Source organism: Acanthochromis polyacanthus, chromosome 21 (assembly GCF_021347895.1).
Source record: "Acanthochromis polyacanthus isolate Apoly-LR-REF ecotype Palm Island chromosome 21, KAUST_Apoly_ChrSc, whole genome shotgun sequence".
Taxonomy (NCBI): Eukaryota; Metazoa; Chordata; class Actinopteri; family Pomacentridae; genus Acanthochromis; species Acanthochromis polyacanthus.
Genome location: NC_067133.1, coordinates 11,906,168 through 12,365,167, shown reverse-complemented (window position 1 = coordinate 12,365,167; position 459,000 = coordinate 11,906,168). Strand labels below are relative to the sequence as shown.

General features: G+C 40.0%; 15 protein-coding genes, 2 long non-coding RNA genes and 4 other non-coding genes across 33 annotated transcripts; 9 read left to right on the top strand and 12 right to left on the bottom strand.

Moving 5' to 3' along the window:
* Positions 1-1,490: 1,490 nt before the first annotated feature.
* Positions 1,491-32,439, bottom strand: setd1a (SET domain containing 1A, histone lysine methyltransferase). 2 transcript variants are annotated; one of them, XM_051941437.1, is made up of 21 exons: positions 32,404-32,439; positions 30,386-30,530; positions 30,200-30,298; positions 28,776-29,046; positions 27,923-28,065; positions 27,484-27,740; positions 24,786-26,487; positions 23,156-24,148; positions 22,210-22,377; positions 21,397-21,481; positions 21,167-21,309; positions 20,807-20,846; positions 20,511-20,703; positions 20,295-20,341; positions 18,368-19,665; positions 17,273-17,627; positions 15,994-16,175; positions 12,258-12,368; positions 5,726-5,845; positions 4,149-4,286; positions 1,491-4,038 (listed from the first exon to the last, which is right to left on the bottom strand). In XM_051941437.1, the coding sequence occupies exons 2-21, from the start codon at positions 30,521-30,523 to the stop codon at positions 3,865-3,867; spliced, it is 6,657 nt and encodes a 2,218-aa protein (XP_051797397.1). In that variant the 5' UTR covers positions 30,524-30,530; positions 32,404-32,439; the 3' UTR covers positions 1,491-3,864. The 2 variants fall into 2 exon arrangements, with proteins under 2 accessions (XP_051797397.1, XP_051797396.1); XM_051941436.1 differs by lacking the exon at positions 32,404-32,439 and adding an exon at positions 32,152-32,376.
* Positions 32,440-35,918: 3,479 nt separating this feature from the next.
* Positions 35,919-44,756, bottom strand: ccdc47 (coiled-coil domain containing 47). 3 transcript variants are annotated; one of them, XM_022195279.2, is made up of 15 exons: positions 44,603-44,744; positions 43,972-44,059; positions 43,726-43,771; positions 41,916-42,202; positions 41,686-41,787; positions 40,473-40,647; positions 40,230-40,351; positions 40,076-40,141; positions 39,876-39,977; positions 39,578-39,688; positions 39,348-39,433; positions 39,213-39,271; positions 39,020-39,129; positions 38,216-38,383; positions 35,919-36,530 (listed from the first exon to the last, which is right to left on the bottom strand). In XM_022195279.2, exons 4-15 carry the CDS (start codon positions 42,192-42,194, stop codon positions 36,450-36,452), a joined length of 1,461 nt encoding a protein of 486 aa, XP_022050971.1. In that variant the 5' UTR covers positions 42,195-42,202; positions 43,726-43,771; positions 43,972-44,059; positions 44,603-44,744; the 3' UTR covers positions 35,919-36,449. The 3 variants fall into 3 exon arrangements, with proteins under 3 accessions (XP_022050971.1, XP_022050962.1, XP_022050954.1); XM_022195270.2 differs by lacking the exon at positions 43,972-44,059 and having other exon boundaries at positions 44,603-44,738; XM_022195262.2 differs by lacking the exons at positions 43,726-43,771; positions 43,972-44,059 and having other exon boundaries at positions 44,603-44,756.
* A 2,307-nt stretch (positions 44,757-47,063) lies between these two features.
* dcaf7 (ddb1 and cul4 associated factor 7) lies at positions 47,064-55,150 on the top strand. Its single transcript, XM_022195291.2, has 7 exons — positions 47,064-47,442; positions 47,727-47,885; positions 50,859-50,970; positions 51,048-51,166; positions 51,247-51,456; positions 52,378-52,495; positions 53,904-55,150. Exons 1-7 carry the CDS (start codon positions 47,305-47,307, stop codon positions 54,074-54,076), a joined length of 1,029 nt encoding a protein of 342 aa, XP_022050983.1. The 5' UTR covers positions 47,064-47,304; the 3' UTR covers positions 54,077-55,150.
* Positions 55,151-57,736: 2,586 nt separating this feature from the next.
* kcnh6a (potassium voltage-gated channel, subfamily H (eag-related), member 6a) lies at positions 57,737-96,711 on the bottom strand. Of its 2 annotated transcripts, none has more exons than XM_022195301.2 (16): positions 96,178-96,711; positions 91,574-91,804; positions 88,907-89,056; positions 87,397-87,500; positions 86,026-86,320; positions 84,801-85,003; positions 70,156-70,581; positions 67,940-68,357; positions 66,452-66,651; positions 64,733-64,985; positions 64,053-64,246; positions 62,785-62,881; positions 62,404-62,691; positions 61,238-61,421; positions 60,410-60,626; positions 57,737-59,113 (listed from the first exon to the last, which is right to left on the bottom strand). In XM_022195301.2, exons 1-16 carry the CDS (start codon positions 96,251-96,253, stop codon positions 58,847-58,849), a joined length of 3,603 nt encoding a protein of 1,200 aa, XP_022050993.2. In that variant the 5' UTR covers positions 96,254-96,711; the 3' UTR covers positions 57,737-58,846. The 2 variants fall into 2 exon arrangements, with proteins under 2 accessions (XP_022050993.2, XP_051797398.1); XM_051941438.1 differs by having other exon boundaries at positions 61,238-61,418.
* trnac-gca (transfer RNA cysteine (anticodon GCA)) lies at positions 61,125-61,196 on the top strand. The gene has a single exon. It is a non-coding gene; the product is annotated as a tRNA-Cys (tRNA).
* trnac-gca (transfer RNA cysteine (anticodon GCA)) lies at positions 65,372-65,443 on the bottom strand. The gene has a single exon. It is a non-coding gene; the product is annotated as a tRNA-Cys (tRNA).
* Positions 66,236-66,307, bottom strand: trnac-gca (transfer RNA cysteine (anticodon GCA)). Its single transcript has one exon. It is a non-coding gene; the product is annotated as a tRNA-Cys (tRNA).
* Positions 89,099-89,170, bottom strand: trnac-gca (transfer RNA cysteine (anticodon GCA)). The gene has a single exon. It is a non-coding gene; the product is annotated as a tRNA-Cys (tRNA).
* A 7,128-nt stretch (positions 96,712-103,839) lies between the features above and the next one.
* gfap (glial fibrillary acidic protein) lies at positions 103,840-112,635 on the bottom strand. The gene is made up of 9 exons (XM_022195313.2): positions 112,081-112,635; positions 109,683-109,743; positions 109,491-109,586; positions 109,239-109,400; positions 108,932-109,057; positions 107,563-107,783; positions 107,434-107,477; positions 105,872-105,954; positions 103,840-105,672 (listed from the first exon to the last, which is right to left on the bottom strand). Exons 1-9 carry the CDS (start codon positions 112,599-112,601, stop codon positions 105,631-105,633), a joined length of 1,356 nt encoding a protein of 451 aa, XP_022051005.1. The 5' UTR covers positions 112,602-112,635; the 3' UTR covers positions 103,840-105,630.
* An 8,755-nt stretch (positions 112,636-121,390) lies between these two features.
* Positions 121,391-152,101, bottom strand: map3k3 (mitogen-activated protein kinase kinase kinase 3). Its single transcript, XM_022195323.2, has 17 exons — positions 150,856-152,101; positions 145,762-145,830; positions 144,666-144,787; positions 141,451-141,491; positions 140,927-141,026; positions 138,570-138,683; positions 138,275-138,395; positions 137,376-137,509; positions 136,955-137,028; positions 136,734-136,801; positions 135,596-135,691; positions 135,296-135,457; positions 133,989-134,137; positions 132,724-132,855; positions 131,594-131,723; positions 131,298-131,475; positions 121,391-125,269 (listed from the first exon to the last, which is right to left on the bottom strand). The coding sequence occupies exons 2-17, from the start codon at positions 145,763-145,765 to the stop codon at positions 125,023-125,025; spliced, it is 1,872 nt and encodes a 623-aa protein (XP_022051015.1). The 5' UTR covers positions 145,766-145,830; positions 150,856-152,101; the 3' UTR covers positions 121,391-125,022.
* An 807-nt stretch (positions 152,102-152,908) lies between these two features.
* limd2 (LIM domain containing 2) lies at positions 152,909-168,726 on the bottom strand. Its single transcript, XM_022195336.2, has 4 exons — positions 168,589-168,726; positions 157,053-157,097; positions 156,683-156,819; positions 152,909-155,759 (listed from the first exon to the last, which is right to left on the bottom strand). The coding sequence occupies exons 1-4, from the start codon at positions 168,652-168,654 to the stop codon at positions 155,600-155,602; spliced, it is 408 nt and encodes a 135-aa protein (XP_022051028.1). The 5' UTR covers positions 168,655-168,726; the 3' UTR covers positions 152,909-155,599.
* On the top strand, positions 168,576-170,981 carry LOC127531664 (uncharacterized). The gene is made up of 2 exons (XR_007938805.1): positions 168,576-168,699; positions 168,769-170,981. It is a non-coding gene; the product is annotated as an uncharacterized LOC127531664 (long non-coding RNA).
* A 977-nt stretch (positions 170,982-171,958) lies between these two features.
* Positions 171,959-182,366, bottom strand: ddx42 (DEAD (Asp-Glu-Ala-Asp) box helicase 42). The gene is made up of 18 exons (XM_022195348.2): positions 182,244-182,366; positions 180,659-180,877; positions 180,351-180,501; positions 180,203-180,264; positions 179,774-179,810; positions 179,270-179,422; positions 179,035-179,139; positions 178,701-178,820; positions 178,429-178,605; positions 178,198-178,326; positions 178,006-178,105; positions 177,865-177,912; positions 177,678-177,775; positions 176,646-176,922; positions 176,308-176,534; positions 174,692-174,802; positions 174,371-174,487; positions 171,959-173,284 (listed from the first exon to the last, which is right to left on the bottom strand). The coding sequence occupies exons 2-18, from the start codon at positions 180,868-180,870 to the stop codon at positions 172,637-172,639; spliced, it is 2,772 nt and encodes a 923-aa protein (XP_022051040.2). The 5' UTR covers positions 180,871-180,877; positions 182,244-182,366; the 3' UTR covers positions 171,959-172,636.
* On the top strand, positions 182,340-455,644 carry strada (STE20 related adaptor alpha). Of its 4 annotated transcripts, XM_022195398.2 has the most exons (13): positions 182,341-182,476; positions 183,890-183,952; positions 184,437-184,494; positions 187,964-187,992; positions 189,457-189,559; positions 190,550-190,671; positions 190,881-190,989; positions 191,100-191,223; positions 192,293-192,464; positions 193,142-193,246; positions 193,473-193,726; positions 193,825-193,867; positions 194,663-196,544. In XM_022195398.2, exons 2-13 carry the CDS (start codon positions 183,941-183,943, stop codon positions 194,816-194,818), a joined length of 1,287 nt encoding a protein of 428 aa, XP_022051090.1. In that variant the 5' UTR covers positions 182,341-182,476; positions 183,890-183,940; the 3' UTR covers positions 194,819-196,544. The 4 variants fall into 4 exon arrangements, with proteins under 4 accessions (XP_051797330.1, XP_022051090.1, XP_022051099.1 ...); XM_051941370.1 differs by lacking the exons at positions 193,825-193,867; positions 194,663-196,544 and adding an exon at positions 455,581-455,644 and having other exon boundaries at positions 182,340-182,476; XM_022195407.2 differs by lacking the exons at positions 184,437-184,494; positions 187,964-187,992 and having other exon boundaries at positions 182,342-182,476.
* Positions 195,703-199,068, bottom strand: rnf113a (ring finger protein 113A). The gene is made up of 10 exons (XM_022195429.2): positions 198,919-199,068; positions 197,984-198,063; positions 197,804-197,902; positions 197,553-197,660; positions 197,292-197,401; positions 197,099-197,205; positions 196,923-197,012; positions 196,753-196,846; positions 196,555-196,661; positions 195,703-195,848 (listed from the first exon to the last, which is right to left on the bottom strand). The coding sequence occupies exons 1-10, from the start codon at positions 199,022-199,024 to the stop codon at positions 195,781-195,783; spliced, it is 969 nt and encodes a 322-aa protein (XP_022051121.1). The 5' UTR covers positions 199,025-199,068; the 3' UTR covers positions 195,703-195,780.
* rundc3aa (RUN domain containing 3Aa) lies at positions 199,641-216,664 on the top strand. Of its 5 annotated transcripts, none has more exons than XM_022195385.2 (11): positions 199,641-199,895; positions 208,927-209,042; positions 210,049-210,182; positions 210,271-210,356; positions 210,580-210,669; positions 212,051-212,131; positions 212,202-212,367; positions 212,453-212,610; positions 213,882-213,995; positions 214,123-214,229; positions 215,770-216,664. In XM_022195385.2, the coding sequence occupies exons 1-11, from the start codon at positions 199,789-199,791 to the stop codon at positions 215,910-215,912; spliced, it is 1,302 nt and encodes a 433-aa protein (XP_022051077.1). In that variant the 5' UTR covers positions 199,641-199,788; the 3' UTR covers positions 215,913-216,664. The 5 variants fall into 5 exon arrangements, with proteins under 5 accessions (XP_022051077.1, XP_022051061.1, XP_051797328.1 ...); XM_022195369.2 differs by having other exon boundaries at positions 208,927-209,054; XM_051941368.1 differs by lacking the exon at positions 199,641-199,895 and adding an exon at positions 205,159-205,272.
* LOC110952082 (uncharacterized) lies at positions 202,635-208,113 on the bottom strand. Of its 2 annotated transcripts, none has more exons than XR_002595773.2 (2): positions 207,693-208,113; positions 202,635-205,168 (listed from the first exon to the last, which is right to left on the bottom strand). It is a non-coding gene; the product is annotated as an uncharacterized LOC110952082 (long non-coding RNA). The 2 variants fall into 2 exon arrangements; XR_002595771.2 differs by lacking the exon at positions 207,693-208,113 and adding an exon at positions 206,106-206,249.
* fam117aa (family with sequence similarity 117 member Aa) lies at positions 218,064-231,233 on the top strand. The gene is given in 9 exon segments (XM_022195453.2): positions 218,064-218,524; positions 220,943-221,088; positions 225,780-225,875; positions 226,021-226,134; positions 226,420-226,536; positions 228,227-228,452; positions 228,562-228,736; positions 229,929-230,113; positions 230,116-231,233. Coding segments are annotated over 9 exon segments (1,323 nt in total). The 5' UTR covers positions 218,064-218,304; the 3' UTR covers positions 230,160-231,233.
* Positions 232,560-240,992, top strand: slc35b1 (solute carrier family 35 member B1). The gene is made up of 9 exons (XM_022195466.2): positions 232,560-233,122; positions 234,727-234,818; positions 234,983-235,113; positions 235,199-235,229; positions 236,386-236,546; positions 236,639-236,765; positions 238,693-238,799; positions 238,937-239,090; positions 240,342-240,992. Exons 1-9 carry the CDS (start codon positions 232,998-233,000, stop codon positions 240,392-240,394), a joined length of 981 nt encoding a protein of 326 aa, XP_022051158.1. The 5' UTR covers positions 232,560-232,997; the 3' UTR covers positions 240,395-240,992.
* ndufa4a (NDUFA4 mitochondrial complex associated a) lies at positions 244,480-247,101 on the top strand. Its single transcript, XM_022195481.2, has 4 exons — positions 244,480-244,644; positions 246,004-246,092; positions 246,314-246,374; positions 246,819-247,101. Exons 1-4 carry the CDS (start codon positions 244,603-244,605, stop codon positions 246,873-246,875), a joined length of 249 nt encoding a protein of 82 aa, XP_022051173.1. The 5' UTR covers positions 244,480-244,602; the 3' UTR covers positions 246,876-247,101.
* Positions 287,015-417,861, top strand: spop (speckle type BTB/POZ protein). Its single transcript, XM_022195490.2, has 11 exons — positions 287,015-287,102; positions 309,586-309,721; positions 345,178-345,468; positions 347,711-347,832; positions 355,347-355,498; positions 368,122-368,249; positions 394,971-395,148; positions 402,129-402,184; positions 407,692-407,814; positions 409,386-409,528; positions 415,083-417,861. Exons 3-11 carry the CDS (start codon positions 345,391-345,393, stop codon positions 415,225-415,227), a joined length of 1,125 nt encoding a protein of 374 aa, XP_022051182.2. The 5' UTR covers positions 287,015-287,102; positions 309,586-309,721; positions 345,178-345,390; the 3' UTR covers positions 415,228-417,861.
* Positions 455,645-459,000: the final 3,356 nt, after the last annotated feature.

The following is a 459,000-nucleotide window of genomic DNA, read 5'->3' as shown; positions in this document are numbered from 1 at the left end:
CTCCCATTCTTTATGAGATGAACTCAAAGATCTACAACTTTGCAAGGATCTGTACACAAATCTTGGAAGCTGAAAACGTCCCAGTTCTTGCATGGCCAGCATACTCACCGGACATGTCACCCATTGAGCATGTTTGGGATGCTCTGGATCGGCGTGTCCAACAGCGTGTACCAGTTCCCGCAGACCTGTGAGGTGGGATGGATTATCTCAGCAAAGGAGAAGTGCTCACTATCACAGATTTAGAAACAATATTTGAGAGAAATGGTGATATTGTGTATGTGGAAAAAGTTTTAGATATTTGAGTTCATCTCATAAAAAATGGGAGCAAAAACAAAAGTGTTGCGTTTATATTTTTGTTGAGTGTATATATGTTTACTTCAAACTCCTTACTCCGCCCCTATTGTTCCTACTTTACTCATGACAAACTTGACTGTCTACAAATTCAGCTTCAGATATGAGGAGGGGGGCTACAGAGGTCTGGTCAGCTCATTTCTTTATGACTCCACAACCTCAGAGTTGTTTGCTTTTCTAACTCAGTCTTCAGGCCCAGCAGATGCTCGCTCTCATGACATGTGGAAATTTATCAGGCAGTTTGCATCTCCCTCTGAGTCACTAAAAGCTCTACAACTTGTTTAGATGCTGCTTCCTCAGCCCTGCATTGCATCTAAACAAGAGAAACATTTGAACAATGTCATACCATAAAAGTTCAGTGTTTCACCTAGATCAGTTTGTGAGTTTTTGACCAAAGTATTTGCAAACAATTGTCGTCATCCCTGAAACAAGAAGGCAATAAGCTGTGGTTGATAACGTGACTGCAGGCAGCAAAGCAATATCCTGCCATTTCCAGTTTTTTCTGCCGTCTTGTGACTCACAAAAACAAATCATGAATTGCATTTCCCTACACGCAAATGCTACTTCCCGGTTCAGTTCTTCTAAGAAATGCCGTCATGTATGATGTGAAAAAGGGAGCAAAGGCTCGACAGATGTTTGTCATCCAGATGTGGATATTGCAAACCCAGGTCACCATCTGTTCCGTGAGCTCGATTACCTTTCCACTTCCCTTTGTCGTCATCAGGTGACTTACAAAATCTAGGCTTTATAGGCCAGATTTCAAGCTTCCTCTCACTTCTGTCAACGGGAAATGTTGCAGATGTGTCGCTTTCCGCAACGGTTTCCTGTCGAGTATGACTGCTATTTATACGTACGGTTTGCGTGACAAGCAGTCACGATGCTTCAGACTGGCTTTTAATACTCAGCAATGTGGTGACATCTTATTTGATTTTCTTGACAGGTGTTTTATTGTTGTTTTAATTTGCTTTAATTCTAATTTCACTGTTTGATTTTTAACTGGAAAGAACTCTGGTCACCTTGAGTGTTGTAAAGTGCTCAATAAATAGATTTTGATTGACTGATTGACAGAACGTCACCTACATACAGTAATCTGAAGCTCAGTGTTCCTAGCAAGAGAAGAGCCGTTAGAAAACAGGAGATTTTCATTTATTTAAAAAATATTTTAATGCACCATTAATAAAGGGTCCAACGCATTAATACAAGAGAAATATTGCAAATAATATTAAAATAATCATCAAATTAAAAGGAAAAAACAATAAAAAATAAATGAATGGAAGGTATGTACATGTTTCCTCCTCATGGAGAGAGGAAAAGGAACGACATATTTACAGCTTGGAATCAGTGTGTTTCTACGAGAAACAAACACCTCTACAATATTTACATGTACTTCTTTGATTTTTTTTTTTCCTTTCATCTTTTTGTCCTGTAGTAAAGAGGGTTGGTTTGTACTGAAAGGCTTTCATTGCAACAAGAAATATCTTACACATTTTGTGTTTGGGAGGGAACAAAGAAAATAAAAAGGAGTCTAGTTAAAAGTTCAACGTCAAAGTCAAACTTGGGACGGCCGCGGCCAGAAGAAAAACGGGGACGACACGAAGACTTGTCTGAGGCTCATCTGCCAGCCACGCAAACACACTCCTTCCACCATCTACACCGCAAACACTGTAAATCGGACATTTGTTTGCCTCAAGATGACTTTTCCAAGGAGGGACGTTTGATCGGGGTGAACGACACACTCCCAAATAAAATAATGCGTTCTGGAAAGGGCTGCAACACAGAGGAAAACGGCAAAACTAATCCTATTACGAGACCAAATCAAACAAATGTGCTTTTTAAAAACACACAGAGTGACTAAGCGTTAAAGGAACAAGTAAACAAACAAACACCATGTGATGACTTGGTCATGTGTGGACCACAGCTGCAGAGTCGGCATCAGTGCTCACAGACTCGCGTAAGAACTTCAAAAATACATCCACGAGGGGATATATGCAAAAGAATCGCAGAAAATGCTTTTGCCAATTGCTGAAATAAAACGCTGCCTGTCGAGACAAAATATGTGGATAAAAAAAAACAACTCCTCTACAGACTGGCATCCCACCAAGCAAACGCTCGATAAAAAAAGACCTTTTGTTGACTTTGGTCACTGATCCAAATGCCTTTGACCAATGTGCACATAAAACCAACGTCCTGTGTACAGAATTAAAAAGTACACTCACAAGAGGAGAGATTCTGGTGGAATCACACCCATCTGCAGACAGAATATCTTCCTTGTCAACATAGTTAAGCTTTAGTGGGTTACAGTACTGCTGATGTCGAAACTACGGCAGGAGAAATGGAGAGTTTCCAAAGCTGCTGCGATTCAAAAACAGCTGCTGACACGACTTTCTGATACTGTGCTGAACAGAATTTCACAGATACTTAGCACAAATTTCTTAGAATGTGCAAGGGGGCCACGATGAGCACGCAAAGGCGTTAAAAGCAAGTACATCAGTGTCCATGACCTGGGGAGAAAATTTTTAAAAAAAAAGGACGTGAGCCAGTTCTATGTTTTTCTGATGTAAAGAAAAAAGAAGTAAGCTTCTAGCTGGAACTTAACTGACATATATTTTCACGGGGGAGTTAAAAAATCTTCACTCATCCAGACGGAAGCTTGGGGCAAATCAGGAGAGCAACGGACAGCGGAGGAGACGACAGTTTTATAGGGCTGGTGAATCACAAAGCCACTGAGGACAGTGGGTGGGTACACTGAAGCTCATTTCACTGTAAGATACTTACAGCTAATGCAACTAAGTAACAATACCATTAATAACAGCAATAGTAATATCATTATATAATACTATGAAATGAAATTGAAAAAAAAAAAAAAAAAAAAAAAAGCTCCAAAACAACCTTCACACTTGGAAATCTTGCATAACCGAAGACCAAATTGACTGAAGTTTGTCATCTTAAAAGTGCGCCCGTAACGAGCGCTTTTAAAAACCCTGAATTGGTCTGGTATTCCTGTGCGTCTGTGTGCGGATCTGTACGGGGGGGGGGGTGGGGTTTGACACTGGAGGAGTGATCCCGGGCTGTGAGCTGACCAAGACACAAGACACCGGTGGATTTTTTTTGTTTGTTTTGTTTTTAGGTGTCGCCGTCTTCCTCTAAATGGATGTTGGCGTTGAAACAGAGACGCATTTCACGCCTGGGCTAAAAGGAACAACCTGCTCTGACACAAAGTCCAACGACACTGCCGGCCTCCTCCTTCAATATTCACGAGCCACATTACACAAACCCACCAAACACCAGCGTGTGGAAACACAGAGAGAATGAAAAGTGTGCGTGAAAAGTGCAAGTGTGTGCGTCTGTGTTTCCAAAGTAACGTGAGAATGACTGTGAGGCTTTCCGGAGGAGAAGCAGGGGGTGTTGGGGAGTGGCTTTGCTTTGAGTTACACTCTGAGGAAGGCGAATCGGAAGGTGGCGGGTGTCCGGATCTGGCTGGCTGTTGGCAAATGATGGAGAGAAGAGCGTTCACTAGTTGAGAGTTCCACGGCAGTTCTCCGTTCCGCACAGGCAAGGGATCTTGTTCTCCTCCAGGGGGAATTTGTAGTCGTAGGTGATCTCTTCATTGACGGCGATGGCCTGCTTCGAGTAGATCACAATCTTCTTCTGGGACTCTATTGTGATAACCTTGGCATAGCAGTTTGGCTAAAGGAAGAAAGCAGGGAGAGACTGATAAGCAACAGGTGCAGAAATTAACATCAACCAACTGAGAGTAAATTTAACGATTGAGGACGATTGTTGTTTGAGGGGCTCACAGTGCAGCAGTGGTTGATGAATCGTGCCAGGTTTCCACACTTGGTGGCATCTATGATCGTGTCGTGGTCCACTCTGAACAGGTAGCTGCTCCCGATGCCCTGCTGCGTGTAGCGCTTCTCTCGATTGTCAGCCACCATCTGAGCGCACGACACAAAGAACATGTTAGCATTAAACCAACGTCAACATGGAAATATCTGAAAAAATACATTTCATTTTCAGGTCATTTTTATTGGTGATGTTTGGATTGATTGTTACCATTAAAGTGACTCAAGATATATTAATTGATGAGGAAGACGCATGTCAGAAAATGTACTGTAGATTTGCTACAGCAGCGGTCTCCAATATCTTTTTTTGCACAGTGGACTAGTTTCAAGCAATAAAATTTTATACAAACTGGTCATTGCGCACATAACAAATAATAATTGTTTGTGTCCCAAACAAATGAAATTAGTTTCTGTTGTTCAATATGTATGTACTTTTTCTTCCGTTAAGAGCATCGAGTCTCTCCCTCTTCTTCCCAGATGTCTGTGTTTTATTAATTTTGTCTGGATTTATTTTATGAGTCTGGCATAAAAACTGACAGATTCAACCGCAGGAGATGAGCACAGATGGAAGTGATGGGAAGACGATCTAGTCATTTATCAAAATGAAACACCCTGCAGACGCTGTCAAAACAAATACAACAAAAAATGTTTTTATTCTTTCTGTGTGGCCTGGTACCAAATGAGTGTTTGGGGACCACCGTGCTGCATCAGGTGAAGCCTCTCACTCTTCAATCAGATGGAGTTACAGCTCTGTTTGTTAGCTACCTGTGTCAGAAGTGCACCTCTCTGTTGCCTAAGTGGTAACTGGTTGTTTTGTTGATGAACTTCACAGCACAAAGTTGTCATAAAGCTGTCTGGCGACTCTCTCGTCTACCTGGCTACCTGAAGCTCATGCTAGCACATGTCAAAAGCTAACAGGCCCATAGCTGAGACTCTGCTTATGTCAGGGAGTAGCAGAAATGTGATTACATGTTTTAACAACACTCAGACTAAAGTGTTGAAGTTTGTTGGCGACATTCTGCACCGACTATAAACCAATTTCAGAGGTGGCAGTAAATACAAACAGAAATTTTCTGGAAAGATAAAGTCGCTGCAACAGTATCTGCTGACATCTGAGTAGCTGTTTCCAGCAGCTGGACTAACTTTGTCATGTATTTCTGTCATAAGGATTATTTTGACATCAAATCACGGTGGATTATTTATAGGTTATTTACTTGCTACAGTAAGCTGGTGTTTACTTCGTCTTTTTCAAATTCCTAAGGTAAACAAGTCGATCCATTTTGCAGCCAAAATGAAGCGTCAGTGGTATAAAAAGGACACGAAAAGACATCCATGATTATTCATTCTTAATGTCCAAAATTTGTATCCCTATTCTTCATATCACAATTAACCAATAAAAGTCCTTCCCTGTGTCGTGCTTAGAGAAGAATTGTGCATGTTTACAGATTGAATAGCTGGGACTAGAATGACACATTTAACACAACGACAACAAACAAAATGCTCACTGGTTCAATACAAAGTGAACATCATACCTGTCTGATGTTTTGACCCACGTACTCAATGACCATCTCATCAGCAGCAATGGGCTCCATGGCGAACAGGCCCCACTCGTGGATCCTGCTGCGCCCAAAACGAAGCTTCTTCTTGCGGAACTGCAGAAGAATAGACAGGACGCACTTTAACAATAGTCTTTGTAGAAATATATGAAGCATGTAGGCCTTGGCGTGAATAGAACCTCAAGTAAAAAGGGCAATTTTAATTACTTCCCTGGGGCGTTGGGTCTTAGCCTTAAGCAGCAAAAGATTTGGAGCTTGAACTTATTTTTAAGAATAGCTGACACTTGTTCTGCACGGGAAAAAATGCTCCTCACAAAACAGGAAAAAAAATTTATTTTAAAGAACTTTTTTCTTGAAATAAGTGGAAAAATCTGTCAATAGAACAACTGAAAAATGGCTTGGTAAGATTTTCTGAAATAAGATATATTTAGAATATTGAGATCTTAAAATTAGCTGGGAAAATTTATTTTAAGCTTCATTTTACCAGGACTGTCAAACTTAGGTGTCTCAACCTTCCTGTTGTCCTCATTTATGGGACAAAATTCCACAAATCTATTAAAAAAATGCAAAATCTTCAGGAATAAAATTCTTTAAAAGTTTAATTTTTTTTAAAAAAAAATCCCCAAATTTGACAAGAAAAATAAATAAAAATAAATATATAAAAATTGCTAATGGTTTCAAAAAATGGATAAAAATCTTCCAAAAAAATCCTAAAAACATCTAAAGTGATTCCATACAGAGCAGTGAAAGTTTTAATATTTTTTTAAGAAGTTTCACAAATTTTGGTTGATTTTTTCCCCGAATGTTCTTAAAGAAACTTTTTAAAAAATATTTCTTTTTTTCCATCAAAAATTCCCCCCCAAAAAATTTTGAAAACGTGGAAGCTTTCATTTTGAAAATATTTTCTTCTCCACAGTTTCAAACTGTAAAACAGGTCAATTTGACCCGCAGGACGACACCAGGGTTAAAACAAGATAATTTCAAAATTGCTTGACTTAACAAGATATTTAAGATGCATTGTCTGAAAACAAGTCCCTCTATCTTTCTGAAATGTCTCTTGTTAAGTGAATTTATCTTAAATCAAGCGGGATGAGACATTTTGACTAAAAATAACACAAACAGACTTGGTAAGATTTTCAGTTTTTGCAGTGTGTGAACTATGTGTGAAAATCAGCAAATGTGTTGTTACACAGCGAGCTGCATGTTCACTAGAATAACTAAATGACCTAACACATGCCATTTACAGTACATGTAAGAAGAGAGTTGATTTTAGTAGTTCAGCTGTCCATGCCTTCATCTGATGCATTTATCACAGTTCCAGTGCAAAATGCCCTCCACCCAAACACTGGACCACCGCCCAGTTTTAGGGTGTTGCTGATGTGCGATACTTTTGATTGGTAGTTTATGTTCAACACTGAAGTAGCTCTCTGACTCTGAACTTCACGTTGCACAAACATCTGAAGCAAGAAAAACAGATCTTCGGTAAAAACTAAACAAAAAAAAAAAAAAATCACATGCACACTTATTTACATCTGAGGTTTTGTGAGCAAACAAGCTAAAAACCTCTACATCCTCCAGTCAGAAGTTTAGACTGCAAACATCACCACTTTGACAGCAGCTGCCAGGTCTATTTTTTGTTGGTGGAAAAAATAAAAAACGTCTGTGAGCAAACTGCATGTGAACCTATAAATAGCTGGCGATTGCCGGACAGCAGTTTGCTCTCATTTCTAGTGTTCTTGAATGCTGCATTATGCACAGGACAATGTGCTAGAAAGCTGAGGGGACATCATTTTCTTTGTTTGTGGCTTCACCCACATTAAACATGCTGTGGATAAACAAGTTCTTTTTATCATATCAACTGATGAAGACATTATGTTTGGCCAGCAAAGACTTATCTGTTTTTCTGCTTAGTTTAGTGCTGAAACAAATCAAAGTGACAGCCAAAGAGAGCTCTTTATTTGTACTTGAATGTTAAGTGCTCCAGTAGATGGCAGCTGGACTGTTTATGATTCTTGAAGATGTTTCACTTCATCCAAGAGACCACCGCAGTTTGAACTGGGCGGTAGAGAGCAAGGGATGCCAATAATTATCCATAAATTAATTAATTGTTGGTAATAATTTAACCAAATACAATATATTGGGCACAAGACTAAGCCCATGCATTGTCTAACATGCTCAATGTACTGCAGACGAGCTGAAGCATCAGGTTTTAGCGGTCCAAGCAGACATTCACTGGGACCATGGGGTGGTCAGTGAACAGAAAGTATTATGGAGGTTTAGCTCGCAATGAAGCACCATGAAAAAGATTTTTTTGTTGGCAATAGCTTGTGCCAGCGTTCACATTTCATTCATTCATTTACATTAACAGGTTTTTCCCAGCCACCATCAGACAAGTGACATTGGGGGGGAGGTACTATAACATGGCATAACATCAAAATATCACATCATCACACAAATTATAATGGACAAATGTGTAATAAGTACCTTTGAAAAAAAGTATTCTATTGATTATTGTGTTTTTTGTTTATCTATGTGTGCTAATATTTGCACTGATAATGTGTTGTAGGGTGATGTATTTGAGGGTTCGTTTTTTTTTTTTAAATAGTTGCTAAATGATTTTTTGACATGAAGTCACGTAGAAGAATTCCAATGTAGCTGTACTGTGGCAATAAACTCACTGGAGAAAAAAAAAGTCCCTCTCAGAACAAGAAAAAAAAAAATATTATTATTTCAAAGAACTTTTACCTTGAAATGAGTGAAAAAATCTGCCAATAGAACAACTGAAAAATGGTTTGGTGAGATTTCTTGAAATAAGATATATTTAGAATATTGAGATCTTAAAATTAGCTGGGAAAACTTATTTTAAGCTTTATTTTACCAGGATTGTCAAGCTTAGGTGTCTTAACCCTCCTGTTGCCCTCATTTACAGGACCAAAAATATTGCTTCCTTGTCTGAAAAAAAAAATTCCAAAAATTCAGCAAAAATTGCCCCAATTTTTTTTTTTAAAATTGCAAAACCTTCAGGAGGAAAATTCCTTAAAAGTTTCCTTTAAACGTTTCATTAAAAAAATCTGGCACAAAATAAAAATTTAAAAAAAAATCTATAAATTGGAAATATTTTCAAAAAAAATTAATAAAAATCTTCTAAAAAAATCCTAAAAATATCTAAAGTGATTACATATACAGTATATATATATATATATATATATATATATATATATATATATATATATCAGTAAAACTTCTAATATTTTCTTTAAGAACATTCACATAAAAATCAACCAAAATCCAGCAAATTTCGCTGGATTTTGGTTGATTTTTTGTGAATGTTCTTGAACATTTTTAACATTTCTTTTTTTCCCCACCAAAAATGTTCAAAGATTTCCCAAAAATGTTGAAAAGGTGGACATCAGAAGTTTCACTGTGAAAATATATATCTTTTTTTATACATTTTCAAACTTTAAACCGGGTCAATTTTCCCCTGCAGGACAACACCAGGGTTAAAACACAGTTTCGGCAAATCATACAAGTCCCCGATAGTGTGTGTCTCAAATTTTAAGCAACACTAAGAATTCCTCACATGCTTGCACGTACTCATGCAGCCAGGGTTAGGAGAAACAGCTGTGAAAATATCTATTTTTGTTCCACATCTTAAAACTTTAAAACAGGTCAATTTGACCCGCAGGACAACACCAGGGTTAAAACAAGATCATTTCAAGATTGTTTGACTAAACAAGATATTTAAGATGCATTCTCTTCAAACAAGTCCCTCTATCTTGCTGAAATGTCTCGTTAAGTGAATTTACCTTAAATCAAGTGGGATGAGACATTCTGACTAAAAATAAGACAAACAGACTTGGTAAGATGCTGAGTTTTTGCAGTGCTCTATTCTATTCTATTGAGCCGTACCCTATGAGGACATTTCAAACCTGTTTCACCGGTGTAATCATGACATTTGGGATAGGGAGGAACCACTGCTGTATTGTGTGACTCTTGAGTCTACATACAGGTCTGTGCTGTCATTGGTGCACTGAACTGCATATAAAACACTGCTCTGTTTGTTGGACAATAAAGGAGCAATAGCTTTTGTTTATGAGGGCTTGTGGGTCTGAAATGTACCAGGATGTTGTGTTTTGGAGGAAACACTTGATCGAACACAATGGCAACACATAAGACAGTGTTGCTAGGCCTATTCTTTTCTTCTCTGTCTGATGTTGTGTGTTGTTTGTCCCGGATCTCTTTGTTGACCACATAAAAACCCAGCTGAGATATTCACAGGTTTTAAGAGCTTTCCTCAGATGTGTGCGCGTCTTTATTTACCCCCTTTGTCTGAGGGGAAAAGACACAGTCAGGAAAGTGGTGTAGGGTTTTGATAACCGCCAGCTTAAGATCCAGTGGGTGGCTCGAGTCTAAGAGTAGGTGTTAGTCTGTATGTGTGGGTTTCCCGTAAACTCTTCAACACTGAAGTTTACCGGAAACCTACGCCTAATCCTACTTCCCCACCAATCAGGACGGAAGCGGGCTTGTTGGATGAGACATGAAACCTCTTCGACAACCAAAATAGGTCCAGCTGCCTCCTACTCAAAGCGCGTAGGATTAGCATAACCTGAAAGACTTAATCACACATCCGTCATCTCTACTACGCACTGTACCAGGATGTTTTGTAGTCATTCAAGTATGTTTCAATGCTGAAATATGACTTTCTGGAACTACTGGGATCATTTATTGGTAAATGCAAGCATCGAAAGTCTGTCAGGACGGACGGTACGCATACACACGTGGACAAAATTGTTGGTACCCCTCAGTTAAAGAAGGAAAAACCCACAATTCTCACTGAAATCACTTGAAACTCACAAAAGTAACAATAAATAAAAATTTATTGAAAATTAAATAATCAAAATCAGCCATCACTTTTGAATTGTTGATTAACATAATTATTTAAAAAAACAAACTAATGAAATAGGGCTGGACAAAAATGATGGTACCCATAACTTAATATTTTGTTGCACAACCTTTTGAGGCAATCACTGCAATTAAACGATTTCTGTATTTGTCAATGAGCGTTCTGCAGCTGTCAACAGGTATTTTGGCCCACTCCTCATGAGCAAACAGCTCCAGTTGTCTCAGGTTTGATGGGTGTCTTCTCCAAATGGCATGTTTCAGCTCCTTCCACATATGTTCAATGGGATTCAGATCTGGGCTCATAGAAGGCCACTTTAGAATAGTCCAACGCTTTTCTCTCAGCCATTCTTGGGTGTTTTTGGCTGTGTGTTTTGGATCGTTGTCCTGTTGGAAGACCCATGACCTGCGACTGAGACCAAGCTTTCTGACACCAGGCAGCACATTTCTCTCCAGAATGCCTTGATAGTCTTCAGATTTCATCGTACCTTGCACACTTTCAAGACACCCTGTGCCAGATGTAGCAAAGCAGCCCCAAAACATTACTGAGCCTCCTCCATGTTTCACCGTAGGGACAGTGTTCTTTTCTTCGTATGCTTGGTTTTTGAGTCTATGAACATAGAGTTGATGTGCCTTACCAAAAAGCTCCAGTTTGGTCTCATCTGTCCAAAGGACATTCTCCCAGAAGCTTTGTGGCTTGTCAACATGCATTTTTGCAAATTCCAGTCTGGCTTTTTTATGAGTTTTTTTCAGCAGTGGTGTCCTCCTTGGTTGTCTCCCATGAAGTCCACTTTGGCTCAAACGACGACGAATGGTGCGATCTGACACTGATGTACCTTGGCCTTGGAGTTCACCTTTAATTTCTTTGGAGGTTGCTCTGGGCTCTTTGGATACAATTCCAACGATTCGTCTCTTCAATTTGTCATCAATTTTCCTCTTGCGGCCACGTCCAGGGAGGTTGGCTACTGTCCCGTGGGTCTTGAACTTCTGAATAATATGAGCCACTGTTGTCACAGGAACTTCAAGCTGTTTAGAGATGGTCTTATAGCCTTTACCTTTAAGATGTTTGTCTATAATTTTTTTTCGGATGTCCTGGGACAATTCTCTCCTTCGCTTTCTGTTGTCCATGTTCAGTGTGGTACACACCTTTTCACCAAACAGCAGGGTGACTACTTGTCTCCCTTTAAATAGGCAGACTGACTGATTATGAGTTTGGAAACACCTGTGATGTCAATTAAATGACACACCTGAGTTAATCATGTCACTCTGGTCAAATAGTTTTCAATCTTTTATAGAGGTACCATCATTTTTGTCCAGGCCTGTTTCATTAGTTTGTTTTTTTAAATAATTATGTTAATCAACAATTCAAAAGTAATGGCTGTTTTTGATTATTTAATTTTCAATCAATTTTTATTTATTGTTACTTTTGTGAGTTTCAAGTGATTTCAGTGAGAATTGTGGGTTTTTCCTTCTTTAACTGAGGGGTACCAACAATTTTGTCCACGTGTGTACAATGACGAGCTATAATGTCCAACAACATGCTGAAAGCTGCAGAGTCTGCTTGTGATTCAGCGGCTACATGTAATACCATGGATGTAGGAGGTTGTACCTTAAGCTGGTTGAGTTTGAGCAGGTCAGAGTCCATGACAGCCGTGGTGCCGATGACGGTGAGGAGGCGGCGCTGCTCCGAACGTCGCTCTGATAGCACTCGATTGGCTCCCTGGCAGGAAACAAACATGAAAGAGCTGTAAAAAAAAAAAGTCTCAATATCCCTTTATCACATGGCCTTGAGTTGTAGGAAACTCAGCGAGAGATGCACCTTGACCTCAATTTCTACATGTCAGTGTGGGTGAGGTGACAGAGATAAGAGTGGAAATGGCATCACCGGAGATGGAGGAAAGTTTCTCCTCTATTTTTGCATAGTTTGCTAAACTATAGTGAGACACAACATGTTCATGACTGATGCAGCGCTTTGTGAAGGAACCAAAAAATGCAAGCAATGCACATTAGGACAAGCGTTTCCTGTACATCAGGGGTGTCAAGATCCGTTCCTGGAGGGCCACTATCCTGCATGTTTTAGATATTTCCCTCTTCCAACACACCTGATTCAAATGATCAGGCTCGTTATCAGGCTTCTGCTGAGCTTGATGATAAGCTGATCATTTGAATCAGGTGTGTTGGAAGAGGGAAACATCTAAAACATGCAGGACAGTGGCCCTCCAGGAACTGAGTTTGACACCCCTGCTGTACATGATGTCAACTCAACAACTATTAAAGGATGTTTTAAACTGAACAAACCTTTAAAAACGCCACAAAGTGCTAAAACTGCGTGAAATTATTACGTAAAAATGAAAAAGAAACACAAGTAGAAGCTGATCAACAGTACAATGGTAGGACAAATGTCAAACCATGAGGAAAAGCCAAATGCATGAAAAAAAAAAATAACGGGTGACAAAGTTGCCTCTGATGCTTGATTGTGTTGCATCGACTCTCAAAAGTACGTCGCTTTGGATAAAAGCTTCTGCTGAATGAAATCGCACAATTGTGTGAAAAAATGACAAAAATTATGTTCTGATTCAGCTTCTGAGACTTTAAACCTTCAGCCCTGAACCTGCTATCTCTCCTTTTTCGTGTCACGTTTTCAAACTAACATTATTCTTCAAACTATCACCTGAATATACCAAAACAAATTCAGAATGTACTAGTACTAAACATATTCCCTGAAACATTCAAAAAACATGGATGTGTGCTTTGAAAACACCATTTACTCCTCACTAACCCACATCTCTGTGTACATGTGGCAGACACAGAATGTACTCAAAACAGTGTTGACGCCACAAAGTCACTGAGTCGCTTTGATCAAGACAGAAGATGATAACTGATATGGTGTCCAGGCACACCGTGTAACTCACTACTGCACAACACAGACACTACGGAAAACACATTAAAGGCAACTCCATGTTTTGCACTGCAGCACAACACAGCTATGGAGATTTTCCCCTGAAAACCACACGAACACCAAATACGGGACAATTATTTCCACTCTCCCTAACAACAATCTGGAAGAATGTGAAGAAATACTGACTGTACACAGGGTCAGCGTTGGTGCATCACGTGGAAAATCAAAAAGGGAGCGAAACGAATTCTCTTGTTCCTGATGCGACCTGAACTCTACTTGCCGTCATTATACAAGAGGAACAGATATGTTTAGAAGGAACTAAAAGCTAAAAATAATTTTTAAAAAAAAGTGAAACATGACTAAATATTGGACAGAGTAATGTGTTAAAAATGTGTGTGTGCTGAAGAGAGACACGGACAATAAGAACTGAGGACTAAAACTTAAAATGTAAAGACACATATGCAATTTGCACAGTAAAAACAAACATATTATTAGATAGTAGTTTGAAAAAATAAGTGTATCAACTAAAATGTTTTTTCCCTACATATCTGACAAAGCAAACATGGGATTCTCTTTGAAACAGCACCTTTTAAAAAAGGCGATATAGTCAAACTAAAGACAAGAAAACTGTCATTTTCAAAATTTAAATAAATATATAAAACAACAAGTCATCAGCCACATCGCAAACAACAATACACCCATACAATTATCACACCTATAAACTTCCCGGGGTGTATATGGACGGAACGTGTCAAATTTTAATTCTCTGTTAAGTGTATTCAGATTCATGATCCAAGATCTGGTTGTAAATACTGGAAAGGTACAATATGTTTTCTGGCTTACAATAAAGTTTGCTTTACAGTAACAATTTTGGTTAAGTTTTGCAAGTAAGCAGTAAAAGATAATTACACAGTAAACCCTTCCAGAACATTGTGTACAGATGTGACATTGGTCGGGGTTGAAAAATACACAAGGACAAACGTGCTTCGCAGAGAAACTGTGGTCGACGGTCAGCGTTTGGCATAAGCATGTGGCATAAGCAGAAGAAATATTTATTGATTAAGTCAAAAGGGTAGGTTGGGCTTTTTCTCTGGTGGAAACAATGTTGAAACCTACTGCTATGTGTTCGTGTGCAATAAACATCTGAACATCTGCCAGACATCTGCCTCACAGAACAGCTACAATCCTTCCTCAGTTCATACCAGCTTCATGACACACAGACACTTCTGCTGTAGCTGCAAGTAAAATTTGTGCAAACAGGGTTTTCAAATGTTTAAAATGACAAGTTTCATTTTATTCCGTAATATTTATTAACAAAATACAGGACTTTAGGTTATCGCTAATGGTAAAATTGTATGAACATTTCTATTTTTGATTAATCTGCTTTCTAAGTTTTGTGTATATAAATAAAAACACCTTGTTTGAATGTGAAACGAACAGTATAAACTGACGTATCTGCCACAGCATCTTTAAAACACAAAAAACAGTTTTCATTCACCACAGCAAAGATGGTTTGATTTAACATTAAATTTCAGACAGCTGGTAATATGCAATTCTGGAAAACTTTTCACTAATCTGTCACTGATTAGGAGTAATACACACATATTGTTTATAAAGTGCCTTGTCGTGTTTTATGTTTATGCATTGTGCTATAACTCTGCACTTGCCAACGCAAATGGTGTAGAAGTTAAGAGCTGAGAATCCATATTGCTATTCCACATATCTACCAGTGCCCCTCTTTACCTTTTGGAAGTCATCAGTTTTTATCCCAACTCTTATAATCACCAGTTCAACTGAGCCAAGTGACTGAGGGCCAACAGTTCTCAATTCCCTGCCAGTTAAACTCCTGAGGGGTGTTATCAAGCATCATATTCACTTTTTATAATAATAATACTAAGCAACTGCTGGGCCCCCTGAAGACTGTTTACAGAGCCGGTTGAGAGCTGGAAGATATCATTTCTTTCCAAACGATGTGGTTATTTGGACTCACATCAGGATTCCTTGCAAACTTTGCTTCCACACTAACATTTTAATTCTCTTTGTAAGCCTGATTCAGAGGGTTTAGCAAGCCCTGTGTGACTAACTTAACCCAGATTTTGTCCTGTTTTCTCAACACGACAAGCAACAACTACTGTAGGACCACGTACACCAGACCCTGCAATCTCAACAAGAAGAGGAGTGAACATCATGCCAATAAAAAGTGCTGGTACTGCAGTCTGAAGCGGGACAGATCAATTTTTCTACCGTATCCTACTGCAATTTTTGTGGTTGCTGCTTTAATAGTGCCAGTATAACAGGCCTAAACAAGTTCATCTGACCTACATACGAGCTTGTTGCTGTTATATAAATGGAAAAACTAATTTCTCAAATGTGGCATAATGTAGATAGACAAACATGTGAAGTAATCTATGCCGCAGAGACAAAACAAAAACAGGACTCTGCCTACCGAGGTGTCGACGTTCTCCACCTCCCGGATGACCTGCTCGGGCAGGTCCAGGTCCAGGTAGACGTCTTTCTCCTTGCGGCTGATGGCGTAGTAGCCCTCACTCCTGGCACAACCGGTCACATGCTCGCGCAGCTGTCCATCCGCACTCTTCTTTTTACGCCGAGGGTTCGGCAGATTGGTTAGTGCAGGTCAACGGTCAAGGGCAAAGGCAGGGAACCAAATGATACTAGGAATACTAAAAACTATCCATGCCTGAAAATTGTGCTAAATAATAATAATATAATTACACAAGCTACTTAGTGGTTTAACACCCCTGTTGTCCTCATTTACGGGCATCAAAAAATATTGTTTCTTTGTCGCAAAAAAATCCAAAAATTCAGCAAAAAATTCCCAAAATTTCAAAAAATTTGCAAAATCTTCAGGAAAAAAATTCTACTAATTACTTATGTTTTCACTTAAAAGTTTGATTTTTAAAAAAATCACCCAAATTTGGCAAGAAAATTCTTGTAAATATTTTCAAAAAATGAGTAAAAATCTTCCAAAAAAAATCCCAAAAACATCTAAAGTGATTACATATATATCAGTAAAACCTCTAATATTTTCTTTAAGTACATTCACAAAAAAATCATCCAAAATCCAGCAAATTTTTTTGTGAAAGTTCTTAAAGAAACATTTTTAACATTTCTTTTTTTCCCACCAAAAATGATCAAAGATTTCCCAAAAATGTTGAAAATGTGGACATCGGAAGTTTCACTGTGAAAATATATTTATTTTTCTACATTTTCAAACTTTAAACTGGGTCAATTTTGACCTGCAGGACAACACGAGGGTTAAAATACAGTTTCGGAAAATAATACAAGTCCCCCATAGTGTGTCTCTCAAATTTTCAGCAACACTAAGAATTCCTCACATGCTTGCACGTACTCATGCAGCCAGAGTTAAGAGAAACAGTTGCAAAAGATAAAAAAAACCTGGTGGATGAAGAGGCATCTGCTTATTCTAAATGACTCACCTACAAGCAATGAGGGGGCAGAAATATACAAAGTCTGAGCCTGATTGATTAAAATGTTGGTTAAGGATTTGTAGGATCACAATTTGGTGGAATTTTTACTCATTTGTAAACCTGGGAGGCAAACTATTTATACCTTCAAGTTTATAACAATCCCAAAATGTCTTTTCGTGACATTGGACTTTAAGTCAAAGATTCCTTGGACATTGTGGAATTGATGTGGAAGTTATCCCCAGCTATCAGACATATTTAAAACACTGAAAAGGATATTCGTATGGTTGACCCAGTGAGTGTCGTTGAGCCAGTCGGAGCCGTGGTCGTCTTGCAGCAGCTTCTCGTAGGTCTTCTTCAGCAGCATCAGGTCTTCGCCGTCCAGTCCAGAGTTCCAGATGTCGTACAGGATGGTCATCTGCTCAAACTCACTGCGGTTGTCAAACTTCAGGGCTGGTGGCTCGGGTGCCGGGACGGGTTTCGGCCAGCGCTGCGACGACGTCACCCCCGCCTCCTGCAGAAAGAGACGCTCGCTCTTCCTCACCTCTTCAACCACCTCGTCCTCGGTGTCTGAGCTGGACAGTTCCCCCGACTCAAGCTCCTCCACGTCCACATCTTCCTCAAAGTCCGAGTCCTGTATGGAAAAGGTTATGCAGCGTGGCCTTTTAGTTACACATCGTTTCACACAAGCCTGGTCACGTGACTAATGATTATTCACTGGTTAGCTTCAGTCCTTTTCTAAATTTAAAATGAATGACAACGTCTTGATACTTACATATCTGATCATTTTGCTAACATTTATGCAGGTTCAGGGCCTGATTGAGCTCTAACATAAATGTTCTTGGGAAACAAGCCCTGCGGTGTAAACAGGTAGTCTGTGTTAGTTGCAGAGCACCTGTTTGACTTTCGTTTTGAATAACACTGAAGCACTATCAGTATGTCTGTGCTAACTGCATCACTGAGCCTCATTAGTTGTATTGTGGAGCACTGCTAAGGGCTCAGTACATCTCTGCAACCCTGTCTGCTCCTCTGAAAATGTCTTCGGGCCAAAACACGCTGAGAATCTCACAAGCAGGATGGCTAAATTAATCTGGTCGTGTCACTTTTTGCTTTTTATGTAATTGAATCTAAATATGCTGCTGGTCTTAGTGCATGCACAGGACAGAATAATCTTGTCATTTCGTCACCTGAGGATATGAGACACCACCAAAAAAAACACCACAAGTCTATTTGTGTCACCATTACAGAAACCTAAAATTAAAAATTAGTCACATTTCTATTGTACAAGACACCTCTGTGACAGATTGTGACGCTGCAAATGATTAAGACATCCTCAAACATTTACAGGAACAAAACAGATTAAGTTTCACGTACCTCCAGTTTCCGCTTCCTCTGCTTCTTTCCTGGCTGCTCCTTCTGTTTTTTTGCGTGATGAACCTCGAGGTTTTCTTTGTCTTTCCTCCTCCTCTTTTTGCTCTTATCCTGTTCAAGTTCCAAACCTTTGCCAACCAGGTTCTTCTTCTTCTTTGACGATGGAGATACAGCTGCAACCTGGCCCATATCCTCAGAATCACAAAGCACTCCCACTGCAGACAAGTATTCTCCTGTGTCTCCCCTGGACGGTAGCGCCTCTCCAATGACTTCCTCTGGCGCTTCAAGGACCCCAGAAATTGCGTTGAGGTCTGCTGGGAGCAAGACAGAAGAATCTTGTCTGGAGGAAGTCCTTTTGGTAGCAGGTGGTGCTGAGAGAACAGGGGGTTTGCAGTAGTTGTGCTCCATGAGGACAATTACACCCCCTGGGCTCATAACTAGAGCCAGCGACTCCGGCGAGAAGAGATCCTCCTCCATCTTCTGCTCCTCTGCTTCATCAGATGTCTCTGTCTCCTCAGAGTCCCCAGCATCAGGGTCCATTTTCAAGGCGATGTCGGCCAACACAGACAGGTCAGTGGTTGAGGCAGAGGCCAGCTGCAGGAGGCTAGAGGCGCCCAGCTGCTCCCTGAGCCTCAGCCTCTGCTCACTTTCCTCCTCATCCTCGTCTTCCTCTCTGAGGGAGTGACAGGAAGAAGCAGACATGCTGGGTGTGCGAGGTCTGCCTCTGGACCGTTTGTTGCCTGAAGGTAGAGGTGGGGCCTCCTCGAAGGCCATCCTGCACATCGAGGCGTGATCCAGTGGCAGGTTCTGCACTGTGCGGCAAACCATGACAGGAGGGGCAGCAGATTTGGGAGAGTCTTTGCCTGCACCTCGTTTGCCAGGGGATTTGACAGGGGTGGTCTGGGGAGAAACAGGGGGTCCCTTTCGGGACTCCTCAGAGTCTTGGGTCCGACCAGAGGGGGGAACAATGAGGGCGTTGCCTTCACCTGGTTTGGAGGCAAAGGGGAGCAGCTGGATACCATGACTGGGACGAGATGAGGGGGCAGCAGCGATGGGAGAGTCTGGAAGCTTGCCAGAGAGGAGGGCAGATTCTCCCGCCGCTTGTGACGAAGGTGGGGATTGTGGTGCGGTTGGCAGTTGCGTTTTGCTGTCGTTCTCGTCTGTGGAGAATGAGACAGTCTTCCGGCGTTTCTTGAGAGGTGGCACAAGAACAATTGGGGACGAAGGGCGTGGGTACGGTGGTGATGTCGGGTGCTTGGCCGGTGCTGCGGTTGTATCTGCCTTGCTGTCTTTTGAACCACCTGAGGGAAGAAGAGAGTATTGACACACTGATCCAAACTGAACATAATTCTTTTATCTTTTTTGCATTAGTTGATGTGCATTTGATAATAGAAGAGGCAGCATTCCACTGCAAAGACTTGGAGTTGATGCAAGATAGGACAAACGTTTACAGAAAATTAGTCATTTAAGGCTATCTGTTTCCATTACTGTAGGATCCAACAGCTTCGACCGCTGCGTTAATTCAGAGTGCATGAAAATAGGTGTAGTATATGTAACTTCAGCTCTGAGAGCATATGGCAAAAAAATGACATAGGGTTTGTTAGGTTAGCCTACATGCTGAATATAGAGTCAATGTTAGAGAAGACTGCTACTCAATGAAGACATGGAAATGGCAAAAAAAAATGTTGCTTGAAGTCTCTTTTTCCTTCAGAGTTTAACTACTCAGCACCCAGACCACAGAGGCTTACAGATTCCCACACTGCAATAGACACTTTTTTCCTCCCACAAAAATGGACCTGAATAAGCATTCTTTTGTGGTCAGAGCATACAGAAAGGTACGAGCCTCTATAAAACAGCCCGTATGTTCCTGCAGTGGAAAGTGCTCTGATGTTGCATTTCTTAATGATGCAGATAAAAACCGCTGACTGACCTGTTCTGATCTCTGCCTTTGAAACGGTCGTGGCTGCGTTGTTTTCCCTGAGAAAAACACAACAAGAATTTGGTAATGGAAGAAAAAGAGAATGATTAAAAAGCACAATATTCAGTGTTATGCACTGTTTCCAAATGCACTTCTAAGGACAGTTGTGGTACTTCTGGTAGCACTGATGAAAGACAATATGGATGAAACACAGGATACCACATGTACCTGTCATCCTCTTTCTCAATTGTGCTGTCCATGGTTGACTCATCCATGGTGTCCGGCCCTTCACTCTCAGCCCGCTCTCCTTCCTCTTCATCCTCATCCTCAGAAGAAGACGAAGATGAGGAGGCTGAAGAGGAAGAGCCTTCAGAGGATGAGGAGAGGCTCTCATCATCACTGTCAGCACTAAGGGCATCATCTTAAAAAAAAAGAAGAAAAAAGAAAATAAGTCTCACTGCTGCCCTAAATAAAAGCAACCCAGACTTAAAGATGTAGTAAAGGGATTACTGGTTGTGCTTTACCATCAGACTCCTTTTCACTTTCCTCGTCTTCTTCATCCTCCTACACAAGAAAAAGGGTTTTTGTTAAAACACTAAAAGTGAAATGCTGCCATCTAGCTAACAACAACAATGACAACAATGTGATTTCTGTCAAACTTACGAATATCAAATTGTTAATACTAAACAAAAAAAAAACCTACTCTGATGCACGTCATATGGATCAAATATATTTGATAGAATGCTCAGCCTGCTTTTAAATAAATGATTTAAAAAAGTTTCTACACACTCATTTACGCTAAGTGATGAATTACTGTGAAGCCAAGCGAACAAAATTTGTGAAATATATTTTGTCGCTTCTGTTTGAATAAAAAAGGCCCGTACCTTTTCAGTTGACGAGCCATCAGATGTTTCCTCCCCCTCACTGTCGAGCTCCCAAGGTTTACGACTTCTTGGCTTCTTTTTCCTCCTCTTGTTGTCCCTTTCAGCTCCGTGCCTGTCTGCCTCTGGCATTCTCCCATCAGCAGCTGGAAGCAAGACAGCAGTTTGAGTTGTTTGCACCAGGCCTATTAATCCAGCCCTTCTGTAAAAGTCTTAATGTTGGCAGAACAAACCTTCTTCATCTTCATCTGGCGGCGTAGAGGGTCGCGGCCTCTTCATGTCTCCCTCTTCAAGCTCCAGAGGTTCTTTCCTTTTGACCTGCACAATTAGACAGGAACATAAAAAGAAAAAAGAAAAAATCAGCATAACCTCAATAGTTCTTGTGCTGGGATCACGAGGTGATATAGTTCTATTTTCGGAAATCAACACAGGCAGGAGCACATTGATGGAATCTGAGTGTTATCATTTCAGTACAGAATATTCATGTTAAAATATTTTAGTATGCTGACAAATGTTATTTTTTTATGTCTATAAATGATTCATCTAATAAGGCTATTGAGTAGAGTGCACTTTTTGCACTCTGGTCGATTTAGCTAATCTAGAAAGAATGTACAGATTTCTTGGTTTATGACCAATCGATTGGTTGAAGAGTTTCAGTCGACCACGATTTTATTTGGTTGTCCTAAAATCCTGCTATTATTATGAATAAAAATCTCATTTTGGGTGCCCCTGTAGTTCAAGAGGTTGAGTGGGCGACCCATAAACGGGCCTATGTTCCCTGATGCAGCGATCATGGGTTTGAGTTCGACCCGTGGCCATTTACTGCATGTCTTTCCCCCTCTCTTCTCTCCACTGTGCACTATAACAAAGGCAAAAGGCCAAAAAACAACTCTCGATGCTTCAATCTTATGTGATAATGTTGACATATATCTTGGCAAGTGTACATTACATGCAAGCATATAGACAAAGGAGTGGCTCACGTTCTCAAACATAACTCTGAGCAGTCAGACATGGAGATAAGGATTGGCCGCAGTGAAAGCTTTTACCTTGAAGGAAGGCAGTCGTAGTGTCCCACGGAGAGAAAAACCCTCCATGCCACCGCTTTTTGCCCAATCCACAAGAGACATGTGAGGCTCCCGTGGACGGTTGACCTTTTCCTCTTTTTTTTCATCGTCCCGTAAGGCAGACATCCCCCTAACCATTGTCTGGAAAGGCTGGAAGAAGAAGAAACACACTGAAGATTTAAAAAGATCAATCACATCTTTGTTCTGCCCTTTCCATTTCACAGCATAACAGTCCCTCTTTCACATAGCTTGGTGCCCCATGACTGCTTAAATAAAAGTCAAACTGACATAAAACAGAAACAGAAGTGACAGCTTTGATAACAAAACATCCCCTTTGTCCTTAGAAGACAGATGGCGGTCATAAAACAGGGTTTAATATATAAGTGTAGGACCCACCATCGCACAAGAGAACAAGTGAGGAGGAAGATGCTGTTGTTCATCTGATTTAAAAACACAGCCTGGTGTGCAGCAGAAAGAACTGATTTTAAATCCAAATTTGAAGCACTGCACTTATGAAATCACAAAGGCTAAAATTTAGGACATACATTATGCAGCCCGTCTGACTCTGTTTAAAATATCTTCACAGTAATGCAATTTTATGATATTTTCTGTTCATGCTCCATCACATTGTAAATCTCATGAATACTGAACTAAAGCTTGACTGTAAAAAAAAAAAAAAAAAAAGTATCACAAATGAAATTGCAGCATTTGCCAGAAAAATTACAACAACATATTTTCCACACATCATTCAGCCCCTGCCTGAAGGAATGTAATTTTTAAAGAGATTTTGTCAAACATTAATGCAACACACTTCCGCTGCAATACCTCCAAAAAAGCAGAAAAAAAGCATTTCTTATATTCACAAACAAGCAGAAACAGCATGTTTAAAAAAAACAATCCCATCACCGCTCTGATTAGCCGTCCTCACCTTGGCCTTGGTCTCTTTCCTCTCCCACCATTCGTCAAAGGTGGCAAAAGCTACGTTTTCCACCATCTTGCGGTTCAGGTCCCTCTGCATGATGTTTTTCATTTCCTGTATCAGAGTGGCCAGGACCATCTGCACCGTGGCCTCATGCGGATTCTCAGCCAGCATGGGCATCTCCTCTCCTGGGGCCCTGTACTCATCTCCTTCCCCAGGCAGCATGGTGCCGTAGCCGGGCGGGGGCATATAGGAGGCGTAGTGCGGAGGTAAGACGTGTGGCGGCCAGCCGGTGTGGGGGGGTGGGATGCTGTGGTGTGGAGGTGGTGGTATTTGAGTGCTGTGGGGGTCGGCGTAGGGATAGGGCATGTGCGGGGGCATGTAGCGGTGGTCTTGGTCATAGTGAGCACCTGCACCGCTACCCTCTTGGTCCATGTAGGGGTGGTGTGAGTGAGGTGGCGGCATAGAGTGGAGATGGTAGGAGGTGTAGTCTGCAGTAGCTGCCTCGCCGGGGCCCGGGGTGCCGTTGGATGATGCCATGCGCAGCTGGTGTAGGCGACTTAGCATGTGGGTCTGCATTTGGAAGGACATGGGCGCTCCACCGCTGTACTGGTTCATCAGCTCCATGGATGTGGCGTAATCATACATGTGGTGGGGCATAGGAGGAGGATATTCAGGGTGCAGCTCCATGTGGGGGAGGGGAGGGATCCCTGGCGGTGGTGGAGGCTGGAGGGAATAACCAGGGGGAGGTGGAGGAGGCAAATGAGGAGGGTAGGAGGGTATGGGAGGGTGCATGGAAGTGCCAAAGTGCTGTGCTGAGTCAGAGATGGGCGGGGGTGAGGACGAAGGGTCCGTTGTTTGCGAAGGCATGGCAGCCTGAGATGAGGATGGCGAGGATCCTGAGGTGATGGATGGCTGGTGGGTGGTCACTGTTGTTATGGTAGTCGTCTCCTCCTCCTCATCTGAGATCTCCATGTCTTCCCCTGAGGAATGAGGGGAGGCCTGAAAGAAAACAGAGTCCTGCTGTAAATTTGGAAACCACCCGTGTGTTTAAGCAACAGAGCTAACCACACTTACAAAAAGAGAAATAACTTCCACAAAACAGAAGAATAAACAAAAAGGGAACATATGAGAGAACAGTAATAGAGTCGAGTGACATAAGTGATACTATATCACTGCCCACAAAAACTCAAATGTTTAAAGCCATCAAAGAAGAAGAAAAGGAGGAATTATTTGAGCTGTCATGCTGTTGATGTCCATACAGCACAGGTGGCAGAGGCAGCCAAAAGTGTTGCCCCATGCAGTTTATTCAATCTGGCACAGATCTGCAAGTCTGAAGGTGCCATGAGCTGTGTGGATGGGCTTTCCCCTCCTTCCAAACAAATGACAGTAAACATTTGCGTTTCAGTGGACAGTGATATAAGACATAACAGCATACAGCTCTGCCCCAAACTGGCTGAGAACTTTTTGAAGTACCCTTGTATACACTCTACTTCAATTAGGTGTTAACAGTCCAGTGTGTTATTTTTCTTTCCCCAAAAGCTCCCTTGCTTGCTCACCTGTACATCCATGTTCATTCGTGGTTTTCATTTTTATTAACCATTTTAAAAATGACCTTTAACAAAAGCACTGATCATACCTGACTCTGTCCGTTATAAGGTGGTGTGTGTGCTCCTGTCCTGCTCCGTGCATCAGCAGATCCGACCTGGGCAGACTCTTCCTGCAAAGCTCCAATCCCAGAGAGAACAACCTGGGCCTGGGGTTCTTCAGGGGGTAGGATGTGCGGAGAATAGGTGGAGGAAGGTGGTGTAGCTGCTGTAAGTACAGTGGGACTCTTCCTACCTTCTCCTCCTTTTCCCCGCTTCCTTCCTCTGTGGCCGTCTCTGTCTCTTTCTCCTTTCCTTCTAAAGTCCTTCTCCCCATTGTCTCCCACCTGCTCCCCCGTTACATCACCTGAACCACCTCTTCGCTCTGCTCCGTCCCCACTTTTGCCCCTTTGCTTCTCCTCTTTCCTGTCTTCCTCATCCTCCTCATCAGACGCAAGAAAAGAAAACTTAGCCTTTTGTTCCTTTAGCAGCATCTCGATACGAGAGTCGAGGCTGCTGCTGTGGTAGACAAACGGTAAACTCTCATTGGTGGAATCGGGCTCTGGGGACGAAGAGTCTCGTTGAGGGGGTGGCGGGGAGCTGGAGGAGGAAGGAAGATGGTGGGGAAGGGAGGTAGAGGAAGGGGAGTTCGAGGAGGATGCAATGGAAGGGTGGGGCGGAGAAGAAGGTGGTGGCGTCTTGGGTGGGGCTGGCGGGGTGCTGGGACGGCGTTTTGGCTTTGTCCACTGCTCGTCACGCACCGGACTGTCCTGGTTGAAGTCCAGCGTGCCGAGCGTCTCAGCTACAGCCGCCGCAATGACAGAGGCCGGCGGGAGTGGAGGAGGCGGTGGAGGCGGTGGAGGCAGAGCACTGTGGTGACCAGCGTGGTAGTCTTTGTCAGCACCCGCCGACGGCAGAGGGCCTCTCTCTGCCAGGCTCGTGCCCGCTTGACGGGTAGAAGCATCCAATCCCTGAGGAGGGGCTGGGGCAGGCTCTTTGGAGGAGGAGTATGCGGAGTAAGATGATGGGGGAGGAGACATGCTGTTAGAAGAAGAGCGGTGGGAGTTGGAATTGTATCTGGGGTCGGAGCTGTTAGAAAAGTCCCCGTCTCTGTCTCTGTCCCTGTCCCTGTCTCGATCTCTGTCTCGGTCCCTGTCCCGGTCATGGCTGCCTCTCCTACGGCTGCTGCTGCCATGGTGGTTGTGAGAATGGTGGTGGTTGCGGTGTCTCTGGTGGCTGTGGTCACCTGACCGGGAGCCCAGGCTGTCTCGCCGGTAGCCCCTTTCATCCCTGCGCTCTGAGTGGTGGTGGGAGTGATGTGAATGGTACTTTGAGGAAGAGTTTGTGTCCTGCTGGTGATGGTAACTTGACCTCCTGGAACCGATAGCCCCCGGCCCATACCGCCCCCCTGAGTCTCTGTCACGGTCCCTGTCCCTGTCCGACATTGGGAGCTGGTCGTATTGGTTGGCGAGGGGAGGTGGAGGCATTGAGGAGTGGTGCACCATGTGTGGCCCAGGTCCTCCAACGTTGGGGTAAGGGGGGTAGCAGGGCGGCTCATTGGGACGGTATGATGCGGTCGGGGGGTACATAGGGCGACCTCGGTGGTACACTGAAGGTTCCTGTGCATCGTCAGAGTAACGAGACACTTTGTATCCTCCGACAGTGGATGAGACTGCAGAAGATGAAGACGAGGAAGGTAACATGTCCTGGGGAGGGTAGCCGCTGCCCAAAGTGCCAGTGTTGTAGCCAGTATGCCTGAAACACAGAGATGAGGCAGAAAAAAGTACGATTTAATGGATTTCACAACACTTACTCCACTTACTACCCATGCTGAGTGCCAGGTGAGTCAATAATTAAAAGCATAAACCCTAAAACTGACCTCATAAAAACCAATCTAGATAACATAAACAGCACAATTTTTTGTTGCTCCTGTATGAATTTATGTTCCTCTAACTGATACACAACTACAGAACTTTTATCTTTACTAGTGAGTGAATTTAAATGTGATTTCAGCTCCCAATTTTATCATCGGCTCTCATCTCATCTATGCATTAACAGATTAACATTAGATATTTGCTCTGCAATTTAATGGGAGAAACATTCCTGCACTGCATCTTACTGCTGAACTGATTTTGATTTACATTTCAAACTGACATGCTATAATGCACAGGGTTCTCACCAGGATTGTTTTGACAGCGTAATGGCCCGACAATATGCCCACGCGCAATAGCCTTCATTAAATCTCGCGAGCGGCTCGCCCAGATGTCAGCCAATGAGCGTCACACAGATGCTCGAGATGCTCATGATTTAGGTCACTATTCACCATACATGGCATCACGGAAACAACCGAGACATGCCAATTGTAACCCCGCGATTGAAAGCGACTCTTAATTTTTGACGGGAACGGGTCAATCGACAGGAAAGTACGGCTGAGGTGGGGAGACATAAATTAACCTAGATAGGCACCCAGTCGATAAAAACAAACGCACATGGCGTTATCTGTCAAAATAACTCTCTTTCACAGCGCCAACTGCCCCAATAAAGAGGTTTTCTCACATAAATATGGAAATATTACGCAAGCAAATGTGCTCAAAGCACAATACCACAACTTGAAAGCCGGCGCAGCGGCCCTAATCACAGCGTAATCTTTTAAACTGTGCTGGCGAGAACCCTGATGTACTTTACTTCAACCAAAAAAACTTCAATTTGCACTGTCAATAATTTCCTGTAAGCTAAATATGAACTGCTAACCTGCTGCCAGTGTAACCAGAGTCTTGTGAGAAAGGAGTTCCCGATCTGGAGCTGTAAGGTGTCCCTCCACCACCCTGAGAAGAAGCAGAGGAGCTTGGGGTAAAGGGGCCTGCCATGGAGGAGGGGGGCGTGTCCAGCCGCTGATCGCTGTAGCCAGTATCTGCAGAACAAGGGGTGATGCTTCCCGATGTGAGGGCCTGGACCCCTGCTGCCAAAACCGCAAGCTCACTGGAAAGCCTCCGCCTGATTTCCGATGACTATGCAGAAAGGAAAAACACATTAGAATTTGGAAAAAATCAATCAAGTGGAAAATGTTCCCTTTGTAATTACATAATCCGATTCTCAGGGAGTGTGGCACCACTAATAACGCTGATAACACACTCGAATGCATCTTAATATAATTTAAATAAATGAAGACCAGAAAACCCAGCCACAATACCGTGTCAGGTTGTGGCTGTGGCTGTGGCTGCGTTGAGGCCTGAGGCGGGAGCCTTTCTGTCAGAGCTTTGCCTCCCAGCGGCACCGTCTGAGGAGTGTAGGACCCGTTTACTATCAGGTCGTAATACTTCTGCCTTTGTTGACCTGCATCAAAAACAAAAGTTGCAGAGAGATCAACGCAGATTGTGAAATGATGGGAACACTGATGTAGTCTGTAACTATTTCATAATTAGATTTTCACAAGAAACTCTGTTAGCTGTGACTGCCTGCATGAAGGGATAGTTGGGTGTGTAGGTGAAGAGCTCTTCTCATCTTCTAAAAATCTAGTTAACAACGTTTGGGCAAGGAAGTAATGATTTGATTTTGGCAAAAACTACAACAGGTGCTGATAGAAGAATCTGAAGACAGGATACAAAGAAAAACCTCCGAGCTACAGCTCTGTCTCAACTCTAAAAAATGAGCTGATATATTTGTATCACATGATTGTGTTTCATTGTGTGTGTGCAGATCCAGGCACAGAGTAAAAATTTCCTAACCTTTTCAATTATTAAATAACACGTTTAGAGGATTGTGCAGCCTGTAGGAGGCATGCATTCTCTGTCTGTTTTGTAGCTCAATGGTAACTAAGCAAATTAGCTTTTTAGAAACAAACACGTTGCACTTCCATCTGGGTAAATTGGCTAAATTGTATAAATATCTTTGGATGAACTAAACCACAGTATTAAACCAAACTCTCAAATGTATTCCACCTTTCTACCAAGTAGTCACTGCACCACTGCACAAACAAAACTGCCCGAAGCATCAAAGTCAGAACATCCCTCAACCAGCTCTGATGTTAAAGTGTTTTTACTCACCTTTTATGTCCAGCTGTGCATGAATGATGTTACCCATGACAGAGGTGTTGTGCAGATGCTTGACTGTGTCCTTCGCTCCTCTGGTGCTGGTGAACAGCACTCTGGCCAGGCCCAAATGCTTCCTGGTCTTGGGGTGAAACAGGATCTCCATCTCCTCCACCTCACCGAACTTGGCGCACATTTCTGCCAAGAAGGGCTCCTTGATGTTGTCATTGAGTCGAGCAAAGGTCACCTCTTTGAGGGGAATGGGACCCACATAAAACTCATCAAGCTGTAAAGAAAAATGAGAGCATCAGGGAAATGTTCAGTAGAAATGAAGCCTGTGAGATATGGAAAATGAATGTAGTACTGAGTAGTCATATCGAACTGAACCACAGGAAATGCAGCATGAAGTCAGGAAAATGTATTAAGAATCCTCTCATGGTTCTCATTTTCATTACAGCTTTTTGTGGATTCTTAAATAACCAGAATTTTTGCTTTTTAATTTTATTTACAACCCCCCAAGTTTGTTGACATCCAGGTTCCACATGTGCAGTGGAGAATAGAAAAGAAACACTGAAAAGGAAGGCTTGGTCGCAAAAAGAAAGACAACATCAATTGCATGTAAATATTTCAACTATAGAGAGGATGATAGTGATCAAAAACAGGTACTCTCTCGGCTGTATCTTGCAATTGCTGTAACTACACGAGACAACACGATTAATTTGCTTGAACATTTAAATCAGCACTACAAAGCTCCGTATAAGAAGTGCAAACCAAATATCAAAAAACTATCTTGGATACCAGCGTTATATCAAACCAGACAGCTTCCAAATAGCAGACAGAAATCACTGATGCTGTATCTTTCAATTTAATGAAAGACAGGATGGAAAAACACAGTTATCTCAGTGGATTTTACAAACATGATCCAGTTGCTTGACCAGTGATATCCGATACCATCATGCACCTATATATTTTTAAGTTGCCACCCCAAAACTGTATCAAAAATGCAAGGCAAAAGTTGCAACAGAACTGTCACAACTGGAATATTCCCGAGCTACAACGGACTTGTGGTCCCACCAGACATCAGAGCCCTACACGGTCTGCCCTTCCCCTTTTACTAATGAGTGCTAACAACCGAAAAATCGCTGTTTGCAAAAAGCATTTTCCTGAATGATCATACAAGTGAGAACATCACAGCAGGGAGAAGCAGCGTTGGCTGCAGTTGAGAGACACTGAGTCTGTATAACAGACAAAGCAGTGAACATGGTGAAGACTGCAACACAAAATGAGTATACCATGCTGCAATGCTTTAGCCACAAACCGCATCTTGCAGTTGGAGTACGTTATACCCGTGTTATACTTACTATTGCAGAGATGCTAAATATCACAATGTCAGTTTTTTCGAACGTTTTGCAGGTCTTATGTCGAACATCTATTCTCACCTTAAACTTCGGCACCGGCAGGGACAATTCTGTATACCTGGACCACAGTCTCCGGGGTCGAGGATCGCGCAGTTCACCCACAGGAGGAAATCCAGAGTCCTAGAAAAAATACGTGGGATGCAACTCAGAGAAACAGTTTTGAGCTGGCACATATTGTTGGAAATAAAATGATGCAAATCTACTTACTGGCACACTGAAATGCACTCCATCATATCTATAGATTTTCTGTGTGACCCGCCTGATGGCTGGGTCCTGGACGAGTTTGTAGCTCTTCCACTGCAAACTGACAGCTTTTTGTGTTTCTGCCCCACTGTCTGGATCCATCCTACAACTGAACAGCAAACCAGGATTACAGACTGTGTTGGAGACAGAATCACAGAATCACATCACTGCCAGAGGGAACAAAGCTTTCACAAATCAGATGCGGAGTAAAGCTGAACTGATCTCAAACACTGTAGCAATTGCAGTCCAAGTGTACTTGGCTGCTAAACTAACACAACGATGAGCTGAGTCACGTAAGTTAGCCAAAGATTAACTTGTCAGATCATTGTGTGGTGTTGTGCCAAAACACGACTGACTGCCCAAAACTGATTGCGGTCTGTGGGGCAATTATACTTATGACTCTTAATTACTTCATTTCCTCTGTGTGCTAGACTACAAACAATACAATTGTTCTACCATACATGACAAACTGGCTTTAAAAAGTCAGTTTGACTCATATAATATATAATGCAGTTCTACACTCTCCAAAAATTGATTGTAGCTGCCACATTGTCATGAAAACGTTATTAATGCATACAACTGACTTGATTTCATTCATAAAGGTTATATTTTAAAGATTAGAGCCCATAGGCTAATGGAAAAGGAGATGATTTGTTTAATTTTAGACCCATTGGTAAATCATGTTAAATACAGCCTAAGAAAGGGTAAAAGCCATACCAAAGACATGCAGCCAAAGCAACAGAAACAATACTGCCTATATTCTTAAGTTTCAATTAACAATTATTACAACTCTTGATAAATGCATTAATTGTTTTCTGGATGAATTGATTAGTTGTTTGGTCTAAAAAATCTCTGATCATGGTGATAAATGTTCTTAAAGGTCAAGATGACAAATGTTTTGTTTAGTCCAAGACCCAAAGACATTTAGTTAACTGTCACGGAGGAGAAAAGACACCATAAACAATAATAGCTGACATCTAATCAATCTGTGGTTGCAAGTCCAGTGTAATCCTAAATATCATGTCTGATTAGCTTTAAACTGAACACATTTGTTTGGTTGCAACTGTTCAGCGACAAAGACAAACCTTCGCTACCAACACAAACATAAAGCTCTGTGTATATGCACGTTATGACTGTCTAATCCAGATAAAAGCTGCTGTAGGCGTATGGAATCAGTTTGTACCAGATGATCACTTTTTTGGCATGGCACCTGTTAGAATAATTTTCAAGACAGAGCAAAATTAATAAACTCAGAAGGAAAATAACGAGGACGCTGTCAGCGGCGGTTACGATGCTGTCAAAACAATGACCAGCGTTACGTCACTGACGAGATAGTTGAGCTAGCAGCCTGCTGTTAGCACACGCTAACCAACAAAACGTAAAGAAACTCAGCTTCCCAGCGTGATCACAGACTTCACGTTAAATGCAGTGAATTCGGGTTCCAAAATAGTCCATAATAACAGCATTACCGGCTGCTCTCGACCCAGACACCGTTAACTGGTGTTAAATTAGTTATGCCTACTGGCTTTAGCAAGTTAACGCTACCGTTGGCTAATGCTAACTAGCAAGAACATCAAGTTAGGAGTTAAAACTCTCGTCTCTTCACCCTCCGCCCACATCGGTTGTATTTTCCCGGTGGGATTCACGTTAAGCGTCTCAGTTCGACGCTCTACTGACTTGCTTTCGCCTAAATTCAGACCCCACCTCTACGAGACCGACTGCCCGCTCACCCGAAAGTAGCTCCCCGCTGCTACAGTGTAGGCAGCTGCAGCCAGGCCCGGGAGACGGAGGAGAAAAACAGAGTCCCTAACAGAAACGGAACGCCTCCGACCCGGCATTAAAGCAACGCTGACGGGCTAAAACGGTACCGCTACCATTCCGATGCTTAGTCAAGACAGCAACACGCCTCTTGTTGCGCCGAGGGCTTTGTTTTCTCTTTAAAATCCATATATTGTTGAGAGAGCGGCCATCGCGTAACCAACCTGAAAGCCTCGCCTGTTCTCCATCAGTGTTTGCAAATGCAGCCTTTGGTTACGCAGTCGCACTTTCTTTAAACCATGGACAGTGTAGAAAAATACAAAAGCTAATATATAGCTCTAAAACACTGCAAATACAATAAAATTGAAAATATTTTAACAAAAATAAATCACTGTATTTTATTTGTCGACAAATTAATAGAGTTTAAAAATAAGTTGGAATCTGCTCATACAATTGCAAGTTTAGGGAAATGATCAACGCGCCCCCTAAAGGCTGATCAGTGGTAAAGCAGCTAACCCAAAATACAATAATGCTTTTTATCACATTTCTGAACCGAAATGCAGATACCTTAAGCAGGACAGATTAAAGTAGTATATAATTTTATAGTTATAATCATATGTAATGGTGTGTTCTGAACATAGGCTTCTTGTTTTTACAAACTGAATATAGGAGAAAAGATGCAGATGTATATGAGGGTCCCAAATTTGACTAAATCTGAATATCTAAACAATAAAAGAAAACTCAAAAAATTCTCTCCACATCCTAAAACTAAATTATTTAACTACAGAAACTAATAATAAAGCAATAAATGTGTTTTCATCATTACTCGACTACGTGTTGCCATATTTTGTAAGTTAATTTAATGATTAGGGAGTTCTGTAAAAACTCCCTGCAAAGGATACTGGAACAGTGAGGCAAATTATTTTGTTTTTAGACTGAAAGCATCCGGTTTGATAGAAAACTATGAAAATGATACAAGAACTCAACCTTTCAGCTTTTATTTCCAGGTATTTACATCTGGTGCTGATATACAACTTAGAAGATAATATTACTTGTAACGGAACACAAATACTTTTAGGTGAGCAACAGTATTGGAACTGAAAGACTTAAAATAGATTAAAGTGAATAAGATTTAATATTTAGTTGCAAATCCTTTTCTGACTGAAACTGCATCAATCCTGTGATTCACTGACATCATCAAAGTTTTGCATTCTTCTTTTGTGATGCTTTTCCAGGCTTTCACTGTAGCCTCTTTCAGTTGTTTGTTTTGGGGGGTTTACTGCTTTCACTCTCCCGTTTAGCAGCTAAAATGCAGCTCTATTGGGTTTAAATCTGGAGATTGACTTGGCCAGTCGACAACCATCCACTTCTGAGTTCATTTTGCTGCTGCCATCACGTGTTACATCATCAATGTTTGTGCGATGACTGATTGATTTTCCATCTTCTCTCAGCTTTGTAGATGCTTGTTTTTCATCCATAAACAGCTCTCTGGTTTTCATGTTGGTTACACCAACAATAGATGGAGTGTAGTTATGGGAAGCATTTGTACTACAGAACAATATTGTGACTTTGGTAAAAAGATCAGATGTTTATGAACAGCAAAATAATATCCCAACAGTACTGGGAATACAATATATTTAAATATACACTCATTATATGTTAATCATATTATTTTGGAGGGTTTTAATGAGTGATGGTAATGACCAATGAATAGATTCAGGGGATATGATTTTCAAATGAAGTAATATTATTACATACTTCGTATTGCATTAACAAATGCATTTTAATTTGGTAATTTTGAGCATCCAATCACTGTTTAGTTGTTTAATAACAGTGAAAGAGCTTTTATAAGCTGATCATAGCTTTTGTACTTCTTACTTCTTATATAACTAAATAAAGGTGAGAAAAAAATCTACCTCAAAATCATTAATTCCAGTAACTGAGCAAATGTAATATTTACTTAGCACTGCCACATACAGAAGCCTGGTTCACACTAAACATCTCTTGAGCCATTAGTAAAGTGGCCCACATATAACATGCAACATTATATAATTAATGATGTGGATGCATTGCAGAAGAGGATTCATATCATTTTGTGATTGAATCTGGAAATTCAAGTGGTGCAAAATAGAGGAAATATCCAAAATGCCTTAAGAAGCCATCCATCCATCCATTCTCTATACACCGCTTTATCCTCACTAGGGTCGCTGGAGCCTATCCCAGCTGACTCGGGCGAAGGCAGGGGACACCCTGGACAGGTCGTCAGCCTGTCGCAGGGCTACATATACAGACAAACAATCACACTCACATTCACACCTACGGGCAATTTAGAATCATTAATTAACCTCAGCATATTTTTGGACTGTGGGAGGAAGCCGGAGTACTCGGAGAAAACCCACGCATGCACAGGGAGAACATGCAAACTCCGTGCAGAAAGATCCCAGGCTCACCCAGGGATTTGAACCGGGGATCTTCTTGCTGCAAAGCGAATGTGCTAACCACTAAGCCAAAAATCTTAAATTTGAAGTCAACTTTGAAACATTCACTTGTCAAAATACAGAATAGAACACCTGGTTTCCATGAGAAAACAGCATTAAATTTCATATTTGGTCATAAAAGTCAAACTTTTTGTATCAAAATTTTGCAGTCCCTTCCTCTTCAAGTATCATGCAGAATTATTATTGCTTTAATTTGAACAAATATTTTTTTGCTGACTTTATTTAATTTCATTAATATTTTTTCCTAAAATAATAAACAACTCAAAATACCAACTCACAGCAAACATCTAGTGAGAACTGATTTAGTCTAATATGACGAACCTACGATACTGTAGATCCCTTTATACCTCTTCATGGGGATTTAAGTTCAGTTTTTGTTAAAACTGTTGTTGATTCCACTGAACTGTGTTTTGTGATAGACCAACAAGTGTTTCTTTTACTTTATTTGCTACATTTATATCAGTGGGTTTAGGCTAAACAGAAACAGTTGTCTACGTATGTGTTTTTTGTTCATTTTTCTCATCTGGTTGATTCTGATTTTACTCTGGTTCACGCGTTTAGAATTCCAGGCAAAACCGACATGGATTAAGGCCACAGTTTGTGAAGAACACAGTGACATGAGAAGAAAAACCAGCCCTTATGAGGTTAAAGTTTATTGAAAGGCTGTGGTACGGGATGGAGCTGGTTTTAGATAGGTGTACCTAATCAAATTTCACTTAAGTGCATTTTTGCAACATCCAGATTTAATTATTTCAGTCTGTGTCATTTTCACCAAACTCCAGAGTAAATGTAAAAACACCTGCACCAAATTAAGTTAGTTTTGTTTTTCTTAATTTCTAAATTTCTTCGGTAACTTCTTCTGGTTTTGTATTTAAAGATTACATGCTTAAAAATAAAGGTATATTTTGCTATTTCTAGGGGACTCGTGTTATATTACATCCAAACTTGCATTGTAAAAAAAATCTTCTGGCCAGACAAGATAATTATATCAGTGAGTGAGGAGACGACCACATCGATGAAACCAAATCTCGTTCATAGACTGCTGACACCGTCCACAAGTTAAATTTAGAATGAAGCCTCGCCCATTCTGCTGCCTGTTCTGGACCCTCAGTCCTTTAACTACTAACATCATGTATCAGTTACCATGTCATACGCTACAATTTTATGACCTACAGGCTTCACTGAAACCCATCATAAATTACATTGCCACTACTTGAAATTTACTGTTAAAAAATAAACAGTTTTCCAACAGACTCCAGTGCATTTTTATTATGTTTGCTCAGATAACAATGAAAAACAGCCTGCAAGAAACCAATCTTACTGGATATATAAATTAAAATTTCCTTGAAAGCATGATTTACCATTATATTAATGCTAATAAATTTCCAATGAAACCACAGCGATGCTTTCATTCGTGTAAAAATGTGGCTCGATACCATTGAATAGTGTGTTCCTTTTCAGTAAATTAAAAAGCTCACTGCTTGATGCAACTTCCAAACAAACAGAACTTTGTTTAATTTGGAGTGAAAATCCTGGCCTGATTGTTGGTGACACATTTGATTGACACTGACAGTTCACATACGGTCATAAAGGTTTTGCCACGTCAGATGGAGCAGGTGGTGACACAGACAGCGAAGCTCGACACACCCAGAGGACGTCTGTTTGGAGCGGTGAGCGACAGAGCTGGGAACTGTGGCGACGGAAGCTGGACAAAACTGAGCTGAGCACTGCTTGTGTGTGTGCTTGTATCTCCCGATTCCCGTGGTGATCTTTCACATGGCTTTAACTTTGATCTGCTTCATCTTCATCTGCTTCTTCTCGATCTTCTTCTGCTCACGACGCTGGGCAGCTTCCTGAAGAAGGAACATGAGAAAAAGTAGAAAGATTCAACATTTTGACAACTGCAGTGATTTGCTTCCTTGCTGAGTGTCAAGATGATAGATTGCGCTGTGGCCTGCAGTGTGTGAAGCAGCTGGTTGACTTCACTTCACATAAATTTTAGAAAAAGGAATGAACAGCTAACCTTGCTATGTTCAAAGCTAACAGTCTGTCTCAATAACACGTTAAATCACAGCAGTTTATGTGTAGAAAAGCCAAAGTGAAAGCGTGACAGTTTGCCTGTTTTAGGGGAATTAAGTACCAGACAATGCTCCAGCACCCAAAACACAGTACTATTTAGGGTGTCAGAAAAGATTTAGGATGTTCCAGTAATTAGCATGTCTCATGCAATAGGCTATGAAGACAAGGATCTGCTGCTACATCTGCTCAAACTTCACAGTATGCTGATTTTCTGGCCATTCTGACGTACAATCCTCTGCACCAAGGAAAATATGTCATGGTATCTTACGCGACCGCTTATTTCGCACTACAGCCTGGGACAGACATACAAGCGAGACGGTCAAAGTTGAAACTGCAATGTGAAGATGTTGTAGTATGTCCCAGTTGTATGGTTGCTGCATGCAACAGTGCATACTCCATGAGGACAGCAGCAGCAGTAAGTACTGAAAGGGAAAAGTGTGCAAATTGGACCATAGGGTATTTGCTGGCCTGTTGCTACACAACTTGCAGGAATTCAAACTACTTCTTCCAGCCATAAAAACCTCACTTAAACCGCAACACAAAAAATAAGATCCTGATCTGTGGGTTTTGTTACCTTTGCAGTGAGTTTCGTTCCATTTTCTGTCTTTAATGCCAGGCTAAGTATCTTGGCATAATTTATTAAATATCAGCAACAGTAGCAAATAAATACTGACAGGTGAATAACTCCTTTCAGGCTAAAAGTCTATAGCTGATCTTACCTAAACTAAATATAGCATTCTGTAATTGTAAGCTGAAGTCGTTTTCCTGTTTTGCCCAGTGAATGTGTATTCTAAGAGACATACTAAAATGCTAATTCTATCACAGGAGGGGCCTGATGTTCTCTGCAATTAGGTGGAAAAAAAACATATGTCCACATATCAGCCTTCAGCCAAAATCAGTTGGAAAACAGTGGCAAGAATCCAACACTGTGCATCGCTAAAGCTGAGCAGCTTCTGGCTTCAGCTACATATTTACTGAACAGGCACAAGAGTTGGATGCAGCTTGAACAAAAAAAAAGTGCATTTCTGAAGCAGTCAAAATATTCTATATTATGTTGTGTGGATTTTGTGAAGAGGCTGCACAGTGGTGTTGTGATAAGCACTTTCGCCTTGCAGTAATAAGATCCCCGGTTCAAATCCCTGGGTGAGCCTGGGATCTTTCTGCATGGAGTTTGCTTGTTCTCCCTGTGCATGCGTGGGTTTTCTCCGGGTACTCCGTCTTCCTCCCACAGTCCAAAAGTATGCTGAGGTTAATTGATTATTCTAAATTGTCAGTAGGTGTGAGTGTGATTGTCTGTCTGTATATGTAGCCCTGCGACAGAATGGCGACCTGTCCAGGGTGTCCCCTGTCTTCGCCCGAGTCAGCTGAGATAGGCTCCATCACCATCCGCAACCCTAGTGAGGATAAAGCGATGCATAAAGAATGGATGAATGGATGGATTTTGTGAAACATTTCAGACCTCCAGACGACGCTGTCTCTCAGGATCCTCCTCGTTCATGATCCTCTCCTTCTCAGCTCTCTTCTTCTCCTCACGGCGAGTCTGAGCCGCCTCCTGACGCTGAGCGTGAGTTTGCTTCAGGAAGTTCTCCTCCACACGGGCTCGGTTCCTGTCAGCTTTCTGTTTGCCCTGAACAGACAGAGGGTTAAAAAAAAAAAAAAAAAAAAGGGTTTACTTTCAAAGTTTAGGCTACATCCAAATGTAATTTAATTTATAAATAGATAAAAGTACATTGCTCTGTTCACACTAGTGTCCACACTACTCTGGAGGATTAAGGCCCCTATGATAGAGACTTGGAAAAATGCTGCTGGTCCTGTTTTAGCTTGAACATTCTGAGATGTGATTTAATCTGTATGGACACTTCTGGAAACACTGATCAGGACTGGCGTGTTTTCTTTCTGATTCAAATAATTTTTTTCCCCATAAGAAAACTAGGACATCAGCTTTAACTGTCACTGGTAATTCATCGTGAAAGACAAATTACAGGTGTTGCTGCCCATGTGGTCTCTGCTGGTAGCTGCTGTGCATTTAAGACAATTTCTGATTTTAATTTTTACCATTTCTGTTCTTCTTTCTAAATATTTCCTGCAACTAAACAACCAACCGCCTGCTTCATGTTGACACCAGGACCTTCATCCAAAGTGTAGGTGACTGGTCAATGACAAAGAACATTTCTGAAACAGTGCAAAAACTTAATCTTTCTCTGAAACTGCATTAGTGTGGATGTCCATCAGTGAGGAGTCACGGTTGGTGCGCTACACTCACCTCTCTGTTGAGACGGAGCTTCTTGACTTTATCGATGCTGTAGATCACCATGTTCATGAGAGGAAGCAGAGTGTCCATGTCTTTGGGAGAGGTGTTGCCCATTCCAGGCACTACACACAAAAACATTACATTCACATAAAACCCTTCAGTAAAATCCAATTATGAGGCATAGTAGGAAAGACCAAATGCTCACCATTAAATGTAAACAGCAGTGTCTTCTTGGTCTCAGGCAGCTTTAAGGGCTGACCCTCCCTGAAACACAAGAACTGTTAGCATCACACTGAAAACATGAGCTATTGCACAAGAGAGAGATTAAATGAATACATACTCTTGCATAACTTTTGGACCAGAAAATTGGTCCGAGAAATGGATGGACTCAATCTTGTCAGCATGGTTGGTGATATAATGCACCATCTAAAAATACACACACAAAACAAATGGCAAAGCTGCATTTAAAGAGGCTGTTCATCCATCTAAACGCCGTGTGCAGTATTCTGAGACCTTGCAGTCCCTTTTAAACTGTGTTAAAACTGTGTGATCATGAGCATAACCCTGTACCTTGTTGTCCATCACCCCATCCGTGACCTCGCCCATTTCAGTAAGAATAGCCAGAGATTCTGGGAGTCCGTACTTGGCTCCAGACTTCGGCTTGTCCCCGCAGAACTCACTCTGAGGAAGAAGATTGATCAAATGAACTCAAAGTCACTGTTTGAGCATTTATTGCAGGCTTTGAAATGAGAAAAAGAGATAAAATAATTCAAAGCTGTGTCTGATTAACTAATATGGACAAAAAAATGGAAATATAAATCAGTCTAATTGTGTGCAGCAGCAGTAATAATTTGTGGAGGATATTCACCAAGTCCTGCATCTCCTTCTGAAGCCGGGCCATGGCCTTCTTGGTGCCCACAGCAAACACAAACGTATCCATGTCCTCATCATTCAGAGTCACTTTGATTTGCTACAAGTAAACACACACTCTGTTGATTAGACAGTCTATCTGCAATAAGTGCAGACTGCAAACAAACTCATTCAATTTGCCAACTGACTGATTCGTACCACTTGGTCACAGGCCGGCCTCATCATCCTGGCCAGAACGTTGAGCAGGTCCTGCCTCTTCAGGAACTGAACACAAAACAAACACAAATGCATGTTTAGAAAAAAATGCACTGACAACAACACAAGCCTATGTTTCTCAGCACATCACTCCTACCTTGAGCTGGATCAGCATGCCTTCACAGCAAACACGTCCAGAGCACCACAGGTTGTAGATGTGTTCGTTTTCCTGATTCAGCTTCCCAGTGCTCACTGCTTCTTTACTGGTACCATCATCACCTGCAAATTGTTGACAATTAACACAACAGCTACCTCATTCTATGACTATTAAATCCAGCTGAGAAGCACAAAAGTAGTATTTCTTACTCTGCTATTATGTAGCAGAGATGAAAGAACTCACCCACTAGTGCAAAGTTGCTTTCAAGAAGCTCCCTGTGTGAGTTAAACCAGGCCTGAGCAAGGCGACTGTTTTTGTTCTTGCCGATGATGTAGTTCATGATGTAGGCCAACAGGCCGGTAACCATCAGGATCTCCATGTAGTAACTCTCCCAGGTGTTCTGCAGATGTGGGGGAACCTGCAGAGAAACAGCCATCAGTATCTATCAGTATATACAGCTCGACCACAGAAGAAGGTTTACCAAAATCATCTTCATGTTAACACCATGGATTGTTTCATGTCATACATTATTGTGGTATTTTATAGTAAAGGGGAAAAAATCTACTGTTCAGTGCTCTCTGATGGATGAAAAAAGTAAATGTGATGCTTAAGAAATGATTGTAAACGTGGTTCGGAATTTCTGCAAGGGAATTTCTTGTCACTTAATCCTGGATTTTCAGCATGATGCAGACACTGATTTAAGGAGTAAACATGTATCGGCTAATATTCTAATACAAAAAAGGAAAAATGATTGTGTCTGTGTTTGGTAACTCTTTAACAATGCATTTCACAAGTTACTGTGAAAACAGTGCTTCATTAAGCACCACTGTTTGCTCAGATGTAAATCAAACTCTGCTACATGTGAACGAATTACGTGATGCCCTAATTTCTAAATACACCAAACATCATTTTCTGCTAAAGTTTTCATATCAGGCAGTAATGGACAACATATATGCAGATGCACAGATATCTATAACGGGCCAATATCAGCTCAAACACAAGCAGCCTTAGATCTACAAAAAGCTCATGTTGGCTTCTGCATCAGTGGCAAGTTAATCAATCTCAGCTCTAATCAGCATCAGTGTAACTCAAAGTTTGGTAGCTTAGGCTAAAGTTAATCTGTTGCCAAAGGCTACAATTTCACTGTTGAGCTTCCACAACAACAATTTTTGTAAACTGCGTGAAACCCCTTTAGGCAACAAAATACAAAAGCAGCTACAAAACAGTGGAGAAATCTGCATTTCTACAACTTTAATTTACCCTTGCAGGGGCCTCCAGCAGCTGCTACACTGAATTTTCATTACAATGAAAGCACATATTATGAAAACTGAACAAACATTTTCTCTGCAGGCAGCAGAAATTGTGTGAAGAATCAGAGCCTCAGCAAAATGCATTCAGCAGAATAAAATGCACCAGAAATGCTTGTGAGCATATTTTAACAATAAACCCAGCTCACCGTGTGGATTATAAGTGGGTCCTTTATGGAGTGGCCTGTCTTTTCCATGTCTCCAATCCCTTCAAACTCCTCCTGGTCATATTTGCTATACATGTCCTGATCCTAGGGAGATATCAAATTAAATCAGCCCAGCCATATATTCTTATATGATGCTAGAAATAATTAAACAGGATTTAATAGGGAACTGTGCTCAAACATCAAGCTGTAAACACTAATACAAAGTCTTGTACTTGTGTGTCTGAGTCCTCAAAGCCATCCTGGCCATCCTCCAGCTCCACAGTTGCTTCATCTTCATCTTCTTCAGGCTGTGATGATGGGGAGACGCGTGGTGGAGGAGCGGTTTCTGTCTCACCCGCCATATCGTCGTTCATGTCCTCAAACTCAGCGAAGTCATTGTCATCGAAGTCTGCGAGGTCCTCCCCGTCGTCGAAGTCATCATTGTACCGTCCCCTGGAGACGGGAAGGGCCAGGAGGAGCAGCAAGGTGGGGATCAGGAGGAGACTTCGCATGGTGGGACCTGCATTGAAATGCAGTGACACAAAGTTGACACAACAGAAGGGAAAATAAGGGTGCAGTCAGAAATACTAGACATAAATGGGAAGGAAAGATCTTACACAACTTTTCAAAAACAAGAAGTGAAAGAATTCAAATCAGGGTAGAAATTTGTCAGCTAGTACAGGTCGCAACAGGCAGGTGTCGAGGTATTAGCAGATAATAAATGTGATCAGAGCACAGTAGTTCAAAATGTTTACTCTAGATCAGGGAATACATCTTAGTTTTGAGCCAGTTTTTTCGTGGTGACATTAAATCCCCTTGATCCAGAGTCACGCTTTTCAAGTTCACTAAATCTGGATTATTAATGTTGTAAATAGGATTACGTATCATCATGTAGGCTAGTAAGCTTTTACAGATTTTTTTTTTGACAGTCAGACCTCTTACTTGACCTTTAACAAATAAACACAAACACACAGACAAGCATGAATCACAAATAAACCTTGGATGCTATTGCACTTTTGCCTGCGACAGACTGGCGACCAGTCCTGGGTGTTATAAATCATGAATCTTAAATCATAAAAGGTCAGGTAAGAAAAAAATACATAAATTCATCAATTGCAATTACTTTACTGGTAAATACTGGTTAAAATGTAATGTTGGTGTTTAATACTGGCATCTGTTTGAGTATCAAATTGATAAATCAATGTATATTTACTACATCAACCAAATGCTGTATTATTTTGAAAAGTTTTAAACTTTCCTGACATTTTGTTCCTAAAATCCAACCTGAATCCAGCCTTCTGCCAGGATCAGGATAATCTGGATTTTTGGATCAGTTATCCCCCGTTTTCAAGATCTGATCTAATCCGACACCCAAAAATGTGATGAGATTACATCTGACAAAAACAGGCCTCGAGGATTAGTTTAAGATCACAGCAACCCTGAGGCATTTTGAAGCATTACAAAGTGCACATGCATAATCTAGCCTGTTATTTTATACTAAAAACTCACTATTTCATAAAACCGATGACTCTGGGAAGCAACACTCAGATATTATTTATACTGTTGATTCATGTGTTGATATTTTCTTCAATAATACACTAATTGTTTAGTTTAGAAAATATAACTCAAAGGCCAAAATGACATCTTAAAATGTCATTTTTTGTCCACAAACTATAGATATTTATTTCACTGTCATAGAAGAGCAAATTTTACAACAAAATATTCACATTAGGAGCTGAAAATAAAGGACTGTGATCATGTTTTTTGTCTAAAGAACTACTTACACTAGTTAATCAATGATCGAGATCTGATTAAGAGTTGATTAATTTCATAGCTGCAAAATAAATGACTTATTGCAGCAGTTCTAATCCCACAACATAAACTATATATTAAATAATGGCTTGTCTGAGACTGAACTTTAAACTACAATTAAAAATGGCATAGCAGATATGACAGCATTATAAAGTTTTTTTTTTTTATTTAGACACTGTCTTTGAGCCAGGTTTGACACAAAGAAATCATATAAACTAACAGATAACTTACAGGACTTTCTGCAGGTGATTCAGTTTGATCAGAAGCCAAAATAATCCTGCAACCAAGAAGAATTTAAACTTCTTAATCAACCAATTACTTAACCTGTTTGGTAAAACAGAGACTCAACTGTAAATCTATGACAGGAAATAATAAAAACAATCTGATAAAACCTGTCAGGTGGTTTTAGTTCTGCTTTACACTAAATTATAATATGCAAACGATTAATAAACAGTTAACAATGAATGGATTACTCACTGCAGCTCTGGATAAAAGCGTCTCTTATGATCAGAGAGGATTTTCAGGTGACCAACTCGAGAGAGGAAAAGATCCCCACGGAGCGAGACTAATAGGAAAACAATGACTAAGGAAATAAAGCCAGTGCTGTATAATGTCTCCATGTTAGCTCTGTGGTGTCACTTTATCGCTGCTAATAAAAACCTTCGATATATAATGTTTAACAGTGAGATAACATTGCACCGTGAAGGCCACATGAGGACAAACTTAAGCAGCTGCACCTTAAAACAGCTGAACGTCCAACCTGGAAGCTTCCGCTAGCTCCACGGTGAGACCAGCAGTTGCCCGCTAACAGGCTAAAATATCGGTCAAGGTTTGACTTTCTGTGTTCTATTAGAGGCGTTAGGGTTTAAACTAACTAGCGCCATGTGTAGGATTAAACCACCGCCCAAACCCATCCCCCTTAAATCCAGCTCTCATTCCCTTAATCATTAGCTGTTAGCAAATCAGGGATTAGCACGCTAACGTGGCTAACTAGCATGGCACCTTGTTGCCACAACCACAACAGAAAACAGCCAGTTTCCTCTCCAACATGGCGGACGGCTGAGCTATTGTTGATACAAACAAGTAAAACAGAAAAACAGCAGCTCACCTGGAGACAGACGGTGACAGTAAACGTGCCGTTGGTTCAGACTGAGAAACTGTCCTTCTGTTAATACGACTGAAGCTGAGACTGACCGACTCACACACACACACACGCACACGACCTTTCACAGTAAAAGTACCGTCACGTTGGCTGTCATTGGTTGGTGCCCCCCAGTGGCGTGGTCCATCGCTGCTTGCAGCTTTAATTATTAATATTATTATTAGGTAACTAATAACATTTATAATGCCATGTATAAAATACTACTCATCTGTAGTTCCTGGCTTTATTTTGTAATTTAATAATGGATTGTCCTCATATAATATAATATCATATAATCTGCAGCAGAGATATTTCTAGCTGTGTTGATATGCCATTAACTGGGGATACATACAATTAAAGTACCTTATTCTATATTGTGTATGTTATATTGTATTATATATTATATGAGGAGGAAATCTACCATTAACTATCATAATATGATAATTGAATATGGTGAATATGATACAGATTTTAACAGATACCACCATGAAACTTCCCAGTGTGATTACTTATTCCAAAATTATTTGCATATTTAAGCTTATAATTACATATACTAATGACAGCCATCTTCAGAATTTTTGTTTCATTTCATTGACGTATTTGAGCCAAAGATTTCTCTCTAAGAGATATCTCTCTTATTTGAAAATCACTTTATAAATCAGAAAGCATTGTAAAAAAATAAATTAAATGATCATTTCTTTAGGAGTAAAACGTTTTTTTTAAAAAATCCAGCTATGGCTGATAGAATGAATACTGAATAAAAATTAGAAAGTTTGCTGTATGTAAGATCAGCTGAAATGGAGTTTTCAGTCACAGAGCAAGAGCAAAAACTAATTTTGAGAAATATGTATTTTAATTAAAGTCTGTGGGTTCAGTCCTCAAAAAAATCTCCATTGAGGTCTTTTCGTAAAATAAAGACACACATTGTTTTAGTAAAAACAAAAAAAGAAGTCACATTTCTGACAGAAATTTGTCTGAAAGAAGAGGTATTATGATCTCAAAACAGATGAAAAGGGTGCTTTTACCTGTCGTAAAATCACTGCTGAGAAATAAAACTCCCTATTTTATTAGTAAAATAATTTGCTTTTATTTTAAAATTCAACAAGCAAATGTTACCACATATTTTGCTTAGTTCGTCAGAAATCAAAATACTACACTGATTATCACATTGGAAACAGACAATAGAGTGTTGGCTCTGTACATGGAGCTACGAGAAGAAACAGTTGTTCGGTTCCATCAAAAACATGCGGCCATGATTTATAATAGTGAGTTTTTCTGCCACCTAGCCGTCACTGTGACTAACTACAAATGTTCGTCAAGCTAAACATAATAGCATAACCACACTTCTGGTTTACACCTTCAAGATAAACCAAACAGGAACTAAAGCCAGTTATTTGCACTGATGACAATGAACACTCATGAATATGTGGACAGATTTATTCAACACACTTCTAACATTCGAATAAATGTAGATGTTCTGAACAAAACCTCATCTAGAAGGTTGCGTAGGTTTTCATTTTCTCCCTGTGTTTTAGGCAACAATGAAAGATACTAAGATAAATTTAAGTAAAACATTCTTTTAGTACAGAATATGTTCATTACGCACATAAAATAAGAATAGGACAATGTGAATATTACTGTTTAAACTGTTTTAGCATCAGTTGATAATTCTTTTTTATTAGAGTTGCAACTAACAAAGATTTTCATTCATAGTTGATTATTTCCTCCATTAATCGGTTAATTGTTTGGTCTGTAAAATTTCAGAAAAAGGTGAAAAATTTTGATCAGTGTTTCCAAAAGCACAAGATGACAAATATCCTGTTTTGTCCACAACCCATAGAAAATCATTTTATACAATACAATACAATACAATACAATACAATACAATACAATACAATACAATACAATACAATACAATAACTTTATTTATCCCTGAAGGGAAATTCATTATGGCCATGGAGCTGAGAAAAATCCAAATAATATGCATTTTAAGAAGATTGAATGTCAGGATTTTGACTTTTTGTCTTGAAAAATTACTTAAACCTTTTATTAGATTGTCATAATAGTTAAACATTTGCTTAGTAGTTGATAACTAATCAGTTACATGCTGGAGTGCTTCTAATACCAAACATTAAACGACATTGTTTAAAAAGGTTTGGTGAGACTTTATGTTAAGTAGTATTTAATAATAAAGTATTTTTCTTGATAACTAATTGATGAACCAATTGATTGTTGTTCTAAATAGAATTCTAAAAATATAATTAAGTAAAATATAAATTAATCAAAATACAAATTTTGGATAAAAATTCTGAGTAATAGAAGTAAAAGTGAAAGTACACTTTATTAATATAATTTAGTCATCATTTATTGTTATGGACTTGAGTGTTGAAATGCGAATAAGTTATTTTTATATGAAAAATACGAACCGGAAGTCGCTCGTGTTATGTTAGCTTGACGTCTCTTCGGGTCGTAACGAGCAATGCTACTCTTTGTTAAGTAAAGTGCTGAGAAATCTTAGTCTGAGACGGGGTTTGTTTAATTCAGTAGTCTTTATTACCAACACTGCTGACATTTGTTCTCGTAAGTTAACGTCTTTGCTTGCAGTTCTCCTGCGGAGCTACTTATTTCGCAGTTAGCTAACGCTAGCGTGTTAGCTGCGGTTCGGGAGGATGTCGCTTCACGGCAAGAGAAAAGAAATCTACAAATACGAGGCGCCATGGACGGTGTACGCCATGAACTGGAGCGTCCGTCCCGACAAACGCTTTCGTCTGGCGCTGGGGAGCTTCGTGGAGGAATATAACAACAAGGTACGTAGTGTGGTTTTGGCCATTCATCACCTAACGACACGCTAAAGACGTTAGCCACTTGATGCTAATGCTAGCTGTGCTGCGCACCCAGAGATAAAATAACGATGCTAGCTTTAGTTATCAAAAGTACCAACAGTGTCCCAGTGTGGATATTCAGAAAGTCAGATTTGGTGTTTTTATTTATAATATCTCATAGCAGCTCCATATATAGCTCCTACTATTTTTACCCCGCATGTAAACAGTAGTTTGGTTCATACTGAAATGAGGTCTTCTGTGGTGATCAGGTGCAGCTGGTGGGTCTGGAGGAGGAGAGCTCAGAGTTCGTCTGCAGGAACACCTTTGACCATCCATATCCCACCACCAAGATCATGTGGATCCCGGACACCAAGGGGGTTTACCCGGACCTGCTGGCCACCAGCGGGGACTACCTGCGCATCTGGAGGGTAGGAAAGCTGCTGTTAGGGGAATAACACTGTGGATGCTGCTTAGATGTTGTTGTGATCTTCAAATAGGGCTGAATGACAGGGCCGGAGCAAACCAGTGGCCTCAGAGTAAAATCTGACAACAGTGAAGCTTGCAGAACTGGAATTACATCAGAACTTTATTCCTAAAAGCCCTCATTAAACCAAGCAGTTCAGTTCAAGTACAAAATGTTTACACTGATTTTGTAGCAACTCAAAATTTCACATTATTGATAATGAAATGAACGTACAAAAATGCATTTGTTTTTATATGTGAGTAAAGAATCTGTGTGTGCTTTCATGAGTTGACGTGTCTATGATTTAGCTGTGGATTTAGCTGGAGCTCTTTTACACTCTTAAAGATGGTAAAAATGAAATCTGCTTTCTTACAAACTGCTTAACAAAACAAGGCAGACTCAGAATCTATGTCCAAAAGACAGAAACAAAATGCTGGATGGATACGGTGAACTCTCAGCTAGACAGATGTCGTCAGGAGAACAAATACACTTTTGACATAATAGACTAATGTGTATTTTTCAATTTAAATAATAATTATTGGTATAACTCTTCACCAGAACATTGTAATTAGTTGTTTTTTAATCAATCAAATAAACTCTTGTGTATGTCTGTATGGCAATCTTTCCAGCTTAAGCAAATGATGAGTTAGTAACCAGTAAAAATGAATATTGGGCAGGGAAAAAAATATTGATAGTGAAATATTGTACCCTCCATTGCGAGTAATGGTCTCCCTATAGATAATAATGATCAGACTCAACTGCTGAAACATATATTGCAATTATTTCAACATATGTTGCAACAGAAGCCAAGATTTTAGTGGAAATAGTAATTTTTGCATTTCTTTCCCACTGAGACAAAGATTAAAAATGTGATGCTCTATCAAACAAGCCTGCTCCTTTATGTATGGATAATAAGATTTGTAGGTTTCTCTATATCAAATCACATTATCTGTCAGTAAAATCACTGTTAGATATTTTGCCTAAATCATTCAGTTCTGCTTCACTGTATTGAGAGTAGGGCTGCAACAACGAATCGATAAAATCGATAATAATCGATTATTAAAAGCGTTGGCAACGAATTGCATTATCGTTTCGTTGTGTCGCGCGATTCATGCGTCACTCGTCATGTCGCGGAGCCGTCTACTTCACCTGCAGAGCGAGTTGAACAGAGCGAGGTAGAGGCAGAGCAGAGGAGGTATTTTTTTTAAAAGACCAGCATGGAGAAAACAGTTTGACCGAAGTCCTTAAAAGTATGGGAGCATTTCACGCTTCACAAAACGAAGACATGCTGCGTGTCCACTACATGCGAATGCACGCATCTGAAAATCGCACTGATGCCCGACGGTCACGAGCGGGCCACTACGTGGTCACGTGACCGCGCTTTCAGCTTGATGGTCCGGTAGATGAGTCTGATAAACACAGCGGCTGGGCCGCAAACTTTCTCTATTATTTCGAAAAAACTTGAAGGAAAAGTATTTCTGAAGCATTTGAGGCGAGAAATAATCTGTGCAGCAGCTGAACCTGTCCTGGTTTTAGTTCAACGACGGCTAGTTTAGATGTTTAAGGACAGTAGAAGTCGAGTCTACTTTATAATGAGCTGCAGGTAAACACACTGGATCGCAGATGGAAACGCACCAACCGGCCACATGCCATGTATCGCATCTAGTGCACACGCACCTTAAGTCACTGCATTATCCTACATTTGTTCCGTTTTAAAGTGAGGAAACGTAATATCAGTCTCTCTGGTAGCTTTTCTGATGCTCGAGTTAGCCTATTAACTGATTAATGACAGATAGGGTGTGTGTGACTGTAAGAGGTTTTATTTCCCTTTCATCAGCTAAAGCCGGGTTTGAATATGCATTACAAATGAATGTAACTTGCACACTATAGTGGTAATAATTTGAAGATTAAGCCTCAAGTTTTAATTTTCTGACATCAGAGTGAAGACACTGGTCTGTGTTGGAGTGAGGCAGGATGAATTGCATTGATAGGCTTTATGATGAGAAAGACATGTACATCACAGCAAGCAGCTGTCTCACTGAGAGCATCCTCAACATGAACGTCACTGATGCGAGGCCTCTGTCAGTGGTTGAAGATGAAGGCTTCCCTATAATCTTATTTGTTCTGTCATTCCAAATCTTCTATTTCTGAATAAAGAGGTGGAAATTAAAAATGTTTTTTTAATCCGATTCATCGATTAATCGAAAAAATAATCGGCCAATTAATCGATTATTAAAATAATTGTTAGTGGCAGCCCTAATTGAGAGTCCTCTAATATTTCAATTAAATGTTCAGCTCCATCACCAAATCCAATCCAAATCAAAGCCAACCCTGAAAAGATCTAATCAAATGCTGTCTGTGTGTCCAAAGTGATAATATATCTTGTTCTTTGGTGTCAGAGAGCTCCATTGTGACGCAATCAGCCACATCTTCTTTCACTATCACAGAAACACACAATGCAGTTTATTTTTCTCAGTCTTTCATTCACTGTCCCTTGCAGCAGATGAACAGCTGCTAAAAACGGGGTCAGGCTGCTGTAAAACATCACTGAGCCTTTCATTAACTCAAACCTCATATTTGTGACATGTTGTTTACAACTCACTTCTTCTGTTGGAACTAAAGGACTGAGCCTTGTTGTGAACTCAGGAAGTACTGAGAAATTTACAAGTCATTTTGGCCTTACTTAACTTGAACTGTGTACTGTAGCGGTCCATGAGTTTACTTCAAGTGACTAAAAAGAAGAAATCTATGTCTGTCAATTCCCAATCGTGCTCAGTTGTAGCATTAAGACAAACTGCCCTATTGTGAGGATGAGATCAGTTAGTTTACTCCTTCAGCTCGGCCAGCTGGCAGCTGTGAAACTGTGACTTTGGCTGGTCTATGGTGCTTGTTTTTAAAAGTCTGCTCATTGCCAAATTCCTCTGCGTTTGTCTCACAGGTCAGCGACACAGAAACACGCCTCGAATGTTTGCTGAATAACAACAAGAACTCAGACTTCTGTGCTCCTCTCACCTCCTTCGACTGGAATGAAGTTGATCCTAATCTGCTGGGTAAGGAGCATCGGACATCTATTGAAGCTCTTATTTGGATTTAGTTTCTCCTTTTCTGACTGTTGTTTTTTCTGCAGGCACCTCCAGCATCGACACCACCTGTACTATCTGGGGGCTGGAGACCGGTCAGGTGTTAGGACGAGTTAACCTGGTGTCCGGACACGTGAAGACTCAGCTGATCGCTCATGATAAAGAGGTCAGTGCCGCATAATGCATCCCCGTGTGGTCGTGTTTGCAGAAGAATATGTAGCTGAACACTTGTATGTGTCTGTACAGGTGTATGACATCGCGTTCAGCCGTGCAGGAGGCGGTCGTGACATGTTTGCGTCTGTGGGAGCTGATGGATCCGTCCGCATGTTTGACCTCCGACACCTCGAGCACAGCACCATCATCTATGAAGACCCTCAGCACCACCCGCTGCTCCGCCTCTGCTGGAACAAACAGGACCCCAACTATCTGGCCACGATGGCCATGGACGGCATGGAGGTCAGTATGCTGCAGATCAGCTTTTCTGTATTAAGATTGAAACATGGAATCCATAAAAGGCTTTCTAAGAAATTTTAAAATCTCTACGACACCAGTGAGTGAATCCAACACCAAGTATTGGATTTTATAGATGTTTTACACCTCTGAACCCCAAGTGATTGAGCTGATTTTTCACTACAAGAAGTCCTGGGTCTCTATGGAAACATCACAACCAAGAAACAGAGAGAGCAAAGAAAGTCTTTTGTACACTAGAATACACTTATGCCAGAAGTGAAATGTATTTGATTATTTTCTCAAAAAATAAATATCTGAAATAAACATATGTACAGCATTTTCCAAGTGCCACCAGGTTTTTTGATTACCTGAAAATATAAATGGCGAGTCTACATATTAGAGATATTGTGGTACCTGCAGTTTCTGCTTTCATGCTAGTCTCCTGTAAACACTGCCTGCAGTTCAACCAGTAAAATCCCTCAGTTTTTGTCACATGGCTGTCAGTCACAGCTTCTTTACTGTCACAGTTGTGTCAAGGTGTGTTTTTTTTTTTTGGCAAATTTTAATTCAGACACAATGAAGTATCTTGATTTTAAGCTTAGGTTTGGTTTTGTTGCTCAGAGGGTTAATTTCAGTGTGATTTCATATTTATTACGTGGATAATATAACTCTTATTATACTGCTGCAGTTTTTTTCTGGTTTTGTTCATTGTGGAGTTTCTAATTCAAATTAAACCGTCTTTTTCAGCAGATGAAGGAGCATAGTGAGGAACGGTGCATGACTTCTTATTTATTAGTCAGATTAAGTTCATTTTTAACCTCAGAGGACAGATTTGACCATCTACATTCTCATACATCTGCTTGAGAAAGATTGTGTGTTACAATTAAAAGCTACCACTTCTAAAGTTTTTTTTTATTTGTGTGATAGGTGGTCATCCTGGACGTCCGTGTGCCGTGTACTCCGGTGGCTCGGCTCAACAACCATCGCGCCTGCGTTAACGGCATCGCCTGGGCTCCTCACTCCTCGTGTCACATCTGCACTGCAGGTAAGCTGGAGTTCAAACCGCTTACATAGACAGAGGTGCACGGCTTCAGCTGCGGGTAAAATCCAAGATGGCTAGAGTGTCCTATTCATACATTTAAAGGCTCGTCAGACACCAGAAAGCTACACAATAATTTCAATGGCATCCGTTTTATCTTGTAAAAGTAGCGCTAAGCTCACCGTAGATTCCAGGCGATGGTGTGTTGCACTTTAGCAAAAAGCAGGTTGACCCTATTTAGCTGAAAAAGGAAGCTGTTTTTTTTCAGGCAGGACTAAAATTAGGCTGAACAGGCCTGAGGCTGTTCTCTTCACCTCTAATCGTCACCATCTATACACTTCATGCTGCTCCAGTCTCAAATATTACTTTCAATGTCCCGGGCTGTTTATTCCAGGCCGACTGGTTGGTCAGTATGCTCTCATCCCAACAGTTTTTCAGTCTTTACAGCAGTTCAGTTGATCTTTAATGACAGAATCTGAGACGACGGCGGCAACAGGTTTCCTGAATTCTGTCTTCTGACACTAACTGGGAATTCTGGCTATAGGAGTGGCCACATTTTTAAATAAAAGAAAGCACAACATTTCCAAACAAGAATGATATTTGGGTCTGTAAGTCAGTGTGTGGATGCTGCCATATTTCTTCCTAAAAACAGGCATTTGTTGGACATTTGATCAACTTTTAAAGCCTCTATCAGTGGAATTTGATGTGTTGCAAATATTAAAAGGCAAGGCTCCAGATTCTCAAATAAGGTGCATTTTTGAGGGTAAAATTAAAAAAATTTCCAGGTCTGCAAACATGATATTCATATAATTTTGACAAAATACTTTACAGAATCTCATATGGTGGAGCAACATATTTCCTGAATTCTGTCTTGATTGTACACAGACTGGGAATTTGGTTTTAGTAGAGGCCACATTTTTCATTGTTGGTCATTGAAAATAAAAGTATGCTTTTTTTAAACAAGGGTGATACTTCGGCCCTCGAAAGTTCCTTTAATTGTGCAAATATGGATGTGTCTATATTTGCTGCAAAAGTAGAGTCTTGGGTCAACATTTCACCAACTTTTGAGACATTTAACATCAGTATCAATTTGATGTGTGACAAATCTTATAAGTCAAGGTTCCAGTTTTGAGGTCTGAAAACATGTAAAATTTTCAATTCAGCCAAAATATTTTACAGAACTTAGTTTGTGATCCTAAATAATAAGTAAGTTACAAAATCTGAAGCCACATATTTCCTGAATTCTGACTTATTGCATACTGATGTTACAGATACGAGCTTTTCGTGCTTATTTATAATCTATTTAGCCTAATAAGGATGGCTGCTGTGGCCCAGTTAGTTTATCTAGTATGGTTTTAGCCCTTAAAGATTTTCTGCAGCCCTTCTAATGTCCACTGTGTCTGTCCTCTCCCAGCCGACGACCACCAGGCTCTGATCTGGGACATCCAGCAGATGCCCAGAGCCATTGAGGATCCCATCCTGGCCTACACGGCTGAAGGGGAGATCAACAACGTGCAGTGGGCGTCCACGCAGCCGGACTGGATTGCCATCTGCTACAACAACTGCCTGGAGATCCTGCGCGTCTAAAAGCGTTGGAGCCGTTTCAAATTTGGACTTTTTTCAGTCCTCATCCCGTCTTCTTCCAGGACGAGGATGAGGCCATGAGTGAACTTTCCGAACGTGTTTGGAGTATCACATACCTACTCCGCAATAACCTGGTTTACATTTTGGTTTTGTTTTTTTTGCCACGTCTCTACTCCGCTGTTCTTCTACTAAAAATGTTTTAAGCTCTTATTTATTTTGCTCACAAGGTAGTGTTCAGCAGAGCTCTGCGCTGTTGTCGATGAAAGTGGGATTTTTATACGTGTCGGTGTGATTTCAGCCAGCTGTGAGATTATCATGAAGGGTTTAGATGTTGTGCATTTCATCTGTTTTAGTTTGTCTGGGTTGATACAAACTGCTGTAGGTGGCAGAAGACGGCCTCTCTAACGCGTCTGTCGTAGCCTTCGTGTGGATACATACCATATTACTGGTGATTCATGGATCAGTATATTCTAGTCTTGTTTACCCTCGTGGCAATTTAAGCTGTTAAATTTGTCAAATGGGTGTGTGTCCGGTATCCTCTCTACAATTGTCCGGGTTCAGACTCACGACCTGTGCTACTTCTAAGAATTGTAAAATAAGCTGAGAGGGATTCGTGTCGTCACTGCAGTGGTGTCCGTCATCTTATGGTGTGTTTTAGTTTGACTGGTGACGCTGAGAAGCAACCAGCAACACTGACAACCTACCAGAGCAATGTTGTTCAGCCTTTTAGCTCCCTAATTACTCTCTTCTTCTTCTTCTTCTTCTTCTTTCTTTTTATTTGTAGAAGATTGTGCTTGGAAAGCTGCATTTTTTTCTTTGTTAGAGTGAGTTGTGAAATGGAAGGAAAAAACAATTTTCTGACTGCGTCTTTGTCTGCCTCTCTTATTTTTTTTGTTGTTTTCAGTAATTAAAGGGTCATGTCCTTGTAGCATGCCATTACAAGGCAAACTGTACATACATATAAATATATCAACTTAAGATGTTGGTAAGCCAAGTGTTCATGTTGTAGCTTTTTTCATAAAGTTTATTATTGAATTTGCTCTAATAAATTGTATTCCTCCATGTCTTAGAAACCAACTGTGTATTGGTGTGGGCTTATTTTGTGGAGTTTTAATAGGGGTCATGGTCACATAGGATCAGTCATTATGCCGCATTAGGAGTTAGTTATCAGTTTTTCTGCTTCTAAACAGCCTCAGGTCAAAGATTAAGGATAATAAATTAATCCAGGGGGCACCCAGATTTGAATTAGGGACCCCTTGATCTGCAGTCAAATGCTCTACCACTGAGCTCTACCCTCTGTGGGAGTCACTAGGCTGGAATGTTTTGTGCTTCCACTGGCCAGTGTTTACCTTCATATGAGGCGTAAAGTTCCTCCCTCTCCTGCTGTGTTTTACTATCAGCATTCATGTTCCTCCTGTATAGGCAGAACAAACAGTTAAATGTATTTTCCCAGAACTAGCAAATGTGATGACAGTTTGAGTTCCTATTTAGTTGCTGATTAAACCCCATTACATTTCTTACATCAAAGTTAGATATTTAGAAGTTTCTATTCATTTAAATAATTCCTTTATTTTAAAAGTGGCCTTGATGTAAATCTACACCGTTACCTCTGTTTGAATTTGCAGATCTGTAAAGTGTTAAAGACAGTTTTTCAAATGTCTGCTTAAAGCTGGATCCAAAACTGAGTCACTCTCCACTGAGCACCGCGTTAAAAAGTTCAATGACACAACAGAAATAAACAGGTTTACAGACTGGTGTCTAAATACAGAGGGTACATTGTACATAACCAGTCCATATAAAGTGTATTAAAGTTTAAAGTACGTGTGGCAGCAACAACAGAAAGAGGTCCTCTCTGGGTGGAAGAACCGCGTCCGAGTGGCAGCTCTCTTTCTGCTCTTACCTTACTCACTAAACTCAAGTGCCATGGAGGACTCCCGTAGTTGACGTTTCCTGCTGCAACCTTCTCTTTTTCAGCTTTCTTCTACATCCAATCACTCCCGACCCAGTTTTTGTTGACATTTTTGTCCCTTTTTCCGAGCTTTGACCAATCTGAGAACATGAAGTACATCATCAGCATCGGCGGCATAACCAATGGAGGGAAAACCACCCTCACCAACTGCCTGATCAAGAACCTGCCCAACTGCTGCGTGGTCCATCAGGATGACTTCTTCAAGCCCCAAGATCAGATTGAAGTTGGAGAAGATGACTTTAAGCAGTACGATGTCATCACTGCTCTGGACATGGACGCCATGATGAATACGATCATCGCGTGGCTGGAGAACCCGCATTTGTGAGGTCACACACTGATGTTGGACAAAAGGCCTGGCTCTCAGTCTCTGCTCTAATACATCCCAAAGGTGTTCTATCGGGTTGAGGTCACAACTCTGTGCAGGCCAGTCAAGTTCATCCACACCAGACTCTGTCATCCATGTCTTCATGGACCTTGCTTTGTGCACTGGTGCACAGTCATGTTGGAAGAGGAAGGGGCCAGCTCCAAACTGTTCCCACAAAGTTGAGAGAATGGAATTGTCCAAAATGTCTTGGTATGCTGAAGCATTCAGAGTTTCTTTCACTGGAACTAAGGGGCCAAGCCCAGCTCCTGAAAAACAACCCCACACCATAATCCCCCCTCTACCAAACTTTACACTTGGCACAATGCAGTCCGACAAGTATCGTTCTCCTGGCAACTGCCAAAAAAGACTCGTCCATCAGATTGCCAGATGGAGAAGTGCGATTGGTCACTCCAGAGAATGTGTCTCCACTGCTCTAGAGTCAAGTGGCGGCGTGCTTTACAAAACTGCATCCCACGCTTTGCATTGCACTTGGTGATGTATGGCTTGGATGCAGCTGCTCGGCCATGGAAACCCATTCCATGAAGCTCTCTGCTGAAGCACTGTTCTTGAGCTAATCTGAAAGCCACATGAGGTTTGAAGGTCTGTAGCGACTGACTGTGCAGAACGTTGGCCACCTCTTGGCACTATGCGCCCCAGCATCTGCTGACCGCACTCCGTCAGTTTACGTGGCCGACCACTTGGTGGCTGAGTTGCTGTCGTTCCCACACACTTCCACTTTCTTATAATACAGCTGATAGTTGACTGTGGAATATTTAGGAGCGAGGAAATGTCACGGCTGGATTTGTTGCACAGGTGGCATCCTATCACAGTTCCACGCTGGGATTCACTGAGCTCCTGAGAGCGACCCATTCTTTCACAAATGTTTGTAAAAGCAGTCCGCATGCCTAGGTGCTTGATTTTATACACCTGTAGCCATGGAAGTGATTGGAACACCTGATTCTGATTATTTGGATCTGTGAGCGAATACTTTTGGCAATATAGTGTATATAATACTGTGGGGTCTTAACTTTAATATTTTAACTTGTTGGGTGAATTTCTAATGTTAATAGTTTTTCTCTACTGGAAAGGACTTTGGCTCAACGTCTGCTGTTTTACATATGTTATATAAATAACAGTGACTTTACAAACACACATATATAGCAGACTCCAGTGTACTATATTTAAGACTTGGATTTGAACGCTTCATGCTACTAATAAGCCATTTATGTACTCATGTTTTGCATCTGCTGTTCTCATTCTGCTACTTCGCATTCATGGTTTTTCAGTGCTTTGCTGAGGAACTTGGAAAATAAAAGCATTTTGGACTCAGTAACTCTCCAGTGTGTCTTTAATCTAAAAAAAAAGATAAATAACAGGAACTTGTGCTTCAAGAAACATTATACAGAATTATAAATGCTTCAAAAGTCATTACATTCACCTCGTGGTTGGAGCTGTGAAATCCTCTTTACAGGCCTCGTCTCTGAGCCTGCATGTGACCGACAGCCGCCATCCACTTCTCTTGTCACTCAACTGATCTCTCATAACCTTTTGCAGTTTTTCCCTTTACAGTCGATCCATTGCGAGTCGAAATAACGGGGGAGAAAAACATCCTCCAGCGTTGGCACTTTCAGAAAAACACATCGGGTGCGTTATGAAACCATGAGGCCAAAAACAAGTCTGAGCCGAGCAGCAGATGAACAGACAGAAACGGGAAAGACAAGCAGAGCGGGCGTGATCAGAACAAAAACTGTTCGAGCTACATGCACACATACAAGAAAGTGAAGTTTTTAGCACTGTTTGATTGTGTACATCGTAATACTCTCTCATGATCACATGACATACCTAACAAGTATTACTGATTCATGTCAGAAAGTCACGACAGGGAAGATGAGATGAAAATTGTGTTTTTTTTTCTTAACTTCTCCTTAAACCTTCATCTTTCTCAGCCTTTTGCCTTTTGATATTATTCAACATACACCACAACAACACTGAACCTAACAGTCACATTTACTGTGCTCCTTAAACACATCTCTAATAATATGAAAATAATCTCCGTTCCAAATAAATGAATACATTTTTTTCTATGCTAAATGTGCAATTCTTATACAAAGTGAACGCAGATAATCTTTCAAATGTGAATTTGTCCTTCAGGGATGCAGTTTGTGTAGCTTGCACTGCTCAGTTTTCACACTAGTTCCACCCTGCTGGGAGGAGTAATCTCTTCGCTGCACATGGATTATAGAGGCGGAGGGGTTTTGAGTCTGTGCAAAAGAAACAGGAGGCACTCTGAACCCTCTGTGGCACGGAAGTCCAGGCGTCCCACGCTCCACAGCAGCATCTGAACAGGAGAGGAGGTTTCAGGGGGAGAGACGAGACGATCTGAGGGAGCATATGGCTGAATCGTCCAGAGGCTGGGGGCTGCTGGGTGGAGTTAGCGGTTCTAGCTGCCCGGCAGGACCGGGTCGGACACGTGCCTTTGGATCTCCTGCATCTCTGTGGAGGTCTCCAGGTGCTCGGGGAGGGAGGGGAAACGCTGGGGGCCGCACAGCAGTCCAGGAGGCTGCTGAGGAGGGGTGAGGTCCACGGAGGACAGGCGGGGAGGGTCGGCCTCCGGCGACATGGACATGGTGTCGTCTGACGCCACAGTGAGGTGGATGCCGCTGGACAGGGAGTCCTTGGATTTGTGCTTAAAGTCAGAGTCTGGACTCTGGAGAGACAAAGAACAATTCAGTTTATAACTCCTTTTTTTGTCTATTTAAAAATAATAATTTGAAAAATCACACTAAAATTGAATTTGTAAAATTAAATTATTGAATTTCCCTTCGGGGATTAATAAAGTCATTTTATTGTAAAAAGAATGAATTTAAATGGCAACTGTAGGAAGAAAAAAAACTCAGGCCAAAGGTGTAAATAATAATCACATAAAAATGGGATTTTTTTCAAATAAATGGTGATATGTACTTTTACAGCACTGAACAATTAGACTACTAAATCAGAAAACAATATATTTTGCAGATATTTCCTTTATATGAATGAAAAATTATGAATACAGCGCCCTCCATAATTATTGGCACCCCTGGTTAAGATGTGTTGAAAGCCTTAAAATAAATTACATTTTTATTGCAGAAGCATACGCTCACACTGAAGATTGTTGAAAAATGTATTATAGGAGAAGATTAGGTGCTGTTTTGTTGGCAAAAGGGGGTTGTACAAAGTATTAACATCAGTTGTGCTAATAATTGTGTCACACATGATTTGATGTAAAAGAATTATTTCTTAATGTGGGATTTTTTTCCCCCACCGAATAAATGCACTTCAATTAAAGGCTGGATTTTCCTCTTTTTTTTCATTGTGGTCCCATATTATTTAGAAAAAAAACTGAATTCATTAGAAGCTAAAGAACACATCTTAACCTGGGGTGCCAATAATTATGGAGGGCGCTGTATTAAAGACTTAAAATTCTGAATAGTCTAATCTGCTATTTTACAGATTTTCCTGTTTGTTAAATTATATGTAATATCTGTTACATTACAAAAAAGATGTTTTATAAAAATCAATTGTTTTTATAAATGGTAATTTGTTATTTTACGATGTTGAGGTTGTAAAGTTTCATCAATAAATCAGCAAAAATACCTATATTGGGGACTGAAAAAAATGTCAGTAATTTTTTTTAATTGTTACTTTACATTATATTATAGACTAAATACAATAAGCTGAACTTTCATTTCCAACTGCTTGTTGCTTCATGTTTTAAATCTACTTAAACATTCAGATCATTTAAATTTTTGCAATAATTCCACTAAATGTTCTCGCATTTAAGCATCAAAACTGAAAAAACCCTGCAATAATCCACTACATACTATTATAATGTTTCATCAAAATCCCTGGATTCTCTCTGTCTCATTTGAAGACAAGCTTGTTTAATAAAATTCCGTTAAAAACAGATGACCAAAAACACCTTATATATGTGCACAGCGCAGTAAAGTTGTGATAATCACAGCACCTGTATGAGTGAGGCAGGGCTGTCGATCTGTACCGGCTGGATCGGAGGGACGGTGTGGATGGTGGGAGCTCCGGCGCTGTACAGGGCGGTGGGGTGAGGCGGGTGAGGCGGGTGAGGGCTGGGGGACACAGCGCTGTAGGCTGGAGGCACCGGGGCCATCTGCCTCTGGAGGAGCTGCAGGATCACATTGATGTCTGCAGTCATACGGGTCTCCAGCCTGGACAGGAGGAGAGAAAACAGGACAACAGCAAAGCACTACTAAATTTAATGATGTAATTTGCACAACAGTGGTTCCACAGAAAGGTCAGGAAACACTTTGGAAATATTCATTTTGTCCTTAACTGTATGTTTAGAATCTTTTGTCTGCTGTTAACTAAGTGTCCACTAGGCTTCTCTCTTGCTCTCTCTACGATCTCTCTCTCACTTGTACATATATAAATAAATACACAGCTAAAAGGCTGTACATATGACTGACTTCACAGATTTCTCCTATGACTACAATCTGACCTTTGACCTTTTCTTATATCTGTCTTTCCCTCCTCATCTTTCTCTTCCATTTTTTCTACACTCATACACCTCCCACTGTGGGAGCCTGCAGCTGGGAAATGATATGCAAACACAGAAGCATTACAGGGTGGAGCTCTTTACCAAAAAGGAAACTGTGACATTGAAACAGTGAAACTGAAAGCTTCCACCTCCTGGACATTGAAGCACAGGGGGTATAGCTCAGTGGTAGAGCATTTGACTGCAGATCAAGAGGTCCCCGGTTCAAATCCGGGTGCCCCCTCTTTATTATCATTCTTGTGAACAAACATAAAAGCAGTTTACCGGTTTAACTGGGACTGCAACAGCTCCAGTCTGGACTCCAGCTCGCTGGGCCGGTCCTCAGCACAGGGTGGAGGGTGAAAACTGGCCCTGACTGATGACGGTCGCCTCTGACCGTCTGAGAACTGACTGGCTCTGCGGTCTGGCCAGTATCCGTAGAGGCCCGACATGCTGATAGGAGCTGCTGCTGTGCATTAGGAAAACAGGAGTCCATATTAAACTTCTGAAGCACTTCTTAATTGTTATTTGAAGTAAAAATGTAGGCAAGAGGGACTGTCACAAGGTTACTAGAGTTCTTATTCCTCTGTTGGTTTAATTTTGCTTCATTTTAGATCCTCCTTTTACTTGTGTTTCTTTTAGTCTCAGTTTCATTTTTGCTAGTATTGGTAGTGTTGAAATTTTAAATGTACCTTACCTAGTAATGTAAGTTAACATCCTATTTCTACTAAACTTCTAGTTAGTTCCAGCAGATACTTTAAATTCCACAAGTAAAAATGTGCAAATATTTTATAAAGTTCCCCTAATCGTTTTCATTTTGGAGCCTTTTTCAGATTGTATTTAGTGCATTTTAATTCCAGTTTTAACTGTGTGTGTTTTTTTTTTATGTGCATTTCATTTTACAACATTGATTTAAACCTGAACTTTGGACTTTAACTCCTCTGGACTTGTTTTGGCACCGAGCCCCAATGACTCAAATATATTTCCACCCAGAAACTCGCTACAGTTGGACTACAGTTGGAAACTAGCTTTATAGCTAAAACTGGTAAATTTACAGAAATGTTGATTAATGTGCACTGTCCCTGTTCAAATAAACTAATAAAATAAAAATAAAAATAAATAAACAATTCAAATAATTCAGAGAGTAAAGAGAAGGAGGAAGGAAGGAAGGAGATTCACCTCCTGAGTGTTTTATCCTAATTTCACTGCAGTGTGCCATCACATGGGGTTTAGATGTCAACATTTTACTCAAAGAGAAAGAATGTGGTGTCTAATGCAACTTGTATAGCAGAGAACGACGTGCAGCAGCAAAGGTTGGAAAACTCTGAATTATTTGCGGGACTACCTCTAAAGAGGACACAGATAAAACTGTGTGGTAGATCACTAAGATGTTTTAGGGTATTAGTGACTGAGCAGACATGAGTGATGAATGGATTATTGTTAGTCTTTGCCTGAGTATGGAGGACCCCCAAGGTCTACCGGAGGTCCCATCCCAGCAGAGGGTCCGCTGTGAGGCAGCAGGTTGACTACAGCTGGTGGGTAATCTTTGGTGTCCCCCCCGGGTGGGTATGGCTCTCCTTTACTGTGTCCTACAGGCTTCATTTCCTCATCACTGGACTGTGAGCAGATGCTAGCGCTGCTGCAGAGATCTTCCCAGTGAGATCCTGCCATGGTGCTCCGGTGGTGGTTCGCCATCGGACAGGACTGATCTGGGTACGAGTCTTCACGATCCATCCCATCTGTGCAGATACAGAGTCACCGAACAGACACGATGAAACAATACAGAGGTATTTAAACATTTATAAATGTGCTTAATCATGTCTCTTACCCACCTGGCCTATTTCGGCGACGCAGGGAGCGCCGGTGCCTCGTCAGACGGTAGCCACATTCAGAGTCCCTGCCCGGGGTTGTCTGGTTTACTCTATCTGCCTGATACATATCAGCTTCAGTAATTCAAAAATACAAACCATCCTTAAAGGAGCATATATTCTGTCGTGATATTTGATAAATCAGTGATGTTAGCCACAGATTTGGGGCCTGTGTTTTCAGTAAGATTTAAGTTTGCATAATTGTGAGCCAAGAGGTGATTCTGCGATCCTTCACAAAAGAAACACTTTATTTTTGATTTTTTTAAAATGACACATGCAGAGTAAAGTTATTTCCAAGAAATATAACAATTTTAAGGTCAGACTTTGTTAGGTTTTCCACATGTAGTTTGATGATGAAAAATTCAAATTACCCTAATTTTATCTGTTTTGACTATTTCTGATAGCCTAGCCGCGCTAGACAACCCATGGCAACGAATTTAATTCTCTGCCAGGGAGGGTCTAGTTACCCTCCATAAGGCTCGAGGCTGGATTCTCCTAAAACTGGCCGGACCAATCACCATGAAGTGTAGAGTCAGAAGGCGGGCGTAATGAAGTGACGACAGAGGCGTGACGATTCTGACAGAAACAACCGGCGCACAATAAACAGTTATCTTTCGACTCGGCTTTGGCCACAGCCCTTAAAGATTTGAAGCTAAAATTCAACTTGAAAGATAAACAAAGGACGGCACTTAAGTGTTTCATTGAGAAGAAAGACGTATTTGGACTTATGCCGACGGGATATGGCAAATCCTTAATATACTAGTTGGCTCCGTGGCTCCGCTAGTTGGGAAGCTAATGGGACTTAGCCACAATCCGCCGGTGCTCTCGGAACTACGTCAGCCTATTCGTTGCGTTGATTGGTTGTATACCTACCCAATTGCTGCAGAGGGATTTGATAGACAACCTTTTAGCCCGCCTCCCTCCCTGTCGAGCTTCCCTAGACCCTTGTGCCGTCAGAAACATGGGATCAAGCATGGCTAGGCTATATTTCTGATTGATAAATTCTGTAATTTTGATAACATGCCATTGAAACCTTTTGTTGTTCAGAGAGTTCATCTTTGTGTGTATGTATTGTGTTTGTCAAAATCTTTGTGTGCCCACAATAAAAACTCCAGAGCACCTATTTAGATTCTCTTCATTCATTGATTCATTAAGTGCAACAACTTGTTCTCTGAGTCAAAGAAAACGCTACGAGTATGCTGTGTGCAACGTCGCCCTCTGGTGGCACTCACATCTCTCAGGTTGAAGGTGATCTCCAAATTGTTCCAGAACATGTCGGCGAAGTCAGGATACATGTCAAGCACCTCCAGCAGGTCGTCCCTGAGGATCTTGTGAAGGTCACAGTAGGTCAAAGCCCTCACGTCGGCACTGGACTTCCCCGGCCTCCCATACAGACTGATGGGCTCACCGAATATGTCGTTCCTTCCTGCATAAATCACAGCAAAAAACAAAGATGAGCACAGGGGAAGAGAAGCAGTACATCGATAAATGTTTAACAAAGTGGAAACAGTTTACTGACAACATGATGTATGAATCAAAAGCTAAAAAAAACCTAAAACTAAAATGACAGTGACACTGCCCCCCAATGCTGCTGCAGCTCAGCACAAATTAATGGTCCCCACAAACAATGACCTATGCAGCCTAGATCTGAGTGCTGGCTCTATTGATGATCAATGTCACAGTGGAATGGAAGTGGAGCTGTGCCCAAACTCCTCTGGCGACACAACAACAAAGAAAAGTGTGTGTTGTGTTTGTGGGCTGTAAAGGCCAATGCCACTTGCAGCTGAGGCTTGGCAGAAAGCAAACAAAAACAGAAAGATAAAGGAAAAAAATCCCCAAATGATACTGATGAATTTGTTGCAATTTTCGGTTCACAACTGATGCCAATTATTGAAATGAGTAAGCAGCTCACCCAGTATGGCCACCACGACATCGTCCCTGAGGATTTCTATTGAACCTCTGGAGATGAAGTAGACGGCAGTGAGGATGTCCCCACTGTGGACTAGAGTGTCACCTGGCGGAGCGTGGGTGGTCTTGAATCGCATGGCCAGAGCCCGCAGGCAGCCTTTGTTGGCACCCCGAAACGCTTTGCAGTTCTGCAGCAAACTGCGGTTCAAATGAAGGCAGATGTCGGCCTGCAGACACTCAGGGAAACCCTTTAAAACCTGCAGAAAAACAGAGAGAAAAAGGAGAATTTAAATCATCCCAAAATGTATCCATCGTTTAATGAGCATCTTTTTGTCTTGTAGTTTTCAAAGCAAGTCATCTAAAAGTGAAAAATGAATCTGAAAGGTTCGTGATAGAGAACCTGAGTGGTGAGAAAAGTAGAGCGATGTGTGCGATTGATTCAGGCGGGGCTTGAAGGGCAGCAGCTCCAAGTGATTATCTACTCTCATATCGAATTGGCAGCCGCTAATGTTGCTCTCCGGCTACGTCATGCTCTGCTGCTCTGAGCAGCAGAAGCCCATGCAGCGATGTGACGCACATTACCCGCAAAATATGGGTCTCTCACTGTGGCAACCTCAGTGGAAACTGCTGGGTCTAAATGAAAAGGGGGCACCCAGAGTTGAACTGGGGACCTCTTGATCTGCAGTCAAATGCTCTACCACTGAGCTATACCCCCTACTGCATGAGCCTATTTCTGAATCAAAGGAATCTACAAATGATGCCTAAAATCTGTTTGAAGAAGAGGAACTCCATGAGCTGTGTCCTTAATAAAATCCAAAATGTACTGAACTGAAAAAAATATGAATGTCACAATAATTTTGTTGGATTTTTTTAAAGGTCTGGCTTGCATTGTGACACAGAAAAGCTGGTTAAACCTCAGTAAAATCAGGTTATTATTGATAAAGTTACGCGAATGTTCAGGGAAAACAGGGTCACTGCAGCAGCACAGAACAAGGCAAACAACCCCTGTAGGTCAGACACAGAATAGAAAAGAAAATGCGGAAAATGGAATGTAAAAAAAAGCAAGTTGAGTTACGTAAAAATTGTAATATATGTTGGTATAGGCCACTTTATTATATGTTTCATTTATACAATCAGCTTTAAGATAAGACAAGGCTTTACCAGTCTAACAGCGAGAAAGTTGGAGCGTTACAGCAGCAAAAGGAATCAAGCAAATTTCAAAAAAAATTTCAAAAAATAAAGAAATACAAATAAGTACTGTTGATGCTATTCAGATTCTTCCATAAGTAGAAAATACTGACATTGCCCAGATTTTTAAACATGCAGAAGCCTTTAAAATGTACAAAATGCTCATATTGCCCATGTTTGAATGAAGTGACATGGCACCAGGGTGAAATGGGAGTAGTGGTGGTTGTAAAGTCTGACAACGTGTGCACATACCATGTTATAGCATCTGTTTCAGTAATAAGTTCACACATTAGCACATATCAGATATGCACTACACATGAGGGGGCACCCAGATTTGAACTGGGGACCTCTTGATCTGCAGTCAAATGCTCTACCGCTGAGCTATACCCCCACATGAACCTCCAACTCAGAGATCAAAATAATCATTTTTAAGAGAACATTTGTGCATAAAAGCATCAATAAACATGTATTTGCCATATTTCTAACCATTAACAGCAACCCAACTATAACATTATACTGTGTGTGCATGACTTACAGCGTTCATGTCGATGCCGTTGGTGTAGGACCAGGCATGTTGGAAATACTCCTCCAGCCGTTGTCTCAGGCCTCCAGGGATCTGGTGGAAACGGATGAACTCTTTGACGCGCAGCATCTGTGTGTGGTAGCGAGCCGTGCCGGAATAAAGTCTCTGGATGATGGCCGACACGTTTCCAAAGATGCTGGCGTACATCAGAGCTGCACAGGGTAGAAGACAACGTATGCCGGGGATGTTCCGGTAGCCACAGGATTCAGGTGTCTACTATAATATCCTAGTTTCGATTAGAACCAGGAGAATCTGTTTCACATCACTGACTACCCAATGTCACTCCTCCATTTGAAAAATCTCAAAACATGCATGATTTTAGTGGTCTTTTGATTTTAGTCTCTTAGACTGACTTTATTTTAGAGTTTGATATTAGAAGCTATTGTGTGTTTGTCTTGTTGTTTTTTTTAATATTTCATGATCAATTTGCAAGTTTTATCCTGTTCACCATCTTTGTTGTGCATATTTTTGTCATTGCCTGTCATATGACACATACAGAACTTAAGTTATTTTAAAACATGCTATGTAAATAACTTTGATTTGATCAAAGAAAGGCAAAAATAGATGATAGACTAAAATAGATGAGTGTACATGTTGGATGTATGTACATAAAAACAGGTATAAATTTTAAAATTAAGAATGAATTGCAGCACGGTGAGATCCACTTATGTAAGGCCTGTTATCTTTTTTTGTCTTTTTTTACAGAAGTGATCATTTAAAGCAGAGCTGCCGTGATTAGATTTTCACTGCACAGAAATGATATTACCATGATATCTGCAGCAAAAGCTGTCAATTTAATTGTATGGTTTATCTCTTTTGGGCAAATGACTTAAACTCAAAATGTAAGTGCAGGGAGGTAATGCTGGATTGCCACAAAATCATCATAGGTGTATTCATAACAATAATAACAATATTTCATGTTTAAAATATAATAGTTATTGACAACACCATTATACTGCGACACCCTTTATTTAAATCAAAATTTTAGTGGAATTTAAGTAGATATTTGATGTCATCTAAACTCATTCTGTCATATATTGGACTAATTACTGCATTTGACTATATTTAAGAGTAGTTTTGGAATTTCACTTGAAAATAATGCACACTGGCTGACTATGTTGTTTTATCTTCACTTGTCAAAATGTTTTTTCCGTGAATGTTTTTTCACTTATTTTGTCCTATTATGTTTAAATGAATGAATTCCTCATTTTAAAAATACATTACACCCAACTATACCTAAGAAATAGAATACAAGCAAGATGAATTCCATTAATTGTAGGTTTCAGAGGCATAAATTTAACTTTGCAATAAAAATACAAGTCTTGTGAAAAGGCAGGGTGTCTGTATTTTTACATGAAAGCGTCACTTGAAGACTGAAGCTTTGAATTTTGCTACAAAGCCTCTTTCTACACCCTCAGACCCTCTTCCTGCTCTACTCACAGCCGATGAGCATGACGCAGATGGAGAAGATCTTCTCTGGGTTGGTGTTGGGCGACACGTTGCCGAAGCCGACGCTGGTCAGGCTGCTGAAGGTGAAGTACAGGGCGGTGACGTACTTGTCTTTGATGGAGGGTCCTGAGGCGGCGTCGCTGTCATTGTAGTGTTTTCCGATCTGGTCGGCCAGGTTGTCCAGCCAGCCAATCTTCAAGGCCCCGATGCGGGCGGAGCTGGTGCGCTCCACGTTGCCGATGGCGTACCAGATGCAGGCCAGCCAGTGAGCGATGAGGGCGAAGGTGCACATGAGGAGGAAGAGGACGGCTGCTCCATATTCTGAGTATCGGTCCAGCTTTCTGGCAACTCGCACCAACCTCAGCAGTCTGGCTGTCTTCAATAATCCGATCAGAGTAGTTGTCTGAGGCTGGAGGAGATAGTCGGTGAAGAAAACAATGTCAAACTGGTGGGAAAGTTCATTAAACAAGAATCTTCAACATTTTTTTTTAGGGCAGATTCATTGTATTCACACATGCAAATAGCTGAGATGGAAATACAATAGGACAGATTCAATTAATGGATTCACTGCATCTCAAAAACTCTAAATGTCTTAACGAGTAGCTGTTGTATATATAAAATCCAAATACTCATTAATATGTGTGTTCCCTGCTGCCACACTTTAAACACTGACATTTATTACATTTTAAAATGTTCTGTTCTTTCTACATTTGAGAATGTACGTTTTAAAATTTTGTTGTATTTGTCTTGCACTGGGGCCGCACAGTGTTGTAGTGGTTAGCACTTTCGCCTTGCAGCAAGAAGATCCCGGTTCAAATCCCGGCCTGGGTCTGGGATCTTTCTGCATGGAGTTTACATGTTCTCCCTGTGCATGCGTGGGTTTTCTCCGGGTACTCCGGCTTCCTCCCACAGTCCAAAAATATGCTGAGGTTAATTGAGTACTCTAAACTGCTCGTAGGTGTGAATGTGAGTGTGCTTGTTTGCCTGTATATGTAGCCCTGTGACAGACTGGTGACCTGTCCAGGGTGTCCCCTGCCTTCGCCCGAGTCAGCTGGGATAGGCTCCAGCACCCCCCACGACCCTAGTGAGGATAAGGCGGTGTATAGAGAATGGATGAATGGATGTCTTGCACTGCTGCATGATGGTGACCTGTTTGCTGTTGTCAGTTAATTTAACTACCAATTCTGGCATACAATATGGAGGATATTTTACAATGTCTCCAGATTGGCAGCAGTTTTTAACTCAGAGAAGCCGGTGATAGATCTGTAAATGGTGTTTTTACTCAGTAAATGTGCAAAGAATGATTCAGAAGACAGCACTCCTGTAACTCAGGAGGATTTCTGATTATCCTTCTTGACAATGGATACACATTTCTTCTGTTTACTGTCCACTATTGCCCTCTAATTTCTACTGCACCATTAACCTCTTCACCCTGCAGGAACCTGACTCTGGATCAGACAGTATCTGTTTAAAAACACAGCTGCTGCAGTTTTTAGACGTTTGCCAAGTGCAGCACATTCACCGAAGGAGCCAGATGGAACGACTAAGACTAAAATGCATTTGACATTAACTGTGCTTCATCATCTGTTTCATCACACTGGGTAGAACTTTAGATCAAATATATTAATATCAGGGCCACTGAATCATTCTTATATGGCTGATTTTTACCCTCTGATTTGCAGTCTTGATTGTAGGAAGGAAAAACGTCAATTTTTGCAGCAATTTTTAAAATCTCGGCTGCCATTATGATAAGAATAAAGTTACTTGTTGCACTGCAAGATTTTCTCAAGAGTTTCCCATCCATAGGGCATGAAATTGTTCATTTTGGCCATGTACAGTGATGCAGTTTTGCAGACTAAATTTGAGGATACTTTTTAGGTAAAAGTTGCGAAAAATAGGGTACAGCTTCTTATTTTATTCATACATTTGCAGAGACAGTGGAGACAAGAAATATCTGGGGAGAGGCAGGGGGAATGTTAACCAACAAACTCCCTGAAGCTCAGAGGCTTTTTTCTCAGAATAAAAGGTGTTGCTTATCACATGAATAATGGTTCACTTACTTCACCTGAGATTTAAATGAACGAGAGCCACTTGTGATGATATTAGCGACATGCCAAGACAGATTTTGTCATCTTTTATCTTCTGTGATAAACAGGAAAAAAAATCAGTGAAAGCAATTTGTTGATGACTGAGTTACTTTTTCTCACCTCCTCCGAACCAGAGCGAAATATGAGCAGGTCAAACGGGATGGCGGCCACGATGTCGATGAGGAACCAGCCCTTGAAGTAGTGCTGCGCGATGCGTCCCGGGTGGCTGACCACCTCGTCGTTGTGGTTGACGTAGGTGGTCCTGAAGTTGATGAGGATGTCCACGATGAACATGATGTCCACCACCAGGTCCACCACGTTGAGCGGGTTGCAGGTGTAGCCGCAGTTTCTCCTCCGGTCCTCCTCCACCTCGTTGAGCAGGAAGGCGGCCGAGTACGGCGTGAAGATGGCCGTGTAGATGACCAGCAGCAGGATGACCCAGTCCCACACCGCTTTGAAGGGGCTGTAGTGCAGGATGGTCCATTTGTGGATGCGTGGGGCCTGAAGCTTGTACTCCGGCAGCACGTCGGCACCGAGGGACAACACCTGAGGAGAGGAGAGAAGAGAGGTTAGTTTAATAAGCATGAAGTTTAATTGACTGAACTGAAGCATGTACAGCGGATAGGAAGACGTTTGTCCATTAGCTGGTTTATCTGTTAACTTATTAGAGCGTGGAAAGTAACAGCACTTCACGCTGCAAAAACTTAAACTCTTACCAAGTCTATTTGTCATATTTTTAGTCAAAATGTCTCATCCCACTTGATTTAAGATAAATTCACTTAACAAGTGTCATTTCAGCAAGATGGAGGGATGTGGTTTTTTTTGTTTTTTGTTTTATTTTGGCAAATACATTCTTACATATTGTCTCACAGTTACAGCTGAACTTCTGTCAAAGTCACAAAACACTTTTTCCGAGACATTCCATTATTCAGTTATCCAAATGTTGCCCATCCAAAGCATTTTTGTATTTTTTTAACAATGTAACATATTTAACTATATACAGTCACACATGGGAAGCTCTTCAGTCCATTGTTCACCAGAGTTCTACGGTAAAGAAAACTAACTAATGCTATTACCTTGTTCACACACAAGCATATCTGCACATAATCCTTCATCAGATGCATAACCACATACATGTTTTTGATAGCAGGAGGGATGTGTTTTAAGACAATGCATCTTAAATATCTTGTTAAGTCAAACAATCTTGAAATTATCTTGTTTTGAGTTGTATTTTACAAGAAAACTCAAAATAAGTTTAACACATCTGAAATTAGGAGGCTACACGAAAGCAAAACTCTATTTTTGGGTGAAAAAAATGCTATTTTGTTTTAGCATGTCTGGCTTATTTTAAGACACTCAAGCTTGAAAATCCTGGTGAAGTGTTGCTTAAAATAAGTTTTCCCAGATAATTTTAAGATCTCAATATTCTAAATATCATATCTTATTTCAGGAACTCTTATCAACCCATTTTTCACTTGTTCTATTGGCAGATATATTCACTTATTTCAAGGTAAAAGTTGCTTGAAATTAGTTTTTTCTTGTTATGAGAGGGGCATGTAATCAGGAAAAACTGGCAACTACATGATCCAGAAGAACAAAGGCAGAGTAGGGGGAGTAGAATAAAAAGTAGGGGGAAAAGAAAATCAGTATTTGGTCTGTCTAGCAATAACTTTTAATTAACATTATCATTTAAATATCATTAACTAAATACAGCTTTCATGACCAGGTTTAATTTTTTAAAAGTTTAAATTTTTTAGCAAGTTCGTCCCTCACAGATGAGATTTAATATTCTTGCGCTGCACCGTAATTTACACTCCTCTCTTGATTTGTGTGTAAACAGCAGAGATTGGAAAGGTTTTTATAACCACATATTGATGTTATTTTATGTCTAATATTTTGTATAACATGAAACAAACAGCAGATTCACTGGTAGTGCTTCTCCTACAGCTATACATACACAAAATTGTGTTTTTGGAGAGCAACTAAGCTGAAGCTGAGGCACCGATAAAAACAAATTATTTCACAAGAAAAGCCCTCCAGGAAAATGTTTTTTAAAGCGGCAGAAAACACAAAGTGTAAAGTTTTTGTGATTAACAGCTGCCCAGTTTAAGATTAGAAACTAAATTTGGCAGCCCAACTTGTCCCAACTTCTGACTCCATGTTGTCTCGCAAGACAACAAACAGTATCACTTTGCCTGGCAGGGAAAATGTCCCTGCATAAATTAGCAGCTGTGCACATTTTTGGGGTTTCACACTTACTTACACTCGATCAGACTTTAATGGAAAACCCTCTGTGCCAAAGAAAACTGCGAGTTTCTCAAATTGATTCTGAACAAGTTTGGCAGGAGGTAATGTCACAGATTGTTAACAACACACAGTTTCCCTAGTGTGACACATTTTTAATGCAGGAAAACTTTCAAAAACAATTCCAGCCTGTTCTCCTGTAGAGCAGCGATAAACAAATCCTCATCCAGAGCTGCAAAAACATCAAGTCAAGCATCTTTACCAGGCAGAACAACACAAAGCAGTGAACGAACAGGGACTGAGTCAGTGATGAGTGAGATCCCACTGACCGGTACGACTATAAGAGCCTCCGTGTCCAGGTTTTCATCCTGGTGTCGACCACAGCAGCAGAGGAAGAGGCTCCTCCAAACCCTCTGCAGCCCTACCTGCCTGCGGTGCAGCGGCCATCTCCTTCCCTGCATCACCTTCTCGCAGTAAAATCTCAAATCTGACTTTCACCAACACCACAATCGAGCTCTGAAGTCCCAGTTCTGTCCTCGCTGCCTCCTCTCCTAACTGCCCTTTTTAATGAGCCTCACCTGCCCCTGCTGCACCACGTGACCCTCCACTTTATCTGCGCCATATGACCCCGGCTGTGAGCGTTTTGGTCAATCGTGGACCAGAATAAGTGCTGGCATTGACTGGGCGGCACGCAGAGGAGTGGTTTTAGTTAATTCTTGTTAACGGCAAGGTCGAGCTGTCATTGTGAATGTGAAAATGCTCCTGCTGCATGCTTCTCCTGCACCAGCCAACTAGCCAAAACATGTGGCGCTTCCATCTCCTCGCAAACCCTTTCGCTGTTAGACCCTCATTTACATTTTAGTTTGCATAATTATGAGGAAAGAAGGTGGACTTGTCTGACGAGTACAGCCACAGACAAACATGTAACTCAGGTCACACAGGAACCAGAAGTACAGTCGAGCCAGATAAGATCTATTTAGGAAAAAAAATCCCCTCCAGAAATACTTTTTTTCTTTTCACTTTCCCAGCTTAAAAAAAACAGAGGCCAGAAATAGTTGGTTTCTCAAGGACTAAATGTGAACTTGGCCATATTTGGTAGAAAAAGTCACAATTTCAGTCAAAGTAACTAAAGTTTCTACAGTTTTTCATTGCTTCACAGGGATGCTGACTTCTTTTGCTCCATAGATCTGCTTTAAACAGCACACAGGAAACAGGTATAAGGTGGGAAATCCCCAGAATGTATTAAATTCTTCACCTACAACAACCTGTGGAGCTCCTTCGTGTGTCAGAAGCTAAGCACGGTAGCTGAACAGATGCGAAAAGACAACACAGTAATGAGAATGTAAACACATGAGCAAAGGTTCACTCATCCAAGAAATTTTACATTATCGATGTTGGTCCCCGGCTCTGTTTCATAATGACTTCCACAGAACAACTGCCACCACCGGTTTGCACGCAACCGCTCTCTGCTGGTACTCTGACTTTTCAACTGTCACAGGATGTTCATATGCACAAGGCTAAAAAGAGAGTTAAGGTGCAAAATACAAGGGAACTGTAATTATAATATTATAAAGCAAAATATATGTAAAATTGCAGCTCCTCCAGGATTAAAAGCTTGAATACAAATCATTAAAAGACATGATTGTGGATAAAGCCACAATGCAAGGTGCAAAATCTTTCACTCATTTTCATTTTGTGCAAATTGCATCAATAAAATGACAATCTTTAGCTATGTTAATGTTAATTTCTTAGTTTTACAACACTGCAAACACAAGCACAACACATTTTTATGCACTTAAAGCCCTGCAGTGAAGCTGAAACATGAAGATTCGGTGCACCAATATTTATGTAATCCATCCAAAATGGACACCATTGCATCAGTTTAACCTGAGCAAAGTGGTTGTTTCTCACCTGAGGAGCAACAGTAACGTGGAGGATGAATAAAGAGAGAGAGGAAGAACGGTGAAGGGGACAATAATAGCAGCTAACAAACAGGAATATGGAGCTAAAGGAGAGTTTAAGGGGAACAGCAGGGAGGACACAGTAAGGCTGAAGTACTCACAGGCTGAAGTTTCTGCTTGATGCTCATGCTGAAGCGCAGCACAGGGTTAAAAAGCAGGAGAAGACTAAGACTAAGACAAAGAGAGAGAGCAGAGGAGAAGGCCGACTCTGTCCATCGGGCTGGATCTCCCTCCCTCCTGCTCCCTCGCTCTTCCTCCCTGCTCCAAGCCCTGCCCTCGCCACAGGATCCTCGTTCAAGCTCATAAAAAATGATACAGCCGTTTTATGAAGGACGCCTCCTGCACTGAACAAGCAATAAAAATGAAAGGAGACCCTGTCTGAAGCAATAAAAACAAGAACCTTTTAGATTTTAATTGAATTCGGCCTGGAACTTTTATTACTGGCTCCAGCTCATAGGTAATTTGAGTTATGGTCAGCTGCTGGGGAAATGATTATGAAGGTTTGCATATTTGTTTGCATGCATTGTGTTACAACCACATTTTTGTTTAGTGCTTTTGCCTCTTTCACACATAAATCATTGTCTATATTCATGTTGTAGTGCCTCTGAAGTGACTTTGCAGTCAAGTTTTAAGCAAAAACTGTAGGTATAATGTTACATTACCATCATTTTTCTAAATTACTTGTATCGCTTTTTAAATTATTTTCAAATCCTATGATTAAATGCATTAAAATATCCCATAAATCAGCCCTTAAAACAGTGAGAATTTACATCTTCAGCCATATTTTAATAGACTTGTCATTAACCCACATTGTGAGCATGTTGTTTATCACAAATACACTTTTTTTTGCTCTGGAATAATGACACACAAACACTTTTTGACACAAATACTGATAATGACTCTGCCAACTTGCAAAAACAAAACTTCAATCAATTCAAAGTAGAGTTTTCTCCGCCCCGTCCTGCTCTGTACTCATTCAAAGCCAGGGGGCGCCACATAAACACACTTCTGCTTCATTAAAACATGCACACACTGCTGCTGATTAAAGTGTGCTTCTACAGTTAACACAGCCAGGTCAATCCTGCTGTGGGCTTCATGTTAACAGACAAATCAATGCAGGCAAAGATCAATGACAACCTTCATTTCCCTTTTTTTTTCTAAGATGCCAATCGAAATCCAATTATAAAGATATTTTTTACTGTGTAACGGAGCATAACAAATAGAAAAAAGCAACGCATGATTTGATGTTTAGTTACAAGCACATGATCTTTGGAAAACTCACACTTGGTAATCGACTGATGCTACAGTTACAGCAGCAGCAGGAATCACTGTGACCTGAACCTGACATTTGTCTCTGATCTCTTGATGCTCCAGGAAGATAATTCAAACCGTATAAACAGGATAAAAACTTGAAACCGAGATGGTTTTAGAGGGGCTGTGATTTAGTGTGCAGCCGGTGGTCGGACAGATGCACAGATATCAGGCCGCTGCCCTCCACTTCCATTAGCTCCAGAGGCCAAGGTCACAGGCAGCATCAAGCCACCGAGAGCCGCTCGATAGCCTCACAGTGGACGCCCTTTGACTCGCTTTCATAACAGAATCTCAATGGGACCCTTCTACACTCCCACAGACAGATTCACAGACCATCTGCGATCCCCCCACACACCCACACTTTCCCCATATGCATCCTTAAACACACACACAGCAAATACACCCTCATCCTGCACTACTTATAAACCGGCGATGCTCAAGCTAAGGCACGAGGGCCGACTCAGGCCCATGGTAGAGCACTTGCTCGATCATTTTCTGCGTCTCATTTAAAATAGATTGATTTATACCAGGATTTTTCAAGTTCAACAATGTCACTTGCCTGTTACATTAATCCGAGAACAGATAAAAGAAAAGTTGACTTGTGGAGCTTTTAAATGCTTCTTAATTTCAGTTGACGAGTATTTTTATTTAACCCTCATGTTGTCCTGCGGGCCAAAACTGACTCGGTTTTAAGTTTGAAAATGTGGAAAAAAATATGTATTTTCACAGTGAAACTTCTGATGTCCACATTTTCAACATTTTTGGGAAATCTTTGAACATTTTTTGGTGGAAAAAACAAATGTTAAAAATGTTTCTTAAGAACATTCACAAAAAAAATCAATCAAAATCCAGCGAATTTTGCTGGATTTTTATGTGAATGTTCTTAAAGAAAAGATTAGAAGTTTTACTGATATATATATGTACTTACTTAAGATATTTTTAGGATTTTTTTAAAGATTTTTACTCATTTTTTGAAAATATTGACAAGGATTTTCTTGCCACATTTGGGGGATTTTTTTTTTTAAAAAAAAAACCTTTTAAGGGAAACTTTTAAGGAATTATTGGAATTTTCTTCCTGAAAGTTTTGCAAATTTTTAGAAATTTGGGGAATTTTTGGATTTTTTTCAGACAAGGAAAATATTTTTTGGTTCCCGTAAATGAAGACAACAGGAGGGTTAAACTGTTAAACTCTCTGCAGAGACGCATTTTGGATCCAAACTTTAAACACAGTGGATGAATGAAGAGCTGAATGTGTCAGGTTCCCTCAAAGTTGTCAGATTTGAAAGATATTCTAGTTGTAGCTGCACTTTTGCACCTTTCATCGCAAGTTTGTTTTGCGTCTGACAGAACGAATTGCTTTGTTAGTCAGGCTTCCTCTGGACTGTCACTTCTGAAAGATGTTTATTCTAAATTTTTTTGTGCTTGTATCGCTGTAACATTAGGAGAACTCCGTGTTCCTGAGTAGATGTTGGAGGTGGGACTCTTCGATTTATCTTACACTTATCATCCAGCAGGTTTAAAAATCTGTTCAGCCAACTATCCAAAAACAGTCACACACCTGGTTTAGACTGAATATTTCTGTGTGTCTCAGATGAAGACACAGTTATGTTGAAACAATAATCTGTTTTGCACAATAAAACAGTATGAAGTTAGTGTTCTCGCTTCCTTTTGTGCTCTGAAAGGATGATTGTCTGTTATGTAATTGGCCTCTAGACTCCTGTCATTTTAAATAAACACGCGCCGCTTAAAACATCCTCCGCCTTATATATAGTACCTCTAAGGGCAAGAAATAATAATTTATACTGGACGATACACCGACAAATTGATACATCTTCACTACAATAAAAAAAAACAGTCAGGTCAAGGTCATACATCCCAAAAGGCACATCTACATTACCAACAGGCTTAGTGTGTGCAAAATGACTGAAATCCCTTAAGTAGTTTGTGAGATATGATCCGGAAACTAAAAAATATTTGGAGTGGCTCACTATGACCTTGAAAATCAGGTCAAGGTCATACACCCCAAAAGGCACATCTATACTATATAGAGATGGCCTGGGTGCAATATGAATGAAATCCCTCAAGTAGTTTCAGAGATATGCTCCGGAAACGAAATGCGGACGTACGTACGGACGGACGGACGGACATACGGACAGACGTGCCCACGCCAATACCCCCCTCCGTGCCTACGGCCAGCGGGGGATAAAAAGTGGCTCCAAGACAAAGAAAGTTGAGCATTCCTGATGTTAAGCTGACATTACTTTTACAGAACAGGCTCATCCTGCAATTACAGCTTTTAAAACAACTGCCAGTTTTGAAAGTTTTCATTAAATAAATAAGATGCTGTTGTTTTGATCAGTAGTTAGTCACTGAAAGTTTAAAATGTGCTAAAAAGATGTGCAAACAGGTCAGCAGAGGCTACGACCGTGGCTGATGGGACAAAAGAAGAAAAAATATGTCGAGTTTATTGTTTCTTCCCTTGGATGTTTGAGTATTTGCAGGGTTCTTTGGGCTCAAGTGCAGTAAGAATATAAGATGTGTACACAGGGCTTTTCCCGGCTCAGAATGGGCATGGAATGCTGTACATGCGCACAAATGAGACTTCAGTTACCAAAATTGGTTAAAAAGTTAAAATACTGCTTTAAATTTTCCATTCCTACCCTTTAGGTGCTAGTATTTCTCTTTTGGAGCTTCCTAAAAGGTATTTGAGGGTTCAAAAAAAATTCATTTATGCATGAAAATCCCAGATACTTTATGATTTCACAACTTATTAGTCATTTAAATACACAGCTTACACAAAAAAGATACAACACAAACACTAAGAACAGACTTCTCTATTACATAGGTGAGATGCTGTGTCTAATAGTTACACTTTGGAGATGAATAATATTTGCACGTGGATTCTTAATTTCCTTTAAAGGGAGAAAGAGTAGATTAAGAACTTTAAATGAGGTAACTGAATATTTTTCCATGAAATTTCACTATTTTCACTATGCACAGTGTTGTAGTGGTTAGCACTTTCGCCTTGCAGCAAGAAGATCCCCGGTTAAAATCCCGGGGTGGGCCTGGGATCTTTCTGCATGGAGTTTGCATGTTCTCCCTGTGCATACGTGGGTTTTCTCCGGGTACTCTGGTTTCCTCCCACAGTCCAAAAATATGCTGAGGTTAATTGATTATTCTAAATTGTCTGTAGGTGTGAGTGTGATTGTTTGTCTGTATATGTAGCCCTGTAACAGACTGGTGACCTGTCCAGGGTGTCCCCTGCCTTCACCCGAGTCAGCTGAGATAGGCTCCAGCACCCCCCGCGACCCTAGTGAGGATAAAGCGGTGTATAGAGAATGGATGGATGAACAGCGAAAAACCCAACACTTAATGTTAATAATCTATCAAACACTCATCACACTTAACACATACAAAAGACTATACTCTAAAAGTGCAGGGTTGCATTAATATGAAAAAGAATCAGTACAATTGCTAGAATACATTTTAACCTGTATACATTTTCAGTTTTATGAAATAATACAACAAAATAAGAGAAACTCGGACTAATTTGTTACTAGTTAGTTCTTTTTAAGTTGTAAAATACCTACTGACAGAAGATGATTTGCATTGGAAAAAAGTGAACTTATCTGCCCCTTGTTACTTTTTATAAAACAAGATTTAAAAACCCAGATCAACTTTAAGTCAGGATGAAGAAGAAGGAGTGAGGAAGACTGTGTGTGGTCTGTCAGCGAAGCACACAGCAGAGACTGATCGCTGCAATAAGTGCTGTCCACCTTCCGACACAAACATAACAGAAAGTAAAACAAATCTAAACACTCGCCGCTGTGAACACAGAGGAACACTCACTTTTTATCCAAACTTGCTGGTGACGTCAGCGAGTCAAGATAACAAGTCGAGTGTCCTGCCAGGCCTTTCAGGACTCCTTCTGTTTGTGCACTCACTTTTTCCAGGGCCACAGGAGCCATGCTGCTGCCACATTGTGCACTGAGTCACAGCCGGCTGTCGATGCCACAGTCGCTCGCAGCGCAAAGAAGAAGTGAGTGTTCAGTCACAGAGCAGCCGCATAAGGAGACAGGGCTGCTGTGCAAATAGCATGCAAATGTAGGCCTATTATCCAAAACTATGCAAGACAAATGCACATATGCACAAGCATGGTCAAATTCTACATAATATTGTCAAAAAATAAACTCCTGTCAAGCCATATTCATGCAGGAATGGCGATTTAAAGGCCTGCTGGCAAACCTAACTGTAATATACAACCGTTAAATTTCATCAAATTACTGTGTGTGAGTGTGTGTTATCTAAATTTAACCATGTGTTAAAAAGTTGTGGCAGTTTGCAACAGAAAGGCTACACCTACACAAATCTGGCACCAAATCACTGGCATTTATCTGCTCATACAAATATAAGCCAAATATGGGGAAGTTTAGATGACCTGCAGTTAGAAACTAACTTCAAAACAAGCTTGTTTTTTTTAAATTATTTACGCCCAATTTCCAGATGACAAAATGCTTTTTGTAAACTACTTGAGGAGTTATGGACCAGCATATAAAGTTATTCACAAAAGGCTTCAACCTTCCCTGAAATCCAAATAGGTTTTTCAGAAATCCTACTAAATAAGAACCCAACCAGCCAGATGAACAGATAGCTGGGCACAGAAACTAACCTCTCCGGCTGTGTTTGGTTGCAAACAGGGTCAAGTGACCTTCATGGAAACCCCTCTGATGAACTGGGTTAATGTGATGCACTTAGGGAGCCCCAGAGTATCCGACTGCCAGCATTAAACTGGACCAAACAGGCCATTACAGGACAGTTTGGCGTGTGTTTGTGCATGAGCAGTACTGTTACAATACGTTTAGATGTTTTTTAGGTCATTGAACTTTTATACACTCAGTAATGGAACAGCTACAGTTGGAGCTAATTGGCAGATTTTAGTAAATGATAAATGATCTGCACCTACAAAGCTTCTTTTTCACCAAACTTTTTCTTTACAATTTGCCTCAAATGTAACAGAAACTAATATTTATAGACCTGTTTACACACAACCTTCATCACAATTGGCAGTGAGCTGCTATTGAAGAAGTACGAATACAATTTCACACCTGTATTCTACATGTAAGAAGCTTGTGAAATCTGTAAAAAAAAAAAAATTAACAGTATTAATATTGAATGATAATAGATTGGGGAAAGTATTTATTTATTCTGTTGTAATATATAAAATTGTTATATTTCTTGTAAAGACATTTGAGCAATACTCAAAATTTAAACAAAAGAATTATTTCTTAAAGTTCTTCAAAACCTCAAAATTGCGTTAAATTTTCTTGAAAAAATATAAAATATATATAATATAATATATATATAAAATATTTGAAAAATCTGGAACATTTATTCAGTATTGCTAAAATAGTAATTTTACTGATAATTGTTGAAGCTGAAGCCACATTTTAACTTTTATTTCTCAAAGTGCTTTCAAACCTAAAACCTGCTTTTAATTTTTTAATGCATCGTCAAATTTTTTAAAATAATCTGGAATAATTCTGTAGTATCAGTACTTTTAGCTATATATGAGTGTATTTTACTGATAATTGTTAATGTTTATGCCAGATTGTAACTAAATTTCTTAAAGTGATTTGAACCTAGAAACTGCTTTTTTTTCTGTATGGTCAATTTTTTTGCATAATCTGGAATAATCCTGTAGCACTAGTACTTTTATTTATACATGGATATATTGTACAGAGAATTGTTTAAGTTTTACAATCATAAAATCTTCACTTGCAGTGGGGTGTTTTTCCATTGTGGTCCTTTTTCCGATGTTAGAGGTTACACTGAGCCAAAATGTGTGTGGAGGCACCGCGGTGTGATGACAGGTGGCTGATGAATTTGTTCTGCTGCTGTTGCCATAGAAGTCGCACCTCAGGTGAGATTATTCATTCACACTTTCACCCTGTAACTGCTGATGTCATGCCATTTATAGACACCTCTGTCTGAACCATGTGGGGACAGACTGGATGTGACAGTGTGGCCAAGATAAAGTCTGGATTTATCAACCAGAAGAGACATGAGAGGAAATATAATATGACTAAACATATTGATTTTCCAGGTCGGCAGACTGGTACATTTCACTCACAGACAAAATATTGTGAATTTTAGTTAGCACACCATCTAAATCTGAGGCTGAAGTTCACTAGAAGGTAACCAGATCATTAAACCTACAGTATGCAAAGTGTTAAAGGAATTTCTTTTTGTTACTTTTGTTAAGAGTGTCCTCACAGCCTGACACAATACAATAAATAAAGCTCTGATAACTAAAAGACAAAAATATGTGGCAGGTCAGATTTTTAGAAATTTGTTGTCAATCAGCAAATGAAGTCAACATGTTTGTCGATCAACAAATTCATTTAATACAAACCAAATCTGTTCATTTCAACCACATTTTTGTACTTTTGCCATCCATGTCTGCATGTTGAGAAAGTAAAAATTCAAAGTGGAATGTACTGCGAGTAATTTACTTCACAGTCACATCAGAACATAATACACCTCCAGTTAGATTTGTGCTGCTCCCTCCTCCTCCATTATTTCCCTTTCCTGTTCGTCTGTCTGATCAAATTGTCTCCTCTGTGGTTCTCCGGTAGTCGTATGAGTTACCAAACTCTGTTCGATCTGCAGAATCTCTCTCAGTCTTTAAGAACAGATTAAAGACTCAGCTCTTCACTACACTCTTTTGCATTTGACTAACTAAAGCAAAATAATAATTTGAAAAAAAATTACCTCCTGCGCTGCCTTTAGACACCAAGGTCCTATCAGGCTTAAACTTGTTTTATGGGACTTGCTGTGGTTGCAGGTTGTTTTTCCCTGACTAGACCCTTGCTTGTGTTGGATCTATTTTCAGATGTACATCACTTTGGATAAAAGCATCTGCGAAATGAAACTGTAGAATTGTAAGGCATTTAACTTTCTTATTTTTTTTGTTCTGCAAAATCAGCAAAATGAACCTCACAATCAAGGTCAGGATTAATAATTACATCCTGATCTGAGAAGCGGACCAGGTGGCCAAAAGCAAATTTAAATAAGAGATATGAGCAGAAGACTGATGTACATATTGTTAATAATGTAACTGACAGGCATGATGACACTAAAACTAAGATGAAAATGAATACTAATAAGTGTTGTGAAAGTAGCTCAGGCCTGGATTTGTCACATTTACGTTACAACGGTTAGATTGAATTATTGTCGACAATGAGGCTATGCTTATGGAATAGCAAAACTAAAAGGCAATGGTGGAAAATTTCCCAAAATCAAATACAGGGATGTACACGTGACGTTAAGGGGATGGATATCAATCAGGCTGTAAAAGATTTTCCACACAAAGTCAGTGTCTGTGTTTATGAAAAAGCAACAGCTCTCTGTGCTAAAATAACAGTAAATGTAAGATTTCAACTTGAATCAATCTAACATTCCCTTTGATTACAGAAAATTTGTCAGATCTCATATGCCTTATTAAAGGCTATGATGCAGAAAATAGTTAAACTTACATGTTGGATTTAATGTATTTAATTAATAATGCCTTTGTGTGAATTTTGCTAAAATGTTAAGCGCTGACTGTGAGAGTAAAGCCTTGAAACTGGTCAAATCTGCAAATCTGCAGGACTCCGGCATTCAAACTACAACAGTAACAAAACAGCTGCTCTGTTCCTCTCTGACGTTTCTGCCTTTTCACCACCGTCCTCATCTTCACCTGCAGTCGGCTTAAATAAATCCATTTTTATCTGGATACACTTTCAGCCAGTCCTTCTCTTTGTTTGGTTTTCTGTCAGCACCGTCAGCTGCAGGTTTTCATTTTTTCTTTCTATCTATGAAGTGTTGCTTTGAGCTGTGAAGGCTGCAGTATCACCAGCTGTGAAACTGCAGCTGAGACGATCTGGTGTTATAAAAAAATCCCCTGTGTGACACTGGTGACAATCTGGCAGCAATTAAAAAAAATGGTGAAAACAATGGTAAATACCCTGAAAATTATTAGCTTTCAGCTGCTGTTGTGGTGTGATGTTATGATCAGACATTGTAAAAGTACAAACCAATGTTTGGAAAAATACATATTTTTTATTTGGACATTAGTTTTGGGAGTACTTTCCTGAACAGCGTTTAAATTAATTATTTTTCTGTGATTTTACCAGATATTTTCTGTATTTTAAAAGAGAGAAAATAAGAGTTTAAATGAATATGAACAATTTTTAAATGTAACATGCATATTTTTCTTTCAAATACAGCACATGTAAAAACGTTTTCTGATAAACAATAAATCACAATTTCTAAAAAACGGGATCTTTAAAGATGACATTTTGCTGAAAGAGCCATATTATTGCATCCATTTGTATTTGTGTATCTGTCATTTTGTTCTCCTCATGCTTGCTACCTACCTGCATTGTACAATACTTGTCAGTAAGTGTCATTTGATGGGGACTAATCATATGTTAGTCTATATTAATAAGACTTTTTGCAGATGTGGTGGTGCAGCCTGTTTCAGCCACTGAATGCATTCATTGAGATTTTTTTTTGTATTTTTTAGTTGTGTGCTTTGAAAATCTCGGATAAAAAATAAACTCTGGCTGTTCCTCCAATCCTGCTTACCCTGTCGTTAATCATACACCACAAAACAAATCAGTCAGTCCATTATTAGACCATTCTTACACCTTAAAACAAGCAAAAAAAACAACACAAATCTGCTTGAGATAATGTTGCCCAATAATTTCCAAGAAAAATCTGACATCTGTCTTCTTCTGTGTCGTCGTGATATGAACATCTTTCTACCAAATTCCAGAAATAGGAGAAGCTGTGCTGGAACATGTGGCGTAATCTCACCTAATGGACGGATTTATTTGTCATTACAGTAAATAAAAGTCTTCTAAGTTTCATCTGGTTCCAAATCATTCTTTTCCAGGGAGCTCTATCCTTGATGGTTGTTCAGCAGGTGCAGGCACGTACGTTATTAACCTTTAACCGATGGAAAAGACATCAAGAAACTTTGATGCTGGTACTCTTCTGTTAGAGACATTGAGATTTCCAGCCAGCCTCACCAGTCAGACAAGTTATTTCACTCCTTAAAGACACGGTAGCAGCTCACTGCGTGTAACGGATTTTTCATAAACTAAAAGATTATAAGGAACCAGCAATAAAGAATTTCAAAAGTAGTTGTGTAGTGTAAAGAAAGAAGGGATCTGTCTTAACCTGAGATGGTGAAAGACATCTCACCTGTGTTACCTGAGTGACCTTCTCACTGACGTTCTGGGTTCGATCCTTAATCTTGCTGGGAGCGATGATTTCGATCTCAGTGGGCGACGGAGGTCTCATCCGGTCTGAGCCGAACGTGAGGGTAACCTGAGGGATGCGACCGATGGTTCTGTGTCTCATCAGGTCTGAGTCGGAGGTGGAGTTCAGAACGCTGGGCTTCAGATCTACAGAAGAGAAGGATGAGAGCAGTTAGAGGAAAATTTAAATTGAAGTGTGTCACCTAAAAATGAACTACAATCATGGTCGGATTTTTAAGACGATTCAATCTGTTATTAGTGCAATGAAGGTTTCTAAAAACATAAATGTACATTTTGATTTCATTTACAATATCTGAAGTTTAGCAGGGGAATCAGGTCACATTAAGGACACACAAACATGGTGAAAATCAAAGGAAAAATCACACGACGGGAGAGATCGAAAACCTGCATCCTGCACAAAATACACAAAATAAAATATTTCCCTTGAGAGAAAAGAAGAACAGATGTAGACTCGTGCAACTGTCACACAGATGTAACACAGAGGAATTGATTATTGTGTGTATTGCATCGGGCGGTTGGACGTGCTCAGAGAGATGTTCTCTGTGTTACAGAGCTGATATATCCAACACATCTCTTCATGTTTTTTCTTGTCTGATAAGGAAAAATGTTCTGTCAGTGACCGGTGATGAGAAATCTATTTTTTGTTGCTTGTAGATCACCTTTTCTTGCATTTTTGTCAAATTTATCGTGCCCAAATACAGAAAGTAATGGTGTAATAATGGTAGGAGATTCCTTCTTTGTCTTTAAATATGAGTGGTATTATTTATTGACACTAAGACGCCACATGAGAGTCATTTAGTTCTACCAACTGCTGTCTAATCTTGTAATCATAATAACTATATATCATTTTGAGAACAGTGATTAACCCGACTAACATTTATCTTAAATTTTCATCTTTTTAAAAGCTTGCCGATGCCAGTTTAAAAGTAGCATAATTGGTCATTATCCCCTATCAGTACAATTATCTTTGTTGTAAATGAAAGTGACAACCAGTGAGGGGATGTGGTGTAATCTGATGTCTTTTTTTCCTTTTAGAAGTTTAAACACATTGACTTCCTCTAATATGACAAAAATGGGATTTGTGAAAAGCTCAAGCCTCATATTACATCCATATTTTATCCACAATTTCATCTCACTCTGACACTCACTGCTGCTGGTTCGAGGGTCTCCAGGTCGACTGTTCCACTCTGCTCTCATGCCGTCGATGTCATCTAGCGACGAGGCTCGTCTGAGGCTGCGGACGCTGTCTCTGGAGCAGCTCCGAGGTATCGTCCCCCTGGGGAAGGCCATGGAGGGGTCCAGCAGGGAGCGCCGTTTGGTGGACTGGGCTGCCGGGGAGGGCGGGTCCAGGTCCTGCTCGATCAGAGCCTCCGTCTCCGACTGCATGCAGCTCTCTTTGGACGGGATCCGAAACTCCTTCAGAGGAACTTCCTCACTGTTTGGCTGTGAAGGACAGAGAACAGGATATTACTTTGAGTACGACAGTATTAAAACAAGAAAGAAGCAGAAAACTTGGAATTATTTTGGCAAACTGCTATAACATTACAAGAGAACAACAAAGCCTTGATAGGAACAAGTCTTTTTTTGCAGCTAAAAATCTAAATCTATTGTAAAAACCTAATTAGATCCATATATGCTACAGTACTTTTTAAATTGTCACCTAGTTCCTTAATTCTGTGTTCTCCTTTACAAAAATAAAGACATTTTTTCCCTAAATATAAGCAGAAAAGGCACAAATTGGTTTGAACCAGACTTCCCAATTATTCAAATGAAACCTTTGGCCACTGTATAAGGTCATGTGTCTTCAATGTCTGAATACTTCATGCCTTTGGAAATGGCTCATTAGCAAGATTTACATACAGTACGTGCTGCTTTGCATTCTATTTTCTCCTCGAAATGTATTTTGAACTTCAGGGAAGCTGCACTGAAACAGAAAAGGAATGTCACGTCGCTGCCAGCATGTAAATTCCAGCAGTCCCAACATGTAAATTTGTGCTGATCCAGTACAGTTCCAGTGTCAGGTACGGATCCCGTCAGGAAATACTTTCACACAAAGTGACATTCATCAAAACACCAGAGAAGGATAAACAGAAGTGAAGGAAATATAAACTGAGCAGCGGTTGATTTTTTTCCTTCCATTCTTCCATTTGGTGTCTTTTGGGCAGAGAAAATGAGTCCTTGAATTTTGAACACGTCTTGCTGCTTTTTGAGGCATAATGAACAGATGGAATTGCATACGTAATTGCATATACGAGTGAAAAGCCAGAAGCAAAAGACTTTGTTGTCAGAAAACAATTGGAATGCAGAACGTGTTTTGTTTTGTGCTTTTCATAAATGTGTCAATGTAGAAGCAGTGTAGAAGTAGTACAAACAGTAAAATTCAGTCATTGCAAAGACCATGCCTAGGAGATGTGCAGTATTTTGCTACACATATCTGCGTGCTCCAGCAGAATACAAGTCAACTTTACATTCAAATGCATGAGCTCTTTCGTGTTGCAAATGTGCGGGCGCCACCTCACCTGAAGATAATCCACTACAACGCCCTCAAACTGATCTTTGGAGAGTGAAGGCCGTCGCATCGACCGCAGCACAGGCAGCCTCATCTTCAGCCTGCGATTCTGACCTGAAGAGGAAAAACTCAGCTCAGTAGTTGTCTAAAACTCCAGATTTATCTTCTCCAAATTTAGCTCCAACTTTCTTGGATTAGGGAAAAGTGACAAAATGCATTCTGTTTGTAAATCTGTCTGGGAAATGCTAACGAGCATGTGAGCCAGCTGCTCAGTCATTAAATGGGCAACAGACCAGATTTTTTGCTTTGATTTTTAATCATTATGAGGTAAATGTTGATCGAGCGAAACGACACAAATATTGAGTTACAGACCACAAACGTCTGAGAATTTGGATCAATAAGAAGCTGATATTTAGACAACAAGTTAGCTTCCTTTGCAGGGTTATCATATTCGATCAGTACTGGATGATGGTGACGTTTTAATACATGCATTTATCAGCTGTGACTCTAAAGCTCCTGCACGCTGTGTATCACTCTGCATTAAGATTTATTACTACAAATAATTACAATACTTATCACTTACGAGCTGCATGCAGACGTTAAGTTGACAGATATTGGGTTTTATTGATTTATACGATATTTATACGATATGTTCCCCCTTAAATTGCTTCATTGCTGTTTTTAATGTGGTTCTTTTCCTAACATGCTCATATAATTGGATTACATTGCAGCTGTTGCTACTAAGCTTGGAAAATCCCATTTTACTCAGCGTGCACCTGCAAACTAGAACAACCTGTTTACTGTCCTCATTGCAGAGCAGGTTTTAAATTCAATTGTATTTTACATCCAGCTGCTCAGATAGATAGATAGAAAGATAGATACTTTATTAATCTCCAAAGAGAAATTCACAGTTCCAGCAGCATGAAAGGTAAAAAAGTTGATTCTTTTGTTTCTAAATTATGAATACTGTAACTCTGTCTATATTGTTTTCAAAGTTTCTTCTTTGTCTGCCTACATCTTTTATTTTTCGTACTCAGCTACACTAAAAATGGTATCTGCACACCACAATGTACTCCGAGTTAAAGTTAAGGTTGAATGAATTCAATTTTTGCACAATGTAATGGCAGCAGAATGATGATAAGATCTAAGTTTAGATTGGTTTCCTATAAGCCTCACGTTGCAGTTCTGTCTGCCGTCTGGTATGAAATCTCCATGGAAAATGATGACAAGATTTAGAGCACAAAGACCAAGCCGAATAACTGTAGAAACTCCACCCGACAACAGAAAAAAAGGATTACTGTTGGAGAAAATGATAGAAACTGAGCTCAAACAAGCCAGAGTAAACCTCACACAGGCATTCAAAGTCATCTGTTGCCACTTTAAATCTGATAACGTGAAGATTATTAATTATTGTAGGGAAAATAGATAGATTTTCCGCTTTCAAATTGAACTTTTGCAGGAGCAGAGAAAGGCTGAGCTACCCTAAACATGAAACACATATGGAATGTTAAATGATTTACAGTAAATCCATCCTTGGGCGACTCTCTGCCTGAGGCCTGATTTCTTTAGAGAAGGATCGATGAGTTCCTGGTAGTCGAGGATGAACATGATGACGAGGCCTTCCTCATTTTTTACTGGTACAATGTCCACCAGGCATGGTCTGCAGGTCCCTGTAGAGGAGGGGAGAAACACAAGGGCTTCAATAGAAAAGCAGGGGGCACCCGGATTTGAACCGGGGACCTCTTGATCTGCAGTCAAATGCTCTACCACTGAGCTATACCCCCTCACACACTGCAGAACTACACAGTGTGCCAACTAGTTTATGACGCTTTTATGGAAGGAAATCACGAGTTACAGGAGAGTGGAAGAGAAGATTTCAAACTCTGAAAGCTGGGAAAGGTTAAACGGCAACACGTCTGTCAGGTCTGACTTCACAGTGCAATCAGTGTGGTCTAAAAATAGAAGCAGCCGAGAGGACACACACACACACACACACACACAGAGTGGACTACGCATCCACAGGGTCTGCATTCAGTCCCGTTCATCCACTCTGAGAGAACTCAGAGATTTACTCTGGAGGTAAAGAAAAGGAAAAAAACACTGCAGATTTGTTCTAAATTACATTGCATTCATTTTTAGTTCCTGCGTGTTCAGTCGGGGAGCCCAGTAGGAAGCAGGAGACAAAACAAATAGACGGCGTGTGGATTTGAGCTGGCATGCTGATCGCATTTCCATGACAACAGCACTCCAGACTGCACGCCTCACGCCCCAGCGGGTGAATTAACAAAACATACATGTGTGTTTATGCCTGTGCATGGACAGCAAATGCACTTGGGTGGAGTGTTTGCTTTTCTCTAACGTGTGGTTCCAGCTCGGAGGCTTAATGCCAACGAGAGACAAACAGGTGAAGAAGGATTTAATCGCTCGTAGGTGAAGGAGATCAAGGAGGTGAAACACAGACCTCTGCAGAGGACGGTCTGTTACTGATGGCTAAAATTAAGTCAGGAGGATGTTATTGACTCTTAAGAGGAGATAACATTTAGGAAAACATCAACGTGTGAACTGTGGATCAAATGATTAACTTTCTGAAAGTCAAGAGTTACATGAATGTGGTGCCATCCTTAAAAAAACATCAAAGTGACACCATTTATTAGCCAGAAACTGTAAAAACAGAAAGAAAGAATAGAAGCAGCATTGAACTGCTAATCTGAGATATTTAATCAAAATCCCTTCAGTCTACACGTTTCATTTAATAACTCACGTAACAGAGGAAAGATCCGATGAATCCGAGATCTCTCTTTATGTTTTGTCTCTTTGGATGAATGAATCTGTTGTGAGCTCGTTTTTGTTGCTTGAATATTATTAGTATTTCAGTAAAAGTTAAACCTTGGCTACTGATCTGCAGTTATGTTGAGCTTATATCCAAGAACAACTTTAAAATAGTTTGGGTTATTTTAACTGCCAAACATTTAATTAAACTGCCTGTAACAACAACAGCAACAATGACAATGGTGTTAGGTAAAATTGACTCAACAGCAAAGTTTAACCTTCAGAACTCGTCAGTTTGAAAAGCATATTATATTTTTTTAAAAATCACAAAAAAGACACAATTTATCAGCCACAAACTGCAAAAACAGAAAGAAATATTAGACTTTCAATGTTCTGATGATCTGTGAATGAATCATGTGCAGTTTTGTGGGGAAAAATAAACAAATCTAAGCTTAAAACTGTGCTATTTATTCAAAACCACTTCATTATACTGTATGTGTCTTGTTAAAAATTTGCAAAATGTAAACCATTTGCACTGAAACGCTTTTGTAAAAAACGAAATATTCTCCAATCACCAACACAGCTGTGAAGCCATTAAAGACTCAGTTATGAAGAGTCACATGAGAAAAATTCAGGGACTTATTGGCTGGACTGCAGGCTGTGTTTACCCAGAGTGGATATGAGATGGAAGTATGGAAACAAATGAAAAATGTGACCAGAAAATAACAAAATTAATTTGTAATTCTCCTTTTATTGCAATTAAGTTTAGCTAGTAACTGAAAAAGTGAATAGACCACTTTTGACTGTTTTTTCATTTTCTGACCCCTGAAACAGAATTATATATTTTTTTATGTGTGCATTTGTATTACAAATGAATTATGTGTACTCAAAAGACACTAGGACCCAGACCAAGTGTGCCCCAATAAAAACAGGGCTTAAGAAGAGATTAGGAATATGATGCTGAGGCTGCCTGCTTTCTCTCTCTGGGTGGGCGACTCTGTGCCGAGAACACACTACATGCTGCTAATTAACTACAGAAACAGAGGGAAGCAGAGTCTTTAAAAGCAGACTACATGTTTCAGACATTCATGGTTAATGATTTGCACCAAAATCATTGATCTTATTAAAATAAATACACTGACGGACACTACTAAGGCAATTCAAAATACCTGAAAGAGAACCTAATGACTAATCGGTGGTTAGTGTCTGGATCTGGATTCTGTCCAACCAACAGGACCAAACAGCGGGACATATGGGTGATTATGGTGACAGCGTCTTCATAACAGTCAAGCTGTCCAGCCGGCCTGGTTTCTAACGGCCAGACGGATCCTTCACAGCAATCTGAAGCTGCAAACAGGCTCCTCTGCCTCCGTCCTCGCTGCGTTTCACCTTCCCTCCCCTCTCCCCTTGTGTCTTACCTTCCTTGGAGTAGTAGAGGATCTCCACCTTGCGCTCCTCAGAGCCCAGCAGAGCCTGACCCAGCTGGGAGAGGGCGCTCTTCATGGTGCCGGGTCCCACCAGGAACTGGCAGGTGCAGGGCTGCTGCATGATCTCGGCTCTGGTGAAACCGAACATCTGGCAGAAGCCTTCGTTACAGTAAATGATGCCGCAGTTCTTCATCTGGGCGTTGGCGATGAGGAACTTGCGATCTGAAGAGTTGGAAAAAAAAGCCCACTGTGTCATGTGATGATTTAAAAAGGTAAGAAATCCAGGTGGCAGAGCAGTGACTGTTGGAGTTAATCAGAATCAGAAAAACATATTGCTCCCTGCAAGGAAAATACTTAAAAAACTAGATTGCTATTCCTTGTTTCTTGCTTAAATATCAAAAATTAAACACTGTATAGTGAAATAAATCTGATAATAGCCAAACAACATTCCTTTTAGAAGAAAAATGCATAATTTATACAGTCTGTTTTCAGATTTAAACATTATATTTTAACATTTACTTGATAAGGATCGCTGAAAGTTATATTTCTTGGTACTACCACAGTGAAATCTACCCAGGCATCTGTATAATACCTTATCACTCTTAAAAATGTTTTATTGTCTTTATTAACATTTTATGGTCTCTGGTAATTTTTTTTGTAAAGCACCTTCCAATTTCCTTTTTGAAAGCTGCAACATAAATAAAGTTTATTATTAGCATAATAAAATGTCATCACTTTTTTTTATCCCATTAGACATTGTTGTAAAACCTTGTTTGAATTACCTTTGAATTCATAAATTATGGTTAAACATGTCTGCTGAGGTCACAGTGATCTTAGCCTTGGACCACTAAACTCTTATCAGTTCACCCTTGAATCTGTTGATGTTTTGTGCCAGATGTAATGAAGAATGTAATGACTTATTGTGTTTCCAAGAATAGCACAGACATACGGAGAGACAGACTAAATGAAAACATAATGTTTCCACACTGGGATGCATAAAAAAAACATTAAAATTTAGCTTTAGTTCAGGCTAACTGTGGCTATTTCATCAGGCAGCTTAAATTCTGCTCTGGTCTCTCGCTTTGCAAGCTTTATAATGATCATTTCTATGGCAAAATGAGATTTCATGCAGTAAAGCATTGCCAGATCCTGGAATTAACTCCCATTTTAATTTTACTTCTCTTTGCAGGGATGTACTGGTGCATAATTAACACAATCACATCTGATCCAGTAGCTGAAAGAGAGAATATTGACAGAACATTTACAATGACACTGATTACACATTGTTTTAGACTGAATCAAATCCACTCAGATTAGTGCAGCATGTTGGAAATCTTGTGCTTGGCTCTGCAGCTGACATTTTAATGAACTATTCTTCCTGCTCTCCACTCGACAATCAGTGAAGTCCACCTTTCCATGGTGCTAATGCTATTAGCGTCACCGTTTCTCCTGAGGGGCTGAGGGGAGGCAGGTGGGCTCTTCACCCTCAGAGCCTCTGCACCGCTCTCAGGTAACTTCTGGGAATTTACAGCTTGTTGACATTTGCCAGCTTTAGCCTGATTACCTGACATTTTGAAAACGAAGCTTTAAAAACATGCACTTGTTTCTGACATAATTTAATGATGTTCTCATAAGGTTATTCTGCCTGTGTACACTGACAGCATACTGTGTGTTTTTGTTAGTTTCATTCTGTGCAGCTGACTGAATTGCAAGCAGCCAATTAATCATTTGTGAACACTAAAGGTTATTTAATGCAGTGTTTTCACAAATACGAAATTGATTTTCATAAACCTAACTAAAAAAAGAAGATGTACATTTATATACAATGTTTTATCAAACACTGATTTCACCTGTAGTCGTCAAGTGACAAAGTTCTGTAATTATTTTCGGATTAACGTCAGTCATTTGTGATAGTTTTTCATCTTCAACTTGATTATTTTAAGTATTTTAAGGTTTTGTTAGTACAAACACATAAGGAAATGTATTTTACACTCATATTTTTAATGACAGAATGCTTTCTGTTATAAACTGAAGTATTATTTGGAGAATTAACTCTTTAATGGTGTAAAAGTGACAAGTCTTTCTTTGTTAAATCTGAACCCAGATGATGGTGATTCTACAAAATGCTTTTGTTTTTTCAAGATTGTGTTATGAATACAATAATAATAATAAAAATGTACATTAAAAATGACCAAATTCTAATTGATATGATTTGTTTTCCAAAACAGGGTGACAAACTGTAAAATCTGAAAGTTTTTAGAGGCAAATAAAAGAATAAGGATTAACAGCAGATTAATGTAGGAACTGATAATGCAACGTGAACAAAACATTTTTGCACAACAGTTAATGAAAATGTGTGTCACTGATCTTTGCATTGATTTATGCAGCTAAGAATGTGACTGATAAGTTTACGCTGTTGTGCTGAGATAGGCCTGCTATTTATTGTTTTTGCAGTAATTAGTTTTTCTTTGTTTTCTAAAAACATAGTAAACTTTAATTTGCATTACATTGCTGTCTTTGAATAAAGGTTCCTGATGCATAAACATGAAACAGTGGCTTTGTGTGTTTTAGTCTGATTTTCAACTAAAATATGAAACAGAACTTGTATATCTGAATTCTGGATCATCTTTATTTATGGTATATTGCAGGAATTTGCAGCATCGTTTTCTGCTAATGGCTTTAAAATGAGAAAATGTTGTAATTTACATATCACAATAGTTATTGTTGATTACAGTGGAAAATACACAGAAATATAGAGAATTATTGCAAAGTCTAGCTCTAGCAATAAACAGTAAACCTCATATTCTACTGTACAGTTCTGCCACCAGTTACAGAGTAAGAACTTTAATTAGAAATGAAAATCATTGCAACATTTTACTGTAAGTTTGCACGAACATTTGTGACAGTGTGAGATTCTAAAATGCCAATTATCTTTTTTTTTCAGAGGTCACAATGATGGTAATTCAACTGAATAACAATTATGACCAACTGCCTGCCACTAAAAATCTTTTTGTGTGTTTGAATTTGTATCATAACAGACTGGCTTGAATTGCAGGCGGTGTAGAAACCGTACAAATTGGAGAAAAAGTCTGTAATTGGATGGCAGACCTTAGATGTGCTGCGTCTTTCCAGCAGCAGATGATGACCGTCCTTACAGGAGGTCAAACCACCGTCTATAATCTCTGCTCCTGTGGGAACCGCTGTGGCTCAGCACCGTCAGCTACAACAGTAACGGTTCCTCCTGAGCTGTCACACCTATGCCTGAGAGCTTCTCTGCTCTCCTTCGTAGTATTTCTGAGCTCACATACCATCCAGATCGCGTTATTGATGGACTGTGTCACTGGCAAACAGCCACTAGGCCAGAAAACACTGCATGAAGCGAATTAGGACAGTTTTGTTCGAAGGCTGCTAATGGGGGAGTGCAATGAGCTGAATACAAAGTTCATACGTAACCTCTGCAGCCGCCAACTGACCTCTTTTATTATGTTGAAGTGGGTTAAACAGCTGTTGTGTGTTTGCTGCTGATGAGAGCAGAGGTGGTGGCGGTGGTGTGGGGGGGGGGACTCTTCTCTTGGCTCTTAAAAGTAAGTGGGTGAGCTCCTCTGGTGGAAAAGCACATCCTGTCCAAAGTCGTTATCTGGGGCTCAAAGCGGAAACGCTGATCGTCACACCGTTGCTTAGCAGCACGGTCGTGGCACGTGCACTCACCTGGTCACGCATGTGCACGTGGCCGCGCGTGCACGTGTACATTGAGGTACAGTAGAGGCGTTACATAACGCAGGAACTTGGAGCATTATCGGCCCCAAATTCTAATCAATCAGCTGGTTTTCCATGTTTCTAATCAGGATTATTTTCAGTCTTGTGGGTCAATAAATGATGTTTAATAATGCTTTTAAATGACAAATGATACAAACAAAGACTGTGCAACGTGAAAAGAGCAAAAAATGAGCTTAAGGCAGGAGAGGAGTAAAACAAAAGCCGAGGTCAAAGTAGAGATCACGTGTGACATCTGTGTTTTATCAGTGCTTGCAGGAGAAAGGGTTCTTTTTGTGGTGTCTCTTGGCTGTCACTGGAACATGTGAGCTAATGGAACATATTGTAAGGCATGAGGTGAGCAATGACAAACACACATGCAGGTGCAATAACCTCCACAAACGCAGCAGCAGGGGTCTGATACAGGATATTTAATGTAGGCCGGTGTAAAAAAAAAAAAAAAAAAAAAAAGTAGCCTGTCAGTGTGCCACCTGTTCAGGTAATAAGATGGACCAAATGAATCTGAAGACAAAATATATGAAAAATAAAGGACATGAAGCCAAATAAAAAAGGTTTTAACTACATTAATAAACATGAGGTAAAATACTTCTGGCACAAAAATTCAAGTAAACTAAATTTAGCTCCTATTTAAACACTTTTTCTGTGCAGATTTATCATTTTAATTCAATATATCAAGACAATCTCGGTTTAAATGGCTATGTAGGATATTAAAAGTGAAGCTTAAAGATGCATTTTGTAAAATTTCCTGCTTTTTGTTGCTACTTTATGGAGTTTAATGGTCACCACAGACTCCCAACTTCACTCACTTCATGCGCACTTACTTTGCTCGTCGAATTTCCTGATGATTGTGTCCAAGTAGGTGTTCTGGAGCGCAACATGACCGCGTCTCACAGGCATTTTGGTGCTGACAGAAAACACTTCTCCGACACATGAACCTTTTCAAAAGAAACCAAGCAGCAACCAGATCTGAAGTTCCATCGGTGGAGGAAAACGGTCCGTTTCCACTTGGTGCGTAAAAAAGCGCGTCGTTCCTCGCAGTCTGATGTGTTGAGAGACCTGGAGGATGATGGAGAGGAGGACTGGTTGCCAGGGCGATGGCAGATGCAGGATGTTGCACGCTGATAATGTTGAGGGGATAAAAAAAAAAAGTAGCTACGGAGCTGCAAACACGGTGAGCGTGGAGTAGAGAGGAGACCTGTTGGAGGAGGAAGTTGCGCCGCAGAGCGCAGGATCTGTCAGGTTGGTTAATAAACGCAGCTTTCTGCCTCAAGTTTGGACGCTAAGCGACAAGGACGGTGGAGAAGAAGCTGCTGTGAGCTACAAGCCCTGATCCATCCCCCTTCACCGCCTGTCAGCAGCGTCAATCAGCAGCAGCAGCAGCAGCAGCAGCAGCGTTAGAGAGACTTTCACAATAAAGAAGCTTCACTTCTGGGTGCAGGCAGGAAGGAACACAGTGTAGAGAATCAACAGTCTAAACTTCTCTTGTGGACAATTAACTGGAATTTGGCAGATTTCTCTTTATTTGGTAAACTACAGAGAATGGTGAGTAAAGTCACCGAAAAGAATATAAATTTACTTGTTAACCATAAAAAGGCCAAATTGTAAATAACACCAATATGTCTATTTTTTTTTCCAAATTGTAATTTGTTCTTTTAAAGTGTGAAATTATAAAATTGCTCTGTTTAACCGTATTTAAATCTGCCATGATTACAGAAAATAAAATAATTTGTATTTTAACTGTAAAAAGAAAAACAGTATGTATATACACAGTAAAGAAATCCAGTTACAAAGCTGCAAAAATCTTGTGGAAAGAGTGCAAGAAAAATACGTAAAAAAAAAAAAAGTGGAACACTGTAAAATTCAGAAACTGGAAAAGTGATCATATTGCCATAATACATGTCTAAAAAATCTATATATTTAGTTGATTTAAATACAGTAAAGTGGTTTCATTTCATTGATGTGGACATCACGTGCTTTCTTCTCTTTTATTACAGTCAACAAATTATTACTCCGCCAAGGAAAGTGGTGGAGTTACGTGACCACTGGCATGCATCTGTCTGTCTGTCTGTTAGCAACATTACTCAACAACGGACTAAGAGATTTGGATGACATTTTCAGAGAAGGTCAGAAATGATACATGGACCACCTGATTAGATTTTGGCAGTGATGCGGCTTATAATCTGGATCCACAGATTTGTTAAAGATTTCTGTGTCATTGCAAGAGAGCGGCATAGTGTAACTATAACTATGACAACAAATGAATGCTGTCAACACCGTGATGGTGAGCACATGATTACGATCCTACTACAAATCAACCACTGCAGATTTGTCAAGACTTATCCATCGGAAATTACACGACGACTAAGCGGCCTTGGTGGAGTACTGCGCTCTCTGAGTGCTTTTCTTGTGACTATTTTTTTGGCTATTTCACAAGATATTATCTGTAATTTAAACAAAGAGCAAAAAAAAAAAAAATTGAATACAAAAAGAATGCTGTTAAAAATATTCATATTACACAATGTAGCTAAGTTTGGTTTATGTCGAAGCATAATATAAGGCAGAATTTCTTGACATGCTCCAAATGTGACAAGTCGTGTGTTGTTCGAGACACCTTTATTCACAGGGAATCCCAATTCTGAAATATTTTCATTTACCTACCAACTAATATTTTTGCACTAATGTTTATTATTCTTAAAGTGTTCTGTTTCTTGTTGTGGTTTATATGCTATATCCATTTGTAGCACCACCACCTTCACCTGTTGCAGTGGCACCTCCACCTTTACCTGTGACATCTCCACCTCTACCTGGGGCAGTGGCAAACCATCCCTTGTTCCTCACAACAGAAGAGGTGAGGACGGAGCTCAAGAGACTGCGTCCAGGTAAGGCTTTTTTTTTCAGACGGTGTTTGTCCAAGACTGCTGAAGTATTGTGTAGGAGAGCTAACTGAACCTCTCCAGTATCTATTCAACATGAGCCTGGCTCAGTGGGTAGAGTGGCCGTCTTGCAAGCAGAGGGTTGCTGGTTCGATCCTTGGCTGGACTGGTCCTTCAACACAACTGCCATCTACAAGAAGGGACAGAGTCGGCTTCACTTCCTCCACAGGCTGTGCTCGTTCAACGTGTGCAGTGACATGCTACACATGTTCTACAAATCAGTGGTGGAGAGTGTCCTACTGTATGATGCTGTCTGCTGGGGTGGCAACCAGATGGACAAGGACAGGAGGCGGCTGGACAGGCTTATTAAGAGAGCTGGTTCAGTGGTCGGGAGAGGTCTGGACAATGTGGGGACAGTAGTTAAGAGATGCATGAGGGGCAAGATGCAGAGCATCCTGACAAATCCCACCCATCCTTTGTACAGTACTGTCTCCGGACAAAAGAGCAGCCGCAGCGACCGTCTGCATTCAATGCGCTGCAGGACGGAGCGCTTCAGACGATCCTTCATCCCTTCAGCCATCAGAACACATAACTCCTCATAGCTACCCAACTCTCAACTCGGTTGCCCTTTTTATGTTTTTATGTTTTATGTTTTTGCATGTGACGATGTTTTTTGTGTTTTGTTAGGTGTTTTATGTGAGCTACCGGATACAACAATTTCCCTATGGGGATAAATAAAGCATCTATCTATCTATCTATCTATCTATCTATCTATCTATCTATCTATCTATCTATCTATCTATCTATCTATCTGTCTGTCTATCTGTCTATCTATCTATCTGTCTATCTGTCTATCTATGTCTGTCTTATATTTCACTTTGAGGTTTCTGAAGGTGTTTTATTGTGAAATTTGCACCCTGGAGTTATGTTTACTACATTATGGGTAACTTGACGGTGGTCTGACACTGACAGAGTGCAGACCCCCATCAGTCTATTCTGCTTCACTCCACATCACAAGTCTCTGAGCTCAAAATAGCAGCATCCTCTTTCTTTGTGGCTGCCGTCACACTTGTGGAGTATTATATTAATATAGTGTCACGATAAGCCTAAACTGGCACTCTTATGTGGCTGTGGGTTTATTTACGATGACTTTATCCCCTTTTTTTAAGTCTCAGAAAACAAACACATTTGGTTCGTGTGTTTAAGCAGCTCCCAGGTTGTTTTTGAGACTGAATTTTAGTGGGAGAAATGCAACAAAGGCAGAGCGGGCCAGCGTTATGAATCACAGCAAACTGATGAGCTGGACGAGTGCCATTAAAACAGAGAGGGAGCTGTCAAAACAAACAAGAATCAGAAATGAAAAATGAAAACAACCCGACTGTAAAATCTGCCGAAGACACAGAGCAGCCTGGTTTATACAAGCTGCGAGACTGGAAACTTTCAGGCTGGATTTTACTGCAGATGCGAGTTGATTTTAGCTACAAATGTGGTGAATTCAGACTCAACTTGAGTCTTCTAACTTAAAGGAGACACTTACCTGGCAACACATTCAGACACAGAACAGACACAGTTTTTGTTGTGTACCTACTTAAAGGTCACCTGGGTATCCTCCAAGTGACTTCTTGACACACTCACATGCTGCACGTTGTTAGCTTTGTTTGGCTGTAGCTGCCACAAAAGAGTTTCCTTGACCAACCGAGCTGAAAAATATTTATCACTTAGAGCCATTTAAAGGTTTTCTTCTTTATAGCAGCTGATCTCTGTATATTTTCTCCATCAGAACTGGCAACCTGGAGGCAAGAATCATTTTCATCCTCTGATTCTAAAGCCATTAATGATAACATCTCTTGCAGTGTTGTTTTGTTCTGTAATATTATGCAAAAATCACCAGAAATTCAAAGCTCATCACAAGACAAGACTGGTTGACCTGGACAACTCAGGAGTCATCTTCCCACTTTGTCTGGACAAAAGCATCTGTTGGGAGCATGTGTTCGGTGATTTAGACAGTCAAAGGTGTCCAGAGATCAGCGGGACGGGCTAGAGGTTGTTGCTCTGCGTTTCGTCTCAGCGGTCTCGATGAAATGAGGGCTAAAATTAACTGAGGAGCACACATGGCTTCCCGTGACCCTTTGGTGTGAGATCCAAGTAAGACGAGAATGTGAGATGAAGAGGGCAGCGAGACACAATGAGCAACGGTGGCCACACCAGAGGAGATGTCTGTGTTCTTCAAGCAACCCTTGAAGAACATAGACAAGCTGCTGAAAAGTTTTTGTCTCATTTTTCTGGTTTTATTGTATAAAAATGTATCATATGATATATTATTTCATTTTGCAATATTAAATCTGTCATTTAATGTAATAGCAGTAAACTGTTAAAAAAATTCTGTTTTAAATTCTTCAAATACATTGTTCCTCATGCTGGTTTGTAAATTTAATTTTTTTGAAGCCTTTCTGTTTTACTTCAGTTTTTTGCTTGAGTTTTTCATGCTTTTGTTACCTGTTTGGATTAACCATCATCCACTACCTGTGTTTTGATTCATTTTTTGTGCTCGGTCTGGCTAATAAAGCTCGTCTTTCTTTTCATTCAGCCCTCTCCTGACACCCCATACAACATCCAAATCTGAACAACAGGTGAAATCCCAAATATATTCCATTTGCTGTCATATAAAGGAAACAAAAGAAGCCAATCCTAATAGTTTTGAAGCTTGAATAAACTATTGTTGCACAGTTTTTTGGGTTGAAATGGAAATAAAAGATCAGCCGATTATAAGAAAGCTGCAGATTATTGTCTGTACTAACAGAATTGAAAAGAGAAGAAGGGAACTGCTTGGTGTAAGTGGTCCTATAATGCACACCTATTGGACAACAAGAGTTCGCATCATGTCTTCTATCATGATACATATGGACATGACAGCTGTTGTCACCTCACACCCTCTATCGAAAGATAATGTGCTTAAAAATGTATATCTCTATCGTCCTTCCCGGACCTGTGGAAAAGGACTGGACGGGAAAGAGCCAGACGTCAGGGCCTGAGAGTTTTATCTGCTTGGAATTCCTTCAGCTCAGGGTCACCTTCAGTGCAGACCTGAGACCCTCCAGTCCTCTGATAAGATCCAGCAAAGCACATACACGCTGTACTGTACACACTCTGTTAGTGAGGTGCACTTCAGTACACACAATACTGATCTTACCAAGAAGAAAATGAGAAGAAAGCAGTAGAAAAACATGTTTTTTGAATGAGGCATAATGTGAAAATGAAAACAAGATTCATCCCCATATGTGGCGTTAGTCAGCTCACAAGCACTTCCGTGTTGGGTCATGATGAACATTTCTAGCTTCGTTTACACAAACGTTTAGTTTGGCAAACGACAATGATACTTTATATGGATTTTAGGAGTGTTTTTGACCATGTTGAAAATGTTTCTTTCTTGATAAATAGGAAAGTATCAGATAAAAAAAAACGCACAATACAAACAAAAGGAAAAGCACAACAGACTAAACACATTTAATGAGTTTGGCGAGAGCTGCTTTGTTAACTTCTCTTTGATCTAAAGCAACAATAGAATGTGTATTTGAAGCAAGTGGCATTTAATCTTTTTATGTGAGATTATAGTGTGAGCCTCCAATTTTGAAATATTTTTCAGACTATATCTGATAGCTGGGGACCACTGTGTGAACTCTCACAGACAGAGGAACAGTCTGGACCTTGACTACAGCCGACAACACCTGATAAAGTGTTCATTCATTCAGCTCAATCCTAAACAAATGAGAGAAGTTTCTAGTCATGTTTACAGTTAAGGGACCAAACATTAGTCAGACACTGAAATCACGCTCAAAATAAAGGAAAATCACACACATAAGTTGCTTTTATGAATAAAAAACAGATCTTCAACATATTCCAACTGAGTTTTCGCACTGTTCGTAGCACTGAGATTGTATTGTGGCTTTACAATGGCTTGTTTCTTTCCTGTCAAGTAGGTCATTTTTTTTTAGTAGAAACTGGTTTAGGATCTTCAATAAGAACCAGCTGTGGAGTTCCACAGGGCTCCATTCTGTGTCCTTTACTAGTTTCCATTTATTTGCCACAGTTGGGACAAACTGTCAGGAAATATCAATTTCCATTCTAGCTTTAAAAACAACACTGATTATTTTACCACCTGTTTTAGCCCCATTAGTTACCCATAGTAAACCAGAAGTCCTGAATTCCAGAGTGGTTTTTGATCCGTGTCTCTCCGGTAATTCGCAGGTGACAAAAATCTTACAGACTTGTTTCACCAAGATCAGGCTGATCTCAATGTCAGATCCTTTCTTTCTCTTTTAGACTTGGAAAATGTCATTTATCACCTCTAGATTATATTGCTGTAATTCACTCAACTGTTTTCAGTAACAGATTAATTTCATTAATTCTAAAGGGTGCTTCTTGGCTTTTACTCCTAACAGTAGAAGTGAAGATTTTATCATTTGTATTTACAGCCCTACACCAACTTATATTTATGATTGATTAGCTTTCTCTTAAAACATTATTGAAAATCCTCACAAACCCTTCTGTTAATGAATTGCTTTTATTGTGGTTATCTTATTATTTTTTATTTATTTATTATGTTGGTTGGATTTTTTTTTGTGGATCCTTTTCATTGGGACCGCCTAAATTTTTTTCTTATCTACATTCGGTGCTTTGTCTGCTTAGCCTTATCCCCTGTTTGCTTTGTGCAGCACCTTAAATTGTTTTTGAAGGCTGCTATATAAATACAGTTATTATTAGCACTATTCACATTATTTGCTTTTCTGAAATGGCTAGTCTCATGCTAGCTGTTAAGAGTTAAGAGATTTGAATGTATGTGACAGGGGATCACATCCAGATCTCTCATTCTGTGTAAAAATCTAAGTTCAACTAAGGTTAATCTGTGTTTTCACAGTCATGCCTCTTTCCAGATTCTCTTCCGTACAAAGTTCCCTGTCCATGTTTCGCTGCACAATGTTTATGTGCTGAGCTGCCATGAATCAACAGTAGCAGTACACAGTTGATTTGTCATTTGTCAAATTGACCTACATTAAACTGTGGAACATACTTTTTCACAGAATGGCAACTATGAATTTTGTCCGTCATTTCCAGTGTGAGCTACTTCAGGAGAGCATCTCTTAATGGTTAGTATAAACAAGAGGAATGATTCCATCATGAAAATACGATTTCTTTGTGCATATTAACACCTGGATAATGCTTGGAGACGCAAATCTATCCTTTAAACACTTGAACAAGTCAAACTGAAGTAAGCAAGGAGCTGACTTGTTGTAAACTTGCGTTGAGGTGCTCCAGCGGAGGATTTACTGCACCTCAAGCAGCACTGTTTTTGGTCATAAATGATCCCTCTGCCTGGATATACAGTAAGGTGACGTTAAATGAAGGGAACCCATCTGCTGAGCAGTACGGCCAGCCTGAAGGGCAGCAACAATCAGTTGCGATGAATAGCAGCCATCTCCTCCTGTCAGCCTGAAGCCGATTGTCAGCATATATAACAGTCAGTTCACAGAGATGAGAGCTGAAACAGTTTGTGTCACATTTGAATCAGAGCCAAGGGACCTAATGAACTAGCATCAACAAAACAAGATCATCTCCAGCAAACAAAAAGGTTTTATTGATGTTAAGTTAACATGACGCCAGAGCAGGTCGTCAGAGCTAATGTTATATTCACATCTTGCCAAAATACTATCTAGCATCGACATTCAAAAAAAATAAGACAACAGTGAATACAAGAGAGTGCTGTGTGTTCTAAAGAGAAACTGGGGTTGAGCTAAGAGTGAGGGTAGAAGGTGAGAGGCACGAATCACATGGTGTCCTTAGCGACGAGCACAGACTCAGCCAGCTTTAGCATAGCAGCGCTCTCATTAGCAGCGCTGCCTGTCAGCACAGTTTCACTCAGAGGGGCTTCCAGCAAAAGCCAGGAGGGGGGGGGGGGGGGGGGGGGGGGGGAGGGGTTTAGATTATAGTGTTTGAGCCATGATGCCCATCCGTCTTTCCAGGCTCTCTGTCACTCCAGTGTCCTCCCTGACTAAACAAAGCAGTGCAGTGGGATTTGGTTGGAAGTCACCACAGCGCTCCAGTGTCTCTCTTTGCTGCTACAGAAAGTGGCTTCTGGAGGAGATGGAGGCCAGAGGTCAAGGGTCGCATCAGCTTCCACGCCATCAACCTGGCTCTGTCTGCCCCTGTCATGTCTGTTAGAGAAGCTGACACATCCCGGTGTCAAATATTAGGATGTCTTTATCAGGCTTTGTTCAAGAGGATGGAGTTGAAGTGATGGAGGAAACTTTGAAGACCCTACAGACTTATTATACATTTGCTACATTTAGCCAACTAGAGGACAACTTCAGCTTTTTACAGGGTGTATGCACATGGAAACAGCGCACAAGTCAACTGCGACACAATCACAGAATCAGAAATCAGTGCCATTATGAGGAGAGAAATCACAAATTGCTGAAGGGCAAAGTGAAGAAAATTGCTGGAATTTTTTGTGAAACTGCATTTTTATGTTAAAAAAAAAAAGAGTCACCAATCAGCTCTGGGTGTTAGGCTCATTTTAGTTGTATTCATCTGGTCTTAAAATAATCACACATTGCACCTGACTGGATGTTATATGTTGCACAGAATGTTTTTTGAAATGTTCTTCCTGGTTTTGCAGCAATGACATGTTTGTTTTGGCCACTCAGTGAAGGTAAGGCAAAGAAGAAAAGAGTAATATCGATATATAAAGTTTAATGATATTAGCAATTATCCTTCAAAGAGCTGAGTCTGACTGAAAACACCTGTGCACATGTGTCAACAGCTGCAACAAGGGAAGGAAATACTCAATTAGCGCCAGACAAAGGGTTAAAAATCAGCTCAGATTCACCTGTCGATCTGCCAAAAGCTGCTGTAACATACACAAATCTCCCATTTCTGATCGAAATCCAATTCCGATGCCTGCAGACTCCGTCCTGTACACCACATTTCACATACACATAACCACACGTCAACCTCCACCATGCTACACATTAGTTGAACACGATCACTACATTTCAAGGCCTCTTCTATGGCAGCTAATCAGAATCAACACAAAAAAAAATTCTGGTCTGACTGCTCAGGTTAAGACAAAAACAGGTTACCAGTAATTTCCAGTAGTTATTTAGGCTATTTAGCTGTACAAAAACCTAAACTGGGATGTTTTTGGCAGAAATTTTAAGTGTGTTTGACAGTTATGTCACAATTAGAAGGCAGGTGATGATAAGTGGAGAGAAAAGATGTAATGATAGGATGAATCTGATGGGTAGCTTTGGGGTTTGAAAACCATAAAAAGAAGAAAGAAAACAAAAAAAATGCAATAACATCAAAATCCCCACATCGCCATTGAGGAGAGCTGCTCTTAAAACTTCAAGGAAGGTCTTTGTGTTCAGTGGTTGATTCCTTAATGATCTGAAAAGAAAAGAGATCACAGTTAAAAATAATGTACACATCTCTGTCGGGGGTTTTGTGTTAGTTGCTGGAGGCATCAGGTGTGCAGTGTGAAAACCTGCAGGAGGGTTCAACATTGCCCTCCAGAGGGAATGACTGAGAGGTGCAATGTGCAGATTATCCTGCTTCAGATTTCTACTGGAAGCGTTAATGCACAGACCTCCCCGTCTCTGGTCTCCACAGTCCGAACCAAGATGCTCCTCTTCACATGGGCCTCTGGGGTTTTAGTGTCCAGATTGGTCTCTAAGCAATAAGTGAAGGAGAAACAGGGGATGTTTAGTGCAGCAAGAAAAAAAAAAGCGAAATGTGTTTTTCTCAGCCTTTAACATACACAAAATATGAACAATATGACTGCAGAGGAAGATTGCTTGTAAGATAAGTAACCTTCTGATCCTCTACCAAATTCCCATTGGGTTTGGATTTTCTGATTACCATACAAGATGTGACAGAAAAAGAAATGACAGTGGCTGTTGATCACATGATTCAGCAGCCACATAGCAATGAAGTACACCATATTTTTGCCAGGGATCTGAACACCGCAGAAAAAAGAAACACTTCAGTTGACCTATTATCTTTCTTTTCACAAGTGGGTTTCTAGCTCCAGTCAAGTGTCCTTTGTCACAGAATGAACTTTGAGTTACATGGAGTTCTTGGTTTAATTGGGAAAAATTCCAGCAGTAACCCTTGCAAACCTTAAGGATGTGTAAATAATGTTCTGTGCATGTGTCTACGAGCGGTACAAGAGATTTAGAATAAGGCAGGAAGACGCTGAGGATGATGCAAAACCAGGACATCCCTCAGCAATAAGAACTGAATGTTGGCTGAGGAACTGGGATTGAACATCAGGCTGGTCAGGAACATCTTATTAAGAAGATTTGTGAGATGTTGGTACCCGAACTTCTCTCCGCCTGATTCCACTCCAATTTAAACCTCATGTGCCAGTGGTTGTTTGTTCTCTGTACACATCAGCATGGCAAGGAGATTTTTCCAGGATTTGTTAAAGGTTCATTCTGTGGCAGAGGATTCTTGACTTGGAGTCAGAAACCCACCTGTGAAAAGAAAGATAATAAGTGAGATGTTTCACTTCATCAATTCGTTGTGTTGCTGTCGAAAGGTGAAAAAAAATGAATTGCTGCAACTGTGCATTTTTGTGTCCAAAAAATCATGTGTGTGTCTGGAAAAACTAAGGATTTTCAGACGACGTCAGAGCTCCTGACCTTTATCTTTGACCCCTGAAACACAATAACAAATTAGTTCAGTTGTTAAAGCCAGTTTGTTCCAACCAGGAGTCACTTCAAGAATTAAACTCGTCCCATCTATAAGAGCTCTACAAGTATAGTCATTCAAGTTTTTATTTAATCTGGACTTGACTACTGCAAGTCATTACTTAGGTTTTGAGTGTATCAGAAACTTTAGTATTTTGTATCTGTTGATCTGTTTGGTCCATTTTATGCTTATGTTCCTAAAATACTGTACAGCCTTTGCTCTAAATTTGTTCTTTTAATATGTGCACTATGAATAAGTCTGACTTGCTTCTTGGATATATTCACAGTCTCCAAAATATAAGGCCTTTTTTCCCCACTTCTTGTAGTGTCACAATCAGGTGAAAATGTCTTTTCTACGAACAAAAATCAATTTCATCTTCTGAGATTCACACGTCCCACAAGCAAAAGCAGGTAAATCATCTATGAGAAGGAAATATGAGTTCAGGTTGATGCTGACCTCTAAACTGCAGGTTGGAAAAGCTCTGAACTGGAATGGTGATCCTGCAGGAAAAGAGATGAAAGATCCGTGTTACATACAGTTGATTTATGGCTGATGTCAGATCCAATCATTTGTTCGACCTCTCACCTGCTCTCCTCTCCCTCCAGTAGCTTCCTGTAGGTGGCGATCTCAATGTCCAGAGCCAGTTTGACGTTGAGGAGGTCCTGGTACTCCTGCAGGTGTCTCGCCATCTCCTCTTTCAGCGCCTGGATCTCCTCCTCCAGGCTTCTCACTGTATCCTGGTAACCGGCCGTCTCCATGGTGCAGCGGTCCTCCATCTCCCGCAGCTGGCGTTCCAGAGACTCGTTCTCAAGGAGGAGAGAGAAGAAAACAGGATGAACTCTGCTGCTGAAGACACCATCATCTGATATTAGTTAACTGAGGTCTCATCTAATGCTCTGCTCACATTAGTTTTAAAGGAAAACTGCTGCCAACACATTTACCTCTGTCTGCTGCTTCTACAGTTACTCTGGAAGTTACTTCTGCTGCAGCTACTATCATCGGCTTGCATTTTGTTTCAGCATTGGATGGGACATATTAACTAGAGGATGGTCTTCTTCCAGGACATTTTGAGCATCGCATACTTAATTTCAGCTTCAAGCACTTATTTTCTGCTAAATCCCCACTAAATTTCAGTTTATTTTCAGCATCATTTCAGCTTCAAGGAAATTGTTAACATCAAACACTTAATTTCTGCTTGATTTTAGCTTAATTTTAATATCATTTAGGCTTAATATAATTGAAATCTCAGTTTCACAGAAGTTAAGCGTGCATCAAATACTTAACTTCTGCTAAATTTCTACTAATGGCTGTTTAATTTCATCCTAAATTTCCGCTTAATTTCAGTTTCATTTCACTTTCAAGGAAATTTTGAGCATTAAATGTTTAATTTAAACTTCTCGCAGCACAAACTGGTTAGCCAGAACCAGCAAAAACTGATTATTGGTGCTTTAATGCTGCAAGAGTCAAGCTGTGAATTCAATGTAAAAACTCCCTCTAGAGCCATTGTACTGTTTGTCCATTCTGGGCTGCTGTAGAAACATGGCAGCCTTTGTGGAAAATGAGTCTGTCATGTTGATATAAAAATCTCACACTAAGCTATACCCAAAAATGCAGCAACTCATAAGCACAGGAGATTTTATGCTAATTTGAATTTCTGCTAATAGATCTTCAAAATTCTACACCCTGGTCCTTTAAAGCCGAAAGTCAGCGCTTCAATTGCAGAGTTGTGCTAAAAAACAACATATCCAACAAAACAAAATTGCAGTGTTCTAAAGGTCTCTGAGTGCAGAAACCTTTTTGAAGTCAGAATTTCATTTTAAAATCAGTTCAGGTTTAAGGTTTCTTATAGAAAATATAACCATCTAGGCTGCCTGAAGAGACAGAAAGACAGAAGGACTGCTTTCTGATTATTAGTCGATAAAGTTTTCACATTTCTGTGTTTTAGTGGACTCACTGTTCCTCGGAGAGCCTCCAGGTCACAGGTCACCACTTGGATCTGACGGCGATATTCGTTGGCCTCCTGCTTGGCCAGTCGAAGGGCTTCTGCGTTTCGATTGGCTGCATCTGTCAGGTCAGCAAACTGTGCACAAAAGCATACAACAGCTTGTTTGGTTCACCAGTAGGAACAGGCCCACTATCTTGTTTACTCATCTTTATATATTTGTGAGCACACTGTAAAATCATCTGATGTCATTTTGCTCTGTAAAAATCTGCTTCTCATCCCTGCACGTTTCATGAAACTAAAATCTGCACGTTCTCACCTTGGACCGGTACCATTCCTCGGTCTCCTGCATGTTTGAAGTGGCCATGCTTTCATACTGGACCCTGATGTCTCTAAGAGCAGCAGTCAGGTCCGGTTTGGACACGTCCAGGTCAACGTGGACCTGCTGGGCCAAGATCTGCTCCTGCAACTCACGCTGCTCCTGAAAAGAAAAAGTAATAAGAGAAATCATGCTCAAAGTTGCCTCAATATTTGTCATGTTTCCCCTCCTGCTTTAAATTTGTACTCTCACCTCCTCGTGGATCTTTTTTAGGAAGTTTATCTCATCCTGCAGGGCTTCGATCTTCCTCTCTAACTGGACGCGATTTAGAGCTGCTTCATCCACGTCCTGCAAAGAATGAGTCACACAGAGGGATGAGATCAGACAGTCAGACATATTGAACACCTAAACTATTTAGCTTGTGATTCTAGGAAGCAGAATCACCTGTCTGAAGCCGCTCAAGTTGTTCTCTGCATCCTGCCGGAGGGAAATCTCGTCTTGCAGCCTAAAAAGGAGAAAAGGCTTGAAATTAAAGCTATTTAACAACGATCACTAGCAAAAACATAGATAGATTCAAGAGGACTCAATATACAAAAGAATGTGACAGATATAGGTGCAAACATTGTTGATATTTACAATAACAAAGTATTAGAAAAGTAAAAAGTTAGAATTGTACAATTGATTTCCTCTCAATTATTTAAAAAAAAACCTCAAAACATACTTGTTTAAGTGCATTTGCTCTATTAAAGCAACACCTTCTTAATTGCTTCATCCACCGTTGTTTAATGTTTTATTTTGAAATTTTAACTCATTTCCTGTCAGGTCTTTATGGTTCACCAGGAGGAACAAGCCCACAGTTTTCTGCAATTCAAATGAGACTTTTCCGTATAATCGGGAGTCAAACTGTGAGCTCTGAAAAACATATCTGAAACATTTTGCTCAGACTGTTGCTGTGAGCTCCCCGTGCTGCAGAGGACGAGCGGGGCTCAGCTGAAAGGGCGACTTACGCATCATTACACATTCACTCCAGTCTAACAGCCAGAGGCCTTTCCCACGGGATGGAGTTCACACACACGGGCATAAAAAAGGATCCATGTGAGCGCAGACAGACAAACAGCACCCTGCAATCCATCTGTCCCGCACTCACATCCAGATGTGGAATTAGAAACACTCAGACTTGGGGTAACATCTGTACAGCATTACGCAGAGATTGCAGAATAAAAGGGGTTCTAGGAGAGCAGCAGGAATCACAAAGGTGACCTCTGACCCTCTCAGCCTATCGCTATTCACCCTGCGTTCTTTCAGACCAGCAGCTGCGCGACAATCAGAGGAGTTTAAAGTAGGCCCGTCCACCCTCTGAGACCTTCAATCATTCTTGAGACTACAATTAAATTATAGATTCAAACCACGTGTGCTAAACAAACAAAAAAGCAGGATATGTGACGGCAGTGAATCAGTATTTTTTGGAGTATCGGGGGACAAGAGAACATCTGCCCGGCTGTCTGCTCCCCTTTTGTGGAGCGCTGCCATTGTGTTCGCCTCATTCCTCCGCACTCGCTCAATGGTGACGAGGGGTTCAGGCAGGATCAAGTTTGTAAAGAGGGATCCAGGAGTAAAGCTTGGGCAGAGCACAGCGGTCTGCATTCCAATGAAAACAAAACCAGATCTGCATATAAATGCATTTGTAATTAAAAAAAGAAAACTGGAAAAAAAAGAACTTTCACCTATGCAAAGAGTCTGACTTATTTCGTGCCAAGATACATAAAATCTAGTCCAACTGAATCTGTTTTTATGCTGCTGGACACCCAAAGCAACCAGCAGCACTAAACCAAAGATAAGTTAAGCTGTTGTCTACACATTTATGTGCAAACTTTGAAAAGTGCCGTTACATTTTATGCACCGGATGCATTCTGAGTGGTTAAAAGAATAGGAAAAAGACAAGAATCCAGATAGTGTTGGACACTAACTTCAAGAAGAAAGTGAAATTCACTGTATAATGAAAGCATGCACAGAAGAGATTCTTCCTCCTCTTGCTCCCTTTTCTTAATTCACTTTTTAATTAGTCAATTTATAGTAAAAGGCTTTGTAGATTTGACTGGTAACAATAATGACAAATGTATCAGCAAATTATAGCTGTAAATGTCAATTCTTCAGTCTTTTACAAGCACAAGCAACTAAACTAGCAGACGTTCGTCCAATTTATATATTTAGAAATCCTGAAAATCCTGACAAAGAGTAAACAAAAGACACAAAGGAGTGGTAGCACTGTGAGATCATCCACCAACAGTCCCGCCCAGTTTCCTCCCACACTCTGAAATGCAATAGAAGGAACCTGTTCCCAGCATCTAATTAAACGCACATTGCAAGCGAACATTTCTAATGATTTTTAATGATTTGCATGAAGCCTTTAAGTTGCATATATCATTTTTGTGGTCTGTGTTGACATAATAATGCTGGTAATTGCATCAACTTAACATTTTGTGGAATTAAACTCAAAATTTTGCATTATTTGATTTAAAAGCTAAATTCCAGTAGGGAAAATTTAATAAAATTGGCTGATAATTTTTTTTCTTTACCTCCGGGGCAAAATTTAAAGTCCTCTTTCCTACCTACTTAACTATGGAGCCACTTACATTTACCAACTTCAGAATAAAGTACATAAAACTAGAAAAATCACTTTAAATAACATGGAAATAGTGGCTGGAACAGCTTAATTTTTTATGTGTAATCAACCTAGATACTTCTTGTTTATGCTACCACTCATTAGTGGGACTCGTAGTTTAGAAGTTGTAATGACTCAAAGATTGTCATTTTTTAGTGGTGGTGTTTTTTTAGAGAGTACCTCTGCTTCAGTGTGGCCAGGTCTGCAGCCAGGTTGTCCCTCTCAATCTCCAGCCGAGCCTTCCCAGCAGTAAGACCGTCCACCTGCCTCCTCAGCTCCCTCAGCTCCTCCTGGTAGATGTCCCCCAGGTGGCTGGGCTCCTTCCCCTTCAGCTGGTTCAGCTCCGCCACCAGCACCTTGTTCTGCTGCTCCAGCAGGCGAACCTTCTCGATGTAGCTGGCGAAGCGGTCGTTCAGGCCCATCATCTCCATCTTCTCGTTGGTGCGAATTTCCTTGAACTGGGCCTTCATCAGGGAGTCGGCTGAGAAGTCCAGCCGGTCGGCAGGACTCCCCAGCAGTAGGGCCGTGCTGGTGGAGCCCATGGAGATCCGGGATATGGGGCTGGAGTGGGTGAGGTTGCGGGGGGTGCCATGCCAGGACAAACGGCTGGAAGAAAGGCCACCGACTCGGACTGCGGTGCTGCCGGAGCCCTGGGGCCCGAAACGCTTTCTGTAAGAGGACTGGACTCTCTGACTCTCCATGATGGGGAATGAAGCTCGCTCAGGGCACAAACAGAGCTTTTATAGAGGCAGCCAAACCCCCCCAAGTCCGAGGCAGAGAGGCCACAGGGTGGGGCAGGGGGAACGGAGGGTGGCAGGCAGTGAATGGGACAAAAAAGGGAGAGCGAAGGGGTGGTTTACATGACACTCAGAAAGCTGTGTGCCAGGGATTGTCTGTGCTCGTCCACTCAACTACAAATGTCTCTTGGCTTTCTCCCTCTCCTCTCCTCTCCCCCCCTCTCTCCTCCCCTTCTCCCCCGGCCTCTGACTCACTCTCTCTCACTCTTACTTTCACCCCCTTTTTGTCTTTCTCGCTTTCTTTCTGCTACAGCTGAATGAAAAGGAATTTGTGTGACAGGGTCTGGCCACCAATTCAACCTGACCACACATGCACTCTGACAAAAACAGAAACAGATCAGACAAAGGGATGCTGGGAAGAGCTCCTCACTCCCAAATCAGAAAACACAACTGCAGATTGGCAGATGAAGCAGATGTGGGGTTAAAGCAAATGTATATCAGAAAGGTCCATCGTTTAAGCCCGTAGGATTCAGTTAAATTGCACTTTGGGCTCCTGTGTGAGAGGAGATAAACAGCATGTAGGACAGAACCTCTGAGCTGTTGTCTCTCCGCTTTGGATCACAGTTTAGGGCACAGTTACATAACGAGGACATAACTGTCTGAAATTATCCAGCAAACACCTGCTCTACAGGGAATAATTTATCACAAAATTAGGTTCAGAGGGTTCAGCAAGTGAGTTCTGGTTAAAAATAACAATAAACAGATGATATAAAACACATTTCTAGGGATCTATGCCATATTACATTAAAGCTAAATATTTCAGAGGCATTTTAGGTGTTTAATATGGACACTAATGACATGAAAATAAGGGGAAGAGAGATGCATGTGCAGCTGGGTTCAAACCCAGATGTTGATGTTCATGGTTGACATAAAATAAATTTCTAAATCCCCTTTAAGAACATTTTCATGCTTGATTTCTTTGAACAAAACAATGCAATTAAGTGTCATTTTCACTGCATTTGTCTAAAAATAAAACAGAAGAAACTAAAGATTACAATAAAACTATCTATCTATTTCTATAAACAATATACACCATTTTGACACTTGGCAAGGCATTAACCTTCGAAAAATATCTTAACTTCATACATGAAAGACCCTATATGATGTGAAAAGCTACCTTGACAGTGAAATATGTCTTTTTTTAACTGTATTTTTGTCAAACCTAGCAAAATATCACTAACTTTTCATTGCATCTACATTTATTTGAGCATGATACTGCAGGAGAACATGCACATTTTTTATTAAAAGCAGTAGAGACTCTCAGTGAAGCGTTTGCTGTGTTCTGGTTATTGGATGTCTTGCTGCTTCCAAAGGCAGATGGAGTCGACTTAATCTGAGCTCCAGGAGGACGAACAGAGGCGGCATTTCAGAGACATTTTCACCCATTACCTTGACGACGCTGGAAACATTACAGCACCTCTGCTGATCTTTTCCTGACTTCTCTTTGGAGAGGACATGATTTGTGGAGTTCATCAGTGGCTGCTGATTTCTTTCTGCAAGAGAATATTCCTTAAAAACAACAAAAACTGTCACAAAATGACAAGAGCAGAGAAAGGTTATAAGAAGAAGCAAAAATATTTCTAAAAACCCATCAGCAGATGATATTGTTTGGTTAATTATTAAAACAGAAGCATAAAAAAGCCACGTCTTATTCTTCCTTTAAAAATATATATTGTCCTTTACAGTGATAAAAGAAGTACTGAAGTACTTTACTTCAGTAAAAATACCAGTACAGCAAAGGAAAAATATCCTTTACAAGAAAAAATTCCACATTTAAAACAGGCGTGAAATAACCGTGACGTCACCCGTTGGTTTCAACGCTGAGAAAATGAAGCCCGGATTTTGCTACTTCCAAGTCGCCGTTTTGGATTTTTTGGAGCCAGTGATTTAAAAAGTGTCATCAAACAGGCTGAACTGGAGAGCAACTAGGGGCAGGATTGGCTGAGGACTCTCTTATCCCGTCCACATTTTACCGCAGAGGCTTCTGTTGCTGTCTATCAAGTATAGCCACGCACCTGGCTCTGCCAACTTTAACGATTCATTTAAAATTCAGTATTGATTTATTTTAAGATCGGCCACCTGATCTCTCATTTTGACCATGAAAACTAACGGGAAAAAAATCCTGAGCTGTAGAAAATCAGTCTATCAAATTTTATTTTTTTCCAAAAATGAATTGGGGTCTATGGAGAAAAAGCTTTTTGGAGCCAACCCCAGCGGACGGCGTGATATTACAAGTTTTTGACACTTCCAGGTTGGCTTCAATTCTGGAGCCAGATGCTACGTCCACTATATATACAGTCTATGATTTAAAGTGCACTTAAGTATTAGTGGTAAAATGTAGGAAAAATATTGAAGTAGAACTTCACATTTGGTTGCTCTGACTGATATATTATGATATACAGCTTGATTAGATTCTAAACATCAAAGCATCGGTGTGTTAGCAGGATGCTACTGTTAGAGCTGCTGCAGTTTAAACGTCTTTACATTCAGTTTTATATACAGGGACAAAAGATAAATCTCAGGGTTCCAAAACATGATTAACAAATAAATTAATAATAACTTTTTATAGAATCATTGGAAAACAAAGTTTCAAAAAAGGTCAAATTAGACAAATACTGAAAACTATTTAAACAAATGAAAAGAACAACAGTTGCTGTGTCAAAGTGCTTTAAGAAAAAAAATGTGACTGCTGTGACAGAAGTAACTTAACAAGACTAAACATTATAGCGAAGACCATGCAGTCTTATTTAGGTTGAGATTATACCTACATTGTTTACATATTAGAGATTAAACGCTACAAAAATGATATAAAATACTGATTTATGTGCATATAATACATAATAGGCCAGAGACCTGACAGTATCATGGAGAATAACCTAATTAATGTAAATTATAAATCTTAAATCAACTAACATGCATTTTTTTGGTTAAACTTTAAAGTATTATTAAGGATTGAGACTAACCTGACTAATTCAGAGTTGCTTTGATCCCACAAAGCCTTTCAAAGTTTTTGTCTCATCTTTGATTTTTAGTGAGATAATGGATCATTTACAATTATTTAAATAAATTTTAAGAGAAAAATCACGATTTGGTGGAACTGTTAACTCACACATCTGAAATGTAAAGCTAACTGCACACTGCTTTTTGTAAGGAGCAGTTTTTTTTATTTAATACTTTAAGCATTGAGAGGCCTGATTTAATCTTTTACTACGTGTTGCATTTCAAAAATGTATTACTTTATTCACTGTATGCAATACTGATTTTGAGAAAGCTTTTAGATAAATATAGTAGAGCAGAAATTTCAATATTTACTCTGAAATGTGGTAGAGTAAAAGTATAAATTTGCATATTATGAAAATACTGAAGTAGAAGTACCTCAAAATTGCACCTTAGTACGTACTTGAGTAGAAGTATTGGCAGTTTTTCAGCTCTTTATTTAATTTTTTGTTATATCAAACTCTATATATTCTACATTATTCTCAACAATTACAATTAAATTATGTTCATGTGCTTTACTGTTCTGGTTTTATGCTTTTCTTTTCCAATTTAGTCAGATATTGGTTTCTATAAATCAAAGAAGTAGCAATAAATCTAACTTTGACGAACAAGCAAAGCAGACATAATAGTCGTTACTGTGACTGAAACAAAGCAAACAGGATTTGAGGATAAACTAAGTGGCTGCCGGAGTGGAAAAAATCAGAAAAAAGCCTCCAAGCTGTTAAATCTATCGCGGTTAGTGAGATACAACCTGCAGAAACAGTAGCGTGGTCATTTAACTGCTGTGTCTCTTCAGGTAGTAAAACCACAACAGCACTGGTACATAAAGGACGCCTTTGTTGGTGGGTCATAAAATTACAGGGAGTGGAAACCAGTGGTACTGGGAGACAGTGAATAAAGCCCCAGTGACTCCACTATCTGGCCTCTGAGTGTTGTTGTTGTAACAGAAGAAACACAACAACACAGTGTCTTGAATTCCAATTGGACTCAGTTAATAGAGGTTAAACGAGATGGCACACTGTAAGTCTGGCAGGGATCTGTTGATTCAAAAAGGCTCCGTCTCTAAGGAGTAATGGTGCGGTGGCATCATTAAGGTGGCACTGATTGTTTGGGCTCTGTGGATTTTTCAGACGGCCGCGCCGTTGCCTCAGATCTGGTCACTGAGGTAATACGTCCTGATGATTAAACATCCACACAGACAGAAAGGGGGAAGGCGTTGGTGCAGATCTCTAGCTGTGCTGTTGCTGGAGGCGGTGGACAGCCAAGTCAAACAGCTGATTCATGTGTCCGACATGAGGAGACCATCTCATCTGCAGGACGGACCAGGCGAAGGGGTGAAGGGCAGAATCTTAATGCTGCTGCACTGATCTGAGGCCAGAGCAACGGGTCTGCCAGCTGAGCCTGACTGCTCTGGCATTTTACACCCAGAATCCCAGTGTGAACCTCTCAGCTGCCATTCTTCAGCCTCACTGATGTCTGAATGTACGTGGCCACATACCAAACTGAATCCTGACCAACGAGCTGGAAACACGAGCGTCTCAGCCCCACCTTCCTGTCGAATTCAAGGCCAGACAGGGTGATAATTAAACAAGGACTCTTAATTTACAACAGCTCTTGTTTTTCCTCTCTTTGATCTGTCTCAAATTTTAGTAAGCTTTGAGTCTTACACTGAACTGTCTGAGCCCAAAAACCTGCTGGTGGCCTTAAAGATGTTTTATGTCTAAAGAAAATCAGCCAGATGACGCCATTTATCAGAAAAGCCTTGGTAAAAACAGATTATTACTTAATGGATATCACACTTTTATACTGTTTTCAGAAAACTTAACCAAATGTAAGCCTAATCTAAATCCTCATATTTCATCAAAATCACTTCATTCTAAAGATGAATAATTTGAAATAACCTGATTCTGGAAAAAAAATACATATTTTGCGTTTCTTGTTGCAACAAAGAACAAAAATATTACAATGGTCCGTCTCAAATTTTAGTAAGTTTAGATTCTTACACTAAATTAAACCTCTGAACCCCAAAACTTGCCAGTGGGCTTGAGAGGCATTATATCTTTTTTTTTTTTTTAATCTATAAAAATAAGTCAATAAATGACCAAAGTTTACATAATTTATCAAAAATAGAAACAATAAAAGCAGAGAGAATCATTGGGATTTTTACTATCCCAGTGATGCCAATAATGTGTGATTTTCTGTTGAGAAAATGAACAAAATTTAAGCCTAAAATTATGATATTTTATCTCAATTACTTCATTCTACATGTCTCATTTACACTAACTGGACTCTGCCCTCCTCAGTGCTACTGTGAAGTCATTAGTGAATCAGCTGCAACCAAAAGCCATGTAGCAAAATAAACAGAATGTTCAGCTGAACTGCAGCCAGTGTTTACAGAGCAGAGAGCAGACAAGCAAGAAAACAAATTAAAAACCTGAATAGTAAAATATCTGTACTATGCAGAGTGATCCATTTTTTCTATTGATAATATCTGGGGGTACCTGGAAAATGTTGTACATGTTGATTCCAGGTCAAACAGATTCTTTTTTGTTTTGTGTTCCTAAATTTTTGACATTATAACTTTAACACGCTGCAGAAACAGTACAGTCAGTTCTAAGTTGTCTCTACTTCTAATCATGGTTGTGCTGTTTCCAGAGAGGTGCAGGACTTTTTAGTGCAGTTAACAATGAGCTCTGGCTGAATAAAAATGTGCCGGAAGCAAAGAAAAACTGTCAGGAAACTGCTCGGAGTTCAAAGGGTTAATTAAGATTAATGTCACCCACCTGTGTTGGTTCTCGTTAGTGAGAGAATGTGAACGCTGCACTGGACTGAGGCTGCAGGAAAAAAAGAACAGGGATGGTGTAACAAAAAGCCTGTAACTGTTAATACTAAAAATAGGCAAAACAATGGAAGCAGGGAATAAAAAAAACCCTTCACAAGAATATAAAGTTGGTCAGTTATTTGACACGTGAGACAAGGTTTTTGAAAGCCTCAAGATTTTGGAATTTTTTTGACCGTGGCTCCACTGACAAACAGCATTGATCTGAATTTGAACTGTGGGTAGAATATACATGACTGACATCTTCCTCACATTCTCATTGTTCTTTTTTTTACCAATTAGAGGGACAAATTACAGCTTCTGGTGACCTCATGTAACCCTCAACACAGTTCAGTCAATACTGGACCCGAACAGGCGTCTAATCAACCAGAATAAGTGAAAACACCTGTGTGGGTTTGCAGGTCTTTAACGTCAGTATTTACTCTGAGCACATGAGCTGAGTCAGGACTGATTGAGCTGTTTTTAATGAAATCTTAAACTACATTTATTGCGTGCCTGAGAAACTTATCTAGAATGTGTGTCATACAATTGCATGATTCTGGATTTTTGCTAATGTGTTATACTGATATTTTAAAGCTAATTTTAGCCACCTGCACATGCAAATACATGCACATATTCATGCACTGTCTGTTTGTCAATGCTCGCTTTGGGTTGATATTTCATTCTGAAGCATTTGTTGGCTAATATTGAGGACAACCTAACTGTACCTGGATTGCATTTATGGTAGTCATTTGCGGAATGACGCTAAGCATATTTAATCAGTTGATATATCTTAAAACTTTGAGATAGCCTAGTTACCATTGCTTTTTATTGAATGGCTCTTTAAATCTCTACTGCACAAAAATGTTACATATTTAAATTGAATTAAGTCAACCGTGCATATAATACTTAAAATTAGCTCTGATTTGACCAACTCTGCACTAAAAATGCTACACTGAAGTGCAGCTGTAGTGAATTTATAAAAAAAAAAGAAAAGGATGACTATCAGAGGAGCACAGAGTGATTTTTAGCTTTGAATTTCAAGAGCTCACTCCCACAGGTGTTCTCATTTATTTGCCTGATTAGATCTGTTATTTATGTTACTTACCTCTAATTTCTTGTTTTTTACTCAGTTTCTTCCATCATTGTTGCACTGCCTTCTCTACATGCTTTTTTAATTTGTCCTCTGGGGACAAACAAACTTTTCTGAATCTCATCTTAGGACGTGCAGATGTGTTCAGACAGCTTGACTCAGATCTATCTGAACCTCCCATTCTACCTATTAAGATGGGAAACATTACATCTCATTGGTTCGTGAAGTTTGCTGACCTGGCGCATTTCCTTGCCCAACTTCAAACTTCCAAGGTCTTCTCACCACTGGCTCTGATTATCTGGACCACTGAGGTTCTTTTCTGCACCCTGAGACTTGACAAAAAAAATTAAAAAGTAACCACAACTGCATGCTTATGTGCCACTGAAGCTGCAAAGCCTCATGGGAGAGCGCTGTGATGAAAATCAGGGGGGCTTAACTGGGACAGACTGGCCAGCTATATGACTCAGCAGCACCGGGTCCAAACAGAGCGGAGCCACAAAGAGGGCCGTGGAGAGCTGGTTCAGGCCCGAAGCTCCAGTCTGCCTGTCAGCAGGAATGCTGGGGGCCTGAGTATAAAACAGACAGATCTGCATAAAGCACAAACGCATCACATAACGCACACAGCTCTGATACAAACCCAGGCTGTTAGCTGTTAGCTGTTAGTGTTTGAATGTTTTTAGACATACTGGTGGCCACAAAATCCTTAAATCTCACTGATCATGTGCCAGAAATTAGAAAGCATTTTTCACTACTTACTAATTTCTTTTCTTCTTTAGAAACTGCCAAGTTTCTGCAGACTGGGAGTCATCTAGTCACACAGTTTATCCACAGGGACTCCTCTATAAATGTCATCTCCCAACAAGTTTTGCAGTCGTGCAGCTCAGTATGATCACACTCCCACCGTCGAGCTTCACTGTCAGGATTAAACATTCACTGTTGTGGTCCTGGTTAAGGTTTCAGTAAATATGCTGGACTCCAACTGATCCAAACTAATTAATCTCAGTCTTGTCTGTCCACAGGCTGTGCTTCTAATATGCATCAGGCTTCTTTTCCTGTTATTTAGCTATGTTTAATGCTGGAATTTTGTGCCAAACAGCAAATAAAGGTGTATTTTTTTGTACACTGCCAGCTGTTACAAAAACTCATTTCCATTGATAGTCCTTGTCTCAAGACTCAAACACCTGCAAATAGCCCTCTTTCTGTGGCATCACTATTGGAGAATAGTCCATGCAGCTCTGATTAGTGGTACTATGGCTCCTTCTATATCTCCTTATTAGTGCTACAACTGTGTTTCCACTGATTTTTAATTGGTTACCGATCTGTTTGCATCCTTTTCCGTCTTTGTGAAGTCTCACAATTCATTTTCAATGTAGTCTTTCCATAGTATTTGTCTGAAACATTCCATCAGTCAACCTATCAATAATGTGCTCAGTTCTGCAATCTACTGTATGCTCCATGTTATTAGTCTTGGGGAACTAAAAAGAATCAGTTAAAGGAAATAAAAGTCAAACCTGTCAAAAGCAAAGGAATGTCCGTTTCAGTTCGAGAAAAAGGCCTTTTGTTCCTTCCAGTCTGTTTTCTCATCTCGCAGTCAGAGACAGAAACTCTGCCTTCCTGTGTCTGCCTCCTGTTTTTCCTCATGAGAAGAGCGAAGGAAGAAACTAAATGAGGGAGACAGAAAGTGCATCAATCAAGCAGACTCTTGGTGCCAACAATGAGCTCGGTCTCCTGAGACTGAACACAACCGTCCTCCATGTAAACACGCCAACAAACCCAATCTGAATACACATATTTAAAAACTATTTATTTGTTTCTGAGAAAGGGCATGACATATACATATATATAACATACTATTCTTTTCTTGCTGTAAAATAAATTTGATACATTAGACTTTGCACTGCAAGTCTTGTCATGATACATATCATACATTTACATATATAGATTTCTAACAACTATTTTATGTTCATTTGCTTATCCCAGGGTCCTTTTTTATTAAAAAGAACCACATCATTTTCAACGCTGAACATATTTTAGCTGCCTTTAGCGTGTAGCAGCCCCGTAGAAATACTCCTGTATTACCATGAAGGCAGCAGCAAGCCCTTTGCCCAGAAAAATCACTGAAAACTGGACTCGTTGTCTGAACCCTGGGATAAACAAAGTCGTCGTCTGGGTTGAACAGCGAACTCTGACATCCAGCGCTGGCTCCCATCCCGCTTGTCTTTGGCTCACACACACCCGTTAATTATGTTTTAATAACACTGACATCACACATGAAATATTCCCAGCAGCCTGTAAGTTTAGCCTTCAAAGGTTTCATTCATGGGACATTATAGATGTGTCGAAGCTCCACGGCCAATGATGTGAAGTTTCCATAACCTGTCAGCTAACACTGTCTTCTGAATGTATAGCTAAGGATGTGTGAGAAAAAAAAAAAAAAATCTGCGCTGGAACAAGAGCCAGGCAGCCAGAGTTCGTTTTTCCACCCATTTTTCATTTATAAACCCCAATTTTGTAATGTCTGCAAAACCAGCTGCTTTCAATGACTTACTTTTAACAACACTGAGTCCTGAAAGTATCATTAGATTTGACACAGTCTGAATATAAAAAATATATTTATACATTTATATTTACTTAGAAAATGTAATTGGAATGGACGTGGGGATATAAATAAAAGAGAACGAATTTTCACATTTGACGTTTAAAGGAAAAGAAATTTGAATAAAACCCCACAACATTCATTTTACATCAAAGTGCATCTGATTTGAATTGATCCTGAAGCTAAAGCTTCTCAGTTTGGGCCAGACGCACATGAACAGGAAGAAGGCAACAGAGAAAATGTAGGCCTTCAGTTTAAACCTTTAAATCAACAAAAAGCATCATCTGCTTTACCTTTGATATTAAACTGATACCTAGCCTGCAGCATAATGTTTTATCTGCCCGTTTTGGCACTTTGTCGGCTGAGAACTTCTGCAATATTGAACATCTAGCTACAAGAGGAAGATGGCTGGCTGGTAGAAGAAGAAGTCACAGTGAGGTGAAAGGCAGAACAAGACAAAGAAAATCTGAAAGAGCTCATATCATGCACATTTAGAAGTTTAGAATTTGACTATTTAATTTTTAAAAAAAATGCTAGAGCACCTCTTCTCCCTGTTTGGGCTTTGAAAGTCTGCAGACCTTTTACATAAAATAAAAATGTATTCATAATATGAGCTCTTTAGAAGGAAAAATCCACCCTGATTATTGAATTTAAATTTCTAGGCGGTATAAAATCCACCTATTCTTTTAAATTTCGTGGATGCATTAAGGCAGTGTGGCAAATTAGGTAGTTTTACAGGTAAACAGACATTAATAGAGATGGTGAATGGAGTGCTTTTTTTTTTTTTGACATCATCAGCACACACCAATCAGCCAAAACATTACAACCAGAGGCCCAAGATCTTTGCTGTGCTCCTCATATCGTTCCTGAACAGGGTTTGCAGTGTGAAGGAGACTGCTATGCTGGTGAAAGAGGCCACTGGGGAATACTGCTGCCATGATGGGATGGGCAAAGTCTGCAGCAGTGTTTAGGTATGTGGTACCCAAAGTTTTCCAGCAGAACATTGCATTGTAATGAGATAATTGTTGTCACCTCATGATGGTTTTGGCTTCAAGTCACTGAACAAAGCTTCTCAGAAAATAAACACTTGATTATCTCTGCTTTAAAGATATTATCTGGATGAAAAAATGAAGAGTTCATTTGCAAAAACGGGTAACTCCGTTTTATAAATTTTTCAGAAAACTTGTTTTTTTATTGTTTACTTGAGATAATAATAATAATAATAACACTAATAATTAATTTGTTTCTCTATTTTGTCATGTATTTTTCTACTGAATCAAATCCACTCAACTTCAGTTTGATTGAGATTATCTCAAGTAAACAATAAGAAAAAGTTTTCTGAAAATTTATTGGCCTGCACAGTGCCGTAGTGGTTAGCACTTTCGCCTTGCAGCAAAAAGATCCCCGGTTCACGTCCCGACCTGGGATCTTTCTGCATGGAGTTTGCATGTTCTCCCTGTGCATGCGTGGGCACTCCGGCTTCCTCCCACAGTCCAAAAATATGCTGAGGTTAACTGATTATTCTAAATTGTCCATAGGTGTGAATGTGATTGTCTGTCTGTATATGTAGCCCTGTGACAGACTGGCGACCTGTCCAGGGTGTCCCCTGCCTTCGCCCGAGTCAGCTGGGATAGACTCCAGCAGCCCTCGCTCCCTAGTGAGGATAAAGCGGTGTATGGATGGATGAAAATTTATCAAAATGGAGTTCTGTTTTTGCAAATGAATTCTTCAAATATTCTGCTTGCTCCACAATAATAATAATAATAAAAAGACTTTTAACGCATTTCTCAAGTTGTGACTCAGTTTCTTAACCCAACAAAGGATGGTAGAAATGACATGCGCCTTTGCGCAATTTTATAAACTGTGAATGAAATTGGTCTGAAATTATATTTTTCTTTATTGCCACTTTATGCCATTTTAGATTTCCACACAAAATTCTGCTTTGTATATTTTAAAAAAGGCTGTCTGGATGAAACATAGCTGGAACTTGAGAAAGAAGAGTGTTCTTAAGTTTTATCATGCAGCAAGCAAAATATTTTTAGTAGCTGAGGATGTAAAAATCCATTCTGGTAAAGAGACTATTGCCCAATCACTTAGCAGAGAAATGGCTGCTGTTGAAATGTAATGGTAATTTATAGAATCCCAATCTGGACCCAGTATTTGTGGAAGATGCTGACTTTTTGGTTTCCATTCTTACAAACTGCTAAACCACACCTGTTCTCTGAATCTGGAGAGGCCGACACCAAAAAGTGCGTCCCAAATAGCTTAAAGAAAAAGCCGAAGCTGAAGAGCAGAGATGTCTTTGAGTAGAAAAAGACAGAGACAGAAAAGCTGGAGAACAACCCCGTCTAAGTAACGCTGTTTTTGCATCAGTGACGTTCAACATCTACCGGGGCAAACTCAGAGCTTTAGCCCTGTTGTAGCTTTAAAATGGTGTGCAGCTAAATGTTTCAAAGTCAAACACTTTAGGGATTCCTGGTATTTCTCACGACTGCATAACAACTGAATGTAAACACAGGATGACACAACTGGTGCATGAGCTATGACTCCGTGATGCTGCCGTCGGGATGCAGCATTTGTGCCTGTGTGAGCACAAATCCACCTCACGCTTCATCTGTGTTCTGTTTCCCCCTTGTGGAGACTCCTGGAAGATCACATGCTGGTTTTAAAGGTACCACTGCTGGCGTTGAACTGTTCTTTGGATTTGTGTGTGAGAATCTCCTTTAACACTGACTTCCATGTCTGGATTTTCCACCATGGGAGGGTTTTAATGGAAGCTACCGTTGCTACTGAAGCTTCTGTGTGACGCTGCGGTTACGGGTCAGAAACTGGGCAAGTCCGAGCACAGAATCTGGGAGAAGGGATGTCTGAGCAGCTCCTCGGCGCTGGGCCTGTGTTTGGCCTCCACGAAAATGCAGCGGATGAAGTCCCGCGCCTGATCGGAGGTGTGCAAGGGCAGCAGCGGGTTGGTGGGCTGCGTGGCGATCTTGAAGATGGCTGCCATGGCCTCGTACTCGGCCCACGGAGGCTTTTCTGTCAGCATCTCCACCACGGTGCAACCCAGACTCCTGCAAACGACATTCATCAGTTTGACTTCTCAGCAAAAAATATGAAACAAATACCTTAGATCAGGTCTCTGCTGGGATATTCTATATAAAATCAATTAAATCTAGAAAAAACAGATGGCATCAGCTGCTATTTAAGTATGATAACTTCTGTATTTAATGAAGAAATGTACTATTTTACCTTCATACTATGGATATTTTCCAATTTACAGGCCCCAGACATGACTGTATTAAAACACTATGTTGACACAGAAGGAATCGTGGCTAGAAGATGAGCCTGGTATTGAAACGTAGGTAAAAAACTGTACATGTTAAAGGTGTACATAGTCTTTATTGTACCTTTAGTTTCAGCCTTCTTGTCTTGCTTCTTTCATGCTGCATTTATATCGAGTGTATCTGATGTGATGCCTGAAAGTTTACCCAGAATGCAGTTTTCTTGGGTGAATTATCAGAAAACAGATCCACATCCAGGGTACCAACACTTGTTTCTTTAACTCTATGTTAAAGCAGTGCATAAACCAGTGCAGTTTTCCTCCTGAAATTATAAAATATCCCATAATAGTCAGACTTTACAAGCAGCACTGCTTACAGTAAACCACACAGAGGAAAAACTGACATGTTTCAGGTGCAACATCAATGCATTAAAACTTGTGCATTATGAATATTCTGTAAACTTAAAAAGTCTTTGTACAATCTTGACTTCTCATTTTATGTGTACACTACCAGCCAAAAGTTTGGACACATCTTCTCATTCAGTGCTTTTTATTTATTTGTACTGTTTTCTACATTGTAGATTAATACTGAAGATTAACACTTTTTTAACATCATAATTCCATATGTATTCTTCTATGGTTTTGATGACTTCAGTATTAATTTATAATGTATAAAATAATTAAATAAAAACCACTCAATGATGCATCCAAACTTCTGACTGGTAGTGTATAAAAATGTGTGTAATATATATATTTTATAGTCTTTTCTTTGTATTTTCTTTCGCATATCATAATCTTGGGCAATACCGCTACTTTCAGTGGAATCTAAGCAATATCTGAATTTCCACACATGGAAGAATTTGTAAAATATCAAGAGCATTTATGCATAATATCTTGTTTGTTTATATTTTTCATGCATAATCCCCTTTAATGCTCAAAGTTCATTATAGAGAAGACTGGTCTGGGCACAAAAACAAACTAGATTTTGTCTTTAGACTGGAGTTGATGCGAAATTGATCACACTTGATTTAGTTGCAGTTTTCCTAACAAAGCTCAAATGTGTTTTCCATCACTTTCAATTTCATGCGTAATGTACATAATTACTTATGAGGGCTCAAAAATGGTAGGAAAAATTAAAAAGCATAACATTTTTGGTTCACCCCTGTGCAGTTTAAAAGCCCGTAACTCAGATAATATTCAAAGTATGAAGGTAAAAAATGTTGCATGGCTTTATTAAATATGCATTCAAGTTTTTGTACATAAATAATCAGCTGATGCTGAGGGGGTCAGGTCAGGTCACTGATTGATTTTTGATGGAGCGACGCTGATATTCCTCTCCAAAGCTCTCAAGGAATGTTTTCAGTGGAAACTCTCTGCCTCCTCCACCTGTCTGGGAGGTACCAGTCCTCCTGGGAGCTCCACTCCCCCTCCAGTGCCTGGAACATACCAACCTCTGTAATGACCCGCCTGACTGGCCTCCAGCCAATCACATCACTCGCCTGGTGGGTCGCCACCCAATCAGACTGCATGAGAGAATGCTGTGAGCTCTGTGTGTGGGAGTGTGGCAGGAACTGGGTTACATGCAGCAGCCTCCTCACTTATTAAGAGCAGTTTTTCCTTTTGAGAGCACCGTTTCTGACTTTTAACGAGGAACTATTTGCTTCTTTCACGTGTCTCAATCTGCCAGCCAGTGGTCTTAAGATCAGATTTACCATAAATCTGTCTTGAATTATAGTTTTCTGCACCATAATGCTATGCACAAAACCTCTGTCTTTATTCCAAACAAACTGCTTTAACTGAGAGAAAACAGCTGCTTAAAAGAAAAATGCAGCTTTTTTCACCCTCTGCAAGTTGTTCCTTGTGGAGCCCCTCTGGCAACATGGTAAAAAAAATTAATTTGTGGCCACGATATAGCTATAACGTGTGCACAAAATACTAATTCATTCCCACAAAATACTAATTTGTGGCCACGGAATAGCTATAACGTGCACACAAAATACTAACTAATACTATTAATATCGTTCCTGGACAGCTGGATAAGCAACTCGAGCACACCGTCTCTACAACCTGCAATAATCTGTGTACGGGCTGTACGTACATGATGTTCCTAAGGTGAGCGTCTTTTCTATGCTGTTCTAGTCCATATCTTGTTATCCTGCATTTAGGCAGTTATTTATTTAGGCCTGTGTTTGATACTTTGTTCCAACGGGTATCTGCTGACGTGTCACCTGATCTACAAACTTTTTATCCTCATCCTGTTACTACATGCTGTTTTGTTGTGCTAATGTGTAGCCTCAAACTCATTTGTGTGTGTAGGAGCTGCAGCCCTGCACACATATCAGGACACCTTTCAAGAACTGCTGAGGGGTGTAGGCATACTACTGGGCGAGGTATGTTGAGCATAAAACCAGAGTTTTCTGTGTCACCAAGGTGTCTCTGTTTTAACCCGACTAGATCACCATGCTAACTTATGCTGCAGATCTAACCTGGTCCGGACTATGTTCTGTTCAGAGCTCAGCTTGAAATCATCTTAAAAAGGGCCTTTTTCACTGATCATCTCCTCTGACAGTAGCATCATGTGTGTCAGACTCTCAGCTGAGGGAATATACAGGCTATATGAACCGCAGCGTGGTCAATTGACACTGAGGCTTCAGAGCTTGTGTCACTCTTCCTGAAGCAGTGATTCAAAGCTTCGGAGCTTCACTGCTAGTATTTCGTGCGCACCTTATAGCTATTTTGTGGCCACAATTTATTTATTTTTTTACCATGTCACCAGAGGGGCTCCGTAGTTTCTTGTACTTCAGATGTAATATATCTGTCTAAATCATACAAGTGTTTTTTTCATTCCAGCAGAAATATAATGGATCATGTTTCTTTGACGGAACAAATGCCCCATTGTCCCAGCTAATGTAATTTACTTCTAAAGGATTCCTGTGATTGAAAATGTACTTAGTTCATTTACTTCAAAGTAAAAGTGTTGCAATGACCCTCTGAATGCCAAAACTCAGTACTAAGTTTAAAAAGCATCTTTGTGAAAAATCTCAACAATAACACAGTTTATCTGAGCCTGAAACTGTAAAAACAGAAAAACTGACTGGATTTTCACCTTTCTGACTGTCTTTGAAGTAATCATTTGTGACGTGATTTTGTCGAGAAAAATAAGCAAATCTAAGCTTAAAATAGTGATATTTCATCAAAATCCTGGTATTCTACACGTTGTAGTCAAGATTTGCCCTCAACAAACCACTTCCTCAAACAAGATCCTGTAAAAACAAAGAAATCGGCACTATTAACCCTTACTGAGGAGCCACGAGCTGCAATCAACAATTGTGTGAGAAAAATTATGATGCTTTTCAGGTGAACTGCAAGTAGTGTTTGCGCTGAGCACAGAGGAAATGAGAAGAGATAACGAGAGGGAGGAAAGTGAAACATACTCGATCAGTGAAATAAATGCTGCATGACTAAGAAACAGAATACAGAGGAGCAAGTTGTCAGGAAGTTGTTGGCGATACAATCAGTATGGTGAAATATCTTTCTAGGGTTGAAAAACGGCTGGTTTGTAGAGGCGATTAAAAAGTAAATAGCAAGATATCTAGAGGTGAAGAGCCACCATTTTTCACACTTTTGGTAACATCAGTGGGACCCTAGAAAAATGTTGATTGTTTTTTTGAACATTGGTGAAATTCAAAATTCACTTTTTGCTTTTTTGCTGTAACTGTCAGTTCTTAAATAAATCAAGACAAAATAAAGTAAATCACCTTTCTGTTTCTTCTGCCTTTGAGTGAACAAAATTTGAGGCTTCTGAGTAACTTAGACTGCACTGTAAGATTTATTTCACTCTTATATTCACTATTTAACTCTTAAATTGAGTTGAAATGCCATTTTAGATTGCTTTTTCCACCATTTACACTTTGTAATGATGCTTTAAGTTTTATGTGAAGCCTTTTTTCATGGTATTTGGGAAGAGAATTTTGATTGTGCCGTTTCCATAGACATGCAGGACTTTATTTTGCGGTGAAAAATGAGCCCAAAAAATGTGAAGAAAATGTGACAGGAGCAAAGAAAACACCCAGAAACTGTTTGGAATTCAGAGGACCAAAATGTCTGCTTAAACAAAACCTTACAGTATCAAAGTGTGCTGCTACTGGAGAAACTCAGGGCGTTGTGTGATGCAGAGTTGCCCAAACAGCAGCTACAACTTCTGCTTTCACTGATCTGCTTTGTGTGTTTGCCACTCCTTAACTCCTCTATTTGGGGAGTGAAAAGAGCAGCAGAGTGCATGCAGCCTAATCCTGTCATGTTCTCCATCACCCTGCAGCGCCTCCTCGTGGCAACACATGGCAACTGGGTCTTAAACACCCCGGCACTGGCCAACCGCTGCCCAACCTACGGGTCAAATAGCAGCTCCTACTGCCTTGAGGTTATCCTCTAAAATGGAAAAGGCTGATGGAGCAAACCCTGACAGAAAACACGGCTTGGACTCTGTCAGTGTTTTCAAGCATTGTTCTGGAAACTAATGCAGTCCAACTGACGCCAAACGCACTGGTTCCCCTTTGCTTTGGATCACTCCCAGGAGGGGAGTCCTGCTGCCGGGGCAACAACGGGCCTCCACACAGCTCCTCCAGGCTTCTTTAGCCCTGAAGAGGAAACTCCAGCTTCAATATGCAGTGGAGGCACAACACAGAGATCAGCAGTTGTGGGTTGTAAGCCCATTCTAAAGTGGCTCAATAGAGACGGATGTTAGAGGCCTGGACAGCCATCGTCGGCATCAAGCTTATGTGCTGCCCCCCATAGTCGACCTACTTCACTGGATGTGTGAAGCTCAGGTATTTTTAAGAAGACACTGTAAGGCCCCATAATTCCCAGGCAAAAGAAATCTATATGCCTCTAAGACTGCACTGCTGACAGACGATAATATCAAAAGCACAGATGGTCATGATAAGTAATAAGTGATGCTGCGCCTTTAGCAAGTGAAAGATCGGACAGTTTTCAGTCTTGTCTTGGTGGCTGTAGAGATGTTCAAATGTAACCCACTGAACACCAAAACCCACTGGCATGTTTGACAGGCACGTTATCTTTGGAAATATCGTTGAACTGCACATTTTTATCAGTGCCAGGCACCATGTGAACAGAGAAAATTTCAAACTTTCCGATGGTCCCTGAACTACTCCTCAGTGATGTGCTGACACTCACTTTATTCTGCATGTGTCAATTTAAAAAAAAAAAAAAAATCACCAAAAATACACTATTTGCAATGACTAGATTCTGTGAAAAACAAAGAATTTTGCACTCCTGAGCGTAACAATTAAGCCATTTGTGACTCAGCTGTGAACAGCATGTAGGTAACAAAAATTCAGTGATTTTTCAGTTGAACAGGGCTCAAGTGCAGGTTGTGTTTACATGTAGCAGAGAGGAGAAGAGTGTGGAAGCAAATTAAAAATGTGAATCGTAAAATAGTATGAAAAGTGCTGGCAAAACTTTTGGGAACTTTGAGAAATGTGTACATGCATGTTGCTTCCTGTTTTTTTTTTCCAATTGTAAGTAGAAGAATCTATTCAAATGCATCAGTTAAGAAAATTACACTAAAAGTTTTACAAGACTTAAGGATTTAATAAAAGTCCTCATTACGGTAGAACATCATTATTTAGAGTCCTAGCTGATACATCTATTCCAGCAGCTCCACAGCTTCCACTTCTCCTCTGTCCTTCCAGTCACCTAAACTAGGTATCATTGTGTTTTTCTGCGCTATGAGGACGTCAGCTTCAGTTTGCAGAAACTGTCTGAGCATCTAATAACTGGAGTGAACCTCCTGCTCTTACCAGACATCAGCCTTCCTGCCGTATCCTTCTCCACTGATCACCTCCGGACTCATCCAGTAGGGGGTGCCGGTGACGGAGCGGATGCCGGTGCCAGACATGCAGATGGTCTGAAGCCTCTTGCTGGCACCAAAGTCCCCGAGCTTCACGTTGCCCGCCGAATCCCGCAGGATGTTGGCACCTGAACATGTAAATATTATCTCTCACAAATCATCTCCGTGTTAAAACACTGTTCAAACATTTCTTTAGTACCCAAACAGTGCGACGTTCAGGCGTCTGCAGTTCAACAGGACCCTTACCTTTAATGTCCCGGTGTACGATCATGTTGCTGTGCAGATACGACATCCCTTCCAGGATCTGTCTGGTGTACTTCCGGGTCACATTTTCTGTCAAAGCTCCGTAGGCCTTTAGCTGATCTTTGACTGAGCCCTGATAGGAAAAATGCACAAGTTTTATATTATAAGTGCTTTAAAACATCAACACACTAATAGATTTTAAATGTATGCAGGATTGAAGACCACAAACCTGCTGCCTAAAAGACACAAAAATCAAAGTAGTGAAATTATAAAAAAAAGTCAATGCTTTTACAAAAATCAGGAAGGTAAATTCATGCAGTTTACATTTCTATATCTATTTGTTCATTGTTTCTCATTCCTACCATCTATGAAGAGTTGCGGCAACTGCACTAATTATAAAGTTTCACATTTTCTGTGTGAAATCTGAATGAATATTGGAAAGAACACACGCAGAAGTGGAACAGGAAATAAAATGGAAATGTTACAAATGACAATGATGAGTAGAGAGAATTAACAGACTAACAAGTTTGAGTAAAATAGCAACAAAGTGCAGAGATTTTTGCCCCTGTTCTGCTTTGGTACATTTTGTCAAACATATTTCAGTGTGTTTTTGCATCTTTCTGAAACTGGATCCTCCCTGCTTGGCCTCCATCATGAAGTGTAACTCTCCTTTCAATGAAGACGCTTCGTCAAGTAGAAAATAAAACTTTCTCCCAAATGTCCTTGATGACGTCTCTTTTCTTGAACTCTGATAAGCTGCTTGGTTTCTGCAATGGTTCCAGTAAATAAAGACTTTCCCAAATAATGACATTTACTGTTTTCCACCTGAAAGTCTGACATATTTGGTTCTCAGTGTATATTTTAATTTTATTATGTCTGAATAACAAAATGTCTATTTTTTTTTGTTCAAATTCTGTGAAAACAAATAATGAAATAATTACACTTTTTTATTTTATATGATTTATGGTATTATAACGGTGTCATAGTGCACAAACTAAATTCATGTTTGGTTTCCTTCTGTCTTTATTTCAAGCATATATTTGACATTTTGAGTAATGCAATGGCAATAAGGGTAGAGGACTGATTTTGAGTTGTAAAAAAACAATTATGACTGTGAATCTGCTGACACTCACCCCCGGCATGTACTCCATGAAAATGGTGAGCGTCTTCTCATTGTGGTCCCTCAAACAGCCGTAATACTGAACGATGCGCTCATGATGCAGATTTTTCAGCAGCTGGATTTCGCACTCTAAAGCACTGACCTCCTGCACAGAAACATGGAGAAATATTATTCAAACCACAGCTCATGTTCATCCTCATTGATTTACCGTTTTCATTTCAGACGTGGCTAATCCCCTAAAGGCTCTGTCACACTGGTTGCCAAAGATCACAAACAGATGCAGCCGTAAACACGGGGATGACTGACAGCAATTTATGGCTGCCAAGAGTGAAAACTGAAGCGGCGAGTAAATGAAAGCTGACAGCACAGTTCCCCAAAAGAAGTTCCTGTGTTTACATCAGAGAATGCGGCCACAACAGAGAGGGAAGTCGCACAGTAATCCCAGAGTCCCAACACAGGAGCTGCTTTAACAGAAGCAACCAGTGGCTCTCATCTGCTACGAGCCGGGGGGGGGGGGGACTGGAGGAGTGAAGGGGTGATGGGAGGTCAAGGCGCTGTCGACCCATCGCCCTCCAGCACCACAACACGCGGCCGCTCGCAGATACGGGAAGTGACATTGCATGTTTTCTCTGTGGCAGACAGGAAAAGACATTAAAATGGGGAAGAGGGGGGCTGAGGGAGGAAGGACAAACTCCTCGATGCATTCCACATCTTGAGTTATTGAATTTCTGTCCTGCACATTGATTATTTTCTTTTTGTGTCAGGGGACAAGATAAAGTTCTTGAATCCAGAGAGCTTTTTTTTTTCTTATTAATAAGATGGTTCACTCATTAAACCCACGCTCAGCCGGACCTGCATAATGACCCGAACAGATTAACGTGAGGTCAGTTTTTGGTCCTGTTCCAGCTGGACATCGATGCAGATTCATGATCTGTCAATAATAACAAACCTAAGTTTAATATTTTACAGTAAAAGACTGTGATGTTATCATTCATGAGTTATACAGTCAAACACAAGAGGCCAAGATGCCATTTCCTGACGAAAACAGCAGAATTTTAATGTGCAACCAGGAGTAGCAAAACGTCTACATGCAACGTCTGCAAAGCAAACGGTATTTTTCATTTACAACCGAAGCTGTAACAAGAGGCAGTAAGCCATAAAAAATAGCGGAAATATTCTGAAGAGTACCGCAGAAAGAAGCAGTGAACACACAAAGAAAAACCCAGCATGGAGTCTCTGTGAAAACTTTCCATGTTGCCGTTAGAAGCTGTGTCTCACCTTGCTGGTTTCTGGACTGTCAGGATCAAACTGGACTTGCTTGGCGGCCAGTTCTCTCCCAGTATCCACATCATAGCAGAGGTAAACCCGACCAAACGCACCCTGACCCAGGAGCTTCCCCCGACGCCACGTCACTGGAGCACTGGGCGCTGAAAAAAAACAAAACACGCAGTTGTTTATTTCTGTTTTACATTAATATACCACATGCAATTTATATATTAGCATAAGAGACAGTAACACCAGAAACTCAACTATGTTATAAGTTTGAACCATTTTCCTGCTTCTAATCTTTGTTTTTTTACTTCAGTGACTTGCATTTATAAAAGAGGTTGGAATACAATGGTACTCTGTGAAGCTGAATTCTTATTGCCATTGAGTTTCAGTAACAGATTTTATTGACCCACTCCGAGCAGTTTCTGTTTCTTTAGCTACATTTTTATTCACTGTGGGCTCATTTTTTTTACTGCAATAAAAAGCCCTGAAACTTTATGGAAATAATACAACCATCATGATCGAAGTAGAGCAAATTTAAAATACCCTTTGAGCTGTGTAACAGAGGTTTAATACTGCAAATTTTATAGAAAGAAAAGACGAAAGTAGAATTCTGAAACATTAAAAAAAATGCAATCAACATGTACAACATTTTTTCAGTGTCTACTGGAACAAGAATCACTTCTACATTTGATAAGATATTTAATTACATCCTTTCTAAATGTGTTACCATGGTCAACTTCCATCTGCTCCGTGCAAACACAGTCTGCTGTTCATCCCAGTTAAAGTTTTTTTTTAATGTAACTGTTGGTTGCAGCTGAGTCTCTAATAGATTCACATTTGCAACAAAGGGTGTAGAATTTTTATTTTTTTAGCTTTATACAGAATCTGGTTCCAACAAATGGTGCATTTTTAGCAAATTTTCTAATGAGATATGTTAAATAAAGCGACTTTCATGAAATTTCACAATTTTAAATTCAAATGTAGCTAGGTTTCCTCGTGAAACTAGAAGTCACTCATGATTAATTTAAGGCCCATTAGAAAGTTGGAAATCCTTCAGTTTTCCCTCTTCTTACAGTTTCTGACTCTGATAAATGGTGATTTTTAAAAGATAACATGCCTTTCCCATCCCACCAGAAGCTTTCAGAGTTAATTCTGTTCCCAGATTTTTTCATTCCAACTATCAGCTGAAAAACATAAGTTCTGGTATTGACCTTTGAAGTGAATCATTTAATCATCTTGTAAGAAAGTAAGTCATCCTAAACAGTGAAGTGGATTCTCTACAGGTCATTTTGTTTAGTAATGTGAGCACTCACACTTATGGGGCACAGAGCGATCCTGAGGACGCAGTCTTCCCTGTGCATCCACCAGCTGCCAGCTGCCCAGACTCTCCTCGCTGCCGTTGAGCGACCGCCGTGAGGGCACCAGAGTGAACAGGTTCCCCTGTGGACGACGAATCCGTGGAAATGTTCGACGACCTGATGGAGACCGGGACAGAGTGTGGCTGAGATTTATATTACAGGATGAATGGGAGAGAGAGGAAGGAGTACAAAGGGAGGGCCAAAGAGACAATGAACACAGTTGATGAATAACAGATGAGCTACTTGTAGTCTTACCTTCACTGGGGTCCTTGCAATGCAGGGAAACGTGATACCTCCGGGGATAGGTGCCTCCCTTCCCTGCCACCCTGTCATACACATGATTCTCCCGGTCTGAAAACAAACGTCCAGAAGGTCACAGGTCAGCAGGATTACTCCGTAATTCAACCATGTGCGTGCACGCTGGGTCACACTGCATTCACGTGAGCTACTTATATACTCTCTCTTTAGCTTTAGAACCCAGCAGATAGGAACTTGAAATTACTGTTCATGTAAGCTTGCAGCTGGTTAACACAAGTATGAATTCACTAATTGACAAGCAAGCATTACCTATGAACAGTAGACAAAATATTTCAGAAATAAATAATGTTGTGCCTTCAGTTTGAAAAACGTCAGTTTGCTGTAAACACGAACGAGTTGTAGCCAAAGTCTTGTCCTGATGGCTTTAAAAAATGTTTAAAAAGTCACCCCATGAACCCCAAAGTGCTGGCAGTTTATGAAGACGTTTATTTTTTAATGTCAAAATTGCACCACTTATCAGAGTCAGAAACTGTGAAAACTGAGAAAAACATCAGATTTTCAGTATTCTGTTGGTAAATTTCTAAATGGAAAATTCACCAAATTGAAACTTAAAATCATGAGATTTCCTAAAAATCACTTTATGCTACATGTCTCATTTACAAATAACATCAAGCATGAAAACAAATTAAACTCATAAGTAATAAAGTGTCTTTAGTAAGTACAGCCTCCACTTTTTTTCTAGTATTGATAACACCTTTGGGCACTTGGAAAATGTTGCACATATTTATTCCATGTTTTTTTTCATGTAAAATAAAAAATCAAAGAAATTCAGCTTTCAATTGTTCTTTGTTCTAGATTTATTGAAAATAAAATGTTTTGAGTTCTCTCTACTTCTAGTCGTGGTTGTGCCGTTTCCATAGAGGTGCAGGAATTTATACTGTAGTGAAAAATGACCACACAGTGAGTAAAAATGAAGTGAAAAGAAAGAAAAATTGTTCAGAAACAACTTTAGAGTTCAGAGGGTTAAAAAAAGCACCACAAAGTCAGATGCAACAGAACTCATGCTGCAAAAACACAATGTTAACGAATGCTTGACTGGAAAATCAGGAGCTTTTCAGGCACTTTTGTCTCTCACCTGAGCACTCTTGACGATTATCTGGGTAACTCTTGGCTCTGTGCATTCGAGACTTCCTCAGTGAGGGGCTGCAACAGAAAGAAGAGCGAGAGATGCTGAGAGCAGTTACAGCTAAAGTAATTCTGCGAACGCCAATTATAGAGCTGTAATGGAAAGATAATAAAACGGGTAATGAGTCTCGAGCTCCTGGCTGGCGGCTTTAACGAGAGTTTGTTGGTCACCTGTCTGAGCTGCTGTCCAGAGACTGACAGCTTCCAGAAACCGAGTTCTCTGCGCTGCTCCAGGGATCCAGCACCTGCACCGGGCACAGCGGAAAATCAACAGTACGTTCCAAAAAGAAATATATTTTGAAAACCTTCGTTCTCCGTTAAACACCTCACATGGGCTCCCTGAGTAGTTTGTTTGACTTCCTACTCTCAAATTTGTTTAACTTCTTAATAACTCAAACCCCAAATCCCTGAATATGAGCCAAAACACTGCAGCAAAGACCACAGAAGTTCCATTAATGAGCAACACCAGAGAAGATCTGGATTCAAGATTTGGAAAAAAAACAGTTGTTTATGTTGTGCCAAATCACAAACACACCATATGACTTCTATTTTAAAGTGGATTTTCTTCATTCATAGTGAAGCGTTGACTCACACACTGATCACTGGTCTCGGGGATGAACTCCCCCTCACTGTTTATGCTGGTGTATGAACCTTGGCGGGCGATTCTCTGCTGGCGTTCGGGGACGTAGCCGGGAGGCGGCGAGCTACGCCCTGTGTTCTGAGAACCTGGGATCAGACACAAATTATGAGGGCAAAGGAAAAGATTAGAGACATGAAAATATTTTTAAAGAATATATGCGCTTTGCAAACCCAAGGACTGAAAAGTGAAAAAGAATGGGCTCCGAGTGCACCGGCTGATCACATGCCTGCATCGCTTTGTATAACTTTTGAAACTGTTCAGACTTTTAAAACTCTTCTGGAGCCGATTTCATTTTCCACAGTGCTAAACAAAACAAGCAGCAGTCCAGACTACACTTCTACAACTCAAGGACACACTTCTGCAGTAAGATTTGTGACACATTTGTCTCCCTCCTGAGCCACAGAGATAAAGAAAACTGCAAATGAAAGCGCCGGTTGCTGACATTCGGCCTCCAAAGAGCAACCGCGCAGAGCATTTATGGCCTGCTGGTGTCACAAAGTCAAGCTCTAAAGCCTCCCGGAGCCACTGTGACCCCTCCTGCTCCTCCAGCAGACCACTGGTCCGCCACACTAATAGCATTCCCTAATCTGATTGGCTGCTGTCCAGCAGGCATCGTCTAGTGATGGTGAACAGGAAAAGGAAGAGGACCCATTGCGAGAAGGGGAAGCAAAAGAAAGAACAGCGAGTGAGAGCGCAGAAGGCAGCGACAAAAAGGGAGATCAAGGTAAAAACTCAACATGACAGCCACCATAACTGAATGTTAACAAAATATTTAAGGCTTCTGGGGGAAATAACCCAACTAGATATCCTCTTTGGAGTCAGGATTAGAGGGAACAGTTGAAGGTATGTACCAGTGGATAGGTGCCGGCCCCTGGGTTCGGAGGATTGGTAGACTGTGCTGACATCTCCAGTGGACTGAGAAGGCTTGATCCTCACCTGCTTGCAGGGCACATGATGGGAGGGTGTGGACGCCTTTAGTTTGAGAGAAAAGAACAGGAGGTTTCAACACATCCAACAATCTTGTCAGCAGCAGGCCAGTCGGTGTAATGCAAGTAAATCAGGAACTTAGATTTTTCACAACATGGCTATGTGATGAAGAAATGGCAGTGGTGCAACAGTCTTCTGTAAAAGCTCAGAGTGTCTTACGTTGCTGTGCTCCTGAGTGAGGAGCAGAATCCTGATGCTCTTCATGTTGGAGCTTCGGTCCAGTAAGTCGATTGCTTTGTCCAGGTCATCCTGACCTCGCAGAGGGATGGACAACTGCCAGCATACAGGAAAAACAAGCGCTTACACACAAAATTAACAATGCTTATAAACACATGCATGCCAAGATTCATAAGCACACAAATGCTGTCGGAGGTGTTTTTAAAATGCACAAATATTTAATCAGTAAGGAAACACAGACACACGCATATATGTTCAGAGTAACAGAGTGAGTTACTGTCACACATGTGCAGCATATGGGAGCAGTAACTGTCAGGATGTTATATGACATCGTAATATCAACATGTTACACATGTGCACTGGAGAGTGCACTCCGCATTTTTAGCATGAACCTCGAAGTGGGGCAGAGAAAACATCACACTCTGTGTCAGTCAGCAGCTGGATGATCCAATGTGAAGGATCAGCACTGGTGATGAGAGGCAGGCCTGCAGCAGTTTTCACAATGGAAGAGCTACAGTCTCCAACACCGGAGAAGTTGTTTCAGGTCAGGACTGCACCAAAGTATACTGACAGTCAATAGAAACTTTGAGGTAGAAATGTACGCAGAATTCTACTTGTAGGGGGGTTGTAATTATTCATTGTGGATTTACTGATGATCTAGTGCCCTGGTAGTTGAGATAATGATGAGTTGTCATTTTGTCATGATTCATTGCACATGGGTTGGTCACTTTGCAAAAGTGAACCAAATACACACCAAGCAATACTCAGTGAGTATCTGCACAATTTGAGAATGGGTTTTGAAGGCCTATATAAAGGCCCAAAAAAGGCCACCATTGTTAGTCCAATGAACAGCATCATGCCGCGTCTATCACATGAACAACGTCTCCGGGCACTGGGTATGGTGGAGGCCGGTTTGAGCTACAGTGATGTAGCCAGGCGTATGGGCTGTTCCCAACCTACAATCAGAAGCCTGGTCCAAAGCATGCGCCGACGGATTGCTGCCTGCATCGAAGCAAATGGAGGCCATACTCGGTATTGACTGTTGTGACTTTGTGTTTGGCAGGTGCCGTTTTCTTTTGTGAAATTCTTTATTTTGAAATCATTCTTGAAACTTTAGATTTTTGTTTCTGTATGCCAATATGCTAAACAAATGATTCATATGAAGAAAATCCAGTATCGGACTTCAAAATAAAAATTATGTTGAAAACTATGGTCTCAAAGTTTCTATAGACTGTCAGTGTATGTTAGTTGTTTTCTTAAACTTACACATCCGTCATATGACACAAGCCAAGCGGTTCATGTCACATGATTTGGGCAACTCTGCTAACACGGACACTCAGCTACTAGCTCAAAGTGACTTCCGCTCATTAACAGGATGTGGACTTGGATGTAGTCAGTAAGCATCAAGCGGCACAGAAGACTTTCTCATAGGGGCACTGAGCAAGCTAAACTCCCATAATGTCCTCTGTTTGCCAATGTGGAACTGTTGAAAGGCCAAGTGATCGACTCCTCAGGCTGTAAACAATACGAAGCTCCACCATGCATATCCTTTGTCTTTTGCCTTACTAGTTAACATATTTTTAACCAATCAATTATTAAGGGAAATAAATTAATTCACAACTCATCATTAACATTCCTAGTTACAAGTGTAAAGCACTAATGGAAGCAGTGCATGGCTGCACAAGGAGAATACTTTGAAGCAGAAGGGGGCCAAATTTAAATCAGGTGCAGAGTTTTACTTTCATAAGAGCAGTCTTGGAACTTTTTGACCACGTCTCGTACAACAATTGAGTCAAATATGGCAAATGTACAGTACATCTAATCTATCTATCTATCCATCTACAAATCTACCTATCTGACAAAACTTGCCTCAAAGATTAAGCCATGCAAGTCTAAGTACACATGGCTGGTACAGTGAAACTGCGAATGGCTCATTAAATCAGTTATGGTTCCTACCTACCTATCTGACAAAACATCCATACTCAACATACACATCTACATATAAGCATGTCTGTTGAGTTGAAATTTTAAGCCCATTAATCAGTAAACAGCAAAAGGATAGGCATCTATCTAATTGATAAATAATTAGCATAATAAACATTTAAGTCAATTTTCTGAAAAAAAATAGTTCTGGTTTGTCAAATGAGGATGTGGAAGGAAGAGACAAAAAACTTAAAATCTAAGAGTTGTAGATTGAAATAGGTTAAATTTATACATTTGAAGACACTGCAGGAGACAATCAGTCTATTACTTTTACTCTGAGTGTGTCTTTAATCACTGAACATTGTTGAGAGTGGGGGGAGATTGAAGGTAAAACGCACACAGAGACCCCGGTTTACCTCATTGTTCATATAATGCAGGTCTAGCTGCTGGCCAAAGACCGTCTTTACTTTCTGCTGAATCTCCTCGAACTGCACGGGCCGTCCAAACATGAGGATCCTACACATGAAAAAAGCAAGAAATCACACAGACGGACAGATTGTGAGAGATCTGTACCAGCTGCCAGGGAAACCGCTTTTGAGTTACATGCACACGTGCAAGCAAAACACACACGAGCTGCTGTGTTCAGATTCTTCTAAGTACACCTTGCATATTTGTGGTTTGTGCTGGCAGCCGCCGGCTAACCTCAGTCCTTTCCCCTTCCATTCTCCAGCTCACATACCAGGCTGAATTAAGTGCTGGAGTGTGTGTCAGTCTGAGAAGCGCTCTTTCTCATGAACTGGAACATGTGACGAGAACAGCATGCCTGAGTGAATGTGTTTATGTCTCCTCTGTGCTCTCCCTGACTCGCATGTGGATGTAAACTATATGAATGTAGAACACACACAGACTCAACGTGCAAATAAGGACGAAACAAACTCACCTCCTTTCTCCTGAGAACTCAAACTTTATCCTGACGTCGTCCTAAGGGAAAACAGAAGGTCAGAGAGTTCTGTAAAACCAGCTTGCATGTTGCACAAACACTGTTTGCTCTGTACCTCTTTCCTTGCTTCATCATTCACGAGAACTCGCTGCCACTCAGAACAACTGCAAACTAAGTCACTGAGGCTATTTGGATGGCAGAGAAGATGCTGTTCCAGCGAGAAAATCTCTTGTTTTGCAGGACTACTTCTACATTTCAGGAAATATGCTTATTTGCCTTCTTGGAGAGAGTTCGATGAGAAGACTGACAATGAGTAAATACGAAGCTACAGCCAGGATCCGGTTGGCTTTGCAAAGGCTGGAAACAGGCAGATCAGCGAGCTCGGCTCTGTCCAAAGGTAACAAACTTCACCTACCAGCACCTCCAAAGCTCACCAATTAATTTATTTGCCGTTTGTTTAGTCCACACAAGAGCCCACAAGCGTAACACTGCAAATTGGGGGATTCCTCTGGGTTGGATTTAGGATGCTGACCGTGAACTACAACGACCTGCTTCAAATCCAGCCACAGAGCTTTTCTCTCTCACGTTCACCTTCCTCCTAACACTAAATACTGAGGGCCAAAAACAAGACTTACAGGGTTATGTCCCAACCAAGAAAAATACAGCCCATGAATACTGTAAAACAGTGAATTGTGGTTATAACATTTTCTGTGCATATTAAACTGTGAGGTTTTTCTTTACCTTTGGACAGAACCAGACTAGCTGGTTCCCTGTTTCCAGCTTTTATTTTAAGCTGCTAGCTTCACACATATCATAAAATGAAAAGCAATGACAGAAGAAGAGAGCAACATCAATCATCTCATTACAGTGAAATGTTCAGCTTGAAAACCTTGAGCCATGCACTGTAAAAAAAAAAATTTCTTTAACTGTAATTTTTAAACCAATTTATTGTTATGTTCAAGATTTTTACTGTTTTGTTAAATTACAGTTAATGGCTAGTAAAACCACGCAAAAAATAATGTGAACATAAAAAAAACTGTATTTATTACAAGTTAATTATTATTACTTACAATGTTTGACTGTAAAATCGCACTATTTCAAAGTGTATTTAACTAGATAGAAAAATATATTCTTTCAAACAAAAATATGTGAAATATGTGGATTCATCAATTACTGTTTTTTTAAACTGATTTTCCTGTTTTGTTCAACTACATGCAGTATATTATCTACTAAAATCACTGAAAAAAGTTTTAACCTAAATGTTGACTGTTAAAACTCTAAATAATAGCAACATTAAAAATAGAAATCTGCAAAAATTCTAATTATTATTTTTTAAAATATATTTGCCATTTAAAAAAAAATATTTACATTAACAATTGCAAAATGCTAAATACTTTTTAAACTGTTATTTTACAGTTTTTACATGCAATATATAATAATAATATCTCTGAAAAAAAACCTCACATGTTAACTAAGAAGACAGAAAAAGGTCAAAACACAAACCACTCAGTCAGTTAAATGAGCTAAAAAAAAATCACCATTATACAGATATTTGCCATTATTTACACTGTTTTTGAACGTCACTATGTTTTACTGTATTATAATGTTGTTTTTTGGCACATTTGCTGCCAGATTTTCACTTTTTTTTTTCTCAGTATGGCATTCATGCATATGTTGACACCAACAACATATCTTAGCATTCTTTCAGGCCAAACAAACCTTTCAGCCACGAGGAAAGTGACCCTGCCATGCTGCAAAAATGCCTCAAGAACAGCTCAAGGAACAATGATTTTAATCTTGAGGCTGATCTCTGTTTATACGGTACAGATATGAGAGTCATCGATATTCTGATGCAACTATTGCCAGAAGGAGGGTAAGATTCGTTCCAGAATGTTGACTTATTGCTTTAAGCAAACAGCACACAGTGTCTGCTCTGGCAATTCTGTGTGGATCCAACTGTGGTCAAAAGGATGAGTGGGTGGGCTTGTGGGTCAAACTCCCTCACAAGAAGAATATATTTTTAGAGAAGAAGCTGAAAATAACTGGGTTTAATGAGTTTCAGGTGAAGGGGTACTGTAACTGTGGGTGGCAGCGTTGGTAATTAATCTGTCATTAGGCTAAATTAGCAAACGCTGAGGTTCGGAAATTATTAAAGCATCAAAATATACCTGGATGGGTGGTAACCAATTATACTGTGCTTCATTATAGCAGGTTTCCATAAATAAAACTCCATGAATGACAGACCAGTAGTTACTGAGGATAAAAATGTATATTGTTGACATTAAAAAAAAAAACTCAGTGGACACGACTTAAAGGAGTCACTCTGTGGACAGAAGATTTTCCACTGACTGGTGGCTTTAGCAGGATTGATTCTCATCTTAGCAAACTGGGATTTCCACCAATTTATTTGAAACATTTAAAAATCTGACATTTCCACTCATGCTCCCGTGTTGTTATGGGACACGACAAAACAGATGAAAACATGTCAAATGTATTTAACCCTCTGAACTCTAAGCAATTTAGAGGCGATTTTTGCTTCCATCACATTTTTACTCATTTTTCTCTGCAAAATACAGTCCTGCACCAGTATGGAAACAGAACTACCATGGCTAGAAGCAGAGAGAACTCAAAAAAGTCTGTTGAGCAGTACAGGAAAGTTACAGCAAAATAAGTCAGAAAAAGAAAAAAAACTCTTTTCTTTATTTATTTCACAAAAATTGAAAAGACTCATGGTGTAAAACATTTTCGAAATGCCCACAGGTGTTACCAACTCAAGAAAAATAATAGTGTCTCAAAATACAAATGATATTCTACGACTTACACGGCCTGCAGTTCAGCCTAGAAGTCTTATCATGTATCTGTTGGTTACAGTTGAGTCACTAATGACTTCCTGGTTTCACTGAGGAACACAAAATTTTTTGTTTCTCAATTAATCTGATTGAGCAAATGTTGAATTTTTGCGAAATTTCTAAATACGAAAATTTTAAACTTAGATTTGGTTAAGTTTCCCAACTGGTTGGCATAACACAGATGTTTAGCATAAATACCATCAGAAAGATAAAAATGAGAAAATTCCTTCTGTTTTTACAGTTTCTTGTAATTTTGGTGAATTTTGCTGAGTTTTAATCTCTTAAAAAATCTTCTATTTAAATGTGTAACCAAGCTGATTGAGTTTTCGTACTTCACAGCTTGATTCTGATGGACTGATGCTGTACCTGTCTGTTGGCCTGTGCCGTTGTCTTGGGTTTTCCGCTGTCGTAAGACAACACAGGCTGGCGCCGCGTCATCTGGAGGGCAACCAGGTCCTTCATTATGGAGTGGAGAGCCTGCCTCTCATCTGGAGAGGATAATGGGTTGGCGAAAAACACACTATTAGAGCGTGGATTGAAAAATGGACTCTGTGTGTGTGTGTGTGTGTGTGTGTGTGTGTGTGTGTGTGTGTGTGTGTGTGTGTGTGTGTGTGTGTGTGTGTGTGTGTGTGTGTGTGTGTGTGTGTGTGTGTGTGTGTGTGTGCCCATGTTTTTGCTATGTTGTGGGGACCAAATGTCCCCACAACTGTAGGAAAACCGAAAACTATGTCACTTGTGGGGACCTCATTTCGGTCCCCACAAGTTTAAACAGTGTTTTCTTGGCCATGTTGTTGTTACTGAAAAAGTAAAAATGCAAAAACGTTTCTTTAGGGTTAGACATTGTTTTGGTCTGGGTAAGGGTTTGGTTAAGGTTAGGGTTAGGGTAAGGGTTAGGGGTTAGATATGAATGGGAGTCAATGGTATGTCCCCACAATGACAGCAAGACACATACGTGTGTGTGTGTGTGTGTGTGTGTGTGTGTGTGTGTGTGTGTGTGTGTGTGTGTGTGTGTGTGTGTGTGACAGGATCAAGAGAGATATGAAACCTTTTGGCACTTAGCTCAGCACTAAAAGGTGTGTGCAAACAATTAGTCAGCCGTGTTTAACTACAGCCACATTGAGAATATCCTGCGACAGCGTATGAGAGGCAGGAAAGACGTGCAGTGTTTTTGATATGCCTATTCCCATGTTTGATCTCAGGGCAAGCTCTGCCTTGGCTGGATTAGCTCACGAAGAGAAAATATTCCATTTGTGTAGCTTGGACAGACATCATACAGCCCCAGGGCAGCTGAGACAACCAGACCCCCATCTCCAGAATGCCGAAAAGCAATCCTTCACCTGATGTGTCTACTGCTGCTGCTGCACAGGATTTGGCGTCAGTGATGGTGTTTAGTTCGAGTGTGTGTTTTTATCTCATGCTCTGAGCAAACCATGTCTGTGTAACATCAGAACAGAGGACTTACTCATTGTGGTGTTGTTTGTGTGTCTGCAACCCAGTCTTCAGAAACTCGCTGTGCCAACCCACCGACAGCCTGCGGAGGTGAACACAGAAAACGATTAGTTAAAGGAACGACGCACGTAATAACGAAGGTTGGCTAACTTTTTTTTGCAGAAGGATGTGAATGATTGAGTCAAACAGGATGTGACATATGGCAAAGGTTATCAGTCTTACAAAACTTGTCGGTGTGCAAGTACATCATCTCACAGAACATCAACATCATAAGGAAAGAGGCTTAAAACCTTAAGGCTGGCATGACAAAGTGCTGCATTACACTCTTCTTATATAGTATCAAGGTAATTCAATTACATATTAGAGTGTTTCTCATGCTAGATTCCTTGCAAGCATGTAACCTAAGCCTGCACAACACAGACTGAAAGGTTTTTCTGATTGAAAGCCTCAGTGAATGAGTGTGTGTAGTGCAGAATGTGTGTTGTGCGTTTGCCCATGAGAAAGAATGACAATTGGAAACGGCTGAAATTCAAGCTGCACTGGCAGCGATCGTTCTGGCCCGTTTCATATGGGAAGAATGTTCTTTACGAGGAGTTTTCTGCCATTTTAAATATCTACCAGCTTTAGACGACTCTGCTTGCACGAGCTGCAAAACCCAAACTCAGCCGTGTCTTAACGCCATTGTTGATGTTAACAAGACTACATTATCGGTTCTGTTCAAGGCGTGAACAGCGTTATAAACTGAGGCATTTCCTTGAATGGAGAGGGTTTCCCTCAGATTTGTACCAATAAACCATGGAAGTTAAACTAACTCAACAAAGGAGAACACAAAGGAGCTCTTGTGACTCGGATGTCCTCAAACAAACTTTACAAATGCAGTAGAAATTGCTTAGTAATGCAGATAGAACTGACTCACAGCTGGTGAAACAGGTAACAATAAAAATCAAGATACAATCCCTACCTTGTCATGTTTGAGACTATTGAAATAACTTTCTACCAGGAATGCATCTGACTCTTTCTCTTCCAGTTCCAGTACCTCAACTTAGACATCTGCAAATACGAGGTGCAATCAAAAAGTGAGAGGTGGGTCTGCAGCTACCATCCAGAGAAGAAACAGTTTCCAAAACCGGACGAGGTGCATCAGTGCAGGAGTGTCTCATCAACATTCACGGTATTGTGCCCCAGGAATTCATCCACCTGGGTCAGACTCCAAGGCCCAGTTCAACTGTAACATCCTAAAGTAGAACATTTGGTGAAAAAAAACTGAACTGTGGTGTGTTTGAAGCTGTGTATTCAGTCACAGTGCATTGATTGCACATAAGCTTTTTGGCCACAACAATAAAACCGTAGCTTACCAGCTGCGCAACTTGTAAAAATTGCTTCTTACTCTTCCCTAAAATGTATTTTAAGTTGAGATTAGGTGTTTCAGTGCCCGACACAAATGGTGCGTCACATGTTTACATAACAGGACTTCCAGTGAGCGTTACAGGAGCACTGGGAGCAGTGAATCGCTGCACAAGGAGACTACTTCAACCGGGATGATGGCTAAAATAAAATCATGGCCCAGTATTTGATTTTCATAGGCTGGCTCTGACCATTTTAATCACACTTTGCCTTGAATTCAAGTGTCTTTCTCAAACATTTAGAGTCTCTATACCGCACTGTGCCCATCGATTTGAAGCCAGAGACTTAGATAAGATGCCAAGATGTCACCCTGACAACTTACTTTAACTTTCCCCGAATTATAATGATCAAAACGAAGCCATCGGCAGAAGTTTTTTAGTTCGAATTAGGGTAATATGAGTAACTAATAGCTAGCTTCATCTTCAGCATAACTGAGACAAGACAACAGGTCACAGAAGGTCAGAGAACAAGACGAACAGTGTCTGAGGCAGAAGCCTGCAGCAGAAGTCTGTCGGTGTGAAGGCTGTCGTAATAGAAAACAGGGACGCGGGAAACTTCTGTGCATAAAATAAGCAGCATCGGCACCTGAGGCAGCTCATTGACTTTGTGGATTTCTGGGTAATAATCACCCACAGGAATGCCGGGCACGTCCGTCTGTGGTCTGCGGAGCGTCGCCACATTGCCTCCGAGCTTCCTCCGCTCTCATGTTCCCCTGCCAACAGCGTAGGTGCCAAACACTTTTGTCCTTCAACCCTTCGAACTTCATGCTTTTGGCATTTTCTACCCCATGAAATAACGTGGAGTTTATGAAGTGTGAAATTCTCACTGCTCACCGAGTGTGCAGTCACCTCAGGTAACACAAGAGCGCCTGTGTACCGGCCAAATGTTTCCAAAGAGAACACTAAGGGTGCTTCATCGAGAAAGAAAACCTCTAATTGTGGAGCTTGAGTGGTGCTTGTCGTCAACAACAAAACAACTAACATCTCTGTCCAATCCTCAGGCTACCCTCAGCTCTCTCTCCAGCTTCTCCTGATTTTAATTACCTTCCAAGCGGAATGTGGGGAATTCATTGGAGGACGAGGCCAGTCTCTACCAGTCCAGTCAGCTGTGCCTGCTTTATTTTCCTTGTATCACATTTCCAGGACTAGCAGGATTTACATGGATTTTCCTCCGCCCTCTCCTCTCCGTCTGCTTCGAGAGGTGTTTAGTCTGAAGCTGTTTTTCCCAGCTGCGGTCCTCTCTGTCTCAGGCCACCGATGCATCTGGACTCAGGGCTTCACAGCAAAATCCCCTGGCCTGATGCGTCTCTCTCGTTTCAGGTGCACATGTGCTTTTGGTTTAGGGCAACCCACCACATTTAAATATTGCAATCTCGACAAAGAGCCAGTGCTTGCCTTGGCAACATGGAGTTTAAAAAAAAAAAAGAGAAGCCTTTTGTGGTGTTTTCACACAGAGAAAGACGTTGAAATAAAAATTTGAAATGAAAGCACACATGACAATCTGAGGTTTGAAAATCCAGCTCAATCATATGATATAAACCATATGGAAAGTTCTAAAGAGAAGCTGGCTCTCTGCGTTGCATGCCTGCATAAAATTATACAGGTATCGTCTGCAGAAACAACCACTTTCTTCTCAGTCTAATGCATTACATCCTGTGGAAGAATCTCACCAGGAGCCAATCAGTTGTCGGTGTCACATCTTTGCACCATCTGATGCATCTCTTCTAAAACCATCATCATGCAGAATCTTGCGAAACCAACTGTGCTTTCCAGTGTAGGTAGTGTATAATACCCCATCTTTGGTTCTAGCTATCTGTGTGATTCTAGTTTGATGTGATATGGTGATAAAAGGTAAGTTTTTTGCTTCCCTCTATATTAATAAACACAAAATAGTCACATTATCTTATTTGACAGTCAGTAAATTAGCGGTAGCAAATGTGAAGTAAACAGTTCGTGTTTACTTGGGAGGTTTTGTAATTATCTCTCTCCCTTTGATGCTGAATTCATGCCATATATAGGAGCAACTGGAGGGCTTTTCCTGGATGAAAAAGGGCCTTTGGAGAGTGACAGTAACCATGATAAGTCTACATGCAGTAAGGACTATGGGTTTGCGCTATCTTCCTTGCCAGAAATACATTTCCCTGTTACTTTTTGACAATTTTATTTTAAAAAAATGTATACTACGCTTAAGTAAATTAAGTCCCAATTAACAAAATGAACCCTAAAACCTCTTTACAAGGTGCAAAAAAAATACATTGTGAAGGAAAAACCAGGAACTGTGTTGGAATTCATGCAAAGATTGAAAGCAGTAAATTATGATTTTGGACATTTTTTTTCCTTTTTACTGCTGCTTTAGAACTGTTATGATACAAAAGTTATTTGCATTCGGCATTATTTGCAGTTATTTAAAGTTTATTTTGTGTATTTTTTTAGCACTTATAATCAGCTTATACATGAATGTGCCGACACGAACGCTTTCTAGCATAACATAATATGACTACTGGAAACTTGAGATTTTCTGATAAACAGGAATTTACAAAAGCTGATTGTTAATACCAATAAATGCAGATATTTCCCCCCATCTAGTTACAGAGAACGTAACATCTCTCCTGCAATGGAACTAGAACATTTTTATGCCTGCTGTTACTGTGATGGTCCACTAACAGGTGCAGATATGAAATATAGCGTTATTCAACTGTCAACAGTCACTGGGCAGAATAAGAAAACTACATTAAGTTATATTTAAAACATGCTATATAAATTTTAATGTAACATCTTCAAACAAAACTATCAACTTTTAACACGGTCGTTGTTGTTATCGGCCTGTCAGCATTCATCTGGGGCCAATGCTGATATTTAGTTTTATAAATCCTTTATTAATAGATAGATTATGATGATGCCAGTATGACTGTGCATCCTGAATGATCAACTTTCACTGCTTGTTTTGTAAAAGTAATGCTGAATTTCATCACAGATTATATCAGAATTTGTCATCTTATCTCTGCCAGGTGCTGCTAAGCAACTCTAGTCAATAACCTACCAGAGGGGTTTCTGTCAGCTCACCTGGTACAAAGAAAAACATCATTTCAATCACCTCAATTACTTACCTAGTCAAGCCCGTGGCTGCTCTAACCAGCTTTGTTCTGTTATGTATTATTATTAATTTCTGTAATTCAATGTGTAACTGCAAATGAGTGGTTGTTATGATAAATATTATCATCTAAAAGCACACTTGAGCCTCCCAGAGCGATGTAATGGACAATTGAAAGCCAAAACAGTCTATTTGCCATGCAAATAGAGAGATAAATGATACATCTAGAGAGCAGATCTGCTCAAAAGCCAAGATCAAAAGTATTTAATAGTGTTTCCCAAAAGAAAATTTAGATGGGGACGTTTTCAAGCAGAATGAGGACACAGATAATCACTATTTTCCTGTGAAATTAGTGTTTTTAGTAAATATTAAACACAATAATTGGATTCAAACATTTTTACACTCTCCATCCTTTAATATTTTAATACTCTGAGTCCTGTAGAACAAATGAAAGTTTCAGGATTCCCTCTAAACTAGAAAATAAACCTTAACTTTATAGTTTTTGGTGAGTAGGTTGGAATAGCAAACCGTGGTTCTGTTTTTCCGTAACAATTGAACGCCGCATATTTCCCACCTGTCGCTCCCGTCACGTGCGCATGCCCACAACACTCACCTGTCGACTCCGGTCACCGGTGTCTCGCGGCAGAAATGATGACGCAGTAGGTCCAGCCGTCGCTCACGTTCATCGGTGTCCCCGGTCACACCGACACACCGGAGTCTGAGGGCGCCATGGCGGGGCTGACCCCCCCGCCAGGTAGGCTTGTCCTCGGTAACGGAAAGTTGGGAGCGCGCGCGCACACGAACCGACTTTTCCCGGGGTGTAGAAACAATCAGACAGATGTGAGCTCAGAATGTTCCGGTGGAGAAGCTACATCAAACCGCTCCAGCTGTGGCCAGCAGACCAGCTCTGCGCCGCTGCAGAAGCCTCTTCGGTTCTCTGGAAAACTCCCATTTCCCAAACATTTTCTGGAGTGTCACTCTTCAGACTTTTCCGGAGAGAGAACCGTGTCCCATAACTGCGTTAAAAAACTAACAAAACCAGGTGCAACAGTAAGCGAGTGGCCTGTATGAAATCCATTTGTGCGTAACAGCTCACCAGAAGGAAACATCGAACGATTTCCGTGATTCTGATGGCCTCTCTTCCTGCTAAGTTTGCAGATTTTCCTCGTCTGCTTTGCCAGGTTTGAGTCCAAAATCCTCTAGGCTGTAGATATCTGCGCTTTTATGCCCGAACTGCAATCGGCTGCATGGCATCGAGGCGTAAATGTGGACATAACCACAGAAGAATACATACAGGCCTTTGTGGCGTGAAGCAAAAGCACAGATGATTTAATTCAGACAGACGTGATGGATGATTGAGAAGCAAAAACAGGACAACGGCAGGGAAAAAAAAACACTTTTGTCCCGTTTGTTAAACACTCCGTTAGTTTTGGATAAAGTCCATCGATGTTTGGACTCCGCGGAGCTCCAAATCCAAACTGGAATTTTTTAAAAAAAACACACAAACTGTAACAAGTCAGTCTTTTGTGTCACAAAGTTGCCGAGCGGTGTCCAGAGCCCACACAAGTCTTCTCACAACCAAAACAAAGCAAGAAATGGTCTTCAGCCGAGAACGTCAAACTTCCTGACAGAAAAAAAACACACACAATCGGCTCCGGAACGCGCTTTTACGCGTCCAGTAAGTGATGAAAACGGTGCGTAAAGGTTGTATCCATGTCTCCAAACGTCTCAGCAGCGACCCTCCGCACGTAATAACACCGACTTATTCCCTGCGGGTTTCTTGTTACTGAACTCTCTAAATTAGCGCCGTGCAGCCGCGGGCACGCGCTGTTACTCGGTGGAAGTCTTTCTGCTGGAGCGCGCACACGATGTTATTAAAGGGGCGGAGCTGCAGTGACGTCTGTGAGGCGTTTGAGACCTGCAAAACTATCGGAACAATAGAATTAAATGAAATGACAATAAGCTAAATAACAAGTAGCTATTAACTTACTGAATTTAAAGAATCCTTCCGGTGAATATCTACTTTTTAACCATGTTAACATGTGCATATATTGTTTTTTTTTACATGCTAAAAGACAAACAGTATAAAATGGCTACACCGCTGTGCAATATTACATAAATGTCAGCTGATTTAAAATGCTATCATATGTCAAAAACTGAAAAATTAAAAGTTGAGGCATTAGGTTTACTATTGTAAAAAAAAAAGGCCCTACAGTAGAGTTGTGGTGTTGTTATTCTTCTGAGACTTTTTTTTTTTTTACAGCTGATATTTGCTAGAGCAGTTGTATTACTTGCCTTTTTATAAATGTGTGTGCAACAATCTGGGTCCAAATATTCTTAATGCCATGTCTGTACATGTGAAAAGTGTAGATAGTCTATTTCTATCTTTATGTTTTTAATCTTTATTCTACCTTTGTATTGCTTGTCTTGCTGTTTACTATCTTTCATTTTTATCTAGCTGCTGTAATGTGTGATTTTCCCCAGTGAGGGACCAATAAATCTAATCATATCTCATATATTCTTTCACTGTTGCTAAAAACACTTGATATGAGCTGCTTGTGAGAGTGATTTCACAATCAATAAATGCTTTTGTAGAATATTACAACTTCATTAAGTCACAGTAACCTCAGAGAACCATCACAAAATAAGCACACGGTGAAAATCAATGCATTAAACCAACACCAGCATTTTATTTTTTCTCCAAAAGCATGTAAAAAACGAAAATAAAAACAAGAATATGCACAAAATGATTGTGTATATTGGTGTAGAAAGGGGGGCGCTTACATTTTAAAATGTTCCAAACCACCACTAAGCAATAGAGAGAAGGGAGAATAGAGGAGAAAGACTGCAAACACAGTCCAAGCGTCCTTTTAGCTGTAAGGCCACCTCAATCCACAGGTCAAGTCTGGAATATAGAATACACTTTCAAAGATGCATACATTTAAGATGTCTCGATAACAGCATTGACAAGTAAGTCCACATTAAGTTTAGCACAAAAATGAAATGACTCACAGAATTAACATTAAACCGTTACACTGCAATCATTCACCTGAGCCTCTTGGCACCAGTGTAAAGTGTACCTTGTCTGCTCTATTACACTTAGAAGTTGCAATTCACAGATTTCGCAGTTGTACCTTGGCGAACTGCTAACAGAGAATGACAAAGACAGCATTCCTAGATACAATTCTCTTGATTTTAAAGCATTCCCTGGGATCCAGAGGACCATTTTAAAATGACAAAAATAAAACGTACACCAGAACACATAGTAGGATTATCATACATGTGGATAAAAATGGTTAGATAGGAAAAATGGCTGCTGGTCGAGTGAAGTAATTCTATGTTAGGGAGTGGTAATCTAAAATAAGCAGGTCTGTTTTTGAAAAGGCATGATCAGGAGATTTCTTTGTAAAGATCTGTGCACTCAAAGGTTTTGTTGAAAAAGCAATAAGGTCAGCTATTTATTTCTAAGGCTTCTCTTTTCTTAAAAAAAGTAGCAAATATCCATCTGTTTAAGCTTTCTATTCTGCACAGCGCGCTCAAATTCACAGTAAACCTTCAGTCACAAAAAGTACTTTGTGTCATTCAAGTGTCAGTGGTATTCGGATATTTTCTAAAATGAGATACTTAAATGGCTTTAGACTCATTCTTCGTGAAGAATGAAATATAAACATGGAAATCTTGTCTAACTGGATTCGTTTCTCGTCGACGTTGCGATTAAATAAGATCAAACGCAGCTGGAGTGCAGCGGCTGCACCGCACACTGAGGCAAAAAAACTTTGAATAAAGGCGAAGTTGGGTTTTATGGGCAAATCATTTTTCGTCCTCTCACACTAGACACTACTGTCACACTTTCCCCAGCAGGGGGTGCTCTGCATTGGGTTTTTGCATGCAGCATGCAGGTGCACATCAGGGGACCAAAACACTGTGACAAACTCTCCATCCACCTATTGGGAATTTAATATTAAGGAAAATAGGTCCAGTTGCTTAGCTGTATTTAGCTAATAAGACAGGAGATGAGAACAGGAAGGCATTAATTGCAAAAGGAAACCTGTCCATGCTTATTGGATGGGAGTGAGGGGAACAAATAACAACGGATGTTCAGGACATGATGATTGGATTGGATCTGTCTGTCCCCGTAAAAACTATCCACTTTATACGAACACACTCAAATACAGCATGGGAAAAATCCTCACAAGACACCAACAACTGACAAGGGTGAAGTGATTTACTTAAGCTCCGTCCATCAACATCCTCATTTATGACACTTAAATGTATTTGTACTAATCAGTTTAACCGTTTGGATGTTTTAAGTTCCTCTTTATGCCTCATAGGACAGAGGGAGGGATGTTTGTGGACGAGGCCTCAGTTTCCCTGTGATTATCAGCGTTTTGTCTGGTGATCGTGTGTGGTCGTATGTGCAAGACGAGAGGTACAGCATGGTTGGGAATGTTCACTAATCACAAACTACAGCTCTATGTACAGACGGTATACAAAACACAATCCGAGAATTCCATCAAAAAGCTCAGAGATCAACTTATGCCATGACATCGATCGAATCCAAACTCTAAAAAGTGACGACTTCGCTATGAAAACAAACAAAACCATTCACAACACAAGAGATCAATACAGTCATAAGATAAGGCTATTAAGACCCAGTCATACCAACATGCAAGGATAAGACTCCGAGTGGCCGTTAAAATAAGAACTATTATGGGATGACGTGAGCAGTAAAAACAGTTAACAAAAGATTAAAATGCGAGAGGTGAGCTGTTGCTGATGTGCACGTTATTTTACAGTACTCTGTACCCTGTTTGCTCCTCAAATATATGAAACCTGACAAACTTCATCGTCATAATACTGAGGACTATTATTTTGACTTGTGTTTTGTTGCAATGAGTAAGCGAGGCTGTATTTTGTTTTAATCCTTGGGAGAAAATTGACCTGAGTGTATGCTCTACTGCAAAACATTGATGCTCTGTAACCCCTCTGATATGTTCGTCTGAGCATACAGTGTACACAATCCACAAAGAAAAGGGTGCAAATTATTTAAAAGAATTTTAAAAAGAAAAGTGTTTACACTCCCCATACCAGAGAAGGCTTTTGGTCACAATCAACTACCAATTCCAGGCAAGAAATTGGAAATTAAAGTTATTATCAGATTTGAGGTGGGATGGATCATGACTGTCCAGTCATTTCCGAGCTGTTTGTGCATGTTCTGATGGTGTTTAAAAAGCGAGTGAGTGCGTTGGTGATTTAACGGTACCCCAGCGTACGAGGCACGTGTTCATCGTAATGTATTGGAGGTGTTAGGAGGAAAAAGAAGAGGCAGGTCTGTGACAGGACACAGGCAGACATGATTATGGTGTCTTTGTTATATTATCTGTCTCCTTGGAGGCCCAGAGCTCTTTGTGCTGCTTGCGTCCGAAGCCCTCGTCGTAGTTGCCTTTGCTCTTAAACAGCTGCTGGAAGTGGGGTTTGCAGTAGAATTCGCCTTGAAGAGCTGCAAAGGAGCCAAGGCTGCCAAAGAGGGGACGAATCAAAGAGTTAGAATACATAAATCAAAGAAGACGGGTGCAGAGGAAAGTCAAGTAATCACCAGGGATGGGTACTGATAAGATACTGAAACCAAAACATATTAAGCCTGAACATGAACATTTGCTTCACTTTCTCTCTGTGGTAAATTTTCTCTTTCGTTTTGTACTTTTAAGTAAAAAATGTATGCAGGAGTTTTTCTTTGACAGTATTTTGACTGTGTGGTATTAATAGTTTCACTTAAGAAAACAGAATGCTTCTTCTACTGCTCCAACATCAACATTCAGCTAGAGAAAGACTGAAAATAAAGCAAGACAGTTGGTCTGCAGCCCCTGAATCACTAAATCCACCCTGCTTTCGAAACAGCAGCTCAGATGATGTATTTCAACAAAAATAATCTGCTGGCTAGTGGTTGTTTTATTCATCAGCTTATGTTTGTATCATTTAGCTAATTCTGTGTGCAGGCTTTAGATTGAAAGCATCATTAATATGGCAACCAGAAACAAACTATGAGCTCGTCAGTTGTGCGTGGTGAACTTCCACTGGATGTTTCAACAGACTGACCGTGTTTCTGCTTCTACTTCTAAAAACTAACATTGACTAGCACTGACTCTACCAAAGTGTGACCACACTTTCTACTTCTCTTCATCACTGACAGTAAGAGCAGTCTGTGTCTGTGCGTAGACTAGGAACAACAAAAACGCTTCATGGACGAATTAGAAACAGATGAAATGTGCAAAAATTATGTTTATGTAGCAAAAATAAAAAAAACATGTATATTTTCTTAATTTCTCTTCTACAGATAGCAGAAATGACAAAATCCTCCATTCTTTGATAATTTAGCCCAATTATTACCAGGTTTTGGCACTCATCTCTTAAAATCACACAGGAAAACTCTATATAGTCACCTGAGTTTGGCGTTGCAGTGCTTGCAGCAGAAACACGTTGAATGGAAGACCAGATTGTTGGCGACCAATCTCTCCATCGGGTAGACCGTCTTCTCACATGATGTGCACACTTCCTTTTGAGTCTTAAAGCTGAAAGACTGAGCACATAAATGCGCTGATTTACTACCAGACGCACACACACAGGCGGCAGTAAAAGGCACTGAGCTCTGGGGAGATGAAAGCTAGTCCTTACAAAAGACACAAAATGCAGGAAAGACCTCCTTTGCTCTCTTTGGAGATCAAAGGCTGACAAAAGTGAAGTGGGGCACAAGGATGAACACAGGACCACGAGTGAAGGACGAGGAGGAAAAAACAGAGAGTGTATATTTACCTTAGATCGCTGGACAGGTTTTTCCTCAGTGGCGTTTCTGGTGTCCTGGAAAAAGAAACAAATGTATTCAAATATATGTACCCAACAGCTGTCCATGCTATAGTAAATATAAGGTGAAGCCAAGAGGAGATTTCTGTCCTGTCAGATTTAAATCAGCACAGAAACTTCACAGTAATGGAAATTTTGCACTGTCCTCTTATTACCTTTACCAGTGTGCTCGTATTGCCAATCTGATCTCTTTCTCTCCCACTCTTTCTTTTCGCTCCATCTGTCTCTTTGCACCCCAGGGAGAGGATCAGGTGCCTTCTGTCTGGTCATGTGAGCCGAGCTGTGGGTCGCTCTGCATGGAGGCTGCCCTCGACATAGCAGAACAACCCAGAACCAGCCTTCCAGTTAAAAAGCGTCACCGAGCAACATGATTTCTCAGTGAAATAGCATAACTGACACCACAGTCTTTGCAGCTTGTAATCCATGCATATAATGGAGCATTTGTCTCACTCAACCCTACAATCATACGCAGGTTTACTCTTTCATTTTCCGGCTGCGATAGGTCAACAGAATTCTCAGCTCACTGTAGGTGTTGATGTTTTTCTCGTGTAACTGCAGCTGGGTTCACAGTGACAGAAGCAGCTGAGAGGCTTCCGAGGCGCAGTCAAGGTTAAGAGGAAAGACAAAAACCTTGCTGGAGGAAGTGACATAGTAGCCATGACTGTATCTGCCCTCTGGAGATTTGTCGCGGGTCTCCAGCAGCAATAAGCATGATCACATCTTCAAGCAGGACTAACTGGTAGTTCAAGGGGATAATAAACAGACAGAGAAACATTCAGACGCATACTTGGGAACTGCCACAGAGGAACTGCAGGGCAGGCTCTGGTGAGGCAGGGGAAAGTCCACTGCAGACTTAGCTAAAACCCTGTTATGTAAGGAAGTTTGGCTGGAGCTGGAGGACGAGGTGGAGGTGGGGGGGGTTCAAGAACTGCTACTAGAGTTGCAAAGAGAGGGAGATCGGCACAGCCTGATCTAATTTTTTCTGCAGGTTTACCACTCTCACACAAAACAGTCCTGATGTACGCGACAGCATGAATTCTGTGCATGCACTTCCCTTGTAAAAATGTCCAAAGGGACGCTGAAGTGGCTGAAAAACTTGCCTCCTGCACCGAGGAATGGATAAAAGCTTCTCAGAGTGCGTGTCTTTTTATATCAGGATATCAGTATGAATTATAAATGTATTATTTATACACTGAGCTTGCAGCTGATGTGCAACGTGGCTGGAAAGCAAATGCCCGAACAGTCGACACAGGGTTTGTAGCCACATCAATATCAAGGATCCTCCGGGAGATGTGAGAGCGAGGAAAGGTCAAAGAGCTCCCTGGAGCTGCTGAAGAAGGTAGTCAGTGGCTCTGGGTGAAGAAAAAAGGACTCTACATGGGCTCCCAACTGTGCGAATGGCATCTAGGGGTTGAGCATGCAACAACGAAATTAGTGAGTGCTAACTTGGTCATCTTGCAGAGTTGGGCTGCATGACTCATGAGTGCAATCAAGAGAAGATAAAGTCTAGCTCTACATAACAGAGCTACTGGGAACCTTAAGGTAATTTGCCTAGGATGGGAGCTGCAGTACAAGACGTGCCAAGAGATAAGTCCAAGTCAGTAAACTTCGCATTTAGCTGAGTCCAAATCCTGTAGAAGCAACTCACACTTACTGTAGCTATCATGCAGAGTCTTGGCAGCATGTTATAGGAGAGCAAATACGAGGTATTAACAGCTAGTTCTACATGACAGACAGATCTATGCCTTTGTAAATCTTCAGGAGAATCACAGAGAAACTGATAATATATAAAATAAATGACCAGCTGGAAAGTTTGTTTTGACACTCACAGGAAATAAAATACATTTAAAATTGACATTTTTTCCCACGGGTGCAAAAAATGTGAAAGAAAATGCTTCTATAAACCTGTACTTTGAGGTTTTTGGTAATGTCACAGATTGTAGATTGCCACCAGGTGGTGTGTGCATGTTCAATGCTGTATCTGACACGTGTATTAAACTTCCCAGGAAAAAGACCAATTATAGTCAAAATTCAGTTGTTTAAATGATTCAAGTTGTGCTAATTTTCTCTTCTGAACACGTCACTGCCTGAACTAGATAAACTTTCAGTGTGCATTAACCACACAACTCATGCTGACAAAAAAGTCCTGCTCATTCATGTGCAACACTGCTCACAGCCGAACATAACCACAGATATTTAAGTCAAGAAGATCAGCACAGTGGACAAATTTACATTGTTTTACAGTGTATATATTATGATATCACCCTTCCTGATCTGTACATCACTTGAAGAGGTTATCTCTGTGGTCCTCTTTGATTAGTAATCTAACCAGCGTGAACACCCTCAGTGATTTGCATACTATTTTGGACCTGGCTGCCCTAATGCATCACTCAATAACGGAGCAAAAGGAACAGCAAGGGTGTTGTCTGCACTTATGGCAACCGGATGAGATGGTTTTGCAATGATTGGTTCATTAACAGTGAGGCCATGCCGCTTCCTGTAGATGCAATCACAACAATCCCAACAGCCGGCCATCTCCTCCTCATCCCCGATTCCTTTTTGAGCTCAGTTAAACTGTTGTTGCTAGCTCGCAGGCAGCTCACACTTTGCTGGTTATCTAGCAGCATACATGCTACACCACTTCCTGCTGACATGACTCTGATCTTCTCAATATTTTCCAACACAGCTGAAACTTGAGTCTGAATGATTAAGTCAGTACATTTGTAGGCAATATTGAGTGGAAGGCTGTAAATGCATGAAAACGAGGTCAATAAGGGCTTCAGGTGTGTATAAGAAATCATGATGTAGCCAAAAAAGGAAACCTGATCAGACTGAATGCAGACACTTGCCAATGTTTTTTGTGATGAAAAACAAGCCAGCAAGATAAGTTACCATGTTAGGGGCAGGCATGCATAGCAAAAACACATGCACAGACATCCTGGAAGACTTCACATTAGCTTGTGCCATCTTGTCTTCTTTTGCCTTATATGTACATGAGGCTCAGTTGTCACCAAAGTGCTTGAATGTGGCAGGAAGCTGTTATGACACACGTGGCTTCCTCTGTCTCGTAGAGTTCCAGCAGGGACAGTCGTAACGAACCAAGTGTCTCAATAATTAAATGTAAATAACTGCTTGTTCTCTATAAATCACTCAACTGCAAACGTGAATAAAAACTGATCTATGTTTCTAATCCTCAAAAATTGACATTTGGGGTGACCTGACAGTTGAGTGTTTATGGTGCAAATGCTGTCAAGAAGCAGCTCGATGCAATTCCCGACTGGACTCTTTACTGCACTATCTACTGTAAATAAAGACAAATGCCAAAAAAAATTAACACGAGACTCCTCCAGACTAATAAAGGAGACGATAAATCGAACGTAGGGATTTGAAAGGAAAGGCCGCGGTGAACAAAGAAAGAGGTGTTCAACACAAACATAAAGAGGGTTTGTGGTGTGATTGATTAGCTCCACTATGCCTAACTCTGCTTTAACTGTGGAGCAATTTGACATACTAGCGTGTGAGAAGCCAGAGCCAGCTGGAGTGTGGTTATCTTACCAAACAAAGAGCACTTTCACTCCAGTGTTCAAGTCTTCTTGCAACAGAGTTTCAACTCTTGGCTCACAGCATCAACTCCCCACACTGAGCCCTCACTTTGGTTTTAATCTCACCTGCACATGTCGTGTGTGTGTGTTCATGTTGCAACCTCCCAGGAGCTTTTTGGATGGTTGCACCGGCTTCCCCTTTGCTCAGTAAATTATTATTTAAAGGGGTAGTTTTGGGAAGAATTAGCATCAGATATATATCACTTCCGCTACAGCCAGGTGATTTCGGTTAAAGACTGGACACACGCAAAGAAGCCTAAACAGTCTGGCACATAATCCCTGTTACAACATAACTTGTGTTTTTCACACTTCGCATTTTGTAGGGATTAACCAAACACGACATGAGTTGCTCAATAGTTTTGAAGTTCCTGACATGGTGTTCTTTGCACCTTTTGACAGAGCCATGTCAGCAGTTTCTCCTGTTCCAGCTTTATGGTAAACTATGCTAATTATCGATAAAATTTATTGAATAATGTGCTACTTTGACTCTGATGCAGCCGTCTCTCTCTGTCTGTCCAGCAATGACACACCCACATTAAACATTTGTAAAACACAAATACACAACAGTGTTTCATTTATGTTTTGCTTTGGAGTTTGGTATTCTGAACTATAACACCAAGATAGTCGAATATCAGTTCAAAAAAATTGATACCTGGTGTCCTTGATCAATAATAATCTCTACAAACCTATAAAAAACATACATACGATCCCTACTATAGTGCATTCTCACCTATAAACCTGCCAAGATTTACTGATTAATCAATTAGTTATTTACTATAAAATGAATCATCTCCTATTTTGATAATCGATGAATTGGTTTCAGTCATTTTTTAAGGAAAAATGTCTAAATCCTCTGATTGCGATTCCCTTAATGTGAATATTTTCTAGTTTCTTTTCTCCTCTATGGCAGTAAACTGAACATCTTTGGGTTGTTGATAAAACAAGATATTTTTCATCTTGGGCTGTGGGGAATACAGATCATTTTTCACCATTTTCCAACATTCTACAGACCAACGACTATATCACTAACGTAGAAAATAATGAACAGATGACTCAACGTTGAAATTAATGGCTAGCCGCAGCCCTACACGTCTGTAAGTTAAAGAAACAGTTTGTATTTCAGTCACTGTGAAAAGGGTTTTCTAAAAAACATTTTCACCCTTATGGTCACAAATCCTACTGCTTTTCCCCAGAGGCCATGGATCATGCATGTGACACGGGAGGTAAACATCAGTGAAGTTAGCGATTATTCTTTCAAAATAAGAAGAAGATGTAATAGGGAGAGAATTTAAAGACGCACTTCAGAAAATATACAAACTCAAAATGAAGTGCATAAGTTCTTTACCATTGTCTTCAACGAGGTGCCAAAACTACAAACCAGGCCTCTTGTCTATATCTTTGTGTTTACAAGAGCTGTCTCCTGATGTAAATCACAGCTATTATCCAGCTACAACAACTCGAAAGAATATTACCAGAGTGAAGGGTTAAAAAGTTCAAGAAGTTCAAATAGGGGGAAACCTCCACATTTTTCTCCTTGTAGTGCTGATGGACAAAACACAAGAAGACAAACCCCACCGATACACACTTTATCATCACTGAGTGCACTTTGTGTTGCATGATTCACTGCTACAGACCCCTACAAGGGAAGGCAGGCGCTATGCTAACAAACTTCTCCTGTCATTCGTCCAAAATAAGGCTCCCAGCCTCTCTCTCTCAGTCCTTATTTTTAGAAACACGATCATTGTTAAATTGCTTGGGACAGCAGAGTGGGAAAAACTGAAGAAATGTGAAGCACCCCATCCTTCAAATAGAGTGTTAATAAGACCATTTATCAGCTGTCAAGCAGTTTGGCTTTAAACTCATCGTAACAAACATTCTGCGAGCCAGTACTCGCAAAATAACTTAGAGCCTCAAGTTTAATATTTTTTGCAGATAGCATCTTGCTATAGGTAACATATTTTTGGACCTGCAAGCCATGGAATTGATACAGCAGCAAAAAACAGCTGCTGCAGGGAAGATATACAGCCTCCCCTTGACAGTAATTTCATATCAGTAATTCTGAACATGCAGAGACCAAGCAAGTTATGTGGAAGAGATTCACGGGAAAGGGTAAAACACTCAAGACACGAATGGGGTTAAAAAAAAAACTCCTGTGATGGAAAAATAGCTGAACTTGAGGTTTTGACAGTTGACTGGCTGTGGGGCTGATAGAAGAACAAAATGGTCTCATTCGTCAGATGACGATACAGCACAGCAGTCTGCAGAGTAATCACATCTGGTGGCGTGTTGAGGGGTTCGGTCAGCTTCTCTTCCCCTTTTGAACTTCCTTTATGCAACTAGAAAATGATGGGGCGTTTTTCAGTGAGGATGTCCATCGCATGTCTGCATGTCTCAATAGACAGAGACTTGTTTTTTCACTTCCTTTAAGATTCAGACAGAGGTTCATGATCAATTAAGGGTGAAAAGGGTTAGGGTTAGGGTTAGGGTTAGGGTTAGGGCTACAAAAAGCAAAACTATGTCTACTAATGTGACAAATATGTTCTCAATCAGTTGACTAACAGACTTTTAATAAAAGAAAAAATTAAGAACTATCTTCACTGCTAGATAGTGTAGCATTCAGCCTAGTCAGAGTTCAACCATATGGTTTATAAGGACAGAGAGAGATTATTAGTAAAGACGGAGACCAAAAACTGGTATACATCTGCAGTTAAAAGTTTTAAAATGGATATTTAAATTAATTTATTTTATATTTTTCAACATAAAAAATACATTAATACTGATAGAAAAATACTGAATATCAGTGCAATAATCTGTCGATCTGCAGTCTTGAGACAAAGTTCCTAAGACCACTTTTGGATCTCGACATTGCGTGCATTTTGACTTGGTACAGATAAAAATGACTCAGGATTGTATTTCAGAACCACTTACTCTTACTCTTATTCTTACTGAAGTGCCGGTGCATTGTCTGGTGTATTGGTTAACATCAACACTGGGATTGGATGCAAAATTTAATGTTTCAAATGCAACAAACTCATTTTTAATCCAATATTTTGTTTATGGTAATGGCTGTCATTCCTCTGCCATCCTTCATGTCAACTTCAAGTAAGTAAATGCGTAAGATAAGAAAAGAAACTGTTGTTGTCTGGTAAGAGATGTCAGTCAAATCTTGTGTGATAAAATTTTGCTACCAAAACCACAAAGAGTTTGTCTGTGAAACTTCAAAATGCTTCAATACGCAAAGCGCACTGAGATGTCAAACTCTTATTGGCTCTTAGAAAGCAAGAATAAGAGAAGCTAGCTCTTCACCCCTCACCCAAGGAGATTTAGCAAACATTAGCTGTACATAACTCTACTTATTTATACACTGAATGTTTCAGGGCACTATTCAGTGGTTCAGTGCAATAGCTTGCATGTTCCACATTTAATTTTATGTGTGTCATGCAAAGTGGGACTTGCACTGATCTGGTCCTGGTCTTCACTCAGACTCAACCCCTCAAACTCTTGGTCTGTTCTCGGTACAATGATCTTGACTACAACACTACTGCCAGGTATAAATCCAAAGAGAAAAATAGTGCATCTTGTTTCGTCTAATCAACAGATCAACAGCTAAAACCAGGGAGTGGTGCAGGTTTTTTTTTTTTGGTGTTCTGTGAATTTGAAAGGGAACTAAAGCATTTTTTAAGACAAATATTTTGCCATTTTTCATGTACTATTTCTCAGAAGCAGACTGCTATAATATTGAAAGTGATACTGCCTATTCACTTGTAGCTAGTTGTCAGCAGCTTCTGCTCTCTGAACTTTAAAGTTGTCTGTCTACCTTTGCAGAAAAACCCTCATGTTTCCTTTTGTTCCTCTTTTGAAGAGGCTGAATGAAGAAGACACAGTTGACACCATCCTCTGATCATTTTCACAGATTTATCTAATAAAGGGCTAACACAAGATCCTGTTCTGCTTTCAATTCATAAAATCTGACAATAATGACAAAGTCAAAAAGTCAAGTTCAACATCTGCTCTTCAAGAAATATGCCCTACTTGTCTTCTGTTGGTCTAGTTACCAACAGGACACTCTTCCCCTTTTGAACACAAATGGTGTTAAACACAAACGGTGTTAAAGTTGGTGATTTATGGGGAAATCTAATGGCTGGTGCAGGTATGCTGCAGCAGCTACTCTGTTTATGTTTTCTTCTCAAAACTGAAAAGAACAAAATCCGTGACGCCCTATGAAAGAATGCACTGAAAACCCGGAGCCTGTGTTGACTTGATATAGCGAGAGGCCACTGCGTTCCGCAAACCTCCTTGAAGGAGGTGAAGAAACAGCCGTGAGTGATGCACCTGATCAGACGTTATCATGACCCGGAGAAGAGGGAGCATTTCACAATCCAATTATCCTCCAGTGCTGGAATTCAGGAGAGCAAGCCTCGTCCCGCTTTGAAAGCAAAATCTCTCATGCAAATATCGGCTTTGCAATCACAGCCAAGTTTCCATCACAAAGTTAGCTGCAGTCCAGGACAATGAGGGCCAAGGAACAGGGGAATTACTGATTTAGACTTTTTCGACCAATAAGCGGTAGTTAGTTCAAATATAAATGTAATAATTGAAATAACAGTGAGCAGATTACTCAGAGTACAGACTTAAAATGTGGTATCTGCTACTGACTGATGTTACTCTGTGCACTATTTCTAAACTATGTTCCCTGAGGTCTTTAGTCATGAGGTCAGTTATCTGTGAATGGATGTTGTTTAGATCAAAATTACATTTAAGAATGAAGAAGAAGATATAATCATGTCATTACAGAGTTTTTTTTTTATCTTCATCTAGGGCAGTAAAATGACAATTGTTGGCTTTTGTCATCTTCCACAGACTGGCTTGCTGGTGTATTATTTGTGCAGAGAAGCTTTTATTACCAACCTCACAAATCTGTCTGAGGTTTGATTTACAGGAGACTGCAGTGAACCTTGTCAGGAAAATGAAGTAATTGGAACAAATCAAAGTGCAAGGAATGTCTTAAGTCCTTGGCCTGCAATGTGAGACCTGAATACTTCCACACAGGTTTACAATACAAAGTCTAAAAGTGTGATTTGTGTTCTGCAGAGGAGAAAATTTGTGCCTTCCTTCAAAAATGGGGTGCATGCATGTATGAGCCAAACTGGCAGGGATGACTGGAAAATAAAGACCTCTTGTGATTTGGCTTGCAAAAAGTGATGTACAACAACAATACAAAGGCAGAAAAAGAATTCACTTCAATCTCTTAAAAGCAAAAAAATCACAGTGTGAAACATCTACACCTTTCCAAGTCTAAAAAAAGGTTCCATTGTCCAAACAACCACCCTCACTGTATTTCCTATGTTCAATGCTGAACCTAACGGATATAATAAATGTTCAGGGAAAGAAAGTGACAGGTAGGCAGCTAGTTACAACAATTTCGCTGACCGCTTTTGCCTGCAGGTCTGTGGCTTGGACCTGCTGGCGACCCATTTAATTCTGTCCTGCGCATCTGACAGCAGGCAAACACCCTGCCATCAAGCATATGGCACTTCTGACATGCCCAACAACTCAGGTTCTGGTGCCGTTAATGGTAATTGTTTGACAGAAGACCATATGGTCAAACAAAATAAATATTAGCTCACTGCAGCTTTGTTCTGTACGCTTTGTCTGAAGCTGCATTATTTAGCCATTTTCTGGGCAAACAAGCCAGTCAAATTGCAACAACAGAAAATCTGCCAGAATCCTGACGTAAATCAGCCAACAGAGCAGGGTGTCAATCTGTGCTGTCAACTCTGACTGAAATTACTGTCAGACAGTCCACTGATGATGGCAGGAAATGAAAACGACCATATACTTACTTAAGCCTTGTCGCCATATGCCAGGGCTATAATTACAGAGTCCCAAAGCTGTGGTGCCTTGGACGGATAAAAAGTGGTTTTAGCAGACCACATAGTGGGTTGACAACTGCTTGACAACACAAACACAGGCAATAAATTTGCACAAAGCTGAAAATCCAGTCACTCGTCCATTTGGTAGGTACGTCTGTATGCTGCAGTGTACAATTACAGGACCATTAGTTTCAAGTTTCAGAGAGCATGTTTGCATGTGCTTCTCTGTAATTGTGGGTTATGATCTGGTTTTGGATTATGTGTTAAACACATAAACATCTTATCTTTCTAATCATTTGCTAGTCGTACAAGAGTGAATGGTTGGGATTTTGGTAATAAGAACTTAGATACTTTTATGATCATGTATGCAAAAATATGAATGATCAGGTCCCTCAATATTTTCTACTCTAAAACTTCTGTTGAAAACACAGTGTTGTTATTATTGGGAATAGTATTTGGTGGTTTCACAGTTAACGTGTGTAAACATGTAAAACAATATCGGCGGGCACAGTGTATCGTTGGAGCAACGTTATTGCAATGTGCAGATGTGCGATGGGGAAGTGCAATGTAAAACAACGTGAACTAACTTAAACACATTAAGCTACACATTTTTTGCTGCTTGATACCAAACAAAATCTCCCGTGGTTTTTGTTTTCTATGACTAATTTACAAGAGAAGCCTGTCTGATGATACAACATTTATGCTGATTAAAGTTTTTCTGTTCTGTAACTTTATTTAAACTACACAAAGCTTGTTGACGAGTAGGCTGTGCTTCCGTACAGCAAAATGAGTAAGGAGAAGGAAAGAAACGGTAACAAGGAAAATTTGGTTGCAAAAAGAAATGCAACATCAGCTGTGCAGAAATATTTTGCTACATAAAGGATGACGGTGATCAAAAACAGCTAATCTGTCAGCAGTGTCTTGCTGTTGTTGCACACTACATGAGACATCACGTCTGATTTGTTTGACCATTGAAATCAGCACCACAAAGCTCTGTATGATGAGTTCAAGGCCAAATCTGAAAGCCAAAGCGACTGTGTAACACCATATGAGCAACGTTTCAAACAGTTCACACTCAAAAAAAGTCGTTCTGTATTCTCTTTTAGATGTTGTTTTCGTGATGCAGATTTACTCCCTTTCAAAATCAGGCCAATCCTCCAGCAAGATGAATTCTTTCCTGTTAGAGTTTTTCAAGCCCTCTGGTTGAAATTTCTGTATTTTTTCATATTGCAATTTATACATATATAGCTAAACAGAACACGTGTTGATACATTTTTCACCATTTTCTGACATTTTACAGACACAACTAACCGACGATTCGACTGTGAAACTAATGTGCAGCCCTGATGTAAACATACTCCCTGAGAACAATATGATGTCTATTGTTATCTGCATAATTTTCTTTGTTTACTTCCTTTAGTGGAGGGGTTCGTTTTACTACAGATCTTTATATAACTCTGGGCTGATAGGGAGTGAACAGACCCGTTATTACAGCTGTATGCTAATAATCACAGCTTGCTATAGCTAGTATATGCTCAAACAAAACAAGAACATAAATACATGCTTTATATTATTAAAACATATTTCAATTAACAAAAGCAGTACATAAAAAATAGGTCAAGAAATGAATTATGAGCAGGAATTGCAGGATAAGCAGCGATCCTGTGCAATAATACATTATTCAATAGATTTAAATCATATTGCTAGTTGATATTAATTAGCCATTAAGCTAGCTAACAAACAGACGGTACACTGAGCGGCGCATTTTGGGGCAAAACGGCGGTGGGTATTAAATTCTCCGCTAGATATAAAGCACAATTCACGAAATTCCCACAGTGGATAAGATAAATAACCAGGTCCAGGACCGATAAACCTTCCCGAGTGGACGGACATCATCTCCTCACCTCCTCTCCTGAACAGAAGAAGAGGGAGCAGCGGGGAGAGCGGCGGAGCGGCGGAGGGAGGGAGGCTGCAGACACACACGGTGCAAACGGCCGAGAAAAAGACACTCACCATCTGCGCTGGCGGTCTGGTATCAATCGGTCCTCGGCAGCTGGAGGCAGCTATTCGCTCTCTCATTCACTTCTCCGGGAGGCTTTGTTGCGGACGCTTGCGCCGGTGCCGGTGAGTTTCTACGCTCCGCTTCGCTACTCGTCTCGGTTTTTTAACAGAACAGTTTTTTTCCTTCGGCAGGATGTCGCACGTGATTGGTTCTCATCTGCTCCCGACGCGTTCAAGGGGTCATCAGACAAACCGGCACTACAACTGGAACAAGAGGCTTTTGGGGTACGTAAATGTTAGATCATTTGCTGTATTTCGAATGGGTTTAAAAGTGGTAGTGATCGTGGCTGTACATTTTGTTCTTTGAGAGCTAACAATATTTTTTTAGGACTGCTATTATGTACATTAATTTCAATTTGTCTGATATCGGTCTTTTAGAGTTAATTGTGTTAGGTGTCTTTGAACATGTCATGTATGATTTGGATGCTTTAATGATTCTAACGCTGATATATTATCAATTTAGTCATCGATTTGGGTCAAATTATTGTAATAACTGACGGTTAATTATGTATGAATATCAGTATTGATTATAATTATAGCTAACTTCAGTTCCATAGGACATTTTAAAACTGGATTCACAAAGTGCTTTACAAAATAATAATAAATAAAACAACAATGAAAGATCAGAAGAAAGACAACAAAACATTAGCAAAGACGAAGAGAAAGACAACTGAACATTAATCAAGACAATTATTCAATAGTTAAGACAATAAACCTATGAGCAACAATAAAACATTAAAAATGAGTTACAGGGATAAAATAAATAACTGCAAAAAATTCAGAGCACAAAATATTAAAAGAAAGACAATGAAACATTAATAAAAGAGTTACAAGCTGCTTTTGTAACAGCAGCTAATTCTCCTGTTAATATCCTTATGTATTATTTAACCCATCTGTCAGACTGTTTTTAGAGCGGTTTTCAATATTCAACACAAAGTCTATATTAAACAGTAACAGGTAAGTGTAGTGTTGGTTTGGTTTGGTTCGAGATATTTATTTCGAATATGTAAACACAAGTATCAGGTGAGCAAAGAATGGATATTAAATATCCATATATATATACTGTATATGCATACACATACATACATACATATAGACATACATACCCAAGACTGATATACATACATATCCATACACATGCATGCAAAACAATTTCATAAAGCAGAAGAATTTTGCCACACTTTTGGAGTAGATCTACATATTCGAAAAGGAGTGAGAAGAAGTGAGCAAACACTTATTTAATCCCACCCCTTTTCCATAAACTATTGATTGATAATTTCCAGCTTCCTAAAATTTAATTATATAACATTCAATATATATTTATACATGTAAGATATGATAAAGTAATATGATATTATCGATTTATATTTATCTCTATAAATATATACACACACATTCATGTTTATATAAATACACATACATACACCTATGTACATATACGCATTCATACACACATATATACATACATACATACATGCACATACACATACCCTCATACCAAAAAGAACAGAACTAGAAACCAATCAGTAATTCATCCTTAGTTACCAATTAAGTAATTAACAACATAAACCATAACTCCTGTAAACACCTGGCATAAGTCAAGCCCCCTCTTCTTCCTTGTATCATGCAAAGATCATGTTTTTATACTGTATTTTAAACTGGTTTATACTTGTACATTGCTTCAACTCCACATTCAGTGTTAAAAGATGGCTATATATTTTATTTATTTCAACTTTATTCCAGACACTAGGTCCAAATACACACACCATAAAAACAAAGACACAACAAGACACAAAAAGGATACAATCAAAAACAGTTAAAACGTCCCTTTAAAGAGACAGCTATACCAGTGCTTCCACATCCCAGACTGATAGCGAATGGCACTACAGCCAATATTCACCAGTGACACAATCACTTCATTATTTGAGATATTCAGTCTACAAATAAAACTGTACATCATTTTACGCAGTGTGGCTTGCAGAGTGTTAATTCTGGCTGACACAAACATCTCACTCGCACTAGCCCATCTTGGTCTCCTAAGAAGAACACGCAAGGCGTCATTGTAGGCCACCTGCAGTCTTTGTAATGTTCCTTTCTTGTACTTAGTCCAAAGGTGAGCAGTGTATAAAGGTGTGATATATGATTTAAACAACGTTATCTTCACTTTTTCAGTGCAAGACCCAAATTTTCGTGCCAGTGTATTTGCTTGAGCGTACAATGTTCTACATTGTCTATTTATGTCATCATCATCAGACAAATCCTCTGTGACGATGTGACCAAGATATTTTATTTTGTTTGTTACTTTCAGCACATTATTTGACAAATAAAAATTCGGAAAATTGACACTTTTATCCTCTCCTGTTCTACATATCATAACCATACTTTTTGTACATTATACTGGATATCATGCTCGATACCATAATATGAACAAACCTTAAGTAACTGTTGCAGCCCATATATATATATATATATATATATATATATATATATATATATATATATATATATATTTTTTTTTTTTTTTTTTTTTACTTTGTCTTGTTTACTGGCATCTTCCCTTTGTTGCCCAGAGTAAACATGTTTGTCTGTAGACTCAATAACTTCAGAGAGAAAACATCCCAGACAGGATGATAATAAGGAGGAGGCTGCGTATTTATATCAAATACACAATAGTCATCATTTAACAATTTAAAGCACAAATTTACAGGCAAAGGGTCCTCCATCTAAAAACTGCAAATGTATTCAAATGTGCTTCATGCTTATCAAAAATGTAAAAAGCAAATTTTAGCTTTCATTTTAATGTCTTAAAGGAACAATTTGTGCTATCTTGTTAAAGGTAGGAGAAAAAACACTGTTGGTTGTCAATGTTCTTAAAATGAGGGGAAACACAGCTTTAAAATACTATTTGCTTAATTTCTTTTCTATTTTTGGAGAAATTCCTTGAAAGATATTATGCTGATTACTCTGTATCATGACTGTTCATGCCCTCCAGTGGCTACAGTAAGAAATCACAAAACTACATTGTAGTGTCTTTCTACAACTGTTATTAAAGTCAATATTTACACATAGATCTCAACTTGACTGCAACTCATCATTAAAAGCAAATACAGTGCTTCAGTTTTCTCTTCCACATCTGTCAGTTGTAGCTCGGTGTGCCTGCTCCCCTGCCCTATGATTTACACATAATAGGACAAAATAAAACAACATTAACTTGAGAAAACTGCATGAAATAGCCAATTTAGGAGAAAACATCTTAATGATTAGTACTAAACAAGACTGAATTCAGCACAAGATCTGTGTAGTTGAAGAATAGATCCAAAAGTCGATGCCAAAGGTTTCTTTTTATTCAAAACATCTCATTTCCCCACATTTGAACGGTACACTTGAAATTCCTCTCAAACAAAAGCATCTTCTTGAAAAACATTTCAGAGCATAGACAGACTAAATGCCAAGGAAAGGCACTTCACTAAAACTTGAATACAAGACACAAAAAGAGCTATACACTTTTGTCTTCACATGTACTTGTGTTACTGTGAATCCTCACAGAGTGCCTTCAATAATTAAACAGTTAGCTTTGTAAATTAACAAAATGCAAACATACAAATACGCTTGGCAAGATCCGTTGATGAAAAACAAAGCAAGCACAAAAGCATGTTAGGAGCTTGGTGAGAGGAAACAACAACACATCTTAACTTGAATTGTTTACTGACAGCAGTTTATTACAACTCTATTGCTCGATCCTATTAACTCACAGTAACAACAGTCTTCATGGTATATGTACAGTGACGACCTCCGAGTCAGTTCTGTTGATCCGAACAAACTCTGAGGGTCCTAACCAACCTGAGAGAGGCGTCACTTCGCCTCCTGCTTATTCAAAATTCCCCTCCAGTCCTGTGCTTGTGTCAGCCTCTGATTTTCTGCTATCTGCCTATAGAGACAAGCTCATGATGGAGCAGTTGGTTGCACATATTACTCTATTGATGCGTTTATTTTTTTGCTTTTAGTTGTCCCATCTGCTCTTTCTACGTTTTGGTGGTTCAGGGACAGCAAAGCTATCGTCTCCTCTGTCCCTCCCTTCTCCACTCCCCCTGTCCCCCCTGTCCCCCCTGTCCCCCCTGTCTCCTCTGTCTCCTCTGTCTCCCCCGTCCCTATCGCTCCTCCGATCATCTCTGTCCCTCCTGCTTCCATCTCCGTTGCGACTGTCACTGTGGCGGCTGCTGCTGCTGTAGCGATCCCGGTCGCCGTAGCGATCCCGATCTCTGTCCCCATGGCGATCCCCCCGGTCTCCGTAGCGATCCTCACCGCTATGCCGATCACTCCTGTCGCTGTGGCGGTGGTGACTGTCTCCATGGCGCCCCCGGTCTTCCCCATGTCTGTCCCGTGAGCTGTCTCTCTGCGAGGGAGGTGTGACTGGAGGGTAACTGTGCTGTGAACTGGTCTGAATGGGGGGCACTGAGCTCAGTGAGCCGGCGCTGGTGAAACCCGACATGGACAAGGTGACACTGTTGGGCCGCTCGGAGCCGTTGGCAGCTTCTGTTGGCACCGAGCTCAGGCTACCGGCGCTGGTCCAGCCCGAGGAGCTGCTAGACTTGGTGCTGAGCTTTGGAGGGCCACTGGTTGCGGCTACAAAGTGGCTCTTATACTGAGCCTAGAAGAAAAGCAGGCATTGAGGAAAAGTGGTTAGCTGCCTGGGAGGCAAAAGAAGGCAGAACAAAACTTCACAGTAAGGCTTTTATTGCCTCATACAATAGACTGACCAAACATATCTGCGCGGTGGTGATAAGACTGCTGATCAATTGAGTTACTTTGGTGCAAAAGCTGCTGATGTGATTAAAAGTAAGTAACCTGTATTGATATAGTGTAGATATATACGACTTTACAGCATGTAAAGACTTTTTAGTCTACAAGTAAAGTATTTGCAGCTAATTTAAAGAGGTATTCCACACTTACACATTTTTGCACAGCAAGCTAAATGATGAGTCATGCCATCTAAAATCATCAATTTTTTAGAACAATTTCTGCTCAACCATTTCTGATCTGCCTGAAATTTTAATAGCATAAAATATGGATATTTATACAGCTATTTGTGCAGTGTTAGCCTGAAATATCAAATGCTATCCGAATGATTGGGCCATTTTAAAAATTGCTCATCATCTCTATGGGCAATTGCCTAATAACCCACTTTGAAAATGTTTATTCGCAGGCTATGTTTGATGATGAAGAGAAAGTTTGAAGAGAAAGTTTAACTTCTTTATCCTTAATGATTCCTGACATACTGTCATTCAGACATAGCCTCAAATTTTAATGTGCTGAAAAATGTCATGACGTGGAGACAATCGTTTGGGACTTATCTTTGTGACAAAATTTGTATTTAAAAGATTAAAAAGCTAACTTGCTCTAATTAGAGAAATTTAAACCTCCTTTAGCCACCGTCATTGAATGGTAGGCTGTCAAACTGCATTCAGTTTGAAATAAATCCCCATTATTCACAGGAATATTTCATCTTTTAGGTATTGTATTCCTCTAATCGGTATTTTTAAAATTTAGAACACGAGATTCGACTTTGATGGCTGTAGAAACCCCAAACAACTGGATCCTTTCCATTCATACAATAAAATGGCATTTTAGTATTAATTTAAATGTCTAAAAACATAAATTAGAGACATATGCAGCCTTATAAAGTAATAATGGAGCAAAAACCAAGCATTAAAGAAAAATTTGAAACTGGTAGTACCTGGAAGGCCTGTTTCATTGCAGACATGCGATCTCCCATTGCCCCAGTGGTTGGTTTACTGTAGCCTTCATAGCTGCTAGTGGAAGACAACAAGCTGCTGCTGCTGCTGCTACGCTCCTGCAAAGACAATACAATATGAAGTTATTGAAATTACTCAGAATTCCTGCCAAATATCACAACAAATAATTTCGTCATAACTCATTATGGAGCTTGTACTATGTCAGTATTCACATTTAGTCCAGAATATCTGTTCATATGAGCACTTTGTTGATGATTTGACAGCTTTTAGGCAGATTTACAGTGTAGAAATGAGTAACTCACAGAACTTTCCGCCCCCAGGCCTGGTCTCTCTCTGTAACCAAGACCACCTCCACCAATGTTCAGCTTCTTTCCTTTTCCACCCTTGAACCGTGATTTCCTGAACCAGGGATTCTAAGAAAAACATTAACAGTAAAGTTAAAAACACTCACTCCAAAAAGCAACACACTCAGTCCAGTTTTTCACATCACAAAATCTCCTGTAATCCAGGAGTTGTTGAGATATTTCAAGTCTTTCAGGTTTATTGACATTGCCAACAGTGTACTTTAAAAACTGTTATTTTTAATTGTAAGTTTTTAAACAATTAATGGTTATTTGAGAGATTTTTAATGTTTAATTAATTGCAGATGCGTCCATCTATTCTCTATACACCGCTTTATCCTCATTAGGGTCACAGGGGTGCTGGAGTCTATCCCAGCTGACTCAGGTGAAGGCAGGGGACACCCTGGACAGATCTGTCGCAGGGCTACATATACAGACGAACAATCACACTCACATTCACACCTAATTTAGAGTAATCAATTAACCTCAGCATAATTTTGGACTGTGGGAGGAAGCCGGAGTACCCAACACAGAGAGAACATGCAAACTCCGTGCAGAAAGATCCCGGGAAAGCCGAGACGCAAACCACTGATCTTCTCGCTGCTAGGTGAACTTGCCAACCACTACTCCACTGTGCAGCCCTAAATTACAGATGATAACCAGAAAAATTACCAGAACTAAGTATTAATTTACATGCTAATCATTAAAACAGGCCAAAACTATAAATAATGCAGACATCAAAAACTGTGTTTATGTCGTATTTTTGGGCTGTATTCGTATAAATTATAATTTATTCTTATATTGTATTAGACTGTAAAATTACACCACATTTACTTCATTTAAAATCAGACAAAAATAGTGTTCCTTTACAGATTTTTGCTTTATTTGAAAGAAAAATGATGCATATTAAAAATAGAAAATTTTTAAACTGTTATATAACACATGTTTTTGTTAAATTCATTCAAATAAAACCACAGAAAAAAAAAGTATTGATTTAATTTCTTAATTTACATGTTGGCTTTTAAAAACCCAGGAAAAAACTGCACATAATAGTAGTAACAGTAACTTGTTCTTAAATAATGTGTGAGCATAAAGTGACTGTTTTTTCTTTTTCTCAAGTAAAATACTAAAATATAATTATTTTATTTATATGTAACTTAGATGTTATGTGTTGTATTTTGTATTTCCTGAAGTGAAGCGATCCCAAACAGTGAAGCTACTCGAAACAGTAAAGCTTCAAAACAGTGAAGCTACGAGAAACAGTGAAGCTTTGAAACAGTGAAGCCTCGAAACAGTGAAGCTACTCGAAACAGTAAAGCCCCAAAACAGCGAAGCTACTCAAAACAGTGAAGCTTCGCAACAGTGAATCCTCGAAACAGTGACGCTTCGAAGCCTCAAAACAGTGAATCCTTAAAACAGTGAAGTCTCGAAACAGCTAAGTGAAACAGTGAAGCTTCGAAACAGTGAAGCCTCGAAATGGTGAAGCTTCGAAACAGAGACTACGAAACTAAAATGAGCTGAATTCACCTTCAGGGTTTCATGAAGTTTTGTGACGATTTCACTTTTTTTTATCTCACCTGCATGGCTAAATCCATCAGCTCTTTGGACACAGACTGATTAGCTCCCTCCAGATTGCGAACCAAGTCTCCAGCAAACGTGGTGTCTTTGCTGGTGAGGAGGGTGTAAGCTACACCTTTCTCTCCAGCGCGACCAGTTCGACCAATCCTGTGAGTGTGTGTGTCGATGTCTCGCGCCACGTCGTAGTTCACCACAGTGCGAATGGATGGGATGTCCAGACCACGAGCTGGAAAATGGAGCAAAAAATAAAATAAAATGGAGCAACAGATGCGAAACAAAAAGAAACACAAAGGAGATAAATTCTCCAATCTCCATCACTGCTTCTTTTTGTACATACCAGCAACATCAGTGGCCACCAGAATGGGCAGGTTCTTCTTCTTGAAGTCACTGATGACCTTGTTCCTCTCACTCTGGTCCATGTCTCCATGCAGGAGGCCCAGACTGTAGCCCTCCTGTGTCAGGTTAGTAGCCAGTTCCTCACAGTTGGCCTTTTTGGTGACGAAAATGAGGACCGAGCCAGAGGAGGTGAATTCGACCAGCCGCCGGACCAGCCAGCCCCATTTATCCGACCCACTGAGCAGCAGCTCCACCACCTGAGTCACATCCTCGTTGGCCTTTTCAGAGAGGATGAAAATAAAAACAATGAATCTGTCAATGTTAAGTTTTAAGCACACTTTAAAAAAAACACACTTTCCTCATTTTGTAGTCGAACATTTGAGGGAAGTGAAACTTTAGCTTAACCCTCTGAACCCCACACAGTTCTTTTGCAGTTTTTGCTCCAGTCACATTTTTGCTTGGTGTGGGTTCATTTTTCACTGCAATATAAAATCCTGCATCTCGATGAAAACAGTACAACAATGGCTAGAAGTAGCGAGAACTCAATAAGGTCTTTCCTGCAATATAACAGTTAAAATGCCATAAATCATAATAAAAGAAAAAACATAAGTGTAGTTGAGTCGATCATGGCTTCATTTTTGCACTAAGGAGGGCAGATTTGTTTGTTTTTGACAGAATAAAGTGATTGCAAACATTTTATTTTTGGCAAATATTTAACTGAGGCATGCAGATTAAAACTAATTTACTGAAATATTGTGACTTGAAACTTAATTTTGTAAATAAAATGGCGCATAACGATGAATAGTTCAAGAACCACTGAAAAGTAAAAAAATCTGATAATTCTTTCAGTATTTGCAGTTTCTGACTGATAAATAGCATCATTTGGGGATTGTTAAAAAGCTGCTGGTGGGTTTTGGGGTTCAAAGGGTTAAAATTCTATATGGCTGCATTCATATTTCTATATATTTCATCACCCTAGCACCACACAGGCATGCTGAGGGGAAAAAAAAAAGCACATTTGTGATATACTTACCTCTCCGATGTCTCCCTGTACCACACGAATAGGATCGACCAAAATGTCTCTGGCCAACCTCTCGATCTTCTTTCGAAATGTAGCACTGAACAGAAGAGCTGTGAAGCAAATCACATGAAGCAGCATTAATGCAGAAATGGTAATTATATTTAAAAAAAAAAAATCAAACATATGAAAAATGACTTACTCTGTCTGTCTGGGCGAACGTGGCTGGCAATAGATCTAACCTGATATTCTGAAATGAAGAAAAAGGCATTAGAATTTTACGCAACAATGCAAGAAGCAGGTATGTCAAATCTTTGCTGCAGCGCCGGTGACGCTAACCTACCGAAGCCCATATCAAACATGCGATCAGCCTCATCAAACACCAGGTATGTGACTCTCTGCAGGGACGTGGCCTTCTTTTTAACGTGGTCAATCAGACGACCCTGTGCAAACACACATTAACAGACGACGTCACATTTTTGTGCAGTGAGAATCTGATCTTTAGGAAACGGTAAAAATGATAACATTTCCTTACTGGAGTGCACACCACAATCTCTGCTCCCTCCTGCAGAGCCTTGGCCTGCTCCCACATGCTGCCTCCTCCATAAACAGCTACAGAACGCAATGAGTAGGCTTTCCCAAAACGCTTACATTCTGCATGGATCTAGCAAATAATAGTCGCACACATTAGTGAACCAGCACCTTTAACAATAGACTTTTAGTTAATACAACACAAATTACCCGCACATCTCCTTCCAGTTTTTACCTGCTGACAAAGCTCTCTGGTGGGGCACACAATGACTGCAATGGGTCCCTCTCCAGCCTCCAGCTCCTTCTGGTCCATGATGTGAACCAGCATCGGCCAGATGAAAGCTGCAGTTTTACCGCTGCCAGTTTTTGCAATACCAATCATGTCACGTCCAGACAGAGCAATGGGGACACCCTGGAATATGAGATTCACAAGCAGGATACCCCATGAAGTCATTCCTGATCTGATTTTTAACAACGTGGAAATCTTTACATTGACTTTGGCTGTACCTGACACTGAATAGGTGTGGGCTGAGTGTACTCAGACTTTCGAATTTGGTGCATTAGCTGCTCATCAAAGCCAAAGTGTGCAAAGCTGGTACAGGGTTTTGGAGGAGCAGCACCGGATACCTGTGAAAAAACAAGGGTTAGGTTGAAGAGTACAACAGTTTGTACATGATGAAAGTTCAACATATTAAAAGATCTATACTTTGCAGACAATGTTGCCGGAAATATTTAGTCAAAACTAAAATACCAGATCAATATTTCTTAAAACGATACATGCATTACTTGATTACATTGTAAATTTATAAAGAAATGTGAATGAAAAGAATAATAAACTTACTCGCAAGTTCAGCTTCTGCCTTAACTCCAACACTTGAGTTCCAGTCAGACTGCTCAGCTCCTCATGCTCATTGTAGAAATTTTTCTCAAAAGGTGGGTAATCAATCTAACAAAAAAGACAAAAGTGATGATAAAAATCACAACAAAGTTCATATTATACATAATGGAGAAAATGTTTATGAATTGATGAGACAACACTTTTAAACTGTCACTGTTGTTAGTGTTGTCAACTGCACCTCTGAGTGGTCGATAGGAGGAAGAGGCATGATGATTTTCTTAGTTGTTGATGCGATTGGATTCCCATCACTGTCATAATCAATGTTTTCCTCCTCTTCCTCTTGAGTCAACCCAGCTGTGGGATTCTCTGCCATGTAGCGGAAGTAGGCTTCCTGCAGAGAGTACAGCATTTCATGTGAAAAAGTGAGCTGGTTTGTTGCTTCCTACAGTCTCCAGGCATCAGAAACTGACAAACACCCGAAGAGAAATTCAGCTTTAAAACAGAACTAGAAATCACATTTCACAGGATAAATATGGCTCACAATCGGAAATCAGTGGCAGATTTCATATTTTCTAAATTAACAAAGATAGTCTGCACAAAAAATAACTCCAAAATAAAGATCCTAAATGCAACCTGCGTGGTGGGATAGATTGGAAGGCAGGGAAGTCTTTATAAGATTAGAGAGGGAAGACCTCTCTGATCAGCTGTGTAGTGGATTAAGAACTTTGGAGGGCTCACTCACTTGTTCATCCTCTTCTTCAATGTCATCACGAATACCCCTGAAATGACAAGCGGAGAAAAAAAAAACTTCCCTGCGGCTCGTTCATACACCAAAGACAGCCCACATCCCACTCTGACTAAGCTCACTCTGCTTACCTGATATATTTCGCCAGTAAAGGTATTACTGGATGCTTAACATTTGTACCAATTACTGGAGAAGCTTAAATGATAACATCTGTCTAAACCTAAATTGCTTTCTCCAAGATAAACCACATATAAAAATACAATTAAATCAAATACAAATCACCTCAAAATTAGTGGCCTTACATAATTGTTAACATAGCAATAATTCAATTGTGGGCAATCCTTTTTTCTGGTAAAAAATAACTTTTCTAAAGCATATTTTAAACACCTACAGGGGGCTAAAAAACAAGCAAATGCTGAGTCTTACTTGGCTGACTTTTTCTCCTTTTCCTTTTCCTCTAGTTTCCTCATGTCTTTAGCTGCTTGGTTCTGAAACAAAAAAATAGTGTTACAGAACAGATCATTTGGAAACAGATTCTAGTTTTGTCTCTGTCTATCTGGAACAATCTTCTCACCTCAACCTCTGCCATGAAGGCATCCAATGGATCATCTTCACTGTCTGAGCCACCACCAGACTGCATCTGCTGCCGAGTGGGCGAGTTCTCAGCGGGGATGTATGGCAGATCCACATTGCTGCTGGACTCCTCTTCGTCATCTTCAAAATACCTTGTTGAAAACGACAAAGGTGGCATTTTACATTCATTTGAATACCAATGTTCACATTAAATGATGATCACAGGGTTAACTGTTCAGTTAACCCTGTGATCATCACACTTGTACAACTGGATGTGTACCATTTGAATGGGAGAGACATAATACGTACGCATTTTCCTCATCAAAATTAGCCCTTTTGGTCCCTATTTTGTAGAATGATGGGAGCTGCTGGTTCTTCCCATATCCTCCACCTGATCCTGTGGCTCCAAAAGATGTGTGAGATTTTTGTGGGAGGCGAGGCTCCTCTTTTTTCCCTGCAAGGGAAAATCCTCCGAAACCAAACCCTCGCTTCACACCTGGCCCACCTTTGCTCCAGTTCATGGTTGTGCTGTGTAAACAAGAGACGGAGTAAACCTTTAGTCTTAAAATTCCTGTCATCACTTAAAAAAAATAGAAAAGATATTTATTTGTCTGTCTTGGTTCTTTGTTGAAGGTACCCCAATAAAATTAGACTAATGTAAATCGTGGAAATCTAATGAAAGTCTGATAAAGCCCCTTCAAAAAATTTCAGCTCCCAATACCAGAAAGACAACATATTTTAACACGACTTCATAATGTTTAATTTTAGGGCTGTTGTAAACCTGCTGTTTCATTGTCTGTGGCTTTAAATACAACTGAGCTGCTGGTGGTCACACCACCTTCAGGAAGAAGACTCTCTTTGTCTCTGTGATTGACAACAACCAATTGCACAACAGCTGCCTTTGACGTGAATGGTATTGTGTGACCAAAACTTTCAAACTTTTTCTCTGAGCAATCATTTTACATGGAAATATCACTGAGTTCACAGTTGTGTTTTCTAAATAATGTGTATGATGAGTTTACACAGCCATCAGCAGAAAATGTGTCATGCTTTGCTTGTGGCTGTGACATTACAGAGTAAGCAGAAGCATCTCTGGGAAGTAAATAAACCAGACGGACAGTAAGTAGGCAGGATAAGGCTTTTTTTTTTTTTTTTTTTTTTAAACTACTATTGGTTCTTCAGTTTCTACAGAAAAACTAGTAAAAAAAAAGTAAAATTCTGACTGGATTGTGAAACGAGAAGGCTTGAGAAATGGCAGTAAACCTTTTCATCTTCTTACGGCTTTTATTTTTCACCTGCACATTTTAAGGATTACAAAACACAATATGTATATGGAACATTTGAAATTAGCACTGGGTGCAACACAATATAGCTATGCAGTTGTGCAGGTTAAACATCAGACGAATTTTGCAATGAATACCTGCAATTTATACCCCATATTTACATATACAACTGATGGTAAGGATATTATCCAAAAAGCAAAATTACACCCATTAGATTTTAACTGGGGCTCCGTTAGTCAGGACAATATACGAGGCAGACAAACTGACGTAACCGCGTTAAACGCTAGCTAGTTAGCCATTAGCTAAATACGACGGTACAGTATTACAGTACAGTATCAGGATTTCTTTTGCTAGCTCAAAGCCACTACTTTGTATTTCAATAATTCGACGACAACATTACCCTGGTAATGATTTATCTGTACAAAATGTTAGCGTTAGATCAAGGCCGCAGAAAGGCCGAGAAGGAGGTGTGCGAAACTGGGGTCGACAGTTTGCCGTGACTGTGGTGAATTTAGAGGTCTTTCTCAACCACCTGCATTATATAGTGCCATTTTTAGTTGATGCTTGTGTCAATAATTTGCGAAAATATAGAGCAGGACGTATTTATTTACCTGTTTGTGATTCCAGTAAAAGCGCCACTGTTTGCAGTAGACCCAGCGGGGTGTGCGTCATCAATACGCGCAAGGTTTCTCCGTGGGCGTGTCGTCGTTCGTGTGCGACGCGGCGCTCAGCACCGACAAAGAGCTGTCAAAAACATCCTGCTAGAGAAGATGGCTGGCTAACTAAGTTGTCCTGAAATACAGTATTACTCCCACCAGACCTTGGGCTTCTAAACATCACATAGGTAAGTTATTAAGGCGTTAAAAATAACCCAGTTTATTGTCGTAAAATAAGTCTAGATAGCCGCTTTAGCTAACGGTAATTTAAAAGCCTGCGCCCTCCATAATGGCAACGTTAGCGAGCTGTTAGCAAAAACTGAGGTCTGCTTGTAACAGACTCGCTATTAGTGAGTTATTTGTATTTTGTAGGTCTTTTCGAGCTACCTCGTGCAAAGGGATCATCACTGTTAGCATAATAACCTTTGTTATTCCATCGTGTGGATGTGAATGTTGACTGCAGTCAATTTTGAAATCAACATGAACAAAGATTCGAACTTGCACTGACTGCCGACACTTTAACTAGCTGTTTGTAGACTTCACTTTGCGATACAAGGTTTAATAATTACGTCAGACGGTGATAATACTTATTTTGCATAACGTACACAAGGCAATTTCAAATGCTTCATGATGTACCAAAACAAAAGTCCTTACACACATTTTCCACTTAGAATTGTATATATTATTTAATTTCAACAAATGGGTGCTAGTTTCCAAAGTTTCCAAATTATTATATAAGTACGAGAGATCACAACTAGGGTTGCACAGTACTGGAAAAAGCTACCACTGCAATATTTTGTTTTTCTGAAAAGTGTATTGTGCTTTGAAAAAGAATACTTGAATATCTCTGTTTGGAAAGAATTAATATTTCTAAAATGATTACATAGAAACTAAGACATTTGCAAACTTTCTCATGTGGTGTAACACTGGCAAAGGCATTATAAAAGATATATATTTTTGCTTTTGATGGTATTCGGTCTTCTGACTTAGCACTCATTACACAGAGCTTTGTGGTGCTGATTTAAAAGATCAAACAAATCAGTCTTGTTGTATTTTGTCTTGAAAACAATTTCAAAAACACTTAGTACACACAGAGTACCTGTTTCTGATCAACATCAAACTTGTTGTAGACCAAACATGTCCATAGAACCGACAATTCATTTCTTTTTGCAAACAAATCTTCCTTTTCAATGTTTCTCTCCTGTTCGTTGATCGTTTTGCTGTGCACATGTGAAGCCTGTATGTCAACAACGTCTGTGTCTTTGTAAATAAAGTAAATAAAAAAAGTCAGTGTATCCAAGAACTGTTCAATCTGAGAAAATACCGTAGTTTTCTGTCAGACGTTTCTTATATATTAGTCATGGAAAATGAGAACCATACAAAGTGTCTTTTTCGAAATAAAATTGTAGTTTGATGTGTTTCAGTTCCTTTAGCCTTATTTTTGTTTGACTGCTGTGCATGTGCATGTCATGATGTTGATCCTGAAAACAAAATATTGTGCACTCCCAGTAGATCACTACCACAAGTGGCTTTTGTCAGCAGCAGGAGACCAAACAGAAACATCTTCTCATCACAGTTTCTTTCTTTACTTGTTTTCACAGATATTCCCTGTATGTGTTTTCGGCATCACTGTAACACATTCAAGAGGATCCATGTCTTTTCTTGTAAGTGTTTTCCAAGCACCTCCAATTTTAGACGTAGGCTTACAGGGCTGGTGTCCTGCACAAGGATTTAATCTAATCCTTGACTTAGGAATGAATCTTATCGTGTGTGTTTTAAAAATATCTCCTCTGATGTTTGTCAGTGGACGAATAAAAAGGATTAATCTTTCCCAGGAAAATTATTATTGTATTAATGTGTCTAAAGGTTTTACAGTCCAGAGACCACTTTGGCTGTTGATCCAGCACTACTTCCTGACAAAACAATACTACATGAAATTGTACCTTTTTTATTTTAAATGGAGCTTTCTATGACTTTAATTTCACACAATATTGTAGAAAACTTCTACAGCTGCAAATTAAGTTGACAATATTAACCATCATATCCAACAGCATTCAATATGTCTGTGTTTCTTGGAACCTTTCCTTATTCTTGCTTGCATTTCTCTCTTTTTTTCCATGTTTGTTATTAACCCTCTGTGTCTGTCAGCGTTGGGTTTCTGAGAAACTGAGTGTGGAGAGCCTGCGGGATTTGGAGTTATTTGGAGGTGAGGTCCAAGCCAAACCAATTTACAACAAATGATTCAGCTTTCCTAAACCGCTGACTACACATTAGGCCATTCATCAGTACAAGCAGAAAACAACATTCAGTTTTGATTGAACCTTTGCTCTGAGGGAGTATTTGCTTTGCTCCGCTTCTCAGATGGAATCCTGGAATTACAATTAGGAAAGTTTTCCATTCATTTAATCAGTCATCTGTTACTTGCTTTGAGCGTTATTGCCTCATTGTTTATCAGAGGACGGCACAAACAGAATCATTTGCTAAATTTATGTCTCATATTCTTTTCATATATAAAAAGTCTGTGCCGTTTTATTTGATGCTTCTTGTGCATTTTTATCTTCTATGTGAAATGGTTGTCTACATGTTTTTGGCTATCAAATATTTGATTTTGTTATTGTGTCTAAATCTGACTTCATCTTTGTGGTGTAGTATGTTACAGTTAAACACATTTGCTTTAAACCTTTCACATTAGTGGTAATTACAAAGAGGATACACACGGTTTGTGTCTGCTGGTGTTTGTCCTTCATGTGAGTATGAATTACAAAATAGTAAATAATATCAATGTAAGGAGAAAAGTGTCCAGTTGTGAGAATGATACAACTCATTACACAAACACACGTATATAAAGTAAGCACAAGAGGATGACGATAAGGATAGTGATAACATTCCCATTATTAAGTCAGTTTTACCCATTTTATTTTCAACCTGCTCTTGCAACAATGCCGTTATTCCTGACTGCACCTTAAATGTTGCAAACCTTTTTGTCAGACGCGCAGAGACTTTTGCTATGAGGCTTTTTTTTTTTTTGCAGAGTTTATTGTGTTACAGCATCACATATCTAGTTTAATTTACTTTAACTAGTGACTCCACTAGTGTCCAGAGTGTTTTCAGCTGGCTGCTTGATCCACAGCTAATCAGACTCCACAGAGTTGGCTGTGTTAAACTCAACTGAGCAGCTTTCCCACTTACTTTATCTTACTTCTGACCAACTGACATGTTTACATACATCAGTTTTATTGGTACAAGCATGTGTGTTATTGGTGGCTGCCATTTATTTGGCAGTGGTATGCTTTTGGTCTTACAGTATAATACCACCTTGCTGCAACAGAAACTATGAGTTAATAAATGTTGGCAGAAATTTCTGTATATTTTCTGCTAGGTGATGTTTGGGGGATTTTGTGTGCCAGCAATTGAGGCCACTTACAAATATAAAAATATAAATGTATGCGTTTAATATTTTGTGGCAGATAGGGGCAAAAAAGTTCATCCAAGCAAAGTTGATATAGCTTGTTTTTTATTTAGTTCAAGTACTATATTCATTGTTGGCTTCAGAGGTGCTCATCTAAACAGACATCTTGTACAACAGACCAATGATTTTCGATTGAGATGCAAGAGTTTTTTTTTCTTTTCTCTCTCTCAGCTTTTCCCAGTGGCCTGCCAGAACGCTTTGATCTAGCCTAATCACCTTCCGTTCATAAATCTCGGTCCTTTAGGCTAACTGGGTGGGCTGATTTGATGGATGGCATGCTAACGAAAGTTCATGTAAATAAATGGTTAAGACCAAGCAATTGTGAGTCCTGTAAAAAAATCTTGTAACAATACTCGTTTGGAAAAAACACCGTGAGTTGAAGCATGAACGATTCAGTGCTGTGACTATTTGTGTTACTTTAGCGATGGATTGGAACTGCTGAGCTGCATATTACCTGCCAAAATTGCTTTTTAGTGAGAAGCTGCATGAATAAGCCCTGACTGGTGGCAATCCCCAGGCAGCTTCTGGCCAACTTCTTTTTGTTCACTTTTTTATTCACTGTGAGCTCATTTTTCACTGCATTCTAAAATCCTGCACCCCTATGGAAATGGTAGTGTCTACAGATACGGACCCGTACCCGTAGCCTGTGGCCTACGGATACAAGAGTCCTGAGAGTGGAGGTCTGCAGCCAGACCCCTCTCTACGGATACGGCACTTTCCCTTAACATAAATATTAATGAGCCGTACATAAATTTTTAATAAGCCGGCTGATGAACGCGCTTCGTGATTGGCTGGTAATCCGACGTACATGAATATTAATGAGCCGGCGACGCTGATGAAGGCGCTTCCGTGATTCGAGGTGAATCTGCGGAATGAATGGCGGAACTAACAGCCAGCAAACTATAAGTATTTTTTTACCTTCAAAAGTAGCGACAGACTATTACATATTAACAACCTAAACAAAACCCTGACGTATTTTCTGCGTCTGTCAACACAGACCCTGTCACAGTCACTTTCATGTTAGTGGACTCTGTTGAATGGCTAAGTTACATAACCACAAACAAATCTCACAATATCACAGTAAATCGAGTTTGTGTTTTTTTTTAATTCCTGCCGAATTAAAGAGCTGCTCCTCACCATTCACGAGTGTTTGTTTCATATTCGACATCCTTAATTTTATATTGTAAATTAGCGTCCGAAATTAAATGGGAACATTTGCAATGGAGTTCGTCAGCCGCTTCCACCACTGAACGCGGTAAACTAATTAATAGGAGCTGGACTTCAAACAATTTAGACACGGCGTCTAAAAGCGTAAAAACTACAATGTCTACGTAAAGTGTGAGAGGAGACGGTGTATTTTTAGTTAAATTATACAATGTTCGCCGTCAAAGTCATTCATATAAACTGCCTGTAATGTGCAGCAAATAGTAGTTAACCATCGCCAGCTCTTCAGTGACCTTAACACGTCCGTACCTCTAGTACAGATGCTACGGGTACGGGTCCGTACTTCTAGCATCAACCTATGGAAATAGAAGAACCATGGGCAGAAGGGGAGGAAACTCAGAAATGTCTTTCATGCAGTAGAACACAGTTAGAATGGCATAGATTATAAAAGTAAAAACACAAAACTGTAAAGTCTTTGATTTTGTGGGTAGGGATTGTGGTTTTGTACTATGTCCAAATCATTAGACTGCCAGGTTTTCTCAATAATCTTTATAATTTGTGGCACGTTTTGAAGTTTTGTGCATTACGGAAATATTGTGGGATGGATCATGCCCTCTTTCTTTGCAAGCTTTGCCTCATTTTTATTTTATTGCTTGCAGGTCATTGCTCAGTGTTGCATGTTTGCTCAAGTCTATCATTTCTGTTTTGGTTGTACTCTATTTCCATTTCTGTACATCACACCTGGGAAGAACCTGCAGGGTTTAGCCAGATTTTATTTGCTTTGGGAAGAGAATGTTTGATGAAGTCTTGATAACGGCGCGTCACTTTGCGGGTGGTCGCCTGAAACACGACGCTGCTGCCTTTCAGACGCTCTGGGAAACCGTCGAAGGTCATCTATCAAATTCTGCCGCATGCAGCAAAACCCTAAATTCCTTGATTCCTTCCTGCCTTACCAGTTCAAACGCTGCTCTAAACACAGATCCTTCTCCTGTTTTGTTTGTGTACATGTTTTTATGTCATTGATGTGGTTTTTCTACCCCAGAGCAAGCTCAGGGACTCTCTCACAGGAAAGTAAGTGTGGTACTCCTGTCACTGCATCGTCATCCCCCACATGTGCCTTTTGTGTATGTGCGTGCATGCATGTATATGTATGTGCGCACACAGACTTACACTTTAGAGGAACCCACAATCCCCTAAGGCTTTGCACATGTCTGTATGCATGAGCGTTCAGTTCATGACACACGCTGTACATGCTTGTAGCTTAGAGGGCCTTTTCACCCCACTCACCAGGACTGCTGTTAGTATACAGCTGTATTACCCTCAAAGAGAACAAGTGATTCTCTTTATCAGCCTATTTAAAATGTTCTGTCTCAGTCTCCATGTGCTGTTGACATGCTGCTCTCCAGGCAACTGTTCTGTTTTGGATTTTGATGTCTTTTTGTAACCTCACGTCAAGTCTTGACTCATTTTTTATGAGGATACTTTTGCGTTGAAGGTGAACTGACATAGTGTCACACTTCAGCTGTGTGTCCCTCAAATCTGCAGATAAATGGATAGATGGAGTTCCATGTGTTCAGCTTTTGCAATGCATGGCAACCCCTTCTAAATCTGATCACAGTGGTAGTGTGAAGCGAACCCATGTGATTAGATGACGTTTACAAAGCGATGGCTGCCAAAGCATGTTTGGCTTCGCTGTCATGCCAGTTTTAATGTGTGTTTAATGTAAAATGCATAAATGTAAAATCATTTGGACAAACATCCTTTGGAACTATCCATGTATGGAGCAACTGCTTGTTCCAGATCTTAACTTTGAAGTCGAACTCAGTAGGAATACAGCTATTTTCAAGGAGATACACTATTTGAATTTTGAATGTGTGTCTTTATTATAGTCACCATGGAAACAGTCCAGACGTTCATACATCTTGCCTTCATTTGCCTCCACAGCTTGCTACTGCAATCTGTCCATTTCCATCATTCCAATGGCGATAAATTGATGGAATTAAGGAGTCCTCACTGCCAAGAATATTAACTTTTCTCGATGTATGTCTGCGATGCAAAAGTCAAAAAGGATTTTTAACTAAGAAAGATGTAGATTTCGCATTGGCCACACTTTATTATTCTGTATTTGTTTCATCTTTGCTTTTTAGAAATATTTATTGTAGAACATGTTTATCTAAGAGAATCTAAGATGCACTTTAACTGTCTGGGGCCTTATAAACAACATCTACAGTTTTTAAATAAACGGAGCTATGATGCGTTCATGTGTTTCAACTATTAGACATACAATAGATCCTTGTATTCTCTAGATTTTTTTTGCTGGTTATTGTTTGTCAGTGTGTGTTACTAATGTCTTCTAATTCCACTAGTGCCTTGGGTCATGCTAACGCACCTCAGTCTGTTCTTTGGTGATCTTTTTAACAGATATCACACATGGTAGTCACTCACAAGCCCTTTGTCACAATCCTGCTCTGTAAGAAATGCCGTCGGTGTCAGGAGTGATCTTAATTCGCTGTGTTTCCTCCCGTCCACCCCCAGGCCCATGAGGACAGTCGGGAGAGTTTGACCTCCCTCCCCCGTCGAGACACTATGGGCAGCTTCCTCCCTGACAGCAGCTCATATGAGCTCCTCACTGTTATTGGTACGTAGAAGCAAAGACACCGTCGGACTCGGAGAAGATTTTATCCAATAGATTATACAAGCTTTTGAAACACAACACATTGATAAAGATTACTGTTTGCCAATGTTTTCTGACCTTTTTGGCTTCTTGCAAAAAGCAGTGTGCACTCCAGAGAGGGAAGAAGTCGTCAGAGTGTGCACTGCATTAAAAAGTACCATGTACCCCAGTGTAGAAATACTTAGTTGGAAGTAAACATCATGCATTCTGATTCATACTTCGAAGTATTAGCTTCAAAATGGCAAAAGTAAAAGTACTCATTGTGCAGTGTGGCATATGTCAGTAAAATATGTATTATTTGATTGTAATTGTTGCTTAAATGTGTTTATCCTTTACATGTTGGAGCTGTTTATGGTGGTTTTACTACTTTTTTATAGTTTTATCTGCTGCTCGTAAATTTCCCTTCAAGGATGAATAAAGTTTTGTGATAAGCAATAATATTGCATTAGAATTTTGCTGTTGATTAGGCTATATTTAGCATTTTTAAATCAAATCTGCAAAGTGACTAAAGTTATCAAATGCAATGAAATGCAATAAGATATATATTTGCCTCTGAAATGTAGTTAAATGGAAGTATAAAGTCGCAGGAAGTGGAGAACTATATATTGAAAAGAAACTTACTGCACAGATTCTTCCATGAGCAGAGATGCTAATATAGGAAGCACTGACACTGCACAGATTAATCTATAGATGAATCTTATATATGTAGAGAAATTGATGTTTTTTAAATTTACAAAAAACACATCTATATAGTGGAAAAACAATGGTATTGCACATATTCTTCCATGAGCAGAAATACTGATATCACACTATAAATAAAGAACTGTTGTAATGTTGCTGTTTTTTTGTTTTTGATATTTAACTACATGTAGACAGCATGAATTTTCAAAAAACTGGAGGCTAGCTTTGTGAAAGCGGTATGAATATTTTCAAAATGACGTCTGTATGTTTTAGGTCGAGGCTTGGACGACTTGATGACTGTGAATCTCGCTCGATACAGACCTACAGGGGAGCATGTCGCCATCCGACGGATCGATTTGGAGTCGTGTACTAATGACATGGTTACCTACCTGCAGGTCTGCGTCATCACTCAACCCCATCAATCTGCATGACTCAGCTCTCCTGTCCTCTTTATTTCACCTCGGTGCTTCACTGGGAGTTCTTGCGTAACTCTCGTCCTTTCTTCATTGCCCATCCTTGTGTGTCTAATTACATCCAGTCTAATCTTCTCCTCTCTGTCATCTTGACTTAATAAGGTGTAATTTCCTCTCCTCTGCCCCCTCAGGGCGAACTACATGTGTCAAAGTTGTTTCACCACCCCAGTATTCTACCCTACAAGAGTGTCTTTATAGCTGAAAATGAGCTGTGGGTCATCACACCCTTCATGGCTTATGGTAAGAAATGCACTTAAACTATCATGTTACCTCGCCTGTAATAAAAGTATGCTAATGATAGAGTAAAGCAGCTCTCTCATTGTGATTATCTGTGTCTGATGATCTTGCAGGGTCAGCGAGAGATCTTATCTGCACACATTTTACAGACGGTATGAGCGAGCTGACCATCGCCTACATTTTGCTCGGCATGCTCAAAGCTCTCGACTACATCCACCACATGGGATACGTGCACCGGTAAGACACACTTGTACAGTAAGTGAATGTCAAAAGAAAGTGTTTTTAACCATCTGAACCTCAAAACCATCCAGGGGGTTTGAAAGGCATGTTACATTTTAAAATATCACCAAAATTACACTATTTATGAGAGGGGAAAAAACTCCAAAAACAGAAATAATTGTCACATTTTCAACTTTCTGACAATTTATGAGCCAATTATGTGTCCTTTACAGCTTCAAATCTACCCTAAAAATAGTAAAATTACACAAAAATCACTTTATTATACACATTTCAGTTACAGATTCACCAAAGATAAGCTTTTTTTCAACAGATTCTGAAAACAAATATGCAATCCTTTGACTGTCTGAGCTGTGAATAACAGTCTTGTAACAAAAGTACAGATACTTTTTGGCTGATGTGCAGGCTGTGTTTGCAAGTGTATCAACAAATTAAAAATCTGAGTAGTAAAATATTTAGAATACGTACAGTCACCTTTTTTTCCCCAAAGTGGTAACGCCTTTGGGCATCTGGAAAAGTTTCTATATTGAAAAAATAGTCAAAGAATTTCACTTTTTTCATGATTTATGGCATTCTAACTGTTTCATCCTGTAGATAGGACTTTTAAAAAATTTTTGCTACTTCTGTCCATGGTTGGGCTGTTTCAACAGGGGTGCAGGACTTTTGATTACAGTGGAAAAACCAACCAAAAGAAGCCATCTAAATATTCAATTTTCCGATTCCATGCCACATTGGAAGGGTTTATTGACTAAAGAAACCATTAAAACAATAACAGGAGACATGTTCATGCATAGTTATTGGGAATTTGGATAAAAACTGCATCACCAACCTTTTCTTTTTATATTTAAGCATTATTAGGAATGTGCTAGTTTGTGTAGTTAAATTCTATGCTGCTGCTTCATTGTTTTCTGTGTGTTTTTGAAATACAAGCCAATGCTGCATGTTACTTCATAACAAAAACAATGATCAAAAAGACGACCGCATCGACTAAACCAGAAAACCAGTCAAACGCCCACTTGATTACAGGTTGACTTGATACTTCTGTGTCTGAACTGTCTTGGTTATGTAGGAGTGTGAAGGCCAGCCACGTGTTGATCTCTGCGGACGGACAGGTCTGCATGTCGGGTCTGCGCAGCATCTTCAGTCTGATCCGACACGGCCAGAGAGCCAAAGTGGTCCACGACTTCCCCCAGTACAGCGTCAAGGTGCTGCCTTGGCTCAGCCCCGAAGTACTGCAACAGGTACTGCAATAAGCCACGCTGCAGTTCCACACACTTCTATTTAATACTGTTTCTGTCGTCTTTTGGAGGAGTTTTAGACTGTAACTTTGGCTGTTATGTGGGGAGAGTGGAGTGTGAGATGGACAGATGGATTGGGGCAGCATCAGCAGTAATGCAGGTGTTGTACCAGTCTGCTGTGGTGGAGTGATAGACACGCTGGAACGCGAAGCTCTAGATTTACTAGTTGATCTACATTCCAGCCCTCACCTCTGGTCATGAGCTTTAGATAGCGACTGGCTAAAAGAATGAGACTGAGATATAATCAGCAGAAATGGTGTTCCTCTGAAGGGTGGCTGGACTCAGGCTGAGAGATGCATCCAGATAGCTGCTGCTTATCAGAAGAGTCAGGTGGTTCTGGTATCAGATTAAGATGCCTCCTGGATGGATTCACTCAGAGGTTTTCTGGGGAAATCCATTTGAGAAGAAACCCTGGATAGACCCAGACGTTGCTAGAGGGATTACATATCTCATCTGGCCTGGGATCACCTTGGGAACTCCCAGGAGGAGCTGGAAAGTGCTGGGGAGGGGAATGCCCTGCTTAGTCTGCTGCCATCGGGGTCTAACTCTGTATAAGCAGAGGAAAGTGAATGGATAGTGATGAAGTTTACAGCCAATTTGTTTGTATTTGTTTTTCTCAGAATCTGCAGGGCTACGACTCTCGATCAGACATCTACAGTCTCGGCATCACAGCCTGTGAATTGGCCAACGGACATGTGCCCTTCAAAGACATGCCAGCTACACAGGTGAGCAGAGACCTATGAACACTCCTCCTGTCACATGGCGGGGTAAACTACATCACCCTCCAGCAGTGTTGTTTTTAATGTAACCTTAAACAAAGAGAAATGCGACAAAGTTCAGTTTATCCAGTTGGAAAAGCTGAACATTGAAGGGGCTAACTCACATAAACTAGAAGCTAAATGTCACTTTTATTCTGAAATGAGAAGATCAAAACTAATATCTTTGTCCCAGATGCTGCTGGAGAAGCTAAATGGGACGGTACCATGTTTGCTGGATACTACCACTATCCCCCCGGAGGAGCTGTCACTGAAGCCGTCCCGCTCTGGTGCCGACTCTGGGATCTGTGAGGGTCCAGGACCTGGAGGGATCCGACACTCTAACGGAGAGCCGTCCTCCTCGTCGGGAGGACATCCATACAACCGGACGTTCTCCCCGCACTTCCACGGCTTCGTTGAACTGTGTCTGCAGCGAGACCCGGAGAAAAGGTTAGCTGAAATCTGCCTGCATGTTTAAAGATAGTACTGGAAATGCTTTTCAGAATTATTTAAGATCAAGACACTGATTATATTCTGTTTTCTTTCAGACCATCTGCCACCACTCTCATTGGTCATCCCTTCTTCAAACAGGTGTGTAAGATGTCAGGTTCATCCTGATATTATCACTTAAATCAACAACTACACAGTTTCTGTTATTTTGTAAAGATATAAGATGAACGTTACTGATCCCTCACCAGGAAAATTAAAAAGTTTACTAGTACCTTAAAAATGTATGTGCATTCCAAATACCATTTCTTTGTCATTTTTGTGACTGTATCTTGCTAGACTTTATTTTTTACTTGTTTTTTGTGGTATTTTGTTCTGGGAAACCCTTTCAAAAGATGCACAATACAGTATGAAGACATTATACAAACATGTATATAGATCTTGAGGGTCACAGTTTGCAGCCACTGCAGTTCTGTCTGAAAATGCTCCAGCCTCCACCTTACACTTTATATATAGAAACGCAGAAGAGACAATGAAAAATGTACCTATGTTCCAAATTGCATACTTTTTCTTTTGACTTAAAGTGCATGCTGCAGATGCCCTGACAAAGGATGCACTTTTCCATATACTATGCATACAACTGGGACATATCACTTTGTCAGAATAAGGAACTTTAAATGTTGTGGTCTGTTTTGTAAAATGAGCTGTTATCTGTTATCTGTGCGCTCTCAGTGTCTCAAGCTTGTTTATACTTGTGCAGAGGATAAACTAGAATATCTGGGTATTTTTAGCATACTGCAATTGTCACACTAAGCATTGGGACGTACTAAATCTTATTGCATGATTTATAGTATGATAGTGTGGGTATTGGAACACGCCCTTAGTTTTGTTAAATAGAGATCTTGTCTCAGTTTGTCCTCCATGTTTTGGTTCTCTCAGATTAAACGCCGACCCTCTGAGGCGCTGCCTGAGCTGCTGCGGCCTGTGTCGCCCATCACCAGCTTCGAGAGCTCCCAGCAGCAGGACTCTCCCTCTGGACTGGCCAGCTTGGAGTCGGGTCTGAGCCACTTGGAGGTGGACGACTGGGACTTCTGACAGCGGAGGATTCGGCGGGGAGACAGTTGTGGGATGAGAAACTCTCTGAGCAGACAGGACAAGAGTCGTTTTTCTAATGGTCCACTTGTAAATAACACAAATCTCAGACTAAAAGGAGTCGCTGCTCTCAGAGAGAGGTTAAAAGCCAGCAGCCATCTTGCCTCTTTTTGATGTCTCTCACATGCTTATGGTCTCTAGATAGGCACAGACTCTTGCACTGCACTGATGGTCTCTTTCTCACCAACACACACACACACCTCTGTTTACAGATTGTACATTACAAGCCCCCTGGAGCCAAAACACAACAAGACTCCTCTGTTCCTCTTGCTGCTACCGAGGTGTCAGAGGAGGGTCTTTGGATGTAGACGCAGCCTAAAGATTCTCATGAAACAGATCAGTGGGAAGCTGCTACTTAATATTCAGAGGGGACGCTCTACCTCTTGTGTGATCGTGGCCGCTTGATGTGGCCCATCTGCTCGGTGAGACCACCATAAGGGTGCACGACGGTCCTCACGGCTGACTCAGTTAGCCCTCTGCACCAGATGGAAGGTCTAATGTAGGGTCAACTTAACGAACAGCACGTACACACGTTTCTTAGCTCCCTGCCTGTGTTACAGCATAAACCACATCTCATGCTTCAGGCCTCTCTTTTGTTGCACAGAGGTTGAAATTAACACCTGTTAATTTAACCTTCCAAGCATAGAAGTATGTATTTCCTTGAACTTACTCTGGGTGTTCCTCATGTTGAAAGTGAATGTTTTACTGGTGCTCGTTTTGTCTGCATGTACATTTGATAAAAGAGGGCAGAGCAAAGTGTTGACTTTCAAATTAAACTTGGTTTGGTTTAATGTTGAAACTTGATGGCATCACACAAAGAGGCTGTAAACCTTCAAAAAATGTATTTTATTCAAAATTTACACAGACAAACACATAAGGGGATGGACGGAGAGGTTCACATGTTGCTAATCTTCCTCGTCCGATGGTGGCTGGTCTGTTGCGGCATGATGTTTCTCCATCTTTGCCATTAACTCTGAAATAAAAGGGAAAATGACCAAAAAAAAGTTATTAATGGGAATCATTCAGTTGCACTGATGAATTACTTAAATGTGTTTTAGTTTCCCTTTTTTTTTTGGCTGAGCCTGCTTTGTGGAGGTACTTTATTTTGTTTGTTTATTTAAGTTTGGGAGCATTGTTGTACCATTTTATGTTTAGATCTTGTAATGCTTTTCCCCTAAACCGGTACAGATCTCTCCTGCTACTTCTTCAAAGTGTGTATATTCACTCAGATTTACTTTTGCTGCACAAATGTCCTCTGCTTCAAATTGAGTGCGTTTCCTCGCAAATAGGATGCCTCTGTGCACTAACACAACTTCTAGATAGATACTTGATCAATCCTTTGTAGGAAATTACTTATTTTTTTTGGCAACTATAATCACAGTCAAGAGCCCACATTTAACATAAAACTCTTCTGACACAGTAACTGGGGTGGAATCTGAATATTCGGATCTCAAAATACATATTCAGATACCACCATCACGACCGAATACTCGGTTCCAGGCCTAAAGTATGCTACAGACTTATGTATTGTGCCAAATATGTAAAAATAATAATGATGTAAGATAGCAGAGCTTTTCGGGAAATTATTACCAAATCTGAATGTAAAATAGAGAAATTATGCTCTCAAACTGAAAGATCTTGCTTGAATAAAGACAGGAAACTAGCTTTACACTGCTTACCTTTAGCTGGGTTGAAGACTCCATTGGTTTGAGTGTTGCACACATAGCAGCGCTTGGACTTGCGGTAATGCTGAAGGGCACAGGTCTCACAAAAATAATGTTTGCACCTGGAAGACATTTGACTTGTTTACACACTGTGGGTTGTAATAAACAAAGTTCTGCACGATGCATCAAGAAAACGTAAAAAAAGAGACTTACTTTGTGACAATCGGATTCTTAAAGGATTCCCGGCAGATGAAGCACCTAAAAGGCATGTCCTCCTCGTCGCTGCTCACCTCGTAGTTCTCATCATCTGGATGGAAACGCAGCGTAGTTCAGAAAATGATTGTGTGTGTTATGCAGAAAAAAAAACACCCTCCTTAACTCACCATTGGCTCCATATCTGCCCTCTTCCAGTTCCCTCTCAATCTGCCAGCCATGTTTGTAGTCTGACCTGTCGTGAAGGAACTTGCAGCTGTCTGAAAGCAGAAAAGAAAGAAAAATTTCAACATGAAGAAGTTGGTTATTCACTCAACGACTCATCCTTTAATATTCCAAATCTCACCTCCGAAACCACAGAAACCGGTCTCCTTGTAGTCTTTGCAGATGTCTGGCTGGTAGTCCCATCTGACTGTGGCTCTCAAGTGTTCAGGGGCTCGGATTGGTCCTTTTCTGTTAAAGAGACAGAAGAGAAATAACAGTTTTGGCGTCCACAGGTTTAAGAATGACTTATGAACATGCCTCGGCTTAGTTCTCACCTGACCATGCCAGAGGAGGCATTTCCCATGGTGGTATCTTTCGGCTTGATGAATTTTTGGTAGTTGTTGATGCCGCGGTAGATTTTGTCATCTTCTTTACCTGTCAGCTCCTTTAAATGTTTTAGGTATGATTATTTGACATTTTAGAACTCAGGTTATAATTTGTAGAAGGTCTATGGTATATACATCAACAGATGGTTAAAAACAGGAGCTAAAACAATAGTCCTATCATAATAAAAGCCACATTAATGGGTCTCTTACCTCTTGGATTTTTTGACTCCTCTCAAAAATAGCCTGAGCATCCTTGTCTCTCTCAGTGTCCAGCTCATATGTAGCAGTTGCACCCATGTCCTCAGGTCCCTCTGGTTTCTTTTTTTAAACAAGATCGGGAGAACAACAGAAAGTGAGAGATTTTATTCTTACAAAGTCTTAACAAGAGGCAGCAAACCAGACGACGAATACTCAAAAGCAAAATGGCACTGATGCTGCAGGAAAACAGCTTCTAAACTCACCGCCGACCGTGTGGACTTGTAGGCGACAGTGACCTTCTTGTCTGCTTTTTCATCGTCACTTTCACTAGAAGACACAGCTTCTCTCTCCACTTTTTTGGTCTGAACAGAGGAAACAAAAGTCAGGCCTGTTTCAATATTAAACTAAAAGCTACTCAAACATGATCATTATTTTTAATTTACCCTTTGAATCATGGGGTTGACTCGAGCATCTTTCTTTTCTCTTCTGACCACAGAGCTCTGGTCCTCGTCACTGTTACCATCTGAAAAAGGAAAACGTCCAACTTATATTTTGATAATTCCACTAAGCATTTTGGCAGCTACATAAGCACTGCACAGGTGACACTATAGTAATAATTTTTTCAACTATTTAACTGTTTAACGATGTCTGAAAACACCGGAGAGACAAAGAATACAAGCTGTCCAAAGAAGCGGTATTGAAACCTAGACCAGATCAGAAAATATACAAAATTCTGCATACATACACATCTCGAATTACACATAATACATAGCGAAAGGTTCCTCAATTAAGCGATAATTTGTTTGTTCTGTACAATGTCAGTGCAAATGTCTTGTTTTGTTCACAGCCCAAAGATATTCGATTTTTGTTACGAAGAAAGAAAAATCCCAGAACAAATGTAAGATATTAAGACATTAAAATTAAAGCATTACATTAACTTTGACATTAAAATCATAGAAATAAAACATGACTAAAATCCAATTAAAACGCAGTTTAAAATAAAAGGTCCGTAACTTACTAAAAAACACCCAAACATGACAGATGTCTCCAAATTCCGAGCGGCCTTAAACGCAGCACATATGTGGGACTACATTTAACAGCAACGAAAATGGAGCAAGCTGCGCTCAGTTTAACGAGCAACTCTCATGTTAGCACCGTTCGTTTGGTTCTTATCGGGTAAAGATTGTTCTTACTAAACCAGAAACGCAAGAAAATTCACGAATACTTGCTGGTTAGTTTGTGTTTGACATCCTTTCCGTGATTGAGGTTCGATGTCAGAGTCACAGGGTTACGAGCACATAAGGGCTAAAGTGGCTGAAAAACAACATAAACCTTAGCTAAGTAAGATGTTAAATAACATATAATAACATATTAATACCTTTGTCGCTGTCACTAGCTTTTCTTTTCCGCCCAGAGAATTTCTTAGTAGATTTTTTGAACAAAAAAGTGCAAGAGCCCGTTGGTTGTTCGTCTGAATCCGCCATCTTGCCTGGAGAATGTAAATAGCTGCTGCCGCCATAGCGCCCCCTGGAGGCTCGGAGGAAGCTTAACGCTAGTCCTCAAAAGAGGAGAATCACTGTTGGTTTTAATTCATTTATTCTGAAACTAAACTCATTTTAAATAATAAATGTTACTGACTAAGTTTGCTCAAGGTCTTTACCTTCGTAATTTGTCATTTTCATGTGCTCTGCTTAAGTATCTCCATGTTGCATTTCTTTTTACTTCTACTCTGCTACATTCTAGAAGACAAATATTGTAAATGTTGCCTTTGGTGGTTTTTTTAGTTTTTTGTTTTGCTCCCTAACAGACCAAAACATCACAAGCTCTGTTGTTGGTATGAACAGATAAAAAATGTAATAATATTCATAGTAATAATCAGATGAGATAAATTAGAAACAATTATTAAACAAAGTAGTTTTACAAAAATACATCTACGAATCGTTTCCTCTGGTCTCTCTGTTGTGTCAAGTGCATCACTGAATAAAACTGGAAAATGTGGAAATAAAAGCATAATTTATGGATTTATTAAAAGCGCAATGAACAGGTGATGCTGGTTTTATTTTGAAAGCGGTGACCGGTAGTCATGCATTTTAATCGTGTCTAACTTTCCGCTCCTCCTCCTCCTCAGCATCAGCAGCATCCGTGGCTCCCCGCAGAGGACGGCGGGTGATCGTAGGACGCAGGGCCCGCGGAGGGAGAGGTCCTGGCCTGGGCACGGATCCCGAAGAGGCCCCGGGGCCGCCGCTGGATGGAGTCGGGCTGCATTCAGACAGCAATGGCTATGGGTCTGGCTTCAAAGAAGGCTTCTGTTCGGAGCGTCGGCGTGGAGCGAAAAAACCTCATCACGGTCTGCAGGTACACATCACGACTCCCTCGACGTGCCGTATTTATCTGTCAACTCATGATTTACCAAATCTAAAAAACCCTGGAGGATTTTTTTTAAATCTAAGAAGCCCCTTTTGCAGCTCTGATTCCCGAAGCGAAACCAAAGCAGCAGGGCTTGAAATAGATGGAAAAGAATGCAGAATAATATAGAAATGCAACGGATGAGGAGGCAGGTGCGTTTTCACCTTCACATACCCCGGTCTGCCTTCAGTTTTCAATATCAGCGCTCATTTGCTGGATTGTTGTTGTGATAATTATCTATAACCTCCCTGAAAAGTGTAATTTACTTATAAAATGTCTAATTTCCAGCTTAGATTCAGCCTTCAACCCTAAATTCAGCTTCAAATGCTAAAAATGTGACCACAGTGGACTGAAAATACAGGTTTCCTCCTCCATCACAGTGAGCCTGGATGGGACAAGGGCATTGGGAGCAGAGCAAGGACTCCTCCCCACATCAGTGGCCCTCAGTCCTTCTCCATCCTCCTCCAGTGATGGACGCTGATGTTACACAGCTCTGGTAAATCACAGAGGTTCGGACTGTAAATGTCTGAGCTGAGAGCAGCCTTTTCTCACCCGATGACTGCAAAACACGTCCACTTTTATGTAATATATCCAGTTTATTCACATGTCCCCATGGAATCCAGTGTTTACATGTGTTTACAGTGAGGTTTCGTTTCACATTTAAGTCATCAGCTGTTAGTTGTTTGCGACCTTTTTTGACAATTAAGTGTGGGTGAAGAGTTTTAATTATTTTTAGGAATCTCAGAGAAAATGACAATAAAATACAGAACAGTCATAAAACTGCAACTAGAAGTCAGTTTTTCTTTGCTCCTTTTTTTCGCATCAGATTTATTTTGTGGCTCCTCAAACTGAGAATAGTTTTGGTAAAGCAGGATGTAGAAGTAACTTAAAATGTGCTGTATCACTTCTATCTATTTTAAGTTGCACATAAAGAGAAGAATGACCTCAGACTATGCAAAAAATGGAAGTTTTACTTCAGTAAATAAATATCTTAAGTAGGGAACGCCCGATCACATTTGCCAGCCTTTTATCAGTTTTGGGTTTTTTTGTCAGTTTTTTTCGTAACTTATTCCTGATTAAAAAAAAACTAAATTACATACATACATCTTTTTTTGATTACTCTAAATTGCCTGTAGGTGTGAATTTGAGTGTGATTGTTTGTCTGTATATGTAGCCCTGCGACAGACTGGCGACCTGTCCAGGGTGTCCCCTGCCTTCGCCCGAGTCAGCTGGGATAGACTCCAGCACCCCCCATGACCCTAGTGAGGATAAACCAGTGTATAGAGAATGGATGGATGGATGGACATCTTTTTTGTTAGACATATAGAAAACATAATGAAACAACAGGATATGAACAAAGTTTTATACTGGAGTTTGTGTTGTTCAAATACTGACACCAAGATTTTTATATTTCGTGCAAAAGAAATATCGTTATGTCTTCTTCACTGGTAATAATCAGAATAATCAGTATCGACCCTGAGAAACATATCAGTCCACCCCTAACCTTAACTTAATATTTATCGGATAGTGTGCAAAATCATAATCAGCCATGAGGACATGTTGAGCTCCAGTGTGGTGACAATACAAGACTCACCAGGTTTAACTTTTATCCACGCCTTCTCCACTGTTGACAGTAAAGACAGTAAACTCATGAATTCCCAAAAAACTCACAAGTAGGATTGGGTAATTATTGTTAAAAGCAGTAACTTTATTTAACTTTTTCAAATTTCCTGATGTCATTATAACAACATTTTGAGGGCTAAATACTCACTTGGACATGTGTTAATTTAAAAAAAATTTGTCTGAAAATGTTCCTTGTCAGGCAATCTAGCATATAATATACATACATTATGTATGTTTTTGCTTTGACAGTCCTGTAGTATTACTCACCAAAATGTATAAGTTAAACAGGGATAACTGTGATAGTTTGAAGTTATCTTTTTCAAATGATCTAATCGCTGAGTTAGTTAGTTGTCAACTATTTAAATCAGCAACTGTTTTTTAAACAAATGAAACAAAAAAATCTCTGATCTCAGCTTTTTAAATATTAATATTTCCTGCTTTCCTCCCTCCTCTATGACAGAAAACGTAATATCTTTGAGATTTTCTGCCATTTATGTTTATTGCCAGTTAATTATTATATATATCCTAATTAACTGTTGAACCATGTCATTGCATGTCCACGGAGGCAATTAGGACATCTTTATATTTCAGTCAAAACCTTAAATATATTTAAATTATTACCTTAGAAGATGACGAATTGCAACAAATATCGACATTTCATAATATGGATACAGAGATTTTTTTGATGTTTTAGCCTCAAAATCACTCGTTCAGTTAATGAAATCACTGTTGATTAACTAATTATTGGCTTGATTTAATATAGTGAGACTATGATGACCTTATCCTGCTTCTTTGTACTTCTTTATTATTATGTGACATCCTTTCTAGGGCACATGTAGGAGAATTATAGCTACTTTAATAGTTTTATAGTGCTATTGTAAAATTTATTATTGTATTACTCCACATCTTGAATTACAATTTAACTATGATCATAAATAGTGTTTACAAAAGTGATGTCATGCATCCTCTTAGCTCTTTTCTGATTTGTTTTCTTGGAACAAACAGCATCACTGTGTTAAAGAATTTCCATGAAAAACCAAGAAAGACAAAATCCAGACTATGAAATCGACACACAGTCAAGCGTTTTTATTCCAGTACCTTTCCATCCAAGGTCCTGTCTGCATTTTAGTGACACGTACATTGAGGCAAAACACACGACATCACGTAGAGCATGGCTGAAAAGAAAGAAAAGTTCCCACAATGGACTTACAACACAGAGAGATTAGCAGGGACACAAAAACACAGTTGTGTTCAGTTTGTCCCGAACCGTGCTAAGACAGATTTAATCATCAAAGCATTTTAATGACAAACAAACCTGACAAGACAGAAATAAAACCTCAAACAGCTTTCCATCAGTAATGCTTACTACACAGTTTCGTTCCATTTTTCTAATGAACGACATGACATTGATTAGGTTCACTTCAAGGGCAACTTCTTCTAGACTGTGTCGCTGCTCCGTCTCCTCATTCGCTCGTGGAGCTTCTGACCTTCGTTTTTGCGTTGTTTTTGGGGGTCAGAGTTGATTCAAGTAGTCGTGGGTGGTTGTGTGATCGTACAGTCTGGACGGGGAGAGATCCTGAATCAGCAGTGGCCCTCTGGTCGCACGGTAAAGCAGGCTGGGCGTCGTGTTGGTGCAATATCCAGGCGTGCTTACTTTCACAGCTGAAGGGCTGCCTGGCTACAGTGGCTAAGTGACGTTAGTGCTCCATTAGTACACCGGGCCAAGCTTTTATTTACCCTAACACATATGCGTGTGTGTATACATATATATATAAAGTCTGACCTCTTTTCCATCGTACATGTTTAACATACAATCAGCACACACACAGATTAACAGTTTCAATTCAAAAAGGGCCTGTTTCTGCTCAGTTTTGGGGTTGAAAAGTTCACGTGTTGTCGTCTAAAGTTCCTCAGTTCTGTCTAGAACTTTAAAAAAAAAACAAAAAACTGGCATCGCAGTCCTGTTTAGAAGTTATGATCTGGCATGATGTGGGTCACCAGTACCAGGCACAGACTAATCTCTGCTCAGCGTTTCGGTGCCTTTTCTACTTAGCAGAGTGAAACCATTTTAATTAGAGACACATACTGTATGTACAGCAAACACATTTGTGTGTAATAAAAGGAAAACCTGATCAAACATTTTCACCACCTAAGGGAACTTCAGTTTCTGCACAAGGCCTGTATTGGGGAAATTAACAGAGAGAGAAAAATAATCAAAGACAATGACTGCTGTCTGTGGAGGCTACTCTTGTATTTTTGCTTTGTGATGGAGGATTTTTGCCCAAATTCAGATGCTTACGTCATTTTCCAAATTGAGTATAATCAGTGGCAATGTTTTTGTTATTTCTGAGGCCAGATAACATCTGAAAATCTAGTGGAATTTTGTAGTGGAGAATGTCCACAGTGGCATCGGTGTCATTGTGATCCACTGTGTCTCTGCACTGTTGCTACTGGCAACAGGTTTTATCTTAGTGTTGCAGGGCTGAGCCTTTCTGCAGTGAATTTTCATGCAATTTTGTGTATCTGTCCTCAAATTAATTGAACACTGGTGGATCAGCAGTCAAACAATTTGCCTCTTGTTTGTTTGCAGGTCACATTCTGTGCTGTGACGTTTAAAATGGGCCTTTTGGTGCTTTAGTCTGGCTTAGAGCTGTCATGCTGTTGTCCGTGACTGGAGGAACAGTGTTGCTGTGGACACGGGGGCGAACCTAAGGAAAAATAGATAGAGGAAGATGAGTGAGACAGGTCTGATGTGAAGTGTTATCTCTTCAGCCGCTTCCTGGAAACAAAAGGAACATGGAGGGGAAAGAAGGGAGGGCGATGTGCTGCGTCTCGGCTGAGGTCTGAGCTTCTTCCGGGGCGTGGCTCGAGAGGAGAGAATAAAATGTTCTGTGGACATTCTTCGACAAGTGGGTTGCTCTGTTTTTTTCTTGTTTTTTTTTTTATCTGAGTGCGAAAATTGCATCATTTTGTGCCACTTTCCACCTCTCTTTCTAAGACTATATCAACAAATCTTTGAATCTGCAGTCACATTGATTTCTAGTTCAGCTTCTGAGCAGCCTTCTTTTTGCATTTTCCCTGATTTCGACTCTTATTTTTAGCATCAAGTATGTGAAATTACAGCAGAAGTTCTTTAGCTGAACATTTGGTCACTGCTCTCTCACCATCAGCTTCCCCGTTTTTCATCATTTTGCCCCCCCTGTCGTGCTCAAACTTCTGATTTACACTCTCAGTGCTTCTCAGCCCAAACGCCTCTACTGTCCATCTTACGCCTCGATCCTCTCTGCACCTCCTCAGACCACAAAACACTTTTCCTGGACGCTTTTTCACAGAGGGGATGGGTGAGAGAGAGACAGAGACACACCCTGTTGTAGCAACCTTTTTAAATCTTTATATCTGTGTGTTTTTGGCCTGAATCATCCCAATTTTCATCAAAGCACAAGATATTTTTTTCTCTTTGCGCCAATCCAGTGTAGGACGGGACGTCTCTTCCCCCCCGACAGTCCAGGATGATAAACACAGCACTGGCTGGTGTTGCACAATGCTGCCGCCAGTGAGGAGTTCGCCTGTGTCATCTGATCCTGCTGGTTATGCCAAGACTGAAGAGAAAGAGAAAGAGAGAGAAAGAAGAAGAAAGAGAAAGGAGTCAGGGAAATGCTTCTGAGGGAGCGAGGAGAGTTAATGCGAGGCGTGGTGTGCTCAGGTGAGGTGTCCCTGCTGATAAACGCAGTTTTTCTGTGTATGTGGATCAAGTGAAAGTACAGTAGAGGGGTGAGGAGGGAGAACAAGAGGGCATTTAAAAGAGAGCTGAGAGTGGGCTTGGCGGAGATCCAGGCTGAGTGAGAGGGGGCACAAAAGAAGCTTGTCAGAAGGCCCTGCAGTTGTTTTTCAGTGTCAAATCGTACCAAGAGCATGTTGCTATTCCACTCCATCTATTTGCATTTGAGGCATGCCAGCGATCCCCCTTCACATCAAAGGACTTCAGTTAATTTACAATCATATGCTGTAATGTTTCTTTTGAGATAACGTTGCTTTATCAGCTCAGAGAGACGTTTTTGCAGCTGTTGACTTTCTTCTGTTATGATTTTAAAAGCTGTCACATCAGCAAACAGATAGCTTAGCCAGTGGTTCCCATACAGGGCCCCTGGGAACCTCTGGAAGTTTTCCAAATGTTTAGCAATCTGCATGAGGAGGAACTGCTGGATTTCATCCATTTTTCTGTCATTGGAAGCATGCAGTATTAACAAAACATTCCACTATTTTCTCCTTATCTTAGATTTTCCACAGAATAACAAAGTTCATTACTAATAAAACCTCTTTTTTGAGGAAATGCAATGTCATGTCACAGTCTTTCAAAGAGCTTTTTTCAGGGCTTAAGCATGACAGTGACTATGAATCCTTGTTTTAACAGGCGGTTACTTGCAACATTCAGCATAACCTTTGAGGCACACATGCAGAAATCATAGTTAACACCTTAAAATGTTGACTGACCCATTTTGCAGAAACATTATCAGACAGATGTTAGATGCCACTAACCTGTTTCCTTGATAAATCCGGTGTGACCAAAAAAGTCAAAGCTCCAAAAGTAAATTTAATCCAGTTTTCGCTCTCAGTTGGAATAGAGCCTGTGCAGACACTGTGTCCATACGTTCCCTAACCCCAACCCCGCGGTGCGCTCCCCTTTTATCTAGAGGGTCTTGCGTTTGGGGAAGAGGGCTTTCCGAAAAGAGGTGGTGGTGGTGCCCCTGCTGAAGGAGGCGCCCCCCAGCGAGATCTTGGTCTTCCCGCTGGTGATGGTGGAGGAGCCCAGGGACGTCGTGCTCCTGCCCCGGGTGATAGAGGAGTTCCCCATGGAGAGCTTGGACTTGCCTCTCTTTATCTGGGTGTTGCCCAGGGTCAAGGCCGTCTTCCCCTCTGTGAAGCTGGTGTTGCCCATCTTCCTGACCCAGATTTAAGGTTTGGGACTCACTCGATGCAAAGCATCGCACACTCATGCAGCACACCCTGCTCGGAGAGCCCTCGGCGGTAATAGTAACATCAGCTACGATCCAGAGCAGACCAGAATGCTACGCGTGGATAGTGCGACCCCCGTGTCGCATAATGCCTTCGTTGAGCTGGTCGACGTGGGCTTTGGAAGGCCACATACCACCCATGTGTCCCTGTGAATGGACAGAGGCAGCCGTAGGTGGCCACAGCCTATCTGGGGGGACTGGGACAGTGCAGCGATTGTCCCATCGCCACGACGACACCGAACGGTTGAAGGACACATTGTTGGAAAGGGACAGTCTGTGGTGACATCACTTTCTTCTGAGCCATTGTTCCCTATAGCCTCTGATTGTAAGACATTCCCTCTGTGTGCAGTCGTATACACCATATGTGAAATGAGCTGCACACTGTCAATTTTTATAAAGGGAAGGCTGAATGTGTTGAGGCTCTCCACATGTATTCGAGGCTTTGATTGCACCTCTCTTGTATTTGTGTCGTCCCTCCATTTGAAACATGGGTGTGGTTCCTTCAGCTGGCATTTATATCCATTTGTGTCCCTGCTGAACTTCATCAAGTTGAGTGAGTGTGTATTTTGTTCCATTTAATCTCATGAGATCTCATAAAAGTGCATACAAATCAATGAAGCAAAGCAGTGTTTAGACATGTTATTTTTATAAGCACTGTTACATCAGTCACACTTTACAGTCTGTTGAATGTTACTGAAATGCAGAATAATACTAGTCAGCCTCAACGATATGCACGTAAAAACACCACATTTATACCACTGATGTAGACATGTTGTTGGCTGTACATGCAGTACAATACACAGGAGAACAGTGCTGATGAAAAGCACACACATGCTCTCCACATACATCACACACAGCTGTTTTACACTTCCCCTCCCTGTCACGTCAACACGCCATAAAGCCTCATCTCATCAGTGTCAAATTTGCATAACACACTCGGCACGGCTTTGGGAAATCTCACATTCGATTGCAAACCCATTAGATCTGCAAATGGCTCTCACATGGAAGCAAACAGCTGAGTAGTGTCATGTCTTCTTGAACTGATACACATTGATCACAAACATAGCAGCTCGTTTGCTTGTTTTTTTTATTGACTATTAATACTACTGACCTTCTAAAACTGACCACATAGACATATCCATGGGTTTTTGTGCAGGATTCAAGTGTGAAAATCCCAGTAGATGTTGCTATGCGTTTCTTTGCCCCTGACGAGGGTGGCTTTGACCACAGACACGGACTTGGTCCCATGGGTGAAGGTGACAGTGGTCAGGGAGCTTGTGGTCTCCCCTCGTGTCACAGAGGTGGTGCCCACTGCTATGCTGGTGTTGCCCAAAGTTACGGTGGTTCTGCTCCAGGAGATCGAGGATTTGCCCCAGGAGATGGCGTACTTAGTCCTCAGGATAGAAACCCTGCCTTTGGTGAAGGAGGTCTTGCTTGACGAGAATGTAGTTTTCCACTCATTGTTAGAGTCATTTTTGGACTGCTTGGCTGCTTTGGGTGTCTTGGCCCTGGCCTCGGGGGTCCGTTCCATCTAGGTGTTCCGGCGCTTGGACGTCAAGGCTTTGCGGAAGGAGGTGGTGGTGGTTCCCCGGCTGAAGCTGGCCCGTCCCAGAGCCACGGTCGTCTTTTGCCTTTGGATGGTGGAGTCTCCCATGGAGGTGGTGGTCACTCCCCTGAAGATGGAGGACTTGCCTAAGGAGACGGTAGTCTTTCCCCTGGCGATGGAGGTGTTTCCCACCGCCAGGGCAGTCTTGCCTTCTGTAATGCTCGTGTTACCCATCGATGCAGAGGCAGTTTGCCTGATCGCCGGCTCCTAACATGCACGCTGCATAGCTGTCCCTCCACCGCTGCAGGAGGGTGAGAATGTGCCGTCAAAAGCCAAACTAAAGCTGCAGCGGGTGCCCTAAATAGATCACACCACAATGTATAGATGAGGGGGAGGGAGTTATTTGATCATTCTTTGATGCTGGCCGGTCCCTCAGAGAGACAAGACCCAAAAGGACCTGGAAGCACAGCATGCACAAAGGCTGAAAAGACAGGGGGTTAATTGTATTGTTTTCATGATAACACTGCCAAAGCACTGAAGGGTACATTGTCCAGTACACAAGACAATCGGGGTGACCTCAGTGTGATAAGATGGCGTGGTTCCCAAAAAAGAAAAAAGTCCCCCTCCCTGCTGTTGTTCAAATACAGTCGTACATTTGTCCGCTGGGGTACAGTACACGCTTCATGTGCAGCGCACAACCAGCTGAAATCCTTCATGTGAATATTTGAATTTATCTTGTCTTTCCTTCTATATTGTGTTTTTTTTCTAATTCCTCTTTGTCTGTGTGCTTCTGTTTCAGATTCTCTGTAAAGACTCTCCTAGAAAAGTACACAGCAGAGCCCATAGATGACTCATCCGAGGAGTTTATTAACTTTGCTGCCATTTTAGAGCACATCCTCAGCCATCGCTTCAAAGGTAACACAGCAGGTAACATGCAGCTCAGGAAATGATACACAAATCAGCTACTATGACTGAATTCAAGACAGTAAAGCATGTTAACCCTTTGTAAACAAAAGAGTTTCTGTTTTTTGTTGTTTTTTTTTTGCTACCATCGTAATTTTTACTCACTGCGGGCTCAGTTTTCACTGCAATATGAAGACCTGCATTTCTACGGAAACAGCACAACCATGACTAGAAGCAGAGGAAATTGAAGAATATCTTCTGTGCACTATGGGACTCTTATAATATTTGTTTTACAAAAATTTAAAAAATAGAATCATTGTGTACAACATTCTTCAAAGTGCCCTCAAATGTTCAAAAATATTGGGGAAAAACTTCTTTCTTTCATACTATAAACATTTTTTAATTTGTGTCCATACTTGTCATCTGTGTGTATAAACACAACTTGCAGTTTATCTCAATAGTTCCTGAATTTTCATTACGTGACTGCTGTTTGTAGCAGAGTCACTCATGGTTAGTCAGTTGCTCAGAGAAGTGCAGATTGTTTTGTTTTTCATAGAATCTGGTTAGTGTACGCAGTTTATTTTTGGTAGATTTCTACAAGAGTCTTGGAATAAAGTGATTTTGATGAGCTGTCACTATTTTAAGCTCCGATTTGGTCATTTTTCAGACAGAACAGTGTATCACACAGGATGCATTCAAGGACAGAAAGTTGAAAATCCCTGTTTCCTGGTTGTAATAAATGGTGTAATTTATTATTGTTCACATATGCAATGCCTTACAAATCTCCCAGCAGGTTTTGGGGTACAAAAGGTTAAATATCACACAAAGTATAAATCTACTACATGTGTCAAAATGTCAACATTAACCATTGAAACAAAATGATATTATTGTCAGACGGCCATAAAACAAGTATGATTACACAGTCAGCTGTACTGCTGCTGCGGCTGCATATTTCACTGTTCAGGCTGCTGTCAGAGCAGAAATGATTCATGATTGCTGTGTTTTATTCTTGGAACAGGTTCAGGAAGCTGGTTCAGCTCAGATGGACAGCGCAGTTTCTGGGAATATATCCGGCTGGCCTGCAGCAAGGTGCAGAACAACTGCATCGCCAGCATCGAAAACATAGAGAACATCAGCACATCGCGAGCCAAGGCAAGCATTTTTCTATGCGCAAGTGTGTGTGTGGACGACTGTGAGAAAAGACCTTGTGTTCCCACTCACTTGTTACGTCGTCCTACAGGGTCGGGCGTGGATTCGAGTGGCGCTGATGGAGAAACGTCTGTCTGAATATGTCTCTACTGCTCTGAGAGACACGAGAACAACCAGGTCAGGCTGAGTTGTTTATTGCAGCAACATTTTTGGTTTAAAGTCGTCCCTTCTGCAGTTTTAACTCTACAAAGTCACTGTAACTGTCCTCGATTGTTCACTGCATACACCACAGCAGTGTTAACATTTTTTCCCCGCAAATACAAAAACACAAACAAAATAAAACCATGCTCAGTGTGGCACCTGAAAGTTCTGAATTGATAATTACCTCTTTACCTGACAGGAGGTTTTATGATGATGGAGCCATTATGCTGAGAGAGGAGGCGACAGTGCTCACCGGCATGCTGATTGGATTGAGCGCCATTGACTTCAGGTGAAGTTGTGCACTATGTGTCAGAATATGACCACATAGACAGACCAGCCCAGGAGTTTGAAAATCAACACAATTACATGTAACAGAAGTTTACATACACTTCTAAAAAAACATGTGTATAATGTCAGTTTTTCAGTTTCCTTTTCAGTTCCAGTGAATCCTGTAACTCTGAATTTTCTATAATGAAATCACTGAAACAAATCTTTCTGACTGGGTCAAAAATATAAATACAGCAACTTGAATTATCACTTCTGATGATGCTGAAAATTATGTTTATAAAATGTTCTTAGTGGCAAGGCTTCTGAGCTTCTCATGAGTGATTACAATTGATTACAGCTGCTGACTCCTTTGAGCTGATTTAAACAGGACCCATTTCATCTACTCATTAGACTCGGACACAAACACTACAGAGACAAAGTCTGATGAGCTCAGCACAGATCTGAAGAAGCAGACCACTGACATGAAAAATCAGAAAGGTCACTCAAAGCAGCTACAGACCTCAAAGTCATCTGTTCGAACAGTTTTAAGTGTGAAGTGCACATTCCAGTTGTGTCACTGCCACGATCAGAAAGGAAACATGTCCTGTTATTTCACAGCCTTCTGGAAGAATCACTTTGCATTTCCCTGTTTGTCCTCCATGAGCATATGAGAAATACACTCTTGAATCTTGAAAAAGTAACTAAATCAATAACTAAATAACTGACTTGAATTGAATTGAATTGCAAAGCTAGTGCATTACCTGAACGCTGCTCTGGATTAAACTGAAACTTATTTTAGAGCTGCGGTTTATGTTTACATGTATCATCAATAAATATTATTTTCCAGTTACCTGAAAAAATATTCCCTTTTTATAATCTGAAGACAGAGATTTTTTTTTTACATTATTGCCTTAAAATAACTTCATCACAACAACAATTTTATTAACGGTTATTAACATTACTGCTGGTGAACTAATTCTTTCAACTTCATTTACTATAGTGAGGTTATAGTGACCTTATACTACATTATAGTGCTTTTATATCATATAATATTCTTTGTAGGACACCTGTAGCTACTTATTGTAGTGCTCCTGTAAATATTTATTATCGTATTGTTCTGTCTTGAATTGCAATTTAACTATAAAAGGCATTCATAAAAGTGATATCATGCAGGCGCTTACTCCTTTTTGTTTTCTTTTCCTAAAATTTACAAAATCCTGAAAAACTCCCACCAAAAAAATAGACACACAGTCAGTCATTTACATCTGAGAAATAATCTGCATACTCTCACAAGTTCTAACACAAAACTGTTTACCAAACCTAGCATATTTACTGGCGGATAATGTTCTTACCAGTTGGGTTTTTAACATAAAAATCTCTTTTTGGTTGCTTTTTCTGTCTAGTTTTTGCTTGAAGGGTGAGACTCTGGATGGGAAATCTCCAGCTGTGATCGACTTCACGCCCTACCTGAAGTTCACTCAGAGGTGAGACTGACCCAGTTTATCACTAAATGTATGAGTGGTGTGTCAACGCTTCTGTCCGTCTGCCGTGCAGCTACGACTACCTGAGTGATGAGGAGGACCGCCGCAGCCTGGACAGCAGCAACAGCGAGGAGAGCGTCCCAGAGCATCCCTACATCCCCCTGGTGACCGACGAGGAGAGCTGGAGCAACAAGTGTCGCAAGATGGAGCAGAGGTTCAAGATCGTCTACGCCCAGAAGGTGAGTCAGCTCAGCCTGAAATCACTGTTCTTCACTGTCAACTTGTACACAGAAACTTCAGCCTCACCGGGTGCGTGTTGTTCAGGGTTACCTCGAGGAGCTGGTCCGTCTGAGAGAGTCGCAGCTGAAGAACGTGGAGACGGAGAACAAGCGTCTGAGAGCGAAGGTGGAAGAGCTGACGGTGCAGAGTCAGCAGGAGAAGAAGGAGCTGGAGGCCATCGTGCTGGAGCTGCAAGCACAACTGTAAGAACAGAACAACTCTGGATGCCATTTCTCTTCCACGGAAGAATGTGCTCGTTTGCAGAAATTAAATGAAAAGTTAAAATTGGAGTTTGAACACAGTTGTTATTTTCAAAAAGATTTTCAGCTGAAATAAATTATTAGTTGCTTTAATGGTTCTTCATATCAGAAAAATATGTCATTACACCAGTTTCTGATGGTCATGAGGAGAGCATAGGGAGATTTTGTTTGCCTCTTTAAAAACATTTAAGAAGGAAAAGCCTTTATTGGTCACACATACATTTAGCTCAGTGAAATTTTCTACATGACTTCAACTTGGTGTCAGAGCAGGATCAGCTACGGTACCATGCCCCTGGAATAAACCCCACAATCCTTACAGAAAATCTGGAGATTGGACAACAACAAAGGGGGCTTACCAACACTAGGGTGCATGTATTTTTGACTCTTTGAACTCCAACATCTACCAGCAGATTTGCAAGACATTTTATCTTTTAAAAAATGCCAAAATGACACCATTTATCACAGCAACTGTAAACTGTACAGAGACTGTAAAAATGAAAAGAATCATTGGATTTTCAGCTTTCTATCATTCCTTGGACTAATTATGTGTGACATGCAGTTTTGTCAGTAGAAATTAACTACATTTAAGCATAAACTTGCAATTTTAATCAGCATGTTTCATACATGCATTACATTCATCAAAAATGTGTTGTAGTAGTAACCACGTTCTGTAAAAAATACAAAATTCTGCTCTCCTCAGTGCAACTCTGAAGCCATTTGGGACTCAGCTGTGAAAAACAGTCTCATGACAAAATTCAGAGACTATTTGGTGAAACTGCAAGCTGTATTTACCCAGAGCAGAAAGCAAAGGTTACACAACAGTGAATACAAGTTAAAAATGTAAGTAGTAAAATATCTATACTATGTGGTAGCAGCATTTTTCCCATTGCTGGTACCACATGAACACACAGAAAATGTTGTACTTGTCGATTCCAGGCTATTTTTGTAATATAAATAATGAAGTACTTGACTTTCCTTTCTTTTTAACTATTTATGGCATTATAATTGTACAGAAGACATTTTTAGTTCTCTCTGTTTCCATAGAGGTGCAGGACTTTATATTACAGTGAAAAATGAGCCCACCGTGAGTGAAATGTGACTGATCAAAATTACAACAAACTACATTGTTTCTATTGCATTGTATTATTGTCTTTATGCTAAAATTAAATGTATGCCACCAGAACTTAACCATTTTCCCTCTGTGCTTCCTTCAGCTCTGCCCTGATGCCCTGTGATGCCTCCCATCTGGCTAAAGATCTCTCCATCCCGCTGGTCAACCAGTGGTCCACCATCACAAACAACCAAGGCGATGTCAAACTCTTCCGCAGGTGCAGTGCAGCACATCCACAGAGCTTTTCTGTCAAGTTTTAATGCAAGTCACATTTAAAACAGAATGAAAAATAGATGGCAATAATATACAAAACACTGTGGTGAGGAGATATTTGTGTGTTCCAGGAGGAGTTTCCACAGTTTGGAGCAGCTTTCTGCTGAAGTCAGTCTGCACTCAGACTCCCAGAAGACCGATGGGCGGCAGAACGGAGACGCTGCCTGGACCTCAGCTGGTAAGAAGTGCTTCTACATGCAGCATAGAATATTTACTGCAACATTTAAACGTGCAACAAGTACAAATTAAATGACTGGCAAATTAAGTGAATACATTTTAATTTACGCTCATTATTAAAGACATTAATAGGTTAGAACACACTCATTTGCTTTTAATGTTGGTTGTTTTGTGTCACATTTTAGTAGTTTTATGTATTGTTTAGGTAATTTTGTGGCTCAGTTTGGGTTCATAGGTCTTTTTGCGGTAGTTTTCCATTCATTTAGGTTTTTCAGGCCACATTTTGACAGTTTAATTTCTTTCTGTGGTCGTATACGTTTAAATATTTTTGTTTCGTCCCACATTTTGGGTGTTTAATGTCTTTTTCTGTTTAATTTAGGTTGTTTTATGTTATTTTGTGGTACTTTTGCATCATTTGGTTGTTTTCATGCCACAATTTAATAAAACATATACTTTTGCAGGTGGGCCTGGGGTCTTTCTGCATGGAGTTTGCATGTTCTCCCTGTGCATGCGTGGGTTTTCTCCAGCCACTCCGGCTTCCTCCCACAGTCCAAAAACATGCTGAGGTTAATTGATAACTCTAAATTGCCCATAGGTGTGAATGTGAGAGTGATTGTTCATCTGTATATGTAGCCCTGTGACAGACTGGCGACCTGTCCAGGGTGTCCCCTGCCTTCGCCCGAGTCAGCTGGGATAGGCTCCAGCACCCCCCACGACCCTAGTGAGGATAAAGCGGTGTATAGAGAATGGATGGATAAACTTTTGCAGCGTTTCAATGTGCAGCAAGAACTGTTACTACATTTATGCCACCTTTACTTTTAAATCAGTCTTTCAGGTTCAGTGATCTGCTTTTTTGTGTTTCAACAGAGAAAACATTTTAGCAATGTGACAATGTTTCTCACTGGACAGTATTATATAGGGGTTCTCTTCCACAACTACAGAAAAGCCTTTCAGAGACGGACGTCCACGCACATGTGCATATATGTTAGATGATTGTCAAATTAAAAGTATTATATTTTAACTTACACTCGTTATTATAGACATGAGTGAGTTACAAAACACCACTCATTTGCATTCAATTTTGGTTGTTTTGCATCACCTTTTCGCAGTTTTTTGTAGATTTGCAGCTCAATTTGGGTATTTTATGTCTTTTTGTAGCTATTTTGCATCATATTTCGGTTGTTTCAAGTCCTTTTGTGCATTTATGTTTTATTGCTTAGTACCACGATTAAATAAAAGTAATATTAATCTGCAGCATTTAAATGTGCAGAGAGGACTGCTTACTGTATTTTTTAATTTCAGTTATCAGCTTTTTCTACTTCAGCACAGAAAACATGTGAGCAATGTGGCAATATTTCTGCTTGAGCAGGAATATATTCGCCAGAGCTACATAAAAGCCTTTCAGAAGCAGCCACCCATGCACATGTGAATACATATTCATAGAGAAGCAGCCTGTTTATGGTGTTCCATGTGGGCAGCTACAACTATGCACCATCGTAAGTCGTATTTTATCGTGTTTTTCTCTATTTTTGCTGCTGCAGGAAAAGACAACACTCCCTCCATGCTGGGTCTGTGCGGCTCTCTGGCCTCGTTGCCGAGCTCCAAGTCGCTGGCGAGCCTCAAGTCCAGCGAGTGTTTGGTGAACATCAGCACCGAGCCCAGCCCTGCTCTGTCTCCCAGCTAGGAGCCACAGACCAACTACAGCCACGATTTAACCCCCAGCCTGTCTGCCTGATGATGCTGCGTTGTCCAAACACCCGACCAAAACCACCAACCCTCCCCGACTCCCAACTCTGAGAGGAAACAACAGGAAAGTCATGACAGCACATCTGGATTTTTGTACATGAGAGTGAAGTCGTCATGAAGCTGAAAGGATCCATCTCTTTCGGTTCTTTCCTTTCTCCTCGCCTTATCCACTGTTTGCTCTCCAGCTGCCACTTCTTTGTACTATCTGTGAATCCCTTCTTCCAGAATCATGCAAAGCCTCCAGAAACACCTTTTCCAAAGCATCCCATCTCGCTCCTTATTGATCATCCTGCCATGGCATCGTCTGTGTGTTATTGCACATGTTTTATTCTGTTCTAAGAAAGCACTCGCAGCTCTTTGGATGCAGCCACTTGCAAAGATGGATGAGATGTTCATTTTAGGAGATGCAGCTACAAAGTCATGAGGTGGTTTCTACATAGAAGTGTGTTCTCTGAGTGTGACTGAATGGTATCAGGGCCTTATAACTCCTGCAAGTGCAGATCATTCCTGCTCGATTAATCAAACACCACAAACTCTTGCAGTATCTGTGCAGCTACTTACTGATTCTATCAAATCTTCGGCTACCACATCTGTTAATTTATCTCATTTTGATCCAGTACTGCAGTATGTTCTTTTTACATTGGGTTGTTTTGTTAGTTTTGTGTTGCAATAAACTGCCTTTTTCCATTATGTGTGTCTGTATGGATTTTTTCTTTAGTGACGAAACCAACAAGTGGAAAAAGCAGAGATTGTAAAAGTGGTTGTTTGTTGCATTGCTGTGGCTCCATCTAGTGGTTTAATGCAAAATACTGTGCTCAAGGAAAATCTCATGAGCTTTTCAGTTCTAGACTTCCTCAGAAGACAAATGTGAGAGACTGAATTATAAAATAAAGCCAGTAACACCATATATCTGAACTCTAGACAAACTCCTCCTCCAGATGGGTCAAAACATTTCAATCACTTTGCCAGAATCTATGACTCAAGTCTTCATAATGGAAATGATGAGGCCAACCACCTGCATGAGAAACTGTAAATACAGCAGTAACAGAATCTGAGGCCTTTTCACTGTCAAATACAAACTTTATCAACATCTGCACACTTAATTCATTTGACGCTGTTTTTCAGAATGATGCAACTCACAGGGTGAATGGAAGTATATACTGTTAAAGTATTAAGCTGTGGAGGCATATTTTATATTCAGTGATAAATATAGTATAGCATAGCATAGCATAACCTAGCATAGTATAGCATATTATAGTAAAGTTTAGTCCACTATAGCGTAGCATCGCATAGCATAGTATAGCATATTATAGTAAAGTGTAGTCCACTATAGCATAGCATAGCATAGCATAGCACAGTATAGTATAGCACAGCATAGCATAGCATAGCATAGTATAGCATAACATAATACATGTAATATGTAAGATTAGGTTATATTACATCATCTATCGCTTAATATCATCTGTTATGTTATGTGATATATTATCAATCATTTGTTCATATTTATAAATTTCATATTGGTTGGCACTAACAAATATACACTCTCAGTCTTATTAAATGATGTAAAAGTGTGTTACAGTTTACTACAATAAACCCTGACACAAATTAAAGCTTTTGTACTTTCTCAAGACAAAATATCATTAACAATTATAATGATGATGCATTCAAACAAGGAATATTGTACTGTATGTATTGAAAAGTACATTTTTAAGTGTTATGAACACATATTACATTCAATCTGTGGTTATAAACTAAGCGCACACATTTTGGGGAAACCACATCCATAATTGGATGATATTATTTAGATTTGTTTATTTTATTTTTGTTTTTGAGCAATTCTCTGTCAGTGCAATAACATATATTCTAATATCCTAATAGTGACCTGTAATGGTCCATGAACCACAGTTTGAGACACGACCACACACATACCCACACACACTGGGGGACTCGATGAGGGTTTTCAGGCAGGAGGGGGAAACCTCACCACGGTGGGAGGAACTTGTAGTTTTGGGGGTTTTCCTCAGAGGAGACAGATAGAAGTTAGGACCAATAAAAGCTCAGTAAAGTTGTGAAGCAGCCAACCACAGCAGGCTGCAGGCAATTAGACGCTGCACGGAGAGTTGCACAGGTTGAGCTGTTGTGTTGTCACTTTGCACATAAGAGAAACAAGCTGCAGTATGTGAGTGTGAGCTGCAGCCTGAAGGATCTTCTGCGTTAAACTGCCTCTGCACCTTTTTCCTGGAGCCCGGAGTCCAACTGGGAGCAGCTCAAACCATGGTCAGCATCACAAAAGAGAGCCCGAGGCCCGATCACAGCTCTGGATGAATTGAATGTGCTTAGAGGGAGAAGCAACGAGCGACGAGGAAGAGGAGAAGAAGAAAAGTTTCCAGGAGAAGCGGAGCTCGGCTGCGGGTGTCGGGGGGATGTCGGGCCGCAACGGAGCACTGCCCCGGGGGAGCAGCACCCCCAGCCTGCAGCCCCTCAGAGCCACGGTGCCCTTCCAGCAGCTCCACAGGGGCCCAGCGCTGCTCTGCAGGGAGGTCAAGACGGGTAAATACTGAGAGCAGGAGGAGGCGGGGGCTCCAGCAGGCATTCACCAACATGTGCTGCAGGCTTTAAGTGTGTTTGTGTCACTTTATCTGCCTCAGAAATCACATGAACAACTGTCAGCAGGTTCAGTTTAGGTGGTTGTGAAATGTGGTGGGGTTTAATTCAACTTCTCTCCAGTCATCACACAGGGAGAGCAGAGCCAACGTGTGAAGCTGCAGCTTCTCTTTGTCAGATGTCAGAAATTCAGGTTTTTGGAAAGCTGCTCAGACAAAACCCAGGGTTCTGTGAAAAAAAAGTTTTGGGTCTTTAATAATATTTTTTGACATTGTTATGGACAAAACAGCGGATAAAGTAATCCAGATGTCATTCAGCGCCTATATTAGTTATGCCAAGTTGTCATTTGCAGCTCTAAACTAAATATCAACACTTGGTGATCACACATTCATTGGCTGCCATTTGATGTTCTTACATTTCAGCTCACACACATTGATGGAAGTTACTACACTGGAGCACTTGCACACTGTAATTCAGACATTTTGCATCACAGTTTTAGTTCATTTTGTGGTTGTTTGCCTCACATTTTGGTTGTTTTGAGCCATTTTTGGTGACTCTGTCTTTCTATAATAATTTATGCTTAATGTGAGATGTTTTGCATCATATTTAGGCAATTTTATGTCTTTTTTTAGTATTTTGCATTTCCTTTTGGCTGTTTTATGTCAAATTTTTGCTCTTTCTGGTCTTGTTGCAGTCTTATGTAGTCAATTCTGGTTATTTAAGGCCACATGTTGGCTGTCATGGCTTTTTTGTTGTAGTTTTCATGTAATTAAGATTGTTTTGTGTCACATTTTGGCTGTCTTTTGTCATTTTGTGGTACTTTGCATTTATATTTGTTCGCTTTGTGCCACAATTTGGCCAGTTTTATGTATTTTTGTGGTAGTTCCCAATAATTTTTTTCCCTTTTTCCATCACATCACGTTTGTCTTTTTGTGGCCATTTGCATATAATTCTGGTCTTTGAGCATCTCGTTTTGATTGTTATGTCTTTTTATGATGATTTTTAGTTAAATTTGGTTGGTTTGTACTATATTTAGGCTGTTTTAGTTCTTTTTGCATTAGGTGGCTTTTCATATTAGTTATTTTGTCCCACATTATGGGTATTTTATGTGTTTTTGTGTTGGTTTCTATTTACTTTCGGTTGGGTTACATCATGTTTTAGTTGTCTTATGTTTTTATACATCCTTTTGACCATTTTATGTGTTTTTATGTTAGTTTGCCTTAGATTTTGGTCAATTTTTCTTACAACTTGCAATCGTTTGCATTTAATTTTGGTTGTCTTGTGCCAGGTTTTTAATTTTTTAGGTCCTTTTGTGGTAGCTTTCATTTAATTTTAGTTGTTTTGCACCACTTTTTGGCTGTTTTATTTCTTTTCCTGGTAGTTTATGTTTCATTCCACTTATTTAATGTCACATTTTGACTAGTTTATAAATGCAGAGCCACAGTTTGATTGAATTCAAAGAAAAAGGCCATGGTTCTAAACTGAAGGATGTAAATGATGATTCTTCCCATTGTCCATTAGTTGTTTGGTCTATAAAACACCAGAAAATGGTGAAAAATGTTTATCGGTGTTTTCCAAACCACAACCCAAAGATATTCAGTTTACTGTCATGGTGGAGGAAAGAAACCAGAAACATTCACTTTTAAGAAGCTGGAATCTCACTTAGAACTTTATCAAGACAGTTCAGTTGATAATTTAAGTTGACAACTTGTCGATCAGCTCTAGAATGAACTGCATCCCTCTGCTCTCTCTCCACTGTCCTTTCTACACTCTCCTCGCAGCTCACTATGAGAAAGTTAAGTCAACAACGAAGCCTGCTAACCCTGAAACATAAAACTGTTCTCATAATGTTATTTGGACACTCTGCTGCCCCTTTGCACTCTGACCTGCCGGATTTCTGCTGCGTGCTTCACACTAACACAGCAGCGGCTTTAAAGGCCTCTTTGTTCCACTCGGAGCGCTCCTTCTTCAACTGTATCCATCGACATCTGCATGTTATTTATGTGTCCTGCAACTTGGGCTGAAGACAACGCGCCGCCGCTGAGCTTAAGGGTTGGGCGGTAAATAAACCTAAGTAGCCCGTGGAGCGCGTTGCCAGCATTGCATAGCTGCATGGCTTTGCTCCAGGTCAGAGGCTCGGTCCACACCTGCCAGAGACGCAACGAGCTGCCAACACACAGCCTTGAAGCAATGCTGTGAACACTGGTGATAAAATACAGTCAAGCCTCTTAGGCAGACTTATTTACACATGTGTGCAGTGTTACTAGAGGCTAAACGGGAGCACACAGGCAGGAGGAAACGGTTTTGACATGTACTGTATGACTCAATCCTCACACTGACTTTTATTTGTGTTCCCACAAACAGCAGACAGAACCACAGCTCGACCTCCAAAACCCACCATCCGCCGAACCCTTTCTCTGGACGCCATCGTGGCTCCCTACCTGCAGGGGCAGTGGCCCAAAGAGGCCGAGAGCACGACGGTTACCTGTGTGAACGACAAGGCCACTCAGGTGAGTATTAAGACATCAGTACACTGGTAAATCAGTTGGTGTAATAACAGTAATTAACAGAAACCAAGATAAATGCCAGTGTTTCTGCTGCTGCTGCTGCTGCTAGAACACATTTCCCATAAAACCTGTTGCTTCACGTTCCAGGACAGAAACAACACAAAGCAGATAAGACAGGTTAGATTCCAAATGTTACGATTTCTACAGAGGACCAGATATCTGATGCTGGCTCTGCAGGTGTCTGGTGGTTCCAGTTCGACGCGGCGGGTGGAAGGCAGCCAACTGGAAATAGTCGTTTTTGTTCTTCTTTAAACTGCGCTGCTTCCCCCCCGCCGCCACCGTATATCTGCGCCTAACTAGTGCACAAAGCCCGGAGTAACATCACCAAGCTCCGCGGCTTCGCTCCTGACACAGTTTAAACCCGAACGAACCCCCTTCTCCTCCATTGTGAGGAGCAGACCCCTCCTGACCTCATTATACAGACACCCCATCCCCCAGCACTCCTCAACCACACATGAAGCAGCAGCACATCCTCCTGCCATAGTTCCTCTGCTTTATGTCACATGATATAACCGGTGGTTCGCTTATTCAAACCTAATGCTGAGATGTGGATTTTTATTTCTACCATCAATTTTGGCAACTGTTTAACCCTCGAGTCGTCCTGGGGGTCAAAATTGACCTGTTCTAGTTTGAAAATGTGGAGAAAAAAATATTTTCACAGTGAAACCTCTGATGTCCACATGTTCAACATTTTTGGGAAGTCTTTGAACATTTTTTGGTGGGGAAAAAAAGAAATAATAATTAATTAAAAATGTTTCTTAAGAACATTCACAATTAACCAAAACCTAGCGAATTTGTTTTTGAATGTTCTTAAAGAAAATTGAAGTTTTACTGATATATATGTGATCACTTTAGATATTTTTTAGGATTTTTGGGGAAAATTTTTACTTATTTGTTGAAAATATTTACAAGAATTTTCTTGCCAAATTTGAGGGATTTTTTTTTTTTAAAAACTAACTTTTAAGGAATTATTGGAATTTTCTTCCTGAAGGTTTTGCAAATTTTCAGAAATTTGGGGTTTTTTTGCTGACTTTTTGGATTTTTTTTCAGACAAAGAAACAATATATTTTGGTGCCTGTAAATGAGGACAACAGGAGGATTAAGGCATTTAACTCATTGTAATCTACAGTCATGCTTCTGGCTATCTGAGGCAGCACATAGTTATTCTGTCTCAAATTATCAGAGCCTTCTGCTTGACGGTCTCTGATTTTATCGAAACTTTATCATCATAAACTGTAGATATTTAAAATTATACCTGAGAAACGTTAGACTGATACATCAAGCACTTTTCAAGATATACTTTAAAATTGCTAGTTGACACGCTTTCACACAGCGTGCTTTTTTTGTACATTGAAATGCTCGAACCACAATATCAATCAGTAATCTCTTAGCCTGAGGAAAAGGATTTTGAATGCCCGTGAACTCAAGTTCAGCATTCACGGTGTAATAGATTTAAAGCACATGATGGAGTTTCACCACGAGACACCATCAGAAGGATCAGAGGAAGCTGTGAAGACAACGCTGCATTATGCGCTCGCTAAATCACAGCCAATGATTTTGGTGTTGAAATTGATAAATTTTTCACCCTTAATGTAGACAGGATTGTGTGTCTTTGCTTCCTTTCATGTATAAACAATCAGCTTTGCTGTTCTACTGACTAACAGACTGACATTCACCATCAGTTTGGCAGATTGGCATGAAAACATGGCACAGCTGGGAGCCCATTGACATCTCTTTAGATTTTGAAGATTCTTGGAAAAATGCTGTGAAAATGAAATCCTAAGAAGGACATGAATGTCTGCACCAACTTTAATGAGCCATCCTTTGAATATTTTTTTTAAAATTCATTTCACCCAAATGTATGGAGCTCCTCTGGTGACATGGTAAAAAAAATAAATATATTGTGGCCACAATATAGCTATAACGTGTACACGAAATACTGTACACAGATTATTGCAGGTTGTAGAGACGGTGCGCTCGATTTGCTTACCCAGCTGTCCAGGAATGATATTAATAGTATGAGTTAGTATTTCGTTATGGCTATATTGTGGCCACATTTATTTATTTTTTTTAACGATGTCACCAGAGGGGCTCCATACAATTGTCATTGTTGCACTAAAGGAAACGTCAGAAGATCACTAAAATTAGTTGAATTCACCCTCAGGGTTTCATGGATGTCTGTAACAAAATCTCCTGTAATCCAATAGTTGTTGAGATATTTCAAGTCTTTCAGGTTTATTCACGTTGCCATCAGTGCACTTTAAAAACTGTTATTTTTAACTGTAAGTTTTTAAACAATTAATGGTTATTTTAGAGATTTTTAATGTTTAATTAAATTACAGATGCATCCATCCATTCTCTATATACCGCTTTATCCTCATTAGGGTCGCGGGGGTGCTGGAGTCTATCCCAGCTGACTCGGGTGAAGGCAGGGGACACCCTGGACAGGTCGCCAGTCTGTCGCAGGGCTACATATACAGACAAACAATCACACTCACATTCACACCTACAGGCAATTTAGAGTTATCAATTAACCTCAGCATGTTTTTGGACTGTGGGAGGAAGCTGGAGTACCCGGTGACCCGGTGAAAACCCACGCATGCACAGGGAGAACATGCAAACTCCATGCAGAAAGATCCCGGGAAAGCCGAGACGCAAACCACTGATCTTCTCGCTGCTAGGTGAACTTGCCAACCACTACTCCACTGTGCAGCCCTAAATTACAGATGATATCCAGAAAAATTACCAGAACTAAGTAATAATTTACACGCTAATCATTAAAACAGGCCAAAACTATAAATAATGCAGACATCAAAAACTGTGTTTATGTCGTATTTTTGGGCTGTATTTACATAAATGATAATTTCTTCTTATATAGTATTAGACTGTAAAATTTCACCATATTTACTTCATTTAAAATGAGAAAAAAAAGAGTGTTCCTTTACAGATTTTTGCTTTATTTGAAAGAAAAATGATGCATATTAAAAATAGCAATTCTTAAAATTTTTATATAACACATGTTTTGTTAAATTCATTCAAATAAAACCACAGAAAAAAAAAAGTATTGATTTAATTTCTTAATTTACATGTTGGCTTTTAAAAACCCAGAAAAAAACTGCACTTAATAGTAGTAACAGTAACTTGTTCTTAAACAATATGTGAGCATAAAATGACTGTTTTTTCTTTTTCTCAAGTAAAATACTAAAATATAATTATTTTTTTATATATATCTTTGATGTTATGTATTGTATTTCCTGCTACTTTCACAGTTTGTAGAGTTTCTGAACATTATATTTTCCCCCTTTATCATTTTTTCTGGAGTCATTGCTGCCGCTTTTTTCTTTTTCTTTTTTTTTACAGTGTGGAGCCAGCCTGCTAATGTAGCAAAAAAAAAAAAAAAGCCACAATTTTAAAATGTCCTAATTATGGTTTTATATGAAGGTAAATTGAATAGTTTGGACTTTGCAACAGCAAAACCAGTATTGTACAGATTTGACCTTGGGTGTGGGTAAAATTATTAGTTTCTTTTTGGATATTCTAGACTGCTAAAAGCAGTGAAATAACTGAAATAGTAGCTAACATATTCTGAGTTCTTGTGAGCCAGAATTAAGCTCACATTAATGAGCCATCCAAGCTGGAAACATTAGCCAAGCAGAGCTCTGCTACCTTTGAGTCTTTTTATAGGTTTGTGTCTCATGATGTCCTGTTCATGTTTTGGGGAGGGTGGGATCGCCAGTGTTGGATGATGAGGGGGGGTTGGTAGCTGAAACTCTACACCGATGACACTGTACGACTGACTCATGCCGCATTCTGACTTATTTAGCCGGACGAAGGGCTGCCTATGAGGCGGCCGAACAGACCGTGATGTTGGTGTTTTCCTGCAGGTTGTGAGTTTTCTGAGAAACCCAAAGAGCAGGTTGAGTTTCTAGAACGGAAGGATCCCGATGTGATGATGCTGCTGTGATGATTCAATGTATGGTTAACTGAGGCCAGCCTATGAACGGAACGGACACCGGTGACTGGATCAGGTTGTTTGCAAGCGTGTGAAGCAGTTGAGCGCAGAGGCACCAGCTTTAGAGCATCTGATCCTGTTGGTTTCACCCAGCGATGATGAATGACCAGTCAGCTTCCCAGAGCCAAGAGATCAACCAGGCTCCGGCTGGAAGGAGATCAAGAGTCAATGTGAAGAAATCGGTACGGATATACGAGTGAAAGTAAGCTGTTCTGGAGCTACACAAGAAGAAGTAGTGCAACAAAAACTCTCCTTGTTGGTTGTTTTTTTTCCTCCACTGACTTTGTGAATAACAGAGTCACTGAGCTGTTGAATGCTGATAGCTGCTCTGCATTTATAGGCTTCACAATGATGTGGTTTGAATGTTTTCTTGTGCGTGTGGAAGTGAGGCTGTTTTGCAGCTCTGGGTGGTTTTCTTGTCGCCTTCCTCTGTACAGCTGTTGAGGCAGGTGTGTGTAGCAGCTGTGTCTTACTCTCACACTGTAGTGAACATTTGCTGGTTTAGCAGAAAGTATCTCCAAAAGGTCAATACTGCTGACAGCCAGAACTGCTGCCAAAAAGAGTTTGATGGACGAAACACTGGACTTCTTGCTCACCACAATGTGATGTGTTTTTCTTAAAGACTCCCAGTTCATGGGCTGAGGAGACCCGAGGGAGGAGGAGTGTTGGCGGACACAAGCGCTCGGCATCGTGGGGCAGCGCTGAACACCTGAGGGAGGCGAGTACAACACAGCAGATCATTAATCAGTTCTTTACTCCAGCAGCCTCCCATTGATAGCATGAGACATTAACGGCCCCCGAGGGCAAAGCGAGTAACCTTCCCCCTTCACAATGAATGATTCTCCCCTCCACTCTGCCCTCAGGTGGCCAAGCTGAGGCACCAGTTGCAGAAACGCTCCCGTCACGCCCCTCCGTCGGCAGGATCCGAGCAGCCCCACCACCCCCTGCCGGCAGGTCACGCAGCCGGCATCACTCAGGTACACTGCTACTCTTTTTTTCCTGTCAGGATGTGGAAGTTAGAGACAAGTTTTCCCCACTGCTGCCAACTGTCTCACAGGCAGACTGGGACCAACTTAGTAACAGGGATATAAAAAAACTCAGATTCTTTTCTTAGGACACGCTGTCATCAAGCCTCCTGTGCTACTGCCAAAGACACCAGCATGTCATACTGTACAATCCAAACACATGCAATATAGAACCGGACACCAAAGCACAATTTTGCAGCTTCTAACTGTGCCTGGTTTTGACCTGCTCGTCCTCAGACGATGCCCCCGATGCCACTAAACAGACTTGTTCCACGGCTGCGACGGAGCGTTGAAGGTCTGAACCTGGAGCTGGAGGAGGTGTTTGTGTCGGAGAAACAAGACGATCAGCACGAGGTTAGATCACTGGATTGTGCTTAAAACTGCAGAGACTAGAACAATCAGTATGGGACACTTTTACGTAGAACTTCTTCCCCTTTAAAGATCTGATATTGGTCTCAGATCACATCAAAACTGTCAGGCGCCAAGATTGCTCAACTGGTTGAGCAAGCAACCCATGAACGCAGCGGCCTGGGTCCGTTATTATTATCTTTATCTTTTTACTTACTATTGTATTTGTACTTGCACCAAGAGCACCAGAGAAAATTCCTTGTAAGTGTAAAAACCTACTTGGCAATAAAACTGATTCTGACCTGGGTTAGATTCCCGCTCATGGCCCTTTACTGCATGTCTTCCCCCCATTCTTCTCCCTGCTTTCCTGTCTGCCTCTTGACAGTGCCTATTAAATAAAAGCCAACAAAAGGCCAAAAAAATAACTTCAAAAAAAATGCTCAAGAATGTGTCAGTCTAGTTATTCCTGAGATGTGTCGAACACATTAGACGGATGTAGCACAGGATATCTGGAGAATTTAGAACTTCCCACTGTGTTTGGGCTCCATTGATGAAAAGCAAGTACAAATCAAAGCATCTCCAAAGTCCAGCAAAGACCATTTCAATTACAGCTCAGTTAATAATAAATTTTAGAGGTGTGGATCGCTGAGAATCTTGTAGATTCTTTTCTCAAACCAAACACTTGTTTTGAGCCCTAGTTGTTTTCCAGGCACTTGTTGTGTGGACAGTCCACATGGTGACAAATTTTAGGCTGTTGGACCCTTGCGAAATTTGGTGGATAACAAATTTACTTTGAGTGTATGGATGCATCCTTTCTTTGGGGAATTCTTCATAATTCAAAGCAAACTTGGAGAGCTATAAACAGGGTCGTCCCACCCCCGAAAAAATGTACACAAACCAGAGACGGATGGTGTGGAAGAAATCCACCAGGGAGTTCAGCTGTCAGTACCAGCATCTGGCTGCTCGGGTTAGGGCTAGCTTCAACAATGTAACATTCATCTATCATGTCCCACAAATTCTGACCTAATGTCACAGACTGTAGATTAAACATGGATGCAGCCTTCAGGTCTGAAAAGTGAAGCCGAAATGGAAGGGCCTCATACCCGTATTCTTTCTAACAGCCAGCAGGGGGCGACTCCTCTGGTTGCATAAAGAAGTCAGTTTGCATAGAAGTCTATTAGAAATTACCTTACTTCTCACTTGATTTGTTACCTCAATAAACATTTTTTAACAACCTTATGGTGGTTTTAAGCCTCCTTCAATACAGCATGATAGTCATTCTGTCAATTATGGTCCCATTTAGAGTAAAATAGACGATACAGTGGGGTGTGTTTTTATGGTGTTCCTACCCTGTGATTAAAAAGTCATGACAGTATAGACCTGCAGAGTTTCCACTCCTTAGTCATTAGATCCAACCAAGACATCCGTGACCAAATTCCAAACTCCGGCTTCAAAATGACAGTCCTTCAACTAATGGGTAACGTCTCGCAAAATAAAAAAAATTGTCTCCACGGTAACTGGGCCAGCTGCGAACAAATGGATTACTGTTTTGATACCGGCTTGAAAACCTTTGTATGATGAGCTCCTTATCATGAAACAATTTTCTTATAATCACATTCAAGTGACATTTAATAAAATCTACACTTACTGTCACCTTTTTAATTGTAAAACTGTTGTTTTCTCCTAACTATTCCAGATTCTGGATATCCCAGACGGCCACAGGGCTCCTGTTCCTGCCCAGAGATGTAGCAGCGGTTCCCAGAGTGAACCTTCACCGGGGCCCCTAGATCCGTCCCTCCTCTCTCCATCTCAGTCTCCTTGTCCTCTCGACCCGTCGCTTCTGTCGCCTTCAAGTTCCCCTTTACCACTGAATCCATCACTGTTGTCTCCATCACAGTCTCCCTGTGCCATGGGAGAGCCAGGTTAGACAGCTTTTTGTGGTCTTCTCTTAAACTGATTTATCTTTGGATAGTCAGAGATTTGTTGAAGTTCTGGCATCATTACGAAAAGTATATTTGTCTGTCTTTGCAGAGCCTGTGGACTGTGAGACTTTGTGTACGTCTCCATCAACGCTGCTTCCTTCATTTGCACTGGATCCTCCTCTGCTGCAGAGCTGCTCGTCTTCGCCTCGACCCAGCAAAACCTACTCGTTCCAGCGAGAACCGCCAGAAGGCTGCGAGCGGGTTCGAGTATGTGAGGAGGCAATGTAAGTACCAGTTCTTAGTTATTATGTTGACAAAAATGGCGTGCATGCATTGTTTCTAGTCAATATGACCTGCATAATATGAGGATAATCTGCTGTGTGCCATTACATTTTTAATATTCTGAGGACAATACCACTTATAATAAATAAACAAATTTATTGGCTATACAGTTGTTGTCTTTTTGGTACAAGAAAACAAGATATGACTACACCTCTACATCAAGATCAGACCAATCCAAATGTCACGCAATTCTTAAACTTTGGGGAAAAAGATTCTGACTATACCATGTACATGATGTTGTAACTGCTACACATGGATCTACAGTCCATTTTGAACTTCAGGTTTTCTGGCTTAAGTACGAATTGTGATTGACATTAAACCCCAAGCAGTTATTTGCCCCCAAAACCTGTTGGTGTCAGCTTGAAAACGGACAGATTTTCAACTTTCTCACGGTTCTTAAACTTATTATCTGTGCCGTGTTGTTCTTGAGGAAAACATATTAGCTTTAACTAGATTCTGGAAAAAAAAATTAAAATCCTGTGCTCTTCAACACAAGCTATTAGTGACTAGCTGCAACCACGAATCATCTGCCAAACATTTAGGTACTTTTCAGCTGACCTACATTAACTGTGCAGCCCTTCAGCTGATGCTGGGTTTGTTTTTTGCAACCAAATCTTCTTTTTCTGAGTTTGTTGCTTCTTTTGCTGTGAACATGTGGACCGTGCATGTCAACAAACTCTGGTGTCTAGTGAATGACAGTTTAAAAAGAACTTAGTGTATCCAGAAAATCTAAAATCAAAGGGAATTATACTCTATAACACAGACTTCTCTTGTAGGTTAGTATCTAATACGAGATTGTGCAATGTCCTTTTTGTGTCAAGCAAAAAAAAAAAAAAAGTTGCCTTACTTCTCTTTGAGGTGACTTTTGCATGTGTCACAATAGTCTATGTTGACACCACATGTTGTGCAGTACTTCTCCACACCTTTCATTTATTCACGTGATGGCTTTTTTTTTTTGCAATATTTTGACGTTTTACCGACAAAATTATTACTTACAGTTGTTGAAAATGGCTGTGGAAGCCTGAGTTGCTGTTATGTTGTGACGAATGTGCAAAGCTACATACTAAACTGTGACTTTTAGGGCCTTGATGATGCAGTATCCATGATTTTTTTTTTTTATCTGTTTGTCTTCAGGTCTGCCTGTCAGGACGAACCTCTCCTCCAGCCTTCCTGCCCCGACCCCAATAAAGTCAACTTCACCTCCCACGGAGGCTCCGCTTTCTGCCCCGTCAGCCTCTTGAAGCCCCTGCTGCCCTCCATGGACCTCTTGTTCCGCGGCCTGTCGGTGTCTCCGGTCACCGGCTGCTCCGGTCAGGCTTCTCCCACCAGACACCTGGGCATGCAGTAGGTGGACCTCAGGACTAAAACACGTTACACTGCCAGGACCTGCAGAATCCGGATGTGTTTTTCCGGCAGCGTGAGAATGGATAGCTGAGCTCATCACCGCTGTGACGTGTCATGAACTAACACAGACTTTGTGGCTGCAAGAATTCATTCTACTTTAGAATAACTGTGGCCTAAAACCTGGCTAGTTGGTTGTTTCCAGTCGTGGGAGGCTTTTAAATCTGCTGATATTTTCCCCATCAGCATTTACATTTGCCCCAGGGTTCCCCCACATGAGGGATGGATGATTGGACTGCAGGACTTCAGCTGGAAAATGCTGGAAAAGATTCACACGTGCCAGAGTTCTTTCTGATCATACTGTTTTAGTTATGTGTCAGTCTTTCAGGGATGTTTTCATTCTTAGTGAATTCAGTCAAAAAGCCAAGCACTTAGAACACACAAGTATTACTTCCTGACTATCCCTAAATGTTGATTAATATGCTAGTAGAGCATTGTTACATTTAGATACACATTTGAGAGGTTTAATTGATGAAGCATTTGTTGGGTTTGTTCTTTAAATTTGCTATAAAACACCTGTTGATTGAAGAGGAATATTTTTGGCCTGTAGTTTCCGTTGGCCTCCTTTTTCTACAGATGTGTTTCTATGTAGGAAGATCTATATTTTTGTATCTTTGTAAGGAGTTATGAAGCCGAAATGTCTTTCTGTTTTTTGCAGGAATGGACTTTTTTTAGTAGCTTTACTAGCCTACAGCAGGCGTTGTTACAACCAAACTGCTTTTGGACTGGGTCTCTCAATCTGAGCCTTATTTTGGACCCTGTGGTTCTGACCACAAAGTGTTAAAGAAGAGGCTGATTCCACTTGTTTGATTCAAATGCATAAAACACTGTCTTTGTCAACATGTTCCTATGCAACACTGATTAAAAAAACTTCACCTTCATGAAAACATTGAGCAGATGCAAATGAAAAATATGTGATATTTGTCAGCCCTGCTCTCTCATGTGATTATTTCACCCTCTTCTTATTTTTAGAGCGATAACAGTTGAAAATGTTTAGTATGCCGTTGTGAAATAAATAAAATAACCATGTTTTGCAGGGCGTCCACATGCCTTCCATAATAATTATCATTCCTGTGGTTCCTTGTTGTTGTGTCTGCCTTGGACACGTGGATTTGTGGTTTTTAAACCTAAGAACCGCCTCCTTCACCCAAATCTGCTTTGTGATTGGCTGCAGTGGCTCTACATCGCCTTACATGGACCAATCAAATTAATCCACATCCCAGGACGACAAAAAGGCACGCGACGTTTTTCAGGAAGGACCGCCGTATTTTTGAAATAGTTGTCTTTACATTTGCCAGCCGAGAAATCTTCAGAGTTTAACCATCACACTGCACCACTTTGATGTTATGTCGGATTAAAAGGAATTTAATATGTGAGACAAAACTGAACTATTATACAAAAAACAGATTTATTAACTACATAATTTTATTTTCAAAGGTATTTTAATGCATGATGAGAGTGTCACATAAATAGATGAAAAAAACAGACATACAAAAAGTAAAAAAACTAAAACAAAACAAAATAAAAATAGATCTGGGTGAGTTTGTGTTCTTCTTACTTTTACTTTTTTTCTTTAAAAAACAGACATTTATCACCAATTAATATAAGCCTACCATTCTTTCTTTTGTGAAACAACAAAAAATTCAAAAGAACAGCAAACCAACCAAACAAACAAACATGACATTAAAAAACATTCATCTTATTTTTGTCACATGAAATGTTTTGGGGATATTTTTTAAAAAATATATAATTTTTGTAAAAGCAAGCAAGCAAAAAAAAAAAAAAAAACGAGACTGAGGGCAACAATTATTTTGTATTATCCTTATATTTATTCAGATAAAACAAACAAGCAAAAACCTGCCCCAGACTTTTAAAAAATATTATTCTTACCTTTGTAAAAACTAAAAAATAAATAAAAATACAAAAATTATCTAATAAAAAATAGGGATTGAAATCTGAATCTGTTTTATTTTTTGTATCTATATTATGGATTTAATTTTATCTATCTTTTTCTATAAAAAATGTAGTACTATTGTAAAGGAAAAGAAGGAAAAAGACAGTATTTGTCTTTTAAATAAATAAACAGAGCTCAACAGCCCTAATTTTCAATAAATAAATAAACAGATATCTTAGGAACTGAAAACAACTACCCTGAAAAAGCGAAGGAAAGAGTGAAAAAAGAAGAAAAGAGAAGCAAACGTTTGTGATTATAGCTGTCCAGGCCTTATTCAAGACTATAAATATTTGTTCATTTAGTACTGTTTTTCTGACTGGTAAAATTACACTATTAACACCATTATGTTTTGAAAACCAGGATTAGTTCAGTAATAAATTAAATCTAAAGCTTCAGGCTGGGCTGTGGACACCTATGGGGTCCTTGTATAAAACAGTTTTCCTGACGCGACGTCTTTTCCCTGTAAATGCAAATTTTGATTTCTTAATGAAAACCTCTTCAGCTCTCACCCGAAGGAGCTCCTTTACGGGATGCTTTTGACTCCGCAGGTGTCCTGGAGGTGATATCTGTAATTAAGACTGGACCAAATTAAAAATAATGACCTGACATTTACCTGTCTGAGCGGCTCCGGACGGTTCGAGACTCCGTTAGCAGGCTTCGGTAAATAACAGACACTTCAGGAGGATTTGGAGGTAAATCTGCAGCTGGTTCAATCCTCAGCTCAACGGGAAAACTCGAGCGCCATCTTCGGGCTCGTCTCATCGGCTATAGTGGAGCGAGACGTCGGTGCGAGAGGCGCCGGGAGCGGAGCGGTGTCGGTTAACATACCGGGGCTGCTGGACGACGGGATGGCTGCGGGGAAGGGAGTCGGGAAGCCCGCCTCGATTTGGGACAATATGCGGATACGGTTCATCGTTTGTTTCTTGGGAGTCTTCGTGTGTTACTTTTATTACGGGATATTGCAAGAGACGATGTAAGTGGGAGCTAGCCGCCGTTTAAACTGTGATTCTATCATGTACCAAAGTTCATTCAGAAATCTGCTAATTTCCACCGAACTTGCTAATGGTATGTTCAGGAAGCAGCTCGTTAAATCCTCTGTCAATAACTGTATACTTTAACTGTTCATGAACCAGCTTTTTAAACTCGCATACACACATATGTACCGAAGTCTATTAAAAATGTGCTAAATTAAATTGAGCATGCTAATAAAATATTTACGAAGCACCTGAATAAACTCACTTACTGATACCTTTAGCAAACGTCATTAAAAAATCCGCCAATTGAAAGCTTCTCTTTAAGTCGACAGCTCCCAAAACAGCGTAGTAAACTTCTGTACAGATGCCTCTACCAATCTCAATTCAGAAATCTGCCAATTTAATTATGACATGCTCATGAAATAGCTCGGTAAACTCTCATACAGATATCTGCACCAAACTCCATTCAAAAATCGGCCTCTTTAAAGTAGAAATGCTAATCGGCAGTTTATTGAGCAGCTACGTGTTAATTTGTTATAGCTATACGTTGTGCAACTTCTAGACACAGTTTGACACTTGAAACTACTCGTTATGCAACCTCATGTGAAGTTTACACCGTTGACACTACCAGAATAACAGTGACTTTATTATATTTAAATTGTCAGATTTTTGAATGGAGTCTGACATTTGTCTTTGTCGTCCTTTGAGAGCTGAAAGATGTTTGGGGAAAACTTTGTGATTTTTTTTTTGTTTGTTTTTTAAATTCAAGATTGAGCTCATTTTATCACAATATCGAATTTTTATGACACATTAAGGCGTGGAATACCATGAAAATGTGACAGAAATGAGTAGGAATTCATAAAACTATTGACACCACAGTTTAAACCTCTCCTTAATTGCAACCTTTGTGATTTGCTAATTGCAGTCTTCCTAATTGTGATTTCAAATCAATCAACTGTGCAGCCAGGTTCAAATGAAAAAATCCAAATTCTCAGCCCTGATAATGTGAAACAGATAGTGTGTTACTTTCTCTCCTACATCGGTTCATATTTTTGTAATGTGCCTACAACAAACAAAATCTTTTATTACATGTAACTACCAGACTATGCAGTCATAATTGCCATTTGTAGTTCTCTAGAAAGTGTGGGTAAAGCAAAGGGAGCTCTGGCTTTGTTGCATGTCACGCCAAGGCTTGACACACATGGTATGTCAGTCACTAAAGGGGACAGGGATCATATCTGGTTTCAGAATGCTGATTGGTGTCTGGTGAAGAAGCATTTTTGCGAACCTGAACTTCAATTACTTATTTTATTCCTTTTTTTAGTAAGAGTTCTTGATAACAACTGCAATCTGACACCAACAGGGAAGGAAACAAGCAAGGCAGCTGCTACAAAAGCGTCTTTGTCAGCCTCTCCACTCCACCACTCTGTGACCCAGTTGTAATTTAATGCATTCAGGACTTATGAGTGGCTTTTCACAGCTCGGAGACTCATGAATGCACTCCGCTCTGTAACCTTTCTACCCGTGCTCTGGTCAAGGAGGTCTGGTTTCACATTCATTGTCTGTCTCGTTCAACACTCTGCCGTCTCTCTGACTTTTTCAGCACTCGAGGTGATTATGGTCAGGAGAAGTTCAAATTCGCCCGGACGTTGGTCCTCATCCAGTGCATCATCAGTGCGATATTTTCTAAGATCTGTGAGTATGTGCTGAGCAGAAGACACCCAAAGAGTTGAAATACTTCAACACCTCCAGAAAGTCATGATTGAGTGTCTTACATTTAAACTTATCAGCCTTATAATATAGATTCTCTAAAATGATGCCGTCTTGATGCGCTTTGAAACGTTCTGCTTTCTAATCAGTGATCCAGTTTTTCGAGGGCTCCAAGCCGGATCACACCAAGAGCTGGCTCTATGGCCTGTGTTCCCTCTCTTACCTTGGAGCAATGGTGTCCAGTAACTCTGCCCTTCAGTATGTCAACTACCCCACACAGGTGAGTCCCCCCCCCCCCCTTACATTAAGCAAAGTTAATTGACCACGATAATGCTTCTCCTAAAGCTGTGTTTTTGTTCTGACAGGTGTTGGGGAAATCCTGCAAGCCCATACCAGGTAAATCTGATAATACCTTTTTAATTAGCCTTCTGTTTACTTCCTGCATATCACATCCATATTATGATATTACAAAAGAGGCAATATTATCTCTGGGACTGCACTGAACCAGAGCAGTAATGAATTAAAGTAATAAGACAGATAGTCCTTGCACATTTGTGATGTTAGTTAAAGTATGTAAATGTATTTTTTGGGAGCATCACTAAATGATCTGAGCTCCAGGGCAGAGAGAGAGATTAATTTCTAATATTGTTATCTCTGTGTGATGATCCCACACTTTGGATTTTGTTCTCTACATACGTAATTACTTACCAATAAGAGCATTATGTGTCTGTGACCAATCAAAGCTCTGTCACTTTAGACTGTCCTCGTCGATTAACGTTTGGTCAATTACCAGAGCGCAGTCTCAGTTGTCAAGTTCTTTGCTCATGCACGTAGCTACAAAATCACCTCAATCATTTTATATGGATTCATTATTTCAAAATAGTTATTCAAGTCATCTGGTGAAAATTCCTGTGTATTTTCATATTACATATAGCACAGAAAAGCTAAATATTGCAGTTTAGCACTACTGTGCAGCTCGAGCAGTTATATTCTGTCTGCTACAAAATCTAAAAGCTCCCTGAGATAATAATCAGGTGTTTTCCAGTTCATCCTCTGCTCATTGCAGATATTAAGTCCCATTAATCAGCTGTAGATTAGTAAGTTTGTGATCACCTCTATGTACTTTTGGCACATGTCAAACACCCACATGAATGTCAGGACTGAAGGTTTCCCAGCAGAACGTTGCATTATAACAAGATGATGGATGTTATTCATTTCCCCTGTCGGTGGTCATAATGTTGTGGCTGATCGGTGTATATGTCAACAGGCAGTGTGTGTTTAAGGCGTCTCAGCAGTGCTGTCTCATTTTTGACTAACTCGGAAACTGCAGCGTTTTTATCTTTCCATGTAAGCCTTTCTACCACGTGGAGCGTATGTGAGCATATGCAGCGGGTCCGTTATGTTCTGTTTGTACATGAAGGTCATGTCTCGCCTCTCACAGCTCGGTTATCTCTTGTTCCATATGTGTGGCTCTCAGGGTTAAGGGCCTGATGCTGCATTCAGGTTGGTATCGACAAGTGAAAACCATTCATCCTGTTGTTGTCTGTTGCAGTGATGATCCTTGGCGTGACAATACTGAGGAAGAAGTATCCGCTGGCAAAGTACCTGTGTGTGCTGCTGATTGTGAGCGGCGTCGCTTTATTCCTCTACAAACCCAACAAGAGCTCAGCTGTTGCAGATGATCATATTTTTGGCTTTGGAGAAATTCTCCTGGTGAGTTATCCCTTTTGTTGCCATATGTTGCCTGTGGTTACCGTGACTTTTCTGTGACACTCATGTCCTGGCGATGTGTTTTGCTGTCATAGCTGGTCTCTCTGACTTTGGACGGTCTGACCGGCGTGGCCCAGGACCACATGAGGGCTCGTTTCCAGACGGGAGCCAACCACATGATGCTGAACATCAACATGTGGTCGACTCTGGTGCTGGGACTCGGTGAGTCTGTGACGCATGTTGCCAAACTCGCATCTCGCAGAATAGCAGCCAGCAGCGTGGAGGGTTTGGTTCCATTCAAAGCCACATCAGACTGATTCACTGATTTGCTCACCTGCAGCCAGGAAGGAGACACTAATGAGCAGAATCACCTTGGTTTGGTTCAGCGCTGCCAAAGTATCACAGAATGAAACAGAAGCTCTGGTGTAGTTCAAAGTTTTGCAAAGCTTTAATTAAGCCTTTTTTTCATTCATGGTTTCTTGAAACACTGTAGTGTTTATAAATTAAATTAGATTTTTAGTGAATGTTGACATGCTCACCGCTTAACGGTTTATTAAAATCCAACTCAGTCAACACTTACTTCCGTTTTAGCATTAACAGCTGAATTATTACATTGCTGTTTGCAGTTTAGTTTAGCTGTATTCTTAACACTCAGCCAGCAAGTTTAAAGCCAAGTTGTCTTTAAAATATCACCCAAATTGCACCATTCTTCAGAACCAGAAACTGTAAAGACAGAAAAAGATAGTCAGATTTTCAACTATCTGACAGTCCTTAAAGCTTCCAACTCGAAATTTGACCAAATTCAAGCTCAAAATCACTTCATTTTACATGTCTCATTTAAAAATGTACCAAAAATCTACCATTGGCTCGAACCAGATTGCGTCAAAAGCAAAAAATTCTGCACTTCTTAGTGCAAATGTGAAACCATTAATGACTCGGGTGTGAACAACAGTCACGTGACAAAAATTCAGAAACCTTTCAGCTAAACTGCATGCTGTGTTTATGCAGAGCAGTTTGACAAGTATGAAAACACAAAAATGTAAGTTGTAAAATATCTACAATGTATATAATCATATTTTTTTCTAGTATTGGTAACACCTTGGACAAATGCTAGGATTTTTAAAATTTGTGGAGCAACAAAGACAGTCCCCCCCCCCTTTTTTTAATGACATTATAAGTTTGCTGCACTGTACAAAAGACATTGAGACAATAAGTAAAAACGTGACAAGAGGTAAGAAACTCCCAGAAACTGCTTCGGCTTCAGAGGGTTAAAGGTTAAGCCATTATGAGCTGCATAGGTTTGTTTTGTCACACTCGGACTCTGGGATGAATAGGTGCTGTGATGCAGTAGCTAATGGCAATTTTAATGAGTAAAAAGAAAAAGCCCAACAAATCCACTAGCAGCTGCACTGGATGGAGAAAATGTGCCGTTCTCTCGAGGGCCAAGAACTCATTAATTCAGTCAAGGAAAAATATTGAGTGTTATCTTTATAGATAAGGAATCCTGTACCTCAAAGGCCTCAGTTCTGTAAGGAGATTGCTATAATATGCCGAGGAGAAAGGCGCATAAAACAAACGCACTATAATGAGGGCTTTTGTGAGGTTAGGCACTAATGGGCTGTAAGATAAAGATCAAAAGGTCAAAGCCAATATGGGAACTGAGAAACTGTTAATCACTCTTTTAACAAACTAACTAACAGTGTCTGCTGGTGTTTTTATCCTTCCTGAGCATGTGCTTCCCACTTTCATAATCCATATTGGATTTTTAAGAAGCTATTTTGTGCATCGTCAGTTCTAGTTTAAAATACCTTCAGAAGTCTTCAGTTTTTGCTTCAGTGTGTGCACATATGCAGCTACAGTATACTCGTGTTTCCATCACACGCAGCCTGACTTCTGCTTTGAAGTCTGTTATTTCCCAAGATGCAAAGGTATTCTTGTCCCTCCGCTCCCACGAGTCCATCACACCCCCACACCAAGCGTCCTCTAGCTGTTCTTACTCGATTAAACCACTTGGTGGAGCCGCACACTCACAAGATGAACCCACGTCAGGTTTTCTCAGCATGTTAGTGTCAAGGAAAGGCACGGATTAAAATGTGACAGAGATGTGTTTCTGAAATGGCGTTGATGACGTCTTCTTCTCTTCCCTCAGCGGTGTTGTGGACCGGGGAAGTGTGGGAGTTCCTGAGATTTACCGAACGCCACCCGAGCATCCTGTACAACATCCTTCTGTTTGGACTGACCAGTGCTCTGGGCCAGGTGGGTGGGTGGATGGATGGATGGATGGATGGAGGGCTGATGGGGCCTACCTGGAGTGGAAAATGTTCTGTTATGTTTTGAGAGGAAATGCAGTGCTTCATCTTAATCACAATCTTGTTTTCAATCCTTTTTCCCAGACCTTCATCTTCATGACGGTTGTGTACTTCGGGCCTCTGACCTGCTCCATCGTCACCACCACAAGAAAGTTCTTCACCATCCTCGGCTCCGTTATCTTGTTCGGCAACGTCATGAGCACGATGCAGTGGGTCGGCACCATCCTGGTGTTCCTCGGTGAGAGTGTTTTCTAAGGGCCAACATTTTCATTAATGCGATTTATCTCTGCAGAATTGGTGAATGATTAGAATGCTTAAAAATGCTGGCAAAAACATGGTTGAAGACAGGGACGGTTCTGTGAATGTTTGTAAAACAACAGCAAACATTTGGATCCAGCTAGGGACAATTAAGGCTTCCGTCACACAAAGAAAGAAACTCACCATGGACGAAAGAATGAGAACTGAGAATAAAAAGTGCCTTTTTTTTTCAACCAGTTTTGTTAAACTTCTAAACTAATTTCTGAATGTTTCCAACTTTTGCTTATTTTTACTCACTGTGGGCTCATTTATCACCGCAATATAAAGTCCTGCACCTCTATGGGAACAACAGAACCATGCCATAAATCACAAGAAGAAAAATAATTACATTTCACTTCTTTGATTACTTATTTTGCAAAATTTTCCATAACCTGCAATCAACATGTGCAACAATTTTCAAGTCACCACGGGTTTTTACCAGAACTGTCAAAAAAAGGAATTGGGGCTCTACCTTGTATAGATCCTTATGTTTTTACTTTCCTTCCTTAATCCTGTCTGCTACGTGGAAACACAGCTTGCAGTTCAACCCGTTTCAGCCAAATGTTGCCTGAATTTTTGCCACATGACTGTAGGTTGTAGCTGAGTCAGTCGCTGCTTCTCAGTTCTGCCTTGAAATGCAGAATCTTTTTGTTTTAGAGAGAGAAAGGGTTTATTTGGCATGACATGCAGAATAAAGTGATTTTTTTCCCCCTTTGATTTAGTTAAGTTTATCAACCAAACATCACAGATGAGGAGTTCGAGGTCCCTGACAAAGTGCAAAGTCTGATGATTGCCTCTGTTTTTTGTAGTTTCTGATAAATTAATGGTGTAATTGTAACAATCTTTGCCTTTCAAACCTGCTGTATCGCTCTGATCGGGGTCTCATTCACTGACGCATAATAGACATATTTGTTATAAAATGGTAAAAAATAACAGGGAAAAAGCATACTTTTCTGACAAATAGTGTAATGGAGACTAATTGCCTGCATACATGCCATTTGATAATGCTTGCTGTCATCCCTTAAAGGCACATTGTGATCCAGGAAAGACTTTGATCGCGAAAGTGTTTAAATTTGACTCATGCTTATGGCAAAATGTTAAAACTTGTGTCATGTTTCATCGGTTAAATCTGTAGTGTAAAATGTCGGTCTTATCTTTGCTCAACATTCACATCTTTGGTTTCTCCCTTCAGGTCTCGGATTGGATGCCAAATTTGGCAAAGCCCCCAAGAAGACGACACACTAAAACATCTGGAGCCCACTGGAGGAAGCGACCGATAAAGCAGAAACACTATAGCCAGTATCTTATTTTCATCAGGCATACTGTATGTGCTCAAGTACTTAACTGTATTCAAAAGAGAGCCGTCATAGTTTTCAGCTCCAGCTTCTGTTGATTTACTGAAGAGATGTTTTACTTGGGATCAAGTCCTGAATGAAGTGGGATGAGCCATTTACATAAACAACACAATCATGAGCTACGATGCTTTTAGGGAGGAATTTAAACCGACTGAGACGCAGACGGAAAAATTATTGTATTTAGACAAATCCTTATTCTTTCTGAAGCCAGCTCTTTGGATGTATGTTGAACCAAACAAGGCCTAAGAAACACATCTCCAGCATTTCACTCGTGAACTTAACCACCGACTTGTTTACAGATTGATGCTTGAATATGTGTAATTATCACATATGTCGTTCATCTCCTGGAAAACAATTAGCCATGTCATTTATAGCATTTAAACGGTTGTATGTAGCCTGTTGTGTTACGTCCAATCTTTCAATTGAATTGTTTTTACTTTTATTTTCTACCAGTTGAAAATAACTGCAAATAAAGGGAAATTGTTATATTTAATGGTTCCTTTTTTTCCCCACCTACTTCATTAATTCACATCATCTCTAATTGGCTGCAGCGCGATTTAAATGGCTGTGAAATAATAATGAAGCCTTATTGTTCAAGTTGGTGTAAATAATAATCCTTCAAGTGGAAATCATTACCACCAGCTGCTTATGAATTTGTTTGCCAGCTTACTGTTCGCCCACTCAACATTGTCATTAATAATATTAGAGTAATGTGAGGATTATATAGTTCTTTTACGATAAAAACACATGCTTGTGTGGCGGCATTAAATAATGGCATTTAAATGCATTTTGGTTGTCGGAATGCACCTGAGAACACTGGATTTATAGGGGAATCAAAATATGAAGCACCTCTAAATAGAATAGAATGTGCTTTATTGTCAGTATACAGTGTACAAGGAGATTGGAGAAAGAAACATTTAAATCAACATTTCCAAAAGAAACAGGGAAAGAAACTTTTGTAAAATGTGGAATATTGATAGTATTTTTTTATAAAGATCAAACTTAAAATAAGTTCAAATAAATACAATCATAATAGTAATATATAAATTAGTTAAAAAATATAAATAAAAATGGAAATAATAAAAACAGATTTAAATTTATATAGTTTATTGACAGAAGAGTGTTGAGAATCAAACAACTAAAGCACCTGCAACAAAAACAAGCAGAAATTGAGCTGTACAGTCTAAAACAGTGTATTAAATATAGAAATTAGGGGGAAAATATTAATAAATACGACTGAAAAAAGTGAATAATATTGCTAAACAATTTAAATAATATGACAGTGTTTTCCACAGTGTTTCTCAAGTGATTAGATGTTTTTTAAAAATAGATAAATAGAACTGCAGACAATCATAGAATGAACTTCAACAACAAAAAATAGATGTTTTGTGATTGGGAAGCTGAAGAAATCTGGTTTTGCAAATATGAAATTTTCCGAGAAGGCACAACAGTTTAATAGGTGATTGCTGTTGTTAGTGTGTAAATTCAAAAAATATGAACAGATCCTTAAATCAGATTATTAAAACCACGGAGTGATGAAAGCTAGAAATTTTTCTCTTGAAAAGGAATGCAGTCATTCGTATTGGAAAGGCTGCAACAGCACCTCCTGCTGCCATGTTGCAACACAGTTTACCTGGTTACGCTGATAACACAAGCAATAAACTCCTTTTTATCTCCATCATTTTACCAACACTAATGATTTAAACTGGTGAGTTATGTATGGAATAAATTTATTCCATAAACCTACAAATCTTTACATGTCTGCACAGCTCTCAAGTTATCTGAAGAGTTAAAAGAATATAAAATGTGACTCGCCCATGACCCATATTAATATCACAATGAATGCAGGCTCTAGACCAGTAGTTCGCTCACTGTGAGTCTCGTTCACGATTATTTTACAGCTGTAATCGTAAATAAAATTGTACCTTTTGACAACAATAAGAACCACTCAGCCACACCAGGGCTGCAACTTTCAGCTGCCAGCTGAGGTGAGATTGGTATTTTTTTCAACCTTCATTATAACTCAGAGTACACTGAAATATGGAGGTGTAATTTACAATGTAGGCAAGTGAGAAAATAAAACATGAAGAAGAAGAAAAAACATTAATTTGATCATTCCACAATTAAAAACAAATGAATCAACTTAGACAAGCGTCGCTGGAAGCAAAGTATGGATTTTCCAAGCTCAGTAAAACAACACCAGCTGTGTAATCCAATAATTTAAGCATCTGTGGTCAGGATCCACTTTTAAACACAGTAATAAGACAATGGAAAGGGGTGAGAAAAAAAAGAACATTAATTCCATTCTAAATAGATAACTGGCACTCTGGGAGCGAGGGAGGAAGAGTTTATCATGTAGGTTAACAATGCTCATTCTAACCTATAATAGTATTTACAATGGGGGACAGACTCTTTAATTAGTCCAGGAGAATAAATGCAGGCCAAAAAAATAATACCCAGCCTACACATGCTGACATAAACGTTCATGTTTAGCCTTATGAGAACTTATTTAGCAACAGCCAGTCACAGGGATGCTGGGATGCTGATTCATGTCATTTGCACAGAGGATCGATCTCAATTTGGAAATTTATATGTAGTTATGGAAAGCCTTCATACTGTCTTGTAACATTTCCTGCCTGTTGACTTCCAGCATTTGCTTTTCAAAATGTGTTTCAATCATTTAAAAATAGTTTCATCCTCCTATTAAAAATAATGTTATGTACCAAAATACCCCGTCAAATTCCTCCTATGTGAAAGCCTAGTTGGCAATAAAACTGATTCTGAGTGCACACAATAATGGTAGTGTTCTAAATATCCTTCTGTAATACTGAAACTGAAAGATTTCTTGAATAATAATAAAAAAAATGACATGACAGAAAAATGATTTTATTTTAGTAAAAGGATCAGACTGTCACAGTCTTGCATGCTTTTTGATTTATTCCTATTTTTGTATTTTGTATAAAATACAATACACTGAATTTAACAAAAAATTAAATATATTTTTTTAATTAAATAAAGATTCAGGGCTATTGTGTTGGATCCCAGGCCTAACATTACCACTGCTTTAAAAACAAAAACAAAAACAAAAACAAAAAACACATTTCGACTGAAACATTCAGTACTAAATGATATCTATCCTTCTAACCATTTCTTACACACAAGATTTAATGTGGAAAATAATACATGTGGATTTTGTGAAGGAGACATTGAAACTGTTGAACATGTTTTCTTTGAGTGTGATTGTACTTTGGAATTCTGGATAGCTTTTCGAAACTGGATGTCAACCAAACAAATCTCCTTGCAACAACTGAACTGGATGTCAATTAAGGTCGGAGTACAGCTAAAAGAAAAAAACTTGGACTTCTTGGTGAACAATTTAATTATACTTGGTAAATATTATATTCACAGATGCAAGTTTCTCAAGGTCAAACCCCACATCAACGGATGGAAGAATGAACTGTATTTATACAAGAAATCCTTATTTCTCATGTCGAATAATAATGCCCTAAGACTTTACTCACTACTTGAACTTTACTCACTCCACGAGTAAAATCCCTCACTGGTTTATGTTTTTTTGTTTGTTTGTTTGTTTGTTTGTTTTATTCCTTTCTTTAAAGCTGTTTCAACACCTTTTATAGGTAATTTGTAGAATATGCCTAAAATGTTTGTATTGACGCTTTCAATAATAAAAAAAAAAAAGAAACGTTCAGTATTTCTGTTGTGTTCAATGACGTATACGTCATTGGTTGTGTTGATTTTGGGTTGGAACCAGCGATTTTTAAGCCTCTTTAATTTTGCCAGAATAAAATGTCACTCGGAATTGACGGCTAAATTGTAAATGCGGAACAAAAATAAAACAAAATCATTTATTATGTATTTATTACAAGTACTAAAAAATAATTCTCCCATATAACGCACACAATCAACAATAATGTTGTCTTTTTGGCCGCTGTCTGTCAGGCGTTATGTGCAGCATCCTATGTGGGTCTCCTCGGCCTTTTCTTCCGCAGATAAAATCGCGCACCGTTTTGGCAAGACTTCTCGTAATTCATTTATTTCTGTACAAATTCACATAAGGCGGCTCATACAACCGTCAAAATGCTCACCACCATCCGCAAACAACTCAGACACCACCCAGCTGTGAGTAGACTTCCCTTATGTCATGTAAAAATCGATTTTTGATGCCTTTTTGTGAATCTGGAGCATCTGTGATTTTTTAGGCTAACTTAGCTTAGCTGATCTGGTTAGCAGTGCTAGCTTTAGCATCCTGACTTTGACCGCGCTGACTTTGAGAGTTTGAGATAAACAGCAGGAGATGCTTCACTTCGTTCCTGCGCATAGTTGATGATTAAAGTCTATTTTCCATCGACGTACACAGTAAGACTTTTGGTAGTTGATGCTGTGGACCCAAATAAGGTCACGATTCCACACACCCCAGAGAAAGTGTTGGCTGTGCTGTAAATAGCAGCTGCTAGTTAGCAAGCGAGTTAACTGGCTAGGTGGTGTTAGCAAGTAGTATATCTTAAAATGTACTAAACAGCACTGTATTTCTACAAAGTTACATATAGCTTGAGTAAATTAACACAGTCGAGAAGTGCTTATTGAAAAAACTACGATAAATATACTAGAAAACCCGTGTAAACAAGCCAGTTTCAAAACAAGACTGGAATTTGGGGTCAGACAGTGTGAGGCAACTTTGAACTCATATTCTAGACATTTCTTTGCTTCTCTCTCAATTTAACTCGTGTCAGTATAAAGTCACCTCTATGCAAACAGCACAACCATGGCTATGAGTAGAAAGTATTCAAAACGTCCTCTGTGCACCATGACAGTTTGTTATAATTGTTATAAATCCTTTAAAATTTTGACTGTTGTTGAAAAACTTGCAGCCTTATTGCTTCTCTGCATGCTGTTTATGAGCCATTTTCCCTGTGTTCTATTGACTAAATATGCGAAATTTTACAGTCGCTTTCTCTGGTCTTCTCTCTTGTGCTTTGTGTAAACATAAGTTCTAGTTCACACCTTGAAAAAACTTGAATTTCTGACACGTGACACTTGGCTGCAGCTGACACACACACATGGCTACTTTGGCTCTGCTGATGAGTGAAGAATTTAATTTTTTTACAGCATCTGCTCAATGCAAACTTTATATACTGCAATTTTTAGTTTGAAATGTAAAGAATAAGATGATTTCATTGAGATGTCACAATTTTTAGCTGGTTCCTTTTCCTAAAGAAGCTGCACGTCACACATGATTTGTTCAAGAGCAGTCAGAAAGCTAAAAATGGGAGGATTTCTTCAGTGTTTACAGTTTTTGACTCTGAAAAAATATTTCTTTAAAGAAAATAAACTCGGCAGTGGGTTTTGGTGTTCACAGGCGTGCATCTGAATTTACAAAGCTGTCATGCTCTCCTTACTTGTGCAGGACTGTTTTAAGTACACTCGCGCTGTTGCCTTTAAGGTTGATGAAGATTTCTTATTTCATTCTGTCACTTGCAGCTCATCCCCCTCTTCATCTTCATCGGTGGGGGAGCAGCCATGTCCATGGCATACCTCGCTCGTCTGGGCTTGAGAAACCCTGATGTGTGGTAAGGACTCTGTCTATGACATGACATTTACTCTACACTTTTGACCCTTTCCAAAATGGGGGGAAAAAAAGTTTCCAAGTACATTTGCAAATGAGATAAAAGTTTTAAGGAAGTTGCCAAGTTTTCAGTTCACCTGTTGTGTTAAAAATAAATGTGGGTGTCAAGTTACAGCCTCTCTTGAGTTCTTGTTTCATAACGTGTGCCTTCTGTTATTTGTGCAGCTGGGATCGCAAGAACAACCCAGAGCCCTGGAACAAACTTGGCCCCACTGATCAGTACAAGGTGTGCCTCAATCGCATCTCAATAAATCCTAATAATTACGTTGTGTTACACTGAAGTTGTCACTGACAGAGTGGAGACGGTTTTATTCAGGGATCACAGTTTGGGTCTTTGCCAGAGGTGTTGCTGATCCTTGGATAAACCCTTTAGTTGGATTAATCAATTGATATAATCTGGTTAATGCCGACCTGTGCTGACAAATCTAATGAAGTAATTAACTACTTTGACTTGGTCAAAATTATTATGAGTTTGCAAAAGACAGGAAGAAGTTGTTTTAATTAAAGTACTGGTAAACATGTATAAAAGGATAATTTGAGGATTAAGTCTAATCATGCCATAATATATAAAATATCAACTGTGAGCGACCCAGACTCTGTTTTAGCAGTTATGTTCATGTGAAATGTCTGTTTGGGGTTGAGCTGAGATTTGACTGTTTTATTTTCTCAGTTTTACACCGTGAACATGGACTACAGCAAGCTGAAGAAGGATCGTCCTGATTTCTAAATATCAATCTGCTGGACCAAAATGCACAAAGATCGGCTTATCCGCACAAACAGCCAACTTGTGAACTTGTTCGAGGAAATCTGAGGGATGCAGAAGCAAAATCCGCACAGTGGTTCATATTTAAGTTTCCTCATTGCATCCATTTGGTTTTGGAACCCTTATTTGTCATTGTCAATGGTTGTCAATAAAGTCAAGGAGTCTTTTCTCCTCCATACAGAGAAAAGAAGCTGCTTTGTTTGTTGTGTTTTTTTCTAAAAATTCATTTTCATTTACTGTTCTCCAGAGCACATTTCGCTTTCCAGACCACCCTCTGCTGTGTTTACGCCTTAGTCATGCTCTTCTGTTGCTATATCTGCTTCGCTTTCACCTCATTTCACCTTTGTATTGCTTCAACTCAGCTGCTTGTGAATTATGTGCCACACTTGTCTTGGCTGCGGTCCAGAGCCTTATCACTATGGTAGGCAGCTGACCTCGACCTTGCACATTTGAGCAGCTCCCTCTAGTGGCTGTTTAAAAAATGTGGTGAGTAAACTTCATCTTTAGTTAAGTGGAAGGACTGAGTCAGTGTCTAAACTGCCAGAAGATGCTGCAGTGAAGCTAAGAGTGAAATTACTTTCTTAAACTTTACTGTTTGAAGCAATTACACGTTCATATGTTAATGCACCGAGCAGAGGAGACATGGTGGGATGTTCGGAGGTGTTTCTCCTTATAGAATGCCATCACTCTCCGCCAGATGAGTTTGTAAATGTCAACAGGTCGCGCTGTTCATCTGCAGCTTGGAGAAACGCGCCAAGGATGAGCAGCCAGCGCAGAGCAGAAAATGTCAAGGAGACCTTCATATTTGAATAGAAGCCCACGTCTAAGTCTTCACTCAGCCTCTCCTTGGCTGGAGTGTTCCACGCACACAGTTTTTCACCTTGGGGGATGGAAATTAACTCCAGGCACAGCATGTAACACAGTTTCATTCTGGAGCCGAATTGTTTCAGCTTGTTCACCCTGTCGACTCGGAGCACTCAGTCCCTGCCGCCCACAATTACAACAATCAGCTCAAATAGGTTTCTTGGAAATGGAAATATAGCAAAAAAATGCCTTTTATTTCACTGGTTGAAGTAACCTGTGATTTTCAGCTTAATGGAAGCAAAGTGAAAACAAGTGGCATGCTGCGTGTGTGGACAGCAAACAGCAGTAGCTGAGTGGTCAGAGAGGTGAAAAAACAAATTAAGAAATCACTCTGAGATCAAGAAAACAAGCTGTCATGGATGTGTAAGGAGATAATGGCTTTCTGTCTTTGCACCAACCAACCATTAAACAAGCAAAATGATTCTGTCTTGAGATGTCAAAAGGGAGCTGAGCTTCAGTTTGCAGCCATTAAAACAGTAATAACTGCACAGTTCAACTCAAGGAAACCTTAAAGATCATGACTGTGAAAATACTTCAGATTACCAAAGCAGGTTTTGTTTCTAAATCTAAAAATGTTTCCACTTTTTGCATCAGTGATTTTGTAAGTTAACTTTGTTACTTCTGAAGAATAAATGCATTCAGCTAAAGAAATTTTGTTGTCATGAATTCTTCAATCAGTGAGAGTTTAGAGCGAGTGCGAGCTTTGGAAAAAGAGACTTTACACCTCTAGTAAAGTCTCAGAAACTTGGAGAATCAATGCCAAGTAGCCCAACACCTTAAAAAGACCATTTATCTTGGTTTTACCTTGAATTTTACTCCCGTCTGTACAACTTCTACAATGTTCCCCAATTTAGCGTAGCGAGTTAGCACAAAAACAAAGTACTGCTGAGGCTCTAGAGAAGGTTTAGCATGTTTTAGTCATAAACCCAATGAAGGTACAAGAGGAAATGTCAAAAGAATCGTTAGGCAGTTCATCCTGGAGGAAAAAGAAGTATTTACTAAATTACATGACAAAAAAATCTGATTATCACCAAAAAATACCAAATGTAATGGCAATTTTTCACCAATCTTGATATAATATGAAGCACACTTTACAGCATTTTAAGCATCACAAAAGCGCACATAAAAACACTTTTACAGTAGATTTAAAACAAAAAAAATTAAAGTAAAAAAAAAAAACTCACAAGTTGAATGTGAATGAAGTAATACAGCTCAATCTGCAATGCCAAACCCAAATTAATTTAAACCTCAGCCACATTTTGGAGTTGTAGTGAAGTTTGTTTTTTTTGACTAATAGGTGTTTTCCGGCTGTAAATGACAAACAACAAAAGGCCTTATGTCACGCTTCCCTCCAGTTTTTCAAATACCTTTTGTGAGATCATGTGACTATTATACTAATCATGCAATTTCTTTAACATGCAGTTTTTAACAACCAACTTAGAGGACAAAAAAATAGTATTTGGATGGAATAAACCTTTAAAAATGTCTATTTGCAGGGAATAAACCACAAGCACTTGGACACAAAGTATTATTTGTGTTGACTGAATATTTATAACCACAATTTCATAGCTAGAAAGTCCAATGTGGTTGGAACAAATAAACCTTTAAAAACACAATTCCATCCACTGGTGGTGCTGTTGTGAAAACAGGTACAGTCCTGAACCTGCAGCTTCCTGTGTAGAAGTTCTCTCTCATGAAGAAACGCCCTCATCCGCCTCTTTAGAGATGATGACCCAAGATTAGCTGTAATGTAGCCCAGCGAAAATTGATTCTCGTACACACGTTAATTGCTTTGTTTCTGGACACAGCGGTGTGATCTGTTATTACCAGCCGAGTGGCTCTTCCTAATCATCAAAACAGAGAGTCAACACCGAGGGGTCAGCGCTTGACAGACAGCTGAGGGGTGAAGAGTTCAAATGGCTTCGTGGCGGCGAAATCTCTGAGGAAAGCGGCCGGAAAAAAAAGCTGCAGAGCCGAGCTGACCTGCATCTTTACCCTCTTCCTCCCGACCCCTGACCTCGCTGTTGAATCCAGTTCCTTTCAGCCACGCTGCAGAGGTAACATTGAAAAAATAATGAGGGAAAATAATGTGAGGCGAGGCGCAGGCCGATTGCTGCTGCTGCAAATTGTCTGCGAAAGGTCGTGCCAAAGGTCAGGCGGTCCAGAAACACGGGGGAGTGTGGAGAATCGTGCACCATTCACACCAACAAAATGCTCACTGAAGAGCCCCCACGCTGCTTGTGTGAGTTTCAAAACGTGCGCATGAGAAGGAATGATTAATGAATGTGCCAGTTATGATTTTCTCCTCTGTATGCTGAACACTAAATGCACATAAAGCTTATGCAACGCTGACCGGGTGTACAGCAGTCTGTCGGCAACACCTCCTGTGTTCTCTCTTCAAGTGCTTTTATCTTGAGATTTCATTTTATCTCAGCCATCAGGAGAGTTCAACCATGAAGATTATGCAGAAATGCTGATGACATTTAGCTCACTGAAATTACAGCTTTTTTTTTTTTTATCTTTCATGAAACCGGCACTGCCAAGAAGATAATCTTCAGCTTGTTTCTGTTTGTTTGCCACTTCTTTTTCGCAATGCACAATCAACCAGAACATTAAAACCTGTTGAATATTGTCTTTTCCTGGACTCCAGAGACGTCTCAAGGTGTTCTGTAGCTTCAGGTACCAAACCAGACGGTATGGTTGACCCTTTCCAAGGGTCAACCTTGAACTTGAACGATGGTTCAAGTTCTGGAAGTTGCAATATGAGGTCTTCATGGATTTAGTATCTTGAACTCTTTGTCATGTTCCCTAAACCATTTCTTAACAGTTTTTGCAGGATATCAGGGAGAATTATCCTGAAAAAAGAGGCCATCATGAAGTATAAATGCTGAAAAGGAATAGACAAAATGTGCGACAAAGTTTAGTTACATGTCAAAGTGCTGTGTAGAATGGTCTGACTGCACCTCAATATGATTTGAGGAGAAAAAAACACACTCTGGCTTGTTTGTATTTCTTTAGTCTGACTCATTGGATGTAGATTTAATAGATTTGAGATTTGATATATCCCATCCATTGACAGGCGCTATTATAACTGAATCATCAGTGTTCTTTACTTCATCCATCAGTGGGTCTAATGTTGTGGCTGATCAGTGTATATTACTGTTAAATGTTGTTGCTTTTGCTGTACACACAAAAAGTCATTTTTGATCAGCGTCACTGTAAAGGTGTTCAAATGAATTCAGCTTGAATTTTTACACATTTCGTTTAATTTCCCTTTTCTGAAATCTATTTATTCATACATTTTATTCTGAACATTGCAGTCCGAATTGCAAAAATTGTCAGAACAAATTTTCTGCAGCGTTTAATGACAGGACCCAACTTCAACAACATTTAATATCTACAGTCTCCCGACATGTCACATTGATTCATCCCTCATATGTAGATTCTCAGTTATTCACGTCTTGATATTCACACAAGACCTTCACTGGAAGGTAACTGAACTTTTGATTCCCGGTTCTTGAAGATGTTTCACAATGAATCTTCAGTTCTGAGAAGACAAACCTTTTGGATGAGAGGTGAAACATCTTTAAGAACAAAAAAGACAAGGTTAGATTCCTTTTGTTTGCATTTATAAAGAGACACATTAACCCTCGTGTTGTCATGTGGATCAAAATTGATCCGTTTTAAAGTTTGAAAATGGGGAGAAAAAAATGTTTTCAGAGTGAAAACTTCCACATTTTCAACATTTTTGGGAAATCTTTGAACATTTTTTGGTAGAAAAAAAGAAATGTTAAAAATGTTTTTTTTTTTTTTTTAAAAAATCCACTAAAATCCAGTGAAATTTGTTGGATTTTGGTTGATTATTTTGTGTGAATGTTCTTAAAGGGGAACTTCGGTTTTTTTCAACCTCAGGTCTGTTTTCATTTGTCATTTCATACATGTGAGTGATGGAGAAATGAATTTTCGACATAGCTCCAGTATTTAGCCAGGCAGGCAACTTAGCAGCTCAGCTAGCAGCTCAGCTAGCGAAAAGTATGGGGCAACTAACGTGCTTTTTTTGCCCCACACTGACCGGCTCGGATAGTCTCAACGAGTGTCCCACAACATACGAGAGATGAGAAGTGAACGAAAACCTCCACATTACTTGGCGATCGCTATTTGTTGTGGTCTGTATCCAAAGCTCAGGACGCTAGAACGCAAATCTCGTTCTGAAATCGCACGATTTCAGAGCGAGATTTGCTTTCTAGAAGTTTATTAGAAGTTTTACTGATGTATGTGTAATCACTTTCAGTGTTTTTAGGATTCTTTTGGAAGATTTTTACTCATTTTTAAAAAATATTTACAAGAACTTTCTTGCCAAATTTGGGGGATTCTTTAAAAAAAAAAGCTTTTAAAGGAAACTTTTAATGAATTATTGGAATTTTCTTCCAGAAAGCAAATTTTTAGAAATTTGGGGAATTTTTTTGCTGAATTTTTGCTGAGGAAACAAAATTTTTTGGTGTCCGTAAATGAGGACGACAGCAGGGTTAAAACGCTTGTGCCCTGACTGAAAATTCACATAAAAAATTTTCTGTACTCACCTGTGGCTGCACATAAAGCGCCACTGAACTGCAGAATCACTGTGTTGCCATACAAACTGTGTGACTCCTCTTGTCACTAAACGCTCCCCTCAACTCCTGTTTTTACTGTCTGTAAACATAAGATTTGCAGATAATAAAGGCTCAACAAATAAAAACACCCTCCTCAGTGTATTATTTTACACTCCGAATGATGGGGAGCAGAAGCAAACCGATATTTCAGACCGCAGAGAAGAAAAACACAGTGATGGATTTCATCCACTTTTATCTCTGTGTCAATATTGCCTCTGTAGTGCTTTAGTTACTCCTCAATTACCTCTCTATTTTCGCTCAGTCAGATTCAGACACACACACTCGCAGATGCATTACTAAAGGAATAAACCGCTTTCCCTCCCTGCTGTGAGCTGTGTTGAGTAATGAGCAAAAGCCTTTCTCCCTCTGATTCTCACAGAGAGAGTGCTCCTCATTTTTAGCCATTTGGTGCTCAACTCTTAGCTGCTCTCCATTCGTTCTTGCTGTGTTTCACCCCTGCTTTGTTTTCCTTCCTCCCTCTTTCAAGAGTTCTTCAGCTTCACTTTCATAAAGCCCACACAGGGACGCACACACTCAGACACACAGCCAGCAGACGGGGGAGTTTGCCGAGGAAGTTTTATTCCGACAAAATCACATTGATCCTTGAGCCTGCTCACTGAGGATGACAAAGTGCCATTTGCAGCAGATGCACAAAAAGGTCAGGGTTGTCGATGTATTTTTGCATGAGGGATTGAGTGAGGACGCTGCAATTTAACAGCCATTTCAAAAGGAATACCATAGGAATTAATCATCTCCGATATCTCAGGGACGGAGAGGCGGCGCGAACATGCTTTATGTGGTGTTTCAGAGCATGCATCACTCACTTTGGAGCCAATTCAGCGCTGGACTGACTAGATGGTTACAGACTGTCTCATAAATACAAGGTCTCCGGTTTGATCCCTGAAACACCCAATGAGTCTCGTCCTTGAATAAGACCCCTCGGGATAGACTGTCAGCTGAATGTCGGCGGTGAAATAGGAAATGCAAGTTAAAGTGTGATTAATGTCGGATAATTCTATCAGGATGGAAACACATGAAGAATGGCAGCGAAAACCAGCAGACGCACTACATCCAAGTTCCAATTATCCTTGGCACCTGTGTTTACATGAAGTTTATTTCATTCTGCATCCATGGTAGGAAAGCAGGTAAAAACTTAAATAGTCAGCAGTGGGTAAAAAACTTTCAAGTTTCAAGTACTTGGACAGAAAGTCGTATTTTTGGGTGGAATAAACCTTTCAACCTTGAAGTAGCTGGAGAGAAGGTAATATAAATCTTTAAAATAATGAGTGTTTGGACACAAAGTTATATTTTGAGTGGAATAAACTCAATAAAACCACAACTTGTTCATAGCCAGTACTAGTTGGGTAGTCTGAACCTTTAAAACTACAACTTGTTTCTTAGAAAGTACTATTTAGTTGGAATAAATCTTTAAAACTATGTGTATTTGGACAGAAAGTAGTATATTGGGTGGAATAAACCACAAAACACTGAAGTATTTGGGCAGAAAGTAAAATTAATGGTTGAAATAAACCAGTGAAACCTGAAGTATCTGGACAGAAAGTAGTATTTTGGGTGGGGTGAACCCAATAAAAGCACAACTCATTCGATAGAAAGTACAATTTAGTTGGAATAAACATTCAAAACTTAGAGTACTTGAACAGAATGCAGTATTTTCAGTGGAGTAAACCTTTAACAACACATGTCAGTATTATGATAATCCATTTCAGTCGGCGGGCAATTTTGAGGACTAAGGTTTTAAAACACGAAGTACTTGGACAGAAAGTAGTATTTTGAGTGGAAAAAACTTTTAGAATTTCAGGCATTTAGACAAAGTCGTGTTTTGGGTGGAAAAAAACAATAAAACCCCAATTAGTAAGCTAATCAGTTGGAATAAACTTTGAAACTTGAAGTATTTGGACAGAAAGTAGCATTTTGAGTGAAATTGATCTTTGAAATTTCAAGTATTTTAACAGAAAACAGGATCTTGAGTCGAATGAATCTTTAAAACTATAAGTATTTGGACAGAAAGTAGTGTTTTGGGTGGAATAAACTTAAAACCACGACTTGTTTCTTAGAAAGTACCATTTGGGCAGACGAAACCTTTCAATCAACAAGTCGTACACTTTAGCGATCATCCATTTCAGCAGGTGGCGCTGTTACGAAAACAAATGTGAAACACAAGTTAAAGTATGATTAATGCGGGATTATTCCATCAAGAATGAAACATGAAGAATTGTAGAAAAAAGTAGCAGACACACCACATTCAAGTTTCAATTATCCTTGGGATCTATGTTTTGATTAAATCTGTTTGTTTTTTTTCTTTTTACATCCATGGTAAGAAAGCAGGGGGAAATTTCCATAGTAAGCAGTTTGTAATTTTGGGTGGAATAAACTTTAAAAACAAAGTATCTGGTCAGAAACTGACATCTTGGTAGGAATAAACCCAATAAAAATACAACTTGTTAGAAAGACAGAACCTTTAAAATGACAACAATGTACTATTTGATTGGATTAAACCTTTTCAGTCTGAAGTATTTGGGGGAAAAAAGTAGCATTTTAAGAGAAGCATACCTTTTAAAGTTAAGTATTTAGACAGAAAGTAGTATTTTGGGAGGGAAAAAACCCAATAAAACCACAACTTGCTAGACAGACAGTACTATTAGGGTGGAAGAAACCTTTAAATCCTTAAGTTGTGTCATTTAGTGATCATCCATTTCAGCAGGTGGCGCTGTCTTAAAAGCGAGTATTAAACACAAGTTAAAGTGTGATTAATGTGGGATTATTCCATCAGGATGGAAACATGAAGAATGGCAGCGAAAACTAGCAGACGCACCACATCCAAGTTCCCATCATCCTTGGCATCTGTGTTTTGATGAAATCTGTTTTTTTTTTTTCTTTTTGCATCCATGGTAGGAAAGCAGGTCAAAATTTAAATAGCTGAAAATAGAACATCTGGCTGGGCCTTGTCAGTCAGCAGTGCGTAATGAAATATGGAAATTGGGGCGCTCTTCAAAGCGATGCAGGCCTCTCGGTGCCGTCCTGGGTCTCCAGCAGGCCCCTCAGCAGCCCCGGCGGAGCCCCACCCCTCTGAAAGGCGTGCTACATTTCCAGGTGCTGCCGCTGTGGCCCAGTCCGCCATCGGTGCCAGCTCGTTAGCGCTCACAGCCTGGTGGAGCTGGCAGCTGGCATCATTAAACTTCAAACCGGCTTTCGACCCGGGGTGCCGCCGCGGGGAGAGACCGCCCGCTCATCCGCCTGCCAACAGCTGATTAGAGCCACGCTGACACCAGCAACCACACTCCATCCACACACCGTCCAACCTGCAGTTTACCCACACACCACCAGCTACGCCGCTAACTACCCAGAGTTTACCCACACACCACCAGCTACACCACAACTACCCAAACCAGACACGAGCCCCGAGCACACAGGAGCACCAGAAGCATCAGGAAAATCAATGTGCTTCGTGTGTGTTTCAAACCCAGATTTCATCAGCGTTTAGCGAAGAGAAGAGTCCGACTCTCACAGCCTTGATGCAGAAATTGACTTTTAATGAAAGACTTGATGTTTTAATAGCATATTAGAGTCTGCATTAAAAATTAATTCCTTTATGCAGCACTGGTGAGCACTCTATTACTCTAGTTAAGATTAGAAAAATGTTGTCTGTCAGCAGCCTAAAAAGTAACAATTTAACATATTAAGACACTTTTTTTTTGCATTTTTGCCAAAAGTTAGATTAGAAGTTTGATTAGCTAAACATGAAGACTGGAGACAGGTGGAAACAACTAACCTGGCTCTCCACAAAGGTAAAGAAATCCAATAAGTTGCTCCTTTAAAGCTCAATAATGAGTATTTTACCATGAGAACGCGTCAAAACATGAGTGAAATAAGCAGTCTGTATAACTGAGATTCAGGTTTCGTACTTCACAAATGAAAGGAATCAATCCAGTCATATCTAAGGTGGAACTTTCTGTATCATTACTATTCTTCAGAATCATTTTCTGGTCTGGTTTTTTGGTTCATGCAGTATTACTACTTGCCATTGTGTAGTTTGACAGTGCTTACAGAGTTGTAGGTGAGCTGGTGTGCTTGAGTTGCAACAAATAGTAGATCAGTGAGTAAAGAGAGATTAAAGGACTTCATAGATTTGCACATTGTAGAGGAAGCAATCAGAGCTATTGCAAAGCAGAAAGGGATTTTTTCATGAAAAAAAACTTCTAAAGACGTAATTTTGATGCATAAAGATGAGATTTTCTGATGACTGAAGGGGACTTTAACTTTTTAAACCTCATTTGTATTGTCAGCAGCTAAATGCCACATAAAACTACTTTTGAAGCAGCCCTCTTCAACTTCACAGTGATGACAAAACTCACCAAGAAGTACTCTCTCCTTGTCGCTCTGAAATTACAAAAAAAGTGCAATTTTTCTGTTCTTTCACAAAGCTCAGTGGTTCCAAAGCAGAGGTTGGTTTCTAGAAATCATATAAAAGTCAATCCATTCATTCAAAATAATATTTGAAACTGAAATAGTCTATTGAAATCATTTAATCAGATTGTTAGAGTGGATGTTATGTACACTGGTACTAATACGTTGGGTGTTGTTGGCTTAGCTAACTCGTTTCTACCTGTAGCTCTGTGTTAAATATCACACAATATGAAAGTGTATCTATGGATATGTTTGGAAACACATTGAACCTTTTGTTTCCTGAAAACTGTCTGATCTAAAAACAGCTGGTCTAAAATTGCTGGACTTTCACCTTACTTTTGTCTCTGCCTTCTGACGAGGCGCTTTGTTTGCAGTTACGCTCTTATTTTGAAAAATATCCTTTTCTTCATGTCATTCATTGGTTTACTTCCACCTGGTTTGTTTCCTTCTTTTCTGCTCCACCCTCATCGCTTTCACCTGAGTCTGATTTGGTCAGTCAGCCTCTTTATAGTCTTGTCTTTCCGTGCTTTAGCTGCCAGTTCATCTGTCCAAGTTCTCTTCATGTTCTTCTTCTGCTTCTGGTGACTGAAGTTTCTTATCTGAACCTTTTGTTGTTTCTTGTTTCAGCCCACTACACATGCTTTTTGTTGCAATTTGGATTTTTGATCAAACTTTTTAAATTAACTTCTGGACAAGTTACTTTTTTTTTCTGTTTTTACTGTAGTAAATGATGGACATTTCAGTTTGTTGTCGAACAGATTTGAAATTGGAAAACAAAGTGAGTAAGAAAGCTGTTTGATTTAGACAAACAAACCGTGTTTTGCTCTTTGTCTTGGTTTTGGGTTGATTTTGGTGCTGGAATGTGGAAAGTCCTCCTCAAATCCCTTCACACAATTTTAAAATAATGTTGATTGTGTGTGTATCCATTGATGTGACTGGTTGCATGCCAGACTTGTACATTGTGCTTCAGACAATGAAGCTAACAGTTGGCGTCAGATAAACCGTGCATGTTTGATGGAGGCTTTTCCACCAGTTTCTGGTATACAAGTTAACGTTTTGTTTTTGAAAACCTGCACCACATGTCTGCATTCGGGCCTCTACCAACACCACATAACAGATCAGTATGGAGGTTTTCAGAGCTGATACTGATTTTTAAGAGGATTGATAATCAGTATTAGGAACTGAAGATTTTGGGGTCAAAGTCTAATCTAATTGGAAGCTTTCCTGAAATACTTTTAATCATTTGTATTTTATATCTTTTCATTATTGAGTCTTGATTTTTGATTGGCTACATAAGAGGGACATTTCTCAAGATCACAATGTGGTGACTGTAAATTAGAGATGGGCGGATGGAGCCAAATACCGATACCAGCGTTGGTATTGATATTGAATGATACCAGTGTAATGATATCGATACTTTGGTTTCAGTTTCTGTCCCTGTATGTCTGAATTCAAATGATTAAAAAGTGATTAAAAGATTATATTCGACATTACAAAAGCATCTCTGTGCAAAAAAAATGAATGTAAAAATGCATCCTAAAATAGCATTTCCTATTTCAGTGGCAGACATATTTCACAAATATTCACCGAAGTGTCAAAAATGAACACCGTTTAAGGAGGTCATCCACACTGTGATTTCATTGGCACTCCAGATTCTTCCTACCCAGGAATTCGTCTGATTCTTAGACCCTGTCAGCATTTATAGCCCCATCTTTATTCCAGATCTGGACCATATACAGCACCTAACCTTTGTTCTAACCTACTGAAAAAGTTAGTCTGGAGTATCGGTATCGGCGATACTGGCCTTGTATTTACTCGGTATTGGATCGATACCAAAACTTGCATTATCGTACACCACTACTGTAGACAGAGTTTTAGCTTTATCAGAGTTGAGCCAGCACCTTTTTTTTAACTGAGCAGAAATTGTTTTTAAAAGAAGTCGATGCCATAATTGAAAAAATAATTGCTCTACCAGGCTGATGATCATTCGACCTCTACTCTTGACCCCTCTGTCCTTCACTAGTGCATCATTGTTTTCTTTTTCTGACTAACACTCATCAGGACAGTTGTCCAAAACATTTGTACCATTATTAAAGCTTCCAAACCTACTTTGGCCAACCTCACGTTGGGGACAAACTGGAGCAATAGACTGAGAAGATTTTCTTGTTTATCCACCGTGACTTCACATCTCTCACCAAACGCTGCCCTCAGAGGAAACATGATCCCTGAATATCCTCCTGGTATGATTTCTTTTTTACAAATATTGCCTCCAAATAGATTGTTGGCTAGCTTGTGCTCATTCTTTGCGTTCCAGTCAAATGATGAAAAAAGATTTAATTTGCACTCAATCAGGCTCAGCTATGTGGCGAAGCTCCCAAACCCCAGCGACGCACATGAACACCAGTCCCACTGGAGACACAAACCGTTATCGTCCTTTTGTTTCCTTGCGTCTTTTTTTCCCCCTTCCCCACCACTGGGCACAAGCAGAGACTTGGTAATTTCCACTGTGATTGAGTCATGAATGATAATGGCTTGATTATTTGGCGAAAATTGGTCTCTTTAGATTCATTTCATGTTCTGTGGTAATTGAGAAGCTTTTTCGGTCTCGATAATACCAAACGGTTCATCCGACAGCTTTTACGCATCCCTCAGTCTTCATGTTTTCACAGCTGAATTCTTTGGGCTGCTGGAAAACTCATTTCATTTTGTGTGTGGTTGGAAAATCTCCAGGTAATTTCCATTAAATCAATGTATTACCATACCACAAGGCTTTAACAGGAACCTGAAAGCCGGCGCGAGAACTTCAGAGGCTAAACCCTCCTGTGAGCAAAAGCCGACCTCCTTGATCCCCAGCGGTTCATCAAAGAGTTGTGGAGGAACCTTGGCTCTCTCTTTAGGGTTCAGGTGGTTTTTCTAATCGTCTGTCACCCTTTAGTAGGCCACTGTTACAGCAACACACCACATCCAAGGAGTCTGTTATTTAAATATCGATATCTATCCGTCTCTGTCGCTGAGAGGAAGCCTTTTGCTGCAGCCATAACTTTCCTGCCAAGCAGCAGAGAATCCATTAATGTGCTCTAAAGGTTCCTGTGGGACCAGCAGGAGCTGCTCGCAGGAGAAACAGCCCGGTTATGCTGATTTTTTTTTTTTTTGAGCCGTAATTCTGCTCTGCTGGTAATGAACACAGACATCCACAAATATCAAGGCTGGTTCTGGAGGAAATTGTTAATCCAGAGAAAGATAATAGAGAGCAGATATGAGGCCTGAAGGAGCTTGGATGAGGGGAGCAGCTTGAATTTTGTCCTTTCTCGTCTGTTTGGAGGAGCTTCTTTTAACAAGTGTGTGTGTGCGTCTTACAAACAAATGAGCAGGAGGTTAATAAGAGGTTCAGCTGAACAACTGGGAGAGAGAGTGGCTCAGTCTTTAAAGAATCCCTAATGATCTCTGTGTGCTGCTTTTGGGACCTCATGCATTGATTTATCACAAAACCGGCGACATAAAGGTCACCAGCCGCCCACGTGATGGACTCCAGGACGATGCTCTGACCCCCACCTAACATCACAATCCTCTCCTTATCATTCTGTCCACATGCATCATCCGAAGCACTCCTCTGGGAAAAATACAATTGCACATCAATATGTACAACACATCCAATTTGGCGCCTCTCCCTCCCTGCTCTATCTCGAAGTGAGGAATGAGCCGCTTACACGAAGCCTGCCGTCTTGATAATTTCAAAGCTGGCATCGCTGGGAGACCTTGAGAGGGCATGTTTTGTCTGAAGAAAGAAACGCCTCTGCTCAGGGAAGCAGTTCAAAGCAAATGTGCAGTTGCCACTCGCGTCCACGGGGAGGCAGCAGAGCGTTTGTAGGAGGAGGGAGGCGACGGGGCGACCCCTGTCTGTAAGCGGTTGACCCCCGTGGAGGTGTCGGGGCCTCCGTGTTCCCCCCGGCGTGGGCCACTTCCGGCCGGGTTCTGGAGGAGCGTCGCCAGGATCAGAGCGGAACCTTCGGACTCCATCTGTCGCTTTCTCCACGGCAGAGGAGAGGGAGACGGGGGAGAGCCAGAGACAGGTGGGTCCACCCCCCACCAGCTGGCACCTCAACCAGCATCTGTCCACAGCCAAGGCGACTTTCCTGCCTCCTCATCATCGCCGCTCAGAGCCTCCTATTTCTCTCCTCATTTTCATACTCTGAGAGCTTAAATCTTGCTGCCCTTCCACACTATCCTGATCCAAAACTTCACCCTGCTGCCTGCATCTTGTCTGAAGTTCAATAGTGAATCAATGACAGCATGTGAAGTGAGCAGAAGGATGTGGGGTGGGGCAGCAAACTTTAGGAGTAAATTAAGCAATGAGTAAACCTACTTAATATAAATTGCTGCTTCAGACACTTTTGCACTCTGAAGAATAACATTCTGTGAAAATGAATCACTTCAGATCAAATTGGGCTGCATGTGGCTCCTGAACTAAAAATGAGTTTGACACCCCTACCCTAGACTGTGCCCTTCTATGAAGTTCCTCTCTCTATCTGTACTCATCTCTCTGCTCTTTGTTGCAGCTGGAGCACACCAGCTCACCTCCAGCTATACTCAAACACTGTAAAGCTACTCTTTGCAAAACAATAGGAATCTGTACACAATTGATTATGAATCCATGTTATCAAGATGCTGTATTTCAACTTTGACATTTTCAGCCACAGTGACTACTTATTGAAGACGTATATCTTAAAGCATTTCAAAAAACGCCACATGTACAAACTTGATTTTAACCGGAGGGAGTCTTTATAATGTATGTATGTGGTGTGAAATCATCTCTGACTAAAGCTGTGAGCCTTTTGACACATTAACAGGTGAGGCTGGAGTCACACCAGACTATATTTGCCCTTTGAATGGCATGAGACACACTGTGAAGCCTTTTTTCCTGTGACATACTGTGAATACTGCGATGGGGAAGTGAAGTGCAATGATTTGCAGCCTCCGCTCTCCCTCCCCTGCTCTGCTCCATCTCTGGTGGACGAGACTAATTTAGTTTAAAACTGATACAAGGATGGGGGATAAAAATGTTAAGCAAGACAATCCAGCAAGTCTGATTAGGGCTGTATGTAGCCAATTAGGCCTACTGGCTCCCATCTGAAGTGGAGTGAACGGCAACTACAGGCACATTAGCCTACTGGAGAGCTTTCCGTCTGTCCTGTAACATAATTATACCCGTGCTGTAACATTTAATCAGATTCGTGTAAGATTTAACGTTCTTTTAAAGTGCAGACGAGCAATAAAACCGAAAGGGCAAAATGCGGCTTGTAGATCTATGATTTCAGCCCCCATCATAACAGAAGAAGTGTTTGCTGGGTGCAGTTTGGTGTCTAAAATGAATCATCGGCCTGAAATTTAAAAATAATGTTGATGCAGCCGCCGGTTTATGAGCTGATGTGCACGTATGAAGCAACTGAGGGGCAGCGGAGATGGAACAAATGCGTTTTTGTTCCCTTTCAGAGCCATAAACGGAGCAACAGTAATGATTTATATTAGCTGTAAAGGTCCAAAGAGAAACAGCAAATTAACTGAACTGAACACAACTCATTTTTAAGCAGGATTTCCTGTGCTGGTTGAAATGTTGCTCATTATTGCTGTGGTCAAACACGTTTTCATCCTAAATACTTGTGGTTGCTTTTGTTTGTGGTCTTTCTTTGCTGTCCCATGAGTTTTATTTCCTTCATTTAACAACTCCTGTAATCTCTGAATAAGTTTTTAAAGGAAGCAGCAGTTGGCGGCTTCCAAAACAACATGCAAATGAGCTCCTATATATTGCCTCCGTGTGAAAGGCAACTTGGTCCCAAATTAAAAAATAATCGTCAAAATGTGCTTAAATTTCTTATCTGAAGTCGGCGTATAAACAGCTCGCTTGTGCAAATGTAAATTCATCACCAGAAACATCGGCGGTCACGTAAAGAGGCGGATGAGTGTTGGGTACAAAAATAATATTCCCTCTGATTTGTTTTTGTGTGCACATTAGCTCCAGTGCCGTGCATTGTTTGTGTCTGCTGCCTGCTGGGTTTAATCTGAGCTCTCTGTGGACCCCAGTGTCCATCTATTCACAATGATTAGCTTTAATAGATGTGCAGTTGGCTTCTGTTTGATGACCCGGCTTGTTTGTTGACAAGCCTGGATCCGTTCTTTTATGAAATGCATTAAGCTGCAATAAGGACGCTTTGCTACCATGACGGCTGAAAGCCTGCATGGAACGACCACAAGCTGCACATTAATATGCAGCTCTCACATGAAGGGTCTATATTCGGCTTTATCATTGCTTGTTAGAAAAGCTTGTTGTCGCAGGTTGGAGTAGTGAGACTGTAAACCAGATTTACCGTTCCATAATGAAAATATATATTTTGTGTAGAAACATGCGCGGCACTCTGATTGTGATCATTAATACAAAGCACATTACTGGATGGAAATGAACGTCTTCCAAAGTGTTTGATTTCTGCCTTTGAAAACCCTCTGATAATGTTCACTGCAGTAATAAATGATATATGACTGGCTCCGGCATTCTGAAGTCGGTGGAAGTTAAATGAGGTGGAAATATGTATTTCAAGGTGTGATAACACACCTCTATGAGCACATGGTGCTATTATAGATGCTCTGGAGCATCTGATTCCTGCAGCAGGTAACGGCATGTACAGAGAGAGCCAATTATGTGCAGAGAAAATAGGTTGAATATTAGAGTTCCAAACCCAAGAGCATTTCAGACGTGACGGATGTGTACTGGCTTAATGCCACTGACAATAAGCTGCTGTTTCCAACAATGTTAAATGTATAAACCTGAGGAAATGTGAAGCCTGTGCGCAGAAGACGGTAAAAATTTGTGCTGGATAAGAGAATACAGTGCAGTACAGGACTTTAATGCACAGTGTGGATGCACGAAAATTTAATTACGCTTTTAATATAATCTATTTATCTGTATTTCTGACCCGAAGCTGACTTAATCTGTGACTCAAAAGCTGACAGATTTCGGCTCTTTGCTTGGTTTATGTTTCCTAAATAGATGTTTAATGGCATACTACACTAAAAGTCTGCAATGATAATGTCAGCAGAATCTCACCCATTAAAAACAGCCTCTCACTTCGTTGTCACTGCTGCTGTGCTCTGCCATATTTGCACTGTAGTGGAGGAGACAGATGTCCCAAATCTCCCCTTTCACACTTTTATAAGAGGTCTAATCCCATTGCTGGTTATTGCCTTCATTTGTCTCCGGTATTATCATTACCGGAGGAGATTGGCAGTCCTCGAGATGTGTTTGGCGGGCACCCCCCCTCCTTACTTGAAATGTGCGAATGAGGCACTGCATGGTACCTATCTTCTGATCATCTGTTATCTCCGACTGAACATATTGGATTATTGATTCGGAGGGGAATGTGTTTTGTAGGCATTCACAGATACCACGTTTGTCTGTGGCGGCTTTACATGCTCATTGTGGCCCAACTTTGACCCAACAAAATGCACAATTGAAATAATTTCCAAATCTCTTTTTATGCTCCAGAGAATTCCAGAGTAGGGAGCTGTCCATGGTGCTGAACTGGAGGCTTTTCCATGTTTAGAGTCAAACAAGGGAGTGCTTTAGCTTAACCTTAAGAGTTTGTCAATGATTTAGTACTGAACCAGGGAATACTGTTGAACTTGAACAGCCGGTTAAAGGTAAAAGGAGCAAAATAAACCAATACACTCTTTTTTTTATTATTCTGTGCATTTTCTTCTTTCTCAAAAAGCACTGACCATACATATATAAAAGACTGATGACCCTTGTGATGGTCTCCCCTAGTTCCCTGATGACAGTTCTGAAGCTCTGTGTGGGTCATCTTGGAGTGAACCCCCTATTAATTCCAAAAATGCGCCAAGAGGTGGAGAATAAATGGAGTTGAGGCAGACCATACTGCCATTTGTCCATATTTGTGCTAAATATGAACCAAACCACAGATAAGTGAAAGAATAATGCATAGAAGCTTGAAATTCTTTTTTAAAGTAAAATGTCAGCCATGATTACAAACCAACTAAACAGAAAATAAAGCTATAGAAGTGAAAACCATTGCTTGTGCCAGGCTGTAAACATGTATATTTCTGCTGTAAAGTCAGACGTTTTAACATGGGGCTGAGTCTGGGGACTTACTCATTTTGGAGGCTGCTTTATAGTGACATTTGTGGAACTGCAGTGTTTCCGTTCGGTTCTAATTTTTCAACCCCAGAGTTTCTTTGATTCAAAAACCACTACATTACCCCACAATGCAACTCAACTATGACCAACTGTTTTGCAAGCAGCTGCTAAATGTGACCCTTGAGCTGTTGCTTCAAGCAAGGATGAGTAGCTGTATTTCTATCTTTTTATTCCTATAAATATACATTTTGTACTATAGTTCTATTTTATTCTCTGTAAACACAATTGCACTATTCTTATGCCTTAATATTTATCATTTAATATCCCTTCTGCACTAATAAATAATGGTAATACCATTTTTTTGTACTTGTACAAGGATAAGCATTTGCATGTAGGCTTCAGGTATAAACTCTTTCGATGCATGTCATGTCAGCAATTCCTTCACTTTGGGGAAAATGACAGCCTCCAAGCAGCAACCTACATGCTTGAAAATTACATGTTTTGCACATCTGGGAATGCAGCATGCTTGGTTTCTGTGTGAATTAGCCCATCTGCATGCAAATGTTCCAAACTGACAGATGGTTCTAGTGTCGTGCTGTATTGGTGTGGAAGAAGAATTTTAACATCTAAAATCGCCCATGTGAAAACTCAACTGTAAGATCAGAGGTTATAAATTATCCACGATCAGTTGCTTTTGGGTGGTTTTGACCCCTGCTTTAAATGATGGGATATGTTTCTGTAACATAAATTGAGTCTGAGGCCTTCATGAGGAATGGAGTAACAATTTTTAGAAGTTCAATTCTCATCTTCTGGAATGTGATCTTACAGTTTTGATGGTTTGGAAAGACTCCGGGTCCTTCTTCCATTTCGAGGACTCTGTCTTTGGACAGTAGTATTCAGCATTTCTTACATGGTCAAGAAGAATTCTGTTGGCTAAACTATGCAGAAGAAGCTGATAGAAAAGTTATGTATTGACTGTCACTCTTGTTTTCCTCTTTGAGAGAGACGCTGGACAGATTTTGTCTCTCTTTCCTTGTTCTGTCGGAATAAATTCACAAATGACCCAGCAAACACACAGTGAAGCTCCTTTTATTCCAAACAGAAAAACATTAGCTGTGCTGAGGAGAAAAAATGTTGGAGATAAACATAATATGAAAACACTAGCACTAAGCTTCGCCATCTGGGAGCAGGATTAATTTCCGGACTCTTCCTCTATTATGGACATTTCATGGAGCAAATGTGTTAAAACAAAAGGCTGTAATGAAGCAGGAGGAAGGATGTGTAGTACAGTAGGTAGCAATGACGGCTCCTCGGGAGCATGTAGGAATTAGGACAGCCTGAAGATCAGCAGAAGGAGAGAGGAGGAGTCTGTCAACAGGAGGCGAGCAGGAGGGAATACGTGGCGCTGTGGCGATGAATTTTATTGATATTTCTGCCGCCTTGTGTGCTCGTGTGTTTGCACAGGAGCGTGTGCGCAAAAGAGGCAAAGAGTGAGAGATTGGCCGGAGACGGCAGCTGCCTCTGCTGCCATCAATTGTAAATCAGTAGCTGTCTTTCAATTCCTCCAATCTGCAGAATATCTGGACACTGCTGCAAGTAATGCATGATTATTTCCAGAATAGAGAGATTCCTACTGTTTCTACCAACATGTTTACCTCGCTCTGACCGAGTTCATTTAAATGCAATTAAAGTGTAAACATGCGAGAACCATGTGGATTTATTTTCTGACTGACTGTAGGTACATTACTGCTCTGACTAACCACCTATTTCTCCTTATTACTTCTCCGGTACAGTAGATGTAGATGCCATCATTCTGCATGCAAGTGTTTTTTCCCCCTCCTAAACCAGACTCCGGATGATTGGAAAGTAATGTATATTCATGAATTGGGAATAGGTTTGAATCACTTTATGTGATATCCTCTCTGTCACTGATTGATATAATCAGACGCAGGAGATTGTCTACTCGTAATCAGAGGCTAGAAAGATGCATTTCTGTTGCCAAATATTCCCTTTTTATAAACAGAGCTGATTTTCTTTTTGCCTGTCAATTTGAACTTTGAACTTTTCTTTCTTTGGTTCCCATGCTGACTCACTGTTTACCACATCTCACCGGAACAATAGGGATCAAAGAGTGTCTCGCTGCAAAAAGAAAAAAAATCTCTCCTCTCATTTAAGGTCTGTGGGAAAAGCAGCAGCCTTCCTCCTCAGTTGCACCATTACCCTGCCTCTACGTCTGTGATATTAGCCGACTGTCTGGAAGCCGTCGAAGCACCGGGGACCTGCTCCTACTGTCCCCAGCTGTCTATATGAATTAGTAACACTGAGCACCACTAATGCTAGCGGATCACAGTCTCAGCCACGGCAACATTCTGTGCACATCTGACGGCATCAGTGTGAGCCCGAGAGTCCTTGAACTTCGCGGGGAAGTTGCCCCGAGGACACTTGCAACTGTCAGCGATCTGCAGGGGCGCTCTGAGGTTTTAACCTACAGGAAGGAGCAACACATTCCTTTATTTACTTGCTGCAGATGCTTTGTGCTCAGGTGAAGCGTTGCCTGCCAAAACCCCTTCTTCCATCCTCCACCTCTGCTAGACCGTCACTTCACCCAGAGCTCTGCCTCGCTTTCTGCTCATCACTTTTTAATGTTCGCCCTCTTTTTTCCTTCTATTTTAGTTGCTGTTTGTTTATCCCTCTCCCCTCTTTCTCTTGCCACACAGCCCTCCTTTTTTTTTCCTCCTGCAGGCAAACAGAAGCATTGCAAGAACAGCTCTGTTGGCCTGCTTAGAATTTACATATGTAAACGAGAGCCAATGTTGCTGGTAGATCTGCAATTAAGCAAACAGCTGAAGCTTACAAACAACGTCGGTCCCCATTACTTTACCAATAATAGAGTTTCTGTGTGCTGATTTATATTGCTAACCCCATTACTTCTTTCTCCTGCCTTTATGCAATTGGTGGAAGATAATGTCCTGGACCCGACTCAAGGCCTTTGATTAGTGGAGCAGCACAAGGTGTTCAGGAGGAAAAAGAAGCTACCGAGTCGTTCTGCCGGGCACAGGAGAGTGAAGCACAAGCCTCACTTACTTTTTATGCTCTAAGGTTAAAGGAGCTCATCAGCATGAGTTCATCGAAGCTCTTCAAATCTATTTGCATACTGAGCTCTGCAAGAAACAGCTTCTTTATTAGGAGTCAAAAGTCAGGACTGAGATTTTACACATCTCAGGCGTTACACCCTGCTCACCAGTCAATAAGATGAATCTAGAAATACCATTTACGAAGTCAATAAAACAAAAACGACAACTGTAAAACCTCACAAATGATGTTTAGTTGAATTAACTTACTTTTTCCTTGTTTACTGAATACGAGTTTTGCTCATTTCTGGTGAATTGAGTTTTATTTTCAGAATTAAAATAAATCAATTATTAGAACATAAAAAACTGAGCTGCATGAATGAACATTTGAGAGTTGACCCAACTCATTAAATTAACTTCATAAGAAAATCAGACTAGCATATGAAGAGACTTCCCAGGATGCACTGCTTGTTTTTTGTATTTTGAGAAAGTGAACATGATGGAAACCTAATGTGTCTCTTTAATACAAGTTAAATTCAGTAAGTTATGGTTGTTTCTTTGATAATAATCAGGTTAATTTAGTCCTTTCACCAACAAAAATGTCATTTACTTCACTGTAACTAGTAGCTGTCTCTTTATATTGACTCCGGTCAAAGTAGACTTTAACATTTCTTGACATTAAATGGAAAAAGAAATTCTTTAATCTTAGAAAATGTAAAAAGAAAGCATCTCTGTCTGTAACCACTGTATATATGACTTGCTGCTTTACTTAATATCTTGGATTTATTGGAGTTGTTTTCTCAAGTTCAGCTAATTTAATTCAGCTAGTTTTACACTTGACTTTACACCAATTCATCATCTAAAGTAGAATTAACTTTTATTTTCAAGCAGCAGGGGAACTAAACTCAACCTTACTAAGCTGAATGAACTCAAAATATTTTACTGTGTACTTGATTGGACGATATAGTTTACTCTATCAGTGCACTGTGCTAATGTCACTGTAATATCAGCAGAAAAATGAGCAACTTGTTGACAGATTTTTCTTGTCAACACCAATTTTATGAGGCAAATTCATGGTTTCCCACGTGACCAACAGTGGACACACAGGTCTTTCTAAGCACCGAGTTGATGTAATAATTCCTGAGGTGTGCCAAGTACTGCTGAATAGCTGGAGTTTGCTGCCTTCCCCTCTCCAGCGCAGTGGGCCGGCATGGCACAGGATCTCCAGACAATTTAGGATAATCTGATGTGCTTGGGCTCCGTTAATGGGAAGAATGTAGAAATCAGAGCACATCCAAAGTCCAGCGGTGACTATTTGAATTTCAACTCCATTAATGATGAGTTATGAAGGTGCGGGACCAAATATCTCAACCTGCAGTCTCTTTATAACAAGCATTTGTTTCAAGCACCGTTTGTTTTCCTGGCACATGCAAAGTTGTCGCACTTACAGTGATTGTGTTTATTGCTGATTTTCTACTTGAGATATCTCGTCGCTGTTTCTCACTGAAGAGGCTGTTTAACGTGTTCAGTCATTGTCTGCTAAAATGACTAGAAAGACTCAATACCACTTAATTTGAAGGTGTGCACTTATAAAAAAATTTACTTTTTTGTAATAATTTATTGTTCTTTATAGTACAATCACTGGAAAAGAAGTACTCGTTTATGTTAACGCTAAAAAAACTGATCAGAACTGTAAATAATGTAACCATGAAAACATCTTTATTTTTGTGAAATAGTAGTTTGTTCTTTTATGATTCTTAACTGTGAAATTACACCATTTTTACTTCATTTAAATCAGGAAAATGTCATTATTTTTCATATATTTGTGATTATTGGAAAGAAAAATGATTAATGTTAAGGATTAAAATTGGTAAATAATTTTCTTAAACTGTTATTTTGCAGTTTCCCCTGTTTTTTTTTTTAATTTACAGAAAAAGGTGTTGATTTATGTTGATTGTTTTAAAAAAAAGAGGTTCAAACTGCAAACACTGTCCACATCTAAACTATATATTTTTACCAGATAGTTTGTTGGAATTTCTTAGTTTACAGCGTGCAACCATAAAATTACAGTTTTACTTTTTGTAAATCAGCTAAAAAAAAAATCAAATTATTTTGCAGATATTTGCCGTAGTTTTGTTTTTTTTTTTTTTTTTTTTTTTTTTTTTTTTTTTTTTGGAAGAATGTATATTAAGGATTTTTTTGAAGTCATTTTATAGATGGTTACGGTTTTGTTTAGTTAAAAATACAGATTTACATGTTCACTGAACAAATAACAAATCCTAACTTAACTTCATGTCCACATCAAACATCTGTATCATGACTGTTTGTGTGGCCATGAAATTATAGTTCAATTTTGTGCTTTATCTAAAAAAAATCTATATTTTACAGATGTTTACAGTTATTTTCACCCTTTTTGCCATCTAGAAACATCAAACTATTCCAATGTTTTTTTTAGCATAGTTTACCTGACATCCTTGCCAACAGATTTCCACTGTGTTTTTACAGAATTGTCTTACAGTGTACAGTGTCTAACTACAGTGGTGGAATTTTTTTTTCCGGACTCCCTTAAAATTTTACACACTCTCAAATATTATCGTGAAATATCTGTGGAAAAAACTTTGTAGTGTTTCAAAAGGTGTGACTGCAACAGACAGACACAAAAAATACAAATAATATATTTTTTGTTTATTGTTTACAAGAAAAACTAACAAGACTAAATTCTTGACAGTTTCAATGTCAGTTCTCACATTGTCAGTATTAAAGTCAACAAATAACAGAATATTTTCAAAACTGAACAAAAAATTAATGTCCTGTCATTAGCACGCAGTAGCGCTCTAGTCCTGGCTGACATGTCCCCTATGAGCCTTTCACACTGTTGAGGGATCATCTTGTCCCATTCTGCTTGAATTACTGCTTTTAATTCTTCGGAAATCTTTGGTTTCCACTTTGAAACAAACCTTTCGATTATCCATCACAGATTTTCCATGGGATTCATGTCCCGGGAATTGAGCTGGCCACTAAGACCTTGATACTGCTCTCCTGCAGCCAAGTTCTACTGGTCCTAGATGTGTTCAAGAAGCATTATCTGGTTGAAACATCCAGTTTTGACCTCAACAGACCAGTGCACATGCAGAAGGGAGCATGTAGGTTTGGGGAATGGCATAATACTTGGCAGAGTTCAATGTGCTATCAGACAGTCAGATGACCAACACCAGCCCAAACCATGATACTGCCTCCACCATGCTTGACAGCAGGTACTGTACATGCTGAAGATGATAGTTGGCCTGGCCTTCTGTGTACCCTCACATTAGCAGGAGGAAGATAAAGCTGGAAACTGGGCTCATCTGACCACAGAATCTGCTTCCAGTTCCTGGCTGTCCAGTTCTTGTGTGCCTGGACCTAACAATGCCAGGCTAACTTCTGTCTCTCATTGATCAGGGGCTTCTTGACAGCCTTTTAGAACTTTAAGCCATGATATAAAAGCCGGCCATGTACAGTGTGGGTGGAACACTGGACACCAGTTTGGTTTGACCACTGCTGCTGAAGCTCCTGTGATGTCATTTGGCAGTTTTCCCTGCACATGTGGATAGGGACGCAGTCATTTCTTGCTAAAGAAACTCTTGAACGCCCAGGTCTTGGTTTGTCTTCCAAGCTGTTGGTTCGTCTGTGTTTCTGCAGAGTGATTCCAACTACTGAAGAACTGCACCTGCACTTCCTGGCTATCTGGCAGCAGCTGTACCCTTTCTGGCTAAGAATCTGTATCTTCAGTTGTGTTTGATGCGTTAGGCTCCTTGTTTTAGACAATTTTATCTCTGGAGAACTTTCAAATGTGCTGGCTTTATATAAACACAAAGCAAAACAACAAAAATTGTGTCTTTCATTAGTGGATAACTGGTACCAAAATGACCCAATACTCCAAATTTCTTATGGATGTTTGATGATTTGTTTAGTATTTTGGCTGTGACTGTACTAAAAGGAAATGCACTTGAAGATCTAAGAATGATTCTTAATGTAGTGTTTCACAAAGGCATGGGGTGCCTGAAACCATTTTTCCACTACTATATGACTGTGTGCCACAACTTTGCATTAAAAATGGCATTACTGACCAAACTACAGTTAAAGACAACAGCCATAGCCATCTATATCTGTCTATATATGTGTCTGGATGCTGACAGTCCTCTGAACGCAGCTCCAGCAGCTCCAGTGAGTCTGAAGCAGCAGAACAACGAGCCGACAGACTGAAAACACTTTGCAGAGTTCTGCGCTGCACGCTGCCGGCTTGATTCTCAGTGGGACCGAGCACACGCATCGTCATGAATATTAATATTGCAAAACGTGGCTTAAAAGTAGCTTTTATTTATCTTGTTACAAACTCCTTGTTGTTGTGGGGCTTTTTTGGGGGGTTGTTTTGGCATTTTTATGCAAATGTGTGAGTTGACACTGTAACACCAACAAGAGGGCCAGATACAGACCTCATGCAGGAAAATGGATTCCAGGAAGTTTCCAGTTGTGTGCCGTTCCCAGTGGAACACTCATTTGGCACAATTTATCAACATTAGCAAGATGGATCGCCGCATTAGCAGAACTGTATCTACAAATAATGTGTTTTAATTTCACACGCAAGTTGTTTCCTAAGACTCAAACTTATGGGATGATTATAATTATGCAGAATGTGGAGCGTTCAACATGCATCCTGACAGGTTGATATCAGATAATAACATCTAGGAAATCTAATCCAACCCAGTTTCAAGTGGAATTCCTCCCATAGCATCCTCTAAAAAGTTGCACTTTCTGACTTTCTAACATCTTCTGGATGTAGATCTGATGTCTGGAGTCAAGATGAGATAAGGAGGTCGGTCTGGTTTCTGCTCCCCGGTAGGCTCAGAACTTTCTGTGGAGGTTTGAGGTCACTGTGACCTGCCCCATGTGTGAGGTGAGTGAAGGTTCTCCAGCTGCTGGACGGTTCCTCTACAGAGGGAATCAAAGGACGGATTCAAAGTCTGTTTGGTGGTCTGGGAGTCTGAAGCAGGAGATCCAGGGCATGCATTTTTTGTCATGGTCTCCTTTTTTAGCTTCTTACTGACACAAGATCACACAAATACAAAAAACAGGAAATGTCCTGTTTTCTTCTGTTTGAACACTATTATTAATCTAAACAAAGTGGCCTGTTTTTTTCATTATATATACACCAAGAAAACTTATTTTTTAAGGTGCTTTTTTAAACCATGGATGCACCAATTAAAAGAAAGGTTTATGCATTTTTTAGATCATAGATATACCCTTAAAAAAATGTCTATTCTTTGTTCGTCTTTTTTGCATAGAAAGGTTCTCAAATGATCTCTAGCAGTAACTGAGAGGCCCTGTGATATGAGCTGATTAAATTCTATGAAAGGAAAGCTTCAGTGCTTCTTTTCTTCTCTGCTTTAGCATATAGACACACTGAACCGTCCTTTATGAAGTGAAAAGAGGTAATGAGATATGTCTTTTTATGTCCTCATGAATTCTCCTTCACATCTCTCCTTCATATCTTCCAAAGAGGTGAAGAAAACGGGTTCAAGATTTACATTTTTTAAAAAACATTTAAGGCTTCTAAATGATCATCTGCGTCCACCAGCTAGTTGTTCACTGCTTCTGTCCGTTTGGTCCTAGACAAGCAAAATTATGCCTGCTTTTTTTAGCTTTTCCACTGAAATCTACTGCCTGCTGTGTTCAAAACAATGCTCAGACTATGAGGTTGCTGACAGGATAGAAAAATTACTTGTTGTAGCTGCTTTAAAGCCTTTCTGTGCCTTAGTCTTAAAGCACTTTATCTTACCAGTGTGTTTGAAAGGTTCTGTATAAATAAACTTTTTTGGCCGTGATTGTTGGAGTGTAAAAAAGAAAAAAAAAAGGTCATATGAAATGAAATGGTGGAATTGGATTATGGCACATGATGAGAAATTAGACCCGAGACTGCTGAGATGTTAAGTGTTACAGTCCCAGACCTTCTCTAATAGCGTGAAATGAGAACAGATCTGTTAAAGCCTCAAAGAACATAGAAATGGGATGGGATTGGCTTTACGCCGCCGTTCATTACCGCGCTCACATTGATAGGTCCTTTATGAGACTTAATTAAAAAGTCGATGGCATCTTTAATGGCCACAGCGCTGGTTGTTTTTCTGTGTTTTTAAAACGCTGCTTCCCTAATGACCAGAGGCAGCCTCATTTGGAGGACGGCGGACGGAAAAAAATGTCCTGACCTGTGCCACGAGGTCACCATGCCACAGCTGTGTCAGGAAAACAGATAAGCCTGTTTTGTATGTTCGCGGTTTGCTTTGGCTGCTGGTCAGTGAGCAGAAAATTGCATCAGACGAAGCCCTTTTTGCAGAAACCCCACCAGCGCGGAGATGAAGTGGTTAAATGAGATGACAAATCGAGCACCCGGTGATGGGATTCCGCTCGGTTTGTTCTTCATGCCACAACTTTTTGGCACTTTGTTTCGTGTCCTTGTTTATCTCCTGAATTTTCTGAATTAGAAACACAGCAATAACGCGACGTGTTTGAGACGAAGCCAAGTGTGTCAAAGCCTTGAAAGACAGCCAGTGTCCTTCCTGTCTCAGAAACTACTTCAGTTGATGCTAATGACTGCAGTTTGAAAGACAGAGAGGCATGTTAGGAGCGAACACTGATCCTAATGATGTCTCTTTGTACCTGGAGTTTTGGGTCAAAACGATGCTGGATGTGTGCTAGTGTTTCTGCCATTTGTGAAGGCTTTTGTCTTTTGTTTTCCGACTCGTTAAGTATTTGCTTTATCTGGTGGTTGTTACTGGGTTTACTAATGTGGTGTTCAAAGAGTGCAGCACTTTGAGAAGTTCACATTTCTAACCTTTTGTCATGGTATGTTACATAAAGTGAGTTTTCGCTCTTATGTAAAAGCAAATAACCTACAAATGAGGCAGTTTTGAATCATTTGACATTTAAGTGGCATTACATGAGGTGTACTCACGACTGTACAGACTAAACATTGATTAACTGAATACTTGCAAAGCTTCAAAATATTGTAAAATATGCACTTTGATTTAACCTATGCAACCTGTCAGAAATACTGGCATTTACTCATCTTATTGGGACCACAATTACAATTTTAAACATCTGTGTAGATGTATTTAATGTAGGCATTCTGCCAAAAATGCACATGAAACTCAGGTTGCCTGCTGTTCCTTGACTCTGCAGGGAGCTTTCGAATGTTAAAAAGCCTTAAAAATGTCACAATCTCATTTTGGGATTGAGATTTTAAATTGTAAAGAAAAGCCTGTGATACAGATGGGATTTGTGGAGCTTTAGAGGTGTGGACAAGGTGGGAGTATGAAAACACACAAATAACAATCCCTGAGAGTGAAAAATGAAGCCAACCTCTTCAGATTTCAACTTGAGGCTGGCTCCAAAAGCGAGTTAGTCCCCATAGACCCCCATGTTAAAATGTACACGTTCAAGATTTTCATGCTCAGTTCAGACAATAATTATTTTATTAAAACTGCAAACCATTCCTCGGCATATGGTTCAATATCAGGCAAAAACCATATATTAAAAATGGGAATTAGTTTGTGGATTACAGTGTTGAAGCCTTGAGTTTGGTATTTCAGCATTGCCATCTTGGTCTTTCGGAACCAAACATAAAAAGTGCTGGTTCTGACTGAGAACCTGAGAACTCTATGCTCACCAATACAGAGAGATTTGTCAATCGTTAGATAACATTAATTGATTTATCTTAAACAGGGCCATAATTTACAAAATGAACTTTATACTATACTGTGGAAGATGAGAGTCTAGTGACTGAAGCCATACACTCATTAGAAAAAGGTGGACTGAGGTAACAGATCAAGTAATAAGTAGGATCATTCTCTCATAGACATCGACAGAATGTTGATTTCTTCTTGCAATCACATAAGTCGCCCCCTGCTGGCTGTTCGATAGAATGCAGTTTGAAGGTATTTCCGCCTTGATTTCACTGTTTCAGACCTTTACATCAATGTAAATCTCTTGAACTGTGAAACCAATATTTAAGTTCTATAAACTGTAGTTCCTCAAATGTCCATATGAGGGACTCTAAGAATGAGCCAGTCCCCATAGACTTCTGTGTTAAAATGTCCAACTTTACAGCAGAAATAAAAATGTTTACTACCTGGTGCCAAAAATGTTTTGGTCTCTATAGTTAGTTTCCCTCTTTTTGATCATTGAATAGGTGGGGAAGTATTCTATAACTCCTCTGTTTAGGTTATATTAAGGCTTAAAGTCCTAAATAATTAAGGCGTTCTTGCTTTGAGTGACAAGTGGGTGTCATCATCGGACAGCTTATGACTCAGAGATAGTGCTGACTGAAGCCACAATGCTGAACTTCAAAACTGCTTTTCAGGAAGCCTATTGGTGACATCACAGAGGCTTTGTCCTTGTTTATATACAGTCAGTGGTTTAAAGATGCTATAAAGTTGAATTATGATTGCCTGGGGACTGATGGAGTATTCAAACAAACAGACTCCAAAGCTACAAACTCCTCACAGTGAGCTTTTCTCCTGATGCCATTAGCCCATAAAAAAGAGTGGTTAATTTCTCCTGCAGTGTGTTCTCATGCTTTGCTTTCAAGTCCTCTAAGATGTTAAATTTGTATCAAATTTACTGTGAAAGAGTTATAGCCTGTTTCCTCCCCTTTTTTTTTCTACAAAGACAGTCATTTGGAACCACCAGCTCGGCTTCTAACAGCTGGGAATCAAATTTGAGATGAAATTTTATTATTCCCAAAGGAAATACTTGAAAATTAAATGATGGGTGACTCAGGCTGATATTAGCTAATGTCATCTTTGGTCACTTGTCTTTTTGTGTGCCTTGAATTGAATCTCAAGATGTTATAGAAAATAATGCCGAAATTGGAGTTCCTATTTAAATCTAGTTTTCTCACTTAAAACCCACAGTTTCTCTGATGTTTTGTTTGAACATAAAATTCAACAGTTTTTAAGTAAAAACAACCCCAACCATAAACAGTTCTTAAGGCCCTGCACCTTAACATGCACTTGCATGTTTAAGGTGCACTTGCATTCACGTATTTGTACCCTGAGAGACATCCAGCTCCTATACATGCGCCTTTACTATGCAAATATTTCTATGCAGTCAGCACTGGAGGGGAATTAGCTTTTTGAGTCAGTCAAATTGAGCTGCACAGTTCAGCTTTGACACTCTGAGAAAAACAGGCATCTCTCATTCTGTAATGCGTCATACACTTTTTGTATGTGGCTTGTAATTAAGATATTAATAATTTGTTTGACTGAGCGCGACGCTAGCTCCTAGCGAGGATGTGCTACTTCCAACATTACAATTACTGAATTCAGAAGGACACGTTTGCAAGCTTTTGTTGTCATGCTAACACCATTAACCCTTTCTGCAGCTGCCGTTGATCCTTACTCAACTTGAAAAAGCAATTCGATTGAGCAAAAAGGAATCATTTCCAAAACAATGAAAAGTGAAGTGACCGATGCCACCCATTAAGCAGAGTGAGCTTGAGACGCCTCACACGCTGTCAGCTGCCGCCTGCCATCGTTAAAAATATTTTCTCACCTTGATAGTTTAATGTATTTCCAGCCTGTTTGAGCCTGACATTAGCAAGGGACCAAGCGTCAACAGCTCCTTCTCTCTCTGTCTTTTTGAAAAAAAAAAAAATCCTCGTTTAGAGCTGCGACTCTGTCTTCCGAAGGATGCCTCTAATTGGAGGAGAGGAGGTTTCTTCCTGTCGGCTCTGGAGGCTTCAAATAAAGCCCATTTGCCAAAGTAAGGAGTCATTAAACATGCCATTAAATTCAGCTTCTTTTGATATACGTAGACGAAGCTCCAGATCCCATTTTGGTTCTTCGGGCAGGAATTTAAACTGGGCTTGAAAAGAATCATGCTTGACCTGCCACAGGCACAACCCATAAGTGGTGTTTCAGTGATGTGGGTGTTTATTGTGCGGCTCACAGGAAGCTGCTTACAGTCTATCATTTCCATACAGGAGGGCACCAAATCATCCCATTACTGAGGGAGGAGGCTCTGACATTCAGCCACCAGTAGACCAGTCCTTGAAGTGCTCAGACTGGTCACGCTCTTCTGTCTGACTTGCACTTCTTTGTTTCACTGTTGCAGTTGGGTTTTTTTTTTTGTTTCTTTTTTTTTTACTCAGCGGTCTGATTTGGCCTGCAGCGTGCGGCTGTAAGTCCCAGCGGAGATGTCGGCCTAAACAGCCGGGTCTGAAGTGATTATGTGAGTGCAGTGTGAGAGATTCCTTAGGGCCTGTGGGAAGCCTGCACATTCTTTTGTTGACAGTAGAAATGAGAGAGTGAGAGAGAGAGAGAAAGGTAGAAGTGCAAGGAGATGATCTCGACAGTCAGAGAAAAAAAGGAGTCTGGGAGATTAAAGGTATGTGCAGATGTTGGAATCCTTTCCGTGTTAAGCTATTAGGTTTCCCTTCATTTGTTCACCCCGCATATCAATTAGCTCCAGCTTTGCGTTGATGTAACTGCCATCATGTAAGACGTCAAATAGAATTCAGGTAACCTCCCTTACAGCGGTGTCATGCTGTGTTTGTGCATCCTCCTGGCGCAACTTCTTTTCCCGTGAAAAGGGATTTCGGAGTTTGACAGAGGATAATAAAACTCTCCTTTGTTTCTGTGCACATTCTCACTTTAAAAATCACAACCACTAATTAAGCGGCAACAACCACTTCTTAAGGAGCTGTAACAATTAATCATTCACATTCATATCATCTCACATTGTCTTCATAAGTTCAGCCAAGCAATCAAATTGAAAATTTTCCCTTTTTTTCCCTGTTTGCCACCGGCCTGTTTACTCTAAAAGCATGTCCTTCAAGCATCTCCTTCTCAGAATCGAGGAGCTAAGCCGTAGAAAGGCGAGCTGTCGTTTATCGCTGCCTTGCAGACAAATCCACTCTAAATGGCCGGTGATTTTCACTCATTGGCTCAATAATCCATTTGAGAATTTACTCAGGGACTCAGACACATTGTTGAGTTTTTTTTTGTGTGTTGTTGTTGCTTCTTTTGAACAGATTCCTCTGTACCCCTTCAATTTGAAGGAGACTTGTTTAAACAACACAGAAAAATGGAAATGAATGCACATCCACAGGCATTTCAAATCAACACAGCACTAACACTGTGCGGTGCCTGGAAGTTTAATAACTCAGATGGCTTCGTGTTTTCAGATGTCCTTGTTGAATCCAAGGCCAGAACTTGCAGAGGAGGACCTGATTCACACATGGATGGGTCTCCCTCCAATTGTTTCTCCTCATTTAATCCTCTTCTCTGCACTTTGCCTTTGCATGAATCTATCCTGATTAAAGCGTCGGCTCGCTAACATTCAGCATCTCCCACTTTTTCTCCACCGGTCGTCTTCCTGCACCTTGATCCTTCGCTCTTCGATGCCTTCGCTGTCCACCTCCTGCCTGTTGTCCCTCAGCCCATAGTGCACTGTGGTAATTGAGTGAGAGCTGTGGCCCTGGAGTCCTTGTGTAATCCACACTTTATAAGCACTCTAATTGAAGTGCAAATTCAATACTCCCTCATCAGCCTTTTACTGGCTGTGCCATTGCCTGCACCCCTTAGGTAATTACAAAGAGACTGGCAGTTCAATCATTTTTGCAGAAAATAATGTAACAAAAAAATGTGGCGACGAGCACCGAATCATTTTACAGTGCATGTGTAGAGTGTGATAGCCGGGTTACTGGAGGTGAAATACCGAAAGAGACAAACGCCTTTCTCCCTGTTGTCAGGAAGGTTACGCACCAAAAGGCGGTGTGATGAAGGAATTTAGAGAATCTTATCTGAACGCCACACGGCAATGCTCTCCGCTTCCTTCTGCTTGTTCACCTGTAGACACGTGCACATGCATAGGAGCCCACTCGCACAATCTTTTGTGTAACTAAAGCTATAGGCACACTCATGCAAACACAAATGAGTGAAGTGCACACACAAACACAGCTGAGTGTATGGATTTTGAGTATATTGCTGCTTGTCTCTATGTGTCCCTGTGTAGGAGTGCGGTTTGCATCTTTAATTAAACTTCGTCTATTCTCTCTCAGCTTGTCCCCATAGGGCCCTGTCTTCTTCCCGACCACATGCTTATTTATTTATAATTGCATTAAACTCCAGAGCTGAGCCATAGCCGAACACGGTGCCAGACCTGTGGAGTAAGCTGGGATTGTCACGCGGTAATACAATTTCATGTACTGAAACGTCCCACTGGCTGGGAAAATTCCACATTATGAATCATGTAAGGATGCACAGTGCATTAAACAACAACAAGCTGGGAGAGGAAAAGGAAAAAAGAAAAAAGAAAGAAGTTTGGGTTGTTATTCACAGCACTGGAGCGCCAATAAAGAATGTCAACACAGATGTACATAATTCAAAGGCGTGGCAGCACATGGCTGTTTCACACAACACAAGACAGAATTCCACCTGTGAGAGGATCTCGTGGATATCATCCCAGTCGCACTGTGTTCCCCAAGAGATCAAACATTCCTGAGAAGAAAACAATCCAGGTGTCTTAACAACTTTCCTCCTCTCTGCTTTATTCAATTGCCAGATTCTTCCTCTTCTTCTTCCTTTTTTCGTTGTTTTTCTTTCTAATTTGCTTAAACTAAATATCCCACCAGACCACCTTTTGGATGAGCTTCACAGCAAATTCGCAGCACATCCCATGCGCTTTTGTTGAAGATTGATGAATGTGATTTAAATCTTCAAAAGAGAAAATCATATTACGTTATTCTTATAACACTGAGGAAATTGCCAAGATGCCCCACGAGTGGTGACTTAATATCTGCAGCTCTGCCTACTCAGAGTCACAACACAAACAAGCCCGCACGCCGCTCTTGTCATGCTTGATTTACATGCAGGCATCAAGATTATAATCATATCACAGCACATCTTTTCATGTAATGTCATCAAACCGGTGAATGCCCACAGAGACACTCCACTGTAATTTACATTTTGCATCATTCTCTGTACACTTTTAATTGCCTGTTGCATTATCTCTTGAATCCCCACTTGTCTTTGCCTGCGTCTATTTCCTGCTGTGATGACCCACTTTCCTGAGGGCAATATCTCGCCAAAACCACACATATAGCAAAAATTCCTGCATTTAATGTGGTTTTGCCCCTGAACGAAAATTTTTGTGCTTATATTGGCTAAAATTGTGGGAACAGACTGCTGACAAAGTAAAGTGCATCTGTTTGTGCTTTATATACTATAAATATTGTAAATCAATGACCACCCAGACTCAAAGAAAAATGGATTGAATTTGCGTTCAACAACATCACCTGACTGCATTTTGTGTCTCATGTAGTCATAGACTTAGCATTTAACCCTTGCTAATCAACACATACTGCAGTTTCATGTCAAGTTTTATGACTCATAAAGGACCCATGTGGGGAAAAGCCATTTGTATTTTTATTTGGAGGTGTAAAATAAAAGCTAGTCAGACATGAAAACATGTGCTTTTGCCTTTCCTCAAGCCCTCCCATGACTAGATAGCCTCCTAGCTGTACAGGCTAGTAAGCATTTTATTGAGTGGCTACATATCAACTAACAAACCATTAGTCATCAGACTTTGTCTAATCCAGCCCAGTCACTGGCCACAAGAGTCTCCACGCACTCCTAGAATCAGAGGAACAGAAAACCCAGTAGATTGTTTTTATTTTTGATGGCTGATATCATCTCAATAGCAAGGAAAGCCTTACTGTTAGCATGAAATGTGGTTAACGTTACCTCTAGTTTGCCAAAATGTAAGAGTTCTGTGGAATGTGTTAAGCTGGGAGACATTTGGAGATTGCAGAAACTTTAGACTAATTTGAAACAAATAAACAATGACCGAGTGGTTTATTGTGTTTTCATATCACCTGTTGTGCTTCAGTGAAACCTAAACTCCACTACTGCTTACTTCTCTCCTGCTCTCTGTGCTTGCAAATACTCATTACATTGCAGCCAAATTCCTAACTAAACTATTCTCAGCTGTTTTCAGACATAAGAACAAGTAGGAAATGGAAAGAATCATTGATATCATGGGCTGCACAGTGACGTAGTGGTTAGCACTTTCGCCTTGCAGGAAGAAGATCCCTGGTTCAAATCCCGGCCTGGGCCTGGGATCTTTCTGCATGGAGTTTGTATGTTCTCCCTGTGCATGTGTGGGTTTTCTCCCGGCACTCCGGCTTCCTCCTACAGTCCAAAAATATGCTGAGGTTAATTGATGACTCTAAATTGCCTGTAGGTGTGAATGTGAGTGTGCTTGTTTGTCTACATATATATGTAGCCCTGCAACAGACTGGCAACCTGTCCATGGTGTCCCTTGCCTTTTCCCGAGACAGCTGGGATAGGCTCCAGCACCCCCGTGACCCTAGTGAGGATAAAGCGGTGGATAGAGAATGGATGGATGGATTCATATCGTTATTGGCTACTGTGCGATTAACCTTTTTTCTCACAGATGCAGAGAGAGTCTTCTTCCTGAAAGGGACATCAGCAGCACAGAAACATTTAAAGCTACAGACACTGAAACAGCTCATTCAGAACAGGAATGAAACCAGTAGTTATGCTGACATGGTGTATTTAACCATCTTTACAGCATTTTGAGGTAAAAATTTTAAATGCATTCTCCTTAATTTCATTAAAAGGTTCAGAATTGGGGCCTTTAATTACTAGTTATGTAGATTATGAAATAAGCCATATACAGACCCCCTCTCACATATAAGCAATCATACTGATACAGAGTGGGATGTGAGGTGTTTTATTTTGGGCTGCTATAGCAGAAGAGTTGAAACCCCTGCCAGAAAAGCCCCTCATTCATTTTGGAGTATCACATTCAGAACCAGTGCCAGACAATAGTAATGTACGGAGAATTTTGAGAGTGTTTGGTGTCATTTGCAGTGGTGGATGGTTTTGTTTTTGATGTCTCGGTGGTTCAGGTATTGGGAGGATTTTGCAGGCTGCATGTCTGATACTGCTCAGTGTGTTTTTGCTTAGCGAGGATGAAGAAGCAGAGGCAACAGATACATTTAATTAATGTTTGTAAGGCAACAACAGGTGCATGGATTCAGACATGTCCCAAGTTACATTTCACAGAGAGTTTTAGTTGGCATAATTTATGGATCGTGCTGGTGTTCTACTCAAAGCTTGAGAATTTATTGAGTATAATGAGCCCAACGTGCACACTGTTGACCTGCGTAATTGCCTCGCTTTGGACAGAGGTTGGCTCAGTAGAATAAAGTCTGTCTGCATATATATATATGTTTTATCTTTATCTTCTTTGAGATGCATAAGTATTTACATTTTCAACTTTACGCCTCTACTTCCTTACAAATCTGAGACAAATACTGTCCTTTCTACTTCTTGAGGCAAAACACTGAATTCTAAATTACTCCTGATGGCCAAACCTTCAGTTAGCTAAAATGTGATATATAACTGGAGTCTGTTTACAGTAGCTACTTCAGAGATTAGGTTTTACATACAAAACATAATAAATCAACCAAACTGTGATGCATTGCTTCAAATTCAGCAAATTGTAAAGCAGCTTCTTTAACTTAACTGCTATAAGATATCCAGATAATTTCATAAGTTATTAAACATCCACAAAGAGAATTTAAATATGTGCAACTCTGATGGCTGCTCCGTCTGCATAACGAACACTTTCAGTTTTACTGGGAATACATACTATAGATTAGTAAATATTTCTGATAATACTTTGTTGATATACATTGTAAGAGTAGAACTTTTCTTGTAATAGACTTCTTTAAATTTTGCTGCTTTTACTCCAGATAAAGTTCAAGGATCTCTATACAGCTTCATCACCGATTTCTTTCACTGCAATAATGAAATTTCTCTGTGATTTGTTTTCCTCCAAAGTAAAACTATTCAAACAATGTGAAAACTATGGAAACATACCAGAAAATAATTGCTACCCAAGATATTACTTTGATCGCCAAAGTCAAGTAAGAACAGGGCTGATAGTTTTTGCAGGAAGGGAACTTTTCAGTGTTGCAACAGAGAATATCTTATTTTTATTATTAGTGACAGTATTTTGAGTCCGAGTTATAATAATGAGAAACTTTACTTACATAGTACCTTTTCATGTATGTATGTATATAAAACATACACACACATATACATGCACACACTCATACGTACTTGTGTGTGTGTGTGTGTGTGTGTCTGTGTGTGTGTCCATGTATTCCGAGTTTCATTATATATATTCCGACTTTCACTCCATATATTCAAGCTTTCATTCCATATATTCAGACTTTGATTTCATATATTCCGAGTTTCATTCCATATATTCCGAATTCTAGATTATTTATGCAGGCTATAGAATTTCCTAAACGACATGCCATAATATATATTTAAAGTCAAGGTTAAAATGGTGAAATGTGTTGGAGACAACACTAACACACACAAATGATGATTGATTAGTTTTCAGAAGTTCATTAAACATGATTAGTATAATCTCAAAATCAGTTGTAATCCTAGCAGCAGTGATCTGAAGTCATGTATCACTTTCTAAAGGTTAGTGTTGGTGAGGATGGTCCTGATCGTTTAAATGCTCCTCAGCTGGAGAGAGAGTGTTGAAACACTGTTTGTGACTTGTTTGTTGAAAGTGTGTCCTTAAGTGCACTCGTGGTTTGTGGCTGCTGGTTTGAGATTTCTTGAAAAGGAGCCAAGACTGTTCTGCAGCGAGGTCCTGATTGTTGGTTTGTTTCAGGAATCTCCTTTTTCTAAATTATCAGATATTCAAAGATGTCCTTTTGTGTTGTGATGTTGAATATATATGAAAGCAACTGTACTGAGCAAACGCATAAAGGCAAACCATAATGCTGTATTATATTCTGTCCATTACTTTAGATATCGGGGAGTAAATATTTGCTGTTCCAAAAAATAAAATCTCTACAACAGAACTGACATCATGAAACAACCAAGTATACCGAAAAAGATAACGGACAGATGGAGAGCAGCGTCATAGACCAGAAATCACAACACATACAGTGACTGAGGGTGTCGATGCTGTTTGTGGAACATTACAATACTCATCCTGAAAGGACTCTGTGAAGTTGGAGGTTTTAGGATCACGCTTTACATCCAGCGCTGCATGAAAAGGTTTCTTAGCTGATGATTTGGGGAGTTTAGTGTCTGGCTACAGCTCTAACTGACAACCGGCATCCAGCATGTCAGCACACGTTCTCATTTAGCTCTTGTCATCTCTATTATCATGTTACTAGAATAAAGCTGAATTTAGGTTGGCCTTTATGGTGTTTATAGGTACTGATCACGCTATCTGATTGCTGTCCTTTAAAGCCACCTGACAGGTTGTGGATTAACTCAATTGTCGAGAATTTGTCACCAGCGGAATAACTCACAAACTAAACGATTAGCTAAATTTAACATTTTTTCAACCAGTTCTAACAATAGAAATGAGATGTTTTAACTATCCCAGTAAGTCAGAAAACAGGATCATCTGCATGTTGCATTTATAATTTTAATCAGTTGAGGTGCTGGAAAACAAAACACCCTGGTTTGATTATAAAGACTGGCAAAAATGATCTATGCTAATTAGTAGTTCAGAAATAATAATCATGAAATGATTTAGTGTTTGTGTCATCTTTCCATGTCACTGTGGTCTAAATATCTCAGTTTAGTATGTGCTGCTCATTTTCATATATTTTGCATTTCCTATCCTGAACCATGTCTCCTCTTCTCGCTGATGTGATATGGAGGTTTTCCTTGCTGCTATGTATCAAAGCAAAACCAACAAACCAAAACTGATCTGAACTAACTGCAGTCAGACCATCAGTGATGATAAGCTCCGCAATCTCGAATGTTTTAAATGGATCTATTCATCTGTTTGTGTTTTTATCTCTGATATTATCTTATTTTGGAGGGGTTTATTGCAGAAACTACATATGTTTTGGGTTCTCTGTGTACCATTCAAGCAGCAGTTTTACTTACTTGGCACTGGAAGGTTTTATTAGAACGGGTGCTGGAGACGGAACCGGTTAATTCTTGGCATGTAGTGGTAACCAGTTAACTCACTCACTGAGGCAGGAATGGAAGGCTTTGGATATAAGAAGCTTTCCCAGACAGAAAATTAGTGAATGAAAGGATGATGGGCAAAGCACAGAGAGGAAGTGAGATGAGCTTACATTGCAGAGAGCACAGTGTCTCACATTTTACATTTATTTTCCATGTCTTGTCGTTTCCCTGAAAGAACAAGTTTTTTTTTTTTTTTTTTTTTTTTGCAGGCATGTACCAAATCTTTCTCAAACCGGTAGGTTTGGAAGGTGTGTTATTTATTTCTTTATTTTTTTTTTTAAAAGATCATTAAAATGACACCACTGATCAGACAGAAAGTGTAAACACAGAGAGTCATCAAAATTTAGAGTTACTGATGGTTTTGCAACTCCTCACCTGTCATGTGTGGTTCTACAATTCTGCAAAATCACTTTATTTAACATGTTTTATTCAAAGAAGACAGTCTCAGTTTTGCCTTTTTTTTATAGAGTCTGGGATCTGTAAATTATTGAATTTCTTCGATTATTTATCTTACACAAAATGAAATCAACATGTCCAACTTTTGTCTTTCTGTTGTTATTTTGGCATTATAACATTGATATACTCCACAAAAGACATTTTTGAGTTCTTTTTACTTCTAGCCATGCTCGATGTGTACACAAACAGGTGCAAAACTTTATATTGCAGTGAAAAATGAGCCTACTGTCAGTAAAAATGTGACAGTAGCAAAAAAAAACCTCATCTAAAATAACTGCAGTCTTATCATGTGTGACAGAGTGATAGATTTGATAAGAGCCAGTCAGTTAAAGTAAATGATTCCCGTCTGCCAGTGGAACACCCAGTTTGCAGAACCAAAACAATCCCAGCATGGCCAGTCTCTTATTGGGCGTCTGCACACGTCACCGCCTAACCCGGAAGAGCAGTGACAGCTCTTGTCAAAAATCCTTCATCTCTTTTCTCGGAACTGCGAAAAAAAGGTGAGTTTTAAGGCTGTAAAATTGCCTCTCCTTGTGCTTGTCGCTTGTACCTTTTGATATCTCCCCTGTGGTAGTGTACGTTTGAAGTTTGGCCGTGATTAGACGCTGGAAGCACTTTTCCAGAGCTTAAATATTAGCCGCTAGCAGGCTAATGTTAGCGGGTTACTAGCGGCTCAGCGCTGTTTATTTGGGCTCTTCTTGTTTGTGTTCTACTTTTCGGTTGATTTTTGTCATTTTCCGTGTCGCATCGAGCTCTGCCGGCTGAATGTGCTTGTCACAGCAAAAATTATCGGTGTGAAAATTTCCACGGGTGCATGCAAAATAGTGAGCCGACAGTGATAAAGCCTGTCGTGCGTTATCCTCCGGCTCAGCCCAGAGCATCCTGCCAAATAGTGAGCGCAGCTTTCCCCTCTGTTGCTTCTCCCTGCGCAGTGCAGGACGGCTGCAGGTTTCACTGCCAGAGAGCATCTCAAGGCAGCGAGTTAAGAGTCCAGCACAAAGGCTACTGCAATGCAGGCTGATGTCCCGACGCTGACTCTGCAAGATGGTCAGAAGAAAAGTACTCATAAAGAGATAAGCTGCAGAGAAAGTAATGAGAAAACTGTGTGACATCCACATCTGTGCCCTGATCCCACAGCTGCTACTTTTTATTGTATTTATTCACCTAAATGTAGTTTATCATATTAATCACACCTATTACTTGAGCTGAAATACTCAATTTAAGAAGTTATTGGTAATAAATTCACTGGTGATTATTGCTTATAATTGGCTGTCCTTGATAATGGACTTGATAGTCTTACTTCAGAAATGTGGGAATTTTATGCCTTTTTCTTGTTGTACATGGTAAAGTCTGAAAAGTAATGCATTTGGTACAAGATCAAATGTACTAAGCTGCAAACTTTTTTTGATGTATTAGACTGACATAATAATGTTGGTAATTGCATCAACTAAATATTGTCTGTAATTTCAACTCAAATGTATGATGTAAAATATAGAGATGGAGTGTTTCAATAAAGTTGATGCAAAACAATATCCAAGTTGAAGTAACCTAATGAAATTGGCTTGATAACTTAACATTTCTTCCCCTCCTCTATCTTACCAGGCCTGGATAGTTTCAGATGGTTAAGACCGATAATAAAATATCTTCTATTGTAGAAGCAAAGCTAATTCTCCTAACTGAATGTTATTTGTGTGTGTCATTGTGCGTGGGTGGGGGTTATAGGTTTTTAATGTTGTCTCTGCTGTTTTTATTGGTGTTGTTGATGCTTTGACCACTTTTACTTGAAAGCCTAACCAGGGACCCGAGTTGAAAATTAGCTCAACGCTATACACTCTACATGTAATGCATCAGTTCTATGTGTTCTATGATAACTGCATGGTCCCTGATTAAATAAATGAATAAATTTAATTGTTGAACCTCATTTCTAATTGTGTTGAAGAGATATGTTGTGCAACCCCCCAATTCTCAGTGCTTATTTATTGAGTCGTAATGAGGAAGAAACTGGTTGAACAGATGCTCTTGAAGCTACGCTTGGCAATATAAGGCCTTGATGTTAGTCGCTTGTGGACATGCGTATGGACAGTTGCAGACACCATAGATGTGCAATTGTTGTTGATATTAGAGCCTTGATTATACTCCCTCTGCAGACACCATGGATGCATAAATGTCTTATATTACTTTGTAGTCTGCTAGAAGTCCACCTGGGAGGACTTCGCTCCTTGCATGTGCAGTATGTTGGTATCTATATATTCTAGGCATGCATGCTACTTCCAAACTCAACAACTTGTAGCGTAGTCGAGGCATTATTGGGCTGCACGCGGACGTCTGCAGAGAGATCCATGTAGACTTTTGCATATTTGGGAACATGAAGACATAAAATATGGAAAGTATAATACTGATCTTATGCTACTTTCCAGTCTGCCTGGAGGACTCTGTTCCATACATGTACGTTAGATCAGCATCTACACATGCAGTCTACTGCTGAGCATGTGCATACTGCCCTAGAAGCACAGCACCATGCAGGCCTGCATATTGGGCTGCACGTGAAAGTCTTGTGTATTTTGGCAGCTGACAAAATTTCCATCATGCAGACCTGAGCAGATCACTGCAAACCTTCAAGTACTTGTGGAAGTGGGAAGTATGACACTTTCCTAATGTTATGTGTCCACTGGGACATTTTTTGATACGAGGAATTGCATTTGACACTTGATGGGTGGACACGAGGCAGTGTCATGATTAGTAATTGACAGGTGCTCTCCATCCTACAGGAAGCAAATACAGGCTTCATCTTCCGACAATCATGCAAATATGAGCTGCACTCGATAGAATGAATGCTTCACTTGTACACTGCTTGCTCCTGCATTTTAAACGGGACCAAAATGTCGACTCTTTTAATTCTATTATGAAAAAAGAAATCTTGAGCCATGCAGTTGCTGAATCTGTCCCCAACAACACCTAACTGTTTTCTTCAACAACAGTTAGTTGGGGTTTCCAGATGTGGTAAGTGGCAGTTGGATGCCCCTGATTTCCATGAAGTAGCCTAGATGTCAACTTTGTGAAGATGAGAAGCAGCCAACATGACAGCCCATCTCTTGAAAGCAGTGCTACCAGAATGCACTGCACTGACAATGACCGATGCTGTGGACACGTACCACAACACTGGTTTAACTTCTTGTCAGTGTGTGCTGAAAATTCAGCTGCGTTGTCCTCTAGAGTTTCATACTCAGATGTGCTGGAATTGTATGCGCGAGCAAAAAGGCATGTGGGAGTTCAGAAATGCTCTGAATGGGAGTCTTGTTTGATTCAGAAGAGTCTATCGTGAAAATATTTGAATCACAAAGTTAACTCTTCAACATATTTCTCTTCCTCCCATGCTGTCACACAGATTCCTCGCTTAGCTGTCGGTACAGAGGGATTCCCGACGGACGACTTGTTCTGGTGTAAATGTTTGTTGGAATAATTGAAATGTTTTTAAACTGCGACTTCATCCGCAAAATAAAAGGACTGTCTTCTGCCTCTCAAGTCGAAAACACGCCGCAGACTCAGGCTCATCATGCAAACAGTTTTGTGCGACAGCTGTCATCACTTCAGTCGCACTAGCTCACAGTCCAAGAAATTATCTCACTCTCAACACCAGAAGGAATGTGATACCGCTGTGTCTCATAAGAAGACACATAGATAAGCTTTACTGTGCTGGGATGGGAAATTCAGAACTCACAGCAAAGTAAGAGGAGATACAGACAAGCCAAGAGCACATAAAGTAGACAGGCACATACTAGTACTAAGAATCTGATGGCTCTGTTAGTGAAGTCTGAGAAGGTTGGTGTAGGGAGACCAGTTGAATTATTCTTTAATGAGGTTGGGGGTGCAACAGTAAAAGTTTACAGAACAAGACTTTGCAGGCATTATTTTTTAATAATGGCGGTATGCTGGTCAAAAATGATTTTATCGACTGTGGAGAGTGTAAGATCCTGGAAGCTGTCGACCCGTTCGACATTTAGCTAGTTTGCGTTGGGTGTGCTGGTGACCTCTTCTTTTGTTTTGTTAACACTCACTTGTAGGTAGCTGTCAGTGCAGCATGCTGCCAAGCGAGAGATGGAGTGTTTCAGGTCTGCAGTGATGAGTGAAGGGCTGACAAAAAAGAAACACTGACCAGGCCAGAGTAATTCTAAACTATGGACTGAGTCATGTAATAAAGATTAGATGTACAGAGACAGCGGCTGTTTCTATTCACTGACCATGCAAATTCTCAGGCCGTAGTTAAACAACGATAAATAAAATGAGCGTCCCCCACCCACAAGGCTCGGTCTGGCTGCGGTGGAGCTGTAGATGTTCGCCTCATTCGATTTTTAACTGATGCACTTGTTGAGCATCAGCAAAAATGAAAGAGAGCTTAACAGCGAGGCAGACATTTTGATCTGACATAGCAGGAGAACTACAGGTGTAATTAATCACACTAACCACGACTGCAGTCCATTTTGATTTGCTAGTTTGAAGACCCCGCCAGTGCTTTTGGCGTTTAATTTAACAGCTGACTGTTCAGAATCAGAATTATAGACGTGAACATCGTTTTGATTAGTTGTAATTGCACTGAGACAGATCTTTCTGACAGTCTGAGATATCTGTAATTCAGTTTTGACCAGTCAGAATAATAATATCAGCGAAAAATAGCATTTTTCTTTTACAGATATGTGCTGTTATTTTCATTGCTTTTACAGTTTTTGGACTCGTTTCTACAGTTTTTTTTTTTTTTTTTAGTGTCTCATTCCAGTTTGGGTTATCCACAAAGTCATTCTGATCAATTAAAATTTAAATTAAGATATGGAAAAGAACAATGTAGATCTCTTAAATTTAGGGGAATGTAGACATCTTGAGGTAGAATTATGAGTGGAGTTGCAATTAAACTGCAGATTTCTGGAACTAAAATTACAACTAGTCATAATTTAGCTGCAAATATTCAGAATTCATATTATGGATATCTGCAGCCTAATTGCAGATATCTGTAATGAGAAATCTCTTTTACATAAATGGTAAAAAGTGACATAATTTTTCCTAGAAAGAATGACAATGTAGATATATAAAATGTTCTTTTCGACTGGGGAGAATTGAATTACAGATATCTGTGCTATATTTCCAGTCTAGCCATTAAATGTCAAACAGCCTGCCATAAGTGCAGATCCACTGTCAGCACTCTGATAAATGTACAGTGTCATTGTTAATTGTATTAATTACACCTCTGCTCTGCTGTGACATGTTAAATGGCAGCTGTGTGCCCGCAGTCGTGAGGGTTATTTCAATATATACACATATATTGAATATCTATTTGAGCATATGCAACTGAGATTTAGCACTCATTACAGTATTGCTGTTATTAAGACGTACTTTATGTGCTGTTTTCTATTCCGCCCATATTTCCTCTTTCAAAATTGAAAGTAGCACTGATTGTCACTTTGTTGTGCAAACAGCCCTGGCGGCCTTTCTTCTTTCAGCATGCTGGTTCAGTACGTTTTTATCTGTACAGTGAAATGTATTATTTTCAGCTGTTTTTCAAAAGCCATTTCAAAGCCATAAAAAAACTAATTTCACCGCAGCATGTCAAGCATTGCATTTTAATAATTGTTGCTAGAATTTGTTATTCCATTTCATTTTACTCTTGGGGTCTTTTTGTTTATAAAGAACAAGTGACTTGGTTATAAAATAGTTCAAGCGATTCTCTTTTTTTTTTTGGTCAATAACCAATAATTTCTCGCACCGATGGGGAAACTCTGTGTGCTCTTTATAAAAACATCCAGCAGACACGTGGCGGTTCGAGTCTGTGGCAAAACAGTGCTGAAATTGTGAACGCAAGATTATGTATTTCGTGGGGGGAAAACCTATTTGGATGTACCACCCAAATAAATTTGGTGTAAGACGAACACGGATCAGGCTGTTAACAAGATGAGTTTGGAGGGGACAGGCCAGATGCTCTGTTTCATATTGTTGAGCTGTATGCATCAAAAGTGGTTATTAGACAGGTGGCCTTTCCATAGACTTCCACCTGGCAGCTGGCAGATACACACACTTTTTCTTTGTTTATTGGAATGTGTGTGTGTGTGTGTAGACTGGAATGAGACCACTTGTCTTGATTTAAAAGTGCTTTTCTCGCCTGGCTGCTTGTACTCGCCTTAAACACTAGTCAAATTTAAACTCTTACAATGATGTGTGTCGAGCTCCCCCTCTAGCCGACTGTGTCCACTCAGCTCGTCGCTGTGTATAAACTATTCAAACACTCTGTCAGATTTTCTTTACACACAAGCGGCCAGTTGCCCAGAGCCCCCCTCTTTATACACTACAAGATGCAGCCATTTGGTTTATTTACGGGAGGTGCTTCTGTAACTGCTGGGAATCGGCCAAGAGCCAATCGAAACACACGGTGGAGGCCAAGCTAATAGAATCTGACAGGAATGGAGTCATAGAGGCCGCTCAGGCATCGTAAAGCTGTCGCTGTTTAAGCCCCTAAATTTGTCGCTATTACCTGCCTGCTTCTCCCTTTACATGGGCAGAGAGTCCTCCTGAGTTTGAGTCGCTGTTCATCTTTGCCTGTTTAGTGGGTTTGCTGTCGTGTGCAGGCATACTTGTGTGTTTTCGGGATCGGAGTGCACTGGCAGTGAATTGCAGTGACTGTAAAGATCAATAAAATACTGTCCACCACGTTGGTATCAAGCAAACAGTGAGCATAACTGCAAGAGTTTGGCGAATTTTAACAAAATGTTCCTGCACTGCACCATTTCCCCAGCCTTCTGCTCTGTGTTTTTATGTATTTACACTCATATTTGCCTACGTGCTTTTTGGGGAATTGCTTTGCAGGGGGAGATGTCAAAAATGTGCAAATCTTTTCTGTGGTGTCACAGTGTAAAATGCTACAGCAGTCAGAACATGAAATCACTCTTAGTGGGGAAAAAGAGAGCCATTGCAAAGCATTCATTCGTCAGGAATGAATGAAGTTTTTTTTTGCCACTAATGAGTCTGATTAAAAGAATATACATAAATTCCTCTAAAGCCAGTTGTCTCCTGAGCTGTGGTGTTGGATCAGGTCCAGAAAGTGTTGGCCGATGGCGTCACAGCCCACTGCTTTCTGTTTGTGACTTTGTGGGGGAAAAAACCTGATGAATGGTATAAGAAAATAATCAACATAAGGATACCTCATATTTAAGCTCCCTTTTCCATAGACTCATTCGACGCTTAATGTATTCATTGGGTATAAAATAGGAATAGTGAAGCTCTTCATACAAGCACAGACGGTGTGCGGTGTAAAATACGAGTTTTAAAGCTAGCTAATGTGATTTGAGAGTGTTCTCAATACAGAAAGTGCTTTTTGTATTTCAGCGCGGTGCAGTTGTAGCATTGATTTTCTGTCGTCCGATACTACTTCCAAGAATCTGCCTGTGTGCCGGCCTACTAAGACTTAATTGATATAGGCAGAGGCCCACTCAGAAACCTCTCTGATTGGGCCTTTTGTAGATGCAACATGAGACGAAGCTCATTTCTCACATTGCTGATCGCTTGTGAGGGAAGGCAACAAGTATTGAATTAGTTTGCATGAGAGGAGGGAAATTGAAATATGGATTGGGGTCGCAAATGCATGCCAGTGCTATTGGCTGTTTCGGATATGGAGGATGAAATGTATTTTCTGTGTATGTGTGTGTCAGCGTGTGACTGATGCAGACGGGGCCGGCATCGAATGGTTTTCCAGCGCTGTTGCACAGAGCTATTTTCCAATAACAAGTAGGGAGCAGGAGTGACACAGATGAAGTGAATGTTTTAAGAGGAAAAGTAATCTTAAAGACAAGCCGAGCCATTCCTCACTCCAATACGAAGCCTCATCCTCTGCTTCGCCTACTGTACATTATATACGGCTGCTGTCTTGAAGCCTGACATGAGCTAGGTCTGTCGCCATTGGCCATTTAGATGTATTTAAATCATGCATGCATGCTGACTTTGGACCTGCGATTTGAACCGGCCAGGTCCCTGGTCTCTGCCAGGCTGCTCAGCAAAACTTATGACCCAGTGAAGCTGCCTGAATATGAATTAATGGCAACACAGTTGGTTGGTTAAAAGTCAGTTCCAGTTTTGCTGATGCTATCTGGCATTTAATCGCAGAAAACAGTGAACCATACTAATAGTTTGATTTTCAGCCCAACAGATGTATCAGTGAGCCGATGTTCTCAGCTAGTATTGATCATGAGTATGTTGATATTGGTCGAAGTGCTGTCTGATACTGCAAATGATTTTTTTTCCCGAACATAATGCAGAAAAAGATACTTGGGATAATTTAGAGATGGTGTCATCACATAGTTTATCCAGCAGTGCAGCTGTGACTTCATTATTTACAATCCACTAAACACTACCTGCAGCACATGTAGCAGAGTACATATTACAGCTAGTGGTGTGGAGTCAAGTGTTGTCTTCACTGTGAATTGATAATTACTTTCTGAAATACATTGCTGGAAACTGTGAGAGATGTTGACTGAGATATAGATGTTGTTCCACTTGGATTAATAATTATCTTCTATACCTGTTTCTATCAGCTCCATGTAAACATTGCCTCCAGTTCAGCCAAAAAGGCCCTCGTTGTTTGTTATGCAACTGTTGGTGCAACTGAGTCAATAATGACTTCATGGTTGTGTAGAACTGCCAGTCATTTTTTGTTTTATTCCCAAAATCTGTTGAGCACACACAATTTATGTTTTGCAAACTTTTAAATGTGATGTGTTGAATAAAGTTATTTTAAATTAAATTTCACAATTTTGAACTTAGTTTGGTTATTTTTCTCGACAAAAAAGCTCATAATTAGCTCCTGGACCTTCTGAAAACCATATATTAGGAATGCAAATTTCTTAATCGCTAATTGACAGCCTTATCAATTGAGAACCAATTGATCGTTAATACAAACTGAACTCTGGCTGCTCCTACTGAGTGGAAGTCCTAGGACTCAGTGATGCTGTGTTAGTGCATGTCACCTCCGGCCAGTTGGCATTAGGCTGAAGACTTTGTCATGGTGGCTTTCTACCACCAAAATTCTTGCATGTTCATCTTCTTAACACCTCCTTGGTGGCACAGCTAGGTACTACAGCTAATGCACATGTGCTTTTATGACATGCATGTCCTTGATCTTCTCCTTTATTGGTTAATATGTTTCAAATATATTTTAAGTTGGGACCAGTTGCAAGCAGGTATCCAGTATTGGTCGGGCTCTACTTTGATTACTAGATCCGCTTTTGTCATGGTTCCAATGTGTCTAACTTGACATTTGAGAAGGATTTTAAGGCCCAAAAGAGAATAGCGGTCCAGTCCAACTGAATATGTTGAGAGAGGTGATGAAAACTATTGTGTCCAAGAGATTTGATTAACAAAACACTATTATTCCTACAAGGATAGCCATCACATGCATGTATTCACATGCAAATTTATAGATATGTCGGCTGTAATCTTTCCTTTTTTGCAAACATTACAGCTTTCTAATAGAAAACACTTGAGTTTTCCTGTAATAGGCAGCAGAAAAGGAGTTGCATGTCAAGGGTGGGGACTGAAAAGAAAGAGGACAGGAGGAGGTGGAGGAAGAGTAAGAATTGTGGCTGTGAAATCGATAGTTCATACTGTTCTGAAATTGAGGGGTTGTTTTTCGTCAGAAACAGCGTATGGAAGGTGGAATATGAAATAGCTTTGGTGGAGGCCCCTCATGTAAGCAGCAGTATTGATTTCCAGAGACCTGGTCCAATTATGGTACCGCAGGTTTTGTCAGTGCCCTTTAAAGGACAAGAGTGACTCTGGTGGGGCAGAATTTTGGCCATCGCCCGACTTTGCCTCAACTCCTCCTCCCCGAGTGGCCAGCTGTTTCTGTCACCAAAGCCACAGAGAAGAGAGTCAAGGAAATAGAGCCTTCTGTTTCTGCAGTTTCCAGAGACTCTCTGAGGACACAGCTGCAGGATGGAAGATTTCCCCTCTTGGCAGTTCCTGCTAAGAGATTCACTAGCATTACAACATAAAGAGAAAATAATCCTCTCTCTTTGTGTGGTAGTATGTGCTTGCGTGGGTGTCTATTGGCAAGTGGCTCAGTGAGGAAGAGTGTGACTGAGTGGACTGACAGACTCGATGTCTGTGTACGACACAGACCTGCTTTGAACGTCTGCAAGTGTGTTTTGTTACTCAACAAGGATGGGGGGTTGTAGGAGTGTCGGTACAGCTGCACCTCGCGTTGAGATGTATTCACACATATCCCCTATAGTTTAGCAGTTCTGTGAACAGCCAGACATTAGTGGAGAAATTGCAGCTGTTTTAAAGCCTTTACTGCTGGAGGATTTACAGGGCAAAATGGTCTGTAATTCCCAGCCTGTGCTCCCGCTGTGCTGTCCCTGCTGCTGACGCTGCTTTCATTCGGCCCTATCTGGCTTCATAAGGAAAAGCGACGGGAGGGTATCAGCTCCCGGAACAATATAGGACATTTTTCCTCTTCCACTCTTGAGATTCAAAAAAAGTTTGCTGGCAAAGACGCTCCGGCTTTGCCTCTTACTCTCTGTCTCTTCCCCTTTGCTTCCTCTGCAGTCACCATGTGTCCCATCCCTTCTTCCCCTATTCCTCTCACTCCTTTAACTCTCTCTCTCCAAGTAACGGGAGTCTCTCGCAATATGCTGTGTTTCCCCACTTGAGTGTTAATGAGGCGGATGAATATTCATGAAGAGGAGTCCGACATCACTGTGGCGATTGTGCAGAGGATGATTGTGTGCGCGGGGACTGTGGTGGCCACGTTTCTGAGCGATCCGCTGTGCATCAGGAGACTCTGGGCTCGTCTGCTAATGATGCAGATGTGCGTCCCTGAGTTTTGTTTTGGTCGGCGATTGTGGATGACCCGTTCCCAAAGCCTTTCCTCCCTCCCCGGTGGCTGCTGCTGGAGCTTAAGTTTAGCCTCCAGCTGCTTATGGAAGACAGCCAGAGAGCCGAGGGACTGAGGAGAGGAGCTACATTCCTCTGCTGCATCCTCCCTGTGGTCCTGGCTTGTGACAAACTGATGCCACGGGTCTCCTCTCTGGGGGACTGTCTCTTTCCTTTTATTATACCTTTCCCTCTTGGTTCCTACCTGTCTTCATCTTCTCATTTTCCAAGGCTCTTGCATATTCTTTCTAGGAGCATATTGCGCTGTGATGCCGACTCTACTGTGTGCTGAAGGACGCGTACGAAAGCATGCGGCCCATTTCAACACCAAAAAGGCTGCGAGATGCATGCTCGTCGTGTCTCTTGCGTTGCTGTCTCCTCCCCACCCTCCCGCCACGCCACACTTTTTTCGTTGTCAGCTTTGTTCGGCTTTTCAGAATCTCCTCCAACAGTTCCTATAGTAATCTCTTATGTTTCTCTCCCCTCTCTTTCCCCCCCCTTTTGCTCAGCAGCTTCTCATTTACATTTCCTCGCTTGCTCATCATCCCAGCCTTCCTCTTCTCTCCCCGCTGCCTTCAGCCTGCAGCTCTCTCAGGTCCCCTTTCCATCTCTTATTTGCTATTACTACCTTTCCCCTCCTCCACCTCCCTCTCTCAGCCTTTCCTCCCTCGCGTCTCCGTTAGATATCTGACCCGTGCAGGAGCTTTGATGGTTCTGTTAAACATGTGTAAAATCTTTGATCTCCCACCAGCCATTTTCGACGTGAGGTGATGTGTGTTTATGTCTGCGGTAGGAGGTGGAAATGTGTGCTCGTCTGTCTGCCTCGTACTGTTTGTGCTCAGAAGCCTTTAATTTGGGGAGGCGAGCCTGCTGTTGTGAGAGGTCAGATAGTCCGACTGGCTCCTTTGTGGTGACATACAGGAGGCCTTCATGAAAACGGTTGCGCTGCCACTTACCGTCGTCAGTTTCAGTCTAGCAGGCGTCCATACTGATTCTCACGCACGCACACATCCTTCCTGCAGTTGGGGAAAGGGTGGAGGCTGGCCAATTTATCAGAGCTCTGACTGTAAGGCTACAGGGAGCCCTCCGTCTTCATCAGTTCACTCAGCAAATAGGCACACCCCAGTCACTACGACTAGACTCACCTCATGTGTCTCCATTACACGCTAATAACATAGCTGTGAGGGTGACTAGAAGTGGCGCTGGCATGTTTTGTAATGCTAAGAAACAAGGGCCTGCTCAAATCACAAGTGAAACAGGTTAAAAATGTCTTTATTGCCTCGGAAAAATGAGAACAACCTCAGATTTATGAGCGTTTCCCTCAGGTTGGCAGTTTACAAGAACAAGCAGTTGGCAGATTATTAAACTATAATAGTAGTCATTTTATTACGAGCTAATGAGAATAACATTAGCTGGATTGTAACTGCCGCATCAACAGACTGCTGCTGCGCTGTGTTTATTGCAAGTTTGAAACTAGTATAGAGGTAATAATAAACAGATTAGCTTCGTGCAAGAGCTGTGTTCAGTTCAGTTTGCATTTATTAAAGTATTCCTTGCTGTTTCGGTCCTGCCATGTGATATCTCAGGGCCGCTGTCCTGCTATAGCGAAGGACGCCTGTCTCCTCTTTCTATCTTTCCTCCATCTCCTCCTCTCTGCCGCCCTTGGCCTCCGTGGCCTCTCTCTTTCCTTGATCAAAGCCCCTTTGAGGGTGCTGAGCGGGTCCGGGGCTGATGGTGATTTGATGATATGTGCGCGTCTTCACAATCTCGTCTCCTCGTGTGATTAGATGGCGTGTGACAGGTGGCGTCAGTCCCATCAGCTCGCATTAGGCGCTGCTGCTGCTCCGCCGCCACCGCTGCCGTTTTTATCCTTTAATGTTAAACCTTCCTCACCAGCCGAATCAATTATCAGTGATTATGTTAGTGTCAAAGTCTTTAGTGCTTGACTGAGCCCCGCCGCCGCCGCCGCCTCCTCCTCCTACTCTTTGCTGTGTGGCCCAGAGGCCCCACAGAAGCCACAGTACGCTGATCCCCAGTCAGGGCACTGCTGCTGCAGAGGGACAGCTTTACAGACAGCTCCAAGTTTAACCTTCCTCCTCAACAGCGGTGTGACAACGCAAGGAGAGTTTATTATTCCTGACAAAACTCCCCCCAATGTAGGTCCTCCTCAGCCAGAAAGCTGCATAGCGATTAGCCCGATCATGCCCAATTGGGGATGTAGCTGTCAGCGCTGGCTTGGTGGTCTTGTGTCCTTGCATTGAACATGGTTGTACGCCGCTTGAGAAGACCATGTTGTATAAGTAGTAAGAGATCACAGGGCCCTGGCTGCAGCACACTGCTGAAAGGAGAATTTTTCATGCCAAATCCCACATTTTCCCCCTTGTAACCAGTCTCCTTATGTCATGCACTGTAAAAAATATCTATGAAATAAAGTTTGAAAGTTTCCTGTATTGTTTTGGCTCAGGAGGAGAGTAAGTATGTGTTTTAGTCACAGTAAAAGCCTGACACAGTTCAACTTGAAAAGTGTGCAAGTAAGAAGGCTGCACTGTAAAAACCATCTGTACAAAAGAAAAAACAACACAGAACACATGTTAATAAACAGTGGAATTCTCTGACAGTCAGAAACTGTGAAAGTAACAGCAAATATCTGTAAAAAAAAAAAGGATTTAGATACGAAATAGTGTGATTTAAAGAGTGAATTACCTTTTCCAAAATACAAGAGACTGGAGGTTGACACATTAACATTTAAAATTTTCAGTTCTATGTATTAAACCTTTATATACGTAACACATAAAAACAATATACATATTTTTCTTTCAAACAACAACCAAAATCTGACATATTTTGGTGACTAAACATAGAAAAAAGGTGTAATTTAACAGCCATATGTGGCCAAAGAACAAAGTATGATTGGTAATAATACATATATGTGGATGTTATTTCCAATTTTGGCCTTTTTTAAATTTTTTACACTTAACATGTAAACAGTTCTTTTTCCCCTGTGATTTTGCTAGTTATATTTAACTTTTATATCTATGTTGTTTGCAATTTAACCAAACAGGGAAAATCTGTAAAATACTAAAAATGCATTAGCTTTAAAAACTGTGAAAATAACTGCAAATATACACCACCGTTCAAAAGTTTGGGGTCACTTTGAAATGTACTTATTTTTTTAAGAAACACATTTTTTTTTCAATGAAGATGACACTAAATTAATCATAAATCCAGTCTAGACATTGTTAATGTGGTAAATGGAAACAACTGATTTTTAATAGAATATCTACATATTTAATGCAAATACATACAAAAACATGCAGAGGCTGGAGGTTGCTACAGTCAAAAAAGGTATTTACTGTTTTTCGGTCCTTAATAAACATAATTGTTCTTTCAAGTAAATTCAAATATTTGTAAAATAACAACAATAAGATTAAATACAGTGAGTAGTAGATTTTTAAAAAATTTTTTTTTTTACATTTTTTTGAGGTTTAACATGTAAATTGATACTTTTTTGTGCCATTTTACTAGTTGTCATCTGTAATTGAACAAAACAGGACACAATCTGTAAAATAACAGCATATTGTTAAAAACAAAGTACAGTTAGAACTGTTAAAAACCAGAGACGTCTTGTTAAAAACCCTCTCGGTTCACACCTATGGCTTTGCTAGTGTCGTTGCTTGTCGCACACATATTCACACATGGCTCTCATGAGTCTGTAAATATCATCAGGCTGCAAATTTACGTGATGGCAGTTTATATAACACACACATTCACATATGCATAAACAACTTGTAATGTTTCCACCAGTAAATAAGCATCAGCTGCTCCATCATTTCCACACCGTCTCCCTAATCGCCAACATACATGCTGAAACTGTCTGCCGGGTTGTGATCCATTTTGGAGCGAGGCGCTGTCACTTTTTGTTCGACATTTGAGCATTTGTGTGAAGGAGGGTAAAAAATAACATTTCACATTGAATTGACTTGCTTCATTGTGATCCAGAGGGCCTGACCTGTTGGTGCTCTATTGACCGTACACTGGGAAACTACTTACAGCGAATAAATAATAGGAGTGTAACCGCTCACGAAATAGCACAAAATAACATGAAATATCACTAAATAACAGCACACAGCTCAGCCTCGGATTATGCTCGCAGTTGGATACATTTTCAGTTCAGCAGAGAAAAAAAAGAGGTGCCTGAAATAATAGTTTTGTTATGCATTTAGAGAAAGACAGACAGCCAGCAGTGCATCGTTGGCCTTAATTCTTACCTTATTTAAAAAAAAAAAAAAAAATCAGGCAAAAAAAAGTATGAAGATCTGGCAGAAGGGTGTCAGAAAAAATAAGTTCATATGATGGAACATTGTAACATTTAAAAACAGTAAAAATGCTAAAATACTGGTAAATAACTACATTTTAACTGATTTAAATATAATAATGCTGTGTCATTTTAAGGTTGCACACAGAGATTATAGGTGTTGCTACAGTTTTTTTTAACTGTTTATTTTTTACTGTCAATATTTAAATGCATAATTTTTTCTGTGAAGTAAAATCAAGAAAATAACAATTAAAAAATTATTTACAATTTTTTAAATCCCTAAATACATGATTTTCTTTTCAAATAGCAGCAGATATCTTTAAAATAATGATATTTTGCTGATTTGAATACATCTTAAAACAACTGATTTTATGGTCAAATGTTCAACAGTAGTGAAGACAATAGCGACAATAGTCACAGTTTTGGCCTTTTATTTATTTATTTGTTTATCTGTTTATTTATTTAACATTTAAAAATTCATACGTTTTTTTTTGTCTATCATTTTGCTGGCTTTTATGTCAATTTAGCAAAATCTAAGAAATCTTCGAAACAACAGTAAGTTGTAAAAACAAATTAGTTAAAAATTGTCACATAACATTTTTTTGTGACAATGTTCTGTAACAGTTATGCCATTCACATTCTAACTTACTGTCAATAACCAACAATATGAATCAGAAATGTCAGTAATGCTCCTTTGTAAGGCCCACCTGTTAAAGACTAAAAATATCTGTGGAGACGAGTGCAACATATTCACTGACCACTGAACCCAGCAGTGCAGTTTAGCTTTAATAATGCTGCTGCTGTCTGAATAATCTCTGTTGGAGTTGTGACTTGACACAGCTATTGTGTTATCAGCACATGTTCAGTGTGATTTCCACGTGGAGGCTGGATGACGTTGTGGCCACACAGGAAGACTGATTAAAATGTGTGAATCAATATTGTAACAGCAAACAAAGCCTACTTTAGACTTGTGTCCACAGCTTCCAGGGTCTGGCGTCACATGAACACATGAATCTCCACAGATGTCCGTCACTCAACTATGCTGTTAAACACATCTGTAACTTTATGTGCTTATTTCTTTTCATTTTACAGATTTTTTCTCTGTTTTTGAAATGCACAAAAATATCACTTAAACTATAAAATAGCGTTTGAAACGTGATGCTGAATAATCCTTTGACAAGAAAAAATCTGTTGAAATACATTGGAAACTTTTTTCAGCTGTTTCTGAAATATTATACATTATAGTAAATATTTATTTTATTTTTTTCAGGAAAAAATGACCTCTTCATATATTAAGGATTGAATAATGATAAATAACTTTTTTGAATGTCTTAACCTCCATATCATATAAAAAAATCAGACTTTTTACAAAAAGCAATCTATTCGACACAATTACGAACTGACAAAACAACTTTGAATTGCACTTTATAGGTTAATATTTTTGTGAAATATTTACTGAGTTACTTTCTCAAAAAGCTTTCTCCCTCAGTAATAATCTTTGGCTGTGTACAGACATTAGAAATAACCTAAAACGGACAACAAATATGCTTAATTTTAGCCTTAACTCGCGAATAGCTGACCTGCTAGCGGGTCATTTTTCTCATATTAACCAACAACACAGACAGTTAGTGCTGGGTAAAAACGAGATCAGGACATAATTTATAATTCATGTGATTTATGTGTCCTGACGGGGAACCTTGTTTTAGGCTCCTCACTGCAGTTCCACAATAAATTAACAAGCACAGAACACAGGCAGCGAAGAGCACTCGTACCATAAAACCAGCAGCACACGTCATAAAAGCACCAATCAAACGTAAACCCAGAGAGAAGCTGCTCAAACAAATTCATTATCTTTAGTGCTTATTTTTCCAACCTCCGCGGCAGAAATAACTTTTCACTTTCGTACGCTGTCATTTTTACTGAACACAACACCGTACGCTGCTGTAAAGGAGAGAGCATTAAAATGTGGCACAATATGGCCTCAATGTGGAACAGCACTGTGTTTTACCAGACCAACAGAGTGCCGTCTTTATACCAGTAGGGAGCAACTAAAAGCATTAGCAGAGACTGAATGTATCAAATCACGCATTTCCCACTTTAACTTTCACAAATGCTTTATCAACATTTTTCTATTTATTAGCATTACAGCGCAATTTCTGTGTGACATAGGCTTTAAAGAGCACTGAATCCCCAGCAATGAATATATCATTTTTATTTCTTTAAACTTTATTTTACCAGGCAGGTCAGTTTCTGTCCAATTATAATAACAATATTCTTGACCTCCAGCATTTTAAAGCGGAACTTCGTTTTTTTTCAACCTGGGTTCTGTTTCCATATGTAATTTCATACATGTGAGTGATGGAGAAATGAATTTTCGACATACCTCCAGTATTTAGCCAGGCAAGCAGCTTAGCAGCTCAGCTAGCAGCTCGGCTAGGGAAAAGTATGGGGCAGCTGGCCCCCCCGCGTCAAAGTCCACCCTAACGTGCTTTTTGCCCCACACTAACCGGCTCAGATAGTCTCAATGAGTGTCCCACAACATACTAGAGATGAGAAGTGAACGAAAACCTCCACATTACCTGGCGATCGCTATTTGTTGTGGTCTGTATCCAAATCTCAGGACGCTAGAAAGCAAATCTCATTCCGAAATCGCGCGCCAAAACACCGGCCAGCTGCCCCATACTTTTCGCTAGCCGAGCTGCTAGCTGAGCTGCTAAGCTGCCTGCCTGGCTAAATACTGGAGCTATGTCGAAAATTAATTTCTCCATCACTCACATGTATGAAATTACAGATGGAAACAGACCCTAGGTTGAAAAAAAACAAAGTTCCCCTTTAAGCAACGCACCAGTCAAACAAACAAACTGTACCTGTTGTTTCAGATAATTTAATTTCTCATTTCCAGCCTGCTCCTACAGGTTATGAACACTAATTAGGCTACCGCTAAAAATGTGAAAATGAAATGCAGCGTTTTCTGCTCCCTCAGCCAACAGATGGTGATTGCAGATGTTGGAGTTTAGGTGTTTTTTAAATGTTAAAATCTCTTTGATGAGGGAGTGAAAAGGACCGAATTCAAGTTTGAGCAAAATGTTGTCCAGCCCAAACAGTTAATCAATAAATTGCCAAGTTCAAGGATATGAAATGAAGTAGCGGCACTCGTGACATTCAGTTAATTAAGTCATTTATCAAGCAGAATACTAAACATTTGCTTGTTTTTCTAATGAAATTCTGAAGAAGTCACCTTGGGCTCTTTTGAATCCACATCATTCGACTCATTTAAAGATAATAATTTGATTATCTGATGGAAAACTGGAGAGTAATGCCTCCACTGTAGTTGAAGTACGTCTCGTGTCTTTCCATTAGCATGAGCTCTCTGTTGAAATAAACCAGGGGTCAGGTTTGGAGTTGCCAGTTAGGATTAGCGTTTTTAAATTCAGCCGCTGTGCTTCTATACTCGACAAGCCGCCACTGTTGACAGGCCCGGAAGTTTGTTTGAGGCTTTTAAGATCTAATGTGTCCGCCTGCTATCTGAGATTGTTTCTCTGACTCACCGTGGATCCCCGCCACCCCCCTCAACCTGTCCATCCTCTCCTCCTATACGTTATCCAGCGCTGAGTGGAGGTAAGGGGAGATAGTAATCTGCTGTAGCCTTGGCACTCTCTCGCACTCTGGTCTCATTGAAGAAGATTGATGGCCCTCTTTCTGGAATGGTTGTTGTTTTGGATGGAGAGAGAAAAAGATGGAGGCAGAGGAGTGGGTTTGAAATGAAAAAATCGAGCGAGGGAGGGAGGGAGGGAGGGCAGGTGGTGGGGGGGGAAGAGAAATGGAGGTGGGGTGAGTGATAGTTGTAAAAGATGGAGAAATGGAAGAGGAAATGTCACCGTGGTGGTGCTGGAGAGCTCATTAAATTTGGTTTGTGTTTTATTGAGTACGAGTATGCATCCACCTGTGATTGGTTTCAGAGTCACACATCACTCTTTCTATTTTTTTTTTTTTTCTTCTTTCCCCCAAACACACATGGGTTATGGAATTGGCAGCACTTGGTTTGCATGTCAGCAGGATTATATTTAAATGTCAGCTTTTCTCTCAGGATGCAAATGAGACAGGAACGTGTTGTGATGGAGTGATTTTTTACATGTGTCTGGTGTTTGCGTTGCATTCGAATGCGGCTGCCTTGAAGCCTTGAAGGTATCGGGATATTCAGCATTAACAGTCAGCGCTGCACTGCTAGAGGGAATTAGCAGCCCTTCATCCTTTTCATGATAGGTCTATTGCTCGGTGCCCGTGTGGGTGGCATTGGGTTGATTGGCTGTGATGACAGTTCTGCTCTTAATTGTGTCAGTTATTCTCCCTCTGTGGCTCTTTTTGAACCTAGTCAAGCGCTTGATGTAACCCCCTGGCGTTTTGTTCCTTTCTACATATTGGTCTTTTTAAGTCTTTGCAGGTTTTAGGAGCAGCGAGACAGAGAGGAGTGAATCTTTCTTCTTCCTCCTTAATTCTGCCCTCCTTTGAGAGCACAATTGAATCTGACATTTTCTTTTATTTTTTTTGGGATACCCCCCATCCCTCCGTGTCCCTCTCTGCCCTCTGCTTAATTTGTCTTCCATCCCTTTAGTGCCGCCTTTGTTTGTCTGCTCTGTTTCTCAGCTATTGTTTGAGATGCTGTTCCACTCTGTTCTCTCTTTGTCTTTCCCGCTCTATTTCATCAGCCCGTTGTACATCGACCCATGTTTCATCCCTCCTCTGTGTTGTCCCCGCTCTTCATTTTTCTGCTCTCTATTTTCCCCTCTCTTCGAGTCCCCGTCTGGCGTCTCCATCCTCCCTTTCTATTTTTGTCTGATGGACCGTGCTGTCTCACGGCGCCCAGACATCGCCGGGGTCAACTAGTGAGGCCTTGGCGGTGCAACTGCTCGGATTGTCTATTGTTTTCTCTTTCTGTCTTAACTGACCACTTGAGACTGTTGGAGTCACAGCGGGGCAGCAGGACTGAGAAGACAAGAAGAACATAAAGGCCGCATCCCATTGTGCTCATTCAGACCGCTGAAAGGGATGCTACAAGCTCCGGGTCATACATCTTTTCTCGTGGTCAATACCCATCCGAGCAGTGTGAATTTCGGACATGGAAAGCATTACCAGTCACCGTTTATAGTTATAAGAGAAGTGGTAGAATATATAATCTGCAGCAGTTGATTTCTTGACTCCTTGGGGGAAGTGGAAACAAGCTGTAAACACAAGGAATGTCACAATTATTACATAATCGCCTGATTGCAAGTGTTGGAACTGGCCGTGATCAGTTTGCATAACAGTTAGAATCACAGCTGGATGAAACTAACAGAAATGCCAGCATGTTTCTGCTGTGGTTTAACAGCAAGAACTGTTTACCTCACGTAATGTTCACCTTCCTTACTGCATTTCTATGACATGAAGGTCATGGATTTAGTTGGCTTTTCAGTGAAACTAAAGCTAATGTAAAATAACAAACATAAAACTGACTATAGTTTGTTAACAAATTTAACAAACATACAGGAGAGATGTATTTCTGTCCTATGAATATAGTACAAATAGCCATCAGGGATGCTCATTTGGAAGAATGTTTAAGACCAATTGTTGGTCACCTTACCCTGCTCAATTAAACACTAACATGAAATAAACAGAGTGGACACAATCCTGTAACTTAATAATAAATTGATTTCTAATTAATTATTAATGTCCCTATTTGCTGCTAAAAGCTTCACTATGTCCATCAAAGTTTAGTAGCTAACTTTGGAGACATTGATGACTTATTTTGTGAATTTGTGCCGTTTAAATAAAATTGAGTTGACTTGAATACACTAAAAACTACACTGACATAGAACCAGAACAGAAGAGAAAGTTGCTCTAAAAGAAGATTACATATTACCAGCTCAGCTGCTATCAATTTGGAGCTGTAATGTGGTTGAATGAACAGATAATTGCAACTTTTTTGTTGAATAAGGTCCATTTCATTGACATATAACTGGATAAAACCACACAAAGAAGAAATATCAGTTCAGGGATTTTACATAGATGTGTTGTTAAATGAGAGATATCTTGTATAATTGCAGAAGTTTTTACAACAAAAATGTTGGATTAATGTGATTTTTACATGTATAAAAACATTGACATTACTTAGAATATACAGTAATATAGCTAAATAAATAGAAGTTATCGAAGATATGAAGTTATCTTAAAGCAATCATGATGCATCTTACTGAACAGTTGTCAGTTTTTCTCTGGTCCTTGAAACTGTATCACCAGAGCAGGTTGGTATTAAATAGCTTTCTGAGATGGGACCTATTGATCCTCACTGCATCTATTTTGTTGTCAAGTTTGGCGTGCACATCTGCTTTGTACAGTCAGAGAGAGCGATCGCGTATTCATTTCAGCTGAGCTATTGATCAAACGACACTGGTCCCATACACACATCACAGAGCCGAGGTTACCTTTTTGACATTTCTTTCAGGGCTCAACCTTTGTATTTTGCATCTGATTGACATTTCCTTGGTATATATGTGTAAACATGCGGATCTTAAGATATTTCATTCATTCATGCAGATCATCTTTTCTCTCTCTGAGGTAAAAGCCCACAGGCAGTCGGGATGCTTGTCATGAATACAAAGAGGATAAGTATTAAAAGTAGCCTATTCTCTGTTTAGTATTTCTGGGCAAAATATAAGCCAGTGTTTTACTTAGAGTCACACTTTATTTCCCTTCTGAGTCAACTTGTGGCTCCTATTTCTGCGGCCACACTTGCAAGTCATTCACGCCCGTTTTAAAATGCACTTTATGACGCTGATGTAAAAGAAAACTGGCTTAAATCAAACGGCTTTTTTTAAAAAATTTAAATGTCAGATGCCTTTATGGATTGGCTGCTTTATGATGCCAAAGAGCATCACTGTGGCTGTTTCCGTACAATCCGCAGACCTTTCTGGAAGGATGGTTTGGACAAACACGACCAGCCTGCTGTGCGAAATCCTGTTCGTCTGAGGTTGGCAGGCATGTGGAGTATGAGTAAGCGTCCCTGGTCATGTTTATTTAGGTAGAGGTGGTATTTGAAAGAGAATTAGACTTGGAGGATTTTAATGAGACTGCCAGAGCAAACCTCAACGCTGGAGCCGAGTGCCACCGTGGGTCTGTTCCGTCAGATGGTTGCGCTGTTATTGAGGTCTCTGCGGACCTTTTCTGCATCACATTAACATGCAGTGTGTACATCACAATTATATCCACAAAGATTTTTATCCATCTTTAATGGGTCAGTGTAAATATACTCCAAGTAGTATTAAGGACGCGTTGAACCCGCTTTGGATGCTCTTGCCATAAACACCTCCGTTTGATTTTGTGGGAATGAGATTGCATTGCTCTGTTTACACCTGTGGCTTTTCCAGTTTGCTGTTTGGATACAGTCCAGCGACAGTTTGTGTTTGGATTAGTGATTTAAAGCTGGGTGTAATTACGTAAGGAGGGCCCCTGCTCCACTTTGTTCCGCCTTACTGTGTAAACCTCACTACAGTCTTCGTAAAACATGTGTCTTTGTAATATCTTGTCACACACACACACAAAAACGCACACACACACACTATCTCAAAAAATATTCTGCATTCAAGTCTCCTACATAACAGATGCGCACACAAACAGTCAACTTGACAAGGAGTCTCTTGCAAGAATATGATAAGGCACTGGCTCACACCCACGCTCGCTCTCACAACTACAGTCTTGTTGATTCTTTTCGCTGTTTGTGTTTGCAGCGTGCCAAGAAGCCCAGGATTTGGACAGACTTGCAGCACTGACACACCTACAGACACAGAGACCTGACGGACAGAGTCCAGCTGGCTAGTTATGGCAGCAGCGAGCGGAACAGATGTGCGAGGCACTTTGATCTAGGTGAGTACCAAATGGGGTGAGGATCTGGGGGAGGAGGGGGGCGCTGGTCTGTACCAATATTGGGGAATAGCAAGTGTGCTGTGGGTGGGTGGTGGGTTGGTGGGGGGCTGGAATAGTGGGTGTTAGTCAGTTTCACTCTGTGATACATTAACACATTAACATCACCACTTTTGACTTGACGTGGCATCTGCAGGTCGTGGGAGAGTTCTGAAAAATGTTTTAAAGCAGATACTGTATAAACCCAAGGCCTGAATCCTATGAGCCTGAGGCAAATTTTTTTTATACAGTAATTTCACTACCTTTACTTGAAAGCTCTTTTCTTGGTTGTTATAAAGGTTTGACCCACATGTTATACCTTGTATTTTTCAGGTAATTCCTGCACATATCCAATTCCAGCATTGGATATGATAATACTTGCCGATTCTTCATATTAGTCTTCGTATCTAGTTATTATGAAACCTGCACACGTGTATCTCACCACGTAATGCAGCCAGTAGAGAAATCCTCATAACCGTGTGGGGGAGATTGTCTGAAATCAGGCATTACTTTAAACTAATGCTCATGAATGTAATTATTTTACTTACTTAAGTGTTTACATGCAGAGTTAAATGTCCCCCCAGTGGCCACTTAGCGTTGGGCTTCCAGAATCTAGGATCACCACAGCCCACTTGCACATAAGTGATCTGCACTAAAAGGCAAATCCTTTATTTTGGGGTAGTTTTTTTTTGTTTTTAAGTGGAATGTAGTGCTCACTTCTTCTTCTACTTTTGGAGACACATGCTGCAGTTTTGAAACCAGATTACTCTTCAGTGCACAGCAAAAGGACCATTATCACAGGAAAGGGTATGCACAGATTCATGAAAATATGTCGACTTGGTAGCTTGTTCATCCGAGAGGCAGCGGTGAGAAAATGATTAAAAAAAGAGTAGATATATTACTTTGCAGAAGTTGAATGTCTTCATACCTATCATACCCATCACTGTGTACAGATGTGTAACAAGCATAATTACAAAGCTGCGGTTCCACAGTTTCTTGTGATATGATATAAATGTATCATTGCATATTTACATATGAACATATCTATGTAATGTTAAGTTGGTGACTATTCAAAGCAGAATAACGGCTGTAGGGGCGGACACAGCTGTATGCAGACTGAAACTTTGATGAAACTTGCTTGCAAATTCCTAATTACTTATTCTTGCCAACATTTAGTTTCACCGACAAACAGCTAGCTTGTTGGTAAGGTCAAATCATGCAGCTTCATTCCAAAAGAGATGTGAATTTGGTTGCAAAGTGTGTTCTTTGGAATGAATGCAATGCTAACTTGAAACAAAAAAAGCGACAGTTAGTCAATGAATCAATGAGATATCAACCGATATATTATCTGTCAACTATTTTGATAATCAATTAAGCAGTTTGAGTTATTTTTGAAAGAAAAATTTCTAAATTCTATTCTTAAAATGCAAATATTTTCTGGGTTTCTTTTCTACTCTATAACAACAAGCTGAATATCTTTGGATTGTGAACAAAACACTTCATTTTTCTTAATCATGCTCTGCTGCTCGCTGACATTTTATAGACCAAACAAGCAGCTTATCGAGAAAATATTTGACAGAACAGCAGAAATAATCTTTAGTTTGTCACTTCTTCTAACCACTGTATCTTATAAGCATTGTAGTCTTTCTGTTCCATGTGTTATATATTTTGTCAAACCAGGCGCACAAATGAATAATAAACAGATTTACAGTTAGCTTAATTTCCATATTGATTTTTTTTTTTGTTTAAGACTCTTTGATAGTCTGCTTTAATAATATATATCAGCAGTTTTTCCTGCTGTTTTGTTTGGTTGCTGTGGGCACGATGTTGAAAAAAATAAGTTAGTAAGTTATAGCGCGTTCATTTGTTTTCTACATTTTGTTTGGTATTTTCGAGAAACCAGCATCTACAGTATCCTCAGATGGCTAGCTTTGAACCAAATTGTGGGTAAAAGGAAATGGATGGTCCGGAATGAGAAATGAGGTGGATGGTTTGAATAGAAAACACAAACCTTCAAAAAGAATGAAGGTGACAGAAGATCTAAAGGCCGCTAGTGAAGGAATACCAAGTAGCAGGAGAACAGAGGATGCAGTAGACACTTGATCATATGAATGGCACTTGGGTAAGAAGTTTCAGGTAGCATTCAGCCGTCATTTAAAAGTGGAAATTGCACCCGGTTCTAATAGAAGACTAAAAAGTGAGAAAAAGAGGAAGGAGATCAGGCTTTTAGAAGGGGAAATGAGGGCGGAGGCACAGAGGATGTGCTAACATGGGAGACAAAAAACAAAAAAAAACAATAAAATATATCCTTTAGGGGAAATTATGTGGGCCTGTGTTTCATACCTCCCCTCAAAAACTTTTCCATGTTAATTAGGTAACGTAAAACTAGCAAGAACAGCAAGACTGCAAGAAAGCAAGAACAAAAGCTGGATGAAAAGACAGTGTAAAACAGCACACTCTATCCAGTTTGAGGCTACAAGATACATATTTTTGTGTGTGCTGAGAGGAGAAAATAGTAAATGATAGATGCATTATTGATGTGGTGAATTAGGCTGCTGGTGCGTACAGGTCCGTCTGCTGTTTCAGGGTTTCGTCATAAGATTAACGAAGACCAGTCTCACATTACAGGGGTTTTGTGCTGATTTGTCCCCAGTTCACCCCTTTAGACAGTTGGAATCAAGTCTGCAGTTTTAGTCTGAACCATTGTTTGACCCAGATTATTTGGCAATGTAAGGGCTTTATAGATCTGGAACCTAAGCTGGATCATTTATTTACGTCCGCTGTCACACAGATGTCAGAAAGAGAGAGTGCACTTTGTGGCAGGGCATTCAGGATGCATATTTGAAATAATTTACCACACAGTTATTGATTTATAAATACCACAAATTGAGCACAGTAGACATTAATCCTGTGCTCAGTGTTTCTGTTTTGATCTATTTAAACAACTCTATTACATGTGTCACTGGGCAATAGGAATGTCCTCGTTATCCCAACTTATTATAAATACATAAACTCTGGCCAGAGGTCATTGATCACCACAGAAGTCTTTGTCATGGTGGCCCTTTGCCAGTGTTTGACAACACTCTCACAGTCTGGGTGTCTGCCTCCTCAGTTTGCTGCAGTAACAGTAAGAAGCTCCACCTGGTGGTGCAACCAGGTACTACAACTAATCTACAATACGTTTTCTGACATGCATGTAGAGAATAGACGTATAACACACAGGGAGAACATGCAAACTCCATGCAGATAGATTCAAGGCCCAGGCTGGGACATGAACCAGGAATCTTCTAGCTGCAGGGCAACAATGCTAATCACCAGCCCATTGTGCAGCCCTATTTTTTCCTAAAATGATTTATTTTCAATGATTTGCACTTAAATTAAGATCAAATTCATTTGATTGATGTAATCTCACATTATATGGGATGTATTTTAGTCTGTATTCTGGGCTCGGCTATTTCAACCCCCAGTTTACAAATTGGGCTAAGATAACGTATACTTCGGTCTGGGGTTAAATCTGGCCTGTTACCCACAGATCAAATCAATCTTAGTTTAAGCACAAATCAAAGATAATATGAAGAGATTTTATACTGAAATCTGTTATACAGAAACAATTGAAAGCAACACCAGCCAATGTGAATGTTCCTTTATAATGTTTTGCTTCAATTTTTCTTGGTTTTCAATTCAGTTTTTCCTTTCATTTTAACTTTTTAAATTATAATTAGCTGAAGGACATTCTAGTTTTTTTATTGCATAATAATTTGCTTGCTGAGCCATACCTCTTTGTGAACAAAACCCCTAAATAACTTAACAAATAAGAGTTTCACATGTTTAATCCTTACATGTCAACAGGCATAAACTGGCCTGGAGGGGTACACTTTGGCCGAAGGGTTAATCTGGCCGGTTTTCAATCACCTACATAACATCAAAAGAATAACTTTTTTGCAGAAATGCTTTTTGTTTAATTCACTGCAGAGCTATTGAGTTATTAAGCATATAGGGTTGATTTATTAACTTTAGTTGTACTTGAACTGTATATTATGTCGAAAAAATGTCATTGGGTTTGGACTCCTTATGGGCAAATGGATTTAAACTAGATAGGTTTAATATGTGTCTAGGAGGCAGATACTAGATTGGTTTTGGGAACCTTCGGGACGACCTTCATTTTTATATTTGCCATGCAAATATCTGCAGCACATATGCATGACTTGAGTGCCCCGAGCATACCTGCTGAAGCCACTTTCCACCATTATTTTCAAATGCTGTGGTGTGTGCATGTCTGAGATTGGACAAAGGAAAATATCAGTTTTGCATCTGATTTCAGAATCTTTGAGGATTTTAAAGCTCCTGTAGTGTGAGTTCTGCCTAAGTGAATCTTCTCTTTGGATTTACATTTGAAGCATGTGTTTGGTGTTAATGTGGAGACAAGAGAAATTCCAGGACACAGTTCAAATCTGCTCCCACACGTTTGGAGTGTGATTTTTTTTTTTTTTTTTTTTTTTACCTTCATATATTCAAAGTGAAACTAACATTTCACTTGGCAGCGTCTTCTGACATCAATGTTGCTGTGTAGCTCCATGAAAATTAAATCTCTGTGTGGGATTTGTTGAGAAATGCTGGGATATTTTAATCACCTCCTTTCTGTATTATCATACATGCAACAACAACAACAACATGAATATGATTTTGCAGATGTATATGAAGCAGTGCCTCTGATATTGCATTTCATGGTTTCAACTTAATTTCCTGTTCTCTCATGAAACTCAGAATAGTTTCAATATTGAAAATGAAGGGAACTATTGTGTGTGCTTTAGTATTTGTGCCTGGCTAGATGTGTGTAGCGTGTATACACGGGTGAAAGACAGTCCTTGCTGACCCTGCAGTTACAGCCAATTTGCTGTGATCACAGTGACAAGTGTCTCCATATGGATACTTATTAATTAGCTAAGAGGGGATGGAGAAAGGTTGGAGTTGGTGGGGCATTAGAGGACCTGTCAGAAGGCTCCACTCATCTTACCCCCCTAAAATCTGTCAGGAGGCTTGTCTGGGGCTCGTGCTCCCCAGTCCCCTCCCTCACACTTGGCTGCTTCAGTTAATTGAAGCCACTTCAGATCAGTCAAAGGAGCTGGATCTGCACGCCTGAGCGGACCACGGCGCTCACCTGACCTGTCACTCACTATTGCCAGCAGCTGCCTGCCACACACATCTCAGCACGTGGTCGTCGTTCACATTTACAAACCCAGATCTACCCAGTTTACACTTACCCCCTGTTGTAGTCTCAGCCTGGGTGCATTTCCACCACTTAAGATGTGTATCTGAGCAATTGCTCTTTTAGTTTTTAGTTTTTTTTTCCATTTAGACAGGTGAGAGCAGGGGCTTTAAAACATAAAAAAAAACCCCACACATACCAAGAGGTCAGAGAAAGTGGACTTGGTGTGAGGCAGTTTTTCAGGAGATGGACTGTTACCTACAAGACGCGACCCTGAAATGCAGTTTTACAGCTATACGGAGACGAATGTTGTCATCTGATAGCCGGTACTTACTCATGCTTGAAAAGCCAAGCATAACAGAATGAACCAAGGGCAAACTTGCACTTAAGCTGCGGTAAAATGACTTTTCAATATGTTTCTAAACTCTGGAGGAGCACACAAGTAGCGTTACAGCCGAGTGCAAACAAAAGAGGCAAGACCCACAAAGCTCAGCGAAAGTGACACGGACTGCAATTGGATTTGTTTTGAATAATTTGCCTCCCATATGTCTTTTGTTGATAAATTACAGTCGAGCTGAAAAATTGTCCATGGTTATCATAAAGTAAGCATTGTATGAATGCAACAAAGAAACAACTTGTTCTCTGATTTGGACCAAAACAAGCTGACTAAGGTTTGTAAAGGCCACAAAAATGATACCCTCATCATTCCTACACAGAAATTCTCCTTTTCTTTAGTCAGAGCACACAGGTGCACAGCAGGTAGTCCTATCCAAATGACAAAAGTAGTTGCCAGTACCATTGAAAGAGCCTCATGCATATGACTGTTTCAAAATACAAATACAGCTGTTATATAACTAAGACTCGTTGAATGAGGTAGTATAGGACCGCAGTTACATTTTAAAGAAAACACCAAGGCAGGTGTTTGATGTGGAAGTCACTCATGCTTTGCTACTCAGTACTCATTCATCTGTATTGATATACCTGCAAGAAGAGGGTAATTTTAGAAAAGATATCATACTGTAGCTGTTATTTCATGGTAAGTGCTCCTGGACTGCAAGGAGTTCAAGGTCTTCCTCGATTCTGTCCTGTCTCCAAACATTACTTTCCTATTAAATTGAACTGCATTCACTCTACCCCCGCTCTATAATTGCCACCGAATGATTTCAAAATTCACACTGCACTTTACTGGGTCCCCACTAATACACCTGTCAAGTTGTAGCCATGCTGCATGTACCATTGTTGGAATGTTAACAACATATAAATAGAACCATTATAAACCTCCTGCATTCTGGGATTTTAATGTACGATTATTTCACCATCTTTTTAGATCACTGATTTGTTTTACAGCATACATCTTTACTGTTTTGTTTCACTTTTGACAACCTCAAATGTTTAAAAATCCTGAAAACAGCTTTAGAGATAATTCACTTCATGTAAATTCGCCTTTGTTGCGTTACTGTCACTCCTTGTCAGCTAGCAAAGCTCGTTGTGAGAGGTTTGTGTTTTGCTCCAAACAATGATATTTTCCCCAAACCTAACTGTGTAGTTTTGGTGCTTAAGCTTAAACAAAGCGCAATGAGTGCAAACTAAACTTAAGTTTCAGGACAGTGGTCCAACATGGGGCGCAAATCCTGCTCTTCCTGGTAAATTTGCTGCCGCTGACATAACGCCAGTTCAGCTTTCTGTGTAAGAAATTGTATGTATGATGCAAATTTCGTCATCCACTCAAGTGAACTGTGAATTTGTGAACACTTGAACTGTCTGCACTGCACACTGACTGTTCATGTACCACAAAACCAAGCGGTGGCAAATGTTTGTTTTAAGGAGAGACCGTCTGAGGTGATTCTCCATGTACACCTTAATGATTCATCATTTAAAGAGTTGTAATTTATGTAGATGCTTCAGGACTTTGGAGAGTTCACAGTAGGAAACTAAATTCTCTCGATATCTCATGCTACCTGCGCCTTATTGACTAAACCAGCTGCTACATCTTGTAAAGCAAGAGCAAGGTCACAGCCTCTCAACAGTTCCATGTTTTTGTGTTCAACATGACACCTAAATATTGTAATCCATTTTTAGAGTTGGTATCAGTTGTGCAAATAGCAACAATTGAACTCTGTCCTTGTGTCCTATATTATTTTTCAAAATTTGTGGCTCTTTCAAAATAGAAGCCTCTGTTTCGATGTCATGATCTTGCGTTTGGTGACAAAATGCATTTCTTTCAAGGTTGTTGCTTGAGGTACGGACCTGTACCCGTAGCCTGTGGACTACGGATTCGGCACTTTTCCATTTGCCAATCAGATACGCGAGATCTGGTCACGTGACTCCCGGTAGATGCTAGCGGTACGGACCCGTAGCATCGGTACTACAGGTACGGACCCTAAACCTGACCCTAACACTAACCCTAACCTTAACCTTTGCTTACCTTTCAACAGTTTGCATTGGTTAGCAGCTTCTTGACTCGCGAGACTCGCGTACGGGTCCGTATCTGATTGGCAAATGGAAAGTGCCATATCCGTAGTCCACAGGCTACGGGTACGGGTCCGTATCTGTAGACACTACCTTCTTTCAAAGCATGACGGTGCAGTTTAGTTGTTTAGGATAATATCTTTTGGGCAGTAGGGTTTGCTCAGTGACAAGAGTATAGATGTTGAACTTTAAGGTCCTTCCGGTAAAGGATTGCCACCCAGCTGCTCCAAAAGGTGAAACTTCCCAATTTGACATCCTGCATCCAGAATTGAATGCTTCAGCCTGCAATACTTCACCCATCCATTGGTTCTCGAGTGCTTCTTCCAGTAACGCCGAACACTGGGGATGTGTGAAGTACAACCAGAGGGAATATATCTTTTTAGACAACCCACTCGGGAGTGAGTGTCTAAAATGAGAAGTGGAGCTTGTGTGTTGTTTTAAATGCCAGGCTTCTACTCACTCAGTTTGCTTTCTTGTGGGAGCCTTTAGTTATACTGTAGCTCAGTCGGCTGACATTTAATGCGGAGCCATTACATACTCTGCCGCTGCTTTAGTATAGGCCCAGTTGTTACCGGCATGAATATGAACAGACAGATGTGACAGCTGGCCAGCCATATGTGACAAGCCTTTTAGATCTTTACGCCTTAATTATTCCATCCCTGGGGACCAATATTGACATTTAAGGTCTTAACACTGAGACCTTATAAACTGCCAGCCTCCAGTTGGCATTATCTGTCTCTTGGCAACCTCCAAGCAGACTGAGAAAGGTGCTTGATAACTGCTCATAGCTGCACTCATATCTGTCAGCTGTGGCATGATGGGTGCTTTCAAATTTATCATGGTGTTATAGAAATAATTGCCTGTATATCATACTTGTTGTTTACAGATAAACAGCTCTGTCAAAGGTTGCTTGGTTTTTTCTTAATAATGTTTTTTTTGTGGGAGGTTCTAATTTTCAGCGAGGGTCTGAGGTTGGAAGGCTTCATTTTCATTTCTTTTTGCAGCGTGGGTGTTGAGAAACCCTCTGAGACTCTCTGTGATTAGAGGCTATACAAATAAAATTGACTTAATTAATAACTAGAACTGCAAGTTGTATTAATTTGAATGCTATAAATATCTACATCTTGGCTTCTGCACAGTTGCAGTAATCCTGCTGCAATATCTCAGAGTGTGAATCTTTTTCTTTTCTCTTTTTTTTTCACTTGAGATGATGTCACGCCTCAGGAGAGCGCATTTCTGATTTTCCCCACGCATCGTGTTGAATGAGCTGCTTCGTGTCTTTAAGATTTTTTAAAAGAAAACACATTCTGGCGTTTTATTTATCACATTGTTGTATGGGAGGTGCTCATAGGAATGAAGGCTGCTCTGTTATTCTGTCTGTGAATCTTTTTTTTTCCCCCTCCCCTTTATTCCCCTCTCAGTCTGCCTCACCTGGGTCGTCCCACACATTCTCATTTCTCTTGTTATCCCAGGTTCTAATTTCAGTTGCCGCGGCAACCCTGCGGCTCCTTCCACTTATGCCTCCTCCCTCATCTCTCTGAGCTCCTTGTTAAGTGTGGCAGAGCTGGTTAATGATTGTGTTTTATTTATATTTTTCCTCCGGTAGGGTTCCTTTTGATAGGGCACACATGTCTTGACTCTTTACAAAGTCTGCCTTTCTATCTCCCGCATCTCCCTTTCATTTCTTTCTTGTTTGCTTTCTTTCTGGCTCGCCTTTTATTTTCCTCTCTTTTCTTTTTTTCTGTTTTGCAGCAGTGTGTCTTGTGTTTTCATGTTTTTCTCCGCTCTCTACCACTGTAAATTGTGGTCATTCGAGGAGACTAGGTGGACCGTTGCTGCTTATCAATAGCACGCTTGGATGCAAATTAGTTTGCTCAGTGTGTCTCGGCTGATGCTTTGCTTTTATGCAGATTAAGTTTAAACGCAGTTCAGCCAGACTCTTCGTTCATCATAAAAGGAAAGTTCAGTGAAACGCACAAAAAGATGAAAACACACATTTTCAGTGCACCTTAGGGTTGCTTGATATTGGTTTATTTATATATATATATATATATATATATATATTTGAAACATCCAAAAACTGGGCTGTATTTTCTGTGGTTATTAAAGCCTCTATTTTTCATTTTCATTTCATTTTTCAATAACACCTGATACAGTTAAGCTCAAAATTATTCATTTGCATGCCAATGTTTGATTTAAAGTGGATTTTTCTCTCACCAAACAAGTTCTTCTGACTGAAAAAGACATAAACAAGTTACAAAGGGTGGGAAGGCATTATGTTCGATATTTTAATGGGGAATTTTAATGATTTTTAAGTATTTTTCTTAGTTTTAATGAGAATGTACTGTAGGAAAATGGCCGTATCCATTGAAATTGTTTACATTTTTTGAGAAAATGCAGCTTCTGTACCATTAAAAATGGTCCTGCTACTTTCTACAACATTGTTGGGCATTTTTAAAACACTATACACTGAGGACATCTGATGCAGTAGATATCCAGTCAGTTGCAAGCTGTGGTCAAAACCAAAAAGCTCTGTGAGTTTGCGGTTAGTGTTCATCACCAAGTGAAAGTTTACACACTGTTGCTGCTCACAAGACATTTTAAAGATATAAAGCTATATCCAAGTGTTTTCAAGTGCCAGTAGCCACAGTGCAGAGCGTTATCAAGAGGTTCAAGGATTTCCACACTGAATAAAACGTCAAAGTGCAACATGGGGCGCTTATACTTCAGCTTCTGGTCTGTATGGATGTGGACCAAGGAGGACTCCACACTAAAACTCACCTGACCTTTCCAAAAAGAAAGCTTCTGGCCATCAAATCTGTGGTTTACTGAGATGAAAATGGAGTCATTTGGACACAAAGAAAGGTGAAACATTCAAGTCGAAGAAAACCATCAAACACGGCAGTGGGAATGTCATGTTGGAGGTGTTTTTCAGCTGATGGACCCGACAACCTTCTCACAGTGTAAATGGCGTCATGAGAAACAAGGACGGCATGAAGATTCTGGAGGAAAACATCAGGCAGTCTACAGAAAAACCTGTCCCTTGTTAGCATCGGAGACTCCAACAAAACAATGATCTGAAACGTACAACTATAGTGGTGATGAAAGTTTTAACTGAAGATAACATCAGCATTTTGGAGTCCAGACTTGAATCCAATCAAGAATCCATGGAGGAACTGAAGACCAGAGTGAATGCAAGGAAGTCTTCCAAGCTCAAAGACTTGTAGGTTGGATCCTAGTAGAGACATGCAAAATACTTGCTAGAAATGATAAGATAATCTGTCAAAATGAAACAGAAATTAGGTTTGTATTATTCACATCTCCAGCACAGTGTCTTACTGTGTTTTTTCTTGTTTATGCCATTTTCAGCTAGAAGAAATTCACTAGTAGAATTACAAAAAAGCATGAATAATTTGGGCTTTACTGTAAGTATACTTTATTTCCACCAGTAGAGTTCACTTAAAACAATATACTATACCGCTTGGTGTAGCTAAAGCCCTGCTGTTTTACCATCTGTCCTGATTTATTACGAAGCACTACATTGTTTCAGTGTCTTTTTTCACCGGAGCTACACAACGACTCAAATGCAAAGGATTAAATTCATGGCAACATTTTCTTCTTTTTTCTGCAATGGAAGCTTTTATGTTCGACGCCGCTTTCGCAATGTTGCCTTAAGTGAAAACAAGCTACTGTAAATATCTCATCAGGTAAATCTCCTCACTGGTTGCCATGTCTACTTTTTAGAAAAAAGAGAGGTAATAAAGTTTATAGGTTTAGAATGATCTGGTGTCTGCTTAGTTTAAGCAAATAACCTGTTAAAACTAAAACTTATTAAAATATGCATTTCCATACATAGAAGTAACCAGTCAGGTTGTCAAAAATGTGCAATGTAAAGACAATAATCTTGATATATTGATTTTTTTTTTGGCAAATACTAGCAGTTATGAATAAGCAACCTGATATATTGCACACCTACAGCTTGATGTCAACGAGTACAATATACTGAAGATAAGAATTGACACCTTCATGCTTGTTTATTGTCTAGCAGCAATTCCTCTTTTCCTCTATTGTCTTCTATTGTTCTGTCTTCCTTCCTTCACTGTCAGATTTTCTTTTTTTTTCACGCTTCTTTCCCATTAAGGTTTCTCAGACTGCTACAATGACAAACAAGTGACCACGCCAAGATGTCTAAAGCTGCACAAATGTGTGCTTTTTAATTCCGGTGTATCTGCTGTGAATATCAACAGCAGGAAAATTACTCTGAAAATGTAAAGCCTTATGGCTATAATCAAGCAAATGACGCATTCAAAACTACACAGAAATATTTGTATTTGGAAAGTCTGTGTGTGAATCGGAAATAAAAAAATCATCCAGACAAGTCCATCCAAAGTAGCAGGGACTGGAATCTAATTTGTTTTGACGTCTGGCTGCCTTGTTTGCTGTCTTGGTTTCTGTCTGGCAGGACATTCTTCGCTTTCTTTCTTCCGTCCGTCCTCTTTTTCTGGCTGGTCACATTATTCTGTGCAAAGAAAATGGCAGGTCCCATCACCTCCTCATTTTGTGCTGTCTAGCTTTCTATTACGTTGCTCCTTTATTACAGTCTCTTATCATCTTTATGTATTTATGATGTGTTTACGTTTTCAACATTTTTCAAGAGTAATGCTGTCTGTCTTGTGCTTTTTTTTCTTCTCTCTCGCTCGTTTCTTACCCTTTTTTTAAAATCTGCTTCCATCCCTCAGTCCATCACTGTCTGCTGTTGCCACCATCTTGGCATCTGCCAGAGCAGAGCAAGTCTCTCTGGTGCTTTTGATTGGCTGTTCAGAGATTGGAATGTGCCGGCCTGACTCAAATGACTTCATTAGAGAGGCTGATAATCTCAGAGGGGGTCTCCACCAAAGGCAGCATCCACCAAAGGCCATTTAGACAAAAGACGAAACGTGCGGAATAGTTAACGTGAGTAATTTGAAATGGCAGAATGGGCAAAGATGATGAGTTTTTTAGGGGCTGAAAGTTTGATAGTGACAGGAGTGCTCTCTCATAGATAGTGAAAGAGAAGGAGATGAATTAGGGAGGCTTGGATTCAGAGCATAACTGTTGGTTACGGTCCCAGATTCGCTGCGAAGATCTGAAATGTCACCGTGTGTGTGCGTGTGTGTGTTTGTGGTGGTCTAGCGGCTTTATCTGCCTGGCATTTCCTGCTTTCAGAAGCGACTGCACTTCCAGGCACCATCTGATGACCCTCCAAAAGGCTCAGCACCGCAAAGAATATTGAGAGGAACACATGTAACCTTAACATGAATTAGGACCGCTCGTATTTGGCAGGAGATGAACTGGGTTTTCTCACCTTGTACCAACACCGGCAAGTTATTTTGTGGCTGTTATCTTAATAGTGTCGTGGCAGTTCAGGGTTTGATTCTCCCAAATGCTGACTTTTTGCGAGCCCCCGTGCAGGTAATGGACTGATCTCAAATCAGAATGCGGGCTGATTAATACACACGATAGGACACAGTTGTCTGGTATCAGCTTGTGGCTCCAACTTTACAGCATTTTCCACTTCAGTAGTGCGAGGATAGACGTTGGCATTTAGGTGCCAGCAGCCAAACAGAGATGTACGTCTGCAGGCACTCGGCGCCCACAGCTATCTCATCTCGGGTTCTTCAGGGAGTAAATACTGCAAATGTCACCTGAAAATTATATAGAAGCTGAACCGGTTGAATATTTTGCATTTTTTAAAGCCATATGTTTCCTGAAAAGATAATTACATACGACCGTAACATGAAAAATGTATTAAATTGTATTGAATTAACATTATTCTGCATACGACTGGAACAGACTTTTAATTATTCATAATCAGAAACAATGTAAGCAGCAAGTACAGGCTCATTTATCTGACTTATTTTTGATGGAAATCGCAGAGATTTGGTCAGTATTTCTTGAGCCAAGTCTTGCTGATATTTTTATTTTTAAAATTTCTCCATCGATAGTGTTAATGCATTATCTGACCAGCAGTATTTTTCCCTCTGCTTCGTATTAACTGACATCTCCTTTTTTTAATCATTAAGTCTTGCCGTTTGACACTTTTCAGAGTGAGATGGCTCATTTTCAGCCCTCACAGTATAATGTATGTGCTCTTTAATGTACAGATAACAACGTATAAAAGGTGAGAAGATCACTTTTGCTTTTAAAAGACAATCCATCTTTTATGAATCTAATGGAGAGCATTTAAAATTCTCCCTGAATATAAATGAACGTGTGCTCGGCTGTGTGTGTGTGTGTGTGTGTGTGTGTGTGTGTATAAATGTGGTAATTGGGAAGCAGAGTGACGTCGGGGCACACAAAGGAGTAACCCTTGTCGTACCAAGTGCAACCGATGGATAGAACTGAACTTATTAGCGCTGCTACCTTTCCTCTCCCTTCCTTTCAGTGAAAAGAGCAACAGTAAAGCAATAAGACAGAGAGCACAGTGTGCACCTGTCTCCAAATCTCCTCAGTGGGCTCTGAGACTCTGCCTGGATTTTCACTCAGTATAAGTGCAGCTGTGTGAATAAAGAAAGGAATGAACCTTCTGTTAAAATGTCTTTCCCTGTTGACAAATAATGAGTTAGACTCATTCGCTCATTAAATTAAATATAAAATACCAGTTACTGTTATTATTACTAAATGCATTTCTTTGTTTTTTTATCTCTTGGTGTTGTGGAATTTGGCCTCGCCGCTCGCCTTGGATTTATGTATTTCTGAAGACTTCACACTCTTCCTGTGAGTTTCAGGAAGCCAATTTATTCACCTCAGTAGAGCTCATGGAAACAAACCTAATTGCATTTTATATTTCGGAGCACTTCAAACATCAGTTTGGAGTTTGCCTGACTTTTGAGTCTGTGAATTCGTGGTGTGTTTTTACTTCTAAGAGACACTTTGTTCACTTTAGGTGACACACAGAAGCATTTTCTGTTGTGATGCACCTATTAGCAAGGCGGCATCATGTATGTGTCTGTGGCTTTCAAAACTGCCTCGCTTGAAAAAAAACAAACAAATCGTTTGTTTGATGTGACAATGCTACGGATAAGGTTTGGTTAAGTTGAGATACATGAATGACTGGGGTAAAAATACATGGTTAGTTGGCAGATTAATGAAACATTGAGGCTTCTGTTTAAATAATCCCCCTGCTGACATCCAGACTACGACCAAAGTGGTTGTATATGCAAGATGTGCGAGTTAAAATTTCACATATGATGCCCCTCCAGCCAGCATGGGCGTCTGCTGCACTGCTCATTGTGGTTGAAAGTAGTACTTTCACTTCTTCTCTGGTTCAGTCTCTCTGCTTAACCTGAAACAATCCATTTAGGTGTTTCCATGTTCCAAGATGAAGCGGTTTATAGCTCGTTATTGTGAACCCCTTGACAAATGAATTCATTTAGAATTAAATAAAAAAACATTTTTCTGTGTGTTTTGCTGTCCAACTGATCCTACAATAAATGAAGATTGTTAATTTACCTGTTACACATACAACAGATATATAATAATTAAGTCCCACTCCGACCGGTCTTATGAGAAACCAGGGCTTGCAAAAGGTTCTGAGGTATGTATTGAATATGCGCAAACCGGCATTGGGGGAATGGATACGCTATCTCGGCTGCAGTCTGAATGAAAGTGGTATGTTGCGAGTTGGCGGCGAAAGGCGCCAAACGGTTAAAGACATAAAAGAGAGGCTGGTGGAGAGGGGAGGTCCTGACTTAGATACTCCTGAAAGTGAGAGTTGGTGAAGAAGAAATACTACTGGATTCAATCGCAATAGATAACATGATGCAAAATTAAGTGAATTGTCATCAAATGAGCATGAATGACTGTGATATTGACATTTACTCACATACACAAGGAAATAATTGTACTTTTTGCACATTTCTGCACATTGTAAATATTTCTTTTTTTTTATCACTTAGAATTTCCTGGATTTGCTGCATTTGCTGGTTTTCTTTTACTTGCTCCTTATGGCAACACTTGGCTTTTTATAACTTACAGTAAAACTGTCAGCATTTACTGCAATGCACTAAATCACAATGCCAAATTCACACAGTAAAACTGTCAGCATTTACTGCAATGCACTAAATCACAACGCCAAATTCACACGCAATGTCAAACCTTCTTGGCAATAAAACCAATTTTGATTCTCATTCTGATTTAAAATTCTCTGCACTCATAAAAACCAGCCGGTGTAGATCAAATCGTTTGGTAATTTGACATCAGAATGTGTCATTTCAATCTTTACAAACTAATTATGGTGACATACCCATCTAAGTTGCTGCCCTGAAGTCACTGAGTGGAGACTAGAAGCTTCTCTGTGCACAACTAGTGTCCATCTTAGCCTGCATGTGAGGCGTTTAGGGAACATCGGTAAATTGTAGTGTCTATCAATATTCAGATGTTGAGGTGTTAAACCTGTGCCTAGTTTGCAGGTGGGATAATATAAATATTTCCAGATTTAAATATATTTAAGATCACAAGTTCTGAGCCAGTGTCTGCTTTTGCATCAAAGAAACCTAGGGCATCAACTATTCATCAGCATACAAGAGTTTACATACCATGTTGTACCAAAAAGGGTGGTTATATGTTGTTGTGACCAATCAAGAAAGTTGGGAGAAAAAGGGAGCCAAGAACCCTGCCCCTTTAGTGGAAATTCAGTGTTTACCATGTTATCATGTCATATCCATATGGGGATTTTTGTTACCTTTTCATTAGTGAGATAAGCAGTAAACACCATTGCTGAGCATTCTGCCTTGAAGCTGCAGTGTACTGATGACGGTCTCAAAAATATGGATTTCAGACGTCCACATGTAAGAAATCTAAGGAACCAATCCTAGAGTCAACGAGTAGTTTTACAGTGTTTGAGCAGAGTCGTAGGTACGCTGGTACGGTGAGGGCTTCGTAGATCAGCACATTTTAGAGGAAGCAAAGGTGAAGAGTTTCATTTGAGCCACTCTCAGGAAGGAAGTGATTATTTTTTCATGTTTAAAAAAAAAACATCTAAATGGATAACTTTGATACACAGACATGAGGTTTTGGGAGTGTATAATCAAACATAAGTGATTTTGGAGCACCAATTGAACTGATTTCTTCTGGGAGGACCGTCTCAACAACGCCTAACCCGGGACCGTCGCTTATGATGACCCTCTACGTCAGCTCCCTGCCTCGGCGATTACTGCTGAATGGTCTCAACTGCTCACTTCTCCAGCGAGAGGCAGATTAGATGTGACATCTGGTAAGAAGCAGGAATATTGTTCCCTGAGGTGAAGATGAGCTGCTGTGTGGAAGAATGCCAGTTTTGACCCCTCCTATGGCATTAGATTGCCCTTGATCCCCACATTTGCAGCGCAGTGATATGACAGGATGACATGTTAAGTGAGCAGTTGATGTTAATTGGCTGATCTTCACAGAAATTGTGTGTGTGTGTGTGTGGGTGTGTGTAGGGGTCCACTTGGGATTGAAGCACATTATGTTAATGGAAACACCAAGTTTAGGGACATATCTCCTTAACACAAAGATATTTGCTTTTCATCGATATTTGCTTCATTGATGGTTTTTCTGACTTGCTAATCTGGCCCTTTTGATGGATTACACACTGTGCGACGTGTAGAAGAAAGGATCCTACAGTGCTAAATGGTCACTGACACTTAGAATGTGAGCCATGCTGTCAGTTGGGATTCTGTTTTTAAGGGTTTATTTTCAAAATTCTTATTTTCTTCCAGTTTTTTCGTCTCCGAAAACAGCAGATCTTAATGATTCCGCACTATTGTTCTTTTACTCTTTTTTTATTTCTGTTGCCCACATGACTCACTCTAGCTCTGTTTAAGATGACATCTCACAAATTCAGTAACTTGTACTGCTGCCGGCACAGTTCATCATTATAATTGTTGGAAAGGAGGGAGGGAGTAGTGAGGAGGAAATTGAGAAAAGAGGGAGGAAAGTGTGTCTGAGATTACTCCCTTGTTTATGCATCCTCTACTTTCCACATACTATTATTAAATTTCGGACACTAAAGATACATCATTATTTTGTGCCATCGCTGTCAGATTCTGTTGCATTACGCTTTCTTCTGCAAGAGGCTTTGTATGCCTTCTACAGTGCATACAGTAAATGCATACATGGAATTCAGGCTGGATGTAAGTAAAGCGAGTCATTCTGGACAAAGCACCAGAGTGAAGAGGGAGTGTGAAGGGATGATGAAACTGTCCCTTGCTGAGATATTCTCTTATGAGAATCTGGGGACACGCACAAAGCAATTCTACCTAAGGTTCCATTCCTGTGCCAAAGCAAGCTGACTAGATTTCAAGCCGTAATTAAAATGGAAAAGAAAAGCAGGAGGAGGTGCATGACCAACGTCTGACACAGACTTAACCTGGAATTTTAATAATGTCGTGAAATACCTTGAACACTGAATCGATCTGTATTACACAGTAGTTATTAATACTTTATCAAGCTTTTGTATGAATAGCAAAGGTTGTATGTCTCATCAAAGATTCATTAGTCTTTGTGGTTTGTACAGTGCAACGTTAGGAGGCTGGTGAAGTTTGGTTTGCCTTTCTTTATCTGGACGCATTCCCCAGACATGCTCCCTGGACCTTTTATTCCACTCTATATAGGGATGTCGTGACTGCAAAAACTTGGTATTCTGCACCAGTATCGCTGAAATTCTCAATAGCAGTTTTGATAACGAAACTTAAGCAGTGAAATAAATATATTTCAATGTCAAGGCTTTGTTTTAAGAAACCTGGGATGGGTTCAAGTAATTAAATTAAGAAGACAGTACTGTTACTTAAAGCAATATTGTGCCGAAAGGTAATAAACAATCGGCTCTTTTATGCCATCACATTAGCATTTTTACTGCAACTGCCTGATATATAATAAAGAGAATGAATGCAAATAATAAATAGCCTAAAGCTCCCTTCAGAAATACAGTCCTTGCTGTTAATCTGACGCCATCTGATCGTGCTGCTTCATGACTGAATGAGCACCCTGTGTTCTTTTTCAGAACAGTTATGACGTTAGTCTTACTAGGTCAGACCCAGTAACATTTCTGTATCACTTTGAACATGGCAAAAGTCTAAACTACATGCAGCCACATTAACATTTTAGCACCAGTATTGGTCCAAAAATATCACAGGGGGCAAAAGGCACAGCTTGAGTGTCAGAATCATGAAACTATCATTACTTTGCTGTACAATTTCACCTCTATTACAGACTGGAATGTCCATAGAAATAGAACTTAACTGTCATGAAGACAGAACAGGTCTGATTACTGAAACTCAAAAATTATGAAGGAAATCCAGGTTTTGACAAACAGAAGCTGAAGTTTAGTTTGTTGCTTCCAGTTGTTTGTCGGAGTTTTTCCTCTGAGTTTTTTAAATGCCTGCAGCACCTGACAGCAGCAGGATTCATAAGAATTTTTGCACGTAGGACAAGATGCACCTTTACTTATTACTGACAGTGATAAAATTATTCCTGACTTGGAGACAGGATGAATTAGGATTGAACAGCAGGTCACACTGGAATTTTCTTTGTTTTGGAAATCAAACATTTCTTCAACTAGTAGGTATTCAGGCTGTTTTGAGAAGCTGCTATTAGTTTAGATTTAGTCTTTTATTATTTGTCTTACTGTGCATTCTATGTCAGTTGATGTACTGTTTCACCTCACATAAATGACAGATATTGCTTGCATACTGCAGCTCTCTCCATTCATATCTGAATAAAGCTGTGAGGAACATTAAAAGTGACTAATGTCTGAATGATAGAATGCGTCAAAATGAGAATTTTACAAGAAGAGTAAAATGCAACATTCGCATGTTTAAAAAAAACAGTACTGTGTTCTAAAACTCACTCATCCAGTTTCCGTCTGAGGTATTTAATGAGTTTTTGTCATATTTGTGGAGCCGTTGAAAAAATACAGATATAGTTGGTTCTGTGTGTGTTCATCTGTCCTGCTCTACATCCTCCTCATGCAGGTGTTGTGAAAAGGCCATTAGAAAAAAACCACAGAGGCACAGTGAGATAATACGCACCGCTATATGTTGACAGACTGAGCGGTAATGTCGGTAATAATAACGTTATCAGCAGCACCCAGCTCACATTATGAGCTATTTCTGCACTAGCCTAAGCAAGCTAGGAGAGCCATTGTGAACGTCGTGTGAGGAGCATTGCTGCAAAAGATGCAGCTGTCACATTTTATGATGTGAATTTTCTAGCTTGAATTCTACGTACAGATCTGGATGTCTGTACGTAGACTTATTTGATAAGTTGGAGGTGTTTCCTCTGTTGGTTCCAAATATGACATTATTTGTATTCTGGCTTCGAATTGACTGCAACTGATCTCTTATTGTCAAGTCAAACTCTAAATATGTCTACTTTTTGCAACATGTGAAGTGTTTTTTCCTCAAGTCTCAGCGCTGTCGATGAGAGTTCTTCAACATGATGCCTTCAAATGTCTTGCTTTGTCCACTACCTAAAAATATTCAGTTTTCTATCATAGAGGAGGAAAGAAATTACAAAATATTCAGTTATGTGACGATGGGCGTGCGTCTGTCTCTTTGTTAGCAACATTACTCAAAAACGGACTCATGGTGTCACTGTAGCTGCCTGCTGATGATCACACGATTGCGATCCTGCTCCAAATTGACCACTGCAGACTTATCGGGACTTATCCTCCTAAAATCATACAAGGAACAGCTGAGTAAATTGTGTGGATGTTTCCGAGTCCCATCAATTCCTGCCGCCCACTATAGATTTAAGTCAGAAAATTTTGGCCTTTTTTTCTCTCTTAAATTGAGTCAATCAACGATCAAAGTAGCTGACAATTATTGTAAGAGTTGACAACTAATTGAATAATTAATTGTAGCCACTCTTCTGTTAAATAACCATACTGGGCTTATGCCAGTTAAATCACAGTGTGAAATCAGTCTTCCAGTAGGCTACCTATAACAGCTGCAGCACTTTATCAAGCATCAGTTCTTGTGTCATTTCTGCAGTAACTCTACAGGCGATGTTCTTTGAGAATGCAGGCGACGTTCCTTTGCTGATATTTAATTAAGTGTGTGTGATATGCTATTTTAAACATCCCTTAATGAAATTTGCCTGTTTTCTAAGCCAGCCGTTAATGATCAGGTGTCTTGTTTTGCTTCACTCTTTGGTCCATAAAAACCTGAAACCTGTTGGAATACACAGATATTGACTAAGAGCATACATGATGTCCAACACCCTCTGAGGAAAGAGAAGGATCAGAAGAGATTAGACAAGCGAAGGGGGTAAAGATAGAGCTAAAGACAGGCTTTGTTTTTGGTCCCCTTATGAGCCAGGGCACCTGCTAATTACCAAGCTCTCTGGTCCTTGCTAAATGTGTTTGAAATCCACTGGATGCAGATAATTGAGCTGGAAATGTGTTACATGACAAAGTCACGCTGAAGGACAGCCACTAAAAAAGGCCTCCTCTCCACTTCCTCCCGCTTCCTCTGTCAGGCACACTTTTGAAATAAAACTTTCCCAAATGATTCATTCCACAGCGTTTGCCTTTGTTGTTTGTTGAGATTGAAGCTTAGGGGATGTTTGAGCCACCTTTTGTGATAAGCTATAGTCAAAACAGAGACAGGCCATTGGTGGATGTGTCAGACAGGCCTGTGTTTTCTTGTTGCAGAATAATTGCTTTTAGCCTTCAGTTTAGGGATGTGAGCTTTTAAAAATCCTTCACACATCATCATAGTAAAGTAGAAAAATGTTTCGTAGCCACAGGCTGGATGTGTCCGTCCATGCATCTCAAGTTTTCCCTCATTTAAGCAGCGGCTTGTACTTCAGTTTTTGTATAGCCTAAATCTCAAATTGATTTCAGTGCTTCATATAAAAATTGATTTACTGGCTTGGATACATAGATCCAGGGCAGAGATGGGCCTCCCCTGAGAATGTCGGAGTAAAGTGAAAACAAGGTGAAGAGAGACTCCCTGTCGCTCTATTTGCATTTTAATTATAAATTGCATCATTGCACCGAGTGCGGTAACAAAACAGTTCGCTCTCCCTCCTGTTCACCTCCTCCGTTTTGCTTCAAGCTCAGCTCGCTTCATGAGAATGGAACTTCATGCGGAGAGCCTCTGCAGGGCAGAAAATAAACAGGGAGGGTAATACGTAAGAGCACATCCAGAATAGTTAAATGGATGAAGGTGAAAGAAGCTCTACCTTTGTGGGTCAATGCAAACGCTGGTGCACAGTGTTCTCTGTCTGCTTAGTTCAGAGAAAGGAAGAAATGCATCGCCAAAAACAGAGATATTGTTTTTTTTAGTTTGATGGTCAGACAGACTTTGCAGTGGGTGTGAGTGCTGGAGGAGAAGACACTGAGAAAACTGAGGACTCGCTGCAGCCAGTATCATTTTGTCATTTAGAGAGCACTTCTGTGTTGTTATCTTGGCTACATGGGCCCTCTGTGGTTTGATGTCTGTCTCAGAGTGTATCATTTTTTATTTTTCCAAGCTTCAAATTTCCACAAAGGCTTTGGTTCATTCTCCTCTTCATGTTTGCGTGTCTGAGCTTATGTAGAAGTTAGGTATAGACCAATTGTCAGTCTGGCCAGTTATCATGGCCATTAGTTGTATTTTTATTTGCCCATTACTAACAAATTAAATGTGCCACTTCAGGTCTGATGAAGCCTCCTCCCTCTGTCTGTCTGCCGTCACTTCGTGGTCTCAGAAACGTCTTTCAAGCAGCAAAAACTGAACGAAAAACACATGCCGCTGCCACAAACCAGGAAATTCTCTCAAAGTAGCTAAGGCTATGCTGACAGCGAGCAGCTAAGTAAGAAAGCATCCACAGATTAAGCTGAAACAGAGTCTGGAAAACAATAACTACTAATGCTTTAAGATAAGGACCTTAGTGGGGAATAAAAGTGATCAAACAGCGAAAGATTAAGAAAACAGAAACAAACAGCAGGAGACAAATTGAAAAGTCTCAGTTAATCTCACATAAATAGAGGAGTTAATTTAATCAGTGCTATTTCTGTTTTACATGAAGAAACCTAGTTATGAATGACAATTTCTATGCAATAACATGCTGTTAAAACATTACATTATATTGGCTCCAACTATCAGTTATCGGCCTTTTTTTGATTACCAATAATCTGTGTCAGAATCACCTCTGGAAAAACCCATATCAGTCTATCACTGGTGGAAGTATTAGTATGTTTTGTCACTGGTATTGTGCTCTTAGAGGGAAAATTGACAACATTAGCATGAGCAAAGAGTGAAAGACTGGTTTTGAGTTCAAAAATCCGATCTGGAATTTCTTGGCAGATTTGTATTAGATTTAGAACTTTATTTACAAGTGTTGCATTTCTAAACACTTTCACCACCTGCACTGCTGCTGCTGCATTAGGGCTAAATGATATGTGGAAAATATCTTAATTGAGATTTTTCTGACACATATTGCAGTCTGATTTGGTAAATACAGCCTCAGGTCCATAGTCACCGTGTAATTGATTTGAAATGCAATGGAGCACGAGGCACCATTAAAAGCACGACTGTCGCACAAGGAGGACAGCATGAATTTGTAAAGTCAATAATTAAAAACCAGAAATGACACAAGGACCAAGTGATTTGATTTTGGCAGTGATGCGGTATATAGTCTGGATCTACAGATTTGTTAAAGATTTCTGGACCGTTGCGAGATAGCGGCGCCATGGCGTCATTGTAGCTGCTTGTTGATGCCTGCAGACTCATCAGGACTTATTCTTCAAAAATCAAACAAGGAACAATTGATTAAATTGTGGGGGTGTTTCTGAGTCCCATCAATTCCCACCGCCTGGTACATATTTTGTGAGGTGATTTGGTATCCATACATAAAGTACACATGCATAAGACACGCTTGTGCTCAGCGCAAGGTAATTTTTTCTTTAAAGCTTTCATCTGTCGGAAATGATACGACTGAGCAGCCTTGGTGGAGTACTGTGCTCTCTGAGTGCTTTTCTTGTTGAATAACTAGTCAAATAAAGAAAGATGTTCGGTTTTCTGTCACAGAGGGCGAAAGAAACAAGGAAATATTCATATTTAAGGAGTTTAAATCAGAGAATTTTGAGATTTTTTCTAAAAAAATGCTGAAAAATGTAATGTTTGATAACTAATTGAGTAGTTACTACGTTTCTGTAGCTCGGCTTCTAAATAATAAGACTGGCCTTATGTCAGTTGAGTCTCAGGATGTCCGCCTGAACCACATAGTGTACATTTTGATTTGCACGTTATCATGGCTGAAATTCATTGCGGTAAAGAAATTAGTGTGTAACGAAATACAGCAGAGCAGGTGCTTGTCAGATATTCATTCACACATTACAGCTCTGTGGCAAAGCATTCATATCTGAACTTTCCAGAGACCGATTCTTCCGCAGTTTGACTCTAGTTTAAATGTGTAAGTGAACTGTGTGGGAGCTGCTCCTTTGTTTGTGCTCGGATCTGGGTTTGAACCTTTTCTACACACTGAGTCACACAGCAGCTGGTCTGCTGCGCTACAGGAGGGTGAGGCAGAGATTTGGGGGAGATCAGAGAGGATGGAGAGATGGGGTGAGTGAGGAAGGGATAATGGGAATGGCCAAATGTTGATGAAAATACTAGCTTTTTCTTTTTAGCTCTGTGAGTGCATTCGACTAAGAATGCCTGAGACCACTGTATGTCTTTGGTTATGTTATATGATGAATGATGGTGTATCGATCAGAGCTGAGACTTTATTTCTGTCATGCCAACAGACTTGACATCACCTACTTTTGCACTGCTTCCTATACGACTCTTTGAATAATTAAACTGTTCGCCTTATCTGCATCAAAGGCTAGATTAATCTTTGGTATTTATTTATTTATTATTATGAGTTTATTTAAGAAGGGACCATGTACAATATTATAATACCATAGTATTATGGTAATACCATAGCGTTGCTATGGTATTACCATAGCAACGCTGTAAAGTGACTGCTATCAGTTTGGGAAGTGCAGTTTTGATTTTAACATCATTGATTGGAACAAAGCTGTCTCGTTTCCATGTCATCTGGTGATATTTTTGTTATCCAGCTGCAAATACATCATTGTTTCATTCTACAGTCAAAATGCAATAGAAGAGAATAGAATAGAATCAATTTATTCGTCCCCGAAGGGAAATTCAGTTGATTTTGACATTCAATATCGTTGAAATGTCAAATGGTTTCAAATTGTATCATCTGACAGTAACTTAATTACTTCTAAGTTGAACAATAGAGTATTTACTATACATGAAAAACTAACAGCTTAAAATTACAACATCAAAAATACAGACCCAACAGTAGAAACTGGATGCAACAAAGGTTTAGTTTTGATGACGGACTCAGTCCTCCTTGGCATGGATGATTCCGAATTTCTGTTGAGATGCTCTGTCATTCTTCAGAGACTATTTTTTCTCAGCTGCTCTTTGATGAAGGAGTTTTTTGTTGCTCTGTCTTTCTTTTTAAAACACCCCACAGGTGTTCTACTGGATTGAAGTCAGGCGACATATTTTGCCAGGTCATAGTTTTTACTTTGTTCTTGTATAGAAATTCTTGTTCTTTAAATCCTTCTAATGCTGGAATGCTTCTTTTCTTGAAGCTTCTGCAGTCTCTTTTCAACCAGCATTTTGGTGTATCCACAGACATCCATGGCGCATCTAGAAATGTTATCTTCTCAACTTATTTTGCATTTTCCCACCTTCGTGCTATGCGTTTACTGTGGTAGTCCTGGTAAATTTGTTCAGCACAGGTTGTCCATCTGAGCTGAACAAATTTAGCTTATTCTCATCTGATCAAACAATGTGCTCCCACTCTTCATCAGGCTTGTTTTCATGATCTAGGTACCGATCATAAAGGAAGATGTTATAAACCGTCCTTCACACTGTTTGAGCTGTCATAGAAACTCTGATATCCCCAATGCCCATCTGTTTTTCAGAGTTAGGTTGTGCAATGAGTGCACTGTCTGTGGTGTAATTTTAGGAGGTGTACCACTGCAGCCCTGATTAGTGGTACTACGGATCATTTTAAACCTCCTGATTACTGCTGTCTTTAGGTTTCTACTGATTTTTAGTCGGTCACTGATCTTCTTGTATCCTTTTCCATCTTTGCAAAGCCAGGTTTTTCAGTTCCTCTGGCAATTCTTTTCAATGTGGAGCCAAGATTCAGATAAACACAGTCCATTGGTCCAAAGTTGAGCAAATTGTGGCGTTCACAAATCAGTTTATTAGAAAGTTATGGCAGTTAGGCAAGTTTAGTGTCAGTGATCAGAGGTGTATTCAATTTGTTGCAATTTCTGCTTCGGGTCTCATTTTCATATAGTTCCCCTAAAGTAGTTATTTTTGAGTATTCATAAGAGCAAATATTCTTCTTGTCAACCTAAAAATAGTGCAGTTACTGAGAGATGATGCAATTTTGAAACACTTTACATTTGAATTTCACAGGGATGCTTTCACTTCTGTTGTATACGGTGTATTTTGTAAAGCAGAAAATGTGATCAGAATGAGGGTCAAAGGCATTAAGGAAGGTTTGTGGCATTGTCATGGTTTGCTGGTTTTATGGCAGTCTTGACTGGGCTTAAGAGAAGAGAAAATGGGGAACCGAGGAGATGGTTTAGAAAGTAGAGAGAGAGGGAGGCAGAGAAACTGCAGAGAGAGAGGGAGACCATCAGTGATATGGAGAGGGATGGTGATGTTGTTTCGCTGGGGCTTGCGCCACGGTTCAGGGAGGACCTCTGTCTCTGCCAGTGCCTCTTAATCCATCACACCTCCCGCGGCCCTGGATCCGACACACTCCAGCGTCTTCCCAACCCGCTGCCGAGTTCGCGCTCGGCTCTGTCATGCATGTGTGCCCACTGTTCCTGGCATTCGCTTATCCCTGTTTTCACTCTCTTTTTCTCACTCCGAGTGAGTGTCAGGGCTATCAGCAGTGCCTCGGGCAATATGGACAGACACTGTTTTACAGCAGACATGTTTTCATACATGCTCCACATCTCGCCTTGTTCTTTCTCTCACGTCTGAGAGGCGGCTCTCTCTCCTTCCCTCTGCCTATTTTGCCTGCCAGTCTCACCTGCAGCAGCTCATATAGCTTCGATTTTCTTGCCATTCATTTCAGAGACACCTCTGTGCTACATCTTCTGCCAGCAAGCCTGAACCTCTCATAAAGTTGGAATTACTTCTTTTACTTCTTGATCCGTGTGCATGATTTCTAGAAATGAAGGGCCAGCTCCTGCACTTGATCAATCTTGCTCATCCCCCGCGTGCGTCCACACATGCTCCCTGTAAGCGTTTAATGGAATCTGACCTTATAATGAACAGGCTTCATTAACCCTCTGTCAGATTTCTCACCAGAGCTGGAGGGAAGAGGGTGGTGCTGGGGATGGTTGGAGGGTGTTAGAAGAGCACGGGGTTGACACTGAGCCGTGGAAAAGCGAGCTAGCATGTGGGCGTTTGATTTACGTTCAGAAGTGCGTCACGCATACGTTCAAATCAGCAACACTCTGTCACTTAACCTCGGCTTTCTGGCATGTTTTCAGTGTTTGCAGTGTGCCCCTCTAAACTCTGCAGTCCGCCTCTGTACCTCACTGTTTTGCTCGCTGCCTGTTGTTGCACAAGGTGACCCTCTAAACACTCCAGGATCCCTGCTGCGACCGCGGCCTTTTCTGCTGCAGCCAAATCACGCAGCTCCACCCCCTGTCCACCTGGTGGCGGTGTCTCAGCACCGTGCCACCTGTTCTCCTCCTCCCAGCAGGAAGCGCTGCCCTCAGGGAGACTGTAGTGGGTGGCTCTGCGTATTTGATGTTTCCCTTTCATTTTGCAAGTTAAAGGGAATTTAGATGGAGACACGTTTGTGTGTAAGTGTGTGAGTGTGCTTGCATGTGAAATGGATTTTTGATTTTTTTTTCTCTCTATAATGAATTTATTTTCTGTTGTAGAGAGTAGCTGTAATGAATTCCAGAAGGCTTTCTCTCTCTCTATTCTGTCACTCTTCACCTCCTATTTCGCAGCAGGCCTGGTCGCCTGAAGTCCCAGCCATATGGCCAAACTGAAGGATTTCTAGGATAAAGTTAAAACTGTGGTAGACAGAAATCTGGAAAAGGCAAAAAATGAAAAGCATATCTTTAAGGCTTCTTTCGACAACTGTTCCCTGTCTGTCTTCAGGGCCTTCCACCATCAGATATGCAGACACTTCATATGTGCATAAAACACAAGTTTGACCAAATATATGAAACTGAACTGGCCACAGCGGCGGCAGTGAAACTTTCATGACGGTTAGCAGACTGCTAAACTAATAGCAACTTTCAGCCTGTGGTGAGCTATTTGATCTGTCCGTCTGGTCACTTTATTTTACAAATTTTTTGCTCTGCCTCCTTGAGAATTGAACTTTGTATATACTTAACTGGTAAACTGGACAGATGTGATTAAGTTATTGTCATCAGCCATTAAGTGCGTAAAGAGGAACACATTTCAGATTAATAAAGAGACATCATGTAACAAGTTTTGTTACGGAAAAATGCTGAATGTAGGTATTTTGGTGTTGGGATGAGGAGTAACATCATGTTTCGGGGTCCCAGATGAAGGCAGGAGATGAGGACTGGATCCTCTGGAGTCTAGATGCTGGTGGTGGTGGAGGAAAGTTGGCAGATGGCTGATGGAGACCGGCTGAAACACCTGGGACATCAGGATGAGGTGGAGATGGGGAGGAGGAGGGATGCACGATCAATAGACTGGGAGTGATAGAATTACAAATGAATTTAAGGAACAGAGTCTACAAACTGATTGGTTTGGGGACTGCAGCCAGATAGATCAGTGAAGAAGAGAAGTGACATTGAAATTGAGAGTGAAGTGACTTTGACAGCGTGGGAAAACGCAAATAACGAAGAGAATACAGAGGAGTGAAGACCGATCTTCTTTATTGAAGTTACACTTGAGCTTCATTATAGCAGACATCCAGATGTTGTGTCCTCACTGACCTGGAAAAGGCTTGGCACTGCAGACGTGGTCAAGAATGTAAAAGCTAGTTAGCGGCTGTAGCCACACTACAGTAAAGATACATCACCTAAAGCCAGAGATCTCCCTGTAATGGATAGGAGCCATGGATCAGGAAGTATAACAGTGACCAGTTGATTGACTTTATTCATTGCTAGCTTGCATTTTAAATCCTACACAACCTAACCAAAACCACTACAGAGGAAAATGACAATAGCAGCTTACCTCTCCTCAAGAATATTGAAAAACTCAGAATATAATAGTCACTGAATTTAACACCAGTTCTATGAGTACTTTTCGATGATATTGAGTTTATTGTCAGACTCTCTTTTTGATGAGTCTGTCTTCTTTTTTTGGATTGCTTTACTGTAATATGCTGGAATAGCAACTTATTCTTGGGATTTTCTCGATTTTCTGCCACAGATTCAGGCTTTCCACCATCTGAAGAGACATACACACACATCTGCATTCATAGTACAGCCAATAGGAACATGATTCTTTCTCATAAAACATCTGTGATTGGCCAAAGGTTCCCATGTCATGCTAGATTTTCTAAAGTCTGAAAACAGTGACAAGAGGAAGTTCAGACATCCAGTTTCCTCCTAAAATACAATATGCTGAATGGTTAGAAAGGGATCTTTGCACAGTGACACCAGAAAAATGGAATGTCCACCAGCTTTAACTGCTTTGTACAAATCAACAGATTTTTTTTTTTTCAGAAAACAAACAGCACCAACATTTGGCTTGAAGACTGGACTCTTTTTGATAGACTTTTTTATAGATAGTAAAGATACAGAGATTGGTTTCTTGTTTTGGCATTTTGCCTTTACTTGATAGTGTTAGTGGACCAGACATGAGGAAATAATTGTGTGTGGCAGGCAACAAAAGTCCCTGACTGGATCTGAATCAGTCAGTGAGCTGTTGTATTGGCTGCAGGCCTACCAAGAACTTGTGTTACATTGCAGAGAGCTGGTTCTGTGTGGCTACAGTCATCAGAGTAGTTTAAAAATATCATATATGATGACACAAATTTCACATTTTAGTGCATAAGTAGCAATGATGTGCCCTTCCATCCAGCAGTGGTCCCATAATTGGTAAACTAATAGCAAATTGTTGAAGATTTTCTTATTGATGTTCATTGGTTGGTAGAAAAGAATACAGTCTGGAAGTTGTCGACTGAACAGAAGGTGTCTGATCTTAAAGTGCTGCTGTGCATTAGCAGTTACTGCACTAGGGCCTCTGAGATAATTGATAGGCAAAGTGTACCTGCAGACAGTGAAAAGACTGAAAGTGATAGCGTGATTTTAATTATATTAGCTTACTGCTCCACATGCATGTTAATCTGCTGAGCATCTAACATTTGTATTCAGCTTAAAGCTTGAAGTGCAGCAGAGGCTTAATGGAAATGACAGTTGATCATAGTCTGACAGTATAGATCTGAACCAGCAAGGTGAGACTGAAATATTGTACCATACTCGCTACTCTAAGGAGGAGAAACCTTTTTGATTTACTGTGGGTAACAAGTCAAGTTAGCTCTCCCACCTCTTAGCAACAAGGGTCCAGGTTTGGACTCCAGCCAGGACCTTTTGATATACCGTTTGCATGTTCTCCAGTTTCTGTGGAGTTAATTCTCCAAAGTGCCCTCGTCCAAAGCACTGGCTAGAAGCTGGACTTGATCCCCAGGACCTGCACGGTGGCTGCCCACTGCTGCTAATACTGAAAATGGGCTAAATACAGAGACTAAATGTCCCTACAGGGCTCAGTAAAGTATAGATTTTTTAACTTAAAGTCCAAAGCACGTCAGTTTTATCCATAATGCCCCAAAATCTCAATTTTGCTCCTGTTTCTTCTATTCCGGCGCCTTTAGTTCTGTGTGTATAAACTGGGCTTTTCTTCGGTGCCGCCATCAAGCCAAGCATTAAGATAAGATAAGCTAAAAAAAGATAAGGTGGGCTTTTATTAATCCCAGTGCGGGGGAACTTGTAGAAGAAATATACAAGAAATATACAGAAATAGGGTTGAGATTGAAAGATTCTTCCACATGTGTAAAATCAGATATTGCACAGATTGTTGTGGATGTGGAAAAATAACAAGACAGCACATATCCATATAGTAAAAAACAATGATATTGCACAGGAGTACAGATGTAAGAAATACTGATAATGCACGGATTTTATCTGTATTGCACGGATTCTTTTATGGGTAGAAATACTGGTATTGCACAGTTTCTTGTATATGCAGAGAAACTGAATGTACAAAATATTCATAATGCACTAGTTTGAATGTTTTTGTGCTGCTTTAATTGCGTTTTATTTCGTGTCTTGTGTTTTCACAACTCTCTCTGACTGTGTTTCAGTGGCAACGATATTGAGTGTTAACATAAACGCAGACAAATGTTTGACAAGCACCAGTAAGTGTGTTTGTTTTTGCAAAAGAGACGCAAAAACAACACGTTCACCAGCTGAACACGTTGAAAATCATCTAGCTAAATATGCATTGTCCTCACTGACAGACGTGCAGGTTGGGAAGGCTGCGCGAGTGACATCAGCCGCTGTTCAGATTGTCACAAGGACAGATGGAAAAACAAACGAACAGAAATGCGTCCTCAAGTGTAAATATGCATTGTGAGCTGTTCACATTATCAAATTTGCAGATGGAGGAAGCATATGCGCAGAAATGTATGCTATCGCCATGAAAAATTGGCAGATCGCGGAATTATTACACCACGAGCGGAGTATCGTGTATTGACTTAGTGTTGAACATGTGTTTGTGATGTGTACAGCGGGGCTGCAACGGTCTGCTTGGTATCCGGACAGCTGGCGGCCTCCGGCTCTCAGACTGACGCCACAGGCAGATGCAGCATCACCTCGCTTAGCTCTTGTTTATGCAGGGGAAGTTGGATCTATCTGTCTTTTGGTTTGTCAGACTCTCTTCCTCGGCGTGTCGAGGTGTGTGACAGAGAGATGGAGGGAGATGGTGGCTGGACTGGCAGAGTGAGAGCAGACTGTCTGTCTGTAATGAATATAAATGGCCTCCAGGTCTCACTCTCCTCGGCTGGCTTAGCTCTCTGAAGGCAGGTGTGGGACGGGGAGGTGGGATGGAGTCGGTCCGTCCTGTCTGTCTTTCTACTCATACTCACTGCTCTGTACATGCCGACATTTGTGTTCTTCCTTGCTTCTCTGCCGGCTTTCCTGCCGTTTTTAGCCTTTTTTGTTACATTTAGGCTCTTTTTTTCACCACAGTATAAAGTCCTGCACCTCTCTGAAAACAGCACAGCCATGGCTAGAAGTAAAGAAAACTCAAAAATGCTTTCTGTGCAGTATGCCACAGTTATAATTAGGGATGTCCCATTAAATTTGTTTTTGCCCTCAATCCAATCTGAGTCATCTAATATTTAGTAACTGCCAAATTCCAGATTCTATTTTCCTAGATAATACACACTTAAAGTATTGGAGATTAGCTGCAATACCTGGTTGCAAACTGCTTACTAGGTAGTACTGTAGTGACCAGAGGTGGCAGGAAGTTCCGTGTTGGCATTACAAAGCATTGTGGGGGTTTAGTAGGTGAATGGGCACCATGACATAGCGTTCTGTGTGGCTTAATGACCTCCAGCCATGGCATATGTTTTAAATCAAGGGTTCGTGTGTAACATTGGCAGCAGCATCAGTGCATGACTGTTAAGAAGTGGGCTGAAGTGATTTTAGGAAACAATTAATTGCTGATTGCTATTGCTGTGAATAATAAAGTCAATTACCGTACTCCGATTTACAGCACATCAACAAACAAAGGATTAAGCTTACACTCTTGCAGATACCGATCTAAGCATTGTGTTATAATGCAAATAATTATAAATAAATAAATGCAGTTTCTTTTTTCTTTTCTTCTTTTTCCCTTTTTATATTCTGTGTACAAAAACCATAGTTTTTTGAGTGCCACACGGAACAGACAGCTAGCTATAAAGACTAGATTAGATTAGTATCGTCGACTTTACCTATAATCCTCTTTGGTATGTGCAAATCCCCCTTTATGTTGTCACGTTTAAGAGTTTTCTGATATTTGGCTGCTGCAATAATATATCTAAATACTTAGGTAATTTCAGATAGACATTTCGAATCTTCAACTTAAGGATGTATAAGGGATTGACAGATTATTGTCCTGGTCAGGTGTTTGATCTGATATTTTTCTGATTATCGCTATCGGTATTTTTCTTAGTATTGGCCCTGCAACAAAAAACATATTGTTTTCTTCTAGTGGGTGCTTTATTTTTTTTTCTCTTTTTGTTTTTGTTTTGAACATTCTATATATGAAGCATCAAATCGATAAGTTGAAAAAAAATCAACAGACTCCTAACAACAGTAGTGATTGGCTGACGTCATATACTGAATTACAGTGGTGCCTGCTTTAATTTGTTCTTTGTACCAAGTCGGACATGGTCACGGACAATTATGCATTTGAACGCAATTGGATAAGTACCATTAAATACTACATTTATGAAGCTTGTGCTGCTCACTTGTTGTTCAGACTTAAAAATACACCCCATACTTTCGTACAATTCAATACGACACCAACCTCCAGAAACTGTAGTGTAGAATCTCAACAAGGGCTGGGCATTTAAGCTCCACATTGCAGTATTCGCTATATAGCCTTTGTGTACATGGCTGCAATATAATAAGCTGTTGTTTGGCCCTTTAAGTTGCTGTATTTCCTGGAAAAGAGATCAGGACGAATACAGAGTCTGAACCCGTTTGCCTGTTGTTCTGTATTCAAGCACTCTTATCCTCCGACTAATTTCCACTGCTTTTTATCCCACCTATGAAGTGCTGATGAAGCCCAAGTAGCTGCAACAAATACTTCAACCCTTATCTGAAGCACAGCACCTCCATTACCTCCTTCCTTTGTCTTTTAATTGCCTTTGGAGGAGGGGGGGACCACACAGTCTTTGCAAATCTCTTGCCTGGTGCACACTGTAATGTGACAATATTTATTTTCTCTACATCGAGTGCATTATCACCTATTAGTCATTCTTCCCATTCGCGCTGTCATCATCAGATTCCCATGACAAATGAACTGTCTGAAGACTTTTCTTCTGAGGGAGTCCTATGATTAGCACACATCTCCTCCATCTCGGAGTTGTTATTGCTGCTTTTCCTCCTGCCACTTTGCTCTTGATGTTTTGTCACGAAAAGAATGAAAGGGGGAAAAAAAGCCTCTCCTTGGCTTTATTCTGTTTAAGTGTCATCTGGGTCTATTTAGAAAGCTGTGAGGCTGTTAGCAGGGCTGCCAGTGTTGTCATGTTTTCTTAAATTGATTCCCTGTGATTACTTGGCGTTGGTGGTGCTCTTTACGGGACAGGATACAAGAAAAGCACTTGGTAAATTGCGCCGTGAGACAATGCCCGAATGATGACACGCACGGAGAAACACACACGAGCGTAAGAAATTTGCGTATACGCCCTCACTCACTCATATGGACTATAATTAATTGCCAGGAAGTCTCAGGTAATTTAAATTGCAAATCAGCGCAGCCTTTTTCTCCCAACTTTTGTGATTAATATTTTATTGTTTTACTGAGCGAAAATGCCACCAGTGTTTTTCATCAGATACAAATAGCACAAAAGAAGAAAAAGGGGGCAGTGAATTGAGGAGGATCAGATGCAGGCGTTATCTGGAAGCATTAATTAAGTCGTGTCTGGGTCTTGGAGCCGTGGAGGTCCGGGTGTCGCCTCTTCTGCCTCCAATCGAATCGCCCCCTTACTTTTTTCCTCCTCCTTCTGTCATTTCTTGCTGCCTCCCCTCTTGGTCCAACACTTTCTGCCAAGTTCTCTCAAGTCCCGAACCTCTCTTTCAATCAGACACTAATTAAGCAGTGGAGTGGAAGGGTTTCTTTGGCAGGAGGTTGGGGCGACGTGCAGGTTGAGCGAGAAAAGCCAGATCCTGAGACCTCCTGTCTGAAATATGTAGACTGAGCATGAGGAGATGAAACCAGAGGAAATGAGAGATTTAAGCAGCAGAGAGACGAAGCTTTGAACCCAAACTACTGCATGTTCCTTTTCATTTTCAGTTTTTTTTTCTCCACCCAATAAGATTTTCAGTCCCACGAGACTGCTCGTGAAGCAAAGGAACAACAAAAAAAATGAGACAGAAATAATGAGGAGGTTTCTCTTTGCCACAAACAGAAAGCGAGAGGTGACGGTGTAAATCTCAATCGTAGTGTTTCAGAGTGAAAACATCCTGCAAGCAGGTGCTCATAAAAAAAACAACTTTGACCTTTCTTAGTCAGCACTGCCTTTTTTGAAAGTGCTGCGCGACCTTGCGCGTGTGTTGTGAGCGCAGACTGGCAGCTTGAGATGAAAGTCTTAAGTCTTGCCCTTCACTTAGAGCCACGGTGGATGGGTGCAGCCTGGCTGGAATCAGATGGCTGGCGCAGCACTGTGCTCCTCTCTGAGCAAAACAAAGACCGAAAGCACGCGCAGATAAAGGCAGGCTTCCCTCAGTGAAGCAGAGCGCACGCCGCTGCTGTGCTTTGAATGCCGAAGCCTCTTTTAAAACAAATGAATTCAGAGCCCTTACGTCCTACTTACTGGGAAATACCGCTCAATTAGACTAACCATTCAATTAGGGCTTGCTTTGACACTCACAAACACACAGGCGCACACACAAGGTCACAGATTTTTATCGTAATGTGCCTCGCTAGTTTAAAGTCAGAGTTATTTTAATGACTGTGTTTCTGTGTCCCGACAGGGTGCCTGTAGCTATTTTGGAGTCTGGACGTTGTGCTGAGCCGGATCCATCGTTCTGCCGCTCTCCGTACGGCAGGTGTTCAAGAGGCGGCCAGCTTGACTGATTATTAGCCCTTCCCTTCCTCCATCCCTCCCCCACACTGCCTCACCGCCTCACCCCACACCTGGCTGGTGCTCCTGCCCCGCTCAGGTCCTCTCTGCACCAACGCTGGCAATGTCCAGAGTCCCAAGCCCCCCACCCCCTGCAGAAATGTCCAGCAGCCCCGTGGCTGAAAGCTGGTGTTATACTCAGGTGAGACATGTCTGATTGGGTTTGGCTCCGTTTCCATGTTTTGATGCAGATTTTAAAGCACTGCATTAGAAAAAGTTAATGGAAATGACAGAAGAAAAAAAACATTGCTAAACTAGTTTTAACACAAATACGCTTTGATGAACATTGACTAATGAGGTGTTTCCACTTGTATCATTGTCTTCATGAAACATGGACGATTATAGCCGACACGAAACAATAATTGAACAACAGTTGGAGCAACTAAACCACAGCAGAAGAAGCAGTGGAAAATGATATGGTAATAGTGATTGGAATCTGAGACTTATTTAAGTTTCACCCTGCTGTTTTTATGAAGGTGAAATGAAGTGATTCTAATATTTATGCAAAATAGTCAAGGTATTATCTAATCAATCAGTTTATTTAGTTGCCATTACTCAAACACTCAAGTGCTACTGAGTACAACTGGAGACACTTCATTTAGGAGACTCAAAAGTGACAGTTGTTCTGATTTTATACATACAGTTTTAAACTCCAAAACCCACCAGGAAGCTTGAAAGGCTTACTATCTTCAAAAAAATCTGACAATACCAACAATCCTCAACTTATATGTAAAATTCACCAAATCTAAGCTTAAAATTGTGTTGCTTCATTCAAATCCTTTTATTCTACATATTTGGTCTAAAATGAATGAAAAACAAACTGTGGGCACTAACCAGATTATCTAAAAAACTGAAGAAAAAAAAGAAGCAGATGAACTGCAGGCAGTGTTTCACAGAGCAGATGAAGACATGCATGGAAACAAAAATACAAATGCAAGTAGGAAAACATCTATAGTGTATAGAACCACCATTTTTTTCTGTGTTGGTTGTGGGCATGACAAAAGAATCAAAGATATTTCACTTTATTTCTCTCTTTATTTTTTGTGATTGCAGGATGGTTTCATAAATTTGTTAAACTGCACAAAATACGTTGTTTCAGTTCTCTTTACTTCTTGTCATGGTTGTGCTGTTTAAATAGAGTTGCAGGATTTTATTTTGTTGAAAATAATTTGCCAAAAAATATGACAGAGGCAAAAAATGGGCATTAGGATTGAGAGGGTTAAAGGTTGTTTCCAGGTCTTTGATACTACCTGTGAATAAAAAAAAAGGTGTATTAGCCCTTTCTGGGACTGGTGCAAAATCTGATAATGTGCCTCCTGTGTCTTCAGACGTGTTGGGTTCGGCTAAAGCTTGACAATGAAGACAGGAAAGTGAGGTTGTGGAGTTAGAAAGAGAGGAGCTTACCAGATCTCGTTAGCCCGCTAACCTTTTTCTGCTTGAGGCTAGAAGCTGGAGGGTGCATTAGCAGTTACAACTATTACTCTCTCTGAATCTCCAGATGAACTGTTAGCAGTTGAGATGTACTGCGGATAAAGTCGGCTCCTGGTTTTGACAAGGAAAGAGTTATTTTGAACAGAAAAACTGACATCTAACGGTGTTTTTATTAGTTGAATGTTAAAGTGGAGGAGTCATCCTGGTGTAAAGGTGAGATCAAATATCCACTGATATGTTACCAACCTCATACTGCATCTGAATTCTGCCTGCAGCACCAAATGTGTTCTGTGTTTTCCTCAGAATAAAACTGATTATTTCATGATTTATCACATTTTTTTTTGCCTGATATTAAATGGAGCTGACTGTCAGTAAGAATAGAGAAAATCATCCTTATTGGTGCCCACTTAATCGGAAAAGCTTCCTAGTTTATGTTTCTGTAATGACCTTAATGGATATGAATCCTGTTTGCATTTTTCCAGTTACTGTGTTTTCCCGACTGTTTCAGCATCTCAAGTGTAATTTGTTTCCCGTAGAAATTGGAGCCATTTTACATGTTTTCTTTGTTTAAAGGTTATCTGTACTGTGAAATTGTATTTGTTTCAGTCATTGCGGCACAGGCCCGGCTAGCTCAGACATCACTCTGCTGTTAAGAGCCAAGGTAGATAAAGTATGTCACTGATGATGCCTGTTTTTTTCATCTCTGCCATGTCCTTGCAAAATTGTTCTGCTTGTTTTTTCCTTCCCGTTGCCACTTTTACAATATCCTTTCTTCTTTCTCTTCGTTTGTTGTCGGTGTTTATTAAGATGAAAGGCAGTTTTGATGTGCGGTTTTGAAGTCCAGGCTGACCAAACACCACTTACGCATATAGAAGAGATAAATATATAAATAAAGAGATCCGGTTTCAGACCACCCTGTGCTTTTTTTTTTCTTCTTTTTTACCTCCGCACAGATCAAAGTGGTGAAGTTCTCCTACATGTGGACCATCAACAACTTCAGCTTCTGTCGTGAGGAGATGGGAGAGGTCATCAAAAGCTCTACATTCTCCTCGGGAGCCAACGACAAACTCAAATGGTGAGTGAAGCCTCGTCGATATAGCTGAAAATGTACCAGTTTATGGAGAACATTACAGTTTTGTCAAGGATTTTCAACTTGTTCTGTCTCTGAGAGGTTTCAAGAGGTTTAATCTACGTACATCAAGGTGCTTGCTTGAGCATAAATGATCCACAAAGGTTTTTAGCAGCGATGTTTTTGTACCTCCAGCTAGTCTGTATTTGCAAATTTGGTTGTACTATCACTATTTTGACATTTCAGTTTTAGTTTTCATGATGAAACACATGATAAAATCCAGGATTAATCAGAATCAGCTTTAATGGCCAGGTACGTACACAACATACAAGGAATTTGGTTTCAGCTGTATAACTTCCGATGGATAAGTCCCGATAAGTCCAAAGCGGTGGATTTATAGTAGAATCGCAATCATGTCATCGTCAGCAGGCAGCTGACGTAGTGTCCACTTGTAGCCATAGTTACATAGCTTAGCCGCGCTAGACCCAGGTCTGAAGACACAAGGGTCTAGGAACTCTCGACAGGGAGGGAGGCGGGCTAAAAGGTTGTCTTTCAAATCACTCTGCAGCAATTGGGTAGGTATACAACCAATCAGCACAAAGAATAGGCTGACGTAGTTCCTAGAGCGCCGGAAATCAGAGGATGCGGTAGTTCGGTGAAGCCTTATTTATACAGTCAATGGGTGAAGCTCAAGTACACACGTGGACAAAATTGTTGGTACCCCTCAGTTAAAGAAGGAAAAACCCACAATTCTCACTGAAATCACTTGAAACTCACAAAAGTAACAATAAATAAAAATTTATTGAAAATTAAATAATCAAAATCAGCCATCACTTTTGAATTGTTGATTAACATAATTATTTAAAAAAACAAACTAATGAAACAGGCCTGGACAAAAATGATGGTACCTCTATAAAAGATTGAAAACTATTTGACCAGAGTGACATGATTAACTCAGGTGTGTCATTTAATTGACATCACAGGTGTTTCCAAACTCATAATCAGTCAGTCTGCCTATTTAAAGGGAGACAAGTAGTCACCCTGCTGTTTGGTGAAAAGGTGTGTACCACACTGAACATGGACAACAGAAAGCGAAGGAGAGAATTGTCCCAGGACATCCGAAAAAAAATGATAGACAAACATCTTAAAGGTAAAGGCTATAAGACCATCTCTAAACAGCTTGAAGTTCCTGTGACAACAGTGGCTCATATTATTCAGAAGTTCAAGACCCACGGGACAGTAGCCAACCTCCCTGGACGTGGCCGCAAGAGGAAAATTGATGACAAATTGAAGAGACGGATCGTTGGAATTGTATCCAAAGAGCCCAGAGCAACCTCCAAAGAAATTAAAGGTGAACTCCAAGGCCAAGGTACATCAGTGTCAGATCGCACCATTCGTCGTTGTTTGAGCCAAAGTGGACTTCATGGGAGACGACCAAGGAGGACACCACTGCTGAAAAAAACTCATAAAAAAGCGAGACTGGAATTTTCAAAAATGCATGTTGACAAACCACAAAGATTCTGGGAGAATGTCCTTTGGACAGATGAGACCAAACTGGAGCTTTTTGGTAAGGCACATCAACTCTATGTTCATAGACTCAAAAACCAAGCATACGAAGAAAAGAACACTGTCCCTACGGTGAAACATGGAGGAGGCTCAGTAATGTTTTGGGGCTGCTTTGCTGCATCTGGGACAGGGTGTCTTGAAAGTGTGCAAGGTACGATGAAATCTGAAGACTATCAAGGCATTCTGGAGAGAAATGTGCTGCCTAGTGTCAGAAAGCTTGGTCTCAGTCGCAGGTCATGGGTCTTCCAACAGGACAACGATCCAAAACACACAGCCAAAAACACCCAAGAATGGCTGAGAGAAAAGCGTTGGACTATTCTAAAGTGGCCTTCTATGAGCCCAGATCTGAATCCCATTGAACATATGTGGAAGGAGCTGAAACATGCCATTTGGAGAAGACACCCATCAAACCTGAGACAACTGGAGCTGTTTGCTCATGAGGAGTGGGCCAAAATACCTGTTGACAGCTGCAGAACGCTCATTGACAAATACAGAAATCGTTTAATTGCAGTGATTGCCTCAAAAGGTTGTGCAACAAAATATTAAGTTATGGGTACCATCATTTTTGTCCAGCCCTATTTCATGAGTTTGTTTTTTTAAATAATTATGTTAATCAACAATTCAAAAGTGATGGCTGATTTTGATTATTTAATTTTCAATAAATTTTTATTTATTGTTACTTTTGTGAGTTTCAAGTGATTTCAGTGAGAATTGTGGGTTTTTCCTTCTTTAACTGAGGGGTACCAACAATTTTGTCCACGTGTGTATATTACAGACATGTTAACAGAAAGATTATTCAGAGTCGGTGCTAATGGAGCTCAACGACTGTTGTCGACCCTGGCAGAGAATTAAATTCGTTGCCATCTAGCGCGGCTGTTGCAGAGAGGAAAGCAGGAGTTAACGTTGGGTAGTCTTTTAGGGAGTGCATTACAGGAAGGAGTAGGTGTTTTAATGAATTATTTGAGGGTAACAGGGTTAGGAAATAGGATATAGTTTTTTTTTGTTGTTTGTTTTTTGTTTTTTGTTTTTTCTGACCATCTCTTGACTCACACTCCAGTCCAGTAGGTGGCGGTAAATGCACCTAATAGTTGGGTGCCAACCGCCAATAAAAAGAACGAAAAAAAGAAAGAAAGAAAGTCTAGCGCGGCTAGGCTAGTTGTTTCCGGTTGTTTTTGTCAGAATCGTCGCGCCTCTGTTGTCACTTAGTTACGCCCGCCTTCTGACTCTACACTTCATGGTGATTCGTCGGCCAGTTTTAGAAGCATCCAACCTCGAGGCTTACCGAGGGTAACTAGACCCACCCTGGCAGAGAATTAAATTCGTTGCCGTGGGTTGTCTGGCGTGGCTAGGCTAATACTTACAGTGACACCATGCCGCTGTCTCGCAATGATACAGAAATCTTGAACAAATCCGTGCATCCAGACTATAAGCCACATCACTGCCAAAATCTAATCAGGTGATCCTTGTGTCATTTCTGATCTTCCCTGAAAATTTTATCCAAATCCATTTGTCCGTTTCTGAGTAATGTTGCGCACAGACAGACTAACAGACAGACAAACGTACGCCGATCGTCACATAACCCCGCTGTGTTCCTTGGTGGAGTAATGAATGCATATAAGTTTACCATTTATTTTTTATCAAAGACCCCTGCTGATGAAAATGAAGATTTTTTTCTCTTGTTAGCATGTCTACATGCTATTTTTGTCAATATTCGATACAGGACATGTCATAAATGGAATAAGCCCTCAATGCCTCAATGCCATGGCTAAACATTTACGCCTTGAAACTATAGTTTACAGTCTCAAAACACAATTTTTGGAGTTTAAAAGAAAACAAACCTAAGAAGTCAATCCTGTGAACTTGCACGGTTGAACTTTCCATATCATGATTCCTCAGAACCAGCTTTCACTTCAAACATGTACATATGGCTGAATTCCAATTTTGTAGCTTAAAGTACTTTTATATAGCAGCCATAGGTGAGCTGTGAGTGCTTAAACTGTAGCAATCAGAAAGGAATTATTTTCATGATAAGAAACTTAGTCTGTGGTCTATGCCATTTGTGTGGCTCATGTCTCGTTGCTGCGTCCAAAGAAGCTGTAAGCGGCTGGTTATCAATTAAGAAAACTGTTAAAAGTTGACATCCCCACTCTGAGACGAGCACCTTGTTTCTACTGTAGTGTTGAAAGTAGCAGGTGGAGATGGTACTAGCATGTGATTTGGATGCCTCCAGCATCTCTCCTCTGGCCTTAAAACTCCCCGGTGTTCCCCAGGAAGAGATGCTGAGGCTAAGTGAAAAGAAATACGCTGGACCCAGATAAGCAGCAGAAAATGGATGCTGTGGACTGCAGATATTTATTGGGGACTTGATTTAACCACCTCACATGGAAGTTTGGGACTGTGTCTGTGGGCTGCATTAGATGGGGATGTTTCTTACTTTTTTTAATTAATTTTTTTTTAGAAAACCTTAGGATGTAAGTGCAATGTAATAGTATTTAGCATCCTTTGAAAAATTATGCTGAATTGCTGGAAAGGCTCAGTTCAGTTGAGATTTAGGTCTGCACTGGTTTGCTCTGGAAGAAACTGGTTGACTTGGACTAGAAGTTTGTGTACAAGGATTTTTCTGATTATTAGTGTTACTATTTGCTTTGTTTTTATATCTCCAAATAAATAAATTCATTTGAAAATGTCATGCTTTGACTCTGAAGCAGCCACCCATCCACTCTGTGGTCTCCAACAAGCTAAGAAAAATCTGATTGGTGAAGCATTATGAGTAAATGCCAATCAACACCCCAACATGGGAAATTAAACAAACTGAACTAAATAAAGGCACTTCTTTGTGTTGAAATTTGTTAAGTTTGACACAGATGTTCATTTTCACAGCGAATATGAATCAGTTCCAGATTGTTGTCCTTGATTATTAATAGATCATATTAAGATTAATTATTGAATAGAATAGTACTTCTGCTGAATTGGATCCACATACAGTTAACAGCTGTTTTACTGGGTTTACAATACTCTAGACTGAAGATACAAGACTTTGTTGAATATTGTTTTGACAGAAAAGTTCACAGAATAAAGGGGAACATATTCAAAATGTGATAACATAGTGACCACAGACATTTTGAGGTGGGCTGAAGGAAACAACTATAGCCTTGGGTAAAATAACACACGTCAGTGGGTCTACGAGAGGTTTAAATTAGAAACATCATTTTCGAGAAACCACATCAACCTGCGTTATTTTTGCACATTATTCCAGCGGCCCACTTAGTCCTCTAAGTGCCTTCTGTCTTTTGTATCTCATCTGAGTGAGCAATTCCGACTGTTCTTTCCCAGCCGTCTGCAGCGAACCTCAGTCAGCGGCGTTATTGCCTGTTTCTCCAGTGCTCTCATAGAGGCTTGTTAGAGAAATGAGTTCCAAAGTGCACTACAGGTCAACCCCGCACAGGCAATACAACAAGATGGCACACAATAACACTAAAAGACTAATGTTGGTGAATTAATAGCAAGCTGACAACAATTGAGGGAAGGTTACCTACTGTACAATATCGGTGAAATCAAACAGAAGCCCGACAGTTATGCATTACATCGCATTTAGCTACTGATTTCTCCTCATCAGCGTTAAGTTTGTAGAGCTCCAGCACATAAAGATTGTTACTGCTTTTCATTAAATGTTTGTAAAATATATTTGTCTCAAATGGCTCAGCAGAATTACGACTTCCAGATGCTTGACGTGTTAATTAATGGTCCATATGGCCATGGTGCAGTGTTTCATGTTACTAAAACTATAACAGGCTGTGCAACAAACTATCCATATGTTGCAAACTCATTGTTCTTTTTGTGAGGCATAAAAAGGCCGCAACTCAGCTGTAGTATTGGTACACTGACCACAACAAACCTCAGTTGAATATCTGAAGTGGAATGTACTTTTTTTGTGTGTCTAACATGGTATATTTCTGTTCCATTTTGCCTGGAGCACTGGATCTCCGGTAGATTTGGGATTCTCCTCTTTCATTTTAGGTTCAGAAAGGTTATCTAGAAAGCTCAGAGGTTGAGGTGGGTCCAATAATACAATGCCACATAAATACTTCAGCACCAATATTGAGTTGCTTTCTGTTGCACTGCTCAGATTCTCTACTTTTCTGTGACAGAGAGGAACCGCTGCAAGTTATTCTGATTTTGGCAGTTCAGCCTTTTGCAAATTTGACATTGAAATATTGGCATTTGTTTATGTTGCTGTGGGTTTGTAAAAAAAAAACAACAGAATCTGTTTGCTCTTTGGTCCACAAAAACATATCCCAACCACCTGTAGAACTCATAGTTTTTCATAATGAAGTGAATAAATGTGAGTATAGTTTTGATTCTAGCTGCATTTCCGAATTCATTTAGCCCTCTAATGCATACACTGGCTCATTAGAGGCCTACAACTGTATTACAGTATGGGTTATTCATTATTTTATGAGTTAGCTCCTGTATTCATCAAATTATTAATGTATAGAAATGCACTTGGATCAAAATGCAAAACCTCTGAAATCCAACTAATTCTGGCCGTATTTTACTCCTGTCTTATTTTTGCTCACTCTGGGCATTCTTCACTTTTCACTTTTTTCATTTTTCACTACAATTTGAAATCCTGCACATCTAGAAAAACAGCATAAACCATGACTAGGAGGTGAGAGAACTCAGAGATGTGTTTTCTGCAGCATCACAAAGTTATAAAGCCATGAGTCATAAAGAAGCTGAAGTGAAATATCGTTAATTACTTGTAATACAAAATTAACAGGAAAAGCACTCGGAGAACACAATTTCCGACCTCAACTGAAAATTTCATCCAAACCGTTTGTCTGTTTGTCCGGCTGAGCATTTACACTGCAGTCTACAGTCTCAAAACACAGTGTCAGACTTTTGGAGGTGGTCCTTGTGTCATTTCTGACCTTCTCTGAGATTTTCATCCCAATATGTTGATCCGTTTTTGAGTGACGTTGCTAACAGACAAATTAACAGACTAACTGACAGACAACTGTACGCCGATCGTCACGTAAATCTGCCGTATTCCTTGGTGGAGTAAAAATACATGTACATCATTTTCCCTGCTGTCCACATTTGTTACCAACAACAGAAAGATGGCTCTACATGATATACATATTTTATTACTTCCTTGTTGACGATTTTCCATACTTGACTCCCATTTGCTCTGTGCAAATACAGCTGACAGTTCACCCAATGTCTCAGAATTCTTTTGCTATTTCACTGTTGGTCGCAGCCGAGTCACTAATGGCTTCACTGTTGTGCTTAGGAGCACAAAATTGTTTGTTTTTAACAGAATCTGAGCAGCGCATATGGTTGATTTTTGGTGATTTTCTGGTCGTTAGTTGTAATATGTGATTTTTAATAAGTGACAGATCACAGATGGGTAGTTCAGGGGCTGTTGGAAAGTTGAAAATCTTGCAGTCCTTTCCATTTTAACAGTTAGTCTCTATTATATGATCTTCAATTTTTAAAGATAAAATGAATAAACATTTAAAAAAATGGTAAGGTAGAGGAATGTACTTTCCAGCTTTACTTGATGCTTGTAATTGTTGTCTCACTGTTGCAGACCGTGATGTAGGAATGTGTCTTTTGTGTTATTGTGACAGCATTGTAGTCGTGCAGCAGCTGGATTATAGGTTTAGTTCATAGCAGCATTTTTATTTGTTTTTATAGAGTTTGATAAGAAAAGCTGTTTAAATGAAGATGTACCAGAAGCTGATAAGTTTTTATGTAATACATGAATCGGATCATTTAAATGCTAAACCGGAGAGTGAAAATGACAACAATTCAGAGCATGTATTAGATGACAATAGTTAAAATAATGTAATTATTGCATATAAATACCTTGAATAAAGGAACAGAATCAGTAAAGCTTCTTTTAGCTTTATCTGTCTCACCAGTTTGTTTCTTCCTTCTCTTTTTCTTAGGTGTTTGCGTGTGAATCCTAAAGGTCTGGATGAGGAGAGCAAAGACTATTTATCACTTTACCTACTCTTGGTTAGCTGCCCAAAAAGTGAAGTGCGTGCCAAGTTTAAGTTTTCTATCCTCAATGCCAAGGGAGAAGAGACCAAAGCCATGGGTAAGTCGGAGTCACCAGGCGCTAACCATTCTTAACTGATAATCAAGTCAGTTTTATTTATATAGGCCTATATCACAAGTGACAAATTAGCCTCGAGGGGTTTCGCAATCTGTACAGCTTGCCGCACCATCTGTTCTTAAAGCTTGGGTTTGTATAAGAAAACTCTCCAACAGGAAACCCTTTAATCTTTAATGCCATCAGAACGACAAGAGCTTTAAAAAATCGTCTTGGGTGACACACATAAGGAGGAACTTTACAGATATTCTTCCTCCTAATCACAACTGCGCACACACTACAAGACTGTAACATAATGGAACCTCACAAACGCGACAGGAATTGAAGATTAGCATGCTAAAGGGAGCAATGGTGGAGCAGTGCGCCACCTCGTGGGATCTCATGGGGAAAGAGATGTAAACTAAATGGAGACTGTGGCGCAACAACTTGCTGTAATGAATGTTTGCAGCAAGAAAAACAAAAATAGAAGTGAGTCTGGATGAGAATTTCTTTCAGGAGATGCAGTCCATATTGGTTGCTCATTCTTCAGCAGGAACTTGGGGTGAACGTTTCACAAGCAGTTTTATATCTGCAGCTAATGTTAGCCTCAAAGGCTTACTCATATTATAACTTGCATAGTTGGGGGTGATGCCCTGATGAGTGTGCTAGCTGGTTGGAGGTTTAAATCAGGATATATAAACCCTTGACAAAACAAAACATCTTGGATAAAAAGAATCCCAAGTTAGACTTATTTTCTGATTGACATTAGCGGCAAAACAGGCATAAATTTACCCGAAACACCTGTTCTGTGAGCCTTAGCTGACGTTTTCTCAGCAACAACATCTAAAGAGGGATCTGTCTTGCAAGAAGGACAGACATGTACTCAAAAGTAAACAAGATTTACAGTGCAGGCAATCAAGATGATAAAATTATATTTCATAAACATATGAAGGGTTAGGAGGTTATATTTCATGTGTTGCTAAACATAAGGAAGCAACATTAACACTAATCAGCACTCTGAAATGCATATGAGCCCTCATCCTTGATCTCCTCTAAATGTCCACAATTTAAATAATTCTCTTAGCTTGACATGAGAAATAAATTAGCATTCATAAATGAAAAACTTCATAAGCTGTTCTACACAGAAGTCGGCATTCAGCAGAAAACTGAGGATATCTCGAAGTTTGAGTGTTTCATAATGAAAAACTCCTGTCACACCTGTGTCTTTGGGGCACTGAAATTTGTAAATGCAGGAGGTGGGGAGTGTGTCTAATACTCCAAGTGTGTCTAATAATGTGAGGTATTGATAGCCATATGGGCTTGTGTAATCACTGCCGGTTGGATCCATTTCTAGTAAATATATAATTCAAAGTAGCATGGGGCAATTTTGATTTTAATTAAAAAAGACCCAACCTTTTTAGAAGTCTTCGTCCGCCTCGCTCACAGTTGATGAATTGGAAATGAATGTGCCTCCAATTCCTGTTTTTTTTTCTTTAATTAGGTTATGTTATGGGGAGGAAAAGCAAACTTGTGTGGAATCGAATTAGCAAGGGCCAGATGTGACCGCTTCCTGGTTATCAGGCTTTCTGGCTGCCTCCCTCTCTCCCAGTGCCCTGCAGCATACTGTACAGGAAGCGTGGAGGAGGGGAGACGGGTGGGAGGCAGGGAGAGCGAGACGAAGAGGTGGGAGGCGGAAGTGTGCCTGAATCAGAGACGTATGCAGTGGAGCTGTGTACAACCCCCTGCGGTGCAGGTTGTGTAGAAAGGGAAATCATTTTCCTGCTGAGAAACATTCCCTCATGTGAACCTTCATTCCCTCATTTGCTCACTTAGACACCTGTCTTCTCCTTTTCACACTCTCAAATTCATTTTCTGACTTTTTTTATGCTTTTTAAAATTCTATTTCTGTGCTAGTCTCGCTTAGCCAGCCCATTCTGCCGTACATAATGGTCTTGCTGCACCTCACTATCATTCTCCTATAGGGGAAAAGCTCTGGCTTGTTAGTGCTTCCTTAAACTTCGGCTGTTCTGATCGAGATTATTACTCCGCCAAGGAAGTCAGCGGAGTTATGTGATGATCGGCATACGTTTGTCCTTTAGAGAAGGTCAGAAATGACACAAGGACCAAGTGATTAGATTTTGGCAGTGATGCGGCTTATAGTCTGGATCCATGGATTTGTTAAAGATTTCTGTATCGTTGTGAGATAGTGGCACGGCGTTCCTGTTGCTATGACAACAAGTGAACACTATGTGAGCTGCCTTGCTGACAATCACATGATTGCGATCCTACTACATCAACCACAGCGGACTTATCAGGACTTATCTGTCGGAAATTGTGCAACAACTGAGCACCCTTGGTGGAGTACTGCACTCACTGAGTGCTTTTCTTGTTATTTTTTGCTCCTGATTTGACCCTGTCATTTACTGTTTAGTATCTGAGGTTACTTGATCCAATTTTCATTAATAATACACACTTCAGGTATTGTAGACTAACTTTATTACCAGGTTTATTCCTTCTGTTTAATACCGTAGTGACCAGAGGGGACTGGTTGGCTCGCAGAGAGCATTTTGGGAGTTTGATTAGAAAGGTTGCACCCTGACAAAACCTTTTCTGAGGCTTCATGACCACCGACTTGCATACAAGTATTAAATTAATGTGAAATGCACCAGGACATTGTTCCTCTATAACGATAGATAAAACAACAATCTATGTGGCTGGCTTCACATGCTGAGAGCAGGGATGTAAACATAGAATCAGGCTTAGCCTCCTGCTGACACCAATCAGTTAAGAACTGCTGTGACATTCTTTCTTTAAACCAATTGCAATCATCTTGAGCAGTCAAATTAGTGACCAGGGGAAGCTTGTTTTGATGGGAGCGTTTAAGTGCTGCTATGAAAACCTGATGATTTGATAACTGTTGAAGCCTGCATAGACTTAAGTCCTGGAAGAGATCAGTAGAGTCATTAAAGCCCACAGACATTTTGCAAGAGGGATGTGGTTTTTGCAGAATTCTATTTAAAAAATAACCATTGTATGTGCGTCATCTGCAATAATTTCCACCATTTGGACTTCTACGTTTGCAGAACAACCTTCCATCTATTGTTGTCATTAAATATTTCAGGAGATTTGTGCACAATAGAATACAGGCCAGCAGTTGTTTTCGGGATCTGTACTGATGTACCCTGACTGCAAGGTTTTCACCTGGTTCTTTGTGATTGAATAATCGGTACCCAACAGGGAAGCCTGATTATACTTTAGCTCTGAAGAAGCTCATTTCTCTCTATATTACACATGATTTGCTAGCAGGATGTGGTTCTTGCTGAACTTTTTAAAACCAATATCGCTGTAAGTACTTTGTCCTCAGCAATTTCCACCAGTCTGGCTTGAAACGTGGATGTTTGCAGAAACATTACCAACAAATATCTCAGGAGATTGTTATACAATACAGGCTGGCAACCTTTTTTGTCCGTGTCCTGAGCTGTACCGTTCTCTGGTCCTTCATTGTCACTGCCAATAGGGATGTTAACCAAAACATTTTTTTTCATGCAGTCTGCCTTTGTGTAGCCTTGCAAGTGCAACTGTAGACATCTGATCATGCTTTAAACAATGGAACTCCTTCCACGACAAGTAGGAAAACACACAAGAACACTGCTGTTAGACAGCAAATGTTGTAAACATATTCTTTGTAGATCTTGACAACCATTCACTGTAAGAATCAAGCAGGCCTACCTTACTGAACAATTCATTTTCAAGGTGAAGGTTGCTACTCGAGGATGTTGTTTCATGTATTGAGGGAATTTTGAAAACTGGGGAGGAGAAAGCTGCCTGAAATCAGCAGCGAATGCCCACTTCTTAATTCTCAGTGAGAGACTCAAGGAAACTTTCTCTCTTGGCTTGTATAATGTAATCTGTTTGAGAGGGTTTTTTTCTGTGGTAATAAACAGATCTTTGAGGAAAACGACTTCTCTGCTTTGTGAGCATTGCTCCCCTAAATGACCTCAGAGAAGACTGAACGCAGGGACGTCGAGTAAAGTGATGAGGATCTCATTTTCCTCCCCTTCTCTCTTTTTGTGTCTCAGGGGGCTTTCGGCTATAAATGGTGTGCTCTATGGTGCACACCCCATCCCATTCTTGCCATATGCCCTCCTCCAATCTTCCCACAATCTCCCTGGGGAGACCTGGGCTCTCCTCTTCGCTCGCCTTGTCACTGGAGAAAATTACCCAACTGCCGGCATATTTGTGACAGTTTAGTGAGCACTCCGTCTAAGAATATGGCAGTAAAGATTGCTCTATCGGTTCTGGATCATTTAGAATCCAATTTAATCCAGGCCTCCAGGAAAAAGGCCAAATAAAAACAAAGTGGCTTAATTAAGAAAGCCGAGTGGCTGAGGACTGTTTATGTGGCAGGACACTACTTGGCCTTCGTGCACGCTTTCCCCCTGCGGGGGCAATTTTTATTACAATGCATATTAAGTTGGAGTTCTTTAAACCACAATAGTTAGTTAGAAAATTTAGAAATGGTAATGAACTCACTGTATTGAAATGTGTCGAAGTAACATTACTGCCACGTGTCAAACTGTAGCTGATGGAAATCCTGCACTGTGCCAGACAGCTGAGTAACTGGAGGTTTGTGTTTCAGCTGCAGGTCTGAATTTGTGTCTTTTGTAGCTTTTTAAATTTCTGGCATTATATATAATTTTACCTGGACTCAGAGCTGGCATTTTGATTTGTGTTGATGTGTGGAGTGATGTGTTCATATTTAGAATTAAAACAGTCCCCGCAGTGCTTCAACAAGGAGGTATAAATATAGTCCAAACTTTCCTGCTGTACTATGATGGCAGATTTTGACTGGAAAGCTTGACATTATCTAATGAAACACCCCATGCGCATCAGTCAGCCCTTGAGCCCCCCACTAGAGAGCGTGTGTCTGAGTCTGGATCCTCTGATGGTCTGTACTTACTAATGGAGATAGATTCAGGCAGCAGTGGATGCCCGCCGCCCTCCTCCCTACACCGTACTTGGCCACATCATTTCTCTCCCCGGCTTAATGTGCTGGTTCTCTCCTCTGAGGCTGTTGGGTGGGTTGTAAGTTGTCTCTTGACACCCTCCCCTCTCTTTCCTCCTCCTTTTGCCAGAGAAAACAGCTGCCCCCCTGCAGACTCCTGTTCTGACAGCTCGGAGAGGAGAGATGGAAAGTTCGCCTCCTCTGCCGCAAGCTGTTTTGTATTCAAATAGTCTCCATGTTAAGTCTCCCCTACAGACAATGGTTTTGTTGTGTTATAGCCAAAGGCTAAGCAAGCTTCTGTGTATATGAGGTGGCTGGAGAGTCTAGTTACAGCAGGTTTTTTGGTGTGGTCTTCATTTATTCTGCAGCTGAAGATGTGGCGTGTTTTTTGTCTCGTCTAATTGAAGCTCTGGGTGTGAGCGAGTCAGAGTCTGTTACCCTCAGTAACTGATGGAGGTGATCAGGCATTCTGTGTGGGCGAGTGCAGTCCGGCTAATAGAGTTGGAGCTATTGGTCAGTCTTTACATAATCAGATGCTATTGACATTGGTAGGAAGAATGTCAATAGACATGTTTGTGCTGACACAAAGTAAAAGAGCTCAGTCTTCAATAGGGATTAGATTTTCTTCTCTGAAGGACTCTGTGTCACTTTTTATGTGGATATGTCTGCTTATATGTCAGCCAGGTAGAATTACTGCACTGCACAAATTCAGACAGTAGTGAGCTAAATGTACACTCATGAACAGCTGATATATTTGAACACTGTGAACCCTAAAACTCAATAGCTGGTCTGAAAAGCATGTTATCTTTAAAAAAATCTTCAAAATGAAACCACTTATCAGACCAAGAAACTGTAAAATTATAAGATTTGCAGTTTTCCAACAGTCCTTTAACTAATTATGTGTGACTTGTAGTCTGACTGAAAAATTAACCAAATCAGAGCTCAAAAATCATATTTCTTGGGGAACCTGAATAGCTCAATGGGTTAAGTAGGCGACACATGGGGAGGGGCTTCCCCAACGTAGTGGCCTGGGTTCGATTCCCACTCGCAGCCCTTCGCTGCATGTCTTCTCCCTCTTTTCCCTGCCCATCTCCACTGCACCTATCAAACAAAGCCTTAAAAGGCCAAAAAAAAATCATATTTCTTGAAAATCCCTTAATTTGCACATCTTTTAAAAAACTACCCAGAAATATAACTTTTGTTTTAACCAGATTCTGCAGACTTTGGCACAATGGCAAAGCCATGGCTGATTAATCTGCAACCAACAGCCACGTGACAAAAATGATAGGAAACAAATTAAAAATGTAAGTAGTAAAATCTCAGTTTCATTTAAAGCCGTCATTTATTTACAATAATGGTAACACTGTGAGCACTTTTCTTATATATATATTTTTTAAATTTATGACATAACTGCGTCATACTGCACAGAAGACACTTTTAAAGTTGTCTCTAAAACAAATCTCTGTTTCTATAGAGATGCAGGCATTTATGTGACTGTGACAAAATAAGCCCCCAGTGAGTAAAAAAATGTGGCGAGAGCAAAAAAAGATGTCAAGAAAGTGCTCAGAGTTCAAAAGATTCAAATGAGGGAGCAGACTTGTAGAGACACATAATTTGCAGCTGGTCTGAGGTTCTTCCTCTGAGAAAAATGTAATTTCAACTAATTTTCTGCATTTTTACACCAAATAACCTCTTGGATTAAGTCAGAAAGCAGCCACCTGGAAAATGCAAGAAATTGTCAGTCTCAGTGTGACCCTTTTAACTCAGCAGAATAAGAAGGTACAATGTGATCGGCATAGCGACTGTGACGTCAGTGATTGGTCTGTGGGCTACTGTTTTAAAACCTTGAGTCTGTCACTTGATTATTGCCATATGACTCTTTTGAAAGCAGATGTAACAGGTGAGAGGTTGATCTGACTGAGGTAGCTCATGCCAAACTGTTTTATCTTATAGTTTCCTCTACCGTAATTTAGAAACTGAACATCATTCTGTAATCAAAAAGTCTTTAAAGTTGTGACTGAGATCGTAAACCTATTAGGAAAATGTTTAGTGAGGTAACAGATCAAGTAAGAAGTAGTGCAATTTTTGTAGACTTTTCTCCAGTTGGACTTCTTTCTGCAACCAGACAAGTCGCCCCCTGCTGGCTGTTAGAAAGAATGCCGGTTTAAGGCTTCGCTTCTGAGATCTGGAAGTTACATCCATCTTTTAAATGTGTTTTGTCGCCGCCACCAGAAGAGCCAGTGACTGAGATTACTCTGAACATGTTTTAAAATAAATACAACCAGATTTGTCAATGTTTTCCACTTTTCCTCTTACTTGTCTGAAAAACTCACTGCTGCAAAAAGTGGGATAGCAAAACCACAACTGTCCTCATGGTTAATTGATGCACTGTAGTAAATTACTGGTACTATAAAACCTGCTGCTTTTTGGAGTTATAGACAAGAATGATCATTAACAATAGGCTATTGTAAAAACCTGAGAGGGTGAATATAACGAAAATGCTTGCACAACAGTTCAGACTGACCCGAATAGTTGCAATCTTTGATAGATAGAAATGAAGCTTCTCTTATCCTTTATTGTATTTGGTGTTTCAGTGAATTAATGCGTTACTAAATAGCATGATAAATCTCAGATCTTGATCATAAATATTAAAGCCATGTTGTTTATGGTGTATGTCTCCAGTAAACAATTCATGCATTTTAAAAGAAGATAAATGTAATTTATTGGTAATGTTGATTACAGTGGCAACATCATATAAATACATAATTTCTTATGAAAGCCTAGTTAAATTGTAAGATACCAAACTTATGTATTATACTGTAGAGTACTTTAATCAATTATACAGTAAGTTATTTAAAGTTATTTGAGTAAATCACACTTTTAACCCCATAAAAAACACTGTAAAAAGCACAGCTGCTAGCATTACTGTTATTTTATGGGAGAATTTGTAACAGTGTGGGAATGCGTTTGCTCCATTTGCTCGGGCTTCTATATTTGTACTGACTGAGGGTTTGTCTGTTGACTTGTGCACTGATTTCCCTTTTGCATCAATACGTTTGAAAATACATAAGTGTGGTGTGTTGGTGGTCATGAGCTACATCTGGGGATTTTGTCAAAGTTGAATGTGTGAAAGCTCAGGCCAGAAGAGTGACAGACAGGAAGAGAGATGTTGACTCTGGCTGCTGTGTCGGCTGTTATTTTTCTACATGCCAGCTCGTCTTCTGGCGACCTTCTCTTTCTGTGTGCCAACCGTGCCCCTGAGCCCACCGCCTGAATATGGATGCCCTGCTCACTTAAACACCCTGGCATCGCTCCCGCTTCCCTCCTCTTCCCTCCTCTTCCCTCTGTCTCCAGCTCTGACTTCGTTTTTCTCACCTTCCTCATCACCTTCAGTCTTCTTTTTTTTTGACAGGGTGAGAAACTTCACTCTTCAATACTGCTGAACTGTAAAGTGGTAAAAAAAAGAAAAGTCAAGAAATGTTCTTTACTGTGTGGTACCTGTAGCTGTCTGCATTGTAAGTGTGATTTTTCACACATATTTATGATCATTTTCTTAAAACATCCATGAGATCTGTGCAGTATGCTTGTGCTAAAGTTGCGCTGTGGCTCCTGCCTTGAATCTTTCTTTCATGCCAGTCTTTTTCATCACACGTGCCTTTTTTCCCCGTCGGATATCTCAGTAGCGCCGACCCCCTCCGCTGCTGCCCAGCTCTTTTTGGTATTCTGGCAGAGTGGCTGCACTCCCACCACAGCGGCCAGCTCGCTGAAAGAGTGAGCACCAGCGATTTGACCTGCAGTTGATTCTCTGCCAGTGCAGGTTTTCTGATGCGCCACTGGAGATGGCAGCATGGCATTAGCTGAGCTCAGCACACACACATGCCCTCATCTTTGTCGCCGCTGCCTGTATATGCATGCACACGTTCACACAGTCGCCTCGCTGTCACAGCTGAGCGCTGAAGAAGTCATACCTCTCTTCCTCTTTTCTACCCGAGCTTCTTTCAGCATTCCCTCTCACCTCTTCTCAACTCTTGGCTTCCTTCTCCCTCTGCCTCTCCCTCTGCTGCCAGCCTCTCTCCTCACTCCCCGAGTTTAGCTTTAGATACCGCCACTGGGGAAGTCCTCACTCATCACTGCTAGCCTTGTTTCATACCCAAAAAACACAACTTCACAAGTGGCTTCTGTGCTTCGGGACTTCACCTGGGTCTCACATACCAGGTCTATCAAACATGCTTAAAGGACATGAAAGAGTGTGCGAAAGTCGGCAGAGACTAAAAAAGACTTTTCTAAGATTCCTGCGATGGATCCTCGTTTTACTCCTTTATGTCTCAGCAGCTATAAATGGTACAGTGTATGAAGGTCACAAAAGTTTGACTCTCTTTTACTCAGATTTACTGGAGATATCTTTGGTCTCCAAGCTCTTTTTGAATATGCTTATTTTCTGTTCCGCGCAGTGGCAGAACGATGAATAAAGTAATGTTGTGAAAAGCAGAGTGCAAGGATTTGTGCATTTTCTGAACTGGCTTGCATTCATGCTTTTTGTGTGTGTGTTTGCATGGTGATTCCTGTCAGCTTCTAGTGGGTACGCAGCCTCGAGAGGCAGGGGATTACAGTGAAGGGCCCCCTGCATGAGCGGTGGTGGGAGTAACTGCATATGCACTGCACTCCTCCACCAATCCTCTCTTTGGCTGCCTGGTCTCTCAGATCCAAACAGGGGATTTGACGCAGGATCTTACAGCGGCATTGACACTTCATCTTTGCACTTCCCACTGTGATCTGTCAGTAGATCTCCTGTCGGGATCTCTACGCAAGAGCAGCCTGAAGCGAAGTCTGTTTGAAGTACCACGGCTAAACGCATGTAGTGTGCACACACTGCAGAGCTACGAGGCTGAAAGGTGATGAACTCTTGGTGTGTGGCCAACTCCATTAGATTTTATCAAAGGTCGGTAAGAAGAGACTTCATTTAACAAGATGTAAAGGTTGTCATTATCATTTTTCATTGTCTGGTATTAACAACTGAATTGAATCTGGATTGTGAATGGATATAGATCGTCTGCATGTTCTGCAAAAGTTGTAAATGCCCTAAATACCAGTGATGAACTGGAGTTCTTAAGAAATGCAGAATAAATCTGTTAAAGATAGCTTAAAACATTTGTATAGGTTTTTGTGGTGAGCATTCATGCACCTCAAAAAAACAGAGGTTCATGCTTTCATGCTTTTTGGGGTGTGAATTTTTACTATACTGCAGTACTTACAGTATCTCTTTCTGAACACCCGTCAAGGACAGTGTGGGTTTATACCTAAAGCATATAACGATTTTCTTGTAGCATATCAAGGTCTGGCATAGATTAGATGGTAAACAAACACTCAAAACGTGCCTCTGGAAGTCAATGTGTTTTATATGGGAGAAATGGGCAGATGAAGACCTGAGTGACCTTGACAAGCAGCAAAACTCTAAGGCTGAAAAACGAATTCCAAACCTGCAGTTTATCATATGGCCACTTGGGGCTGGTTCCAAAAGTGAGTGAGTCCCCATAGACCTTAATGCTAAAATGCTCAACTTTACAGCAGAAGTAAACATGTTTAAAGCCTGTCACAAAAAATGGTTTCAGTCTCTATAATCAATTCCCCCATTTATGACAACTGTGCAGGTTAATATTTATAAAACTCATTGATTTAAATTGCATCGAGACTTGAAGTTTTGCATAATTAGGGGCATGATTATTTTGAGTGTTATGTTGGGGTCATCTTAGGATGGTACATAAGCTTCATTTATGTTCATCTTGGCAGTGCTTGTATGGCTGGAAAATTGCTGCTTTGTGAACTTATAGGCGACGTCATGGACGATTCATCCATCTTTATATACAGTCAGACAACTGCATCGATGTGGGAGTGTTCCCGAAATGGAAATTCTTCTGCAGTAATCCGATGGTGATTGAGTGTTGGGGAAGTCCTGGAACAAGTTTGATCTGCCGCGGCTACACCTCTCAATTTACAGGACTTGCCATTTACAGGATCTGCTGCTACCGTGTTGGTGCCAGATACCACAGGGCATCTTCAGAGTGCATGACTTGGCGGGTCGGAGCTGCTTGGCAGCCGAAGGATCAACAGCAGATTAGGCAGGGGTGGCCATAATGTTTTGGCTCATCAGTGTATACCCCCCTCTATGAGCTGCCTGTTTGGTTTGCATACATGGTTTCTAATTAGGTTCACGCACAAACACTGATTTGCATGCAACCCTGTGCAAAAATGTAGGCAGGAATTCAGATGTTTACATTCATTTTGAAGCACAAATTTACTGCCAAAGAATTATCTTCAGAAAGAAGAAGTACAGGGAATAGATGCTCTGACCCGCGCAGAGTCTTGAACTGTAACATTATGGATTCAGTCTGGAAGTGCATGAAGAGACAGATTACACTGAGGCAGACGACATACATTGAAGAAGCTTGGAGCAACATACCTAGTGATTTTAGTCATTAAATCTTTTGTGTGTTTTTAGTGAATTTTCTCTTGGATTGAGTTTCTGATCCGTGCCAACACAATTCAAGAATCCACATACATGGATGATTGGATTTTGATGGCATCATGTATATAGGGCCTCCTTGGAAGGTGCTTGATGATACAGAAATGAAATGAAAAGACTTGAGAAGTGAATTGGCTTCTGGTGGTTCCTTTGTAGCTTGGGATGCGTTTGCCTGTGTAGCCATGTAATCCTTTACAGTGCAAGGTGCATATAAAACAGACATGAAGTCTAAAGTTATTACCTTCATCATGTTGTGTGGTTATGTCTCATAGGAATGGACACAGAAACGGTTTATCACTGAAGTTCGGCTCCTCTGATTCAGAAATCCCAAAGTAGTGCCCGAGGAAGCGTTTTTCCTCTCATTAACAAAATGGTGAATGATGTAATTCCTCCAAAAAATGGTGTTACATCCCTCCAACAGAGCTCCAGCTACTTGCACAATTTCTGTGTTAGTGCCTGCTTCTCCTTCTATGTGCAATTAGCTTTAATTTGCTGTGATCTCTGCAGCAGTCATAGTTCATAGCCATTACGTTTTGACCTTGTACGTGAGCATTTGTGACTGTTAGGTGACTGTAGAAAGCTGCGACCGCCTCCACAGTGTGACTGTTGTACACACAAGAACTCCACCACCTTTCCTGCGTCTTTGTAGTTCAACTGAGTGTTACAGAATCCTTCCTGCCACTGTCAGAGATAATTGGCACTCCATAAACACATGATAATTGGACTGCTTTGATCCCTGCAATTTCTCACTTCTTGGCCAAAGAGGCACAGCCGTTCTGTCTCATGTTTACCACTAGTCTTTATGTGGCGGCAAGAGGATAGAGGGAGTGAAAGAGGGAGAGAGAGAGAGAGAGATTCTGTTTTCTTCTGAAGTGTTAAAAGCTCCCTGCAGGCATTACTTCCTGCACCCAGCCTCTTTCGCCATTGTTCCTCCGCCGCTTATGGCCATGACTCATAACAAACTTTCTCTTTCGCACACACATTCACACACGCAGAGCTTAATCACATTGTGAAAGTCTCCAAATAATCTTGTTTCTCCTTGTTTGTCCATGTGTGTTTTCTCTTCCTCTCTTTCTTTTTCTTTTTTCTTTTTTACCTTTCCAGAGAGCCAGAGGGCGTACCGTTTTGTCCAAGGGAAGGACTGGGGTTTCAAAAAGTTCATAAGGAGGGACTTCCTCCTGGACGAGGCCAATGGTCTGCTGCCTGATGACAAACTAACACTTTTCTGTGAGGTGAGTTCATTTGAACTGAGGTTGTTTGTGAGCTCGCTGTGTCCTCATTTCGAAAAATCTTTCCAGGAGAGATTCTCAATGCAGCCTGCACATTCACAAACGGTAATCCTGCTTATATTGTGGGATCAAAATTATTATTCACCGGATTCAGCGCTGCAAACACAGACACCTATAATTAACCAAATTTTGATGCTGAGTTGTGTGTACACTAGCAGAACTCTTTGGATTAACCCCGGATATGTAATTTTATTAAAATCTAAAAATAATGAATGCTGTTGAAATATCTAAATTTCTTGTTTGCATTGGAGGTTTTTGCCTCGGAGTGATCACAACTGTAATTTGGGTTTCACTCATCTTTTTATTCAACACTACCACTCATTCTATGTCCCTGTTAGTGAATAATGTATGTTTTTATTGGTACTACATAGCCTCTGGGTTTAGATCTCTCTTTCATCACTAACATACAAGCTGATTGTCATTCAGGCTGCATGGTGACTTGGCTCCGATTGCTCTGATCCAAAGCTGGCTGCTGCTCCTCATTGGAAATTCCCTTGTTGTTTTTCGGCTGTAACACAGGGGGCAGCAGAGGTCAGCTGTCCTCCCTCTCGTTCCCCTCTGCTCCTCGTAATTGAGCCGGAGAGCAGAGAAGAGGTTAAACTTTCTGGATATGTTAATGCCTTAGTTGTAATGCATGCACCCATAAATGTTTAAAAAGCATGGCAGTGGCTGTTTAAAACAATTCTAATTAACCCTGCGGGTATGGAGGAGTGCATGTCTTGAAGTTTTCCCTTTTTGTAGTGGTGCAGTGTGCAAGTCTGTTTAAAGTGTTTCCAAACTGGGCTTATTGACAGAGGGGTAGGAGGGGCAGCGCTGCCTCTCCAGAGCCATGTGGGATGTGGGGTAGTGTTGTGTGTATGTGTGTGTGTGTGTGTGTGTGTGTGTGTGTGTGTGTGTGTAGGAGTATCTTATGTGTATATTGTGTGTGTGTTTGTGCAGGCGTGTCTCGTTGGGACATAATTTTGAGGATGAGACTGTTTGCTGGAGAGGATGAGCAGGAAGAGAGAGGGATTAGTTACCTTGAAGGGCCCTCTCTCCCTCAATTCAGCCCCTCTCCTGGTAGGGAGGAGGCGGGGTTGCTGGTTCAAGTCCTCGGTGGCTACTTCCTCCCCCGTAAAGATCTGTTGTACTGTGGTAATTAGCCAGCTCTGCTGATGAACAAGCGAGGCAAGGCAAACCTGATTTATAGAGCACATTGTACACACAAGGAAAACATGAGTGTGTTTACTATAAAAAGGTGTAAATGCAAAGTAGATAAATAAAAGAGGCAGGGAACATTTTCAGGTTTTATGCCGAGGCAGGAGGGTCATCCATTCTATGTGCCGTTTTTGTAAACATGATTTCTAAGAAATGCCTCAAGAAATTTTTTTCAGTTTTGTCTCAAACTTAGACTCAACGATGAATTGATTAGAATTGATTAGACTTGGAGGCAGGTCAAAGTCACTGCGACCTCATGTCTGTTCACATCTCGTGGTCGTGATATGTCAGGAGCAACTGGCACAAACATTCTTTAGACTCAAGCATGAAGTGATTTGGAATTTGGCGGCTGAAGGTCACTGCGACCTCACAAAGCACATTTATGATCATAACTCAGGAATTCATGTGCTAATTGTGACAAAATTTGTTTCTGGTAAGATGAAATGACAAACTGATGACATTTTCTAGTAAAAACTTCACTGCAGTGCTGCCACAAACAACTCTTTTTCCAATTATTTGATTATCTCAGTGGTTTATCAGAAGGAATATTCTGCCAAAAATTCTTCCGCATTGCATAAAGTAGCACAGTATGAGCACTGTAAAGTTGTAAACCTGAAAAAAGGACTCATTATTTAACTGAGAAGTGAAACTCCAAAAGAAATTCAAGCCACTGTTAAACCCCTTAACAAAGGGGGGGGGGGGGGTTGTTGACACTGGATATTTTAGAAGCATGGAATAACTAAAGCAAGTAATTTCCTCCTCATAGTGAAGTCTAACTTTGATTGTAGCTTTAAATTTTATGAAGCTACAACTGACTTCTCAGTGCAGTTTACTGGACGCCATTCCAAATATAAAACAAGTGATTTTAGCAACAAGCTGAATTTCAGTGATTGTTTGACTTTCTCTGACAACAGAAATAGAAAAATATGTCAATGAGACCAGCTTTATTGGGTTTTTGACTGTATTAAAATACAGTATATGTGAGCACAGAGAGCAGGAGAGAAGCAAACAAATGTAAACAAAAAACAACAACATGCATGTAGCGCTACTTCACTGCGGAATCATAATGTTCTGCGAAAACACCTTTCTGACCATTATGAAACTCCATAACTCAGGAACAGAAGGAGAATTTTGACCACTTTTTGGCTCAATACTGAATATTTGACGCTAAACTTCACCTTGAAACTGCATAAACTTTCCCTGCTGCTCGGCTGAGGAAATGTGTGAGGAAGGCACGCTTTAGATTTTGCAGGTTCTTTGCAGAAAAATCAATACGTGAGGCATTGTCTGCTGTCATGGCTACAAGTTTATGTTCTGTCAGAATCGGCTTTATTCAGATCCTTCAAAGTCTTCGCTACATATATTTCATGAGTCTGGACAGACGTGGATGTAAACTGCAGCTTGACTGGCTGTCGGAGGCATTCAACCTGCAAGGCTGTAATTCTAGTTTTTGAAAAGTAGTCACAGATCCAACGGACGTCTCTGTATCTACCAATTCTGAAAACATTTAGCAGCATGCCCACAGATGACCCGAGACACATACAGAGTTTATATTCTCAGAGAAAGTCAGAGATGTGATATATAGACAGGCAGAAATGTTTTAAAATCAATTCTAAAACATACTGGAAGGCAGTGTGTTATAGAAAAAGGGCAGTCTGGAAGTGGGATGTTTTGTGCAGCAGTGATGAAACTGCCAATATCGAGGTCTGGTTGTGTTTTCCACCAACACGTGGGCAGGACGGTTGGCAGGGCTGGCTGTTGGGTGGGGTACGGCGGGTGGCTGGTGGTAAGAAAGTGTGGAACGGGTGTTTGAATCTCTTTTCCTGGTTCTTTTCCATGTGAAAGTGATGCCCAGTGTTTACTGTCAGAGACCTGGCGCCGCATTCGTCCAGATGGTCCCGTCCTGCATCTGAGAGAGCCCCATCGCCCCAAAGCCCAGCTCTCTTCCTCCTCTCTCTTCTCTCATCTCTTCCACTTTTCCTCTTTTCCCCCTCCATCTTATCTCTCATTCAAACCCACTCTCCTCTTTTTTCCTTTTCATGTCCCGCTGCCTCCCACTTTGAGCATCGGCTTCTTACTTTTTCCTGCCCTCTGCTCTGCCTTCACCTCTCTCCCATGTCCCTTGTCTCTCCCCTCTGCTCAGCTTTGCCGCTTCTCCTCCCTCTTTGCCCTCCTTCATCATCCTTATTTCTTTTAGCTTGTGTAGTTGGGTGTCAAAGGGGTGAAAAGGCTATGAGGAGAAGCCAGATCGCTGTTGGAGAGGGGGATGCTGGCTCAACCTCTCCTTATGACCCTTGGTCCCTGCGCTCGGTTCAGTTGCCTCCAGAGACATTAGTAATTCAGATTTAGCACAGGGAATCTGGCTAAGTGTCATGTCAGAGAGGCCCTAAACAACACCAGCCGCTGCTCGCTCTTTCTCCCTCTTATTCTTTGTGTCTTTCTTTGTCTCCGTCTCTCTCTCTTTTTCCCTCTCCATCGCTGCCAAAGCAGTGCAGACACCTGCAGGTATTTAATGAGGAGATAGCTCCCATTAAAGGTGCTGCGTTGGCTGTCAAAAGAGAGCAAGAGGGACAGTGAGAGATGAAAAAAAAGGAAGGAAGGGGAAGGAGACACCGTGAGAAGAGACTGAAGGAAAGGCCTTTTCAGGAAAAAGTGGGCACATTGGGTGGCATCGAGCTGCAGGGATGAGGAGCTGGTAAAGATGACTAATAAAGATGATGCAGGGTAAAAACAAAAGGCCAAGATTGAATTTAGTAACAAACAGAATGTTTTCATCAGGATAAGACCTTCTTTTTTGTCTTTTCTCCTTCCTCCTCTAATGAGAAGCCGAGGTAAAGGAGGGTAATCCTCTCTCTCTTTCTCCGTCAGCGCTGCAGGTAACCTCTAGCTTTAAGGTCAAACCATTGCTCCTTCGCTGTTCAGGCTATAGATAATGCAAATGCCTAAATTTTTCCTGAGTAATAGCAGACACACATGCGTGACGCCCTGTGGCTTTCTCAAGAAATCTCGACAACTTTAGGCGGTTGCGATTTGCCTGCAGGCAGAGTTGTCTTGACTGACAATGTGAGAGTTACTACAGTGGAAGTCTGTTTTGATTGACTAAAGGGAAAAGAAGGGGTTGTTTTGGGAGGAAGGAGTTTATGGTGAAGTTACTGTCAGTCATCTTAGATTGGCTCGTGAAGGCAAAGGAACACAGTGGTCCACCTTTGTCAGCCAGAAGTAGAGCTACTGCTGCTGGACACATTGGGTTTATTTCACTGAGGAATCTGTCTTCTGCCTCCATGGTCTGCTGTGGCTTCAGGAGCAATGTACAAGATGGACCATGATATCCTCTGTTTGACACAGAACATTACTCTGTTTCAGGGATTTGCTGGCAACACATCTGCCTCCTAAAAATAATGTTCCTATACAACTACTAAACTGCATTCTGAATTCACAAATGCATTTAAAATTACCTCGTCTGTTTACCTATTATTTTATTACTTTACTTTCGCTACTTTTCAGCTAACTGCTCTGGTACCGTAGACAATGTTAGGGAGCCTGTGAACATGTGGTGAAAGGGTCCTAATTTAACCCAAATTGTGTTTTTTTCAAAACCTAACCAAGAAATGTAGGTACCTAAACCAGGCTCATCTCGGCTCATCCATTCGTGTTTGTTTACCACCACCCGAATGGCCGGGTTGCTGCCGACTCTCTTTGTTGCGTAAACACAGGAGAAGATGCTGAAGACCTCCGCTGTTTGGGAATTCTTCAGTTTAAGTGAAGACAAAACGAAGGCAAAATTTGGACCCGGGAGACCAGGCGAACGGATCCCCCCGTCGGACGTTACGGGGTGGAACGAATATTCGGATATTCGTCTTTAATAGGGCCCGAATATTCGGAGGTCAGAAACCACTATTCAGGCCAGCCCTCGTAAATAATGAGTCAAAAATAAACTGGAGCCAAAGAATAATAATCCCACATAGGATCCGACTGCTGGTTTCTTGGTTGGAAGATTTGAATGAAATTTTTGTTACACCAAAACCCTGACATTTTCCTAAACCTAACCATGTATTTTTTGCTACCTATAATTAACCAAATAATAAGTAAAAACTGAAAGTAGACAAGTGACTGAATCTTAAATCTAAGAGTAATGCTCCCACATGGGGGTTGAACCTCAGGTCTCCTGGTCAAAAGTCCTGTTGTTGACCTTGCTGCTCTTTTACTGTTTGATTCCACAAGGTGATTAGTAGCTAATTGACTCTGAATAAAGGTAGGTTTTGTGGTGCATGCAACGATTTTGATATTGACAAAACTGTAGCCAGTTAAATTATAGCTGTCATTATTCGAAAGGACGATCTAATTCTGAAAAGAAAAACAACGTGTCATTCATCTAATTTAATCGGTAATATCAGCTTTAAAAGCAGCATTCAAGTTTAAGAGCCAAACTGGAACTCATTGATTTTTGTTCTTTCATCCACAATCAGGCTGAATATTTTGTCCCTGCAACAATCACCACAATTCACCAGAGAGTACGCAGGGGAAGAATGGCTGTTGATAAAGACTGAATTGGCATTGATTTTACCGTCCTTCCATTCACACAGCAAACACTTGTGAAATTGAGAAGTACTGCATATTTCGCTGCTGTCTGATCTAGACATAAATTAACCAAGAAGGAAGAGACGAAGTTTTCACTTGGGGATTTTTTCAGGTTCTGTAAACATCACTGGGAAGAGCCATGAGAAAAGAAAAAAAAATGTAGGTTTATTAGATGAGTTGGCACATCTTTATATGCAGCAATGTGATGTCTTTCAGACTGAAACAGAATATGTGGATGGGATTGAATCGCTGGAGGAATTTAAGTCAGATCCTTATGATTTTATTGGATAACTCATAAATGCTGGGGAGTTGATAAATTTAGCAAAAATAAAGAGCCGTAGAGATAAGATAAGGACATGAAGATGATAACTTGCATCTCTGCTTTCCTCACCTGTGTTTATGATCAAGAGGAATGAGAAATTATCACATTATACCACATTCTTTGGAATTGTAAACAGTGTTTTTGCCAAATGCTAGTTGTACGGTTAGTGTCCTCTAGCTGATGGTGAAATTGGGTCATGTGAAATGTTATATGATAACTGAAGTTACTCCGAATCAAATTTACATAAGTGATCATGAACCTTTCTGAAAAGCTCCCATAGGACACTGTCTGAAATGTGGTCTCAAGAGGATAGGATGTACCGTGGCTCCATAAGCTCTAAAAGATGGTAAAAACCTCTACTCTCTACATGCGTGTCAAAAAAATGTTTTGTCGATGAGCTGCAGAACCTGTTTGTCCAGGTAACCCCAGATGGAGCCTCTTAGTCTTCAATAATTGGCGAACCAAGGAGGCATTTTACTCAGACTAGAGGCAGTTTGGTGTTGGAAAGCAGAGAGGATTGTGACAGTTTAGCTCACAATGGGCACCATGACAATGACTTGTGTGACACTTAATGACCTCCAGCCAGAGCTCAGGTTTAGTAAAAGCCAGGATTAACTAGGACAGCATTCCTATATCTTAGCGGTATATTTAAAAAATATCAAGAGGTAACTGAACAGTTAACAAAGAGGCATCAGAGGTAAGAATCTGTATTTTTCCTTTCATTTTGTCTTAAAAAATACACAAAAGTTGGAGGTCTTGTTCAAGTCCTGAGCTTAAATCTACATTTTGAGTGCTTTTTAAAAATAATGTAAACCCCCAAACTCATCAGTGGATTTGAAAAGCATTTTATATTTTTAAAAATCAGCGTAATTTCACCATTTATCACAGTAAAAAACTATACCAACAGAAAGAACCATTGGACAATTTTTGAAGTACTCATCTGCGTTATGCTATTCCGGTGGAAAACTTAACCACATTTAAGCTTTAAATTGTGATTACTTTTTTTTGATATGTCTCATTTAGAAATTTACTAAAAAACTAAAAATTCTGCACCCCTCAGCACCACTGAGAAGCCATTAGTAACTCAGCTGTAACCAATAGTCAAAAGTTCACTAGCTTTTCAGTTGAACTTTGTGGATTTTACAGGCAGAGACAAAGTAACAAAGGGAACAAATTTTAAAAATGAGCTCATAAAATGTCTATACGTAGAGCCACCATTTTCCCAGTAACACCTGTAGCCACTATGAAAAATATTGTACATGTTGATTCCAGTTTTTTACATTTTTGTGACGTAAATAATCAAAGAAATGTAACTCTAATTGCTTTTCTCTGGCATTATAACTTTGTCAAGACATTCTAAAGATCTCTCTGCTTCTTGCCACGGTTGTGCCGTTTCCACAGAGCTGCATGACTTTATATTGCAGTGAATAGAAACTTAAGATGGGGCACAAAACGCCCAGAAACTGCTTGGCGTTCAGAGAAATAAAACAGTCATTTAGACAAAATAAGATACAGCAGTGTGAGCCTGCACTTCGTCCTCTGTGATAACCAGTCACGGTTCTCATGGACTTCTATGTGAAACATCAAAGGGCGATGAGTGCGTTTGTGAGGATCAGCGCCTGCACTTCTACACTGGAAGATTGACCCGATGCTTTACTCTCGAGTGGTCTATCTTCTGCAGATTGGCCATATCTGACGTGATTTACTGTAATGTCTTGTGACTGGCTAGCTGCTCGGAAGTCCTTTCTTCAAGGCTCCGGCGCTGCGCCCCTCCTATGGCGAGGTGGTGGTGGGAGAATAAATGAGCGGGGTGCTGATGTTCAGCTGTTTCCTCCTCTTCCTCATGGTGTTAGTGCGGTTCGCCTCTCCTGTCGGTGGGTAAGCACTTTGCCGGGTGACAGCACCCATCCTTCACAGGGCCTTGCCATATGCTGTGCTGCTGTCAGAGGAGACGACTGCAGATGCTCCAGCTGCTCTCCCTGCACACTGAACAACGCACACACATCAGCAGCCCTGTGCAGGATAAAGAGGCAGAGGTGGGAAGAGACGAAGGGGGAAAGAGATTTGGGCTCAGTTAGGCAAAAAGGGGGAGCTAAAGATTGCCTCCGTAAGTGGGAAATGAGGTGAAAGAGATGAGATGAGGATGCATGAGTGAACACGTTTTTATTTGTAGTTTTTTAAAGTAGTTTCACATTGTTGTACAGATTTTCCCAAATTTTTTGTTAAATTGCTGATTATAAGCAGTAAAATCAGAAAAAAGTGCTAATTTACATGTTGAAGGTAAGTTAACGCTGTAAAAAATGTCTATGTTAAAAAAAAGTGTTTTCACAAATAATCATTTGATTCTTCATAATGGTTGACTGTAAAATTACACGTTTTTTACTGTATTTCAAATGAAAATATTGTTGTTTCATAGATATTTGCCTTTATTTGAAAGAAAAAAATATGCTTAATAATTGAAAAATAGTAAATGTTTTTTATTCACAGATTTTTCATGCTTTGTTAAATTATAGATAACATCACTGAAAAAAAATCTTAATTTACACCTTGACTTGAAAAAAACAAACCCAAAACTTTGAATACAGTCCATATCAAAGAAAGCTGTACTTTTACAAATAGTATTTTGGTCTTTTACAGTGTTTTACCACAAAATTACATCGTTGCTACTTCTTATTAGTAGTTGTTATTGTTGCTGTAAGTTATTATTGTTACAGTCATAATTGCCGTTAATGTTGCTGTTTCAGTTATTGTTACTCTGCCAAGGAGGTGGAATTGTGTGACGATTGGCATACGTTTGTCTGTCTGTTTATCTGTGCGCAACATTACTCAAAAACTGATTAACAGATCTGGATGAAATTTTCAGAGAAGGTCAGAAATGACACAAGGACCAAATGATTCGATTTTGACAGTGATGTGGCAAATAGTCTGGATCCACAGATTTGTTCAAGATTTCTGTATCATTGCGATACAGCAGCACGGTGTCACTGTAACTATGACAACAAGTGAACGCTACATCAAGTGATTGCGATCCTACCATAAATCCACCGCTGCGGGCTTATCAGAACTTTTCCGTTGGAAATCATACGACTGAGGAACCTTGGCATAGTATTGCACTCTCTGAGTACTTTTCTAGTTTTTACTGTATTTAAGTCAGCAAAATACGGTTATTTTACAGATACAAAGCAATATTTTTAACTGTTACTTTATCAATTTGTCCCAATTTTGTTAAATGACTAATAATATCCAGTGAAATCAAAGACAAGGTATTATTTTCCTATTAATCATCAAGTACTGGCCAATACTGTAAATAATGTCCAAAGGTCTATGCTGTCACAAATTGTAAATGACAGATTTATTCCAGTAGTTAAGTCAGAAAACAAACTTTATTTGGCAGATTTTTGCAAATATTCCACTGGAAAAAATCAATATGTTAGGACTGAAAAATGGTAAAATATGTGAAGTATTTTTTCAGGGACATTTTACATAAATGTTTTTGTGAAGTAACAGATGATAATTTGTAAAATCATTGCAAAAGCACTAATTTAGATTTTGGCTTTAAAAAAAGTCCACATAAAATATGTTTTTTTTTTTTTTTTTTTTTTACAAAAATACTATATTATTTTACAATGTGTAAAATGACACTATTTATGATGTGTTTAAATAAAATATTTTACAGATATTTGCTTTTAGTTTAACATATTTTATTTATTTATTTTTACAAATTTTGAATGTTGTAGAATTTCATCATTTTTTGGCATATTTTTGCAGAGTTTTTTTTTTACTGTATTTTTTTTTACAGTGTAGTATTGGATCATTAGGATTGTAATATCTAATCAAAGCCTATCCTCCCTCTTTTTACTGTGACAGGTTGTTAATGTTGGCAGTCATTATTGAGCCACAGTGGATCCTTTTAATTGATACTTCTTCTGCACCACCAGCATCAACATTCTTTTATATCTCATCAAAAGCCCTTTGCCTCTCCCCGGGTAAAGACAGCAGAAATTGAACAAACGGGCAACTTTTTTTTTTTTGCCAGCTTATTTATTTATTTTCTTTGTCCAAACATTTCCTTCAAGCACTTTAGATTGGGCATCAGAGTCTCAAAGCTATCAGTTTAATGTCTGTGATCTTCCAGCAGAGAAAACAAAAATACTTAAAAAGAGACCCAAATGGCCGCTGCTCACAGAGGCTCGTGTTCGCTGCCAGTGGTGCTACTGAGTGTGTGTGTGCATGTGTAAGAACAAAGTTGGCTGAGCACAACACACTTGGCTGTGAATGGGAGCCCAGTCCACAATGCTGGTTCAGTAGCTTGACTTCAAATCATGCATGAAATATGCCTCTGTCTGTGCAGATTCACCCAAATACCTCTGTGTCAGTGTGCCTGTCTGTGGGCCGATCCATTCAAATTCGCACGGCTGGGTCCCTGCACACAGTCGCTGAAGTGACCGCCGCCACACATGAATGGCTACATACAGTGGTGCGCCGACGTGACCGGAGAACCAATGTGGCTGAACAATCACTACAGTCTGGTTAATGCCACAGGTTTACTTGGTCAGAAGTGCAAAAGAGGAGCAACTGTTGTCGGTTCACTGTGCAGCCGAGGACACTGTGGTGTGTTATGTTTAATAAAATCAAACCATTTATCAGATTCCCAAACTGTAAAAATAGGAAAAATTGTTGAATGTTCAACTTTTTGGTAGTTCTTCAATTACTCTTCTGTGATGTGTTGTTTTGTGCAGAAAAAAATAACCAAATCGAAGCTTAAAGTAGAGATATTTCATTATGTTGACCAGCAGTCATAAAATAAAAATTCAGGGACATTTCGACTAAAATGCAGACTGTGTTTTCAAAGAGCAGACAGAGAGAGAGAAAAGTACCCAAACAAAATGTAACTAGTCAAATATCTTTAATAAGCATGCAAAAAAAAATCTGACACACCTAGAGCTTCATAGGTGCAACTTTTGGTTTCATCCAAACAATTAACAGAATCCAAGCTTAAAATTGTGATTTTAAAAAAAAAAATCCAAATCATCATACTCTAAGTGTCTTGTTTAAAAATTCACTAAGTAAACCGTGCACTCAAATCAGGTTTGGTGAAAAACAAAAAAATTCTGCATTCCCCGTCGCAACTGAGATGCCACAGGGGATTCGCCTGCGACCGACAGTCACGTGAAAAAAAATCTGAAATTATTCAGCTGAAGTTGGTGGAACTGTAGGCTTTGCTAACACAGAGTAGATAGAAACTAATATGGAAACAAATTAAAAACGCAAGTAGTTGAATATCTATAATATGTGAAGTCACCATTTATTCTTCCAGTTTTGGTAACACCTTGAGAAAATGTTGTTCATGCTGATTTTAGCTTTTATCAGTCTTGTAAAACGAATAATCAAAGACATTGTACTCTATTTTTTAATAGGTGTATCACAGTTAAGACTATGCCATACTGCGCGAAAGACATCTTTGAGTTCTTACTACTATTAATCTCATTGAGCTGTGTCAATAGAAGTGCAAATCTTTAAATTGTAGGGAAAAATGAGCCCACAGTGAGGAAAAAAAGTGACAGAACCAAAAACCACCCAGAAACTTGCTGGGAGTTCAGAGGGTTAAAACCAGGCCTGCACGATACTGAAAAACAGACATTCTGTTATTTAGTATTTTCTGCAAAATGTATTACAGCATGAGTGGAATGTACAAGGGTCTTTAAAGCATTGGGGGACATTTAACGTCCCACCCATCAAATTTCAAATAATCCATGTACAAAATACTAAAACATGTCGTTGTTGTGTAAATGTTCTTGTCCTGAGACCAAATCTAAAACAAAACCAGGAGAAAAGAATGTTTGGAAATATTTTCTTAAATACCTAATAAGTGTGGCGTATCCCCTAAAATGCCATTTTCCTCTTGTCCCACCCCCCTGATGACCAAATTGAATCATAAATAAAACAGTAAAAATGAAATTTAAGTCTCCTTTTTGTGGTATTATTTTTTCATTGATTTCTCTTGTAATTGTAGGACTGTTTTTTCTTTAATCAAGGTAATATTTAAAATAATACTTATGCATAGAACAAATGTCCCACAACTCTGTTAGCTTAACATTTTTAGCTGGTAGAAGAAGAAAAAACAGAGAATCACATGAAACGCTGAAATTAACATCATCAAACAGTTTTCCTGAAGAATGGGCAGAGCAAAGCTATGTCCTCTCTCCTATTTTTCATATTTTGATAACATTGTTCGCCTTGACTGAATGTCTCACTCTACCTCATGCAACCCTGTTATGCTTAGTATCAGGATAAGATGAATTCTTTTGACTTTTTTCTTGACTTTTTTTCCATCAGTAAGTTTGTCCTCTTGGTCAGCAGTAACAGCTAACCAAATATCTAGCTTCTACTCCTGAGAAAAAGCTAACATTAGCATGGATTAGCAACCCTGTTACTGTGATTAGAGTAGGGTTAGCAAACAACAAATAAAACATGGAATAAGAATGGCACCATTGATGTGTAAGCTGAGACAATCAAGTCTTTGATAGTTTATTAACTATTATTGATGAATATGTAGCGGAAGACTGTAAAAGAGAAGGTTTACTTTTCAAAAATTTGGAAGCCCAAATGTCCTCCAATTCTGGAATGACCCACAAACTGGAAGATGCAGTCTGTGGTCAACACACTCCAGTCTGTCGTCCACTTGTTCAGAGCTCTGCCATTTTACAGACTGGACGTCTCACATCAAGGCCTCAAAAAGCTCCTCTCATCCTCACTGCAATGTTCTCTTATATGGAAATTGCAGTTTGCACACAGCGTCATTTCAGTTGTTCTCATTAATGAAGTGGATTGTCAGACTTGTGTAGGGCTCTATTGTCCAGCTGGAATACATGTGTGTTGTAGCTGCACATGACAGCTCTATTTTTCTGTTTTTCATACAGCTCTCGGATGGTGGTGTGCATGATGGTTTTACATCCTGTTAGTTGATGTTTTTAAAACCCTTTTTGGTAACTATTAATTGGCATCGTGTTCTTTGCGAGGTGAAAAGTTTTCGCATCAGTGATTTCTTTCTGCCGTTCACAACCTTTTGCATATGGTGTAACACTAACGAAGACATCCAAAATAGTCTTCTGATTGGGATGGCACTTAGATTTGGCTTTGCACTCATGAGAAGCTCTTGTGGTGCTGATTTAAACGGTCGGACAAATTATTGTGCTGCTTTCTCTGGTGCACAGGACAACTGAAGTTGCAGTTTTTGCAACTGAATCTTCCCTTTCAGTGTTTTTTCTTCTTTTCCTTGCTCGTTTTCTTTTGCACATGTGGAGCCTGCATGTTAGCAATACTCTGTATCTTGTCAATATAGCAAAAACACAATTATGACCAACTGCCCCTCAGTGAAAGTGCAAATTAAACACCTAACAATGAGACTTGCCATACGGAGCCAGAAACCACAAGTTGCATCAAAAACCGAGTTTAAACTGAACAGAGTTTATCGGTGGCAGGTTTATTTTCTTCTTTAGTTTTCCACAAATGAACCAGAAATATAAAACTCATTACATCTTGTGCACCAACCCAACGAATACTAGGCTGGGAGTAAATGTAAGAGCTTCTATTACCTCCTTTTGGGTTGAATAAGGTGTCTGAAAACCAATAATCATCAGCTTGGATGAAGTGAATAGCTTCTAATTAAGGAAGATTTTAGCTGTTGCCTTCCTCTGAATGAGGTGTTTATTTTTGACTTTTGTTTAATAGCTGCGGGATTTGGGGCTACGTATGTTTAATGGTGTCACGGCTGCATCAGATTTTGCTCTTACTCTGGGTTTTAATCAGTTCAGTCGCCTGCTGAAGCTGCCAGAGGGCTGCAAAGTCCGACTCCTGTATCAGGCTGTCTCCAATATGCTGTCAGTGCTCTGAGTGTTTTTGATTTTTGTGAGCAATAAGATCTAAAAGTAGACGGAGGGAATGAATAAGAAAAGGAGAGGAAGTAGGAGAGCTGCTCACTGGCTCTGTGACATCAAGCCTGTTTACTCTGGCTGGCTGGAGAGTGGAGGGCGAGTCATGCATTATAAAAAGCTGGTGATGAGTTTTGTGCTCGGGGGTTCAAACGACAAGTTTAAAGATGACAGATCTATTAGGCTGTTGCAGATGAAATGTGCCTATGTGTGGATTTGTGTGTTTTTCAATGAAAATACTGCAGTTACTGGTCACTTCATTATTTGACTCATCCCTCAGACAACACAGTCCCACCTTGCTGTGTCTTTGAAGTTCAGCAAATAATGTGCAGTATTTGCCTTTGACATTTGATTCAGGTTAAATTGCACTCAAATTTCTATTAAATATGTAAATAACAGATAATGAAGTCCACAACGAAGCCGTAATACATTACTGCACAGTCTGTGCTGTTCCCTTTAACTAACTTGTAATAAATTTCTAATATTTTTTAAACACTTTTATTTTATTCCATCCAAGCAGCAACAACACAAGAAGCAGTGAATCCACAGATTATTATGGAGTTTGATTGTGAACAGAATACAGTTAATTTTGTAAATGATGGAAAACATTTGTCGTATTTTCTACTTTTCTAGAAATTTTGTGTTAATTGGTTAATGTTTCAGTAGTTATGTTTTAGTAGCTATCTCCACAGAGCTCAACGGTATATTTTGCAGTTGCCCCAGGCAGCCAGATTTGGATCATTGTCAGCCCTTAAGTAATGTTAGGAAACACTTTCCATTTCCAGTAATGCTTTCACTGTAGAGTAAGAGTGCTGCTGTTGCACAGATTTACACAGCCAGATGTTAGAACAGGCAATAGGGCTGCACCCTGCTGGAGAAAGCTGACACTGCGATATTTCATTGTTAAATAACACTATTTGGAAAGAAATGATCTGAATCTGAAATGATTGGGGTGACTTTGTAGGGAAGGGCATCTTCAAAAAGTTATGCATGATGATTTTTTACTATGACAAGTGCAAACCATTTGGAACCTTTCTCACACGATGTAACACCGGCAAAGACATCTCCTTTGGTGTGCAACAAGTGCAAGAAACTACTGACAAAGTATCTGGTCAACGTCGTTCTTTCTGCAGCTGAAATTTTTCATGCAAGCTGCACAGTTATGGCCAAAAATATTGTTTAGACTCTTGTCATTAACTGAGAAATGTTACTGTCCAACTAGTGGTGTTTCTGGGTTATTGCACATTCAAGCAAAGATGTATTTAACCTGTTTGATGACACTGTGAGCTTCAGTGTGGTGTTTTGTGTTTTTCGGCCTTTATTTTAAGTTTTGAAACCATGCTAACTATGCTAATGCTAACCGCACAGCTAACCGCTATAATGTGGCTAGTTAAGCTGCTAAGGGTAGTGTAGTTTGTTGTGAAGCGTATGTAAATACACATCTCTATTGCTGTGTTTATACTAACTTTATTTTGCTGTGAGTGCTTTTTCCTGTGAAAATGGTGTGTGTGTAACATGTTGACACTATGAAGTTATCATAATTACTGACTAAAAGTGTTCTTCATCTGACTTCAGAGTGTCTCAGAGAGGCAAAATATGAATAAAATTTTAGTCAAAACACCTCACATGCTAAACCTCTGTTTAAGATAAGATAATCCTTTATTACTCCCCGTGTCTGGGGAAATTTCCCATGTTACAGCAGCACACAGCACACAGCATACAGTATGAATTTATTGATAGACGCTGCAATTTACCAATGCTGCCCAAGCGCCTCACATGCAGGCTACGATTGAAGCTAGATAGATGTCTGAGCACAGAGAAGCCTCTAGTCTCCGTTCAGTTTCTCACCAAAAATCATTCTTAAAAGGTTGAAATAAGGGGCTCTCATGTCAGATTTACAGAATAACAAAATAATTTTATCTGCACGCACTGTTTTTGTTTGTGGACAATTTGAAGCATCAATAGGGCTGTTGATCATGTTTATTTAATTGTGAGATGCTAAAGTGGTGATTGTGATTAATATTACATTAATGGCACAGCCCAACAACCAAGGCTGCATTTCTTTTCTTTTTGCAAACAAATCTTCCTTTTTTGTGTTTCTCTTCTGTTTCTTTCTTTATATTCTGTTAGACAGACTTCTCTTGTAGACTAGTCATGGAAAATGGAAACTATGCGAGGTCTCTTTTTGTACGAAGCAACAAAAAAGTTGAATCATGGATGTTGAAACTGTATTATATTGTGCAGCTCTACCAGAGAGTAAAGTTTGGGGTTAAATAACCCAGTCAAAACCTGTCAAAAACAGAATATAACCCACAAGACAGTAGACGTGTTGCTGAAAGACAAATAATAATTTCATCAAATCAGTGGGAGCAACAGAGACCTAGTGAACAGAAGTAGGCTAGAGGGTAGATTTATTAACAACATTGAATAAAATCAGAATAGTGAAAGTGGGCTGCAGCAGATGTAGAATCTGAATACAGTGACTCAGGTTGTGTTTTTAATGACATTCAGTTACATCTCTTCAAATTAGAAACTGTTGTCCGCCTTTCCTGAGTTGCTGCAAAAGACTCGACCTTGCAAATACAGAATTAGAAATGCATTCAGCAAACACTAGTCCCTTTGTGTTATTTTTGTTTGCCTAATAAAGCTGAGTCACAACGGCAGGTATTTTTGCCTTTGTCTTTGTGAGACACAGAAGATTGAAAATGAACTCTTTGTTGTGTAAAATGTGTTCAACCGATGCCTGTATCTGTTTTTCCTCTTGAATTATAATTACACTGGGCAGTATTGCTCCAATTATAAACAATGCAAATACGGCTACTATTCTGGCAACCGCTATTTGCCAACCTGGCAACCGTATCTGAAACTTAATGTCAGACTCTGCCTACAGAGTTGGGCAGCATTTATTCTGTCAGTGTGTTTATTCCTCAGAAGACTGTCAGAAAGTTAATAAAATTGGGCAAAGTTCTGTGGAAAAATTGGCCAACAATTGCAAAAATGGATCTCAATTAAGTAGCTGCTTATTGTGATTACATATAATAATATTTAGCACAAATAAAGTGTTTAATGGCAGAACAGCTTCCTTAATGGTCCAATATTAAGTCGGCATGCTTAAAAGTTACTGAAATTTCAACACCATGTGTCGGATTTGAAATATAGTTATGAAAATGTGTGTTAAGGGGTTTGGAAGAAGGTGACAGGTGGGACTGAAGCTTTTTGACAATTCCGTAGCTGCAGTAGAGATTTACACTCACACTGAGTGCCAGTTAGTTAGCCATGAAGTCAGCAGCAGCCACTTCGAATTACAAGTGAAGCTGCCCCAAATCAGGTCAGTAAAACTATGTTATGTGCAAATTCAAACAGTGTTCATGCAAATGATCTGTTGCAAAATTAACAACGTGAAGGAAGAAAGAAGGAAATTAGCCCCAAAAAGAAAAAGCCCTTTGATTTTTCTGTGTGAGATCGCACAGCTGCAGCAAACAGTGTCGTGTCGTATGAAAGTGTGTTCAGTTTGCTGAGGTGCGTGTTTGGATGCGTCTGTCCGTTCGCCTTATGATCTCTGCTCGTGTTTATGTGTTTCCGAACGTGCAGAGAAAATGAGAATTGGGAGGTAAAAGAACAAGTGTTCCATAACTTAATGAATTTCATTTGATTTGATTTTTTTTTTCTTTTTCAAACTATTTCACGCATGGCAAAACACCGTAAATCCATAAACAAACACATAAACAGGCAGAAAAAGATTGATGCATTATGAATAAATCATCTGGGTACCGAAACTCAATATTAACTCTGCGTTGCCTGGAGGGTTTCGAGGCAGTTTACTACAGATCCATCTTGATGTCTGAGGAACTGACTGGAAGGCAAGTGCTTTAGTAAGTACTTATCTTGGGAACTTAATTACCAAAACAAATGATGATTGTGGCGATACAGTGGCAATGATTCTTCATTACTGTTATTCTTTACCTAAGGTTGTATATAGAATGTGTTTCTGCTGTCATCACCGTCATTATCGTCGTTAAAACTCCCGGGTACGAAATAAAAGCCAGCCAGTCATTCAGCTGGTTGGTTGGTAAATTTAGCGCTTTCATATCTTCAACACTGCTGGCTGGACTGACAACAAGTTTGCCGTGGATGTTTATTTCTAATGACTTCAGTGACCCTCAAAATGTCATTGTGTCTTCACCATTTGCCCTTCATCAATATTTTATCAATTATTTTGTTTATTTTTTCTATATTATTGTTTGTATTCAGGCGTTTTTTGGCACTGATTTCAGCCTCATCTGTCCTCCTGACCTGAAATTCAATCTTGGTGCATCATCACAAAGTACATCTCAATTCCTAAAATGCATCTTTAGAATTAAGGAGGTTTGCTGGAGGAGCTCTGAGTGAGGATACACAGATGTATCCTCAATGAAGTCTATTCTTGGCAGCAAGACTGAAAAATGCCTATATTATACAGATCATTCAATAGTATCATATGCCACTCGCATTTGTATGGTACTTATTTGTGAGCCATAACTCGGAAGCGGCCGATTATCAGTTTGGCTGACTATAGGGGCTGATCTTCCTCATTTTTCCAATTATTGATATTGTTATTGTTATTTAATGATACTGATAAAGTACATTAAAAGCACTGCTTTGGCTCTCTCTCTTAGTAGTGACTTTGTTGTCAATGTCCCGCCCACAGCACCATCTGATTGGTTACATTTCTCAGGTAACAGCCAGTCAACACTGAAAGCTACAGTGTACAGGTGGGGAAAGATGAGTGCATTTGTAGAAGCTCCGATGAATTAGTGAAACTATTAAGGGACACTGCAGAAGTTGTAATAAACATTGCAATTTTCTACAAGCATGCCCAGTTTGCCAGTTAGATTGAAAATCCCTGAATAATTTACTTGTTGGTGTCAGTGTAACCAAGACTTTGCTGACGGCAATAGACGATCACTAAGGGGTTTGTCGTGCCTCCTTGTCTGCAGCTAACGTTATCTGGAGCACCCTAACATCTTTCTAAAGTCAGATTAAGTTTAACAATCTACTCTAACTGACAGACATGTCTATCTAGCAGAGACACAATCGGCAAAAACTAAACGAAAAGCACCACAAATTTGGAAATCAGCTTATTTCACAGTGGATAAGTACCAGCTTAGATAGCAAACAGCCACAGATTACCCCCAAAACACTTATTGGAAAACAATAACTAGTCATGCCTTAAAAGTTGGACCTTTGAGGGCTTTAAAGTGACAGAACAGTCAAAGAACAGCAGACGTAACTGCAGGAGACAAATTGATAGATCTCAATTAGTCGATTTTACAGTAAAGGAAGGAAGACAAGAGGAGAGTAAATGAAGATGTACAAACTAGGACATGAGATACACGGTTTATAGACAGGGACAGTGGAGAGACAAGGGAACTAAGGTGAAGAGAGCGTATACAGTGAAATGGTATCCAAACTGGGGACTCGCTGCTCGAGGCATCAACACTCATGTTGTTTGCGTCGTCACCACTCGACTATCACCCCATTACTTGGTGTCTGAAAAACGGATCTTAGTGTCTTAAAAAATGTCATCAAATTTTGCATCCACGGGGCGAATCCTAATATTTCTGATGATCCTTTTTACGTTTTCTCTTGTGCCGCTGTAAAACAAACGTTCCCTCTGGGATTGTTGTGGAAAAACTGCTTTGACTCTTATGACCTCAAAAAATGAAGCAAACCCTGTGCTGAGTCATTGGTAAAGTTTAATCTCTTGCGGTATGGAGAGAAAGGCAGAATTAGTCCAAGTGACAGCTTATATATGGCATAACAGTGAACATGATGCTATTTTTTATAGGCAGCTATTGACCACATCAGAAAGTGAAAGTCTGGTGGAACCCCATTACCCATGAGTGCCTTAGGTCTCTTTTTTTTTTACCCTATTTACGTGCCACACCTGTGCTATGATGTAATTAAAGGTCAGCTGTAACCCAGGAAGACAGTTCGTTTCCCTGAAAATTAATTAACACATAAGTAGCTGATTATCGAAAGACGTTTAACATAAATAAATGGTAACAAAAAAGCCTATCACTGAGTTTTGTTTTTAAAGTATGACAAAATCAACCAGATTTATTGTGTACAAACACTACCAAAACAGTCATTTAAAAAATGGTGGAAATCTACTAAAAAATACATTAAAAATGGTGAAATAATGTAACATGCTAAAATTGGGAAAATGACGGCAAATATATGTAAAATAATTCAGTTAAATGCAAGATAACAGTGTAAATTTATGGTCACACATCATAAAAAAGGTAGTTTTATTATCATTTTCAAATTGAAGTCGCATTAAAAATAATGCAATTAGCAAATCACAAAGGCTCCAGTCTCAGATACACATCACACCGTACGTCTGACCCAAGATGTAAACCTTCTTCTGTGTGACGGTCACACGTTACATTTCATCTGATAATGCTGAGTCTTGAGTTTCTCATGCTTTACACATAAAACAGCAGAAAAGTCCCCAGAAAAGACTGGGGTTCAAACATGCGCAGCCATTCTGTGGCGTTTTCAGCCTCTGTTTTGTGTTGTTTTCCCGTCTGTTTGCTTCAGTTGATGTTACAAAACTACTTTGGTAAGTGTAGGAAACAAAGGTTTAGGAAAAGATCATGGTTTGGTACTCAGAGTTTTTGTAAAAAGCAACTGTACTTATTCTTAGAAGACATGAGAACCTCCACAAGCCATTGTGGTTTTGGGTTAAAATACAACCATGCAACCCCGAAGCAGAAAGCTACAGTGTTTTTGTGTTTTTTTTTACTTGGTTTGGATGGCTAAGTCTGACAAAATGTAAGCATCTAACAATTTACAGCCTCTTTTGTGTGGAAAAGCATGTTTTGTGCTGTTGATTGAAATAGCTATTGTGATCTTTTCTGATCTAAGGCCACTGTCTACAAGTTGACATCGTTTTCTGAAATGGTTTCAAATGACAACTGAAAGAGCAAGTCCGTTTCTTAAATTGGAAATGCTAAAGATGAGGATTTACAGTTTCATTATGGTGTTCTTGACGGATCAGAGCCACAATTTCCACAGCCGCTTTCTAATAATTACTAGAGGGCTTTGTTAGTGGAATGCAATTACTGAAATGACTATTGCTGCTGTTTTCCTGGAAGGACAATATTTTACCTTCTTGTTATGAAGTGATAAACCAGGTGAATAAACTTCTGCTGGTCGCGTCACAGAGCCGTCTGCCATCTGCACTGAAATACTGGAGACAAACCTGTGTGAAAATCAGTCGTTTTAATGTAAACCGTTCAGTAGACTGCATGTCATAAACTGACATCACGTGTCCTCGTAGGAGAAGGAAAGTTTTGGAGGAGAAGATGCGAGGACGACGAGGTTGACAATGACTGAAGATGACAGCTAATGGCGTGAAGACTGTCAGGGCAGCCAGTGTGTCTAAATAACCAGGTGCTGCGATTTAGTTTCTGCCTGGTTAAACAGTGGAATAATTGGTCAAGTTAGCCAGTAATTAGACCGGCTCTGCCACGCTGCGTCTGAGAGCCCAGCGACGGCTCCGCCATACTAATTGGGCTATTTATACCGAAATACATTGACCGGGCTCGCTGGCTTCCCTTCCAATTCGCTTTTCAGCTCTTGTTTATTTTTTCAGTGGGTACTCAGGACACAGCTCTGAACTCTCCCTTCTCTCCTCCCCCTCCTCCTCTCCTAAAGCCATTTTTCATTCCAACTTCAGCTCACTGAACTTCTGTCCTCTGGCCTCTGTCTTTGTCCGTCCGTCTGTCTCCCTCCTCTGCTGTTTTCTCTTCCCTCATAAACAGCGGCTCCCGTTTCTCCCAAGCTTTTCTGTGTTGCTAATCAGTGTTTTTGTGAATGCTGCTGCCTGTCTGTTCGTCCTGCGAATGCGGGCGCATTTGCGAGCAGGAGATGGATGCATGTCAGTCAGCCGGACCTGCATCTCCCTGGGGTGTGATTAATAGAGCCAACTGTGGAAACCAGACTGTCTCGCGCACACGGGGATGCTCTCAATGCGCCTTTCTTCGCAAAACTCACATTTTCTTCTCACTGTCCCTGTCATTTTTGTGCCAGAAATGAGCTGTTACTATGAGAGGCCATCTCCAGCTATACATCCCAATAGCCCGCTCACACTCCCACCCTATCCTATGTGATGGCTTCTCTCTATTCTCTGTCCGTCTGTCACCTGGTATCTCTGCATCTGTATTCTCCCAGCCTTTTATTATCCCTATATCTTCCCCCTTTTCTTACTCTTCTCTTTTATTATCTTTCCCTCTGTCTCTCTGTCTTTCTGTCCCCTTCAGGCTAACCCTCAAACCTCCATCAGGAGCAAACAAGGCTCCTTGACATTCAATTTCCTGCTTGCCACGCACTTCTCTATTGTATGTGCTTCTCCTCCTTTTCCAGGAGTCTTTTTGTGCGAGCTGAATAGGTGGATGGATGTGGCATCGGACGAATAGGTGGGCAGGTGGTTGAATGGGGATGGATGGATGAGGAGGGAACCTGGCTATTTTTTTTTTTGTGGGTTTTTGGGTGTCAGCCTCTCTCGCTGAGGCTTTAACAGCAAGGTCACTTTGCAGGGATGTTCTGGGGATTTTTGGCCTTTTTCTTGACAACAAGCAATTTAGGAGGTGTCAGCAAAGAAAACAGAGGAACTGAGATTATCCTTTTATGTAGCTGCTGGCAGCTGTCTCTTGACTGGATGTAATTATGCACAGTGCAGGTAAACAGTTTGATAGTGTAATAAAATCTGCTCTATTAATGTGATGGATAAGAGGAGAATATCTTTAAATTTCATTTTTCTACTTTCACAACCCACTTTATCTCATATATTATACTTTAAATGGTGTGAAAATAGTAGTTTAAGTCTGAAGTACATATTAGAAGTTACCTTTGTAGAGTACAGCATTTATATTTGCAGTTTTATGAATGGCGTTATACATAAATATTATAGTTATTACCAAATGTGTCTTCAGCTGACATTGAAAACATACAGAATGAAACAGGGATGTACCAATCGAGTTTTTGTTTTGTTTTTCTCCAATCCAAGTGATTTCATATTTAGTATCTTCTTGGAACACAGTACTCACTTCCTAGATAATACTCATTTCAAGTATTGCAGATTAGTCAGAGCATCCTGTTGCACCACCAGGTGGAGTCTCTACTGTTTCATACTTAAATGATTGGAGGAAACTAAGTTTTTTTTGTGAGCTTAGCTAGTAAAGGAGCACCATGACAAAGCCTAATGCCCAGTGGCAGGTAAAACCACCATTTTTGTGGCTTCTTTTACATACTTGTGAGACAAATTACGTAAAAAAGAATCAGCTTTTGCTCTCTGCAAATACCTATCAATCGTAAATTGCCGTGGTTGGTCTTGGGAGATTTCTAGAATCAAAGGAACATGGTAGTTAGCTGTAGGATTTATTACTCCTTGGCTACAGAATGTAGTGACCCTATGGCTGCCAAAACGTAGAACAGAAAAGATGCGATTACAACATATACCGAATAGCCTTAGCAGGCAATGCTACTATGAAGACAACACCATTTACCAGGGCCACATTATTACAATACAATATTAGAAATGCTAAACAGGATTATTTTTATCAGTACTAAAATTGTGTTTATTACAATTTCACATGTAAAAAAAAATAGACCTCTAGTAACTTTTCTTAACTCCTGCTAATGTACAAATGTCTGAATCAAAGTTAGACCTACGGCATTCTTTATCTTAATTCAATGCATCTCCCCAAGGCAAAATATAAATGAACTTGTAACCAAAATGCCTCACTTGCTGAACATCTGCTAATCAATAGACACTACAGTTTACCAATGTTCCCCAAATGCGCAACAAACAAGCTGCTGTAGAAGCTAGCTGGGCGGCTGCTCACAGAGAACCTTCTAGTCTCCACAAAGTTACCACAGCGCGCAAAGCTTAGACAGTTGTGTCACTAAAAAAATAATTTTAGTGAAATAATGTCGCCTATCTCATAGGTGTTGTACTGTCAGATAATCCCAAAATTGAAAGCAAGAGATTTCCTCTACATGAACAGATCTTTTTCAATGCCAATATCACAGTCAGTTGTGTTAATTTAATTGACTGAAGCCAAACTGGTGATAATGAGCCATCTGCAAACCTGAACATCTCATCAATCATTCCTTGTTTAAACAACTTCAAAGTTTGAAGTAGACAGCACTTAAGAAATTAAGTTGAGCCAGCAACTGTTCAGTTCTATTGTCCAAAGTTGTTACACATTATTTCCAGTCATTTTTCATTTGTGAAGCATGAGCACATTTGACTCTCACATGCACCACATCCATATGCAAATACAGATCCGTATATCAAGCTTTGAAATGTGCTACTGAAGTGCAACGAGTGGTTGAAGTAGATCTTCAGCATGGTTTGCTTTATTTTAATGTTACTAAGAAAAAGACCCTTTGTCTCAGAAGCCGAACAGATTCAGTGAAACTGTACTCTAGTTAATTAAAAGAAGGCTGCCTGGGGAATTTAAAGTCATGTACAAAGCATTCATACTAATAACCGTGATTTGAGAAATTCAGTGAGTCATCAGCTGGACACTTAGAACTTATACATTGTGTAAGTTCTGAAATCCTTCCGCACCTAAAGACAGTAAATGAACACAACCTTCTCACTTTGTAATTCTGCATAGTGTATTTTCGTAATTTGCCCAGACACAGTAAAGACACCAGCCTAGCTTTTTGCCACAACTAAAATAATTTTTTAAGGTTCCCCTCTAATACAAATCAACCTTTTTCCATCTTGTTTGTATGCGTCTTTGTCGATTTTTATGTCACAAGACATTTAATGAATGAAACAAGTTTAGAATTTTAACTTTGAAACTGGCATGTACCTTACAGGGTGAACCTTACGGTCTTGCTTTCTATTGCACATCAATGGAAAAATTCTAAATATTAGCATTCTTGCACGGTTAATGTGACTAACAGTATCATTAGGTTTGATTATTCAGGATTATTGTTCAGAGACGGTGGAAACTTTATGAGAGATTTGAAACCAGTAAACAAGGACTGGGTGTGTTACGTAAACACTGCTATTGGCCTTTTCATTGGATTGGTTTGCTTCTCTCCTGCTCTCTGTGCTCCCACATACTGCATTCTAATATAGTCAAATTCCTAACAAAGGTGTTTTCATGTACGTATTTTGTTTCTGTTGTCAGACAACAGAACTAGTATGAAAAAGTGACTGAAACACAGCCTGTTAAGACATCTTAACCAGCAGCCACTTTAGAGTCATTTCCAGTCTGCAGCTCTGCACCGCTAAACACATGATTTCAGAACTGCAGCATCATCTGAAAAATTCTCCAAAAATACGAGTTAGAAACAACATTCATGTCTATGGAAAATTGTCTTCAGAAAGAAAATTAGAGGTCATTCAAAATCCTGTTCTGACACTTTATTTACGTCTCAGTCGGCTGCGATGTGGTCAACTGTTTTGCCAATCACAGACAGAGAGAGTTTTCTTCCTGAAGGAGATGTCTATTTAAAGCTGCATTCAGTGAATCAGCTCATTTAGAGCAGAACAAAACCAGAAGGTGCATAGTCATGGTTGCATTTACTGTCTTTGCAGTATTTTATGCTGACAAATTCAAAGAAACATTGTGGGTGCAAGTGAAACTTTAATTAATTTGCTGAAAGCGAGCCAAGTATGGGACCTTTAAGCTTGATGAGTGGATGTTTCTCAATGCAATGCTCATCTTGTACTTATGAATCACCTGGGAGAATTTCATGTTAATCCAAGAAGAACAGGCCATCGTATAACATTGTTAATGGCTAAATTAATTTGACCTTTACTGCAGGGGCCTTGATCACTCAGTAGAACCCTCACACTTGAACACTCTATTGATTCTAGCCATCAAGGACCACTCGAGATTATTTTTTTCCCCACTCGAATTAGCGTTACACTTCTCTTCATGAGACTGTTTTATCGTATAATTGCAAACCAGCTAACTCATTAACCAGTCAGAGTATGCTCTCAACCGGGCTATAGTTAACCAGCTGTTACTGTTTGATTAGATGGTGCGGCATGCAGGTGAAGAACTGCAAGTCAGTCAATCCAGTCTGTCGGAAATTACTTAGTAATTAGTGTGTGTGTGAATATGTGGTTGTGTGTTTGTGCTCAAGAGCCTGCTTGTGTGTGTTTGCATTGAGTCCTGTTGAGAGATAAATGAGTCTGGTTGACATTGTCTGGAACAGGTGGTGGAGTCAGCAGGGAAGACATACAGACAACCCTCATGCACACACACATACACTGGCACTCCCAATCTGACTTGAGTGCTGATATTCTGCCTGGTTGAGAGTGCAGCCGGTCTGATTGGATGAAGAAGGAACAATGGGTTGTCTTTAAATTGCCCCCATATTGAGTGGCTGATGTATTGATTTCGGAGGCTGGGAACCCGCATTAATCATTCACAGCACGTTTGATTGACTGATTTATTATCTTTTTATGAACATCACATGCTATTCATTTGCCTCTGTTATGTGGTAGCAGAACAATTCACCCTAAAATACCTCTTTCTATGCAGGATGTCGCTTGCAAATAAAAAGAACAGTAACACCTGAGCATGCAGCTGATGTGTATATATGTGTGTGTGTTTTCAGGTGAGTGTAGTGCAGGACTCTGTGAACATCTCAGGTCAGAACACGATGAACATGGTGAAGGTTCCTGACTGCAGGTTGGCTGAGGAACTTGGAGATCTGTGGGAAAGCTCCAGATTCACCGACTGCTCCCTTTGTGTGGCCGGCCAAAAATTCCAGGCACACAAAGCCATACTAGCAGGTGAGAATATCCTTTGTCGCATCTGGAAAAGGTGATGGATATGATCTTATATTTAGCATGCAGGTGCTTTTAAACACTCAAAAAGGCCTGTTGTGTTTAAAAAAACGCAAAAATTACTCAGAGCTCGAGCTGTTTATACAGAAGGCATCCTCACGTTTCAACGGTGGTTGAACATGTAATCTGTGACATGCTGTATTTCATCCAGATCTAGCATTAGTGACTCAACTATGACCAACAGTCTCATGAGGCTCTGTCAGCTGATCTGCAGGCTGTCTTTATAGGTATGGAAGCAAATTAAAAATGTATGTAGTAAATTGTTTGCAGTATGTAAAGCCATTGTATTTCCTTAGTATTGACAACACCTTTGGCCTTATGGAAAAATGTTGTACATCTTTATTCAAGGTTTTTACATTTTTTTCAAAACAAATGTTTAATGAAATTCACCTTTTCTTTTTTCATTATTTAGGGTATTATAATGGTTCCACATTGCACAAAAATATTTCTAAATTCTCTCGTCTTCCAGCCATGGTTGTGCTATTGTCAGAGAGGTGCTATGGAGTTTATATTGCAGTGAACAGTTTGCTCACGGTGACTAAATAAGTAACTGCTTGGGGTTCAGAGGGTGTTCTTTACTCAAATCGTTTTTTGATCACTACTGAGGGCTACATACTGTACATTTTCATATGTATAAATTATGTCCGTTAAGTGTATTAAAAGAAAACATGGTTCAGGACCAATTAGCAGACATGAGAAACTTCTGTTATCATGTCATGTCAGTTCAAAGGAACTCAAACGTGTGTTCACCAAGATTTTGCTTACAGCTGTTGTGTTAAATAACATGTTATTTAACGTGTAAGAAACCCTTCACTGGTGTTAACATGTCCATATGGTGTTTTTTATATGCTAGAAAACGCATAATGAGTAACATGAAGCCTTGTAAATAGAGTATGTGACAAACGAAGAAAAACACCTAAAGTCCGTGAGTTCCTGTCTAAACCTCTTTGATTTCCTTTGTATTGGCAAAACTCATCCTTCCATTTTTTCTGGTCCAGATTTTGCCTCAAGTATGTTGAAAATTTTTAACTTTTGCGTTGGACTCTAGAGAGGCCTCCCCGTGTTTTGGACACGTGATACACTGGAATATAGCAGCACTGACTAGAGAACACTTTGTCTAGTGCCCCTTTACTACCTAAACCCCCAGAGTTTTCTCTGCTTTCCAACACAAACTGCCCATTTCTTTTTGATCGCTCCAGTATTAAACAGTAAGACGCTCCACACTACAGGTAATCTACACTAACTCAAAGTATGCATTATTTTGGAGACTGGTTTCAGGTATCGACATGATGCCAGATATTAACTGATTCTGACTGGATCAGGGACAATAAAAACTTGATTGGAAAATTCCGATTGTATATTATACAGAGTTATGGACACCAAACAAAGCTGTGTGAAAGTGTGTTGTAAAAAGCTCAGTTTAAAAGGAAAAATGTTGAAAGACAAGAAAAACTTTAAGTATATCTCTTAAAAGTATTACAATATTCGATGTTTGTGCTGGTGAGCTGTGCAATGATTTAATATCCTTTCAAACTAATACACACAGTAGAGTTTATATCAATATTCATCATGGAGTTTGTCATTATTCTTATTTTTCAATTGAAATGCTTTTTCAGAGGCTTTTCCGCTGTGACAAAAATTTAATTGCGGAGGAAATACTTCATCAATTTTTTAATTTGAATGGATAATTTTGCTTTGCCACAGGGATGGTTAAATTTGAATACATTGAATATCCACACTGTTGACACCTGAGTGTCTTTGTTGGCCTTCAGGAATCCATGAGTGATGAAAATACTCTTAGTGTGACGCTCATGCAAGCAAACATGGACTTGTTTCAGATATTGGCACTTTGATGACAGCCAGCATGAGATAGTGAAAAGTTTGAGGAAACTGGTGAACTGTGAGTCTCTGCAGAGACGAGGAGAGGCTGTTCATTATTGGATTTGTTGAAATGTGTGTGTGAGGAGCCATTTTAATTACGTGCTGCTGTGGTTTGGGGTCTTCCCCTCTCGCTCGCTCTCTCTCTCTCTCTCTCTCTGCTCTACTTGGTCCAGATGACGTCCCTCCTCCTCGTTATTCCCCTCTTGGCCGTTCCCGTGACAACTCTCCCGGCCGTTAATCGCCGTGGAGACGGACAGAGAGGGATCAAACGAAGGAGGGAGAGCAACTCAAATTGGCTCCATACTGACCATGTGATCTTTATATTTCTGCATCTCTCTTACCTTTTCTCAGTATCCCTCCTTTTTCTTCCACTTTCATGTTTTCTCTTTTCATTCTTACTCCCCATTTTCCTTGAGTTCTCTCCCCATAACCTCCTGCTGTTTGTCTTCCTGTCTGTCTTCACTTCTTTCTCTTTGTCCTGCTGAGTTCCCTTGTCTCCCCTTGTCTGTTGCTTTTCTCTCTGCTCTCCATCCTTTCCTTACTATAACCCTTCTCTCCCTCTTTCCCTCTCTGTCTCTCTTGCCCACCCTTTCCCTTTGTTGCTGCAGTATGAGCTCACCAGTATTCAGCTGCACCAGACAGACTTATTGGAGGTTTGTCCCCAGAGTCCTACCTGGACCGACAATGCTAAGTTTGGTTTCGTTGCAAATATTTGGGATTCAATGTGTCTCTAAGCGGAGAATTTGAACCTTCGTATTCTTAGCAAACATATTTCCAGTCGGGGTTGGACTCCCCTTGTCTCTGACCGCAAATGTGATATTCATGTTCAGGATCTCAAGGTATGGTTAAGGGGTGGAAGGTGTCTTGTCTGGGAACCTCAGGGTCGCATCTCTGCTTTACTGAACTGTGACCTTCACAGCGTAGTAGGGCAGTTTGCAGGCAAATGTGAAGCTGCTGGGTGATGGTCAGCACCTCCAAGTCTGAGGTCATGCTGGAAAATAGTTGAGGATGGTTGCAGCCTCAAGCGAAGGAGTTTAGGGATATTGAATATGGAAACTCAATAGAAAATGGAATATGTGATGGACTGGACAGATGGACTGGGGCAACATCAGCAGTATTGCAGGCATTATGTTGGAATGTCTTGGTGAAGAAGGAGCTGAGCCAAAAGCAAAACTTCTAGGTTTAGCAGTCAGTCCATGTTCCAACCCTCACCTACGGTCTGATCGAAAGATTAAGATCGTATACAAGCTGCTGAAATGAGTGTCCTCCATCACATGGCTGGACTCTGGTTTGGATGTCTCATTAATATTCCTGCTGGACTTCTGCCTACATGGACCCTGACCCAGAAGTTGTTGAAGGGATTGCATATCTCATCTGACCTAGAAATCCCTTGACCCCAGGAAGAACTGGAAAACATTGCTGTAGAGGGGGACGTCTAGAATGACCAGCTTGACCTGTTACCACCATGACCTGCCTCCTTATAAACAGAAGAAAATGGACATTGGATGGGTGTTCCTCTAAGCTACCTAGCTCAAGTCTTTAATCAATAACATCTTAAAAAAAAATATTTGACTTTACACAAACATCATGCCCCTGTCTCTTGACATAAATCCTTTCTTGCAAATACCTCAGAATACTGTAAAACTGTAGATAACTGGTATAAACAAACAAGCTACTACAAGTCCAGCAGCTGTTGACTTAGTACATCCTAGATGCATCATCACAATCAACAAGACTTTTCTATTTGTCCTCTCTACGGTAGATTTAAATATCATGAAAATTGGTAAAGTTGCCTCTTTTATAATAACCCTCCATAAACTTCAAAAACTGTCTGGCAAACTCTCCTTGTAAACAAAAGAAAACACCTCTTGAGAGAGTGAGTAGGAGAGGAATATATGAAAGTTATTTAAGTCTCTTTAACTGATCCCTGATGCAAGTTCGACAATTTTAAAGTTAGTTAACCGCCTATGCAACGTTTCAGCTTCTCTAACTTTCATGTTGGCCAGGTCTCCCTTGGAAAAGAGAGTTGTAATCTCAAGGGACTTCCTGGTAAAATAAAGGTTAAATAAATAAAATAAATAAAAAATGTTGCCACAATCCAAAAATTAAAGGAGTTCTTTTCCAACCTAAAAATATCTGGAGAACTCAGATGATTTACTTATAAATCTTTCATAGAAACATTGACACCTCTTATGTCCAGTGTTTTTGTTGTTATTGTTTGAAACTAAACTTTCACTTTCTGGGCTGACCAAGGACATTAATCTGACCCTGAGCCACAATGTGTCTGAAACACACTTGTCAAAATACTGTGGAACTGCTGGTGGCTGTTTCTTATTTGCTGAGTTAAATTAAGTTACTACCACAGCGACAAACATGTCCAGGTTCTGACCTTGTAACGTCTGTGTCTCATTGTTAACTTAGTCATTCACTTAAAGGCTCACTTCCACATTTTTACTTTTCTTATCACTATTATACTTATTTGTGGCCTCAGCAGGGTTGATGGATGATGCTGTGTTTTAGAATGAGTCATTAAATGGCTAGCTAGCTCCAAATTAATAACTCATTATTAAGTACGTAAATTAATTAACATATCACTGACTTTGACACATACTTAATAATGCGTTAAAACATTTGTTAAATTTTAATCACTAGTTTATTAAGCATTCATTAGTGAAGGATAATGTGAAATTTTGCCCTGTGAGCCAATAAAAAAAAGTGAACCATATCAGAAAAGGGTGACTGTATTTGATAGTAAAAGGCCAACTTGTTACCTTTGTAGAGACACATTCTTGTTTGGCTGGTAAACAACCAGCTGGTGGTCGATGTCAGCTCCGTCTACGAGGTTCAGCTTCAGCTCATGCCACAAGGAACCGCTGTCACAGCCAGGATGACAAAAGAGAAAAGACGGGGTGTTGTCGCCTTAAGCAGCACGACAGAGTGAGATGTAATGATTATTTTGCAGAATTATTATGCTGCAGTGATCAAAAGTGGGACTGATTTATCTAATTTGAAGCTCCGTGGTTGAAACCGACAGCCAGCATGGCCTGTCTGTACTGGAGATTAAACATAACCTCTTCAGCTGTGGTCACATCTGGAATAATAAGAAAGAAAGCTCTCTCTGATTTGCTTTCAGAACAGTGGAATAAGTTACTGATCACCTCACGCGTTTAGTGATTAGAAACACAAATGCATCAAAATCATCAATGTGTCACTGTTAGCTTAGTGGCTGCAGAACTTTTAGATCACCGTTTTTTATTTATTCTTGCCGGAAATTTATCTACCAAGCAGTTTTTGGGTGTTCTTTACTCACTGTGGGATCATTTTTAATCGCAATACGAAGTCCTGCAACTCCATAGAAACAGCACAACCGTGGCTAGAAGCAGACAGAACTCAAATATTGTGCAGTGTGACACAGTTATAATGCCATCAGTTGTTTTTAAAAATGGCTATTTCTTTATTTATCTGTTTGAAAAAGTGCAAAACAAATGCATTGATCATGTACAATATGTTTCCAAGTGCCTATTGAGGTTACCAACGCTGGTGACCGTATATACTACACAATTTTATGGCTTCCAGTTTAACTTTGTTTTCACACCTGCGCTACTGGTCAAAAGTTTGGGGTCACCCAGGCAATTTCATGTTTTCCATGAAAACTCACACTTTTTTTTCATGTCCTAACATAATTGCACAAAGGTTTTCTAATCATCCATTAGCCTTTCAACACCGTTAGCTAACACAATGTAGCATTAAAACACAGGAGTGATGGTTGCTGGAAATGTTCCTCTGTACCCCCATGTAGATATTCCATTAAAAATCAACCGTTTCCAGTCCAGCTAGAATAGTCATTTACCACACTGACAATGTCTTGACTGTATTTCTGATAAATTTAATGTCATCTTCATTGGAAAAAACTGTTATTCTTTCAAAAATAAGGACGTTTCTAAGTGACCCCAAACTTTTGAACGGTAGTGTACGTGTCAGTGAAAACACAGCTTGCAGTTCAACCATAAAATGTCAGAATTTTTGTCACATGACTGTTGGTCACAGCTGAGTAACGAATAACTTTGTATTTGTGCCAAGAACCACATTTTTTTTTGTATTTTTGTATTTTTTTTTTTTACAGAATCTTCTCAAAGCAACCAGTTAATCTATGGTGAATTTTAAAACTGAAGACATATTGAATAAATCGTGATTTTACGCATATAATTTGGTTAAGCTGGTGACAAAATAGCAGTTTATAGATGAGTAGTTTAAGGACTGCCAGAAAGTTGAAAATTCAGCAGTTCCACTATTGGTTCTGATAAATGAGGTAATTTTGACATTTTTTTCAAAGATAAGATGACTTTAAAACCTGCTGGTGGATTTTGGGCTTCAGATGTTTCACAAAATGTCTAAAAATCAGTTTCCCAAAATCAGTTGTATGAAATTTGGTTGAACTTGGATTACAAAGTCACCATTTTTGTTGCAGACACTCTTATGTTGTTCCTTTGAGGGACTTTGGTGCATCAGTAGCGGTGCTTTTGCATTTTGTCTCCCCTTTACTTTGAATGGAAGGATAGTCTGAACTGTCCTTGCCTCTGGGGGATTTGTAAACTGTAGCGAACAGTCCTCTTGCAGCAAGACATGGAGCAATTTTTGGATTTGCAGGCATGTAAAAGCTGGGTGAAAAATGCTTTTTTAAAAATTGGAATGAGCAGAACTAAAGGATGTTAGAGGAGTCTGGTAGCAGATGACTCTGTTTATCAGAGCAGGAAGACAGACCTTTAAGCACAGTGTACTAAATAAACTCCATTGCAGTGAGTCTCTTTGCACTGAATGCTGGCTAAACACACCAGAGAGGTCGACTCGAGTCTGTCAGCAGGAAGGATCTGCAGTTGACTTTTTCCACATGATGCCTGCGCTGCTGTCACTGCTGTCAATCACGTCGTCGCTCTGCTGCAGCCCTGTGGCAGCCTGTTAACGGATATCAGAGACCTCACCATGTATCAACATTAGACGCTGTAACAAACCCTCCTTTCTCTGTCTTTTGTTTCTCTGTGCCTCAGCTCGCTCGCCGGTGTTCAGTGCCATGTTTGAGCATGAGATGGAAGAGAGTAAGAAGGTGAGTTGACTTGACTCCGTTGTTCCTGCTCCCTCTGTGGCGACCAGACTGTCTAAATCCCGATCTTTCCTTCTGTTGCATCAGGAAGTCTTCACCCCTTCAAACATCTGAGTGTGACTGCACATGTTCCCTCATGTTTTGTTGACTGCAACTCTATTATCTGGTGTCATTAAAAGCTGCTATGTGTGGAATTCTTTACGTGATTGTAGCATCTTTGTTTTTTATTCTGAACACAAGAGGTGTTGTTTCTGGATGAAATGAGACGGTATGAGTGAAAATTAGTGCAGTCTGTTGCCTCAAACAAAATCATCACACTGTTTCCAGAATAAAATTGCGATGGGAGGAGGGAATTGGTTTGTCTTAGTATTTGTTTCTAAATTATGAATATGTCTTTGACATTTCTGTACTGCAGTTTGCTGCTAGGGCCTGGTCTTAGCATAAAAAGAGGAATGTTTTGCAGGAGGCAGTATCACAGAGACGCCTTTTTAAAAACCTGTGTGATTTTATTGAGATGTGTTGCATTAGAGGAAATGGAGGTGCTTTTAAAAAAAGGATCCAACAAAGAATTCACCCTATTTCAGTTTCACAAACATTGGTGGCACCTGATTGGACAAATGCTTCACTTGGAGGCTGCCTGCTCCTGGTTTTCAAACCAGACCAACATGTTGGCATACTGGATATGTCTTCATTTTAGGTCGATTAGTTCAAGTGTTTATTTAAAAGTTATTTTTGGGGATTGTGTTGGCTTTATTAGACAGGTTAGTAGAGAGGCAGACAGGAAAGTAGGGAAAAGAGCTGGGGGATGACCTGCAGCAAATGACCGTGAGCTGGAATTGAACCCAGGCCGCTCTGTCAGGAACTGTAGTCCCTGCTAATGGATCTCCTGTTCAACCAGTTGAGCCACCCAGTTCAAGCATTTTTTAAGCAGTTTTCGGAGGCAAATGATCGTGCATACTTTATGCAAATGACGAGCAGGCAGCATCACATTTAGTCTCTCGCAAACACATTGAGATGCCACTATAATGCATTGCATGGCTGCTTACATAGACAATGAATGGTATCCTGTGAGGGTGATGGAACCTGTGGACACGTATCATTAAACTGTGTCTAAGCATCGACCCTTCAGCTTCAGTTTCATTTTGGGGAAAAGAAAGAAGTCGCAGGGAGGTAAATCTAGTGAATCAGGTGGTTTGAGATTGTGTTGTTGCAGCCAGAAAACCTGTATCTAAATACAGAATCATCGTACTGTGACCAAGTGCACAGTACACTGGAGCATTTACATGTCATCATGCCACAGTTCAGGTCGATTAAATGTTGGCCCTCAGATACGACAGAATTTTACAGTAGAACTCCACCTTAATAATCCAACCCTGCGGAATGAATTCACAGTGCACAACCACAGAAATGTTGAAGAAAGCAACAAGCATGTTCTTGGTGCACCCCTTGTCCAGTTTCGGAAAGTGTCTGCTTCTCCATGTCTTGATGGTAGCTACAGAGCCACCACTGGTCACCTGGTCCTTCCAAGCTGCAAACTGACACAAAATGTGATGTTTTCTTCTCTGCTCCAGTTTGTGGTCAATGGAGAAATTGCAAATGTGCAATGGTCACAAAAACACGTGTAATATGAGTCTAAATGTTGATAGCACGATGTCACGCTATGTCTTGACTCAGGGCAGTTACTGCTTGCACACCAGGAACAGTCTCTGAAGTTTTTGAGCAGCCTTTGCAGAAAGCTTGGAATGCTTTGTGATTAACTAGTGCTAGCATGTTCTCTGCAGATTAATATGTTAGCTTGATCACATGCTACAATTCTTTACCAAACTGCTCTTTAAATAGCCACTATGCCACAAAACGTCTGTGTTTTTTGTGATTCTATTTTACAAAGACGAGTTTCATTCAGCTGCTTTCTGATGTCTGGCAAACATCGGTTGATGTCTTCAGTCTTGCTATATTGTAAATGGGAGATTACCAATGCTTGTGAGGCACTTTTTGAATCTTAGCTAGGTTTTACAAAGGGCTTTGCAATGTGTTTTTCATTCACCCACACACACACACACACACACACACACACACACACACACACACACACACACACACACACACACACACACACACACACACCAGCAGCCTTGGAGCTGCCGTGCAACTCAGAGTCCATTGTCTTGCTCAAGGACACACCCTCCAGCCTTGTGATTAGAGGACAACCTGCTCTGCCACCTGAGTCACAGCTGCACTCCAAGCTGTACAATGTAGCTTGAAAATATACAGTATGAAAGTAAGAACTGCAAAAGCTTGTAGACATCAAAAGTACTCTGCTGCCACAAAATGGTTCATTTTTGTTTTATGTCATGTTTAAAAGAGAACTGGATGGAACAATATGCAAAGCATTTCATCCACCGTGTGTGCTTTCCTTTACTTAACATAACTGAATTCTCTGCTCGGGAATAATATGGTGTTCAGACAGGATGTGAGGCAAAACACCTTTATTAGGTTGCCTTGTTTTGCCCCCAGTAACTATATTTATTCATAAATATGCTGATTTTAGGTGATTAAATTTCTAATTTCGGTGTGTCATGTACTGTAGCGTAATAGCTTAAATTAAGCTCTCTGAAACCTGCATTTATGTTCATTTTTATTTTCCCTGAGTGCGGTCAATATGGACATAGATGCATTAAATAGAAGATAATGTTTGGGACTGAGTGTATGGATGTGTTTTAACAATATATGCAGTGTTATTGCTTTTTTTTATGTGTCCTCTGAGATGTTTGTGTGCGTCGTGGTATTATTCATGCTTTGAGGACGTAAATCTTGGTTTAAGATTAGGGTACGGCTTAGCGTTATGCAAGTAGTGATTATAGTGAGGATGTGTGTCCAGGAAATTAATGCAAATAAATTTAATGTCCTCTAAAGGAGTGGAAACAAAACAGCGCGTGGTGGATGTGATGCACAGGGACCTTGTGCCACAGTTGGTTGTGTTCACCCGATAGGAGGTGGTGAGATTGAACCGGGGTGATTTAGCCGTCATGTCAGCAGAATATTGATGCCTGCGTGGCTCAAATGGGGAAATTATAAAGCACAGAGCCAGGAAATGCATCTTAATTGCTGTTTAAGTGGGCGTCTTCATCAGAAAGAGGGAGAGATGGTGGGCCACGTCCCCATACGATTCAGAGAAAACAGATAGATGGGTTAACCCTCCTCTGCAGCACTCTATAGAGGAGAGACAAATGAGCTCATAAAGAAACCCTCTAACAGAGGACTGCTCTGTGAATAGAGACGAGCTTCAGACACTGTAACGACAGGACTGTTGTCTGTTTGTGAGAGTTGCCGTCACATTACAGAGGGAATTCCTGTTAGTTTTTCTTGTTTTAAATTCCAAAATGGTTGTGTGGGGGTAGCTTTTTAAATTTCATTAACACTCCAACACACCTCAGGAAGCAGCAGGATAAAATTAGCTCACCACTCATGTGACTTTTTAGCTACAAAAAGTAAAAGTAATGAAGCACAAGATGAGAGGAGGAATGCTGTTTTTCAAGTAAGAAGTAAGAGTGAATACAGCCCATTGAAATATTTGAATGACCCCATTACTTCTGCACTCATGCAGGCCCACATCATGACACTTCCACCTCTGTGCTTCATTGTTGGGACTCTGCATTCACTGTGGCAGTTTGAACCAGTTTCACACCAAACAAGCTATCAGAGGTCAAAAAAAATTGTGTCGGTCTCATTTGATGAAAGAATGCCCTCCCACTATTCATCAGGCTTGTTGTCATGTCCTTCCTGACTTTTCCTTGCAGGATGGTGTCAAAGAGCAAGCAGTGTTTTTTTTCTTTGACACCGTCCATAGAGATTGATGTTCTGCGATGTCCTTCACGCTATCTGAGCTGTCGGACTTGCACTGATAACCCCCGTGCCAAATGTGACACACTTGCCTGTCACTCTGGCAGAGGACAGTTCAGAACTAGATTGTAAATAGTCCACTGTCTGTTGCATTAGATGAACAACCACTGCAGCTTTGATTAGCGTTACTGTGGATCTATACCTCCTTATTAAAGCTGCAACACGTTTCTATTGAATTTTTTGTTTTATTACTGATCTTCGTCTGTGTTTTCCCAGATCAGATTTTAAATTGCTGTAGCAGTTCTTTTCCATGTGGAGCCATGATGCAGACATGCAGATAGACACAGCCCGTAGGACCAAAACTGAGAAAGTTCTGGTGTTCACAGGTCCTTTTATAGCCCTAAGAGCTTCAGTAGATGGAAGCTGAAGTCGCCTCTCAGACAAGATGCTTCTTTGTCCCCAATACAGGTCGTCACCCCCAACTCACATCCGTATGGGCCATTAATGACCCAAAATTCATACAGCTCAAGGTGTGAATTATGGTGAAACTTTCCGCAGTTTAACAGGACAGTTGTTCTAGTTTAACATCTTTTAGATGCAGGTGGACATCCGAGTCTTTGCCAGTTGCCTTTTACTGAAGCTCCAAGGATGATTGATTATCTACACAGATATGTACCATTTTATAACCATTTTCCGGCCAATAAACTGATAGGAAATCACAGGTTTACTCAAATTTGCTCCAATGAGCACAGGTGAATTTGCTTTTGTTGCATTTAATCATTAATTTGGGGCCTGTATTCTTAGTAAAATCTTTTAAATATTTGTGTTTTATTGTCCATCCATGGACATATTTAAGTTGTCGACTTGGCAATTATTGAGAGGGGTAAAATTTTAAATCATTTAATGTTTAAATGATGTTGTATACTGTAGATTCTAGTATGTAACATATTGTAGATCATTTATTTTACCTGTTAAAGCTGCATGTGCCGTGCCTTCTTGTGTATGTTATCTGCCTTTCTGCAGCAGGCCACTATAGCAGACTGTAAGCTCAGACCAGCTGGTTTCAGACTCTGCCTCGATTATTTCTCAGTGTGCTTATGTTGCTGTTGAGTGGTCAGAGTTGACACAAACGCACTAAGCTGTTGGTACACCCAGTCTGACCCTGCTAAAACGCCGCTGGTCACCGTGGTGACGATAAAGCACTGTTATAATTGGTTTATTGCTTTGTTCTTCCTCTCAGTGCGGCGAGAAAGGTTCAGGTTACGGTGCCAGGGAGCGATAAAGCCTACTTTGGTGGCTGCAGGCACCGTCAAGGAATGAATGCTCGGGATTAATTTCCAGGAATCAGCTGAAAAGAATTAAATTTATGTACTAGAATGTAGTTTTGCTGAAACGTGTTCAGACTGTTCAGAGGGTTTTTCCTTTCATTATGTGGAGCTTGTTTTGTATCATTGCATGGCTGGCTGTCCCTGTGTGTGTGCTAAACAAGGTGAGTGAGTTTAATTCAGGTAGGTTTTTGGGATATTCACATGAAATGAAAAAAAAAAAGCCACTCTACTGCTGTGCGTACTTCTGAAGGATTGTCAAAGCGTTTGTCTTTTTCTTCTCTCGCCTTTTATTCCGTTAAACCCTGTGTGTATTCTCCTCTCCCGTCCTCTCCACCCATTCAGAATCGTGTGGAGATAAATGACGTGGAGCCAGATGTCTTCAAAGAGATGATGTGCTTCATCTACACAGGCAAGGCCCCCAACCTGGACAAGATGGCTGATGACCTGCTGGCTGCAGCTGACAAGGTACACGGAGAGAGTGTGTGTCTGCACCTGTTACTGTGTACATTCACACACAAGCCGATATGCACGATAATGTACCCACAAATACACCTGAGAAGCACCAAATGCTCCTCAACACAAACTTGTACGGTCACACCCAGGCATACTTTTATAGCAAAACATAAACCAGCCCCACTGTGGGAGGTATGGACATGCTCACACTTACAATGAATTCTTCCGTGTTGTTTGTTCCTCGATGTTTACGGTTTCCTCTCTGTTTGCCTAAAATCGCATCTAATTCATCCTGCCTTGTTCTTGTTTTCAAATTTTGCCACCGATCGAAGAGCTTTACCTGTATTTCTCCATCATATGGCTCTCAGTAGGTGCCTATTGTCATACTCTGACTGAAGCAGCCACAAGGCTAGATTTTTATAATATTTAAATTTCCTGGACGTGTGCAGTGAATGCGCACAGCTCTCTCTTTGAAGACACTTGTATGGATCCTGCTGCTGTTTGATGCTGTATGTATTTAATAAACTCAGAGGAACGATTTCTACAAACAGCTGGAAGCAACAAACTGAACTTCACCTAAGAGTTTTTCAAACCTGGGATTGCATTTATCATCAGTGAATCTGATTAATCTGTTACATTCTGTCTTTGCTGCAACAAAGTTTTATTTATAAGGACTTTTAAGTGTGTAACACATCTGAAATTTTGGTGCAAAGTGAACAAAAAAGGTGTGATTTTGGCAGCAAACTATCCCTTGCTCTCTGTGATGTTTTTGGACCATTATTGGTGCTCAAATGTAGAAAAAAATCTTCTAATCTCTAGAGCTTTGTGCTGCATGCACCTCATATTTTTGCTGCTTTGAAAGTGGTGCAGAAATATTACCGGGTTCGAAGTAGTAAGATTGCAGCTTTTGCAGTAAAGTGATCAAGGAGCTCATTCAGACATGAAGCTGACACGTTCAGATGTCGTCAGCTTTAGTGTGTTTGCAGCAATATGTTCACCAAACAGTTTGAAACATTTCACTGGGTTTAATGTTGCCAGCTTTGAGAGAAATCATTTCCTCACTCTGCCTGCATCCTTCATTTTTGTGTGACGTGCAGAATCACAGTTTTCTGCTTCTCTTGATCCAGTATTTAAATCCTCCTGGCAGAAAACACTGTGCTTTGCTTCCTCATCATATGTTAGATGCGTTTTATGTGTTCTGGAGCGAGTCTTGCTTTGTGTGCCTTCATTTACATGAGTGTTAGTATACAGTGGCAATGGAAAATCCCTTGTCGCCTATGTGTGTGAATATGAGAGCAGGTTGTTGTACCTAGCAATTATGTAATCAAAGTCAGTGGAAATATTTTTTTTAGCTCTTCTGTAATCCCTTATCCCATCCCCATTCCCTCCTCAGTCTGCGTAACTGTCACTTTTCCTTCCCTTCGCCATATTTTTTTCTTATTCAATTTAAGCCTCGTCGCCGGCGCGCTGGAGTAATTCTGTGTTTCCGTATCATTACACAGTGCGGCAACAGTTGTTGGTGGCAGCGCTGTTTAAGTAATTTAGTTTACCTGCTGTTTCTGCTCCCTCTCTGTCGTCGCTAGTATGCTCTGGAGAGGCTGAAGGTGATGTGCGAGGACGCTCTGTGCTCGAGTCTGTCGGTGGAGAACGCCGCAGAGATCCTCATCCTCGCCGACCTTCACAGCGCCGACCAGCTCAAGACGCAGACCGTGGACTTCATCAACTAGTGAGCCTCCGCCGACATCGTCCATCTCCGCAACTACCTCCGCACTTTAGCAAACATTTCGTCACGCGCACACACACACTCATCCATTCGGCTTTTCGTCAAAGGAAGTCATTAATTTTCAGTGGGAGCAATTTTTTGTCTCCCGAGGAAATTTAATTTAATCCCCAAGATCAGACAATTTTGCTGCCATATCATATTGGTCCATTTAGCAATAAACCTCAGCTGCTGATGTTAATCATGTTGCAGGCAGCCTGTTTGGGTAAGATGGGGCCTATTAGCATCAATGACTGCTATTTATGTCCGCGGAGAGGTGATTGATCCGGTCTTTGAATGCTCGCTTGAAACAAAAAGCTTTCTCTCTGTCGCTACCTAAATTGCTCATCACCTTCCCTGTGTTTTCTGAATTCTCTGTCTCGCAGCCAGACCCATTTTCCAGGCCTTTGTTCATTCCGCTGTCCTTTCTTTGCAGCTTTTCTCCATCTCCTGGCCTCATTCCTGCCTGGGCTCCATCTCCCTCCCTCCTGCACTCACCCTCATCTTCCCTCCCTTTATTCCTCCCCCTTCCTCCCGCTCCTGTTCTGTGCTTCAGAGCTCATGTGCGCCTAAAGGTGTTCAGTAATGCAGATTTCGGCCCCTAATCCCAGTCATTAATTGTGGTTATGGGCGTTATGACAGTTTAATTTGCGACAGCGTTGTTGTGGTGGTGGGAAAATTGGCCACAGGGGACTCCTGGCCAGCAAAGCGTTATCAACCCCCCTCCTCCGGACACAATCGACAGCAACAAGAGCAGCAAAACAAAAATCAATTTGGAGGACGAATATCGAAAACAGACGAAACGGAGGACCCAATAATCCTCCCTTCAGTAGCACCTCACCTCAACCCCTCCCCAGACCAGTCTTCACAAGCAGCTTACGGTCATTTAGTGGAGACAATAGGAGTCCTCTTTTTCCTGCTTCTGTCTCATTTATTCATCCTCTCCAGGGATGGGGCAGAGAGTAAAGTCACCCAAACTACCTTTATCCACTTTGTTTATAGGAAAGAGCTCACCCACTTTTTGTTTTTTCGGAACCCAAAATGAATCTGTACGCCAGACGAAATTCATAAAATACATTAATGTAGGTAGTGCAAACGCAACATGAAGCACAAGTTTTGAGGTGATGATATATTGTTTATAAATTGACATATTAGTGTGTCATTGTCAAAGCACAATGTTAAGTCAGGCAAATGAACTCAAACACATCATACTACAAGTTTTTTTTGCTGCTGATAGAAAAAGGAAAACTCACAAAGTTCTCATTTCTTACGGCTAATCTGCAAGAGAAGTCTGAAAGAACATCATTTAGTCCAGCTTAAAGCTTCTTTTCTTTATCTACAGGATAACACAGTACAATGAACAAAAAACAGGAGAAAATGGATGATTTGCTTGCAAAAAAAAGTCCATGCAGCCTCAGACTGCACAAATAATGGATTACTAACCGTGATTGGGATTTTGGCTGTTAACTCCAACAAGTGCAATATTGACATTTAAAATAGTCCACTCAAAGAAAACAGCATTTGTAGATAAAATCAGTTGGTTTCATCTTGTGCAAATCTGACTTTACAGCATCTTAGAGCACTATTTCAAAATCATTTTTGGTCTTGTAGCTGTCTGAGCTGCTGTAATTAAGTGGAAATGTTAGCTTCTATTGTAACCTGTATGTGAGGCATTTAGGGAACATCAGTAAATTGTAATGTCTATTAATAAGCAGAAAATTTGGCATTTTAGGGACAATTTTACTTCCATTTTGAATCAAGGACATGCTCTAAATTCGGGTGAATCTAAATGGTGTTGTATCCTTGTCATATGCATCTGTATTTATTGCTGTAGTATTTTAAGACACTTATAATCTTAGCACTTGTTGTTTCACAGAAAGATATTTAGTCTTATTTATCCTACATTGAGCCACGCAACGTAATTTTGGATGATGATTAAGTTCATCTAAGTCAAATCTTATTTAGGTGAAGAGTTGCACCTTATCAGGAAAATAGCAAAACATGAAAGTAATTGATCAAAATAATGTGATTTTGGCTGTAATTGTGCATCCTTGGTCAGTTGTATCATAAAATTCAGCTATTAAAAGCATGGTGTTGACCAAAATCAGACACTTTGTCAGCCCTGTTTTGCAGTGGCCGCCTGTATCTGAAGCCTCCACTGTGATCTGAGCGACGTCCTGCCCACAGTTGATCATCCCCACCGGACAAACGTGGAGAAAAGTTCTTCTCATGTAAAATATTAGTCTGTGCTGCAGTTTGTTCTTCTAAACTTTAAATCAGCACCACAAAGATCTGTATGATGAATACAAAGCCAGTTCTGAATGTAATCCAAAGCAAAAAACTACCTTAGATGTCTTTGCTAGTATTACAACATGTGGTAAAGGTTCATAAAGGCTTGCAATTTTTAACAGTAAAATGTCCTATTTCCATTTTTTTCAATAATATTTTTAGATTTCTTTGCAGATTTCCTCTCTTACAAAACCACTTCAGTCGCTACCAAGTAATTGATTCTGTCTGAATGGAGTTGTTGGATTGATGTAGTGAAAATTCCTGCATTTTCCCTTTTTATTCCCCATTATCTTGCAGCCTTGCTTCAGATCACCACTGATTGGAGGTCATAGTTTAATTTACTGCCACATCCCTGCTCCACTCGCTCCATCTCCTGTTGCTCTCTGTGGATTTCACTCTTCGTCGCCTCCCTGTTTGTTTATTTGTCACCGCCGCCGTCTTATCCCCGTCCCTCCTCCTTCCTCTCCTGCTGTGGCTGCCCTCCTCCTGCCCTTTCGCTGGCCTGCTGTCTCAGCTTCAGCATACCGGCCATTACAGCAAGCAGGGGTTCGCTTCCTCCACAGAGGACAGAGTCAGAGGTTAGCTGGAGGTCTGGAAACCATATGACCACATACACACACCGCCACATATGTGTTTATTTACACACAGTAAAACCTGAAAAATGTCACTAAAGGCCACACAGCGGTGTGCGTGATAGAGCAGCCCAGAGCCTCGGGGGTGTTGGGAGGGTGAAGACCGCCACAGGGCCTGCTGCTGAAAGCTCACATATGTGGGCAGACGATGACCAACAGTAAACTCACCATCAGTTAATTATCAAACCCGTCCACACACACGCCCACTCACCATGCAGGGAGGTCAGAATATGTCAAAAACAACCAGCCCTGACTCCTAAAAAATTACCTTCTTGAACAACTCAACCACTTTTTCAACTCTGTTTTCAGGGATTTTCAACTGGAGTTTGTTCATTTGTGACAAATACGTTTCAAATCAAATCATCTCTGCCATTTATTTCACTGCTTTAAAGCTGCAAAGTAGCGATCAACTATTAGATTACGTGATGATTAATTTTTTAAAGAGGAAGCATTCCTGTTTCAGCTACTTACATGTGAGTATTGCCCGGTGTCTTTTGTCCTCTATGACAGTCGACTGAATATTTTTGGCTTTGAGGGTGTTCTGTTGGGCTTAGGAAAACACTAATCAACATTTTTAAGCATGTTCTGACAAACAAACTAATTGGAAACAAACTAATTGGTTAATCGATCTTGAGTCCCATTCACAGGTTAAAAATAAAGGAATTACAAATAACGTAATACCAGAACTGAACAAAGACATACAAAAAGATACACAAGCAGCAAGCGATAACACATAGTGAACGTCACAGACAAAAGCTGGGGGACCAAAGGCAAGATACCAAGCAGTAATTCATTAACGTTTGCACATGATTATAATGCAGACATCCCTTTGTCCCTCTATCAGTATTGCACATTTTTATACTAAACTTACTCCTCTGCCACTTTAACACAAGATTCCACTGCATATGTCCCTCCAACATTAATACACATAATTGTATTACACATTTCCCATTGTCACTATTGCACATGATGACATTGCACATTTCCCTTCAACACGATTGCACATATCCCTATCTTCATGACACAGAATTACACTGCGTGTCCCTTTAACATTGTTGCACATATCCCTATCTTTATGACACAGAATTACACTGCGTGTCCCTTTAACATTGTTGCACATACCCCATTATCACTGTTGCTCATGGTCCTTTAACAGCACTACACAGGATTGTTTTGCACATTTCCCTTCGTCACTATTGCACATGTTAACATTGCACATTTCTCTTAATCACTATTTGTACTAACTGGGGATCAGAATCTGTTTATTGCTAAGGAGGTTTTCACATACAAAGAGTGTGATTGTATTTTTTGGTCTGTAACAAGTAGAAAACTTATTAAGTAGTATTTTTTTAAAAGAAGAAGCAAGTGTTTGTCTGCTAAACAGGAAGTGTAGTAGAAGGGCAGGACATCCTGGTAACCCAGAAAATTAAAGAGAAGCTTCAGACATGTTGTGAAACCATCAGAATCGGACTCAGTTTTGTTACCAAAACACAACTTGGTAAGACACCGGATGTCTCTCCAGTGAATCTCCTGTTGCTAACCTGAAAGCCTGTCCTGCTACGTCACAGACTTAGCTCTTGTTGAGAAAATATACTTGTTTCAAAATTAGAAAATGGTCTAGTTATATAGGAACATAAATCATTTTAAGACAGGGTTGTAAAAAGCTAGTACAGTTTAGTTGAAGTTTGTGAGGTTTTCAGCTGCTGTAATTACCAAGAGCAAACAAATGATCATTCAGAAATTCAGCGTCTGCACATGACCAAAACCAGATGGATGAAAATGAAAACTAATCATGTTAGGTGCTGAAAATGAGGAATGTTGAAAGCTCAAGTTACTGTCAGAAAATGTTACATATCATATCTTTCTGGTTTAATTGACGTTTAGTTTTCAGTGGCATCCTAAGCTCACACTTTTATTGTTACAAGGCTCTACAGTGATTTGGAAAATGGTCAGTATACAGACAGAAGCAGTTTCTACAGGTAAGCAATCCAAAACGGCCAAAGACAAAGTTCATGAATGATCATGTATGTCTTTCTGTAAAGAGTATGATATACCTGATGTCTTATTTACCTTTTACTTAACATGAAAAGGCTCATTAAGATCAAGCATCTGTTTTTACAGGGACATCACCGGATAAAACCGTTACATTTTGGCTCACATAAAGCATTTACATAAAGTTGACTATCATAAAAGACATATAAAAGCAGCAAACCTTTACAATTAAGCATTAACTACTAACTACTCTTTGGCATTTTTGTTTGACTTCCAGAAACAAGCTGATGATCAGAGTAGTTTTCCCCCATCGGCCGATTAATCGACTAAAATGACAAAACTGACTCGACAGACTTTTCCTCACATGCCCATATATTTATGATGCTTCAATGTTGCCTTTTATTTGTGTGATGTTATTTATCTCAAAAATGACCCGTGGGGTTAAATATTTAAAAATATAAAGTAAATAACAGCTCGGCCAGCTGGTATGACAAATCCTTAATGTCTCAGAGCTGCACACAGATGGACTCCTGTAATCCCAAACTCTCCACTTTATTTCTGCACTTGTGTCGTTTAGTTTCTAAACTACTTCGTGTTTCCTGTCTCAGTCATGCCGCCGATGTGATGGAGACATCCGGCTGGAAGTCCATGGTGATCTCCCACCCTCACCTGGTGGCCGAGGCCTACCACTCCCTGGCCTCGGCCCAGTGTCCCTTCCTGGGTCCCCCGAGGAAACGCCTGAAACAGTCCTAGAGGTCCGGAGAGACTGTGCTGTCCCGAACCCTGCTGCGTCCTCCTGAACCGGCGACCTCACTGCTCCTCCCTCTCCGTCCTCCTTCTGCTCCCGTAGAGACGCCCGACACCGACGCCCGGGGCTCGGCTAGATGACGCCGGGGGAGCTGAGAACCACAGGACTGGAGCCACAGAGGAGGTTCCACACATCTCTGTAGGTAGGGATTCATTCAAGTCTGGATATTTGTGGGCTGGAAGCCAAAAGCCTCGACAATATCCTCACTCCGAGAGGCAGGCACGTAAAGAACCGATCTTCTGGCTTGAAAAGTCACAGCTGAGTCCCTGTAAATGCTATTTTGTGGCATTTATATTGTCTTGTACAGTGTTAACGCCCAAACTGCGCTTGTGAAAGGACACGTGAAGAGGATCAACCAGCCAGAAAACACAAGACTGTTGTTCCCATTGTTGATGATTTCAATGGTGTTTGTTCAGTGTCATGTTTTTCTAGGGCACAAAACAATTCTCTCAAATGGAAGAAGACAAATCTGAACACGTTTTAATGTTCACTGTGTCTTAAGCAGGCAGACGCTGTGTGGATCTGGCCCCGTTTTAGCCCCGAACTTGAATAATTTTAGAATCAGGATGCATTTCTGCAGTTTGAGTTGCAGTAAAAGTATTTGAATAATCAAAGGAACGATCAACAATCTGCTTCTCAAGATTTCTGGCATGCTGTGTATTTTGGTTGACATGAATGCTGCCAAAGGAACAGCTGTAACCTGTCATGGGCTTGTTTTCATATTACTGGAGTAGTAGTTTACATGTTGTCATATATTTATGATCCGACCGCACAATCTGGATCATCCAGTTGTCTGCAGCTCCACATTTTTTCCAGTTACTTCTTTTTATTTATTTATAGTAGAACTACACATAGTGCTGCTGGCTTACTGTTTTTTTGTCAGCCCAAATCAGCCACAACATTAAAACCAAGTGATGTAAATAGCGTCATCATTTGACACTTGAACCCACTGCAAGAAAAGTGATCACACAATGATCTGAAGCTCTCTGGAGCAGTTTCTCCCTGTTTTCTGCTCACTGTGGTCTCATTTATCGCTGCAGTATCGAGTGTGTGCTTGGTGACAGTCATATTAGCATAAACTCGAAGAAAAAAATAAAATATAGTTGAATTTTAAAAAAATCCTTTATTTTACAAAAATGGAAAAACCTGAAACCAACACGTAAAGCATTTTACGTGTCCACAGGTGTTACCGACACTGGAAAAAATATCCTCTACATACTAAAGACAATATGCTTCTTATATTGATTTTGTTTCCACACTTGTTTCCTGTCTGTTCTGTGTAAACACAACCTGCAGTTGAGCCAAAATAGTTCAGATTTTTTGTCAAGTAACTGTTGGTGACAGCTGAATCACTGATTTCTTTTTGTTTGTTTTTTTACAGCATCTGGTTAGTGCAATTAGTTTATTTTTGGCCATTTTTTAAATGATTTTGACTGTTAGATTTGGTTAATTTTCCCAAAGGAACAGTACGTCACTCATGATTAGCCTGAGGAAAGCTGAAGATCTGATGATATTTCTCTGATTTTAGAGTTTGTAGATGTAAAAATTGGGAAGTTTTTGCAACATTGGTAAAGACACACTACCATTCAAAAGTTTGGGGCAAAAAAAGCAGTTTTTTCAGTGACATTAGCATTAAATTAATCAGAAATGCAGTCTAGACATTGTTAATGTGGTAAATGACTATTCTAGCTGAAAACAGCTGATTTTTAATGGAATATCTCCATAGGAGTACAGAGGAACATTTCCAGCAACCATCCTGTGTTCTAATGCTACATTGTGTTAGCTAATGGTGTTGAAAGGCTAACTGATGATTAGAAAACCCTTTGTGCAGTTATGTTGGCACATGAATAAAAGGGTGAGTTTTCATGGAAAATATGAAATTGCCTGGGTGACCCCAAACTTTTGAACAGCAGTGTAAATGCCGGGTTCAGAGTGGAACATGGAGAACAACCCCAAAAACCAGCTGCTTCCCCGAGAGTTTCTTTTTCTTTCTTTCTTTCTTTCTTTCTTTCTTTCTTTCTTTCTTTCTTTCTTTCTTTCTTTCTTTCTTTCTTTCTTTCTTTCTTTCTTCCTTCCTTTCTTTCCTTCCTTCCTTCCTTCCTTCCTTCCTTCCTTCCTTCCTTCCTTCCTTCCTTCCTTCCTTCCTTCCTTCCTTCCTTCCTTCCTTCCTTCTCTCTCTCTCTTTCTTTCTTTGGGTTCATGCCTCTAGCAGGTCAGAACTGTTTTGGCATTACCAGTGGAAACTCCATAAAATGTTGTGGCTGACTGGTGTATATTTTCTGGTTGTTTGGTTTGTATAAGCTCTGTTTAAAGTGTCATGGGACTAAATTGGCTCAGCTGAGCTCCTATATCATGACTGATTAGTTGATATATGCAATCTGAACAGACAAAATGTCAGAAAATGGGAGTCGGATCATGGGTGTGGCACCATTTAACACAACACTGAACATTGTTGCAAACACAGTGTCTGCCTGGCAAACACACCTCTTTACCTTGGCCTTTTCACCCCAGTGCTTACCCCGCGACTGAAGCAATGTTTTGCCCTCTAAACCTTTAAAATACATATATTTTCAATTTTATCCTGCATGTTCGTGTCTTTTTTGTCCTTGAAATCTTCATTATTTCTCATGATGCAGTTTGGCCACATCTACCAGTGACTGACTCATTAATGCACAGCTTCTAGCAACTTGCTGCCAGATCGCTGTGCCTGAGTAATACATTTCAGTTTCGGACTTAATCCTGTTGTGATCAAAGTTCAATCCCCGTGTGCAGGCGCCGTCCACCTCGTCTGATCACGCCGGCTAGCATCCAGCTGTGTGGCGTGTGGACTCGGTCGCAGGCCTGTTTGACTCGGCCTCTGTAGCGTTGCTTAGAGAACGGCTAGGTTGTAATCACTTCAGAGAGACTTGGACCTTTCTCTTGGAGCGTATTTTAACAGGGATTTCTCTGTGTTGACCAAAGTCGAGGCGCAGCGGGCTTTGAGGAAGCTCATCCCTGAGCCCCGCAAATCACTCCTCATCAAACAGCGAGCCCTGGCCACAGATCTTTGGGGATATTCTGCCATTGTCCTGCTGCTCATCAAACACAGGGAAGGCCATTATTTGTGATACAGGGAGGACGCTGCAGCTGCACGCCAGAGAGCGTGCTAGTGGAGCTGATGATTCAATTAAATCGGTTATGTTTGCAGAACAGCATCAGTATATGCCGGTAGCACTGTAAGTGACAGGAGAGTGACAAGATTCTTCTTGAGCATTTATTTATAGGGTGAGTTTTCTGCCTTTATTAGAGCAGAGAGGTGACACTAAACGAGAAAATAGAGAGACCTGAACCAGTCGGCTAGAAATTAATCTGGAACTCTGAAAGTCATGTTGTCGCTTGTAATATATTATCTGTCAATAAGGGAAATAATATCTCAGCCCCACATTTAGCACGCTTTTTGTATTGCACACCATGTGTAAACCAACAGATACACTGTAAAACTGTAGTTAAATGGAATTTTTTTATTTCACAGATTTCTTTTCAATATTTTGAGAATGCATAAGTAAAATTACATAATATACACAGTGAATATAAATGTCTCAAGTAAAATACAATTTTTAAAAAATGTCTGCAAATAACCATGAAATTTTAGTTTTCTTTAAAGAAAATGTAAAGTTTGACATAAAGAATGTTAAAATGCAATTGCAGATGTGCTATAATTTCACAAATAATATTTGACAGATTAAAATATTATGTTCAAGTTAAATAAAGCAATTAGTGTCAGTAAATTAGGTTCTGTAATTTTACACAGATTTGTTTGTTCAATGAGAGTTTTGTTGTTGAATTTTAAAAGTATGGTGTAACTGTTCCATATTAACAGTGCTTACAGATGTCACACACTGAAGAAAACACATTCTTTCTACCTTTTTGTTGTGAAGACATCTGTAATTAAATAACAGTCTAGAGTTGGATGATATTATTACAACTGTTCAACAATATCTCAAATTTAATGAACAAATCTATGTGAATGTACAGTATCTATACATTTTTTGTCAATTGTCGCTAACTGTATCTAATTTTAGAAATATATTTACAGTATTGAACTGGAATAGAACAATTTCATCTCATAAATAAAAGACAATATTTGTAAAATTTTGCTAAACATATGAACAAATTTGATGTCTTGATGTAATTTTCTCAAAAATAAGGACATTTTATTCTTGTCCACAGTTAAATGTGTAAATTTAGTCTACTTTTGTAATTGTATTGACATTTTTTGTGTATTTCAGAAATACCGTGGAATAAAAAGGAAAAATTCAGTAAAATTGCAGATTTTTTTACAGCGATGAATGAACCTGCACACACAGTATTTTTTATTTGACTCTATCATCAAGCCAACTTGCTCTGCCCTCAAGGTTTCAGTTTAGTTCTGCTTAGATTTGTGTATATTTTCAGTGTGTTGTGTGTTCATGAGCTGACAGATGGTTCAAAGTCAGTTGTCCAAAATGACAGACGATACAGTTGCAATCTGTAGTTTGTCACATTGTAGTGACTGAAATCAGTAACACTCAAATATTTAAAATATTTGCATATTTACGGATGTTGATATACACTATATCGCAACAGTGGACCACACAGTTATGTAAAATTATTATATGGAAAAAAATGTTCATATAAAATACATGATACGAGTAATTTTCACCCAGTTTTTCAGGTTGAAACCATGCGAACCCCACTTCTGGCGATACCTGATTTCAGATAAAACTTTACTATCTTGTGAGGTGTCACTCAGAATAAAAAACGGCTAAATGAAATAACAGGAAGTGCTTTGCTTGTAAGATAATAGTGCTGCTGTACATTCCAAAAGATGTAAACAAGTACACTAACATAAAATTTGCCTAAAAAAGTAATACTGGGGATTATTGTGAGGTTGTCAAGTGTCACATATGATAACAAGGAAAGCACTCAAAGAGCGCAGTACTCCACCAAGTCTGCTCAGTCGTTGTGTGACTTCCGACGGATAAGTCTTGATAAGAAAGCAGCGGTCAGTTTGTAGTAGGATCATAATCATATGATCGTTCACTTGTTGTCATAGTTACAGTGATGCTATCTCACAATGATGCAGAAATCTTTAACAAATCCTTGGATCTAGACTACAAGCCGCATCACTGCCAAAATCCAATCACTTGGTCTTTGTATCATTTCTGACCTTCCCTGAAAGTTTATTTCAAATCCCTGAGTCCATTTTTGAGTAATGTCGTGCACAGACAGACAGACAGACATATGTCAATTGTCACATCACTCCGCCGCATTCCTTGGCAGAGTAACAAAACATTACACGTGAAATTGGATTATTGCACCAGAAAGATGAAATGTTGCACATTACAGCGACATTGTGCATCAAATCAGAATGAAGATTGGATAGTTTACTCTCCATAAAGCCCGGTGACCCTCGCAACAAGCCTCCCAGCCACTATTTGTGAGTTTGAGGATCTTTGCCGTAAAGGTCAAAGAGTGTGCTTGCGACTGTGTGAACATGGCAGGCATATGGTTCTCTCTGAGTGGGCATGCATGTCAGCACGCTGCTTTTTTGGGAATGTCCCTGAGATAGGAAGAGGCTTTGTTAACTGGAGCCGGGCCTGTCAGTGTGACCTTCTTCATGTGAGCTGGAGTTTGAGGCATCAGGGTGTGATTTTTTTTTTTTTCTCGGAGCTTTGATAGTCAGCTTGGGTAGCAGCTTGCAGCCAACCTTCTGTGTCTTTGTAGAGATGTGTGTGTGTGTGTGTGTGTGTGTGTGTGTGTGTGTGTGTGTGTGTGTGTGTGTGTGTGTGTGTGTGTGTGTGTGTGTGTCTCCATTGGCCTTAGATGAGACAGTCAGGGGGAGATAGATGGAGTGATGCATGTGGAGAGGCGTACTCAGTTGTTATGCATGCTGTATGAGTCTGTCACTCCCTCCCTCCTCCCCAGCTCCCCCATCATTCACTCCTCCTTTTATGGGAGAAGGGAGAGTGAGGCGTGGCAGGTCAATGCTGCGAAAGTCTGTGACAAGCTCTGCATCTGTGTCGGCCCGCCGTCGCTAAAGAGGAGGAAGAGCCGTGCAGAGATTGATGCCTGCTGGTGCGTTCGGCCCGGACAGGAGGAAGGACAGCGGGGAGGAGAGGGGGACGACGTGGGAGTCGAGGGAAGGGTCACGACGAGGGCTGAATGATGTGTGCAATTTAACCCAAACACGTCACGCTACAACTTGTTTTATTGTGTGATGGAAAATTTTTTACGACTAAACCACAAGAAGTCTGACGGGCAGGGCATGATTTACTCGGTTTAAGGGCTCTGAAATACACAAAGGTTTTTTTCTCAACTTTATTTAAAAGAGTTTGTTGACATGCAGGCTCCACATCTGCACAGAAAAAAGAACGAGAGAAAAACCCCCCAAAAAGGAGGATTTGGTTGTAAAGGTCAATTACATATTCATTGCTATGACGATTTTGGCTTTAAACACAATCAACTTTGATATTGATGTTTAAAATGTTCTACTTATATAGACCCTTTATTTGTTTACAAACATTGTGACGTTTTTTGTGGGCGGGGCTTATGCTGGAGGCAAACGCGGAGCGAGAAGTCAAGCAGGACTGGGAGTATTTAGTTTGCGCTGGGAGTTTGCGCTGCAAATTCGAGCATTTTTAACCCGTTAAACTTAAGTGTACCGCCGGCGGTACACCTACTAATTTGCATAGGAATTTAAAGAATGTCCGAAGGCTGCAAACGCGATTATACAAACACTATACGCCGATGGAAAGCTTAGATTCTCATGAATCCGCCGGTATAAACCACTTTCAGATGTGATTACCACAGCGGGTAATATAAACACATTTGTCCGACAAACAACAAATATCCATCCATCCTTTCTCTGTACACGGCTTCAACGTACTTAGCGCGACTCACATTTCCAGGTTCATTATTACACACAGATGAAAATATTCCACAAAAACGGCCATAATCCAACCTTGGACATCCAGACAACACAAGCCAGTAAACTATTTTGTCCAAAACATGTCTTGAAGTCGGTATATAATCCATGAATCGGTCGTTTTCAAGGAAATGCACCTCGCGATGCGCGTCCAATATTCCCTGTATTTCTCGTCATATTTAACGGGTTATTGTTTTTGATTGTATTTTTTTCTGTGTCTTGTTGTGTCCTTGTTCTTATGGTGTGTGTATTTGGACACAGTGTCTGGAATAAAGCTGAATTGAATTGAATTGAATATTTTTTTTACAAATAGAATATCAGCAATTTTTTTGAACTGAAAATGGCTGGAATTGACTGCAGCTGATCGTATCTGTCCAGTCTTTTCGCCTCAGTGCATTTAACCACAACTGTCTTCGTTCCCTCTGAGCACGAGTGTTCGGTGGAATCCTATAAAACTTTAATTTGCGTTCGCCAATGTCATTCCTCCTATTCTGGCATCCAAAAACACAGTAGGACGACATTTTAGAAAAGTTGATAGAGCCTAGTCCCTCAGTCTTTCGCCTTTCTGTCCGGCCGCGGGCTTCCTCTTTTGCCTCCAGCTAAAGCTGTGACGTCATTCGTGACGTGGATCATTAAAGGGTCTATATAAGCAGCCCATGTAGCTAAAATCAACTTGGCTAAATCTGATCTTAAAAAAAATATTTTACTCCTTTTTTAAGCAAATTTTGGTCATTTTTAGCACCTAAATGTGCGGAGACTAGAAGCTTCCCTGTGCACAGCTAACTAGCTAGCATCTACAGTAGCCTGCATATGAGGCGTTTAGGGAGCATCTGTGATTTTTGTTTCCGGCCATCAGCGGATGCCCATCAAGGACGGTATTTTAGCTACAATTTTATTTATATTTTGCTCTGAATTCAGGTGCAGCTTATTCTACATTAGCAGGAATGTTGCACAGTATGGAAGTAAAAGTGCAATAAAAATATTCTGGCCCTAAAATGAGTAAATAATTGTGATAAATAGGTTAATCATGGTCTTAGTATTGACCAAAATTATCCTGATTATCACTTTAGGTATAATTGTGCAGCCCTGGTAAATTCTATAGAATTTCTTTGGCTATAGAACGGATGGTGTCGACCAAAAACAGTCCGACTACATTTAAGAAGCTGTGCAGTTAATTACTTGTTTACAGTACTTGCAATACTGTTCAGTCAAATATGATGCTCACTGTTTAATCCTGGAACTAGACTTTTCAGTAATATACTATATTTATGTGGTGTTGTCACTGTAAACACCACTAACTGTAGCTGTTGTAAATTATATTTTATTTTTTGGAATGTATAAACTGTAATTCCCACACAGAAACAATATCAAATAAATAAGTGCCTTTTATCTTTATCATCAAAATGTTTGTTCAGTTGTGAAAAATGATCTGTCATTAAGGGAAATAATAAATCAGCCCTAGATTTAGGGTACTTTTATAATGCACGCCCTATATCTTAACCAACAGATACACTGTAAAACTGTCATTTTTATACACTGTGAATACATGTCTAATGTAAAATAATATTAAAATCTGTGACTGTAAATAAACATAAAATTTTTCATTTTTTGGATTTTTGGCTCCAAAGAGGCGTCAGATTTGACAGTTTTTAACCAAATTTTGGCAACACCCTTCACTAATGTTAGAATTTTGCAGCATTTTTTTTTTTTTTTTTTTTTACAGTATTTTGCATTCATTTTTACCATAGGGGGTCTTGTATAATTAATCATTATCAGTGTTGGGCAAGCTACTTGGAAACTATAATGAGCTAAGCTACCAGCTACTCCGTGTTAAATCACGCTTTACTACACTAAAGCTATGACCCACAGAAATGTAGCAAGCTAAGCTACAGCAAGATGGCCAAAGTAGCTTAATACATTCAAGTTACTTTTTTTCTTACCAAAAAATTTCAGGGACTAATGAAGTCAGTCAAACAGAGACAAGAAAATGCTGAATTGTTTATTATTAAACCATCATTTTTGTTCTCAGTGCTCCAAACTTAGTAAGTTGATACACTGAGGAATATGTGGAGCTATATTTAAAATGAATCAACCTTTTTACATTAGAAATCATTGTTTTGATTTTCTTTTTAGTTTATATTGCAGACATAATGTATCTGATAATTAAGTTGCAGTAGCTTATATTAACACGCCACTTACATTGGAGGGTATAATAGGTTACATTTGATATCATTTCCATATAAAGTAAGCAATATTATAGTAAGACAATATTATACATAATTTGGGTATTAAATCAAGTTTTATTTCTTAACTCTAATATCTATGTAAAATCATTCAATGCTTTGCCAAAGTGCTGTATCCACTACTACTTAACTCAATTTTGGTCTTGAGTGTAAGATTAAGATATTTCATCATTTATGCCATCACTTTTGTTACCCTTTCTGTTATTTTTTTCAGCCATTTGCTCATTAGTATTAACAGTAATACTGAAGAAGACAGATTTTGGTTTTACTGTTACCTCGTTTTCTCCCATACCTCTTCCCTCCTATATGTATCAGTTTAATTATTTAATCCCCCAATTTATACATATTCACACACTGCCACCACAACCTTACGCTTAATTTAATTAATTTACTGCCACGCGAATTTTAGATGTTGAAAACTAGCTCGTTTGTGTGTGCATCTTGTACTGCGGTTGACATGTGGTGGTTAGCTAACTGCTGCTGGTTGTGCATATTCGGTAGTCACCTGTATATGGGTTCTTAGATTTGTATTTGACGTCTTTGAAGTTGACAGAAACTTCGCCTTGGGCTGGCACAGTAGGCATCTGAAAACAACTTTTCTCCATTTTTTCACAAAAACTCATATAGCTATTTAGGTAGGGCCACGGTGACTCTGACTCCTTTGGTTGCTTCAGCGAACTGAAGCGAGCGTCTGTGAGTGTGGATCCAGTGAATTGCAGGAAGGGATTGTTAAATGACGACATCAACAGTTTCTCCGCTTCTATTGGTCGACACAGACATGTCGGCGTTTGGAGAGGATGTCACTGTCCGATCCTTAAAAGTGTGAGATGAGACTGCAGCAGAGCAGAAAGCTCCGCTTCAAGCAGTTCAACATTCATCATTTTTAATGTAGCTTTTTGCGTTCGCTACCGCGCTACATGACCAAAAGATTAGCTAAGCTGTTGAAGCGTTTTTTGATTTTGTAAACAACGACGCTATCACGTTGTTACAGAAAAATGTAGTTAAACTACTAACGATGCTATTTGTAGTGACGTTACTGCCCAACACTGATCATTATTAATAATATGTGCATGCATTCATTTACCCTGACACAATCAGAACATGAACTATTGAATCGCTGCCATTAATGAAGTTAATTACAGCTTAGAACCTGCTTATAAATTAGCTCAGAAGGTGGAATCCAGTCACCATGTGGAGTCACTGAACCAACGCTGCCAGCTGAAACGTTATTATTAAGCGTATTATAACCTTTGTGGGGAGATATTTGACCGTATATCCCTCATGATATCCCAAGTAATCCACTCAGATAGTATCATCTGTGACAGGCGAGGGGAGCTCAGGCCTTGGGGCAGAGAAATGGAAGGATGAAGTGACAGGGGTAATGGATGGATGGAGGGATGAAGAGTGATCGGGTGTCATACAGGTGGGATAGGGCCAGACAGATGGTGAATGAAGGCGCGATGGAGGATGGATGGCCAGAGCACCTCAGACATTGACAGCGTTGAGAGATTTGTCTTCTTCGCACGCCATTTGTCTTGTTTCTGCTTCTCGGCTGCGTCTTAAAGAGAGTTAAAGCTCATAAAGCTATTTATTCTGCGGCAACAGGAGCAGTGGTGCTGGGTTTGAAGTGAACCTGCTCGGGAATGCTGCCGTTTTAGTAGAATCCTCCACTCTGAGAGGATCTTCTCAAGGATTAGAGGACGGGGCGCAAACAAACAAACTGCAATCCGCAATGAACTGTTGGCTAATAGCAGTGGATGTAGAAATTAGAGTTAAAAAAAACAAGAAGAAGAAGCAGACATGGGAGTTGAGTCACACACGGACACAATTACACATATATATATGAGCTGCTAATTGCTTTGTGTGCTCCAATCCGTCGTGTGAATGTGCCGGTGCAATATTGCAGTGCTGTGGGTGTTTGCCCGGCTCATAACCGCAGACCAATGTGGCGGAGACAAGCTCATATATTAAGATAACCCCGAAACGGAATGGAATTGTATTTCCCCGGCGGTTCAAACGACTTCTGTGGTTGTAAACTGATAGTGGATGAGATTTGGCTTTAATGAAGCAAGACTTATTGTGCACAGTGCAACAGAGGAAGGTGCACGGGTGTATATGTTTCATTATTCGAGGGTGCGTCTGAATGTGCATGTGTGTGTCCATTTTTTCCCTTAACAAGCAGCGCTGTCATCTACGGCCTCATGTTTGCTCGCGCTCTCACGCCGAGTGTTATTGTATCTCTATTTTTCTTGCTTTGAGGTGAGAGTGTGTGTCTGAGGGCTGTGATTTATTTTACTCGAAATAATCAAGTGAAAGGTTTTTATTTTGTACTCGTCCCCGGTGTAATCTTTCTCAAGGTTGTGTGTGTGTTTGTGTGTGTGTGTGTGTATATGCGTGCACCGGCTATGAGAGTGTCATCTTCATCTGTTTATTAGAATGTTCCCTACTGGCCTGGCTGTAATGAGACCTGTGGAGTCGAGGAGTGATGGAGCTGAATTCATCAGGACAACACAGAGGCAGCAGAAAGCACCGAGGCCACGGCACACACATCTCCTTGGCTAATAATCAACTAGCAGAGGTCTCCTAATTTTTGTCAAAACCTAATTATTGCTGGATAAAGCTGCCTTCATTCCGCTGGATCTGTTTCTGATCACTGATTTCCGCCTGGTTCAAACAGACGCCGTGGATTTTGAAGTGAGAGCCGATGGAGCTAAAATCTTGCCGGTAATTGGCCTCACATAATTTCCCTGCAAAATATCCCCCTCTAAAGCTACCTCGTGTGTTTTAGCAATGGTTGAAATTCCATCTGGAATTATTAGCTCAGTTACTAAGTAGCAGGGGAAATATTTTACTACCCATCTCCCTCCGGAGTATTAATCCTGTCAAAATAGGGCCGAGGATCTGCAGCATAATGGAAGGAGAGATGAATGAAGAATAAATGGGGGCCTGAGTAGAGTAGAGGCTTTAATGTCTCAGAGGCACCATTTGGTTTTCACACAGTAAATGTGGAGAAAAAAATGGAGTCATTGACAGCAAACAGAAGAAATACAGACACGTCTGCAGCAGATCTGAGAGGCAGAGAGGAGCTGTGAGCTAAATGCTATCAGCCTGTTGACACGCTCTCAGTGTTTACATTGTGAAGGTAAGTAGCATGTTCACAAGCTGAGATTAGTGCATTAGCATGCTAACGTTTGCAACTGTAATTAATTATCTTGCATCAAAGTTTTCAGATAAATTGAATGTAACAAATGTATGTTTTAAAGGGACTTAGGGGCTTTGCATTAATTACATAATTAAGTTGAATAAATATATGAAATGAAGCAACACCATTGACAGGATAAGTCAAAACTTCAGAGTAGCAAAATGGGACAAGAACAGAAAAGTGGTTAACGATACGTGATGTGATGAGCTTGAGAACCAAAGTACTTTACATGTCTTGTTGGTGGCACTAGACAAGAAAAATCAGGGCTGCTACAGTTCATGTTGTGTAAAAATTCTTGCCAAATTTTAAAAAAAAACTAAAATGTTTGCCTGTTTTCTGAAGATTATAAATGTGTCCCAAAAAAGTGTCATTCGTCCAATCTGAAACCAAAAAAACGCAAACTGAATGGATAATTTTTGGCATCCTCTGTTAAAAAAAAATGTAAAAAAAATATACATAGAAATAGTGAAAATTCATCAATAGCATAATTGACCATGTCTTGTCAATTGTTGATGTCATTTTCAGCCCAAAGACATTCACTGGACCTATGAAACCATATTATAAATCATTGGTCATAGGAATGAATAATTTTAGCTTTAAATGTCTACATCATGTGTCTAGTTTGAATTAAACTGGAGACTTATTCAGAAAAATGGTCGATCTTATGATTGACTAAAAATAACTTCCATAGTTTGCGATTGCTGTAATTCTATATGACTTTAAAATAAATGTTCTGGAGATGCTCATACGACCAGAGAAAACTGTAATCACATGTTTTAAATCCAGAGCCTCACATGATAAGCTTTACCCTAAGGATGAAGTTATAAAGAGTCTTTACAAAATCAAATCACAGAAAAGGTCAAGTTTGAAATTCACACTTCTCTCCTTTCACAGTAATACAGTAAAATGTGATGGACCTTGTAGGAAATAAAAACAAAGACACTGTTGTCATCAAGTGTTATAAATATTGAAACTATGTTTTTGATATGATTAAAAGCTAGGTAAATGAAATAAATCCATTGTTCTTGATGATGTAGTTCTTCTGTGACATTAGTATTAGCAACCAAGTCAGCCCAGGTAAATCTAAAGATTTGTCAGTAAAGCTAAGTTATGAAGTGGATGATGTGACTTTCACAGTAAGTGTTAAAATGTTCAATACTTTAGAGCGACATTCTATAAAGAGATTATTTGAAGGCAAAGTGATAAATAGACACAAGTCAGGGTTGGCAGTTCTCTCTTTGTTCTTTACATAATTGCAGTTATAGAAATATAGAACTTTTAAAAAATGGTTTTTTGAAAATGACCAGAAGAATTGGTCCTCTGTTGATGGTCAAGTAGGCATTTATGTGTCTGTGTAAGACAGTTTGGCCTTAGTAAGATATTATATTCAGGGTGTAATGATGGATTTTAGCTATTTCTATGCACATTTTTACATTTTAAAATAAAACACAATGAAAAAAATATTATAATTCTTACAAAATGATTAAACAAGCTTCTGTTGTCATTCCAAATAGTCCTAGTAGTCTTTATGATGGTCTGAGAGCATTTTTATACTCTAAACAGCAGCTGTAGTAGTTCTCTACTCAGCTGCATGTTGTGGCTTAAACCATCACTAGGAGAGAGTAGGAAATGTTTATTTTTTTATATTTCAGAAAACCTAATTGATCATAACCAGCCATCTTCCCTTGTTCATGTCATCTCCAGCCAAACTCTTCATTTAATAATACATAGATGATGAATTTTAACATTTAATGTCCCTGTTTGCCAGTTTATCCCAACACTAACTCACACTAAGCTGATACCTTTATGTCTCAATGTATGAGAACATACGTTTGGATAAAATAACACACACAAAAAAGAACTTTTCCAGAATAATGCAATCAGTTCATCACCACCACCGCTGCCAGCTACATATAGTCTGGACTCCAGTGTAGAAGCAGCTCTGATGGAGTACCAACAGAACGTGTAGATTAGAGGCAGGGTTTTTTGGCAGGACGCTTGTTTTGGATTGTATTAGAGTTGTGAAGGTGTGTCTGATGATAACCTGAAAAAAAAAAAGGCGCACAAAAGAAATATCCAGCCAAGTGATAGAGGCGCTGTTCAGATAAATATTTGCCCTGGAATTGCTTTGCTCGGCATGAAAGAAAAATGGTGTGTGAAGAGTTAAAAGAAGAGTGTTCGGGTAAACACAGGAGAGTAAAACCAACCTTTTCAATGAGATACTGTGAGAGGCAGGATGAGGAAGAGAGCACTGAAGGACATGAGTGGAGAAGGGGAAACACTGAGGCCCATTTGTTACCTGTGTGGGTAAATGAGAGCCTCTCTTAGCCTCGTTAAACATGATGCACTGCCTCGGCCATTGGCACGCTGCTGATTAAAATCTGCCCTCCGGAGTTCGCTAGTTGAAGCTGCTCTCAAAGCCATTGGGCAGAAAGGTCACGCCTGGGCGACCCCCTGCAGCCAGGCCTTATTTATTTAGCCTTTTAGCATCGTCGGCCGCTGGGACGCAGCGAGCAGCCAAGATCTTCATCCACAACGACGCACCGTCAGCTTCCAGCACATGATCCTCCTGCTGAAGGATCAATACTGCACCAGAGCTCTGGTTTAAGTTCTCAAACGGATTGTGTTTGATGTGATTCTGCAGATGTAAACATGTTTGATACAAAAAGGAATATTATACTTGTGGTGTTTTTAGCTCTTGAGCCAGCTGGAGCTCTATTCTCTGACCCCGGGCAGGTATGGTTGGTAAGTCTGAGAGCTGTGAAAACAGTGAAAAAAAACCCCAAAAACCATCAACGGCTGACAGTAAAATGGCGATCTGGGTTGACGTGATGTGAACTCAAGATTTGGTGAGTCCAACACAAATGTCTACAGGGTCTGCAAATGTGTCCACCCAAAAATCTGAGAGTCATTTGCTCCACATGTAGCTGAACAACTCATGCAAAGTCTGAAATATCTGAAGCTGCACTATCAATAGTTGCCGACTGTATGTCTCAAAGTATGTCCAAGTCTTTCTGTTTGTTTCTGTAGTTTTTTATTTTGATACAGACTAAATGAGGGGGTTAGAAGGAGAGTGGTCTAACCCACAAAAAACTGAGTTTTATATCATTTCTGTGATATTTTATGGTCTAAAATATAATGGCAAAGTGGTCCCACCCACAACCAAATATAGTGTTACAAATATCAGTCCATTCTTGAAAACACAAAACTTTAAACCCATTTTTCTCAAAAACTACAGAAAATCGGTTAGACCACTCTGCTTCCAAACCCTTCAAATGTATGAAATATCTCAGCAACTACTGCAAGTCAGTTTTAGACATAAAGCTTTATTGGAGTCCTCCATTACTAAACTCACATTATTTGTTTTCTTAAATGCTGCGAATATGAAATGCACTATACATTGTGCTGGATGAAATTTCTTACATAGTCCAGGATGACCTTTGCTGCTGAAACTGAAATGTCAGGTAAAAATATAAATCTTTAAAAATATATATATAAATTATATTCAAAATTACAAGCATTCTCAAGGAAACCCGGTTCAAGTCAACGACCATCTAAAGCCTAAAACCTGCCGACTGATCTGAAAGACATGTTATCTTTAAAAATATTTATCAAAATGACACATTTATCTGAGCCAGAAAGTGAAAAAACATTAGAAAGCAAATCTAAGTTTAAAATTGTGCTATTTCATTTTTCAAAATCATTCCACAAAAGACAATTCAGAGTTCTCTCAACTTCCAGTCATGGTTGTTCTGTTCCCATAGAGGTGCAGGACTTTAAATTACAGTGAACAATGAGCCCACAATGAGTAAAAATGTGCCCCCTATAGGGTTACTCTATTGCATATCTCTGTATTCCACACAAATAAGAACAAGAATAGCACTAACAGAGTGCAGGATTCTGCCAAGGCTGCTCAGCCATTGTATGATTTCCTACAGCTGAAATCTTGAAAAAAAACTGTGGCAGAAATCACGGCACCACAGAATTTGTACCATTTAATATAGATGTACCCACAAACAGAATGGCCTTGTGCTGAGAACAGGCGTGTGTTATGCATGTGTACGTTACGTACAGATACCAAATCACATGACCTAGAAATATGTAGCGGGCAGCAGGAATTGGTGAGACTCAGAAACACCACCAGAAATTAATCAGTTGTTATCTTTCAGGACACATGACACCCGATAAGTCCGCAACGGTCGATTTGCAGTAGGATTGCAATCATGTGATCATCAGCAGGCAGCTTACGTTGAGTTCACTTGTTGTCATAGTTACAGTGACACTGTGCTGCTATCTCACAATAATACAGAAATCTTTACCAAATCAATGGGTCCAGACTTCACTGCCAAAATATAATCACTTGGTCTTTTTGTCATTTCTGACCTTCCCTGAAAATTTCATCCAAATCCATTGGTCTGTTTTTGAGTAACATTGCTAACAGACAGACAAACGCACGCTGATTGTCGCATAACTTGGCCATTCCTCGACCTGACTCTACTATTTAAAATAAAAGTAAGCAAAGTATTCCCCAACAGTTTGAGGGTGCCTCTGCTGTCCAACATCAAGTCCAAACTGAGTTTTTCTGAGCATTTCTTGTGGGTTTAGGTGTATGGTCTGTTTGTCATTGTCATAAAGGAGTCTTAGTTACTTGACTGAGACTCAACTTCTCAACCAAGAAGACAGTAAGAAGGTAAAGCTTGTCGTGCTCTGTTGTTGTCGTCTCAGCTCACCAGACCTGGCTCAAGGCTGGAGCGTGACTTTATCCATCTATCTAGATTGCTATTTCATGCCATACATGGATCACTGCGTGGGAGCTGTGGCCTCTCAGCAACGACATGGACAGAACTGTGTGTGCTGCAGACAGAGCAGGACGGGAAGGTGTGAACGTCAGCTGTGTTTGGGTTAAACGGTGTTGCTTTGACATCGTGCTTTAGTTTCTGATAATTCTAGATCTAAATGAATCCACAGCCAAAAAAATCCAATGTGAGATTTTAAAAGATGCTTCCTGCTCAGTTCAGCTTTACTATTCAGATTAGTTTGATTTTGCTGCCAGATCACAATGTTTTTAAAATGTGTAAACTGCTCAGAGTTCTGAACTGACCTGCATACAGAAAAGAACAAGATGTCCAACCCTGTCTGCACGAACTACCAGAGCTCACATCCTGCATATTCTTAAGTTTAATTTTCGTTTGTTTCTTTCAGTTTTCACTCACAGTTAAATACATGCCGATAGCTACATGTGAGAGGCTTGGTTAAGTTTAGGCACCAAAACTTTTTGGTTTTGGTTTGGAAAAACATCACAGTTTGGGTTAAAATACGATTTTTTGTTTTGTTTTGTTTTTGCGACAAGTTTAAAGCTTCAGCTCTATTATCTTGTAGTGTTTTTTAAAAATGTATTTGTGATACATCACAAATAAGCATGTTCAGCAGAAAACACATTTCCCTGAAAACACAACTAAGAATACAATGAAGTTGATGCTGGGTTGAGACATTATGTGCAGCAGGCTGCTCTATGAAAATAATTATTGAGATAACTGAAATCAACGTTTAAGGTTTAATTTGTAAGGTGATATCCAGTGGAACCCAATAAAAGTGTTGTAAGTGTTGCTTAGAGTACTTCTGAAGTGTAACACCTCACTCTCCCTGCACCGACTGCTTCCATAGCAGCTGCTTTCAGTGTTTGTATTCACTGAGTGACTTCTGCCAGCACAAAACTGTGACTAATGTTGATCTAATGTGACGTAAAAGTTGCATGAATTCTGATATGACTGAGGTTGATATGAAAACAATCAGACATGTATGGCATCACGTATAGAAGTGGCTCAAATAAGACCTGAGAAGATCAGGTTAAGTCTGATTTTGACCTTCTTTTCCTGTAGCATTAAATAAATTACCGTGAAAGTTGCTACAAATATTATCTGTGCCAAGAGGATGAATCCTAATTACTTCGTTAAACTTTTTTTGCGGTTCAGAGTGAAATGTCACTGACTCTGTAGCTTCGAGTTGCTCAATGGATCAGAGGTTTCACATGAAAGAGGCGCCACGTTGAGACAAACACTCTGGGGAATTATCATCAATTCTGCAATTATTCTCACCTTATCTGCAGATTCAGCTCTTTGTTTTGGTTTTCTGCCTCATAAATTCTGCTCGCATCGCGCTCACTTCCAGCTGCAGCAGCTGACTGATGAAAACCTGCCAGGAATGTGCCTGATTCGAAGGTGTGGAGGTACGATGACAGCACAAGCATCTCTGTGGTGAACAGCTGGGATGGAAGTATTTGGGCATCATGTTGAAATCAAATTAAAAATTTTGAAACAGTGACAGAAAATTGCCTGCTTTATTTGTTTGGAGAACTTGTATGATCACTAATCTGACATTAGGATCGGTGCAGATCGATGCGTTTCTCTACTGGACTGAAGTGTGGGAAAACTCAAGATCAAATGCTAACAAGACAGGACAGGATAAGATTAGATAAGACAAGCAATGTCAAATCGAATCTGATATAATAAAATAATAAAGTGTAGAAAATAATACAAATAAATCAACAAAAAACAATAATAGTAGCAATAACAACAACAACAATTATCAATAAAAATAACAAGAAAAGCACTCTTGCCAAGGCTGCTCAGTCATTGTATAATTTCAATTATTTCAGATTGAGGCAACCAAAATAAAATCACATTTAACTAACAAACTATATTGGTAGACAATACAGGTTTTCACTCAATTTTTTTCTCAATGCACGCTGTATAAAGTTTAAACTGTCATTATATTTATATCCATACATATTTATAAATTTATCTATATATCTATCCACATATCTAGTCAAAGAACAGAAAAAAATTATTAATTTACATGTTGACTGTAACAGAAACAACAACTAAAAGAACCTCAACAAGAACCGGCCAAAACTGTAAAAAAAACATGAAAAATCTGCATAATAACTGCAATTATTTCTCTTACAACGAGTGACCATAAAGTTACACGGTTTTACTGTATTTAAATCCACCAACATCATGCTTATTCTGCAGAAACTTGCAGTTATTTTCACTATTTCCACAGTTTTTGAACTTAGTATTTCATCCATTTTTGTCATTTTTTTCTGGAACCTTTGCTGTCAAGGTTTCACTGCTTTTCACCGGATGTTTATTGTCTTCTTTTTTACAGTGCATGGTGTAAGTATTCCACTTTCAAAAAATATGTATTGGGATGGTTTTAATCATTTTAATGTACTTGAACTGTGTACCATCTCATAGAATGATATCACATTGAGACTTCAGGTATCCGCAGATTTCCCTCTTCAATAAAAACATTTATTTTAGATAACTGTAATATTAAACACAGAAATCCTGAGAGCCTCTCTGCGTTATATTCCATTATATTTTTAATTATCACCTGCTGGTTTGATTTTGTGTTGTCTTTTAGAGAAGTAAAGACATTTCTACCATAAAATGACACATAAAAGGAACAAATTGGTGCATAAAAATCACCGGAAAGCAGAAAATTACTTGTTTGAAGTTCAAAAGTTCCAGAGGGAGGAAACACAGCCCTCTGTTTAATCCTTACTCCTTTGTCGCACAAAAGTCTTTAATTTCAGTAAAATGGGATTCCCAAGAATCCAATTCCAAACTATTTCCAGGGAATTCCAACACCTGGAACATTTTACAACAAACAATTAAACAGACACTAAATATGAAGTGACATGGATCAAAAAATAAATAAAATAACTGGGAATTACCTCATAGATGTATGCTGCTAAATGGATCCCTGGTTTTCATGGATCCAGAAGTGTTTCAAAGCCTCCTCTGTGTTTCCAGGTTTAAATCTATGCTCAGCTGAAGTTCAAAATTGATCAGGAAGAAGCTCGCAGCTTCTGGGATGAATCGTTGGTGTCTTCCAGATAACTGCCATCATCAGCCACCTACAGTAGAGCAGATAAACCTGATAAACTCAGCTGCTAGCAGACGGCAGAAAAGCTGCGAGACAGCAGACAACACTTTTATTCTCTGCCCCTGTTTCATCTCTTCCTCGTCTCCTCTCTGACTGTTTGTTGCACGAAACTCCTTGACAGGTACAAACATGGGCTGCATAATTACTCTGAACGTTTTGGGAGGCTGTTAGGAGAAAGTGAAGACGGAGCTTTCTGTCATTTGTTGCTCAGATGTGCGTTTGTGTTGCAGGAGAGGAGGCACTTTAGCTCCAGCAGGCCGGGTCTCTTTGTGAAATTACACTTGTCTCGTCAGCCTGTAACACGCTGCAGGATTATGCTGGCACGTCTGCCGACACGAAATCCTGGCATTAGGTCGACTCACTGGCAGGGAAACGTCTCTGATAGCTGGTGAGAGCAAATATTCTGCATATCAGCAATCTGACATGGCTCCTGATTGCTTGTTTTAATTGAGTTTTGCTCTTTAAGTGCCTCCCTTCAACCTACTTCCGCTTCACTTCCAGGTTTTCTCCGTTTTTCCAGAATCTGTTTTGACAGCCACAGAGAACAGGATGTTTTATTCAGCTCGCTGCTCACAGACAGAGACTAATACAGCTGTAATTTTTCCTTGATTCCGTCCTGAAATTATGTCCTCCGACTGCATTGTTAGAAATAATTTTTGAGCTACTTTTGACCAGATATCTGCCTGAAATAAATAAACAACGCAATTAAGGAGCGAAATGATACCAAGAATGCAAAGCAGTGCACTTTGTTGGTGAGAAGTGAAATGTAAAAGCTTGTAAGACAAACCTAACGAGACTAAGGGGAATATTTACTAAGCCTGATGCAAATCATAGCCACAAGTGCAGAAAGACTGCATTTATACCAATTGTTCAATTAGGTGGGATAATGTTTTGATGGCTGCTGTGCGTGTTTGGAGAGAAATTACATGAGAACCAAGTTGTTTTCTGCTCAAATACAAGTTGTGTGAAGAGAAGAGTCTTCTGGCAAACAGAAGAGATATCTGACAGCCACGATGCAGATTTTTTTTCCCTTCAATCAAAACTTATTTTAAATAACAATATTAAATGCAGAAATCCTGAGAACCTCTCAACATTATATTCCATTTTGTTTTTAATTATCACCTGCTGGTTTGATTTTGTAGTTTCCTTTACACAAATAAAGAAATTTTGACCATAAAATGACACAGGAAAGAAACAAATTGGTGCATAGAAATCACCGGAAACCAGAAAATGAAGTGTTTGAAGCTCAACTGTTGCTGAGGGCGGAAACACAGCCGTCTGATTAATCCTTATTCCTTCAGTGGTACACATTGTTGTGGTAGATGCGATTCCCTAGCCTAGCCACGCTACAACCATGTTTCTGACGGCACAAGGGTCTAGGCACGCTCGACAGGGAGGGAAGCGGGCTAAAAGGTTGTCTATCAAATCCCTCTGCAGCAATTGGGTAGGTATACAACCAATCAGCGCAACGAATAGGCTCCTAGAGCGCCGGAAATCAGAGAATGCGGTAGTTCGGAGAAGCCTTATTTATACAGTCAATGGGTGAAGCTCAAGTATATTACAGACATGTTAACAGAAAGATTATTCAGAGTCGGTGCTAATGGAGCTCAACGACTGTTGTCGTTTTTGTTGTCGACCCTGGCAGAGAATTAAATCCGTTGCCGTGGGTTGTCTAGCGCGGCTAGGCTAGTTGTTTCTGTCAGAATCATCGCGCCTCTGTTGTCACTTAGTTACGCCTGCCTTCTGACTCTACACTTCATGGTGATTCGTCCGGCCAGTTTTAGGAGCATCCAACCTCGAGGCTTACCGAGGGTAACTAGACCCACCCTGGCAGAGAATTAAATTCGTTGCCATGGGTTGTCTAGCGCGGCTAGGCTAGCGATTCCCGGGAATGTACCTCAAATCATTTCAAGGAAATTCCAGCACCTGAAACAATTTCCAACAAGCATGAAAACTGAACACAACTGTACTTGTAGGTTAAATAAAATCCACAGTGCTTATGAATGTAGCTGTTAAATGTGATTATTAATTGCTTTCTTGTTAATTATTGCCCTGTTTATTCTCTTTGATTTTACTTTTGACATAATTGAATATGAGACCTTGAGTTTTAAATAAAAATAGAATAAAAGAATGAAAATATATTAAAGGGAAGCCAGGGGAAACTAAAGTTACCTTCTAAGCATAAACTAAATACAGACAAAATATCAGATTGTGCTGATTTCATTTTAACGCTCAGGAGTGGGCATTAAGCAGAGGATCTTGAGATTAAAACACTTCAATTTCTACATTTTAATGTCGTTTTCCCCCATGAATTTGTGCATTTTATGCATCAGTTTATGTCAGAAACATCAATTTCTTTGTCCTCTGCTGTCCTGGTCTCTTTCCCTTTCACCCTTACCCTGACAGGTCGAGGCAGACGTCTGCCCTTTCTTTGCCTGGTTCTGCCAGGCCGGTGATTTTCTATTAAATGGCAGTTTTTTCTTCCTACTGTCATCAACAACCTTGTTCTAAGAGACTCATTTGGGTTCGTTGGGCTTCTCTCAATATTATCATTCCTCACTATGTGAAGTTCTCTGAGATGACCCACGGTATGATCTGGCGTGTGAATATCTGAATAAAACTGAGTTGAAATTATTCATTTAAGAAAAAACACAGGATTCTGACACCAGGTTCATTCTAAAATGTACTTAAATACAATATAGTGAGGCCCTGAGGAATTATGTGTTGCTTTCAAATATGTATTCTCTTGTCGATCAGCTTTTAATTTAATATTTGCCCGACTGAATCAACACACTCAAAGGTAATTTACTCTTATGTCCTGTTTTATTTGGAGATGTAACCTCTTTAAATTAGCATATGGTACCTATACAGCTCAATGGCAAATTAATTCAAATTAATTCAGAACTCTAAAGATTGAATTCTATGTTTAAATATTGTCTCTGAAACACCTGTATGTCGTTGCATGTGGATGCAGTTGCTGGTGTTGTGCTAAAAACTGCTTCCTCAACCTGTGTGATCCACTTTATATCTGTCTGCAGCTGCTTTTACTGGCATCAAAAAGGCACAAACACTCAACCCAAAAGTGTGTATTTGTGAATCTTTAATGTTTCTCATGATTGGATAATTGTAATGCAAAAAATGTTTGCAGTTATTAATGTAATTAGTCATCACACTTAGGATGATTACAGGCAATATAAATAGTAACGCAGGCTGTACATGTTTGGTTTGTCTTATATCATCGTTTTGTCTGTAATTAAGATGATTTACAGATTAGTTTTGTGCAAAAAAAAATGAAGAAATTATCTCTTGTGCAGTTATTCTATGGGCTCTAATCTTTATAATGTGACCTTCATGAATAAAGTCAACTCATTTTGATGCATTATTAACATTTCAGTCACAACGTTGGAGCTGCAGTCACTTCTGCAAGTGGAAAACTGCAGCATGTGAGCTGAGTTTTTCTTATAAAGCTATTTTACTGATTTAAAAAAAACGAACAAAACAACTGAACTGGTTGTAATTTAGGGCACGGACCAGATAAAATGAAGCAACGGCATGAAGACAGATCAGTTTTTGGAATGAAACCTGCTTGTCGTCTGGAGAGCTTCAGAAAAAAATACAGATATGTTGAAATAATTTGGAGCTTTGGTTGAATTTAATGAAAATATTTACATGATAATGCAGATAATAAGTCACACATAGTTCATAAAAATAGTCAGAACAACTACTGAAATCATAAACTACAAACATGGAGCTGTCACACCTGCTCACTGATTGCTGGGTTGCCAGGTTTGCAGCTACCTCAGTTCTACAGTGGCAGAAATGCTGTTGGACTGTAAATAAGTACATTTAAGCTAACGGCGGATAATCTGTTATGATTAAAATTTATGTGTTTTATATATGTAGAACACTGCACCACAAACGTGAAACCATTTCACAAAATATTTGGCTTTTTATTCAAATGAAATGTCATCGCTAAAGAGGCGGAAACTAACAACCTGGCAACCCAACACACCTGCACGTAATTTGGTATGAGCATGTGGAAAACAAGACGTGCGACGACGATGAAAATGCAGCGACTTCTGGTCAAACTAAGGGGCACAAAGACAGTCATTTAAGTGGAAAAACGAGGGAAAATGAAGCTGTAGAAACTGAAAACCAACAGAAAAGTGGCCACAGACTGCAGCAGGTGTTGGAGTTAAACGGGACAGGTACGAACCAAAGCAGTCAGACGGATTTTTATTGGACCTCCACGGATGCAAACTTTTCAGTTTAACGTGCAAACAGCTCAGTTTGGATTCAAGTAACTCGGAGCTCCAGTTTCAAGGAAAACTTCAATGCACTTATTAAGTGAACTCCTTCCCACCTGCTGTGACCTAAAGACGGAAGGAAACGCTGCACTGCTCCTGTCCTCCACTATGAAGGTAAGCCTGCTTTTAATTAGGATCAGATTTCTGCGTTACAGTCTGGTGCATATTGGAGGTTCATATATTAGTTGGCAGATCTGCTTCAGTTTTGTGACTTTTGGGGTTTTTGAGGAAAAAGCAACCCAAGTTGGAAACGGGCCTCCTGCTGGATAACCTGATTTACTGCAAACCTCTTAATTTTCAACTGTGCATTAATATAAGGGGAAGGATAGTTTAATATACAGACTTAAATAGTTTTATAATCCATAAATCTGTTGAATTTTGATCAGGCTATCAACTTACAAATACAGCTATTTTGTGGTACAACTTGTCAAACCTACTCAGTTTAACAATCAATTTTTGTAAATATTTCACATTGAAAGTGTTGTCTTATTTTGTTTTATTATGACATGAAGCAACACATGGTTAAGAAAATCTCAGTAATTGGTTTGCGTAAAGTGATATTTTTTCCAGTAATATTTCATTTAAAGTTGGGACTTTTCAGGATGGTTTCCATTTTTTTTTTCCACATTTCAATGAGTAATCAAATATTATTTGATGTACATGTCCAACGTTGCAGATTCAGAATCAATACCTTGATGAGAAATAACAGGGAACATTTTAGGTATTTATCTTTAAAATTTCCTGAGGTATTGTCATTCAAACACAATCTAAAAATTTCATGTGCATCCAAACCTGCTGGAAGTGAATTGAGACAAAATGTTTTATTTAAGTCTTAGCAAGGGTCCACGAAGATATTTTGAAAAATGTTTACTGTTAAAATAAATAAAATGATACAATAACTGCAAATACCTGTAAAATATATTTTTTTAGCTGTCAAACGTGATAAAAGGGATAATTACAATTTAAGAAAATTTAGGTTTTTAATGTGAACCTTTTTTTTATGGTTTAGGCCTATTTTTTTTAAGAGCTAACATGTGAATTTTTTGTTGTTTTCTAAAAAATGTACTAATCTTATCTTTAATTCACCAAAACAGACAATCTGTAAAATAACTGTTAAAAATTTTGACCTTAATCATAATTTTCTGTCAAATAATTGCACATGCCTCTAAAGCAATGTTTTATTTTTTAATTTATTCTTTTATATGTATATTTTTTTCTGATTTAAGTCTTATAGTGTAATTTCAAAGTCTTGTTACATCAGAATTTTTTACCTCAATCATAATTTTCTTTCAAATAACTGCAAATGCCTGTAAAGTAATGCTTTATCTAATTATTGCTCATTTAAATATTAAAAATAATGTAAATTAGCAGTTATTAAAAATGTCTGATACAAATGCCAGTTTACAGTTTTGATAATTTTTTTTATTTATGGTTAACATGTGAATTATTTTTTTCTGTGATTTCAATGGATGATATGTAAAATTTTACCAAACAGGGAAAATAACAGTAAATTGCAAATCATTTTTCTTTCGATGTTGGCATGGTCGTATATCATTAGTTGCCTTTTTTAAAGAAAAAAATGTAATTTTACAGGTGTTATCCTGCTAATAATGTCTGTTTTTGCTTAATATATTAGTGATTGCGTCTTTCCCCCCACCCCCCCTGTAGCTTTTATAGAACTACACAACCCTGCTTGAAGAGTTGTTACTCCCTCAGTCAGCTCTTGTGTTGACTTTGTGCTGCCTGTGTGGCTCCTGGAAAATTGATTACAGGCCTCACCCAAGCTGTTCATCTTCTTTTGACTGCAAATATCTGCTGAAAACTTTCTTCAACAGAGAGTAAAAACTGACATTTCCGAACGCCTGGCGTGGCTAAAAAAAAACCCTGTCCCTTTGATGTGCTGTGACTTCAGAGCAGTTGGGTTGTGAAACATGAGTAAACTGTCTCCTTCCTGACGTCACACCGGATGATTCACGTCTTTTTGTGGTCTGGTTAACTCTTTTTGGCCATTCTGTCTTCACTTGTAGCCGAATGTAGTATTTGATGCCCCCGAAGAGACGTCTGACATTGCCTTTTCCTCTCGCCTCTGATATTCTCAGTCCAATTTCCCTCCTTTTTTTGCTTTCTGTTCTTAACACCTTCCTTTGCATCGCGCTGCTCTTCCCTCACCCTCCCGCTCCTAACCAGTCTCTCCTTCAGCGTCCTTCCCCCTGCCATAGTCAGCCACCTTTTCCTGCATCTTTTTTTTTTTTTTTAATCCCTGTAGCATCCCTCCTCTTCTCTTGTCTCCATCTTCCTCTTTTCTACCATCTCCGTCCTCCTTTGGTTGGAGGTGCAGGTCCAGTGAGGTGTAATTGGGTTGTGCTCCGTTAGAGAACCGCTGGGAGACGAGCTTTAATCTTTAGTCTCGCTCCAAACGTAAAGGAAAAGCTGGCAGGCTTTCTGGACATTGCAGAGGTTTTTCCCTCCGCGCCACACACGTTTGCATACTCCTTTATGAAGACACAATAGAGAGATCATTCAGCACGAAGCCACACTGACAAACAACAAACTCCACTCAGAGCCTTCAAAAGACAAGTTTCTATTCTGCATCTGCCCACAGCAAGTAAAGCGCATTAGAGCTCTCCAGGTGGTGTGTTGACTAGATAATGAGCATTGAGGTAATTGATTGGGGGTTGTAATTAGTGGTTAGCTGTCACTGATTAATCACAGTCCACTACTTCCGACGTTATCATCTCTGCTTGTTTTTGAGCATGTGCGTCCGCCTCACCGGGCAGAAATCGAGTCTTTCATTGTGTTGCTTTAGCTCTGACCTGGTGCTCCAAAAACGCTCTCCGTCTTCCCCGCCTCAAAAAAAAACCAAAAAACATTTCATTAAAGTGCCGCTCCCTTTCATTGCAGCTGTTTCATTTCCTCGCCCTCGAATCCCTCCAGTTATTAAAAATATATAAATAAACACGAGGCAGCGATCGGCGCTCCGGTCCTCCAGGCTTTGTCCTATTGTCATTTGTGATTAGTGCTGGTTTGGCAAATTAGCCCGCTTTAATCTCACAATTAAATGATCTAATAAGTTTTGCAGTTGTATCAGATGAAACTTTTTGTGAGTGACTCATTTGTATGCTGAAGCCTGTGAAATCATTTCTGTTAATAGGATAATTCCGCTGCTAATCAGCAAGTTTTTTTTTTCTTTCCTGCTCAGATGAGGTACTGCTGAGCTTCCTGCTACAGCTCCAGATTACTGGCAGATAGCCGCCGTGCTGAACGCTAATATTCCAGCAGAAAGACCTTTTTTTGTGTGTGTGTTTGTTCACCTGTACAGTGGTCAGGCCAGTTGATGGTTGTCTGCCGGTTAATAGTCAGGTTGAGTGCAGCCTGCAGGTCGGCACTGTCATGGAAACAGGCAGCAACTCGCAGTGGTTTAACCTTCTGAGGTGTGTGTGCTGTCTGAACGCGGCTGGTTATGTCTTTGTACTTCTGTCTTTGAGGTTTAAACTGCACAAGTGAGGACAGTTTTTTGGGAAAATGCAAACATTTTTTGCTGGTTGTTGCTTCTTCAAGGTGTCATTGGAGGGTCAAAGACACAGTAAAGGAATAGATCAGTGTTTCTCAAAGTCCAAACCAAATGGAAAGTCAATCCAGGCTCAGTCTGCACCTCGTGTTCTGAATACAATGGCTTCGAAGCTGGAAGGTTTCTATTGGGAATAAACTTTCTATTTAGTGACCTATATAGTTAACAAATCCAGGAATTTGTAACTGATTGGGATCAGGTTTGTTGAGCACAAACCTTACTTTGGTCTACCGTAGGGATGCAACTTTAATGCAGTTTTTTTTTAACCTATAGCTTTGGTGTACTTAAAGTAGGACCAGGACTTTAACACGTTAATTAATTGCAGAAAAAATAACGCATTCAAAAAAATGATGCATTTAATCGCACGTTGCTCAGGTCCCTTCTGTCTGGAACATCTTTAACACTGATGCACACTCCAGCTCTGTAGGTGGCGATGATGCAGAAAGTCTGTTTGCCAGCCGCAAAGAAGATACGCAGGATGCACTCCACACAGAAATGTCAGATCAACATGGTCTGCTTCCCGCACTGCATTTGCATAAATTAAACTCCTTCATGCAAATGAGCTCCAGGACGATGCACCATACATTAGCTACAACAGTCGTGGTACCAGCAAACGGTGTAGCCAGCCCAGTTTACAAAAAGTCTTCAAATGTCAAATATAATGGCTGTAATTGCACTTTGAATTTGCAGTAATCTGTGAAAGTGGTAGACAGATGAAAAAAAAATGCATCGATAAATATAAATGAAACATAAATATTTTTAAGTTCACGCAAATATCTATTCGATTCAGTCATCAACCAAAATTTATCTGAATTAGAAAACTTTGCTTATTATGTCAAATATTTATATTTCACAAAAATGTGATTATTCATGATTAGTTAATTACGACACCTGTAATTAGATAAATCTCTTTAATCGCTTCCCACCACCAACTTGAAATTATATGGGATTATTAAATGACTCTATTGCATTGAAGCAAATAATTTTCTTTGTACATCCCTAATAAATAGTGCAACTGGGGATTATTTACAGAAATCCCTTTTGTAAGTTGATGTAGTTTCAATGTTGTTTATTTCCAGAACTTAATTTGGGAATTGTGGGGTCAGTGCTCACAATCAAACAGCAGATAGTAGACATAAGGACCATTTCTTTCATGGGACGGCAACTAATAATAATAATATAAATGTCAATTAATTGGTAGAGTATTCAATCAATAAATTAGTTATTTGGTCTATAAAATGGTTAAAAACATCAGTCAAAGCCCAGCATGACGTCCTTAAATTTCTTGTTTTGTCCAGAGTCCAACAATATTCAGTTTACTGTTATAAAGAAGAAATCAAAAAATATTTACGTTTAGGAAGCTGAAATCAATAAATTTAGCCTTTCAGTTCTTAAAAAATACTTTAATGATCAATCAATTTTCCAAATTGTCAAAATATATTTAATAGTGAACATCTAAGGGATTAATTGGTTCATCTCTGTTCCTCCATATGAAGTAGTTAATACTGTACATGTTGTGTTCTGTGGATGTGAATTGTGATCGTAATAACTGTTTCTGCAGCTGACCTTTCTGAATGTCTGTTTCTGAAGCTGTATCACAAACTGAAATCCATCTACTTCTATCTGACCACCTCAGTCGGATCTCAAATTAAATCTGGGCTAACTATCTAAATAACCAGACTCCACTGGGGCAAAGCATTCTCATTTGAGTTTTTTTTTTTTTTTTGGTATTTACACTTTCTGTAGCTTGTGGTAATTTGGATTAAACAACATGTTAAATGAATTTGGAGAAAGGGGGGGAAAAAGTTCTCTTGGAGCCCTGTGAGGCACCAGAGGACAATAATACAACACTCCAATTATACAGGCTTTATCCAAACACACCGCGGTGGCAGACCATTTTTCAAAAATGATTATCAGCATTTGCATTTAAGCAGCAAAACTGAAAACTCTCTAACAATGCATTTGATACTCCTGGAAAAAAACAACTTATGAATAAATAACTTTTGCAGGAGATAAAACCAGCTCTGATGATGCTGCTTCATCCTTCTTTGTTCCCAGAGATTTCACAGCAGAAACCATGAATCTGAAAACATGCAGGTTATTAAACCTCCGTAGGATTACACAACACGGTCTCACGGGGATTCGTGAAACTGTTACGTAAATTTTTTGTTTCTTTTTCGTGCGCACCAACACGATTTCGTCATGTTTTTCGTGCCGCTCACCACGAAATGTTTTTCGTGTTGCTCACAACGAAACCCGCTGTGGTAATCACAGCTGAAAGTGGTTTATACCAGCGGATTCATGACGATCTAAGCTGTCCATCGGCGTATACTGCTTGTGTGATCGCGTTTGCGGCCGCCGGCCGCCGGACATTCTTGAAATTCCTATGCAAATTGGGGAAAAAAAAAAAAAAAAAAAAAAAAAAAAAAAAAAAGGTAAGTGTACCACCGGGTTATGGTTATGGTTAGGGTTATGGTTAGGGACGATGTCATGCAAAATATAGCGTTGGATTCGCCATGGTTTTACATTAAAAATATAATACACACATTCGTTTGAAATACGTTCTGGGTGGCACGAAAAGTCCGCCGTTTAAAATACATTGGTGCGCATTTCGTGGTGAGCGGCACGAAAAACATGACGAAATCGTGTTGGTGCGCACGAAACCGAAACTAAAACTTACGTGACAGTTTCACGAATCCTCGTGAGATCGGGCTGGATTACAATGACGTGTCGGAAGACTGAAATAATGAATGGAATTACCTGCTGTTCCTCTGTCTGTTTGGACACAGTGTGGATCAAACTGCTGCTGTTTGATGAAGTAACATATTGACGGACATCTTGTTAGTTTTTGGCCAAATCAAAGTGAAATTACTGATATTGATTGAATATTCTGAGATAAATATAAATAGATTAATTAGTTTTCTCATCTGTGTTCTGTTAGCTGCAGTGCAAATCAGGACCAAGTATGAGAACATAGCATTGCCTTGTAGTTCATGTAGTTCCTGTGATTAGTGTGAAGCTCATCAGATTTGCAGATATACACACGTGGACAAAATTGTTGGTACCCCTCAGTTAAAGAAGGAAAAACCCACAATTCTCACTGAAATCACTTGAAACTCACAAAAGTAACAATAAATAAAAATTTATTGAAAATTAAATAATCAAAAACAGCCATTACTTTTGAATTGTTGATTAACATAATTATTTAAAAAAACAAACTAATGAAACAGGCCTGGACAAAAATGATGGTACCTCTATAAAAGATTGAAAACTATTTGACCAGAGTGACATGATTAACTCAGGTGTGTCATTTAATTGACATCACAGGTGTTTCCAAACTCATAATCAGTCAGTCTGCCTATTTAAAGGGAGACAAGTAGTCACCCTGCTGTTTGGTGAAAAGGTGTGTACCACACTGAACATGGACAACAGAAAGCGAAGGAGAGAATTGTCCCAGGACATCCGAAAAAAAATGATAGACAAACATCTTAAAGGTAAAGGCTATAAGACCATCTCTAAACAGCTTGAAGTTCCTGTGACAACAGTGGCTCATATTATTCAGAAGTTCAAGACCCACGGGACAGTAGCCAACCTCCCTGGACGTGGCCGCAAGAGGAAAATTGATGACAAATTGAAGAGACGGATCGTTGGAATTATATCCAAAGAGCCCAGAGCAACCTCCAAAGAAATTAAAGGTGAACTCCAAGGCCAAGGTACATCAGTGTCAGATCGCACCATTCGTCGTCGTTTGAGCCAAAGTGGACTTCATGGGAGACGACCAAGGAGGACACCACTGCTGAAAAAAACTCATAAAAAAGCCAGACTGGAATTTGCAAAAATGCATGTTGACAAGCCACAAAGCTTCTGGGAGAATGTCCTTTGGACAGATGAGACCAAACTGGAGCTTTTTGGTAAGGCACATCAACTCTATGTTCATAGACTCAAAAACCAAGCATACGAAGAAAAGAACACTGTCCCTCCGGTGAAACATGGAGGAGGCTCAGTAATGTTTTGGGGCTGCTTTGCTGCATCTGGCACAGGGTGTCTTGAAAGTGTGCAAGGTACGATGAAATCTGAAGACTATCAAGGCATTCTGGAGAGAAATGTGCTGCCTAGTGTCAGAAAGCTTGGTCTCAGTCGCAGGTCATGGGTCTTCCAACAGGACAACGATCCAAAACACACAGCCAAAAACACCCAAGAATGGCTGAGAGAAAAGCGTTGGACTATTCTAAAGTGGCCTTCTATGAGCCCAGATCTGAATCCCATTGAACATATGTGGAAGGAGCTGAAACATGCCATTTGGAGAAGACACCCATCAAACCTGAGACAACTGGAGCAGTTTGCTCATGAGGAGTGGGCCAAAATACCTGTTGACAGCTGCAGAACGCTCATTGACAAATACAGAAATCGTTTAATTGCAGTGATTGCCTCAAAAGGTTGTGCAACAAAATATTAAGTTATGGGTACCATCATTTTTGTCCAGCCCTATTTCATTAGTTTGTTTTTTTAAATAATTACGTTAATCAACAATTCAAAAGTGATGGCTGTTTTTGATTATTTAATTTTCAATAAATTTTTATTTATTGTTACTTTTGTGAGTTTCAAGTGATTTCAGTGAGAATTGTGGGTTTTTCCTTCTTTAACTGAGGGGTACCAACAATTTTGTCCACGTGTGTAACTAAGAATCTGTATCACTCGCATAAAATTGTGAGGAACCAAACGGGTGAAAGTTTTCTTATAGCAAAAAAACCCCAACCCTGAACAGATGTATGTAGCGTCATTTACCATGGCAATCTAGCAAGTAAAAAAAGAGCCTCCTTTTCATGATAAAAAACTTTGACTTTCCTCTTAGCATACCTTTATTCATACCAACCGTTTAATCTTGTTTTCATAGTGCTGCACTCTGAAGGGATTGTTGAGTTGCATTAATGCAGTACAGAATATATTTTGCTTTTATTTCCCACAGAAGTAAGTCGTCCACTTTGGTTTCTTGCTGCATCAGTCACAAGAGATGTGACGCTTGCAGTGAAATCATGTGGTGGAGTTCATGGGTCACTCTGATGCAGCTAATTGCAGTAGAAGTTGTATCCTCAGATGTGTTTTGACTCGCTTGACAGGCATGAATGTGTTTCTTTGTTCAATTTTGTCACCATTCATCTGGACCTTCTGACACAGAGAGAAAAAAAACGATGCAGACTTTTGATTCATAACGTTGAGGACTTGGTCACCTTAGTAACCCAGAAAATAGGGGAGAAATATAGATAGAAAAATGTAGTTAAAGGGTCTTATTTTATTCTTCATCATGACATTCTTACTAATTCTAATTAAGTAATTTTAGCTCCTCAACTTTACCTAACATTTAATACATAAATGTGTAATTTTTAGCAGTTCTAGTGTCTCATCCGAACCAGAAAGAGAAAAATGAAAGGAAGTGAAATTTAAACCGAAAGCTAATGGTCTCTTGTTCCTAATGGTAAACAAACCTCGGCCTCCTGAGTGATGGTAGGTGTTCACAGGAGATTTTCCACATAAGGGATCACATCACTTTCTAGCATTGAGGCCTGATGGGTGCACAACTCAGCAGGGCATGATAGATAGACAGACAGACAGACACAGGATTTACCCTCTTTCAGCCGTGCAAACATTTGCTGCATCATTTGGAGGCTCTTGCGTTTCAAATAGGAAAACCTTCTCTTTAATTACAAAAACAATTTAAAAAAAATGTTTCCTAAAACATTTGAAGTCCGAAATAAGCTGCTAATTCAATCTTTATTTTAGATTAACCCTTTAAGCTTCAGTGTACCGCCGGCGGTACACCTACTAATTTGCATAGGAATTTCAAGAATGTCCGACGGGTGCAAACGTGATTATACAAACACTATACACCGATGGAAAGCTTAGATTCTCATGAATCCGCCGGTATAAACCACTTTCAGATGCGATTACCACAGCGGGTGAGAAAAACACATTTGTCCGACAAAAACAAATATTCATCCATCCGTTCTCTATACACGGCTTCAACGCACACAGCGCAACTCACATTTCCGGGTTTATTATTACACACACAAAAAAAGATTCCACAAAAAACGGCCATAATCCAACCTTTTACATCAGATGACACAAGCCAGTAAACTATTTTGTCCAAAACATGTCCTGAAGTCGGTATAAAATCCCAGAATCGGTCGTTTTCAAGGAAATGCACCTCCCGATGCGCGTCCAATATTCCCCGTATTTTTCGTAATTTTTTTTATTTAAAAATAGAATATTAGCGATTTTTTTGTACTGAAAACGGCTGGAATTGACTGAAGCTTAAAGGGTTAATGAACGTTAATCTATGTTTGTGAAAAATTTTACGAGGCGTTTGGGTCACAGTGGACATTCTATGTTTACATAAAGTAGCGAACTCCTCAACTTTTGCAAAAAATGATGAACAGGCAGCGCCCCGCCTCTCAAAATGCTACCACAGTGCGTTGCAGGACGTCTCTCAGATAATGAATGGAGAACGTCAAAGTGACGCATCCTGTGGACTCAAACCATAAACGTGTGGTTGCAGCCAAATGCTTCCATCTTTCCATCCTATGTCTTTACTTTGATTTTGTCTCTTTAAAACCAGATGAATTTCTAAACGCAGTGCTTTCAAAACAAATTTATGCTTCCTGCAAAACAAAGCAGTTTAGTTTGAATAAAATAGATTTTTTTTTTCTCCTAAATAGAACTTGGAATGCAGTTTTATTACAGTTTGTGGAGACTGGGGCTTGGTTTTCTTTCCTTTGTTGTTGGGGATTGATATCAGGGTCAGAATTAGCGTCAGGTTAAAGTGAAGTTTGCGAGATTGGCTTAATGTTTCGGGCTGGGGGATGCATTACGCCAGTGAAGGTCCTCGCCAGTATAGCGGGATGAACGCGGTGTGTGAGAAGGGAAGGGAGTGGGATAGTAAATCCCTCATTTCACCACAGTGCAGAGGAATGCCAGCATGATGTATGAGGTCACTCGTCCTTCAAGAAGATTTGCTCGATCCGCTGTTATCAGGCTGCTGTTCACCACACACACACACGCACACACAAACAGGCCTGGGCCTACCTGAAAGGTCACCGTAAGGAATGTTGGTCTGTCGTTTTGGCTTTTACCCTTCATTAGCTGTAAAATATCTCTGTCCAGCTGACTCCGTGAGACAGTCTCTTTCCTATGTTTGTCAGAACCTCATGAATTCTTCAGGCAGCCGATCGACCTCCTTCTCTTCATCCTCCTCTTCCTCCTCAATTTCCAATCACTCAGGTGAGCTGATGGCTGAAGTCATCACAAATTCTCCTCACACTTTCACCCAGTCTGTGTCAGTCCTCCTCATCATGACAGGGTAACACATGCACACACTCATTCACTCACACTGTCTGGTCTGGTTAAAAATTCCATCAAACCCCCCCAAAAGCTGATGCTGTATTGCTGCTTTTTTTGTTTTTTTTTTGTTTATGTGCTTCTGTCTTTCTCCTTCTCTTCTCCCTTTTTTTAAAAAAATTCTTTTTTAAAACGTTCAATTCAAAGTTTTCATTAAAATGCAAAGGATTTTGGCCCCTCTCACTTATTCCTCTCTCAATCTGCCAATTTCTCCCCACTGCACTTGAGAATTATCTCGACTTGTAAGGCTGTGCGAGTTTGTCTTCCTCGCTGATTCGCTCTCTTTGCGCTGCTCCAGGGGGTGCGGTTATTTCTCTGTGGGGGGAAATACAAATATCTCTGCTGCACCGGGCCAATTAGTCACCCCGACTGTTCCTGTGAACTCCACGTCGTCACATTACAGCAGTCAGTCATTTACCTCCCATTGTAATGATCTGCGGCAAGAGCTCTGACCTCAGAGTCGATAGTTAATTTGTCATCTCAGGATCACAATTAACAGGAAATTAGAACAGTTTAAATGACAATAACGAAGCCGGAGCAGCTGATGTTGGCGGTTTCGGCTTTCTGACAGTTTCGTGGGAAATGAATTGAATAGATGAATTTTTTAAATTTTCTGGTCAAGGTACATTAGAGGTGAGGCACTGATAATAAACTTCATGTGAAAAACAATATTCAAAGTGCCTCGCGACAAACAAAACAGCATGCAGAATCATTATGAGGGAGGCAGCAGAATAAGAAAGAAAAACAAAAATGTGCTCTCCCTCAAACATTCGACACTGAAAGTTTTTTAATTAAGACTCTCTGCTGCAGGTTTGTGAAAAGCTTCATTTTCTGCTCATCCATGACCACGTGCTTAATTTCCTTTATAGAATGACACCTGATGATGTATGTTGTGTTAATTATAACCACATCACCACAGATCCAAAGTGAATAAATAAATGAATGAATTACAGAAGCTGCACAAAGGTGCATGTGCAATGATGGGAATAATAATCATCACTGTGCTGTCGCTCCGGCTAATGACTCCGAGCATGATGCCTTGTACAATATGCAGCAGTGCCGCTAATTTAAAGTGTGTAATTGCAGTCTGACTGGAGTTAAAACTAAATTTACACTGCAGATTAAAGCTGTAAACCTTAACTTATCATGACGTTTAATTTTAGCATTATTGCTGAAGTTTCTTTCTGTGCAGCTAATTTTTTTTTACATTATATTTTGTACTTCTTGTCTGAGCAGTGCAGAATTATCATTTCTTCTTCTTGTGCTTATCCCAAACTCAACATAATACGCTTGATTGCCTGCAAACATGAGGATTTTCCAGAGAAAGGACTGAGAAATAAAATGGCCATACAAGAAGTAGGTTGAATCGCTCCTGTGTTGCAGCAATCAGCGAGTAGCATGTGCTGCTCCGGTGGGAATCCATTAATAAACAGCTGACAACATGACGCACACTATAAACCAGAAGCAGCAGGGAGAGATTGTGCTTGTTGATTATAATGAAGCACTTCACAAAAGGCGCTTCAGAGGCACTTTTCATGGCTGCAAACACGTGACATATGTCCTTTCATAAGTAAAGAGTTGAGCTCACATTGTGCTTTTAGACACCCAGCAGTGTGTGTGTGTGTGTGTGTGTGTTTTGATGGACTATTTTCAACAACTGACATGGAGTCTGATGGGGATTCTGTGCTTTGTTCCAACTTTTCTCTCCTCCTTTTTCCCCTCTGTGCTCAGGGAAACGTGCAGCTCAGATCTCTGTTGGACCAAACATCTGTTCAGCCTCAGTGGAAGTTCAGGATGAGTGTGAAGGAAAACTTGTGTGTGCATGTGTGTTGTGAGTATTGCATGTGATGCTTTTTGTACACATTATTGTGCTCAGATGTGTACAATAACTGGCAGAGGAAAATACTGGTGCCACATTAGTGATTAGCCCTGATCTCCTGGTTGGAAATCCTGTATGGCTTCATTTTTATGCGGACCTTGTTGCTCTTTCAAACTTTCTTCATCATCACTGTCTTACTTTTCCAGAAAAAAACATACATTGATTGTAACAAATAAACGAGAATGTTGTTTAGCTGTATGCGAAACGGATGTAGTATAAATTATTGCTTTTCTCCACCACCATCATCTTGACTCCACTTCTGAGGTTTTCTTCTTCCTTCCTCATAATGTGACCACCATAAGAACTAATAAAATGACTGTTTGGTCTGATAACCTCCTCAGTTTTTCCTTTTGGGTCACTGTAGTAAATGTTCTTAAGTCTTTGAACCCTTTTTGTCAGTTGGTCCCTCCTGATTGAACTGTTTGTGGACATTTAATATGTAACTCTGAGGCCAATGTCTGGAAGTTGTAGGCAGAATGTGGACGTTTAGATTTTTAACCTTGACGTACCACCAACATGGAGGCATCTTCCTGATCATAAATTCATTCAGCAGAATCCTGAAGAACCGCATTCAGCTATAAAGCCTATAACAAGGAGTCCTGCAGCAGATGACCTGACCTCTACACGCCCTTGACCTCAACACCACTGAGTCTTAGATTGTATAAAGAAGCATAACGCACTGAAAAAGCCTAAATCTCGAGGACAAAGTACCTTGAAATCATTGTACACAGGTTTGCCTATAAGAGAATCAGTGCAATCTTAACCCTTTGAGCTCCATGGAGGCACTTTCTTTTTATTTGCATCCCTTCCTCTCGGTTGATTTGTTCTTGAAGTATTTGTTGCAGTGAGTTTTAGTGCATCACATTAGTCAATTCAAATAAAACCACATGATTTCACCTCTTCAGCACTACTAGTTGCTGGTCTGTGCAACGGTGTCAGTGAGGAAAAATAATGTAGAAATTACATTAAATTTAGGTATAGTCAGAATACAAGTTTTTATCTCCACTTTTTTTTATTCCTGTTTAATGACTCATGAAGTTGTCATTGCATTTGCCTTGCTTTTGTCTCTGCAGTTACACCACTGTATGTGAACAATTACAATTTATTTAATTGAATTATGTGAATTTTTTCCATCAGGTCTTCAGTAAATATTTTTCCCACGTAAGTCGTACAGTTTCTCACTGTCGTGTTTCTGGAATTGAGAGTTTAGACAGTTTCCACTATATATTTATGTAAAGATACCTCTTTCCTCAAACTTTGATTGGATTGTTATGGGGAAAAAAAGGAAATTGCATCTGTCTCTTATAATGAACAATACAAAACCTCAGTAATAAAGTTAGTGTACTGAGAGAATAGTCAAAGGCTTATAGGTTTAATTTAAAGGCTGCTCACACCCAGTATTGATTTGGGCCTTTCTTTCTTTACTCCACTTTGTGCAAAGTAATTGATTAAAAAGCAATATATAAATGCAGTAATATTTATAGTAATAATAATGATAAAACAATTACTGTAACTATAACTGCAACAGCAACGCCTGAAACGATAACAATGGCAATAGCAGCAACAACCACATTATATATATCAGCAAGTACAACAATGACAGCAACAATAACGCCAGCAAATGCAACAATAACTACAACAGCAACGATACCAACGGCAAAAATAGTAACGGCCTCAACAACAACTCAAATGGCAACAATAACCTCAACAGCAACGTAATGGCAACAATAACAGCAGTAACAGCAACAACTTGATAAATAACTACAGTGTCAACAGTAATAGCAACAACAACCACAGCAATAACAGCAGAAAAAACAGCAACAGCTACACCTAGAACAGCACTCAGAGCACAGTCCTCCGCCAAGGGTGCTCAGTCGTCTTGTCATTTCTGACGAATGAAATCTTTAGAAGATTCATGGATCCAGACTATAAGTCCCATCACTGCTAAATCTAATCAGTTGGTCTTTGTGTCATTTCTGACCTTCCCTGAAAATTTAATCCAAATACATTAATCTGTTTTGAGTAACGTTGCGAACAGACAAACCAACGGCGGGCGTCAAGTAACTCTGCCTCCTTTGCAGACTAACAATAACTGAAACGGCAACAACAATGGCAAGTGACTGCAACACTAATAACTTACACCAATAGCAACTACGTTAACCGCAACAATAATTAATAGTGGTAATAGCGAAAAAATGCATTAAAAGGTGAATGGAAAGGATCTTGACTATCGTGTATTACATCATAAATGCACAGATCAGCCACATTAAACCACAGACTGCTTAAGTAAATAACATGGATTATCTTGTTACAATGGTGGAATATGTCAGTTAACGTCTACTAAGGCTGTGGTGAAGAGTCACTGACATCCAGGATACACTGATATATGGGGAGTAAAGACTGGCCCACATGATTTGATCCCATACAGGAGCTACTGTAGCATAAACTGCTGCAAACCTTCATGCTGCTACACAGTGCAGTTTGTTGTGCAGCTGCAGATCAGTCAGAGAGCCCATATTGACCCTTGTTTACAGCTGAAAGCAACTAAGAAGCATCAAGACTGAACTATGGAGCAATAAAAGAAGGTTGTCTGCTCTGATGAATCATGTTTTCTGCTATACCTGGAGACAGACTATTCTGCTGGTAAGCCCTGAGTCATGTGGATGTTACTTCATGGCAGTTTGCTGAAGGATAAAACTCCCTGTAACACTGCAGACACCGATCAGAAATAGTTTGAGGAACTCGACAAAGAGCTCTACATGTTCAAATCCCATGAAGTCCATCTACCATCCCAGATGTTTTCTACTGCAGACAGATCGGAGCTCCTCCTCACAGCGTTTGTTTCTGTAGTTCTCTGTAAATGGAGCAGAAGCCTGAAGAGTGTTTCTCTCTTCTGTAATTGTTATAAGAGATTATTCCACTCTGTACATCAAACAACGAATGAATGGCTGCTTTTTAAACCAAATTTTTACAGTTTACACTTAAATCCTTGAATCTGCTCTGACTAGAAGTGTGATATTAAACTAAATATAAATCTAACTATTGCTGCAGAGTCTCGCACGTGGTGTTTTGTGCAGTTCAGGGGTGGAGGATATGAGGACGGCGTCGACTGGACCCGCCAGCCTCAACGATATTGGTCCACACTGGGGGTCTTTAGTGATAGAGGTGGTAATAAAATAAAGATGAGACTGGGCCCATGATATTTACAGAAGGACAATGCGATTACGAGACGACTGTTAGTTCTGCTATGAAGCTCTTGGGTTGTGATGAAAAGCAAGGGCAAGATATTAAACCTGAAGCGTTTTGTAAAAAGCTGCCTTTTGCCATCCGCACCCGCCTCAGAGAGAACCTGGGTGTCATGTAAATAAAGAGAGAAAGGAAGCAGGATGATTGCTTTAGAGGGAGAGGGACGGGCTGGGGTGGGGGGCTTAAAGAAGGAACGAAAAGGGCTGGAAAATGTGTCAGTGAAATATACAGAGAAGGTAAATGGAATCTTGTGAGAAATGAAGGATGAAGGATGGCATATTGAAACCTGGGAGGGAGATGAAAAGTGAGCCGGTGTGAGAATGACAGTCGGCTGCACTCAGTATTCGGGGCAGAGCAGAGGTTTGGATGTGGACAGTCAAACGGATCCGCCGCACACATTCAACGCTTTGAATGCAAAAAGCAAATTGCTTTGACCGAGCTCGGCCCGGATCCAAATTACACACGGACCTGCGCAAAATCCATAAACATGAATGCGGTTCTTGTGGTTCTGTAATAAAACACAGAATGATATATTTAATATGTCCTAATGTGACAGTTCATGCTCTGATAACACTCCAAAGCTGTGTTTTTAGGGCTTTTTGTGACCAAAAATGGGGATATTAAAGAGAGGATGAAATATGTTAATATGTTTAATATCACTGTTCATTCTGATGCTAAATAGATGAACCCATGTGGCTCCCACTTACCGTTTCTTTGACAAAAACGAAAATGAAAATTCAAATGACCCGCATGAAGCATACATGAAGTGTGTGAGATCATCTAAGATGTTTGATGAATTCAGGTAAAATGGAACTCGGGGTGTCTGGATTTTTTGGCAAGCTTTAACTTGACGAGTAACCATCAGATTTGCCAAGATGGTGTTTAAATGGTAAATGGTCTGTATTTATATAGCGCTTTACTATACCTGCAAGGTACCCAAAGCGCTTTACAGGATACGTCACATTCACCCATTCACACACACATTCACACATTGATGGTGGAAGCTGCCATGCAAGGCGCTAACCACGACCCCATCAGGAGCAATTAGGGGTTAGGTGTCTTGCTCAGGGACACTTCGACATGAGCACAACGGGCCGAAGATCGAACCGGCAACAAGACGGCCACTCTACCCACTGAGCTATGCCGCCCCTGATCTGACAGATTTTCTATTTTTATTAGACTTTTTCCGTATTTATGTTAGTAATTCTATAAATCATAATATCTAAAATTATAACATTAATTATCTTACCTGTCTGAAAAACCGTTTAAAGCCTGTACCTGTAAATTGTTTTTTAAGAATATTGAAATGTTTTGACATAAAACTACATTTGCAGATTTAGTGTAATTTAACAAATGTTTCTTTTATTCACGAAATGTTTAATAATGTAAAAATATATCTAAACTTAAGTTCTATAACTTTGCAAAGACTTGTTTATAAATTGCGACAGCTTTTAGAATCAGAGGTTTTCTCAGCAAAAATGTATTTATATTAGTGTGCATTATCTGTCAGCTTTGGTAGTCTTTCAAAATATCGTTTCATCATTATACACTACGCTACATGACTACATTTACATGTGTACGCTACATTTTCCTCATGAAACTCATTGAATGTCAAGAGTGTGCAAAGCAGTAATCAAAGCAAAAGGTGTCTATTTTGAATAATCTAATTTAAAACAGACTTGTTTCACATTTTTTTGTTTACTGCATTATTCCATATGTGTTCATTGTTTTGATGCTCTCTTTGAGAATATACAATGTAAATAGTCATGAAAAACCATTAAATGAGAAGGTGTGTCCAAACTTTTGACTGGTAATGTAGATGTACTATATATTAAGGGTAATTTTAAAAATCTAATATGGAAAATGGTTCTCATTTTATTACATTATTTTTCATTATACTGTATTTTGGCACCCCAGCTGCTGTAACATTGCCATTTATTTTTAGAACTTTTTATTAAGTAATTTATTTTTACATTGAATCTCTTTGGTCACACCAGCTTTAATAAAACTGAATTTTCAGACCAAATGAACCTGCTGCAGTCAGTGAATTCTCTGCTGGAAGGAGAGTAAATTGAACAAGGGAATTATGCTGTTGACCGTATTGACAGTTGTGACTTCATTATTGAAGAAACTATCATATAAACTGTCACACCATCATGACAGTCTACTATAATTCTGCTCAGCACTTACTACTCCTACAAACAAAAACTACCTGCAAACCCCCCCCCACCCCCACCCATTTTGTCATTTTCCTTTTTTTTAAATTTATTTTTTGTTTGTGGATTTTGCTAGTTTGTTACTTTAATTTACAATGTTTACTTTTGCATATGGTTTTAGTAGAGATTGCACTTTTATTCATTTTCTGCACGCCTGTATACTGTTGCAAATCTCTACGAATATGTGCTCTTTAACAACTTTTGTTTGCACATTTGTTCAGTTTTTAAATTAACTGCTGCATTGCTTTTTATTAGTGGACTGAGATTATTAAAGCTATTAGTTCCACCTGTTAGGGATGCATGATAGTGAATTTTTGTGAATATCTGATATGCTGATACTCATTTTGGCTGATTGCTGATATACACACGTGGACAAAATTGTTGGTACCCCTCAGTTAAAGAAGGAAAAACCCACAATTCTCACTGAAATCACTTGAAACTCACAAAAGTAACAATAAATAAAAATTTATTGAAAATTAAATAATCAAAAACAGCCATTACTTTTGAATTGTTGATTAACATAATTATTTAAAAAAACAAACTAATGAAACAGGCCTGGACAAAAATGATGGTACCTCTATAAAAGATTGAAAACTATTTGACCAGAGTGACATGATTAACTCAGGTGTGTCATTTAATTGACATCACAGGTGTTTCCAAACTCATAATCAGTCAGTCTGCCTATTTAAAGGGAGACAAGTAGTCACCCTGCTGTTTGGTGAAAAGGTGTGTACCACACTGAACATGGACAACAGAAAGCGAAGGAGAG

Coding starts and splice junctions, on each gene's coding strand:
- setd1a (XM_051941437.1), bottom strand. CDS start 30,523: ATGGATCCAGACAGTGGGGCAGAAACACAAAAAGCTGTCAGTTTGCAG. Junction 29,047..30,199: donor TGCCGGTGCCGAAGTTTAAG/GTGAGAATAGAT, acceptor TTTTCTTTACAG/CTTGATGAGTTTTATGTGGG. Junction 21,310..21,396: donor GCCAGATGAAGATGAAGAAG/GTTTGTTCTGCC, acceptor TCTTGCTTCCAG/CTGCTGATGGGAGAATGCCA.
- ccdc47 (XM_022195262.2), bottom strand. CDS start 42,194: ATGCGAAGTCTCCTCCTGATCCCCACCTTGCTGCTCCTCCTGGCCCTT. Junction 40,648..41,685: donor ACCCACTTATAATCCACACG/GTGAGCTGGGTT, acceptor GTTTCTCTGCAG/GTTCCCCCACATCTGCAGAA. Junction 36,531..38,215: donor AGAGACAGCGTCGTCTGGAG/GTCTGAAATGTT, acceptor TTCCTTCTTCAG/GAAGCTGCCCAGCGTCGTGA.
- dcaf7 (XM_022195291.2), top strand. CDS start 47,305: ATGTCGCTTCACGGCAAGAGAAAAGAAATCTACAAATACGAGGCGCCA. Junction 50,971..51,047: donor AGTTGATCCTAATCTGCTGG/GTAAGGAGCATC, acceptor TTTTTTCTGCAG/GCACCTCCAGCATCGACACC. Junction 52,496..53,903: donor GTGTCACATCTGCACTGCAG/GTAAGCTGGAGT, acceptor GTCCTCTCCCAG/CCGACGACCACCAGGCTCTG.
- kcnh6a (XM_022195301.2), bottom strand. CDS start 96,253: ATGCCTGTGAGACGCGGTCATGTTGCGCTCCAGAACACCTACTTGGAC. Junction 64,986..66,451: donor ACGGCATCGACATGAACGCT/GTAAGTCATGCA, acceptor GTTTTTCTGCAG/GTTTTAAAGGGTTTCCCTGA. Junction 62,882..64,052: donor TCACCTTCAACCTGAGAGAT/GTGAGTGCCACC, acceptor GATATGTATCAG/GCAGATAGAGTAAACCAGAC.
- gfap (XM_022195313.2), bottom strand. CDS start 112,601: ATGGAGAGTCAGAGAGTCCAGTCCTCTTACAGAAAGCGTTTCGGGCCC. Junction 107,478..107,562: donor CTGGAGGGAGAGGAGAGCAG/GTGAGAGGTCGA, acceptor CTTTTCCTGCAG/GATCACCATTCCAGTTCAGA. Junction 105,955..107,433: donor TTCCAACCTGCAGTTTAGAG/GTCAGCATCAAC, acceptor CTTATTGCTTAG/AGACCAATCTGGACACTAAA.
- map3k3 (XM_022195323.2), bottom strand. Junction 138,684..140,926: donor TGCATTATATGAACAATGAG/GTAAACCGGGGT, acceptor GTATGCTGGCAG/TTGTCCATCCCTCTGCGAGG. Junction 136,802..136,954: donor CTGGACAGCAGCTCAGACAG/GTGACCAACAAA, acceptor TTTCTGTTGCAG/CCCCTCACTGAGGAAGTCTC.
- limd2 (XM_022195336.2), bottom strand. CDS start 168,654: ATGAGAGAGCGAATAGCTGCCTCCAGCTGCCGAGGACCGATTGATACC. Junction 157,098..168,588: donor CCAGACCGCCAGCGCAGATG/GTGAGTGTCTTT, acceptor TTCTTTTTCCAG/GACACCAGAAACGCCACTGA. Junction 156,820..157,052: donor AACCTGTCCAGCGATCTAAG/GTAAATATACAC, acceptor TTATGTGCTCAG/TCTTTCAGCTTTAAGACTCA.
- ddx42 (XM_022195348.2), bottom strand. CDS start 180,870: ATGAACTGGAGCAAAGGTGGGCCAGGTGTGAAGCGAGGGTTTGGTTTC. Junction 178,821..179,034: donor GGCAGAAGCTGAACTTGCGA/GTAAGTTTATTA, acceptor GTTTTTTCACAG/GTATCCGGTGCTGCTCCTCC. Junction 173,285..174,370: donor CAATGAAACAGGCCTTCCAG/GTACTACCAGTT, acceptor CTTTTCTTCTAG/GCTCAGTATAAGAGCCACTT.
- strada (XM_022195398.2), top strand. Junction 184,495..187,963: donor GGATTTGGAGTTATTTGGAG/GTGAGGTCCAAG, acceptor TTTCTACCCCAG/AGCAAGCTCAGGGACTCTCT. Junction 193,727..193,824: donor CAGCGAGACCCGGAGAAAAG/GTTAGCTGAAAT, acceptor GTTTTCTTTCAG/ACCATCTGCCACCACTCTCA.
- rnf113a (XM_022195429.2), bottom strand. CDS start 199,024: ATGGCGGATTCAGACGAACAACCAACGGGCTCTTGCACTTTTTTGTTC. Junction 197,903..197,983: donor TCAACCCCATGATTCAAAGG/GTAAATTAAAAA, acceptor TCCTCTGTTCAG/ACCAAAAAAGTGGAGAGAGA. Junction 197,013..197,098: donor CGGTTTCTGTGGTTTCGGAG/GTGAGATTTGGA, acceptor TTCTGCTTTCAG/ACAGCTGCAAGTTCCTTCAC.
- rundc3aa (XM_051941366.1), top strand. CDS start 205,160: ATGCCAAGACTGAAGAGAAAGAGAAAGAGAGAGAAAGAAGAAGAAAGA. Junction 212,368..212,452: donor AGATCGTCTACGCCCAGAAG/GTGAGTCAGCTC, acceptor CGTGTTGTTCAG/GGTTACCTCGAGGAGCTGGT. Junction 212,611..213,881: donor CTGGAGCTGCAAGCACAACT/GTAAGAACAGAA, acceptor TGCTTCCTTCAG/CTCTGCCCTGATGCCCTGTG.
- slc35b1 (XM_022195466.2), top strand. CDS start 232,998: ATGGCTGCGGGGAAGGGAGTCGGGAAGCCCGCCTCGATTTGGGACAAT. Junction 233,123..234,726: donor GGGATATTGCAAGAGACGAT/GTAAGTGGGAGC, acceptor TGACTTTTTCAG/CACTCGAGGTGATTATGGTC. Junction 236,766..238,692: donor GACTCTGGTGCTGGGACTCG/GTGAGTCTGTGA, acceptor CTCTTCCCTCAG/CGGTGTTGTGGACCGGGGAA.
- ndufa4a (XM_022195481.2), top strand. CDS start 244,603: ATGCTCACCACCATCCGCAAACAACTCAGACACCACCCAGCT. Junction 244,645..246,003: donor AACTCAGACACCACCCAGCT/GTGAGTAGACTT, acceptor TGTCACTTGCAG/CTCATCCCCCTCTTCATCTT. Junction 246,375..246,818: donor GCCCCACTGATCAGTACAAG/GTGTGCCTCAAT, acceptor TTATTTTCTCAG/TTTTACACCGTGAACATGGA.
- spop (XM_022195490.2), top strand. CDS start 345,391: ATGTCCAGAGTCCCAAGCCCCCCACCCCCTGCAGAAATGTCCAGCAGC. Junction 345,469..347,710: donor AAAGCTGGTGTTATACTCAG/GTGAGACATGTC, acceptor ACCTCCGCACAG/ATCAAAGTGGTGAAGTTCTC. Junction 355,499..368,121: donor AGAAGAGACCAAAGCCATGG/GTAAGTCGGAGT, acceptor TTACCTTTCCAG/AGAGCCAGAGGGCGTACCGT.